Here is a 576,716-nt window from a genome sequence, read left to right as displayed (position 1 = left end):
CTCAAACGTGAGGGTTCGGAGAACCCTCTAACGGTTTTTCTTGGAGATTCCAAATTTTCATATGGCACATGTCTCAAGGCTGAAATCCGAGTTTGAAAATTCGCCCATCTCGACAATGTAAAATCGAAATCGTTTATTCCTCGGAATTGTTTCGACGGACGAAAATTCCAAGATAGCCAAAAAATTAACCAAAGAATTCTCTACCTTTTTGGCAAAGGAATTTGTCGTACGATTATTGCAAGTTGGTCAAAAAAATTCCTAAAGTTTTCCCATAAGAAAAGCATTGAGAGCGTTCAAACGATAATAAAAAATACTAAATATCAATTTGTCGCTATGCCAACCACACCAAAAAATCGACCAAAAAATGTCCATGTCCATGTCCATGTCCATTGAATATCATGTTCCTCGGACGTTTAAAAGTACAAAATTAAAGCGAAAAAGTTGTAGTCCCATAAGGCTCCCATGTTAATTCAAGTCGATATATCTCGAAAACTAATCGACTTTTTCAACTTTTCAGATTTTTCCTCCCGATGAATTTTTTTTTACTTTTACGTCCAATATTCCATATACCCACACCTATCACAGTTTGGGCTGCTAATTTGTATCAATCACCCAATCAATGAATCAGTTTCCAGCTTTAAATAGCGTAACGAGTCGATTGGGCGCTTGAATTCATCAAGCGGGTAATTAGGGGGGGTGGAAACATAGCTGTGTCACATATTTTCGAGTCATGTGCCCATAAGTGGTTTGATATTCCAAAATTTCCCCGCCATTTTTTGAAAGGGTAAGGAACAAAATTTTTCACTGTTAGAAATATATGTTATTTTCAATGTGATTTTATTTGACGGATAATTGATTCTTTGATCCATTAAGTTAACCATTGACACATAATCGGAATAAGGTTTTAAAAAGTTCAAGAGAGTGTTGATTATGTGGTTATTTTTCAACTATTAAAGTTCATAAGCATTGTGATAAGCCACTCTTGAAAATACAACGCAGATTCTTTAGATAAATATATAAAGATATTCCACTTGCAAAACGAATGTCCATAATGCAGTTTGTAAAATACTGAATTGTAACGATTCCTCTAATTTCTTTGGTCTTAAAAAATAGTTATTCTCAAGATATTCCAATTTGCAAGAAAGATTTGGCATATTTGCTATCATAATCGTATCGAATTTTCAAGTATACTGACACGTGCATTGAAAATACGCAATCCGATTGATTTACCTTCCAATCTTTGATCATCAACACTAAAATTCCTGGTCAACTATGTACGTGCATGCAAAATCCTATGTTATAACGATTCGATATATTTTAAGAAAAAGCATATTCGATATGCATCAATCGTGAGACTACATGCAAAACATATTACCTTTGGGAATTGTGAGGAATACCAAGATGTACCAAGCACCAAATTTAATTGGTCCAACGGATACACTATTCAACTTGTGCCAATGTTATGTATTTGTTATAATAATCGAATCCATTCTTCGATTATACTGGCATTTGTATCGTTGAATCCGCAATGCTATTGATTTAGCTTACAGCCTATGGCTATCTTCCACATAATTATATTGGTCAACTATGTCCTTGGATGTAAAATCCTATATGTTATAGCAATACAATATATTTTAAGAAAAAGTAGATTCGATTAATACCGAACGTGAGACTATACACAAAATATGTTTCATTTGGGCATTGTGAGGAATACCAAGATGTAACCATTTGCCAAATTTCATTGGACCAACGTATAAACTAATCAAGTTTTGCAAATTTGCGTATTTGATAGAATAATCGAATCGATCTTGCGATTACACTGCCATCTGTACTGTAAAATCCGCATGGCTATTGGTTTAATTTTCAGTCTGTGTGTGTACTATACAATACCTGGCCAACTATGCCCTTGGAAGTAAAATCCTATATGTTATAGCGGTTCGATATATTAGAAGAAAAAGCATTTTCGATATATATCGCACGTTAGACAACATACAAAGCATATTTCTGTTGGGCAGTGTGATGATTACCAAGATGTGCACATTCGCCAAATTTCATTGGTCCAACGGATATACTTTTCAAGTTATACCAATTTGTGTATATGCTATAATAATCGAATCGATTTTTCGATCATACTGACATCTGTACGGTAAAGTCCGGAATCCCGTTGGTTTAATTTTCAGTCCATGGGTATCTACTATTTAATACCTGGTCAACTATGCCTGTGGATGTAAAATCCTACATGTTATAGCAATTCGATATACTTTAAGAAAAAGTAGATTCGAAATATATCGAATGTGAGACTACGTACAGAACAAATTTTCATTGGACATTGTGAGGAATACCAATATGTACCCATTCACCAAATTTCATTGATCCAACGGTAAATCTATTGAAGTTATGCCCATTTACGTATTTGCTATAATAATCGAATCGATTTTTCGATCATACTGACATCTGTACTGTAAAATCCGCAATGCTATTGGTTTTAAATCCAGTTTATGGGTATCTACTATTTAATCCCTAGTAAACTATGTCCTTGAATGTTAAATCCTACATGTTATAGCAATTCGATATATTTTAAGAAAAGGTAGATTCGATATATATCGAATGTGAGACTACGTACAGAACAAATTTTCATTGGGCATCGTGAGGAATACCAATATGTACCCAATCACCAAATTTCATTGATCCAACGGTAAATCTATGGAAGTTATGCTCATTTACGTATTTGCTATAATAATCGAATCGATTTTTCGATCATACTGACATCTGTACTGTAAAATCCGCAAAGCTATTGGTTTAAAATCCAGTCAATGGGTATCTACTATTTAATCCCTAGTAAATTATGTCCTTGGATGTAAAATCCTACATGTTATAGCAATTCGATACATTTGACGAAAAAGTAGATTCGATATATATCGAATGTGAGACTACGTAGAAAACAAATTTTCATTGGGCATCGTGAGGAATACCAATATGTACCCAATCACCAAATTTCATTGATCCAACGGTAAATCTATGGAAGTTATGCCCATTTACGTATTTGCTATAATAATCGAATCGATTTTTCGATCATACTGACATCTGTACTGTAAAATCCGCAATGCTATTGGTTTTAAATCCAGTTTATGGGTATCTACTATTTAATCCCTAGTAAACTATATCCTTGAATGTTAAATCCTACATGTTATAGCAATTCGATATATTTTAAGAAAAAGTAGATTCGATATATATCGAACGTGAGACTGAATACAAAACATACTACCATAGAGTATCATGCGGAATACCAAGATGTACCTGTTTACCAAGTTTCATTGGTCCAACGTACACACTTATCAAGTTATGCCAATTTGCGTATTTGCTATGCTAATCGAATCGTACTTTAGACACTGCTGACATCTGTACTGTAAAATCCGCAATCCTATTGATATCCCTTCTATGGTCACTCCCTTATCCCTGCCTTCTCTAATATCCCCGCTTTCAAAATTTAGCCTATGTTCTTATATTGGTGACGTAATTGGACGGGATGCGTGTATTTCTTACGGGGGCCTAATACAAAAAGATATAAATTCAAATCGATGTATCTTCATTAGGAAACATAATTCATCTAAATAATTTATGTGTGCGCATAATTCATTTTTTTCCTTACATATTGTTAAAATTTTTATCTCCGTAACTATGTAAATAAGCCCAAAAAATGGCTCAATCGAATACAACCTTGTATCGATCATAACTTCGAGTCTAATCAATCGATTCGCCTGATTTAACTTTTGTCGGATGAATGACATTTTCAGGCGTATTTTGTATGACATTCATGTTCAAAACTTGATTAATAAAAAAGTTATTAGCGATTAAAGCGTATCCAAGGAGATTCGTATCGATATAACTCGCACATGAATCGATCGAGCGGAATGGTCATCATTGCAAAAGTTGACCATTTTAATAATATTATTACTCTGAAAATTTCATTTCTCTAGCTTAAACGGTTGCTAAGATATTCAAGATTGCATGCTCCACAAAAAAATGGCGACAATGATTTTTCGCTTGCAGGACATTTTTCGGAATTTAATTATGAATTAACCAAGAGGGTTACGGCGAAAGTAAGCTCAAACGTGAGGGTTCGGAGAACCCTCTAACGGTTTTTCTTAAAGATTCCAAATTTTCATATGGCACATGTCTCAACGCCGAAATCCAAGATTGAAAATTCGACCACCTCTACAATGGAAAGTCGAAATCGTTTATTCCTCGGAATTGTTTCGACATATGAAAATTTCGAGATAGCCAAAAAATCAACCAAAAAATCTAGTATCTTGCGTTTCAAGGAATTTGTCCTGTGATGATTGCAAGTTGGTCAAAAAAAATCCTAACGTAGTGCCATAAGAAAAGCATGGGGCACTTTCAAAAAATCATAAAAAATACTAAATATTAATTCATCGCATTGACAACCACACCAAAAAATCAACCAAAAAATCTTGTTTATACCAAGGGAATCTCATGTTCCTCACATATTTAAAAATACATAATAAAAGTGAAAAAGTTTTAGTCCCATAAGGCTCCCATGTTAATTCAAGTCGATATATCTCGAAAACTAATCGACTTTTTCAACTTTTCAGATTTTTCCTCCCGATGAATATTTTTTTACTTTTACGTCCAATATTTCATATATCCACACCTATCACCAGTTTGGCTACTAATTTGTATCAATCACACAATCAGTGAATCAAATCGCAGCTATTATAGGGACGTTAACGAGTCGATTGGGCGCTTGAATTCATCAAGCGGGTAATTAGGGTGGGTGGAAACATAGTTGTGTCACATATTTTCGAGTCATGTGCCCATAAGTGGTTTAATATTCAAAAATTTCCCCGCCGTTTTTTGAAAGGGTATGGAACTAAATTTTTCACTGTTAGAAATATTTGTTATTTTCAATATGATTTTATTTGACGGATAATTGATTCTTTGATCCATTAAGTTAACCATTGACACATAATCGGAATAAGGTTTTAAAAATTTCAAGAGAGTGTTGATTATGTGGTTATTTTTCAACTGTTAAAGTCCATAAGCATTGTGATAAGCCACTCTTGAAAATACAACGCAGATTCTTTAGATAAATATATAAAGATATTCCACTTGCAAAACGAATGTCCATAATGCAGTATGTAAAATACTGAATTGTAACGATTCCTTTAATTTCTTTGGTCTTAAAATATAGTTATTCTCAAGATATTCCAATTTGCAAAAAAGATTTGGCATATTTGCTATCATAATCGTATCAAATTCTCAAGTATACTGACACGTGCATTGAAACCACGCAATCCGATTGATTTACCTTCCAATCTTTGATCATCAACACTAAAATTCCTGGTCGACTATGTACGTGCATGCAAAATCCTATGTTATAACGATTCGATATATTTTAAGAAAAAGCATATTCGATATGCATCAATCGTGAGACTACATGCAAAACATATTACCTTTGGGAATTGTGAGGAATACCAAGATGTACCCATTTGCCAAATTTCATTGGTCCAACGTATAAACTAATCAAGTTTTGCAAATTTGCGTATTTGATAGAATAATCGAATCGATCTTGCGATTACACTGCCATCTATACTGTAAAATCCGCAATGCTATTGGTTTAATTTTCAGTCTTGGTATCTACTATACAATACCTGGCCAACGATGCCCTTGGATGTAAAATTCTATATGTTATAGCGGTTCGATATATTTGAAGAAAAAGCATATTCGATATATATCGCACGTTAGACAACATACAAAACATATTTCTGTTGGGCAGTGTGAGGAATACCAATATGTACCCAATCACCAAATTTCATTGATCCAACGGTAAATCTATTGAAGTTATGCCCATTTACGTATTTGCTATAATAATCGAATCGATTTTTCGATCATACTGACATCTGTACGGTATATTCCGCAATCCCATTGGTTTAATTTTCAATCTATGGGTATCTACTATTTAATACCTGGTCAACTATGCCTGTGGATGTAAAATCCTACATGTATTAGCAATTCGATATACTTTAAGAAAAAGTAGATTCGATATATATCGAATGTGAGACTACGTACAAAACAAATTTTCATTGGCCATTGTTAGGAATACCAATATGTACCCATTCACCAAAATTCATTGATCCAACGGTAAATCTATTGAAGTTATGCCCATTTACGTATTTGCTATAATAATCGAATCGATTTTTCGAACATACTTACATCTGTACGGTGAAGTCCGCAATCTTATAGGTTTAAAATCCAGTCTATGGGTATCTACTATTTAATCCTTAGTCAACTATGTCCTTGGATGTAAAATCCTACATGTTATAGCAATTCGATATATTTTAAGAATAAGTAGATTCGATATATATCGAATGTGAGACTACTTACAATATAAATTTTCATTGGGCATCGTGAGGAATACCAATATGTACCCAATCACCAAATTTCATTGATCCAACGGTAAATCTATTGAAGTTATGCCCATTTACGTATTTGCTATAATAATCGAATCGATTTTTCGATCATACTGAAATCTGTACTGTATAATCCGCAAGGCTATTGGTTTAAAATCCAGTCAATGGGTATCTACTATTTAATCCATAGTAAACTATGTCCTTGGATGTAAAATCCTACATGTTATAGCAATTCGATACATTTTAAGAAAAAGTAGATTCGATATATATCGAATGTGAGACTACGTACAAAACAAATTTTCATTGGGCATCGTGAGGAATACCAATATGTACCCAATTACCAAATTTCATTGATCCAACGGTAAATCTATTGAAGTTATGCCCATTTACGTATTTGCTATAATAATCGAATCGATTTTTCGATCATACTGACATCTGTACTGTAAAATCCGCAATGCTATTGGTTTTAAATCCAGTCAATGGGTATCTACTATTTAATCCCTAGTAAACTATGTCCTTGGATGTAAAATCCTACATGTTATAGCAATTCGATGCATTTTATGAAAAAGTAGATTCGATATATATCGAACTTGAGACTGAATACGAAACATACTACCATAGAGTATCGTGAGGAATACCAAGATGTACCTGTTTACCAAGTTTCATTGGTCCAACGTACACACTTATCAAGTTATGCCAATTTGCGTATTTGCTATGCTAATCGAATCGTACTTTAGACACTGCTGACATCTGTACTGTAAAATCCGCAATCCTATTGATATCCCTTCTATGGTCACTCCCTTATCCCTGCCTTCTCTAATATCCCAGCTTTCAAAATTTAGCCTATGTTCTTATATTGGTGACGTAATTGGACGGGATGCGTGTATTTCTTACGGGGGCCTAATACAAAAAGATATAAATTCAAATCGATGTATCTTCCGTAGGAAACATAATTCATCTAAATAATTTATGTGTGCGCATAATTCATTTTTTTCCTTACATATTGTTAAAATTTTTATTTCCGTAACTATGTAAATAAGCCCAAAAAATGGCTCAATCGAATACAACCTTGTATCAATCATAACTTCGAGTCTAATCAATCGATTCGCCTGATTTAACTTTTGTCGGATGAATGACATTATCATTCGTATTTTGTATGACATTCATGTTCAAAACTTGATTAATAAAAAAGTTATTAGCGATTAAAGCGTATCCAAGGAGATTCGTATCGATATAACTCGCACATGAATCGATCGAGCGAAATGGTCATCATTGCAAAAGTTGACCATTTTGATAAAAGTATTACCCTAAAAATTTCATTCATGTAGCTGGAACGGTTGCTAAGATATTCAAGATTGCATGCTCCACAAAAAAATGGCGACAATGATTTTTCGCTTGCAGGACATTTTTCGGAATTTAATTATGAATAACCCAAGAGGGATACGGCGAAAGTAAGCTCAAACGTGAGGGTTCGGAGAACCCTCTAACGGTTTTTCTTAAAGATTCCAAATTTTAATATGGCACATGTCTCAACGCCGAAATCCAAGATTGAAAATTCGACCACCTCTACAATGGAAAGTCGAAATCGTTTATTCCTCGGAATTGTTTCGACATATGAAAATTTCGAGATAGCCAAAAAATCAACCAAAAAATCTAGTATCTTGCGTTTCAAGGAATTTGTCCTGTGATGATTGCAAGTTGGTCAAAAAAAATCCTAACGTAGTGCCATAAGAAAAGCATGGGGCACTTTCAAAAAATCATAAAAAATACTAAATATCATTTTATCGAAATGACAACCACACTGAAAAATCAACCAAAAAATCTAGTTTTCGTCCAGGGAATCTCATGTTCCTGACGCATTTATAAATACCGAAAAAAACCTAAAACATTTTAGTCCCATAAGGCTCCCATGTTAATTCAAGTCGATATATTTCGAAAAGTTATCGACTTTTTTAAGATTTCAGATTTTTCCTCCCGATGAATTTTTTTTTATTTTTACGTCCAATATTCCATATACCCACACCTATCACAGTTTGGGCTACTAATTTGTATCAATCACCCAATCAGTGAATTAGTTTGCAGCTATTATAGGGACGTTAATAATAATAAAGAGGCTGGCAATTTGCGACGGAGTCGTCACTGGTGTTCAACTTCATGGATTCTGTGATGCATCAGAGGCAGCATATGGGGCATGTCTTTACCTAAGATGTTGTAATGAAAGGGGAACCATTTCCGTTAACCTTTTGTGTTCCAAATCTAAAGTGGCACCATTAAAACAAATTTCTATACCACGTCTAGAGTTATGTGGTGCTCTACTATTGGCCAAATTGACAAAGAAAACTCTAGAGGCACTTAATATGAAGGTGGATAGCATACACCTGTGCAGTGATTCTACAGTTGTATTGGATTGGCTTCGTAGTACTCCGACAAAATGGAAAACATTTGTTGCGAATCGCGTTTCAGAAATTCAGGACATTACATGTATGCATCAATGGAGACATGTAAGGTCTTCAGATAATCCTGCAGATCTTATATCAAGGGGATGTGGAGCAGATGAACTGAAGGACATTCGCTTGTGGTGGAATGGACCAGTTTGGCTATCAAAACCAACATCCTCGTGGCCGTCATTATCGCCTGAAGTTTGCAGCAATAAGGACATTCCTGAAGAAAGAAAATCAAGGTTGACTCATCACATTACCACATTAACCACCACAAAGATGAACCCATTTGTAACGATCGAAAACTACTCCACGTTGTCGCGCCTGCAAGGAACAGTTGCATTCTGTCTTCGTTTCATATCCAATACCAGATGTTGCAAATCAAAACGTAACATAGGAACTTTAACTCCTATGGAGAGAAGGGATGCCCTTCACTGTTTAATAAGGATGATTCAGCAGAAAGAGTATCCTGATGAGTATCATCAATTAGAGACCTCCGGAGAAGTTAAGAAGGGAAGCAAATTAAAAAATCTCAGCCCATTCATCTGTGGTCACAAGTTAATCAGGGTGGGAGGAAGACTTCAGAATTCACTCATGTCATTTGAAAAACGTCATCCAATCATCCTACCAAATGGGAACCATTTAACTCATCTAATAATAAAAAATGAACATGAAAGACTGTTACATGCCAATAGCCAGCTACTTATTGCATCTCTTAGGGAAACATTTTGGGTAGTCAACGCCAAGAGTGCAGTAAGGAAAATAATTCACCGTTGCATTACTTGCTATAAGCTAAAGGCAGAAGCAACGCATCAGTTGATGGGACAGCTACCTCAAGCAAGAGTCAAACCTTCTCGCCCATTTCTTAATAGTGGAGTAGATTATGCAGGACCAATCTACATAAAGCATGGCTCAAGAAGAAGTAAAACGAAGGTGAAGGGATATATATGTATTTTCATTTGTTTGGAAACTAAAGCTATTAATTTAGAATTAGTGAGTGATCTAACGGCTGATGCATTCATAGCTTCACTTAAAAGGTTTATAGCCAGAAGAGGGCTTTGCTCTGAGATCTGGTCAGACAACGGAACAAAATTTATTGGAGCTGCACGCGAAATTAAACATCTCATAAAGTCCGAACAATTCAAAGAAGTGGTCGGCAGCGAAACATCCAAAAGAGGCATCAAATGGCACTTTATACCCCCAAGTGCCCCGCATTTTGGAGGATTGTGGGAAGCGGGAGTGAAGTCAATGAAGTATCACCTTCGCCGCATTATGGGAAACTCTTGCCTTACGTTCGAAGAACTGTATACTCTGTTAACACAGATAGAAGCGTGCCTCAACTCAAGACCACTCCTTTCCCTCTCAAATGATCCCTCTGACTTTACCTATCTCTCCCCAGGCCATTTCCTCATAGGAGAACCTTCAACAGCCATTCCTGAGCCAGACTTAACATTTAAGAAAGTAAGCTTGACTTCTAGATGGCATCTTTTGCAGCAGCAACTGCAACATTTTTGGCATCGATGGTCTTCTGACTATTTATGACAATTACAGCAGCGTGGGAAATGGAGACACCGCCACTGCAACATACAACCCGGGGCAGTGGTACTCCTGAAGGAAGGCAACGTTCCACCTCTTCAGTGGAAGATAGGACTCGTGGAAGTGGTACACCCAGGAACTGATGGTGTTGTGCGAGTAGTATCAGTGCGAACAAATTCGAGTTTTTAAACGTCCAGTAACGAAAGTGTGTGTTTTGCCAATGGACAAATAAGTTACTGTTGTTTTTTGTATTTTTAACTTTCATTCAATTTATTCTGCTATCTCAGTTAATTGTCTCAGTTATCTCAGTATTGTGCTATGTATTCAATTATTTTTTGGTAAACCATTTGTTTACAGTGGGGGGTATGTTACGGCAATGAAATGGAGGAAAATGGACATGAGTGACTGAGTGGTGCCCCAGAAGGGGATGGACCCCGTTTGGGGTGCCCGGGCAGGGGATTGTATTGTAAGGAGTGCCCCGGGAGGGGAAGGGAGAGGAGACAGTGATGAAAGCAACGACTGCGCAGTCAGTCACAAGCAGTCACAAGAGAGCGACGGTCGGTGGAAGGTACTTGTTCCACAGCATACGAAAGTTTCAAAAACACTTTGTAACGACGAAATCAAACAAATAAATACAGTCCATTTTTAAATCTAAAAACAGTTCATTTATGTTGACATGCCGAAGGTGCAACACTCCCGAAAAAAGAGTAGCGAAAAAAGGTTTGTTATCCATGATGGGCAAGTGGGCAAACAAAGGTGCTGTGATAACGATGATCATTCAGAACTAACTATCTTATAACCTATAAAGTTTTCATTTCAAGGGTTTTTTAACAGGAATGAGTCGATTCCAAATGTCGAATCTTGATTCCATCGAATCTCGTTCACGGAATCGGAATCGAGTTTCGATCCCCAAAAATCGATTCTGATTCCATCCATTCCAGGAAGCACGAATATTAAAAAAGAGGATCCTCAACTCGGCCTCTAAAAGTATTGTCGCCGATCGCGCATTTAATGGGTTCACAAAAGTCGCCACTCGCGCCACTCGCGTCACTGAAGAACGGTGAACGACATTGATCAGAGTTTCACGGGCAAATAAAGTATATTTAGGAGAGCCAACCCAATTTTGCATTCATTGATGACGTACTTTATCGAATTCATAACTCTTTGATGTAATTCATCGCAATGAAAAATATTTTACTGCCAAACATTGGAAAAAAAGTGGATCGCATTGCAGAGGATTGGCTTAGGGGGAAATCATTCCCAATTCAAACTCGCTGTTGTTTTATTTTTTATTATTATATCACGGAAAATGTTGAACTTACCCTCTTATTCTCTTAATAGGTAATGATTAAGAAAATTAACCGATATCCTAACCGAGATTTTCCTTTCTGAGATTTAAGACGGCATTGGAAATGTGGAGTCGGTAATGTTTAAGCAATTTTTAATTCTCATATACCAGTGTAATACCTACAGATAGCTTATAAAATTATGATAAAGTAGACTAAATGAATACAAGATTCGTGTTGTTTTTTAATTCAAATATTTTTTACATTTCAGAAACCGATATGTTGTATCTGCAAAAAGAACTGAAAATTTTAATCGAGGGACTACAGAAGGAAGGCAATGCGAAGAAGATGAAGAAACGCCCGGGTTTCCTTTGAAAGAATGCGGAAATCTTGGACTTAGATGTTCAGGGCATTCTACTAATTAATGAAGCGAAAGCGAGCGATGAGTTCAGAACGAACGAATAAAATCGACTGATTAAAATATTAAATGTCACTTTTGTACGAATTCCATTTTCAAATTTCTCAATGTACTGTATGGCAATATTATAGTGATTGTTTTACTTTCAGAACTACGCATGACTCTCATTTCGTAAATAGATATTATATTTGTCGACTTGGAGAAGGGCTTTTTCACAGGATACTCCGTTAACTTCTCAACACAGTGGTAAAGTAATGCCAAAGCAACTATGACAAATGAATAAGTAACTAGTTGTTAGAAATGTTGAGACACAGAAAAAGGGACTCTCACAATAGAGTCGATTGTTCTCTATCGCTGACAATAGTGGGTAATGGTACAGAAACGTCTGAAAAAATTGTGAGAGTTCCTTTTTCTGTTTTAAAATAAAGTGCAATGGCTCTTCTCCACTATTATTTTAATTCGCACGACGCGTTTCAACTCACATCGTCTGGTTCAAAACGAGGTGGTGTTTAAAAGGATAGAGGAAAAGCCAAGTGAATGCTTGATGGGAGGAGGGACACCGGGATTGGCCATGGAAGATTTGTGGAAACCACACTGGAAAGTACAGTAGAAGGAAAAGAGATCACACGGGCAGGTCTAGGCTAGACGTAATGTTGGTGAAGGAACTCTTACTCCAATCGTACATAGTTAATCCGTGAACTTAATAAAATACAAAGGAAAGCTGCGCGATTCGTAATAAAATTGCTACGGGCGTACAGAAAGCATTACGCGCAGATATTGGACGAATTAGGCTGAGAGCCGCTGGAGACTCGGAGGTTGCGCGCTTGGCTTAGTTTGTTTGAACAATTGAGAAATTATATGCTTCGGAGCGACACAGAGACAATTATTATATTAGAACCCCATTATATTTCCAGGTCCGTCAGAAATGATAAATTAAGATAGATATTTTGCCGAACGGGTAGGCATGGGAATTTGTTTTTCCCCCGAATTACAAAGGCCTTTAATAAATGCAACGCGTAATTTCGTTAGAGCGCTTCCTTTTCATTCGTCAACGGTTACTCTCATAAAAAACACGCGTACTATGTGGAGGCGGCTGGCGGGTTTGTTTGTAGGCGGAGATGAGAAGTGAAAATATATCCCCTAGACTGGATAGAGTGTTTAGACCGAACACTCAAAGCCTAGACGACACGATAGAGCAGCCGGTTCTCCGTGAGGTACAGAGTACAGAGATCATCATTTTGCGGCGTCATTGTTTCATAACAAACAAATTAATGATTTTTACATTTCGTAAAGGATAGTAATGATAGAGATTAAAGAAAAGTCTAATGAAGAGTCTGATCTTTAGTGTATATAGTGCTTTACGGGACGGAAACGTGGATATTGAGGAAAGATGACGAGAGGAGATTGGAGACGTTTGAGATGTGGGTGTGGAGAAGAATGGAGAAGGTGAAATGGACGGAGAGGAGGAGGAACGACGAAGTGCTGGACATGGTGTGAGAGGATAGGCAACTTTTAGATGAGATACGGAGGAGACAGAAGGTATGGATGGAGCGAGTACTTCGCGGAGAGGAGATGTTGAGAACAGTGTTATAGAGGGTAGATTGTTAGGTAAACGATGGAGAGGAAGGGAGAGAATATGATTTTATTTTTGTTTAAGATGAGAGGGAGTAGGGTATTGGAATGCTTCTTAAGTATTCCATGGAAATCTACCTTAATCGGTAGAATATTTTAATAACAAAACTAGTGGGGAGAGGATGTCGAAAATAGTGCTAGAGGATCCGAGAAGTAAGAAGTTTTTGCAAATGGTAAATAGTAAGAAAACAAATTGGGCTTAATGAACCGCAATATAGGTATAACGCGGAAGATTTTATTTTTCTCGTTAAAAGCCGTATCATTTGCGCGAAATCTCGCATTAAATCGAGTGTTGACTATGAGTGTCATTCGTGCTTCCTGTCTGAAATCAAGCGTCCTTATCTTCGAAAAAAAAATCAAGTTATACGAGAACAATAGAAACGTGTTTCGCGCCCCCCCATTTTCTCACCCACTGACTTTTTTCAGCCTAACTGCTTCAAAGTTCCCAGTTTCTGGAGGTCAACTGCTGCAGGAATCAGCTATTAGCCCAAAAGTTGTCTTACAATAAATTTCGGCAATTGGCACTATACTTTAATTAGATTGAAATATTTGTTAAGTGCACGTGATAAAAAAATGAGACCAAACACGACGTAATTCTAAGGTTATTTAAGCATTTAAAACAAGAAAATAGTTGGAAAAATACAATGATGATTTCTGGAGAAACTCGATATCCTTGTAGCTGAGCTTCTCGGCTGTTAATGTGGCATTTTTCCGGAAACAAGATATCAGGTTATTATCAGTTATCAATTTACGAGTTATACTACAAGTCTCACTTGTCAGAGTTACTGACGAAGGGATATCTTCTCAGGATTTTTGTTTCTCCATACTAACAATCCGATTTCATCTGCTCATCTGGCGCTACGCTAATTAGAAAAGAATGGGTATCTTTAGGATAAAAAATTTCATGGCGCAGTCATATTCATTACATCAGACAGAAATCCATAATAGCAGTGTAAATGTCGAGTGGAGAGCAAACATTTTTTTAGCGAGGTGGTGTTTTCCTTCTGGGTTTTGAAAGAGATATGAGTCGAATCAACAATATGACCTAAGTTTCTTGATAAAGAACTATTAATCCTGTGATTATCTAAAATATTGTTTGAAACCTTTAATGAATATCATAATTACTCGCCAAAATCCTGCGTTTCCTGGGACATAGGCAGCCTATCAAAAAAAGTAAAGTATTGATCGTTTTACCGCATTCATTTTATAATCGTATCGTTACTAGGATTTCCCCCCCCTGGTGGAGTTCCAAAAAAGGAGGGTAGTCTTAGAATCGTGTTTGTCTTAGATTTGTGCTAATACGGTGAATGTAATTTTTTTTTATTTATTATGTCCTATAAGCAATTTTAATAAAATATTTTCCGTTAAATGAGAAAGATTTGGTAAGGTACATTTGGTTACTGTGCAGTAATAACAACGTGTGCAAAAAAAATCTCTCGGCGAGGAATTAAAAAAGGACTTCCGGTGCCCGGACTGAAGAAGGTCCGAAGGGTATTCGGCGTCCGGGCAAGGGCGCGGTTGGGCTGGTCCTTTAGTCGGCCCTGAATTTTGCAAACGATAGATCACGTCATAACAGATATCACTCTTCATTTCGGCGTTAACATTCACGGCCGTTTGTCGCGTACGTTAATTTTCTGTTGATACACGGCCTGTGATTTTCTTATTGTTCGCTAATTAACGGACCGTGAATTTGACGAAATTGAGACCGTGAAAATCTGAAAAAACCTTGAAAACCCGAAAAAAAACCGTGAAAACCTGGAAAAAAACGTGAATTTCATTATTCAGGCAGAGTGGGAACCCTGACACTACAAAGTCATGTAATCTATTTGTTCTGATCGTTGACAATGCCCGTCACCTCAGTGCTGATACAGCCCAATAGCTCCTTTAGCAATATAGCAAAATAGGACATTTTCGAGCACCCGTTCAATGTCGACATAGTGCCGTGTGACTTCAAATTTACGCTGAAATGAAGAAATGGCAAGGAGGGAAGCGTTTTCAAACGGGCGATGAGCTTCAAGGCAAAGGCAAAATTCGCAGCAAGTCATTGGCGGCAACAACCTATGAAAAAGTATAGTGAAGCTTGTCCACAGGCTCGACATATCCTTAATAGCCGAGACGATTCTGTCGACAGGATACCACAATTTTACTCAACATTTAGCTATGAAATAATTTTTAATCAATAACTTCGTCTTCTGTTCACGAACCATCGGAGGTTGAAAAGATACGGGCCCTCGTAAATCCTCGGGTCCAGACGAAATCCCTTCTCGCTTGTAGAAAGAATTAGCCACAGAAATTTCCCTCTACTTGCAGTCAATGCTCAGTAAATCCAACAAGGAACACGAAGTACCTAATGACTGGAAAATTGCCTTCCTTATATGATTCCTTATTGCACGCGGGAAAACATCTAAAATATTTCGGTTTTGCAGTTAATTTCTCAAACCTTATCCTTGTGATCGTTTATACTATAATAAATTTTCACGTTCACGTATCTCCAGGTTTGTGAACAACTTTTAAAATGCGTATTATTGGCCAAAGTAGGATCAAAATTACCTTTATTTGAAAGCTGTATCAATTAAAATACGAATGGGGTCCCACAGAGGCGTAACTATGGGGGAATGAGCGGATGTATCCACCCCCAAAGCTTCAGAGAAATCAAAAATTTATTAAAAATTTTGTTTTGATTGGATATATAATAACTGCCTCTGTTTAAAGTTAAATTATAAGCGCCAAAATTATGAAAATGCTTTTTCAGGCATGTAATTTTCAAATATTTTCCTGAACTCCTCCGGTTGCCCCCACTAATCTCCCTCATCCTCCTCCAAAGTATATCTCTAGTTACTCCGCTGGGGTCCTAGATGGACCCCATTTGGTAACCAAAGTTCCAGACTGAGTGTCTGAATGTTTTGAAAATGTTTGCATGTATAACTGAATCTTTATTAATTAATTATTAATATGTATTAATTCTTTTACATAACTAATTTAATTATAAACAATTGATACTATTACGCATTATTTTTTTGTGTACTGTCATCAAGATTGGGTTTTTGGCTATATTCATGAGTAACATGTAATCAAGAAAATTTTTAGGATGGGCTTGTGTTTACTTATCCTACTGTCAGTCGTCTCACACTGTGTGAATGTTCTTAGAGTAATATTACAATTATCGCACGGTCCTCTGTCCTGCTTTACGTTCTTCACTGGTGATCTTTAGCACATGTCGTCCGTACGTATAATCCATACATTTTCCCGGTGAAATACTGTTTCGTCGTATCGGACAACACAAAATTGGTGAAAGATGTAAAATATATATCTGTGATTGAGAGTTCGTGTTCTTCACAGTGGTAGTTCTTTGCTCGTTTCAGCTATATCCCCTATTACAGTGGTAATTCACATTCGAAATAGTAGACGCGATTTTTCTTGATTTAAAAATAGCATTTGATAAAGTACCCCACGGAAAGTTAATAATAAAACTGAAATCTTATGGCCTAGATGATGATGTCATTTCCAGGATAAGAGAGCTTTTGAATGACCGCGTCCAAAGAGTAGTATTAGATGGTGTAGTCTCCAATGAGGTTACGATAGTCTTGTTAGTGTAACTGACCTCTTAGATAAACTCGGATGGGAAAATCTGTCAGACCGTAGATTGAAAAATAGATTAAACCTTTTGGCTAAATTCAAGAGCAGCGTCTTTTCTAATGAAGTTAGCCATATCTTGCGGGAGGAATGGAGTGAATTCAAACCAAAATTACTTGGCGAGTATTTAGACGACATTTCTAAGGCTCTCTGGTCATACGTAAGGGGATGCAGGAAAATAGCTCTAAAGTCGCTTCACTTATAAATGTAGTGGGCGATAGAGTGACAAACAATCGAGATAAAGCTGATCACTTACATTATTTTCATAGCGTCTTCACTAATTTTACGACGAATATATCAAAGCATCTACTTTGACTTACTGTACATCCACTTCTTGCAAAATATTGGAACATATTATTTTACGTTCGATAATGGGTTTCCAAGACAGCCAATGTGTGTTAGCAAAAGAGCAGCATGCATTTAGAAAAGGGAGGTCTTGTGAAGATAAACTCATTCTTTGCAGGAGCGTCAATCTAAGTCATCATCACTGGTCAACAATCCTAGGATTGGTTTGACGCAGCTCTCCACTCGGTTCTCCTATCAGCTAATCTTTTCACACCTACGTATTTCTTCTCTTTCGCATCTCTTTTTACTTGTTCCATATATTTTGTTCGAGGTTTTCCTTTTCCATTCTTGCCTTCCACTTGCCCTTCGACGATTGTCTTCATCAGGCCATCATGTCTCAAGATGTGGCCTATAAGGTTGTTCCGTCTTCTTATTAAGGTTTTCATGAGGCTTCTCTTCATTCCTACTCTTATTAGGACTTCCTCGTTACTAACTCGGTCGATCCATTTGATCTTCATCATTCTTCTGTAGCACCACATTTCGGAGGCCTCTATCCTTGCTTTCTCCGCTGCAGTCATTGTCAATGCCTCACTTCCGTATAGGAGCATACTCCAAATGTAGGTTCTTACAAATTGTTTCTTTACTTCCATATTTAAGTTTCCCGCTGTAAGCAGGTCTCTCTTTTGGTGGAATGCTCTCTTCGCCTGGGCTATTCAGCTGATAATTTCTTTCTTACTTCTACCGTCACTAGTTATTTTGCTTCCCAAATAGCCGAATTCATCCACCTCTATCAGTTTTGCTTCCCTATTTTAATGTTAGTCTTGACCTCGTCTCTTCTGCTGCGCACCAATATGTTGGTTTTCTTCGAATATGCAAAATTTACTCAGTAAATTTGGAGAATATGTTTTCTCAGACGACGTGAAACATATTCTACGCTTACCGACATACGTACTATGACGTGATCACGAAAAGAAACTAAAAGAAATATACTGCAAATCAGAGATATTTAAATCGTTATTCTTCCCTCGTTCTATTAATAACTATAGCAACGGTGTTTCAACTGATAGAATTATTCGCGTCACTCCCTCGGACGACTCTCTGCATGTTTTGTTTTTCTTTTTAGTTCTACACTCTCATGGAGTGTCATCTTCAATGCTGCATGTTGAAGATTAGTCGCTCCCTGCCAAACACCTTGGTGTTAGGTGTAGATGTAGAATTTACTAAAAGGTTTGTTAACTTGCTGTGTATCCTACTGACTTATGTATTCCTTAATTCATATGTTTCAAGAATTTTCCCTTTTTTTTAAGGCCGCTTAACACGGTGAATTTTCATTCGCAAAATCATTCTAATGATCTTTCGAATGACCATCATTAACCATATATAACGGAAATTTCCTGCGTTCGAATGATCATTTGAATAAAATTATAGGCCCGTTCTAATTTGCTTGAATGATTTCCGTGAATGATATAAGCGCACGCCGTCCATCTTGCCACTGGCGTACACCTCGGAATTTTAAGATCATATATAAAAACTTTGGAAGCAAAGTAACCATATGCAAAGCTCCAATAATTAATATGTATTTTGAGAGAACATAAATTCACAAACATCAATTGTCTTCAATGGATAATTCGGGAATGACATTCCGGATATTCAATGAATAAAAATGTGATTTTTCTCCTCGATTGCTTCTATATTTTGTTCAATTTACAATTATTAATATATATTACATGATTTCCTTTCCCATGGACGACAACCTTGTCGCGGTGGAAAGGCTTAGGCGTTCCTATGACCCCTAGAGCTGCTCTGGCGGGATTATTTCTAAATTATTGCCGGTGCCAAATAGGTCGAAGGGTAGGAGCCAGACGAAAGGTAGTCCACGTGATTGTGTCACGTAAAAAACACTGTTGGAATGGAAGTGGGAAACCCTACCAACTATCTCTTCCCTGAACACACGGAGTACAACCAAATGAGCCTAGAAATCTCATCGCCCGGGACCCGTCCGCAAAGGGCGGGTGGCGGGCACGGCAGCGAGGTCGGCAAGGTCCTCGGGGTCGTCAACATGCGAAATCCTTGCAGAGACTTATCATCATCAGCAGCAGCAGCAATGAAGAAGGAAGAAAAGAAGACCAAGGAGATGGAGTCATACCAAGAAGAAGTCAGCTATAAATGTAGGGACGTGGAATGTGAGGAGTATGATGAGGGCAGGGAAATTAGAAAATATCAAAAGGGAATTGGATAAAGGGAGGATAGATATCTTAGGATTATGCGAGGTGAGGTGGAGGGATGGGGAGACTATTGGAGTGATGGGTATAGGGTTATATATAGTGGAGGGGAAGAAAGCCAGTGAGGGGTAGCTTTAGTATTAAACGGGAAGATGGGTAAGCGTGTGGTAGCTATAGACCAGGTATGCGATAGGATTCTGGTGGTAGAAATTGATGCGCGGCCCACCAACCTTGTGGTGGTCCAAGTTTACATGCCCACTAGCAATCATAGGGAGGAAGAAGTAGATGAGGTGTATGAACAGCTCGAGGAAATAATTAGAGACACACCGGGTAAGAAAAATCTGGTAGTGATGGGGGACTGGAACGCCTCAGTCGGGGAAGGGAGGGATGGAAACGAAATAGGAGATTTTGGTCTAGGAATACGGAACGACAGAGGAGAGAAAGCAGCAGAATTTTGTAGGAGAAACAAATTATTCATCACAAACACGTGGTTCAATCATCATAAAGGGCAAAGGTACACATGGAAAAGTCCAGGGAATGCGGGGAGATATCAAATAGACTACATTATGGTAAGACAGAGGTTTAGGAATAACTCGCGCAGCTTCCCTGCAGCGGATGCGGATTCGGACCACAATCTAGTGCTCATGAAATGCAACGTAAGATTCAAAAGACTTATGAAAGTTAGGAAAGCGAAGAAATCGAACATAGAAGCCCTGAAGGGGAGTATGAGGAGAGAATATCAGGAACTAGTAGACGGTATAGGAAAGATGGAATAATATTAAAACGGGAATAGCCAATGCGGCGGATTGAGAAGTAGGCGCGTTGTACGCCAAAGTTAAGTCGCTATCGGGCGGCAAAAGAGGACAAGCCATGTCTAAAATTACGGCTAAAGATGGGAGGATGCTAACCGAGCGAGAAGAGGTACAGGGTAGGTGGAAGGAATACGTGGAGGACCTGTATGACGGAATGAACAGACCAAAGAGATTGACCCTAGAAGAGGAAAGTGCAGTGGAGGAGGATAATCTTGGGCCGGAGATATTAGATTCGGAAATAGAGATAGCGCTTCGGGACATGAAGGCTAGGAAAGCAGTAGGCGTAGACAATATCCCGTGTGAGCTTCTAAATAATATAGGGAAGGAAGGTAAGATGAGGTTTTTCGAACTAGTGCGCAGGATCTATGAGGAGGGATGTTGGCAGGAGGATTTCGTGAAGACGGTTTTAATTCCGCTTCCGAAAAAGAAGAAAGCTGTGGAATGTGGGGATTATAGGACAATCAGCTTAATATCGCATGCGGCGAAAGTGGTGCTGAGGATATTGAACAGACGAATGGAGGCGAGGGCAAACGAGTATTTGGGCCAAGATCAGTTTGGTTTCAGAAGAGGGAAGTCAACTCGTGATGCAATGGCAATAATGAGGTCCCTCGTGGAGAGGAACCTAGAATATGACCAGGACGTATATGCGTGTTTCGTGGATTTTGAGAAAGCGTTTGATAGGGTGAACTGGGTAAAGCTAATGGATATTCTGAAGAAGGTGTAGATTGGAGGGATAGACGACTGATTCGTAATCTGTATATGGCCCAGACTGCGCTAGTGAGGATAGCGGACGGAGAATCTGAGTGGGCAAGCATTGGCCGTGGTGTGAGGCATGGCTGTCCTCTATCGCCGCTGCTCTTTAACGTGTACGCTGAAGAGATGGTAAGGGAAGCGTGGGATGAGTTAGAAGCTGGGATAAAAGTGGGAGGAATGATGTTCAAATCAGTGAGATTCGCGGATGACCAGGCGTTGATCAGCCAGTCAGCGAGGGGACTACAGGCTCTAGTGGATGCGTTATACGAACGTTGCGAGGAGTATGGGATGAGGAGTAATCACAAGAAAACTAAGGTAATGCGGATTTGTAAAGCATCACGAGCGAGGAATGTGAGACTTAAGATAAAGGTGGGTGGTGAAAAACTTGAGCAGGTTGAGCAATTCAACTATTTAGGCAGTACGTTAGAGGAAAACGGATACAGTAGTAAGGACATCAGGAAGAGAATAGCATTAGCGAAGGAGGCGTTCATGAACAGGAAGGAGCTTCTGACAGGATTGTTGTGTAAGAGATTAAAGAGAAGGTTAGTGAAGAGTTTGATTTGGAGTGTAGCTCTCTACGGCGCGGAAACGTGGACACTGAGGAAATAAGACGAGAGAAGATTGGAGGCATTCGAGATGTGGGTATGGAGAAGAATGGAGAGGGTGACATGGACGGAGAGGAAAAGGAACGATGAAGTGCTGGGTATGGTTGGCGAGGAGAGGCAGCTTTTAGATGAGATACGCAGGAGACAGAAGGTATGGATGGAGTTAGTGCTTAGCGGTGAGGGGATGTTGAAAATGGCGTTGGAGGGTAGAATGTTGGGGAAACTAGGGAGGGGAAGGAAAAGAATAGGATTTTTTAGATGGATTGATAGAGAGTAGGCCTTACCATGAATTAAAAAAGGCAGTGCTGGAAGGAAAGGGAGGCTCCCTGATCACTTCTCGAACACTCCATGGAAACCTACCTTAATCGGTAGAATACTATAATAAAATAAATTACATGATTTGAGCGCTAATGTTTGGGTTGAGAGCCCCAATTAATGACAAAATCTCTGTTTATTCGGTGAATTCGAATGATCATTCGAATGAAAATTTACCGTGTAAAGCGGCCTTTATGCCTTCTCATCTTACGTGTATGAGCAGTTGGCAAGTTTTTCCTTTGCATGAATGTGGACGTATTTGTTAGCATGCAATTTTCAATGCTTTGCAACTTTCCAATTCCCTGGTCAGAACAGGGTTTGCCATTATTGAGCGTCGAGCGAGAGGGCTTTCTTATCCCACCCCAAAGTTGATGGCTGCAGCGTTGCCAAGTCAAAAAGAGATTTTTACGGCAGATTGGACAAAATTCTTGAAAATCATCGTAGAAAGACGATCAAAAAAGGACCGTATTTCTGGTGTCATCAAGAAGACGATAAAAGCAATAAATTTTTGATAGCACGAGAGGAGCTATAAAATCAAAATTGTACTACACGTGGCCCACATGGATGGTGGCCCTCCCGGTGTTTTGGGTCCGTCCGTCGCGAGCTCGGGTCCTCGTGAAAAGGTCGGATTGGGCTCGGAGACGAGGATGAACCCTCATTAGAGGGAATGACCGTCGGTAGTCCCCACGAGAGCGACATTAACCGCTTGAAAAAGTTCGCCCACCAATATTATGCCCCCGTAATGCTCTCGTACAACCGGGAATTTTAAAACCTATATGCCACTTATACCGGGTATATATGGTCCGTTCAATAAGGATTGGGACTGTTCCAAAAATTAAAATTTAAAGCAGTTATCATAATAATTACTTAATAATATTCAAAATACATTCCTCCTGCATCAATACACTTGTTCGGCGCGTCTGCCACTCGCCAAAATCCCGCTGGAAGTCGGTTTCCGGAATACTGTTGAGAGCCTTTGCCGTCGCCGCTTGAACCGCCTCGATGGAGTCGAAGCATGGCCACCTTTAATAGAGGCCATGGTGGAACCCATCAGAGTCCTCTAGATGGCAGTTCTCTACACTACTCCCTCATAGGGTCGAGTCGCTCCATACACTTCCACTATGGGGATTTAGAAATCCGCCATTTTAGTTCTTCCGACTCCATAGAGTCTTATGGGGGAAAGTGATATAAACCCATTTTTTTCATAAATACGCGATTCCCGTCGCATTTACGGTAATTATAAATTATAATATATTCATTTTTGATTGTATATTCTACCCTTTAAATTGCATGAACAGAAATAATATAAGCATGCATGAAAATAATTATTCTAAACACACCTTTACAAGTGACGGTAGGTGGAATTCATTCTCCTTTCCTTACACCCTCTGAGGAAGTAGTGTAGAAAACGGCCATAAAAATGATTCTGAAGACGGACTAGGATCCTGGGCGCAGGTAATGTAGGTGGCGGCTACACCACTACACTACCTGCGAGTCACTCTCCAAAAATATGCGCGTGCGCATTCGCATCGTTTTGAGCATGGCCAAGGGCCTTGGTTTTGAGTCTGCTCCCATCTCAGCCATTTGAACCAGAGTCCTCTGGATGGCAGTTCTCTGCACTACTCCCTCATAGGGTCGTAGTGTAGTAGTGTAACTTTGTAGTGTATTATCAACAATCCAGAGGACTCTGGAACCCATATCCTTTGAGCTCCCTCTTTATTCGCGGAAACAAGAAAAAGTCAGGTGGTGATAGGTCGGTGCAGCAGGGGGGGTTGGGGGCGGGGGTGGAGGCAAGGTTACCACGCCGAATTTTGCTAGCAGCTGTCGCACAACAATCGCACTGTGCCTCGGCGCATTGTCGCTGGGAAACAGGCCACTTTACCATAAATGAAACTCGTTGCGTGCGTGCGTGTCATGTTGAAGTTTCCAATTCTTGGCAATACCTGATCGCATTCGCGTTACGCGATGTCCCACCGGAATCACGCATCCTTTTCTCAACACAAGATCATCAGTTACAATGGTGTGGACTGCTCCGACTGAAAGGCCTGTCTCCTCACTTTTAAGAGCAATGACTGAGCACCTGTCAGAGTCCAAAACGTTTTTCACTTTGTCCACCTGAGCATCGGTTCGAGCGGTCGTTCGACGCGGTGCTCGTCTTCGGCGAGCTCCCGGCCTTCCTTAAACATTTTTACCACTCAAAAACTCTTTTGCGGCCTAATGCATCATCCTTATAAGCCTGTTTAATGAGATCAAGGGTCTCCCATGCGGATTTCCCGAGTTTAATGCAAAAATTGCGGCGTGGCGTTGCTCGACAGTGAGCTCCATGTTGGTACCGACGACACCACAAGCAATCACACGTCACAACGTTCAACCTGATGTCTCAACACATGCCCGGAGGCGACTGACCTAAAGTGCGCCTGGGTGGTGGGGGACCGAGGTCGGACAAATCGGACCCCCATTCACCGCATTGCTGAGGATACAGCGATTCTTACGCGCTTATGCATTTAATTCCATTCAACTCCCATCTTGCATAACAATTCGGGCAGTTGACCTGTCCTTCACCGACCACCTCCCTCCTCTATACCTCGGTGGCCCTCACGCTTTCAACGACTCTGAAGAACATATGCAAAGGCTCGGTCTACGGTGAATAATCGAATGTCCTGAAAAATGAGCGAAGAGGCTGCCGTCGACGAATACATGTAAATGCACCACGATGTTTTTAAGGAGGGGAAACGTTTCGTGGTTAAAGACGAATTATCAGTCAGTTCAAGGATATGGCCATTTGTGAATACCATTTATAATAAACTTCCTATTCCTATTCCTATTCAATATACCATGATTGGATACAATGCGCAAATAACATGTTTCGAATTCAAAATTGTCCTTATTGACACCAAAATTCTATAAATACTAACGTTCGTAAAATTATCTTTGTGCTTTTTACGGCGATCATGAAATACAGATCTTTTTCCTCTTCCAAGATTTCTCATTAACGGCCAATGACGTCCCTAATATTCTGAATGGTTTTATAATGTGACTATTTTTTCTTTAGAATAGTAGAATACGTGTAAGCTTTATTTTCAATTCACTGATTGAAAAGGGTACTAGGAAATCGTTGTCAAAAATGCACTGTTTATGTCAAGCCTTTACTTTCCGTTTTCTGGTTACATTTTTCACTGAAAACCACGAAAAAGACCTTTGCATATGCTAATCGGAGTCAATGAAAGCGTGCGGGCAACCGATATACAGGAGCAGGCGAAGGACGAAGCCTGCGACGGTGATCATATACAGCTAGAATGATACTACGTTTGACGAAAATCATTCTAAATAAGAATGGAGAAATACCTTTTCTTGAAGGAACTAGCTACTCCTCGCGATCATTTAATGCATTGTAATACTGTCGCGTCACGGGGTTTTTGCGTCCCGCCCGAAATGCAACTCAAGCAGGGCCGGAACTTGGCCTTACGTTTACGACGAAAATAATGAGAAAAGAGAAATGAGGGACCGGAAACCAAAAATTAAATAAAGTGAACGGAAGAAATGACGGGGGTGGAAAAGAAAATAAGTAAGGAAATCCCGCATTACCTTGGCTTCCGCCTAACACTGCACCCCATGCGTCCGTCCAACACTTGATCCTCGCCCGAGCTTCGGCGAGATAAAAACGCGTCTTCGCCTTGACATCAGGCGAACGAAAGCTGTCCTCTTCGCCTGGGCACAAGCGAAGGAATGAATACCGGTGCCTGGCCTGCACTGTTCTTCCTGGGCTTCTCAAGCCCTCTTTAGGCGAAAAAGTACGGCACAAAACAAAAAAACCAAGGCAGGCGGGAAAAAGAAGAAAGGAGGGAAATTCAAATGAAAAGAAAAGAAAAACATAAGGCTGTTCCGGCCCGAACATACCGCCCACCTGAATTTAGAAAAAAATCATCTCTTTATAACGAAAACTGAAATAAGCTGTGTTCTAAGTCCTATCCTAAGAGTTGGGTTTGGGGATGCTATAGCTTCACTTACAGAGGACCATCTGGAAGGCTTATTACAGGATACAGGTTAGGCCATGGATAGGGAATTAGAAGGAATAAGAATGTTAAAAACGAAACTAAAGCGCAGCTAGCGAAAAGAGGAGAAAAAATCTTACATCAGATCTTTTAGATATCTATCTGCCCCGACAAAATTAGTGCCACGATCTGAATGTATCACTTTAGGGATACCGCGTCGGGATATGAATCTCTGAAATCCCGCTATAAAAGCTATGGTTTACAGAGATGTCACTAACTCTAAATGAACCGCCTTAGTGGTGAAGCAGATAAATAGACACAAATAACATTTATCATGTGCCGCATTTCTCCTATTACTTAACTTGTAGGTGAAAGGACCCCCATAATCTACTCCAATTAAAGAAAATGGTGGGTTAGGGACAACCCGCGCCGATGGTAACGGTGACATAATGGGCTGAAGGTGAGCTCCTCGATAACGTGCACACACAATGCACTTAATTATTTCCGATCTCACAAGTGCTCTACCAGACATAATCCAAAATTTTCTGACGATTAATGCCTCTACCATTCGAGGTCCCTCGTGCAGAGATGCAAAGTGATAATGTCGCACAATCAATCTAGAGAGATGACTCTCTTTAGGCAACAAAACAGGTTTTTTTTGTGATTGAGGCAATGCGGAATTAATGAGCCTGCCGCCCACCCTGAGGATCCCTTGATCATCAATAATAGGAGATAGACGAGCAAATGTAGAATGAAGACACTTGTTTCTAGAAATAGAATGGAGGACATCCTTGAAATGACATTTCTGAACCAGTTTAATGATGAGGTTAAGAGATTCGGTCCATTCAGATCCAAAATAAGAAGATTGGATGGTCGCTGCACTCCCTTACAACCACAGATAAATCTACGCACAAATACAACTGTTCGTATTAATTTCAAGTAGCAGGAGTACGCCTTCATCCAATGACATGAACATTCCTTTTCATCTTGGATGGCCCCTGCCCATTGCGCTTGAATCTTCACCTCCGGTAGATCATTTGCATATTTACTTTCCGAAGGTATAGAGGGCCACTTTGATTCATCCTCCCTTAGAAATTCCGGACCTGACCAATATAAATCGCATAGCAGTAACTGATTTGGCATCATTCCCCTCGAAACACAATCCGCTGGATTGTTGGATGATTCAATATGTCTCCACGAAGAACTGGGAATTGAAGCCGTAATGTTGGTGATTCTGTTAGCAACAAAGGTCTTTAATGAATGAGGTGACATTCGCAACCACGCCAACACAATCTGAGAATCTGTCCAGGCCTATATTTTGAGGATCTGAAATCTTTTGTCAAAGAAAAGATGACAAACGGGATAGAAGCTTAGATAATAAGTACGCTCCCAATAACTCAAGCCTTGGAATAGATAAAGTTTTCAAGGGAGCAACTTTACTTTTAGCCGCAACTAGATGAACATTAATTTCTGATTCTGCGGTCGTTCTAATATACACCACCGCGCTCTCGCTAATAGCCGCGCTCCAATGCATCACAGAATCCGATCAGTTGCGCCTCTGAAGAAGACCGTGGAAATATATATCGAGGAAACTTTATCTGCTGCAACAACTGACTCTGCGAGACAAAATTATCCCATTGATTCTTAATGACTTCTGGAAGGGAATCCTCCCAAGATAATTTTTCATTCCATAGGGATTGCATCAAAACTTTAGCCCACAAAGTTACGGGAGACAAAGCCCCAATCGGATAAAAAATTCTGGCAATTTTCGAAAGCAGCTTTCTTTTTTAATTGGCCACAACATCAAAATTGACATGGTAGGAAAAAGTATCGGATTTTGGTGACCAGTACATTCCCAAAACTTTTAAAAGGCAAACATCGCTCTAGTCAAAATTTAAAATTGATACCCGTTTCTCCTCGGGAATATGACTTAATAATTCCGGAGCATTGCTTGCCCATTTTCCAAGAGAAAAGCCTCCTGATGAAAGCAAGGAAATTGATTGCTTTTGCAAATTTAGTGCCTCTGAAATCGAGTTCGCTCCCGTGACGATGTCATCAACATATGTGTCATGAAAAAGCACCTTTGAGGCTAACGGGAAATTTTGTCCTTCGTCACTGGCGAGCTGATGTAGAGTTCTGATCGCTAGAAAAGGTGAAGAAACAACTCCGTAGGTCACCGTATTCAATTCATAATCCACTAATGAGGACGATGGAACCTCTCGGAAGACAACGAGTTGATAGGTGCAATGGTTCGGATGTGACGATATTTGTCGATACATTTTCGCAATGTCGGTAATAAACGCGACCTTATGCGTCCTGAATCCAATTAAAAGGTCAAAAATGTCCCTTTGAAGTTTGGGACCAGTTTCTAAGACGTCATTTAGTGAATTACCGAGTGATGTCTTCGCCGAGGCATCGAAAACAACACGTATTTGACCGCACTGAGAAGCATCCTTAAACACGGCATGATGGGGCAGATAATACGATCCGGGACTCGTAGACCTGGACATATGTCCCAGCGACTCGTACTCGCTCATGAATTTATGGTACTCGCCTTTTAAACGCGTGTTCCTTGACAATCTGCACTCCGTGTTCATCCAGCGCGTGATAGCATATCCATGAGAATCTCCCAGAGTGGGAGGATATGCCTTAAATGGCAACATAACTTGATATCTACCTTCAGGCATACGACGATGCGTATTTTGAAACCCCACTTCGCATTGCACGTCTTCAGGTCTCGGTGGAATTTCGACCTCCACTTCTTCCACCTCCCAAAACCTTTTCAGTTGATTGAGAATAAGTGTCTCCCTCTTACAAATAAACAGCGAAATTACCTTAGAAGGATTCTGGGGAGAAATGGTTGGATAACTTCCCATTATAACCCAACCGAACACAGAATTCATGGCTATCACATTTGCGAAAGACAATGATTTCCGCCCACCAATAAGAATCCTAGGAAATAAATCCATGCCCAATAACATTTCTACAGGGGCCGGTCTATCGAACTCGGGATCTGCGAGACGCAAATGTGAAATTTTTTTGAAAAGATAGAGCGGGATAGGAGTTGTTGGGAGTTTATTTAAGACCTCCGATACTACAACTGACCTCGTGGACAGTACGGGGGTTGACGGAGATAATAATCAGATGTCTGGGAGATAAAGAGCATAAAACCTGACCGTTGGGTGTCTGCAGGGGAACCTTAAGGGTGTGAGTCTCACGCTGACTTGCATTCCCACCACACTTACCTGTAGAGCAAGCCTCCCACCCCTCCCTGCATCCGGTGAGAAGAGCGGTGGGAACTGCAAGCTGGCTGATGCGTCGGTGGGAAGGAGACACGACGTGTGGAGTTGGTTTGTAGACGTCTTGTGGAATGGTTGTATCTTAACTCGAATAAAGAGGAGTTATGGAAAGGACCGGGAATCGGTTATTAATTCCTTAATTCCCTTCCTCGCGTTCCCTCTGCGACCTCTGGCGGACCCGAGAGACTTTACAGTGGTGTCAGAAGCGCGATCAAACCGGAGATCGTAGATATCGCGAGGAAGCAGCAAGAATGGCGAGTCGCGTGAGTTTTGGGGGGCATGAAGTGCCGCTGCAGAGTGTCATAGATGACTTCGGGGAGAAGATCAGCATCCTGGCTAAGGAAAACGAGGAGCTAAAGGAACGACTCTGCAGCGCGACTCAGAGCTCTGCTCCGTCGCGGGGAAACAAATTCTCGCTCATCAGCGGCATCGATGTATTCACTGGCCGCCCCGGGGAGAGTGTTGTAGCTTTCATCGAGCGAGTGGAAAGCGTGGCAGAATTGCGTGGCTGGACCAGCGAAGAGACCCTGAAGGCAGCGAGAGTGCGTTTGGGCGGTGACGCAGCAGAGTTCTGTCGTATCAAGGAGGAGTGCTACCAGGCGGCTGATTTTTCAGTTTTTAAGAAGTACCTCCTTGATCGATATCGCCCGAAATTAACGGCTCGATTCTATCGCGAGCATTTAGGATCGGTGAGACTAGGGCAGGGAGAGGACTTAGAGTCCTTCGCGGACCGGGTGAGATCGATTAACTCTCACACGTATGAACTTCCGACCCACGCTGACATGGCTGCCGCGATCAAGCATGAAGCCGACCAAAGGGCCCTGGACGCATTCCCTCGTGGTCTTCCCGGTGAGCTCGGTCGTCTGTGCCGCTTGGCCGTGCCGGCGTCGTTCGACGCGGCCCTTGAGACGGCTATTCGGATCCGCGAAGCTGATCGCAGTCCGCGAGCCCCCTCGCCGGTCCGCCGTGTTTTCCGTTCCCCAGCGGAGGCGGGGCGGAGGTGCTATGAGTGCGACTCTCCAGACCATCTCGCGCGAAGGTGCCCCCGCCGGAGGTGTTATGCTTGCGGAGCTTCCAGCCATATCGCTTATCAGTGCCAGCGGAAACCCTCAGAGAAGTCTTTAAATGGCGGCGGGTCCGGACGCGCCACCCAGGCCGGACCCCTGTAACCCTGTTCCTTCCACGGTTAGAGGCCGCTAAGCGGACAGAGGATTTAGTGGTGGCAGTTAGCGTCGTGGGAAAAGACTGCAGATTTTTGGTGGATACCGGTGCCCAAGTTTCCTTGGTAGCGCGTGGTGTGAACGGGGGCGAACGAATTAGAAGATCTCCATATCGTATAAAGGGCATTTCGGGGGAGACTGTATAACCATGGTGTAGAAACGGTGAAATTAGTGCTGGGAAAGTGTTCTTATAGTATAGATATGATAGTGGTAGATTCGGTGGGAGAATATCAGGGGCTTTTAGGGTTAGATTTCTTGGAAAAATACGGTGGACTAATTGATGTGAGTAAAAAGACGATGAAATTAGGTGACGTTTACGTTTCGTTGAGAGGCAAGTGCAGCGCGCATGAAGGATGCGAGGAGAGGAAAAAAAAGAGTGCAAGGGTCGTTGGAGTGGACGTTGAAGTTCCTATTAAATTAACTGATGAGACAGTGATTCCGCCCAGGAGCGAAAAATTAGTGTGTTGCAGACTGTCAGATGACGCCCCTCTTGAAAGAGAATACATTACAGAGCCAGAGGTGATAACGGACGCACACAGTTGTGCTGTAGCGCGGGGTGTGTGTAAGTTTGAGAGAGGACGGGAGGTTATGGTAAAAGTAGGGAATTTCGGGCTGGATGAGGTTGTTTTGAGACGGGGAACAAAAGTGGCAACTCTCCATGAAGTGAAGAAAATTTTTAAAGGTAACTTTACAGGCATAAGGCACGTCCGAGCAACGACTACCGAAGAGCGAAAGATAGATTTCCGGGAGAAGTTAGCGGATCTGGATGAACCGGAAAGGAAGGCGTTGCTACCCCTGTTGAATGAGTACCAGAGTTTATTCACTGAAGGAAAAATACCTCCGGCCACAACAATTGCCTCTCACAGAATCCCCACGGGCAACTCTCCACCCATTTATCGCCGCCCCTATAGAGTGCCATATCACCAGAAGGAAGTGATCCAAACCCTTGTGGACGAGCAGTTACGGGCCGGGATAATTGTCCCTAGCAGTAGCCCCTGGGCTTCACCAGTCGTCATTGTGCCAAAAAAATCAGCTGACGGCACCCCATCTTATAGATTTTGTGTTGACTTCCGTGGCCTTAATGCAGTGACTACCCTAGACGTGTATCCCCTGCCCAATATAACAGAAACGTTAGACTATTTAGGGAGGAGCCGTTACTTTTCCACGTTAGATCTAACGAGTGGTTATTATCAGATCCCTATGCATCCTGACTCCAGAGAGAAGACTGCCTTTAATGTAGAGGGCGGACATTTTGAATACAACCGCATGCCTATCGGATTACGCAACGCCCCTAGCACGTTTCAACGCATGATGGACGGCGTTTTGAGAGGACTAAAGTCACAAAGTGTCTCGTCTATTTGGATGACGTCATTGTATTTAGTTCCTCCATGGATGAGCATGTTGAAAGGCTGAGAAGCGTGTTCGATCGGCTGCAAGAGTCAGGTTTGTCGTTAAAAATTGAAAAGTGTCACTTTGCTAGAGAAAGGGTAAGGTATTTGGGACATGTGATCGACCGGGAGGGTGTTCGTCCGGACCCTGAGAAAATAAACGCGGTTATGAATTTTCCTTCACCTAGTAATACCAAGGAAGTGCAATCGTTCTTGGGACTCGCCAATTATTATAGGCGCTTCATAAATAATTACGCTGTGGTCGCAAGACCGCTAACGCGGCTACTCAAGAAGGGAACTAAATTCATATGGACACCTGACTGTGACGCGGCGATGGAATCCTTGAAGGCGGCCTTGGTAAGCACTCCGGTGCTCGCCTATCCTGACTTCGCAAGGCCATTCGTTATCTCCACTGACGCCAGTAACTTTGCGGTGGGCGCGTGTTGTCGCAAGAGATAGACGGCGAGGAGCATCCCATCGCGTATGCATCGCGGCAACTTCAAGCAGCGGAAATAAACTACACGACCACGGAGAAGGAGCTGTGCGCGGTCGTATTCGCGGTTCAGTATTTTATCCCTTACATGTGGGGTCGCCCATTCAAAATAATCACGGATCACGCCGCCCTCCGATGGCTTTTTAGTATTCGCGATCCCAGTAGTAGATTAACCAGATGGGCGCTGAAATTAGCCGAATATGAGTATGAGGTTATTCACAAGCCAGGAAAACTCCACCTTAACGCCGACGGGTTAAGCCGAAAGATACGAGTGGTGGAGGTAATGGATGATGAAGATTGGAAGAAGTACCAAGCCGAGGATATGGAATGCCAGGAGTGGAAGTCGCGCGAGAGTTTTGAAGAGAAAAATGGACTGCTGTTCCGATCGACAAGTGAGGGATTAAAGGTGGTGGTTCCTGTGAGCCGACGGGAAACTGTGTTCCGCCAACATCACGACCACGCTCTGTCAGGACACCTAGGAGTAAAGCCGACTATTAGACGAATACGACAGATGTAATGGTGGCCCTCCCTTGATAAAGATGTGAGAGAGATGATTGCTAGCTGTGTTCCTTGTAATCAACGTAGCCCTTACGGCAAGACGAGGGCACCCTTGAAGAAACTTCCAGTAAGTACCTCCCCATTTTCCTTCATCAGCATAGATATTGTTGGGCCCCTACCGCGCACCTCGAACTGCAACCGGTTTATACTTACCATTCTCGATTATTTTTCACGGTATTTAGAGATGGTGGCCATTCCCTCACAGACAGCGGAAGTGGTGGCCGACGCTCTACTTAGGCGGTGGATTTTGAAATTCGGTGTTCCTGATTATATACTGTCGGATCAGGGCCCTAACTTTGAGTCGGCTTTGTTCCAGAATTTGTGTTAATTTCTAGGGGTATCTAAATTACGAACATCACCCTTTCACCCCAGCTGTAACGGAAGGTGTGAGAGAGTGCATCGAACCATCTCGCAAATGCTAAGCCACTATGTTAATGGAAGAGACAATAGCTGGGATATGTGGTTAGCGTTTTCGGTGGCCGGATATAATTCATCCTTTCATAGTAGCACGCGAGTGACTCCGTTCAAGGTGATTTTCGGTCGCGAAATGAAGACGCCCTTCCATTGCTTAGAGACCGTAGAGACTAGTACGAGAGATTCATATGTGGACGAACTAAGTGATCAACTCAAGCAGATTTGGAAAGAATGTTTGGGGAGCAGTGAGAGGGCCCTTGAGTCGCAGGCAAGGCAATGCAACAAGAGGAGCAGGGATGTGAACTACCAGCCGGGTCAATACGTTTACCTAAACGACCCCTGTATAAAGCCCGGCAGAATCCGCAAGTTCCACAAACCGTTTTCGGGGCCTTATAAAATCCTTGAGGTGCTCAATGACTCTAATCTACGTTTGCAGCTACGTTTTAGGACTATCGTGGTGCAAAAAGACCGCGTTAAAGCACATAGGGGTGTGAAAAATAAGGAACATGAATTCGCAGACGCAATCAGGGGCGAGAAAAGGCGTGGGCGTCCGAGATTACTGATGGCGAGTGGGAAAGGAGTTGAGGAAGCATCAACGTCTCCGGAAATCGTTTCCACCTCCCCTTATTCCACTCCAAATGCAACAACGAGGAAGAAAGAAATAGTGACAGTTTCCCTCCCTGTCCGTTCTTCGAAAATTGATGCCGTTTCCGATTTGGAGAGCGAGGCATCTTGGTCGGCGGTTTCCGATCATTCGGAGGACGAGCGCGCAGACGAATGGAAAGCCGACCGACCACGCCCACTCCGAGCAGAGCAGCCGTTACCTCAGCGTTAGCCGTACCCGCTGCGAAGTAGGCGGCGAGTTGCTGATAAAGACAAGGAAGACCCCGTGGAGATTGTTGACACGTCGGCGGCGACCTTGCCCGTTACGACCTTGCTGCCTCCCTGTCCCTACCCCATTTTGAAGATAGCGCGGACCGCGCGAAGATAACGCAGACAGCAGCGGAGATTCCTTTGACCACCATTTTCCCTGAAGCTCTCCCATCCCTCAGTGCAAATTCCCCCGAAGTGTGTCCCGGTGCATATGATGAGCAAAGTAGCGAGAGTAATTGTGAAAGTACGACGCTAGCCGTTTGCCCATATAATTTGAGGCCACGGCCATGTTAAAAAGTGAGTGATGAGGCCATTATGGTGTTGGCCGAGTGTTTGCCCGAGGGGCGTTGAGTGTTTTTGAGTGTATGTAAGTCTACGAATGTAGCATCTATGTAAGTGCGACGGGACAGGGTGTTTTCCATTTGGATGATGGAGTACTGGTTGAGAAAAATATTTAAAATTGGTGATTGCATTATGTCTTTTCATGATTCGAACAGTGATTTTGTATGTTCTGGAATTTTGAGTTGGTAATGGTATCATCTTTGCCCAGTTGATTGTATGATAAGTACAGTGTTTGTGTTGATTCAAGGGGGTTATTGGGTTTACTACGAAGCACGCAAATTGTTCAAATCTCTTTCTAAATGACTTGTGCTGACTTTGAAGGGGTTACCATAATCATGTAGTGTGGGATTGTGATTTGCTTAACAGCTTTATATTGGGTTTTGGGTTCATTGTGGTGTTGTATTCTTGTCTTGTTTTTTCAACATTTTATCCTCTTCTCCTATCGGTGGTGACCAATGTCTTATTTTTTATTTTGACTTTTCAGTATAATCGATTGTTTGCAATTTTTATGGAGCTGTCAATGTTAAGTGGTATAAATCTCTATGTGATGTGGGAATGCAAGTGGTCGGCTGACAGTTAGAAAAATTTCACTATGTTCAATTTTTCTTTTGGAGGGGGGAATGGTGTGGGTCTCACGCTGACTTGCATTCCCACCATACTTACCTGTAGAGCAAGCAGATACCTAATGCCTTCCTCCCACCCCTCCCTGCATCCGGTGAGAAGAGCGGTGGGAACTGCAAGCTGGCTGATGCGTCGGCGGGAAGGAGACACGACGTGTGGAGTTGGTTGGTAGACGTCTTGTGGAATGGTTTTATCTTAACTCGAATAAAGAGGAGTTATGGAAAGGACCGGGAATCGGTTATAAATTCCTTAATTCCCTTCCTCGCGTTCCCTCTGCGACCTCCGGCGGACCCGAGAGACTTTACAGTGCGCTAAGCCAAATAGCTCGCCCTCGTAAGCGGAGATGGGCAAAGATAATCGCCTTACAGCCGAGGACGAGATAATGGATAACTGCGAGCCCGGATCCATTAGAACTCTGATGCGTTCCCACGCCCCATTACCAACCTGAATCAAGGCAACCGCTGTGCCTAGAATAGTCGAATGCTGCCGATCACTCCGAGTGCAGGACGATATGATAGCAGGGGGTATGGATGAGGTGATAGATGTTTTTGACAAGGAAATACCCTCTTGACTATCGTCACGCAATCCGGTGGAAACCTTTCCTGCGTCCTTCGCGCCGACTGAGTTCCCGTCTTGGGCAGAATTATGTAAAGACGTGTGGTGATAGCGTTTACATCTTTGACAGCGCATACCTCTTGCTTGACACTTGGGAGCCCAATGGCCCGGCCTTAGGCAATTGAGACACAGCCCTTTTGAACGCACAAAGGTTGAACGTTGATGACAACTCATTTCAATGTAACGTGGACATTTAAATAAAGGATGCAAAGAAGAACACAATGGGCAATTATCACGTATCTCTGAATAATTAGACATCCTTGAAGAGGCTTCGTTGGCTGAAACTGGCAGAGAAAATTTAAATCTACCTCGAGAATTCGTGGAGGTAAATTTAGAAACCGATCCACTTGATGTTTGCAGAATTTTAATTATTTTCTTTACAAAATCAATTAGATTTGTTACAGAAGGGAACATGTTTCCACTCAGCGATCCTTCAGACTGGGCTAATGTCTCAGAATTCAAAACTCGAGCGGCTAATCGGAATAAAATAAATTCTCCCAATTCTGGAATATTCAGGGTCCCTAAGGCCGCATACATTTCTGCAAACATTGTCACGAATCGTTGTAACTCTGCTTGATTATTAAAAATTTCTGGAAACGACAACATTTTTTCCAAAAATAAAAATCCAAGAATGCGAGGATTATCATAAAAATCGTTTAATTCTCTCCAGGCGGATGGATAATGAGCTTCGCAAAAAGGAACAGGGGCATTATTGCCAATGCCTTGCCTTGGAGAGATGATTTAAGATAGGAAAATTTTTCAAATGCGGATGTAACATTCCGGTAAAGCACCACCGATTTAAATATATCACGAAAAGCGGGCCATTCAGAAAACAAACCCGAAAACTTCGGAACATCAATGGCTGGGAGTTTACATTTTTGAGATGGCACAGGGGCTTCCCCGTCCACATCGCCCTCAATCCATCAAAACAGACAAAATAAAATAATACTTCTCCTCGAACTCCTTTGCCAAAACGGAATCTATCTTATACACGTCCGCGCGATTGTATTAATTGCAGTGCTCAAAAATTGCCAAAGTTTCATCTAAAAAACCACGATACACTTCCTTTAGACTAGAACACCTGGCAGAAAATACGCCAAAATTAGGATGCTCCCTGACTCGCCCCTGGTATTCACTCAACTGACGTGCCAAATCATACGCGACCGAAAGAGTGGTGTTGAACTGGTCCCGTTTGCATCGCAGAAGGGATAGACGCGATTCGAAATTCTGTCTCGTGGTTATTTCACTTTCTGGCATGATTGCATTAAACCTCTAAATAAATTAAAATAAAATAAAGCCTAATGATTTCCAGATGTGTTCTCGGGTTTCGGCACCAACAAATGACACGTCACGGGGTCGTTGCGTCCCGCCCGAAATGCAACTCAAGCAGGGCCGGAACTTGGCCTTACGTTTACGACGAAAATAATGAGAAAAGAGAAATGAGGGACCGGAAACCAAAAATTAAATAAAGTGAACGGAAGAAATGACGGGGGTGGAAAAGAAAATAAGTAAGGAAATCCCGCATTACCTTGGCTTCCGCCTAACACTGCACCCCATGCGTCCGTCCAACACTTGATCCTCGCCCGAGCTTCGGCGAGATAAAAACGCGTCTTCGCCTTGACATCAGGCGAACGAAAGCTGTCCTCTTCGCCTGGGCACAAGCGAAGGAATGAATACCGGTGCCAGGCCTGCACTGTTCTTCCTGGGCTTCTCGAGCCCTCTTTAGGCGAAAAAGTACGGCACAAAACAAAAAAACCAAGGCAGGCGGGAAAAAGAAGAAAGGAGGGAAATTCAAATGAAAAGAAAAGAAAAACATAAGGCTGTTCCGGCCCGAACAAATACAGAATAGATGATTTTTTCCCACTAACTTTCACCAGTATAATAGAATTGACTACCGAACGAGACTGGCGCGCCTATGAGCCAGCAGTATTATGAGACGAAGATGAACTATGGCCAGTTATGTCTTGTCCTGTAACGCGCTCCTATGCACTGCGTACGCTTGTTTTGTTATTCCATTTCAAGCCGGGTTTTATTTTACTATTTTTCCAATCCTAACAATCAAGTACTCCGAATAGGGTTCCATCCAAAGTGGTTCGGATTAATGGAACTCCAATGTAATACATAACGGTGCCATATTACAATCAATTAAAAATCAGTGAAATCCTTAAATAACTGTTTACTAACGTAGTTAAAGATTTTGATTCCAAGACAAGGACTTAAATGACCTTCCATTCTGCGTGACATTTTATCTCTCGTATGATTAGCAACAAGTACGAATGACAGCTTCCCATAACTGAGATTTAATCCGAAATGTATCACTCTACAATACAAATACTCGAAATACTGAAAATGATAAGACATTATTTTACTTAGACTTTTAGATACATAAACCGGAGGAAAGGTTGAATAATCGGAAGTACGCAGGTCAAGGAGGTATAACGGAATCGGGGAAAATGAAACCGTGCAGATCATTCATTGAATGATCTCCTTTGCTTACTTGGTTGGGTTGTACTTGCTCGTACTTGGCCACATGTGGACGTGGAATCGGACGCAGCACGCCGCCAACGAGGGCCTGAGCGCCAATGTGGGATACACCGCATCGAGGGAGCCGCGGCAACCGGCGCCAACTCGACCGGGCCGTCGAGGCCGCACCCGGCGTCTTCCGGACAACGGCCGGCAGTAGAGGACGCTCAGGGCGTTGTCCTGCCGCGTCATCTGCGAAGGAGGCGTCAATTACAACGGGCATTCGGACCTAAAGAGGACCATTTCCGGACTTCTTTGAAATCTTCACTGTGTGGCAGTGTCGCAAAAGACGACGATTTACTCAGCCTGCCGTGAGTTTGATGAGTGTCCGTGACAAGTATTCGACTCGATTGCCAATATTATCTATTAATCTTCATTCTTTGCCATGCCAGGCTTTAATTGACACTGGCTGTTCAGTTTCACTGTGTGATGAAGATTTCTTTGCTTCTCTGAAATGTAGCCGGAGAAAGATTATTCGTAAGAATGTTCACGTCGATTTAATTACGGTGTCGGGGCAGCCTTTTCATTTTAATTCCTCTGTCTCACTCAAGGTTCAAATAGGCAAGTTTTCTTGGAACCACGTGTTTTATCTAGCCAAAATCCCGTTTCCCGTGTTACTGGGTGTGGATTTCATTTGTAATTCAAAGATGATCATTCGTGCGACGAATGTCAGTTTTGAAAATGCCCCGAATTCTCTTTTTTCTTTTACGGACAATTGCGAAGCGTTTAAATCGGCGCCAGTTAGTAACTCGTCCGAATCACATGTTCTGTCGTCCACCGAAATTACGTTGTGTGATAAGTTGAATGGCTTATTGTCAAAATTTCCTGATGTTATTTCTCGCGAATAGGTGGTCACATCTGTTATGACCTACGAAATTGAACTGCTAGATTCAACTCCGATTCGATCCCATCCTTATTCGTTGTCACCTCTAAAGGCTAATTTAATGAAGAAACACATCCAATCTTTACTTGATAAGAAAGTGATTGAGGTTTCCAATTCAAACTGGTGTTCGCCAGCTTTTCTATTGCCTAAAAAGGATGGATCTGAAAGACTAGTGGTTGATTACCGTAAGTTAAACAAAGTTGTTAAATCAGACGGTTATCCAACACCTTCTGTTGAACATGCATTCCAATATCATGCTGATGCAAAATATTTCACTGTTCTTGATCTCAATTCTGCTTTTCATCAAATACCATTATCTGAGAATTCTAAGAAATTAACTGCTTTTGTGACGCCGTTCGGAGTGTATCAGTATAATAGATTGCCATTTGGTTTTGTAAATTCTCCTCAAATATTCACTCGTCTCATTAATGAAGTATTGGGCGATTTGAAATATTCCTGTGTCTATCCATATTTTGATGACTTGTGTATCTATTCCAAGTCTGCTGAAGACCATGTATCTCATGTTAATGCTGTTCTCAACAAACTACGCAGTGCCGGTTTGACGGTGTGCGAGGACAAGGTTAAGCTTGGTGTGGAATCACTAACTTTTCTGGGCCATATCATCAAAAATGGAAGCTTGCAAGTTGATCCTGAGAGAGTGAGACCAATTAAACAATTCCTAGTTCCCAGAAACGTGAAGGAAGTGGCCAGATTCATGGGACTTTGTGGGTTTTACTGCAAATTTATTCCAAGGTATTCTGAAATTTCTATGCCACTTAATCGTTTGAAACGTAAAAATGTTCCTTTTCAATGGACAGCTGTTGAAAATGAGGCTTTCAGTCAGTTGAAGAAAGCTCTCACCAATCCACCTGTATTATCTTTCCCTCGATTTGACGAGGAATTTCATTTATTTGTCGATGCCAGTAATTTGGCGGTTGGTGCTGTTCTGAATCACAAAGTAAATGGTGATTTTGTCCCTGTGGATTTTGATAGTAAGGCACTCTTGGAACATGAACGTAAATTTTCTTCTTATGAATTGGAGTGTCACGCAATTCATTTTGGAATTCAAAAATTCAGTGTTTACTTACAAGTAAAACCATTTCACTTGTACACTGATAATGGTGCCTTGACATGGCTTTTCTCTCATCCTGAGCAGTTGGGCAAATTAGGCAGCATGGTGCTTAAATTATCCTCTTATAAATTCACTGTGCATCATGTTCGAGGATCATCTAATTCTGTCGCAGACTGTCTTTCTCGCATTGAGCCATCCTCATCTACAAATAGTCAATCAGATGTGGAATCAAACACTCATACGGAGTCAGCTGTTCCTTATTCTTGTGTGCTACATAAATTGCCTTTGTCATTTGTCGACATTCGAAAACACCAACAAACTGATCTCGTTCTAAAGGATATTTTCAATCAGATTAATAATAATTCCTTGAACGACAAAAACTATTTTCTGAAGGGACAGCTGTTATGTTATGGGAATTCTAAAATTAAGCGAGGAAGAGCTGTTTTGCCTACGGTCTTGAGGCCTATGATTTTTCAATATTTTCACTGCTCTAGTCTGTCTGCTCACTTGGGCATGGCTAAAACTTATGATAAGATTAGCAGACACTTTTGGTGGAAGGACATGAAAAGAGAGGTTTATGACATGGTCAGAAAATACCATCTGTGTCAAACTTGTAAACCCAGAAATGCTCCACCTCCTGGCATGCTATCTTCGCACAATCCTTCTGAAGTTTGGGAAAGACTTTATATTGACTTTGTGGGACCTTTACCATTGACGAAAGGTGGACACCAATATGTACTTTCTCTTATTAATGGTTTTTCTAAATTCTGTTTTTTTGAGCCAGTTCGTAAGGCTACTGCTGGTTCGGTTGTTTCAATACTCACTCAAAGAGTGTTCCCTAAATTCGGTTTCCCAAAATATTTGGTTTCTGATAATGCTCAAGGTTTTACATCTCATGCCGTTAAGGAGATGTGTTTGCAACTGGGGGTTAAGCAAATTTTTGTTTCTCCACACTATCCCTGTTCTAATCAGGTAGAGAGATTGCATAGAAATCTAAAATCTGCACTTGCTATTTTGTGCAATAATGCTCACCATATGTGGGACACTATGCTGGCTGACTTAAATTTTGCCCTGAACACTGCCTCTCATGAGAGCAGTGGTTATTCTCCTGCCAAAATAATTTTCGGCAGAGAACTTAAGCATCCTTTAATTAATCAGTGGGACATTCCAAAATCTTTATTCGAGAATGATCTCAACGATAATGACAGACAAGCCTGCTTGAATCATGTTATTGCTAATTTAAAAAAGGCCAGAATTAGGCATAAAGAATCCTATGATAAATCTCACTCCCAAATCACTTTCTGTGTGGGAGATCTTGTTCTCTGCAAAAACCATCCTGCCAGTTCAAAAGGTGAACAGAAAATGGCAAAACTGGAACCTCTGTGGAACGGACCTTTTGTCCTTAAAAAGTATCTCTCTCCTGTAACAGTTATTCTGGAAGTTTCTCCTGGGAAAGAGAAAATCTGTCATGTTTCTCATTTAAAGGCATATCATGGTGGCATTGCTAATCCCAGTAACTAAAAGGAGAGAAATATCATTGATTTTTTTTATTTTTTTTTCTCAATGAATGCTAATGTTTGCTTTCTCAAATACTATTTGATGCTTGATTCGGTGTTGTATTTCTATTGATTCCTAATAATATTGTTTTGAATAATAAGTCTATTTCTATGCTTGTAATTGAAATTTGTTCTGAAATATTGTATTGTACATGCTTCTTCTCACTGCTTAAATCACTCATGTTATTTAGTGTTGGTCTACTGTGGTTGTGAGATGGGGTAAGGTGGAGGATTTATGGGTGTTTGGAGGGAGAGGACGGGAGAATAACTTGGGGAAAAATCCCCGAGATGGCTCGTTTCCAGATAAGCTGTGGAGGTGGCCCCAGTTATTAAGATTCAATTGTGTTTTGTGTCACCTTTCCTCCACCAAGACTTTAGGACATTCTCACAATTAGTGATTCTTGACAGTGAAAAGTGTCGTGATTTTGCAGTGTTCGATATTCTATCGATGGCTGAGTGATTGAATTGATCAGCTGATCTTAAGACTGCCTACTGTGTTTTAGTGTGGCTTATGGCGTTGAGTTGCGACCTTCATCGCCCGACAAGTATGAACTTTCATACTGTCGCAAACAGCACGTAGCTCTTCAAGCTATTTCTATTGTTAATTGAAGAGTGAAATTTTAGAGTGATTTTTTTTGTCGATGCAAGATGCAGTTCTCATTTTGTTAGCATCGCCTTTGATTCTTTTTTGATTTGTTTAATTAATTCTGAGATATATATACACATCTTGATTACATTTAGTCAGTACTTGATCAATATTTGACATGAATACCATATGCCTTGTAAATTATTAATAATTATTGGAACATTCGAGGAAATTAGTGCAATCTATTGTTATTTATGTAAATCTTGTTGAATTTTGGAGGATTCTTTATTGATGATTAATGATGGACTGATAATATTCACAAACTTGGAGGGTTTAAAGAGAGAATTAATAATGCCAATGTATTTCATTTGATTGAGACACATATTATGCTGAATATTTAGCTGCTTTTTTGATAACCAATAATTATTTAGTGAATAACCGTATATTTGAATAAACCTGTACTTAATGATTATTATAAAATGGGGTATATATTTTGTTGGTCGACCCTAACTTTCTCTTGGGTTGCAATATGAATATGGGTAGAAGTTAAAAACCCATTTTTGTCAATCGTTGTTTTTTGATAAGGTGGTTGAACCCAACACGATGGTCAACCCAGGGTTCTCATGAACCCAACTGTTTTGCCAACCCAAGGTTGCCCATTTTTTAAGTGGTTGGTTATTGTATTGCTTTACTTGGTTTTAAAAAACACAAAATATCTCTGATGAGAGAAGGAACATTTGAGTTTCGTAAAGATATCCTGGTGTTATACCAATATTAATCTTCCCAGTTCCTTCTTGTCGCTGATGGTAATTTTTTGTAATTTTGATTCACTGTACACCGAAACAAGCATCACATTATGAGATATTGATTATTAATTTTATTTTCTTGCTATATAAAACTAATTAATTTACTCTATGTATCAATCAGCAATATTTCTTGTCTCACTCTTGTAATTATGCCATGTTATTCACTTAAGAATTCTGTTGAATTCTAACCTCATTCTTAAAATTTTCGTTTACAGAGTGATGAAATGTATATTCTTGTCAAAACTATTGTTTGAGTGATATTTCATCTAAAATGTTGTCTAAATCAATGAACATTTTTATATTCAGTTCAATTCTAACAACTTAATCATGTTTTTTTGTGACATTTATGGGGGTTAAACAGTGGGGGTTCATCCAGTGAAAAACCAGTGGAACTGTGATGTCTTGAAAATGTTTCTGGGCATTAATGATTTCTTGGTGGAGGTGTCTTGGTCCACAAGTTCAAGCAAATTTTGTGGTCATTTTCCCACAGAGGATGTGGCATTTTTTAGTGTTCCCCCCCCCCAGAAGTTTGAGGGGATGATTCTGGGTGGTATGCTGTTGACTCGAACCCAGGGGATGTTGTTTTGCGGAGCGGCCGGTCAACGGGAGCAGTGGCGCAGTGGTTGAATTCGCCTTGAGTACCCCCTCCGCCGCTTGGAAAGACCCCTCCCCTCAAATCCTGTCTCGTCTTGCAATAGGCAAGCTCTCTACAGCTCGTGGCCTGGCCTGGTCTCGTGGACGCATGTCTTGTGAGACATGGCCAATTTAGAGCAATTATTCTGGTGGTATTTAGCTGGTAATGTTTCCTCTGGGATCATGAATTACTATCATTGTTTTCTGTAATACTTCTGATTTTTGACTACTCTACTTTGAATAGATATCGAACGGTAATAACTCGTAAATTATTTTTGGCTACCTTTTTCTTGTGAGCTGATTTTCTTGTTTGTGGAGTTTTTCCCTGATCCAGCTTGTGACCGACGGTTGGAGTATTTCCCTACGTCTGGGCTTACGTGAACAATCAACTAGATTTACGACGTAACGTCACAACTGAAATCTTCACTCAGGGTGATCTCCACTCCCGGCGGTCGCTAAGAGGGCCATTTTCGGACTTCAACGCAGAGAACTTCAAAATCCCTTCCCGTCACCATCAGGGATCAATCGGGGGGGCCGCGGCTGGCCGAGTTTGTTCCTAATTTCAAACTCGGTCACTGCGGTTCTCACCTCCGGGTGTCGCCCCCTGTGCACGGTGACCATACCCGGTCGCTCTCGGCCGCTACCCCGGGCATTCTGAGCCGTTAGAATCGCTCATTGCACTGCCCGGGGGAAACGGCCGGGTCCCCACGGTAGGGCATTAGGCCCCCCCCTGCCCTCCCCTCATCGATAAGGCCGCTATGGCAGCCAAAACCGACGTCGCCGACTCCCTGACGGAATCGGCGGCGCCGGACGACATAGAGACGGCGAGCCTTCTCGCCGAGCTCCAGAGAATTTCCGCGAGGCTGGAAACGAAGTCATCGGAGGCCGCCGAGGTCCTAAAGAGGACCATCCCAAGCTTCAGCAAATAACTAGGAATGGAAAAGCAACCAGCCAGCCCTCATCTGACAGCGAGGAGGCGCCCCGGGCAAGAACTACATCCAAGACGCCGGCGCCCTGTCCGGTACTCCACGGACACACTGCCACTCAATTTAATCCGACGTTAACCTCTCGTAAGGCTAACTAATCTAAAGTAAAATCCTTTAAGACAATCTCTCCACCAAAGCCGCCAACCCAGAGCCCGCTGCCTCCACCTCCGCCAGGCAATCGGCAACTCCGGCCTCTCCAACCAGTCAGTCTCCTATTGCGCACGCCCCCTGTAATAGCCAGGACAATTTCACTTTGGTTTCCCCTGCTGTCATCCGTAGTAAGGTTTTTCGCGCAAAGGATTTTCGCGCAAAGGCCCTGTAGCAAAAGGCCCTGTCTCGCAAAATCCTGTCTCCGGAAAATCCTGCCTCTTGAAAATCCTGCCTCCGGAAAGCAGCATCCGAAAGCAGCATCCAAAAGCAGCACCCGAAAGCAGCACCCGAAACCAGCCTACCTGCAATCCAAGACTTATAGGACTACTGCGGAGGAATACTTACTCCTTGGCAAGCAAGGGGAAATCGGTGCTAAGTCCATAGTATTGCACTTTGGAGAGAGAAGTTTTACCATAGTCCTATCACTACTCTCTCTCCCTCCAACACCTCACCCCACTATGTCTTTCCCCTCCTTGTGTTCCAATGAATATCCCTCTGATTGGACTGATGTCTCCAACCCAGAAGTTTGAGGGGAAAATTCTGGCTGGTATGCTGTTAACTCCAACCCAGGGACGTTGTTTTGCGGAGCAGCCTGTCAACAGGGGCAGTGTCGCAGCGGATGAATTCGCCCTGGCTACCCCTCCGCTGCTTGGAAAAAACCCTCCCCTTAAATCCTGTCTTGTCTTGCAATACGCAATCTCTCTCTTCTGCTCGAGCCCTGGTCGTGGAGGCATGGGTAGTGGGACATGGGGAATTTAGAAAAATTATACTGCGGGTATTTAGCTGGTAATGTTTTCTATGGGATCATTAATTACTATCATTGTTTTCTGTAATACTTCTGATTTTGAATACTCTACTTGGAATAGATATAGAACGAAAATACTCGTAAATTATTCTTTGCAATTTTTTTCTTGTTGAGCTGATTTCTTTGTTGTGGAGTCTTTTCCCTGATCCTGCTCGTGACCGACGGTTGGAGTTTTTCCTTATGTCTGGGCTTACGTGAAAAATTAACCAGATTTACGACGTAACGCCACAAAGTGACAAAAACAAAAGAAAGGCGTACCCACTAACATTCCTATTGTGACCAAAAATCAATGCCAGCTGTTGACCACCAACGAAAGCGAAGCCACTTCGGCTTCAATTACCGTTTCATCAGATAATGCCTCCTCAGAAGCTTCTCAAAGCAACTCAATTCCTGATGCCCCCACGAAAAAGTTTAAAATTCCGCCAATTTGCGTGGCGGACACCTCCAAATGGACAGAACTCTACCCTCAAATTCTCAAATCTTTTTCTTCGCCTCCGGTATCGCATGCCACAAGTACCACCCCGGCAATAATTAAGTGCTCTTCTGTGAACGACTTCACATCCGTTAAATCAATCCTCAATCAGCTCAACATTCCCTACAGAACTTACCAACTGCCAGAGAATCGCCGTAGGGAATTTGCTCTCCGTGGCACCCTTCCCTCGAAGACGATCAGATTCTGGTGGAACTCAAACGACAAGGCTTCCCAGTCCTCTCAGTCCACAGAATCAAATCAACTAGGCCAACCGACGCTCAACGCCGGCTTGGCATCCATGCAGTGACTCCCTATCCAACGAGGGTTTGCGATATTACGGCAGATCCTTCCATTGACATTCAGTCTTTTCAAAACATTCATTTCCTTGCCGGATTATCAGTCGAAATCATTGATTTCAAAAAACCTGCTGTCCCTGTCCAATGCCACCGCTGCCAGGGCTTTGGACACACTAAAAATCATTGTTCCCTGCTGCCGAAATGTGTTAGATGCGGTAAAGATCAATCTCATACTGAATGTACCAAGCCAAAAGAAACTCCGGCAACTTGCGCCAACTGTGGCGAGAACCACACAGCAAACTACCGCGGCTGCAGCAAAATCAAGGAAGCCAAATCCGCGATGCTCGCACGTCGCGCCATCACACAGCAGAATCCGGCACCTCCACCTCGTCCGCTAATCAGATCGTTTTCCGCAGCTGTGAATTCCGAATTTCCACCCATTCAACCACAACCTGAACGCACTCCTTCCGCTTCCGCCGAAAATCAAAACCTTCTATCCTGGTTCTCGAACATTTCCTTAAACCTTTCCGCTCTCAACTCAGTAAATGAGAAGAAAGCTTTCCTTTTAAATCAACTGTTGCTCCTCCACTCCGAATCATGAATACACACACCAACAGATCTACGCTTAACGTTATCTCTTAGAATTGTAATGGTATATTGGCTAAAAAACAAGAACTCTTCAAAAATACCAATGACAACAACACAGACATCATTTTATTACAAGATACCCACTTATCACCACACCAATCTTTAAACAACGAACACTTTCACGTCTACAGACTGGACCGCATCACACGGGGTGGAGGAGTAGCAGTGTTGGTCCGTAAAAACCTTTCCCGTTCCCTTCTAAACTCTCCGAACCCAGACACCTTCGAAGCTCTAGGTATTGCTATCGACACGAAAGCCGGTCCCATACATATTTTTTCAGTCTACCTTATGCTCTAAAAAGGATTTAGCATAGAGTCTCTCGAGCGCCTGTTCACCTGTTATCCTAACGGCCTGTTCTTCGGCGACTGGAACTGCAAACACCTCAGTTGGAACAGCAATAGTGCGAACGCAGACGGTAAACTGCACTAAAACTAAACTCTTACATCCGAAAAAAATTCTCTATTTTAGCTCCTTTGCAACCAACCCACTATGCTCCACGTTCGTGTGACGTAATCGATTTCGGCCTCTCATTCAATCTTCCGTTCTGCTTCACTCCTTCAGTAATTTATTCTTTTACTTCTGATCATCTTCCACTTCATTTCTCTATTCCCCTTTCCACACTCCACTGCCCAAACCGCACTATTGATGTTACCGACTGGAAAAAAATCTCCTTTATTCTTGAAAAAACATTAGAAAATATTCCATTCATTAGCAACCCATCTCCAGAATCCATAGATAACCAAATTGAAAGCAACGGCTCTCAATTCAGCCAAATACTGTGCCACGAAATCATTCCCATCTCGGATAAAAAATTCACGCAGATTCCCTGCATTCCTAGTTTCACTAATTAAACAGCGAAACGCTACTCGAAGAGTATGGCAAACTTCCCATGACAAGTCAGATAAATCATCGTAGAATAAATTAGCCAATTTAGTTAAAAAAGAAATCCACAAACTAAGCCTCAAGCAATGGGAAGACCATGTCAGCAAACTTTCTTTCGAATACTCTCCTGAAAATTCTCATGACCCAAACTTTTGCTCTATTTGGCGGACAATAAAAGCTTTGAAAAATAAAGAAAAAAATTCTCACCCTCCCATAGCTACAGACTCCGGTGTTATCTTCGATCCAATCAGGAAAGTCGAACTCCAAGCCGATCATCTCCAAAAGGTGATAGATAGATCTTTAGATACCTCTTCTTCCCCCAAAGATAAAGAAATTAGAATATTCTTCAGGAATCTACCAGCTACTTCTAACTATTTTCCGATTTGTTCTCCTTCTTCCGTTCGCACTATTCTCTCCGCACTTCCTGAAAAAAAAGCTCCCGGTCTTGACCAAATTTCAAACTTTCAACTTAAATTTGCCAGCAGATTAAACAAATTCAATGCTCTTCTTTCCGACCTTTTCAATAACGCTTATTCCCTCCCATACTTTCCCGGAAAATGGAAACAAGCCAAAATCATTCTTATCCCCAAGACGGGAAAAGATCCGAAAATTCGCGGTAATTCCCGTCCCATTTCACTTCTTTCCAATCTTTCTAAAGTTTTTGAATCTATCATTCTTTCGCGACTCGAATCTTTTTCCTCTTCTAATCAAATCATTCGGCCTGATCAGCTTGGCTTTCGGCGCAAAATGTCCGCCATACACCAGATTCTCCGCCTCGTGGAGAAGATTAGTCACTCATTTAACCGTAAATATTCAACTGACGCAGTTTTTCTTGACGTGGCACGAGCTTTTGATCGTGTTTGGCATAAAAGATTAATTTACAAACTGCACCTCCTCAACTTCCTCCCTCCGACATTCATTTTCTCATTTCATATCTCGAAAATAGGCAATTTTGCGTCGTCGAAGGGCAAACTTTGTCATCATTAAGGCCCATGGAGGCAGGCGTGGAGGGCTCATTGCTAAGTCCACTTCTCTTCACTTTATTCGTTAATGACATGCCATCCACACCAAACACTTCCATCCATATGTACGCTGATGATACCGCGATCGCAGCCACTTCACGTAACGGAGACGCAAATATCAACAAATTAAACATTCACCTAAAACGCTTACACAAATGGACTCTTGCCTGGAAAATTCAAATAAACGCAGTTAAAAGTACTCACGTCCATTTCTCATTTCGTAGAAAATTCAACACAACAATCTCTCCATACTTTAACAAACAGGCAATACCTAGGGCAACCACGCACAAATTCCTCGGCGTAATTCTCGACAGTAGACTGAGTTTCATTCCTCATCTAAAATATTGCTCCGGTAAAGTTATTGCTGTTCGACAAGCCATTTCTTGTCTCTCCACTCCCTCCACTTCACTCTCCCACAGTTCACGGATTCGTATTTACAAATCCATAGTCCGACCGGTGATACTTTACGCATGCGAAATCTACGCTAAAAATAGAACAATTCGCAGGAAACTTGAACAGTTTCAAAATGAATCAATCAGACACCTACTCCAACTCTCCCGCTTGGTCAACATCTCTGACGTGCTGAAGGCGCATGAGCTCCCATCAATGAACGACTTCATTTCGCACTTAGTGCAAAACTTTAAGTCCAGGCTAAAGGACACTAAAAGTACTCTCCTTGAAAACATCTGGGATTACGATCCAAGTATCCCAACGACACATACTCTGCCTCAACAAGTTAATCTTCTATGAGTCTTTCCTATGTTTTTTCCTTCTTCTAATTTTAGTTAGGCAGGATTAAACTTTCATTTGTGTATTTAAAAAAATCAAAAAAGTGTGCTTTATCACATGAAAAAAAATATAATAAATAAAAAAAAACATTATAAAGAAAAAAACGAATATAATAACAAGTAAATATCATTGTTCTTTACCATAAAAAATAAAAATAAAAAAAAGAATCATAATAATGAAAAAAAATAAAAAATAACAATAAGCACAAACTTTAATATTTTGATGTATGTTTCCTTCATTCTGTCATCAGTAATTACTCTGTATTTTTAGTTTTTAAGTTTCTCTTTATCACAAACACTACACTACACTAGCAACAGAACACGTATGCCATTTTAAATTACTTTGTAAACTGACTGGTTGGGGTGAGTCTAGGCTCACCGGTACAGTTTTTATTCGCGCCTTCGGCGCGGTGACCCCGAGATGTGAAACCGAGCAGAGAAATGCGGAGACACAATAGCAACGTGGAATAGCTATGCGGCAACTCGTTTAACGTTCAGACCCAACTCTGTTTGCGGTGGGGTTCGCACAATGTTAACAAAGACTTTTGCGGTATTGAAGATGGTAAATAGTCGTTCTCTAAAACTGTGAAATATTCGAAGAATGCTGTCCCCTTAAAAGGCCAACATTAGAGCATAAATTCATCTATGTGTTATTACTTACAATATCAAATTTCTTCATGGAGTGCCGATAAAAATGTTTGCCGAATTACTTTTAGTAGGTATCATTAGTATCTGATCAGCGATCAACAATTTTAATAATTCGAAAAACAAACACAATAAGCTAAATTCGTCAAAAAAAGACTGCATCCTTGTAAAATAAACTCCCTTGGATGGGCTTTTTTGTTTTCTGCGACTACGTAAGCCAGCATATACGAGGACTTAGAATCTTAACGACGAATTCCTGAAAAACGCAAATTCTTTCACTTGAAGATACTCATGTTTAAATACCAGTACGAAGCTTATACTGTATGCAAGAAACAAACTGGATTAATGGCTGGTATGGCTATTAAGAGACAAAAAGCGTAACGGTTCGCTTGAAATTTGTGTAACAACCATCCGACCATTACCGGACATCCGAAAGAGAGTTGTTACGTTTCAAGAAAATAAGTTCGACCAACACACTGAACCTTTTTACCTGAAATAATTAAAATCTTTTCAGAATTCGGAAACGAGGGGCCAATTTTTCAAGGGTCGCTACAGTTTTATCGAGAGAAAATCACTAACAATAAATAGCGTGCGAGTTCGAACACAGCAAAGGTTGACTTGATAGCCAACCTCGTCATTGCGTGAAGATTTTAGTAAATATTAACCACCGTAAAAATAGGCATTCAAAATAACAAGGCCGACCCTCAAATAGAAACTTTTTCACCCGCATTATTAAAATGTGATAGGGGGCGAAAGTTAAGGGTCAATTTTTAAAGGGTAGCTATAGAGGGTTCTTTTCGAGAGACCATCACTAAAAATAAACAGTGTGCGATTTCAAACAAAATATTTCTCATTTTAAACATCATTTATAAAAGTTTTTAGTTACAGCAAGGAAAACATAGTAACCATAACAACTGAAACAGCCTTGGCATGCTGTATGGCTTTAAAGGTGACGGAAACCGACATAAACACGATCTTTAAATATTCCCACGTCTACGTAAACATTAAGTGAACGTTTTTTGTGTTAATTCTATAGATAGCTACGGTTTCTGCGAGTTCACAAGCGTTCCGTTTCTCCAGACGTTAGTGTGCCTGCGTCACGACCTATCCCCTTTGCCCCCAAACCCGGTGTGCCTATTGGAGCACTCCCCCGCAAGAGAGTGCAGAAGAACGACCCAATTCTGCCCCAGCGTGTGCGTGTGAGAACCGGGGACTCGGTTAGCCAGGCCACGCCATTGTCTGTGAGGGACGGTGTTCTGAAGTCGAAGCCCTGACCTGCCTTGAGTGCAAAAGGCGTGCAATGGTCAGGAGTGTGTGCTTTTCGGGGCCCTCAGCCAGGCCGAACCACTGGTCGGTGGCGACTGAGGGGGTCTTTGTGTACCAGCCGAAGTTTCTCGACTTCCGATCTCCAGATCGGAAAGCCATTCTCTCCGGGCCGGAACAGCGAGTCTTGATTCCCCGGGCGAGGAGACTCCTTCGGAAAGTGGGTGCGAATGATTGGCTGCCGTGGGTCGGACCTCTCAATCGTTCCAAATCCCTGTCCCTATCACGTCGTCAGCCGTTGAATCTGCGAGAACTCGTCGGTGTCCTGTCTGGAACGTGATGAAACAGCGGAATTCGCGGCTTTATATAGATCGGTAGGGGGCGCCGCTGTGATTTGATTGGTTCTCCCTTCAATCTGCGGTGTATCGTGTTGCATCGACCAATCAGGGAGCAGCAATGTCCATAATCGAGTTCAAGTTTTTTGCCAACGGAAGCTTCCAGAAAGATTGATGTTTTAGAATGTAAAAAGTCGTAAAGGAGATAAATTTAGCTGTTACAATAGTGATAGCAAAAAAAGGATTCAATTAGAACGAAATTTATTTAAAGTGTACATAATAACGTTCTAAACGGGCATTAGTCTAGGCGTTGAAACCATACAGGTTTTTGAAAGTTATTAAATGCCTTTCATGAAACCAATCGATACGATATTAATCAACGGTGTTAGTTGCATTTCCATTCAATCATCAATTTTCTGTAATCCGTGGCGGCCGAAGTATTCTGAAGGGAAGATCGTGTTTTTTTGGTAATTCAATTAACCATAAGAGCCAATGTGTTTCTGATGCAGCTAAGGCTGAACAACGTTTTGCGCTGAAATTTCAAACCCCATTCCTAAATAAGTTGCAGTTTCTTTTGGGCGTGCCCGCCGTTTATCTGGCAAGTAGCCACCTTCTCCTCTACACTTTTGTCAAAGGTCCTCGTCTCGCGTGGCCGCGTGTCGCTTGATGTCTGCTTAACCTCTCAGCGAGGTAAAGCTCACGCCCTTTCCCAAATGTCTGGAATGATGCATTATAAGATGCATCTCTTCCAAGGGCATATTACTGCAATGCATCTCCTATTAACGTAACTCACCTTGACGCCGAAATTATTTTATGATGGAAGCCATTGCTCCAAAGTAACTACGTACAGACAGTCCCATCAACCCATTTAAGTTCACCGGAGTCATATGGCTATATTTTACTGGTATGATGATATTAAAAAGAACCTAATTAGATAATTACCTTATTTTTGGAGCCGATCGGATTAAGGCCATCAACGGAATGAGACTTGTGCAAAAGGGAAATTCCATCATGTCGCTTGCTTCTTGTAAATCAAATGCTAGAATCATAAACGTAAACAGGAAATGGCATCGCATACTTCATTTCAACTTTCCTCCATCCGGAAATATGAAGGCCATGAAGAGCCATCCTTTCCACCAGAGACATTAGTCGAAATCGAACGGCATTAGATACTGAGATCGTTTACCCCAATTGAACAGGCATAGGTCATTATGAAGAAACTGGATGATGTATCACCAATATATTTCGCTGGAATACTCAAGAGGATTAGGACTAAGAACAAAATATTACGGTTATAAATACCGCGTGAATCATCATGGTGCCGTGGGTGACGGAGCGTTGGGGGCGTTGGTAAGGTAACCTGTAACTAGAGGAAGCCATCTTGATATTCCTCGTTTGTTGTGTTTCCCGTGAGTGTAAATGCCAAGTGTCCGTTTTGTTGAAATCCATGGTGTGTGTGTGTGGGTGGGTGCCGCATTCCATCACAATTCTCACAAAATGAAACGGCGCCTCTCCTGTGAATACATCCTCTCTGCAGCGACTTACACGCCTCCTATGTCATCAGCAGCAGGGGCGCAGGTAGGAACTATTTCTGGGGGGGGGGGGGGGCGGAGTTAAGTTGCAAATAAAACCGGGTTGTGTGGGGGTCTGGAATACCCAGCAGATTAAGCGGTAGGTGCGAGATTGGTAAATTGCGGATTTTAAGATAAATGGTACAAAATGGTGAGTTTTACGGCTTTCTGAGGGAGATTTTATTAATCCTTAAAATATTCTATAACTAGTATCAATCCAATTAAGTAAAATGGATTAAACTAAAAAATTCTCTAAGCTCTAGTGGGGATTATTCTGCAAAAACCCCCTCGCTGCGCCGCTGATCAGTAACCTTAACCCCTCAACAAAAATTGCAAGTTGTTAAGAATGCCAATAAGCCAATGCTGCAATCTGAGCAAAACACGATTCGAGGGCATCACGATCACGCACGAAAACTCGGACCTGAAAGCGCTAATACAATTCTAACCGAAAGGGTTAAGAGATTCTAGGAGACTGCGTGTTAAGAAGTCGCAGTAGGAAGAAATCCAGTGACTTGTAAACATCGTGGTTGAATCATGTGATAAACAATTTGCTAAGACATGAGATGAGGACTAACTGCCCGCTAAAATACGACCAATAACACGAAAATGAGAAACAACGGAGAGGAATAGAAAACAACTTAGTGGGAAGACCTGTAGGCTGTTAAGAAGAGCATAGGAGGATCTAAGGGGGGTGGGCACGGGGGCACGAGCCGCCCACCCCAGACCCTTAAAAAATATGCAAGATTTTAAATGCGGTCCTGTTATCATTTCGTTCGTTTTGTATTGCGGGGTATCCTAGCGAACCCCGGCAGAAAAAAATCCTGGATACAGTCTTGTTTGTGCCCCCCACTCCCAGAAAGAAATCCTGGATCTGCCCCTGAAGAAGACGTAACGACTAAATCTCCAATATTACGACTCAATATTAACACACTTCCCCCCAGGATTCGTTTTCCTTCCGGTTGTGAAGATATTTTGGCTCGTTACTCCTATAGCATTTTCTCTTCCTCCTTCAATGGATACAAATATATTTATATCCATTACATTTTGTTCTTAATCCATATCATCCCTAGAATTTGCTGCCGTAAAAGGTACTGCCGCATGAACCCTGAATAAGTGAAGTTCACACATCTGTGACTTTTACGGGGTTTAACTCTAATTTAAAAACTGATATTCCGGGTCAATCACTGAGAGAAATAATCTCTTTCATCAATTAACATAACCATTGAGGTAATGACAGAATTATGGAGAAAGAGTGATGCAACTCAGGCATATGTAACACATATTATTTGTTTTGCTACAGAGAAAATGAGTGTTTCATTTTAAAGAAAAAACTGATTGTAATTTGATCTTCTCCTCAAATAAAAAACACAATAATTGATTTAATCTCCGTGACCATTAAAATTCAAATCAACTTGACGAAAGGAGTGTACGATATCGAGGATACTCCTCTCTGACGATATGTAACATTCAATACGACGTTGTATCTCTCTCGAAATAGTTGAAAGATTTCTTCTCCATATTTTTTCAATATATGTAGGAGATTCTAAATGGAAAAATATTAATTGCCCTCTCTCCCGAGTAATACATTTTGTAAATTGCCAGGAAGAATAGATACATGCCCAACGAATGCATTTAGGTAATAATACTTATCAAAAATACAATGCCATTCAATAGGAAAGAATTCTTATGTCCTGTAACACTGAGAACATTCAAGAACATCAATATTTCTGGAAGCTTACGTTGGCAAAAAACTTGAACTCGATTATTGACATTGCTGCTCCCTGATTGGTCGATGCAACACGATACACCACAGATTGAAGGGAGAACCAATCAAATCACAGCGGCGCCCCCTACCGATCTATATAAAGCCGCGAATTCCGCTGTTTCATCACGTTCCAGACAGGACACCGACGGGTTCTCGCAGATTCAACGGCTGACGACGTGATAGGGACAGGGATTTGGAACGACAGAGAGGTCCGACTGGGTCTAACCCACGGCAGCCGATCATTCGCACCCACTTTCCGAAGGAGTCTCCTCGCCCGGGGAATCAGGACTCGCTGTTCCGGCCCGGAGAGAATGGCTTTCCGATCTGGAGATCGGAAGTCGAGAAGACTTCGGCTGGTACACAAAGACCCCCTCAGTCGCCACCGACCAGTGGTTCGGCCTGGCTGAGGGCCCCGAAAAGCACACACCCCTGACCATTGCACGCCTTTTGCACTCTTAAGGCAGGTCAGGGCTTCGACTTCAGAACACCGTCCCACACAGTCAATGGCGTGGCCTGGCTAACCGAGTCCCCGGTTCTCACACGCTGGGGCAGAATTGGGTCGTTGTTCTGCACTCTACTGCGGGAGAGTGCTCCAGTAGGCACACCGGGTTTGGGGGGCAGAGGGGATAGGTCGTGACGCAGGTACACTAACGTCTGGAGAAACGGAACGCTTGTAGTTTCGTAAAAAACGTAGCCATCTATGGAATCAACAAATACATCGTACACTTAATGTTCATATAGACGTGGAAATAATATAAGTTCGTGTTTATGTCGATTTCCGTCACCTTTAAAGCCATGCAGCATGCCAAGGCTAATTACTTGTCATGGATGATTTCTTTTCCTTGCTGTAACTAAAAACTTATATAAATTATGTTTAGAATGAGAAATATGCTGTGTTCGAAATCGCACGCTGTTTATTTTTAATAATGGTCTCTCGATAAGAATTTTGGCAAACCTTTAAAAAATCACTATTCTATTTGTACTTCTGAACACGTTCAAATAATGCGGATGAAAAAGTTTGTAATTGATGGTTATTTTGAATGCCTATTTTTAGGGTAGTTAATATTTACGAAAACCTCCCGGAATGACGTGGTTGGCTTTCAATTCATCTCTAAATACCTGTAATAGTATTCTATCAATTCTTCAAGTCACTGCAGTTAAAGTAATGGTTTAAAAAGCGTCCACGAATACCTGTTGAAGAAGGTATTTATATAGACTCTCTATCATTTAACACGTAGGGCCAAGAGAAGTAAATTTCGTTTATGGAACTTATCAATAATGCTAAAAAATCTTCTTTATATTTGATGGGTACCGCCACTGAAGATTTATACTATTTATCCGTTTATTCACTTGTTCCATATTTACGGTGTCAAAAAATTCCACGCATAAATGCCGCTGGTTTTAAGATTGATGTTTATTTTTAGCGATGGTCTCTCGAAAAGAACTTTAGTAACCCTGTAAAAATTTGACCCTTCACTCTCGCTTCCTAACACGTTTTAATAATTACGGGTGGAAAAGGTTCTATATGAGGGTGGGACTTGTTATTTGGAAATCCTTTTTTTTCGGAAAGTTAATATTTACGAAAATCCAATGAAAGACGAGGTCGGCTTTCAATTCATCTCTAAATACCTGTAATAGTATCCTATCAATTCTTCAAGTCACTGCAGTTAAAGTAATGGTTTAAGAAGCGTCCACGAATACCTATTGAAAAAAGTAATTGGATATATAGGTAATTAAATGTTATATGGACTCTTTATCCTTTAACACGTAGAGCAAAGAGAGATGTAGATGCTGTTTATGAAACTTATGAATAATGCTTAAAAATCATCTTTAAAATTTAATGAATACCACCCCTGAAGATGACTATTACATATCCATTATTATCCATTTCTTCACTCGCAGATATTAACGCTGACAAAAAAATTGCCACTGGTTTTAAGGTTGATAGTGTAAATGTTTTTATCACTCCACAGTTACCAACATAAGTATATTTTCTAGACAAGCAGAAAATACCTTCAGTCTTAGACAAATACTGACGAATACAGAATTATAACTATTCCTTAGGATTCGCACGAATTATCTCGGGATGCTCTTTATTTGGGGAAGAATTACTTTCTCCATCAAGGTGCGTTTTAAAATACACAAAGAAAGGAAGTAAAAGCGACTCTTGTGCGAACAGTGGTGAAATTTGGGAAAACTGGTGTCATCGCTCAGAGAAAAATATTATTCATTCAGTTTTACCACAACAACGTAACGCGAAGAAATAAATGTGCACCCAATGTAATTTATAACTATAATATGTCGTCGATCTCATACTTAAGTGCTCATATGCATTAAAATGCGTATTCAAATGAGATACTATAAGTTTTACCTCGGACTTAAGGCTGTTTTCCCAATTTCCAAGGGATTGAAGGCAATTTATAAAATTCGTCGAGCGATGCGTAGAATATTCCTCTTCTTTAAATATCACGGTACCAAAAAACACGTTATCACTCCACTCACACAATATGACTCTACGCGAACACCATTGAACACAACTTAAACACTGTGATGATTAACTGACTCAGAGATTCAAAATTGAGATTAATACCAACTGTTTGTAGAACAGTACATTTTCTCACTGTGCGCAGCGAATGATTCCCGTGTATTAAATGCGCAAATTACTGGAATCACTTGTTAACGATGATTGGAAGCAGGCAATTACTTGGCATGGCGGAAAAAGAACACAATTCACAAAGAATAGAACTCAACAGTCTCCTCGCATGACCGTCGAGTAACTGAGTGAACTTCAGTTCCTCAGCGGTGTTTCAAATTTTTTCCGACCATCGGCTCTGAATTGCGCGACGCCGAGGAGAAAACATACGACCTTTTTCGGTTAGCCATGACGTCACCCAACAATTTCTCCGCTTTTAACACAATGAAATCGCTTAGCCTTCCTTCAACACCCTTTTATTTCGACGGACCTAGGTTTCGGAACATAATGCCGTTTTTAAATTACAAAAGTATGTATACACTCACGAGCCCCACTTAACTGCAGTGGTTAGGTCGGTAAAATCTTGAAAGGTTTACAAATGAGGTAGCCTGCATCTCTAAACAGTAAGCCAGCAGTAGCCGACGAGGACGAACGCGGGGTCGATCGGGGTAGCGACACAGGAGTCAAACTAAAGGCTGAAATGTCCTATCGGATAGAATGCACTGAGGAAACTGACGTCCACGCACAGGTTGGGTAGCCGGTTTGTTTACTTGCGGGGTCCGCGTAGAGGATTAGATTTTAGATATTTGTACTCACCATAAATATGGAATGTGTATGTGGCTCAGTAGCTTAGTAGAATTACTTCACATGCATTTGTTGCCCTGAAAGTATGGGGGAGATTCGAATATTAGAAAATAGTATTTTTTTCGTTTTGTGAAAGATTAATTGATAACATCAGCATAATAGATAAAATTGACTCATGAAAAAATTTACACCGAATTTTTGTTCGACTAATTTTATTAAATAATGACTAAATCTGCGTTAACACATATATTTCCCAGCAGGTTTATTCAAAGAGTGTGAATAAACAGGGAAAGTGGCAGAGGCTGTGAAAAATCTTCTCGGGATACCGCGCGGGTAAGATTATAAGAGAGCGCCGACGTTTCGGGTACCGACTCGCTACCCATTTTCACGGCTACTGAGACAATTCAATTGAGTAGCCTTGAGAATGGGTAGCGAGTCGGTACCCGAAACGTCGGCGCTCTCTTATAATCTTACCCGCGCGGTATCCCGAGAAGATTTTTCAAAAGTTGTTCGCCGGGAAAGTGTTAAATCATATATGGCAGAGGTTGTATTTTATTCTTGTGACTGTGATATCTCCGTTGAAGAAATGGATGATATCCATCCGGTCATTAATTTTTAATTAATAATTGTGTGTTTTTCATTTGAAGACGGTTTGAGAATTTTGTTGCTCGCCGGAAACGTTAGTTTATTACATTGTAATCCTTGTGAAGTCTCTCAGGTTTCATAATATCTAAACAGTGCGTGAACTACGACGATTACTTTTGTTACGTGTGCGGAGAAATTAAATTAAAAAAATTAAAATGCCCAAATACGGAATATTACATTTTAGAGAGAGTGTTTTATTCTGTATTTTGAATGTCCGTTGGCTGACCAGGATAAAGGATAGGAGCCTTATGCGATACGTAGCAGGAGTGTTCGTCTTCTCACCGGCAGGACTGATGGAAAACGTCATATGAATTTTACCGTCCTCATGATTCGGCGGGAAGCTAAGGATCATTTTTCTGACTACTATTTTTTGAAATAGAAATTAAAGGAGTAATAACTAAGTCAAAAAGAACAGTAAATGAAACAAATAACATAGAATAAGCCCCACAGTTGAAAAATTTACCAGCGCTGGAACCACAAAAAATGTTAATCTTAGCGGATATTCAGAAAGAATAAGAGAATGAAAGGATTCGAAAAATCGAAATACCTAATTTCATGACCAATCATACCTGATAGACCTCATTTTATGGCGGAATTGAAGTGATCTATTGCGCATTTAAACTAGTTTAAAAAGTAGAGTAAATATTTGGATCGTAATTGACCGTTTAACGAATTTCAATCATTTTTCTCATTAAAACAAATTAAATTTTTTTTCAATGATGCTCTATCTGTTATGGATACCCCTGGAAAGCAGAAAATGCAGTAAATTTTTCACTACGCAAAATTTGTGGCATATTAAAAGAAGCGTCATTTTTAGTGGGCTTACAGCTTGATTACACGAAATATTGTTGCTTCTTCTGCGATTGGGATAGCAGAGACAGAAAAAAATCATTACTTGAAAAGTAGGTTGGCTATAACGTAATAATCTCGTTTTTGATCTAAAAATGTCCTTTTTCATCTTTTTTCACGATCCTAAAATATTATTATGCCAAGTATTATTATTAAATTAGGGTTTTAATAAATTGTGCTAAAATATATGCAAAAATAGTGCAGGTTTCACTTATAAGAAACAAATGTCCTTAAAACCAGTGAGGCACCGATAGAAGGAGGATTTTATTTTTGGGCCACAGATGTTTTAAGAAGCGCTGAAGGATTCGGAATTTTGACAGCAAGACTTCAACCAAAAAAGCGTGCGGAAGGTATTAAAAAATGCAGTTGAAGATTTTATGGGAAATATAATGGCTATATATGATCGTAATCTGGTGTTTAATATAATTAAATTTCACGAAAAATGGGATGCTCCTCGTATTAAAATAATCACTTCATCGGCTTACTCCTGGACTTTTTTCCTACAAACCTTGTCACTGTTAGTGATCAACACGAAGTGTTTTACCAGGATATTTTACAAATGCACAAACGACACCAAGAGAAGTCCATCAGCATGTTATCAGATTGCTGCTGGACACTGAAAAGGGATTCGTCAGAAGCTAAGTAGGCGAAATAATTCCAAGTAAGTACCCATTTTTAACATCATTTCAATTCAAACTTAAATTTACTGAAACTCATTTGAATCCCCGTTGAATACAGTTGCCTTAAAAAATAATCATGACAGAAAACAACTCGAAACAACATATCGAAAAAAAAGGGAGGATCACCCAAAAACATGACTAGAACAGAAAAAAATAGTGTTTTGGTTGATCAGTTTTATCGATTGAGTTGCAAACATTTCTTATGATTTCGGACGATCATTATGATTTAAACAACGAGTGTATCTGGCTATTTATTGAGTATTGTCCATATTTTAATTAGAGATTTTTATCAACGGAGATTTGACAGTCGCAAGAATAAAATACAACCTGTGCCACTTCCCCTTATTCCACTCTTTGTATGAACCAGCACAGAAGTAAATGTGATAACTCCGATTGAGTCATTAATTTTAAAAAATTACGTGTTAATTTTTTTCTTGAGTAAACTGTCTCTGTTACGTCAATATTATTGATTGAACTTTCGAATACGTAATTAATAGGGCCGGGTCGGTGTACACTTGGAAGGTTGGCAAATTAAGCAACATATCTCCTTTGCCTTCGCGGCCGCTGACGAGGACGGACGCGGAGGCGACTGAGCAACCGAACCTGGAGTGAAACTCCAGGAGCAAGTACCCAATTGAAATTAAGATTAGAGGATAGCTTGCATTGAGCTAGTTCACGTCCCCGCAGATGTTAGGCCGTTGGAGCGTTTTCTTTCGGTCTCCGTGGCAAGGTTTTTTCTATCTTTGGGTTTACATTTAAACTCATCGTTTACCTCTTACCAATACCAGGTCCCGTCGCTGAGTGGGTCTATACCGTGTTCTTTAATTTCCTTTGTGTCCTGCGTGGGCCGAGTCCGAAGTAATCATATTCTTTTCATTTTATAAAAGATGTATTCTTTCTGTTCTTAATGTCAACATAATATATGCAGGTGACAAAGAAAAATTGAATACTGAATTTTTTTAAGGAGTAAAGTAATCTAAATATAGACTCCGAGGTGATCCTCATTACGAAAATCCTGTCGGATATTTATGTGTAACAGTTAAAATACTAATTAAGAGACTAATACCTACAAAAATATTATTGAAACTTCTAATTCCTGTCACTAATACCTAATTAAGAGTCATTAAATTAATACCTTTCGTCGTCCACAAAGTCGATGAAGCGAAGGTGAAAGCAAACAGTTTAGCAATTAATTGAAGACGTCACCAAAATATTTCCCTCGTAAACGGCTCATACATCGGGAATTTTGAAAGCTATATTCCACTTATACTGGGTGTATAATCATATTCCTCGCATTATGACAAAGCGCTAAAGACCCAGCGACGAATTCATTCCCATGGTCTTCAAAGTGTGCTTCGCCCACAACTCACCTAGAATGGAGTTTATATTCGCTGGGTCATCTGTGGACACGTCCGACATATTAGACATTGAGACTGCCGTAAGGCACAATCGCTCTGGCGGTGTATTGAGTAAAGTATATCATGCAACGAAACAGAGGTTCCACCTGCAACGAGTCAGAGATCAGGTTTAAATGACAGATGATTTGGTGCTGCACACACACTGTGGACATTTTGTGATCTTAAAACTTCGTTTAATGTAGCACGAGGTCCAGAAGGTTATTGAATGGCTATCGAAGCCTTGCGCGCTCATTTATTTGTTGAAATTCAACTGCTTAAATGCGTAACCATTATGGCTGTTAACTGTGGAATGCACATTTAGACTTCCTTTACCGTCGTCCAGCCCCACTTTGAGGTCCCTAACATTAGCTGCATGTGTCACGGCCAACAGTCCCTCCATTATTTCAAGGAAAATCCGCGGAAGTGAACTGAGTGAAGGCAGACTGACCAACTGCCCGAACTCAGTGATTTACAATCGCGAAATATTCGTCTTCTGCGTATGTATTTCATCAGAAAAATTGATATAACAGAATGTTAGGATTGCCCTTAACTTCCTGTCAAAATGATCTCTGCATTTCTTCCGGGTTTCCTTCCGCGTCAGATTGTTCGTAGACAACAGTTTCGCTGGCTATCCTGCCAGCGTCTTCAGGTCGAAGGTGTCGGCTGTCGGTTTCTGCCTCGCTTATATACCGTAGGCTGGATGGGAGCTGCATTGTGATTGGCTGTTTGACTGGGCGCTTCTATCTGATTGGCTCTCTCTTGGATTACTCTTTTCCACGCGCTGTGAAGGAAGTATCCATCTTCTCTATTGAAATTCAATGGTGTTTTTTGAATTTCTATTGCTTCCCTGATTTGCCTTGGGAAGTATCGGCACTCCTTAGCTAAAAGTTTCTTTTCTTCAAATTTGATGTCGTGGCCAGGTTCCGACCATGCATGTTCGGAACAATCTGACACGGAAGGAAACCCGGAAGAAATGCAGAGATCAAACCATCGCCGCGGAAACCTACGTTCTAACATTCCTGTCAAAATGTTCATTACGCATACAGTTTTGAAAAATAGTTCATCGCTATCATGGTACTGATGTTATTTCTAAGTTTTAGAAATGTTGGCGTATGCCGCTATTGATTTAGTCCCTTATTTCACCTCGTAATGAATGACTCTTAAAACTAAACATTGGTTGAGGAATAGAATATTTCTCAATTTTGCATGGACATTTCGCGTCAGTAATGCGGTTGTTAGACAGTTATGTTCCTTTCCATACTAATTTATGAAATCCACTTATCTGATAAAGATTTTTTTCGTTATAAGGTCAAAAGAATTAATCACGTACCAATATTTTTAAATAAAAAATGAGTTGCTCATTACCTTTACCCATCAATGAAGACATTTCATTCCAGCGATCGCATGAATGTGCGACATCATCTTAATTTCCCGGCTGTGTTTCCAATAGTCTCTATTCAATGAAGAGGTGGAAGTGAATCATTTCGCCATCCCGTAGAGTGTAGTGTTTGGTCGACTCTTGCCGTTGACTTGGCAAAATAATATTTTCAGAAAGCTACCGAATGATTGCTAAAACTTTTCGTCACCTACAACAGAATATTTCCTTTTCACCTTCTCATAATTGGCATATGCATTAGAGGTTGGCTGCGGTTATAACCTACGTGAAAAATGTAAATGAGTCAAATGCTGTACATTACATACTACGCGGAAAGTGATTCGGACCCAAAAGGAAGAACACAAGTAAATGAAACCATGGTACAGCATGCGCATTTTGGAGACGGGGGGAATTATGCAGGATTTGATGAAGAAAGTACGCATCAAAGATTCCGCTTGAATAAAAGGAAAGGGATTCAAGAATCAGCAGATTGTTTATGCCTGACATTCACGAGGAAAAATACAATCCATGAGATTTGTCAACGTTCAACCCGTAAAATTGAATTATAATTCGATTGTGAACAAAAAAAAATAATTCTCCTCATGCATTTAATTACCGAGTCGATTTCCATTAAGTTTAACTAAAACCAATCAAATGTATCCATTTTTGGAACTTTTAAAATAATTTGGCAATAGATAAGAATCTTATTTGATATTCTTTTATGATTCGCATCTATGTCAATTGCAGAATTAAAAACATATTAAACCGAGAACATAGACATCTATTTTTATAAAGATCTAACTCTTAATTTATGATCTTATTAAAAATGTGGAGTATGAATCATCTGTGTGATTAAAAATCAAGTTTCAAAGAAATTAATAAGTTCAAAAACGTCTATCTAAACCTCTCATTTCAGCATGAAAGAAATCGGTTGATGACCAAATTGATCAATTGCTTCGGATACCCACATGAAACAATTTACTGTAGGTTAAATTGGACAACGAAATTTCCATAACGTAAAAAAATTCGTCATCACATATATATTAAAAGAGTATATTAAGTTGTACAGTGGTAAAGCTCTGGAAACTGTTATTGAACATAGAATACTGAGTAAGGCATTGCAGTAATGAATTGTATACATTCAACCGATTTCTCATAGGTTTCAATGAGGCTCCAGAATATAATTTAGCAGATCTCAATTAATGGCCGCGCCGAAGGCGCGTTAAATTGCTGTACCGGTGAGAACAAACTCACCACAACCAGCCAGTTGAAAAAATAAATTAATAAATTTGCGCATTTGTATCGATGTGAGTGTATATGTTTGTACTATGAAAACGGAAAGAATAAAACAATGCAGATTTTTGATTTATGGAAATTATTATTTTTGTTTTTCTCTTTTTTTTTTTCAATTTTTGGCAATTAAGTATTTGTTTAGATCCATAAAATATTGCATTCCTGTGCAGGTGCCATAATAAAATTAAACCTGCGATTGGAAGGAGGTAAGATATAGAAAAGGCACATAGACGTGAAAATTTTAAGGCAGTGTAGTTGTAACTTTTGAATAAAATGTCTGTAAAGTTTACATTTGGGCCTTGTAGCCTGGAAAAATTATTGGGAATGGATGATTAGCAGTTGAGTGAGTAAAAATGACTTTTTCTCGGCTATTGTGCTTAAAGATGACAGATGTGAATTAATTCCTAGGAACCAAGAAAGCAGATCTTGATTAGCGGACGTTGAAGGAGAAGAGGAGTTATTTTGGTTAGACAGGGAAGGAAAGGAATCTGCGTTAATGGCTTGGGCAAATGATTTTGTAAGGGGGGGAGGGTTGGTAGGGTTTTGAAGAACTGCTGCACGCTTTGCTGACATTGCCGCTTTAGCCTCTTTGTGTTTAATGCAGCCTCGGTAATTTGCCGGATGGTCGCCTTTGCACAAGGCACATTTGGCCGGTAATTCTGTTGTTTTAACACAATCATTGCTGAGGTGGTCCTCAGCGCAGCGAACGCACCTCGGAGGGAGAGAGCAGTGATTTCTGGTATGTCCAATACCTTGACAGCGGTAGCATTGGACAGGGACCGCAGGTTTTACAAAATTAGTAATTGTTACTTTTAGACCGAGAACTGATTTGATGTTAAAAAGAGCAGAAGCATCTATTTCAGAGTTTGTAGTAATATGACAGACTTTCGTGGAACAGAATTAATACCAGAATCGCGTTGATTGGCTGAAGGCCTGGTGGAGAAGATGCGTAGCTCCGCATTGAGGAGATTTAAGGATTTTTCTCTGGAACGAGAAAAGGAGAGTATGCCGTTTAACATCGCATCTACAGCTAATGATAGGGGCCTCGAAGCAAGGTCGTACGGCAAGGAAATGGTAGACAAAATTCACTCCACTAACATTTGTATATGTTCTCTGGAGTTTTCGACGTTTATGATCGGAAAATATCCATAGCATGTGTGCAGCATCACATCATCCGTCACTGAGGCTCCATCCGTTGAGCCTTTGATTCATTTCATTTTACTTTAACCACTCCGCACCGGATCATTTGAGACTCAAGGCAGTCTCAATGCCTAACATGTCGACTGTGTTCACAGATGTCCCGATGAGTGTGAATTCCATTCTATGTGAATCATGGGCGAAGCATGCTTCAAAGACCATGGGAAAGAAATCGCAGCTGGGTGTTTAGCGCGTAGTCACATTGAGAGTAGTATGATTATATAATGTAATAAGTGGAAAATAGCTTTAAAAAACCTCCTTGTATAAAAGCATTGCGAAGGCGGACGTCTTCAAGGAGAGTCTGAACGCTCCGCTTACAGACGCCAATGAGCTTTGGGAGAATATTTTCCGACGCTGTACAGGACGTGAAAAAGACGTTAAAGAACGTTAAAGAGAGGAGTTTAAGATGGTTTAATAATTTAATAATCGACGTGCCAAAGCATATTGAAGTAAAATCGTCTATAAAATCTTGCACAAGAACTGACGTAAACGGGAAGCATAGGGTTAGTGTCACCTCTTCAGTGATTGTAAAACCACATACAAACGACGGCAAGTCTTTTGGTACACGTACCTTGGCGAAAAAAGTTTGCTTGCGAATAGCTCCATAAGTGCGACATCAAGTGTCAGGGGACAGTAAGAGTAAAGTATCGATTGAAATATGTGAAACAACCATCGCATCAATGCCGAACATCCGAAAAAGAGTTGATACGTATCAGGATAGCAAGTTCCACCTACACTTTTTAACCGGAAATAATTAAAATGTTTTCAGGTTACTGACTTGAAGGGTCAATTTTTCAAGGGCTTTATATTTTTTTTCGAGAGACCATCACCAAAAATAAACAGCTTGCGAATTCGAACACAATATATTTCTCATTTTAAACATAATTTATAAAAGTTTTTAGTTACAGCAAGGAAAAGAAAGCATCATGACAAATGAATTAGTCATGGCATGCTGTATGGCTTTCAAGGTGACGGAAACCGACATAAACACGAGCTTCAAATATTTCCACGTCTGCATGAACATTAAGTGCACGTTGTTTTTGTTAATTCTATATAAAGCTATGGCTTTTACGAGACCACAAGCGTTTCGTTCTTCCTGTCGTTAGTGTACCTGCGTCACGTCCTATCCCCTCTGCCCCCCAAACCCAGTGTGCCTATTGGAGCACTCCCCCGCAAGAGAGTGCAGAAGAACGACCCAATTCTGCCCCAGCGTGTGCGTGTGAGAACCGGGGACTCGGTTAGCCAGGCCACGCCATTGTCTGTGTGGGACGGTGTTCTGAAGTCGAAGCCCTGACCTGCCTTAAGAGTGCAAAAGGCGTGCAATGGTCAGGGGTGTGTGCTTTTCGGGGCCCTCAGCCAGGCCGAACCACTGGTCGGTGGCGACTGAGGGGGTCTTTGTGTACCAGCCGAAGTCTTCTCGACTTCCGATCTCCAGATCGGAAAGCCATTCTCTCCGGGCCGGAACAGCGAGTCTTGATTCCCCGGGCGAGGAGACTCCTTCGGAAAGTGGGTGCGAATGATCGGCTGCCGTGGGTTAGACCCAATCGGACCTCTCAATCGTTCCAAATCCCTGTCCCTATCACGTCGTCAGCCGTTGATTCTGCGAGAACTCGTCGGTGTCCTGTCTGGAACGTGATGAAACCGCGGAATTCGCGGCTTTATATAGATCGGTAGGGGGCGCCGCTGTGATTTGATTGGTTCTCCCATCAATATCTGGTGTATTGTATTGCATCGTCCAATCACGGTGCTGCAATTACAAAACTCGATTCCCTGTTTTTTTTCGAACGGAAAGCTTCCAGAAAGATTGATGTTCTAGAATGTTTACAATATCACGGGATATGAACATTTTTTCCAAGTGAATACCATTGTATTTTTAAAAAGGATTTAATATTTTCGATGCATTTGGGTTATACCGGAAGAGTAGTACCGACTTTCGGACGACGAAAGGTATTAATTTAATGACTGTTAATTAGGTATTAGTGACAGGTATTAGAAGTTTCATTAATATTTTTGTAGGTATTAGTCTCTTGATTAGTATTTTAATAGTTTCACTTAAACATTCAACGACTATATGTACTTTTCATATAATACCGAATGAATATTATGCATTTGTTCAACTTTTAGATAACTTTGATTTATGTAAAAGTTGAAGAAATAAGAAAAAATCTAAAGATATTTATATGCAAATCTATTGGTATTGCCTTCATCATCATCACGGTTTCTCTTTCTTCGTTTTCGCAGAGTTTTCGGGGTTGGTGTGTACTCTTTACGCTTGTCCCCCATGTCTTGTCTCTAGCTTCGTGCTAGGTACTCATTGTTGTTTTACAAGTTCCGCATTGACTGCCCACTGATTGACGTCAGAGGTGTCCTTGAATAAGTGATCGAGCTTACTTTTTGTAAGTTTTAGTTCATAGGCTGCCGCATGACGTCAGCACTGTCCTTGCGGCGCGAGGGAACGAATTTCCCCGTGCTCGCTAGTTAATATCGCTCTGTTGTTGTCTGCAATCTGTGTTTCTATGACGTCAATTATTGGTGACAATCCGCTAAATCTATAGAGCTCCTCGTTTTTTATATAATTTTTTTATTGAGAAAAGAAGACATTTTCTTTCGTTCACCTCCAGTTTTTTAAGCGATTCCTTCTGCAGTCGACCAAACCAATCTGCAGCAGCATACAAAATGATGGGTCTTATGTAGGTACATTGAGTACATGTGTACCTTAATTTCTTTCCTCGTCTCCGGGCTAATTATTATGCTAGAGAGATTGGCACGCGTCATAAATGTTTTCATGATGATGTGGCTAACATGATCACTCGTGCTTAGTTTCTCGTCGATTTTTATTACGAGATATTTGGCGCAGCTTTGCCATTTAATGGGCTGTTGTCCAATTATATAGACCATCGACTTTCGTACTATCTCCTTAATTTCGAATCTGGGTAAATTATTCGAAAGATGTGTAGCAACACACATAACCTCGGCGATTGACGACGTAAACCTTCTTCCAAAATATCAGTATGGATTTAAAAGAGGAAGATCCACAACCCATCAAGTTCAGAGGGTCCTTCAATGTATTGATGAATCCTTTAAGACAGTGGTTCCCAACCTTTTCTTGTTTGAGGCACCCTTGGAAAGCCTTTCAAAAGTTCCCGGCACCCTTATAAGGAAATAGATATTTAAAATCTCCGTAGCTTTTTATTATTATTTATTTATTTGTTTCATTTCGAGAGTTTGCATGCAACAACACCTTATACCTAGACCTAGATGATATGAGAATACTGTTTACACTGATTCTGCCTAAATAAAATAAATAGTATTACGATACAAATATGTAATGTGAAATTTTGGCGGCACCCTCAAAAGATCTCACGGCACCCCTTAGTGCCGCGGCACACCGGTTGGGAACCACTGCTTTAAGAGAAAAATGATGACAATAGGAATCCTCCTGGGTTTTAGCAAAGCATTCTACAAAGTATGGCACGATGGGCTACTGCATAAACTAGAAATGATGAGTTTTCCTAGATGGGGACTACTCTTTATGGAATCTCACCTTAAGAATAGGAAATTTCAAGGCAACTGGAATGGAAATCTAATTGAGGAAAAAACATAGCCGCAGGCGTCCCGCAGAGATCTATTTTGGGCCCAACTTTATTCAACCTGCGCATGGCAGATTTTCCTGTACACGAGAATTGGATGATAAACAGTGCTATGTCTTTTGGCCAGAAGTAAGAATTGGACGCTGGCCAAAGAGTATGGTCAAAACTCACTTGATGAAGCCACAAAGTGGTATTGAAAATGGAAGCTTGTGCACAATCAATCGAAGACACAAGTGGTTGCCTTCCACAGACTGAGGACCAACATCGACACAGGAAGAGGCTTAAGAATTGGACAGCAACCAATTAAATGGCAACGCTGCGCGAAGTATCTCGGAATAAAAATCGACGAGAAACTATTCCGCTTCAATTATATATTCCGCTTGAATTAGAGGAAACAGAGCACATAGTTTATGCCTGAAATTCACATGGAAAAATACAGTCCATGGGATGTGACGACGTTTAACCCGGGAAATTGAATTATAATTCCATTGTGAACGAAAAAAAATAATAATTTCCTCCCATGCACTAAATCATAGAGTTGATTTTCATAAAGTTTATCTAAAACCAATCAAATTTACATAGTTTTTGGAACTTTTAAATAACTTGGCGATAAATAAAGATCATAATTTATATTCTTTTCTTATTCTCATTTAAATTTAATTACATAATTAAAAGATCATTTTAAACTGAGAACGTACACATCTATTTTTGTAAACATGTATCTCTTGATCTTTGGTTAATGACCAAATTGATCTATTGCTTCGGATATACACATGAAACAATTTACTGAAGCTTAAATTGGACAACTAAATTTCCATAACTTAAACTAATTGGTCCTCGCATATCTATTCAGGTGCTGTATATTAAGTTGTTCAAAGGTAAACAAATGGATACTACTATTGAACATAGAATACTGAGCAAGGCATAGCAGTACTGAATTGAAAACATTAAACCCATTTTGTCGTAAGTTTCAATGTGGCTCAAAAGTATAATTAAATTCTACTTTGAGGAACTTTAAGTATTTTTCCGTTGAACGTGGGAAGAAGAGTAGGCCGTGAAACATCGCATCTGCAGCTAATGTTAGGATTAGTTAAGAACTCTATCGCCACGAAACATCCTCTGGACCACGTGTGAGACGTTACGAAGTTTATGATCGGAAAATATCCACAGTATGTGTGCAGCATCACATCATCCGTCACTGAGGGTTGATCCATGGAGCATTTGTTTCAAATTATGATACTATAACAATTTCTCCACCGGATCGATTGCGCTTTAAGGCAGTTACAATGCACAATATGTCGACTGTGTTCACAGATATCCCGATGAGTGTGAATTCCATTCTAGGTGAATCGAGGGCGAAGCATACTTCGGAGACCATGGGAAAGAATTCGGAGCTGTTTAGAGCGTTTTCATTTTGCGTGTAGTCTGATTATATAATGTAATAAGTGGCAAATAGCTTTCAAAAATCTCCTTGCATAAAAGCATTGCGAGGACGGACGTCTTCAGGGAGTTGCTGAACGTTCCTCCTACAGACGCCAATGAGCTTTGGGTAAATTTTTTCTGACGCTCTACAAGACGCGAAAGAGAGGTTAAATAACGTTAGAGAGGAGATTAATATGGTGAACATCGACGTGCAGAAGCATATTGAAGATCGTCTGTAAACTCACGCACAAGAATTGACGTAAACGGGAAGCATAGAGTTATTGTCACCCCTAATGTCATGACAGTGCGTGTAAAACCACCTACATACGACGGCAAGGCTCTCGGCGAAAAAAACGTTGTTTGCGAACAGTTCCATAAGTGCGACACCAAGTGTCAGGGGACATCAAGAGTAATGCATCACTTGAAATACGTGAAAAACCATCGCACCAATAACGGACATCCGAAAAAGAGTTGATACGTGTCGAAATAATAAGTACAACCCACACAGAAACTTTTTAACCGGAAATAATTAAAATGTTTTCAGAATTTGGAGGTGAAGGTTAAATTTTTCAAGGGCTTTATAGTTTTTTTCGAAAGCCCATCACTTAAAATAAACAGCGTGTGATTTCGAACACAGCATATTTCTCATTCTAAACATAATTCATAAAAGTTTTTAATTACACCAAGGAAAAGATAGCTTTAATGACTAGTGAAATAGCCTTGAAATGCTGTATGGTAAAAAGGTGACGGAAACCGACATAGACACGAGCTTATATTATTTCCGCGTCTATATGAACAATAAGTGTACGTTGTTTCTGTTAATTCCATAGATAGCTGCGGTGTTACGGGAGCACAAGCGTTCCGTTTCGTCAGACGTTAGTCTACCTACGTCAAGACCTGCCCCAAACCTGACTGAAAGTATTACTAAAACCGCTGATTCATTTCGTATCGATTGATTTCGCGTTAAAGCTTTGAATACCTCTCAAATATGTATATTATTTGAACGCACACAGTAATGCCCGTTTTGAACGTTATTATTATGGACATACTCAATTAACTTCGATATAATTTGATCCGGTTACACTCTCACGATGGCAGCAGTTGAATTAATCTCCTTTACGACTTTTTACGTTCCTCTATGACCCAATTGCATTAAAAATATCAGATGCATTTAAAAAATACAGTTGCATTCACTTGGAAACAGTTTTAATGTCCCGTGATATTGAGAATATTATAGAACATCAATCTTTCTGGAAGCTTTCCGTTCGAAAAAAAACAAGGAAATCGATTTTTAATATTGTTCCTCCGTGATTGGACAATGCAACACGATACCCCACAGATTGATGGGAGAACCAATCAAATCACAGCGGCGCCCCCTACCGATCTATATAAAGCCGCGAATTCCGCTGTTTCATCACCATCACACACATCGTCCCCGGAGTACTATCGTACCACATCGGAAAGACATCTCTACGAAGCAGCGAAAACTGTTTTGTTCCAAAAACAGTCCAACGCCCGATATACCGGCCAAACGCCGAGCCATCGACCGCGGACTGCCCTTGGGGTCCCCGCGGATGGAGCCGTCACGGCCCCCGGTCAAACGATCCGAGGGGCCAACATACCACCTGTCAACGCAGCAGATGCCGACATCTAATCGTCCCAAATCACAGCGCACCGTCATCCCCATAATGGCCAACAAGCCCCAAGACGCAGAGGAAGACATCGAAGAGGAAAAAAAACAGGTTGCAGAGATCATGAAGAAGCTGGGTAAGAGACTGTCACCAAAAGCCTTGCAGTCCTTGCGTGCCGACCCAGTAATCAACGAGCTCTACGAGGTTATGTCTCTCGACAAACCGCAGCTGCCAACGGTCCAGGATGTTGCCGAATCGTCCCAACCTGCCTGCCCGGCCCAGCCACCCGTCACCGCCCCGGCCAGCAATCCGCCGCCAACACCGTCAGAGGACCAGGAAAGGGCCAACTCGAGCATCCAGCAGAAACCCACCAAGGATGTTCCTGCCAGCAGTACCACAGAATCGGTGAGTCAATCCTCCTCCTCCAGCCAGTCATTAAATGCGCATGCCAAGTGTAACAGCCTGGACAAATTCCGTGAGGTACCGTCACGCAAAAAGGCCGCAAAATCAGTCGCTAAAGCTCCCACAGTCATTTCAACTAACAATAAATACACTGTCCTTGCAGAATTAGCAAATGAAACTCCAGAGAATTCATCTACAGAAGTTTCCAATCCAGTAAATTCAAATCCAACCACTGAATTACCGAAAAAGGTTAAAATACCGCCAATTTACGTAGCCGATACCTCACAATGGTCAAATTTCTATCCAAAAATTCTGCACTCTTGCTCATCCCCCCCTGTCTCTCATGCAACCAGCATAACGTCTGCAATAATCAAGTGTCATTCCGTAACTGATTTCACTACAGTCAAATCTATATTAAATGAACTCAATGTCGCGTACAGAACTTATCAACTCTCACAAAACCGCCGTAGAGAATTTGCCTTACGTGGGATATTGCCCACAATCACTGATGAAGAAATTCTTTCACAGTTAAAAGCCAAAGGCTTTCCAGTTCTCTCCGTCAAACGTATCATGTCAACTCGTCCCTCTAAAACCCAGAAAGATAATGGTATCAATTCAGTAAAATCTTACCCTACTGGTGTCTGCCATGTAACCACTGATCCTTCTATTGACCTTCAGTCATTTTTTAATGTTCACTATGTTGCCGGTCTAAAAATTTCAATCTCAGATTATAAAAAACCAGCTATTCCCGTCCAATGCTACCGCTGCCAAGGCATTGGCCATACAAAAAATCACTGCAACCTTCCTCCTAAGTGTGTCCGCTGTGGCGAAGACCACTTTTTCTCAGTTTGCAAAAAATCAGATCAAGTTCCGGCTAAATGTGCCCTATGCGGGGGCGATCATCCAGCTAACTATCGCGGATGCATTAAACATAAGGAGGCCAAAGCCGCCATGGTTGCTAGACGTAATGCCGCTCGGGCACCTCCCCCTCCCAATAGATCTTACGCCGCCGCTACAAACTCCCTAAACCAATCAGAATTTCCATCATTAACTGATGCTCCTCAATCACCAAATGAAAATAGTGAATTATCCAGCTGGTTCTCCAACATCTCATCACAACTCGCTTCCCTGAGCACAGTCATTGAAAAAAAAAGCTTTCTCCTAAACCAACTTCTTGCACTCCAAGGCCCGTAATAGTGTAGATGTCCAGGCTGATGGCATTCTTAACACAATTTCTACAGACAAAATAATACACAATACACTGCCTTTCATTCTCTTCTATGAGTCTTTCGTATGTCTTTCTTTATCAATTATGCATTCTGATATTTTTTACGCAAGTACAAACATTGATCCCTACTTTTTGGGAGCACTAATCAAGCCCAATAGAAAAAAAAAAATAAATAATAATAAAAAATATATAAATATTAAGAAAAGGGCCTTCAAAAAAATATAAAAAATTAAAACACAGAAAAAAAAAAAAGTTTCACTAATCACTCATTAGTGCTCAAGCTCTGTATTGTCATTATCTGTTTTTCTGCTTCTCACAAACAACATTTACACTGACAACGATACACATGCGCCATTTTTTCCCACTATTGTCAACTGGCTGGTTGTGGTGAGGTTGACTCACCGGTACAGCTCCTGCAGACGCGCCTTCGGCGCGGCCACTTAGTGCTGTCTGTTTCATCACGTTCCAGACAGGACACCGACGAGTTCTCGCAGAATCAACGGCTGACGACGTGATAGGGACAGGGATTTGGAACGATTGAGAGGTCCGATTGGGTCTAACCCACGGCAGCCGATCATTCGCACCCACTTTCCGAAGGAGTCTCCTCGCCCGGGGAATCAAGACTCGCTGTTCCGGCCCGGAGTGAATGGCTTTCCGATCTGGAGATCGGAAGTCGAGAAGACTTCGGCTGGTACACAAAGACCCCCTCAGTCGCCACCGACCAGTGGTTCGGCCTGGCTGAGGGCCCCGAAAAGCACACACCCCTGACCATTGCACGCGTTTTGCACTCTTGAGGCAGGTCAGGGCTTCGACTTCAGAACACCGTCCCACACAGACAATGGCGTGGCCTGGCTAAACGAGTCCCCGGTTCTCACACGCTGGGGCAGAATTGGGTCGTTCTTCTGCACTCTCTTGCGGGGGAGTGCTCCAATAGGCACACTGGGTTTGGGGGGCAGAGGGGATAGGACGTGACGCAGGTACACAAACTAACGTCTGGAGAAACAAAACACTCGCGGTCTCTTAAAAAAAGTAGCTATCTATGGAATTAGCAAAAACAACGTGTACTTAATGTTCATATATACATGGAAATAATATAAGTTCGTGTTTATGTCGGTTTCCGTCACCTTGAAAGCCATACAGCATGCCATGACTAATTCATTTGTCATGATGCTTTCTTTTCCTTGCTGTAACTAAAAAACTTTTATAAATTATGTTTAGAATGAGAAATATGCTGTCTTCGAAATCGCAAGCTGTTTATTTTTATTGATGGTCTCCCGAAAAGAACTGTAGCAAACATTTAAAAAATGACTCTTCTATTTCTGCTCCTTAACACGTTTTATTAATGTGGGGGAAAAAGTTTCTATTTGAGGGTCGGCCTTGTTATTTTGAATGTCTATTTTTAGGTTAATTAATATTGTAATGTATTTAACTTTGCACCCGTGCGCGTGACTGCGTACAAAGTCACTTGTTCCTTCAGTGCTTTTTAATTAATATTTTCGATAATCTTCACGGAATGACCAGGTTGGCTTTCAATTCAACTGTAAATACCAGTTATAGAATACTATCAAGTCACGGTAGTTAAAGTATTTGTTTATAAAGCGTCCACGAATACCTGTTGTAGAAGGTATTTAAATAGACTCTCTATCATTTAACACGTAGGGCCAAGAGAAGTAAATTTCGTTTATGGAACTTATCAATAATGCTAAAAAATCTTCCTTAAAATTTGATGGGTACCGCCACTTAAGATTTAGCCCAAATATCGGTTTGTTCACCCGTTCGATATGAACGGTGTTAAAAAATTCCGTGCATAAATGCCGCTGGTTTTAAGATTGAATGCGTAACTTTATTTATCACTCGAATAAAGCGAGTATATATATATGTGGATAAATATTGAGTTCATACCAAATTAATACCACTAACGAGCGAAGAGCGTTAATTGCATTGAAGTATGAACTGTATATTAAACTTGGCAAAAGTATTCCTTTGTAAATACAAGCTCGCTATGTAAGTAAGAACGGCTGCTCACCCCTAAAATGTGCAAGAAAAGTTAAGTTGCATAATCTGAATTATTAAGGAATCCTGCGCGTGGGCGTGGATGCGGCTTAAGTTGTAATGATAGTTTTTATTGTCTCTTTTCACTTATGTTATGTGTGGTTTACGCTTCAGGTGCATTATAAGGTTGATAATCGTAGCGGAGTTCCTTCCTTTTCCAATTTTTATGCAGTTAACAACATAAGAAGCAGAAAAGCCTTCAGTCTTAGACTAATGTAGACGAAGACGGAATTATCACTATTCCTCGAGATTGGAACAAATTATGTCGGGATGGTCTTTATTTGGGGAAGAATTACTTTCACCATCAAGGTGCGTTTTAAAATACACAAAGAAAGGAAGTATAAGAGACTCTTGTGCGAACAGTGGTGAAATTTGGGAAAACTAGTGTGTCATCCATCAGAGAAAAATGTTATGAATTCAGTTTTACCACAACTACGTACCGCGAAGAAATCAATATACACCCAATGTTATTTATAACTTTAATATGTCGTTGATCTCATACTTAAGTGCTCATATGCATTAAAACGCGTTTTAAATTGAGAAAACTACTAGTTTTACCTTGGACTTAAGGCTGTTTTCCCAATTTCCAAGGGATAGAAGGCAATTTATAAAATTCGTCGAGAGATGCGTACAATAATCCTCTTCTTTAACTATCACGGTACCAAAAAACACGTTATCACTCCACTCACACAATATGACTCCACGCAAACACCATTGAAAACACTTTCAACACTTTGATGATTTACTGACTCAAAGATACGAAATTGAGAATAATACTATTATTTTCTGAATTACTCTTTGTAGAACAATACATTTTCTCACTGTGCGCAGCAAATAATTCCCGTGTATTAAATGCGCAAATTACTGGAATCACTTGTTAACGATGATTGGAAGTAGGCAATTACTTGGCATGGCGGAAATAAAACACAATTCACACAGAATAGAACTCAACAGTCTCCTCGCATGACCGTCGAGCAACTGAGCGAACTTCAGCTCCTCAGCGGTGATTCAAAATTTTTTACCGGCCATCGGCTCTGAATTGTGCGACGCCGAGGAGAAAACATAAGACCTTTTTCGGTTAGCCATGGCGTCACTCAACAGTTTCTCCGACTTTATCAAAATGAAACGGACGCGGGGTCGATCGGGATAGCGACACAGGAGTCAAACTACAGGCTCAAATGCCCTGGCGGATAGAATGCACTGAGGAAAGTGATGTCCACGCACAGGTTGGGTAGTCGGAGTGTTTTCTTGCGGGCTCCGCAGCGAGGATTTCCTCTCTTATTTGGACTCACCGTGAACACGGAATGTGTATGTGTCTCCGTAGCTGAGTAGGTTTACTTCACGCTCAATTGTTGCACTGAAGTATTGGTGGAGATTCGAAATTGAGCAATTGGACTTTTTATGTTTGGAAAGATTAATTAATAACATCAACATATTAGAGACTATTGACTGAAGAAAAAAATTAACTCCGAATCTTTTAGCGACTAATTTTTTTGAATTAATGACTCAATCGGCGTTAACACATTTATTTCTAAGCAGGTTTATTCCAAGTTTGGAAATAACCAGGGGAAGTGGCATAGGTTGTATTTTATCCTTTTGACTGTCAAATCTCAGTCGATGAAATGGTTCATATCCGTTTGGTCACAAATTTATAATCATTTGTTGTGGTCCGATCGGGGCGGTCTGGTTAGGATGGTTTGTCGGCAAATCTCCGAGGCTCCCGTTGTTATAGGGCCCCCACAACGCTCGCGTCTATTACTAACATTAAGTGTTTATGGAAGGCGTTATAAAAACACTCAGATTAAATGAACTAATGTATTTTTAACAATTAGAAAATTCTAAGCTTTGATTATGTGCTTTATTTACACCATAATATTAATATAGAGTTTGTAAAAATGAGTTACATAAAGGTTTTTGATGATTAAAGAGAACTTTATGCTTTTTGAAATGGTAATTCGAAAGTTATTTTGGAGGTTTTTTTTGGATTTAGTTGCGGTTTTAAGGAACAAATATACCAAATAGATTATATTACCATCATGCCTAATTACATTTTTAAGTGGTAAAATTCATTTTTCTTAGTATTTGTTTACGAATTTATTACCTTTTCTTAACTTTTATTTAAATTTTAAGAGCCAGAATAGCGTCAACATCCATTTCAGGGCACGAGATTTCCAGAATTTTCCGGGGAAGGTCGCCCGCATCCCCCAATAAGGAGGGCCCTGTCTTGAGCCCCAGCCGAGGTCACACAATCACTCCATCAAACGATAGTACATGATTCTTGGATGACAACCTTTTCACACATTTCAATTGGTGAGGGTGAGGCTAGAGTTTCGGGGAATGAGTTTGCTGGATTTGTGAGATAAGGAAAGGGGAAGGGTTTTTTTTCGCTGCATAGGATTTCGTAGATTCACTGGGAATGAGGGAAGTGATTCATAATGACGCATGTTGGCGACGGGAGGGAGGTATAGTAGGGTGGAGGAGGGGTGAGTGAAATGGGAACATATGACAGCTCCACAATTTAAAATGAACGGGATAAATTAAAATTTCGAACGGTTGGGAAAAATCAAGTTTCATATAACGTATAATGTCGAAATATGAATACAGCTCTTTTTGAGGTACAATAAAAAATAGCGTGCAAATTAGAACACAGTATATTTATCGTTCTAAACAACATTTATATAAGTTATTAGTTACAGAAAGGTAAGGAAAGTATCCATCACAAGTGAATTAGGCTTGGCATGCTGTATAGCTTTAAGGGTGATGGAAACCGACATAAACACGAGCTTCAAATATTTCCACGTCTGCATGAACATTAAGTGCACGTTGTTTTTGTTAATTCTATATAAAGCTATGGCTTTTACGAGACCACAAGCGTTTCGTTCTTCCTGTCGTTAGTGTACCTGCGTCACGTCCTATCCCCTCTGCCCCCCAAACCCAGTGTGCCTATTGGAGCACTCCCCCGCAAGAGAGTGCAGAAGGACGACCCAATTCTGCCCCAGCGTGTGAGAACCGGGGACTCGTTTAGCCAGGCCACGCCATTGTCTGTGTGGGACGGTGTTCTGAAGTCGAAGCCCTGACCTGCCTTAAGAGTGCAAAAGGCGTGCAATGGTCAGGGGTGTGTGCTTTTCGGGGCCCTCAGCCAGGCCGAACCACTGGTCGGTGGCGACTGAGGGGGTCTTTGTGTACCAGCCGAAGTCTTCTCGACTTCCGATCTCCAGATCGGAAAGCCATTCACTCCGGGCCGGAACAGCGAGTCTTGATTCCCCGGGCGAGGAGACTCCTTCGGAAAGTGGGTGCGAATGATCGGCTGCCGTGGGTTAGACCCAATCGGACCTCTCAATCGTTCCAAATCCCTGTCCCTATCACGTCGTCAGCCGTTGATTCTGCGAGAACTCGTCGGTGTCCTGTCTGGAACGTGATGAAACAGCGGAATTCGCGGCTTTATATAGATCGGTAGGGGGCGCCGCTGTGATTTGATTGGTTCTCCCATCAATCTGTGGGGTATCGTGTTGCATTGTCCAATCACGGAGGAACAATATTAAAAATCGATTTCCTTGTTTTTTTTTTCGAACGGAAAGCTTCCAGAAAGATTGATGTTCTAGAATGTTCTCATTGTTACAGGAAATGATAATTGTTTCCAAGTGAATGCCATTGTTTTTTTGATAAGTATTTATATTTTAGTGCATTCGTTGCGCATGTATTCATTCTTCCAGGCTATTTACAAAATGTATTACTTGGGAGAGGAGGTGTTTTATTTTTTCTATTTAGGATTGCCTACATATCTTGAAGAAAAGCGTAGAAGAAATCCTTTAACAGTTTCCCGGGAGAGACAAGGTGGTATTTAAAATTATATATCGTATACTCCTTTAGTCAAGTTCATTTCGAATTTTAATGGTCACGGAAGAGATTAAATCAATTAGTGTGCATTTTTAGTCGAGGAGAAGAGCGAATTACAAATAGTTTTTCCTTTAAAATTAAACACTCATTTTCTCTTTAGCAAAACATATAATTTGTGTTGCATGATGTTAATGTATATACTTGAATTGCTATAGGAGCAACAAACCAAAACATCTTCACAACCGAGAGCAAAACGAATTCTAGGGAGAAGTATGTAAATCTTGAGTCATAGTGCGTAGATAATTAGCCGTTACGTTTATATATAATCTTTCCGGTCTTCCCAATAAACTGTTTTCAATTGCCTATTCTCCGCTGTTTCTCATTTGTTAATTATTGGTCTTTTTTTTGCGGGCAGGCAGTCCTTTTTTCCTGTCTTAGCAAATTGTTTATCACGTGTTTTAACTATGATGTTTACAAGTCACTGGAGTTCTTCATACTTCGCCTTCTTCACACGCAGTCTCCCAGAATCTCTTAACCTTTATGGTTAGAAGTTCTATTAGCATTTTCAGCTTCGAGTTTTCGTGGATGGTGGTGATGCCTTCGAATCGTGTTTTGCTCAGAATGCAGAGTTGGCTGCCATTCTTTACGGCTTGTAATTTTTGTACGGGGGTTAGCACTGCTGATGACCACGCAGGAGACGCCTAGTCGCTTCATACAGGATGCAATCGCGGTACAGACGCAGTGTCGTTGAATGTTTTTCAATTCTCATTTATAGACTATTCATTTAGTGATAATTTTGATAGAATGGCTACACACACACATTTCGGATTTCAGCAAAATGAGTTTTCATGAGAAATACAACAAGCGAGGTATATCAAGATGGCTTCCGCTAGCTACACGTTACAATACCAACGCCCCTAATCGCGTCTATAGTTATAATACCATTTCCCACTTCGCGCACGGCACCATCATGATTTACGCAACATTTAATTCATAATATTTTCTTCTTCGTTCTAATACTTTTTAGAAAATGTGGGAAATATGTTGGTGATACATCATTCACTTTCTTCATAATGACTTATGCCTGCTCAATTGGTGATAACGAGGTCAGCATCCAATGCCGTTCAATTTCTACGCGTGTCCCTGATGGAAAGGATGGCTCTTCATGACATTCATATTTTCGGATGAAGGATAGTTGAAATGAAGTATGCGATGCCATTTCCTGTTTTCGTTTATGATTCTAGCATGTGATTTGCAAGAAGAAAGCTACATGATTGAATTTCCCTCTTGCACAAGTCTCATTCCGTTGATGGGCATAATCTGAGCGGCTCGTAAAATAAGCTAATGAGTGGATTAAGTTCTTTTAAATATCATCGTAGTAGAATATAGCCATTTGACTGCAGTGAACGTAAATGGGTTGAGTGGGTTTTCTTCGCTACGGAGTATTTAGTAGATTCACTGGGAATGAGGGAAGTGATTCATGATGACGACGGGAGGGAGGTACAGTTATGTGGAGGAGGGGTGAGTGAAATGGGAACATATGACAGCTCCGCAATTTAAAATGAACGGGATAAATTACAATTTCGAACGGTTGGAAGAAATCAAGTTTCATTTAATGAATAATGTCGAAATAATTAACGAAAAGCTCATTGGCGTCTGAAAGCGAAAAGTTTAGCAACTACTTGAAGACGTCCGCCGACCATAATTTTTCCCTCTTAATGCTCTCACATACATTCTGCTCTCATACCAATTTGACTAGAAAGAGAGTTAGTTTGCCAATAAATGAGTCCGTGTAGCTACGTTCAACACACGATGTAAGTCTATTCTCCGTAGAAGTATAAGGAATACACTCAAAAAAGAAAGCCTTTCAGCGTATCTCCTTAGTGCCCAGCGATTGTGTAGTAAGAGTCATTCGTAGCAATATTAATATTTTTACTTTTTGGTGACTATTTTCCATCACTATTTTATCACTAATATCCAGATATATATGTGAATGTGGCCACATCGCATCCACACGCTTGCCGTGTCGACGTGCTCTCCGCCGCCGCCGCACAGTGGGGCCAAACCCCACTTTAAGTGGACAAAAGTCCAAAAATGAAAGTTTGAAATGGGTTTTTTTAAATATTAGGTTGGGTAGTAGGATGTTTGAAATGCACAACGGTGTATTTCACAGGTTGGTAAGTGTGCACCTGCACGTAGAAATGAGTGTCAAAGTTAGCGAAAAGCGAAGCACTGGTCTCGTTGACGCAGACACCAGAATGGACGGTCGATTTTAAACTATAATTACAGTACACTGGTCCTTTTGATTTTATTTTTTTAACTTTCAATAAATTGGAATGAGTATAGTAAATATAAATTTGCTTTTCTTATTTATATTTTGGAGAAAATAGCCGTCGAGAAATTAATTATCATGAATGGATCGTCGTTCATTTTTCACGATGAAAAGTTTTATTTAATTAGAGAAAACTTATATAATCGGACGGAAACGTAACGTGATTTTTAGATATATTGGTCATTGAAGAATGAGCTAAATAATGTAACAGAAATCAACTGCCATCGAGTTGCAAAAGGCGTTTTACGATAAAAGAATAGCTATGCATGACAAGCCGAAAGGGAATCCATCCGGCCGCTATGGCCGCATAGCAACGGGTAAACTATAATATAAACAGTGTCCATTAAGATATAATTCTTTTGTAATGAATAAAATTTGCATGCATTATATATTTTGTATACTTATAGATACAAGTGGCGAAGTTTTCTACGCAAGGGCTGAGATTTTTGAAATGTAGAGAGGCCATTCCCGAGGCTCAAACCCTGTCGTGCATGAAGTGCTCGAAAAGGTTATTTCCGTTCAATTGAGGTGTACTTATTCGATTCCGGAATGCCAATTTAGTACTTTTTAACTCTCTACGCGCAATGCACCATATATTATTTTATTTTTGAAAGTTAAAACTACCTACTCAATGCAGTATTTTATTTCTTTGTGTATTGTAAAATGGTGCATGCAAACTTAAGAGCAAATCTTTATTTTTCTATTAAGCATGAAGGTTTTTGCAAAGATATTGCTAAAATAATTTAGCTAATTATTTTAGCAATATCTTTGCAATATATCAATCATCAAATAAAAATATATGCTTTATAAATCAATTTTTTTCGACTAATAGAATTATTGACGTGAAAGTTTTATTTTTATTAATTCAAATTTTTGTGTCTTATCTTTTTTATAACTAATCAAGTTACTTTTAAAATTCTAAATAAAATTAAAAATATCAAAAACTCGAAAATATTGAAAACTTAACGCTGGATTAAAGCGGTCTCTAAAACATATATGTGAATATTTTAGGGTTGTTAGTAAAAGACTTGGAATTTTGTCCGTCTAAAGTGGGGTTTGGCTCCACTGTACGCCGGCCAGAACCGGAGTCGATCGCACGTTCGAAAAAACGATTTATAATTCGTGGTGCAAGTTGGTGCAAGATTTTACTTTAGATCCAGCATGTAGAAGCTTCAAAAAACGACTTGGTATAAGTCACTTTGTGGAAGTCGTTGGCAGTATCTACTTTTTCTCTACGTTTAAGTAAAAAAATGGACTGAAAACAGGCTCCACCATTTAGCTATATATCTATGGTTAATGATGAAAAAATATCTTTGAAAGCTCTCCAAATGAAAGAAAATGTAGTGTTAATGGGGGAATTGCATTAATTTTTTTTTTAATTTCAGAGGCGGACAGAATATTATTTTCTGAATTCAACAAAGAAAATCGCATGTAAATCTGAGTTTTCCTTCGATAGATATTCAACGATATATATAACGAATTTTAAATCACGCCAAAAACTCCCTCACCCTCCAAGTTCTGCCGACGAAGCCTCGATGACGTCATAGGTGCCTAAACATCACACGAAGCAATTTTTGTGATTATTTGTAATAGTTGCCAGCAGTTGCTAGCAGAGCTTCATTTGTGAGACGAATTGATTATTTTCTATTTCAAGCAAAATATCCGACGATAGAGGCTCGGAAGCCCTCATATTTTGTATTATTTACGATATTACTATGTGAGTAAGGACATAAAATATAAAACTGGAGCAGTTAAACAAAAAATTTTATAATACCTAAATAACATCCTTGTTGGAGTCTGAGCCACTGCCGTTGGAATGCGTGAATTGGAAGTTGATGTTGTCGACGGCATATAATTCATTTAAGTATGTAATTATTTGATTTTTACTAATGTCTGCTATGGTTTTATAAACAATAACTTCATCCATTTATTCGTAGGTACCGGAGAATTCGTCGTATAGGACTGCCTGTGCTTGTATCATGAGGTGAATTCCAGTCAATGCAACTTTTGCTCGCTGATTGGAGACATCTAGGAACATTATTTGTGCCAAATAGTGCTATTTTCAGCGTGACATCTCCCGTTAAGCTACTGCTAATAATCACAGTGCCAGTGTTTGTGATGCACAAAGTTTGACAAGGTCGAAAAATATCGGCCAAGAGTTATCAGTGTTCCATCGTGATTGAATTGTTAAAAGTGCTATTAGGCTATCGATAAATGTCTAACAGCAGTGTAAAAATTTTCAGTGGCGTGTTCTTGTTCACCGTAGATATGACATTTCACGATCAAGCTATCAAGATCAAAACTGAGTGTGAGGTTTGTTATTCTATTATATCAACGAATAGTAGTCATAAAAGTCACCTGTGTGGGTTAATTTAAGGCTTTAAATCAGTGGATATAGTTGTTTTCATCATAACTAGCTCTGTTATTGTAAGTTGTACGTGATGAATATAAGGATAGTGGTGACTTCCAGTTTTTGATAATTGTATTTGCCTATTTATCACTATATTTTTATGGTATGTGCTAATATATTGTTAATGGATTTACCTATATTATTGGAATAGGTTGTGGCTTGTGTGTGTGTGTTGGCAGCGAAAAAGATTCGCGATTTCACATGTGGATTGCGTGCAGACTGTTTTGTTGTGAATTCGTATCGTAGGACGGATAGGACTACGCTAATACGGCGTTGCCGAATTCCACAGTACAGCTCGTAAGCTTACGATCATTATCCTCCAGTACTACAAGTTTCTTTTATATCTCGATTTGCCGACGACGTATAGCAATAATTTGTCATAACAAATTCCATGAGGATCGTGGTATCAATTTTTGGTGTCCTAAAAAAAAGACTGTTGTCCTAACACCCCCTGCCACACGCTTTTTAGGCGGTTTGCGGGGTATTATGTAGATGTAGATGAATTTCAGGTGTACTATTCGAACGAGCGGCAACGTTATCATTCATTTTTCTGATAACTAAAACATACGAAGTGAAACGCTTGTATTTCATCATCCCGATGTTGCATTATTAATATCCCAAGTAATAATCGAGTCACAATAGCAATAGGAAAACTTGCCCAAGAATAACAGAACCAAATAAATTGACGATGAGCGGCTAAATACTCCCTCAAAACAAATTTTACAGCATGCGCTAAGCGTATTTTCCAACTCCCTACGGTTGATTTATGAAAATTTTATCCTCAGAAATTATGTTATTAGACTGTACCATTTTTCTTTCCAAAAAAGTAGTGAAAATTTAGGGTTTTGTCAAGATTTTTTTGATATCCGCCCACGGTGCGATCGTCAGTCTTTCGTGATTGGTGTATTGGTGCCGATATGGAACTACATATAGAGCTCTACGCTCAACGCACTCCAAACGCCTCTTCTACACTCCAAGCGGCGCGCCGCGGCGTCTACTTCGGCGATTGGAACTGTAAACACCTAATATGGAACAGCAATACGACAAACAAACATGGAAACACACTACATTCCTATATTAAAAACAAAGACTTCCAAGTTCTGGCTCCACTCTCACCTACTCACTATGCCCCTAAATTCTGTGACGTCATCGACTTTGGCCTTGCCCACAACTTACCAATTTCCTTCACTCCATCAGTAATCTATTCCTTTACTTCAGATCACCTCCCTTTAAAATTTTCCCTTCCCCTACACAACCAGCCTCCTTCCTCCTCAATCATGAAAGTCACAGACTGGGATAAATTCACTGTTCACCTTAACGAGTCCCTCTCCAAAATCGATCCCATCACAGACTCTACTCCCGCAACCATAGACAACCAGGTGGAAAGAATCACCTCCGCCTTAGCCTCAGCCAAAGAATTGGCCTCCCGTTCCTTCACTCCCCGAAAAAAGGATCACACCAAATTCCCCCAATTCCTTGTCGATATGATCAAGCGCCGTAACGTTGCCCGAAGGCTGTGGCAAAGACAACGAGCACCCCAATATAAAATCACTTACAACCGCCTCTCAAATGACATCAAAAAGGAAATTACTAATATCAACCGCCGAAACTGGGAAAATCATATCAAAAAATTAACCTTTGACAACCCAGCACCCTTGGACACAAAATCCATATGGAAGACAATAAGATCTCTTAAAAAGACTGATAAAAAATTTCTTTCACCCTATATCTCTGAATTCAACCCTAATCTTCGATCCCTCTAAAAAAGTAGAAATTCAGGCTGACCATCTCCAAAAAACAATGTCCCTTGATAAATCCCTCTCTCCAGTTGAAGAGGCGGTCAATGAATATGTAGACAACCTCCCCTCCCACTCCATTGCCAACGTCACTCTTTCCACTCCTTCCGCAGTCCTTGCCATACTAAACTCTCTTGCTGTTAAAAAAGCTCCCGGCCTTGATAACATCAGCAATACTCAACTCCGATTTGCCGGCCGATGCCCAAAGTTTCCTATTCTTCTATCCAATCTATTCAATCTTTGCTTCACACTCCCATACTTCCCATCTCCCTGGAAAAAAGCCAAAGTTATCCTTCTTCCCAAACCCGGAAAAGACCCCAAAGTCCCAGGTAACTCCCGACCAATCTCCCTCCTCTCAAATCTGTCCAAAATATTCGAAATCCTTGTCCTTCACCGCCTGGAATCCTTCTGCACAAAAAACAAAATTATTAGGCCTGAACAACATGGCTTTCGCAGAAGAACCTCCGCCATACACCAAATCCTTCGGCTCGTTGAAAAGATCAGCCATAGCTTCAACCGCCGCCTTTCAACAGACGCGGTATTCGTAGACGTTGCGCGAGCCTTTGACAAGGTCTGGCACAGAGGCCTTTTATTCAAACTCCATCAACTCAACTTTCCACTCCCCGACATATTATTCTTAAAAGAATATCTATTACAAAGACAGTTCCTAGTCGCCGAAGCTAAGACCCATTCCTCTCTACGCCCTATGGAAGCTGGCGTTCCCCAAGGATCCATTCTCAGTCCGCTTTTATTCACACTCTTCGTTAACGACATGCCACACACACCAAACACATCACTACACATGTACGCCGACGACACCGCTATAGCAGCGACGTCTCGGCGCGGAGACACAAACATAAATAAACTTAACACACACCTGAAACTCATAAATAAATGGACACACACTTGGAAAATACAAATAAACGCTGCTAAAAGCACACATATACACTTCTCACAAAGACGCAAATTCGCTCCACAGACATCGCCATTCATAAACAAGAACCGAATACCAAGAGCCCCCACCCACAAATTCCTAGGTGTCTTGCTAGACGGAAAACTCTACCTACAACGCCCATTTAAAATACTGTACTGGAAAGGCATTAACTGCTCGGCAGGTAGTTGCCTCACTATGCTCAAAATCCTCACCTCTCACCCACAATCACAGAGTAAGACTATACACCTCAATCATCCGACCCGTCCTCCTGTACGGCTGTGAGATATTTGCACTATCAAAAAGCATTCGAAAAAAGCTGGAAATCTTCCAGAACAAAACCCTCCGCCTCCTCCTTCACCAATCCCGCCTAGTCAGAACATCAGAAATCCGATCCAGACACAAACTTCCCACAATCAACGCGTACGTCCTTAAACTAGCCAATAACTTTAAGTCCAGACTCGGGGCAACCCAAAATACACTACTCACAAACATCTGGGATTATGACCCAACAATCCCTACTACATACAAACTGCCTCAATTAATTACTCGTCTATGAGTCTTTCCTATGTCTTTCTTTCTTGTAGAATAGTCATTTAATGCAATGTAAAATAATAAAAGGTATTTATAATGTTATGTGTATAAAAAAAAGACGATGATGAAATTGAAAAGAAAAGAATGCAAAAAAAATAAAAATAAAAATCATAAAAGGAAAGAAAAAAAAAATCAGTTAATTCAAAGAAATGAATAACCAATTAAAAAAAAAGAGAAAATAAAAGCAAAAAAAATCAATAATAAATAAACCAAAAGAAAAAGAACTAAAAAATATATTTAAAAAAAATAAAAATATGCAAAAAAAAAATAAATAAATAAACTCATTATAAAAAGAGAGTAAAGTAACTCCATCCCCATCATCCAAATTTAAAGGCAAATAGCCCCAATGACCAAGGTAAAGAAAACCTGTTAATTAAAAGTTTAATTATGTATCAATGTATTCATTTAATTTCAATATGTAAATGTAAAATTCTATATTAGTCATAAGCTTCTGTTCACACAAACAAAACACTACCCCCACAACATAGACAATTGCGCAAAAATATTGATATCTCCTGTAATCTGGCTGGTTAGGGTGAAGGAATTCACCGGGACAGCGAGACAGCGCCTTCGGCGCGTTATTTAATGAATGTCGTAACGCACTCCAAAACTTTGGTCGACGCTTTAGCCTGCGCCTTGGCATTTCAAGCAACAACCGAAACTCGAAAAGCGCACGCCCTTGTCCGAAGCGAAGAGGAGTGAATCCCTCAAAATTAGGATCGAAAATATCGTCTCGAAAATCTTTCGTAACTAACGCCATCCTACAGAAAGGGATATTCGCGGTTGGGATTGGGGAGGGGTTGGACAAAATGCCCGCTGCAGTCGCAGCCAGAATGACACGATGCGGCGGGGAAACCGGCCGAGAGAGGGAAGGCCATGCAGGAAGTTGTCTCTCTCGTACGACGGGTGGGCAGTAGCTTCTCCATCAATCAACTCTCGCTCGCGAATATCGCGGAGAGATAAGGTGACGCTTTGCAAGAGCATAATCAGACCAAGACTGCTGTACATGTGTGAGGTATTTGGCAATACTTTCCTACGGAAGAGAAAACGCCTCGAACAGTACCAAAATAAAACCTTGCGCTACACCACAAACCAATATTGACTAGTACCTGCCAATCAAAGAAATCAGACACGCACACAGAGCACCAACAATTATCGGGTTCATTAAGTAGCAAGCTGTGTGACCCAAGGACTTCCTTCCATGTGACACACTTACAAAAGACCTCTGGAATTATTCAGTTCATATGAAACGATTCAAAAGTTACACAAGAACAAGTTACTCACTCACCCAAGAAATAAAACCTTGCACTGAAAGAGTGCACTGTTAAACTCGCTAAAAACGAGTTCTTTCCTATCTTTTTTTGCTCAAAGTTAATTTTAAGTTTTGTAGTAAAAAGGTTATTTTATGTCATCACAAAACCAACTTGAACTGAGCTACCAGCTCAAACAACCAGTCGTGTCTTTTATTGTGCGAAAAATCCACAGAGGAAAAATCATTCGCCTTGAATACGAATCGAGGGATACGAACCTGGATTTCCGGCCGAGTGCTTTAGCCAGTTAAGCCACCGAGGCGTCATTCTCCCATATGGAAATTGGTGGCCTTTACCGGACAAGGTGGAATGGACTGCTGAGCATATTATGCGAACAGCAGTCCAGGTCGAGCGCACGGCGGCGCCACAGCCGGAGAGCAACTTCGAGCACGAAGAGGTGAAGAGACGGAGGCGAATGATTTTTCCTCTGTGGATTTTTCGCACAATTTGTGCATTGCGGGTGACTCCGTAAAAGTTATCTCCGTGGCTAGTCCCGGTATACTTAAAAAAGTGTCTTTTATTGTCTATTAAAAAAAAGAGTTCATTACAAATGGATTTTTAAAAAGGATGAAAAAAGAGAAGAAAAAATCATAAAAAAATAAAATCAGAAAAGAGGCAATTGCCCACAAAAAAAAACCTACAAAATATATGTATATTTATAAGTATAAATTTTGAAGTAAGCTGATAATTTGACCAAATGTTCTCTACTGCAGTGGACCGCTATTTGTCCACTTGCCGGTGTCATGCAAAGCCCGTTAGTTATTAAGTTTTACAATTAGTTTGAACTGCTTGAGGGAATTCTTCTGAGTGATTTTAATTTTATTCTTCTTAACTTTAGGGTGCAATGCACACGCTCACTAGCAGCCTTTAATTCAATTTCTCCATCACTCACACTGGAAAAGTCCTTGCACTCTTGAAAAGTCAATTGTCCCCAACGCTATGAACTATGGATTTCATTCTCCAATGCTATTTTCGTGCCATGGGCACTCACTTGCATGATGGAGTTGTGGTATGGATATGCACAGAAGCAGCAACACAAATTCAGGGCCGATCATAAGCGGGGCGAGCAACGGGTCTCTGTGGGACGTGGGTGCTGTGGATGCTGTGCCGTTGGGCGGATACTGCCGCCACGATCCCGAGAAGTAGAGAACTGCTCATTTTGACGAACCGTTCACTTTGAACCTGTTCAGTAAAAAGAACAGTTCAAAATATCTGTTCATGGCGAACAGTCACGTTCATTCAGGTAGAAAATACTGTTTATCAGACGTTTAGAGTAATGAAAGCTTAGTGTGGTATCATAAAGTTTGTGCAGCTTGTCATAGTAATTTCAAGCAAATTCTGTCCCGGGCCTTTTCTTGGTTATCCGTGTGCAGGACAATAGATGCTGTTCACTTGTAGAATAAGCCGAAAAAAAAAGGGTAAAACGATCACCGAAGATTGTTATTCGGAGCTTTTGGGCAGATTCGATATCAATTCAAAGGAAAAACGACCGTATTTGAAGAAGAAAAAAGTTCTGTTTCATCAAGACAATGCATGGGTGCACACGTGCGCAATCAACGTGACAAATTCCATAAATTAGGCTACAAACTGCTTCCTTATCCTGCATATAGTTCAGATTTAGTTGCCGGCGACTACTTTCTGTTTCAAAATATGAGGAAAGAGCTAAAAGATTAGAGATTTGGGTCGAAACAAGAGGTTATTACTGAAACGATCCCTTATTTTGAGTGCCTTGACAAAAGCTCTTATTTAGAAGGAAAAAATACATGGAAAAACGTTAGACTAACTGTATCAAGCTAATAGGAGGACTATGTAGAGAAATAAAACACTTTCTTGGAGAAAAAATATATTACATTAAAAGAGTCACAGATTTATCAAACCACCCTCTTAAAATTAAGGTATCGAGTACAAAGTTCTCGCGAGTGCGGACAATTAGCTGCCTGTAAGTACATGTAACTAGAAATGGCAGCTTAAAGGGATAGTTAGTGACAGTGGACTTAGAGTTAGGAACCGCTTGCACGAGGCATCGTCTGTCGAAATGGATAGAACTACGGACTGGGGGTACAAATTAACCGGTACTCGGTACTGAGATTTTCCAGTACATATCTGCTTCAATCGATATAGTAAATTAATTGTTTAGCCTGCCTCTACCTTGCAGCTGAGCGCTCTTATTGGTAAACGATGGAGCAAAGAGGTTGCCTGGAAACAAATGGGGGTCGCGTGCGAAAGTGCTGCCATCAGCATCAGTGGAGGATAGGCAAACTTGGCCCAAAGGATGAAAGGCAACGGATACCGACCCGCACTGATAAAAGCACTCATCCTAGGACGATACGGAGATAAGCAGGGGTCGAGGGCCTGATGTTTGACCCCCATTTCTCCTTAAACACGAGTTGAGGGTCGACATGCTCCCGAATCGTGATCATACCACCCTCGAGACTTCGTGATTGCAGTTTGATTGTCGTCTACGGGATATTGGATGGGCGGTCGATGGGCATGCAAGAATACCTCGGAAGGGATGAAAAAGCGAGATATCTGGCATTGCCACATACACCTTGAGCACGCAGCGAGCATATAACATACCATGCAGAAAAGCTTAACTCATGAACAGAATAAAATACAAAAAATGCTATCGCACGAATTAGGTTGTGAGCCACTAGAGACTCAGAGAGTGCGCGCTCAGCTTAGGGTGCTCTCAGAGAAAAAAATCTTGTGCACACCTTCCCTATGCTACCGCAGCAAAATTCGCTTGTCAACATAGTGGCAGCAAAACTCGACAAATGGCGTCTACTACCAGGATTCAGCTTAGCGAGCAAAATTTATCTGTTGCCAGTGTAGCCACATTCGCCCGATTGAGCTTAGGCACTATGGGACAGATGTTTGGAAAAAGCAGTTGCTACTTCGACGTTCAGTTGCTGGTTTAGCTAGTGATTTGCATTCGTAACAAATTATATTGTTAAATAGCGATCATGGAAAAATGGTGTCTTTGGAGAAACGGCATCTAACACGGAATTTATTTTCAGTTCTATGGGATTTTCCTGGTTCCTCAAATTTCTTCTAGGATTCTGGTTCCGTTCATCGTGTAATAAGTGCCCCTAAAAATTGGCAAAGCACTATCAAAATACCATTGAATGCCGATCGCCGATGATTGCCGGCTGGCCTCGGTTCTACTCCGGGGAAAACCGGCCGGTGCCCCAGGCCCCGCACGACGATAAGGCACTAAGCTGGGTGGAAAAGGGTAACCTCATCAAGTTTTGCTCAGGACATCCAGGTTACGGCGCTGAATTTATTGATGATTTTTTTATTAAGTGTTGTCACCTGTTACAATTATTGTTTACGACGCAAAATAAACGGAAAGGGACAATATATTGTATAAAAAATAGTGCCGTTATAAAGTTGTACGCTTCGTCGCTCCCGATGTTTCGCTCTATATTCTTATTTATTGTGTTAGCAATGTGTGTGTAATTTGATTTGTGAAGTTACAGCATGTGTTGTCGCTGCAGCTTTTCTTCGTGTGTACTTTTCCTGGACAATTGTATTTGCAATTAGTGTTTATTAGATTTGTGAAGTAACGGTATGTGTCGTTGCTCTCGATTTTATTCGTGAGTACTTTTCCTGGACAAGTGTGTTTGTAAAATGTTCATTTTATTTGTTAAATTGAAAGTGAACGTTACACACCACTTGACGTTAATGAAGAAAACTTTGCGCATTCATTTCTTCTGATGGTAATTGTTGCTTAGTAATCCTTAGCATCACCAGCGCAATTCGTCATTGTGGGTGACAAATACACTCGTACAACTGGCGATCGCATAAGTGTAGTTGGATATGTTGGACATTACCGCAATATAATAAATATGTATTTTATTGTAACGCTCAATGATGCACTATACTATGGGGGAAAAAAGTATCCCGACAAAGTTTATGCCGCCACTATCGCTCCGCGGGATAGTGGGTTTCCTTTCCAGTGGGTTGTTATTCTTTGATCAGTGAAGGAAATTCTATCAAGGCAAACCATTTCCTATCTTCGTCGTCCAAATACGCGACCGACCCGCAACCCAGAGAATGACTCGCGATGAACTCCGTAGAATTGAGGTGCATTCGACGGCATCATGTGCGCACATTGGGAACGCTCCTCTGAATTTTCCTTCGCATATCTCAACGGAACGATAAAAATCACTACGGGCCATAGCAAGCTTTCTCTTAAGGTATACAAGACAGTCAACGAGAAGATTCGATGGGCCACGTATTTGAATGCAGTTGGTTTTGAAGAAGTTTTAGCTTTTCCGGAAGGACTGCCGTGCACATTGCCAAATTGCGTTTTCCTTTCGATCGGGAAGAATATTTTCCTAACTTAATTGAAAATACCTTTTTCGGCAGGCGAAAGAGGGAAAAGTAGTCAGCATGTTGGAGGCAGGCTTAACAGTAGCGGAAACATAGCGAAGGATGAATAAAAATTGAAGAACCGTACACTACTCGGAAAAACGCAACAGGTAGGGTAATGAGGCATTGAAAAATCGGACAAGACTTCCACCTGAAAAGTGACCGATTAGGACCTAGGTGTACACTGTACAACCGGAGATGTTGATGCTGACATATTATAATACATCAAAGTGCTGCTGAGATTTAAAATTTAATAAAAGGAGAGATATTATCCCAAGTGAAGTGTGAATTCATTGGACTATATTTTTTGTCCTTCATTTTTTGCTACATTAATTTAGCTATTTTATTTGACCCTTAAATATTGTCAAAAGTAATTTGATAGCAAAGTGCCAGGCATTGTTTTAATTAAAAAAATTTGTTTTCAAATAAATTGAGAAAAAGTGAGGTATCAAACTGCAGAAAATAAAAGTTTTTTTTTGCCACTGGCTAGGAAAAAATGTCAATTTTGTTTTACGATTTATGTAATTTACCTCGAAAAATTGTGTGTCGTCAATTAAATTTGTAGCATTCATGTTCATATCATTGAGGAAATTTTCAGTCGCAATTGACGCACTAAAACCTTTTAAGTGATAATTGTTTAGGTATCACTGGCCAACATAGATTTTGTTCTAGAGACCTTGTTGAGTGATCTTAGACGTATTTTTTGCGCTGATTCCGAATCTGTGATTAGATTTTTTCTATCGCATCTAGTTTCTTTAGGATAGCCTAATGTTTGTTTTTGCTTTTACGAAAGTAGTAAATTAATTCATTTATGTATCGTGGTGTCATGAGAAAGTGAAAATAAAACTTTACTTACAAAACATGTTGTCTTACGATGTCATGCCTTCCTATTCTGTCAAAATATGTTTAAAATTGTACTATCCTACCGTTTTGTTCAAAGCAATGCTGCTTCAGCTGCCAATTCACATCATCATGTGACCAGCTGTAGGAGCGTGAAGACGCTTGCTTCCTCTGAAGATAGTAGAAGATTGAGAATTTTAATGCTCGCAGGAAATTACAGCTTATTACAATGTAATCGCTGAGAAGTGGTTTAGCTTTATTCAGACCTAGGTACTGCGTGAATCATCCTGATGACTTTTATTATGCATACGGTGAAATTACTTTTAAGGTTCAAAGGTGGAAAATTACTCCCTTTTTCAGGCATAAGCTTTATTTGGATTGCCTGTTGGGTGGCCAAGATAAAGGATGGGCTCCCCATGTGCTGTGTGGCACCAGTGTAGGGCTTCTTACTCGTTGGACTAAGGGAAAACGTCATAAGCAATTTGCCATTCCCATGATTTGGTGGATCCTTTTTCAGACTGTTATTTTTGTTGAAAAAATGAAAGGAATTACACTGAAGTCAAAACACACACTAAAATATCCCGACAACTTTGAATCAGCGATACTAGTGTTACCTCACTCTGAAAATTTACAACAGCCGGAACCAATATGTTAATCTCAGCATAGATTCAGAAAGTAATCAAGAATATGATAATGAAGGATTCGGAGACTCGAAGGACCCAAATTTTGGACCAAGTAAGTCTGCTGGACCTCATTTCATAACGTAAGAGGATTTAAATGATCTACTGCACGATTTAAATTTTATCGAAAAAGGAGGGTAAAATCTTAGGATCACGATTAAAGGGTTAGAAATTGTTGGATCCAAATTCAAAAATTTTGATGTCCCGCTCTCGCCATGACGAATTTGATTTGGTTTCTTCTCCAAAAAACGATTTTCTTTTTGCAATGATGTTCCCTCTGTTATGGATACTTTTAAATTTGATTTAAACGCAGATGATTAGTTTGTTCATTCATTCCTCCTAGATTATTTTAAAGGCATAACCTCTTACATAACGGAAATGAGCTCCCATTAATATTGTTAACTCATGAAACTGAAATGAAAGAATCTTACGAGAAGATGCAGTTACTTTTAGAAAAAAATCACTACCAAAATTATAAATGGAAAATTGTGGCCACTTAAGCAATTATTAGGATTACAGCTTGGCTATACGAAATGTTGTTGCTTCATCTGCGAATGGGATATCAGAGACAGAAAAAATTATTGCTAGAAAAAAATTGTCCGGAACGTAAAGAACTCGTCCCTGGATCCAAAAATGTCCTTTGTCAGCCTTTGGTCGATCCAAAAAATATTCTTTTTCCACCTCTGCATATTAAATAAGGACTTTTTAAAATATTGTTGAAGCCATGGACAATAATGATACTGGTTTTACTAATTTGAAACGAAAAGTCCTTTAATTAAGTGAGCTAAAGATCAAATAAGGAATATGCATTGGGCCACAGATTAGGGATTGAAGGACTCGGAATTTCAACAGTAAGTTAGGTCAACGGAGAAAAGCGCGTGGAACACATTTATCTGAACATGCTTTAGGAAATATCATGGCTGAAAATTATCATGATCTGGTGGCTATATTAATATAATTAAATCTTACCAAAATATGAGCTGCAATATGAATTTTAAAAATTATTTTCTCGACCCAAACCCTGTCTTTTTCCACCAAACCTCAGCGCTGTTAGAGATGAACACAGTGAGCGTTTCAACCAAGATATTTTACAATTGGAAAAATAGCACCAAGGAAATTTCAGCCACATGTTAGCACATTACTGGATTGACATTGAATAGGGACAAGCAAGATGTTACATATACGAGAAATTCCTATGATAGTAATTTTTTCACATTTTTAAAATAAAGATTTATTTGCATAAATATCCTTGAACCCTTGTTTAGTTCGGTTGTCCTAAAGAAAGTAGACTCGATAAAAACATCTGAGCCCAGATTTGGAATCATGACGAAAAGCACCTCTAGGATCACCCAACAAAATCTCTAGGATAGAAAAAAAAGTTTTTTGTTCACCATTGTATTGAGAGTAATTCCTGATGCTCAAAATCTCTCATCGCCATTGCTGCCTTGCAGATTACGTCGAGCGAATATTTATTCCGTAAATTTTCAGAGACGAGAAAATGAGGAAATGGAGATGGGCTTTCAGTATTACGAGTGCCGGAGTAGGTGCGAAGAAGGAACGGAAAGGAGGGTTAGTGGGAGATAGCGGGTAAAAGGAAGGCACAATTCCTAAGGATATCGAATGCGCCAACACTAGAGAGGAGTACGAAATACGTTCGAGCCTCGCTCCGAGGCAGGCAAATTCACCGTCACGACCTTGGTGGCTGAAATAAGACTGTATTTGAATTTCCCTCGTCTCATTCCAAGAATTATATACCGTTAGAAAGGGAATCCATTCTCCTGCGAAGCGATGGTGGCGGCAAAAACTCTGTTGGGATACTTTTTTCCACCATAATACGTGACATTCATTATGAGATGAATATCAGGAGTTATTGTAAACGCGACGGAGGAGCAGCCAGTTCCATCGACCTCTTAGACATTCCTTTAAACTTTTACTCGTCATTTTAGTGACAATATAAATCATTTTAAGTAAGGTTTCAGGTAGTCGAACGTGGTTTTCAATGGCTTGGAACTGCAGCTACTTTTAAACTAGCAGTAACTGAGAACGGATTTAGCTGACTCGGAGACGGCTAAGTTGTTTTGAGTAATTTACACAAATTGTGGATTTTGTTAAATACACGGATTGATTTGTATGTGTGTTGGTCACATTATCAATGGTTCGCATTCATGCGATTTGTGTTCTTCTTTTGTTTGTTGTGATGTTGATGTTGACGTTGTTTATTCGATGTTTGTATTGTTATCTGTGATTGTATTTGTGGAGTCTGAGGAAGTGTATGAATAAAAGAGGACCAGAATAAGTTTCAACAGATTATGAGACTTAAGCGATCGGAAGAAAGAAAGTCAAGGAAGTAAAGCGAAAGAAAGTAAGCGAAGTCGGAAAAAGTGATAAGGTGAAGTGAGCGACGCCGAAGCTGATAAGTAGAAATCGTCGAAATGGCAGAGGACGAAGCGGTACGAAAGTACTTGAAATTAGATAAAACGAATTATTTTTCGTGGTCGCTGACTACTAAAGCAATACTCCGTCAAAGGGGATGTTGGGAAGCCGTCTCCCCAGGGTATTTGCAAGAAGGCGATGCCGATGAGACTGACACCTTCTCATCGGAAGAGGTAAAGAAGAATGATCGGGCATTATCGCTCATACTATTAACTTTAAATTCTAAAACAATAGATTTTGCTGGCGATATTAATGTCGCACAATTTATGTGGCGCAAATTAGAAAAATTGTACACCAAGGCTGGACCCATTAACCAAACTCTATTACTTCGAGAGTTGATTTCCATCAAGAAAGAAGAGGATGAGCTTATGGAAGACTATTTTGCAAAATTTTTTAATTTAAACAGGAGATTGAAGGCATCCAAGGCTAATTTTGACGATAAAATAATAGCAAGATTTATCATCGGTGGTCTTCCGATTGAGAAATATGAAGTACTAATCACCACAATAGACCAGGGAGAAAATATAGATCTAGAAGAAGTTATGGCAAGATTAATGGCCGAAGAGGCAAGAAGGAAGAGCCACAAGTCCTTAAATAAAAATAACGAAGATACCGGTGACGTCACTGCTCTAGCGTCTAGACTAGATATGTAGAAGTATTAACTTTGGAAGCAGGAGAGGCTGGAATAATGATTTGAGGGGAGGCCGGATGAACTATTTTGGAGTAGAAGATGATAAGAATGCCAATTTTAATGAAAGAAGGTTTTGGAATAATGATTTGAGGGGAGGCCGGATGAACTATTTTGGAGTAGAAGATGATGAGAATGCTAATTTTAATGGAAGAAGGTTTGTATGCTTTGCATGCAAAGAGCCAGGGCATATTGCTCGTGAATGCCCATATTTTGAGGAAAGAAAGACATTTCATAAAAAGGGTAGGAAGTACCAATCACCGAAAAGAGTAGCAAGATCTGCAGATATGGAATCATATTCTAGCTCAAGTAATGTAAGTGAGAGTGAATTTGAAGAAGAAAGGCAACAAAAAAGGAAGGGTACAGTAAAGAAAGCATCAATGAAAATCATTACGGCAAAGGCTCTCATAGCATGCATAGACATTTCAATAAAGACTTCGCCTCTGGTGAAGAAACATGAGTTGGAGGAGACTAGTCGACAGCTTAAGGAGAGCGAGTCTAAGGCTGAAGTGTTGAGAAGTGAGCTGCTCAGCAGCTCACTTCTCAACACTTCAGTCTTGCTGAGCAGCTGAATGACCTTCAGGAGGAGCTTAAGCGGTCTGAGGAGGACTTGGCACGTGAGCATGGTGATCGGGAAGTATTGGAGAGGGCATTGGATGTGGAGCGTTGCCGTAGTGAGAAGCTGTTGGTTAGGCTGCAGTCGGAAGTGGAGCGTAGGGAGGAAATGGAGCTACGTGTGGCGGCTGTGCGCCAGGAGAGGGAGCTGGTAGCGAGGCACAAGAGGGAACGTAAGAAGGAGGTGGAAGATGAAGCTAAACAAGGCAGTGAAGCACTCAAGGCAGCGCAAACAGAATTGGACTTGAGACGCACAGAATTAGAGGAGATGTCAAAGAAGGTGCATGAACTTGAGGCCAGGCTAGAAGACCAACAGGCACACCATCCATCTATCTTTGAACTGGAAGCTCGGAAGCTCAGCTCACAGAAAAGAATAAGAGCATCAGAGTTCTTAAGCAGCGGCTGGAGGACCGGAAGAAAACCCCCCAACGTGAACTCAGATACACTGGTGGTCAGTCGTTTGATGGTAGTGGGAACATCTCCGAGGGTGAGTCGCTTGCAGGGGGAAATTCTACATTCCCATTAGCTCCTGTCTTTGAAATCGGTGCGGAAGGTGGAAAAATGGAAAAGTCTTGGTGGAGCAGTTATCTGGAGGAGTAAGAAGCAGACATCTGTGAGTCTGCCTATCATGGAAGCAGAGTACATAGCCCTAAGTGAAGTGTCAAGGGATGTCACCTGGATCTGTAGATTAATTGAAGACCTTGGACTCGAATATCTCTGATAGCAAAACCTATTACTATCCATGCGGACAACCAGGGAGCTATTGCGATTGCTGAGAATTGCATTGTATCCGAGAGGTCCAAACACATAGGCATCAAAAATAATTTTATAATTCTGGTGCATGTTAATCCTAAGTCAAACCGTGCTGACATTTTTACGAAAGTTTTGAATTCCAAGTTGAACAAATATTGGTGTCAAAGTCTTGGGCTTAAGTGAAATATGACACATTATTAATTTGATTTTTTTAAATGTGACCAACAAGGGGAGGTGTTAAATACACGGATTGATTTGTATGCTTGTTGGTCACATTATCAATGGTTCGCATTCATGCGATTTGTGTTCTTCTTTTGTTTGTTGTGATGTTGATGTTGATGTTGTTTATTCGATGTTTGTATTGTTATCTGTGATTGTATTTGTGGAGTCTGAGGAAGTGTATGAATAAAAGAGGACCAGAATAAGTTTCAACAGATTTCACAGGCGCAAAGCGGGTGATTACAACTTTAAATGGGCATTTATAGATAACATTAATGGATTTAAAGACAAGCCACGGTCCATACCATAGTTATTAGCAATTAGAGTGGCAAAGCCGAAGAGGTTGCAGTATAGTCGTGTTGACAGTAGTTGTTTTACGTAAAAGGTATTTCACAAGCATCAAGGCGAGACATTATTACGTAACTAATTTGTTTTTCTTTAATTATAAATGGGTTTCAAGGCACGACCCGTTCAGAAGTTAATAGCAATTAGAACGGTGAAGCCGAAGAGGTTTCATCACGGTATTGGTGACAGTAGTTTTTTGTAGTTATGTTAGGTAAACTATTTACTCATAAGCATCAAAGTAGGTTATTGAAGCATTCCTACTATATTTCTATACAATGAGAAATGGCTATCATGAGCTTATAGCCCTTTAAACGTCAATAGTAATTAATAATAAATGCGAGACGATGAGCAGACGAAACCCGGCGACCATATTACTTTTAGCGAGTAGCATGCCATGGACCTCACTAGACTTTGCAGCGGGTGATCGTAGCGGTGCTCGGTCGCTATAGCAACTACGTCACCATCTGATGACGTATCTAGCAGTAGTGAGGTTTCTGGGTCCTAAGTGGCCAACGCCAGGCTGTCTGCGAATATGGCCGAATAGCATTTCGCTCAGCGTAGAGATTATTTTAATAGAGAACCAACATGTGGGATTGTTATCTGGGACGGGGGGAGGGGAGAGGGGTCATATCGGGAGTGGAAGAGATAGCGGGCATTCACTTGGGTAGGACTGTAGGGGGGAGAGGGTTGGGGAGGGGGAGGGAGAGGAGACCGGTTGTTCGAGTTCGTGGTAGCGTTTGGCTTTCTATCCTCGTCAGACAAAATGTAATTACTCATAAAAGCACCAACTTGCACACTGCACAGTTGATGAAAGAATCAGACTTTATGGAAAAGAGTAAATTTACGAAAGGTTAAAATACTAGGAAAAGTCTTCTCAGGGTTTTCACCACGTATATCGATTGGCAGGCATTGATAAAGTGATATGGGGTTTGCAGCCGGATAGAGGTGGTCTGCTTTGTAGCCATAGAAACGTTGCACAGTGGGCAGAAATCAAAGAAAGCTGACCAGAGCCTCAAAAACGACTTTTAGAGCTAAAACGTTGAAACTTCGTATTAATGTTTTCCAATAAGTTGCGCATGAAGTACCCGATTTATTCTTTCCTGTGCCCTAACGTCAAAAACATGAGTCCTAATGTCAAAAACATGAGTCCTAATGTGAAAAACATGAGTCCTAATGTCAAAAACAGAGTTCAAAGTTGAACAAATGTACGATAAACGACCACCATCGATTTTTTCTGAAAGTGGTCAACTTCATTCTCGTGCAGTGGTTTTATGATTTCATACTTTGTTGACAAAATTGTTATACAATGTTCATAAACACTTCTTTGCCTACCATTTTAAGATTTTTAAGAGAGTTTTAAAGTTTTATTAACCATATTATAGTTATTACCCATAGATATGTAACAAAATGGCGGAGCCTGTTTTTTGCCATTTTTTAAATTAAAGTAAAGAAAAAGTAGATACTTCGGGCGAGTTCCGCCAAGGGGCTTAATCCATCTCATCGTATGAAGCTCATTGCATACATTATGAAAGAAAATCTCGAGGGTAGTCGTTTTTCGCTAAATTTGTTCAAATTTGACCCCATATTTATTTTAACATTTTAACATAGGGAAGATTATATCAGGTAGTTTATGTACAGTTTATTGGAAAATATTAATACGAAGTTCCACCGTCTCGGCTAAAAAAAAAAGTTTTTGAGATTTTCACCAGCTTTCTTTGATTTCCATTGATCGTCGGGTTGATCCAGGTGCGACCTTCGTGTTTTTACTCATATATTCGATAAAGAAGCGGGCACACCCGAACTCAATGGCTGGTCATTGCTTGGCTGCCTTTATTCCTCGGTTTATGTCAGATAAATTGCTGGTTTCTACGTTAGCTGATCCCTTGTGTATCCTTTGTCGTGGTTAAATGTATTTACTGACGACTTGATCTCGTTCAAACGTTATTTGCGAGAGGTATTCACCCGAATTATACGCCAGGAAAGCGTAAAATCTTAAGACACTAAAATCCTATTTGATATGAGGCAAAGATTAGCAAGAAATTTGCCTGAGTGAATTTTTGTGGGAAGTTGAAACAGGCAATTAAGAAGAAAGTAAGAAGTAAAATTCTCTCTCCACCCCCAGCCTCTTTCCTCTCCAAACTAAAATTCCTCCCGATATCTCCTTCCACCACCTGTACCTCCACCAACATCATATACCTCCTTCAATGCAACTTCTGCCCCGCTTTTTATATAGGCCTATGCACTACCCCTCTCAATCTCAGAATTAACAATCATCGCGCCTCCTGTTGTCCATCTTCCCCCCACTCCTCTCTACCAGTTCCCACACATTGTCTTTCACATGATTCCATTTTCAATCAATGCTACAAAGTATCCATTATTGCCTCCCTCCCTCCCACCGACTCCGCCCTCAACCTCCACACCCTCGAATTGGCGTGCATTTGGCACTTTCAAGCCAATAGTTTCCCGGGTCTCAACGTTGCATCCTAACCCCTATTCCTAACTCCCCCTCCCCATACACCTCTCCCCTTACCCCTCTTTTCCCTTTTCCAACCCTCTCCTTTCCTCACCATTCATTCTTCAGCTGACGAAGAAGCCGGAAGTGCTTCGATAGCTTCACAAGTTTATTTATTCAATGTGAGTGTTTCTTTTTTGTGTCTCTGTGTGTATTGACATTAACTTAAACTATTTATATTACGTGCCACGTGCATTTCGGATTTTCCAATACATTGTATATATATATATATATATATAAATAGTTTAAGTTAATGTCAATACACACAGAGACACAAAAAAGAAACACTCACATTGAATAAATAAACTTGTGAAGCTATCGAAGCACTTCCGGCTTCTTCGGATTTTCCAATACATTGTGTATATATATATATATATATATATATATATATAAAACAAGTTTATATCTTTCCAATGGAGTTTATCAAAATTTTACACTCCGACAACGTTAAATATGAAGTGGGAGATTTTTCGAAAAAAAAAAAAAAACGTTTCAAAATTTGCCCTTATAGTACCAGGTAACAAGAATATGAACTTATGATGCATGGAATATTTTAAAATTTGTTATTTTAATGTCAGAAAGTTCAAATGAATGCTTTTCTAAACATGCTAGGCCAGGTGAATTGATGAGGTGTGTGACAAAGCAGTAGCATTTCGAGGACCATGTAATTAATGCAAGGGAGCGATGAGCAGATACTTCGCCGAATCAAGTGAATCAGGGCCGTGCGTCTCCGTGACCCACTTCATTAATCGTTGGCCACCCCTGTGACAAAGCGTGCGACGTTTTTATCGCGCGCCGCCACACTCGCGTGTTATTTTATTTTGGCTAGACCAGCATCCCGCGAGCATCACTTGAGAACGTCATCCAATTCAGAAAGAGAAAAAAGGATTATTAAAAACAGTGAAAATTGACTTACTCGGCCTAAATCAATATTAGTCTCAATCTCTTTAAATGGCGTCATTCGAATAAGAGTAATAAATAGCTGAGAAAAAAATCGATGTTGTTTGGACTCATGGAAGGTATTCCGTTTACTGAGAAACATTAAAAACTCTGGTTTCCTCCTTCATTCTTACTTCCTCTAAAATCAAATATAACAATTAATGGTTGGCTAGAGCTGTGATTGAAGACGTAAGTCATCAATGGGACTGGTTCATAACAAGTCAAGCAGCGCTAAGTTTAGTTCGCGTGGACGGGGCGCTTGAGGGCTGATTTTGTTCGCCTCTCTCGGGAATGAAGAAGAAGAGGACGCATTGGAGCAGAGAATGCACCGCTGCACGTGCATTCGCCGATCGCCGATTGCAAAACAGACAGAGGATGACAAGAAAGAGCCTCTTTCGCTTTTTTTTTTTAGCTCTGCTTTCTCAGAAAAATGCTTTCTCGAAAATTCACTATAATTCGTCGTGTGCCAAAATAAGTAAAAATGGAAACTTCTGAGTAAATATAAAAAAATAAGTTTTTTTCTATGAAAGATAAATGGATATAAAATTGCGCAATGAATACAAACGTGTTTTATTCTATGAATAGAGACGGTGGCAGCTCAACTAATCCGCACCTCAATTAACTCCAAGAATCGTTTCTCACCTCAAAGAAGGCAAAATATCGAAACGCATTCTAGAGATAATTCATAAAAACAAAAATTGATTAGCAGGGACTATAGTTGGTAATTACAGTTTTTAAGCATTAATTAATTAATCAGACACAAACTAAGACGGCATTCATGGCTAAAAAGCACTCCTGTGCTCCATGAGTGCTGGAATGGCTGTGACACAGAAAGAGCACGTGAAAAAGCTCGTTCGGTCAGTAGCACTCGACGAACTTGGAAAACGTGAGAAACTGCAGGCCAGAAAGATTCGTTTGAAGTGTTGAAGATGTGATGGCGTGAAGGTGAAATGGGCGGAAGGATAGCGCGAGAAGAGAGGAAAGAAATTCCACATCTACATCTACATAGTACCCCGCAAGCCGCCTAAAAGGCGTATGGCAGGGGGGTTAGGACACCAGCCGTTTACAGCTATAAAAAAAATGAAGGGCTCTAACGAGGATGGTACTAGCGTTTATTAAAGTCCTTTATGATTCGGGGGAAAAACGGATTCGCATATCTATCCGTTCGGCAAAACATCTCTCTTAATTTATCGCTTCTATCGGACCTGGAAATATAGTGTGGCTCTAATATTATGTTCTCTGTGTCGCTCTTAAAGATATCCATTCTCAATAGTTCAAGCAATCTAAGCCTAGCGCGCAGCCTCCGAGTCTCCAACGGCTCCCAGCCTAATTCGCTTAACATCTGGGTAACACTGTCTGTATGCCCGTAGCAGTTTTTGACGAAACGCGCAGCCTTCCTTTGTATTTTGTTCAGTTCGCGGATTAAGTCTTTCTGCACTGGATCCCATACACTCGCTGCATATTCAAGGTGCGGTCGGACGAGAGCGAAATAGCACCTTTCTTTTACTTTCTCATCCGAAAATCTTCCCACAATACGCTTGACGAATCCTAATTTCTTCAGGGCTATGCCGCAAATATTCTTTATACGTGTTCCCCACGTGAGGTTCGAGGTTATCGTAACTCCCAGGTACTTCACTTCGTCTGTTGCCTTTATGCTAATGCCATCCACTGCATAAACATAGTTAGTGTTGGACGAATTCCGCAAAAAATGTACCGCCATGCATTTGCTCAGATTAAGTTCGAGTCCCCACTCTTGACTCCACAAATGAACGTTGTTTAAGTCCGATGATAGATTTCCATAGTCAGAGTGATCACTAATTTCGCGATAGATGACAGCGTCGTCAGCAAATAAACGTATTTCACTGCTAATGCGGGAGCAAAGATCATTAATGTATATAATGAACAACAGGGGGCCGATTACGCTTCCTTGTGGAACACCTGATGTAACTTTCACAAATTCGGAGCTAATTCTAAATTGTGTAGGCATTCCACGGATGCACGCTCAGGGGCCATGAGACGTGAAAATAACACGGCGAGGAATATTCCGGGGGGATATTGAAAGAGAAAGTAACATCTAGAGAAGAGCAATTGCAGCAAATATGGTAGACGGTGTGAATATTTGGTGAAGGCGACTGACATAAGGCACAAGTCATTTTCTCAATAGGTAAGGGTAGGGAAGGGATGTTGGAGAGAAACCCGGCGTCGGCATTAGCCTGCTCTGAACTAAAGAAGGTGTCAAGGGGACAATGGCTTAACGTCCCATCCGACGGACGGAGTGTTGCGCTTGAAGTGGCCTCCACAAAGAGCTCGAGCAGAGACAAGGCGGGACCTGAAAAATCTCCGCCCTCGCCAGGAATCGAACCCGAACACATGGGGTGGAAAGCAAACACAATAGCCACTCTGGTTTCATCGGCCAAGGGGGTGCAGGTACACCCCCTTGGCTCATTAAACCCTTGCACCCCCCCCTCCCAAAAAATAAAGAGTTTCAACTTGGGTTCAGCACGATAGATCAGAGAGGAGGCCATTCACATTTTTTACGCTAGGAAGGAAAAAATATTATTCAATTATCGCGGAAAAAATCTAGAAAAAAGTTATTCTCCTATTTACTCAAAAATAGAGTCGATTTCCATTAAGTTCCTATCCGCCCATTGAAATTTCTGCAATCTTTCCAGTTTTCCAAACTTTTTTTCCTCTCGTCCCCTCTACATATGTATAATTAATAGTGTATTCCCAAAAACATTTGGTAAACCGAATTGGTTCCAATATTTAGCCAGTTAAAATTATCAGCCCTGAAGATGTGAATCGACTCGGTTTCCGAAACTCAGCATCATGGGACTCCTACTAGCCTTCCGAGACGCTAAACGCCGGAAAACATCCATACATGATGGTGGGAGAGAGAGATCCGTATCGATTAGATAGGCCAAACTGTCAAGCCCACTGAGGAGAAAACTTACATTATTCTCTTTCAACATACTATGTAATACTGCGAAAAGAAAACTAGCATGCAAAGAGCGCTGTTGGCATATTCAGCTTGGCTTTACAGGTAAAAACCGAAATAAATGTCCCAACTATTCCATAGTTTTTCAGCAGGAATGAATATTTAAGAGCCTGTGTGTGCCAGAGTAACCATTGTAGCTTGACCAAGAAAACTTAAAATATTACGTGGCGGAAGCAAGTAAAGCGGGATAGCCAATTCCAGAGAGCGCTCAAACTTCCTCAACTCATTTCATCCCCAATCTCTTTTCTCAATTGCCATGGCAACCAGAAAATCCCCTACCATACCTTTGTTGAATCTGCCCATAGGGCAATAGCAGTAAACAATAGGGTTTTAAAAAACTTTTAAAATAAAATCATAGTTTTTTAAAACAAATAAATGCATGCTGACTGCATCTTATCTCCATACCATCAAATCTGCAATGCTACCCATAGCTCATATATACATTAGCTAATGCAGCGATTGTAACTCATTAAAATGCATTGCAGTAGCTACCCTACCTCCACTAATACTTCAAATAGGTTCGTCCATACAGATCCGAAATAGCAGTCCATTAAGGAATTCGATAGACGGAAGGAGTCACGACGACGAAATAATCTTCCCTAAGCATTTTTATCATAAGCTTATAAAAAAGAAATGCGAAAGTGGCCGCCCAATTTTTCATAAGTTGGTGACATCATTAGAGTTTTGATTCGTTTTCTCGTTCAATTGACACAGCTAACTAAGGGAGGGAATTCTTGATAAGAGTAGGTGTTTAAACTTGGGTTTGGAGGTGCACTGAATATAGCTTAGCTTACATAGGTTTAGGACAATTGGGAAGTCAAAAAGCACATAGACACATACACGTTCTCACGCGCTGCATTTATTTGCTTTAAAAGTAACCACACGTCCTTTCTCTTGAACCTTCCAGAACGGCATTCAATTATTTTGCGTACCACCTTTAAAAATTTCCAATATTACCATATACACTTACCAACATAACCATTGTCACACCTTCCTCCGAAATCTTTCACATCTTTGGATTTCTTTGTTAGCATTACAACATAATTACAGGATTAACAATTATAAAATGATTCTTTGCACTGGCTTAATAGTTCTTCCACTCCTAGTAAGTACAATATTCTTATTAATTGCTCCACTCTCATGAGTCATACAATTAACATTTTCATGCATTTTTGCCACTAACATTAGGTACATTGACATGTTCAGGAACAATAAAATTATCGTTTACAGAATCACCCGCAACACGATTTTAGTTAGGAAAATCTTCATACAACGGACATAAACATCTCTCCTCACTTGAAGTTTTTTACTTTTTCAGTTGAGAAACATCACGTCTTGCCGCTGATTCAGTTGTATCTCCTTACATCTAGTAGGATTTTGGTTCTTCTGTCTCATTCGTAAAAAACGCTGACGGAATTTTGTCATGAAAGGCAGATTGTCAGATATAACCGTCTTTGGATTCCTGTCCATTTGAATACTTGTTGCATAGCATTGATTACTGACTGTGCTGACTTATCTGGAATAATGAATACTTCTTCTACCCGTTGTGAGAAATAATCTACTATGACTAAAAAAAGACCTGTTCACGAAATGAAATGAACGAGTTCCAACCTTTTGAGATCTAAATTTAGGCACAGAGGGAGGGGTCAATTTCTCTTTTATTCTAAATTTTTTTGCTTTACTATGGCCTAAAGTTTTACAGGTTCTGAATTTCTGAATATTCTTAGCAGTCTGAATTCAAATGCCTGGTCACCAAAATAATTGATTTGCTTTGGCAATACACATGTTTGCCCCCGAATGTCCCTTGTTCAAACTTTTATTAATCGGGAAAAAAAGGAACACCTTTGCTATCTGTTTAGTAAAATCTCTCTTTTATTTCTTCGCGGCAGAACAGCCGAACTAATGAGAAAGAGGACGCATTCGGAGCTATGAACTTTTCGAAGAATTAATTAATATTGAGAGGGCATGGAAGTGCTTTCGGCTAATATTTAAATTCCTCGCACGAAGTGCAAAGCCACGCGTTAATGCAGAAAATAGGAGAGAGAAAAAAGATAAGATTCTCCGGAATGAGCACAATGACCATGAATTTTAATGCTTATCCATCAATAAATAGCGGACATATTCATAGAGACAAATCGCGATTCTGGATAGGTGGGCCAAGAGGAGAGACTAGAAAAGGCGCATTTTCTCTACATCAAGAGCGATTCCGTCCATAGTTTAACAAATGAAGCTCCGCAGAAAAAAAATCCGAAAAAAATAATGAGCACTCGACGAAAAATGAGCTAACAGGCACTGGGGCGTAAATAAAAAATATCGCGTACTGGACGCCACCTGTCTTTATTATTAAGAACTAACGGAAAACTGCTGCGGGCAATGTAGGAATTAATAAATGAAAATCAGTTGAGTTGATTCCCAGCGCCGTCGATGGACCTTACCTCTCCATTCAATCATTTTATCCTTTATGCTATTTTTAATCCCGAATTGGATTCTCTCAAGCTCCAATACAAGAAAAATAAAGAGCGAGAGATCAATTACATCAAAAGCTCATGCCAACTTCATTTAACTAGTATTTGAACTTCAATAGATTTGTCAGTTAAATTAAGTATGTTAGCAGTAGCAAATAACAAATAATATTACCCAAAACGAACCTTAAACGTACAAGAAAATAAGTAGAACGGTGAGTGTGTCAGCATCGAAAAAAATATTGAAAATATCTGTCGAAGCTCGAGTAATGCGAGTCCAACGATAGCCAATTGAAGAGAGCGCGCACGTAGGCCAACTTGCCGCGGTGGAGGGAGGGGAATACACACCAGCAAAGGATAGTGTCGGAGGCAAAGGTGGCTGGCTTCGAAACTCAGGCGAAGGGAATGAGGTGACAGGCAGCCCCACATATCAGTCAGCCCAAACAGTCCCATGCGCCCGGGTTGACAGGAATCTCCATAACAGTGCTGGAGGGTGTTTCAGAGTCTCATAGGAATATGAATATTGACCATCATCGTAGGCCTTCATGATATGCCGTAAACGTCTTACAAATTTTCCGTAAAAGTGGAGGTTCGCTGAATGGAAATACATGGATTAAATTAGGTTGAATGGTGTCCATTCTTATTAATGGCTCGAGTTATGTAGGTTAAAATAATGCAATTAGTTTGTTACCTGTTTTGCACGTATTCGGTTATTTTGTAACACCTTTTATTTGGTACGAAAATGACAAACAGTTACTATTGCTGCACCTTTAAATAAATCTTCTAAATTATATTTCAGTGCGCGATAATTCAACAGAGAAAAAAAATCGCCGCGATCGGGAATTGACGCTTCTTGCAAGAATGCGGAAATTTGTGGACTATACATGACAAGATGGTGTGAGGGTGCTTCCGTATAGTTGTTACCGTGGTTATTCCCGTTATGCTTGAATTAATATTTCATATTAAAACGAATATTTAGAATGTACACCATGGAATCAACTGAATTAGATACACAACCACGTCTAATTTCGATGTAACTACGATGCCAAGTCACGCACACAATCATATCAAACTAGACAAATTGTTATACTTCCAAACCCACGGACACGTATTCAATGCATTATGCTACCTGCATATGTGTAAGTCATTACGCCATACATTCCAACTTGTTTCACGTTCTTTTTGCCAAATTACTCGCCCAAATAACATGCAAACGAACTTGCGCCGACAGTGATACAGTCAGCGCATTTATTGTCTAATTTACACGAGAAATAAAGTCACTTCCACCTCTATTACTTACTCTATCAGAACATCCAAATATACCAGTACTCATGAATTAAAGTGGTATTATTTTATGAGCCAAATAAATAATAAAAACAGCACCGTATAAGATCACTATTCGCAATCGGAATGACTTTCCGGCACCTCTTGCCCACTCGACATCTATCCGATCGGAAAGCCGTCCTTGAGTCGATAGGAAGCCAGTCTGAAACGCACGGATTGCCTCGCCCATAGGAAGTGACGCAGAATCCGCGTCAAGTCTCCCGATCCGCTCGGAAAGGGACACACTGAAACACCCTCCTGGCCTTCATCTGGTTGCATAACGGCAAAGGGGCAAATGATTTCAATTTACCAATATCCGGACAATTTTCCCCTGGTGATAAAACACATTAAAATGCAAGGGAATACCGGTAAATGTTCCAACGGTCAGCGGGACATACCAGCCAGTCGGATGTTTTATGATTGCTGGGAGTATAAACGGTTACTTCGAGTCCGTTTGAATCCTGGAAGAGCAGGGCGAACACATCCTAATGATGAAACACCAGATGTTTTTCGAAACATCGACGCTATTTTATACGATAACCCGTTGCGCAGGCGTAGAAAAATTTCCAAAAGTATGTCCTGTCATTGGTCCGTGAGATATCTTTCCTCCTGGCTGGGCGGGAAAGTTCCTCGGACTCGCGGAAGCATGTGGTCCGCAAAGCGAACGGGTGAGGCCGTCTCCTTGATTGACACTCCATCATGATGTCACAAGCCTCGTTGCCGTGGAAACAACCTCACTTTTCGGCGGCTAACCCATCGAGTAATGAAGTCAGCGCCCGGCCAAGTGGTCATTGCAACACGTGGTCACCGAATAAAGAGGCGTTACGGCTCACAGGTGAAGTCATCAAAAGCCTATTTATTGATGCGACTGCCTCGTTTGTTCTCTTTCCCGTAAGAGTGCGTATTAAATTATAAGTCAAGTTTTCCGCGATTTGAGGCTGCTTACGAATTTTGAAGGCACATTAAAGTAATAAATATCATTAAAATAATTTCTAACAATTACGTTGTTATGAAATTAGAAATATGCATCCTCTTAGGGAAACGCCTCAAACTAACTTTATTCGCGCACATGATGAAAAGAGATTGCCGGACTGTCATTGGAGAAATATAATGCATTTATAGCTATGTTTACCATAAAAGACCGCGTAATTCTACTTCACCCAGGGTAGAACAATATGTCTGATCGTCAACCAACGCAACGGTCGTAGGGATGGCTAACACTCGCTTAGCTCTGCAGGGACCTCTTTAATGGTGACGGTGGTGCGATGGAGGGCCACCTACATCTACGAGAGAACTACATTACGAGAGACGAGATCATAAAAGGCCGTGAGAGCCGTGACTGGACACTGGGATCGCCCAATAATTTTCTCGGTTGTGATACGAGTTTGAAAAATGAATAGAACCATATTACTTCGCATTTCGATCCGTGCGTCGCCTACTTCTGTATAGCTATTCGCCAAGAAAAATCTGTTTGATGAAATGTATGATTTAAATGTGCCTTCTAAATTCTTGGACAGTCTCCAATCGCAGTAAAATTGGCTAATTACTTTACACGCAAACTTTCGCAAACGTCACAAACTTATGCCAATCGGGTCGCCACTCCACAGCTACTCCTCGGACCTCGCGACTTTCGTCGTTGCCCTCACTCATCTGTGCAATTCCTTCCCCCTCCACTCACACCTGGAGAAATCCTCCCTCCTTTCCCTCAACCAAAGCAACCGGGCGCGCACGGGCGCCTCGTGGGTTGCATTCACCCCCTCCTTTTTTTCCCCCCCACGTCGCGACGGGGTTGGTGGGTCATATTGTGATGTTTGATCCCGGAATGGGACACTTTTACTCCCCACGAGGACGAGGGTTCGAACCCCGGCAGTGGGAGCCAACAGGATTAAGGCGATCCTTACGGGATTGTAATCAACATTGACCTCGCTAAAAAATAATAATGTGGAAAAACAATGTTTCTTGGAGTAAACTACTTCTCACCTTCATTCACTTTTTAACCTTGACACAGCTGTACATCATTTTGCGCTTTGCGTATCTAACTTGCTTGACAATAAAATTTTTGGTGTAACTTTCGTCTACTAGAATTCGCACAACAGCATCTGTCTATCAAGATGAAGTTCTATTGGTTTACAATTGCTATCCGTCCGAATACTAACGCCCGAATCGCATGATCTCGTTTATTGAATGAAATTTTAGAATACGAAAGTAAATAGTAAATAATTAGCGGTACTTCCTGAGTTATACAAATCGCCATCATGACATCCATCATCCACAACTCTTCCACTACCGTTGTTGGAAGAAACTTTCATTTTTAATTTTACTTACTAAAATGATTTACTTTAACATTCATTGGTAATAGGCTTCTAGAATGGACGATACCTTCGAAGAAAGACCATATACATAATATTGGCGTCTGTAAGAGGTGACTTGGCGTAGAGATAGTTTGATGCCCGGAAAAAAATGAAAAATATTTCGCCTCCGTCTAGATTTCGTGAATCATAAGCTTAAGTATCCATATCTTCTTTTACAAGTTGTAATTTAGTGCGGAGAGTTTCACCACTTCAGAACTTAAAAGGCTGACTTGCACCTGTGCGTAAAATTTATTGTGCCACTCAGGCGATAAATGCGATCCTTCTCTGAAAACATCTTCAAATACGTCACGGCCGCAGGGCAAACTTTGAGTGGCGAAACGACTCAAATTCGGATTTTCAAAATGCCTTGCGCATAAATATCTCTGCGTAGCGGTGTTAATTCTTGAAAACTGAGCGGCAAAGAATAACTTAGAGGGCGCAGGTGGCCTGCTCTCCGAGATGATGATGACGAAGTCGCATAAAAATCAAAGTTTCTTCCACAAGTGCTCAATCCACAAAACGGTGGCGTTGTCGCGATGATACCTTAGTTCTTAGCTGATGAGTTCAGTGCTGATTGTGAGCCCTGCAACCGCGTACGTTGACTTAACTTGGCAAAATGTTTGAAAAGCTATCCTGCTCAGGTAGGAGATAAGAAGTCTATTTTTTTCGCCGCCTTTTAATTGATTGGCTATCCTTTCGCTGAAAGCAGATTGGCCAGCGCACGCGTTGCGTATTTTATAGATATTGTCCTTATTGCAGTTAAAGGTCGGCGTATAAAATGGATTTTTCCCTACTTGTTTCACTTCCAAAAATAGTGGAGTTAAGGGGATAATTTTACCTTACTCTCTTTATTCTGTCAGCATTTCATTTACCATAATTTATAATCATTAAAAATCTCATGAATCCAATATTTAATGAAATATTTTATGAATCTTGCTGTGGAAAATAAAACCGACTTAAAACATGCCATTCATTACTTCGGTTTGAGTGAAAACCGCATTAATAGTGCTTGAGAAATTGTAAAACCTTGGCCTAGTACCAATGAAATCGTGCTGAATATATATTTTTATACGGAAAATTTCATTTTCTGGCAAAGATCGCCTCATGGGTGGAACTGAGCCCTTCAAAGTTCTTGCTCAACAATTTTGTTTTAGTCGAGATTGTGAATGAGAATGAATAATAAAAAGAGAAGAGGCAACTTTTTCAATCATCACACCTCGAGTTACTTGAGACGCAAAATTAACAACCTTGACCCTCTCTCAGATAAGTTGATGACTCACACACTCATCGCCGCTTCTGCCTTGTAAATGAGCCTCTCGTGGTTAGCTGTTGTACACTCTAATGAGCGATTCTTTTTCTCAACATAATGCTCTTCATGAGCGAGCAAATGGGACATATGCCTAATGACGTCAGCAACTCATGAAAACTGGGCAGCAGCATTCGCGTTTCTTAATTTTACACTTAAAAGAGATTTGACGGAGATTTGTTTTTAGCCGCGATTTATTTTTCTCTTCAACTTACTGAATTCCTTTAAATGAATACTTATTTCGGGGCTGAGTCAAAGACACTACAAAAATAATTCGCATGATCAAAAGATTGACTACCTAGAGGGACTGGTGCAAATGTGGAAGTTTGTTTGTAATGTGGAAGCATAACATTCAGGGCTTAAAGGGAGGTAGGTACTGTAGGCTAGCGGTGGCCGCATCATCTTCTTGGCATCTGCCACTTTACTAAGCCTGTAGGAGCGGTGACAGTCAAATCATGGTCAAATACTTGTTCCAAGTTCCTTCCTCACTCGTAAAACTTTTGAGGTAATTTTTTAAGTTTCATTTAATCACCTAGTCCACCAAGCTATTTCTTAGTGCTATAAAAGTTATTGTTAAGCATAAAACATGCTACAATCTATTGTAATTAAGTAATCTGCTTGCTGGAAAATGTAGTACAGTTTTAGCTTCATAGTTCAATATGCCGATGCTGGTAATGTGGAAGCACAACAATGGGGTTAATGTGGAAACGTTTCCACATTCCCTCACCTAAATTTGCTCTGCCCACTACATCGCCTTTTCGCATCGCAGTTTCAGAAGCCGATGAAGATTATTTACCCCAAGCCCAAGAGTACATGGAAAAATTGGGATGTCCAATCTATGATAAAAGCGAGTGTTTGCGCAAGAGAAAATAAAAATAAACTTTGTGCGCTGGTTGTGGAAATGAGAACTACATTTATGACTTTTGCAAGTCAACATATTGCAAGTTGCTATTTGTTTAAGCCTTTGCGTTGATTTTTCAACGAATAATAAGTAGATAATCTGACATTTCACTTTGCTATAGTATTATAGCCAGAATACAAACGTTTCCACATCACCAGCACATTTTGAAAATCTAATCAAAGTGTCAATTTATAATTTACTATTATTAATACGGAGTAAACGATAAATTTAGCATAAAAACAAAAGTGGTTATAAAGGGTGAGCGGTTATAACCTTTGTGAGTTTTTTAAAATGAATTTAGAAAAATTCCATTAGGAAACAAGCTAGTTATAATGTAGTTTAAATCAGGGTTCCCGCTTTTGCACCAATCCCTCTATCATTTCATTTACGATCACTTTTATGCAATATGAGATATATATTCTTAAAGATGGTACTGTTTCTAATGAAAATTGAGTTGGTATATAGCTGAGGCTGTGGCGACAACATTTCAGCATTTTAAATCGCTCATGAATGCTTCAAGATCTACGCATAACCGTGGACCACGTTATGACGCTGATGTTCTTTACTCATTGCGTTTTCTCCTCCGATTACGACGTATTTCCAATTAAAGCGGTCCCACTATATCGCAATGCAATTGTTTCCACGAAGTGACTGGAACCGAGGCAATAATTATGGCCCCACCACCGCAGAAGCCGATGGCACATGGCGCTGGTGGGAGGAGTGCTATCAATTCCGTCGGGGTGCGTCTCACACGCAGAATATACACTCTCTTTTGTTTTTTATTTTCCCAGTCATGACTACCACTCGGTGGCCGGGCTCCTCTTATTCTGCTTAGAAAATGGACGAGTGTGAGCGCATAAATATCCATAGCGGAGGAATAAAAAGCAGTTGAGGGAGAGGCGCCCGGGATTTGTGGCGCCTGAGTCCCCCTTGGGTGAATACTCAAGTCGATGGCATGGCGCCCGCCGTGAGTGAAATAGTGATGCCATGCGATACTGTGGAGCGAGGGCTAGCGATCAGGTCGGCGCTCATTTGTCATGGGCCCAGTACTTGGCCGTCGAGCGTCACAATTTGCGAGTGGAATGCATCTGGGAGCGCTTATAGACTCACTCGGAACATCCGAGGCAGGAGGAGACGATGTTGTTTGTGTTTTCAACGGCGTAATTCGGCGGTTTTCTGTTTCTGCTTTCGTCGACGCTGTCTCGCTTTTATCAATTCCCGCGAGTGTAACGCTGCAGTGGTGGAGTTGTAGCTAGAGTAAGACACCCTCAAGTATACGTGTGTGCGTGTGATATCCCTCAGGGGACAGACACTGTGTTTCAGAAGAAATATCGCCATCGGAAGATGAGTGAGGCCTAGCAACCGGAATCTATTTACTTGTCCTTAACTATGGGAAATGCACGGAGAAAATACGACTCATACTTATCAACTGACCATTGCAACGATGACGAATATAGAACTTGGTACACGTAATTTTCACTTTTGTGCAATCACCATTCACAGGATTTCCCATTGAAAAAAAATGATGAACTCGAGCAAAAAAATAAACGGGCCACTTGGGACTATTGGAATACCCCGGACGACCTTGACAGTACCTAATTGTAATATTGATTTGACTTTATATTAATGACCAAATAAATTTCTCCAAAATTGATTTATTTTTATCGCATGCAGAAAGGGTATTTGGGTGTAAAATCAAATTTCTGACGTTTAACTTGCTGTACGCCAAAACAGATTGACATAAAATGTCTTTGCATACAAATGTTAAAAAAATTACCAATAATTAACATTAAAATCACCTTTTTGAATGATTTCGAAAAAACCAGTTTAATTGACCTTGAACGGCAGCTGATTAATATCATGCTGCATGTGCAATAATAAATGATTAGTAACGAGTCAATTAAGTTAATATTTTATTTCATTAAATTCCGGAAGATGAAAAATTCGTAAAAAGGAAATTGAAGAAATTTATTAAAATTTGTAAGATAATTTATTAAATGAAAATTTCAAGGAAGGTGAAGAAAGAAATAAATATCCCTTTGTTTTCGATTCGTATTAATTTATTAGGTAATTTTATGGTGCATTATTTCATAAATAACGCAGGTATTGGGTTATGATTTGATCCTGCGAAAAAAGTCAATATGGTCAAAAAGATACGATTAATTTATTAAGCTCATTTCTAACTTTATCATAAACTTTCATGCATTGATGGCGTTTCCTCTCATATAAAAAAATTCCTTCTTTGAAAACTGCAGTTTCCAATAAAAATGATTTTCCCCGTAAAATTTCGATTCTTCACAAGTAAACTATCGAGGAGCATTTATAAGCAGCAGATAAAATTTTTTCGCAGGTTCAACATCCAGAGAACGTATGAATTACTATTTAAAACTCCATCATTAAAAGCATTTCAATGAAGATAAGGTACATTATTCAATTACTAGTGCGACATTAGATTGCTTAAATAAATCCTTTTTGCTATTTTGCACGCATAAGAGGGGTAATTCAAAAAGTCAATCAACAATAATTAGAGTAATGAATTACAAATAAGTATTTTATTAAATAAATATATACTTAAAGTAAACTTATTAAAAAATTTTACTTATGAATTGTAAGCCATTTTTGTTAAAGAATCATTATTAAATTACTTACTATACAATTTTTGGAGCAACCGAATGATTTTGCTGGCACTTTTGGCTTTGATTGGTCTTTTTTTCAAACTTTTAAATTTAATTAAAAAGTAAATATAAATTTTGGAAGCCTGCAAATCAAGAAGAATTTGATGATTCAATATTAACTGGGATATGGAACATTGCAGCTGCTCACATTCATCTTTTTTAACCATGACCTAGGTACGGAATGTGATTAATGTAACGTCAAATTCCTTAATGTCTTGTGTACGAAGGATAAGGGTGGCATTGGAGTGCCCAAAAGAAGGCTACTTTATAGTTTTGCCGCAAAGGCGATGAAGTGGAGGGGTTTTACTATCTGACCATGTCTGACTACACTAAGCGAAGCGCACATTTTTGAGGGTGGAGTTTTCAAATAAGAAGGATCAACGGCTAAGTACGACAGAATATTTTGTAGTGTTCCCACTATGCCTACAGATATTAGTTATAACAATTAGTTTATAAATTAATTCAAATTCTCATTAGTTAAATATAGTTTTATGATTTACAAACGCATACAAATTAAAATTATTAATTGATAGTAGCATTTCGCAAAGTGAAACAAAACAATTAATATATAACTATGTTAAAAGTAACAGAAGCAGCCGACCGTTTCAACCCATAGGCCATTATCAAGTACAATGAGCCTCATTGTACTTGATAATGAGCTAACGGTTGAAACGCGTTGTACTTTAAATAAACCTGTTGAAAAGTGCCATCTCTATTTTCTTTTAATAATTATATAACTATGGTGATAAGATAAGTACAAATTATGCAATAGGCAATAAAAAGTAGGGGCATGCGAGTACTCGAAAAATGGAGTCTCTATTCGGTGATTGACTCCAGTATTTCGAATAGAATTACGAATGTCGAGTCGAGTTGTTTCGGTTGCAGAGCTGTCGAGGACAGTAAGTTGAGAAATATGCCGAAGACCATAAAATAATATCGTTTTTAAAGTCGATGAATCGTTCTAACGCCTTGATCTGGGAGTTTTAGCTTGCTGTATACGGAGCAGTCAACCACTATAGTATTATAATAGTCGACGTGGGCGCCGTATATGTCTTTTCGTCCGCCGTGGCGGCGGCGGCCGCCCGTCGTCCAGTTCGGCGGCGTATTCGGAGTGGACCACTGCATCGCTCATATTTTCTGATGGTGTACTTTTATATCATACCTTAATTTCTTTCCTCACACGCCGAAATAATACGTAAAAATGGTTTATATTTCTACGAAAGAAATGTAACTTTCAGGTTTTAGCGGACAATGCCCGGTGTTTGAAATCACAAGTGATGCCCTCATTTAGCCTTTCTTGACAGCTACGTATGTCTGATGTTAATTACATTTAACTCCTTTGTTGCTTATTTTTTCTATCTTGAACTTACGAAACAAGAGTTGCTAAGGCAGATTAAACGAAGCGGGAAGTATGAAAAAAATTATTTAGCCTACAAAGCTAAAGCTAAGTTACATAGTTCGTTCGCTTCGAGCACTTAAATTCTACGAAGATACAAGATCAAAAATATAGTTAATATGATTAAAAAAATTATTAGGTTCCCAAATCTTCCAATTTTGTAAAGAAATTACTTGTAGCCTGTAGCGAAAGATGATAATCTGCAAGGAGTAATACTGTAAAACGGTGACCTCAAAACCTACTGCCTGAGCATGTAGATCAATTAGTTTTTCTGCAGGAGAGTTTGAAAGGGTTCAATATTACATGATTCATTTACGTATAAAATCTTTATTATAACTGTACAAATACCTTTACACAGGGCTGTTCCAAGTAGATTGGATACATGTATTAATTAAATTGTCGACGTATGACCAGAGGTTAGTTCATTTCAATCGTGCTTATGGAACTGTTTAAGACGCATCAATTCCCATTCATCTCCTTATTCTCACACAACTACCATCGGCGTTCCTCGTTATTTTTCTTATTTACATCAGGTTTTATATTAAGAATGGAAAATTCAACAGGGGAGTGGAAATATGAGAATATGTTGGTGCAATAGGGTGGTCCTTATTTTTAAAGTTTTCGAATTTGTTTCGTGTTTTGTTCCATTTGGTGAGAAAATAAATCATGACAATTATTTTTGCAATCGGATGCCGGGAAAACGTGGCGCATTGCATTTAAAGTTTTGAAATTTTGCTATTTTTGGGTGTTTTTCGGACATAAGTGAAGATGATGTCACTCTCGGATTATTCTATCACTTTTCGTCTACAACGACTTGTTAGACATTTGCAGAGTGTTACCTCAAATTTATTTCATTTCTGCCCTTTGGTTCCCGAGACATCGCACCGCGCGCGCGCCACCCCAGTCGGACACTCTGGGTGGCACGCGGGTTGCATACTCTCAATTTTTGTTGGTGGATGCATTGTTGTATTGCCTCGTTCAGAAATTATCGTACTCGACTCGACTCGATACTCGCGAGTATTTTTCAACTCGACTCGAGATCAAAAAGAGCTACTCGCACACCCCCATTTATAAGAAATCACACATTTGTTTTTGAATGAAATATCATAGAGGTACAATAAATATGCCCATGAAATGTGAACAACAATTTTGGAGATTTTACTGAATTAATCTTGCGGGAGCTGTGAGGGTCGTTTACTAAGGCCGTAAAGATACGGTCTTAGTAAACGACCGTAATTAGAATTAAAAGAATACGGTAGATTGGGAAAGAATATAGCGACGGGCAGTAAAGCTTTCGTGGATTCTTTATAAATATACTTCCTATTTTCCGCGTATTTTGGTTAAAATAAAATATTCTCCCAATTTTCATCAGTTGGTGACGTCATTAGGAGTTCTGTTTCAAAAGTGAACCTTACTTCAAATTGCGAGGAATCGCTCACGAACAACCACGATCTTTGAGATGCGAAGATGAGGCGAGTGGCTGATAAGCAGTGACGTTCTCGGAATGGGCTCTTGACGTCATCAACTTATCTGCGAAAGGGGTGGAGCCCACGATTTGTCGTGGCGATCAACGCGAGATATTCGCGATGAATCGAAAAACGGACAAATAACGGTGTCTTAAATGCTATCATGATCATTAAAAAAATTCATTCGTAAGAGTTAATGCCTAAATGCATGAAAAGGAGGATGAACGCCAAAATGCACGGGGTGACCACCAAGATTGCACGGATACATGCAAAAAAATTGAAACTGCTCTAATTTGGTTCATTCATTCGTAAATTTTCCGTTTCGGTCCACCAAAATCAGTCATGCCTGTAGGAATTAAGTCACATAGTTTGATGTATCGCGTAACTTACAAATCAGATGTTTAGGAATGATTCTTGGGCATTTCTCGGTCATGAAAATTACATTATCATTGCGAGATGTTGTATCTTAGGGTTCGCCACCTTCCGAGTACATGTTGATATGACATCGTGATACGGCATCGAGCATATGACATCGTATCAACATGCATGCGGCGGGAACTCCAAAGATGGCGAAAGACCTTCGGGATTTCTCCTTCTTTCAGTCGAAGGGTTCGTCGCGTGTTTGAAAACGCGTGTCATGCGGAGAGCGACCTTGATCATTCCGCGGAAGAAACCGAAAGTGACCACCGTCGCCTCTGTGTCCTCATACCATGGCGACAATTAGCGCGGGACCGTTTGCAGGTGGCTGAGGGGAGGAGCTTGGCGCCAACCTGCGGAATGCCTCCCGGGCGCCGTAGTTGCATCGGACGACGCCTGGCGTCTCTGGCGTCTCTCTCTCCCTCCTCAAATCCTCCCCCGCATTCGCGTCGTGTGCCCGCGCTCTTTGCAAACAGTTTGGAACGCGACACCGCTCCGAGCGCATCCTTCTGCCTGCTCATCATACCTGCGAGTGTCTCCTCTCAAACCCATTCTATCGCTAGAGTAGCCCTCGTCATCGCTAGAGTAGTCGTCGCTACGTTCCCGCTCCATCGCCTGCCCCCGGCTGCTTTCGCTGTCGAGTTGGAGCCGCGTCCAGGGCCTGGGTGCCCACGGGCGGACGGAGACGAAGCAGCCGGCCCTGCGATCATCGGACGCCCCTGCCGAAAGGGTAGGCGCCCCTGGCTCGCTTTGCTTTCCATAATGATGATGCCCATAATGTTCTTTGCCCAACTCGATCACAAAAACGAAGTAGGTGTACTTTGTGTGCGTTAGTATCCTTGGATGTGCATTGCAGGGCGGACGGCGCCCATACAGGCGCCTCTAGAATGTCGTCCGCTCTTCGTTTCCGACGGCGACCACAGCGTGTGTTTTCTTTTTATTTTCATGCGAAAATGCATCGTCCCTTCGGTGGAGTGGAAAGCTCTCATTTACGGGCGTTTGCTTTTTGGGAGCGTGTGTATTTGTATTTATCTTCCACAATGCATTTGCACCCATTAGGGGATAAAGAAAGCGAGAGATATGTGTGTTGTGCGGGAGATTTCGTTGAGTGCAGATCGGCGTCTTCCGTGTGTTTTTTTTACTCGCCCTTCGTACGTTTTAAAACGAGACGGGTGGTGGCGCGTGAGGGAGGCAGAATAAGGAGGTCAGGAGCAACTATAGTCCACATAAAATATCTACGCAAGAGGCTTTTTTGGGTTCAGTTTTAAACAAACGAAGTTCAAAACATTGCCATCGTATTAGAGTTGGCTTTGAGAAAGTTGCTGAAATCAAAGCATCCAAAGAAAAATTACACCGTCACCGTCATTGGTGCGTTTAGGATTTTTCATTTTCGGCTCCAAAAGTGCTTTATTCTATTAGTTTTCTCTCTCGTGGTATTCGTTATGAGAGGTGAGACGCAATCTACTTTTTTTACTGCAGTACAGTCAGCTGAAGTTTTTTGCTAATGCCTATCTTTCATATTGAGTTTTGAGGGTTTAAAGTAAATACCTAATAGATGTTTCGAGATATAATTTAGAGTTTTTCTCGGCGAAATGGTTAGGAGAATCTCTCTTGATCTTCCGTTCGGGCGATGAGGTCGATGCGTGCTACCGAAGTAAGGGCATTTCACCAGAAGAAGAAGGATGACTCTTGCGTCGAAACGTCGGCAGCATCCGTGGGCCTCATCACCTAAACAGAAGATCGAGAACATGGATTATTAGTGTTCGCTTCTTCACCCCTTGGGGATGGCACAATAGACACGCCTATACCTGCTACGTGTCGATAGACCATATGCGCCCAGCCCAAAAACCAATCTGCGGGTTGGATCTCGGAGCGAGTGAAATATATATTTTGGGCCCTGGCCCCGTTTGCGAATGGCACGGAAGGAGACCCCTGTCGTCTCTTTTCATCTTGGTGGAGCATCCCTCTAAGTATGATGAATGTGTAAGCTTGAAAAAGAACTTTTTCACAATAATTGTAAGACGCACCCGGTTCTATTCAGCCACTTGTCCCTCGACGATTGTCTTCATCAGGCCATCAATCCTCAAGATGTGGGTGATTAAGTAATTCTGCCTCCGTGTCAAGGGTTCCATCAGGATTCCCTCCTTTCTTACTCTTCGCAGCACTTCCTCATCGCACACTCGAGTCATCCATTCGATAGTCGTCATTCTTTAAGAGCGCAATTGACAGGAACATCTGGGCTACACAACGTGAAACTGTCAATGCGGAAAAGATAAGCTGAAAACAAGTGATACGCCATCATGAGAATCGACCAAACGGGAGTGATACGTATTCTTAACTGGTCAATTTACGATTCATTTACATGCTGAAAATGACGAGTCTTGGTTGATGGCGATTAAAATATGGTTTATATTTTTCTTTCGATTGGTTTTGAAGGAACTTTTCCTCGACGTGCTCCCAAGAGACACTTTCGCCATCCGCGACAGATACGGGCGATAGTAACAACGGAGCTGAAACATCTCGCAACAAAAGGACATTATACTATGATTGAGACGGAGTAAATAACTAATGCAAGAGTGTTGAATGGTTTTAAAATCGATTCAGCGGTCAAAAAGTGGAGGAAAAAGGACGAATCGAAAGCGAAAGAAGCGAAAATTGAGCGAATGTGCGGGTCGTAATTAGAGTTTGCGCGATACTAGAGAATTGAAGCAGCGAGGGCGTGTCACTATAGGAATGGGTTACGTACGTGGCACTGAGCGCACGGAATCCCAATTCAAATTGACGCGTGTGCAGTTTAATTACAAGATGCAATAATGGAGAATTGAACGAGCTATTGGGAAATAAATACACCTTTCAGTTACAATTAACAATTTTAAAAAACTTTTAAGGAAAACCAAAACTATGCATTACATTTGATAAACGTCGACGATAGCCAATGGAAAATATTTGGAGTGGTTGCGCCACGATGCTGACCCTAATAAACAATCATTGCCAAACGGGCGTCATGAAATATCGCTTACAATCCCATTTTTCTCCTAGCAACACTTTCAACACAAAATAAACCTTGGAAATATTAGTGAATTAGCTATTTAAATGCATACTAATTGAAATAAGATGACTAAAAAGTTTTCATAAAATAATTAATTTATCGTAAAGAAAGGGAAAGCATTTTATTGCCATGAGAACACTTCATGTTACCTTCCATGATTTTTAGGGACCGTTAAAACTTTCTCAGTATTTCAATAGACGGAAAACATAATAAATGCATGAAAAAATTGCTGACTATTTTAGGAAAATACGCCTAGGTATAAGTTAGCCTTAGATAGTTCAGAGCACTTTTACTGTCAACTGAATTGAAATCAATGAAGCTAGGACCGATTTCTAAAGGGTAGAAATTTTCGAAAATAGCGATTCAAATTTGAAACCTTGTCTCTGGCTTTATTTTGTGCGGAGCGAATTATGGAGGAGTCTTCGAGCTCCACCTTGCGGGACGGAGGGATATCTTAATCCCGTATCTGCAATTGAACGGGATTGCTTAGCTTCGCAATTTTTCGTCAGATATATCCTCGGTTTGTGGCCTATCAGTTTTTCTAACGTACGCGAGGTATTTACGCAGCAAACAATTAATTAATTTCTGCAAACTTTTATCCCAATTTATTTCTCAGCGACAGTCATCAATTTTTTTATGCTTGGTAAGAATTTGACCTTTGAAGATTGCGTTTCAAATCTCTCAGTCGCTCACACGTCAACGCTTGGTCGAATACAAGTTGCTATTTCATTTCTGAATGCATTCCTTTAATTTATGATTTTGGAGATTAAAATCCATGATTTATAAGAATCACGTTTGATAAATAATGTCATGCTCACTAAAATACTTCTGTAGGAACAAAATCACGTCAACCAGCTTGATTTCAAGATGAATGAACGTCTAAAGTATTGCCTTTCGTTTCAATCGCATTGGCCAACAATGTCACCACAGGGATGTTTATTGGCGACGCGCTTACTTGAAGAGATCCGGAGATATCCAGAAAGCCCCCCCTTACAGTGATGGGCCACCTGTTTTATAATCCACCCCTGACCCCTTTCCGTGGGCACGGGACCCGCCCCGGGCTCGAAGCGCTATCATCGGACGGTTCTGATTTCCCATTGGCTGACACCCTGTAAGAAGGGCTTACCCCACGTAACCGTGATCTCGTCTGGCTATAGCCTAGAGGACATGTCTCCTTCAGAGTATCTCTGCAGTAGTACCTACTAATGCCGGGGCGGTCCTCGTTTGGTGTTCGGTGCTATCCGAGGCGCATTGGTGCTCTGCAATGCCGATAATGCATCTGAGGTCTGAAATGTGGCTCTTAGATATTCATCTATTATATTAAAACATTGTTATTTATGCTAGAGGAATAAAAGAATCACCTCAATGACTGCCAGTTTTTTAACTTTTCCGGAATATTTACGGAAGGGTGAGCCGTCTTCTTCAACTCTCCCCTGAACCCGCCTTTCAGATACTGTGCAAAGATACCATAAAGCTGCAAATTTAAAAACAAATATCACACATTTACTCTATTTTTTTGCAGGTGAATAATGCGTTTGGGATTTTTCATGATAATTAAGTACACAAGAAAAGTTATTAAGTAATTTTTAGGTATTTTTACATTCTGAAGCAGACGCAACTGTTTCTGTTTGATCATCAGATGGAATTATTTGTCATACATTGTTCTTGATAATGATTAAAAATTACATATGCGCCGCACAACAGTATTTTTTATGGAAAAGTGACATCTTATTGATTAAATAGACGATACCTATTGCCAGCTAGAAGACCTGGTTTCTAGGCCAGCAAGAGGTCGGATTGAGTGAGTGAGTCTACCCGGAGCAGCCTTCGTCCATGAACTCGGAGAGGCGGTCACGGCTAATGCGATGAAAACGAAAGACTATCTTTTCAAAGTTCATCTACTCTTGAAATCAAGTTGAATTTTTGAGTTTTATAGCAGAGCGTTCTGCTTGTGCACAATTTTCCGTAAGTTAATATGGATTTTGAGCGCATTTTACTTTTTTTAAATCGTGAATTTCAACCTCCAGAGTAACCAACTAAACTCCAACCTTCAAAGTCTAGACTCACATGAATGCTCAATTCTTTAGGAAATTAAACACAACCTTCGACTCAAATTTCAATTGAAGTGACAAAAAAAGCGGTTTTAAATGAAAATTCCAGCGTTTTATTTCCTACCTAATTATCAAATTTGGCGACTTCCACCGAGCACTCCATTCAGATGATGAGATGTTGAGAAAAACGAAAGCAGTGATCCCTCCGTAAACACCTCGAGTAGGCCCGAAAAAACTGATAGGCCAAAAAATGGAGAATATATCTGACAAAAAACGCTAAGCTCAGCGGTGAGGTAGATTTTTTCTTCCCTTTAACCTGCACTTTGGATGCAACATGTCGAGGAATACGCCGATTAATAAGAGGTCCATGGCTGTTTAGAAGGTATTCATCTTCAAGTGAAGAAAGAAGAAAGTGAATTAACCTCGGAATATTCTTGAAGAGAAGGGGACGTATCGTCGTTTCTTGTGAAGTATTATTCGCTCAAAAGTTGTGCTATCATCTTGATATTTTCAGGGTCTTAGATACAATGAACCATAGTCAATATGTGGTTGTATCTCAATGCCAAAATATTCATATCACTGTTTTCTTAGATGTAATTTCTTTTTCACACTCTAAACACATAAAAATGCTGATAGATCTCACCGTATATTTCAATAAAATTTCAAGATGATAGCTTACTTTTAAAAAAATGATACACAGCCGAACAAGAAATATTACGGCCGGTAGATCGGGAGAAAAATGTTACCTTAAAAATACCCAATGCCCAAGTAACAGTTATACAACACTCACGGAAAACTCAATAGGCTAGTGAAGCTTTGAAAAATGCTCGTGGCTCCTTTTAATCATTGAATTGTCTCCTGAACCTTCATCGGTGAAGAGTGGCGTTTCTCGAAAATGGTGAAAGCCGTTCGCAAACCCACCCGTCTGGCTATGATACGTTCGTCCGCTGTTCACCGCCTCTCAAGTCGAGCAATTTGCGAACATTTTAGGATTAGCGTGGATTTTGAGAGCGCTTCGAGCGACAAGCACGCGTGCGACGGACAATTTGGATGCACATGCGTCGATGAGGTTCCGTCCCTTGCATTCGCCAGCAAGACCCAGGGAGAGCACTTCCGATCCGCGCGTCGAAGCGCCAAACAATCAACAGTCGATTGAGCACTCGCCGCGGGGCGTGGCGAAACAGCGACATGCCGCTTTTAACATCTCGGCAATTTAGTGCAAGTGAGAATTTAGCCAGAAGTGAGGAGGCTAAGTCTGACGAAGATTAAGGCGTAAGATAATTAAAAAGACGGTGGAATTTCAACGAAATGAGGATGGAGAGAAAGAACTCTGCTTGATTTTCAGACGGCTGCACCACTGCTCGAGTCATGCTGTTTTTTAGAGTGTATTATAATTCTCCATGTTAGACGTTAATATCGCTTCTTATTAAAGAAAACACTTACCCACCACCTCACTCACCCAGAGTTTCAAACCAAGATGGACAGGTTCGGGTAGACCTCTCCTCAGTCTAAGCCACAGACGTGTGAATTTCACAAATACAGTGGCCTTATTTATGCTGTCCCTTCGAGCGTATTTCAATCGATCTCCGCAGTGCGGCGCTGCGTGCACTGCGATACATTTATTCAAGATTAGCACACAATTTATTGACAAGATATGTCAATAAATAATGGGGTGCAGTTTGTCAACGTTTCGATAATTCAACGTTTTTCCTCGGGGCTTCAGTACATTATTCGGTAAATTAAGCGTTCGAATTGTTGGCGAACTGAAATATTTTAATTATAGACGTGTACCTCAAAAAATTTGTCTGCCGGTTTTAAGGGCAAGAAAAATGATCCATATATTCACAATGTTTGCAATTGAGTGTTTACACAGGTCAGAAGCAGTATTGGAATGCTAAGAATTCTTTTCACAATACCATCTGGAGTGGAAATTTCGGATTGCATTCTTGAGTGCAGGTAATCTTCGTTTAAAACTCGGATCTGTGTGTCATGAGCGACGCGAGTGGTTAAATCCGTTGAGATGCGAAGTGATTGGCACTGGCCGATTGATTCCTCCGTTGGAGCAATCGCGGTTGTCCGCAGAACAGGCCACGGCGATGCAACCGCCACTTGGAAATGCGTCAACGAAGAAATTAGATTTTTATTTTGCCAAATTAATAATTGATACGCGATGACTTCATTAAGTTTTCCATAAGTGTACATTTTACATTGAGTTTTGGTCCCAGGTTCAAATCCCGAGCGTGTCCTTCGGAGGCACCCGAAAACAAAATTCCTGCGAGTGCCAGGGAAAGGGGAATGCATGTGTGAACTTCGCTCCCCAGTGGCCTAGCCCTCACACGCCCAAACCGACCCTCGCGACGGAGCGAGAGGGAATTAGAAATTACTTTTGGTCGGCAGCCGCACGAGAAAAAAAGTACTGCAGAGAATAGCAGCTAGCCCTTCAAAATAATTTCTCACCCAATCTTATGCATTTCACAGCGGTAATTAGGGCTTCTTTTCCGAAAGTGTGGGCAAAAATACTTCTTCATAATGATCTCCTCAAAAAGATATACGCATCACTATTTGTGTTGATTACAAGTGTATATATCCAATTGGTGCATGTCTTACAGTTTATCATTTGTTAAAAAAGGTATTAATTACCAGGTCAGTCAATCATCTCACCTCAAAAAGGATATAGGAGAATAGTTTCGGCCAAACGTTTTTCAGACAGTCACGTATTAACCATCAAGTAACCGTGGACGTATGGATCTCAGGATATTGACAATAACTCCTGCAGTAATAATGCTAACACCAAACACATTATATATTTCACTAGATGCAAAATTGATTAAGACAAATACCTCTTTCCATCTTTGGTCTCGGCAATGCGGGCACTGCCGCGGTTTTCCAACCCTCGGTCCAACGCGGTCTTACTTGCTTACAAAATTCAAGCAATGAAATGCACGCATCGAACCTGTTAAAATGTTTTGCACCTAAGGTTGTACGCTCTCCAACTGGATTGTATTAATGAATTCGTCCCGGCACTTACACCAGGCCAATACGGTACAATGGTATATAAATAGTTATTTTGATTAAATTAAAATGATATAAAACAGCAAACAGAAGCCAGAGAAATTATTTTCCAAATGAATAACTTCCCTCTGATATATTTATCATAAAACGTGAGTCAGCAGCATATAAACCCATATTTAGTTGCTCTTATAAGCATTATTTTACGCGATTGGTATTCGAGGATGAACGTCGACTCAGCTAAACCCCACCACCCATGATGCATTGCAACTCTGGTGGCAATTAATTTAAATAAAATTACGCGGCCATTTCAAGTTATAGCACGTAAAAGTGATTCGTATGAGAGATGCGGGAAACCTGCCATGTTTAGTGAGTGATTTATTTATCGTTAACTTTTAACAATTTGATGAACGAATTTCCTATTAAAAATTTCTTATTTTCATATCACGTCACTTCCATACTAAAAAGCACGAGCTGTCTTCAGCCGACGAAAAATCATTGTAAGCATCCAAGGCCTTCCGTAGTGATTGCTTTACAGCGATGAATTAGTTCCAATTTGATTTTAGTCTTATATTCCTCATTTATGTTTCATTTCCCGTCAAAGTACACATTTGCCTATGTGAAGTAAGGCATATCAGTAATCAAACATGATTATCTTCATTCGTATTCACCAACTTGATTTTCCCTCGTCCAACTAAAACCTCTTACGCTGCCTTTATGAATTCGTGGCTAACTCAAGATTTTATTTTTATTTTTTCATGTTTTACTTTAATCAATAAACTCACCTTTCGTCTTAAATAATTTTCATTGTCTTCTGGAATAGGATGTCAATGGTAATTTTTTTTAACAAATCAGAAAGTATATTTCATCTCGAAATCAATTTATAAAAAAAAATGAAATTACCATTGCAGAGTTGATAAAAGTGTCTCCATTGCAGGCAAAATCATGCAGAAATTTTCAAGTCACATTATAATGGCATTAAAAAATATTATCTTTGATCTCGCAGGAATCTGAAATGCAGAGAATTTTGCTGAACAAAGAATTCACTGCTAATATACATATGTTTTTTTTCTATCAATTCGAAAATATTGATTTTATGCAAATGAAGCCACAAAGCAGAGTATGCCTTATTATTTGAAATTTATTGGAAATTAAATAGCGGCCTCTTATTATATGCTGTGGAGAATAGAATCGACCAGCTACACAAATATGGTCAATATTTTCAACATTTAGATGCTATTCAAGAGCAATAAAATAATAATACTTTTTTGCATTCATAAAATAAGGGGTGAAACAAAAAGTTAAGGGGTCTCGAGGTCCATAATTCATTGCGTAAGGTCCATGGTTTAAAGGTCCAAACACCCTTTTTTCAGGAATGAAATATTTCAGTATGCCATATGGAATGTTTTCATGATCTGATGACACGAAAGCTGTATTTCTGTGATTCGCTATGAATTCAGCTGTGTAAGGCCAGTATAGTACCCTGGTGAATGAATAGAATAGACTTTTTTGTGTCGTCCCATTTTTTTACTGCGCAAATTAACTAAGTGTTTCGTTACATTATCAGGTCGAAGAGATCGAACAAGCAGTGGGTGCGGATTTCCCAATTTGGTCTCATCTTGCACTTGGTAAAATGGCTTCCGGAAGTTTAGTGTTTATGACGGTTTGACGATCTTGACGCTTTTGTCAATGTGGCATTATGATTATAATGTGGCAAAGACAAGGCCATGTTTTTTTGGAATCTCCGTTTCCTTGGAGGGCACACCCTTTCCATGGGCTTCCGCGCACATCTATCTGGCGAATGGAAACGTGTATATGCAGTAAAGCAATCGAACAGCACGAAAAAATGTTTTATTCATTTCAGTCCACTATTCGATTACTTACGCTTATATTTTGAACTTTGAATATCTATAAACCGATTTTCATGACAGCCCCAATACGAGTCTGTCTTGGGTGCGCAGATAGTGGGGAGCTACTCTTGTCCTCTGACCCCTACCACAGCTATCAACATTCAAGGAGGCAAAAAATGTCTCTCACACCCGTGGTCTTTCCTTCCACTCGTGTCCCCCAACGCCAATTCTCATTATTCCATCGGGGCTCAGGGCATGCCCGATCAAATTGCAAACGTTTTCAGAAGTCTTCCCTCCTAATCTTCATAGAGCTTCCAACCATCCGTACCTCAAATTTAAAATGATGAATTCAGTACAAGTATCCCTCGATTGGAAAGTCCGCTTAACCACAGCCACCTAGAGAGAAGGCCTGTTCACAGGCGTGTGACGTCACTCATTGTAGTGCTACCGCCAGAGAGGGCATGGCAGAATGGAAGTACGATAGTCGTGGTGCTGTCTGCGACGGTGGTTTAGCCGCCGTAATGAAAAGATAATTGATACCTAATTTACTCAGTCAATAAGAAAATAGTCAGCGGGTTCCGAGAAGATACTGACACGTATAAAAAAATATTTTTCAATCTGAAGTTATTCGTTAATATTGCGTCTAATCCACGTACCATATAACTTCGCCGCTCTCCAGAAAAAAAAAACTATTTATAACTGATTCATAAATCGTCGTCGTTGTGAACTAGAAGTACTACATAACAAGATTAAAATCTGAAATAACTACAAACCTGACACCATTGAACGTACTGAAATAACTATCTAGAAAAGGCTCTTTGCATCCAAAGAGAATTTATTCTTCAACACAAAAGTGTCTCGAAATTCGATAGCATTAAGTGGTGATGTCAAGTATTTGATTAAACCTGGTTGCATTCCATATACTTTCCTTGGATAAATAATTTCTTTCTGGCAGAGTAAAAGGTGTTCACACAAGGTCCCAAATGGATCTATTAATTAAGAGTGAATTCTTATTTATTTTGACACTGAATTAGATATGCCCATGGGCTATGAAAATCTTACCTTAGAGCCTGACGAAATAAGATTTTCAATGATAGTTACTTGTGAAATATAAGATCGTTGACACATCTGCTATTATTACGCTCGAATACATCAAAATGCCTGCCAAAATTTACGTATAGTCCAGCCTCAGCTAATAAAACGCACTCGTCCTAGGCGCTTAAGTATTTGAAAAATTATTTGGGATGAGCAAAAGTTTCAATGTCACTTCAGTAGATGTATCAATCTATTAAAAAATCTGAAAGTCCTGCCAAATCACCAGCATAAACATTTTTACAAAGAACACGACATCTCTTAAATCACACCTCAGATCTTACTTTACATGCATGAAGTAATCACCACAAGGAATTTTGGTGGCAGGAAAGAAAAAAACAGAAATAAAATACAAATATTTTGCATTTTCATTAGTATATCACAATAATACCTGCAATTTTCTCTTACTACCATGAACTGATTTGGTGAAAAAAATACTGGTAATCTCTTTTGAACAAAAATTATTTAAAAGAGCACCGGCAGAAGTCACAATAACTATCTTCAATATTTTTTCCGACGAATGTCCATATTGTCACATCATCCACTTATAAAAAACAAATCCACCATAGTCCTATATGTCACTTCAACCACTATGTTATTCTGTCTTCTAGATGATAGTTCGGTAATTATGAAGAAATGGCACCCTCCTCACCATCTGGGCACCTTTAATTCAACACAAATTATCTTCCCCATCTTCTCCGGCAAGGCCACAGATTCTTTCCTGATGTCACTCGCTGTGAAGTGAAGCTCCCACCACTAAAATTAATAAATAAGAAAATTCCAAATAAATTACTACGTAGTTATTTCATTCCCAATTTTAAGAATTTCTGCATGAGAAATATTTTTCAACTCTAAGTTACAAAAGTATAGTTAAATAAGCACTGTTTTACTGAGTTTCAGACGCATAGCACAGCAGAGGGCAAGATAAGGAAGAATAATCGTTACTATAAACTTGGCTGCTATATTATAATTCCCAGAAACTCCTTCAACCTCACGTTTACTGAACGAAATAATACAAAAAATACAGCAAAAATACAAGAATTTCCTATTGAATGGGGAATTTTCACATTTTTTGAAAACTCTGTCAAAATGTAGTAAACCTCTAGGAAAGAATATCTACCAGGGGAAATTTCAATACTAGCGCTAGTTTTCAAGATATTAAAGGTCAAAGTGGAGGAGTGGGGGGTGCGAACGAAAGTAGTGTGTCCAAGAGGAGTGACGTCATTTCTCCCCAAACAGAGTTGCTAACGTCCGAGGCGTGGAGCTTCGAGATTGTTGCGGTATACGTACGCCAGGAAGACGGTATGTTTACTTGTGTGAAGTGCTGATTATAATATCGAATAATAAATATTGCGTGGTGCCTATGCGTTCAAATACATCTCGAAATTCTAATAAAATATTCGTCCTTATGTCGAATAATAAAGCGAGAAGAAAGAAGTGGATTAAGGCGATGATGAGAAAGAACGATCTGTCGACGAAAACGACGGGATTTGTTCGTGAAGATCACTTTACCTTAAGTAATTACGACAGAATTATGCTGAGAAATGACTTGAGCGTGTGAAGCGGAGGACGTGCAGTTGCCCTGTTCGCGCAGTACCCGCCTGTCGCCTGCATGCTGTTTTTGCTGAGTTATCGTAGGTTGACTGCCCTCGTAGTACCCGATGTCTTATAATTATTGTATGTTTTGAATTCGTCAATGATTAATCATGATAAGAATACTTAAAGGGTGCATATAGTAGGCTACCCTCCCTCTCTCCGAAATCAATTGATTCACATGCATAGTATTCCAACTGAACTCCCTCGAAACCATATTTGCAGTGCATAATTTGTAAGAAACTCACTGATGCATAATCACCAACTCCTCCAATCAACTGACTTAGAGCCATCGGAGGAAATACAACCTGAGGAAGTGGTGGAAAGTCGAGGTCAGGAAAAGTCATACCAATTGAAACCAGAATAAAAAATTGTTGGTGTTCAGAAAAGAAACCTGTTTCCGCCAATGCTGCTACTTCTCCTATGAATATGATAAGTGACTGACATGGAATCAGACAGGGAGATATGTAGCCAAAGGGTCAAGTATATTGTGTTTTTCTTGGAAAAAAGGCAGCATTGTATTTAAGAGTAGATTGTGAGCATTATTTTAATGTCAATATGCTATCAGGAAAGACTGGGTTACCTGTTATTGCTATGTTCAGGAAAATTAGACTCAACAAATCCTTCAATATTTTTACCTAGAAGATCTCAATGTCTCACCCTCGACAGCGGCACGATATTTCTCTGCTTCCATTATTCCGGTGGCTAGTCTTTTGAAAATCTAGTTTTTTGGGCATACAAAAATAAGATGTTGCTTAATATGCCAATTCCCTTTCCTGCTCGCAATTCGCATGTAGAGTCAACTATTGATTGTTTAGAAATAGGCATTGAAAAACCAGGTAACCCAATTTGGCAAAGTTTAACCTGAATTGGAGCATACAAAAATAGATCAGTACTCACTGCAGTGAGTGACATTTTTTATTGTATGGATCAGTTCTTTTTACTGCGATCAGTGTAACAAATTGCGCTTAGTTTATTACGCTGCAATAGGTATAAAGTGAAAAAGTTAATTGCGAAGGAAACTCTAAATCCGTTTTTTTACAGAACTAATCAGTGCATTATACTGCTGATAGTGAAGAAAAATAGAAATAATGCTTTTTTAAACGCAATTATTTCAAAAGGAATCATTTTTAACATTACTATAAAATCAATTAATTGTTTATAGCTCAAATATTTCTATCTAAACTCAATCAAAAAAATAAATCATATGATTCTTCTTGAGAAAATTTCATTTCGAGGGATAATGGTGGCCGGGCAATAGATAGTGTCATTCGCATAGACTGGATTTCTTGAACAAAACGGCTAAACGGCTGTGGGGTAAAAGTAGATCGCGCGTTCAAACTAACTGTTCACTCATTCAGTGGTAAAATTTGAGAGTTAATTAGACCACCAAGAGTTTCCAAGAATGTAGAGAGCTCTCAGGATGAAGTTAAGCTAACTAAGCAAATAGAAAGCTTTAGGACCCATGTGGAGAGAGTAATAAGAAAGGTCAGGGAATACAAGTTGCTTGTCCTTCATTCCTGCATTGACAACCGTTTGGTGCAAAAAAGCAGGATTAGAGGATAGCTTTAAAAGACAATTACTGCTACTATAACGATATTCGGGCTCTGCCTCAATGATGGTGAAATTTTTTCGGAAGCGACGGAAAATACGTTTAATGATTCATTTATAACCTTTTTTAAATAGAGATGTATTTTTCATTTAAAAAACAGCGAGAGATTAGTTGCGCACCTAACACTATTTAACATAAATGATTTAATTTTATCATACGTTTGCTAAATAGCTTATAATTATTTTGTAGGCATCTAATAGAAGTTTCATAGCTAACATTAAAAGCTGTATTATCTTATGCTTATGCCTATCGTTAAGCAGCCACTATAAAAGCGGCTCCAAAAGTGCATAACCAGTCAAAACCTGTACACACTTCAGACAGTATGCATACAGAACACACCTTAAAACTGTCCATAGTATGATGTGCATAATGAGTACAGAAAAATTATTTTAAATCTGTGCACAGAAAGCATTTCACAACATACTGAATCAAAAAGCTGATATCATACAGAAAGCAAAAAATCATAACTTGTACCTTATAAACTATATTGGCACTAACTAGATGCATCAACATTTCATGCAGAAATTTTCAACGGAGGCCGAGTAGCTACTACTGTATTCGTAAAAGCTGGTCCAGTAATGCCATAATAAACAAAAAAAACTTACCGCGAAGCCTTCACTTCTCTAAATTCTGCAGCCAAAAAGTCTGGGTTACTTTTAAAATATAATGAGATCATTATGGAATTCACCTCTGGGAGATTATCGCAACAGCCTTTTCACGAAACCGTCTTCCATTTCGCATATATTCGATATATTCTTGTTCTACTAATACAGAAAATGGATAAAATATACTTGATGTGACTAAATAACGTCATAAAATGTCTGAGAGAAAACACGGATTAAAAAAATACCGAAATATTCACATACTCAACGACTGCTTCCTTGTAGCTTCTGCGGCCGTACATGCAAAACGAAAACGCCGTAGGGAGAAATGACGTCACCAACAATCAGAGCTAACTTCGCGTTCGCAGACGCATTTCACTGTTCTAAATGAATTTCATGATAAAATCAATGGTTTACGAGAAGTTTGATTGGTGAAAATGGATTCCTGGTTGAAATTGCTATAAGAATCATATATTATTTTGATGAAAAAAATTTCATGCAACTTCCCCATTGTCGCTTCTATATTTAAATCGCCACTTCTAGTACTGTCAACATTACCAAGCCACATCTAGCTAGAAATTACATCCAAATAATTACAGCGAGAAAGGGTACATACCTTACTGTTATTCGTGGAGGTGAAATTGTCTCTTCTCATCCCTCAAATACACTCTTTCTTCAACTCAGGATCTTTTGGAAAGCTAAAAACTTGAACTTCGGGTCCACTCCTGAAGTTTTCTTCGCATCCCGGCACTACACACGCGAAAGGAACTTTTAACAGAAATGCCTAACAAATACGTTTCTTAAGCCCAGCGAATGAATTTCAAGAATAAAGGAAACTTCACTTTCCTCAGAAACTTCAATTTCCACCAACTAACACCACAAAAATCCCTAAAATTTGGTAGAACGTAACGTAAATACACTCGTAAACAAAGTGGTCTCCAACGACAGCCGGAACAACAGAGCACTTCTCGTGGTGTCGTCAGAGCCTCAGCCGTCGCTTGTGATCGGGCCTTCTCTCTAGGTGGCTATGGCTTGACACGGTTTTCTATCAAAGAGGTTCGGTCCTCAAAAAATTTTTTTACTTAGTTCAAGCAAACTTCCTCCTCTACCTAAATAACGTAACGTGTCAAAACTCTTGCATCACCTCTTCATAAACAAGAGAAAAGCCAAGGCAAGTCGTTTGACGGATTCAGATTGGTGTTGGGGTTAGTGAGGGGCGTGGCCTCTGGATGTCTCGATGAATGGAATGAGAACAAACGCACACGGCTGCCACGCACGCACGCACGGGGCAGCTGCTGCCATCTGCTTGGGTCTCCTCCAACTTCCTTCCACCCGCTCCGCCTCCTGGAACATTTCCAGCAGGGAGGCAGCAAGCACTTTGTTTGTCTGCACTCCGTCCACAGTAATATCCAATCCCTCCCAATTTTCTCCTCCGACGTCCCTTCGCCACCACTGCAACGAGACTCCATGAAATAATCGTTACTTCGCAAGCCCTCCCCGTCATTATGTAACAGTGGCGATGAACTCTCATTTCAACTCAACAGAAGCAAAGTTTTTATAAGTGTAATGATTACTAACGAAAATATTCTACCGTTTGCGGCGTGTGTCTCCCTTCCTGCTTGTTCTTCCCGTTCACTCCTTCCCTCTAAAGGAGCTATTCACAATAAGGCCTTCCATTATATCTGCAAACCTCATTTTCCTTCCTCCTTAGTATCCTCGCCGCTGTTTATAACATCGGCCAATGATCGCTCCATCCAAACCTTCTCCGTATCTAGAAACGTGATAGATGCCCAGATCAGATACAAGTTTAATATAAGTTGATAATAAGTAGCTACACGCTGTGGAGAAATTGTGTAAAAGTAACCGGTAACTATTGCATTTTAGCTGGTTTAAAAAAATCGTGGTCCACGAATTATCGATAGGTAAATTTTCACTGGTTAGTCATTGCTTTAATGACATTGTTTTGAAGCATATAACCGAATGATGATATTCTAAAAGTAGAATTTACTTAATTAACTCACAATTAGTAGGGATAAATTATCGATGGGAAAAATGGGAACCCAAAATTTGTGCAGTCTTTTGAAGCTAAACGCGATGTTTTCTCCTGGTTGCACATTATTTGAGTTTAGCACGAAATTACGGTGTATACCTGACATAAAAATCGAATCATCATCACCAATACTGGTCAACAGTCCTAATTTTGTTTGGGCTACACTCTCTATCTTTTCACACCCATTATTATTTCTTTTCTGCCACATCCTTCTCTTTCTGCTCCACATATGTTTCCTCCAAATGGTCTTCATTTGCATTTCTTCCTGCTTTCTTCAACAATTGCCTTCGCCAGGCCATCATGCCTCATGATATGGCCGATTCCGCTACTCTGTCTTCTCATTGAAGTTTTCGTAAGGCAACTGTTCTCTCCTTCTCCTCTAAGGACTTTCTCATTGCTCACTCGGTGGACCCATTTGATCTTCATCATTCCTCTTTTGCACAACGTCAAAAATACTTTTAGCCTTGATTATCCTGCTGCTGTTATTGTTCAATCCTCACTGCATAACAGAGGCATGCTTCAGATTTAATTTGTGAAAGAGGCGTTTCCTTAATTCGATAGCTCTTTGATTAATTCTCTCACCACCTTTCGTCCTCAGTATAAAATACTAATTAATGCTTTTCCAGGAATGCTTTCGCCGAAGTGGATGACTAGGCACAGGAAACTCTTCGTTATCGTATCGCGGGAAAATCGGAGATAGAATTCAAGGACCAGATTCACAACTTGGAAAGTGGCAACAATGGGGTGGTTCACTCAAATCCGAAACCGCTATTCATGTAAATAATAATTCGCTTGGTGGACTGAATTATGGCGAGAGGAAAATCCGACCCATTCAGACATTTTCTGATGAGCTTAAAATGAGATAAAGCAACCGTGGCCGCCCACTTTTCATGAGTTCGTGACGTCATTCGAGATCGGTTTAATTAAATCGTCTTGGGACAACCCACTGATTGAGGTAAGGAATCGCTCTCAAGATTGTGAAAGACAAAGAACCACGCGAGTCCGATTTTAGAAGTAGGAGAGCAGCTGAGAAGCGGGAAGTCGTGACGTCATCAAATCCTCTGCGAAAGGGTTTAGGCCGCCAAATATGTTCGCAGCGAATAGCTGGAGAAGCGGAAGCGACGGAAACGGATCTCTCTAACGGTTTAAAAACTTAGTCACATTCGAAATGGGATGGTGGGATCTCTTGGTTCTGCACCGGGTCAGGCTTTCAACAGGTGACGTTTCGTTGCTCGACCAAACCTGCCCTGATACTTCGTCAATGAAAGAAGTCACCTGGTGGAGAGCCCAAGAAGAAATCCTGCAATTTATCACGGTGAACAATGGAATGAAATGGTGAATGCGTTTGGCGCTGAAAGTGTGGGCTTGCCTAATGCTTAGGCGGGGAGTGGGAGCGGCGGTTTCGCGCGACGAGGTGCGATTGTTTTGGGGTGAGGGAAGCAGCGAGCGTGGTGTAAAGATGCAAGGTCTCGAATTACGGAGGCCTTGAACGGTTTAATCAAGCGAAGTGCTCCATGTTTGATTTTTGGTTGGGCCACCCCTCATCACCGCTGCTGCCTTGTTTACTCGCGAGATGTTCGGACGGCGAAAGTATTAATGCGCCCAAGTGAGTTTACTCCACTCCGCTCGAATGCGAGGGAGACAGACGATCCCTCCCTCCAGCTCAAGAGCAGCACTCAAAAAATGCTTCATCAACATACCGTGTGGATGGTTTGAAAAGGTGTCCCTTTCGTTGAATCGAAGAATAGGTGTCTAGTTTCAAGTACCAGGGATAAAGCCCAAGGCGAGCGCTTAAAATGGTGACAACGCGCCAAAATTTCGTCCAATTGTCGTGCTAAAAATAAGAATCGTTAGAATGTTCCTAAAAAAGGTGCCATTTTGAAGTTTTTTCCCATATTGTATTTTTTAGGTTTATTCTCATTAATTCTCCCTTTCTCGATCAAATGTTACATCCATTTATTATTTGAAATAGAAATACTACATTATTATCATAAAAAATACTTTCCTCCACCCTACGAATAGCCCGAATTTCTTTACCCAACCTAACCTTGCGCCACTTAAACTATGTTTCTCATTCATAAGGCACGAAGTGTCGATTTAATGTATTACCAGATACATTTCAGACATTCAAAAACCGTGCCTCAATTAAGAAAAATGACGGGAAATATCCATGATCCGATGTTATTAATTATCAAGTGGATTATAAAGATAGAGAGAAATAAAAACTACCTCTCTTCTGCTACAAAAAATTTTCTCGTAATAAACTATTTAGAGATCCTTCCTATTGGGCCGAAAAATGAAATTGTCGTTTCCGAGAAATTCTAATTTAGTTGTATTAGAGGGAATGGGAGCGTACGTCCAAACTCCCTCAGTCCATCATAACACTAGGTAGTTAATTTTGCTCCATTAAAGAGTCAAAACATTGTTTGTAATTTAAAATAATTTCCGATTATTATTAGCAATTTCAAATCATTAATTACAGTTTCAATTTACGGTATTGAAGTTTGGAAATTAAAGTGAAAAATCTGTCTGCTGATTGGTTGCCGCTGTGAGTGCTCTCTTCCCTGATTGGTGGAGAGGATACTTCGCCTCTCGGTGCATGCTGCCCAGTGTTTTCAGCGATTCAACCGGAAGAAGTTTCGCCCTCCGCGTGACTTTCGCCTCCTCGAAATTAGAGCTGTGGCCGGGTCCGCTCCACGCAGTCACGACGTACTTCCTCCTCCTTTTCAAGGCCGTTCTCCAATGGACCATCTGCCACACAAACACTGTGCACACCACCACTCAAGGTCGGTACGATATAATGTGACTACGTGGTAGGTTTCCGAGCAATGCCTCCATTTTACGCGATGGCACCGAAGGAATGGAGACACATTCGAACGATTGATATAATTTCAATTGATTTGAAGCATTCACCCCCGAAAGTGCAAAGGAATTGTCTTTGATCTTCTTCTAAGTTACGGCTAAGAATGGAGTTGTCACTTTGAATCTTAGATTTTAATGAAATTTGGTACAAATCTGTTTGTCTTCTCGAATAAAAAATATCAAATGGAGCGGTTGGCAAAAATAAAAAAAGAGCAGCTGAACAACGATTTTTTTTCTAAATGGCGGTTATTCGCAAGCACAAAACGTTTCGCAAAGAAATCATCATAAACTTTTTAGGACTCAAATATCTTACTACATCATGTGAGTAATCTTAAAATGTGTAACCAAAATAATGTTTAAAATTCATTTGTTGTATGTTAAATGCATTGTTTAACAGTAAATTTTTGAACATTTTACCAGTGCATTTCTTAAAACAACAGGTACTTAAACACCATGTTTAACGTAGTTATTTTCTCCCTGTAGTCAGTTAAAATGATAAGTCTTTACCTCAGATTTATTTTTCCGTGAATTTATTCAGAATCATCTGAAACAAATCTATCACTGAAGCAATTGTTTTGATGGAGAACTCATTATAACTGTGAATTCCAAATACTTAGAAATGGATCCACAGAAAGTTGGCATATTTCAGAAAATAAGATTCTTCCTGACCAACTGTCAAGAGGGAACATATCAAAAGGTTTAATATTTTCATTTTTTATCAAAAATACTTTGTTCCATTAAGAACATTGTATCCAAATGTGGATGGCTGTTCTAATATTAGCGAGACGAAACTAAAAAAAAAAAAAACCGGCGCAATGTGTTTGCTGCGTTACGAGTCCATTTGGAGACGAATAGTATGTCCATATGTGGTTTTCCTACTTCCGATTAGCTGGAGCAATGGACGGACGTGGTGCGAAATGAAAGCGAATGCAAGTCTCTCTGTTTGCCCTAAGTGCATTATGCGGCACCATTCATCCGACCAACATGAACCGGCGAACGAATATTTATTCCATGGAAAAGGCTATATATTAGTTACATTTTAGGTTCAGAAACTTAATTGAAATTTTTTATCAGTATTGTGGAATTTCATCGCAGAATGGTAAATGTTTCTCCTTTTACTCATTAAATAAAAAAGCATGCTAAAATGCTTCATTTTTGAATTCATTTTCGACTATTTGATGCTAAAATATTAAATGTAGTAGAGACTTTTTGTTTGATAAGATATACTTAGGCAATGAAATATCAAGAAATTCAAGAAAACGTGTATAGCTAGTGACATATCAAGAGCGATATATTCTGTTATATTCAAAGTTGCTAGAAAAACAAAGGTAAAATCTTAAATTAGGAATATAAAGGTTCAAGTTAGCATTACACACATCGCAGAAATCATACATTGGATTTGCTGACTTCGGATATTTTCATTCGGAAGTGTCACTCCTCCTGTCACTGGTGGTCCCCGTTTCTATGCATTGGCTGCAGTCGCTTTTTGTTTAGTTTTTAAAAAGTAATCTTGCTCAAGTTATGGAGCTGCATTGTTTTCCTTCTGATGGATAAATGAATAGAAGTTTTCATTATTTCAGTTTATTTCTCTTCATCTTATTTGCATGAAACTAATGATTTCAATTGAAAAATCAATTATTTTTCGTGCGGGAATCATCTGTGGCGTATTCCTATGACAACTAAAGATAATAAAAATAGGTATTGGTTCTCACTTTGAAATTTAAAACCATTTTCACTCGGTTATTGCGCAGTGCTATATGCACTGTTTTTCCTTATCCGATTAATATGTTTGCAGGAATGCTAAGGTTAAGAAAATATTTCCGGAGGACATTCCCTCGACACGATTTCGTTGGTTAATTACAAAATGGAATTTTTACAAAATTTCTCTGATTTTTGTTTCATTACTCAATTTCTACGTTATAGAAATAACCTAAGCGGGCGACAATTTCACGGAAAATACTCCATATTTGCCCAAGAAAAAGAATGCTACGACATGATGGTGATGATTTATAAAAATCATTATTCCACGACCAATCTCATTACTAACAATGAGGAAAATAGCAAAATTATTGCAGACTTATAAAGCAGGAACTATGCCGTTTAGCAATATGCACCATGGAGAGCTATTAGAGAGACAAAATGGGTTTATTGCTGTTGGCATAAAACGGTAGATTCGAATTCAGCACATGTAGACAATTGGTACCCGGGATAGGCGTGCTTAAGCACCAAATACGCCGTTCATTATTTGCGGTCACGGACTCATTTGTCACGAAATGTGTTGCGGTAATGGTATCACTCTGACACTGAGAATCGCAGGTAGCAATGTTATCGGTGGACATTTTTATTCGCGAGACGTAGCTGTTTGTTATCATTGTAGCTGGTTGTAGAAGAAATCTGAAATTACATACGCCAACAACGAAATTCGCCATGAAATATAAAAAGTTACTTGAGTCATGCAACGCTTTGGAAATCTGCATTGTTAATTGCAGATAGAATTGTGAGATTTTCCGGCTACACAAACATGAATTCGAGGAAATGACGAAGGGTAGAATAAAATCGATTGAAAGGATAACAAACTCTATTTATTTATTCATTCGATAAAAAAACAAGTTTTCAAATTATTGAGTGGAAGTACATACTTAAGTAAAGCAAAGACTGAAACCACAGCACTGAACCTAATGATTATAGAATATGGAGCACTAAGAAGAAAGGCCAGGACGGCAAGTCAAACCAGATTTGATGTCAGGAAGCCTTTCCATTGGCAGAATGCGCATGCGCGCAGAGTTCCAAGGCAATCCGATGAGTAATGTGGAAATACATATGGGAAAAACTTAAAATAAATTCGTTCCTTTTACGGAAAGAAGATGTATACTAACTAGCAAGGACTGGTAATTTTAATCATAATCATCAAAATGAAAGGGGAAAAAAGAGGAGACGAATGACCACTAATATTGGGCATATGATATCAATGGAAGCGGTGTTAAAAATGAAAAGTAAAGTAGGAAATGATGGTCACCACCCCCATTGATAACACCCCATAACATCACCATTAAACAGACGAAACATAGGAAATAGAAAAGTCATTACTCTTTAATGTGTTGAGTGAATACCTGCAATGTGAGATGCCTCACCAGGCATTGACTATTACTGAGCGTGCTTTAAAACTCAGAATGATTAAATATCGACTGGCTCTCATCAGCTGAAAGCACTGAATTCAATCTCATTCCATTCGAAATTCAAAGGTACTACACTCGAAAGCTTCCATGAAAATATGCTAGGCAGGAAAGTTTAAGTGTGTTGCGACGCACATTCCACTATAGACTACCGGAGTAGACATGAGGAATGTGTGGATTTTGCATTTGACAAAAAAGAAAAGTCAGACATCCTCATAGGAATGAAGACGGTGTTTCAGCATTGGTGAAATATTTTGTCATAATTCTATGCAATTGTAGACATTAATTTGTCTATGTTGCATTAAGAGATTGAATTATCTATTATCGTCCATCTTTTGCGGAGTGTACTGTCATGAAAACGTGTCAAATGGCCACAGGAAAATTTAGCATAAGAAAAAAGAGGTAATCGAAAATTCATTAGCCTTATTATTTACGAGTAAATTAAAATATCTCGTTTACTTTTGCTAGAGTTGAAATAATCATGGAAAAAACAGCATCACCTAATATGACACTGCCATAGGAGATATTTTAAAATAACTATTTTAAAATTATGCAACGACCGCCGTGAATTGGCCTCTAGAGAGCAGGTGGAAATTTTAAAAATTACTGAAAGTCAGGAGATGACTCTGATAAACGAATATCTTTACCCATACTTTTCGCCTATTCTGGCGTAACCGTTTTAAAATTCATCTCTTCCTCCGTTGGGTAACTAGATAACAATAATAAGATAAATACATCGTAATTTACGCCTGAAAATGTTGATAACTCATCAAAACACGGGTCGCGTTACATAAAAAAGTAGTGGTACGAGTAAATGTGAAATATCCAAGAAAACTTATAATGAAATACCACAAAGTTAATGATGAGTTAGTGAATTTTAAACAATAGCATCGTTCCCTCAAGTCTGAAAATGCGACTATTTTCGGAAGATAGAAAGATAAAATGTATAACTGTCCTACCCACTTGCTATCTGTTAGATTTAATAAATAAAACGAGTTTAAATAAATAAGCTCCGCCTACTCTTTATGAGTTGTTGACGTCGTTATTGTTCCGACTCAGTTACTCATTTAGGGGGAACCGCTAATTGAGAGAAGATATTGCTCATGAGATTTTTAGAGCGGGTCCCATGAATAAAACCGAGGAGTAAGTGAGAAGCGATAAGTCACTCAACAAGAGTGCGTGACGCCATCAACTTATCTGCTTAAAGGCCGTCAACGTTTTATCGCGAATAGTTCGCAAATAAGGCGACAGATAGAAAAAACGCGAAAATGTTTGCCTCTTTATTTGTCGAACAATCGGCAATAACATGAAATTGGTTAATACTAAAATGAAACATTCAAACTTACACGAAATGTTTATATTTGTCCCATTTCACTATTCATTTACTTTCTGCTGTAAAATAAATGTATATATCTCCCATGTTAAACTGGCTATTATCTGTCGCAAGTAGTTTTCTCTTCTATGCCTTGATAATTTTTCTTACCGCTTATCACCGCATGCGTGCGTCCTCGCTATCGCCATTTGCACGACCCTATCACCAAAGTTTCCCTCCGGTTCCCTATCGTTCCCTAATTTCTCCCGATACCCTGAACAATGAGGGAAGGAACCCTTTCCTCATCTGCATCGACAAGTGTGGTCAGGGGGTGGTCATGGCGACGAGGAGGAAGGTGGGTGTGGGGTGGGGAATGGGGGGCCGGCAGGGCCACCCGTGGCCTCGCAACTACTCCAAACAACTCCAGTCCATTTGATTAGAGGTGAAGAAGCGCTCAAGTTTTGCCTGAGCAAATGTTTTGACATTTTTCACCCCTTACCCCCTTTGTAAGCAACATTAAGACATAGTTGTTTAGTTGGAGCTTTAGAACCTTAAATTCAACAGAGAATTAAATTATTTTTAGCTCGCGACAAATCGTACATTATTTGAGCGTTCTGAAAAGTGTAGAAAACGTTAATTTGAGCGTAAAAAACATTCAAAAGCTCCGCTCCACCACAACTTTCTTCTTCACTTAAGGTCGACGTGGATTCAGATCGTCTCTTCATAGCAGTTTCGTAGCTTAGAGTTGAATTTTGTGTGGATAACGTTTTGAGAGTCATTGCTATTACAAGCTATCTACTTTTTTCATAGTTCGCATCAATTCATTTTACATTTACATCTACATAATACCCCGCAAGCCGCCTAAAAGGAGTGTGGCAGGGGGTGTTAGGATACCAGACCTTTACAAATAAAAAGGAAGTGCTCTAAGGAAATTACTACTAGCATTTATTGAAATCCTTTATGGTTCGGGGGAAAAACGAATTCCCATATCTATCTGTTCGGAAAAATATCTCTCTTAATTTATCGCTTCTGTCGGACCTGGAAATATAGTGCTGCTCTAATAATATGTTCTCCGTGTCGCTCACAAAGCTATCCATTCTCAATTGTTCAAGCAATCGAAGCCTAGCGCGCAGCCTCCGAGTCTCCAGCGGCCTCCAGCCAAATTCGCTTGACATCTGGGTAACGCTGTCTGTACGCCCGTAGTGGTTTTTGATGAACCGCGCAGCCTTCCTTTGTATTTTGTTCAGTTCGCGGATTAAGTCTTTCTGCTCCGGATCCCATACGCTCGCTGCACATTCAAGGTGCGGTCGGACCTTCTCCCTTTTGACAGCAAAAGGAAGCAAACTGATCAACCATGCGCCTCACATCCCTGAGGAGTACTTACGCAGTACTAGAACAACATGTGTGCTTTGCCCGATCCGATTGAATTGTATTCCCGTGTGAGGCCGATAGGTGTGGCGAATGATGCCGATACGCCTCTTGGGGGTAACTTCACCCTCTCATCAGGTCCACTTTCCCACTCCCTGCCCCACTACCCCACTGGACTCACCGCAGTCCATCCCCGTGCCAAAGTTTTGCAAACGAACCAAGTCCCTCTGACCCGAAAACTATCTGTTGTTGTTCGAATCTGATTTAGAACGAGAGCTTCCATTGATGCTCCCTTTACCTCTTTGTGCTGTGGCAGGGAGGCCCCGGTCGACACAAGTTCCATCATCCCCTGGGCCCTTTAGCCCCTGTGGTAGTGATCAGCTCATGTTTCCTTGGGAACCAATTTAACGGCAAAATAATGGGCCTGTAGTTTTCTGAACGTTTCTCCTCGTCCCTCGGTGCTTGTTTTATGGCAATCGCATGCAACAGCGTCTTAAATTTCTTGAAGATTACTCAGATTTAAAAATAAGTGAATGGAAGAAAGATATAATTTGACGAAATATCGAGAATTAAACATAGGAAATAAAATAATACCTGTACATTCCTTGCAGCTTCATATATTTCCCCATCGATTTCAACAACTTCGCGTCATTTACAGAGGGAGACCCAACATTGAATTGGTTCGTTGCATTTTTCTCACGATTCTAAGTATTCGCGGCGTTATTTACCATAATTTAGCTATTTTAGGTAATGTTCGTGCCGTACGACCATCTTTAAAAACCTTTAGTATTATTTATACCTAAAAATTCCCAATTCGAGAGTAAGGAGGAGCCCTGAATGTAATGAATATGATTTTGAGTAGTAACTGGTGAGTGAGTTTCAATTACAGTGCTATTTCCATTCATATTTGGTGGAGTAGTCAAAAGGAAAATCTATTCCTTATTTCTTTGTGTTTTTTTAACAAATATATTGGGTTCAACAAACAGGGAAACGTCTCTTGCTTCTAACAAATTACAATTCTGCTCAGATGAGAAGAAAAATTCCTCAGCTAGACTGATTCACTTACCGACCTCTCACGAACTGACCATTGATTGATTGCTGCGATTAAGTGCGATCTAACATTTAAAAAAATCTACCTAAACAAAAATAGCATTCCCAAAGTAAATGGTTTCGCTGAAGACTATAAACATGACGTTCCTTTAAGATGAGGGGTAAGTTTCATAAAAGGTCCTATTATGAATAAACGAAATTCATTGCAAATATTTTTACTAATTTACCCTCAGATAAATAAAACCCAAAAGATTCTTTTCATTTTTTTATGAAGTGAGACAAACTTTTCTCATTGGACGTAAAATCACTTTTTACAGATATACCACTGCAGTTAATAAATAAAATATTTACAGATATTTGGGAGACGACATGAAAGAACACAATTTAAACCAAAGAAGACTTTAATAATTATTTGATATTAATATCAACCGAGGCTATTTAAGTACTAGTACAGTATGATATCTAAATCAAATAAAAAAGGAGTTTCTAAGGAATCCATGGTGGCAATCATTCTAGCTGATGCCACTATCTCTTGGACTCAGTGATCGTTAAATTAACTTCCATAATTCCTTTCATCCACAAATTCGTTGATGAATTGTGCTTAGCAATGCCAGATGGCATTCAAGAACATGCTGTTTCGAATCAATTCAATGTCTTCCACCCAAAATTGCAATTTACAATTGTATATAAACAAAATAATAAACTTCCTCTCCTTGATACGTAAACTATTAGACATACTTGTGGCTGCATTTATTTAAACTGGTGATAACAAACGGATTTATAAATGATCAATCCCATCTCTCATTAAAATACAAAATAAGCACAGCTAAATTACTTACATTCAGCGCTCTATTTTTAAGTGAAAAAAGTGTCATCAAAGAAACCTACAAAAAGTAGAAGATATTCTAGGAAAAATATTACTTTCCTAAACAACTAACCCATTCCATTCTGTACTATAAAAAAATTCTGCCCACATATACTAAATTAATTAAACAAAATTGATACATCAAATACAACACCATCATATTTTCCATACCATGGAATTAATTGCTTTAAAAATATATGAACAAATAACAAAGATAAAAAATTGCGTACAAAATGTCTAATGAGAAACGGAATACTAAACACAAATTTTAAGCTCAAAACTTAACTCACTGATCACTAAATATTTAATAAGCAATATATTGTAGCATATAAAATCCCCTGCCAGGACTGTGAACACTTACATAGGAAAAGCATCTCAATGCCTACAAAAAATAAAGGATTTCACAGCACAAATAATCGTATAAAAATGACTTTACGTTCTGTGCACTCGATTACTTTGGAATCAATAAAAACTACACTTTCGATTTGATGAATCCAAAATTTTGTGTACAGAATGGAATTTGTAAAAAATAATATTTAAAAACGAATTTGAGAGAAATATTTGCAAACACACAGAAAAATGTATAAAAGAACTGACGGAGGTGATTTAAGCTAATCTAATTTATCAAATTGATGTAGTACATCTAAGAAAACATAAATATAATATTGAAACATAGCAACGATCGCATCGAATTGTCACAAATCTCAATAAAGCATTCGAAGGACAAAAAATTAATGCATGCATAGTATTAATATTTTTTTCCGTTTTACTACTAAGTGTAATTTAAGAAAAAAAAGTGCAGTTAACCCAAATGAGATCAAATAAAATGGACTTAACGCAAGAAAATAGCATATTTCAACACCACCTTTAAATACTTCCCCCATAGGATTTGGTATTGAAAATCGGCAATTTTATTTTGCTATATTACCTTAAAAATCTCATCTTGATCGGCCATATCATGAAATATTGTGATCAAAATAGGACAATTTCACACGTGGATCATAAAATAAAACCTCGAAAGATGTGGAATTTTTGTAAGTATCCTCCAGAAATTTTCTCCTTGGAAATTTATCATCCTTGGACAATATTCCATCTACGGAAATCTTACATTGAGGACTTATGTTAAACTGCTGGACTTCTACGCCAAGGTCCTTCACGCTAAGGGCTTTCGCGCAAGGGACTTTAGCGCAAAGCGATTTCGGGCGCAAAGGCCATGGAGTCAAAGGCTCGTAGAGACTAATGCTCGAATCTCAAATGGCTCTCATCCCTGTCTTCGATTCGTGTCACCGTTTGCTGCCAATGTAGCAGTTCAGCTCTTAAAAAGCAGTCCTGAGGACGAATGCACGGGTTTTGGGAGTCCAGGGAAAGACAGTGTAGTCCGCACTTCAGAATGAGAATCATTCCTCAATTCACCAATCAAATCTCTGCCTTCCTTGGCTGCCAATTGCGTATCTGAATTCCCCCACCCCATCTGGGAACTGACATATTTAAAGACAAGATTGTTAAGTGAGAGCTGTTCTCCGCATGCATCCCTTTCTTTGGAATAAGTGTTCTCTGAGTCTGTGGGACTCAGTGTCTTCATCTTTCCTTCAGCTCATTCCCTAAAACATGTCCCCTTCACACGCCACACCTTCCCCTGCCGAGGGTTTTCTCCCTCCCTCTCTTGTTCTCACAGCCACGGGCAGAGGGAGTCTCGTAGTTTGGTGCTGCTCACACGCCGTCCAGGTTACTCTTTCTTGTAATGCTTAAGGTTCGTCTAGGTGAATATTAGTTTGTAATACTTATTTGGAAATATTCATTGTTAAGAATTTAAAATATGCTCATAAGTTAATTCAACTATCGTTCCTTTCTTTTGATCGCCTTTGTTGAGTTTTTGCCCCTAATTTTTTCACCGGCAGGTGGAGAGAGTTCTTCATGTCGAGGCTAACGTTTGAAACCGTGGATTTCGACAAAATTATGCCACAATAAACTTTCTATAAATCGGGCAGTTGATGAATGAGTTAAAAAAGAGCGCTTTCACAAACACAAAAAAACTTGTGTAAAAATGACTGAATGATCGAACTTATTTTACCCTCTCAAAACGTCCAGAATTTAAAAGACAAACCCACGTCAAAGAATGGCCGCATTTCAAATTTGAAAATTCTGACTCGAAATTCTAATATGTTCCATTATTTTTTAAATTTGAGACCCTGCCCAACATTTGTCTCGGTCTTTAATTTGAAAATCACACCTCGGGATCAATGCAAATCCAATACCTTAAAAACAAGCTAACGTCTACTCTGGAAATTTGAAGAAGGTAGCGTGATTTTTAAACAAGTATTGCGTCTCCAAGCAAGACCAAATACGACTGGCATGCAATGGGAAAGGATTTTCCGCGTGCGCTCAAGGGAGGAAAAGAGTTCTCTCTGCGGCCGCGTAGGTGGCGCTCCTCTGCACGGGCAAACTTCAAAGCGGAACTTGTCATGGGATCCACAAAGAGGCGCTTTCGTCGCGGTCCGCTCCATTCGCTACCGCTGCTCACTTGTCTGACCCACTATCATTCATTCCATTTCCTGCTCTCACTACATCAAAAAACAAGCATCACTCTTCGCGACCGCTTTGTTTGTCGTTCGCTGCTTTTATGAACGATCTTTGATTTGAACCGTAATAATCACGCCAGGAAGGCCAGATATGTGCACGTCAGATCAAAGGACACTATCAGTTCGAATTATAGACCGTTCCTAAGAAGCGATAATTCAGGATTCGTAGTGATATTATTGCGAGAGCCAATGTGGGTACATACGCAACGAGGGAGAAATAACGTTTTAATTTGACGTGACTAATTTATTCCCAATTGATGAAGCAATGCTTGTTGTAAAAAGTTGGTTGATGAACTTAAAAGTAGAAACGAAAAAAATTGAATCATTCATTGAACTAACCAATCAAGTGAAAAATCAAAATTTTGTTGCCTCTCTAGGTAAACATTAGAAACAAGAATTTGGCACTTCAATGACAATCTCCCCTTCTTGCTTTTTTAAAATACTTTCAAAAGTAACATCACAGAGTAGGTAACATCAAATATTTCCCATTCATATATTTCAGATACTTTGATCACATTTTGTCCTTTTTGAATTATATCAATTTGCCTGTGACCGCCCAAGTGGGTCGTTTACGACCCATCTCTCAAAACACTGTAGTTTATGCAAAAAAGTAGATATTGCATATACAATGTATTCTCTGAGTGCCAGGTAATGTTTTGTACACGGTGAAATCAGGTGCTGCTTATTTGAGTCCTTCAGTATGAAATGGCACCTCCTCGTACAAACATGGAGCTCAGACCCAAAACATTTTCTGGGCGGTAATGGCTAAGGAGTCTATTTCCATCGATAAGGTTTACTCACGAGGCCGAAAACAATAACCGGCACCCCTTCCTTGTCAACAGAAAATAACAGACTCACATTAGACATTTACCGTAAGCCTGACAATTAAATCCCCCGGGTCCTTCGTTCACACCAGCACTAAACCTGCTTCTTTTCAAGTCCGAGCTCACAGACTAGTAAACATCCCTCTTGACAGAAATAACTATTCACAACAGCCGTATAACATTCACCGAAACAAAATATTGCATCAATTTAAAAATACCTAATTGACTATTAAAAAAAACAAATTCAAAAACTAATTAAGGATTCCACTGCATTGACAAGTTATCAACCCTCACGCCATCCGTTCCAGCTACAATAGACAAATGGCCGAGGAAAATATTTAAACAAGCAGTCAACACCAAAATAGCATTACTTAACAACAGCAATAAACTTAAAAATTTACTATGGAACACCAGTGACAGAATTGATGCATGAATTTATCAATTGTCTTGCTCCTTTCGTTACATTTTTACATTGGGCTAACACGTTGAAACATTAAAATTAGTTTCCAAAGACAAGTGGCTCATCTATGATATACCAGGCCAGAAAAATCTAGTATTGCTGAAAATGTACTCGACACAGCGCATGAAATCTAATAAAACACTCCTAAGTCATTGAAACAAACACTCAACCACTTAACCGACGCTAATGAAAGTCTCTTCATACACAAAACGGGATAAAGGTAGAATTAGTTGTTTGAGGGCGACTTAATGGAACCTACTTGACATAAGGAAAAGTAAATTCAACCTATTTTTAATTATGGGAGAAAGATTGTTAACAGCGGCCACAACACAGTTCACACACACACACTCATCTAACTTAGAAAAAATTCATCTATCATATTTCACCCCAATTGAATCCCTTCCCGCATTCTCCAGCCAATGGCCTCTCTCCTACGGCCATTGGTCTCCCAATATCCTATCTTACTTATGTTAGCCGTGTGTGTCTACGTCTACCCTTCGCTCATCCCATTCCCATTCTTTCCCCGTCATTATCAATCCCACGTCCCTTCTGTTCCTTAGTTAGGTTGTCCTCTGTTCGATACTGTATGGAAAGTGTTTTTTCTTTCGGTTCGCCTCAAAGGTCGGAGTAGTTAGCAAAAACGAACTCCCGCCCCTTTCCTTTCGGCAAAATATCCTCCTGCTTGGAAGACAAACAAGATTTGGGAGATTTTATACGGCCAATAGTTTTTCTCGTTTCATATTGTGTCTTTAAGGCTGAATAGCTCAATTGCTCCAGCATTTTGTATGAAAGCCAAACGTTCATCTGGAATTCCTTTTTTACGATTTTAAAGACGTATTAATTCCCCCTAAACAGTAAGCATTTTGAAAAAAGGCACCTAAATGATACGCCAAAATATTTGTTTGTAAAATAAAAGCATTAGAATTTTTAAGGTTTGCGATTTTTCCTTGTCGCTTCAGCAAGGAAAAAACTTCCACAGGATCCTTCTACAGACTGGAAAGTAACGATTTCTTTTCTCATTGGTTCAACATGATTTACAGATTCCTCAACGTCACGCCATCTCGTTTCACTATTTATGACTAATGCACACCACCCTGGTTTGATGACAAAGTTTCTCCTTCGGGTGATGATGTTTACATCCGTATTTATTCATACCGAAACCGAGTTCAGAGGGGGGGCTCTTCGGGTGGGGGAGAGGGCTTTTTAAGAGAGCTATGAAGGGTAAATAATTGGGGTGAACTGAGTGCGGAAGGAGAAAGACGAGGACGAGACTGGGACACATAAATTATCACTGCATGCTTATCTGGCGAAATTTAAGGCGACACACTATCGCGGCCCATGAGTCGAGGATATTGATGATGCGGGGACTGTGTGGGACATTATTTGTGGACCTCAAGATGTGCATTTTGCGTAACGGAAACGTTTCAAAGAGTAAAATATAAACTTTACAAAATATTTACTCTTGTACCTGCAAAAGTGTTACGTTAGCTTTTCGTATTAGGTTTATGAATTCCGATATAATTATAATGGAAGAATGGAGGAACAGCATTATTTAAGGCGTTAAAAGGAAATAGTAAAAATTTATTGCAGTCAGAATTCCAACCTAATATTGGTAAGTGTAGGCGAGGGTAGAGCTCAACCCGGGATAAAATAAGATGGTGCAAACCTATCTTAGAGATTTTCGCAGCTCTCGATGTTATCTGATGATCTTTGGGTTCTGCGAGGACTTTTTTAAATAATATTTTGGTAATGTTTTTCCGTCCTCGGCAGCGCGCTTCGCCCCTTCGGCTTCTTCGGTAAAAACAGTTTTCATTAAAGGAGATGGCAATAATGAGCATTTATGCAGAGCAGAAATATTCGTTATGATTCAATTACAATGCGGAGCTTGGGGCCATGATTCTCAGATACATCAAACTTTTTCAACCCTTTGTGTTGGTGGTTCTTCAAAGTGATGCTTCTTAAACATTATATAAAGAAAAGTTCTAGCAAAAATAAATAGAATGAGTCAAAATGAGCCTTTCGAATAAATTCAAGAATTCCGCGAGTTAATCTAAACAATTGAATAAATTCAATTACAGTGACCAGAGAAGTTCACTCAGCGTTTGTCCCACAGAATGCCACGCACATCAGTGACTAGGAACAGACCATCCGCTTATCGCAAAGGAAGCAAAGGGAAATCGAACGAGTGGGTCACCTTTGAGTTCGGAATATTGCTCGATGAATAACATCTGCGCATAGCAGACCGTCAATCTCATTCCATTTTGCAGTTTCCCGCACGCTTGCTAGGGCCCCCTTTTCCATCACCTTCATCGAGCCATACTCCCAAAGAAAACAACACCACAGTGCACACATTTGGATCAGATACACTCCATATCCTTCTTCGATCAATGCCATGGTGGATTTATTGTTTTAATTCACGATTCTCAAGGCAGCATCCAATTAAAACACGAAATTTGTCCGATGCCTCGTTTTCAATATTTCATTCTAAGATATTTTAAGGCCTAATATCACTCAACTTAATGTCCTGATATTATAGAGGTCTTTGGTTTTTAATTAAACGAAAATTCTAGGATTTGAATATAGAATACCCGAACTATGGACGAAGGACTTTGGAAAGTTATTTTTCATGTGTATGCATTTAACAGATCGTAATTAGCAGAAACATTGGCGAAATGATTTACAAAAATATTATATTTCCTTTCAAATATCATATCACAGTGGGCCAATGTTTACAACGCAGTAACTCGCCGAGTACTTGTGAACGGTGCGGAAACTTGGATAAATTTATCTGTACATATAAAGGAATACGCTCTTTGGAAAATATCCCCTGATTGATACATCACACAGCACCTATTAATGGCGTAATTGGTACAAGCCTTTGAATGGCATATTTTTTTTAAGGCCATTGGAGTTCGTACATCACGTTGTGACATCAAATTTGATCAGACCAAATTTGTATTTCGTCAGAGACAATTTTTCAGCTCCAGGAATTTGTTAGAGTTGGTCTGCCACGCGTTCAAGGGATCAAATGAAACATCATATTACCATTACAGTGTATGAATCTCGCGAAACAAACGCATAAGGAAAGGAGAATGTGGAAGAATATAACAGGCCGTTGTGTGAGCAATCCCAATAGCCAAGTAGGACATGATTAAATTCCCTGGGCACATATTTGAGAAATACGACATGCAATGCAAAATAGATATCTGCAATAGATATCACGCCTAGACGAGGGAGCGTGCCCATGGAAACAAAGCTTCATCATCATCACTGGTCAACAATCCTAGGATTGGTTTGACGCAGCTCTCCACTCAGTTCTCCTATCAGCTAATCTTTTCACACCTACGTATTTCTTCTCTTTCACATCTCTCTTTACTTGTTCCATATATTTTGTTCGAGGTCTTCCTTTTCCGTTCTTGCCTTCCACTTGTCCCTCGACGATTGTCTTCATCAGGCCATCATGTCTCAAGATGTGGCCTGTAAGGTTGTTCCGTCTTCTTATTAAGGTTTTCATGAGGCTTCTCTTCTCTCCTACCCTTCTTAGGACTTCCTCGTTACTAACTCGGTCGATCCATTCATCATTCTTCTGTAGCACCACATTTCGAAGGTCTCTATCCTTGCTTTCTCCGCTGCGGTCATTGTCCATGCCTCACTTCCGTATAGGAGCATACTCCAGATGTAGGTTCTTATACATTGTTTCTTTTCTTCCATATTTAAGTTTCCCGCTGTAAGCAGGTCTCTCTTTTGGTGGAATGCTGTCTTCGCCTGGGCTATTCTGCTGCTAATTTCTTTCTTGCTTCTCCCGTCACTAGTTATCTTGCATCCCAAATAACAGAATTCATCCACCTCTATCAGTTTTTGCCTCCCTATTATAATGTTGGTCTTGACTTCTTCTCTTCTGCTGCATACTAAGATCTTGGTTTTCTTCGTGCTTATCTTCAGTTGATATCTACTCATTACCCTACCTATATTAACCAGAATATTTTTCAAATCCTTCTCCGTTTCTGCTATAACGGCTATGTCATCGGCAAATCTTAGCATGCTAATTTTTTCTCCATGGATATTCACTCCCAATTCCTTTTCTTTGATTACATTATTGGCTTTTTCAATGTAAACGTTGAAAATTACGGGTGACATGTACAGCCTTGTCGCACTCCTTTCCTAATTCTTGCTTCTTCACAGCTGGGCCCTGATTTTATCACGGCTACTTGGTTTTTGTATAAACTGTGGATGATTCTTCTGTCATTATAAAGAACCCCAATTTCCTTTAGGATTCCAAGCATTGTGCTCTAATCCACGTTGTCAAATGCTTTCTCTAAGTCCACAAACGCAACGAATGTTGGCTTGTTCTTTTCCATTCTCTTTTCTATGAGCAGTCTTAGGGCCAATATTGCTTCCCTTGTGCCTTTGTTTTTTCTGAATCCAAATTGGTCCTCATCCAAGTACTCTTCTGCTTTTCGTTCTGTTCTTCTATAGATGATCCTTGTCAGTATCTTTGACGCATGTGTAGTAAGGCTTATGGTCCTAAAATCTTCGCACTTCTCCGCTCTTTTCTTCTTAGGAATAGGGATTATAATGTTCCTATCGAAATCCTTTGGTATCTCACCTGTCCTATACATTTCACTAATGATTTTGTATAGCTGGTTCAACGTCTTCTCTCCTGAATTTTTAATTAGTTCTGCAGGAATGTCATCAATGCCAGACGCTTTATTTATCCTGAGGTCTCTTACAGCCGCATCAAATTCCGATCTTAAAATCGGAACATCGGTCAAACGAGATAGAAACCAAGCTTATTGTAAATAATTGGGCCGGCTGGGTAGATGCACGGGGGTGTATCACGACGCCAGTGGTGCAGACTAAGTACCCCGTTATGCGTGATTCTGGGCTCACTATTTGCCCCCTGCAACGCATCTGCTGTTTACGTGATTGACGCATCACATCTCGGTCGAAGTGGTTACCCAAAAGTCGCTGCGGCCAACGGGAGAATTTCCTGTCTTCCACATTTTCGTGATGATTTTTCGTTTATTGAAATTAAACAGGTCAATTTACTTTGTAAAGATACAGCTTTTCTCGGTTCGCCTTATGTCTCAGTAAAGATGCCCGCGGTTGTATTCTTTTCTAACACAGAAGCTTCCAATCTTTCAACAAGTAATTATTTCTTAAGAAAAAGAGCTATGGAACTGGAAGATAGTACCCTGAATTTAATGAGCAATTGCTCACAAGATGTTCGAGTGCACAGGACGGTTAGCATGAGAGAGGGCAGGGATTACGGCCCATCCATCCAGTCCCAGAGCATTTCGGAGAGACAAGACGAAATGTTCCGAAACCAGGGGGAAACAACGAAGATGAACAGTCTTCGGGGGTTTGCTGAGAAAACATTATTGGAGGTAGGAAGGAGTGCTCGGCATTGACGGTATTAATCAGTGACTTAGATATGTTCTCTTTGGAGAGTAAATCAGTTTAAATAATTATTATTTACTTCAGAATTACGGCGACGTTTCTTTGACTCCATTCACCCTCATCAAGGCTTATTCTATGCTTTTTTTTAATGTGAAAATCGTTACATCTTTGAATAACCTCTCTTTGAACATATTTCATGGACTCATCCCTGCATTAACAATTTTTTCCCGGTTTTGTATGAAAAGAAACACTTTTTCATCTTCTGATAACGGTGACTCCACTTGGTTAACGCTATTTATTTGCGTAGCTTCCTGTTGCCGGAGCGATGGAATACGCGTCTGGAGCACTTCCGTTGAATAGATGCCCTTGGCTCGTGCACCACCTCGGTCCCGCGGCGGGGCCTTGCCGGAGGCCCCGTGGGGTTGCAGACGAGAGCCCATTCATTCGTTCTTCCAGGGGACTTGGCCGTGGGGAACTCCCCGAGGGGAATTCGCGAGACTCTGCGCATGCGCGTCATCAAGACTGCGCGTGCGCGGTAGACAATCTTGCCCGACCGAGTGCGTATGTTTGTGAGGCCGTGCGCTTTTCATTTGTCTCCGTGTCTCGATGGGATCGCAAGAGGAGGCTTGCCTCGGAGATGAAGAGAGGACGGAACCCTGTTGGGATTTATAAATGCCGCTCTCCCGTCATACGGTGGTCAGCACGAGCGAAATAACTGGCTTAGCACGGAAAACGTGAACATTTAGGCTCCTTTTTGGAATACGACGACATTATAAAATACACCTTTAGTAATAAAATAGAAAAATTAAAAAATCCACATCACTTGAGAGAATGTACTTTATACAATTCCACAGTAATTGTACCACCCCAACGGTTTCAGTAACAATGCAATTTCAGCAATTGGGGTGCGTGTTAGTCAGCACGCATATTCTGGAACTCTCTGTCGATTCGTACTATCTACTAATGGACACGTTAACTGCGCTTAAAGGCACTCACTTTACAGGCATATTCCAAAACTCACTGACGTGAGGAAAAAAGGTTACCGATACCGTTATTGATGCTTTAAGCGAAAAATTGCATTCTGGGACAGGCATTAGCAAATAGTCTTATAGCAGGGAACTTTAAGGGGCTAGTTATCGTATAGTGCATATCTTCCTCGCTTCAAGTGCAAGATCGTAAGTGTTATTGGAGCTAATCATCACCAAAAAAACTGATTACAGGTACGTGGAACTTTAGAATTTACTCTGTATAATACTGTGACTTGCATGTTACCTCTTAAGGCCTATAAACCAATGGGGAACATGCACGCTTTTTAAAAGTACTAGAATAAGAAGATTCCTACCTCAGATGTGCTCGCCGAAATTTTCGCGGATGAATTATGTTTTAAGCTGAGTTTTGAGTCTATAAAAAATAATCTTCATCGACTGCTTGAAAACACGTGACGGAGCGTGGGCGCGTTATATCACGGCACGGTATCCACTGATGACAGACTGAGGAAGTGGATAGAAAAACTGTCAATGTAGGGGCTCAAATACAAATTTGGCGAATATAATTGCATTTTTAACGTCAAACTTCGGATTGTGAATATATTTGGTTGCCAAGGCATTGTTGAAATAAATAAAGGAGATTGTTTTGGGAGATTTGGAAAGATTACATTGATATAAGTTGATTGCAGATTGTGATCTACGTTACACACCTATATCATTTGCTGAATGCATTAAGTGTATTACAGTATGGATATTCAATAGAAAAACGTGTGAAAACCTTATAAATCATGTATATCAAGTTTCCTACAAAACCATATAGAGTGCCCCGTCGTCTAGTACCTCTATTTACTCGCTGAAGAATAGGGTAGTTTCCTTCATCAAAGAAAACGAAAGGCATTGATTGCGATTCGTTGCCCACCATTAGTGTATTCATAATACACAAATTATTTGGTTTTTGAAATACCGGTTTAGACGAATGGCAAGGGTCAAATTTTATCCTCATTTGAAAAAGGCCAGATTGGCGCCCATGCGATTCCACTCCACGTGACGTCACAGGGACCTAGTTTCTACACGAGAGGATAGGAGTTATACATCGTCTGAGGTTACCAATGCATGCATGAGGCACAGAGCTCAGGGAAACATGCCTTAATAATCACCTACTAAAAGTGGCTAAGGTCGGAAAGTTTTCTTCGTTTGATAAGGTATTAATAAACCTTTTTTAAGCCAAGCGCTACCATTCAGCAAGGTACTCAGCTACCCGCTGGCAGCCTGCGACGTATCAGCGCTAAGCCTCGCCTCAAGGTCACCTCACCGGGCGGGAGGGAGAACCAGAAATACGACGTACGGAGATATTTCCCGACATTCATACTTGAGCGTCGCGTTTTCGCGCGCTTGAAAATTTTCGCTTTTCATTTAATCGCGAAAAATAGATATTGTCATTTAAAAATCTAAAAGCGTGAAATACGTACTCCAGGAGTAATAATCTTTCGATTAAGGCAATAAAAAAATAATAGGAAACCACCCTATTGCTTGTGTTCCAAATAACAAAAACAAGAGGAATAAGTGGTTGATGATCCACAGAATGGAGTTAAATAAATTATCTATATTATCAATGGGATATTCTCAACGTAAGTACACTTTTAAATAAGGGTTACCGAAGGGTTTTATCGAGTCGCCAGTTTTTCTCGGTTGACCACCAAATTTTGGATGAATCACTTGTTTCACTTTGTGAACAACCCTATAAATATACCTATTATTCTATCTATTATAGGATCAAATTATACGGAAAGTGGCTGATTGCGAGAACAAATACTGATTATGACTAAACCACGAGGAAAAATAAGGAATATAACGGGTGGCCGACCTCTCGTTGCAAGGAGCCCCTAACAAGGGACATTCACGAAGTGTCTTTCGCCGATATCGTTCAAATTTGGTAGGGTAGTAGTGTTCCATAATAAAAGCACACTTTCAAAATTTCTCATGCATTGTGACATAATAAACAGGATATAATAAAGGCAGTTGAGTTTTAGACCTGAAAGCGAGTGTGTCGTGATTTCTCTCCATCTTTCCCCTGTGAATCGGCGCACGCTACAGGAATACACGAGAAATATGAGGCTTTTGGCAAGGTAAATTCAATATTTATTACTGCGATGCCCAAAGCGTTCGCTGCATGTCAAAGCAGAACCTAAAATTCCGACTCGTTTTTGCTGTCGGTCTCGGTTCAAAAACAGGAACTCGAGTAAATACAGCGTAAATAGTATTTGAAACTTATTTCTTTGTATATCAAATGCTTTTTTATTTATTTTTAACGATCATTTGGATCTCAATCTTGGACGATTCTCGCGCTTCATACATTCGGCGCCTTTCCATCTAATCCTTCCATTTACCATCCCCTTTTCTTCTGTTCCATCCTTTCGCTACCCATTTCCAGTGAAAAATCCAAGACAAGCAAGACGTCAAAATCAAAATAACTATCGGAGCCATACGTAAACAAAGAAGTCGCCAATACATGCCAGATAAACTAAATAATTTGTCACCTATTTCTTCCGTAGGTATCTATAAAAGTAATTGAAAATTTTACCTCCCATCACATAATATAAGTTATTTCTCCTTAGGTAAATATATTTCATGGTCTAGTTACAATTAGTCATAATAATAACATATATTAAAGATGGACACATGCATGTCTCACATTTCAGAATATTTAAATCGATATTTTAATTTAAGATAAAGTTAGTACGCACAAGTAATAGTTTTCAAAATAAAAGTATGATAACTATAACAACAGTTACATTAGCGCCTTTTTAGTGCTTATTTTTTCTGGATCTTGCGTATTTTACTCTTCACTTGTTTTCTTCTTAGATTCCTATTGGTCGCAACGATCTATCTATCGAGTTCTGGAATAAGGGTGCAGAATACGATGGCAAAGTGACTGCCGTTAGCTGTAAACCCTTCGCGCTTTAAGTTACTCGCGTCCACCCGAGTTCTGGAATAAGGGTGCAGGAGTGTAATATCAGTCCGATCCAGTCCGATGACATAGAGGTTTTTGAAAGAACGCCAGTACGAATTCCCTTTCCAATTAATAATCTAGTGATATATCCTGTGGTAAAGAACTACGCACAGGTGGATTATCATCTCGTGGGTATTTCTATAAATACATTTAAAACTTAAATGCCATGAACAACACAGAAAAGCCATCAAAAATTGATTTAGTTTAACCTTGAGGGACCACCTCAGTTTTTGTGCATGCGTGGATTTTCAGTGAAAACACATTACGATATATAGAAACATCATTTAATTAAAATAAATTGGTAAGTATATGAGAGGGAAAGATGAAAGAGGACTTACGGCAAAACTGAAATGTCTTTCCCATTCAGCCATTATATCTCATGAATTTGAAATAAATGAAAATACGAATGTTGGCGCCCTCTTTTCATGAGTTGGTGACGTGGTAAGAGGTCTGGCTCATTAACTCGTTCAGGGAGAACATTTTCGAGGGGGAAGGAATCGCTCTTAAGAGTAAAAGCAAGTGAAACGCCACGAAGCAATTTTGAGGAAGCGGTCACCAGCTAAGTATAAGCTCTTGACGTCATCAACTTATCTGCTGAAGGGTTAGGGCCATCGATATCCTTCCATGTGGATAGTTTGAGAAGAAGTCTACGGATTAAGAAACAGAAGAATACGGGTACCGTCCACTGGAATAACTTTGTCCAACCAGTCGGAAAATGATAACAGTGGTTCTATCTAAGTTATTTGAGTGATTTAAAACACCTAAAAACTTTCAATTAAATCAGGAAAGAGTACCTCTGAAAATATAAAAGTAAAGAGTAATTTTAAATGTTTCAAATTTCTTTTAGGAAATGTGACATTCTTTGAAATTTCTTATGATAAAAAAATGAAAACATTTTGAAGATTGTGAGAGGGTGCAATTTTTATTGCATTACATTTTGGAGTGACCTTGGCTCCAATCTGAGGGTAACTTCTAGCAGAAGTGAATTTGTAATATATATTTGATTAAAGATGGCGCTACTAACGGTTATTTAGATATATATTTGAAATGTATGGCTATTCATCTGACCTCTACTAACGTGATTCATAAAGAATCTTGGGCTGTAATATGGTACTTTGGAAATTTGGATATTTTTTCAGCTATAATTATGCCTTTCATTCGTACTGTTATCTTTGAATACTAAATATGGCGTAAAGTTGACCTACCAGTTCCACTACCCAAAATTTAAATGTAGTTATCACTTGAGACAATATGACCACATTCGAGGTTGCCCCACTCAGCAAAAAATACAAAAGACTTCATGGAAGTAATTGAAAATTAAAGAAGTGACCAGAAATTTTGTACTAAATCTCTTCTGTGGGGGAAAATATATTAACTATGAGATAATAGAATTTAGGTCTTGTTTTAATATGCTTTGTAACACCCAAAACTTGACTATCTTTATTTTTGAATCTCCATCATTATCCAAATAATAAATATAAATGGGATAAGATGTCAATGTATGTGCTCCCATCTTGAACAGCAATCGGTGACGAATGAGCGAATGGGCTGCCCCCCATGCTCAGATAACGACGGCCTCTGCTTGCGTGCGCGACGCCTCCGTGGCGCGAGGACGCCATGAATATTGATCAGCCGAGCACTAATAAAGCGGCAATCAAGAGACTAGTAAGGCGCGGGATGGCATGTGGAGTGGACACTGTCCATTGCGGGTCGTCAAATGTTTCCAGGCGCCTGCATCTCCCTCTCACGCTTCAAGGCGACGTCAACACCCTCCAGGGTCACACTTTGTTTGCCTCGCACTCACCCGGAACAGAAATCAGTACTTACGAAAAGAATCTATAGTTTAGTTATCTGGATTGGAATGGAATATAGGGGACGATGAGAAATTTAGATGGGAACAGGGAAATATTTTTATAGAGCGTTCAACACTGCGATGAAGGGAAAATAATATCGCCGCAATGGTTGATGAATTAAGCAAAGAATTTAAATTAAAATAATACATAAAAAGTTCCAACTTAACTCTATGAAAACTACTTTCCAAGTGATTGAAATCTATTTAGGTGGAATTTATAAGCTGATTTTGATAAAAGGTCGATAAATATTTTGACGAAAACTTCTTAAACATTAAGGGTATTCATTCGTTTTGATTAAAAAAAATAAAGGTAATTATGAAAAAGACACGGAAACTTATGCGTAGGGGTGGAAATGTTTTTTCCTCGCGGTTTTATTACTTGAACAAAGATAGGATAAGCCTAGAGTTTAGTTAAAATTACAAGGTATGTAAAGGGAAATAAGAAACTATGATCTAATGCGGTCTTTTTGCTTGCTAAACGCGAAATATCCATTTTAACAAATGAAAAAAAAATGTTTAGAGTTAAAATATATCACCCTAGACTACAGCAAAATAGCAGACCTCAGGCATCGCTGGCGTTTTAAGGGAGGTCACACGGAATTAAGAAATGTGTGGGGTGCATTGGTAATGCAAGAAACTGGAGTAGGAGCTCCTCTATTGGGAGTACCCACACATAAACATGCGAACCCACGCAGCAATATCAGATTTAAGCCTAGGAAATATGCGAATGCTAAGCCTCCGCGCACAGGCCAAGTTCAGCCACCGCACGCTCACGGAAAATTCTCTGTGGCGCGCGCCGCGTTTGGTTTCAGCAGAGAAATATGCGTCGCAGGCAGAAAATGGCGAGGATTTCAAAGAGGTTTCGGGATTTGAGCGCTCCTCCAAACACTCACGCAACTCTTCATCTTTTTGGAAAATATCGTCCGTAAAATGGTGCGCCATCGTGCGAGAGATGATCAAAGGACGAAGCCGCGGCTCTGCACCACGCTCAGCGGTTCCCTCAAATGTACTTAGAAGGACGAAACGGAGAGAAAGACATGTTGAATCCAGATTTGAAAAATGATGTTGATGCCATCGCTTCTGAATTGCATACTATCCCTTTTGTATTTAATACCCTTATTAAATACTTTAAATTCGCTTAGTCGGAAAGTTTTCTTCGCTTGATAAAGTATTAATAATCCTCATTATACATTCAAAATATAACAGTGGGGACATCTACATGGGTATTTTCGGAAAATTAACCCCAATTCTTCTCATTTTCCTTAAATGAAGACATCCATTTTAGAAAAGGTCACTTCAATCCTGCCTTAGAATAAATATTTCCTCAGTCATTGCTTACATTATTATTCTTATTCGCTCATTCATTTTATCAATTGGCATTGATCCTTACATCCAGGTTATTGAATCGCAGATGAACTGAATTCACAACGACGGCGCTCCTACATGATCAATATTTATCGAAGGACCATTTCATAGCCGATCTAAATGGGGTCGTTAACTTGCAGCCGAAATAGTCATTCATCGAAAAGAATTCAGCCCATGCAATGAAAAGAAAATAAGGAAATGCGAAAAAAGAATCTACCTCATTTCACCTTTCTCGTGTGACTTTAAAAGAAGAAGCATCTCCGCCCACTTTTCATGAGTTGGTGACGTCACGATGTTCCTGGTCCTACCAGGGCAACCTTTCCCTGAGGTAACGAGCCACTTACGAGATAGCAATCAACTACGAGCCACGCGAGAACGAGTAGCCACGAGAAAGTGGTGACCCTCTCGGTATGAGTTCGTGACGTCATTAACTCCCCACCTAAGTATTGAAGCCGTCGATTTTTCGTCGCGAATAGCTCGGGAAGTAGATGACGGATCGGTAAATGGAAAGCCAGGAGCCTCTTTATTTTTCAGACTTTATTCAAATCCACAATAAATTTCAATTGATATCAGATATGCCACAGGAATAATGGATAGCTTATTATTTGGAAGGTGGCGATTGATGGGTGGAGAAGCGATCGCAGTGTAAGGAAAGGCCGGCTATTTGACGTGTGGGTTGCGCAATGCGCATATCGCCGGAAGTGAGCCAACATCCGCCTTTATCGCGAAAAGCGGTTCAAGCGGTATTCATGCGGGTGCTGAGTGCAACCGTTGAAGAAGAGTTGGGGGCGATAAGAGTACTCATGGCACTCATGGGAACGCGTTTGGAGCTGATTGGGGTGGGGGTGACACACCAGCCCCCAACCACGCTGGCATGCGTACCGAAGAATATAGGAGCACGCATTTAATGGCGCCGCTGAACCCGGGCACGAGAAAAAGTGATCCCTTTTAAATTTCACTCACGCCTCATCGCGGGCAGCCTCGTCATTAATCTTAATATTGGTTTGGCGCAGCTCAATTGCCCGATCGACCAGTCTCCTCACACCCACCCAATTTCTCCGTGTTCCTCCTCAGTCCTTTCCTCTTCTGCCCTCGTGCGATTATTCTCATCGGGCATTCGTGCTTGACGATTCGGCCCCTTCAATTGCCTCCTCTCCCAACCAAAGTTCCCTTCCCTTCTCAAAAATTCCGCATCAACTCAAATCACCCGAGAAATTGCGGTCTGTTTGGATTTTTACATTAATATGGTCTTTTCCCATCATAAGAAATGCTCTCCTCATATGTGCACTGCATGGGCTTCTGCGCGATGCTTTTCACCGTTTTCGGCAATCTTTATCCATTGAAAAAAAGAAGTCAAAAATATGCCTAAAGAGCTCAAAAGAGGTCAAGGTCATCTTTTAAATTTATACTTGTAATTAGTACAAAAAGATGGGCTTAGTTAGTGCCTGCCTTTAAGAATGCAGCAATACAAAAGAAACATAATCCACGAGCCTGTTGTTCTGCTAGAGAGAGAAACTGTGGATGAGCCAAAGGATTTTGTATAAAAGTGAAAAATTGAAAAGAATTAGTTGGAATCAAAATGATGTTTGTTCATGTTAAGCGAAAATGTTTTTCGATATATTTTACGTAAGAATTTTCAATAGATATAGGATATATACGACTTAAGGTATACCTAAGTTTGTCTGATTTTTCCATCTTGCTCACCACTTGCATAAATTAATTCAGAAACATAGATCAGCGCTCAGCATACTGGACAGATTACCCAATATGCACCTGTTTCGACCAAATAAATGGAAACAATCGTGGAAATTTCTAGAGAAGTATTCTTTCGCCACTCAATTCTACTAACGTGGAAAACAAAAACTATGTTAGCATCTGAAAGAGCAGAAAGCATACGATTTAGCAGGAGGCATCGAGGAAAACTATATTATAGTGTGTATACCGTAGGTTGGCGCACGGGCCCGCGAAGTGCCTGAGCCGCGAGCAAAGGAGGGGAGGAAAGGACCGACCAAAAGAAGTGCATGGGACAGACACAGGTAGCTGGTGAGTCCGTTCGCCCGTCCCTTTCCTCCCCCCGACAAAGGCAACTAGCACCTCTAATATAGAATTATTAACTTCTTTACTTTCTCATAATATCTCAATATAAATAGCATATTTGTAAAGCACTAAGAAGAATGATATAAAACACGTAGGGCTCCGATTATAAGTAACGAAATGGGCAAAAGTTATTTTATAGCCGTTATACTGTATGGTTTTTTAAATGTTTTATATTTATCATAATATCCTAATCTTGATACAATATTATTTTAAGAGTGCTTTAAGTAAGGTTGAATAATATAAAACGATGTTATCTCATGCTATTTAATCAGCTAAATATGAAATAGTTTTACTAAAATCTACCTACATTTTTTATATTTCTCCCAGTACATATGTATAGTTTCTAGAAGTTGAGCATTTTCCATTTATCTGTGATGTTTTTGTGTGACTCTGCAATAAAACAAAATCGCGCTAGAACAAATAAAAAATATTTGAGTTAATTCTTTTACCACGCGTTATATTTTATTAATAATTCTAATATTATTAGAACATTTTTAAGCATACATCGAAACGTTACTGTACTCGCTATTTTGCAATCCTGACAACCTTATCGTCATCATTAATAAAGATTAATACCATATTACCTTACATGTGTCTAATAAATTGTTTAAAGTCGCTGTATAATTTAAGATAATTACTTTGTTTTACTATACTATTATCATATTTATAACCTTTTTTTTAATCATATTACGTTCAATGAAATGTATAATAATAAAATTAATAAAATATTTATCCAGGTAAATTATTAAACGCGAACGGGCCCGCCAGCTACCTATGTCGGTCCCGTACAGTTTTATCGTCGGTCCTTTCCTCCTTTCCTTTGCTCAGGTACTTCGCGGGCCCCTTGCACCAACCTACGGTATACAGACTGTACAGATGTGAAATGGATTTGCTGCTATAGGCTTTAAACGGTGGTTTAGAATACAGGGTACGCAACAGAAATGAAAATGAGATTAGAGGTTTTCAGTGTCAAATACGTCGGTCATTATGCGGTCTCGGCATGGTTGACTGCAATTAGTCTGCAACAGAGAGAAAGATAAACAAAAGCTGCAATGTGACTGGTGGACGACGTAAACGCAGCGGAAAAATTGGGGATGACAAACGGAGAGATTAAACGATTGGACTAGAGTGGACTGCTTTTTTTTGTCATTTAAGTGCCTGAAAGACATCATTTTCACATGGACAATAGCACTAAGCATGCTTTATCCAGGTAAATTGTTAAGCGTGATGATTATTTATGAAAATTGTTCCTTCGCCACTAATAGAAACTGACGAGGAAATGAAAAAAACTACTGATATCCCAGGAAACATGCCACGTAACACTGTGCATCGAAGGAAGCGTTAGAAATATGAAATGGATTTTTCATCAGTATAAAGCGGTATTTTCGAATTCAGCGCAGGCAGACAACTGGCAGAGAACATCTTCATTCCTGCTGCGATATTATCACAAATTTACATGGCAAAGGACCTTTATGAAGTCGAGAGTAATCACAAAATGCTGCGGCTGAAAAGCAGTCGATGAAGTTGCAAATTTTTATTTGTCGCCCATCGCTATCTTGAAACGCACGGATGGGTCAGAGAAAAAGAATGGGGGCCTAAAATTAACGTCTTCATTTGGTACTGTGAAGAAGAAAAGCAGGCATGCGCGAGGACTCTAAAGGTCGAGTCGAGTCGAGTATTTGTTACTGGCGTGGACCGCTGCATCGCTCATACTTTCTCAAGCGTTACTTTTATGCCTTCCCTACTATCGCCGAGAGAATACGTAAATTTTTTATTAATTTCTATGAAAAAATATGCAACTTTCATGTTTTTAGCAGGCAATGCCGGTTTTTCCCTGTGTTTGACATCAAAAGTGGTTGAGCACTACTTTTTTGAGCACTACTTACGCCCGATGCTTATTTTCGTTTATTCCTTTGTTGAGTTTGGTTTCTACCTTGAGCTCACGAGACAAGAGCTGCTAAGGTTGCTTTAACGAAGTGGGAAATAAAGTTAACAATATTTTGGTCGGCAAAGCTCAAACTAAGTTACATAGTTCGCACGTTTTGTCAACTTAACCGATTCCCATCGGATAACTTTTAAAATGTGTGTTTTTATGTGAAGAACCATGGTGCAAATTTTCATTGACTTGAAGGATATAGTTTGGAAATTTTAATCAGTCATTTCCACTACAAAAAACTAAAACTCAGCACAAAATATTGAACCACCAACCATAAAATCCCTACTTATTTACTGATTCTCATCGGATAACTTTTAAAATGTGTGATTTTATGTGTAGAACCATGGTGCATAATTTCATTGGCTTGGAGGATATACTTAGGAAATTACAATCAACCGATTCCACTAAATAAAAACTAAAACTTAACATAAAATATTGAGCTACCGACCATAAAATCCCTATTTATTAAGCTCCATGAAGATAGAAGATCCATAAAAATCGTTGGGATAATATTTAACAAAAATTAACTAGGTTCCCAATTTTGTCAAGAAATGATAATACTTGCCTATACTTATAATACTATCAGCCACACTAGTGTGTAGCGAAAGAACTTTCTGCAGGCAGTAGGAATATGAAAGTGTCAGTTAATACATGATTCATTTGCTTACATACACATTTGCCAACAACTAAATCCCAAAAAGACTAAAAGTATCATCATCGGTAGGAATAATTATGTTGATAGAATTATACTTGTTGCCCTGCCAAAGATAAATGTAAAAGGGGTCCGAATTGATTATTCTGATGGTGTAATTAACTTAGGAGTTTCACTAAATAAATCCTTATCATGGAATGAACTCATAAAATCCGTTTCGCATGGGGTCTATAAGACTTTATACCAGTTAAAACAAGGTAGACACCTTATCCTCGTCCCTCTTCGCCAAAAATTAGTTGATGGGCAATTCCATTTGTGACGTAATTACCTTCAGATAAAATTATGCAATAGGATATTTCGATTGATTTGTAAAATAAAAAAAATGGAAAACTTGTAACTGTGCATGATCAAGAAACATTTACGAAGGTGATTTTCATGTACATAAACAAAATTAATTATCGAAATACCTTCTAAACAAGCCCATAATTAACATGTGACGGAATTACTCCGAGGTCAACCTCCAAAGTGCAATGATTTTAAACATCTTCAAGGCTCTGTGAATCGAAGTATAGTTTGAACACTTTTAGCAAGGCTGTGGATCATGCTGTGGATAATATTTCAAACATTGATTTCTTGAAATTCAATCAATTAGCTGTTGATTTATAAAGATAAAATATTTCCAGCCTAAATTTTAATTTGTGAGAAAAAGTTGACATTTTCATGGAAATGCCCTGATACTTTTGTCTTCCCACACACAGACTATTGCTGTGTGATATACTCTGGCCATACAAAAGAACTAAATCTGAAACTCCAGATGATTCAGAACTCCTGTGTAAGATATATTTTTGACATAACATATTATGAACATGTGGCACCATATTTTGAAAAACTAACATGCTGAAAAATACAAAATCCGCGCTTAATTTATAAAGCATCATTCATGCATAAGTCAATAACGACAGAACATCCCATTATTTACTCCGAAATGTACAATATACCGCTAAAACAAATGAACGTCCAACACGCCGCATGGAAAAACTTTACACACAACTCTATCGACCATCTGAAAAAATATTAAAATGAAAAAATATATAACAATTCAAAAAGAAATACAATGAAATATTCCTACAAGTGAATTAAGTATTGTAAGTGAACAAAGTATTGCGCTAAACCAGGGGTCTCCAAACTTTCCAGCCTTACGGCCATACTGATTACTCTAGTAAGTTCCGAGGGCCAAAACCGTATTATTAGTGATGGGTCGATTCCAAAATTTTATCGATTCCGATCCCGATTCCGATTCTGACATTTCGATTCCGATTCTACCGATACCGATTCCATCGATTCTGATGTCATAGGCTCCAAGAAAAATATGACTTAATTCCAGGCAACATGAAAACCACTTTAAAAAATATTACTCTGCGAAAGAGTCAGTTGACAAAAGCATCTTTCATATCATCACTATGTAATTAAAATATAATAGCTAAATTTCCAAACAGAACATACCTGAAAAGTGGTGTTACATGATAGGTATTACTTTAGAATATTAGCACTCATAATATGTCGACCATATATGTATCCAAACTACAAGGGAGAGCCATGAGTACAGAAATTTTCGTAGTTGTAATAAAGATTACATATTAGGTGTATGAATCATGTAACATTTGGCCCTTTCAAATTCTCAAGCAGAAAAACCAATTATTCTACATGCTCAGCCAGCAGGTTTTGACGTCTCCATGTTACAGTATTACTACCTGCAGAAAATTGCCTTTTGCTACACACTTGTGTGATTGGGCAAGTACTTTCCTACCAAAATTGCAAGATTATGGAGACTTTGGAATTTTTATTAAAAATTATATCAACGATTTTTTGGATCTTGAATCTTCATGGAATTCGAGTGGACGAAGCGAACGAACTGTAGAACTAAACTTTAGTTTTGTGGAGCCAAAAAAATTCTATACTTCTCACGTCATTTAATCAACCTTAAAATATCTTGATTTTTTTAAGTTCAAGAAAGAAACTAAACGCTGCAAATGAATATCACATCGGACGGACGCAGTAATAAAAAAGGCTAAAAGAGCCTTGTGGTGTGAAAACTCCCCCTTCCGGGCGACTCACCTCGGCGAATGTGGAAAGGGAAAGAGCGTATCGGTTGTTGCCCTTCCCGGAAACAGTTCATTTTTCTCTCTCTTAAGCATGCTGACTTAATCTCTTCTCTTTACTTCAATACCCGAGGTATATTTCTTATGCGTGGGATGATTCCGAAAAATATCCAATCCTTAGTATTTTCACTCGAGTAATGCGCTAAATGTTCTAGTCGATCTATACATAATCCTTTTTAACATCCTCAGTTTAGTGTTTTAAGTCAATGAAGACGATTATCCATGCTTTAAATTACGATTTTCAAGACTAATGTTTTAAAAAACTTGAAAAAACGGCCTCTGTTACCGAGCCTTAGAGTTCCGCGGCGTGTAGCTCAGCCTTGACGCGCGATTGAAAATTCGCTCTTATTTCCTTCGTCGCAGACTTTTTTCCAAGATTTCTCATTAGTACTCTTTAGAAATCTCTACTTTATATTGTGGTTCAAATTTTCCGAGTTATATTTTTCGTAAAGGAAAAATAATGTCTACTTTATGTCAAATTTCACGTGAAAAACGGGTCGGCCATTTTGCGTTGTAAAACCAGACAGATGAGAGCCAAAATCTTAAAAGTCATTGAGAGTATAGGCAAATCACCAGATAAAAGAAATATTGCGTTTTTTATTCCATAAAACTCATACCAACGCAAAACCACTTGGATAAATTCAAAGATTTTTTGAGGAAAAACGATATCTCGCGTGGCATTGAAAAATTGGTCATGTTTGGGCCACTGTATCTCACTAAAGGGTCGTATTAATATAACATGGCATATAAATCTATATATGGTAATGATTTATTAGTATTTACGCTAAGGTTCAAGTCTCTATCCCCAAAAAGGTCATTTTGGACTTCATTCCAGCTTTTTCCGATTTCGGACCAGTGTGCGCCGGGTAGGAAGACGATCGGCCGCCGCGGCTGGAGTAAAGGTATTCGGCGCCCACGTCGACAACTATAGTGTATTCGGCAAGCTGACACTACCTGGCGAAGGCATTAGAATGACTTATCGGCTTTAAAAACTGCATTATTACATGAGTTTCATGATATCGCTTCCTGTCGGCAGATTGCTGGACCTACTAGCCTCGAAAGCTCTGTAACCTTAACTACTCGACTCGACATTCGTAATGCTACTCGAAACGCTCGAGTCGAGTACCAAATACTCGATCGACTTGAATTTTAGAGTACTCGCACATCCCTAGAAGATATGTGTTTTGTCATTACGATTGCGTGGCGCGAAAATTCAAATGACTGTTGGAAACGCGGTCGTATATTTTGTTGTTTGAAGTACTACTGGAATCGGAATCGATTTTTCACCTTGGCAAATACTCGTTTTCGATTCCGGTTCTTGGTCGAGAATCGAGGAATCGAAGAATCGAGGAATCGAACCGACCCATCACCACGTATTATCATCGTTGCCGGTGGTAAAAATTTGCTCGTGGGCTGTTTTCTGTTTTTGGTACTACTTATTTGTGTGAGGAGACCTTCTCCAAAATGAAGTTCACAAAAAATGTTTACAGATCTAAATTAACTGATGAGCATCTTAAATCTCCTTTAATAATTGGTATAAGTAAAATTAGTCCACAACTACAAACTAATGTCAGTGGAAAATCTCAATTACATAAATCTCATTAGTATTTCATATGTCATTATGCTTGTTATAAGTTATGTTTTTATTTAAAATGTATAAAATGTTAGTTGGATTCATTTCAATAATCTGTCAGTTATTATATACTGAAGTTAAATTTTCTGCATATTATACATGTCTTTACTCATTACAATTCTGTGTTTCTTTATCCAACTTATCACAAAAACAATAACAATAAGCCTCCAAAAATGTTATGAGTAGTTAGCCCATGACCATATCAATGTAGATGTCATATTAATAATTATTCAACATAAAATTAGAATACTTCAGTAAACTAAATTTTATTTGCTATAAAAAATATGTTCTCTAAAAGGAGTTTTCAAGTATGCTAGCTCTCCGCGGGCCGGATGTGGCCCTCGGGCCGTAGTTTGGAGACCCCTGCGCTAAACAAACAGCTTACAGTTAACGTTCAGATGTTTTTCATGAGTATTCATACATTTGTATTCCTGATAAACACATTTTGTTACAATGTATTTTGTCGCATCCTGTGATATCGAATTCGACGTATCATGAAATTCCTCATATTGCACGTACTTTTTTTTGACTCTAATATATTTATAATCATGCATGCTCGTAATGCACACACTAGTATCGGAATGATAAATTTCATTTTATATTCCATTCAAAATAATCTCTCTTACAATTGTGCGAATGCCTTTACACAGTGCTCTTCCTAGCAGATTGGATGCATGTATTAATTAAATTGTCGGCGTATGACTACAGGTTAGTTCATTTCAATTTTGCTTCTGGAACGGTTTAAGACGCATTCATTTCCATTTTCCATTCATCTCTTGACTCTGACACTATTACCATCAACGCTCCCATTGTTTTCCCTTTTTACGTGTGGCGTAGCATTCAGAATGGAAAACTCACCAGGGAAGTGGAAATATGAGTATATATTGGTCCATACGTTGTTGTATTGCCTGATGCAGAAATTATAATGCTCGACTCAATTCGGTATCCGCGAGTAGTTTTCAACTTGGCTCGCGTTCAAAAAGCACATTCCTTGAGGAAAGATATGGGTAAATCGAAGGAGTCTTCTCAGGAAATGACAAAACTTTGCAGGGCGCACTCAAATTCTTGCTACCTCGCCAATATTCGCTGCTTTCCGCCGCCAATTTCCTCTTTTCATTCCAGGAGTGCTGCCCGATACAATTGAGACAGATCGTGGACTCACTTTTATTCGTGTGAGCGATGACGTGAATTCCTCAAGATGAAAGAATCCACGTGATGAACATTAAAAATAAAGAACCCAATCACTCTTCGCAAAAACTCTTTGGCAAAAAAATTGCTTCGGCGAATTCAATAACCTTGGGTACGTGTGGCAGAGGAAATAACAATTACGCAAGCAAAGATAAAAGAATTCGTAAAAAAAAACTAACAAAGCCATCGGGTAAAAAAGGCCTCTCATCGCGCGTAAAGGGCTCTACAAAGGACGAGCAAATATAATTTTTTCAGGAGTTTTCAACATAGCTTCCGCCAGGCAAGTGAGAAAAGAGGAATGGCGTTCCATTTATAAATAGCCAAGGAAACAAGGCACAGCGCAATTTGCCGTCTCCTGTGGAACACTGTTTGCCGCTCATGCATGTGATGGGAATCAAATCGCCGCTAAGCCGGAGAGGAAGGCGAACCAATCAACCACAAATTTAGGGCTCTCCAAAGGCCACTAAATGTGTTGTCACTCGTAGTGAATGCAAATGTAATTGCAAAAGTCGTCACTCGTGTCGCTGATATGCAGAGTGGTCCGAATTTCAAAAAGAAGTAAGCTGAAATAAAAGCTATTGACAAAGTTTGTATTCCTGATGTTTCAAATTCATAACTTTTAAATGCTATCCACCTGCACCTTGTGAATATAATAAAGCAAAAATGTCGCGAATGAATGGGTCGCAATTTGCTCTCATACATTGGTGCGGTAAGGACATTTTTGAATTAGGATGTAAATGCGCCCAAAGATGCAACATAAATGAAGCATTCTTCGTGGTATGTCTTCAGGCCCGCCGTGGCGCGCGCCCCCTCATGCCGTCACCGCCGCCCAGAATTCGCACGAGAGAATGCTGAGCACTCCTTCGGCACTTTAGAGACGTGATGTTGAGTGTGGCCGGCCCTGCTTTGGCTCTCCGGCCCTGCCTTCTTTAAAATGGCGAGACCCGAATTCAGGAGCGGCGAGGCACGATCTAAAAAAAAGACATCGCGGGAATTCAAAGACGATTTTCCTGCTCGGGCGCTTTGCTACGACAACTAATGAAAAGTTTTATCCCGAAGGCCATTCTCTCTTTAATGACAAATTTCAATTCACTTGGATCACGAACTTTTGATCGGCGTCTATCGGTCTATTCGTCAATTGAAGTCATCGAAGAAGAATGTAAAATACATTGATGTTGGTCAGTATCCTTGAATGCCCGACATCGTTCAATTCTAATCCAGTAATTAATTACATCTACATAATACTCTGCGAGCAACAACTGGTGTGTTTGGCAGGGGGTAACTAATCGACAGAATGCAGTGTGCAAGACAATACCTACATTCATACCACACGGTCATAAAATATTACACACATAATAACAAAAAAATAGATTCACATTCACGCAAAGGCAAAATGGCTAGTAATTCTTAGAGTACATATAGTCATGCGAGGTCATAACAGTGGGAAAAGATAAAAATGCACTGAGTCGTCATAGCGAGTGACACCATTACTTTTGTGAATCGAGACTCCGTCGGAATCGGAGCTCCGTTCCTATGCTAAGCAGTGCGAGCCACGTGCATGCGGTGCTCGTGATAGCTCGTCTGAAGGATTATCTGTCGATGGAAACGTGATTCGAACAGGAGAATTCAACGACGAATCTCATGCGGTCAAAGTTTCGATCTTGTCATAGTGAGTGTCAGCTTCAATGATACCCTCAATGAAAATATATGCGCAAGTGAGGTGCGGGAAGTCGTAAACATGCCACCGATGTCCTTAAATGATTGTCGCCAGTGCACGCGCATTTATTGCTATTCACATGTCTCTCTGGTCGAATCAAAATTAACTTAGGAAAATTGTTTTAAATCCAAATTAACTTAGGAGAGCATATTTATTGGAATTCATCGCATTAAATATTGATGAAGATAATTCGCAATCGTGACTAAAACCATCAAAATATTACGAAAACCACATGCACTCAAACACTTTTATCCACGCCATTACCTTTGGGAAGATTCGATTTTTGACGGTTAGATGTCAGACTTATCCTTCAGATTCACGAATAGATCTAAGGATGAGGTGAACATCATTTGCTAGGAAGGTGCCAAGTCATAATTCGCTCCATGCTACGGTTTACAAGCTCCAACTAAATCATTAATTGTCTGTTCTTAAATATGGTGCTGCTGTCTTAGTAAGTCAGAGTCTGAGAGTTGATGTATTAATGTTTGACACGACGCAAATTAGGATTTTTACGTGTCGCCTTTCCAACGGACTTCTTCATTAGGACCTTCATTATTTTTGCGTCCTGAAGCCAAGCAAGACGACGACCTGCCTGCCTCTTCGCCACTCCTTCCCCCCCCCCCCCCACCAGCTGCTCGCTCGACAATGCCCGCGATTGCGTTGTTCGCCGCGCTTTCCTATTGGTGATGTCGTCGCAGCACGCTTAATAACTAACAGAACAGTCCAAATGCAGATGATAAATTTGTACCAAAACCCTGAAAGTTTTCAATTTTTGCTGGGATTTCTATTTTCATATGCGAACACATGAAAAGAAAACATAATTTATAGGAGAAAATAGAATACAGGTTCAAGAAATTGCCAGCATTACACACTATTGTACAGCTCGTAGAAGTTTGATGCATTAATTTCTACTTTCGCCCACCAAAGCGCTGTTTTTCAATTTCAAATTGATTCAACATTTCTACTTGATTAGCTACACTGAAAGAAAAAATTGGGTGTGGGATCCAAGAGTTGGACCCAATTTAAATGGATGCTGGGGCGCCATCCAATTAGTTGGATGAGGCAGCCATTTTAAATGGCTGGGTAAGAGATGGCTGTGACAACCAAATCGTTGGATACCTCAGCCAGCGTCGTTGCGTCTTATGCCCATCTATATTGGATGCCGCAGCTTTGCGAAATTGTTGCCGTAGCGTTTAATGAATGGGTAATATTTTAGCGGATATTATAATTAATATTACTAGTGACACCAGTTAAATATTGTATGTAGGTTATATAATAAAAGATAACAATGATATTTTAATATACGCCTTTATTAAAAAATGGAAGAAACTTTTTATAAAGAAATTTAAAAAAAAACATACATATGCCAAAAGTACTCAAGAAAATTTTCCACATTTTTCTAAACAGAACATTCTACAATGCCAGATTTATCAATCCTGCCAAGACATTATCATAGCTATCAATATTCCGTACACTTTCCTTCCTCTCCTGCAAATATGTGTGACTTGCTTTTGACTTTTACATCAATGACAGAAATAATTGGCTTTAAACTGTAGTAACAAAGCCCAATAAGTCATTTAACCCCAAATTATCTTCAAGAATTCCAAAGAGAGAAAAAAGAATTCTCTGCTTGCCAACCTCTGCATCAGCCTCATTTCCATACCTATGCATACAATTTATGCCTTCCACAAGGATGTTAAAGACCTTAGAGTTTTTGTATTTTTTCTATTTGTACAATGAGAAAGGAGGGCTAAAAAGATATTTCCTAATAATGAGGTGTTTAGTGGCGAGACATAGAAGTATAAGTGCCCCTCACCTTCTAGCCGTCCTTTTACTAATTTCATGTTCATCAACTTAAAAAAATCTACATTGTTCTCCTGTGACGCACTCCCCCTAACGGCAAAGGGACTTTTATCTTACATTTCCACTTGGGCATGATTTAAGTGGCTTCGAAGAGCTCATATGAGAGCGGGTATTCTAACTGCTTCCATCTGTGGCTAAATGTTTTCTACTTTTATTATCCGGAATTTATTTTCTTTTTCATCATGGCAACAATGACGAAGACGTGACTACTTAAGACGTGATTGCTCCAGGCGTGGTCATTTATATCCGCATGGGACCTATGAGACCCATTAGTGTCTCGTGAGTTTACCACACGTTAATATTAGGCTCTCAAGGAGATGGACCGTGACGTCTCTTGTTTACTTAAATGCATTTTTTTGACCTCAATTTCGTCCCTCAGCTGAATCAGTCTTAGTGGACCATGGCATTAGTGGACTATCTCTCTTGAATCCTCCTTCTAGTAACGGCAAGATTCTCGAGAAGAACGGAGTGAAATGAGTTCACACTCGATTTTCAAGGAATTAACTGTGCGTACTTTGGATTCATGTGTCGAAGATGAAGTTTTTCAGTGTGGTTTGAAGTTGTGTGTGTTCGTTTTCGTTTTCTTTGAAAGTGTGGTTTGAAAGGCAAAAGTTGTGCCCATTCTGTTCTCAGGTAGCCTGTTATTTTTGTTTGCATTTTTAGACTCCCTATTTTATGTCACCTCTAGTTAATTTAATTCAAAAGAGTCCTTTTCTTTCTTAAGTGGAATATTTACCTCCTATAACTTCAGGGAGAAGTGAATAACATAATAGATAACAACTTCCCAAAAACCCGGTCATTCCAACCCTTGTTTCGACATATACACAGTTCAACAGCCAAATATCGGAAATAGATATCAGGAAGATGAAAATTCTGCAAAATGTAAGTACAAATTTAATAAGTGGTAGTCCAAATTCCATGGTATAAATTTTGAATAATGATTAGAATGCTATAAACATTAGAGCTGGAGGTTTCACTAATTTTCCGATGTCTAACACATAAAATTACCCTAGATATTTTAAATACATCTAATTAATGTAATACTGGAGGCAACGTATGAGCACGTGTAACGCATATTTTGCTAAGGACACTTGTTAGAGGCTAAACATAAATGAAGACGTATGTGTACACAAACATCGTAGTCCCTCAAAATTTCTTAGAAAACATAATTTTTACTGTAGCCATCACTGTATCGCGAGCATATTCAAATTTGACATGTGGCAAATCTTGGCAAGGGGCAGAAAAAAATCAGTTGCCTTACACACTCACAATAGATTTTTGATGATATATAGTCACGTACATATATCAAATGATTTTCAAGAGATGAAAGATTTTCAACAGTCACAAAATTCATAAATACATTAAGGTCAATTCAAATAATAAATGATAGTCTATATCCTTTTAAAATGATACTACCTTCGTGCTTCCGAACATGAAGTATTTTATCACCTTTCATTTACTTTTTCTGAAGGCCCAATGGGAGGCACTTGACATTCAACGTCCTCTCTCGTCAACATCATTAGGTTTGTATAGTAAATGTATTCATCTGCAAAAAGAAATAACTATGCCATTAAAATACTCATGCTGGAAAAAGAGCTTATTTAAGATTCCATTTTTAATTATTTCTGAGATCAAAGAAAGAATGCTGTTGAATGAATGAATGATGATCAAAGAAAGGTAATACTCTTGCTAAATAGTCTTATTGACCATACTTAAAATCTCTACACCATTAAATACGTGTTTCGTTTATAGGTTCCTCTTTTACAGTTAATTGCCTAGGTTATACATGAAAAGACAGCAACTTCCTACTCTTAGCATAAGCCATTAATGCATTAGATAAATCAGCATCCTTTTTTTGCACGTGTAAACATCAAGAGTTAGTATATCAGGAGAAAAATTATAGATTAAATTCTGTGATATGTTACACAGCTTCGAATACGGGCAGAAAAGGTCTATATCGACCTGAGTTCTAAATTTCGCGATACACAGTTCTGAATTGCAGCTCATACGCATGATATTGTATGCATTTAGAGTACAGGCCTTGAATAATTAGTATACAAGTGTCTGCATTTCACCTTGCGTAGTGATACTCAGGCTATAGTTTGCATGAAATTATCATTGATAATGAAATCCATATCCAAATGATAACTATCAAGTACTTTTTCACAAATTTTTATCTCATTATAGCCTTTTTTGAGTCACATGATATCACATCTTTCATGAGAGTCTGGCTTCTGGTGATGATCCTCGAGTTGACACACATTTAGTGGATATTGAATTTGTGGAAAACTGCTTGAAAATTTTCCTCAATGGATTAATTGAGAATTCCAATGTATCATTTAGTAATAGTGCTACACATGTACTAAATGCAAGCTAAAATGTATTCATTCATTTACTAACAAAAACCATAATTTATATGGCAGTCGTTGAAAATTGACCGGAATTATTTTCGAGAAAACAAGGGTTAAAAACACAAAATCCAACCTGAGGATAACATCAAATAACAAGATAAAACCTTTAACGGCGAAATATAATAAGAGTTGCGCATAGTAACGGAAGTACAATTAGCAAGCTTACCAGTAAATTTTCCCGCGAGACTGGTCAGGTCCAAAGTATCAAGAAAATCCCTAGTTTGATTATCCATATCTTCTCGTCTTCTTGTTCTAAGAAGAAGTGTTCTAAGAATAAAAAAAGTATTATGCCAATGGATGGCTATATTTTCACAAATGCTAGAGCAAACAGAAAAACCATTTACTTACCTTCAAGCACGCTAAACATGTGCACTTAAGAACTGTATGGCATTTTATCGCTAGATGGCTCTGGCGTAGAAGCAATATTCACCACCGAGTTGGCTGTGGGATCCAACTGTTGGATGAGCGATCTCTTCAAGATTGGTGTAGGGACCAACACGTGGACCCTACAACCAAGTTGCGAGCGTCCAATTTAGTTGGATAGTACACCCAATCGCGTTGGCTGCCGTGTCTTTTGCAGTGGATACTGCATCCAACTTTCACTTACCCAATAAAAATTGGATGCCACATCCAATCCTTTTTTTGAGTGTAGGAGTGGCAACTGCGCGTTGCACTCTTTCGAGCATTAAACACTGAGCATTTTTTTTAAATATACAAGATGGCGACCCTCTTCAAGCGTGCGATAATTAACAATGGAAGGGACCCTCATCATTTGAAAACCCACATAACAACAGCGGCAATAACAGATATGACTAAATAGTTTTTTTTTCACTGCTTGTCTGTAACGTACCCGAACGTACCGACATACGATAAAAAGCGCTCTTTGAAAACAGATGCGGCAGCCCACCAACTATAAAGCAAAAGAAATGGCTTAGCGCTGCATTGTGCTGAGGGATATGAGTGGAATGTATGGATTAAAATGGCGATTTGCGTAATATAAGTGACCGTCTTGGAATGCTTACGCGTTGCTTGAGGAATCATTGCGTCTGCAGGAGGAATTCATTCAGCAGCGGGGCGCGGAGAATGAAATTTTTCCACGAAGAGCTTCAATTTTGATGTAGTACGTATCGTTGCATCATCATTAATGCATAAAAAACAGCGTCACTTAAAAAGGCTGCACCCAATTCAATCAACATTTGTGAAATTTTTGAAAAACTTTGTGAAACACTTTGTATATTCCACTGAGTGTGAAGATAAGCAAATCATTGAATTCAACAAAAACGTCGTGTCTCTCGTTGAAAATTTTGGAAGCTCACGCACGCACCGGTTAAACAGACGATTAAAAATAGGACGATAAGTATTCTATATGAGCCTTGTTCACATGAGTGCATTATGTATAAAAACCATTTTTAACCTAAAATTGCAGCTTAGGTTGAGAGAATAACATTTGGAGAACAAATAATAAGGCCATACGTTTGGCATGTTCCTTTGGGGTTCTAAGGTCCCGCATAACGCCACTTCAGCTGTTCCAGCCGTCTTGTCTTGGTCGTGAAATTCGACCAAATTAGAAACAACGTGACGTCACTTCCGGAAACTGGGGAAAATATAAGTATGCCCAGTTGGTATGTCCCAAAATGGATTGGATTTGGAACAGCAGCCATTCTAATGTGCCTCTAGAGGAAGTGACTCTGAAAGACGCCAGCACCGAGACACTCACAGCCTAATGTCTGAAGTTGCACATGCATCGCAGAAAGTCCAATGTGCCGTGTTCTCCACACCAATTCGTACGACGAGAAAGCTACCCTGATCAGGAATCGAACTCCGGACCTCAGAATGTGAGCGCACCCAGCCAATCTGAAGTGTCGATTCCCACATTCACACAGTCTGGAAAGATCACGATATAAGTCTCACTCATGCTTCAAGGAACCTGATTTGTGATTTTTCATGCGCACTAGCCTAGTAAGTCTAAGGTTCGTGGTTCCCGGGCAAAAGAGACGGCATCACCTCCAGTCTGCTGATGTGAATAGCTAAGTTGAGCCCCTAATTGGCTAAAGTGAATATGTCCCAAAAACATGAAATTGAAATGACAATTAAAGTTAGGCGGAAAAATGCGGTTTTTTGATTGCCTTAGGCGATCATCAGAAGGGAGTAAAAGACGCGTTGACGATCGCGTAAAGTCCTTCTTAAACCCACAAATTAAGAGCGATGCTTGTGCCATCTATAACACTCAGTACTAGCTATTCCTAGCTCTCTTATATTACGAAGCCCTATATGATCTGTGATGATCCTGTATCTCTGGATAATTCTCTAAAAAAATTTTGGACCAATCTCTTCTTGGACGAGGATATCCTGAGCACCGCGTAAAATAGAAAACCCTCTCCAAATCTATTAACCCCTAAATTCATCCAAAGAAAACTCCTCCATCCAACTACTGCCTCTCACCTCGCACCATAATATTCCTCGGAGAATCACTAAAAAGAATCAATCCCTCTCCTTTTAATATTTATGGTTACAAAATAAGAGAGGCTTTTCAAGAAGGCATGGATGATATATTTATTTGTTACACATACACATTTGTTCATAAAATATAATTTCAGGAGATCACATAACCAAACGGAAAGACTCTCTCTCCATGGTCGGATGTGGTCGGATGCTCGTTCCGCAGATCCCTTTCAGCGGATACCATTATCGCCGTAATATTTTTAATATGATTTTCGCCAGCCGAGTCGTCGTTAGCGGGTTGAAATGCGTTTTGCGCGTGTCCTGGCGCCTAAGTGGGCGCCGACGGTCGTTTTTGGGGCATGCCGGGAAGACATCCGGCGAAGAATGCGAGGACAGAAAAAAATAGAGGGGATTTTTTTAATTTTTATCATCGCGCCTTCTCTTTCTTGCCCTGGAGAGAATTGCCCCATTCAGGGGCAGCGGACAAAAGCGGAGAGGGTGGCCGGGGGGAAAGGAGGGGGGCAAAGAGTACCCCCCCACTCCTTCCCCGCACCCCTCTACATTATTCCCCGGAATTCGGGCAAAAACAGAGAGAGAGAGAGAGAGAGAGAGGAAGGCAAGATGGTGGTGAGCTGCGCTTTAAAGTGGAGATGTCGACCCTCCCTGCGCCCCACACACAACCAGTCCTTTTTCTTTTTTAATTTTTGATTGTGATGGAGTTCGAAAAATATGGAGACACATTTTTACTCGTTACTTCAGACAGTATACCATAGGCTTCGACGGTCGTATCTTTCAGGACTACAAGGAGAACATGAGGATGGCTTACAATTGTTAACATATTTGACCGTCTATCGGGAGATGCGGCTAAGCCTCGGTGGCAGCGGCCAATCCGAAGGTCGCGCGTTCGAGTCCCGCCTGAGTCCTTTTCCCTTATCCAGGGTATTATTTATGATTTTGATCGTTTATGGGTGTCCTACGTTACTTTCCATTAGATTCCACCGCTGTAAAGGCATTAAATGCGCGATTTTCGAGGCGACGACGAAGGGAAATAATTATATGATCTTCATGCTCTCCGTGTAATCTCTTGTAAAAAAAACGATTGTGGACTCCAATATTTCCGCATCAACTTTAAATCTTAAACATCTGCTTCCCAAAGTGATAGACGTCGTGGACATAATGGACCAAAGTGGCATTGACAGACACAGGTGTGCAGACTGCAAAGATTTCTGTATAGGACATGCAAAATGAATCCACAAAGTCGTTGCGTTTCAGATCAATATGCATCGTCCAGGCTGTTACACATAGTCCACCCATCACCTCGTTCATCTGTTCTAGTCCCCAATCCTTGACCTCCCAGAGGATATCCCAAATGAAACCCTCCTAACTATGGCAACCATGCATTCTGCCCCGATAAGTGCGGAAAAAACATGTTCACTGAAATAAATTATCAATATTGAGTGAAATTGTATAAAGTGCAAATGAATTCCCGAGTGCAAGAACCAGATAGTACAAAGGACTAACTTTTGGAAAATAATAGGTAATCTCAAAACACACGGAGCCTACGTAAGCAGCAGATATGGAAAATAATAAATGCCAAATAAGTTCATCAGACATTGTTGAAAACTTATGTTCTACTCTACGAATGCAAAAAACATTGTTTTATTTCTTGATTATCAGTTCACCATTGGTCATTATCTGATTCTTGCACTCATGTCTTCAATTAAGTTTTGGTGATCATCTAAGATCGTCTAAGATCCTCGCAGTGAATCTAGGTATCACTGAAGCGATGAAGCAAGAAAGATGTTATTCCGAACGCATAAGTATGCTAGGAATTCCTTTTTCCAACAAGCAATAGAGGTCTCCATTATGTCTTCAAACAAAAAAGCAACAGTAGTCTCTGCTACAGGTTAGAAGGGACTTAGTAGTCAAAGATTTACTACACGTACAATCTCTGATTTTCCCATCCCCTGCCATTCACCCAGGGTTAAGGTGGGTGGTATGTAGAGGTACCGAGAGTCTCACCATATATGCGACATTATGTGATTTTAGACCCATTTTTTCTCGAATTTCGAGTCGCCTCATATTATTCATGTATTCGGTATAAGGAGGGCAAAATATATCCGTGGGAATCCCTTCACATGCCGTCTCATGAATGAAAGATGAAAGTTCGCAGACGCTAAATAGCGAAAGCGCAGTAGTATGAGAGGGGATTTCTGGTCATGTGCCCCAGCCAATCGCTGTCCAGCTGAGTTTCGACAAGGATCGGGCGGAAGAGAGGCGCAAAAAAGTGTCACCACGACATTTGCGGCGCCACCATCGGTCAGCAAGAAAATCAGTCTCCATTTTCATGGCATATTATTCTTTGGCCATAGTTCAAATTTAAACAGGTTTACTCCCCTTCCTCTTTTAACCCTTATTAGTGAGAAATTTCAATGCACACACCTCGCCAACCCCGAGATCAATTTGGGGTGTTTCCTGATTGAAGTTGAAATTGGAGTAAGGAATGACCAGATTGCATGGGAAGGTGCCAGGTTGAAGGAAAGACAAATCAGGGGACATTCCGTCGTGAGAATTAACCACAACTTTTCCAAGGCATTAAATAACATTCATGTGAGGAATTGGCATCCAGGTTGACGGAGAAAATCACTTTCGGGACAGGCAAGCTATGTGCACGCGGTGTCCAGCATAGATTAAATTGGAGAAAGGGAAGACGATGTCATGCGTTTGAATTTCCCTCGTCAAAATTTGGCACACGAAAAATAAGCTGTTAGAAAGGAAACCGATCTTCTCGCGGATCTGCGGGAATTCATTCACTGAATCTATGATGACATCACCACCTCATGAAAAATGGGGTAAACTGTCGCGTTTTCTTATTTCCAACTGAAATTAAGAATTGCATAAGATTTTTTACTTCGTCCGTCATCTTTCCCCTCCATCCTCCGAATTAATTAATTTATTGATTTCTTGTCTGATTGAAAGACCTCGATCGGGCGAAAACAGGAGACTCACGACTCGCGCTTTAAAATGAGGGCAACGGAAAGAAAGTTCACCCCTTCCCCCACTGGCACTTATCTAACACACCCCCTCGAAACTTCTTTCATCTGCCGACCGAGGCGCTGCTGCAGCCTCTCTCGACGCTCACTTCGTTAAGTTTCTCTTGCCGCTGCACCAACCTACCAACGCATCAACGAAATTGGACTTTGCTTTGAGGAAGCAGCGTCGGAACACATGGTTGCTGCCTCCTCCACTGCACTCGCATATACATATATCCGCACCTATACATATATGTACTTCTCAGGCAAAGCGGGGCGGCGCAGCAGCATTTGCCTTGGTGCGCGAAAAGAATTATCCGTCCAGCAGTGAGCGGGGCTGTTTTGTGTTACCGAATGAAAACGACCACATCGGCAGGAGTCGTTCACAATGGAGCCAGTGGTTACGTTGAAAAGGGCACGTCTACAGCGCCAGGCATTCAGTGAAGCTAAATTATCTACATCTACATAATACCCTGCGAGCCACCTCTAGGGTATTTGGCAGGGGGTGACAAATCACCAACTTACGGCATGCAAGGGGCAACCACATGCACACCGCACGACCATAGAAATATTACGCAAACTAGCATAATATACATGCTTATGCAGAAAAAAAACTTGCTAATGGTTAGTAATTCCTAGAGCAAATACATGCAAGGTTATAACTATGAAAAAAAACATGCAATGAGTGATCCTAGCGAGCGACGTCATTAATCCTATCAATTGAGACAACGTTGCTATCCTTAATAGTACGAGGGAAGAGTGACATTTTAAATCTTTCTGTTTAGCAGCCTATTTCTTTTATTTTATTCTCATGATCACGTATACTATTTTATGAGTACGATGAGGATAAAAATTCAATTTAAAATGCGAAATATTACAAAGTGCAGGGCAAATAATAATATTTTACATCATTAATCTAATTATCTTGGATATACTTTATAAAATAAAGATTTTCAAACGGAAGGAACCGAATACTGAGTCGAACAATAGGTTAATGATTATATCGAATGATTGCCTTCAGATAAGTGAAATTGCTTTCATTTTTTCATGATATAAAAGTACTTTGGCTATGGATATGCTTATAGTGCTTACATTTCTCACAGTATACTGTTAGTTCCTTCTATTGACGCTAGCTGGTGCTGGATTACGTAGCCCCTGATGTCACCATCACGTCCAATTTCTAAAACCCCTTTCTCTGGAGAGCTGTACATCGTTAATTGAATCGTTTCATGAGTCATTCATTGGAGGGGAAAACAGCAATAACACGGTGGAAATGAACCGTTCTCGTGGGAGTGATTCTTTTGAGTGATCAATGACTTACGCGCCTTCGGCGGCCACTAATTAAACTTCCAACCAATGCCCGAATTTGGCCATATTTGATGCATCATTCGATTTTGAACTCAAATTGGGGGATACAAAATGCCCCCAATATAATGAATAGATTAAGCGAATTAGTTAAGGCCTCGCTGTCTCGGAAATTCATTGCAAGATGATAAGTAGGTACGTTTGCATTAAGAGTACCTACGCCTGACCCGCGATAGACCGATTTTATTCTTAAAATACAGGGTCATCATTAAAGAATGATGTAGTTTTGAACATGGTTTAAATGAAAGCAGAATTTCTTTCTGTTTATGTTTTTTTTAATTTTCCGAATTTGTCGCCTCAAGCAGATTTTTTACATGACTGACAAACTTCAATGCGTGTGTCCTTAGTCGCTTGACTAATGGCCAAACGATACTCAACTTCGGTCTAAACATTAGTTAATAATGCTCTACACACTCTTCCACTATACTTTTCCTATACAACCGTTTTCATCTACATTGTACCACCTTCAGCAAGGGACTTGCCTAAAATAATGGCCTGCTTTATAATATTTGCACTCCAGGGGTGGGTATTGGCCAGGGCCCAGGGGTGGGTGAGAATTCACGCCCTCAGGGCTTATATCCGCGTGCACTCAAGTGCCTTGAAGGCCTTTTCGAAATTCAAAGTACGCACTCCCCACAGCCACACTTCGTGCGTCGAACATTTTGAGCCCCAAAAATAACGAATAGTGAATGCGTATTAAAACTTAAGGCACTAAAAATTAATTTGAAGTTATATTTACTCGGGAATCAAAAGATCTAGGAGTAAAGAAGAGGGGCGATATGGAATGGGCCCCAAGGAAGACGAAGGGTCCTCAAATGGCGTTAACGGATAGAACAAAATTAAATTGGAATTACATTTTGGAGTCAGTAGAATATAAATTAGCAAAAACTTTCTTCTTCCTAACTTCCAGTTACCTTCTTACTTGAATTTTTCGATGAGTAGAAGATTTTATCTAGGAGTAACTTTCTTCTACCTAACTGCTGAGCATAATTTGGGCATTTTTAATGACTTAAACGGAACAGTTTATTTTTTAAATTATTAATTGAACTTAAGTAATTAAAAATGCTCGTCTAAATTTTCTTCTCATTTTTTGAAGTTTTTTTTTTTAATTTTTTGTGCCTCATCACCACGTCGTGTCGCCTCCGCGGAACTTGCAATGAACCACTTCACTTATAGTGCTAAAGCTCCGCTTATATCCTCATCCGTGACTCAACCTTATTTACAAACCATTCCCAATGAAAATATGTTATTCGTACAAAATGTTTTTATGCGCGAATCACCTATGTTCAATATTCTTTCAACAATTAATGCATTATTCCAATTAATACTCTTGGCTACGTCTGAAAGTGTCATTTAAGCGTTCATTAAACGCTTTATTGACACTTTGAGTAATAATCGAAAGTTTATAAAGTGCTCACTGAACGTTCTTTGAACGTCTTCTGAATTTATAAACTTCCCCTGGGCGGGTAAGTGCTTTATATTGCGAGTAACATGACGTGCGATAGATCAGATTTCGCTTTATGATCAATATGAAGTGCATGCTCATTCTGAAAATGTTAATTTTAACGAGAATGATTTCATAGAAACAATGGCTCTCCGCTCCATCTCGGCGTCGCCCTACGCAAGGGACCTCTGCTGTCACCTACCGAAACGACGCGACGCGACGAACCGCGCTGTGACATCAAAGAAATTTCGTCTCAAGTTTTGCTCAAAGGAGGTCCCTTAAGGTGAGCCAGGGCCGGGCAATTTGAGGAAATATTCGGGTCAGAAGAGAAGCAATTTTGAGAAGATTTTCAAGCCTAGGAAAAGCTAAGTGCACCACAACGGCGATCGCTTTGAATTCGAAAAGTAATTACATAGCGGAGGAGGGGAGCTGCTGGAAACAGAGTGTGTTTGTTGCCATGGAGACCGCTAATAAGAGAAACTAGCCACGGAGGCATGCATTCGGCGCCAAGTGATACAGACAAAAATCTTCAACTCTGAGATTTCATTAAAGATCGTCGCATGAATATTTGTTCACGGGAGGTTAATCAGCTACTCAAGAGTTTGGTCCCGGAAGTCACGTGGCTGAGGCGCAACGATGCGCCGAAGTTTGCAGTGCGATTCCGTGCATGGGTTCTATACATTTATGACACATCGGACAGTATTACACATAAGTATGAGTGTTTCATATCAAAACTGACTCTACAACCGGTGGTATTAGCGTGACTCTCATCCATCATGGGTGAAGCAGAGGAAATTATGTGGGATTAAGGGGGCTCAGTGTGAATTCCCTTAAATACTATATGTTATTACAAACATCTTAACATTAAAACAAATTGTTAATTATATCGCGGAAAATATCTGCAATCAGTAAAAAAAAATTCTAAAGGGCAATAATTAGACTGATGAGTGGTGAAATGCAGCGTCATCTGCTCCTCTTATAAGTCGCCGATGATGGAAAAATATTGATTTTGTTTTTGCTGGGAATTGCGAGGGAAAATGTGTTGTCCCTGTGAAATAGGCAATGAATTTAATTTGTGGTTAATAGTTTTTGAGAGACGAACTTTGAGTGAACTTTTCTTTCTTAAATGGAACACATATTCCATCCGAGGAAATTTTCTGCGTGACCGATATTTCGGTCCCTGTCGGCGCTCTTATTTCTATGACTAACTAGTAATATGTTTAATTAGCATTCGGTATCAGAGCGCGACTATTTGCAATGACGTGATCGGGTCAACCCTGGAGTCAAAATTCCTCTCTTAAAAAATTATGCTATTAGTTGAATGACAGTTGATTCCAAATACCCTCGAAAACTGGAACGGAGCATTATAAGAATGGGCCTCGCTCCGTATGTAAACCCTTGCACGAATAAACCCATCTTCCTCGGATCTTTAATTTATCCCGAGTCGCTGATGACATCGTTAACGCTGTTTAGTCTCACGCGGTCGCTCTCCAACACCTGAATCTTACAGCCATCGCCCCACCCCACTCTAACTAACAACCCGTCTCCACAGCGACCGCGCGCCGCCAATTGCCTACAGCGCTTGCCGGGGCAAAGGCTGAACTCCGCTCCCTTCCTCTTTTTGATATCGGCAAATTGCACGGGACAATGTACCGGTGCAGCTGAGTGCGTGACGTCTCTCCCCCAGGCGTGGACGTCATGCTGCTATGCGGAATGACGGGCCGCCGCCATCACCAACAGGAGCAATAACACCTCGCGCCTTCAATCGGAACCGCCTCATGCGACGTCGAGCAATCGCATTTGGCCCTTTTTCCTGGACCTATCGAAAGGAATATCCTACCCCAGAAATACTACGCAATAAACGTGCTCATTTAGTGAGGACACAATAAAAAAGCAAGGCATACTCCTCAAGTGATGAGTATTTCGTTACGTAGCCATAACTTTTCTTTTTGATAGAAGAAAGAAACCGGAAATTAGGAAGAAGGAAGTGATTGCTAGTGCACATATTAACCCCGAAATTGATTTCAATTAACACTCTTTCACTTGGTTACTACGTTGTTCCGGCGCAACGGAATGTTCAAGAAAAGAAAGAAAGAGAGTAACTGGCATTTAGGAATAAGCTGCTGGAAGTAACAGCTAGTTACATTCTGAGTTGCTGATAGCGTCGTAGTTGTACAACAAAATAAACAAGAAATGAATTAATTGGCAATTAGGCAGGAGAAATCACTTATTTAATGCTTATCACATGCTGATGACCTTGATCTTTATTGCGAAACAAAATATTCAATAATTATTAATACTAATGACAGTTTATTAATACCTATTCCACGGTAGAGTCAGTGTGTGTAGTGTCGCAGCTACCCTTTTCCGAGTAAAAGGATATGGAGCCAAGGCATTATTTTAAGAGTATTTGGTTTCACCACTTCACTGCGAAAGTTAATGTTTCCTCCTTGCCTTTGAGTGCAACATCTTGATGAAGGATTTTTATATGCTTCTTCATAACCACTTTGATGGCATTACTTTGTCAATATTGATAGGGCAGGAAGAGGAAAACGCAATTACTTTTCAAAGACGCCTTATTGCTGCCTTATGTTTTCATAGAACGGAAAGGACGCTTAAGCACGAGAACTTGGGAGTGTATTACAGTTTAAGTACGTATTACGCTAAAATTTGACATGTACATTATATGGGAGGTAATGCATGCGTTGAAGAATCATGACCTATTTGTTAAGAATATGTGTTCTTGGGACGAGTATCTCGAGTATCTTCTGGGACGAGACGTTGGGACGAGTATCTTCTGATTTCGAACGAAACAAGTTTCATCATTAAGTTTTACATGGAAGCAATAGAAGGACACGCGTTATCGAGAATCGTTAAAGTTGCAATAAATTACGTGCCAAACATTTTCTTTAAATTCCGTAGTTTTAGATGATTAAAAATGAACAATGTGACGATGGAAACTCTGTCATCTAGAGCGCCGCATACTTCTCGAGCTATTAGGCAGGAAAAATCGAAGCCCTTAACCCTATCGAAGATAAGTTGATGACATCAAGGGCTCATTCGGAGTGGGCCACCGCTTCTCCTTGGGCTCGCGTGGCTCATCATCACTGCCATGATTCTCGTTAAGGGTTTACTTGCTTCATTGAGCGATTTCCTTAAAACGAGGAAATTAACCAGAACCGAGAAGCCTTGTTCACAAACCTGTCTGAAAATGGAGTTTGAAACTCAGTAAGTGTTTACAGGTTCATAAAAAATGAAAACGGCGTTGTTTGAATACGAAATTCATTGGTCGAGAAGCACACGTCATTTTCGAAATAGAGCTGGAGAAATGTATTTAATTTTGTTAAAATATGCGTCAAAATAACTTTCATATGTCTGGTGCAATATGCGCCGTTCGTACTGGAATTAGGATTACATAATTAACATACATCCAGTGTATATTAAGTCAATTTACGTGAAGTTAATTAAAGTTAACGGGAAAAATGTCAATGACTTATCAAAATTGGGCGCAAACTTACGCGTTTATATTAATATTCTGAGAAAATGGATGAATGGGGATCGTGTTTTATAAATTCGTCGTAACTTATAAGTTCGCTTCGCTCCCGCTCGCCTCTCCTTGGCGCCACCTCTTCCACTGTCACATCCGTGACTCTGGTTACCTGTCACCACTCAATGCCTCGCTCACATGCGCTAAAAATGCCTCTAATACGCTAGAAAGTCTCGACGGAAGAGAAATAAGTGGCCATATTAGCTCAGCCATCCAAATCATCATTAATGAAATCCCCCCCCCACCCCCTACAATTGCCCCATCGACTTGTCTTTAAACGTTACTTCGCCTCTTTTACATATACATCTCCAACTGTCTCATTCGAGGCGTTGTCCAGTCGCTTTTCCCGTCTCCCTCTTGCCTTTCTATTTCTTCGCTCATCTCTCGATGTGCCCCCGATAACCTTGTCCATCTTCCTCAACATTGGTTCCAAAGATTTTCTTCCAACTCCCCAATCACTCCATCATGATTAATAAAACCTGAACTTAAAAATTCTTCTCCAGCACCAATTTAATACTTCCAGCGAAGAAAATGAGAGAAAAAAGAGATCAAGGACTTGAGAAAAAAGATAAAGGGAAGAAATACTGCAAAGCAGAGGATTTTGGAGCACGTGATCCAAGAGTCTCTCCAATAGTTCTTAGGAAGGAGCTCCTCAAACTTGGCTGTCTTAATCTTTTGTAGACAGACGGATATCAATCTGTTTTCAGGACTGTTCGCAGCGTGCCGATGGGGCGAGACCAACTTACAAAATAATATTCATAGTGGCGAGGAACGGCACTGAAAAGTTATGCATTTGATACATTCATTTGAACGTTCATTAATTTTTTCCTTGTGGAAAGCAGTGAATGAAAAAGCGTGCTCAAATTACTGCGATGGAATATTTTCAACGATTCCGATCGACTGGGCGGAGTGAAAATAGCGATTGTCATCTATTTCGAGGAGATCGCTTTCCCTTTTCCACTCGGAGGATTTTGATTTGGGCATTCGAAGGCTTCAACTGCGATCTCCTAGCAACGATCACTAAAATTAATGCAAATTGATATAGAAACTATTCGTCATAATACGCGACCTCCATTGTATTATTGCTGAAGCTCAAATACTTCTGCTTTCAAACCTTACGAAGTTTTCCGGCTCCACGCGTCCGAAGCCGCTCGGACCAACGCGACGCAATCCCCAGAAAGGACTCTGGGTCAAAGTTCAATCGGAGTGTAAGATATGGGCAGAGAGACATGTGGCGCCCTGTTGGGCCATATGGTGCCCTCCAAGCGACACCACGCGCCCATCCCATAAAGCGATGAAAAGAAACAATTGAAGTCCATGAAGAGATAGTCCCTCCCCCCCCCCCCCGCGCAGCAGTTGGTCGTATCAAAGCAAACAGAAGGCCGCTCAATTCGATAAAAAGGAGGGGATCTGCTGTTGCAGTTCAAATAGATATTCTGAGAACTTAGGATTCTTCGATGTGCTATGAAAGTTGTTCAAATATATCTAAATATGTATGCCATTCCGAAGGCGGCCTTAAAGGGCGTGTGGCAGGGGGTATTCGGACGAAAAGGAAACGCACATAACTCTAATGCATTCATAAAAGACATTTATTGTTCTTTGGGGAAAAATGAATTCCTAATCCATCACGTTCGGTCGAAAGTAAAGCTAAAACTCTTAAACTCCTAATTTATCCTTTCTGACTGGTCCCGATATTTAGTGAGGTACCAAGATGATAGTCTACGAGTCGCTAGGCTTCGTATCTGTTTTAAAAAGTTCAATGAATGTAAGTCTAACGAAGCCTCCCAGATCGCAGCCTAATTCGTTCAAAAGGTTTGTTGCTCATCGTGCTCGCTCGCATAATATTACCATGAGACATTCCAAGATGAATCCATTTAAATATTAAATTTTACGTTAGATAAATGAAATAAGCACGAAACGATAAAATATAAATTTTTACATAAAAACTGCCAAAAAAATCTATCGAGGTAAATTATAAATATTTTTATGTAATTTTTATGTCACATAGACAAATATAAAAATGAGTTCCTCGAAATTGACATAATTACCGATCATTATGGCCATTGCACAGGAAATGCTAATAATAACAACTTCTTACCTTGGCAGTAGGCAGCATATCGATGGCGAAATTTGCACAAAGTTCCTTGACATCGGCTCAAAAAGCGTTGCGGCTGCTCCTGTGGATTGCAGAAATCAGAAAATGAGGCCAACGTAACATATCTACGATTACAGGTTATGTGAAACAGACTGGTGCCTCAGTCAGCAAAAGTAATCAAATCTTATTTCTGAACTATGCAACTCGTATGCCACTTTAGGTGATGTGAAATAACAAATATTTAGTACCTATCATTAAATTGGTGTACCATTTTTCCATGAAACAGGCTTATCCTCAAATCCATCAATGCTCTCTACTTACCTAGCATAACTCTTCCTCCGGCATCAAACATTTTACATAATATGATTATGAACCACTATTTGCATTAACAGTTGAGTTTGGAGTCGTATCATTTCATAAATCATTTTCTCGATTCTTCGACCCAATCAATGACACATTCCATAGCCCATAGAAATTAAGAGACGCGTGAACTTCACACCCTCTGGGCTAATTTCTTTCTTTCTCTTGACCACATCACAACATTAACAAGGATGTTTTTGAGCATTTCCAAAGGCCTCGCCTTGGATCTCATCCCCGGACCCCTTGATCAGTGCCTATTTATTCGAAAAACGATCAAACACTTCTCCCGAACTCCCAGAGTAAATCAGACCTCTTAAGTGACCCATGGCGCCCAACAGTGAGACACAGATTTTACATCACTGGATTAGCCTCCACTAGAACACAATTTTTCAGTATTTTTAAACCCCTACGCATTGATATGCGTTTACAAAAGTCACCACTGGCGCCGCTGACGGTAGAGCGAACCAAATTTCGCGGTAAAATCAGTTACAATTAGGGCTGATAGCCTAAGTTCATATTCGTAATGATATAACCTGTCATATTGATTATGTACTTTTCGATGCAATTAAGAGAAAATAGATGGCGCGGTACTCATCGCGTGAACACAGCGATTGAATTTTCCCTTTTGCCAATGACGAAATTAACCGAATACCTGTCCTCAGGAGTGTGTCACAATGTCTGTCCGCCGAACCATCGAGCGAGACCCTCGGCGCCATCAACTCAACGGAGGAATAGCAGCGGCTTGTAAATGACTTCATTATGACGGTGGCTCCATTAAGTACTCGAGTTGCGGTGAGTATGGAAACCTGGCAAGTCACTTCCTCAACTAAAGCCAAATGAGTGAGTCGGTTCGCGTGCCAATGGCGGATTAAGAGCGTCTATTTCCTCCAGAATTGAGAAGATCGTAATCTTTAAAGGTTGCTCTCCAATGACAGTATTAATTAGAGCGGCGATTTAAAGATTAAAGTTTAAAAATGATTGATGAATATGTAAAAGCCAAGTGTCAACGCATATCAGGCCTCAAATGCATTATCGCTGAGAGGTATTGCGCATCAGCGAGGCGCCAAAGCTGCGCGCAACGACCTTCATCCGACCCTCGTGTCTGCGTGCGTTCTCCGAGTGCTTGAAACTGCACGCCACAGGTTTTTCTGGAACCTCAAGAGGCGAGACTCAGCCATAGGGAGGGATCGAAAGCGAACTACATCCATGGGATAAATGATCAAACCATTGTTCTGATAAATGCTTCGAGGACGGCATCGTTAAAGCATGCACTCAATAACTTCATGGACGGCTCAACAGGGTAAAGTCTTCACTTGATAAACCAAAGGTCGCGGGTTCGAGTCCCGCCTTGCAGGAGCGGATTCAGGATTTCTTCCTGGGGAGGGGGCACAAGGGTCTCACAGATCTTTTCATATTTGAGATCAAAAACAAAATACAGCAATTGCTTTAGAAAATAATCTATTTTGATATGAAAGTTATTAATATTAAATATAAATGACCGAGTCCCCATAATACACAAAAAACAAATGACAAACGTATTAAAAATCTTGTGTATTTTTTAAGCGTGAGGGGGGGGGGTCACGTGCCCCCGTGCACCCCCTAAATCCGCCTTTGCCGCATTGGGTGGGTTGGCCCCTTCCCAGGGAATCGCTGTTCGTGTACGTTTATCGTAACGTTCGTTACGTAAACGAACTGTTAAATGCTATGGAAACCAGATGAGAAATGCCAATTAGCTCCGTTGTCGGTGGTATAGTAATAAATAAAACGAAAATACCTCGCTCACCCTTGACACAAGTTTCAGATGATTTCCCTGAATGTGCGTCACTACATCCATCCCTTTCAATGCGAAATGCTCCCGTGGGAATGTTTGCGTTGTCATGGCTGGTAACTAAGTAGTTGCGACCCTATTTTTACATTTGAATTCTATATTTGAAAGGCTAGATTATCCCGAATTTGGTGTATTCAGAACTATTTTCTATTACACTTTTGTCACGCACTGCAGTAAACATTCGGTGTATCATTTGTATTCGACGAGAGATGGTGGAAAAACATTTTCTATGGAAATAAAATTAAACTCTTCTGTACTTTCTCGTCATTATATTGTAGGAGGATGCAACTCTGAGAATCAATTTACAATTACAATCTTCAATAATATTTATGTTTTTCACGGAATTGCTCTTGTACTTGACCCTTCTGATGCTCAAATAAAGGAGCAAATCCTGCAATTGCTCCTGCAATTCACCCGAAAAATGGTGGCACATGAAGCAATGCATATTTAACGCTTTTCGAACGAGCTACTTTACTCTTTCGCCTAAAATCCCTCCGCCGCGCATATCCCCCCTGTGCTTTTCTTCAACCTCGTGAGCGGCTTCTCTTGCACTTGGGCAAATCGGACGCCTCCAAAATGAAAACGCTGCGACTGCGACTGAATTTCCCTCGTCCTGGATCAAGCCTGAAGCAGAAACAAAACTCGACTTCTAATAGACGGACAGTGGTGGGGAAAACTTGTGGGGATACCTTTTGGCAAATTGCAAACATTGCCAATGCCTTAGCTATTCCGTGTGGTGAGTCTGTTCTCGAAGAAGAGCGGAAACTTGTGTCAAAGCAGACAGACTCTCTCTCCCTCCGGATGGGTTGGAATCGCTCGATATATAATTATGTATCGCTCGCGGAGGCTGCGTCTCACTCTTTTCCGTCTATCATCGTATGAACGGTCGCCGTTCACTTAGTCGGCGTCCGCGAATCGATGGAAAGCCAATCGATGCAGACGACTTCACGGGCCTTCTTCGACGAAGATTCATCGGCAAGCAACAACACTCGTCCTATAGAGGCCCAAACACTCCAAAAATCACATCATCACTGGTCCATTACAATCCTACTATTGGTTCGACGCAGCTCTCCACTCAATTCTCCGATCAGCTGACCTATTCACACCTACGAACACATTCCTTCTCTTTCGCATCCTTCTTTACCTGTTCCATATATTTCTTTCGAGGTATTCTGGCTATCTGTCTTCTTCTTGTCTTCATATTGCCTTTATTTACATTTTGTCTCCATTAGACCATTATTTTTCAAGATATGTCCTAGTTCCGTCTTCTTATCAATTTTTTTCATTTTCAAGGCTTTTCTTTTCGCGTACTCTTACTTGGACTCATTGGTATTTACCAGGAAGTAACTAGCTAATGGATTCCCAATATCCATGTTATAAATCGTTCTGACTTTTGAAATAACAGTTTGTAAAATAAACATCTAAATAAATGACTCGAAATCATAAGCTAATTCCACCAAGTCAAGGTAGAAACTTTCCTAAAATATAATTTTTTTGCAATTAAGATTCCTATAAATTTAAAAGTTGATCAAATGTTGGCGTCGAAAGTCGTTGTGTCCTTCGTAGTGATAGAGGTGAGTATTGAAATTCAGTCATTAAGATGACGATTCTTAAACTTTTACCATCAATTATTGAATTTGAACTTACAGGTAATTTCCCACAAACACAGTTGCATTTTAGTATCGCTAAGTTTTATTTTATTTCAATTCACAATTTGCTTTCACCATATCTAGCCGAATACATTTGATACTTATAATGTTAATAAGCATGACGTATTTGTGGAGGATTACCAGCAAGTTTAAATTTACTTATATGCTACAATTCCACATGATCAAGTCGGAAACAACCCTGTAATGTCCAAAACGATTTGCTCCTTTATTTGAGCATGAGAAGGGTCATGTACAAAGCATTACCGTGAAAAACATATATATTATTAAAGATTGTAATTGTAAATTAATCTCAGAGTTGCATCCTTCTCCAATATAATGACTATAGAAAGCACAGAAAAGTTTAATTCTATTTCGATTGAAAATGTTTTTGCACCATCTCTCGTCCAACACAAATGACACACCGAATGTTTACTGCACTCCTTGACGAAAGAGTAATATAGAAAATTGTTCTGAATGCACCAAATTCGGGATAATATAGCCTTTCAAATATAGAATTCAAACAAGAGTGCTACGAAGAGAATCATTGACATTGATTAAGCTCATCCAAACTGGGAATGAATGTGCGGATGAATTCCCCCCCTCTCCCAGAAGACCCCCACAGGTTGGTGGGAAAACGAAATAACGATATCGGCGAATAACGAAAGGGTTAACACGGTAGCACCACAATATTTCTCAACAAAATAGTAAAAATTAAAAATGCCAACAAAAATTGCATTTTGGTTAATAAAGATGATCGTTCAACACACAGCCGTTTGGATGGTGAATTATTGCGTGGCGATCGATGGCAGCGCCATGGACTGGAGGGAAACCGAAACATTTTTGTTGTATTAGGCGCTCACGTCAGTAAAAGGGCGCTTGAGACAGATATGGACGAAATGAAATTATTCAATGATCTAATTTAGGAAAACCCACTCTCTCTGACGTCCAACATGCGAGGATAATTACATTTGCCGTTGAATCAACCCTTATTCCACTCTTTGTTCCTCCATTGAGACTTTCTGATAATTCATCGGCGGAACGTTGGCATGTGATTACAATTGGTTAAAACTCGTGTTTGATTTTTATTGCGTTTTTTATTAATTTGAATTCTATAAACTAATTAATCACCCACATAATTACCCACAAAAGTGTCATTTGTGTAAAACGTGCATCATTATTCACGTCTATTTCTCCAAAAGCAATCTGCTGCTTTAAACTGCCACCGTCGTCATGGTGATATTAGTTGGCTAAAAAACTGAGCTATTAATAGTTGAAATTCTTCACGGAAACACGTAGAACATCATTTTTGAACCTGATTTTATTTATAGATCCGGCAGAAACGATAAATTAAGAGAGGTATATCGGCGAACGCTTAGGAAGAGGATTTCGTTTTTTCGCCGAAAAGTAAAATTTTAATAAATACTAGGTGAGACTCATATATCTCCTTTTCTTATTTTTATTTTCCAACACCTCCCACCAGACTCCCATTTAAGTGGCTTGCTGAGTAGATGACGAGGGCGCGTAATCGAGGCAATAAGAGTCATTTACTAACGCCCAAAGTCGAGGCGTCGAATCGCTCGCGTCACGGGTGCAAACGTCATAGAAAGTTGAGGTGATGCAGATTGGCTAGGCCCAGGAGAGAGAAGCAGTGATGCACCCTGTGTGAGTTGGTGACGTCATCACCTTGTCTAGGAAAGGGTTTCTGCAGGTACTTTTCGCCGTAAATAGGTGGAGCAATGGGCGATCGAGAAATAGGTCTCTTTATTTCTTCACATTCTAAACAACAATAAAAATAAGACGTTATATTCTGGAATAGTTAGCCTATTTATGAACGAAGTGATATATTCCGGGCCGAGACCATCATTCAGGATACCTCACCACGTTGCGATGGTCAGTCTACCTCGACTCCGAGCCTAACCCGTCCCTTTCCCGAGGACCCGAGCTCACGAGGGACGGACCCAAAACACCGGGAGGCCCCGCCCCCCATCTGGGCCACGTGCGGTACAATTTTCATTTTACAGTTCTTCTAGTGCTCTCAACAATTTATTGCCTTCATCGTCTTCTTTTCTTTATTCATTGCCTGCATCCTCCGAGCCCAACGCTCAAGATTGACAAACCTTGCTCTGACCTGGGATTTGGCAGCTTTTGCGATGGTCGTAGTTATGACACGTTTAACACGCAATTATTAACAGGCAATGTTGTACTTAAAAAAGTGTATATCAGCATGCGGCATGGGAGATTTGCACTTCATTGAATTTAAAACAAAAGCATTTCATAGAACGTGCACCAATACAATCATGCATCGATCAATACAGCACATGAAAACTGCAGCGCTAATATAACTCTAATTAAATATCACACAAACCTTAAGGGTTATTATTGAAAATCAGCTGATCACGTTAGTTTAAGTCAAATAAGAGAAAAACCAGGAATAGTAAAGGACACAAAATAATGGGATAAGGAATTAGAAAACATTGATTCATCCTTTGCTGACTCTGATGATATATATCCTCGTTTCCAGCCCACTACGTGGTTTTTGGGCTCACTTAATGTTCACAATGTTTTGCAGGCCCCCTCAAGAGTGAAGAAAGATTTCGTGCTTTCCCGGCGAATGGACTGAGTGAGTGAAGAGTTCTCGGGATCGCCACCGGGTCAGGAACTCCATATCTGCCGACGTTTCGATGTCCGACTCGGTCATCGTCCTCAGGGCTCATTCACAGCGTTTCGATGGCTGACGAGACGATGGTGCGGGAACTTCGGGCCCAGTTTGAAAGGGTGGCTAATACCGCTGAGGGGAATGGTCCTAGGGGTGGTTCTTCGAAAGGACGCCTTGCCCCAGGGGCTGCACGGGTTCGCCCGATTGCAAATAGCGGCTGGTCGATAAAGAGCCTTCCTCGAGGTCCATCTCTCGATGAAGGGGTCACGTCACCCCGTAAATCTGAGGCTTAGAGGGTCGTGTCTCGGAGGGACGGTGGTAGTGTCACTCTAAGACGGGGCTTAGGGGATGCTGAGGCAAATCCCATCCCCGTCTCGAACTGGTACCAGTTGCTGTCGGATGGAAACTCCGAGGTGCCTGACGTGCCTACTCCTACCCCGAAACCGGCACCTAGGAAGAGGCGTCAGAGTGGGAAGGGGGGGATCATAGTGTTAGGGAGTAGCAATGTCCGTCGTGTGATGGTCCCGTTACGGGAGAGGGCAGACCGCGAGGGTGTAAGCGACCGTGTAACATCATGGTGCATCCCTGGTGGCGGTGTTCCTCAGGTGACACAGGCGGTTGGTGCGGCGGTACGGGGCACGAAGTGCTCCAGACTGCGGGTTGTGGCTCATGTCGGCGTCAATGATGCCACCTTCCGTGGATCTGAGGAAATTCTAGATTCCCTCCGGGATATGAATGCCGAAGTGAAGCGGGTGGGTGGGACCATTGGGGTCGGCATAGAGCTTTCGATTTGCAGTCTTGTCCCGTGGGTCGATCGTGGTTCTCTGGTTTGGAGCCGAGTGGAAGGCATAAACCAGAGGCTGCGTCGTTTCTGCACGGACATCGGAGCCTCCTTCGTGGACCTTAGGCCGGCAATCCGATCGTGTCGGATCCCTCTGAACCGTTCGGGAGTCCATTACACGGCCGAGTCGGCTAGTCGTGTAGCGAGTAGCATATTTGAGTACTGTAGGTCTTTTTAAGAGTAGAGAGTAGAGCAGAGTGTAGATATATTAGTGGGTTGAAAAATAAAGGGGTAAGTTCAAAACTTTTCACAGACAAAAATTCTTCCAGAAATGAGAATAGAGAAGTAGAAAGAAAAATCAGCGTTTCAGAATCAGCATTACCGATTTACAATAATACAGGTATTACATTTAAGCACGAGAAACGTCAGTCGAGCAATACTTTCAAAGGCAGTCAAGGCTCAAGTCATTTTGATAGTGAGACAATAAGACATGCATTTCCATTTATCAGCGGTATAGAGCCTGTGAATAGTCTATTCGACAAAAGCAAATCAGAATTATTCCCGAATCGCAATAATACTACTTCCGACGTTTTCATCGTGGCTGTGGTTAATTGCCGTAGTTTAAGAAATACGATTCCCGAATTCCACCATTTAATTCATAGTGCGAAGTGTAACGTCATTTTTGGAACAGAAAGTTGGCTAACAGATGATGATTCAGACAATGAGATCTTCCCAAAATCGTTCACTGTTTATCGGAAAGATAGAATTAATCGAGTTGGGGGCGGAGTTTTTATAGCTGTAAAGAATTCAATCGTCAGCCAAGCGATAACCGTAACTGAGACCAGCGTTGAATCTGTGTGGTGTTTAATTAAATGTCCAAAATTCAAAACTATTTTATTATGTTCGTATTACAGACCACCTAACTCAGATATAACGTCAATGTTGGATTTTCAAAATCAAATAAACAGCGTAGCATCCAAGTATCCTGAAAGAAACTTGATTGTGGGTGGAGATTTCAACGTACCTTCTATAGATTGGGAGACTTATAGCTTCATTCCTGGTGGGAGGGATAAAGTGATCTGCGAGGCTTTATTACACACTTTCACATCTAATTCATTGTTTCAAATAGCATCCGCACCAAACAGAGGAGAAAGTATTCATGATTTATTAGCGACAAATATACCACATCAGGTAATAAACGTTGGCACTGTCGAAGGAATACGTGACCATAGTGGAAAGTTTTCTCTAAATACCGCTGTAAACTTTAAAAATGAGCGTAAAGTTTTCATTTTTAAAAGAGCTGATTTTGATGGGTTTAAGAGTCATATGAAAAATGCTTCCTCGAGTTTCAAGAATCAGTATTAAAGTTAAATGTGGAGAATACTTGGAAAGCCTTTCTTTCACTCGTAAGTTCGGGAATAAATAGCCACATCCCTAGTAAAACAGTAAAAGAAGGCAGCGAACCGAGATGGTACGACACGGAAGTGAGAAAATCATTGAGGCGACAGAGAGCGTGTCATGCTAAAATGAAAAAAGTCAGCTCGCATTTATCCGCTAATGAACGCGAGCTAATAATAAAAAAAATACAGGATGACTAAAGCCACCACGAAGGAAGCGTTCAGGAATGCATTCACGAATTTTAAAAGAAAAACACTAGTAGAGCAGTTACAGAATAACCCAAAAGCATTTTGGTCATATGTTAGGGAAGTTCAAGGTAAACGATCTACCGTATGTTCGCTGAGAACCGACAATGGAGATGTGTTGACAAGCAGTTACGATAAAGCCAATTTATTAAATTCCTACTTCAGGAGCGTGTTCACCGAGCCTTCCGAGAACACACCTGAGACCGATGACAATCCCTGTATACATAAGATGCCAGCTATTGACATTAGTACGCTCGGAATAGAAAATACGATATCTTTAACGTCCATCTCATGCAAGGTCCTTGAACACATCGTAGTCAGCTCGGTAATTAAACACCTAGACGCGCAAAACTTATTAATGGGAACTCAACATGGATTCAGGAAAAGCAGATCGTGCGAAACTCAGTTAGCGCTTTTCGCACACGATATTTTAGTCTCCGGGGAAGACAACATACCAGTAGACGCGATTTTTCTTGATTTCAAAAAGGCATTTGATAAAGTACCCCACGGAAAGTTAATAATAAAACTAAAATCTTTTGGTCTAGACGAAGATGTCATTTCCTGGATAAGAGAATTTTTGAGCGACCGCGTCCAAAGAGTAGTATTAGACGGCGCAGTCTCCAATTAAGTCAGATTCACTTCAGGCGTTCCTCAGGGCAGTGTCATAGGCCCACTCCTATTCCTTCTTTATATAAACGACATTGGCGAAGTAGTGCACAGTAAGTTACGATTATTTGCAGACGACGCTGTATTTTACAGAGAAATCCGTTCCAGCAAAGATATAGATGAACTAACGAATGACCTTGCTGCTATCCAAGCTTGGTGCGACGCTTGGCAGTTAGAATTAAATTTGAAAAAATGCGTCGTAATGAATTTCTGGAAGAAGAATAACTCCCTACAACTTAGCTATATAATTCGGGCTACCCAATCAGAGACTGTTGAATCCGTGAAATATCTAGGAGTTAGACTCAATAATGATCTATCGTGGAATAAACATATTCGAGAAATAACCGGTCAAGCTAATCGTAAAATGGGTTTTGTTAAAAGAATATTAGGAAAGTGCGACAACTAAGTGAGAGAAATTAGCTACTTTTCCCTCGTTTGACCACATTTGGAATACGCTGCCAGTGTTTGGGACCCTCATGAAAAAGGCTTAATAACAGAGTTAGAACGCGTGCAAAGAAGAGCTGCCAGGTATGTGAAAGGTCGTTACGATAGTCTTGTTAGTGTAACTGACCTCTTAGATAAACTCGGATGGGAATCTCTGTCGGACCGTAGATTGAAAAATAGACTAAACCTTGTAGATAAATTCAAGAGCAGTGTGTTTTCTGACGAAGTTAACCATATCTTACGGACGCCAACATACTACGGAAGATCAGATAATATAAATAAAATAAGAGAGATAGATTGTAGAACAGACAGATTCCGAATGTCATTTTTTCCACGATCAATAAGAGATTATAACGGCAGCAATAGAACTCGTAAATATATTGCATGACTTGTAGTGTAGCCTACTAACCTATGTAAAATTAATGCATGTTTCTGAATTTCTATTCTATATTCTATTTCTAACAGCATATAGTAGTATAGTTTGTTATATACGGGACGTTTTTTGGACGGTGTGGTGTGCATGTGGGGGTCCGAATGCATGCTGCATGCTGGTGATTGATCACCCCCTGCCAAACACCCTAGAGGTGGCTCGCAGGGTATTATGTAGATGTAGATATAGAAGAGTGTTTGCCAGTGCTATGTATCTACATATTACATTGCAAGTCATCGGCAGAGGTGTTTGGCATGGGATAAACCATTACCAAGATACACCTGCATGAATTAAACTTAAATTCAATGAACACTTGCTTTCTAACATCTACGCTGTATGTGACATATAAGCTATGGGAATAATGTTTATCCTCCTTATGAAAGCATTCTGCCTATGAAGGAAGAACATGTAAAACATGCTTTTAGGATTACTGGGAAAAATATTTAAAAATGCATTGAGGAGTGAAAGAGTTAGTAAGCTACACTACCAACCAACTAACCTATTTCTAAGTCCCAACGCAGCCGTTTTTGTCTCTTACCGATCACGAAAATAACGGCATTCTAAATCTATCTGTTTTACAGCCGATCCTTCTTATTTTACTCCTTCATGCGGATTTTGAAGGACTGTTACGGAGAAACTCCTTCTTGAAGATATATCCTTTTCCCAAAAGTTCATCACAATAAATGTTTCAAGATTTCACTCCTAAGAACCAACCGCAACATTCATTCGAGGCAGCGAAGTCCTTTTTTAATTCGAATGCATCGCAACGCCCATCGATTTCTCTCTGCTCAACTTCATCATCTTCGAAGAGGCGGATTATGCTCGTGCCCGCGATATTAATGCCACTATTTATTTAGTTAGTTAGTTAATCCAAAAACAGCCCGAGGCCAATTACAGAAGACTGGAGAACAATTTCATAGTATTAAGCAACGTAACCAACAATAACAAAAAATATTCAACAGTATTTACAAATAAATAACAAAGAATAGTCATCGAGTGGTGCGAGGAATAGGGGGAAAATTACGATAGTGAGGGTGCAAGTTGGGTGAGGGACGAAAAAAAAGATCAAAATTTGGAACACAATTGGCATAGGAGTTAATGGAAGAAGGAAGTCTGAATAGAAAAGAACGTTTAGAGACAGAAAGGCGGGGGGTGAAACAATGAAATAGGTCACTCGACCTCGTCGTGCGCGAAGGAACACGAAGCGGAAAAAAAGAAAGAAGGTCAGAGGATCTGTGTTTGCCATTAATGATATTTAAGAAGAGTCTCCGGTCATTGAGGATACGGCGATCAGCTAAAGTAGCAATGCCAAAAGAGGATCTAATCTTATTGAGGGAGAAGCCACGAAAAGGCAAGTGGCGGTAGCAGACAATAGAAAGGAAAAAATTCAATGGGCGTTCCAGGAGCTTTAATGAAGAAGGTGGGGCCGTAGACCAGATTTGGCTGCAGTATTCTAGGACCGGAGAGACACAGGAAAGGAAGAAGGTGCGTAGAGCAATTAAATCCAACACCTCACTGTGGCGATACATCATACCCACCAAAGACATAGCGCGGGTGGAAATGGATTTAATATGCTCACGAAAGAGCTGCTTAGAGTAAAAAATAACCCCTAAATCCTTCTGAGAGGTGACCAAAGGTATATGATGTCCAGATAATCGGTAATTTATACTCAGGATAGACTTGCGTAGGGTGAATGGTAGAATGGTAGACTTGGCTGGATTAATTTTCAGACTCCAAATCTTAGACCATTGGTCTATGGCATCAAGAGCCTTCTGCAGAGCAAGCCAGTATTTCGGGGAATCAATCTGTTTAAAAATTTTGCAGTCATCTGCGTAAAATAATATTTTGCAATTGGTGGAGGAGATAATGCTAACCAGATCATCAATGTATAAAGCAAACAGTAAAGGCCCGAGGACACTCCCTTGTGGAACTCCAGATGTAACCGGTGCTATCAAAGAACGCGACCCATTTACTATAGTGTGTTGTTGCCGGTTCTGAAGGAAAGATGATAAGATAGAAAGAAAATTGCCATGGACATTATACCGATTCTCTAATTTGAAGAGCAGCAATTGATGGTTAATGTTGTCAAAAGCTTTGGCAAAATCAATGTAGCATACATTCAGCTGTGATGAAGTCTCGAAAGCGTCAGTGCAATCCTTGTGCAAAATGGACAGATTTGTCACTGCAGATGATCCGGGAAGGAAACCATGCCGTTCGTCAGATATTAAGGGAAGAGAGAAAGACAACAGACGTTGATGAATGATGCGCTCACAAATAGTCGATATAATTGGCAAAATTGAGATAGGACGGTATGATTCTACAGAAGATTTCTTTCCGGATTTGAAAAGTGGGAAAATGCTGCCAATTTTCCACACTGACGGAAAATATGCCGTTGAAAAGAATATATTAAAAATGATGGATAGAGGTATGGCCAAGGAAGGGGCTGCATTTTTAGGAACATTGCGGCCAGCTGATCTGAACCAGTTGCACGGTTAGTTTTAAGGGATGACAACAATTTTAGACATTCATTATTTTAAACAAGGAACAAATTAGGACCTATAACACTTCCTTGGGGTATACCCGAGGTAAATAGAACAGTATCAGAGGTACCGCCATCCAATGCAACACTCTGTTCGCTGTCGTTTGGGAAATCTTTGATCCAACCTATTACGTGCGTATCCATACCGTATGCTGCCAACTTTTGAATCGAATGCCTTCCTGAAGTCTAAAAATATGGCGTCTACTTGAACATGTATGTTACCTGCGGCAAGGGCATCATGAATGTTAAGACTAAGTTAAGTTTCTCAAGACCTCCCTTTAGTAAATCCGTGATGTTCCTTTGCTAACAAATGTTTTCTCTCTAGGTGACCCATTATCGAACTGAAAATAATATTTTACAATATTTTGGAAGAAATGGAAATAATAAGTGATATAGGTATGTAATAACTAGGCTTTTCCTTATCCCCTCCTTTAAATATAGGCGTGACGCTCGTTGTTTTCCATTCTTTAGGGACTATGTGTTCTATTAGGGATTTTCAAAACACTATCTTCAACTCATGCTGATTCCTTATATACTCGAGCGGGAATGAGATCAGTGCCTAGCAATTTTGGATTTACGGAGCTGAACCCAAATTTTTTTAAACCATTGATTGAAATACAGATAGGCGGCATTTTTTCTTGCCAGAGTCGAGGTAAAGGCGTTGATATGCTTGTCGTGAAATTAGGAAAGACGCTACGAAAAAAAAGGTATTCAAGGGATTAGCTTTATCTCGATTGTTCGTCACTATACTCCCTCGTTCATTTATAAGTGAAGAGATTATTTTGGAGCACATTTCCCTAAACCTACCTTACATATAACCACAAACCCTTAGGGTTGTATAATAATTATTCGACCATTACTTTTGTTTTGAATCCATGCCTCCTTCTTTGTCTCTTTTTGCGAATTATTATAAATGTCGCGCATATCCTGTATTTTCTCACAAGTACTGCGACTCGCACGTGTCTTTTCCATTTCAGCGTCCATTGCTCTTTGTCGCTTTAGAGCACAAATTAAACACTTTGGCGTTTTGCCATATCGGTTGAGCGTTCAAACATTTTAACTTACTCTGTATCGCATTTGCCATGGCCTCTTGCATAATGTTAACAAACTTTCTCCATGCGTCTTGCCCCAAGGTTATGAGTGTCGTCTTAGAAATCAGTGAATGAGTTATATGGAGTTCGTAAAATACTTAGGAGTCAAAATTACTCGGGATCTTTCGAGGAGTAAACACTTGCGCGAAATATTCCGTGAAAGCTAACCTGGGATTGGTAAAAGAATTCTTGGCAAATGCTCTAGAAAGGTGAAAGAGATTAATTACCCAACTCTAGTGAGGCCTAACTTAAAATATGCTGCTACCGTGTGGGATCCTTATGAAGTAGGATTAATTGCTGAAATCAATGGAGTATTCATTTATTTATTTTCCATTACCCCCGAAAACAGCACAATGAGGCCTTTACATCAGGAAATTTTAAACAATCAACAGCAGACGATAACACACACCCATGTCCTGGAGGAGACAATCTATCCAGGTAGGACTCGAACCCGCGACCTTCGGTGTGGTAGACGAGGAATTGTCCCCGCCGTCACCGAGGCCGACGAGTAGGTACAGCGCAGGGCGTCCAGATTCGTGAGTTGAGTTGCTACGATTAAAGTGCAGCGTTTCATTTATGCTGCGCAAGTAAGGATGGGAATCTTAACAGGAGCGTAGGTCGAAGTATAGGCTTAACTTACTTAGGAAATTAGGTGAAGACATTTTTCAGACGACGTGAAACATATTCTATGCTTACCGTCGTACTATGATAGACGTGATCAGGAGAAGAAAATTAATGAAATAGACTGCAAAACAGAGAGATTTAAAATTTCATTCTTTCCTCGTATTATTAAGAATAGCAACGGTGTCTCAGTTAATAGAATTAATGGAGTCACTCACTATGACGACTCGTGGCATTTTTTAATTATTTTTCTTCCATCATTCTCACCTTGCATGGATTTATAACTATAGGAATTACTAGCCATTGGTATTATATGCATTTGCGTGAATATGCGCGTATTTTTTTTGCTATTATGCGTAATATTTCTACGAACGTGCGGTGTGCATGTGGCCGCTCTCTTGCATGCTCCAGCTACTGACTACATTTAGAGTACGCTTCCAGTGTTTGGGACCCTCATGAAATAGGCTTAATAACAGAGTTAGAACGCGTACAGAGAGGAGCTGCCAGGTACGTGAAAGGTCGTTACGATAATCTTGCTAGTGTAGCTGACCTCTTAAATGAACTCAGATGGGAATCTCTGTTGGACCGTTGACCCAAACATCAGATCGATCAGATCAGCAAAATAAAATAGGAGAGATTGACAGATGGATTCAGCATTTCATTTTTTCCACAGTCCTTAAGGGACTCTAACGGGAGTGTTAGGACTTAAAAATAGGTTAGTTGACTTGTAGTGTAGCCTACTAACTTATGTATCCCTCAATGCATGTCTCTGAATTTTCCTTTAATTTAAAAAATCGTGTTTTGATTGTTCTTATGCCTTCTCCTCATATCTGCATGACTAATTGAGAAGTTTTTCTTTTGAATTTTTTGTAATGATATTTACTTTGTTTATTGGGTTAAATGTTATTCGGAGATTTGATTTTCTAATTTTTGAATTGGCTTAAGTATGATGATGATCTAAGTGCTCAAAGTTTGTTTTCTTTCTGAATGGTCAAGGCATTATCACTGACTGAAGGGTGAATTGTAGAGCACTGCATGCAAAAGCGACCGTGTTGGCAGATTCGCGCGCACGGGTGCAAAGTTAGTCATTCCTAACGTGAAATTCGTCGTCAGGAAATCACTTGGTTTTTGTCGGTATTCGAACCCGAATCGCTCGTATCCCGGTCGGGCACCAGTTGCCATGGCCCGCTGGTGTAACAATGGGAGACCGCACGTGAGCGGCAGAATGCATCTAATCAGGAGATCCGGGTTCGAATCCCAGTTTGAAATTGAAATTTATTCCTTGTATAATACACAGAGCTTGAGTAATACAAAATTTTACATAAATCAAGGAACATTAGTCCCCCTTAGGATAATTCCCGTTTGGGGATAACCGACTCTTCAAAAGTCGCTCTTTTAAGATATTAGCTTCATAACACAAAGTACATAACACACTGCAGTTTTGCTGAATCACAAAATCAACACAAAAAAATAATTTTCTTGATTTCAAATGACCAATCTAATACATTTTAAGGAGACATCTCTCTTTGTTAAATAAGATGTGTGATCAGGCAAGAAAGTAAATTTAAAATCTAAACATTAGTAAATCATGAAAGAAAAACAGATTTGCTGGAACACAAAAAACTCAGTTTAACTCTCAGCAAACAGTTTAACCTGTAGATTTTTTCCACAGTAAATTTCACCCTTGGTGAAACATGACTAGGATGTTTTGAAAAATATATGGTTAAAAATATCCTTGTTTTAATATTTTCAGGGAAATAAAATTAAAGACATCTCATGAGGCTTGACTAAGGTGTTCCATTCTCGGTTTCTTTTCGCAGGGGAGGCTTTCACCACCACCGAATGGCATCTGCCCGAGAGGGATGAGGAGGCGATAAAAACAGAGGAGGCGAGAAGCGCGGCGGAGGGTGGTCAGCGGGTGGAAGGCCAAAGGCTGCGCCGCTGTTCAACGAGTGTGACTGTCGCGGCTGCAACCGTGTCTGCTCCATCGCGTGACTCGTTGCGAGAGCCGTCGTTCGCAACATAGGAAGTGGACACTCTGCACTGGGAATTACAGAGGGGGGGGGGGGAGAAACAGGGGAAGAGAGAAAGTGGTTGAAGAAGTACTCGGGCCAAGGGAATGGGAAATGTTGCGTTAGTGATAAAAACACAAAACACGAATACGCGTGTGTGTGTTTGAGGATCCGCGGAGAAGTGCTGCGTGTCCACTCGGAGGGGTGAAAGGGTTGAAAGGTTGGGGCGTTCGGTTTGGGGTTGGAGCGGAGAGGGTTGACCGCGACCGAGAGTTCGCGGACACTTTTCCTCGCCGCCGTATCGGATGATGGATGCGACCGCGTTCGCGTGATTTATTCGACCGATCGGAGTGCCAACACTGCCGACTGGGAGGCGCGCTGACTCGAAGGAAACCCGGTGCCACTCACCCAACTGCGTGCGGATCAAGGGACTTGCGCCACGTCAATCTGCAATTGAATCGGGGCGTTCACATGCGAAACAAGTGAATATAGCGCCTCTTCTGACCGCGGGATTTCCTCTTGCTCGGGGGTGATTCCCTCTGCCGGTGAGGAGGGAAACCCAGTGTCTCACGCCATTCCCCTCAGACCAAGCCACGCACAATCGCCGCCTCAGTCTAGGGCCGGCGATCGCATTTGGCTGCCGAAATACGAAACAAGTGAAAGCACCGTCGCGCCTGTTTACTTTCACTCGGGAACGATTGCTGTGTCTCATTTGTTTGGAATCGCTTGTTAGCAGGAAGTGGACAGAGCGAGGGAGGCGTTTTGGTCGCTGACGGACCTTTAAAAGGGATGTGCACGAGATAGGGCTGATTCCGCAGTGGGCCGAGAGGGGCGCTAGTGTCTGCGAGGGAACGAGATACCACCGGTGGCCAAAAGAAGTAGCTGAGAGCACCTCCTTTTCTCAGGAAATCTGAGAAAGGTGGTAGTTACCGCTGGCGCAACGGACAGCGCTCCCTCTCGACAGAAAACGAGCGGCGAGCAATCCAAGAACCCTTAATTCCCCTCGTCTCAGCGTCTGCTTGAAATCCTAGGGGACAAACCATCTCCCCTTTTGCCTCAACTGCACGCGGGACGGCTGCGCCTACAGGCACAACAAACTGCTCTCCGAAGCGAATAAAAACAAACGAACCACTCCCATTGCCCCCGCAAGCACGGCTCCCTCACCAAATGGTCCTCATGAAGCGGTCATGTGACTCAGGAGAAGACTAAGGATCCGATTGGGATCGCATTTCAGCATCAAGGAAGGGAGAGGTCTTGTGCGGGGTGATGAGGTTCCGCCTGGCGACAGGAGGGACAAACACAGGCTCTCCCTCAAAAACAACAATCATAGCAACGCATCCACTCGTTACTGAGGCGAACAACAAGGTCGCATAGCATAGAGCACTGCGATACACCGCGCGCGCCATTATCTTCAGACAATTGGGCCCTGATCCGTGGTTCCTGCAATTGCGGTACGAGCCCCTTAAGAATTGATCATATAAGTGAGTGCGTTTTGAATCGCAAGCTCTGGGTAAAGACAGTTATTTATGGGTGATTTTCGCGATAAACAGGGTAATTTTGAAGGCTGTAAATTCATATTTGCTAGAGATAGGTTGGCCTGTCTCCCGAGATGAAATGAGCGGAGGGTGTCTGAAGGCATGGCATTCATTGTGAAACGCACGAGAGGTGTTCGCGCCATTGAAAACCGAGAATTTTACTCAACTACTAATCTTCAATAGAAATAGGAAAGGGATCATCTGTAGCGTTTCTCACAAGGGATGAATGACGTATCTCAATGCATATTTTATTTACAATTGAGCATAGCATTTGACCGATTACATGCGTACTCCTAGAAGTGACGAAAAGATAGATAATTTCATACAAACCAAGAAAAGATGTCTTAGTATCTCCGGATCTGGTAAAAAAGTAAAGCAATGGTGATACCTTAAATCAGCTAGTTGAGGGCGTATTTTGGATTGAGCCCTGGTTGCCTCACATGCGTTGCCTTGGCAACAAGCTGTGAAATTATGCCGCGAGTCCACATCGCAAAGAACAAGTGACTGTCGATGCGCGCTTTCCAATCCCACTGTCTTCTATCTCCCGAAAAGAGTCACGCGCGTGATTTACTACGGGCCTCAGTCACGCGCAGGGCACGCCGCCAGGAGAGAGTGTGAGGGGAACAGCTGACGATCGCATGGCGCTCGCTTTCCTCCGTCGCCTCCCCTCCCCGCATCAGCGTGGTTGAGTGAACTTCGCGCTGCCGCCGCATAACGTCAGAAACACGATCAGACTCGGATCAGGAATTGGACCTGTCCTCACTTACCTCCTAACGATCGTTTTCCTTACATACTGAATACATTCTGGAGTTGATCGAAAGAATTGCAACTTTTCCTCAGAGCAACGTAATGGTGAGAGGTTCAGTGCGGTGACGGCTGTTGGCGGGTGAGGAGCGCGAGTTTGCTCACGTCGAGCGACCTTGCTCACAACGAATAATTTTGTTCACAACCACTCTGTTCCCTACGAAAGGAGACCTTAATCACCAGAAGCAAGTTCGTTCGCGAAGAGCAAAGTTGTTCCCAATGAGTGATACTCAATGAGAGCAGCGTTGTGAAAAAACGACAACTTTGCTGCCAACGCGAGATCTCAAAAAAAGAAATTTAAGTTAGGAATGACAATTTGTGCCTAATAACAAGAGGTTTAACTCACGAATTGACTTTGGACCCAATGACAGACCATACTCTCTTAGAGCGAATTCGTTCCAAATAGGCGAACTTGCTCACAAAGAGTAACTTTGCCCACGAAAGGCAATTTTATCCACGAAAAGCAACTTTGTTCCTAATTAGCGATCGGAGCGCATTGTTGGCGAGCAGTTCGCGAAGGCATTTCTTTTCTTCGGGCCTTCGAATGATGCTGAAAGTGAGAATCGCCGGAAACTGCCTTTTCTCCACCTGAAATCACGGCCGGCAGGAACTGGACATAAAACGTCGTTCCGCCGGAGAGTGGACTCGGATTTCGGAGCGCATATCCTCCTGCGTCCCGCCCACATGGAATAGTAATTGGCGACCTGGTTTTGCCCGCGAATTCCTCGCCCGCAGCACCTGCATTTCGCGATCGTTGGGAGTGGGGTCGAATCGAGAACCTAACATACCTCCCCGCACCGCCGTGGAGAGGCGCCACCTGTTGCCCCGCACAAAGGAGGTCGCTCCGAAGTCAAGGGGGCAGGCACTCTCTCCATAAACACGCGCACGGCCGTGTCGAGAGCAGGATGGATCACCAAGTACACTACTGACCTCACTCTGGACGATGACTACGCACTGAGACTCCCTTAAAAATCCTGCCGTACAAGTGGCACTTTCAATGGGTGCATTGTGTTGACGGAGGGAGACGAGGATCATTATCGCACGCATTCCCACGCAGCTCGTCGTATCCGTTTATCGATCACGCGCATACGAATTGCCTCGATATTAGACCTGCCCATCCTCATCACTCGTGCAAAGGCCAGCGACCTCTACGGTCGAGGAGAGAGGCGACAATAGGCGCATAATGCGATTGGCCATGCACGCCACCTTCGGGCGCCTCGCTGCGACGACGACCCTCCTCTGCCGCTGATTGGTCCACGAAAAGGTGGCGCGCAGTGGGATTTGATTGTTTTGAAATTCGGATCTGGAGAGAGGAAGACGCGAGGAGGAGAGAGAGAGAGGGGTTGGCAAGCAGGAGCACTTGACCGCGTCGCACCTCCCCCATACACCACTCAAGCAAAGGAGGATTCACGCACCGATCGCATATTCGACGCGCAATGAGAAGAGCATCCTAGCGTGACTGACGCACGCTTCGTTCATCGCCTCCGACAAAGCGGGGTTCTCGTCCATCCTTATCGTCCTTCGGATACCAAAGGAAGCCCAGAGCGAGCATCATTCTTGCGATCGCTCGACATGCTATAAGAAGAGCATCCTTGCGTGACTAACACACGCTTCATTCATCGACGCAGCAAGGGCAAAAAGGCGAAAAAAACCATTCCTCGAGAGGATAATTTCGCGGATCACCAGACGCGGCGCCACAAGAGCAGCAGAAGGCGCTTAGTGTTTCCCACTGCGTGTGTTGGAGATGTGTTGGAGGATGAGTGGGGTAGGGGAGCGGGGAGGGGAGGGGGCAGGGGATATTTTTGAATAGGGGTCGCGATTAGATTGCTTTGAGCGCCACTCGGCGGCTGCCTGCGAACGAGGCCAGCTGATAGCGCAACCACGCGAGCGCTTTTTAATCACGCGCACGCGGGATAATATAATTATAACCAAAGCAGCATCACAGCATTCCTACACCACTTTTTTATCGCTCGCTTCTTGTTTTAATTGTTTTTTTTTCGAGTTCTACTGTACATTTTTTGCTCTTCGAGATGACGCGTGCGTTGAGGAGGGGTTAGTGTACCATAGTGGAAAGGGGCACCGCTCTCCGCCCCCCCCCTCTCCCCCCTCTCCTCCGCACATCCGAAGTCTTCCATTTACAGTTCCGCGCGAAGTGAGTGAAAGTGAGGATCTTCGCCGCGGGTGAGCGGCCGACGCAACAATGCGAGGGCCCAGCATCCCCTGTCCCTCGTCATGATTCGCACATAGTGAGAGTGATTCGCGGGTCGCCGGACGACGCAACAATCGCCTCCCTCTTTGTGTGCAGCCATGCCAGGCTGTGAGGATCCCTTTCCTTTGAAGTGAACTGCTCGCGCTCAAGTGGCCCCTTCTTCAGAAATACCGCGTGAGCGATTTGCCTCTGTGATTACGTGCAGGAGTGATGGTAAGCGCGGGTGCTGTGCAGGCGGCCGCCTCTTGTTAGCACAGCCCCCCCTGCCGCCCCTGCGCCATGGCCAGCGGCAACAGCATCGTGTCGCGGGTGCACAAGGACGCGGCTTCGGCCACCCTTCAGCCCCTGCCCGCCGTCGCAACGCTCCTCGAAGCCATGATCAACCACACCAACGCCTCCGCGGCACCCTCCGACCTCTTCAACCTCACCCATGGACCAGGTAAGTGGCACTCTTTAGACTGGGATTCCAACGAATGGGATAAGCATCTAACGTTATTGCCGAATTTGATTTGAGTTTAAAATATAAAGATAACAACATTTTCTCGCGGCCTACCCCTCGAGCTATTCTTGCAGGGAAATCGTCGGTCCTAAACCTTTCTCGAATATGTAGATGACGTCACGAGCTCTCAAAGAGTGCGTTTTCGTTTGTCATATACACCTCGACCTCGAGAATCGACCTCAAGTGGTTCGTTGTTGTTTACATCGGGAATTCTATTGACGTCACAAACTCATGAAAACGAGGCGGAAATTTTTGAAATTCATGCATGAGAACTTGAAACGAAATGTGGGATTTGGGACACAAGTGAGATTCAGCCATTCGTGTGCAATGTGATGCACTCCTCATAGCGTCCCCAAGCAGGTCTTCCCCATCCGTCCTTCTCCCTCATTCGCCACTCACTGCCCCCGACTCCCTTTCCCAACCCACTGGCCTCGTCTCCCACTCCACAATAGTTCTTGACCCGACCCCTATCACTCACGTATCTCTTGTCCTTTCGCCAGGGACCTTTCCTTCAAATTTCCCTCCTTTATTTATCTCATGTAAACACGAAATCTTATAAGAATGGACTGTCCAGCGAGTCATTGTTGGTCGTATGGTTCACTGTGGTGGTTTTACGAGTGGTATCAATACGTATTATAATATTTAAGGTAATATCCTGGTTAGAGTGAGCTTGCTTGGAGAACTTACCTTTGTCCATCGTTCTTACCTTTCCCAAATCGGTCACTTTAGCTCCCTAACCTTTCTGTCTCTTGTGTCCTTCTCCCCAATTACTATCTCCTGGCCCACATTCGTCCATTGCACCGCCACCTGCTCATACTCGTATGCATTCCCTCCCTCTAGTTCACCCCTTTCCCAACAAAATTTCTCCACTTTTCTGATCTTTTTTTCTTTTGCATGACTTCCATTTGCCTTAATCTTAATTTCACTTAAATTTCTGCATACCTCTCGGCCCTTCGCGAGGGGCTTTCTTCCAGTTTTTGCCCCCACTATATTCCTCTCGTAATTGCGACATGACCTGTGGCACTCTGACCTTCCCAATCGTGTTCTCCTCCATGATTGCCCTCCTCCCATTCTTCGCCAAACGTCCTCGTCTCGCACCCGTTCCGTTTGATCATTCCGCACCACATCTCAAAGGCTTCCATCCATTTATGGTTTAACGTTCCCGATAGCGCGTGTGCTGGACGAGAATCCTAACCTCAGGGCAGATTTTAAGGTTTTCGAAGCGAGATTTCAAAGAGTAGTTTCAATGCTCTCCTGGAGAAATGTCATCTTATGCCCATCAATGACATCGAAATGAGATTTTAATGCGACCCCGACACGATATGATACAACTTCCTTGGATCACACTAGTCTGAATCCTAACCCGCAAAATACCTAGACGTAAGTCGCATTGAAATATTTCTTAAGACTTCAGCCGTGCAAAATTTCTCTTAATAAAGCAACGCAACAGAATTCTTGGATAGCACTAGTATTTTCAAGCGTGGTGAAATTTAATTAATGGGATTGCAGGAACCTCATCTAAATCCACACATTCCCCCAATATGCCTTAATAGGCGAGCGGGGGGTTAGGACGGAGGGGGGGGGGGGCAGAACATCAGCAGTAACCACAAAAAGAAAAGTGGCGCGCGTAAGAGATATGTATCTACTGACAATGGGTCTCACCTATCATTTATTTAACCCTATGAGTGCCAAACGATTTTCTATGTCCAAAGTGCCGAGGCATTTTTGCTGATTTTGCAGTGGGTTAGGGAAAACAATTTGGTCTCAAAAACAAGTAAAGGTAAATGTTCAAAAACTTTAGGAAATCTTTATTATATGTGGTTTCACCTTTTTATTATATTATTTGACGAATTTTTGGCAATATGAGTTAATTTTTATAATTTAAAGGAAATAGTTAATATAAAATAAAATGAATGTTGACAATTGTATAATAAGTTAATTATCAGCATCTAAGAGTGACATTGCATGAGGCACCCCGGCACTGTAAGGGTTAAGTTCTTTAAGGAAATAAATGAAAATGAGAAGTGAAAAATGCCGCCAAGATACCTCTCTTATTGTATCGTTTATATCGGACCCAGAGATAGAGTGCGATTCCAATGTGATGTCACTCTGAAACATATCCATTCTCAATAGCAATCCAAGCCGAGGGCGCAGCCTTCGAGTCTCGAGCGACTGCCTACCTGTTTGGTGGAGAGCACTGAAACGCTCTCGGTTCGTTAGAAACGGACGCTTGGCGTTGCTTCTTTTTTCTATTTTATAGAGTCTTTCTGCGTCAGATCCGATATGATCGCCGCGTTTCAAAGGTGTTCTTAATTCGCTCTTGCCCGGCGAATGCCAAACCCTCTTGGGTGCGACAACGGGATGACTCCCTTAACCTGCTATCTTCTTGCTCCTTTGAGACACTTTTAACAATGTGAAGCCGAATTGAAATCTTTCGGTCTCACACGAGCCGAGCACTAAGTTAATGGCTGTAAAGGTTCGGCTAATTTAGTTTTCAATTTTCTGCGGTATTTCGATTTTAGAATTTCTCAGAATGGGATCTGTATGCTCAAGAATCATGGCAATTTTCGAGTATTTTGGGATTTATGAGGAGCACTTTTTGTAATAATAATTGTTTTTTTCTCATCGACGCAAGGTTATACATAATAAACGCAAAAGGAAAGGTTAAGATTTCTTTAAAATCCGAAATTATCTCCGTTTATTCGTCCGGAACACTGTTTTCCCGGAATTGCACGTTTGAGCGTGAGACACGGACGTGGGCTCTTCCTTGAATGCTGGAGTTGAAAGAGTTCGATGAATAATAACAATGAATGAAATGAAAATATGAATTCATTTTCACCTACTTCTAAAGAGCAATGACTTTGGGACCCGAATTCACTTGAATCTGCAGTTGGAAGGGGCGGTTCTCGCGCGCCCTCTCAGGTCGGGTGTCTACAACTCAAGACCTTTTCACACTGAGTGAGCAGAAGGGGTGGGGGGTAAAGGGAGGAGGCTTCAACGTCCCTGGAGGTGAGGATGGGCAAGGCAGAATATAAGAGGGATGGAAGATCAGCATTTGGACGACGCAAAAACGAATTGACAGTTTCTAGTTGTACTAGAACTACTTTGTTTGGGGTCGTCGACAGCTAGGGTCATTTTGCACCCCTCAAATCATTATTTAAGTAAAATACTATCTACTGACTTTCTTCATCCGCTACTGTATACTTTGAATATGTATGAATATTTAAAAGAAAGATTATAGGTTAGTAAAATAAGGTTAATTTCCTTTAAAAATTAAAGTTCCCGGGTCCTGGGAATCGCGTAAGACGGTTTCCAACATTTCCCATCTACATTGTGTTAGAGTCGAAATGCCGAGTGTTATCGCACGTCTTACTCTTCCAAGAGAAATGGAAGATCATCCTATGAGAGGAATGATACAAGGATTTCTATTCAGATATTAGATGCTACAACAGATTAATGGGTATATTATGGAGTTTATAATGTAGAATAATGAGATTGTGAGAGTACTGGCAACGGATCGCTAGAGAATCCGAGAATACGTACTAGGGTTAAATTGCTTACGCATTTAAGAACAGATGTGTGTCAAAGCCACGCAGAGAACATATCTTGGGACCTGGCTTCATTAGGTGCACTAGAATTTGAGTTGTACACAATTTATTGAGTTGCCGTTCTCAGGTAAATACAATTAATTGTAAAATAATAAAAGAATTTAAAATTAAATATCACTGCATGGAATTTAAATTAAAAATTAGACGCGATAAATCGCCATAAAAACAAATGTTTTCGCAAAAAAGGTCACGAAAAACCTTAAAAATAGCGGTGATTTACAGATTCCGTGCGAGACAAATTACAAAGGGTATAAGGAAAGTATTATTTCTCGATGGAGGCTGGGCGAAAGTGGTCCATTTATTAAAGGTAGTGGTGGAAAGGCGAGTCCGCTTGACCTGCAATTGTTTAAATTCTATTTTACCATTGGATTCGCATGTGTGGGTCAATTCGTAAACAGCATCCAATCGACTGATAGACCGTAAAATTTGCAGTAATTCTGAGACCCGGATTTTGGACACTCACCATTGCCATTTACATATTAGAAACCCTGTTCCGTCGCATGGACGGTCGTTGAAGCGCAAAGGAATGACTCAGATCCACCAATCCTAAGTTCGATCCCGAGCGGGAAATAATGGATTTAAAAATCTAGTGTCAATCAAATTAAGTTGAACTAATAAAATGCTTTTTCTTTAACGTTTTTGTAAAAAAACGAACAACCTTTTCTATTATTTTATAAATCGATTAAAAAATAATCAAATGTAAATTTAGAGTAATATCGCGTAGCATATTCAATAGACAGTAGATTCAAATGTGTATTCAAAACATAAAATGTTAGGCCAACTGCTCATCCAAGGGAGCATTTTATGAATATATTTTGCATGACCACTGTGTCATCACTTTAATGGAGACAGCAGACAAAAGATTCGAGGCTCATGGATCGCAATAATTTATTGAAAGCAACGCCGCACTCTTTACTTCACTCACTATTTTCCTCAAGTAATCAGGAAGCTCTTTGACGAGTAAAAATCAAATGATATTATAACCAATGAAGGTCGAGGAATAGAGGCCTGAGGCGTTGGCCAATTTCTCCTAGTTACCTAGAAAGAATTGAACCAAAAATCTAATGACGTCACCAACCTATTTAAAGTGGGCGGCAACATTCGAGTTTTATTTTCTTTGAATTCAAGATCTAAGAGTGGCCGAATGAGAGAGGTTCCTTTTCCATTTCTTTTCATTCCATCGACCCAATTCCTTTAGCAAATTACTTTTTCGGGTGAGCTATAACATTTTTCAGGCCAGCCGCCCAATGCTCTTTCCCCAAATAGTGATAACGATGGCGCGCTTTCGTCGGGAATTCATTGTCTGTCATTCTCTAAGTTGATTTGACTGCGACACTACGTATCTGCGACCAATCGAATCAAGGGGATTCCGCACTGGGTAACCGAATAAAGGAAGGCTTTCGACTTTCCAATGAGCCTCGGGTCCTGTGGTCACGCGCCGTCGCGTCGCCGCCCCCCGTGTCATCCCTCTGCAGTCCATGACAACCGCCTGGGATGTCCGCGCCTCCCCACTTGGCTCTCGTGATTGCGTTTTAATTTTGGGAGGGAAAGGAGAGACCACTAAAGGAGAGGATATCGATATCAGGAGGCGAGTAATTGATGCGAAGTGATCGCCGACGCATGGGTCTGTCCGTGCCTTCAAATGGCCAACACATTCCAATGCCATCCCACATCACTGAATCACGGCTAGCGGGGATATCCATCCTATGCCGGCTCTCTACATCCTATAATGACCCCCTATCAAAAATATGTGAAAAAACTACCTCCATTTACGGTCGTAGCACGGTGAAAGACGAGACGATGGAAGGAATTAGACTACAGAATAGAAAAAAATACATTTCATTCTTTTCTCGCACCATCATGGTTATCAGCAGGCCAAAAGTCAATTTTTTTCTTTTACTTGTTTTCTTCATCTGTTTATTCATTTTTGAGAACTTATTGTCAAATCTTTATATCTCCAAAATAAACCTTCCTACACTGAACACCGTTTTACTACCTTCGAATGAATTTACATTAATTACTAACCGTAGGAAAATGTTTGCTTTCTCTGCAAGGGCATTAAAGCTATAATCTGTGGTTGCATGGACCATTTGTAAGGGGTTTACACCGCCACAACCACGAATCTATAGGTTCTTTTTATTATTGTACATTTTTATGACCACATAGCGTGAATGTGGAGAGCCTTAGCCTAGTTGCACGATGGTGATTCCTCATCTCCCGCCAAACACCCTAGAAGGGGCTTGCAGGATATCAGGTTCCGGGCAAAATTCACTTACTCATTATTAACTTTGTTGTATTCCATTATAGGTTTTCTTGAATATTGCACTATTACTTAACAAAGCAGTGGTATAAGAAATAGTGTAATATCCAAGGAAACTCATATGATCCGGGACTCATGCTCTATGTGCGTCCTTTTCCATTTTCCTCCTAGGTCTTGTAAACGCGGAAATAAAAAGGAAGAAACCATGGCAATAATTCAGATGTATGATTGGAGGGGGAAAATTGGTAACTTTAATGGAATACGAAATCCATTTGGGTAATCAGGAATGTGGTAGCTTGAGCAGACCGAGAGAAATTGCATTCGGGAGACTTCAAATGAACCGGGAATTGGCCAACTTCCTGACGACAGGGAAGTAATTTATTAATATATAATTTGGGTGCTATTCAGTTGAATGGAAAGCCATTCAATATTTCTCGTATAAACCAGTGTGATAATCAGTGAGAATGGTGGATATTTGCAAAGTAAAGGACATTACGACGGCTGAAAGTAAAGCAGGGAGTCGAAATGGCTCTTTGATTGGAGCTCGGCTATTTACTCAAACTGCACGCTCACGCGAGGCTTCCGCCGTTGAAAATGCAGCGAGGGGTATCGTGTTTACTTGATGGGGTTTACGCGGCGCCTTAACAACTGGAAAGCCTGCTTGCTCTTGGGTCGGTCGCGATCAATAAATAACAATTCAAGCGATTGTTGGCCAGACATCCGGGGGCAACGCGATTCGCTGGATAAAAGTTTATCATCGATTACTCAATTTGCTGCTGACGGTGATTGGCGGTGACGGTAGGGTTTTATCGGATGGCGCGTTTTCGTCAGCTTTTCATCAAACTTAGAATTTTTTACTTATTTAAAATTATAACCAATCCTAAATCCCAATATCACAGTTGTATAGTGGTGCATATCTTGATGAGGTATTAGAAGGTCGTTTACATCGTCATCCAAAAGTTTTTTTTATTCGATAGTCAGTTGTCGTCTACCATGGAAGCCGATGTGAACGATTCACCATTCCGATCTGCTCATCAAATGTGAATGCCCTCGGCCCCACATTCTCGGCCTTTGCATTTCCCGGACAGCTGAACGGTTTCTCACATGACCTGTTTAGCCGTTTGGTTTTTCAAAGAACCGGATCAAATAACTGGTGATGGGTCGGTCGTGAACGAACGACATGCGATGCGACTGAGATCTTTTATGTGATCGATTGATGAACCGGACCACTCCGACGAACGGCACAGTGTTTCTCGCGACCGAATTAGGGAGTTATATTGATATCGGTCGTGATTGGCACTGGTCGTGACTGACGATTCGCGATTGAATCACTCAAGTGATTGGTAAACGATGATCAAGGTCGCAGCTTGGCCCACCACTATACATAACCACTGTGCGTGGGGAGCGAGCCGCCTCTGTAGGAGAGCAAGAAAATAGGTGCAATTCCTGATGGAATTTTATCTAGAGCCAAATTTTGACAAGGAAAATTTATAAAATTGATTTCTATGGCGGTGAATATGTTGAAAAATTATGATGGAATCGACATTTTTGTGATTTTATACTTTTTGATTTTTACTGAAACTTAATTTGTAACACGCACAACACTTTTCACTACAGTGTGGCCAATCAATGTGCGCCCTCTAGTGGACGTAGCACCCTCTATACATAACATTTCGGAAATTTTAATTTTTTAGAAATGCTTCCGAAATCGTAACAGTCGTCATATAATCCCACACCGCACCCACACGCATTCCTGCCGCCTTGAACCCGCCCAGCAGCGAAAGGGAATGAGTGAACCGGTCCTAAGAATAAGCGAAACGGTGGACCGATTCTCCGAGAAACCACCAGCGAGTGATGTGTTGCCATGCGCATTCAAATTTGATGAGTTTCTCTGAAGTAAATAAACCCTTCTTACATCGTCTTTGCGTTAAGACCCACTCAGGGGACTTTCATAAAACATACAATACTAAGTTTCACCGAAAGATATACATCAAGGAACGTGAGCTGCGGCGTAGCATGAAAAAAACCATTTGGGCGCATTGAAAATTAATCGGAGGGAGTTCACTGAATTTTTTATCTCCTTTTGTATAGTGGAAGTCTACCTACTCTTCCTTAAGTATAGCATTACTCCCTTCCTTAATTATAGTGGAAGAGGAGAGATTACATTAACTACGTGATTAGGATTTTTGGCGATTTATGGACCCCTCCCCCCTAAGTGAGATATTTAGCTCAACCCCTGCCCTTCCTCTAGTCTTAGGTGAGATTGTTCAAAATGCGTATTGTCCGTGAAATTACGTTCATCTAAGCGTTGAATTCATCAAAAAACAGTTGGTTCATTATTTTTATTTCAGATTAATTAAGACTTGTATTTAAGATTGCTTAGATCGCAATTGGACTCTATTTCTTCCGGAAATTATCTCATACCTGACATGACCCTCGTGAGATTGGGTGAGAATCGCCTTGACACCCTCCTCCCCCCCCCAACCTCCTCACGTAATCAATAGATGTTCCATTACAGTTTCAGACGTCGGTTAGGAATGGATTATTTAAAAGTAGGGAACTGATTTTTCGACTCACCGTCTACTGCGTATTGGGGAGTCCATAGGACATAGTCTCTATCAAACCATCGTCTTTTTCAACTATATTAGAATTTTCTTCATATAACTCATATTCATAGAGCTATCTTCCTGATGAGAATTCCGTAAATCTCAACCTGCTTATTTTTCCAGGTGCATTTTCACTATAGGCGCATCCTTTATCATTCGATTGATCGCTTCCAAAAAATACTCTTCCAAACTCTGAAAATTCAAGGGAAACGCGCATTCTTGGCTCACTTTTTGCTTTGTTATTGCTTCTTTGCACCTGGGCCCAGATTTATTCTTTGTCACTTGTACAACAAGGGTGACATTCGTAATAAAAAAACATGTTGCATTGAACTGGTGAGTTGCACCCGACAGAGTCACTTGCTACATGCATGCAGTGCATGGCCACTTGCTTTGGGTGTCCTGATCGGCCTTCTCTCCCTTGCAGAGGAAGAAGAGGACAAGATGCTGCTGGTCCACCTCGTCTCCATCATCGTGCCCGTCATCTTCGGCATCATCGTGCTCGTGGGTCTCTTCGGCAACGCACTCGTGGTCGTCGTCGTAGCAGCCAACCAAACCATGCGATCCACCACCAATCTGCTCATCATCAACCTCGCCGTCGCCGACCTCCTCTTCATCGTCTTCTGCGTGCCCTTCACCGCCACGGACTACGCCCTGCCCTACTGGCCCTTCGGCGACGCGTGGTGCAAGATCGTGCAGTACCTGATCGTGGTCACAGCCCTCGCCTCCGTCTACACGCTCGTGCTCATGTCGCTGGACCGCTTTCTGGCCGTCGTGCACCCCGTGGCCTCCATGTCCGTGAGGACGCAGCGCAACGCGATGGCGGCCATCGGGGTCACGTGGGTGGTCATCCTGGCCGCCTCCTTCCCGGTCATCCTGTTCCACGGCGAGGTGACGCACACCTACGGCGAGGAGGAGGACGGCGGGCCTTCGGAAGAGTCGCAGGGCACGTCGTGCGTGTTCCTGCAGAGGGAGGAACACCGGCCGGACGGGTACAACAGGCTCGCCTTCCAGGTACGTCAATTCAAGCGGGCAGGGCTGGGTGCGGGTAGAGCTCAACCCATCCAAAGACGTCTCAGAATCATTATGATTAAAAACTTTTGGGCTATGTCGCCGCGTCAATGCTTTGGGTGGCCCCAACGTTTCCCGACCGATGCTGGTCGCTTTTTCAAGGGACTATGGAGAGATGGGAATTTAAGATCTTTTATGTAGGTGTCTGTGTCAGGAGGTGGAGGGAGGGGAGCCGGAGGTTGGGGGAGTGGGTTACTGCTTGTTTCTTCTTATTACGGGTTGCCAAGTACGGCTAATTTTAATGCCGGTGTCTCTGTTGAAATTATTCTTATCTTCTTTGGACATTTCAATGGCTTCTCTGACGAGTCTCTGTTTAAAACCTTTAACTTTGGCGAGGATTTTGACATCCTTGAGGTCGATGATGTGGCCAAGCGCTGCGTGTTCAGCTACCGCGGACTTTGTTGATTGCCCCAGTCGAATGGCTCTCTCGTGCTCTTCCAGGCGTGTTTTGACCAACCTGCCTGTTTCGCCGATGTAGTTCTTCCCGCAGGTCTGGCAAGGAATTTGGTAAACCCCTTCCACTTGGAGTGGAGTTCTATCCTTGACGGTGTTTAGGAGATGTTTTATCTGTAAGTGAGGCGAGAAGATTGTCCTTATCTGGAATTTTCGAAGGATATTTCCTATTACGTCTGTCGTCCCCTTAATGTATGGCAGGAAGGCTTTCTTCTGGTCGCTGAGGTCGTTTATGGATGAGTTCGCGGTTTCTGTGGCGTTGTTTTTCATTTCGTTCTTTTTGATGACTTTATTAAAAGTACGAGAGATAACTCTGTCGTCGAATCCATTTCCCCGTAGAATGTCCTCTAGCTTTCGTCTCTCTTCGGCAAAGTTTTCCTGGTCGCTTATTGTGTAGGAGCGGTGAATCAAGGTGTTTATCACTCCATTTATTTGGGCTGGGTGATGATGAGATAGAGCGTGCAGGTACCGATTTGTTGCTGTTGGTTTTCGATACACTGTATGCCCTAATGTTCCATCCGTTTTCTTTTCCACGAGCACGTCCAAGAATGGAAGTTTTCCATCTTCCTCCACCTCCATTGTAAACTTAATGTTGTTGTTAATCCCGTTCAAATAAGTATAAAATTCTTGAAGCTTTTCTCTGCCGTGCGTCCAAATTATAAAAGTGTCGTCGATGTATCTGACCCAAATCTTAGGCTTGTGGGCGGCGTTTTGAATCGCTGTTTCTTCTATGCGTTCCATGAATAAGTTTGCAATTGCTGGGGAGAGAGGGGAACCCATCGCTGCTCCAGACGTCTGTTGATAAAAATTATTCCTCCACCGGAAGAAAGTGCTTCTAAGGCAAATCTCTGCCAGCTTGGCGATGTTGTCTCCGAATCTGTCTTTGATGACATTTACCGCCTCGTCACAAGGAATATTAGTGAAGAGCGATGTCACGTCAAAGCTGACTAGGATGTCTCCTTTTTTGACCTTGATGCCACTAATAATCCGAAGAAAATGTTAAGAGTTTTTCACGTATGATTTCGCCTCTTCTACTGCGAGCTGCAGAATCGGCGTCAGGTATTTCGCTAATTTATATGTTGGTGAGTTGATGGCGCTGACAATGGGCCTGAGGTGCACTCCTTCCTTATGAATTTTTGGCAGGCCATAGATACAAGGAGTTTTCGGATCCTGTGGGTTGAATCGTCTTCTTTCTGCGGGATCCGGTACATAAGTCTTTATTATTTCTGTCACTATCCTCTTGTATCGGCAGGTTGGGTTTCTGTCGATCTTTTGATAAGGACCTTCCGCAAGTAGTTCTTCCATCTTCTTATCATATTCTGCTTTCTCTAGGACGATCGTCGCCTTGCCTTTGTCTGCTGGTAAAATCACGATGTTCTCATTTTCTTTCAATTACACAGGCCAACAAAAAAAACTTTTTTTTTGGTGCCGGGAGTTTTTGAGCTGATATTAACAATATTGGTGGTGCTGAATCCAAATATGATATCCGTTTTTATCTAACAGCTCTACTTTTTTAGATACGGCGCATTTTATGATTAGACTCTTTCAAATATTTGATACAATTCAGAAAATATTTTTAAAATTTAAATCAATCTATAAATAAACTAATTCATAACCACTCTGCCGTATTCACTTTGAAAATCACCTTTATACCTTTGAGAAAGGGGTTGGGGAGGATTTGGCGTGTTTGAAGAAGGGGTAGACAGGCGTACAGAGCGGAGACAGAGGGAAAAGATACAACTAAGGGAAGTGGGAAACCCACGGTGGAAAAGGGCCCTAGTCATTACTGTAGAATAACGACACGTGGGAAGAATCACAGATAAGTGGAGAAGAGTAAAAAAGGGGGGATAGGGTAAAGAGAGAGTGTGTCTTTGAAAATGGAGAGGCGGGAGTAAGTAAGCAGTAAGGGGATTTCCGAAAACAAATGGTCAAATTTTCAAAGTTTTTGTAAAGCAGCCTCTAAAAATGAGCTCAATTCGAAGAAGCTGTGCAAATCATTGTGATGTGTTTTGTTACATTTGTGGTGAATATACTTTAAAAGAAAATAGGAAAAACATTACAGGCTTTGTGAAACGTGCATACCTAGGATATTTTGGTGTTCAGCTTGGTGACCAAGGTAAAAAGTAGGCACCGCATGTTGTGTGTAAAACATGTACAGAACATCAGCGGTATTGAACTACAGGAAAAAGGAAAAGTTTTAAGTTTGGTGTGACAATGGTTTGGAGAGAACCTACAAACCATATTGAAGACTGTTATTTTTGCATGGTAAATGTTTCGGGATTTAATCGAAACAATCGCCACAAATGGAAATATACAGATTTGCCTTCAGCTGGACACCCGGTACCCCATTCAGAAGAAATCCCGATCCCAATATTTCAGACATTACGAGATGTATGTGAGGATAAATATGAGCCATGCGAACACATTCCTGATTCTGTTGACGATAGTGACAGTGACTACGAGGCAGTATCAACAAATCCTGAACTATTTAATCAAGATGAACTAAGCGACCTTGTTAGAGAATTGAGCGTACCGAAGGAAGCATCTGATCTACTAGCTTCAAGGATGCATGAAAAGAATTTAATGGAACAAGGTACAAAAATTAATTTTTATCCCACAGTTGAAAAGGATTTGCTACCCCTATTTACTCAAGAAGACAATCTTACATTTTGTTTAGACGTTAGAGGTCTTCTGAAAGGAATGGGACTACCGCAATATGAAGCTAGTGATTGGCGTTTGTTCATTCATAGCTCCAAGCGTAGTTTAAAATGTGTTCTTCACAATGTTAACAAGTTTGGCTCAATACCAATCGCTCATTCAACTGAAATGAAAGAAGAATATGATATAATAGTATTGGCCTTACAGAAGATAAAATACTAGGGACATCACTAGGTAATTTTTGTAGATTTAAAAATGGTGAACTTTCTTCTTGGACAGCAATTTAGCAACACAAAATATCCTTGTTTCTGGTGCCTCTGTGCTATCAGAGACAGACAAACCACTGGGTTAAGAAGGAGTGGTCAAAGATAGAAAACTTAATCATTGAGTAAAAACATTAATGCTGAGTCTTTAGTTGATCGGAAGAAAATCACCTTACCGCCCCTTCATGTTAAACTAGGCTTAATGAAGCAATTTATAAAGGTCCTTGACAAGGATGGACCATGCTTCGGCTACATAAGATTAAAAATGCCGCAGATAAGTATAGAAAAACTTCAAGCTGGTAGTTTTGATGGGCCACAAATCAGACAACTTACAAAGGATCCTGCTTTTGTCAAGCAATTGAATGAGATTGAAAAAAACAGTTGGCTTTCATTTGTTTGGGTAATAAAATTTTTTCTTGGAAATCACAAGCGAGATAAATTATATTGAGCGGGTAAACAATATGCTCACTAACTTTAAACCACTTGGATGTAATATTAGCATAAAAGTTCACTATACATAGTCACTTAGACTGTTTTCCTGAAAATTTAGGCGACACAAGTGAGAAACAAGGCGAATGATTTCACCAGGAAATCAAAACATTGTAAGATCGCTACCAAAGAAGATGGGATAAACATATGATGGCAGATTACTGCTGGTGCTTAAAACGAGACTGTTTTAACAAAGTGCACGCAAGAAAATCGCGCAAAAGGAGCTTCCGTAGTCTTGAGTGACGTTTTTACGTCTTTTTTTTCTTTAAATTGTTTTATATCAGTAAAAATGTTACTATTTGTATTCAATGGTATTGTAAAACTATTGTAATTGTAGGTGATTTAACATTCCTATAAATAAATCAAGTCTTTATATTTTGTAGATTTTGTCATTTATGTAATATCATCATATTGAACATTTTTTTACCTAAGTAACAACACATATGTATCTTGAAAACTAGAGCTGATAGGAAAAAACTGATATCATATTTGGATTCAGCACCCCAATTATACTTGGAATCAGCTTTAAAACCTCCGGCACCAAAACCACTGTTGACCTGTGTTATCGAAGGGCTTCTCTCTCTGCCATGCTGGTATTATGCTTCTGGTTTTTCTTTTTATTCATTCTGAGGATTCGGCAGGCGTCTTGTCGAACTATCTCAGCCTCGCTGGGTGGTAGGTGACCAATCGCGCTCTCTACTCCGCTGATGATTTCTTCCTCTGGAATTTTCTTTGGCGTCAGCGCGTAGTTGAATCCTTTTTGAAGAATCGACTGGGCAGCCGGGTCCAGGGGGTGTTTTGAGAGGTTGACGATGACCTGTGCCTCGCATTGTGGATTGTGTGCAGTCGAATAAGTGAAATTTCAACTGGCTGTCAACACAGCCGGAAAGAATTCAATAAGATGTCTGAGGGCTAAATTTTTTATGACTATTTCACCTTATGATACCCACGCCCACATTAAATCGAAACATCTAGTATTGACATTCACTTAGGCTCTCGACGCTTTATTAAATAAAAAATAACAATTGATAGCTAAAATGTTCCGTGTTCTAAAATTTGTCTTTGGCGGTGAAGTGAACGCAAAAGCATCATATTACATACTGCACAAGAGATTGTGAAATACTAAATATTTTACTCTTTAGTGCCATCAAAAGTTTAAACATGAAAGATATTTTCAAATAGAATGCCTTTAACGAGCTAATTTATGTTTTAGAAACATATTAGCAGCAAAGGATTTACTTTCTCCCTTTCTTGGGGCGCGCCAGTAAATGATTTCATTTATTTTTCCATTCAAAGCATGATATGTACGAATTTCAACAAAGCGTGCTATTTGCATAAATAACTTTCCCAACGTGTAAGTATCGGCATTGGTATAACTTGAGTCTAATCAAATAGCGAACGTGGCTGTTGTTTTTTTGTATGGTTCGATGGCCTATAGGTACTTGTAAAACGTAGATCAGCACTGTCGATCACTAATTCCTGAAGAAGGCAGGCATGGTGCGATGCAGAACTGGATGGATCACGAGGAGGTCTATGTGGTGATAGGCGAGCCATTGGGATGGCGCGCTAAACTCCATCGTCGCATCCTCTCCAGCAATGGCCATAATTAAGGCTCTCCCTGGGGTCACAATCATCGCTTGTAAAAAGACCGGGTCACCAGCACCCCACTCATTAGCAGGGATCGTGGGGCCGCCGTGAACAGAGGCAGGCCTTACGTCAATCGCGCAATGAATAGACTTGAGGCGAAAATCGAGGAAAAGATGAGTTTGTGGAGCTTGAGTCGAGAGAAGTGTCATCGCCTGCTTGAAACACTCAACGGGCCTCCATCGCCACTTGGAACTCGGCTATTCCTTTTGAGCTGGTCAAAGCCAATGACAAAGAAAGCACGAACGGCAAAAGATTTGAAAAACTTCGAGACTTCACCGAGTGCTAATCAACACGAGTGTCAGAGGATAAAAACCTCTCAGGGACGTCAAAGAGACACTTTCTTCGATAATGGACTAGGGCGTTGGTGATGTAAGAAGAATCACCCTTTGCAATAAGATCATAACTTTAAATACGTATACGAACATTTCATAAATGCATTGAGAATCTAATTTCGTCGAAGTAGGTAGAAATCATAGCAAAAGAGGTAAATGCTGCTTTCAATGCTCCTTAAACAGCAATTGAATACTTATAATTTTTTGCACTGCTACGAACGATGAAAATGAGTAGAAGAGTAATTCAGAAGTTTGAGTTTATGGGCTAAAATGACGAAATAACTTAGCCGCCGATGACAACTTCTGGTTAAAATGCAAATATAAGACAATTATGCACTTAATTGATCATTTAATTCCATTTTTTTAAAATTTTTTTAGAAAATCATGAGCATATTTCTCGACTATAACACATGATTGCCGTTATCTATTCATAGCAATGGTTATTTCACTTGGATTATATGATGAAAAATTTAAAAATTTTGGACGACTCTCTCGGATATGTGGGAGAGATCAGAAAGAGCACATTGCGATAAAAACGTTCACTTGGAAGTAAAATTACTCATACCCGTAAAAAAAGAAATGAGACTCATGAAATGAAAATTGTTAAAACCATATGCGTAAGTGGACACTGAGCATTTTATGATCAATTTTTTATCGAGAAGAGAGGGGGTGGGATATTGCCGGTGATTGAATGGTCTCCTGGACATGTGGCCACAAATGAATCGCCCTCTCGCCTCGGTGAACAGCCAGAGAAAAACGAGTCCAAAGGGTTTGTTTTTGCTGCGACGAAAATTGGTCTGCTGGGGCTAATTAAATTTATGAGTGCGTTGCGATCAGTGTGGTGGGCAGCGGGGTGGGATGCGAGTCCCTTAACGTTCCTCCGTGTGAAACTAAGGAATATCCGCGGGGTGAGGATTGGCAGGAAGTAGATTTGCGGGCGTATTAATCACATTACACACAATCCCTGTTTTAAACTATGCCAAGTGGAAGGGGAGAATATTTGGCATAGCTTTACTTAATACTATCAGTAGAAAACCTGGAATTTTACTAAACACCTTTCGCCAGCAAAGTTATACAATTTACACCACAAAAAATCATTAATTTTTGACAGTGGCCTACCCCATTCACCAAATTCAATGAAATTTCTTTGAGTCACTTAACCGTGGCTTGCCAAAATTGTCTTTTTTCCGGATAATGAACGGGAAATACGGAAACCCTCTAGCGGCGCATAGGATTGGCGCAAGCAATGATGGCATTTTCATTGTCTTTCAAAAGACACCGATCACAAGAATTTTGCCATTATAATCTTCTAGTCTTTTATAATATTTAAAGAAATTCTTTAATGTTCCCAGTGATTTCTGAAACTTTTCTCAGTTCACTGAAAAATCAAACTCGTGCGCGTGAAGGCTTCGAAACTTATTCTCAATAACGAGGTCGTAGATCATTGAACACCAAGGAGAATTGTGAAATAGATTTTGTAGAATAACTATCATTTAAAGAAGTTGAGAACCGCGGAATATTGGGGGGCAACATTGTAAAGGAGGATTTTCAGTGACTTGCGCAGTCTTTCAGTGTTTTATCTCAAGCTGGCAGTCTCTCTCTAATCTCTCAATTTCTATTCTAGTACCACCTTATATCTAAACCACCTTCCGACTCCAACTTCTGTTCTGAATTGAATAGGTGCTATTTGATTGACAGCCCTCAGTAACGGATGAAATATTGAATCAATTAACGGAAAACTACTAAAACGTTCAACCAAGAAAGAGAATAATAAGTCAATCGCAGCTCCCAGGTTAAACTTATAATGCCTGGAATTGTAGTGGTGTAAACACTTCCCTTTCTTGGGATCACAGCTTATGCGTTCACTGGCGCTCCATCCCTGAAGGTATTCCATTTTCCCTAATACCACTCGCTCAGTAATTCAACCCGAGGGTTGGTTAGGGTGATCACCTCAGATGAAACCGCAGGCGTGAGAATATCACACTTTTAGTGCAGGGTGGGCGACTATTCCCTTCACACATCGTGGACTCTGTTTGAACTCTTCAAAGATTTCACAGTCCGGGATTCGAACTGGGGGTCCTTGGATCAACAGCCAAGCTTCTACCCGTCAGGCTACTACACTGCCCCAGATAAAATGAGAAAATTACAGCCAAGGGTGAAGTGACGCAGACGAACAGAAGTGGTGTAATTTGATAGATATGTACGCAATAAGTCCGTCTGTACTTACTTGGTCGTATATTGGGCAAATCGGCCGAGGCATCGGCATTACGATTGGATAACATAAAACGTATTCATGCTCAATGGAAACGTCGAATCATAGGTCCTAGATTAATAAATTTACGTGGAATTACAAAGTTTTTGCTTTGATTTTCATTATAATATAAATAAAAACGGCCAAAGAAATGGCTGAAGGGAGATATATTTTACATTTTGCAAAACTAAAGTTTGATCGGAGAGTAAAATTAAATTGATTTGGTGCCTGTAATGCTCACAATATGCGAATAAATGCGCCAAAATGGGATTAATCGAACAACTTCAAAGTATGACATATATCGACAATAGCGAAGTCATTCTGCTCGATCACTCACCTAAAGATTCATCCCGAAAAGTAGTTTGAATAGGTGAGGGCCTAGATCACCTCAGACTTAGCCAGAGGCGTGTGAAATTTAAAAAATCCAGCCGGTTTCTTTTCCTGGGACCACTCGCACTTCAACGATTTCGTTTGGCAGTGTCTGAATGCATATCCCGAGATGAGAGCTCGTGACCCTTCGTTACCTTTGGCAACCACGCTCCCCGCACCACTCCAAAGGCGTATTATAATCATCCACTGTCCACTATCATCATCCACACCTTTCCTATATGACTAAACCTTATTAAGACTCGACTCTCTGACGTTAAATGGCCGCCCTAAATTCATCTTCACACTCCTCCGTACCTTTGCGAGCATATGGATGCACTCAATCGCTAAAACGGCAAATACACCTTGATAGCGACCCCCAGAAACTGAAATCTGGCCCCAGGGAGAGAAATTTTCAGGGTGTGGTACTCACGATGAAACAGCGAAAAAACTTAATTTTTTTTACGAAAGCAGGGATTATTCATGAATATTTTCCATGAGAATCCGAACATGATACTCAAAACATCGTATCACCGACAGTTATTGCGCAAAACTTATGCGTGACCGAATGTTGATGGACAGTTGGGTACACCTACATGGCAAACGTATCATGTTGAGGTAGAATATAAGTTTAAAGCGACTAAATCTTAAAATATGCACAGAACGAACGAACAGATGCAAACAGGGAGTGTGGAAACAAACATTCACCAACATCTTTCGCCTCGTGGTGGCTTACTTATAATAGCTCAGCCACTGTTATTCCCCCAAACGGACATTTTCCCCTTTGTCCTCACGGCGAAGGATCCAACAGCAGTTGCCCATCATCCGAACATCCCACATTTTCTTGTATCGCTAGTCCATTTCAGTTTCGATGGAACCTTTCACCCTGCTACATATTTACAGCTTACGCGATATATTACAGCATTAAGGTATTGCGCTGTCATTGATTGCATAAGTGTACGATTTGTGCAAACACTGGGCGAGTCGATGTTTTGAGTGTCAATTTGGCATTCAAATGTGGCGCAAAGTGCGCCCACATTTTGGAAAAAGGGTTTTGAAATTATGGCACAGTATTAGGTCGTCACGTCCAAAAGTGATTGCAATAAGCATTTGTTATAACGCGTATGCAGATGATTGATTAAACAGAAAGTAAAAAAATAAAAACAACTAGGTAAGGGGTCCCAGAGGAGACAGGTATGATGCCTTTTTTTCAGGGAACGAAAAATGGCAAAAAATTTCTAAAGAGCAGGAAAACTTTAATTTCGATGAATTCAGCATTTTCAATCACCATACGGGTGATAAAAAAAGCGTTTACACGTATGGGTAGCACTGAGGGGGTTGATGTACAGAAACTGGATATATTTCCACGAATAACTTGCCGTCGACCTCATCGCAGGGACGAAGTTGATCCCGAGTGACTCGAGTTTCGGGTGGTGATTGGCAGACTTTTTTAATTATCCGCTCGTGTAGGGGTGGGGAGGGTGATTTTAGGGGAAAGCGCTCATTGGCTGATACCGGAAGGGATTCAGCCGAATAGCAGGCACCCACCCACGATTAATACGTCACCTCTGGACGTCCCTCTGAACTTCGCCAAAAAAAATGAATTCCACTTTTTCACTCCAGTGATCACCAACTCTCGTCCAACGAGAGAAATTCCTCAAGTTTAGAACCACTCTAAGCCCGTACGTAGCAATGAATGTGCTTAAAATTTTGATAAAACATACACATGGTATTGACTTATATTCTAATCTTATTTCTTACAATTAGTGAGAAAAACGACAGAAATATTCTGGAGTGAAATCAAATACATTGAATAGGGAAGTGCACTAATTTTTTTTATTGCTGAATTTGAAAGTTTAGCCTAAAAAAGAAACATTAGTATAGTCACTTTTATTTTCTGCATCTGGGGTATGCACTTTAAAACGTTTTGAAAGTCGGAAAATTTCATGTTGCGCTGAAACACAGTGCCTCCATCTTGATTGAGATGTGACGTCACAAGGCAGTAGTCACCAGTGGAGTATCGCTGTATTCCGTCGCCTTCTTTAGCGCGGCGAGAGTTTCCGGGAATCGGTGGAGTTTGCTTCCTAAAAATGTCGTCTAGTACCGAAAATATGAATTCAAAATAGAATTATAAATAATTTTTTGTTCCAAATTTCATCTCGACGTCGAAACAAAAGCCTGGAGAAGATATTCATTCCCGTGCCTTAAGCACAAGCTATACGGAATAAATAATTCAAGGCTGCTCGTGACTCTTACCTATCGATGATATTCTGTTTTGAAGATCATTTGAAGGTATTGTAAGATCAAATTGATATTTATATTATAATAATTTACTTAATAGGTACCTCAGTCACATCAGAAAGAGTGTTGAGTCAAAATATAGCATCTTCCGCGTAGACCTACGTAATTTATAAACTGAAAGTAGTTTGGTTAAAGAATTATGGCGTGACTGTTTTTTTTTACACGACCGGGCAAAATGCGTACTTTGCCCATGATATGTGCATATATGATAACAAACGATTTCTGTTAAAGTTAATCTTTATTTGTTGAAATTAGTACATTTATAGGTGATACAGATATAAAGGTACACGGCAGGTCGCGCGGCGTAATTTGTACTCCACTGGTGACGGGTTCATCTTGCTGATCTAAAAAATTAGCTACAATACCTCGAACTTTGAAAACTCGCAATATAGGCAGTCAAAGTACATTGTAGGAATACACGAGACCATTCTAGCCCAGAATGTACGTACAATGTTGAAATCCTTGGTTTTCAAATATTGACGTATTTTATACGCCAGCGCGCCCGGTCCAGAGTTATCAACTTTTATTTCATCCTATTTGTTAATTGAAATTATACTTCGGAATGGTTCTTTTAGCACTGCTACTGAGGTAAACTGGTAGGTACTGAGTACTAGGTACTGAGTAAGTAAACTCCCTTTGGAGTAATGTGAATTAAGTGTTCGAGATATATGGCATTTTATATTCGTTTTGTGTTCTTATTAATTATGTCTGTACGCATATTGTTGCTTGCCGCGAGCCTTTAATGGTATGTGCTCTTGCAAGAGTGGTTTTCATTTTTAATGTGGAAGTTGGTCAGTATAAGCAAAGAAAAAATTAACATTTTAGCGCACACCAACCCTTGTAGTCATCGTATCTCTGCGTTTGTAAAGACAGTGCTCAAATACCTAAACGCCATAATGATGATTAAAAAATTGTCTCATGCCAATGATTGCTGCAATTATAATTAATGATAAACTTGATGCCGTATGATCACAATGAAGACAACAAAAAATAATGCCATGACGTAGTCTTGAACCACGATCCTTATGGTGAGATCTTTCCTTACAATCGTGCACGCTACCACTACCCCAACCGACCCATTAGGTAATGGCGGATATTTTGGATTTATATATATAACTTGTAAAAAGTAACGCATGAAAATTAATTAATTACAGCCTAACTAACGCCCTAATTGAAAAAGATGCAGCAAGGTACGAGGTCTCCCCTTGTTAGCCTTAACGTCTCGCATTTCTATGGAGCGTTGAACCTGTCCTCCTTATTCAAAAATTCAGTAACCATAAATACATCAAAGTTTGGTATACCATTTATAAATCGTTGGAATTTTCCTTCTCCCAACCAAGATTACCTTTTCTTGAACCCATCCTGGACAGCGAACCATTGCAACAACCAGCCAGCTCGGAAATAAGGCTAACATCCCATGATTCTAGTTGCGAAGGGCGAACGTTCCGGCCGGCGTGAATACATACGCAACGAATAAGTCTTGCAGCAAACGTCTGAAATAGGTTTAATAGTTTGACTTGGTTCTTACAAAAAAGTTTTGGCATGATAAACGGCATTGTGCCAAAATATACCCAGCGAAAAATAAATGCCATCATGCATTTATTAAAGATTCAATGTGCTATTCGTACTACTCTTTCCAAACTTGAAGTTGACACGTAAATGAATATTAATATATTACGCAATGATGAAGTCGTTTACTCAAAAGAGAAGCAGCCACATATATATTCTGAAGATATTTTATGACAGCAAAAAACGGATACCCTAAAATTCTGTAATTTATCTATGCAATAATAGTGGTAGAACTAAACGGTGTAGAAGCTGCCTTCTGCTACTGCCTTGTGACGTCACGGCCAATATTCAACATGGACACCCGTTTTCGCGGCCTTTGAATTTTTCCATATTTCAGACGGTCATCTCGAATCAAGTATTCACTATTAGGATTTAAACTGTGGTTTTACGACATTATGTTATTCTGAACTCTAATTTAAAAAATGTGTTTGATGCATTTGAAACACTAGTGCACTTCCCTATAGTCGGTTGTTTGGACAAAGGGCTTTGGTGACTTTGGACAAAGGGCTGGAAAAACTCGTTCTCAGGAGTGAGGCTGTGAATTAAGATAAATTCATTCGTTTTTTTAACAGGTAGAGATGGGTGAATATGTGGAAAAAAGGCACATTAAAATGGCAATTGAGAGGCAATTGGCGTTTTCGTTTCGCTTTAAGTAAAAATTAAATCCTTTTTTTAATTCGTTGCACCGCTGCGGACGTTGAAAATGAACTTAAGAGTAATTCAGAAGATCACCAGCAGCTGATTGTGATTGCATTTAGTGTGGAGAGGTACGTGCTGGATACTTCGAAGAGCACTAAGGAGAGGGCATGTGAAGGGGAAGAGCGGAGTGGCTCGCGGATTAAGTGTAAACATTGCCGCGGCGTTAAATAGAGCGACTCCTCGAAATGTCATCGCACTGACATACGATGACAGCACGGATGGAATACAAAAAATATGCATCTAAATCCCTTCGAGTTGTGGGTTTTTCGGGCATTTCAAAAGGAACAAACAAACCAAAGCAATGCAAATTCGACAGATCGACAAAGGGGTGATAAAGAAAGTATGATATATTGTAGCGGTACGGACCGGAGCCGGCCCGACGCATCATGTTAAAACATCGCGGCTGGGGGGGTTACGTCTGCGCGCACACTCACAATTTTAGCATTTTTTTTTGTTTAAGGAAGTTCTAGACTAGATGTATGTAAAGGGTTTATTATTTGTGTTTATTGTAGTATATTTTTTTATGTATGTGAAATTGTGAGAGAGTGGATTTCCGGGAGAGGCGACGCAGTGGTTCTCTCCCGGAATGCGTTTGAAAACCCGCCTTTCGGCCGGGGAAAAAGAGGGCGTTGTGGTGCACCAGAGGTGATTGTGGGTAGTGCAGAGTTTATAAAAGGATGAGACGAGAAGGATAGCTCTCTCTCTCTCCTACGGTCTGGCACGAGATAAGTCAAATAGTGGCGTTCAGTGACAAGCAGCAACAGCCAAGCTACGGCACGTGGAGGAGGCAGATACGAGGACAGCTCTTCAGGGGTGGCGAGAACATCGGATAAAGGAAGTAAGCTTGGAAATTACCAAAGCCCGAATAGATCCTTTTGTGTCCAGATGGTTCCCCCCTTTGAAAGTCCCAAGTGTGCTCCCCACAATTAGGCCCTAGTGAATTTACTGTTGGCTGGTTTTAGTCACGGCCCTGCAAGACTTAAGTGCGGCACGTGGTGAAGCTTGAGCATAATATCTGAATGTTAGTGTCACTTGGCGGATCATTGAGCCCGACTTCAAGACGGGTGGCCACTTGAACAGTAACGTCCAATTTATACTTGCTTTGCACGGAAAGTTTTTTTTGTGTAAGTTTGATGTCACTATTTTTACGTTGCTTATTCGCCAAAGAGCGTGGGTATATTTTGTTGTTGGAAACATCAATTTTTTATAATCATTGAGAAAGTGCTTTTGTAATTTTGAAGGAGAAGCCGAAGGTGAATATTTCATGTTGGAGGTGACGCCGATGGATTTTGGAACGAGGATTTCTTGTGTGTGTTTGGGGAATGCTTTAGTGTCAGTGTAAATTTTGGAACCTATGGTAGTTCAGTTATTAAAAATCAATTGTAAAAGGGACGTCATTGAAGTTATTTGTTTTGCTATTGCCACGATTTCCTTAAATCCTGTTATAAGTGAGTGTGCGTGCAGGCACGAACAATTGGGGAACTTGATTTTAAGCCCGGAAACGGTAAGTCTCCGTTGGGGCAATTTTCTATTTTGGGGGAGTGGAGAGTTAACAATCACATGTACGGGGAGATATCGAACGAGAGGCGAGCGGGCGGCTCTCGCGGTTTGAACCGTTACAATATGTAGTTGGCAGTGAGCCAGAGGTGGAAATAAGCTTAGAATTTTATTTCCAATATATGCTTTGATGAATGCGCTTTCTCTTTGCGCTTTCTGTATGAGTAAAATGGATAAAGAGCATCTCTCGCACGAATTCAATTGATTCAGCGGATCTCCAACGTATTTTCGTCCTAGGTTGCGTCCTCTAGTATTTGACGCACAAATATTACGCACATCAGTCAATGGAAACATCTTTCCCTCCCTCTCCTTATTTTGTCTTTTTCGGTGACTCCTTTCAATCTGACGCTATAATCCTCAATATTCTTGAGTGGACGGCACAAATTTTCCCCAACGTTTGCCTATTCCTAAAGTATAAAAAATCATCCATGACAAAAAGCGGAGAAAAAAGTACAGGATACATCTCTTTAAAAAAATGTACTCTCAGTGTTTCGAGGTCGCTTAGAGTTAATGGATAAGCAATGTATCCCTAAAAAATGGCGAGGCTATAATTTTTTTGGGGAAAGATATCGTGACGTACGACCGAACTTCAAAGAATTTTACCGCGAAAGAAAAGCTTGATAAATCACAAATAAAATATATGCAGTACAACGTTATATTTGGTACAGCCTATGACAACGAACGTGATTGTTGAAAGAGGTTGGAGTTTACCAAATAAAAAATGGAGTGGATTGAATAAAACTATAATCTCTAATATTTTAAGCTTACCGCGAAAATCATGAATTGGTGGTGAAGTTGACATGAAAATATAAACTGGGAATTACGCTTGGGACCTATAAATTACAAAGCTAATGCACAGACCACTTCGCCATCTATACTATCCTTGAATTCCCATTGCAATAGCATTGTAGCAAGAATCATGGTATTTGGTTTTTACCATCGCCGCCTATCAAGGGTTTCAATGATTCCGCAACCGGTCAGGATCTTCCAACCTGTGCTAAAGCCGCGCTTGCCGAAATGTTAATATTTCTGAACCGTTTCTCACGGAAATTTACGTAAAGTCGTAATTAACCACGTACTCAAGGTACCACAAAGTTAACTATGAAACTATTGAAGATATTGATTACATCGGTTAATGGGAATGTAATCGCATAATTGAAGAGGGTTATCGGGGAATGGTTATGGTTGGGCCACCACAAATCATCGAAATGGAAGTGTTTGTGAACGGGCGGAGGGTTAGTTGAGCAAGCGAGGTGTCTCTCTCTCTCTCTAACAGGTCTCGCAATTTTCCCGTCGCGATTGATTTACGGGAGAAATGAGCAAACACTAGATAAAGAGTTTTCGAGGGCAATGTTCTCTTGAGCAATCCGTCTTGAACACCACTTTCACTGGAATGTTCAGCAGCGACTGAATCCGGTCCAATATGTTATACGCCTCCTGTGAAGGCTCATCCATGACACTAACGCCACAAACTTTCGTAAAAAACGATTAATTTTTTGTGAGACCCATCTCACAACGTCGAAATAAAATTTAACTTTAAATCCTTACTAGTGATGGCTCAAGCGATTCTTTTTGTTGAGCTTCCTCGCCAGTCAATGCACCCTCCAGAGAGCCACTTGCACAGTGCGACTCAGAAATGCGCTTCTGGGTTGTGGGGAGGTGGGATAAGGGGAGTGGAAAAGGTGGTGAGGGGGGATATCTGAACGAAAATTTAAAATGCGACATTTCCTAAATCACAATTTGAAATATTTATTTAAAATCAATCATATATTCTTAGTAGGTGACTTAGGACCCATTTCTACCAATACGTTATGTACTTCATGGAAGACGGACAGTATATTCCGTCTTCTGTGCTTTGAGATGGCAATTTTAAAAATTCTGATGTATCAAATATTCTCTCCAAAACTACGTGATCATGTGAACAATTCATAATTCTTTTCCTCGATTAATCTCAATTGTTTGTATTAGAACAAATTTTCATTTTTGTCCCAAATTATTTTCATAAATTTTCCGTTGACGAAAACTTTTACAAGAGCATCTTCAATCCTTTTAATTTCAAGATGAATGGAAAATTCAGGAGAGAGAATTACGATAAGGGTCATATGAGGTTCTTTAGAGTACCCAGAAAATGAATCAGGAGAATCTTTCAAGCGACGTTAAAAGGTGAGCAGTGGGCTACCCGCGAAATGTGCTCTCTTTGACCCGCCAAACGTGCGATGTGCCTCACACGGATACTGTTTGTGGAGGGAGTCGTGTGCGCACGGAGTCATTGGCTCACGACTCCAACATGCACATTGTGCGCGTAGGGAGTCGCGACTCAACAAATAAGATTCTCTCGCCTCACAGCTCAATCTGCTGAGTTGCACATTTGAACAGTCTCACTCGTAGAGTGCCTATCGCTAATCCTCAGGTTCATTTATCATTATGAATTTGATCTCATGATGACGATATGCATCGAATCGCGTTGTAAGCTACTTTCGCCATTGAAAGCAGTGGGCATTAGGGAAAATTTTTCGTTTTCAAAGCAATGCATATGAAAAGCAACATTTTACACAGTCACGCGTATGAGTGCGAAGTTACGCCAAGGACGCAATTGGCAATGAGAAATTCTTTTGGCTCGCCCGGGATTGGAACTCAGATCTCCCGATTGCATTGACCGGACAGCTAGGTCATTTGATTTAAGGAGCTAGGAGGAGTTATGAACTCAAACGACGGCATGGCACGTCAACACAGGATTCGGCAAACTCAGCGTGAAATTTACCTTGATTTAAAATTGATTGGCGGTGAAACTGGTGGCATACCGAGGATCACGATGATTGCACACGATATCCCGCACCCACAGCAGTTGAGTCTATGTCGCAAATACCACTTTATCGACATTTTTTTCATTATTTTTGACATTAATTTAATTGCAAATTTCCCTTGGAAAGAACAAAGGGTCGTACGTTTGAGTCGCTGTCACTTGATAAGCGTAGGTATAGGGAAATCTATCAATATTCTGGGTTCATTACAGAATCCAATAGTCCGATATAACTCAGGAAAAATAAGACGCGGAAGAAGTTGAACATTGAATTTGATTGAAGAGTAGAGATGGTACACGCCAACGCGTTGACGTGGGCCTGCTAGCTGAGCTTAGTGTTGGCTCCGTATCCCGCGGGCCAAGGTTCAAATCCCGGCAGTGAGAGAGAATTTTCAATGGTTCCCCGATCTCTGCTTGAGCAGTGCGTGGAGGGCACTGTAAGCGCAACACTCCGTCCGTCGAATGAGACGTTTCGGTGGCTATCGTTTAGAGCAAGCCGGATTTCTCTCCACCCTTTCTTTCCGATGTACTCCTGCTGCCGGTCGCCTCCTCCAAATGCCACACCAAATGCACTCACAGCAGAACCCGGATTTCGACACTCATCACATGCACTTACATGCCTCCCAACCAAAGGCATTGCGTGCGGGTAATTGGTCACGTAAAGGTGGACCCACGCTCTTCTTGCAGATTCTGCTTTCATCCGTAGCCACATCAGATCTGCCTTCGCCTTCCTTCCTGTAGATTCGAAATGGATATCACGTCAGAGAGAGAACACGCCGCAATCATTATTTCGTACAAATCCTCCCCTCCTTAATCATTCATTGAGCCCCTCAAGCTAAGAAAAAGAAATAAGCAATATGTCACCCAAGTGGAACTCCACCGAGCTGTTATTCGCAACGGGGAGATCGCATTAATGCGGCGGCAGACAACGTGGTAAGGATTTTCTCTAAATATCCATCATGACTGATGCACTTCGTCCGAGAAAATGGTCACATCGGCTGGAAACATGGAGGACATTTTGATTCTTTTTTGACATAAAATTTGGAGGTGTGACTTAGAAATTCTGACATAAGTCATCAAGCGATGATGTTTATTTGTATCATTCCACGGAGTTTATTTGAAAGATGAAAGCAAAATAAAGAATCCCAAAATATATAATACAGTATACTACAATACAGTGACAAACACATAATAAATAATACAGCAATACTGCAGTAAAAAACAAATTGGCAATTAAAGGAGCATCTGAAGCCATAAGCTTGACACTAATGGCCATCATTGCCGAGCACAGATGTAGTTTTCTATGAATGTAACACGAGAGCTACACGGGGCATCATTCAAACATTTGACGCTCAGCTTCAAAGCGCTAAATCATGCGGTTCAGTCAAAAGCATTTGAACAGCAGACCACGGAGCCTGGAGAAATTTACTTTTTTTTCCAGTGTATTACATAAAGTTTTTTCTCTTCAATGTGATAAACGAGTCATTAATAAAGTGTGCTTTAGTTGTTTTAATTTAAATTAATTAATTGAAAAATATTTTAATTTAATTAAAAAAATAAAACTATTAAAAGAGTGGCTATAAGTTTTCATCCTATTGTAATTCTCAAACGCAGGGCACAATTTCCCATATTGTTTCGTACCATACATTTTACGAAATTTTCAGCTTGATAGATGATGTAAATGCTATTGATTGCTGTTCAAGGTTTAAAGTATCGTATTTCATTGTCAATGGTGCCGGAAAACTACTATAGGCATTAATAATTTTACTCTAAGTATTTCACCGGAGCAAAAGTCTTTTTTCTAACCATCCATCAATCTCTTCCTTTCCAAACGTCAACAACGACGGCTGCGCCCGCATCACCAAAAGGTGAGCTTCTTCGCTACGTCGTACGTGCTTCCGCTGGCGCTCATCTGCGGCCTCTACGTGTGCATGTTGGCGCGGTTGTGGCGCGGCGCTGCGCCGGGCGGACATGTTTCGGCGGAGAGTCGGCGCGGGCGGAAGCGAGTCACGCGGATGGTGGTCGTCGTTGTGGCCATCTTCGCCGTGTGCTGGTGCCCCATCCAGGTAAATGCCCGCCCACCCACCCTCACTCATTCTTGGGCGTCATCGCTTAAAGATTAACCAACATTAGCCCTACTGATTTGTTAATGAAAAACTTTGCTTTTTCTACTATTTGGAACTTTATTTTCCTGACTAGTTTCGATACACTGTATCATATTCATAGAACTAGCCCACTATAAGTACAGATATACAGAGTGGAATATGATACAGTGTATCGAAACTAGTCAGGAAAATAAAGTTCCAAATTGTAGAAAAAGCAAAGTTTTTCATTCACAAATCAGTAAGATGGATTTCTACAACGTGACGGCCTCTACTATTCAGTGCATCAACATTAGCCCTAGTTTAAGTTGTATATAGCGTTGCTCTTAGATGTTCTAAGCCACAGTTCCCAGCCAAATTGTGTCCGAGTATTTCTAAGTGTTCATTTATAGAGGTGGCCCACAAATATTCTATAAGTACTCGCTTATTATAAATTCGTTGTAGATAATATCCCGAGTAGGCTTCTGAAGAATATAGGGAGGGTTAGTATGAGAAGATTTTTAGAACTTGTACGCAGTCTATGTGCGAGGGTGGAAGTTGAACAGACGATTTCGTGAAGTCGGTTTGAATTCCGCCACTGTTTAAAAGAAAGCTGTGGAATGCGGAGGTTATGGGACTATTAGCCTAATATCGGACGCGGCGAAAGTGGTACTGAGGATATTGATCAGACGAATGGAGGCGAGGGCAAACGAGTATTTGGGCGAAGATCAGTTTGATTTTAGAAAAGGGAAGTCACTCGTGATGCTATAACGATAATGGGGTCTCTAGTGGAGAGGAACCTATAATATGGCCAGTACGTGTATGCCTGCTCCGTGGATTTTGGAGAAGTACTTGATAGAGTGGACTTAGTATTATTCAGAAATTTTTATTTTAATGGATATTCTCAAGAAAATAATGGTAGATTGGAGGGATAGTCGACTTATTCGTAATCTGCCAAGACTGGGCAAGTGGGGAAAGCCTATGGAGAATCTGGATGGGTAAGGATTGACTGAGGGGTGAAGCAACGCCGTCCACTGTCGCCGTTGACGTGTACGCGGAGGAGTTGGTGAGAGATGCGTGGAATAAGTTGGAAGGTGGGGTAAAATGGGAGGAATGATGTCCAAATCAGTGAGGTACGCAGATGATCAGACGTTGACTAGCGAGTCAGAAAGGGGGCTGCAGGCTTCAGTGGATGCGATAGATGAGGAGTGTGGGAATAGCGTAAAAAAAGAGGCTGGCGTTGCGAGGAGTATGGTATGAGAACCAATCACACGAAGCCCAAGGTTATGCGGTTTTATGAAGCATCGCGAACTAGGAATGTGAGACTCAGAATAAAAGTAGGTGGGGAACAAATTGAGCAGTGGAGAATGGAAGAGCAATTCTACTGTTCGGGTAACTCGTTAGAAAAAAAAACGGATGCAGCTGTATGGACATCAGGAGAAGAATTGCGTGAGCATTCATGAACAGGAGCTTATAAGAGGATACTTATGCAAGAGTTTAAAGAAAAACTCAGTGAAGAGTCTGAGAATTGGAGAGTAGTGTCATCTTTATGGAGCAGAAACGTGGAAACTAAGGAAGGGGGATGAGAAAAGACAGGAGGAGTTCGAGATGTGGGTGTGGCGAAGAATATAAAAGGTGAAGTGGACGGAGAAAAGGAGGAACGACGAAGTGCTGGACATGGTGGGTGAGGTGAGGCAGCTTTTAGATGAGATACGGAAGATACAGAACGTTTGGATGGAGCGAGTAGGTACTTAGCGGGAAGGGTTTGTTTAAAAAAGTGTTAGAGGGTAGAATATTGGGTAAACGAGGGAGAGGGAGGAAGAGAATAGGATTTTTAGATTGAATTGAAGGGTTTAGGGCTTATTTTAATTGATGAGGGAATTACATGAAGGAAGTGCCAAAATGATTCTTAAGTACTCAATGGAACTACCTTAATCGGTGAATTACTTTTAATAATTTTAAATTACCAACAGTCATGGCATTGATATATTTATTGAAGTTTGATGAGGTTTCAGATGTGGGAGTTGATAAAGATACATTTACGACAATAAGTTACGTTGTTCGATTTTAAATCGACATATTATATGTATATTCAGTAAAAGTGAAAAAAAACAGAGGCTCGGGAAAAATGACTTTCTTCTTTCAGAGCTTGCAGGGTAATCATACGTGATTAGTCCAGGTTCTCTAACATGACGATGATTTATATGATTAGCAGCAGTTAATTTCATTTTAGATTGCAATGAATATATCCCAATCTTTGACTCTAATACAATAAAAAGATTTTTCCATCTTCATCGAAACTGATTTCATAGCAAAGCTGTTACTGCGGCTTCCACGTTTAAATTTTATTTTCTGTACTGTTCTCATTAAGGACTGGCAGTTCAAAATTTTGACTCCTTTTGAATGCCATGATTTTTCCCACGAGATAATTTTATGACGACTCCATGGGTACAGAAATTTGGTGAAAGAATTTGACCATTTCTAATCCGTCTTTGTGTTTGTGTGCAGGTGATCCTCGTGTTGAAGAGCGTGGACCACTACGAGATCACGAACGTGTCCGTGTTCATTCAGATCGCGTCACAGGTGCTGGCGTACCTCAACTCGTGCGTCAACCCCATTCTATACGCTTTCCTCTCCGAGAACTTCCGAAAGGTAAGTCCCATCCGCAGTCCTCGTCCCGATTACTCATTGAATATGTCCGAAGATAAGTAATCCAAATTAAAGTTGGTAGTTTGTGTCAGAAGCGAGTGCGTCGATTGTCTTAGGCAATCATTCTCGGGGAGAAGGTGCGAAGGGCCCACCGAGGGCTGTGCAAATAGCCAGTAGCCTTCCTACTCTTAGACGATCCCTCGTCAAGACTCTTTATCCTCCCCATTGATAATTATTTAAGACAATCGAAGAGAAAAAACGATTCTGGAGATATTTTTCCTTCAAACTTTAAATTTTGGATTTTCAGTCTTGGAGAAAACTCACTTAAGCTGATTAGTGTCTCGACTTGATTGTGCTTATAAATGGCTGATTATTCTTTTCCCAACCATTTCTCTCGATTCAATATATTGAACGACGCCGATTTTCAGCGTCATTTAGACCCATCACTTCCGCTCAACCAGTATTTTTTTTTGTGACGGATTACTTTTTAAATGTTGCTTTGAAATGCGGCGAGGGAGCGGATCGTGTAAAAAGGCAATCTCGGTGTCCCTCTCGCTGCATGGTGTGCGACAAGGGCGCTCCTAGGACACATTTCAATTCATTGCGGGAGCAAAATGTGTGCTCAAAAGGAAAGTTTAGGGGTGTGCTCAGCTCTCATCAGTGATAAGTCGACCATAACGCCTGTATAAACAAAAACTTACAGCATTTGGGCGCAATAGCAAAAATTTAATGTTACACTCATTGAGAAGGAAAACAGCTTTGAAAAAAATGTTCGTCTGGACAATGGCTGCGATTGGTCGGCAAAATATTTCAACTCTCTCCACAGAGTATTTCTACATATCTTAATAAAGAGGTATAGAATAAAAAGTTTTGACACATTGCCGTTTTATGAGTTGCAGTCATAAAATTACAGAGTGGAGCAGCAGGTATAAATGAACATGGTGATCTCTTCCGTCGAGAAGGGTTAATTTCCGCTCCTAACGCCCCACTGTCCTCCTCGCAGGCGTTCCGGAAGGTGATCTACTGTGGGCCGGCCGGGGGCATGCTGGGCGCGAACGGCGGCACTTCGCGCCGGAGGACGCAGAACGGTCGCTGCGATTACGAGCGCACCAAAACGACTCGCAGCAACGGCAGCAACGACATCTTGTGATCGGGGGCGAAGAGGGGCGGGGCGGCGGGCAAGGAGGGGGGCGGGGGAGGGGCCGCCGCTCCCCGCGGTGCAGGAGGAGAGGTGGGTGTGAGGCCCTCCGCACCCCGCCCCTCTTTCCCTCGACGCACACTCTCCCTCTCGAATAAACATCAGAGGGAGCCCAACAACACTTCTTGTCTCTTCGAAACCCACCCAAATGTATTTATTTCGAAACCCTTCCTGAGGAACGATGTTCCCGCATAACCGACGAATGAATCTCAACACAGAGCCAAGTGTCGTGACGACGCGCGGAAGAGCGAATGAGTGCTCTGCGGCGACCGACGGCACTATAGGGGGCGTGGGTTCGAGCCTTCTCAGAGCCCCGAGGCCGTCCCCCCGCCCCCTACAGCGCCTGCCGCCGCCGCAGAGAGAGAGTGCTCCCTTCCCCTCTGGATCGCAATTATTATTACTATTGAAAGAGAGATGAGATGTGACGCCGCTTTCAACCGCTCTGTGCGACTCCTTCCTCCTCTCCTCGAGAGGAACGAAGGGGAGGCGGATCAGCAACCTCTCCCAACCCGAAAGAATGCAACGATGAAGAAATAAAACGAAAAACAAGTGAGCTACCCGCCCCGTCCCCTGTCTAGTGATCACTCCATGTTGCGACGCATTTGGCAAGCAAGTTCCCCTCGGGAGACGACGAAAAAAACAAACGATGCAGTTCGGAGAGACGTGTGCCGTTATGTGTTTCGGACGAGAGTGAAAGTGTTGTGCAAGTGTGTATGTGCTCCGAATCGGAAAGTGGAGAAACACTCTTTTTTGCTATTCGAATGCCGAGACATCGGATTCGGTGTGGCGGGTGTTGGGAGGCGCAGGGGATAGCTCCCACCCACCGCATCGCTGCACCCATTGCTTCCGCTCTCCTCCTCGTCATAACTCACTCGAGGGAGCATCCACGAGTACCTGCTAATCCATGTTCCACCGCCTCTCCCCGCTTCGCCTTCCCCTATCACTACTCCCCAACTCATCGTCGGAGCAGAAAGCAGCAGCATTTTCAGGTGCTAAGGAATTGGACGTATGAAGAGCCATTATATTAGGGGATTTAAACTTGATATTTTTGTACGTATTAAAACTTCTCATTAAACTTGATAAAACACAGTCGCCTAGTTACTTTATTTCGTTGATTTTGTGCTCAATCCTGAAGGATTAAAAAGTTCAGATGACATCGCTAAGCTGCCCCATTTCCATTTTCCTCATGAGATCCTTCCTAACTGTAAAACGCGTCGATATTCAGCGATGAATGCACGGAAAGAGAGTCAAACCGTTCATCTTACATAACCATACATTTTTAACTCGTCGATTAAGATAAATTTTCAGTGTGAAGATTCCACTGAATTGGGTGTATGAAGAGCCTTAATATTGAAGGATTTAGACTTAATATTTTCGTACGTGCCAAACATAATCATTAAATTAGAAGAAACGCAATCTGCCAGTAGCGTTATACCGTTGAGTTTCTGCTCGATCACCAGATATTATGAATTCAGATCAGATCGCAAATCTACTTTTCAAGTTTTTTCCCCACAATATCTTACCTGATTCCCATTCGAAATGCGTTTCTATTCAGCGATGAACGAATACAAAGAAGGCTAAACCTCACTTATTCCGTAACTATTTATTCCGAACCTATCGTTAAAAATGGAATTTTCAGCAGGGAGGTGTAAATGAATTGATCGTAAGAAGAGCCATAATATATGGCGTTTGAAACTTTATTTTCGAAGGCATCAAAGTTTTCAATAAGCTTGATTTAATACACCTACATAGTTACGTTGTTACGTCGAGTTTGCACTCCGTCAAGCAGGAAAATCAGTTCAGATGAGATTGCGAGGCTGCATTTAAAGCTTTTTCCACTATTATGTGCCTGCTAAATCCCCAGTAACAAGTTTCCATCCACGGATAAATGCACGGGAAGAGAGGCAACTACCTAGAAAATGAGTACACTACTAGCTAATCCCTTCTCATTTGGGCATATCAGACCGGCATGCAAAAAAAGAACACTCTCGCAGCGCGCAAGCCGGCTCGGGCATTTTGCGGGGATCAGCGTCCCATTCTGATTGGCCAACTCTCTTCATTTGGGTCAGATGCGCGACCCCTTCTCCCCCCCCCCCCCCTGGTTTCCAAAATATCGCATCGCCAGGAGCCACGAGTAGTCCGCTTTTGAAGCGCACGCTTCCTTCGGTGGTCTCGCTGCGAAATCGCCCATTCGGAAATTCATACGCGCCGCACCACTTTATCTGAAGCCGTCATGGAGGTAAACGCTCAAAGGAGGAGTGGCAGCGACCTTAAAAAGAGGACCACACGAATCGGGTGCCGGTTGCTTAACAGTCTCTCTGAAACGCGGCCCCGGGTTCGATCTAGAGCACGCGGTATACGAAGTTATCACATGTTACGTGCTTCTCGAGGACGTATAACCTCCGCTTGAACGGTGTTTTTTTTTGCGACGCATTACTCGCGTAAACCGTATGATGACATATTGAAGTTCGTGGAAGACGTAGATCCCGTTTGCATGCATGTGAAATTTGAAATCTCGGTCTCAGTATTTTCTCAGATGGACTTTGTTTATATTCGCAAAACAGTCTTCTCTATATTCTTTGAAAATTTCTTTTTCGGTCAATTCAGAGATGAAACGCCCTCACAATTCGATCGAAAGAATTTCAGTCTCTTTGACCGCTGATCTCCTTAAAAAAATCAGCAGAGAGGAAGCACTTCCAGTATAGTTCACGCGAAAGAATAAAAAACGGGGCAGTCGTGGGACTGGCCGACAGAAGTGAAAACTGAAATCATTATTATCCATTTATTCTTTATAAAGATTTAATATTATTAAATAACTAATTTTTCCAGTAATACTCTTTTTTCAACAAAAATTTAAATTATTTTTTCAGCAAGCTTTTTATTATTAACTAAATATTAAAAATACGATTCATATGAATAGAAAGTAACATCATTTATATTTGAAAATATAATATGCTTTTATTTCTTTACCGTACAAAATTTTTACATCTATAATTTATGTTACAATGTAATATGCTTTTTTTGCACCATTTTACAATATTTTAAAAACTAGTTTACATTGCACATTTTATACTTCTGAAACGTTTACTTTCATGTACAGTTTTGAACAACACTTTCACTATCTTGACGACCAGCACCATCATCATTAATTTGTAAAACTGATACAATAGTTTTATGGTAGCTAAAATAAGAAATGAACAATTTTGATTCATATCTTTTTAAATGTCTTGTAAGGACCGCATCTACTGTTGTTTTATATTTCGTTGTACTGAGATTGCGATCATTTGACATTTCTAAACCAAATTCATTCTTTAAAAATTCAATTAATGTTTAAAAATTTAAATTTCCAAAATAAAATATATCTAAATTAGATAAAATTTATACAAAAATGTGTATTGCCATATCTTCAACAAAAGTTTAATTAAATTTTTAATTTAGGGCTCAGCGTTTGTGAATTTATAAACAGAAAAAAGGCGCGTATGCTCTGCATATGCATGCTTTTTCCCCGTCCCACAAAAGTGCTCAACGCCGCTAAAGAAGTTTTCAATTCAAAAATTCTTTGGAATTATTGTTAAGAATAACTTGGGATGTGATAATATCTTATACGATTATAAATATAACTTTTTCTTTCAAGTTCTGATATGGGTGGTAATATGTAGTTACAAATAGTAATGTACTTTTACTTATTAAAAAGTAATATTTGACGCAATTATATTTGCAATATACCTTCTTGTAAGGTCTGATATGGTCCGGAAAATGTACTTATCATATTAAAAAAAACTTTTACTATACCTAGTAAGCCTGCGTTGTTGAAATATCCATTGTAAAATTTTTCAAATTGTATGAGATTGAGAAAAAAATTCTACCCGGCGAGGAATGGAACCCCGGTCTCCCGCGTGACAGGCGGGGACATTCACTACTTTACTGCCCAGGATATGATACTGAGCGGTCAATTTAAAGACTCAAATCTATATCTCGCTGTAGCGGTCGCGGTGTCGGGTCGGTAACGCTCACGCGAATCCTATGCTTTTTTCCCATCTCACAAAAGTGCTTAACGCCGCTAAAGAAGTTTTCACTTCAAAGATTCCATCACTCACTCCTAAAAAATTCCCGAAGAATAGGTGAGGATAGAGCTCGGTCGGGATTAAACCACAGTCGTGTGATTTTCACACATTCACTGTTGAGTGTCCAGCGGCTTACCACACAGTCTCATTGGTTACTTTTATTCGCGAAATGAATAATGAGATACAACTAAGCGATGGATGATTACTAAAAATGCATTGCGCCTTATCTCTACTCCAGAGTCAACAGAAAACATAAACATCCAAGTAATTCTATCTCAGTCCTTCTACCTGCCACGAAAAAAACTCATACTCACATGATTTTTATCCTATGCGGTGAAAAAAATATATCTAGATCTATCTCATCAATTTTATATGCTACGAAAAAATGTTACACTTACATGGTTATCAGTTATGTCGTCATGTTTCCGTTCTGTCATTGGGACTTTTAACCCCACGGACTGACCTTGAGCTTCAACAGATCTCCAGTAGGACCTCGGTAGGAAGGCAATTGCAAATAATTTATCGTGAATAGGAGTTAGTAAAATGCGCGCTGGTCGAGGGAGTAGTCGCGTGCGAAACTCGCACCTCTAGCCAGAGGCCACTACTTCCGTTTGCGCAAGATTTCGACAATCGATCGTAATCAAATGAAACCAAAGTAAACTCTTTTTAAAGAATCCTTAATATCATCGGAAACATATCTTTACATTTACAATTTTTCTTTCCGACATTGTATGAAAAATTTACAGATTTTGGCGCTCGGAAAACGTAGTTACAACCTTAAGTCCACTTGTTCAGGAAATTCTTCATGCATTGTTATGAAAGCCAATGAAATGGAACACCGGATTCTTATGAATGTATATTGTAGCAAACTAATTTTCAACTGATAAAAGAGCGGCAAAAATTGCTATTAAAGAAAAGTAGTATATTTTTAGAAAGGATTTTGCACGGCACTTACTCATGGCTGAAGAGCGTTCACCTCAGGACTTGCGATAATGCATCGACTGCGGGGCAAACAAAAAGGACTTAATAAAGAACTCTGGCTTTAGGCACTTCTTAAGAGCCCTCCGGCTCTGATTTCACTCACCAGCTTCTTGGCTCGATCGTCTTTCAATTTGCTTCGTGGCGATTTCGTGGCATGCAGCATGTCAGAAGCGCTCTAGCGGTTAAGAACCCCCTCTGGGAAGATTACAGCATTGCTAGAACCCGATTTGGAACGAGAACACGTCTTTGGAGGCACATGTGAGGATTAGATGGATTCATAGACTGGTTTATCTATGCCAGGATGTGTAATAGCTAAATAAATAGATTGAAACTTGGCAAATCTCAACCAACTTTTTATATGCTACACCTCTGACCGGTTTTAAAAGTACACATATAATCCTCAAGTGAAGTAATTACAACTTGTTTCTCTAGGGAAGCCTGATTAAGGTCAAAGGTGGGTTCCGGGCTGGTGGTGAACTTGCCCAGATATTTCGTGGGAGGCAGGACTGGTACATAGGAGACTGGTGCATTGACATCAAGCCATATCTACCAAGTTGGAATTTGCCATTACATCAAACTTTTCAATGAAATATGTATAGTTCATCACCTTAGTCTGCCACATGTAGGGAATGCGCTTGAAAATCAGATATACGATTAAAATTACTGAACGATTGGTAAAAACTGGATTTCTTTCACCATTGATTAAAGATTAAAAATGTTAACTGCCATTGAACCTAAACTTTGTCCCGTTTGCTTCATATATTATTCAATTGTACATAGGCAGGGGTAGCAGGGACCTTCTATTTAAAATGACACGTAATTGTTAAAACCGAAGGGGGTTTATCGACTATGGAGTTGTATGGATTGCACTAAGTTCCAATCTATTTTTCAAGCCATAGTTTCGGGGATTCACTAAGTTTGCTCGCAGGCAGTGGACGTTATCGGTCGCTCGTCAATTTGAACTCTTTGCATCGCAGCCGTGAATTGCATTGCTCGGCCTCCGATTCTGCTGTCGCCCACCGACCATTTGAATTCGTTCGTGAAAGTCGCCACTCACGCCACTGACGGCCAAAGCGATCCGAATTCATCGGAGGACTCAGCTTATATTAGGCCTTTTAACCGAAATTTATATTCGTGGTGATAGAATCAAGCAAATTTAAAACTTCTCCTTGTGAATGAAAAATTTCATTGCAAATATTGGGAATAAATGAATCGATGTTCAATCAACGCCGCGCTGCGGACATATTTGGAAAGTGAAGATGATGCACCCAAGCAGAGGCAAAGGGCAATGAAATGAAAGGCTCGCCAAGCCAAGTCCCTTCGGCCATTTGCCCGAGACGCGCCCTCGCTGATTGTTGACCAGAGCAAGTACGCATCACCCGTTCATTCCATCTTTTCTTTCTTTCGCACCTTTTATCCCGTTTGACCACATAACCGAATTTAGAAGCTCTCTGAACTCCGCTCTCATACAATCGTGGCATGATTTCCTGGTTTTCGAAGCATCGCGTGACATCGGTTTTTGAAGGAGGAACCGTCACCTGGAGGTCATTTGCGACATGAGGGATGGGTGGGGAAGGGAGGGTGGAGAGAGACTTGTCGTAGGCATTATCCTGCTCTTAACGAAAGGAGCCAAGGGGGGCGCGGTTTGACGTCTCGTTTGACGGACGGAGTGCTGCACCTTCTGCACCCATGTAAAAGAACTCGATCGGGCTATCTCTGAAAATTCTCCTCACTGCTGGGCACTTAACTCGGGCCAACAGTATGGGAAGCCTACTGTAGCCACCTAACCAGCCCTATCCCGTTACGTGCTCTGTTGTCGTCACTTTATTACTATCACTATCTAGAGCTGAGGATTAAAGTACCCTTCGGGAAGACATTGAGGAAAGCTAATTGAAAACTAAGTGAAAATAAAATTTGTAGTTTTTCACTCGCTTTCCTCCTGCCCTCTATCATTTCAACGAATATTTGCCACTATTAAATCCTTAATGAAACACGGAGCCACGAGTATTACTTCTAAGAGAAATATTGCATGAATCTCGTTCAACCGGCCTTTTTTCGGAACTTACCTTGAGTTCATATCTTGCTGTATCATCTTCAGTGTGCATAGGGTACACCTGAGTCAACATTGCCTGCGTCTCAAATGTCAAAGTTTTACAAGAATCTACTCTCTGCAACTGTAAATTCTCCAGAAAATAGAGAATATTAGAATAAGTAATGGCAAGTCAGTGAGAGGCACGCTTCTGCTGCAGCCTAATAAGCTGGGAGCTGTCGGCGCTCCGCACTTCCAATGTAAATAGCCCCAGCTGAAAGGCGATTACCCACTTAAGAAAAATGCGGAGTTAAGATATCCATTTAAAAATGTTACGGCATCTTCGCAATGCCCTCCGAGGCACTTCTGAGGTGCTTGGCAGGGGGTGCCCAATGACCACCATGCAACAGGAGCATGCACCCAACCAGTCACACAACACACACACACACACGCAGAATAACCAAGACAAAAACGCGCACATCCCTTTCGGTGTCGTGATCTCCAACCATCGCCCCATGCATTTCGCCACACCTATGCACTCGAAAAGAAAGCACAAAATTACCATCGGTTTGCAATTCATTATAGTTAGTATATCCATGCGAGGCTATAAAAATGAAAAGGGTTCACTGCGAAGAAATACTGGCCAAGCCAATGGGAAATTAAATTGACATGAATATCGATCGGTCAATCGCGATGGAAAAGCACTGAGATAATGACATTTTTTTATTTTTAGCGCAAGCCCTGAAATAGTATCTCATATAAAAAAGTAAGTTTGAAAAGAGCGACATGTTGGTTGGGGTGACTGAGGTTCCTTCCCTCGCGATTTATTCATTTCCTTAACTAATGCGCAAAATGGCAAAAGCTCCTCACCATCTCTCTCCTCCAAAGGATAACCTTTTCCCCGCGTATCACTCAAAATCCCCCCCTTCCCACAGCAAATTGCTCTCCCTCCGACAAACACCAAACTAAACCACAACCAGCATTTGGAAGGAGAGCGGAAGCAATATTCCATGGGATTGAGTGCCTCTTCGAAACACGACGAGAGAGGCCCCGTCGACATCCCGAGCCCTTTGCACAGAGGACAAGGAATGCCACGAGTGGACCTGCCGGGCGGAAGTTGCCAAGGTGAGTACTTGGATACCTCTTATCACCTTAACTACAGTAGACGAATGCTTTAAGACATTAAAACTCCCGGAGGACTGATCTGAAAGTGAATTGCATCGCATGTTCAACGGGAATAATTTACGGACGAGGAAATCTGTGTTAAGAGCATCATCGATTCAAGGTAGGCGACGCGACAAATGCACTTAACATATGGTTGACATTAATTGTGAACAATATTATTGCATATAATCATAGTAGAGTTTGTCAAAATCGGTGAAATATGAAATTTCAAAAATCGCACGCAACAGCACCTAAGGTCTTCAGTCGAGTTCATCGTTGGTATAACCTAATTGGAAGTAGGGGTGAATCGCATTACACGGTAGACACTGGTTTTGATGTTTTTATATGCTAACAGTGGTGGTAATTCACCCCCCAAATCCAAATCTGGCTTTAAGTTTTGCATAACTGCTCCAGTTTATGAGATTTAGCTGTTTCCCTTATAAAAGTTAAATTTGCCAATTGGATAGCAAAATGCTATGGAATAAAAAAAATTGGCAAATTATGTGCAATGAAAAGTTTAAGAATGAGCATACCATAGGTATATAGGAGGTAAATAGTTTACCACATTTTCTCTACTACGAGAAACTGCCATCGGATTTGATGGTATTTTATGCAGCAATTGTTGAATTCTAAAAATGCCGTAAAACTTAGTTCACTGTTCTTCGTAGCCAAAAATATAATGCAGTTCATACAGAGAGATATAGTCACCCGGACTTGATCCGACTTTATCAAATGATTATGCTAGACTTCAGGAAATAAATAAACATTTATAAACTGGCTCAAAGCGTTGTCTTTCATATAATCTATAATTACAAAAATATATTTAAAACGAAAAGAAGAGTTTTAGTCCTCCATTGCAATATTTTGCATGATAAATGTGAAAAACATCGAGAGAGCTTTCGACTGCAAGGCTAAAAATGGCAATGATTCAACAAACGAGGGACTTTGTAAAAGCGGTTATTACACGAGAAGTTTTAGAATAAGTTTCTGAGATTATGGGTCGCCTTTCTTTTGGCAAAGCTCCGTTGCCCATGGCGATCATTCGGAATTCAAAGCGACGACGGAGAGGAAAGTGGCGAGCCGAGACAGAGAAATGGCTCTTGACCACGCTAGTGCAACTCCCGCGAGCAGTGGCCGAAGTCCCAGAAAATAAGGCCATTATCCATGGCAAAGAACCTTAAATAAACATTACAATTGGTGCCCACAGAAAAACTTTGCCCGGAGATTGATAGAGAATGATTGGAAATGGTTACATTTCATTCTTGCGGAATGAAAATTTTCTGAGAACTCATAAAGAAATGTGGTAAAACTTCAACCTAAGAGCAACCGCTGCTATAATTAATGGAAAATCAGTTAATATGCGTAAGGTTTTACTAGCTAACAATTGGAAGTGGAGTACCAACCTTTTTTCAAACTAGCCTACGTAAAAATATTGAAAAAAAGATTTTACCAATAAATGGAAGGTAGCATTAAAGGGTATTTTTTCCTTGAATTGAATTCAAATGGAAAGCATGTTTCTGTGGCTAAAGCTAAAATGAATTCTTATCTTTCCAAATTAAAATTTCAAACTGGCAGAGAGTTATACGATAACTCTTCTCCCGATGGCTCTTCACTCTGTGGCTCTAGACCTTCAAGTTTGAGATTCTTCCGAGATAATGCTTGCTAGGTTATTTTTTTCATCCCATTAAGTTTGAATAAAAATGCTGAAATACGGTACTTAGACCTTACTCCACCGCTTCATGCGTTCAAGAAAGGAATTGATTTCTTTCACTTTATTTGATGATAAATAGTTGTCAAGAGCAATGGAAACGAAGCGAGGGCTTCTATCAAGGACACCCTCTTACAAATGGTGGAATGGATTCTCGGAATGCGACTTTAATGAGACTCGACGAAAGAAATACGAAGAGATTAATGGCTTCCAGTCATGAAAGCGATATTTTGCCCTCTATCCGAAAAAGGAACCATTTTCCAGGATTTCTGTTTATTTCTGAAGAGGGAAATCGCGACAACTTCCCCGAAGCACCTTATAATATTCCCTAGCATTACATTTATTTATTGAAATATACATCGTGCATAAAAATTTCCTCCCGAAATAAAATGAGTGGGTAGCGCAAAGGCCAGTGCTCTCAACACCTATTCATCATTATTTGAGGAATGAGGCAAGAGATAATATCATGATGCTAACTCAAATTGAAAGCAAGCTTTTGAGAATAGTGACCGAGGCCGGGAGAACATGCGTGTCATATGATCTTTCCATTCTATTCGGGTTTTTACCGCGTTTGTTGTGCTTTAATGATAACGGTTTCGCTGACATTGCAGTCAGCGTCTTCAGGTCGAAGGTAAGGAAAATCGCATCGCATCGCATTTGGAAAATTTTTTCGCGTTTTATAGGCATAAAGTTTCGCCTTATATAGGCGGCGGCGGCTGCTGATCCGCTGCTGCTCTCTCATTGGCCGGTTGTCCATCTCTCATTGTTGGTGGTCGGAGAATCCTCTTCCATGCGATATGCAGGCTGTAGCCTTAGATCCTTGTTGAAATTGGCTGGAGTTTTCGCTATCTCAATAGCTTCTCTGATCAGGCGAGGGAAGTATTTATTTTCTTTAGCTATTATCCTGGCGTCTTCAAAGAGGATGTTATGTCCAGGTTCACTCCAAGCATGCTCAGATATGGCTGTGAGTTGGTGCTGCTTGTTTTTGGTAGCCCTTTGGTGTTCCTGCAATCGGACTTTCATTGGATGAAAGCTTCTCGGGTTTCCAACCGGGTCAGGGTCTGCATGGTGTAGGCCGACGTTTTGTTGTGAGACTTTCCCAACATCCTCAAGGCTGATGATGCCGATGTCGCGGTGTTTCGATAATTATACCCTCCTGCTTCACCTAGGTGGTATCTTTCATTGGATCCTAGGTGGACTTTCATTGATCAGCAACCCGAATAGAATGGAAATATCATCTAATCAACGCCGCGAAAATCTTCGAACCTACATGCGTGTCATATGTTTAATGCCTGCCACTTTTTTGGGTGTGCCATTCATAATAATTGGAACCGCACACATTTGGCTTTACAGATCAGGGGCGCAGCCAGGAATTAAGGCTGGGGGAGGTTTAGGTGCAACTAATACCGGGGTGTGTGGGGGTATGGAATACCCACCAGGATAAGCGGTAGGTGCGAGATTAACAAATTGTGGAATTTTAAGATAAACGGTTCAAAATGGTGAGTTTTACGGCTTTCTGAGGGATATTTTACTAATCCTTACACTATTATACTAGTACTATCAATGCAATTAAATAAAATGGATTAAACTTAAAAATTTCGCTGAGCTCTGGTTTTATCCCCCAAAATCCTCCCTCGCTGCGCCACTGTTACAAATGGCTCCGCAGTCCAGCTTCATGTTGGCTAGGGTGATTGTACTACAGCAGAGGATGCCTCAGTTACGCTCATGTCCGATTTAAGTTGCCTCCAAAGGCGCATATTAATCGGTCTCAAAAAATGTCAATCACCAACCACGAAGAGAGTTTCAAAGAAGAAGCCAAAGGAAACATGATGAGGGTAATCAAGGGTGCTGCAAAGCGTAGCGTATAATATATGCAATGCAGTTAATCTGTGCTGGTTAAGCGTTACGGCAATCCTGATGAGGTCGAAGAATCAGGAGTGCATGTAACGATGAATGACGCGCGACAGATGCGCGGGGTCGACGCGTGATTTAACTATTGCGTGATTAAACGCTCGGCAAAATAGCCTTACGTCAGCAAGTTCTGCGCAAAAGGCGACTGCCGCGAATGGCACGGCGAGGAGGCGGCTGATCGCGAATCGGGTCCTATCATGAAAGTAATTACGAATCGACAGTTTTAAAGATATTGGTGAGCCAGCCGTTCGTGGAACGAGAAGATTCGCCTGCTCAAAAGCCTCGACGATCAAAGAGACGATTCACCATCTTCCCTTCTTCGTCGCGATCACGTGCTTCCACTCCCAACCCCTAACCTCATTATCTCTCTCTCTCAGGATGATCAATAAAACTTCCGCATGTATTGTGAGTTATCTGCGACTTTACTCCTCCCATCTCAGAATTCCCAACTCGCCACCAACTTTCAACTCTCTCTGCCGCCGTTGGCGCTACTGGGCGCCGCATAAATATTCCTCCTCGGCTAATGGACGGCTGTAATAGGCTGAACCTCCTCCCCTTCCTTAATTTCATCCCCTTCCTCGCGGATTTCACAGCGAGTGCCTTTTAAGCATCTCCTCCCTTTTCGCGGTCGCCCCACTCTTTCCACCTCCAAACACTCCACTCCACGGTCGCTTCCACATTTTGGCGCGCGAGACGATTAGCTAGATCGCTACGAAACTGGTACGGCCCCGGCGAAAGCTTACGGCACTGTCACAGTTCATCCTCATCACTCATTGTACTCACAATTTGGGCTAGAATTCGGATGACGTCAATGATTCAGCCAAATACGGAGATTGCCCGGAAGTGACTGCCTCTGGCTCGCGAATAACGGTGCGGGAAGGGTTTTTTTATTAAGTCATTGTTGTTTCCTCGAGCAATGAATGGCTCACAGAGCGATTCATCTGAGGGCCCAACCGCTCTCTGAATGCGGTCACTTTCATACAGAATGAACCCCGGGACGGTAAAAAAACGTCACCTTCGCCGTTCGAACGAAACAAGCTGCGCGCATTCTAATGCATGTCCATATTTTTGCTCGACCACTGGATTTCCTCCCTGACATTAACCTGATATACTTATAATGATCAACACTTAAAGCTGCGATTTTTATTTCCCCGAGATTTTTCTGACCGATACGAACCCTGAGTGGGCAATCAACTATTTCGGGCCCGCTCTAAAAAAGAACATACAATGTGACTGCTTTTTATCAGACTCATTAATAAATATAACTTTTGACCAGAGGGAATTCCGAAAATCTGGATGAGTTAGATTAAAGAAAATTGAAAATACGGGACTGACAAAAGAAACATGTAAGTTATAATCCCCGTGAAGAAGTGGCGTAACTATGAATATGGTTTGGTGGGGGCGGGAGGGGATTGGGGGTGGGGGGGTGGGAGGGGATTGGGGGGCCCGGGAAAATTTTTGAATTATGACATGCCTAGAAATATATTTTACATCATTTTTGCCCTAAACATTTAACTTTAAGCAGATTTAGTTATGAAAGTTCAAAAATAGACAATAGTTTAAAATATTTTTTTATTTCCCTGAGGCTTTGGGGGGGAGGGGGGGGCGGGGAAACATATATCATGTTTCCCCGGCTTCCACAGAGTTGTTCAATATCCGGCGACGAAAATTTCGCCGGAAATATTGCCAACATTTTCAGGTGAGGCGTTCAGACCTGAAGACCGTCAAAGCAGAGGCCCGCTATGATAATAATGATTTTGCTTGCTCAGGATTACAAGCGAGATCTGGATTAATTTCGCTCTAAACAGTATTTAGAACTTGTGGCGTAAGTGATAACACGACTAATCATCAAATGGAAGAATCTGAATCGAAAATCTATCAAACACTAGCAACTAGGAACATGAATGTCAATCCTCCATGAACACATTTCTCTTCCTACTTCCAATGTAGATTGAGATCTAGCACAAGCGAAAGATGACATCAACGCCTGCATGATATCCAGCGAGCCACCGCAAGAGTGCTTGGCAGGGGTTGAGTTGCCAAGAACATTCAGCATGCATGCGAAACAAGAGCATCCCATTGCGATCGAATGAAAAAAAAACAGGAAAATAAGTCGCGCGTGATTGGAGGCGGTGGCGGTCCCCAGGGGGTGTGCGTGCATCACTGTACGCATCACACACGCGACTGACCGCCATCCGTTGGAGCCATTCGCCCTTTAAGCACTTCAGCTGCCGCCACTGCGTGAATTCATCCATCTGTTGAGCGGAAATATCGGTGATTGTAAGCATTGAGGTTAACATGGAGAAGCAAGTGAAGGAGATCAGTATAACCTTTCTAGTGAGAGTGTAGGGGAAGTCGAGAAAAGGCTAAGAGGGACGCTTAAGACGTTTAAGTATTACGAGAGCAACTCTTGGGGAGGTATGTGGTTTTATTAGTTTTGCTGACGAGTGGGAAGGGAGCGAGCTTCCGTAAGACACGAAGGCCTCGCTCTTTGCAGCGAAGAAAGGAGTAATGGTCGAGCAGAGCGATCGGCTGCTTGAGGTGAATGATTCCTACTGTTTAAAGAACGCCCACATAATATATGTATAGTACCCCGCGAACTTCTAATAACTTATCAATAAATACTGGTATCAATTTTATTTATAAACACTAACGAAGAACTTAATTGCACAATTTTCATGTTTGTCATGCGAAAATACTTAAGGAATACTTCCAAAATTTTATTAAATATTTGTTCAATAAATATCAAGAAAATATAGAAATTCAAACAATCTCATATCAAAAAAAGGGGAAAGAGTGTGACGTTTCAAAGGATCTGGATTCGTTTCACTGCAAACAGATACACATACGTATAGGGAGCGCAACACGATGAAAACACAATAAGTATAACACATTGATGTATCGTTATAAAACCAAATATTTAATTAAATAATGGAAGTGTTTCTTCAGAAATATCTCATGATAACCATGAAAATTGGATCATTATGCACTTCAGTGGTATTTATCAATAAATCAAAATTCATTTAATAGTTTATTAATAAGTTATTATTAGTACGCGTAGTGCTATATGGACGTCCCGTAAATCTTGGAGAAAATTTACTTTGAGGGTGAAGTAACTCAACGCTGTACTTGGCCACTTCCACTTCGGGTGCAACTGAAAGCTAAACGGCGGAGAGGTGCCACGCGTGGCAAGTGCATCACTTCGCCTTGAGAAGCGATCACGCGCACTCCATCCAACTCGCTTTGGTCAGCCGTCGCGCGGCTGGCTTCTCTTCAAACTTCGTTCCTCCCAACGGAAGTAGAGCCACGGGTCCGTTGCGCTTGATCCAACCGCGATCACGACCCCATCATTCACGGAAGGTAATGTGCCCTGGAGAGTATTACCATTGGAAATAAAAAAAGAAGCGGCGCGTGAGAGGGTTGGGCGAGGACGAGAAGAAGCAGCGATGCCACCAGAAGTAAACTTACTTCAGGTGGCGTTGGCCGCGGCCGTTCGGCAAGGGTCAGCGGCGTCATCAACGTGCCTGCGACATGGTTAAGAGTCAATTTTTTGCCGTGAATATTTCGAGAAGTAAGGAGCGGAATAAGGAAAGGAAAAGCACGGCTCTCTTAATTTCTTCATCTCTACCACAATGGGTAATAAAGGAGAGACCAGCGAGCGCACTTACATCAGGCAATTGCTTAATTTTCTTTCATATCCAAAGGCCCTTTTGTTTGTTCTATAGAAGACTGATTTATGCTCCTTCCGCTTCGGCTGCATTTTCAATGGCTTCCATAAGTGTCCGCAGGGTGGCTCTGTGAGCAGTGCGAACTAATTATTCCCTATGTTTACAACAGAATATGTGCACTCGCTATGGATAGCACTGAAAACCTACGAATTCATTATATTATATAATTTTTAAAGTAATTTTTAGCATTAGTATTGCAGCCCTGGATAATTATGGCTAATTTCCCCGTGAAATTCGATTCGCAATGCTGCCAACGAACGGTGATTTACGTACACACATTTTTGAATGCGGACAACACATCTAGTGGTCGAATGGAGAATCCTCTCATGAGGTATTCGTGGAATAGCATCGGCCGGAGAAGCGATTTCCTCCCCACACTCCCCTCCGACCTCCTCGAACGTCGCGTACCTTCGTCCAAACCCACAGTCACCCCTCCCGTCATGCATTGCGTGGCGTGCTTGCCCCTGGCCATGCCTTCTCGTAACACAGCTATTGCACGCCCGCCTCAGCCAAACACTGCCACCCACCCTTTCGTCGTCTAAATTAAGCGTCATAAATTCCAGCCAATCTCTCCCCATCTGCAAACTCATTCGCTCTCAAACATCGTCTCTTGGGGGACGGGTTTATGAAAAAAGAAACAGAAGAGCGACGCCTCCCGCCCACAAAGTTTCGTCGTTTTTAATTACAAAGAGCTCCGCTTATTTTTTTATTCTTCTCGCGAGGAGGAAAGAAAGGAACGCTACAAGTGTTCCCGCGAATCAATTTTGCTTTTGCGCTTGAAACATACGCTGAGTAAAGTTTGTGTGCTAAGAGAGAGAGAGAGAGAGAGAGAGAGAGTGAAATAGATAGAAAGAGTTGTGACGCCGTCGCGCCTGTCGATTCGCTTCCACCGTGCGGCCTCGCCTTCTTCTGTTCGCTGAAAGACGGCCAAAAAACAAGGAATGGCTAGGAAAACAACGCCGATAGTCAGGATAAAGGGACTACACAAAGCGGGAAGCATTCTATTCCATACAGGACTGATTTAGTTTGCTTTTTAGCACTCATTCTAATCGATTTTCAAAAGTGTCCTCAGGGCGGCTATGATTGCAGGGCGATCAATTTAATGTCATCATGATCAACAGTCCGAAGATTGCTCTTCACTCAATTGTCCCGTCGGCTCATCATTTAATACGCACGTCGTTCTTCTGCCTTAAATCACCTGCTCCATGCATCTTATTTGTGTTTCTTCCCATCCTCCTATTCTTCAACGATAAGTTTCATTAGACAATCGCGTCTAATTATGCTTCCACCAAAGGTTCCCAAAAGACTTTACTTATCTCCTATTCTTCTTAGAAATGTCTCACTAATATCATGATCTATTCATTTCTCATCATTTAATAAATGATATTTACAATCGCGAGGAATCTCATCGAAAAGTTATGAATTTGATAGATCAAATAATCACGAATGTAAATTTCGGTGACCAACCCTTCGCTCTTCTCGTTCAGCGACGCGAGATCTACTTTTGCAAAAGCACCTCGGATGACAGCACGCCAACTCCTGCATTGAGATATTCATCAGTCGCGCTTCCGGGAGAGATCAGTTTTTGAGAAAATATACGCGAATTCTTTCCATTCTACTCCACCGCTTTCAACTCCAACACGGGATTTCATGAGACTTAAAATGGCATATTTCTCTTCAGCTATAATAATAAAAAACCTATTCTATGCACAGTCGGTTTTAAAGCATGCAACGAATAGAGAGGCGCCACTTTCGCCACTGTTTGGAAATTGAGTTTCGGTATTTTCCAATGCGCCAATAGAAAGGAAATATGAACATACCCACCTCCCGCAATGCTATTGTTGTCATAGTGGTAAAGCAGAGAATTATCAACGGCATCTGCATAATGTCAGTGATTCGAACCTCTCCGAAGTTACTTCTTTCATAGTTTCCTTATGCACTTTAACGAATATTAACCACTGCTATCGTTATAAAATTTTGAATGGCGAAAATTTGTTTTTGTTTTCTGCAGATATCGTTATTCGTTTTTATCGGCATCTCAATGAACGAATGATATGTAAAATATTTCTGTCAGACATTCTTCACCATCGCGTCCTTTTTTGTAATACCCGAACTTTATATCGTTTTCAGTAATATGTTGAAACCCACGACAATCACTCTCTTTATGGGGCCGGGTCGGTGAAAAATTGGAAGGTTGGCACACGAAGCAACCTGCATCCTTCAACATAGTGTTATTAAAGCATGAGTAGTCATTAAATGTAGTACAAGGCCTTCACGGCAACAAGAGCCGACGAGGACGGACACGGACGCGACTGAGCAACCAAAGAAGGAGTCAAACTCCTGGAGGGAATGCCCAATCGAAATTATGGAATGAATGAGGTAACTCACAGACGCTGGGTCGTCGGGGTGTTTTCTTCCGGGCTCCGTGGCGATGTATTCTTCTCTTTAGATTCATATGTAAATTCACCTCGTTGTCAATTAGGTCTATACTGTGAGCGCTAGTTGCGACGGAGTTCTGGGAGGTACCGAGTTCGAAGTAAATTCATTTTGTAAAAGACGAATCATTAGAATCAACATAATCTATTCAGATTACTCAAAAAAATTAAATACTGAATTTTTTAAACGAGTAAAGTTATCCGACTAAACGTAGCCTCCGATGTAATCCGCATTGCGAATATTTTTGAGTCACATGAAGTAAATTTAGGAGCAATCATTCCGGAAAATAAAAAAATTTCCAAAACGCCTACATCACGGAAAGCAAGTACAGTCACTTTCAAAAGTCGGTCCCCACGACCAGCGCGAGCAACTACGTTTTCCACTGCGCTCGAACTTCGGGTATTGCTTATGCCTTCTGTGCCTTGAATGGGCTATTTTGACTTACTCTCACCATCCGCAAAATCTTACCGAGGCATTCTTCTCTCTTCCTAGATTCTTCGCGAATTCCCCGACCACCGGTGCCCGAACACAGGCGAAGCATAAGGTCTCAGTCACGCGATTCTCACCGCGATAATATTCTGAGACGGATGGTCTGAGTAGTCTGATTTGTACTCAAATATACAGAGACGCAACGCAGTTATAAGGAAGAAAGGAAAATCTGAATTTACGTCCGAAAGTATATTCTAAAAATTGCCTCTAAAATAACATTCTACATTATAAGTTTAACACATTATAACCAAACACGATCAATGCATTGTGTTCTATATATTAGTATATTAGGCTCACTGATAGGCGCATTAATCATTCCTAAGCATTTTCTTGGGATATATATATATATTATCCTAGAGATTTATACGCGTCTCATCATACGAGAAATAAAAATACTTATGTGCGCCAAATTATTACGTTTACCTCGTTAAGATATTTATTCCAGTCATTACTAACATTTCCCTGGGAAAATATTTAAATAATGCTTAATGTATCCCAGGTATTATTAAGTAGTTAACACATTTCTTCGTGTTCATCGAAAGTTGGAATGTCTAAATAGCTATGATAAATATATTTTCTACAGATAAAAACCTTCATAAACATTAATTACATGACTTTTTTGCCTCTTTCTTACCATTTTAAGGCACATTTAGTATATTTTATATCTTTCTCCCTTTCACTGACAGGTCAAACTAAGTCTTTCCCGTTTTTTGTTTCTTTTTTTCTGATAGAATCAGTCGTAATTGGCGCCTAATGATATCATGCATTTCAATATCTCTACATTATTATGTATAAGTGGTTTAACACTAACTTACACTCACGTAATGAATACCTTGTGGCAGTCTTACGGGTGAACAAATACTGATCATTATCCTACAAACAAAAAACTAGTTTTCCTCCGATAAAAATAAACCGTCTCGGGTACCTGATGACTATTTCTGCGCAATTAATAAAAACGATATGTATTAGCTACCAAATATAAAGCTTGTGATGTAGCGATTTACGGTGCGGAAACTTAGACGACGACGAAAGGTGGACAAGAAAAGAATAAAGGCATCCGAGATGTGAGCATAAAAAACGACGGAAAAGGTGAAATGTACGGAGAGGAAAAGAAATGAAGAAGTGCTATCCATAGAGCAGAGATTTTAGGTACGGGGGCAGGAGAACGATGAAGGAAAGGATATGGATAGAATGAAAGGGCCCTAATGCGAATGGGCGTTACTGTTAATCCAAGTGGTAAGTTCAAGTTGGGAGGGGCGCTGGCGGGGTGATTGGTAAAATCTTTCATATAATCCAACATAATCAAGATACTTTTCATAATAATCAAATATACTCCCTTTTTCAATTCAGAAGGGCAGTAAAATTTTGTTTTTTCATGACTACCATAAATGGTTGACTCACAATCATAATGCCACGCTGATGTTGCTCGTACGATTTTTCTTAAAAAAACACCGAACAATACTAATGCACGAGTATTCCCCAGAAAGAAAAGGACGACATTTCCTACGAATCATTGCGGTCTGAAGACTTGCCATTTTCTCAATGCCCATAAATATGTCCCTACTTCTTTCACTGAAAAATTATATTTGTCTTCAAAACAATTCAAGGCAATCCGACTTCTCATCTGAAAAAATGTTGCAAAAATCATCTTCTCTCATTAACAATTTCTTTGCCGGTGGGTTTTCTAGGTAAAAAATTAAAATACTCCTTCTAATTTTATATCAACAGGATGGGTTAAGTTACGCTATTCAAAATGCACGCACCACTTGTCCTCTGAATAAACTTAAACTTGGGGAGTAACTGATATTTCACTCGTAAACATGGAAACATTTCTGAAATCCTTCGCCCTCTACACCGGGTGAACGCGAGCATGGATGGTAGCCGTGACGCAAATGACAATATACTGGCGTATATATTTTCGTATATTTATCAAGACCACGTTGAGAAAAAAATATTGGTGTATTACGCTCGAAGTGTTCCGAAAATTTTATTTGTACTATATGTGCTGTATAAGTTTACCAAACGATTCGGATGTCCATCTCACTTCCTCTCACGATGTGTTACTCGCCAGAAAAATTCTTAAATTCTTCTCTGCTTTCTTCGATGGTGGAATTGTTTGGCTGTGGGGGGGTGGGAGGGTTCACCGGGACCTTCCTACCTCTGAAATCGTGCTTTGGGCTCTTGGCGAGGGTTAAAGTAGTCAACTTGCACCATTTGCACAACCCGATCAGATCAAATTGGTCCCCAGCGGACAAGGAACGCGTAAGCAATACGCGAAGGTCGACTTCGGAGAATAACAGAGACGGCTGCGCCAGGTATGTGGACCGACTTTTGAAAGTGACTGTACATCATATGTACAAATATGCGTGGAAAAGAACCAACCGAAAATCAATCTACAAAATATGCCATTAACTTTGTCGTACTTTATTACCTTAGCGTAAATATAAGCAAGATTGCTAAAATCGAGCATAATTTCAGGACGCGGATATGGTCATTGGAACAGACGGTTGACTCTCGAATAAGCGACAGCGAAGTTTTTCATCCAGGATATAAAATACAACTGCAATCGACGCGATGGGATAGGTGACGGAAGTTTAGTAGCAGTTAAATCACATATACACCCATGAAATGATTTAACTGGTAGTCATATACGCCCATGAGATTACTGAAATTTAAATAGAAGGTGTATGGTGTACATTAAAATAACGACATGATATTATTTACCGCTTAGGAAATCAAATATCCGCATTTGATTTGAGAGACAGAAAAAGTGTAATAATTATTAGGGAGGATTTCAATCTCCAAACTACAACTTGGAATTTAACACTCTAAAACCAAATACAAGGAATAGAGAAATCTGCCAGATCTTGCTAAACGCTACAGCAAATAACTCACTTACATAAGTTGTTTTACAAGGTCACAAGTAGAAATTAAATATTAGACCTTTAAGTAGTTAGCCATCATAAGTCGATTAAAAATATGTTTATCACGAATTGGGGAAGATTCATCTTAAAAAACCAGAAGGGAATATTTATTTGACGAACGCAGCTTCATTTAATTTGGCATATATTCTTAATCAATTTTACACGGAATTCATAAGTAAAATAGAGAATAAATCACTGACGTATCATGGAAATACTTCACAGAAATTCCACGCCAAGGAATCAATGAATATATTCCGGAAAAACTGAAATTATACAGTAAAAAACCTCGTAGGTTTAGTAACGATGTTAGCAGGGAATTTAGGAAACAGAGAAAACTGTACAGATTACTTATAAGGTCCGTTAGGTTTGGTGAAAAATCAAAGGAACTTCAAGGAGAATACAGTTACGCTGCGCAACGCTCAAAAATCAAGACATCCATGCGTGCTGCTCATCAAAATTCAAGAAAAAACACTCGGAGATATATTGTAAGAAAATCCTATTTGTTTTTGTTCACATGCGAGAGACGTTCAAGCGAAATAAATCTTCAACAGTAGATTCATTATTTGATAGAGATGGGAAACTTGTTACCTAAAATGCTGACAAAGCTAACAGGTGTAATTCCCGCTTCGAAAGTGTATGCACCATAGACGATACTGTATGCATTTTAGACATTTATTCACCGAGGAAACGGTTAAAAAAATCACTAATCAACGAGAAGGGGTAACTAATACGAACGTAAGGAAAAGTAAATCCTCGCGCCCGGAGGAAATAACCGCGCGTGTCCTAAAGGAGTTAGCGCACGTATCGCATCGTCCTTGGAGTTAATATTCAAGAAGTCATTATCTAAAGGAAAGATACCAATAGACTGGAAAATTGCGAACGTTTCACAGATATAAAAAAGGAACATACATTAAAAATGGAACTATCGAACAGTTTCATCATCATTGATTACAGGCATGATACGCGAGAATGTCGCCGTTAGCAATACCGTAACTTTCCTGAACAGTGAGCAGTCTAAACTTTCCCTATGGCTGTCAGCACAGCATCCGGAAATTAGATCATGCGAAACACAATTCTCGCTCTTTTTTCGCGATGTTGTCATATCTGGTGAGTTGCAAAGACAAGCTGACGCATTATTTACAGACTTTAAGTAATCTTCCTGAACTTCCTCGCACGTGTCTCTCGTTGGTTTGGTCTCCGCATTTCCCAGAACTGGCTGTCTCCTGGGAACAAACTATTGAACTTAGCATTAGTTTTGTAGAGCCAAAAACTATTCTATGCATCAAAGGTCGTTTAATCAACCTTACAAACTCCTTTTTTTTAAGTTCAACAAAGAAACTAAACGCAACAAATGAATATCACATCCGACGGACGCAGTAATAAAATAGGCTAAAAGATGCCTTGTGATGTAAAAACTCCCCTTTCCGCGCGACTCACCTCGGAGAAGATGGAAAGGGCAAGAGGGTATCAGTTGATGCCTTTCGCGGAAACAGTTCATTTTTCTTTTTCTTAAGTATGCCGACTTAATCTCTTCGCTTTACTTCAATACCCGAGCCATATTTATTATGCGAGGAATGGTTCCGAAAAATATCCAATCCTTAGTATTTTCACTCGAGTAACGCGTTAAATGGTGTAGTCGATCTATGCATAATCCTTTTAAACATCCTCAGTTGTATTTTAGGTCAAATAAGACGACATTCCGTGCTTTAAATAACGATTTTCTAGAATAAAATTTTTTTAAACTTGAAAAATCGGCCTCAGCTACGAAGGCATCAGGGTCCCGCGGCGTATAGCTCAGTCTTGACGCGCGACATAAAAAACGCTCTCATTTATTTCGTCGCAAACGTTTTTATTTCCAAGATTCCTACTTAGTACTCTTTATAAATCTCTACTTTATATTATGTTTCAAAATTTCCGAGTTATTTTTTCGTAAAGGAAAAATAATGTCTACCATATGTCAAATTTCACTTGAAAAACGGGTCGGCCATTTTGCGTTGTAGAGCCAAACAGATGCGAGCCAAAATCTAAAAAGTCATTGAATGCATAGGAAAATCACCAGGTCGAAGAAATATTGCGTTTTTTATTCCATGAAAAAATCATACCTACGCAACGCCAGCTAGATGAATTCAAAGATTTTTGAGGAAAAACGAGACCGCGCGTGATTTTGAAAGTTGATCATGTTTGGGCCACTAAAAAGTCGTATTTATGTAAAATGGCACATAAATCCAGGTCTGGTAATAATTTATGAGTATTTATGCCAAGTTTCAAGTCTCTATCCCCATAAAGGTCATTTCGGACTTTATTCCATCTTTTTCCGATTCGGGACCAGTGTGCGCCGGGTCGGAAGACGATCGGCCAACGCAGCTGACGTAAAGGTGTTCGGCGCACACGTTGACAACTATAGTGTAATACAGCAAGCTGAAACTACCAGGCCAAGGTATTATAATGGGAAATCGGCTTTAAAAACTGTATTATTACACGAGTTTCATGATAGCGCTTCCTGTCGGCAGATTGCTGGACCTACTAGCCTCGAAATCTCTGCAACCGTAACTACTCGACTCGACATTCGTAATGCTACTCGAAACGATCGAGTCAAGTAACAACTACGTGACTCGACCCGAATTTTTGAGTGCCCACACATCTCTACAATTTAGGCATATCCGTATGCTATTAAAATTAGCGAAGACGCAGCCGTCGACGCTACAGTTGTATATAGCAATGCCTTCATCGTCAAACGGGGATGGTTGTAATCTGGGTGTCATTATCTGCGCATTATTTGTTGTAAAGAACTTATAAAAGTGGCAAAACTGCGATGTTTTGAAGAACGGGAAAAGATTTTGTGGAGAAAAACAAATGAGCATTTCGTACACGGATATGGAAATTAATAAATGCCATTTAAAATAAACTCTGGCGATTCCTTATGAGTATAATTTGATGGAATACTAGGCGTAATTAACGTGTTTGGAATTCAAAATTTTCCCTATTGACACCAAAATACTACAACTACTGAGATACGTACCGGTTACCTTTGTGCTTATTTCACGACGGTCATTAAAAACAGTCGTTTTTACTCTCCCAACATTTCCCACTACATGATGTCCCTGATATGCTATTTAAATTGTTACATAATATGACGACTTTTTTCTAGCCCAGGCGTCCTCATCTATTTCAGTGTGTAGCCGGTTTCATTGCGACGAGCACCCATAAATGAGGAAACACGAATGGGTCTACGATAAATATGTCGAAAATTTTAAGATTAGACGGGCGTTTCATTGACAAAAAAGAGAAAAATTAAAAGTAGCATAGATTTCACAGCATGTTTCACTATAACCAAATATTGAAGTGTCACGTTCTAAACGTTTGGCCCTTAAATAATTTTTAGAGTAGAATGGCATATTTGCTTTGAGCACTGAATATATTAATTTCCCAGATTAGAAATATGACATTAGAATGCAATTTGCCGAAGTAAGCCGAAGGAAATGATAGTATCCATGTAAAATGAATTAGACTGGACATGCTGTATGTATTTAAAGGTGACAGAAATAGACACATACACGAGATTTAAACATTTCCACGTCTATATGAACATTAAGCGTGCGATGCTTTATGTTAATTCCACAGATAGCTACGTATTTTACGAGACCACAAGCGTTCCGTTTCTCCAGACGTTAGTGTACCTGCGTCACGACCTATCCCCTCTGCCCCCCAAACCCAGTGTGCCTATTGGAGCACTCCCCCGCAGGAGAGTGCAGAACAACGACCCAATTCTGCCCCAGCGTGTGAGAACCGGGGACTCGGTTAGCCAGGCCACGCCATTGTCTGTGTGGGACGGTGTTCTGAAGTCGAAGCCCTGACCTGCCTTAAGAGTGCAAAAGGCGTGCAATGGTCAGGGGTGTGTGCTTTTCGGGGCCCTCAGCCAGGCCGAACCACTGGTCGGTGGCGACTGAGGGGGTCTTTGTGTACCAGCCGAAGTCTTCTCGACTTCCGATCTCCAGATCGGAAAGCCATTCTCTCCGGGCCGGAACAGCGAGTCTTGATTCCCCGGGCGAGGAGACTCCTTCGGAAAGTGGGTGCGAATGATCGGCTGCCGTGGGTTAGACCCAGTCGGACCTCTCAATCGTTCCAAATCCCTGTCCCTATCACGTCGTCAGCCGTTGATTCTGCGAAAGCTCGTCGGTGTCCAGTCTGGAGCGTGATGAAACCGCGAAATTCGCGGCTTTATATAGATCGGTAGGGGGCGCCGCTGTGATTTGATTGGTTCTCCCATAAATCTCTGGTGTATCGCATTGCATCGTCCAATCACGGAGCTGCAATTACAAAAATCGATTTTTCCAACGGAAAGCTTCTAGAAACATTGATGTTCTATAATGTTCTCAATACTACGGCACAAGTAAATGCCATCGTACTTTTGAAAAGTATTTAATATTTGAAATGAAATTTTATCAAACAGGTACGCAAAAAGTCGTAATGTAGATTAATCCAGGTCTTACAATTGTGAAAGTAAAACATGATCCAATTAGAACGAAATTTATTAAATATGTCCAGAATAACGTTGTAAACGGGCATTAATAGATTTTTAAGAGTTAGTCAATGCTTTTACGTGAAACCAATCGATATTAAATTAAACAGCGGTGTTAGTTTCATTTCCAGTCAGTAATCAATTTTCTCTAATCCGTGGCGGCTGAAATATGCTTACGGGAATATTGCGTTTTGTTTGGTACCTTAATATATCATAAGAGCCTATATGTTTTTGATGCATCTGAGGTTGAGCAATGTGGTAGTCGCGCTGTAATTTAAAGCCCCCTAAATACGTTTCAGTTTCTTTTAGGCGTGCCCGCCTTTTATCTGGCAGGTAGCCGCCTTTTCCTCTCCACGTCCGTCACAGAACATCGTATCGATATGTCTGCGTGTCTCTGGATGACTGCATAGCCTCTCATCTAGGTATAGTTCGCGCCCTTTCCCAAATGTCTGAAAAGATGCATTATAAGATGTATCTCTTCCAAGGGCACCATTATTGCAATGCATCTCCCATACACGCAACTCCCCTTAACGCCGAAATTATTTTATGAGCGAAGTCATAGGTCCAAAGTAACTACGCACAGGCAGCCCCATCAACCCACTTCCGTCCACCTTAGTATGTATTAGTCAACCCTAGTCATATTCCACTGCGATGATATTAAAAAATATACAATGCACTCATTAGCTTATTTTTGGAGGCGATCGGATTAAGGCCATCAACGGAATGAGACATGTGCAAAAGGGAAATTCAATCACGTCGCTTGCTTCTTGTAAATCACATGCTAGAATCATAAACGTGAACAGTTATTGGCATCGCATGCTTCATTTCAACTTCCCTCCATCCGAAAATATGAAGACCCTGAAGAGCCATACTTTTCATCGGGGACATCCGTAGAAATTGAACGGCATTAGATGATGACCTCGTAACCACCAATTGAACCGGCATAGGTCATAATGAAGAGACTGGATGATGTATCAACAATATAATTCCCTGGATTACTAAAGAGAATTAGGACTAAGAACGAAATATTATGGATATAAATGTCGCGTGAATAATGATGGTGCCGTGCGTGGAGTGAGATATGGTATTATAACTATTGACGCGATTAGGGGGCGTTGGTAAGGTAACGTGTAGCTAGAGGAAGCCATATTGATAAACCTCCTCGAATATGTGAAAACATAGCGAAGAATCGAAAATAGCTCATAGGGAAGACCGGGAAGATGTTAAGAAGAGGAGACGACTGGATCTCTACGCACTACGCCTCAAGATTTAAACATTTTCGCCCAAAATTCGTTTGGATCTTAATTGTGATGATATTTTGGTTCGTTGCTCCTATTTACATCCATTAAATTTTGTTCTTAATTCAGATCCTCCCTAACTTTTGCTGCCATAAAAGGTACTTGCCCCCCAAAACATGAAGTTTACACTCCTGTGGTCAAAACCGAGACTAACTCTACCCTCAAAAAAATAACAAAAAACAGATGTTCGGGGTCAATGAATGAGATTAGCCTCTTGCAAAAATTGCCGTGACGAGTGACGTAAACACAGAATTATGGAGAAAGAGTGATGCAACTCAAGTATAATTATCAACATCAGCAAATGTAAATCGGGAACATTCTAGAACATCAATCTTCCGGGAAAATTCCGTTGGCAAAAACCAGGAATTCGATTTTTGTATTTGCAGCTCCGTGATTGGACGATGCAATGCGATACACCAGAGATTGATGGGAGAACCAATCAAATCACAGCGGCGCCCCCTACCGATCTATATAAAGCCGCGAATTTCGCGGTTTCATCACGCTCCAGACTGGACACCGACGAGCTTTCGCAGAATCAACGGCTGACGACGTGATAGGGACAGGGATTTGGAACGATTGAGAGGTCCGACTGGGTCTAACCCACGGCAGCCGATCATTCGCACCCACTTTCCGAAGGAGTCTCCTCGCCCGGGGAATCAAGACTCGCTGTTCCGGCCCGGAGAGAATGGCTTTCCGATCTGGAGATCGGAAGTCGAGAAGACTTCGGCTGGTACACAAAGACCCCCTCAGTCGCCACCGACCAGTGGTTCGGCCTGGCTGAGGGCCCCGAAAAGCACACACCCCTGACCATTGCACGCCTTTTGCACTCTTAAGGCAGGTCAGGGCTTCGACTTCAGAACACCGTCCCACACAGACAATGGCGTGGCCTGGCTAACCGAGTCCCCGGTTCTCACACGCTGGGGCAGAATTGGGTCGTTGTTCTGCACTCTCCTGCGGGGGAGTGCTCCAATAGGCACACTGGGTTTGGGGGGCAGAGGGGATAGGTCGTGACGCAGGTACACTAACGTCTGGAGAAACGGAACGCTTGTGGTCTCGTAAAATACGTAGCTATCTGTGGAATTAACATAAAGCATCGCACGCTTAATGTTCATATAGACGTGGAAATGTTTAAATCTCGTGTATGTGTCTATTTCTGTCACCTTTAAATACATACAGCATGTCCAGTCTAATTCATTTTACATGGATACTATTTTTCTTAGCTGTAACTAAAAACGTTTATAAATGTTGTTTGAAATGAGCACTACGTTTTGTTCGAATTTGCACGATATTTTTTAAGTGATACTCTCTCGATAAAAGCTATGTAGCAACCTTAGGAACGTTCACCCTTCATTTACGAATTGTGAACACCCTCTTAATCATTGCAAGCAAAAAGGGATTACGATCGATCTAGTTATTTTCAATCGTACTCTACCTATTCCTGTAGGTATGTTATTTACAAAAGTCATTATGGAATGACGAGGTGGACTATGATCTCGACTGTAAATACGTGTAATTGCTTATAATCTATTCATTGATTGACGGTAAATAAATGAATGATTTAGAATACGTGAAGTTTGCCCATGGATACCTAGGGGCAAAGTCATAAGCATAGACTATATCCTTTAACCCTAAGTCCAAGAATAATGCGTTAAAGAGAAGCGATAAATTGTTTGCCAAATCAGTGAAAAATGTTTTAAAATCTCTTTTTGAAAGTTAGTGCCTAATGTCCCTGAAAATATAGCTCTAAATAACGATTTCTTCACTCGCCCGTATTAATGCTGAAATCAAATGATTTCAATGCAAATGCACTGGTGGTGAAATTGATAATGTAAAATTTATTTACCACTGGAATAAAGAATTAAAAAACGATGCGTAAAGCGTTTGATTTTGACACCATTGAATCAGTAAAATTTAACGCAGCAATATTAGCTCACTAATGAAATCTATGTTCAATCTTTCACAAAAAATATTACGTAGAATGCTGTGTAATTCACCATAGCTACATAACGGAAAGGAATCAATGTGCACACAATGTAATTCATAATTATAAAATATCGGTTTTCTCATGCGCTAGTGCTCATAGGGATTAAAAAACGTTTTTTAATTACAGACAACTATTAGTGTTACCTTTGGCTTGTTGCTTTTTCCCACTTTCCAAGGGAATGAAGGCATATCCTAAAATGTTGGACCTTTGCGTAGGTTATTCCTCTTCTTTAACTATCACGTTACCAAGAAACACGTTATCACACTTTTTCAGCAATACGATTCCACACGAACACCATTGAACGCACTTTCAACACTGTGATAATGTATTGATCAAAGGATTTCACAATTGAGATTATTGCCAACAGCTTGTAGAATAACATATTTCTTCACTGTGCGCAGCGAAAAATTCCCGTGCATTAAATGCACAAATCACTGGAATCACCTGTTATAGAAGATTGGAAGTAGGAAATTGCTTAGCATGGCGAAAAAAGAAGGCATTTCACAATGAACAGAAATCAACGCTCTCCTCGCGTGGTCATCGAGCAACTGAGCGAACTTCAGTTCCTCTGCGGTGATTCAAAATTTTACCAACCGCCGGCTTCGAATTGCGCCGCGCCGAAAGGCAAAGACACGACCTCTTTCGGTTAGGACATAACGTCTTTTAACAATTTTTTCGGCTTTAATGCAATATAGTCGCTTAGCCATCTTTCAACGCTCTTTTATTTCGACAGACCTAGGTTTCAGAACATAATGCTATATTCATGGTACAGTCACTTTCAAAAGTCGGCCCACATACCCTTCGCGGCCGTCTCAGTTATTTTCCGAAGTCGACCTTCTCGTGTTGTTTACGCGTTCCTTGTCCACTGGGGAACGATTTGACTTGATCATGTTGAACAAATGGCGCAACTTGACTACTTCAACTCTCGTCAAGAGCCCCAAGCACAATTCCTGCGGGTGGAAGGCCCCGTGAAGTCTCCCCTCTCTCCACAGCCAAACCATTCCACCATCGAAGAAAGCGGAGAAGAATTTAAGGATTTTTTCGGCTAGTTACCCACCGCGTGAGGAAGAGAGAGGAATATCCGAGACGTTTGGTAATCATATACAGTACATATAATGCAAATTCATTTTTTGGACATTTCGAACATAATACTCCAATGTTTTTTCTTCAATTGTTTTTTGAAAAAATACATAAATATGTTCTCCAATGCTAATATTGTCGTTTGTGTTAAGGCTAGCATACATTTTCGCGTTCACCCCTGTCGGCGGCGGAGGACTTACAGTAATTTTTCAATATTTACTTGAGAAATAGCAGTTAGTCCTCAAGTTTAAGTTTTTTCGGAATAAAAGTGGTACTCACATGTTGAATAACGGTTCTTCTAACCATCCTTTAAATAGAAAATAAGAAGTAATCATTCACAGTATTTTAATATTTTTCCTGGGAAAACCAGAGCCATGGCAATCGTTTTCTGAGAGAAGATAATTTTTTCATAATATTTTTCAGATGTGAAATTGGATTGTCTAGAATCGCTTTTAAGATAAATATAACTTTTCACGGAAAGGAGTAGCGAGATATTAATGGGCATTGAGTAAAATGGTAGGCTTGTGGATCACACTGCGTCGTAGGAAGAGTTACTATTTTATTTAGGGGGATTACTAGTATTATTCAGTTTTCAAGGAAAATAGTGCGATTATCGTCAGCGCGGCATTATGATTGTGAGTCAACCATTTATGATGGTCATGGAAAAACATGTTACCAGCCCTATCTAAATGAAAAAAGGAGTAGATTTGATTATTGCTAAAGATATCCTGATAATGGTGATGGTTTTCCGGGTTTACACCGCGTTGATAAACCCGGAAAACCATCACCAAATAACTAACCGCGGAAGCCTCCGTAATAATATCCTGATAATGCTGGATTACATGGAAGATTTTACGAATAACCCTACCTGCGCCTCTCCCAACATGAACCGCAATTCACTGGAATGCCCGTTCGCATTATGCCCTATCACTCTATCCATATCCCTACTTTAATCCTTCCCCTCACCTTAGTAGTTGCTCGCACGAGCAGTGTGTACCGACTTTAGAAATTGACTGTACATGATTCTTGGATGACAGCTTATGCACACATTTCCATGGGTGAGGTTAGAGTTTCGGGGAAGGGGTTTACTGGATTTGTGAGATAAGGAAAGGGGAGGGTTTTTTTTTCGCTGCGGAGGATTTCGTAGATTCACTGGGAATGAGGGAAGTGATTCATGATGGCGTATGCTTGCGACGGGGGGGGGGGGGGGGGGGTATAGTAATGTGAAGGAGGGGTGAGCGAAAAGATCATTGGCGTCTGAAAGCGAACAGTTCTGCAACTACTTGAAGACGTCCGGTCACCAAAATATTACCCTCGTAATGCTCCCATACAACGGGAATTTTGAAACCTATATGCCACTTGCACCGGGTGTATTATCACATTCCTCGCATGATGACAAAGCACTAAAGATCCAGCGGCGAATTCTTTCCCATGGTCTCCGAAGCATGCTTCGCCCACAACTCACCTAGAATGGAGTTTATATTCGCCGGGTTATCTGTGGACACGGCCGACATATTAGGCATTGAGCCTGCCGTAAGGCACAATCGCTCTGGTGGCGTAGAGGGTAAAGTATCATGCAGGGAATCAGAGGTTCCACCTGCAACGAGTCAGAGATCAGGTTTAAATGACATGATTTGATGCTGCTCTCACACTGTGGACATTTTCTGATCTTAAAAGTTCGTATAATGTAGCTCGAGGTCCAGAAGGTTATTGAATGGCTATTGAAGTTTTGCACGCTAATTTATTTGTTGAAATTCAACTGCTAAATTGCGTAGCCATTATGGCTGTTAACTGTGGAATGCACATTTTGACTACCTTTTCCGCGTCGTCCAGCCCCACTTCCAGGGCATTGATTCTGTTATCCTCTCGCCCGGGTCTTCGCTTCGCCAAGGCAACTCGAAGCGAAGCGAAAAGTTTCTCCAAGATTATTCTCGTTCTTTTCTCCCCGTCTATCGCTTCAGTTCGGGCAACGTCGTTCTCTTGGCGAAATACTGCGACTTTAGCATAGACGGATTACCCATAAGTCAATGGGAACAAGATAATTTCAACGATCATCACACTGCCTCCGCAGTCCAAAACAATTGAAGAGCGCAGAGCACGTTGGTAAGTTCAATTAATGTTTCTAAAATATATATTAACGACGCCTCGTTTAATCAACCTTAAAAGCCCTTTTTTTTTAAGTTCAAGAAAGAATCTGAACGCAACAAATGAATATCACATTGGACGGATGCACTGCCTAATAAGAAAGGCTAAAGCCGTGTCCCAACTCGTTAGCCATTGGGCATCATGTATTTAGCTATCCAGATTCTGGGCAGCCAACCACAAGGGAGCATGGATTGGCATACCCAAGGTCGGTAAAGGTACCTTTGGGATATCCTTACGCAGGTGCTGCCATCTACCTGGCACTAGGCCAATGCAAAACAAGAGATATTCGGAATGATTTGAGCATATGATGAACAAAATGCACATTGTTAAAATATGATGTGTGAAGTGATTTTGAGTTTTAGATGTCGAAGAAGAGTATTTTATCATAATTTTAGTACCTTAGACAACCTTTTTGTTTTTGAAATAGTAAAGAAGGGGTATACTTTCAAATTCGTATTTTTAGTTCCGTATGGTTTCTTAAAGTAGCTAAGTTTGTGGCGAAACGCTAGCGTATATTCCTTTTCATTAGTTTTTAATATTCCAATTGTTCTCCCAAAAAAGTATTTTTTCGATTTTCTTATATTTTAGCAATTTAATTTCTAGTTTTGTATTATTAAGGACAGGTCTAATTAAACGGTTACCGTCTGACTTCGGAATCATTTGATAAATATTTTTAAAGTTTTGCATTAGATTTTTGGCCAATTTATTTAATCTACAATAGAATTTTACGTACCAAAATCAGATTTCGGTATCATTTTTATAATCACTGTAGATTTTAATTTTTGTTACATATTTTTCGACGTGTGGCTCAGCTTTGACGCGTGATTGAAAAATCACTTTCATTTCTTTGCTCGCTAACGTTTTTTTCCCAAGATATCTACTGAGTACTCTTTATAAATCTCTACTTTACATTGTGGTTCAAATTATCCGAGATATATTTTTCGTAAACGAAAGATAATGTCTACTTTATGTCAAATTTCACTTGAAAAACGGGTCGGCCATTTTGCGTTGCAAAACCAGACTTGTGCAAGCCAAAATCTTGTCTATATGTATAAAAAAATGGAAGAGGGAATGCCATCAACTTTTACAAATTAACTGTCTTACGCAATGTGCTAGCTTTAATATCAGCCATAAACCTTAGCTAATACATGAATACTTCGTGAAAAACTGCAAGGAATCAAGTGCGCCAGGTCACTCTTTTTTGGCAGAAATGCGTAAAAATTGCATTGGGCCTAAATCGTACGCTTTTTTTCGCAAAACGGTCCAGGGGTACTTATTTTGAGGCGAATGTAAACCTATACAGAAGTGCAGATGGAAATGCGAGACTCAAAGGGGCAAACGTTTGTTGAATGAAGGTATATTACCACCTAAATTTAGTAGTTTTCAACAAAAAGAAAGTTTAATTACCTATGAGGACTGTTATCTCTTATAGCACATTCGAAGCCCTAAGTATAAAAAAATGAAGTTTTTGGCATCGAAGTATTTATAATCGCATATTCGTAGAACAGAGGAGATATCTAGTTTCTAAATACAAGTAAATTATTATGAGTAGCAGCAGGAGTTGCGTGCATACAAAGGGAAGGGTGGTGGGAGTGGAAATTTGATAATTCTGCATATGTTCTTTGTATTTCGTTTGTACATTCCTCAGCCAGCATTAAACAGCCCAAAATGAAGTGTCGCTGAATTATCATTTCAACCTTCCGAAAACTTGGATATTCTGGTCCCATGCAAGAGGACAAATCAAATGCACGTTTGCATCAAATTGAACGCCGACTCTATGAATGCGGGAAAAGAATAAGACGCGGTAATAGTCGATCTTTCTAAGGCCTTTGATAAAGTTGATCACGAACGGCTTATGCTTAAGATGAAGCAGTTGCCATTGGGAATAGATGGGAGAGCCATCTTGTGGATCGCTAACCTATATTTCCGGCATCCATACGCTAATTTATGCTGCTTCTATCAGCTTTTATCAGTAAACACTTAGGCTTCAAAATCAAACCGAACATTCGATCAGACACAATGCCAATAAGAAAAGATACCATTCCACCATGGAAAAAACGGTCACAAAGCGACATAGAACATCAGAGGTAGAAAATTGATAAATTGACCCAATATCAAAATGGGACGCAGCCCATATTTCTCAAGTGAGAGGAGGAGGGAAAACCGGGCCTTTAAAACTAGCGAAAAATGATTTTACAAGAAGTTTAGATAATCTGCAACTACTGACATCGAAGGTAAATTGCCAGATCAGGATGGAGTACACAACTTCTGGTCCTCAATATGATCGAACCCAACAGAGAGCAATTCGAGTGCAAGAAAACTTAAAACTCAATTTAGATGAAATGCAGTTCACTAAAATCTCAACCGAAGACCTTAAAATAGCTTTAAGAAATGAGCATAATTAGAAATCACCAGGACCTGACGGAATTCAAAACTTCTGGTATAAACTGTTCACGTCTCTACATGGAGACAGAGCCAAATGCTTCACTGATATTATTAACAATCCAACAGACCTCCCTGAATTTATCACCACAGGGATGACACCCATGAAATCTAAAACAATGTTTGTTTATGGGAAATCATACACAATATCGACCAATAACATGTCTACCTACTATATATAAAATACTCACGTCTTGTATCACAAATAAAATATATAGCCATATTAACCAGCATAATATACTTGCGGAAGAACAAAAAGGATGCGGGAAGTTTCATGTGGGATGCAAGGAGCATTTGACAATCGAATCTGTATTACTACAGCAATCACGGAAAAATAACAGATACCTTAATGTTGCTTATAAGGGACTATCGTAAGGCGTTTGGCAGTGTCCCGCATACTTGGCTGTTAAAAGTTCTGACTACTTACAAAATCCACGGCACCATCATTAAATTTTTAGAAGCAACAATGGCAAAGTGGAAAACAACACGAATGGTCAATATATCAGGTAAAGGGTTTACTACACCAACCGTTGACATAAAAAGGGGTTTATTCCAAGAACACTTATTGAGTCCGCGCTGGTTTTGCCTTGCATTGAACCCATTATCAAATCCCCTTAATAGCACTAAATATGGATAGAAAATAAAAAATAGCAAAAATAACAGTTATACTTTGTCTCACCTTCTATACATGGACGACATTGAATTCTATGCCTCAAATGAAATACAGCTCAAGTACCTTTTGGATATCACAAGTAGGTTCTCCACTGATGCGATTCGGAATGGATAAATGGAAATTGCTTCACATAGAAAAAGGAAAAATCAAGCATGGAAACTTCAAAATTACGCACAATGGATCAATAATATCTATGGAAGCAAATGAGAGCTACAAATACCTTGGATTCTTGCAAGCAAAAGCAATACAGCATATACAGATCAAGAAGGAATTAACGACTGAATTCAATAAAAGACTAAGATCCATCCTTAAAACAGAATTAAATGCACGAAATACAACCAAAGCCATGTGTGTACATAAATATTTGAAGTGATTAACTGGACCAAAACTGAAATATCGAGCATAGAAAGATCAATACGTACATCATTCACAAAGTTCCACCAAACACCCAAAGGCTGCGAGAGAGAGACATACGTTACACCGCTAAATGGGAGGTAGGGGGTTAATTGATACACAGCAGCTCCTCAAAAATCTAATTCATGGACTGAAACATTTCTTGTACAATAAATCAAACAGTTCGATGTTACACAAATCAATAGTATATGCTAACAATAAATTAACACCATTAAACTTAAAAAACGGCACGACCGATGGAACAATTAACACAAGAACCGTTCTATTGTATAAAAAGGTAGAACTATGGGCCCAGAAGGAATTACATGGACAACACATCAATGACCTCCATCAACCACATGTTGATAAAAATCTCATCAAACAAATGGTTGTCATTGGGTGAACTTTATGGAGAAACCGAAGGGTTCATGCTGGCAATACAAGACCAGGTTGTCCGCACTAAAAATTATGCAAAGTACATCCTGGGTGATAAAAGCATAACAGATGACAAATGTAGAAGATGTTTTCAAGTGCCAGAAACAAAGAAACACATTACATCTGGCTGTAAGATGTTAGCTAATACAGAATATTTAAGTAGACATAATCAAGTTGCAAAATATATCCACCAAAAAAAAGGCCTACCAGCACAAGTCAATAGATACCAAGTATATGCCCCATACTATGAATAACACCTTCAAACTGCTTGAAAACAGCGCATTGTTACATAGTTGATATTGCTGTGCCACTGTCGCATAACATCGAAAAGACAATAGCCGGAAAAATGAATAAGTACCAAGAACTGGCAATAGAAATAAAAGAATATTGAATATGGAACAGGTTTATATAGCTCCAATTTTCATCTCAGCTACCGGTATCATCCCAAAACAGTTTCAAAATACTCAGCTTGCATATAAATACATGCATCAGATTTCAAAACGCTGTAATAATTTCAACCTGTCATATCACGAGAAAATTTCTCAACGGAGTTCAATAGTAAAGAGTTACCTTAGTGAAAACCCGTGCTCTTTACAATAAAACAACTCAGTGAAAACTGAAGAAATTTTAAGGAAAAAAATAATAATATAAATAACTATAACAATTCAAGGAGCAATCGTCCGAAATTGATATCCAGGGACGTGATGTACGCTTTTCCCATTTCAAGGTTTACTCACTTGAAAATAATGAAGACATTTCAGAATAGTTGAAAGAGAATTATAACATTATATGTTATTCACAGTTGTCAAAACTACTAAAAATGTGCATAGGACTGAGGTATGATAAAGTCACTATTGATTACTGTAGAAAGGCAAAAATTCTGCTTAATATTTAATGAAGACTAAATTCTTCGCAATATTTTTCGAAACAAGGGAAATAAAGAAAGCAGTTGAGGACCGCATCATGGGTGTAAAGAAAGGCATGTCAAAGGCGCATGGGCGCACGAATTCGGGAATTTGTTGGACGCTCCCGTTTCCATGTGAGGAGACACATGTGAACGCATAAGGCGGAGATTTGCATGATGACGTGTGTCGACAAAGGGGTGCTAAGGGCGACGGAACACGCTTCCTTGCAAAAGTCTCTTAATGACACTCGGGTTCGCATCTGTGGGTCGTCAATATAATGAAAGGCAGCCATATAAGCAGGGCGGGGAACCCAATAAAACGTTTTTCATAATCTGTCATCCCACGGGAGGGAGATCATCACGATTTTATGATCATTAATTAAAGTAAGTGATACATAAAAAGGGCGAGATGTAATTGGAGCCAAGCCACTGTTTTGTTGCGGTAGAAGAGGACATTGAAATGCAGCTGAATTAAAATAGCCCTCCGTAGACCAAAGTGCCGAATACAACGTTGCACAGATTCATATCGATAAATACATTTTAGAATGCGCTGTGCACCTTTCCAATAACAAAAGTTTTATGAAACGTTTTAAGTGCTATAATTGTGAACACATCATGCTCAGGCCCCCTCTTGGCATTAAAAAACATCTCCATAATTAAGTAAGACATATCATCCCAGTAATCCTTCCCGAAGAAGTTTCAAAAACAAATAAATCCCATCTAAGTTCAATTTGTCTTGGAACCACTAGAGACTGAGAAGACGACCAGAGGCTATATGCTAGACTTGCATTGCTTAAGCTAAGAAAGGCAGACATTCTTCAGAGCGACACACAGAACATTATCGTAGAATATATGTGCGTTTCTAGATGCAACGGAAACGATTAAAATGCGAGCTATTTTATCGAACGGGTAGATGTAGGCAAGGGCGAAACCAATTCATTTACATTTTTATGCGCAGACCCCGCAATTACAACTGCTACATTGCATCTGTCGATGCCTAACGTTCCCAGTCACTCTCGCCAATCAATCGGTTGTCAATCCGAAGATAGGTTCGACGCGCTCTGCTAACACCACGCCCAGATCATCCCGACCTTCAACGATTGTTTTCATTACGCTATGTAGGATTAATATCGAATACAGTATGGAATTACATGAATCATAGAAGATGATTTATATCTAGACCGCTGGTATTAGTAATATGGGAAAAAACTCATTTTCCACACTGAATATTTATTAACACCGAACATGGTTTCGCTACTGCTATATCCATAACGAGGACTTGATGATGAAATAACCTTAGACGGTAGGGCGGATCAAAAAATTGATTTTTTTCGAATCCATATGGCCGAATGAAAAAAAGTTGTGCGACCGATCAAAAATAAGGCCTAAAAAATTTGAAACCTCTATGTGAACCCCTGACCCTCGCTCAAATGCAAATGGGGGGGGGGAGGGTCAAAAATCGAAAAATGTTATATTTTATGGTAATTCCCTATTGAATTTGCCGAGTTATTTTCCCTCGTGCATTTTGACGTATCTACCACCGTTACGCCTCAAAATGCCAAATTTGAATGCGCGTCCGCGGAGAAAATATTTCATCTCCCGCGCAGCGCGGCGGATAGAAGAGCGGCAGTAGAGATGGGTAAAAAAGAACCGAACTGCCAAAACGAACTGTTCACTGAACTTAACCGATTCGAAAATGAACAGCTCTCTAAAACTCCCTGTTCACTCTTTATGTCTTTACTGCACGCATGAGGTGAATTTGGTCCAACATATGTGCTCACCCAAATATATTTTTAACTGCAGCTTACCCCAGCAAGCGCGTTGTGGTGACAACAGATGGCGGTTACAGTGCAGACCATCCAAGGCCGTCGAAGTGCGTAATTGACGACCAAACCCCTCCCCTTACTTCTCTACCATTCCCCTCCGTCAAAGAAAACGAACAGCTTCACTGCTGAACGGTTCAAATGCCCTAATATTTGAACTGGTGTTCATTTTTCTGAAGCTGTTCGTTTTCCGTGGGAGTTCATCTCTCGCAGGGTCCGTGGGAGTTCATCTCTCGCAGGGTATTTATTTCTCGGAGAGCGTTCATGTTTTAGAGGCAATTCGTTTACTCTGGCTATTCATTTGGGACCTCGCGTGCATTTGCGTTTGATGAACGTGCGATGGTTCAGGCTCGCGGCCAATTCACGGGTCGGTAATCTGTTCGTAATTTTTACTATTTAGGTTAAAATTTTATTTTGATTAGTTATATTAATGCAAAAATCTGATTCAGCAAACGGAAAAGTTATACAAAAATTGTTAAATTATGTTAAATCCACTATTTATTTTGTTATTTAATTATTCGTGACGATATTAACTTTTATGTGGGTTAATCCATTTTTACCCATCGTTCTTTTAAGAGGTCTGGACTGATGATTTTGGGAAACTAAATATGGCTCCAACTTTCCTCAAATTACTTGTTTGTCGTTTAATTAGTCATCGAAGGGGAAGGACTTGGTACCCTTCCGGAGGTCTACGGAGGCATGTATCCATCATTTCGAACAATATGTTATCTACGATTTTATTTGATGACATTAGGTTTTTCATGTCGCGACATTTTATGTATTATATTGTCATGTGCCCACTAGTTACCATTAACACAGTGACGAGATGGCCTAAAACCTCTATTTTGTATTGCTGTTATTTGAACTAAATGGACTTTACTTAAGAATGGGTGTGTATTTCTTTATGGTGACTGCCCCTGAGGTATGAAAATCCCGACTATCTGAGCCACGCATCGCTAACCCCTGTTACTGAGTCGTTTGGCAAACGACGATATTGTGACCACTTAGCTTAATTGCACATAAATATACATAACAGCGTTAACTATTCCTTTGCTTCCCATGTATAATATTAAAATTTGTTACAAAATTCCACGGCTGTTACACATTTTATTGTTTTACGTATATTTTGTTAGATTATAGCAAATGTACTAATTTGGCAATGAAACTTATTATTTTCTCACCGTCTTCCGCGTGCTACTATTGCCTGTTAATCGCATCGTTTGAGTGGGTAGATACCTGACACAGGCTGCAATGAGGAGAAAAAATTGATACTTATTAATAATGAAAAACAAACTTGTGTGTTACTTCCACAAAATTCACAGAGTTTATATTTTATTTCCGGTTTCGTCTATTACACCATTTTCAAATACATACATTATATGGTGGTGGCAGGTATATACATAGTGGTCATTAATGTGGGGGTGGGGAAAAATGTTTGGATTCAACCTGGGATTGGTAATTCGTGGAAAAGAATAGGGGGGGGGGGACACAGTTTGTCAGGTGGGTTGTTGAGGTGGAAGATTTGGGAGGGTGATGAGTAATAAGGGGGATGGGTTTGGAAAGGTTATGTCGTTAATAAGGTTTCCATTTATGACTATTTATCAAATTTCCAAGGCGTCCATCCTTCTTCCTTTACTGGTAAAATGGAGTATTTCGGGGTCGAAATTACTTCCGTGCCTCATTTCCAGGAGGTGCCGGGCGAAAGCTGACGTATCGTCCATGTTTTTCCAACATATCCTGTGTTCCTTTACCCTTGTGCTGAAGTCTCGTCCCTTTTGGCCGATGTAGCACGAATCACAATCATTACATTTTAATTTATATATGCCAGATTTTAATTTTGGTCCAATAACATCTTTAGCATTATTTGACAGTCTATCCAAGGTGTTATAATTATAAAAAGCAACTTTGTATTTGTTTTTGCGGATAGCTTGGGATACAGCATTAGACAAAGGGCCTATAAAAGGTATCATACACTATTTAGTGAAGTTCTGGGTTCGACGGGTAGCAAGGAACTTGACTTGGTGTGAGCAATATGATTTAATTTCCTATTTAAAATTCTTGTGATCAAAGATTGCTCATATCCGTTATTAAGAGCAATTTTTCGTATGGTATTTAATTCCTCTTTAAAATCAGTTTCCCGAAGGGGAATGTTAAGTAGGCGATGAACCATGGCGTGAAAGGATGCGTGTTTATGGGAGTGAGGATGGCAGGAACTGTTGGGAATTATGGCATCGGTATGGGTGGGTTTTCTGTGAATGGAAAACCTGTGCCTATTATTCTCAATGGAGATGGTTAAATCTAGAAAATTTAAAGTTTGTCCACCAACTTCTGTGGTTAGTGTAATTTTCTGGTGGAGACCATTTATTAGGGATGAAAATCGGTCAGGTTGTCGCTTGCTGCCCGTCCACAAACGACATAACCTTTCCCAACCCATCCCCCTTATTACTCATCACCCTCCCAAATCCTCCACCCCAACAACCCACCTGACAAACTGTGTCCCCCCCCCATTCTTTTCCACGAAAGTAAAAAGAACACTTCAAAATATCTGTTCATGGCGAACAGTCAGCGTCATTCAGGTAGAATATACCGTTTATCGGGCGTTTAGAGTATATGAAAGCTTAGTTTGGTATCATATGGTTTTTGCAGTATGTTACATTTAAAATTCATCCTGCGCGTGATGCTAGGAGGGTTTTAGATCCGAGAACGCATGAAAGGACCGTACGGTCTATGAAGAGGCTACTCGAACGTCGCTAGAACAGTGTGCGATCTTTGTAGACGCGCTTCTCTCTCGATAATGTCTGAGAGAGCTGTGACGAAATGGATTTCGGATGGAGGCCGCTCGCGTCCCCTCCCCGCATGCCTCTCCCACGCCCCAAAGGCCCCAAAATTCACGCCGAGTGTGTCTTTCCTCGTTAGTCTAACCAAAATGTGATGTTTCAGCATCGCCTATGAGGAACAATCACGAAAGAATTACTAATTTGAGATGAACTTTTAATACTTACCGTAATCGAAACCAATGTATGGAAAGGATACTTCCTGATTGATCGGAAATTAGCCTATTTTCACAATTTCCTCTCTGATAAGAGAAAGAATGCAAGAATAGGTATCCGAGTTTACCGCTTGGAGGTACTTACACTTTGAGCTGCCCCACCCCCACACCCATTGGGAAAGCATTGCACACAAAAATACAAGATCTGAATTCCCTTTTTGCTGTACTTCACTGACAATGCAAACATATGCGAAAAACAAAGTCATTATGTTTGTTAACTGGCTGATTTAGGAGAGCTATGGGTCAGCCACTTCGTGTTAGGATTTTCACAGGCGACGTTTCGGTTTATATTAGGACAGTCACCAGGGATTCAAATTTTTTTACTCTCCTCATGTTTATGAAACCGCTGGACTAATTTAATTCATCGGCATAAATCATTACTTGCACAATAAATTTTTTTCTGAAGCCGTGATTATAATTACGATCAAAAACGAAGAGTTAGCTTAAGTTATGATTTTAATTTAGGTATAATGAAAAAATATGCCCAACCTACAAAAAAATTAAGAAATATGTGAAAGAGCCTACTTAAGCTCGCGATGTGTCTTTTGCTCGCATTAACTTCGCGCCAATTAATAAAAGGCTCGATGATACACATCAATTAGACAATGAAGTATTATCTATTCAAGTTACTAATAAAAAAATAAAGTTCTCTCCTAGATCTTTCACAATTGCACTACGACTTAGAAATATGACTTATAGTCTTACAAAATTACTGTATGTCAAGCATTTACAACAAAGCTTTAGAAAAGTGACTTTAAATGTAGAGTTTTAGTTCATTAACTTTTTGAACAGGTATTCTTGAAACGTTTTGTCTTTTTTCGTGGGTTCACAGTTTTATTGCTCGAGGATTATTTTTAGCGGCAGGTCGTCAAACAGTCCAACAGCAGCAGTACCTATTTGCTAAGGCTTCATTTGCTCTCTGTGGGTGTGGAAGCGGTGTAATGTGATTCGAGACACTTCAACAAGTTTCCCATAGTTGGGAGTTGAGAAAAGCGCAGCGGTGCTTTAACTGACCGCAGCGTAGTTGAGAAAGGCAGAAAAGAATGCAACCAAATAGGCGAAAAAGAATGGACGCCACGAAAAATGTATGCTTATTATTTTCGCAAACTGCTTGAGTGAACTTTAGGGGATTCCAGTAAACAGTGTGGGGCAGTCTATAAGGGGCGAATGAAAATTTTCAGTCGCACAAAAATCCTGCAAGATCATAATCGATCGTATTAGTAAATTTTCTAACTCGAAGCCAGTGGGGCACCAATTCTCGTCTGCGGAGCCGAAGGTCGTGAGTTTGAGTGCTACTCAGTGGGCTGCATTTCATAGTAAGAAATCGTTGCATTATTCCAACAGAATTCACTAAGTATTCAACCTCAATTACATGCGTACGGGAGTAACTTGGGGTAGCCATTAAAAAGGACACATTTTTTTTAAACAGCATAATAATTGAGGAATGTGTTGTGTTGAAATTGGACCGGTGTGGTAGGGCGATTGCTCCGTGGGACAAGGATTGAAAGCCCTCTCAAACGAAACTGCAACCGCGACCATCTGACGATCGGTGGATTGGGATTTTAAAGCTCATGATTACTTTTCTGCTATTAATGTGTTTAATGTTTCATGGAAATAAAATGAATATTATTCGTCAACTGGTCTTAACCTAGGTATTCCCGGGAGCAGAGCCGGCAAAGAGATGAGATGTAGAAGATAGTTTGACTGAAATAATTTTACTTTCACTGTCAGATTTTTCCCGTGGCGATAGACTCGCCGCTTTTGGAGATAAATTTGTATCGTAGACAGATAGAAAATTATGTACAGCTGATATTTGTCATCTGAAATTCCCTATAAACACAAAAAATCTTAATAATTGTAAATGGCGTTGTATTGCACCGGACGTGAATTAGGTTAGACGTCACCATAGTCACTGTTTCCACCGCGGAGTCCAAAAACAGTGCTCTTTCACAAACAAAACGGCAATAAATATTAGCTTAATTTCTGACAAAGTTTTTTACTTTGACTATCTGATGCAGAGCAGAACTAAATTTCAATGGATGGTACAATTCAATCATCTGTTTCCGATGTGCATACATGAGCTTACATTCCCCTTTTACGGCGAAACAGAGTGTAATGAGATCTAGGAAGGAAAATTTACGGCAACGAAAAAAATGGGCAATATTAAAATATTTCTTGCTTCCGAAGTCTGCCGGTGTAAAAACCTCGTCAATAAAATTTATATAACATTTTTTATGCTCTAAGTTTTGACTCAGACATTTTTAATGGACAGTGATTTATTATTATTTATGAAAACAAATAGTGAAAAAGTGCAGCTTAATTTTTTTGAATATTTTTTTAAAGGTTGTGTTACAAAAACTCGTAATTGCCACCCTCAAATTCTGATTCAGCCGCCCAAAAAACAAATTCGGACTAAAAAATCTCAACTAGTTCAAAGACTTCGTGCGCTTCTTGAGGACATCTTGGCTCGACTAAGTAACAGGCGTGAGCAGGGGACCACCAACAAACAGATGACGGGCGGCGGAGCGAACGCTTTGGCGCGCTGTCAAGAAAACGCGGGAAGATTTGTATCGGAAATTAGGAGAAGAAATGTGGCGCCGCTCGTTGATCTTCACTTGACCGTCTCCTTGGATTTCGTTTAACGCCTCGTTAGCCCCCCCACCCTTCGTCCTTGTTTATTTTTTTCTGCTTCTTCGCGTATGCTTCCTTCTAAATGGACGGCAAGGTTATCTCCTCTGTCACGCAGCCGTCCTTCTATCGCGGCGACATCTTGCGGAAGGCGCAACACTTTTCATCGCTCTAAACAGTCCTATTTTGTCTTTTCTTCGTCAAGCAGTATACATTAAAAATTAAGGATACTATCTTTATATATTCACCGTATATTATAATGTGTTTCTAACCCTCGTATAAGATGCAAACTTTTTTAATGGGCAATGAATTAATAAAAATGATAATTACGGGAAAATCACATGTATTATCAGCGTACCATGTGCGTTCATTTTTGTAGACCTCTTTGCTCTTCATCGACCTGAAAAACCGGCTGCAATGACGGTGAAACCGTTTCAAATAAAAGTCTCTTAGACAAAGATGTATGGATATATCCCGTGAGCGTCTCTCCTGAATCTACACCTCACCACGAAAGCCAACTCAAGGATTATGTATTACTAAAAGGAAAAGCTGTTTCAAAAAAATACTGTTTTAATGGAAAAGTCACTGCTACTGCTTCAAAAGGATGCTTGACATCACAATCGGTATTCTCGGCAACTTGATTGCGTAGCGCGCCCACGACAAACGGCGAGGCCTCACCCGTTGGCGCCGCAACGAAAAGATTGTGAAGAAAGGGATTAATTGCTCGGGTGGGAGTTACATCGCTTTTAGTCTCCTTCCTATCGATATCTGTTCATTTTATCTCTGCGGGTCAGCTTTCGTCAGATCCCGGACACTATCGGAGGGCCTCGCTGAAGGGGGAGGGGCCTCGCTGAAGGGGGAGGGGCCTCGCTGAAGGGGAAGGGGTAGTACCGTGAGAGAGAGAGCAGGAGCGGCCTTAACGTTGCCAAATGTACAAAGGCGCCCTAGTGTCCCACTGAAAAGGTGTGACTCATACGTGGCCACAGATATTTTGGGCCCGGCGGCGAAACATTGCATACAATGTATAGCTACTTATTTAGAGGGGATTGAGACCCATCTCAGAAGCGAGGATATTGTCCGCTAAATGCGAGACCGCTGGTGAAAGGCTTACATAAGCGTAACATTCTGATTGCAAGGGAATTCGTGAGGATGAGGATGCAAAAATAATGGAGAAAAGTAGCACGACGGGTATTTTATTACATAATTTATTTTGTACTTATTGCTGGAGTGGTGTGGCTAATAAATCAACCTCCTCGTCATTCCTCCCGTCAGTGTCTTAATTTTCGGAGTCACTTTCGGAGCCTTCAATAAACACGCTTGAATGTTAATCTTTTAAATCAGAGGTAGACAAAACTATATAGGTTGTAATACCCAAAAGTAAATACGGAGTTGAGGAAAAGGGTTAGGGTTTGTTAATAAAGGGATCGGAAAAGTACTGAGAGGGAATAGGTGGAGGGAGGGAGTCGGTGCTGATGGGAATGCAAAAGGTGAATAAAAATTTTCTGGAAAGGCGATGGAAAAGGATTGAAGTGGAAGAATAAGGAACAGTAAGTTATAAGTTGGATTTAAATGGAAGAATCGAAGAGCACCAATAGAACGCGCGAGATTTGGCAACACAGCTAGCAGATTCACAATGTTGACGCGACGGAGGTCTGAGAGCGACTGAAAGTCCGAAGTGCTAGGCCACGCCTACTGTCTGCCGATTGGAAGAGGGAAAGTCACGTGTAGATAAACTTTCCCTCCTCTCACCCCAACTCGGTTAAGCCACACCAGCTCACCCGCAAAGATAAAGTGAACAGACCTTAAAAAGGTAAAATAAGCATGAGTGGTGCACGCACGAAAAACATACGGTATATGTTACAGCCTTAGTAACATTTACCTGAAATAATCTCGAGCATTGCCATCGAGAGAATACACAAGTATGCGTTTCAATTTTGAGATTTGAGGCTAATGCTGACTAGAAAATGCAGGCACTCTGAGCATTCAAATCTGGAAGCTTAAAAAAATATTCAACTAGGGTTTGTTTCGTAGAATTTTCTTTCATGACAGTAAAAAGAAACACTTCTCTAGTATGTATGATCTTAGGTTTTCCCGGAAGATCACCTGAGGATGATCAGCAAGTCGCGGATCGAAACGTCGGGAGACATGGACGACATCAACCGGTGGAAAACCCGAGAAACTTTTCTGCAACTTCTCTAGTAACTTCTATTCTAATTACAAAAAAAGTTTTGTTTCATGACCATGTTTTTGATAATTTTTCGACTTTGCAGTCTGTTACCCTTCCTAGAAGAGATTATTATTGAACATTTCTTTTCCCTCGTCACAATCTTTTCACTTTGCCTACCATTCACCATGCATTTGTGCGTAGTTTAAGGTGATTTATCGGTAGCTGGCTTGGGTCACCCTTCAGCGCCTATCCCACACCACCCCTATCCTATTACTGTATTCCCCCCCAAAGATAAATAATGATAAACGAACAAATCGTATTGCTCAAAATTTATTAACAGAATACTACTCGTACATGAGTTTATTTGCCACTCTCCTATTTTCGACGTGATCCCCTAATGATGTAACCCCACTTCCTCACCTTTTACCTTGAGGCATGACGTAAGCCCGAAGTTTTTGGTTGTTCGTATGATGTAATATTTCAACTTTGTTTCTGTGCCTCCCCCACCAAACCCTCCCCTATCAAACCCTACTACACCCCCACCTTCCTCTTTCCTTTCCTCCCCACCACATCCTTTCTTCTGATACTTCACCCCCTCTGCCTCCGCTAATCTTGAAGACATATCTGTTGGAAATGGAATTTTATGTTAATTTCTACAAGTACCTGAGGATGATTGCATAACATTTGAAACACGTGTAGTACTTCGTTAAAAATTGTGGGCAATACGATATCTTCGTTTATCATTAGTTATGTTGTTCCACGACATCTCTCCTCAGAAGGCTGACCCCCCCCCAAACTGAGACACAAGCCGATGTTCGGCACCTTTAAAGTGGTGTAGGCATACCCAACGAAACTGGGTCGGAGTGGGTTTCATTAAAAGTGTGGATTATTACTTGAAAAGTGTTTTTCTTTTACTGATGGGAAATACATTTTCTTATGATAATTTTTTCGGAAGTATTACTTGACGAGGAAAGACTGGACGAAGCCTAGCATTAAACTTCAGCAGCCACAAATATTACAATACAAGATTCTCGAGTCGACCGCTAAATGCCCTGTCACCCACCCTACACTCAAATGCATTCACAAAAATCGCCACTCGCGTCGCTGAAGGCAGAGCGATCCGATTATCTCGGGGAAATGAGTCGTAATTACGGCTGTTATCCAAATTTTTCATTCGTGATGTAATGATTTATCAAATTCGAAACCTAGTCCTCGTGTGCGCGAAAACTGTGCCGCAAAATTGGGAACGATTGGTTCGCCTTGCGCTCATCATGATTCGGGCATTTTCGGAAACTGATTGAAGTGCGCCCTGGGTGTAACAACAAGTTTAGTTGTTGTTTTACTTCGTATTATTATGCCCCAAGTCGTGGATAAACATGTAACTCGAAAATCTATTTATTCTCAAAATTCCCAATATGGTGGGACCTTTATTGCTATTTTAAACCATGAGGCGGTAAAAGAAAAAATGGCGAGGCGGGCGTTAAGTCTGAGCAAACCAAGGACGACCCCACCCCCTCCTTCCTGTCTTCCCGGTGGCCATCACCACGTCTCTCTCTATCTCTCGCTCGAACGTGATGCGCAGGTTGGCTGCAATCGTCCTCTCCAATGCACCTCACATCTGCGCACAGTTGCTGGCCGTGTTTCTCGCCCCCGCGCTCTCTCTTGTTCCCTCTGCCACCCTCAACTCCTAGACGTGGTAGTGAGCGCATATTCTTCTCCGAGAAAAACATACAAAAAGTATTCGGTTTTCGATTTCGTATTTTATTGAATTTTATATTTTATGTCATTGTTTATGATGGGACATACTCTCTGACAAAATTTCCCACTGAATATTAAAAACGCCCACAATCACACATTAAATGAGTTCTTGTGTTCGTAATGCCCCTACTTAATAAAATAATGTTTTTTAGTCTGCGCAAAGCTTTGAATTTAAGGATATATATTCCCATTTTTACTCCGAAACCCATGCATTAAAAATGGTCATTTTACCCATGCATTTTATGATAGTGTTAGTTCTAAGTTTTGATAATAATGAATGAAAAGATGGCATTTCCTCCTTAGACCTCTTCAGAGATATTGAGTTGGATATATTAGACCCCAATTGAATTCTGTAGTGCGCTTAATTGCGAAAGAAAGTTGACAGCACTTTCGGGTGCTAGCCGCAGTCCGAAGCAATTTTCCACGAGTTGTAATGGAGAGGGTGGCAGGCATGCAGGCGCAGAACGGTCGGCAGGAAAATGAATACTCCGACAGCAGAGAGTGGGGAATAATCCGCCGTCGATATGAGTGTATCTGACGGGCTCAAATGCAACGACCGCTAGCATCACTCATCCAAGACGTCCTCTCCACCTTGCGACGTAATCTCAGTGTTAAGCGGGTTTTCCGCTCTTATGAATATGCAACGCGTTCTCCTAAGTCGCTCATCTCGAATTCGGAAGCACTTATTGTCCCCACTTGCAGGATATCATTTCGGAAGGAATTCACCATTTGTTGTATTCCGAATTTGCTCCTTCTCGTTTTCTGCCTTGATGGACGAGGGAAATAATCGCGAAATGAAAGAGTCCTAATGATAGGGCATTGGGATATCTGTTATAAACGAAAGGAACGAGGCAGAGAAAAGACTTTCAAACCGTTTGCCATTAAGAAGGGCTGTGCCTCCGCATTATATTACGGAACCGTGTTGAACCGTTGAAAGAGTTTGTGTGGTCCTTTCCGCTAACTCCAGATAATTATTCCTCCAGTCCCTTTATCTGTTCCTGCTAATTACATCTGCATTTGGATAGCCCTGAGAGTTTTAGCTGCGGAGAAAGAACGCCATTGAGCCGAGGTGATATCAGAGATCTACAAGCGGGTCGGTTTCCATCCCAATTACCATGGGGCTAATCTCTAGATCAGCAAGCGGGGATTTGCTTATCAAATGACGGCTGTTTTTCCTCTATGGAGACCCAGTTGGTTTTTTTTTCGTAAGCCTTGTGCACTTCCGAGGAATTACAGTTTTCGCTTCTTCTTCAGATCTACCCTAACATCTCTTATCTAGCCTATCTACCAATAGACTAATCTCCCATCCGTGGACAGCTACAGCAATTTTTCTGCAGAAATGGATTAAAATTGATTGACACTTTTTTGCAACTGCTCCACCAATACTATTCTTTCCTCCCTCTCCTTCCCTAATCTCACAACCCCTTGAACCAATCACAACGACTTGACTCTTTTTTTAATAATAAAAACTCCTCGGTCGACTGCACTCAGCAATAGTGCTTTACCATAATTTCTTTGGGCTGCGAAGTAAAGGAAAGCGAACACAGCAGAGGACATTCGGAAGAGAATCGCGTAGGCAGGAGAGGCTTTCGTTCACAGGAAAATAGTTGATTAGAGTGGAGTCATGTAAGAGTTTATTGAATGGGCTAATAAATAGTCTTATTCGGAGAAGAGGACTTGTTGTTAGAGGTGCGGAAACATGGACTCAAAGGACAGAGAAAAGACTTGAAGCATTCAAAATATGGTTATGTAGGAGAATCGAAGAGGTAAAGTGGACGGAGAAAGAAATAGTACAGTATTTGAAACTATGGGCCAATTGATGGAGCAAGTACGTAGTAAGCGGGGAGGAGGGGGGGGGGGGAAGCGGCGCTAAAGCGACGAATGTTCGGTATGCGCGCGAGGGGAAGGAGGAAGGGTTACAGATAGAATGAAAGGGAGTTGCTTATGAGTATTTTGAATTGATGAGGCGAGTACCAGTTGGGACAGAAACTGCAGAAAGAACCTACCTTGCACGGCAAGTAACAACAGCAGAATTTAATGTATACTTGAAGTCTTTCAGCAATTAATTAAAGCTGTAGCCCCTACTTTTGATTATTATATTATTATAGTTTTCTACCAATTAAGGTAGGTTTCCATGGAGTCCTAAAGACGTAATGTGTGAGCCTCCCTTTCCTTCCAGCACTGCCTTCTTCAATTCATTGTAAGACCTACTCCCTTTCAATCTATCTAAAAATCGTAGTCTTTTCCTTCCCCTCCCTCGTTTCTCTAACATTCTACCCCCTAACACCATTTTCGACATCCCCTCCCCGCTAAGTACTCCTCCCATCCATACCTTCTGTCTCCTCCGTATCTCATCTATAAGTTGCCTTTCCTCACCCACCATGTCCAGCACTTCGTCATTTCTCCTCCTCTCTGTCCATTTCACCTTCTCCATACCCATATCTCGAATGCCTCCAATCTTCCCTCGTCCTCTTTCCTTAGTGTCCACGTTTCGATATATAATAATAATAATAATTAAAATTTCCATAAGTCACAATGCGGCAGCTTTACGAACGCGTGTTGAATGTTAAATTTTTAATCGTAAAATATAAACTACTAAAATATCGCCCATTCCACTGAAAGGTCCTGAAAGTCATTTAAGCTCATTTTGTTAGTTTTAAAGTCGACCTTTATGTGAAATTGCTCCTTCTGTTTACGCTAAATTTCATTTTATCATAAGTTAAATCCAAATTTAATAAAAAAAGCAACAATATTCAAGATATCTATAAATAAGCTGCCATAAATTGGTTCAAATACTACGCATTGAGATTTTTTTGTTTTTCTCTTGCCTATGCCTTTCTTTTTACTAAAAAATTAGTAGTTTGAAAATTATACTCCGCTTACAAGCTTTTTTCTTACTAATAGGTGAAAATAAAATTATGCCAATCCAAAGTAAAAAATATCAGCATTACAGTCCCACTCTTGTCCAAATTATAGGCATTGGAACATGGCTGTTTTCCCCTATCTCGTAAGAATGACAATTTATGGTGTTTTATTAAAAGGCTGTGCCTTCATAATTCATAAAATCATTTATGAGTCGGGATTTACCCCTGCGTTCCTCTAAAGGTAATTATACCAAAATTATTTTTGAAAGCGTGAAATAAATCCGGAAACAAACAAGTTGCTAGGCAACCAATTCAAAAGGAAAAGATGCTTTTGCATCTTTGGCAAATATTTGTGCGAACAAAAATAAACACAATCATGGAAAGCATCTACATCAATCTCAGAAAAATGAAATCTCCAAGGGAAAACATATTCACCTCTGTGAAAGAATGGTTTAAATATTATAAGCTGGCGTGAAATTTAGTGAAATACTTTTTACAGCGATAGTGTATCACTGAATATTTGATTGAAAAAGCACTTAAATGGGCGCTCTGCGAGAATTCGACACTCTCGATTTCAATAAAATGCGTTTATAAAAAAGGCAAGCTGTCGAGAAATGGAAAACGAATAGCCTTGTCCTTCCCGAATTCCTTCAGCAATCAATGCCCTTTGTACGTAAGTTTATTTCATAGAGTAAGCTGTTCTGAGGCCAATTTGAAAATGGGAACGGAAAATAACTTAGATGGGAAAGTTGTTTCTTATAATTTCCTCTCAGTTCTTTAAACTGTCGTATATAGTTTCCCGTAAAATATAAAATTATGCTGTCTGTACTCTGTACTGTGCACTTAAATTGAATAGTGAAGCTTTGAAGTTAATAACTTATAGCCGCAGCCCAAATTTTGAATGAGCTTCTTCTTCTCGGAGAACTCGTGGAGAGACTCACAGTCAGTGGGAGCATGGAAAACGCGCCCCCGCAAAGAGCAAAAGAGAGTACCACTGAGCGAGAGAGAGACAGTTTAGCCTCTCCGCGATTGAGGAACGGGCTCGGGATGAAGCCGACCACAGCACTATTTTCTCAGAGGCGAAAATAATACACGGGGAGGAAACCCGAGGCTGATAGAAGAAGGAATAGGGATTGCTAATACGCAAAACAACATGAAGCGAGAGTCTATCATGGAAAGTGAGGCAACAAAACAGCGAACAGATGGATAATATGGAGGTTTAAGTGTGTCTGTTGAACACTATACAAAGGTCGAGATGAAGACAGGCTGGTGCCTTTGATTTGAAGATGCCAGAAGGATCACTGGTGAAACTTCTCTTGTCTTGTTCGAATGTGGACGCCCGAGAAATCAATAATCATTGATTGAATGACTGTTAAAATGTGTTTGCATCGAATAAAGGAAATGCTAGGGATTGATTAATGACGATTACGAAGAGGACGATAATTTTGAAATTCAAGGAAACATGAAAAGTGTGTGATGTTCAGCTGCACCCGTAACTGACAGAGTGGATGCGGCTGCCAATCGACTAGCGGCGGCCTACACAACCGTGGATACCGAACTGTTTGCTCTCTTCGTTTTGTCCGTCCACTTGCAGTCGCGACAGGAGCCTTGCTGCCTCCACCACCCCATCACGCCCACTCAATCACCACCTTCATTAAGACCATGCCGAATACGTTGGCCTCGTCAGTATTGGAAGCGTTTGTTGAAATCTACCGGATTTTCCGGTGGTAAACTTGATAATAGTTCACCGACATATTCGTGTGGATTCTGCCATTGTGCTAACCTTAATCATTTGCACAGATAGTGCTGGATAAGAAAAGAGGCTATCGAATCGGATCCATTTCTTGAAAATAGAACTCTACGATTTTTATTTACTTCCGCGATTGTATGCAATGTGTTGGTGACGTCATCAATTACTCGTGAAAGTGCTAAGACGTGTGATTTTTCAGGTTGTTGACCGAAATTTTTATTTGTAATGCTGGTATCAGAAGAAACTCTAAGCTTTCAGTGCTATTCCTCTTGCGTGCAATCGTTCAATATTTCATAATATTGAGAATCAATGGATCGCTGTGCACCACTCATCCCCGTCTTTTTTGAAAAGCGATTTAAATGAGCTCAAAACTGATCAAGATTAAAATGGCCGACCGGTGAGCCCTCTCTTAGCATTAGTGCATGAGTCGAGAGCAGTGGGGGGGGGGGTGAGGGGGTGAGCGATCGCTTCCTCCCTCCCTTGCGAACGGACCCCGAAATAGAAGCAGCACATATACATGCAATATATGCATGCAATGGGTGAAGGCGAATCCGCGAAAGGAGGAAGAGGGAACACTGGCATTGGATCGGCATTCCGGCGAGCGATAGGGGAGGGGCGATAGGGCACCAAAGGGGGCGCACCACCGAGCACCACGGCCGTCCACAGTAAATATTGGCTTTCCGAGGGGTCTTCCTTGCGAACCTCCGGAAATGGAAAGCGAGAGGAAGCGATCCATCAAAGAAAGAGAAGCGCAAACAGTTTAAGCAAGTATTTCCTTCGATGGACATTGGCAAGTGAAAGGATACCATACATGATTATATGATAGCAAGTCCACCCTTAAATAATCAAAAAGTTGTGCGAGGAAAAATAGAATCGAGGAGCAACGCTGCCAACTTGACTCCTCGGCTTCAAAGGATTTGGAAAAAAAATTAAGAATCTCTAAATTTTTAAACCATGCCAGCGATAGTTAGTTTCAAGTTGCAGTTTTTTTTTACTTTTTCCTAGTTCAGTAAGCTCTTTTTCCTTTCTTATTTAATATTCAGACTTGACAATGAAAATGACTGTTTTGAAAAACACAATCAGTCGCATTAAAAATAATTGTGGCGTACGCAGTTATTCTCAGAATTCGCCCATTTACTGAGAATATGCGTCATGTTGAACATTGGCGGGCTCTTGATATGATTTCCGCCTTAAATGGTTGTTGATGCGATCATATTTCCAGGCTTCGGCCGCCTTCTCTTTGCGATTCGATGACGACAGCTTAGCCGGTAATAATCCAGCTTTGGGTGAGAAGGCGGTCAAATAAGGAATACCTTCGCTCCACTTTCGACCTTAAGTTACAGGAAGGATTTCCGTCGATGCTGCCGTCATCTGACACCAAACAACGCGGTGGAAACCCTGAAATGGTGATCGCATCTGCTGATCACCGCAGATGCATCCACAAAAGCGCATCAATTCTTAAATATATGACGCATTTTGACTATTTATGAAAACAATTCTGAACAACATGATGAAAAAAATTCTGCGAAATCCGCGATTTAAAACAAATTACTTTCAAAACAACGATTCTTAATATAAAGCCAAAGATTAAGAGGATAAGAGGAAAAATACTATTATCAATGAGGAAACATATGGTATGCAATGTGAAAATGAGGTGATTGTAAAAAAAGCTGCGTTATGCAAAATTATATTGATTCTTAATTAAAAGCCTAAAAAAGTGTACCGCATAGCATAAAATTCAATCTCCTCTGATCGTGAGTTTTCTATAGACGCAAACTAGCCAACAGACAACCGCTTCGACTAACTCTCAAATGATTTCAAAAGGCGATCCCGCGGTCTTGACGAAACCAGTAGCATAATTTTTCATTTTATATTCTAAATGGGATCAATTTGTAAATCACCGACTTACGTCACATATCTCTTGGTTGATATAAAAGTGATAAATAACGTGTTGAATTTTAAAATTTGATAGCACTGAAAACTATGATAAAGTTATGTCAAAATTAACCCACTAAGTACATCAAAGTTAAATCGAAAAAGTGATATCAACCAAATGTCACTTTATGAACGAAAGGATAATGGTCAAAAAAATTATTTATAGCAGCGTACCGAAGCAGCTTCCAGAAATTGGTTGAAAAATAGTTTGGCATTTATTTGGCAATACCAAGCGATACCAATTTTATATTTGTTGATGAAAATATTAATAATTTTCGACAAATGATTGAAATCACCGGCGATATATTTTTAACTGAAGCTGATAAAAATGGATATAAAGTGATGTCAAAAGGACGCCATCACACTACTTTGGAATAAGACAGCGTACACAGTGTGAGGAATGCATGGATGGCGAAAGATTACGATCTGGATTTCCGAGAATAGGGGGGGGGGGGCGAGGAGAGGCTGTTGCGAAATAATGAAGTAGGTGGGGGGAGGGCAGAGGTTGCGATCGCGGAAGTCGATTTGTGCGTAAACATGGGTGGAAAGGGCGAAAGACGAAATGGAACGGAGAATGCAGTGATTGGACATTCGGAGGGACGGCCGCCTATTTTCGCATCAATCAGCGCTTCGCGAACGGCCTGCGTCGCTGTGGCCTCTGCTTATATTTCAGACCGGGATCAAAACCACGCGAGGCTAAGAGTGAGAACCAGAACTAGCACTTCAGGAAATGAGCATTGATATATTTCTTAGGCCGAAAATCCGCGTGTGTATACAAGAGATGGAGTTATTATAACGCCGACAGTTAAATATCTGGACGTTAAGGATAACTTCGAACCCACCGTGGGGAACTCAAACGAGAAATACATGAGGCAGATCCCTGAAGAAAGTAGGATTCATCGATTTGGAAGGGTGTCCGGATGGAAAATTGTATACCTTGAATACGCGGCGAGGTCATGGAATAAAGCGCAGAAATATGTAACCAACTGAATTCAAAGATACGAATGCGAACTAATTGAAATATTGGGCACATTTGCGCGAATCGCCGAAAACTGCTGGCAGCGAACAAAGAGCAGCTATTACGCGAATTATGTTGGAAGCCGCTAGAGCTTCGGAGGACTCAAGCTAGGCTTTGATTTAATGCGCAATGAGGAACATATATTTCAATGCGACACGCAGAACATAATCTTAGAACCTCATTATGTTTAATGATCTGACGGAAACGGAAAATTAAAAGATCTTTTGACGAACGAATAGGTGCACGAATAACCTTTATTCCTCCCAGAAATAAAGGACTTGAATTCGTGGGACTCGGAAGTCAAATATCACCCATACACACCTTATTTTCTTTTCTTTAAAAAAGTTGGTATCCTAACACCTACTAAGGCAGCCTATTTGAAGATGTAGATACCAGTTTTAAGGCAATTAAGCGAAGAGAGCTGAAACTGTTTTCGCAAATGGGCAAACCAAATTAGGCTGAATGTTTAAAGTGACCAACGTGTTTTGTGAGTAGGATATTGCTATGCAAGAAATTCTCTGATGACGTCGTAAATAGAATACAAATATATTTCTGAACACGTTCCCGCTCAGAAAAGAGAAAGGATCCCTAGGTACAAATCCCCTCCATATGGAAATAAAAATACCTGCCGCGATATGCGAAAAGACATGTATGATATATCTTTTCCCCGATACACCATTCGCCGCCGCTATCGCCCGCGCGCACTTTGAGAGACAAAGGAGCGGAGAGCATTTTGTTTTATTGCCGTCGCGCGATGACCTTTGAGAGAGTGTCCGATTGCTTCGCGCCAAGTGTCCCCTTCCATCTGTTCTCGAAGCGGCCTTCACCCCCTCCCTCTCTCTCTCAATCCAATAATAAATAGGAAATATCTCCCCCCCCCACAATTCACTCGTTGGCCCATAAAAGGCGGCTCCACTGGGATCTATCTTCCTCCTCTTCTTTTGATCCTTCAAATGGTGCTCTCCTGGTTTTCACCGCGTTGTTTCAGTTCTGAAGATGACAGTTTCGCCGGCAATCTTGCCAGCACGTTCAGGAGAGAAGAGGGATTAACAAGAAGACCTGAAGTTGCTGGCGGGATAGCTGGTAGAACTTTCGATATCAGAGACCTGTTACACGGTTATTCTGCTTCACATGCTTCGCCACCACCGTAGCTCATCTGAGGCCGATCGCCCCTTCCAAATACCAGTCCTTCAACAAAAATTTTATCACGCCCTCAGTGCCTCATGGCGATTACGTGGTTTGGTTTCCTGCTCAGGGATTTCCAAAGACCCTTCTCCATCCCTTCTAAAGAATGCCGCATTACTCACACCATCAACTCTTTTGATCTGCATCATTCTAGAGTAAAACCACCTTTCGGGAGCTTGTAACCGTGATATCTCCGCCGCTGTTATTGCCCTTGCATTAATGAAGCATCAAATGAATTGCTTCCTCATTTCAACAATTATATTGCCACCTATTAAGAGTCTTCCCTTCGCTTACGCTATACAAATGACAATTTAATGAAACAATCAGAGTACTTGCCTCGCGAAAACCATTTCCATTGAGCCTTGGACGAAGATGCTCGTAAGGCAGGTTTTAATTTCACTTGCTCTTGTTAGAGGGCGGGTGTTTATTAGAGAGCACCCACGAGGAATTCGCTTGTCTAAATAAATGAGCTAAAAATAAGCGTTCCACTCCCACAGGAGTTGATATTCCGAAATACACGCCTGCCCTCCGCCAAGGCCACTCTCGCCGGGAGAAGTATTTCTCGGCACCGAGGAGGCCATCGCCAACGCAAACTCCTCACAAATGCTCACCTATTATCCGCTCATTCGATGCGATGGCAAAAAGGAGTGCGTAAGGGGGGCTGGGGAAGTGCATATTAGGGGGGCCCAAGTCATAGACCACCTAGATACTCAGTACCTATTTATGGGGTCATGCCCAAGTCCGTCCCGCGGGGGTTTAGGATATCTTGGCGTGGCCATTTCGGTGCGGCTGTATTGGAGCGTGCTACTTTGGCGCGAGCTCTTAATAAAGACTTTCGGGAAAATTGTTACTTATTATACGAGAAAATTATTTAATTACACTTATTATTTTATAGTGTATCACGTGAGAAAACGACTAGAAAAACCCCAATTTCGTTGTTCGTGACGCGGGAACCCATTGATAGGGAGACCAGTCTAAGAGTCCCATTGATGGCGTAAGTCGGAGGCCAGATTATAAGATCAGAAAAGACCTCATTTTTTAATGAGGTCTTTTCTGATCTTTCGAACTAAGAGTCCCATTGATGGCGTAAGTCGGAGGCCAGATTATATTAGTTCGAAATTAAAAAATGAGGCCTTTTCTGATCTTTCGAACTAATATAATCTGGCCTCCGACTTACGCCATCAATGGGACTCTTAGACTGGTCTTCCTATCAATGGTTGCCCATGTCACGAAAAACGAATTGAAAGCACGAGGAAATGATGTTCTTCGCGTGCGTCCCATCGAATGCTAGCAGTCGTGCCAGTGACCAATGCACAATACATATTATATGAATCCTACCACCTCTATTAAACAAACTTTTACCCCGCAATGGTCTCAGAAATTGGTGAATATTTCTGCCTGCGTCCATAATCACCTTAAATCGAATGCCTTGAGACCGTTTTGCGAAATAATTTTTGCGTATACCATGCTAATGTAATGCTTTTCGAATACTTAAATGCATATCCTAAATTTTCAATGGTTACGTGCAATAATATGCACATGGGCCATTAAAAAGCTCAAAAAAATAAACGAATTAATAACAATCATTATCGCTGGTAATTTTCCTTCCCAAGTACATAATTGTAAATTGTTTTTTCACACAATATAATGGAATTTCAAAAGATATCGGCCTCCACATTTGTACAAGACTTTGAATGATTTTGATGACAAAAGTTTGTGTGCTCATGGTCTGTTACAAAGGCTTCTTACACTTCGTTGAGTTTGTCCGTGCGGAATGAGGAAAAGCTCTCGCTCAAGGAAAGGGGGGGACACATTGTGGTCAGCATGATGCTGTGGGGGGGGAGGAGGGTGAGGTTTTTTTTTTACACCCCCTCGCAAATGGCGGAAGCGATAAAAAGAGGGGGAGGGGGGGAGAGAGAGAGAGGCATTATGGAGATGGGTTTTCGGGTTCTCACGGGCCTTGAAGGAGATGCACTCTTATAGCGGGCGATGTTATTCTTTCCTCCATGGACGCCACGCAGCGGCGAAAACGAACTTGGCTGCTGTCCTGGGGAAGCAAGAGTTATAGTAGGTGATCTGAAATCCATTGTTGGTAACTACCCCGATATGATCATTAGACAACAATCGGCAATGAAATTCATCGGGATGTGAGAGGCTCCTCTCAACTGTAAATAATATAATGCTAAACCCTCTTCCTGACTGAATCCACGATATTGCGCATCTCGCCATCTTGTGAAAGACCTCAATAAATGTGCTCCTTTCAAAGAAATGTATGGAAAATGGCGCAAATTGGAATTTTTACCTCAGCTCATATAATTAGGATTAGATTAATTACTTGAATAGATACAAGATGAATTACTTGAATCTCGCAAAATAGTTTTCTTCACCTCAATCAATGCGCGCTATTCTTTTAATCTAAGTTGTCGCATATTCCCATTTTAAATATTATGCATGGCAGTCGGAGGTGGGCTTCAGTCTGCCTCGTTCAAGTGCTCCCATGTTGCAATGCGGTCTACCAAATCCATTATTTTGACACCACCAAAGAGGCGTTCGTGGACGTGTTATGGCCTTGCAGCCGCAACTCAAGGGCAAAGTGAATTCGAGCATTTGCACCGAATCTCATTTTCTAAAAATGTTTCAACAGCTCCCCTCCCCCTCACTCCCGCGCGAGCAGTCTTTCTTTTTCTTGTGATTAACGGATTACTCGCGTAGAAATTTTGATTTTTTCCTTGAAATTTTATGGGAAAGCAAGGCAGATTCCGTTCAAAATTTTACTGCCATTCAATTATTGAAAAATACACCTGAGAAAATAATTTAAAGGTAAATTAATTAAATGTAAGATGCAAATATGTCTAATTTAAATGTTCTGAAAATTTCATGGTCATAATTTAAGTTACAGGCGAGTGAACCATGGCAAAAGAAGACCGTTAGAGTCGGAGCAATGTGTTCTACCAAGTTCAAGCACATTGAAATATTCAATAAGGGTGCGAAAAATTCTATCTTATTGAGGACTCGATCACACAGTCAATCCGAGTTTTCTGATGTGAAATTCGTCAAGTTTAACATTTTTATCAAATATAACACTTAAAAGTTCCCATTTTCGGGGACTTTTGAGCGAAATTGTCGTTGGCGTTAAAGATGATGAAACTAATGAAAAACGGAAAGTACAAATTTTGCGACTGGATTCATCCGAAATAATTCAATTTACACTTTTGTAGAGTTTGAGCGGCAAGGCAAAGCAAGAGTACCTCTCCAGTACCTACAAATAACTGTCATTGTTTATTTTTATCCCATGTGGATAGCCACAAATGATGGACTTGAGATCACCAATTATTACTCTTTTCATTCCAATAAATAAAATTTTTAAAAATAGAATATTTATTTTTCGACCCGTTAGCCAAATCATTTCCTCTACTATCTGCTCGACGAATCACTTCATTGCCACAGAAACGGGGCATCACGCGGTAATCCAAACCAAATCCTATTCCCATTTCCCCTAAAATGAAATAATATAGCTTTCTCTGCATCGAAAATGGCTTGTCATCGCCTGCTTTTTTTTTTTTTGCAATTTATAGCATTCTTAAAAGTAGCTAGCCGACGTGTGACGAAATAAATTGGTAATCTACGGAGGTGCGAACAAAAATAAGGGATCGATATGGAATCTTGAAGGTAAGGAAAGAAATTGACGGACTGAATGAATGCATTCTAAACCTCTGACCTTGGTTTCCTTGGAGATTTCTGTAATTATTATTTTATCAACTATTAAGCATTTATAATTTATTCACCAGTACCTGACGGAGCACCACTTCTTTTCAAGACATAGGCCGCTGACACGATGGATGTCTTGATTTTTGCGAGCACCATATTCTTCGACGCCACGGATCATCTTGAATCTGAGAGTCGTGGCAGGAGGCAGGGCATGAGTGACATCGTTTATAATCGATTCCGTCGATATCTTCCAATCCGTCAAAGGAACCTGCCTCTGACGCATCATTTGCAGACGCCAGAGAAGAGCCACCCCTTGTCTCCCAAGAGACAAGTCATAAAGACCATCGTTATGGTTTCGGAATTCTCGAAAGCCCATTAAAAAGTGAGGCAAACTTTCCAAATTCAGCATATACTATCCTGGAAACACGAAAAGGGTTTCCAGTGCACTTAAGTGACTCTCCAAACGTGCCAATGCGCAAAAGCAGCGGAAAATGTAGCACTTTGAAGTGCTAGTGCTTTTTTACATCGACACTATTATGCTTCAGATCTTATGCCCTCATTGTTGCAGACCATACTATTCGTATGGTCTGTCACAATGAGAACACTAGGTATGGAGCTGATCTTTATGTCTAATATGATCTTTCAAAAGAACTACGCGCAGATCTGCTCATGAAAAAAACTACAGCTGGAGTCACGTGAATGGAACCATTGGCGCACGCCCAAAATATCTTTTTCCACTAAATTTTCTGGCTTCCCACGATTTTCTTGCTTCCACATCTTTCTGCACATTTTGTATTATTTTTACACAATGGGAAATGAAATACCCCGTAACTTGGAATAAATCGTATGGTATTTAATAATATCCCCACAATTATGGCGGAGGTAACATTTTATTTTTCATTATAATTTATTGTTTTCATTCCTTCAAAAATCCATTAAAGAATAAAAGAGAATCATGGTAATGAAATTTCTGAATATTATAAATGTAGGTTTGCAGCGGATCGTTTCCGTGGCATTAAAATTTCATGAGTACTAATGGTAGTTTGAGATGTACTCGGCAATTTAATTAGAGAAGTTTCTGCGGGATAGCAAAGCAGACCATGGGGCTTTCGTAATGTGAAGTTATGGCATTGACTTTGGAGGAGCAGCGCTCGCTACGGATCTCAAAATACGCGTGCGAAGCCATGATGCAATCATCTCCCCCCCCCCCCCCTTCTCACTTCGTGGGGGAGGGGGTCTATTCGGCCTTGTTCGAAATGAGTAATTTCTCCCTTCTACATTAAATCGTGCTGGGAACTGTCTGCGAGACCATTGTATATACATCAAACATGTCTCAAGAAGAATTTTTTTCCTGTTTTTGTTTTATAAAGCTGAAAAGCACGTAGTCTATAGCACATCACATGATTCCACAATTTCCAACTATCACATTTTAGCAAAGCCATTAGTTATCACTATAAGCATAAATTAAACCCTCGAACCGATATTAAATTACTAATTTTCAACGTTGCCGGGTCTAAGAGCCGCGACCATAATATTATAATTATTGACTTATTCGTTCATGAATTGCTTTGTTTTGGAAAGTTTGTGTGCGGAAAGAACACGTATTCGGGTTAATTTGAAATGCTGAGTAGCACACAGAGGGGTTTATTTTGGAGCATTTATAGATTTTGCGGATCATTCTATGATGGGAAAAGGCGACACAGCCGTAGAGGAGCGACGGTTTGACTTAAGAGCGGGAGTGTGAGAGGAGAGAGAAGCGTTCTTGCTAATGCTCTCGTGGTGCAATATTTTAGACGCTTATGGGACGTTAACTTAATCTTTAAATAGACGCAGAGACATTTGTGAGAGAAGGTACTCGTTGCTCGCAGTGGAGGCGATACGGTCCCCGGCCCAAAGTGTTCCCCGTGACGAGCAGCGAAAATATAATATAATCAGTTTAAATTACTTATTTATGAGTTTTTAATATTTCAGAGGATCTCAATGATTAAAAATGAAATACAGCTTAAGTAAATTTAGAACCATAGTGTTGAATAAGTAAAATTATTAAGTGAGTGTTAGATATTATAGCTTTTTACATAGCTTTAGTATTCTGAAAAAGCTGTGTCCAACAAGATGGGCTTCCAGACGCGACTGCCTGATAGCCTTGCGAAATGACTATTGAAATGTGATGAAGTGTATTAAAGAAATTTTTCTTCTCAGCTCAAACAAACCAGAGACAGTAAAAGCTCTATCCACTAGCAGCCACTTGGAAATTTTTGATTTTATTCTTGTACTTCGTCTTGAAAGTGAGATTTCAGAAAATGTGAATTTGACTTCCAAAGTACAAGAGAGGCCTAATTCTAGTATAGGCAGAGCGTGGCAGTTTCTCAGCCGTGCTTGCGATTCATTAAAAGCGAATCCAGGAAAACACTTTCCCGGGTTTATTAATTATTAATGCCTAACATTTAGCCCAGTCGTGGGACGTAGCTTGGATACCTTTGAAATGTGATTCTCCTAGTTTCTATTGGCGAATTTTCGGATGTATTGTTTTTACGTTTTTAGAAAGACTGTAGTAGATTGATTTATCTGCTTTAATTCGCGAGTTCTGCTTCTCTTTGCGGCATTTGATGCTCGCGACCAAGGGATTAGTGTGGTCGGTCGCGGAGACATAGTCTTGGAGTATGTCTCTCTTTCCCCATAATATTCTCTTCGCCTTGACAAGGGCTTGGCGGCGACACGGGGTGACGTTGTGTCTGAATATATGCGTCGCTCGATAAGACAGAAGCCAGGAGCTGAAGAAGTCAGCTGCACTGCTCTGTACCAAGATGGACGCACACTACGATACAAGTGCATATCCATTGAATTCCTCGGATGATCTGACAAACAGGCAATCGGAAAACCTTTGCCGTCGCTCTTAGCCAATGGCCTTCGGCACTTTATCACCTGTTTTCCTCCCATTTGATGGTTGTCAAAGGCAATCGAAAAATCGGCTTCGGAGATATTTTTCATTCCAACTTTAATTAATATTTACATGTTATATATTCAGAGTAATTCACCTTTGCCATTTAGTAGTTCGACTTCATTATTCCACAACGGTGTGTGATCCGTTCAAATACCTCAGATTTCCTCTTTCTTTCCATGTGGCGTGATCCTTCATTCTTTCGTCGCAAATATTCTCTCCAATAACTCACCATGAAACAGATTCCTTCTCGTCTGTGGCTTTCCTCCTCCGCTCATGTTATTCTGCTTCGCTGACTTCCGCTCTGCTCAAACCCTCCAGACCAAAAGTATCGCAAGCCTTATGGTTATTCAAATATTTCCCCGGGAACACCCTTTCCTCCATGAATCCAAAGCGAGTGTACGCTCTCCTGTCAGCTACTTGGCTCATGTCCAGCTGGCTGTGTCGGCGAAAACGCTTAACGCACTTGAAAAGCCTGACCTCAAACGTTCGAGGAATATAGCTAAATTATCATTACAAGGTGAATTACCTAATTCTGCGCATTACAAAATTTATCACCCAATCAAGACATTGCTGTGCGTGATTATTTGAGTGCCAAAAATCTCATAATTTAGGTTTTTTTCGCCTAGAGCCATAATCTCTATTGCAGTGTTTTTAATGGTAAATTTATCAATATTATCGAAGTTGTTACTGAAAAAATAATTAAAATACCATCTATACCAAGCCTGATAACGAGTGTTAGAATATAGGATACTCAACTTGAAATATGGATAAGTTTATGTTCCTTTCGAGGAAACTACTATTTAACTTGGCGTATGTAAACATCTTACTATCATACTTATGATTTATATTACTAACTACAAAAACGTTAGTTAAAAGAGCAATGCAAGTCTGATGATGGTATACATTTATAATTGCAAACAATAAATTCTGTGTATTGCGCACGGGACGAAATTACGCATACCCCAGAAAAATTTTTGGACCAAGAGTATTAATAGGTAAGAGTTTAATCATTTTAGTTATGTTTCATCAGACCGTGTCAAGGGGTTTGTCAACCCAACAGGATTAGCAACCGCAGAAGTTGCATGACGTGACGTGACTAATAGTAATGAAATAAGGACGTATCGGATAAAACCAAAAGTAGCACTGCGGGATTTGGGAGCATGAGATGCACCTATGAATTAACTTTGGTTTACAAACAGACATCCTCATTTATATATATAAAAGATAATAAAAGTACAATGAATAAAAAAATGAATGTTTACTGTTTTGTAGTGGTCAACATCGTTCGCAGCATCTTCCACTTTCAGTCATATACCACATCCTCTCATGCTTGCAATAAGTTAGTTATTTTTTATTTGACCACCAAATTATTCCCTACAAATAATTTATTTGGCAAAACAACGTTTGTTAGGTCAGCTAGTAATATATATAACAAACATTTAACATATTCTTCGTTAAAACTTTCGCGGGTACTCGTCATATTGAATAAAAACTTTTGGGCTATGTCGCCGCGTCAATTCTTGGGTGGCTCTCTCGGGCTCCTCTAGGGGTGTTTTGACCAATCTGCTTGTTTCGCCAAAGTAGTTCTTCCCACATCGGATTAGGCCTCCTTGACGGTTTTTAAGAGTTGTTTTATCTGCACGTGAGGAGAGAAGATTGTCCTTATCTGGAAGTTTTTATTCAACATTTTAGCATATTTTTTTAAATTTTACCTCGGTTATAAGCCTAATGATTCGGCCAGAAGTCCCATAATTGATGCTTTCCATTCACGGCGTGACAAAGTCAAGTAGAAATTGGAAAATTCGATATTTATTATTTATTCTCATAAAGAGGAAAGTGCATTACTTCCAGCGCGCACGGATGAATGAAAATTTTTAAATGTGAGTCTGAGGAAGAGCGACGATAGAAAACGAAAAAATGAAACTCTCGAGGAATGCGAAATGTTCATATTGGTGAATTCCTGCATTCCCGCATTCCTCAACTTCGGATGCAATGAAGCGAAATAAGTGCATCGCGATGACGAGCTCCCCAACGGATTCCACGTGAAACAGCTTTTGGCCTTTTTGGAACTCTTTTGGGGCTGCTATTAAGTCTGCGGCGGCGCGCAGGCATTTGTGATATTTCAATATCCCGAGACCAACCGCAACATTTCCCAGCATCTTTCCTGCAATTAAAGGTACCAGAAAAACATTCCATTCCTTAGGTTGTCGTATCGGAGTGGTTTAATGAACTTCCAGGTTGCTTCGCTCGCTAAGTCATTTCTCATCCACCCCGAATTCTGAATTTCAAAACTATAGATACCGAAAAAACGGCCATATTTTCACACTGAAACTGATCTGAACGACTGTTATATGAATCCCCAAAAATATGCTCCGAAAAAGGAGACGGCATTGCGCCTTTTTGATGCCTGGAATCCTTTCCTTTCTACTCACAATTCTTTTCCTTCCTCATCCTCTTTCTTTGTCCACTAAAGAGTACGGCGGTGGGAAATTATCTCCTTTACCTGACACGCGGCCGTAAAACGTTCATTCAAATGACTGTTAAACTACTACTGCTGAATCAGCCGCTATACATTTGGGGGGTAACTCTTAAATGAGGAGTTTTTCATCATAAAATACTTTTTCGCCCTTTGTTTATGAAAAGTGTGCAAATACGACTTCATTTGGTGGAAATGTGTGCGGAGGTAGAGTGGAGTAAGGAAGGATTAGAGTCAGATTGGTGACAGTTGCGGGCGACAATGAGGAATGTGATGAAAGTCCGGATAAATGAGGTCGGGGAGGTAAGTGGGCGGGACGGATGAGACGGAGAAATGTGGCGGAGGCGTTTAATGGCGCTGAAAATTGGTCGGAGCGCCTTCGAGTGAGCGGAGGTTTCCAAATGCAAATGAAGAGGGGGCGAAAGGATCAAAGGACTTCCAGAGCTGAAATCCGCGAGTGTGCTGCATGAAATTGGCGGAAGGTATGCGAGAAAAGCAAAACGGCAGCGATCATATACGCCCCAGTGAGATTGGATCGAGTTTCTACCGATAGGGATCACTGTGAACACCTTGGAGGAGTGAAGTCGTACACAGGAACAAGTTGGTGCATAATACATTTCCGGTTTCACGATGTTAATTAAGAGTGCGAATTCCTTCCACTCAAAGAGTTTTTTCTGACGGTAACGTGCTAAAAAATTAAGCTATCATTTTTAAATTTTCAGGTTGTAATGAGTGTGACTTGTTCAAAATAGCATGTCTCTCAAATTTTACAAATGGTGGAATGAGGAAGAAACTTTTTTCTTCGTCAGCTTTTTTTATTTTTACCAATGTCAAACGATTTATTTAAACGAGCTATGCTTTTGGGTCCCTTTAATAAATACTTTACTGGAAAGTTTCTGCTGTCAGATAATTAAGTAGCGTTATGACTGCCAAATTCCGCGTTCTCCACATAGTGGCGATTGCCCCATACAATTAATCAGAGAATTTTTTCCGCCGCAGAAGGATGCAAAATTCTCATTCGACCCGATTTTCGTGGTGACAGCAATGTTCGTACATGCATTATTTGTAATTTTTATGTTATTTTGACTAGACCCAAGAAAACATTTATCTGTATCGAAATAGAAAACTTTACCTCAACCTTTGTTTAGTGATTTTGCTTTTAATTCTCATTCTTGAGGAAGCGGCGAATGTTGTCCAAGGTCTGCTCGAAATGCTATAAAAATTAAAAGTTGGCAGCTAAATTGGCACGTCACAAATACATATGATCGATCAAGATGCGAATTTATCTTTGTCATCAGTATTAAAAATCACCTTACTAAAATAAAATATTTCATACATACTGATAATTAATTTAATGTGAAATGATTTGAAAGGAGCTTCAAGTATAGAACAAAATGGCGTAATATTTTGGTTCGATAGTGATAATAGCCCGGAAGTATGTTTATAGCATAGATTAAGATTCCATTCAAATGTATGAAGAGGTGCGGGGTCTCCATCGCGTATATTTCTCAAAAACACATGTTATAGACTCACATGAGTGAAGTAAACATTGGACTATTTAAATGAATGTGCTCGTTCACCAGCTCTTTGTAATTATCGATTGTGAAACGTAGAGAACTTTGAAGACTACAAAGACCAGTGTTTTCCGTTTTCCGATTCTTCACCAACTTCACTAGCTATTAGGGGCGAAAATCGTTGGCCTTACCCCTGTCGCAGATAAGTTGATGACGTCATTGACTTTGGCCGATTGACTCACCGCTATTCCTCGGCCTCACGCATCCAGCCACAACCACCGAGAGACAAGGCCTGAGCGCTCCATCGTGACGTCACGAGTCGTAGGCGGACGGAGGGAGTGGCGAAGGCTACCATTGATAGCGCCGATTGGTGGGGAATGCGTAAGAAAACCAAACGATATGTGATCAGACATTTCTCCGGCTACAATTTTCCTTGTATAATATCATATGTACTTACATTTAAATAATGTTAACAGTAAATCCCTACCTCGGGAAACGAAATTGTTCCGAATTGACCAACGCCTTCGCCGAAAAATCTTCTTTGAAGAGAAACAGCTTGCTTCCAAATGCATTCGAAACCCCGAGAATATCATTAAAAGTATTATATTCAGTAAAACATTTTTTACGCATCAGTGGTACATATAACATAGAAGTCATAGGATTTTTACATCCTTCACGGGGCTTCTATTTTTTCAGTATCGCTGTATTAAACGATGATAAAATAAAAAAGTTATGTTCTTACTAGTGATGGGTCGATTCCAAAATTCTATCGATTCCGATCCCGATTCCGATTCTGACATTTCGATTCCGATTCTACCGATACCGATTCCATCGATTCTGATGCCATAGGCTCCAAGAAAAATATCACTTAATTCCAGGCAACAAGAAAACCACTTTAAAAAATATTACTCTGTGAAAGAGTCAATTGAAAAAAGCATCTTTCAAATAATTACTATCTAATTAAAATATAATAGCTAAATTTCAAAACAGAATATACCTGAGTACAGAAATTTTCATAGCTGTAATAAAGATTACATACTACGTATATGAATCTATGTAATATTTGGCCCTTTCAAATTCTCAAGCAGAAAAACCAATTATTCTACATGCTCAGCCAGCAGGTTTTGACGTCTCCATGTTATAGTATTACTGCCTGCAGAAAATTGCCTTTTGCTACACATGTGTGTTATTGGGCATGTACTTTCCCACCAAAATTGCAAGATTTCGGAGACTTTGGAATTTTTATTAAAAATTATATCAACGATTTTTTGGATCTTGAATCTTCATGGAATTCAAGTGGTCGAAGCGAACAACTATAGAACTAAACTTTAGTTTTGTAGAACCAAAAAAAATGCTATACTTCTCACGTCATTTAATCAACCTTAAAATCCCTTGCTTTTTTTAAGTTCAAGAAAGAAACTAAACGCTACAAATGAATATCACATCGGACGGTCGCAGTAGTAAAAAAATGCTAAAAGAGCCTTGTGGCACAGTCTAAACATATGTTTAGACTGTGCTTGTGGTGTGAAAACTCCCCCTACCGCGCGACTCACCTCGGCGAAGGTGGAAAGGGAAAAAGGGTATCGGTTGTTGCCTTTCACGGAAATAGTTCTTTTTTCTCTCTCTTAAGCATGCTGACTTAATCTCTTCACTTTACTTCAATACCCGAGGCATATTTCTTATGCGTGGGATGGTTCCAAAAAATATCCAATCCTTAGTATTTTCACTCGAGTAATGCGCTAAATGGTCAAGTCGATCTATACATAATCCTTTTTAACATCCTCAGTTTAGTGTTTTAAGTCAATGAAGACGATTATCTATGCTTTAAATGACGATTTTCAAGACTAATGTTTTAAAAAACTTGAAAAATCGGCCTGTTACCGAGCCTTAAAGTTCCGCAGCGTGTAGCTCAGCCTTGACGCGCGATTGAAAAATCGCTCTTATTTCCTTCGTCGCAAACTTTTTTTTCAAGATTTCTTATTAGTACTCTTTAGAAATCTCTACTTTATATTGTGGTTCAAATTTTCCGAGTTATATTTTTCGTAAACGAAAGATAATGTCTACTATTATGTCAAATTTCACGTGAAAAACGGGTCGGCCATTTTGCGTTGTAAAACCCGACAGATGAGAGCCAAAATCTTCGAAAGTCATTGAAAGTATAGGCAAAGCACCAGATCAAAGGAATATTGCGTTTTATATTCCATAAACTCACACCAACGCAAAACCACTTGGATAAATTCAAAGATTTTTTGAGGAAAAACGATATCTCGCGTGGCATTGAAAAATTGGTCATGCTTGGGCCTCTGTATCTCACTAAAGGTTCGTATTTATGTGAAATGGCATATAAAGCAATATTTGGTAATGATTTATGAGTATTTACGCTGAGTTTCAAGTCTCTATCCCCAAAAAGGTCATTTTGGACTTTAATCCAGCTTTTTCCGACTTCAGACTAGTGTGCGCCGGGTAGGAAGACGATCGGCCGCTGCGGCTGGCGTAAAGGTATTCGGCGCCCACGTCGACAACGGCAAGCTGAAACTACCAGGCCAAGGCATTAGAATGACTTATCGGCTTTAAAAACTGCATTATTACATGAGTTTCACGATAGCGCTTCCTGTCGCCAGATTGCTGGACCTACTAGCTTCGAAAGCACTGTAACCTTAACTACTCGACTCGACATTCGTAATGCGACTCGAAACGCTTGAGTCGAGTACCAACTACTCGATCGACTTGAATTTTCGAGTACTCGCACATCCCAAGAAGATATGTGTTTTGTTATTACGATTACGTGGCGCGAAAATTCAAATGACTGTTGGAAACGCGGTCGTTTATTTTGTTGTTTGAAGTACTACTGGAATCGGAATCGATTTTTCGCCTTGGTAAGTACTCGTTTTCGATTCCGGTTCTTGGCCAAGAATCGAGGAATCGAAGAATCGAGGAATCGAACCGACCCATCACTAGTTCTTACATATGCGCAAGATTAGGATAAAACTAGATTGTGCTTCTGTTAAATTACATAGGGATTGTTTTGATTAGACCTATCAGCAAACTATAATTTCATGGCAATTTATGCACTTAATGGGGCGAATTGTAACCTCTTAAGAAACGGTGAACTAGGATTTGCTGCTTTAAAGTACCTGGGGAAATTGTTTTGAATGGAAAAATACCATGTCCTACCTGATAATTTTTTTTAAAGAAATTTTAAAGAAATATAACCACATACAGCATATGCCATTTTATAGTGGCCAGGTAACAATACATAAATTAGAGGACGAAGACGCAATATAACATGTAAAAAACAATAATTACATTTACAAAAACAAAAGGACAACAAGAAACTGCAGTGACAGACTACTTCGGTGACAGATAGGATAGGGAAAGGCTTATGAAGGATTTCAATGGAAGTGAAAAGGGGTCGATGTGTGGAGGGAGTGAGTTCAACACAGAAGTAATGCGGTAGAAAAACGAACGTTTAGTGAGCGAAAGTCTAGGAATGGGCATGTGGATTAGGGGATGAGAACGGGTAGGGCGGGGTGGAACTTTAAAATTGATAAAAGAGAGCAATGCTGGGCAGTCGATGGTGGAATTGAGAATCTTATAAATAAGTTTTAAATCAGCTGTGAGCCTATGGGTAGTGAGATTGGGGATGAAGAGGGAGGAGAGAATAGCATTAGTGGACATGTTCCGTAAATGCGGTATTCTATTTTTTACTATATTGGCAAAGAAATTGCTGACACAGTCCAGGGATGAGAGGTTGGTTTGTGAAGAGATAGACCAGATGGGACAAGAGTAGGTAAGAATTGGAAGAATGATAGATGAAAAAAAAGTTCGAAGTGCCTGGGGGTCTTTAATTTCAGTGAAACGGAACAGGAGTCCTAAGAAGGACATTGCTTTAGACTTGATGGATTGTATGTGCGGAGAAAAATTTAATTTATCATCAGTGATAATGCCTAGGTCCTTAGATGTTGATACACGTTTCAGCGAGTGATTAAAAATACTGTAGTCAAATTGATGAGTTATCTTCTTTAGGGAAATGGACATCACACTACATTTATCTGGGTTTAATGCAAGATTCCAGACATTACACCAATTCTATGTCTGACGTAAGGCATCCTGTAGGTCTTGGCAATCAGATGGTTTTTGAATTTCCTTGAACAATTTACAATCGTCAGCATAAAGGAGAGTTTGAGCTTGGGAAGAAGGTAGCAAAGAGGCAAGATCATCAATATACAAGTTAAACAGATAAGGACCAAGGACACTCCCCTGAGGAACCCCAGATGTGAGAGGAGACCAAGGAGAAGATGAGCCAGAAAGAATAACCCTTTGAGTTCGATTGTTGAGGAAGCTAGTTAGGAGACTTTTGAAATTACCAGAAATATTAAAGGCCGGGACACACATGACCGCACCGAGCCCGCGCCGACACACGGCCGAGTGTTGGACGTGCTACGGCGAGAAAGGAAAACAATGCATTCAAACGCGTAGGGACACACACCACCGCACCGTGCCCGCACCGTCATCGTGCTTGGAGACCGCGCCGAGTCCGCACCGTCACCGACTAGTTCAGTTTACTTTTTGACGGTGACGGTGCGGGCTCGTGCAATATGGAGAGCGAGAAACTTATTGAAGGAGTGCGTAAATTCCCAGTTCTTGATTGATTTTCTCTGAATGTAACCATGGACTACGAAATGATCATTGTTACCATAAACAAACACCACAAATTAAGTTACGTTGAACTCCTGTGTTTCCCTTTTCTCAATTACTTAATACTGAATTTGTCGTTTTATTTTATTATAAACTAAAAACAGTATTGTAAATTTATATATTTATGCTTCCAAATTCTACTATCATATTATATTTAATTCATCCATATGTTTATCTCATTTTCTTTTTCATAACCAAGCCCTTTAGAAGATATACAATTATATCGAAGCGTTGGCTAAATTTGTTTTTTATATATTTGGACTTAAACCCCAGGAACTCACAAAAATATAAATAAACAAGTTTAAGAAGAGGTAAAGAAAGAATAAAAATTTAATATGTATGATTAACGCACTAACACAGTTGAATTTTCCACAGTTGAAAGTTGAAGTTCAAAATATTATCTCTACTTGTACGTTAAAGTCTAATGTCATTTAGCGTTAAATCTTGGGCGTATTATATTCCCAGTGCAGCCCTCGCTTGCCACTCTACACTTCCAACTGGAGAGTTAAAGAAATCCTTGAGTTTTTCTCGAACAGCAAACGCTTCTCCTGTTGACCCTCCTCGTAGACTGGGTAGGTCTTGAAGATTGCAGGCCCTGCTAGGGAGTCTGGTGCTCTCAGTCCCATCTTTGCTTTCATTTAATGCTGATATGTTAATTCCTTCATTTTGTCTTATGAAATTGTGGAGGACGCAAGCAGCTAGTACTAAAGTCGTAATGTTTTCATGATTTCCTTGCAACCGTCGGGAGAAAATGCGAAACTTCTGTACCAAAATTCCAAACGCATTTTCAGAAATCCTCCTAGCTCGGCTTAGACGGTAGTTAAATATCCTTTTGTCATCTGTCAAACCTTTTCCAGGATAAGGTCTCATCATATACCTTTTAAGAGGAAAGGCTTCATCACCTACAATGACCATTGGCAGTTCGAAATTTGTTCCAGGTAGTGCTCCACCCCTGGGAACATTGAGCTGGCCATGCTCCAGAGCTCTTCCAAAATTCGAGTTTTAAAAAAATACCTCCATCCGAGTTTTTCCCGTAAGCTCCGACGTCTACCACAATGAAGTTGTAGCATGGGTCAACTAAGGCTAGAAGTACAATGGAGTATGAGTGTTTGTAATTCCAGTATAGACTGCCTGATAACTTCGGAGCTTGAATTGTAACATGCTTCCCATCCAAGGCTCCAATACAGTTGGGGAACTGCCACTTTTCCCAAAACTCAGATGCCACAGTGTTCAATTTTGCTTCATCTTGCACAGGCATGACCTCGTTTTGAATAACGTCCACTATTGCTTTACATGTACTGTGAATGATAGCAGCTACAGTCGATCTGCCCAGCCTATAGCTGAATGAAATTGTCTTGAAAGTATCCCAGGTTGCAAGAAACCTGAAAAAAGATATTTTGATAGATTTTAACATAAAATTATTATTCTAAAAGAATAGGAGGAATTTTTTAGGAGGGCCGGAAGAGTGCAGGAAAAGGTGGGCCTCGTTTCGATATCAGTTCCGTTGAACTCTACAGAAGAGGAAGACAAAATCAGGACAAGCTGCAGCCAAAAAACAAAAGTACAAGTACGAAGACATTTTGGAATTTTTGATCCATCATATTGTGGAGAGAGAAACCCTCTCAAATGTGCCATCAATAGAATACCAAAGGGATGATTCCGAATTTGACCCAAGAGTGGAAGAGCCTGAACATGATCCCGAAAGTGAGCTTGAAAGCCAAAACGATGTTTCTCAATATATATAATATATATAATATATAATTTATTCCATTTACAATCAAATATTACATTTTAGAACATACTTAAATATTTTGGAATATATAGGTACCCCTTTTAGTAGTTTTGGGGCTACCATCATAAACTTTTTACATAGGTCTGGTGCTAGCACACATGAGAAGTAAAATTTCTTTGTATTCAGTTATTTGTTCTATTGCCGATTGCATTCATTATTACAAAACGTATTTCAAATATTTGGACAAGGATAACTATTTTTCTTATTTTTCTTATATAAACGCATAATTACATACATAGAATATACAATATACCTTTTATTGTAAACTTTTTAACCCACCTTTCTTAGTAGAAACTCTACTTCCTCACACATCATAAGCCATTTTTTAACGGCGGATTTAAATCCCCATCTTTTTTCCGAGTTTGCTACATTACTCGGCAACATGCTAAACAATTTAGGCCCTAAGTAATTGTATGACTGTCGATAAATTTCGGTCGTCGGCCTAGGTATATGGAAGTTTCTCCAAGCTCTAATGTCATAGTTTTGTGGTCGGGCCTTTTCACCACTACGGTTATAGAATATTCTAAGGACTTTATAAATGAATAAATGCCTTAGTGGGAGGACATCTAATTTTTTGAATAGAGGAAATGAGTGGCTTTTCCTATACGATCATGTTATAACCCTGATAACCCTTTTTTGCGCCACTATCAATGGTTTAATGTTGATAAAATATGCTCCACCCCAGCAGGCTATTCCGTATTGCAATCTTGAATTAACGAGAGCATAATATACCATTTTTAACACTGATTCAGGGCATATGTATCTGAGGAAGTAGAATTTTCTTACAATAGTAATCATTTCTGATTTTAATTTATTTATGTGAGACTTCCATTTACAATTTTGGTCAAAATATATACCTAAATATTTTATGTGACTAACCTGTTCGATCAAAATACATTTATCACAGGAAGTAACATTATCTTTTATACAATTTGCACATTGATAGTATAGTTTACTTTTGTTTGAGGTAGATTTACTCATGCTAAACATAATATATTTCGTTTTTTCACTTAACAACATATAATTAGCCGAAAACCACATATTGAGTGTTAATAGATCACTTTGTATGTGTTCATATAGATCATCAACACTATTAACAGAGTAACTTAGTGCAGTGTCATCTGCGAATGACGTTAATTGACCTTTAAACCTGCCAGCACATAAATTGTTTACATATATTAAAAACAGTATGGGTCCCAACACAGAACTCTGTGGGACACCACAGGTGAGTCGAATCTTTTCACTGTAGCAATTTTTGAGACGCACACATTGATCTCGATCACAAAGATAACTTTGAAACCAATCATATGCGGTTCCACGTATACCCGCTTCCCATAATCGATTCATTAGTATGTTATGATTAATGGAGTCAAAGGCTTTGGTAATGTCTACAAATAAGCCAGCAACTCTACAGTTCTTATTCAGTCCGTCGTTCAGCTCTGAACAGAATTTTAATAATGCATCCTCTGTACTCTTACCACTCATAAATCCAAATTGGTTTTTATTGAAAAAACTATGCTGATTTAGAAATTTAAGAAGTCTGACTTTAACAACTTTTTCTATTATTTTAGCAAATACAGATAATAGGGATATTGGTCTGTAATTATTTACGTTCATTTTATCACCTTTTTTAAAAATTGGTATCACTATTGCAGTTTTTAATTGTTTAGGAAATATTCCAGTATACATACTTAGATTAGCAATATGGGCAAGGACCTCCGAAATATTTGCATTTACTTCTTTTATAACTTGTGTGGAAATATTATCAACACCTTTAGATTTTTTAGACTTTAATTCCTTAATAATGCTGCTAATTTCTTTCGCATCAGTAGGAACAAAAAACAGTGAGTCAATTGAATTGGAGGTTGGGAATATTTCTTTGTATTTATTCGTATTACTTTCAAAATAATTGTTCTGGGTCAATTCTTGAATTACTTTACCATAATGTGAACTAAATTCGTTTACAATGTCCTGGCACTTAGTGACAACGATACCATTACTAGTTCTAATTTTTACACAATTCTCATTTCCTTGCTTTCCTCCCGTGAGTGAATCTAAAATGCGCCATTGAGCAGCGGTATTATTGACATTACTATCAAATAGGTCCCTGTAATACTTTTCTTTGCGCTTTTTAATATCATATTCTAATCTTTGCGTGTACGATACGTAGTACCTATTTAGCTTTTCATTTTCAGGGTGTTTCCTCATTTTTTTATACAGAAAATTTCGCCTAGAAATTCTCCCGCACAAAGCGTAAGTCATCCATGGCCTCTTCATTCCTCCCGATCTGTTACTGTCTGACACGTATTCAGCTTTTTCAATGCAGCATTTCAGTTTATTTATAAATATTTCATAGGCTTCATTGACATTTTGTTGTGAATAAACATCATTCCAGTCACATCTTAGCAAACTATTATTTAGATGGTTAACCCTTTCCAGCCAGATGTAGCCATATGGCAACATGAGTTTACAATGTATCTATACCTCACACAGTGTATCAAATGTCGTCGCCACCGGGTCTATTCCCTCCGTCTCCACTCTTGGATGTTAATATAGTTACAATAGTACTTTGTAGTCAATCTGATGTGTATCCCGATCACTTCACTTCTTCAGTCTCCCGGAATTTCTCAGGTGGTGCAGTTGGCAGTTTTCAAGTTCATATAGATCTCACGAAACCGCAGTTATAACCACAAAAAAAATAGTTACCACTAGGTAGATGTTTTTCTCTGTGGTTTTCATCCAGTTTGAAGAAATATTTGCAATAGCTTTCATCCAAGGTGAGTTAATATTATTGTTGCCATTTGGCAACATTGGTCCTTATAGGCAACTTATCCTGGAGAGTGAAAGCGAATATAGTTTCTCCTCATTCTGATTTTTGCTCAAAAATACTAATATATTTTCTGTTAAAGTATGGTACAGATCGTTGTGTAATATTTGGTGTCTAATTATTACAAATATTTAGATGAGTAGAAAACGTACGCATTGTACTGCTGAGGATATTGTGTTGCTGCTGGATGCAAACTTATCAGAAATAGAAGATGAATCGTCAGAGGATGAAGTTGATTGCATCATTAGTGAAAGAAGAGACACAGCTGAAAGTTTGCCATGCATGGAAAATCAATTACTGATTGAAGTCAAGTCGGGTAGTGGAAATGTTGAGAATGAGGAGTGTGAAGAAGCATCACCGAGGTCTGAAGAGGATCGGCCTTTTCTTCAGGGACCACTTCTTGAAAGAGGAGGTAGAGTTATGTGGGAAAAAAGTGAGTTAAAGTTCTTAGTGCCTGAAAATGATGAGACATTTATTGAATATTCACATGAGGAAATGACTCCCATAAACTATTTCAAACTTTTTTGTGATGACCGCATGATTTCTGATATGTCCAAACAGACTAATTTGTATTCTGTGCAAAAGACCGGTTCAAGTCTTAATACAAATAGTGTAGAAATGGAGCAGTTTTTAGGAATCAACTTGCTTAGTGGGATAGTAAAAATGCCAAGTTATCGAATGTATTGGGCTAGTAAAACAAGATATTCCCCTATTGCGGATATTATGCCAAGGAATAGATTTGACAAATTGAGAAACTTCTTTCACCTCAATGATAACAGTACATTTATTGACAATAGACAAAATCCAGCTTATGATAAACTCAACAAAGTTAGGCCATTTCTGGATAGCTTATTACAAAACATGAAAAAAATTGAGATGGAAAAAACATTAGCAGTTGATGAAATTCTAGTTCCTTTCAAAGGCCACTCTTCCCTGAAACAGTATATAAAAAATAAGCCTCATAAGTGGGGTATAAAAATATTTGCTTTAGCTGGTGTGAGTGGAATTGTGTATAATTTCAAAGTGTATGTTGGAAAAGGAACAATAGCCAGCACTAGCAAATTGGGAGTCAGTGGGGATATTGTATTAGAGCTACTAAATACAGTTCCTAAGAATAAAAATTTTAAAATATTTTTCGACAATTGGTTTTCCTCCTATCACCTAATGCTTGCTCTGAAAAATTATGGCTTCCTTGCAGTAGGTACAGCTAAAGTATGTAGATTAGCCGGATGTCAGTTCGAAACTGAAAAAGAATTGAAGAAGGCAGGGCGAGGAAGTTATGACTGTCGATCAGACATCAAAAATAAGATAACCGCAATAAAATGGTATGACAATAGATCAGTGCATGTAGTATCCAATTACATTGGAGTTGAACCTATAGGAAAGGCAAAAAGATGGTCGCAAGAGCAGAAAAGTCAAATTGAAATTCCTATTCCGGCTGCGATTCAACAATATAATGCAAATATGGGTGGGGTTGACCTGAATGACATGCTTGTGTCTCTATACAGAACTAACATCAAGGTTAAGAGGTTTTACTTGAGAATCTTTTTCCACCTCCTGGATTTATCAGTCGTAAATGCATGGCTATTGTATCGGAGGCATAACAAACAAAAGCAGGAAAAAGGTATGACGTTGGTTGAATTCAAAGCTGATATTTGCAATGCACTTCTTCAGGCTGGTAAATTAGTCAGCCCAAAACGTGGAAGACCATCATCACATGGTAATGATAAGGTGCCCAATGCTAAAAGGAAATGTTATATGAGGTATGATAATATCGACCATTTACCTGCTAATTTTGGAAAAAAAGGAAGGTGTAAATTATGTATCACACACTTTTCGAGAATCTCATGCACAAAATGTACAGTAAATTTATGTCTGACTCAAGAGAGAAATTGCTATGCTAAATACCACAAAAAATAGATAATTTTCAATTGTAAGATGTTGTGTCTTATTACATTTTAGCATGTTCAAATGTGGAGCTCTCGTATATATTCAACTCTTTGTATTACTTGAGTGTCAATAAAGGCCCAAAATTTTATAAAAAATGTTCAGCTCTTATTTTCTCAACATACATATGTAAAATTCAAAGTATTGTTTATGTAGAAATGGATTCAATTAAATTATGTGTGATTCTAAATGCCACGTCAAAGCATTAGCATAGAAAATAGAGGTAATTTTCATATCTGTACTCTAATTAATATTAGAATAATTCGATAAGTATGGTGGGGATGCATAATTAAACCAATATAAATTTACAAACAACATCAATAAGTAAGAAACTACAATAAAAAGTAAGAATATATTATATTCCATTCCATTATCACAGCATGTTGCCATATGGCTACTTTGGGAACATGGAGGCAAACAGAACCACAATTGCCCAATGTTGCCAAAAGGCAACATGTGTTTATTTTTATTAATAATAATGATAAATAGTGCAAATTAAAATAAAATCATTCTTTAAGCTTAAGTAAACGAAAAATATGAAAAAAAAATTTTTTCGATGGATAAAAAAAACTTGGGCTGGAAAGGGTTAAAGTTTATCCGGCAATGGCTTCGATAAACTCGTTCGTATATATTAATGGGTACATTAATATTTAAAGAACATGATACAGCATGATGGTCTGTTAAACCCCAATCGTCCGCTCTTCCCTCATACTTATAGTTATCTCTACTTCTGCAAAAAATGTGATCTATACATGTACTACCCGTTTTGCTAATTCTAGTTGGTACTCGAATAAGCTGGTCCAGTCCATGACTAGCCATAAGGGTTTGATATTCAAAGGAAATATCGTTGGGTTGTAATATACATAAATTAATATCACCAATTACAATTAAATTCCTCTCACTAGAGATGGTTAATACATTCTCCAATTCACTCAAAAAATGTTCAACAGGATTAAAATTAAGTCTATATACACCAATAATGCTTATCCAAGAAGAATCATTTATCCCTACTGATATTTTAACCATATCAGCAGTTTTTAATTCACCCAGATCAATAGAAGAACACTCATAAGTATCTGCTACATATGCAATAACTCCTCCAGCCCTATAGTTATTGTTACACACATCAAAACTCCGATAGCCAGTTATTTGATACATAGATACTTCAGTGTCATTGACCCAAATTTCTGTCAAAACAATTACAGCGGGTTTTATATCGAGATTAATTAGTTGAAATACAAATTTATCAAAATTAGCTCTTAGACTTCTTATATTTTGATGCAAGACAAGGAACCTGCCACCATTAAATCCATTATCATTAACAGTACTCTGCATTTTGTTAGTAAAGATAGGTTGAAGACATACATAACTCACTCACAGAATGCTTACAGTTTCTCCAGGTCATCAGAGGATTTCAGAGTGATTACTTGATCATTCTCCTTCTTCCTCATGAGTATTGTCCCATGCCTTAGCCATAAATATTTGTATCCCTTTTCTTTCTTCGCAAGACGCGCAGCAGCGAAGAGTCTCCTCCGACCTGGACTCAGGCTCTCGTTTATGTACACCGGAGTATCGGTCGCCAAGCCCAGGTGCCGTGTGGAGAAGGTCCTTTTCACTCGCCTCTTTTGAAGAATTTCTTCTTTTGTATACCTTCGGACGAATTTGACTATGATACCTCTCGTTCCGCCTTCGTGTCCCTTCTTTCCCAATCGGTGGCATGTGTTCACCATATCGTCGGTTATTTTAACACCAAGGGCGTCCCCCACACTTTTCACGATTTCTAAGGTATTTTCATTTGGTTGCTGGGGAATGCCGTGTATTTCAAGGTCATTAACGCGAGAATATTGCTCTTGGTCGTCTAACCTCTTTTCTAATTCACTCACTCGAGATTTTAAGCCAACATTTTCTTGCCTAAGTAAGTCTATTGTCGCTAAATATTCAGCAATCTGCGTTGAGTTTTCTTGAAGCACTTTAGTATTTTCATCTAATCTATTGTGCACAAACTCAATAGCCTTGTTCAAGTCCAATTCCATGCGTTTCCTGTCCTCTTTAGCTTCTTCTAGAAGGTTTATAATATGAGAGATACTAGCAGTGTCCGTATCCGTCAGTGGAACTACTGACATGCTCTTACGTTTTTCCGCAGCACAGGTAGGACAACGCCAACTTTGCTTTTCAGCGCCAATATACTCGATATCCTCTTTGGACAAGTGAACACAAGTAGCGTGACACTGAGTTTGACATTCACTGCAGGTAATCCTTAGCTGGCGCTTAAGAACATTCACATTACATACACTGCAATTAGCCATTTTAAACTGCGGTTTCCACTTAATATTAGTAACTCGAGCTTCTAAATTGAGTAGGAAGTTATCCTCGTAATTGAATGCACTTATACTCTGGACGCAACTGAACACATCACTAAGGCACCTGCCTGTCTCGAGCGAAGCACCAGCCCACGTCTGTCTCGCGTGGAAGCTCAACCATGACTGTACAAGTTCACAGATTACAGTTCAGCCTACCTCTCTAATTCCTCCAGCTGAGTCCACGCAAGCCATATCTGGGAAAAGAAACCACTTTATTAGGCCATTGAATGCTACACGAAGGGGATCAAATTATGAAAAACCGGCGCAAGAGTCTCCTTCGAGCCAACTTATGGCGTACATATTAGCCGAAAAAGAGGCAGAAAAAAACAGAGTTAATCCAACCAATCTTGAACAGTACCCTATCGATACTTTTCTTGCTAGCCTGGCTCCAGTTCTGAAATATTTGGACCCCGTATTATTAAAGCTGGCAAAAACTTCAATTTTCACCACTGTGCAAGACTTTGAGTTGAAGCAGTTATCAAAAAATGAAAGCGTCGCAGGCAGCAATGATTCCTCCTCACGTTCACCATTCACCAATGAATCACCTCATTACAGTTCCCTTAACGAAATCAACCAACAAATAACGAATCCACTTTCCGTGCATACGGCGAACCACGCCTCATTTTTAAATTGTAAAAATAATAATATTCACATGTTCAGTATTAAAACTTTGGCAATTTAAGTATTGATTTTTTGAAATTGTGTTTCTATTACCACTGGTGACTCTCTTATACAATTATGCAAAACTACAGAAATTAGAAAAGAAGAATATTTGGTCATGTGTGTGTGTGTTATATATATATATATATATATATATATATATATATATATATACACACACACACATATAAGTACACCTCCTAAAAACGCACAAATATGGGCACATACCTTAAGCACACAGCCAGACGTTCTCTTAGTGGAATACATCTCCTCCAAAAAGTATCGTTCTTCTTCAGATGTTCTTGGAGCTTGTCGAGGAGAAGATGGAGAAGAAGGTATTTTTTGTCATTCGAAAATATCCGTAGAACTTGATTTCATCATACATGAGACGATGAAACAGGGTATTAAATTCTCCTTCAATGGTTCTTGATGTCCATGCACTGTCAACCCAAGTTCTCTTTCTTCGCCTCCTCAAAGTTTCCTCTTTATCCTCTTCATCTAGAGCCAAGGCAATCACCGCTAGATCACTGTCCCGAAAGTTTGAAAACATGATCGAGATCAGAAAAACACACCACGCTAGGAACAGAAATGAGACAATGCTGACGGCCGTCGCACGGGGCAGTGATGGGCCAGTGTGTTCTCCTACCACCGTCACCAACAGTCGTCCGTGCCGCGGCCGTGTGTCGGCGCGGGCTCGGTGCGGTTATGTGTGTCCCGGCCTTAAATCGTTCACCTAATTTGTGGAGGAGGAGGCTATGATTGATAGAGTCAAAAGCTTTGGAAAAATCCAGGAAAATGGTGTCTAACTGTGATTTATTATTAATGGAGTTAATGGCATTATGCTGAAAGACGGATAAGTTGGTCATGCATGAGCGGCCCGGAAGAAAACCATGTTGATTATCAGAGAGATGAGGGGAGGTGAAGTAGTATAGTCGATTTAAGATTATTCTTTCACAAACAGAAGAGAGAACTGGAAGTAAGGAGATGGGTCTATAACACAGAAATGTAGCATATAATGCATTCAGTTGGGAAAATAATAGTTTTTCTTATTGATCCAGTTGTTGCGAATGCATTTAAACATATGGACAGAGTCAAGGCTTTAGAGTAATGGTCAAGAACGATGAGAAGGATGTGGATAAACTATACTCAGCCTCGGTGGATTGGTGAAGAGAGATACTGCCTTCCTGTTCATGGATTTGTTTTCACTTCTTACACAAACCACATCCAGACCAACTTTTTCGAGACCAATGATGACTTTCTTCAGAATATCTTTTAGAACACAGGCTGACAGAGTACTCACTGGCAAAATATGGACAACATCTTCATATGAATATAGTAAGTTCTATACCGCGAACACACGAGCACTAGAAGCTAAACTGCTGGAGTTATATGCAGGTCCTACTATGCATCTGCTCTTGTAGTCAAGAAAGGGTTTCAAATGAACTTCATCCATCATAAGGGCGATATAACGCTCGTGGCTCTGTAATGAGATACTCGGTGCTTCACGTAAGATAGAAACCCATGCTTAATTGGACCAACTTTAAAAGAAGAGCAGAGCCGTTTGATAGTAACTGGATGTAGGAAAACCAAATTACCAGCGTTGCGAGCAAATTTATGAACTTCAGGAGATATTAGCAAAACATTGCAGCAAATACAAATATGTCACATATGTACCTTAATTAGGTACCTTCTTTTCTTGAACCTACTTACCTTTTTTCTGGAACAAGAGACATTTGTGATTTGATAAAGTTATTCAAAGATTAATTTGCAGAGTCTTTAATTTTGCATTCTTCCAGTAGAGCTACAATATCACTATAAATATTTATATTATTTGTGGAGTCTTTAAATTATATCCAACACATCATAGGTACTTTTCATACATGAAAGAGGCTTGAAAAAGTGGAGTGAATTCCCTTATTGCTTTTAATTCCCTTTTTCAGTGGTATACTTTGATATTATTATGAATGTATACTATTAATGAGTAAGTAATAAGAGGTGGTGCACACTCTTCCAAATGCTTTAATATTATAGCACACGGCTTCACGACCACATCCCAAAATGCTGAATGCTTATTCATCTTCACCAGAGAATTTACGTTTCCGAAAGAGTCTAGCTTTTTCTAAGCCCTATATGCTTCCTGAGTTTTCAAACTCTCAGCTAAAGCAGCTACCACAGTAGCACTTTCAAGACGCTGTTCCCTCAATGATGGCGCATCCCTGGTCTGCTCTGAAGTGGTAAGGTACCCAGGGCAATCACGGAAGATCCTTGGCATGGCACCATCCCTCAGTTTTGGGCTGTTCGATGGTACAGCCAGCATTTTTCCTGACTTCTCATCGAAGTAGGAGCTTTAATGAAGCACATCTTCAACCAGAAAATGCCGGATACACACCTTAAAAATAAAGATAATTTTATTGGAAGACGGAAAATCAACTGTATTTCAAGTGAAGAATACCTTCGTGTGATAAGGGTGTAGTAAACAAGACTTAAATAATTCGCTGTGCACACAATGGTAGTTAGATTAACAATATTTGATCTAAAATGCCAACTTAGACATGGGCCATATTTATTTCGCTTGTAGGTAGCCCATTTATTTATCTCGAGCGTTTCACATGTTTCCATAATTTATTAACTACTGAAAAATCGTTCATTTAATACCCTCGAAGACTTTAAGATTTCGCTCTCTACACAATCGTTCTCAGATTAACACGATTAGTTAATACATATTACCTATGTAAGAACTACTTAATGCAAAAAAATCTTCTTTTCTAAAACAGTAATACTACCCTATGGATGCGTAAACATACAAATAATGTAAAATTCCATCGTAGGCATGGGTCATATTTATTACACTAGTAGGTATCCCATTTATTCATCCCGAGTATTTCACATGTTTCCACAATTTACTAATAACAGAAACTATTCATAACACCCTCAAAAAATCAAGTTCTTCTTAATAACAACACCTTAGAACACGAGGATAAGCGCCGTATTATATTTAGCGTTGATATGCGAGAATTTCAAAGACATTTAAGCACTATGAAATAATTAAAACCATTAATTATTCAAGCGATAACGCAAATAATATTGAAATCGACCTGAAAATACACTCGAGAGTAGAAATGTTTCAAGAAACCAATAACAATTCGTCTACCGATCAATGCTTATATCAAATATCTTTTTAATTCACTTTTAATGGTCCGATCAACATTTACAGTATACTAACATTTCCCTGAATAATCACGCCGTCAAAATAGAAAGAAAAAGATAGTAACTCACCTTGGAATATTTCGTCGGCTGGAAGTCTTTTCTTGGAATGGTAAGTATCCATTTCCTCTTCGTCTCTTCGTCCTTAGGAAATTTGAAAACGCACACTATCGTTTCCTCCGCGTATTTTCCTCTGCACGGAGGCAGACAACACTAGTACACCATTTCTTGAACACTTATATTCAATACTGTTGCCCACAAAACCATCGCAAAAGCTTTAAAACTCCAAATATCTTAGCGTTCAACAACCCAATCACCATTTTCACCGCAATGGCTTATAAATATAAACAACTGCAAGCATTGTCGGAAGGCGTGGTTGATAACCTACGGCTCGTGACGTCAGACAATTAGAAGGCATCAGCGCTCAGGCCTTGTCTCTCGGTGGTCGTGATCCAGCTCGCGTGCTTTGTTGTTGTTCACACAACAATGAGAAAATATTTCCCAATCAAAGATTGGGGGTTTCTGACCAAGTTATTATCGAGTCAAAACTACAATGACGTCATCTACTCAAGAAAAGTGGGCAGGGAAACGATGGTATTTTTTCAATCTCCGGAGCACCCGCTGAATTATTTTCAATGCATTGCAATTTTGAATCTGAATGAACGATCGAATTGAGAGTAAGTGTGCCGTGGTAATATTTTCCCAATTACTTGGAAAAACATTAATAATAATTGATCAAATGTGGGAAAATATTCGAAATATAATTTTGGCAAGAAAAGAGAGTAGAGTGTGGAGAGGGTGGTTGGGTGAGAGTTAGATGATGCTCTTGAAATGAAGCAGCTGTCGACTCCTTAACACGATTAATACGGAGTCCCGCATCCTCGAGTGCAGGCGTCCAGGTTGGGCGCTAAGAGACTCTCGGGGGTTATTAATCGCGAGCTTATATGGTGATGAACGAGCGGTGGCATTAAGGCTAGGGGGAACGCGAGCGACTCGAGGGGCAGCCACAACACAAACCAGAGAGACCTCGGGGAGGGCATCGCCAAAATACACACACGCGCAGGCGGTGCATTGCTGGACGAGGGCCAGGATCACTTCAGAATAGACGCGAAGCACTCCTCTCCTGCTGGCTGGCCAACAACCGTCTCGGTTTCCGGAGCGAAGGCCACTTTTTCGGTGAACCACGTAGCGATGAATTATCCGCGGGGAGCATATGAAGTGAAATTCCAGTGCCCATATGTCAATGGCGGTCATCATAGACAAAATAAGCGTGCGGTTTGGTCGATTTCGAATAATCGGAAAAACCATTCTGACATATAAGGATCACGGTGGGTCGATTCAATTTTTTATTGTGCCTTTTCATCAAAGCCTTTCTAATGCAAACCGCGAATCATGGAGGAAGACATACCTGGATGGAAAATATAGCGAATGTAATAAGCAATTGAGGCGTAAGCTGCTGAAAAGACATGAGAGCATCAAACAAATGCCGAAATATTTTGAACTTGTGTTCATTTTTCTGAAGCTGTTCGTTTTCCAAGGGCGTTCATTTCTCAGAGGGCGTTCACTTTTTGGAGGCCGTTCGTTTGCCTTGGCTGTTCATTTGGGATCTCGAGTTCATTTTCAATTCGCGTTCATCTTAACATTTGCGTTCGATGAACGTGCGATGTTTCAGGTTCGCGGTCAATTCACGGGTCGGTAATCTGTTCGTAATTTCTACTATAATTCAAAGTTAATTTCAGCATTAGGTTAAAAATTTATTTTGGTTAGTTATATTAATGCAAAAATCTGATTCAGCAAACGGAAAAGTTATGCAGAAATTGTTAAATTACTTTAAAACCACTATTTATTTTGTTATTAAATTATTCGTGATGATATTAAATTTTAACTGGGGTAATCTATATTTTACCCTGAGTTGCTTAAAGAGGTCTGAACGGTTGATTTTCGGAAACCATACGATACCAAACTAAACTTTTATATAATCTGAACGCCCGATTTACTGTATTTTCTACCCGAGTGACCATGAATTTTCGCCATTAAAAGATATTTTGAACTACTGGTTTAACTGAACAGGTTCAAAGTGAACGATTCGTCAAAATGATCTGTTCAACCCACCTCTACAAAGGGCAATATTCCACCAATCTAAGCTCAGGCCTATTTCAATGGTGAAATCTACTTGGGATAACCTCAACTATCTCGCGTGGCTTTCGAAAGGTATAGGGGCAGTCGTAATCCTCAGTGGTCGTCTACCATTGTGGTATACCATTAAAGAACCTGTTTTATTATGTTGGGTTGCCCATTCTCAATGGGTGGCTCCGCATTTTCAAACATTTCATTTTTAACGTTGCAATTACATCCGACTCACAATTGATTTCTCTCAGTGCTCTATTTTTTTCTGATTCTTTAAACTCGCGATTCATTAAAATATTTCCTGACCGGCAATCGGGAGATCCAGGTTCGAATCCTTTCTAAGTCAAATTTTTTTACATGACGAACTTCATCCTTTGGTGTATTTAAAATATTTCCTCAGTATTTTATTTTCATAGTTTATGATTATAGCTATTGAGACTTCGCTTGTTATCAAAATTCGCGGGCGTAGAATATTATTGGTTTGAGTATTGTGGTTTTCTTAGTAAGTATTTTGCCACCCAGAAGCATTTTTAGGTCACAGTGTCATCTATCCGCAAGCCTTTAGCAAATATAGCTTACATCTGGATACTCTCGATCTTGCATTTTTGAAACCTTCATAAAATCTATGGACTTTAATTAATATTCAAGTTCTAATATTGCGTTTGTTGCAGGACAGATAATACGAAAATTTACTTCATAGACCTTCAACGCATGTCTTTGGTCGGAAAGTGTAGATTTCGTGCACGAGAGGCCAATATCTGTTCCAAAATCAATCGCTGGCAGGGGGAGTGCGTGGTAAAGGCATTCAAAAGCGTTTTCTTTCCTGCATCGTATTCACTCGCTCGCCGGATGGACAATTAATTCCAAGCGAGAATGAAGCGAGATCATATTCGAGAAGAATTGTCAGCCACCAATCGGCACAGCTGCATAACTCCGTAGACAGTCAAGAGGCAAGGATTGGTCTGCCACGAATCCGTTACTTGGCTACCTCACGTGTGAGAAAGATGGAGATGCGGCTCTCTGGCAAAGGAATAAAGTTTATTAATTAAATAGTGAAAGACACTGTCGCCGCAACAAGAACACGCAGCGAGAATGTGGCACAGGGCGCAGAAATATTCGATCCGTCAGCAAAGAAAAAATACAAATGAAAGGAGTGCGACTCTTGAAAAACTGATATGAGCGTTACTTAAATTTTTCTAGAATGAGGTTAGGAGGCGTTGGAGAATCAGAGGTTTCATGCTAGGATAAGATTGGTTGTTCTATTGACAATAGATATCTTTGAGAAGAACACGGAGAATATCATCTCGGTAAATATAAGGATTATAGATCTACGGCCTTGAATAGGAATTAAAAAATGAAAAAAAAGAAATGAAAAACCTTACGGCTGTTGGAGCACTTTATTTTCCAATCATATTTGTGTACCGACATCCCCTGCCAAGCGTCTTTCACAGCGGCATTGCATACTACAGTATGTAGATCAATTGAAAACGCAGAGTCGAAAGGTAACCCGCTCTGTGGGAGTTCGCGACGCCATCATATCAATCTGGGAAGGGTCAAAGTGGCCGATCTATCGTCGCGAATATCTCGAAAAGTAGGTAGGTGTAACTACGAAGAAACCGGTCCAAATCCTTTACATGCAGTAAGAGACGACCCTTGGAGTTGATCTAATTTCTACTTGGGTGCGCTGAGCTAAGCACTAGAGAGTGCAATGCGTCGTCCGTCGAACGCTTAGATGAGCCGTGGATCGCTTCATGAATCAATTGCACGCCGCGTCCTCAGGTCCTCTCAAAGCGCCCTCTCCTCGTCATCTAAAGCATCGATTCTTTGGGACGAATTCGGTGATTCTTTCCTCGTGGACAAGAAAGTGAAACTTTCATTGAATAGTTTCCCAGAAAGAAATATCAAATGTCAATAGAGGCAGTAATTAACATTCCACATTAGGATAAAGCCGCCATCTACGGATCGGGGAATGTGATAACCACTGCGGTGACTCACTTCTTACGTCATTTATTTAGCATTCTTTCCCGAGTAGAATATTGGCGAAGTCAACCAAGCGCTGAACGTTTTAAACGTGTTCCGTCCGATAATAATTGGCGTTCGGATATTTATTACGAGTACTCGGGTCTCTTTAGCTCACATTTTTTCAAATTAAAATAAAATTGGTCGTGTGGACACTGTGGATCAAGGTGAAATCGACCGGAGAAGACGTTTCGCTCTTGCCCTGGCTATTTTCATGCGGTCGCAGGGGAGGAGAGAGAGAGAGAAGAAAGGGGAGAGCTGTATCCTTGGGGGAGTGGGCGTGAACAATTGAGTGAGGCGTCGCTGCGAGCTCAAGTGATCTGGACAGCATCAGCAGATATTGCGCAGACTGGAATCACGGACGGGCTATCGCGAGGCGGTGCGTACGCGTGCTTCTAAAAGCAGTGACAAGAGAAAGCACACATTTAGACGAATACAAGTATTGCATATGAGGACAATAAGTACGTAAATATGAGTACATAAATGAAGCAAGAGTTCTTCCCTTGGATCACGAGGGAACATTGAAGGGAGGAGATGGCATCTCACCATTTAATCCCAAGCGATAGCTCCAATTATGGCTGAAAAATGACCCTTTCACAAAATCGTGGCTTCAGGGATGTAACTTAGTACAAATGATTGAACTAAATTTTCTTCGTCGCAAATAATATTTTCCCTTTTTCTTTCTCTGCTTAGGGTTTATGCTATTTGCAGTGAATTCTAAGATGTTACACAAATCGAGGATTTCCGTTTGAGATGCTGTGGTTGGTCACTGCTGAGAATTCTCCTCTTCCCTACACTCATATAGATTAATGAATCATCTATGGCTGTGAAATCGTCGAGGGAAATATAGTAATCAATAGCATTTTGGTGAATGTTGTAGCCTTGGGGAGTGAAATGTAATTCTCTTCGGCCGTTCCTTTTACTCAAGTGGTAATTAGTACTTTCGCAAAGCATTACTTAGTATAGCTGTTAAGTAATAATTTAGTAAACATCAAAACTTTGGAGATTGAAATAGTATTCCTCTTGGCTGTACTTTAAATGGTAAATTAGTGCTTAAGTAAAGAGTACATCCTCGTGGAATTTCATTGGATTTAACTCTATAGAGTTTTCGTGGCAATTTGGAAATATATCTTAGAAAAGGGTAACGTGCCCATTGCTCGGTTACCTGTCACTTACTCGAGATCCCATCTTCATAGGATAAATAAGACGCTTAAAACAGTTGTCTGTAACTCCTGGAGCCATATTTTTTCCTCGAAACGCGCACCTCACTGTTAATATGAAGAAAGGGAGACGTCTTCGTTGAGTGAGGATTGAGATTGGATGGATGGGGGGGGGGGATGAAGTTGTTCGCTGCGAGGAGCGAGGCAGAAGACCGATTTCCCGTTCGAGTGAGCTTCCCTCACTTCTCACACTTGTCAGTCGTGTCCGGCGATGGTGGCGTTTTTTCGAGAGCAGTGTTCCGGTTCCCCACGCTTTCGACGCGTCGTGCCAAAGATCTTCTTTCTCTCCCTCTCTCTGCAGTTTGTGTGTGTTGGAGAACTGTTTATTCGAGGTTGGAATGGAAAATGAGCCACCCGAACCACGCGAGTGCGTTTGCTCTTGCGAGTGATTTTCAAATTTTACATTTATACGGCGACGGAAGAATAGGATAGGAGAGGAAAGGGGCGAGGACGAGTCCCGCTCAAAGCGCTGTGTTTTGGCCCATCACTCGCAATTACTTCGCCAGCCCTTCAAATCACTTTTCGGCTTATACGGCAGTTGGCAGGTCTCCTTGGACCGAACACTAAAGCGCCTCATACCACTCGCATATTGCGACGAGTGTCGAAATGGACCCGAATGGTGTTATGATCCCGGAGATCTGATCCTGTGCACACAAATAGGAGACAACGCATCGCAAGTAAATGATATCTGCACTCGTGAAATCAATCCACTTCTACTACGGTTGGCGAATGCTTTGTTCAATTTGAATGGGTAATGGAGACTAAGATAAAGTTTTCCAATAATTTAAACGAAATGTTTTAAGTAAATCATTCCTCTCCCTACCCAATGATAACTTTCCACCTGAGTAGTATTAAGAGTGGCGGTGACTTAAAAAAGAAAAGCGGTCCGCACATAGCTCAATGCGTTCATTATTGGAGATAAAAATGTTACATAAAAGGGTTAAAAAAACCCAAATTTTGTGTCGCAAAATATTTTCTCATTGCGGCCATATGTATGGCCATGGACACGAGGAATGTATATACTCGCTGAAAAATTCAAGTTTGCATTTTGAGTAGTTTGGGCTGAGTGTTGAAGAGTTAGGTAATCAGTCAGTCGGGACACTTTGCTTTAAATAAAAAATTAGAGGCTCATCCAGTCGGTCAGAGAATGTGCTGCGTCTACCGTTCATTTAAATGGATTCACAAAATCGCCATTGGCGTCCCTGAGGGCTGAGCGATCCGAAATTCAAAAGAAAATGAGCTCAAATTGGGGCTGGAAACGGAATTTTGTGTTTGGGTTGATATGATTTATCAATGATAAATAAACCTCGCTTTTGGTTTTTTCACACGAATTTTTGTATCTCTTTCGGTGACGTTTCCTTTTGAGGCTTCCTCGAAGTGTAACGGTTATAAGCGTAGCACTGAGGAAGCCTCAAAAATAACCCGGAAAACACCCAAAAACGAAGTTTATTCATAATCAAAATTGTCCGTGAAAGCTTCAAACAATTAGCAATCTTTGGAATTCAAGAATTTTTCAACAATAATGACATGTACCTTCAGTTATTCTGGCTCTCAATTTCAGCACCTTAGTGTGTGCCAAATTAATTAAAAAATATTCTGGTAGTCCTAACAACAGACTGGAAACCTGTGCTGATGGCTTAAAAATTGTACTGGCAATCAAATATGTGGTTAATTAACCAAAATTTAGGGCTTCACTCCTCTGCGAAGATAACCGAATATTTAAGTACTCAAGCCAGGCGAATATTCTTCATGAATGCTCTCTGCTACATCATCTCCACGTCACGCGCAAGCATGCTGACGTCAACCAAGCCTGACAATTCGGCAAAGGATCAAGACACATAGTATATTTTTAGGAAGGAATTAATTTAATTTGAAGTACAGCGGCACATCATTTTGTCGCCGGCAGTAGGCTATTAGCTACATCTATTTACAACAATGAAAGCTTGATTCAGAGTTGAGGAGTTGAAGATGATTGATTCACTGTAATGCTTGAGTTCACCGCATTGTAACGATAAGATACCTACTTACCACTCTTTGTGGATTGCACAAAATGATCGAATTATATCTCAAGCACAATCATCACAAGTTTCAGATCCTTTTCATCACTACTCATTACGCAATGCATCGTTTCCATGGTATCTGCAAAGTGCATCCAACAAAATGTTAGCGTTTCCACAGCTCAGCAACTAAGGAGTAGCAACTCATGATTGTGGGACAAGAACGCACAAAACTGTCTCCTCCTGAAGTATTGCATGGACCTCCTGAAACACCCTTTCTATATACCCATCTCTCCAGTAGTCCCCACCATCCTCACATCTTACTTCGTAAAATCCTAAGATATCTATCCCCTCATTCTCCATTTCCCTTTTGGCATTTTCTAACTTCCCCGCCATCATCATTGTTCTTACATTTCACGTTCCAAAAATTATTGCTGCCCCCTTCTTCTAGATCTTAAATTTCATTCTGTCTTGCATGCTGCTGCCACTGATGATGATAAGTCTCTGCAAGGACTCATATTGACGACCCCTAGGACCTTGCCGACCTCGCTTCCGTGAATGACCTTTGCGGACGGGTTCTGTTCGATGAGCTTCCGTGGCTCATTAGATTTGTAATCCATGTTTTCAGAGAAGAGAAAGGTGGTAGGGTTTCCCAGTTAAATTCAAACAGTGTTTTTCACGTGACACCATCACGTGGACTAGCTTTCGTCTGGCTCATACCCTTCGACCTATCTGGCATGGATGTCCCTACAGGGAATAATTTAGAATTAATCCCGCCAGTGCTACTCTACGGGTCACAGGAACGCGCAAGCCTTTCCACCGCGACAAGCCCAAGGGAAAGGGCGACGGGCAATAAATCATTCAAATTCAAGAATTCAATTGTTAGCTTAAATTAAAAAAAATCGAAAGTTGCCTCGTAATTTTCATAGGTTATTGACTCCTAAGTGTTCTACTTAACCCTTTCTGATTGAAAGAGCTGCTTCTGAGAGAAATCAAATTTCAAGAATTTTCACTTTGAAAACTTGAAAATTTTGCACCCAATTGTAATGATTGAGGTAGCTAAATATTTCGTAATTTACAATTTACACCACAAAATAATGAGTATTTTAGATATTTCCCGAATAGAGCAGAAAATTTATATATTTGACGTTGCTTAAAACCAACATTGAATTATATTGGGTCAATGCACCTGCTCGTTAAAGAAAAACCTTTCATTGATGGGAGAAATTGAATAAAAGAGTGCAAAGGACAAGGAGCCACGCGAGGCCGATGCCGAGGAGCAGCAAAGAAGCGGTGGCCCGCGACGTCATAAACTCATCTGCGGAAGGTTATTTACGCGCGTCATTTATCGATCGCGAATGGATCGAGATGGATGGATGGAAAGATGGAACACACGCATCTCTTTATTAGTACACAGGACTCCCTCACAATCGACGATAAATCGATTTGGATGAGCGCATTATAAACAGAAGCAGATAGATCGTAGTGCAGGAGGTCAGACCGCAGTTCGAGCAAACGACCCCAGGTGTCGCTTCCTCACTCCGCCACAAATGGTGGATGACGCCTTGCTTTTCCTGAATCGGATATTAGCTTCGATAAAATTCGCACTCTGCACTCGCTGAGCACATGTTGTCCATGTCGCGCGTAAATGCACGACGAGCCCATCGTGCCTCTGGTAGGTACTCGGAAGTCCAGAAAATGCAGCCTGAGTCGATGAGCCACTTGTGGGTCGTGCATGTAGGTCACTGCAGCTGTATTTAAAAAATACGCCGGATTTGTTCGGATGATGGTAAGGTCGTAAACTGGAGGAACTATGGTCGTAATAGGAGGTGGAATTCTGAATAGCAGGCCCCCGCTCGCCATAATATTGCGATTACTAAGACATTTCGCTTCAGTTACGCATGCGGTGCCTCCTGTAACCACTCAGGAGCCATCTTCGTAAACACCACTCACGTATACAAATCGATATCTGAAAAAATACTCGGTTTACTTTAAAATCATTGCATGTAATAAACCTCCATTAGGCGTAAAATTATCGCATAGCTGTGGAAAACAAATATTACTACTGAGCAATATTTTTTAAAAGAATTCAAAAGCACGAGAAGATAGCTATAAAAAAGAACTAAAATTAATGTCAAGTTTTCCCGTATTACTTAATTTTGCTGAATTTCATAATTTCCTGACTCTGTACCATTTATTAGCGTCACCTATTTATTCGAAGATACCCCTCCTATGGTAACCTTGTTTATCATCTATCGCTTTTCTAGCACCCTCTACCTGTTATTTTGCTTTATCTCCCCCACTTGAGACGCAACAGCAGTTTCAAGCATGGAATGAGCTAATAATTTAATACAACGCGCCAACTATTTCGACCGATTCCAAAACACCAACGGACGACGCTGGAAATGAAGTTAGGAGATACATAAGTTTACCTATTTCTGTAAATTAAAGTTATTTTAAGAACATTTCTTCAGAAAACTCAGTGTTTTTTCGGCATCAAAGCGTCAGCTAGCAGGGTTAAGTAGAATCGGCTTCAGCGAAACTGAGCTTTTGTGTTTTGCTGCGGGTGCTTTCATAACGAGGCTCGCGGCGTGGCTTAAGTAGGCAATGAGTAATTTTCCCGCGCCACGCCCACTTCTGCTTTGGCGCGAAACACGTGCGTGGGTCGCGAGGTGAGCTTGGCTTTGCTATCACTTTGGCTGCCTGAGTAGGCAGTGGTCAGAGGTCTTTCTGCAGCCAGGGCCGGCAGCTACATTCACGGCGGCGTTCTCGCACTTTCAGGGGCAGAATGAATTCCGCATTGCCCTCGTCACATCTCAAACTCGTAGGCCAGGTCGTTTTTCTACGGCGACCTTTGTGACTCCGCATTTGCTGAGCGAATTATTGCGTGAGTGTTTCTAGTGGTCGCATTGTACCGTGAGAGGTTCAACTTGGGAGAGAATGACGAAGACATTTTTTCGTCGAAAATTATTTATTCCTTCCGAAACCTATCGATGAGTTGCGGTATCGGCTGTGAGTGATCGGTCACATCCCATTCTTAGGGCTTACAGGTGCTAATTACTATTATAATTGGTCTGTTAGCTGTAATGAATAGGAAAAACCTATGGAAATGGGGGCTGGTGAAATTCGTAGGTGAATTTTTTGATTCAGATTCTAGCCAGCAGTGGCTAACAATTGTCTGACTCAATAATTTAACCCTAAAGTTGGTTTGGTTAGGTGAGGGTAAAGGTAACCCCGAACTAGGCCACGAACGTGTGAATTTCAGGGTGGGGAGGGGGAGCGATGCCTTTCCTTGGGCCAATTCGCAATTCGAGAATTTTTGTTTGTGGTGTGTCCGAAGGCCCTACCCAGGAATCGATGCCAGGACCCCACGATAAGCATGGCTTTGGTTAAGCATGGCATTTTCTACCTACTTGGATATTTAGAATGCTAGGAACCACGTTCCTAACATTCATCTAAATATCCTAAGCTTTAACTAGGAAAGCTTTACCCACGGCTGCGCGATTGCTACCCCTTGATATTTAAGTTTACTACCGAAAAAATTAAATTTTCCAGGAAATGTTTGTAGGCATGAATTTATAATAAATTGCAACGAAATTCCTCTCCTTGATCTTGAATCATTGGTTAGACATGGTCAGGGACGGATGAGATTTTTCGCTCAAATCCCAAGGTATAAAAATGAAATCCTGCTGTCGAAGGTACGGTCACGCTTTGGCCTAGATTACTTTCGTGGTCACACGCACGACCTTGAAATACTCATCACGATTTTCCAGAGGTTTTCTTTCAGTCGTGAATTGGAAAGCTCAAGGAGTCTCTCGGAGCCGCAAATATCCCGGGGGTATTAAATTACGGGGACACGAATATTTGCTCACTTCCTTCGCTCTTTGGGTTCGCTCAAGAGTCCTGAAGGATCGCAGGTGGAAAAAACGGAGCCTCGCCGAGCGGAGATGAGGACGAACGCACTCGGAGAAGGGAGATTCATGTCGGACGACGACGAGGGGCGCTTGAAGCGGGTGGGCCCTCGCTCGCTGGTTTAGAGAGAAAATGGTCCATTGGATGGGCGCGCCCCTCCCCATCGAATGATCTTCTCTTCTCACGTTGCATTCGCCGAAATCGGGACTAAATATTTAAATAACGAGTGCACCAATTAAACTGGTTAATTAAATTAGTTGACAACTTTGCCCATTCCCCACTCGATGTGGTACACTTCGACCGGTTTGAATAATATTGAGACGTTTTACAGAGGAAATAAAGAACTATAACATGCACCAAATGAACTGTGTGGGATAGACAAAGTCAGTAATTTCTTCTCCGATACTCAAAAATGTCAGCTCGCAAACAACTAGAGATATGTCAATTAAACGCCATCATCTCTTCATTAATGTTGCGATTGTAATAAAATATTTTTGAGTGTGCAATGATGGAGGTGGGATGGTTGATACTAAGACTTCCATGTTAAATCTTGAAGGAAATGAAATTATTAAAATGATGGCTTCTCTAATTTTAAACCTTCATTCCCTCTCTTGATATACAGCATCCATATATGTTTTTTCATGAGTTACTGGTGAGATGTCATGAACTATTGTATTTATATCACAATTCGCTCAATGCGATGACTTTTAGCCTTACATTTTTCCTGTTGTATCTTGAAGAAGTTGCAATACATGGTGAAATTTAGGTACAAATATAATATCAACTCTTTTTTCGGATTAGAAATGGTCCACCAGGTAAAAAATATGCTGAGCTCTTCTCTATGCTTATTCGCAGAGAAAATATTATCGCAAACTATTCTTTCTAGTGATGGCATAAACGGCTCTTTTTGTGAAGCTGCCTCACCGCTCACTCCAGAGAGCCGCTCGTACAGTGCGACTCAGCAAAGCGCTTCTGGGTTGAGGGTAGTGGAAGAAATGAGAAGAGGGGAAGGTGGTGGGGGGGATTGCAGAACAAGCATTTAAAATGCAACATTTCCTATATCACAATTTGAAAAATTGTATCCAAATCAATGACCTATTGCGTAGTCACAATGTTTACCAGATGATATAACTGAGGAACCATTTCTGCCGATACGTTATATCTTAATGGAAGACGGAAAATGTATCCCCTCTAATGTGCTTATGGATGACAGAAAAATTCCGCTGTAACAAAATATTCTCTCCGAAACTACATGATCATGTTAACAATTCATAATTAATTTCAACGATTAATCTTAGTTGTTTGTCTTAGAACAAATTTTCATTTTTATCTCGTAATATTTTCATAAATTTTCCGTTGCCTAAAATTTTTAAATGAGCATCTTTCACCATTTTTATTTCACAATGGATAAAAAATGCAGGAAAGAGAATTATGATAGGGGTCATTTGAAATTCTTTAGAGTAATACCCAGAAAATGAATTAGGAGAATCTTTCAAGCGACGTGAAAAGGTGAGCAATGGGCTACCCGCGAATGTGCTCCCTTTGACCCGCCAAACGTGCGATGAGCCTCACACGGAAAATGTTTGTGGAAGGAGTCGTGTGCGCATGGAGTCCGACTCCAACCGCACATTGTGCGCTGAGGGAGTCGTGAGCGCCGGGAGCCTTGATTTCGCCTCGCATTATTCCAGCGCACATTGTGCGCGAAGGGAGTCTTGTGTGCATGGAGCCGACTTCTACCGCTCACGACTCCAACCCGCACGGAGGGAGCCGTGTGCGGTCTGTGAGGGGAGGGACTATCCAAATAAGACTCTCTCGCCCTCTCACAGCTCCATCTAACGAGTCGCACATTCGAACCAACTCACTCGCACAGTGCCCATCACAAATTCTTTATCATCACAATATTCACTGGTCAAACATCCAGAAAACTGGTTAGACACAGCTTTACATTCAATTCTTTTATCAGCTTATTCATCTATTCGCCTGTAAGTATTTCTTCTCTTTCATAACATCCCTCCTAACCTGCTCCAAAAATATTTAAATTACATTTGAGGTATTCATTTTCCGCCAGCCATTAAAAAAAATTAATATTAATAATAATATCACATCAGATTGAAACATTAATCTATAAAATTATTTTGAACCGTCTTTCTTCAGCGAAAAATAAGAAAAGAAAATACTTCTATGATAAATTTTTTAATAAAAACCCCTATTTTTATTCGAACGAAACAGAGAGAAATAAATCACCCTAATTTTAGTCAAGGTCGAGACACCTTATTTTTGAAAATTTAATCTTTTATCTTCAAAAGATTAAATGTGGGAATGCAGCGTGGTTTATTACACGCTTTTTTCTTAACTTGTCCTGTTTTCTTCTGTCTGTATGTCATTTCATCGATGGAATCTTGTAATTAATATTCAATCCTTTTCCCGTCGTCGGATCGGCCTGACATTTAGCACACCTTCTTGCATGTGATCATAATAAAATATTCAATACGCATACATTTGAAATTTTTTCCATTGTGCTCCAATTAATTCGCTAAATTTCCATATGGAGAAATAACTTTAAACTTCATCGATACCTTTTTACACTTATTTCTATCAAAGGAAACAAGTACAATGCCCCCTGTCCATTTCGAAATTTTGATTTTAAAATATAAATATTTCATATTTCACAATAAATTATTAGTAAAAAAGTAAAATGAAATAGATTAGCAACACGCTTTTTTCAAAAGTAGTAAAAAGCGCTAAGAGTAAAGATTAATCACACCAGTAATAAAGAGTGAGAGGCTTTGATCAGAATATCATTCGTGCCAATTCTAACTCACCTATGACGCTCTCTGTCCTACACTTATTTCCAATTAACCTAATCAGCCCACATGATTCGTTCTCCGAATAAGGAAAAGTTTATTTTTACATTTAAAGACATTTATACTGTTTTTGGAAAAAAAGCTTTACATTTTTCTATTTATTTTTCATTTTTTTATGAGAATAAAATCTTGTGTTTAAAATTAATTTTTGGATACATTATGAATTCTACTAGTTTAAATATCTTGATTTCAATGGGATGCAGTCTTTGCCTACGCCATTCTACTGCTAATTACTCAATTGCTTCACTTTCTGCCTCTTGACAGTCATTTACTTGAAAGGAGTACTTAAAACATTTCCTAACCGCCCTGCTCTCTCCTTCAGCCAAACAACAACCCCACCTCAGCGGTTCATTCCCTTTCAGGTAACTCCCATCAAATCTCAGATCCGTTTCATCCGATCCTCGGAGTGAAAGACACGCGGCTCTCGTCTTCATTAAGGCCAATGCTCAATTGCTCAGCAAACACACATTCATGGGGGGAAAGAGATCTCATGAGCGAATGAACGAAACACAAAACACCCGACTGCCGCTATGTTACCTTTGTAGCCAGATAGCCTGCCGTGGCAGACGCATTTTGGAAATTGAACACACATACCAAGGCTTGATTATAATTTTGGGGTTACCCGCGTCTTGATATTAATACAGCCGGCGTTTCTTTTCTCTGCCTGAGATTTCTTCTGGGAATTTCCACGAATTGACGAAACTGCTAAAGGTTTTCTTTTAATTAAGACAAGGTGATTTTTAGGAATTTTCCAAGTGATCAATCGATGCCAATGCTTGCGAAAATTTAATAGCCCTTTGGTTTGCCAAGTAATTCGACCATGGTGATTGCTAAAAGTGCGAATATTGCAATAATGTGTCTGTATTCGGCCACTGGATGTTATTTAATTTAGCACGCATTTAAAAGGGTTTAGAAAGTTATGTAAACAAATGAAAATGCACTCTAAGTGGCAACGAAAACCAAACTTCTACGAGACGAACTTATTGATTTAATCCCATTAGCTAAATAGTACACATAAGGAGGAAAGCAACTAGATAACGAGAGGACTCGAGCTAGACGAAAGAACTCTATAACGGCGAAAACTAGTAGAACTTCTCCTTAGCAAATCATCGTTTGAGTCGTAATCAGGAAATGACCCGAATCGCAAATCCAATCACACGACGTGATAATTCGATTACGCTTTCGATTCGACGATATCTTAATCGATTCTCCCCGACCTTCCCTCACTGTCGCCCCACAGCGCTGTCATCTCAAACGGCCGCAACGGCCAATCAGAATGACTACGGAAGAAGGGTGGTAGAACCAAAGCAAAATAAATTCTATAGCACTGTTTACGCATTGGAGCAGACTGTCACAGCAGTAGATCTAAAATATATCTCTTAAATGATGCCTACGAATACAGAAGTGCTCCACGAGAACCAATGTGCTTCGTGAATGCAGAGACTTACATGAAACAAAAATGATGGCGGCATATTTTCATCTGCTCTTCACTGCGAAATCAAATGTTGGCCTTCAATCGGTCCCTCATAAATAAGCAATTGAAAAAAAGCAAGCTGCAGCTGTATTCTTAGCCTAAGTTGATCAATCAACGGTTACCGTTGGTGTTACATACACCATAATCAATTCCCACTGTGTCTGAAGTTGAACTCCTTCCATTTCGCTAATAGATCGAATGAAGTTGGACTGTGTCAATTCTTTGCAGCATTCCCCACGGCTACGAGACGAGCGAAACTGTTGACTGCTATGTGTCATCGTCGTCGAGTAAAAAAAGCTTACAAAGCATGTTTGGCGGAAAAAATTCATTCCACTCTCATGACAGAATGGAGTCACACTTGGCTGACGGGAGGAGTCCAGGACACCCATTGACGAACTCTCGTTTGGGCTAGTCCTGCACTAGCATGTAATTTGCAGATAGATGTCACCCACTGCCCGAAAAAATCAATTTTCCATTTTTATCGCTCTATGTTTCCACTCGAAGGTTGATTTCGATAGGTGAGGATAGAGACACTCCCGAACTAAGCCGACTATAATAACAGTGAAGAATTCGTCTCATCCTCACTTCACAGTTTTTACCGCATCTGGTTGGTCAGAACGCCCGCAAAATGCCCGACTTTCTGAGTGGCGCTACTATCAACCGAGAAAATCTGACCGAATACTGAGGCTGTGTCAACTGAACAAGCAGCTTCTTCGGCCGTCTTAATTTCAGATTTGAACTTCATGAAAAAAAAAGAATTTTGGCCATCAATTTGCAGAAATTTCTAAACTAGCACTTATCAAAGATATGGATCCTTGTCGATTTTCTGGTAGAGGGTGGGGGAGAGAGAGTATTGAATTTTCTTACACATTTCATTTACCTTGCGTGAAAACATGACTTGTGCATGCTCTGGAGAAGGGATCAAGACAGCCATATGGAACATCTCAACATATTTGTGGGGCATTTTTCTTTTACTTCTCAGACGCGTGATAGAAGGCGTTAAAGACGCATACTTGTTTTAAAATACCCCAAAGCTGTAAAGATAATTTTTCGTAAAAAATTTTATTGATTAGTTTTTCTAAAAATCGGCCTTTAAAATACTAATTGTAAGTGAATGATGCACTAATTTTGCATACACCATACTATTGTATTTAATATGGACATCGACCACTTGCAAAGCTCCAACCGTAGGTGTTTCGACGCTTGGTACAGCAGAAAGATAGCGCAGTGTGTGTTATTGATTTTATTTATAAATAGGTCATATTTACTTTTAAAAAATGTATGCCCTCTAAACCCATTGGCTTTGGAATGCGACCGCAGACAAGTCATTGCACTAAACTCAATGAAATTTTTCAAATTTTAGAAACACAAATTAACCTGAGTAATTTACGCACCCTTAACATTGCGAGTCGATGACGTAACTTGCGAGGATGCGAGAAATGCGCCACCAAAAGAGAATAATGGAGCGAGCGCCATCTTGAGGACGGCGGAGGAAGCTTTGCTCTTGAACCACTCTTGACCCTGCGACCCTGGGCCGGACAGCTGCTGCGAGGGCGGCGTGGGGGTGGAGGAGTTGTTTATTTGTGCGTCCGCCAGGGGACTCTGCTTCTCTTCAACGCCCTTCCCCGCCCCTCCTTTCACCTATTCCACCCTCCTACTTACATAAGCACTCCCCCTCATACTTCAACGGATGATAGCAGTAGCCTTTCACCATCCTCAGCGATAGACGCCTTTAAATATTACTATCTCCATACTCGTTCAACACGTCACTGCTTCGCTCAATCATTGCCCTCAATTCTCCATCATCTTCACTCCCAATGGCCTCATCATAAAAAAATCCTTCAACATGAAACGGCCCGAAGCGGTGAACAGAATCATTTGTTGGCAGAAATCTGTCGACTGCGCTCTTCAGCTTCAACATTTCACTCACCCATAAAAAAATAACACATGCCACGATATTCTTTCAGTTTGGCGAGTCGATTTGTATGCTATGAAATTCCTAGAATCGCATATTAAAAGTGAAGTTCATTTATATATGTTTTTTTTGTTATTTGATATTTAAGTTAGTGTGTCCGTCTTACTTTCTCACATGCATTATCTCATTCATATTTCTTTTCCACAGGTCGTTCAAGCAACAGGCCAATGAACAGACGTCTACTACGCAATTCTATTCTATTATTGAAAAAATAAGCGAATGTATTTGTTACCGTGTTGCCATTATTTAAGAGCAATAAACAAAGAGGAAGTCAAATTTTGTCTAAGTGACGCCGCTACACTATGTTTAAGTCACACTGTGATTATTTTATTCCGGCGATCTAGATATTCATTCCATATCACGGTTGCGTGTGAGTCGGATTAACGAGTAACTAATGAGATACATGAATGCGGAATCTGAATTAATAATTAAGCAAAAGACATAGCTTGGCTCTCGTGTAGTACGTGCGTGAAAGTCGCGATTAGATTGCTAAACCATTGAGGGGAAGATGCTCTCCCCGAGCGTTCTGCTGTAATTGTGGTCTCCCTTCGCCTCTGCACGAATCTTCCCGTCTAAATTGCTTGATCGAGTCCCGAAAACCAGCGAAGACATCGTTGTCTCCTCAGCCTTGTAACGCGGCGAAATGGACTGCAACAGCAGTCGATTATTACGGTCGAATCGTGCGTGTGAACAGAGTAAGAAACGACTAGGAATCGATCGATGTTTTCGTCCTGATTCCATCTAATTACGAATCTGAAGTAGCTCAACTTTGAACGCGGCAGGAGTCGATGCCTATGGATGTAACTCTAGCAAAATACCTTAAAGTAACCACGTAGGTTAGTACTATAGCGGCGCGTAACTTTTTCAGCTCATTCCTTAAAAGGGATCGGGGAATGCCAAAATTTAATTTTCGAACTAAACGGGGGAGATGAAAATATTTTCTCTGCTCAACCGTCACTTTTTTGGTTTTTCTGCATATTTCATCGCAAAGCGTGTTGATACTCGAATCCTTCCTTCATTGTTGACAACAGTAGCGGGATAGCGTGTGGGACATCCTGTCATGGCAGTCTACTACTAGGTGGGAGTCATTCTTTGGGGGTTGACCGCGGTTTGAAATTACCTCTATAACGGTTTTAATTACGCGAGGAGCCACCGCTAGTGTCGCATCCATCGGATGTGGAAGGCGGTCATGGAGTTGGAGGGGGAGGGTAGATATAGAGGAAGGGAGATGTGTGAAGGCCTTCCTGCTTCGAAGAAGAACTATCAGGTTACATGAGAGCAAAAGGAATAGATATATTTCAGAGCATCATATTTCCCTCACCCCTTCTCATTAATAGACCTTCGATGCTCCTCGTTTCAGGAGGTTGGCTGATAGTATGAGGTAACCATTGGGCGATAAACAACAACTTATCGTATTTAATATTGTATCTAGATAGATAAAAATGATTAAATATATGCACAAAATTAAAAAAAGAATAAGTCCGAACACCACGTATTTCCGACCATATTTAAAGAAGTTAGGCGTATCTACAAGAAGTCATTCGTTTTCAGCGCCTTTGCATTTTGAATCATCCTTAAAGTTAAAACTGGAAAGTGATGGAAGGCGATATGTATTTGGTTGCGCTTCTCCATCACTTTTGTCAAATTATACAGCCAATATCTCGAAACAAATTCCGCGCCTTAGTTCGTTTGCAATCGATATTTACATACCTCTCCTTTTTCAAAATTTGGAGAATGAAATGGCAATGATTGGGTTGCACTTTCCGAACAGTAACCCAAAAACGGAAACGGTTTCTTTCAAAGGAAGAATTTCTTCAATCAAATTGCGTAGTTCTGCTCTTGGCGGCAAACATGAAATACGAGTGCATCTGAGGCTTCCCCCAGCAAGTGATCTCCGAATGAGAGCATAAAGTGTCGTTAAAATTGGCGCCACCGGAAAGGAAAGGCTATCGCCGTAGCGAGACTTAATGCATGGCTCGAGCGATTCCCGCAAAACAAGGATGGCTTCGTCCTCTCCTCCTTCCGTTGTGCCTTTTCCGAGGCATTCCTCGCTGATTTCGAAGAGAGGGAAGGAGAGCAAACCGCCGGCGTGTCTAGTAACGCGTGCCTCCCACCTCGACATATGGAGGGAGGAAGGGAGGGCGTGTTTGCGGATCGACTTCATCTCACGGGCGACTGACTCGCGAAAGGGAGGAAAGAGGGCGAAGAGGCGCCACTCCCAGGCGCCCCCCTTCGCATGTACAGCGCAGGAGTCGACGGATACATATAATAAAGACGGAAAGAGACCTCTCTCAGAACATCCGGGTTCGCCTCCCCGCTTTCTGGTTGGTTGGCTGGTTATTTAACGGAGTGCCGTCTCGCGGAAGCTAATTGCTCCTTTCAAGAGATCTCTCTCCGAGGGTGAATCAAGTGACAGAGTTGAGGGTGGGCAGGTGCCTCCATTTTTCGGAGCACAATGAAATCAAACTCTTCTCGGGCCTTCCTTCTGCTAAAGGCTTCGTAAAATTTGATTCCGCTCTGATCGATTGGGTAGCGCCGTTGTTGCAGAGATTGGATTGGCCGGCTCAGGCTTCGGTTGCTAAGAGACTAGTAAGGAGCGGATATGATATGCATTGGATTGCCCGCTCAGACGGACACAGGTATGGAACGATCAAAATGCAAAAAAACATCATAAGAATGACTTCATCGCCATTGCATTGGAAGCTCAGGTATCATGAGATTAGCGTGTTTTCTTACGACCCCAATGGGATCCATTTTCGTCACTCACTTTTAAATAAACGATATAAAAGGTCATTAAAGATATTTAGTATTTTAGTGAAGCATCGAATACATTTGTATTATACGTTGAAGATTTTTGAAAATGATTTCAATAATTAAGTGAGAGTTTTGAGATGCATATGATTGCTTATTTTGCCGCCGACGGTTTTAGCTTGTCATTGCCATTATACAGTTATATTATTTATTAGGTATTTTCCTCGATAGTGGCAATGATTTAATCATTCCAATGAATTTTGGTGTGGAGATTTAAAATAAATCGTTTAATGCACTGAATAGTAGAGGCCTTCACGTTGTAGAAATCCATCTTACTGATTTGTGAATGAAAAACTTTGCTGTTTCTACAATTTGTACAAATTGTATAAACAGCAAAGTTTTTTATTCACAAATCAATAAATCGTTTAAATGGTTAAATTATCACCTCGAACTTTTATTATATTTGTAGATTATTTCTTGAAGTATAAATCCCTACTTTTTAAATCAAAAATGTACGACCGAAGTTTCGGATATTCAATTCTCCATTATCCAAGTTGTCATGAGTTGCTTGAGGTTGCTGACCACAAACATCTCATCTAAGTGGCTACAAACAGCTCACTGAATGAAATCCTTGGTAATGGATAAAGAAATATCCAAAACGTTGGCTTAGAATGCTTTATTGATTACTAAAAAAATTAAAAACCTCTACTCCAAAAAATAATCGACAAATGATTCATTTCAATAGAAAGATGCCAAATATACATTGTATTCGATAATCATTGTTTAAAATTTCCACCAGGAAGTTATAAATTTGATATATCTCGGAATTTTCGGATGAAATGCTATTTCTTATCGAGGGTTACACTTTGCATGCGGCGTTATTCCATCCTGCTTATGCTCTCTATTTTGCGCGAATCTCAGCAGCGCTGCCGTCGACTCATGAATAACCTTTTCCCTTCGAATGAATACTTGATTCTCTCGTGGCATATCTGTCAATCGCCCCTGCGGTCTTCGCGCCGATTCGTCGTAGGGAAAGTGAAAGACAGTTGATACACCTTCTCCAATGCATGTGGAATAATTGGAATGTCAAGGGGGAGTGGGCGCGAGCTCCACGGCCCTACATTTACATGAAACCCTTAACCCCTGTCGTGAGCCACCTCTGTGGTGTTTGGCAGAAGATGTGCATTTTTCCCCAGCGTGAATTCAACTACAAGCTGCACGTGCAACGCACGTGCACGTGCTACATACTTGGAGGAACCCGCATTTACACCCGTAGAAACGTTATTTATCTTGCAACTTTGGGCTTATTTTATTCGGTTTTCGGAAAAGTTCCCAGCGCGGCAAAAGGTGGAAAGCTATTCAATTATGTACTCTCAAATCTGCAGTCGAGAGGATTGCAGTGCATCGCGGCAGCTTATAATGGGATGTGGTTGACTCGACACATTCAGCGGCTGACCAGACCAACAAAGCAAGGAATATTGAATGCGCTGAATCACCCCCTCTCTTGGTTCAACTCTTCGTCCCTAAATCAACCGTCTTCCACGCGGTCTCCTCTTCGAAGGGAAAGTCGAAGGTCTCGACAGCTGAAACATATCCCACTCCTCTACACGCGCACTGATTGAAATGTCAAGAACGAACGTCTTCCACGCCACTATGTTTCGGTTCGTATCTGAGAGAATGTCGCGTGACTTTCTTCCGCAGTAGCTCAGTCGACGAACATTTTTGAAGAGATATAATTCGTATATGAAGTCGTAATTATTTGCAAAGTAGGGGAAACTCAAGGAAAATATCGTTAAGTAATTATTTGTCTCTGTGTCTTGAATAATCTTCCATTTTAATTTGATATTTTGATAATTATAGCCGATAGCAGGTCGCCATCCCTGGACGCCACTATTTGAGCTAACTGAGCATATCCGATTACTATGCAAGGCTGGATTACAGTGATTATATATACTAGCAGATGAACGATAAATCTATCTAAAATATCTAGAGACAATTTAGTCTCTTTTAACGACCTATTTCACCACATTTGTGAATCAGGAGAAAAATGAATCATTAATGGACAGGTGTCTCGTAGGAACAAAAGATTACATGACACTGCAAAAGGGCGCATGATGATGAACATTTTAATGACAGCGTGGGAAAGTGGCCGTTGAGGTATAAGGTGGATCACCCGTCGAGTCCCACGGCAGCTCGGGGATCGCCCCCGCCGAAAGAATGCGGTCACGATTCAAAATCGGAGTTCTGTTCCATGCGAATGAAATGGCAAATGACAAGGGTGAATGGAATGAAAGGGTCATTGTGTGCGTATGGGGTGAAAATTGGTGAAGAGAAGAAGGAGACGGAAGCGAAGCGGAGAAGCGAGTTGCGAATGCTGGCGCGCGGGAGGGACCCGAAATCTTTATTATATATAGCAGATTGCATTTAGCTATATATAATAAATAAGATAGTCAAAAGGGTAACCAATTGCTTATAATCGATTTTAAAATTTTAATTTGTTATAGACTTTATAGTACCGTTGAAATGTCATGACATTTTTCTCAAGCGGAACACCTTTGAAAAGAGGTATTGAATAAACCCTTTCTCCAAAGGTACATATTTCCTCTATTGTGCAGGCACTCCCTTAGCAATCCAGTATATGGTGGTGCGTCTCAGCTATTCCTCAGCCTTCTTTTCCACGGGCCTCGCTTGTTTCGCTGCCGTTGCACTTTTGTAAGCGATTCCTCCCCTCAGTGAAATATTTTACATGAACGGGTAAATGAATCGGAACTCTAATGACGTCATAAACTCGCGACTAGTGGGCGGCAACTTTCGCATTTCTGAAAATTCAATTTTAGGCCAGAATTGCTGAACGGGGAAGATTTCTTTTTCATCGTCACTCCCTTCCATCTTCGGAATTCATTCAACCATCTGCGAACGAACCCCATTATCACCGACATGTCTTTGAATTCCTGAGCATGAGTAGGCACACGATGTCACGGCCGCAAAAAACACTGCGAGTGTCCTCACGAAGATATTTGGAGTCCGCCCCTTCCGAATAATTGGCGCGCGGTTTGGGGGAGGGGTCAGGAGGGGAGACATAGTGATGGCGCCCCCTACCACGACCACCGAGAGACAAGGCCTGAGCGCTGAATTGTGACGTCACGAGTCGTAGGCGGACGGAGGGAGTAGCGAAGACTGCCATTGATACCGCCGATTGGTGGGGAATGCGTAAGAAAACCAAATGATATGTGAACAGACATTTCTTCGGCTACAATTTTCCTTATATAATGTCATATTTAATTACATTTAAATGATGTTTACAGTAAATCCCTACCTCCGGAAACATAATTGTTTCGACTGGACCAACGCCTTCGCCGAAAAATCTTCTTTGAAGAGAAACAGCTTGCTTCCAAATGCATTCGAAACCCCGAGAATATCATTAAAAGTCTTATATTCAGTAAAGCATCTTTTACACATCAGTGGTACTTATAACATAGAAGTCATAGGATATTTACATCCTTCACGGGGCTTCTATTTTTTCAGCATCGCTGCATTAAATGATGATGAAATAAAAAAGTTATGTTCTTACACATGCGCAAGATTAGGATAAAACTAGATTTTGCTTCTGTTAAATTATATAGGGATTGTTTTGATTAGACCTATCTGCAAACTATAATTTCATGGCAGTTTATGCACTTAATGGGGCGAATTGTAACCTTTTAAGAAACAGTGAACTAGGATTTGCTGCTTTAAAGTACCTGGGGAAATTGTTTTCAATGGAAAAATACCATGTCTTACCTATAACACAGAAATGTAGCATATAATGCATTCAGTTGGGAAAATACTAGTTTTTCTTATTGATCCAGTTGTTGCGAATACATTTAAACATATGGACAGAGTCAAGCCTTTAGAAAAATGGTCAAGAATGATGAGAAGGATGTGGATAAACTATGCACAGCCTTGGTGAATTGGTGAAGAGAGATACTGCCTTCCTGTTGATTGATTTGTTTTCACTTATAACACAAACCACATCCAGACCAGCTTTTTCGAGACCAATGATGACTTTCTTCAGAATATCTTTTAGAACACAGGCTGACAGAGTACTCACTGGCAAAATATGGACAGTATCTTTAAATGAGTTTAGTAAGTTCTCTACCGCGAACACATGAGCACTAGAAGCTAAACTGCTGGGGTTATACGCAGGTTCTACTATACATCTGCTCTTGTAGTCAAGAAAGGGTTTCAAATGAACTTCATCCATCAAAGGGTGATATAACGCTCGTGGCTCTGTAATGAGATACTCGGTGCTTCACGTAAGATGCTCATTTTGCTCATTAATTGGACCAATTTTAAAAGAAGAGTAGAGCCGTTTGATAGTAACTGGATGTGGGAAAACCAAATGATCAGAATTGCGAGCAAATTTATGAACTTTAGGAGATATTAAAAAAACATTGCAGCAAATACAAATATGTCACAGATGAACCTTACTTACCTTCTTTTCTTGAACCTACTTTCCTTTTTTTCTGGAACAAGAGACATTTGTGATTTGATAAAGTTATTCAAAGATTGATTTGCATAGTCTTTAATTTTTCATTCTTCCAGTAGAGCTACAATATCGCTATAAATATTTATATTATTTGTGGAGTTTTTAAATTCTATCCAACACATCATAGGTACTTTTCATACATGAAATAGGCTTGAAAAAGTGGAGTGAATTTGCGTATTGCTTTTAATTCCCTTTTTCAGTGGTATACTTTGATATTATTATGAATGCATACTATTAATGAGTAAGTAATAAGAGGTGGTGCACACTCTTCCAAATGCTTTAATATTATAGCACACGGCTTCTCGACCACATCCCAAAATGCTGAATGCTTATTCATCTTCACCAGAGAATTTACGTTTCCGAAAGAGTATAGCTTTTTCTAAGCCCTATATGCTTCCTGAGTTTTCAAACTCTCAGCTAAAGCAGCTTCCACAGTAGCACTTTCAAGACGTTGTTCCCTCATTTATGGCGCATCCCTGGTCTGCTCTGAAGTGATAAGGTACCCAGGGCAATCAGGGAAGATCCTTGGCATGGCACCATCCCTCAGTTTTGGGCTGTTCAATGGTACAGCCAGCAGTTTTCCTGACTTCTCATCGAAGTAGGAGCTTTAATGAAGCACATCTTCAAACAGAAAATGCCTGATACACACCTTAAAAATAGAGATAATTTTATTGGTAGACGGAAAATCAACTATATTTCAAGTGAAGAATACCTTCGGCTGATAAGGGTGTAGTAAACAAGATCTTAAGTCGACTTAAATAATTCGCTGTGCACACAATGGTAGTTAGATTAACAATATTTGATCTAAAATGCAAACTTAGACATGGGCCATATTTATTTCGCTTGTAGGTAGCCCATTTATTCATCCCGAGCGTTTCACATTTTTCTTTAATTTATTAACTACTGATGAATCATTCATTTAATACCCTCGAAGACTTTTAGATTTCGCTCTCCAAACAATCGTTCTCAGAATAACACGATTAGTTATTACATATTACCTATGTAAGAACTACTTAATGCAAAAAAATCTTCTTTTCTAAAACAGTAATACTACCCTATGGATGCGTAAACATACAAATAATGTAAAATGCCATCGTAGGCATGGGTCATATTTATTACACAAGTAGGTATCTCATTTATTCATCCCGAGTGTTTCACATGTTTCCACAATTTACTAATAACAAAACTATTCATAACACCCTCAAAAAATCAAGTTCCTCTTAATAACAACACCTTAGAACACGAGTATAAGCGCCGTATTCAATTTAGCGTTGATATGCGAGAATTTCAAAGACATTTAAGTACTATGAAATAATTAAAACCATTAATTATTCAAGCGATAACGCAAATTATATTGAAATCAACCTGCAAATACACTCGAGAGTAGAATTGTTTCAAGAAACCATAACAATTCGTCTACCGGTCAATGCTTATATCAAATATCTTTTTAATTCACTTTTAATGACGATCAACATTTACATTATACTAACATTTCCCTGAATAATTACGCCGTCCAAATAGAAAAAAAAGATAGTAACTCACCTCGGAATATTTCGTCGGCTGGAAGTCTTTTCTTGGAATGGTAAGTATCCATTTCCTCTTCGTCTCTTCGTCCTTAGGAAATTTGAAAACGCACAGATTCGTTACCTCCGTGTATTTTCCTCTGCACAGAGGCAGACAACATTAGTACACTATTTGTTGAACACTTATATTCAATACTGTTGCCCACAAAACCATCGCAAAAGCTTTAAAACTCCAAATAACTTAGCGTTCAACAACCCAATCAACATTTTCACCGCAATGGCTTATAAATATAAACAACTGCAAGCATTGTCGGAAGGCGTGGTTGATAACCTACGGCTCGTGACGTCAGACAATTAGAAGGCATCAGCGCTCAGGCCTTGTCTCTCGGTGGTCGTGCCCCTACCCCCCATGGCGCCTCTACGGGCACACTTCCACATCGGCGGACTGGATGGACCGGTATTTACCTGTTGCTTACTTTCGATGAAGATTTTCTTAATAAACGGAAAAGTAATCTACGAGTGAAGCAGAAAATGGTTGCTTTTATGATTAAATAAAGGAAATGCATCCACTGTCACTATCATAGTTGCTAATGAATACCCTAGATACTGCATTAGATAGTTTACTTCAGAGGAATGAAAAATAAAAGGCAATAGCATGCAGAGCAGTCCTTATAATACGTAGTTGCACATGGTTACAAGCTATTTATCAAATCCTTCTTGGTTGTTCACACCTGACCAGAAATATATTTCCTTTTGAATCTCATAACCGAGGTGAATTTAGAATATTCCAGAATTTGCTCAATCTAAAAGAGTAATTTCTCACTTTTGAGAAACTGCGTAGAAAAATTAGTATCAGCCGAAAATGCAAAGGATACTATTCAGGGAAATCCATTCCAAGAAGACCTGAAGAGATTACTGTTTTGTGTTGCGGTATCCTGGTACGAGCACTTAAACCCATTGTAAGGTTTTCGTAAGCGTCCTGCGCGATCTCGTTGTATATATAAGAAGAGAGAGGGCGATGGCTGTGCCACCTCCATAATCGAATTTGCGCCGCTCTGAATATCATTTCAACGTTAAGTGCGGAATTTTAACGCATCACTTGTGCTGCGTAATGGTTGACGTCAGGATGTGAAGAACCAATGAGTGGGCGCTAAGGCATCAATGTCACCGATGCGGAAACAGTGCAATTTTAGGTCGAGAAATATGTTTTTATCGTGGGTTTCATAGCACACGCTACGTGGTTTGCATAGCTTCATCGATGCTGTGTGCGGTAGGAGGTGCGTCCCTCATTTAATTTCTTTAAAACAAGCATAGCATTTTAATTATTTTTAGCGGTCTCCATAGAGAGATATATAGTTGGTTATGAAAAACAACTGCCGCTCACGGCGACATTTATCATAAAAATGGCGAGCAGTGTAAATGAACAATAATCATCTAGGGTAAAAATGAACTCCACGTTCAATGGAGACCTTTTGAAACCTAACACAGCCCATTGCAATCAAGTTTAACGGAAATACCTCGCGTACCTTAATTGCTTAAACCGATTCGCGAATAAATTTTTTAAAATCCTCATGGCATTTTCCCGGAATCTTTCAAACATCCGTGAATAGGATACATTTTGCTAGGCGTACTCACTGTTGGTTCACTTTTGCAGGCTGCCGGTTTTCCGTTTAATTCTTGTGCGGTTGATCGCGCCTTAGACGGGGGGAGGGGGCGGGGAAGGCACTCCCCCACCCACCCCTGCCTGGCGCCACTGTGCACATAGTGTAAGAGAGCGAGAGCACCTCGGCAGACTTCGATCCCCTCCCAAAAGAGAATGGGGAGGGGAGGGGCGCGACGGGGGGGGGGGAATCAAGTTAGTCGGCGCCGAACTTCCAAGCCCCTGTGGTCGCCGCATCGCCAGAACACCCTCTGCTCCTCCATCACCTTCTCCACTGCACCCAGCAAGAAAGCCACAACACCTCGGACTTCAGTGTGTTCCTGTGGAACGATGGACTTTTATTCTTGGATAGACTTCCATCTGAGTTCGTTCAAAAGAACGGAGTATCGGAATGCGATCCCGTTCATCATTTCAAGAATTTCCTTATTCGGTGAATACTCTAGGTGGAAATATTTGAACCACATCTTAAGAAATTCACAGAGAATACATATAATGAATGCATCATTGGGAATGAGCTGACGTCGCAAGTAGGTATATGTTGCTATTTCCCGCTACTAACACCAGAATGAGCGTTCCAGAACAGCATACCGCGTTAAATAAAAGCCAAACTCAATATGGGGAGGATATTTATTTCATGCCTGATTCGTAATCAGTTAGATAATCCTTCAATATGAATTCATCGACTATAAATGCGTAAAATATACGCTCGCTGGCCAAAATGAAGGAGTGGATGAAGTTTTCCAAAGAGAGGAGACTAACGTAAGGCTGTTAGTCTAGCTTTAATTATTATTTCTAGGCTTCACCTATTCTACTCATGCTTTGTTTTCGATTCGCACAAATATGAAAACCATGTGTTTGAATTCATTATGCCTTCATTTTATTATCATGGCGCTGAAAGCAATATTTAATTTTGGTTTTCGCCGAACGGACAGCCAGCACTCATTCTACCTGCCCTGCAATTCGACCGTCTGTCTAATCATGTCTTTCATTTACCGTAAGGTAATGAATGTACTCAATATTTCTGTGAATTTATCACTCTGAATGCTGTCTGGCTGCAAAGGACAATTTTACCTTTATTACCTCTATTTTTTTCGAGTGGACCAAAGTGGAAGACGTTATGAACATTAACTATATCGAAAAATGGATTATTACCTACAAGAAATGTCCCGGGAAATTGCCATAAGAGGAAAACTTTCGGGGGGGTGGGTTGAAGCCCCCAAAACCCGCTCCACGCCTGGCAAGGAGTAAGCTACCGCTGACCTGTAAAGACGTGATGTTGTGACTGATGATGAGTGCTGGCGCACCATCCGTCCCTCCGCAGAAATAAATCCCTCTGCTGCTCAAATAAACGGAATGGGGGCGGGGCGGCATTTCCAAATTAGGTTTGCCGAGTAATAAATCCCTTGATTAAACCCCAAACAGAGATGGATCCAACGGCCTTAAGTCGGTAACCATGGGCGACGGACGCAGCCACCCAAAACAGCGGAGCCATGTGTGCATTGCCGAGACAGAAACATCATTTAGGAACCGAACCGAGTGAAAACTTAGTTTTGGAGCGATATTGATTCCTACTTTTTGGGGTGATGAATCCGAATCCGACATTTGTTAACATATTGGGGTGAATTGATGGATGGAAGCGATACACGGTGGAATTTCCACACGATAAATGAAATTACTTGGCACACTCCTCACAGAAACTGTTTGGGAAACATGAAAGTGGTTTCACTTCACAATGGTATATGTAATGGGCGTATGCACTCAGAACAGAGGCTGCAATTATTTAAAAGGGGAGGCACTAGAGGAATGAAACGAAGCGATACTCTTCCTTTCATTCAGGCATTCCTTCATCATATGAAAATGCAAAATCGCGGAAGTAGTCCACCCACTTTTGAGTCTGTGATGTCATTAATGTTAGCACTCATGAATTCCTCCAGAGAGAAACACTCGTGGAGGAGTGAAGTGACCCGCAAGAGTGCGAGCAACGACGAACCGCGAGAAGAGAGGCCGTCAAGTAGCTGAGACGCGGTGATCCGCTCCATGGGAGTTGGTGACGTCATCAAATTATCTATCACCTTTGATCGCTACGATAATTTCGAAAGGGATGCAAAGGTTCATAAAACAGAAAAATCGGGGTTCTTTATTTCTTTATACTTTGCCACTATAAAGGATTGGAAAAAATAAAATAATACTAAAGTTTCATTTTGAGTAGGTACCCACGCTTCACAAACGCGGCGCAAAATTGTGAAAGAAGAGAAATATTGCTATTTTTTCCTCTTTTATCTTGTTATCTAGCAACATTCACTAAATAAGTTTTCGTTTTAAAATTAAAGTGTTTACAGGAAATGCCTCACAAATGTCATCTCTCAGGTTCACTGAATTTGAAGAACGATTTGACGACTCAAGCGCCTCATGCAGATTTACGTTTCTTGTTCATCCCCGAAAAATTCAACTTCTCCGTATCTCTCAATCATACATTCCAAAGGTGATTCTATATTTTGTTTATAATAGCCGGTTTCTAAATGACTTTCAGCGCTTAGTTCATAATATGGGAAAACATCTAGAGTCTTGCTCATCGGTACGCTACGACGTGGCGATTGGAAAGTTATCTATCATCATCATTAGTCAACAATCCTAAGATTGGTTTGACGCAGCTTTCCATTTCTCTCTCCTATCCGCTAATATTTTCATAGCTACATATTTCTTCTCTTTTACATCCTTTATAACTTGTCCTATATAACTCATTCGGGGCCGTCCCTTGCCCGTCTTCCCTTCCACTAGTCCTTCAACGATTGTCTTCAGCAGACCATCGTGCCTCAAAATGTGGCCAACTAAGTTGTCCCTTCTTCTGCATAAGGTTTTTAGGAGGTTTCTCTTTTCTCCCACTCTTCTTAGCACTTCCTGGTTACTCACACGGTCAATCCATTTTATCTTCATCATTCTTCGGTAGCACCACATTTCGAATGCTTCCACTCTTGACTTCTCTGCTGCTGTCAACGTCCAAGCCTCGCTTCCATAGAGAAACATACTCCATATGTAGCATCTGATGAATTATTTCCTTACTTCTATGCTGGTATTTTCAGCTGTAAGAAGATTCTTCTTTTTGTAGAAAGCCCTCTTCGCCTGCGCTATTCTACTTTGTATTTCTTTCTTGCTCCGTCCATCGCTGGTAATTCGGCTTTCCAGGTAAGAAAACTCGTTCACCTCTCCAAGTTTATGCTTTCCTAGGTTGATGTTTGTTTTAGCCTCCTCTCTTTTGCTGCAAACTAATATCTTAGTCTTCTTTTTGTTGATTTTCAGCTGATATCTGGCCATTGTACTTTCCATCTTTGTCAACGTCTTCTTTAAATCCTTCTCTGTCTCGGCTATGACTGCTATGTCGTCAGCAAATCGCAGCATACTATTTTTTTCTCCGTGGATATTGACACCCGAAGCTTTCTCCTTGATTTCATTGACGGCTTTCTCTATGCAAACATTAAAAATTAAGGGGGAAAGCGCACAACCTTGTCTCACGCCTTTTCTTATTCTTGCTTCTGCACCGTTTGGTCCACATTTGATCACAGCTACTTGGTTTATATACAAACTATGAATAATTCTACGATCACTGTAGAGTACGCCGATTTCTTTCAGAATTATAAGCATTGAATTCCATTCCACGTTATCAAATACCTTCTCTAAATCGACAAAAGCTATGAAAGTCAGTATGTTTTTCTCCAATCTCTTCTCTATGAGCATCCTAAGTGCCAAAATTGCTTCTCTTGTGCCCCTGCTTTTCCTAAATCCGAATTGGTCCTCATCCAGGAATTCTTCTGCTCTTCGTTCAATTCTCCTGTAAATGATTCTTGTCAGAATCTTCGACGCATGTGTCGTCAGGCTTATGGTCCTAAATTCTTCGCACTTCTCAGCTCTCTTCTTTTTGGGCATGGGAATGATGATGTTCTTCTCGAAGTCACTAGGTAAATCTCCTGTTGAGTACATATCGCGGATGGTTTTATACAGTTGAGTTAAGACCTTTTCTCCTGCATTTTTTATTATCTCTGCCGGAATGTCATCTATTTCTGGGGCCTTATTCTTTCGCAGGTCTCTAATTGCAGCGTCAAATTCCGATCTTAAGATGCTTCCTCCAATGTCATCCTTTTCAACTTCACTTTCCTCTTCGATAACTTTTGAGCTAAGCTTGCTTCCGTTGTATAATTCCTCCAGGTATTCCTTCCATCTCTCGGCTTTGTCTTCGTTTTCAATTAGAATGTTTCCATTCTTGTCCCTTATGGTATTACATTTTGTGTTTCGTTCCTTGAAATGGTTCCTCACTATTCTATAGGCCGCTTCCACTTTCCCTTGTACGAGGTTATTTTGTGCGTCCTCACATATGTTCCTCATCCACGCTTCTCTGGCTTTCCTCGCTTTGCGGCAAATCTCGTTCTTTATTCTCTTGTAGCAAGCCTGTCCTGTTATATTTTTATTCTCTCCAGTTTTTTGTAATGCAACTTTTATTGCATTCGTATCTAAGATTGAAAACTAGTTCCCGCTTATAATGTTGTGATATCTTAGCATTTTAGCATTGCCATGAGTCTACAACTGGGTAGGCATCATCGAATTTCAAATCGTATTTATATCACTTTGTCCTCGTACTCCTCTTTTGAAGAACAGATTGCTCAGTTTTTCAATCTTCCGTGTGAAAGAGTGAGTGTAAGTTGCGGAAGTCTGCAAAGTTGCTCAATGTGATCGGCTCCGTTCATGAAGTCGCGAGCATCTTTCCTGCTAGCAGCGTCCCCTGGGGGAACACCACCTCCCCCCAATTTCAGAGACACAGCATCCCATCCTCCACTTCCCCTCTCTGCCGTCGAGCACTTTGCGAGGGAGTCGTTCGTTGCCCGGAGCGACGGTTGCCAAAGTGGAGCAACAAAAGCAATCCCCTTCCCCTCCCTCCCCCTTCCCCCCCGTCATCCCACCGTCGCGCAGTTTAGCGGTACGCGGAAAGTGAAGGCGAGCGTTTTATTAAATCCTCTCTCGCATGCGCTCCTATTCCACATTTTTGGGTGACACAGCTTTTACAAGTTAGTATACGCTGGGAGCCGCTGGAGACTCGGAGGCTGCATGCCAGACTTAGATTGCTTGAACTATTAAGAAAAGATATAATTCGGAGTGACACGGAGAATCTTACATCTCACTATGTTTCTGGGTCCGACAGGATGGATAAATTAGGAGAGACATTTTTCTCAGCAGAAAGACGTATGAATTCGTTTTTACTAGAACAATACAGGAACTTGGTAAATGATAGGTGGGAATCAGTGGTCACATATCTCCAATGTGCATATAATTCTCTTATTCCGTCAACTGGCTGCTACCCTCTGCTATTGACGTGGCTCACGGGGCAGAAGGTACCTCAATGAGTATCACAATGTTGTGGTTGCCGCAGCGAAGGTTTCTCACCCCGTGGGCCCGGGCTCAAATCTCGGCAGCGGCGGATATTTTTCAGGCATGAATGTTTTGTGGCGGGCACTTAAAGCACGATATTCCGTCCATCGGATGGGACGTATGTTCGTGATCCTCTTGGTGTCTTTCGTCAGAGCAAGCTGATGCCGTCGCCGGGTCTTCCTCCTCCCTCATGGCGCAAAAGACCTCAGCTGTCAATGGTCTACTCCAATTTCCGCCCGTTCAATATGTGTGCGAAGATCATCGCAGTTTAGTAGAGCAGCGCGTTGTTTCTCCCCGGGAAGTGAATATCTTTGTTTAATTCAATTCCTTCTTGAAGACTCGATGCGGCGCATCCCGTGTATCCCTCATATCCGTATTTCGAATGCGCGGAAGGCGACGCCTTTGAACGCACGAACGCCCCTGAGCATTCGCCGAAAGGGGAGACGATCGCGTTTGAAGGTGCGCAAATAAGAGGGGTCGCGATTAGAAATATGAAGAGGCCCTTCCACTCGGGTTCGCAAAACTCAAAGGACTTCTCCTCCTGATCTCTGCTCCAATCGAACGACGCGAATCCAAGAATGCGCGATTCAACCAAATGATGAGTTTGCTGCTTCGACATAGATTCAGGGAAACTGTACCTGCCAAATTATTGAAATAATGCACTCTTAATATAAAGTTATATTCCTTTGGAAATGTTTCAACAAATCTCACAATAACGCATATAGCTCTTCACGCATTGCGTAGTTTACCCAGAAATTGCATAGTTTACGCAGATCAAGGTGAAGGTTATTTAAAACTTTTAGGAATGTGTAACCTTGTTTTTCATGTCCCATGTCACTCATAGAGCTGAAAAACACATAAAACATTCCGGTGTCACAGAGCCTTGGGGTAGCAACCTGTCTAAACCAATGTTCCTGCCGATATCATGCCTCCACATCCATTCTTCGCGTGAAATCGCATTCGGCAGAACTGTAGTATAGAATTATATAGTGTTAATTAGTGACGGTAGTTTTGGAGATTGCATTTCCAGTTCGAAGTCCAATCTGAGATGAATTCTCCGATACTGCTGCCGCGTAAGTATTATTTTGGTAGATGACCGTGGAAGTGAAATATTGGAGGAATGAATGGTTAGGAATGAACAGTGAAGTTCAAAGTTGCGTTCTTGTGCAGCAAATGTCCTATTTAGATGTAATCTCTTCGTGCGACGCAGGGCATGAAAAATAGGATTTATAGACTATGGTTATGCTTAATAATCTTTGCTACAACGCATTGTGTTCAGTATTTCTGGTTAAACTAGGCAATTCTTGTAAGGTTAACAATTTGGGTGTCAACCGATTTTCAAGGTCTTATGCTAAAATTACCGATTTATTTTACTGTTTTTGCAATAGTTTCAGAAAAAATTGTTTCAAAAACAAGTGAGAGAAGATATATAAAAACTCAAGGAAATCTTTGGATAAAACCAGTGGTTTCCCTTTTTTAATATATTTTTGACGTCTTATTTTTCAAAAGATGAGTTCAGTAATAATTTCATCTACATCTACATAATACCCCGCGAGCCGCCTAAAAGGCGTGTGGCAGGGGGCGTAAGGACACCAGCCGTTTACAACTATAAAAAAAAGAAGTGCTCTAACGAGGTTGGGACTAGCGTTTATTAAAGTCCTTTATGGTTCGGGGGAAAAACGAATTCCCATATCTATCCGTTCGGCAAAACATCTCTCTTAATTTATCGCTTCTATCGGACCTGGAGATATAGTGTGGCTCAAATAATATGTTCTCTCTTAAAGATATCCATTCTCAATTGTTCAAGCAATCTAAGCCTAGCGCGTAGCCTCCGAGTCTCCAACGGCTCCCAGCCTAATTCGCTTAACATCTGGGTAACACTGTCTGTACGCCCGTAGCAGTTTTTGACGAAACGCCGCACCCTCATAAACAAGGTCAGACATCAAGAGTTATACTGAAATCAATCTGTTAGCACTTATTCAATCGTTTTATTATTTTCCATTTAAAAGCCACTCATTCCTACCTCATGACGACTCCGCACGCTAGCAGAATATTTTTAATGAGCCCGAACTTGAATCAGGTTGTAGGAGCGTTTATTGCGAAGGAATGGATGTCAAAAATGCTCCATAATGTGAAGATGAGAACACGGAATGCAGTTACAATGCAACAACGAAAATGAACAAATGGCAAAAGGATACATCCAAGCGCTTTCGTGTGTGACTCCACACTCTCCGCTTTAGACTCATTCGACCACTTTCCACCATTCACGGGAGCGCACGCAAGGATAGACAAAGGGAAAAATAAATGAATTCGAATGCGCGCTCGAAAAAAGCCATGAATCTCATTTGGGGATATCGGACGAACGGCTCGGAGGCAATATTTGTCAGTTCACTTTGATCTTTCTCCAACCAACAGAACCCACCCTCTTCCACTGCTGGCGGCAAAAAATCAAACCCCTCTGCGCTATCTAGCTGCCCATCCTTGGATAATCTCCCCCAGAATAAAGCGCGTGTCGAATATAAAAATGCGCGCACGCAACACGATCAAACAGTTGGGACACTAAAAATTTGCGATTTTTCCGCTTCTTCATGGACCGAGTGACATTTTTCCTCCGCCACTTTTTAATATGTTTTTCCTCACCGTGGCTACAGCGTTTATCTTGAGAATTACCCGCGAGAGGGCATCAGCGCATTCCACTCTGCATTGTCACGGCGGCCCTGCTTTTGGTCGACTGCTTTGGCTGTCCCATTGCCCCATCTCTTCAGCCATCCAGTCAACGCAGGGAACTGCTTCATGAAAAACGTCCGGCTTACGACAATTTATCTTGGCGTGACGTGACTTGCTATCAATTCAATATTATAGACGTAACCTTGTGGAATGTCATTATGAAATGGTGATAAAAGGTACTATGTTTTAAAACTCCGAGTAAAAGTCTTTAGATTGAAACACAGATGCTTTTAACATCATTTCATCACTTGAAATCATCCAAACCTTGAAGTGAAAAATACTTTCCAAATTACATCTCAGACCGTGTACCAACCGTGAAATCATCTCATCCGTCGACAGCGCAGTTATTGCATGGAATCAGCAACCTGGAGAATTGTTCGAACCCTTATACACTGACATAGAAAGACTTTAAAAACAAGAAATAAGATAAATGAATGCATGGACATTTCGGATCTCTTTTTATGAAATTTTATAGATATTAATATCTACGTTTATATTTCAAAGCCGTCCTTCATTACCAAGGATTTAGATTATAAAATGACTAGACCACGTGTTATCTTTTGATGTATCATATTAGTGCTGCCGGAGCGAAGTAAATTCGAACTCATCTTTGTATATGAAACTAAAAACAATAGCAAAGGATTTTCCATTGTTAATATGATCATCGATAGCCATTGCTATCAATATTCCTTCCACCGTCTTACAATGAGAGATATCCCCTCCCCAAACTAATGACTCGAGTTTCATCGCTTCAATTTGATTTGCCTTTCTCAAGTTTTTAACCTCACAGTTGAGTCAATGTATGCTTGTGTTATAATAGTGATGCTTGGGTTATGCGTTTATTTTTAAAATAATTTTGTCCATGTTCTGCTATGGGTCTCTTCGGGCGTTCAGTAAACACATATGGCCCACTATTTGTAAATACACAAGCTAAACGTTTGTTTTTTATTTGCCGAAATATAGGTGAAAAGGATTGCGTATAATTCGAAAGATCCAATTATCAATGTGCCTCCTTCGAAACAAATCAAAACTATAAAAATAACAGTCAATTCCATAGACGCAATTTCCGTGCTTAGGGGAGTTCAAAGCCAGCCTCCCCATTTAAACTTTAGGGTTTCTCTTAAAATACCAATTGCCTCTCGCATAAGTCAAGGAAAGTACTGCTATCTTTGTGTCGTACATTCGAAGCCTCGATATTAGTGGCGTTACATTCCTTCCTCTGCTCATGAATGAAAAATAAGGCCACACCTATTCACTAACCGCCCGATAAGACCAGCAGCAGAGTGCGATGAAATGGCCGCTCGTACTTAATAATAAAATCATCGCCAAATCCAAATAACTCACCTAATTCCATAATAAGGGGCGAAAATGAACGAGATAAGTTGAGGTGAGTTGCGGTAAGCGAGACGAAAAGCCACCTGAACGCGTCACACGGCGGAACAAGTGATTACAGCGCCTCTAGGGATAGAGGAAAAAAAGAGACGAATGGTGGAAACGTTGATGATAAAAAAGGGAGAGATTTGAGGGGCTGGGGGGGGGGGGGGATATAAAATGGAGTCTCTGCGCGAATGAAAGGAGACGAGGTTCTTGCGATTATGCGTCTGTCTGTCTGCCGCCCCCAGAAGAATACATTCCTTCGTCCGTCCATGGAGTGTGGCAGGGGGTGTGAATGAGGATGAGGGGTGTCGAGGCTCCATTGTGAGACACCGACCCCGAGGCACCACTGTCTGTCGATTGACGCCGCTCGAACCGAAGGCGGAGGCTGTCACGCAGCACTCAAAGGACGCCTTTTGCTCGCTCGCTGATTGATTAAAGACCCGGTCTGATCCCCAAGTGATCCTCACTGACGATGAGGAGCGATTTTTATAAGGATGTCACCGAGTGAATAATAGAAAGGCACCTATGTGCCTTACTTCAGGATTAAATATTTAAAAAGGTAACGATTAAAATTAATCGTTATAATTTCTTTAACTATTAACTAATTTAATCGTTGCTTTTAGTCAACTTAGTCAACATTGTCAACTTTTATTCCCTTAAATTTTGTATGAACTTATACAAAACTAACTAACTAACTGGATTTTATTCCTTATATTTATTTATTTAATCCAATCCAATAACATCACGAGGCCAATTACAAAGGACTAAAATAACAGGAGAAACGATTTAATAATATTAAGCAACGTAACCAATAATGAACAAAAATATTCAACAGTATTTACAAATAAATAACAAAGAATAGTAAATTTCACCGGGTGGTGTGAGGAATAGGGGGGAAATTACGATAGTGATATTTTGATGAATGTCGAATTTGAACGGCAATCTTGTCAAAGAGAGAAAGGGAAGAAAACGAAGAATGCAATATAGCAAGGCATTTGTGCGAGAATAGACTCACACAAATACGTGCCCTTAGTAAAGCGGGGTCAATTGTGTTGGTCACCAAAGGTACCGAAACGCTTCCACAAACGAAAATGCGCGGAGAGTAAGATATTGCCACGATATAGCATTGTGGCTCATAGCAAGATATAAGGCTGATGACTAACTCTCGAGCTATGCTACTCTAATAATATCTTTAACAAATGCAACAGCGTTGACGTAGTCCTTCATCAGGACAAGGTGTTTAGTGAGGTAGGAATTATTTTCTTCGGACAGAAGAGGACGGACAAACGATACCATTTGTTAAATGGGAATATTATTTGAGTTTAATGAATTTTGAAATTGAAGGTAATGAATTATTCATGAACTAAAAGAATGTATATATTTTATTTCAGCTGCGGAAAAAATAGATTTTTTGGTTACTTGATAACTTTTAAAGAAACACAATAAATAAATTTTCATTTAAAATTACTTTTTAACATTTGAATTTAATTACAAATTTTTTCAGATATGTAAATTTCATATTTAACAATTTAATTTTTACCGAAATTACCTTTAATAAGTTAATTTTTTTTGTTAAATTTCCCAACCCCGACAGGCACTTCGAATCGCTGACTTACGAAGAGTAGATGTTCTGAATACCTGTTTGCTCGTCGCATTGGTCGTATGTCGGTCGGATATGACACACTTGCACAGGTATTACGTCATCTGCGAGCTAAAATCTAGCCTTCAACGTTGCTATGCTGACTGACTTGGATTCTCCCCGTGAAGAACTCGCACTTTTTAAACACTAGCCTTTAAACATTGCAAGAGAATTATTACCCATGTGTTAAAACACACTTACTAAAACTAGTCACTACTATGCACACAAAACGAATAAATTAATACGATGTGATAAATGTTTATGCGGTTTCATTTCACTTTGTAGCGCCTTGGTGGTATGCAATGCCTCTCAACGAAAACGCGTCTGAGGTCTGATATGCGTTAGCCTTTAGCCAATTAGTGACTCGTCTTAGTTTACCTGGCTGTATTTTTTGAATATTTAAAGACGTTTTTCCCTCAAATTAAGGTGCAAAAACCTTCCGCGTCTTGGACTCTGCCGACGTTTCAGTGCTTGGCTCCCAAACCATCTTCACGCGTCATATGGATTGGGATAATGCCGATGGAATGTTTAGCTGGAGGCGGTGTGAATCTCGCAGCGATCAGCGATTTTAGCCCTGTTTTCCATTCATTGCTTTGGAAGTATGTAGATGGCGAGTCGATCGATTCCCATTTCCTTTCGGGAATTTTAATGGGCCCCATGGCCATTCATTCCTTGGAAGCGGAAGAATGTACTCTTTCTATAGTTCACGGTAATTCCATGGAACCATTTATGGGCAAATATTTTTATCTCAGCGCCGCACTCAGTTCATGGAACCGTCGAGCGACGCCCATGTAATTTTTCGAAGGTTCCCATGGAAACGACCCGCGGGAGGGTTTTTGAAAAATACATAAATTCGTGGCGTGAATTTTTTCAAAGGTCCCCTCCGCAGCGGCGAAGGGTAATCCCTGTTTGATATACGTTTCCAGAGAGGATCGCGATAGCTATGGGCCAATGGACGATGGGGATTTGCATCGGGGAATAAAAAAAAATGAAAGCTTCAGAAGAAGGGGATTGGATGAGAGAGATAGCCTGAAGGTGCGTTTGTTTGTTTGTTCCTTTCACACGCACGTACGCAAACATCAACGTGGAGGACATCTGATGCAGATGTGGGCGCCATCGTCCATCGTCGCGCCATAGGGTGGGGTCCATAGTGTTTCCTGGAGGCGAATGACGTTTGAGGCCACTTGCGCCGCGGGGGAATGATAGGAGGGAAGGGTGGAGAGAAACCCGGCGTCGGCAAGCGCCTGGTCTGAACGAAAGGCACCGAAGGGACTACGGTTTAACGTCCCATCCGACGGACGGAATCATAGAGCATCTGGAGAGGGCGTTAGCTACCCCTCCCACGGTAGGAAAGTGAAGCCAGGGGGGCGTGGCACTTCAGCCCGTCCGCCATATTCCTTTACCCCGGGTGAAGCAGAAATACATGGTTCCTTATGGGATATTCGTCAAAGGAAACTCAATATTTTCCCAACTGACAGCCGGAAAAAACCGTTCCCACCGATGAGCGAAGATTATTTGTTGAATATAAAACCGGAAAAAATGCATCTTTTGGATGAAATAGACGATTCAACCACGGTGCGGCAAATTAAAAATATGACGCACGACCAGTCACTTGCGACAATAGCAACTAATTTTCGGCTGTAAGCTGAAAAATATCTGATGAATTCATGTGAACCCTTAAAGTATATAACTTCTGATATTTACAATAGAATGTTTTAAACCAAATTCAATTATGAAAGTAAATATAAAAGGATAAATGGACGAGAGAGGAATGGGAGGACACTGACTGCTACGATAATAATCACGTTTAATTGCTATTGCGTGCACTACAAGATTTTATTTGGCTAATAATCCGTCAAAAATATACATAAATCGTGATTCAAGGAAAATAATATGGTTTAGCAAGACTTAAAACATTACATCGGGAATCATGCCTACCATTACTTATGAATGCTCTACAAAAAGTATTGATGAGAAAATTTTAAACACAGCGAAGTCAAGCTTCGATTCTTGGCGCCGGACATTTTTTTCGGATATGTAACTTCAATATCTAAGTGTTACACAGTGTAAATCATTTCCGAAACTACTGTTAATAACCTCATGGCCATTAATCAAAAGGGCTTCCTCATCAAAGGAAAAATTTGAGCATTAGGAAAGTAAAATGTCATCTAAGAGACAAGCTCGAAAGAGATTTCGCTTACAATTCCGAGTAAACTGCCATGTAAGCAATACTGTCTTAAGAAATTGAGAATGGGTCTGATGAATTTCAAGTGCTGACAAATCAGAAATTATTTTCCTTCCCCAAAATCAGACGAACATGCACAGTGGGTAACAGCTGTGTTAAATGGAATCGTTGTAGGAGGTATTAAAAAAGAAAAAATTCCCATTTTCCAACTTATATAATGTACACACCCATCAAATGTTACATTTTCAGATTTGAAGAATGATTAAACAATGCTATTGAAACTGATTATTTATACAATTAATGCAAAGTAACCAAATTCACAATAAATCTCAGGCAGACATGATGTAAAATTCTATTAAGATATATTCAGATTGGCAAGAGAATTATGAATACATGATGAAGGCCGCCACACCTCCGGGATTATTTCCAATGTTTGTACATTCATACAACCTCAATTACATCGGCTACTGGATTAGCTGAACCTGCAATTAAAAATATGCATAAATTCTTTAGCTATATTAAACCTAAATAGGAATTATTTGACAATTTCAATGGGCAGAATCTGTGTGATATATCAAATGCTTAGCATCATCAATCAAGATAAACCTCTAGATATTTATGAAAAATGCTATCACTTAAGTTTCTACTTCATCAGGAGAACAATGAATGAGAAATTTCAATTTCGAGTTCATTTGAAGTTCGTCGCTAATTAAACAAGTGATTGAATGCAAGATATTCAGAATAGGAGGGCTGATTACTTTCTTTGACCACCACAAAATGCATGAATTTCTGTTGGATGTGTCAAAAGGTGTCACACTGCAAGCAGTAGCCCAATGGTCTATCCACTAGGCCACCGCACTTTCACACTGGTGGTAAACAGAGTTGGTCCTTATCAAATTGGGAACAATTTACTACACATATACAAAATAATCCTATTCCATTTAATGTTGTCTAAAATATGCAATATTTTTGTCACCCTTTAATGCCAAAACAATGAAAGTAATGAAATTGAATTTTTGCAAGCTAGTATTTGAGTAACTTGACATTATGGTGCACATGTGTGGTACAAAATAGGTGCATACTTTTGTTTGCTATGTATTGTAGTGGTGTGACATATGCGTGCACCTAGTGTACATATAGCCTAAAATAGATTGTTTATTGTATCGTAAGCAATATCCTTAATGAGTGTTATTCACATTGATTAAAATTGAAGTGATAATTGTAACGAAAGACAGATATGTTGAGTCAAAGGGGGAAATTCATTGACAGATCATGAGTTCTGGGCGAGTAGTTAGTAGGAAACCACCATATGTGCCACAAACTTTCATCGCCTTATACAGGGTAATTACTTATTTTTTTCAAATTGCAAAACAGACGAACACATGATTGATCATGATGAACACATTCACAAAGAAGCAATGAAAGGGAAAGGGGCACTAAATTGAAAAAAAATGAAAGAGGCACCAACTTGATCATAGCATAGATAAAGGAGCTGTTGCTTCAGCAAAGTTGTAATCACAAAAACAAATATAAACAACACCTACGAGCAAAAAAAGATGAACAAGAGCTATATGAAAAATGACATTAACCAGAGATTGCTGTAACTCAGCAAAAACTAATTAGAACATGTTCCCTCCACTTTCTAAGAGTTTAGGTGACATGAATGGGCTATGAAACAAGAAAAAACACATTCTGGGCATGTAAAGTGGTTCATTAATACATATCAACTTATGCTTTTTACAACAATATTTTTATGACTGAGCATTTTATTTCTAAATAAGATCAATTAAGGTGTATATCAACCCATCAACAGAGGAAGAAGTTCGTGTTCCTTTTTTGCCGAGTAAGTGCTGTTACTGGTCATCGCTAATGATCATAATAACTTTTCGGTCGATAATTGAATTATTGCTAAGCATTCCTTTCAAAACATGAGACGCAATTGTAAGGCCAGTATAATAACTTAACAATTTTGCATTTTAGATCTAATTTCCACAATTTGTAGAAAACAACATTAATTTGCCAATGCTTGGTTGAGAACCACAAATTCCTGTACATGTGTTATGATTTTTAACTAATGTCGAATTTCGGTGGCTAAGAGTGCCATGCGTATCTCCGCTCTAAATAGACCTAATATCTGAACACCAAGTGTTCAATGAAGCACGAAATTCACTCACATCGCACAACTTGTACCGCGAATTGGCACAAAAATTTTTGTACCATTATGTCAATACACAAAAATGTTCACCAGCGATGGTACGCAGGGATGAAAAGAGTTCCGAAAAAGAACGGATATTTTTAAATATCTTACTTCATTACGATAAGCATTATCACTCATGACAAAATTCAACATAGTATAATACAATTTTAGCACTGATAAGGATAAGTAACAAATAACCAGTACAATGCCGCACATGAGTCCACCTGCTGCACGCGGCACATACATAGACAATTAACAAGGTTGACCATGCACTTCAAGCCAATGATATAGATATTACTAATAATTGACTATTTTGCAACTTACCGGTGGAATGTGAGTCCACGTATCTTTTTACCGGGGCAATTACTGCACCCGTAAGCCGCGCAGCAAACCATCTGCGAAGGTTGAATAAACATGTCGTTTTCTAGATTAAATACTCACTTTTTAAAGGAGATAATAATATACCAGTATTAAGATGAATTCTAGAAGATCAGCATACCTTCAGAATGCTTCAGCAGCCTCGGTATACTGAAAATTAGGTGATTTTCTTAACACGTACCTTTATGGGAAAACGAGCGAGCGAGGTAACGGAATATGGCGGACGAACAAAAGCGCATCGGGTAAACAGCTTTCTGCTGGCTTCACTTTTTTCACCTAACGCCCTCTCCAGATGCTCTATGGACGGAATGCTGCGCCTGAGGTGCCCTCTATTGAGCACTCTATCTACCATCGTACAGATCCTGAAAATCTCTACCATCGCCGGGAATTGAACCCTAAACGATTAGGTTGGCATATCTCTGGAAGTAGGCGTCTTCGGTGTTCGCTAAATTAAATTAATACACATTAACGCGAGAATATAATGATACATGGTCTCCAATTTGAGTTTGGATCGTAATTTTGCTTTCAGTTAAGTTGTCGTTACGGCTTTCTTTGATACCAAATGAAACTCAAGTTCATTGTCACATCTCCAGACGAAGGATGCATGATTATCAAAAATACCTTTTCCTGATCGATCTGTTTAAGAAATCTGTTTAAGATCTGGCCTGCATGAAATTGTTCTGCCAATACTGTGAACTTCGATCGATGTCGCATTCGCAGTTTTCAAAGCAGTGCTTCACCTGATATTTGCAAACACTTTCAATGAGGGATTTTTATGCTGTACAAAGTCCCATTTATCTGATATGGAAAATTCATTTTTGATGGGAGCGACGCGGGGGCCAATTAAAGCATTCGAAGCGTAGTGATTGACAGACTGACTGAGGAAGAAGTGCTCTGAAGAGTGGGTGAAAAGTAGTCTAAAAGTAAAGTAAAGTGGGAAGAAAAAGTAATTAAATACGTCAAAATGAAAAGTTTATCTGACGGGAGAGAGTTTCGTCATGGCAACATGCCAATATTCGGATTGTTGTGCTACAATGACTCAAATGTACTGTTTTTTATGAGCGAGTATGGGGAAAATGAGAGATAGGTGGGCTCCTGACGTCATTTTACCCTAAATCTATTTCGCTGCTAAGAAATTGCAAAGACGCATGAGGATTTTTCTCATGGGTATGACATCATAAAATAAGAGAGGGAATATCTTTTGGGGTCCGGGGCGTGCTGATTCTTTTGTTTCGATGCATTAAAAAGGGTATCATATATCCGATCTGGTTTGGAATGCGTCGAGTTGGAAGAGAATCTCATAAGCAAATAAGGCAGTCATTATTTCCGAGGGATGCTCTTTCCGTTGGCATTTTAATCCGTATGCGACCCAAATTATTGCTTTGGAATCGATCTGTCAACGCCAGTTCGGAGTTCCAAAAATCACGCTTCCCTGAATCATGCGGGTTTATTCCCTTTTTCGTGGTATGATGTCCTGTAGTACCTCGCACCCGAGATGTTAAATCATTAAACGTTACCTATTCTAAAAAATGGAATGGAGAGGAAAGTCGAGACGAAAAAATTAAATGCTCCACAGTCGTCCCTTCTCTTTCAGTTAAAAAACAATGTGAAAGTCGCTGCTCAGTTTTTTTAGCTGGTGACGTCATTAGAGGGCGATTCATTGACTCGATCAGGAAGAACTGTTCAGTGAGGCATTCATTTCACAGCACAAACAAGAGTGCTATCAAGAAAGAATTACGGAGCGCAAAATGAGGAGTAGCTGAGAAATGACGATTACCCGCTTGACAGGAGTGCGTGACCTCATCAACTCACGTGAGAAAGGTTTTGAAGCTTTCGATTTGCCTCCATAAACAGCTCGATAAGTAGGTGATGGATCACAAAACGGGGCAATGCGGATCTCTTTATTCTTGCAAGTCTATCACAAACAGCCAATAAAGAAAATTGGTGAACTGGACCATTATTGATGCTTTGAGGGGCGAGGTTCCATCTCATGACACAGTTTTGCTTCCATGACGTCCAACAAAATGCCTCAAACCTGCGAGTCTCTAGTTGATGGCTGGAACTTTTCTAGCTGTCAGTAAAAGCAAGCGAACGTCGCCCGCGGAATGCAAGCTATACCAACATTCAATGCACATTCTGATTCCTCCATTCAAAGTAATCAATCATATCATGATATAAATGCCAATTCCGAGGTTTCTTGCAGGAAAATATGTTCTCATCTATCATATTATACACTGATCTCACCTTCAAGGTTTATAGAAGATGAAGTTAAAAAATAGTAATAATTTACTATCTTCTTGTGGCAAAATGAATGGTGGTTGTTTTAGTTGTTGGAGTGGCATTAAATGAAAGAACGTTTATCAACTTCTTAACTTTTTTATCTTATTTTTTATATTCATCTCCCAGGAAACAACACAATATGGCCTTTTGCGACGGGGATTTAAAAAAAATAAGAATTAACTGTAATACTACTGGCCATGTGCAGGGTAGGGGCAACCTCCCCAGGCGAACTTAAATTTGGCTCGCCCTCACCGTAGCAGCGATTTCCTCGAATTGTTAACGACCTACAACCGCCATTCACTCACTCAATGGGAAGCTACTGCATGTGATAATTTACACGAGAGTATTTTAACCTTTCAAAGTTCACCAAATAAAAAGCACTGTGGAGTTTATATGGTTTCTAACAATTTACATGAGGGACGGTAGAAGACATGAAAAGTCATCTGCGATAGCCAGGATTTGAACCCAGGACCCGCGGATCTCCAGCCAAGTGCTCTCCCCATTCGGCTACTACTCCAATATCACAACTAAATAAATAAATAAAAATTATCGAAAATATTCCACAAACAGTCATCCTTATGGCCACCCAATTATATGCACTCTACGTTTTGTATCATCTACATAAAATAAAAAATTAACTAAAATAAAAAACACCGAATTTATTGAAGCTAGCTGTGATTTAAAAGCAGTTGTGAAAAATTACTAAGACTGCTTTTTCCAATATTGTAGAATTCCTCTTTATTAAGGCTGAAAACACTCTTAACATGCATGCACAGAACTGTCCATCGAAACAATGATCCAATATTTCCTAAAGCATCACTTCAGCTGGAGGCGGCCAGGACCTCTAACCCTAATTCCGAAATGTGAAGAAACTCAGGGGAACGGATATTTTTGACGGAGAAAGTGACCGAGAATGTAACAAACGTGACGCTAGTGTTCATTAGTTGGCTAAGGGAACACGCTGAAATCTCTGCTAATGTGTTTGTTATTTTTAATCCAATGAAGAACACTGAAAAGCAATTTTACGAGGAAATAAAGAAGATTCTAAAGAGGAAAGAGGGTGAAATATGATTTTATGCTTTCCCGGCGAATAATGTGGCCGTTATAAAAAAATTAACCCGGTGGGAATCCCGAGAAAAGTGTACCCAGGAAAGAGGGTGTTTCTAATTTGTGAGCTTACTGGATGTGGCTATGGGCTTTCGCCCGCCCAGCAATAATACCTTAGGTGCGGATCTCGAGGCGGCGCCATTTCACGCCAAGCGCCACTACTAGGCGCTCTCTCATAAAGCAATTCTCGCTTGCAAGTGCTCCTATGATCGTGATACTAAAAGGCAGAACCATCTCGTTGCAATGTAAGGTCTTTGCTAACGAATACAAATAACCCTAACTTAAAGGTGTACACACGAGGTGAATAAAAAAGACGGCAATTTAGTAAATCAAATGTTACAATTTTAATTTTCCACAAACACCAGAATATCACTTCACGACCAGTTCCTCTACATTTTTTTTCCTCGACTGCACTGACAGCGGTGGTGACGTGAAATTGAAGTATTTTTCGGAATTTGCCTTTGAGTTTTAATTTACAAATGTGCTAGTACTCCACCGCATTAAACGCGAAACAACTCCATATAAATACACCAATGGATGAAAATCATTATGACAAATGGTTTCACTATGCCGGGATACGAATCTGGATCCCCCAAATGCCAGACGTGTCGTCAATCCCCAGTCACGCCGCCTAGCCTGCCTAATGAACTGCGGTTTTAAAAATATAGCAGGTATATTTAACACCTAACTTGAATGAAATAAAAAATTGAACATCAGGAACCGAAAATTTGAAGTGCAAGTTATCGCAGCCACATTTTTAGATACATATTTTGTCACGCACTGCCTAAGTGATAACCGACAATTAAGTGATAACCTAATTTAAATATTAACTAAATCACTTGGATTGAATTTCTTCGAGCTCTCTGATCGAGACTGATATCAATCATGTGTCTGATATGAACACCTAGTAAACGTGGAAAACGACGAGTGGACTACAGTAGCAGAGGATCTTGAATGGCATCTACATAATATTATATCAGCAAAATCGAAAGAAGTGACAGTTGCGCATGAAAAATAATATCATCTCCCATACTTTTTCGAGAATCAAAGCCACTCTTGGCTTACCCATGATCCCCAATAAGCAATATAATGATAAAAGCGATCTTTAATTACGAGTATATCGATCATCACAATGATTTCGATTGACTGACGGCCTTCAGTCAAAGATGATGACTGACTAAGATTACCACTAGAAATGCCTCTCTTGCAATGGAATCGCGCCAGACATTGTGGCCGATGTTTGCTTCACTCTATTGGGATCGAGAGGAGTCGAAAGCGATGACCACTGAAGTGACGGTGGCAGCGAGATTGGATTGGAAAGGAGGGCTTTTGGTGGAAACTCCCTCGAGGAGCTCCAAGTCGACTCCCATCCCTTTGGACCCCTCTCTATCCCTCCAATTCATCAAACAATGAAAAACCTACAAGGCCCATTTGCCATTCTTATCATATAATTGTAAGTTTCCTCGACGGTGAAGTAATATTCCATTTATTTTTCGGTCGGTTTGTTGCCGCAAAAGGAATGGAAACACGTTCAACACTAAATACAATAAACAATGAAATAAAAAATATTAATAATACTTAAATATCTGATATAAAACTGTTAATTACTTTTCCATATCCGATACTCTAAGATCCGGCTTCGCATTCTTTGCCAAAGTTATACGGAGTATGAAAAACCAAAGTTGACGATTTTTTCCTCAAATTATTGTAACAGACCGTTATTCAAGACTTTTATTCATTAATTTCTTTCCTGTAAATTTTAGCCATTCTAAAGTTACAAAAATAGCTTTAAGAGATTCGCATTAAGCAGACATTACAAAACCCGCCCTAATTACTTTAAAAAATACCTAACTCTCCACGAACAAAATAATTTTGTTTAAACAGGTGGAACTATTACAATACGTACAAACTACTTAATTTTAAAAATTCACCAGGAACTTGAAATGAAAACATTAATTTATCAGTTATTTTAAACCAGGCACTAAAACTGAATGATTGTCAATACAAGTTTTGAATGCGAAAGGAAAAAAAGTTTCGGCAGCCAAAAATCTCGGTGCATAATTTGAAAAAAAGGAAAAACACACCATCGAACCGCAAATCATTGCATCGATATATTTTCATTTCCAGATACGCTATTTCCAGATACGCTCTTTCACTCCAAATCAGCTGTTGTCCATTTAAAATATCATTTGGCTGATCCAGAATGAACCAATAAATATAACTGATGAAAAGTTTTTATTTCATTTTACGCAAACCAATGAAGTTCATTCCAATACATGTATTTAAAAAATGTATCTTGAAACTTAAAAAAATTGCGAATTGAACTAAACAAACGTAGTCATGATGTTGGGACCAGGGATTACGATCGAATGCTTAGAAACAATTTTTTGGGTCCTTTTTTTGTTAACTTTTGGCAGTTAATGTCTTTTAAAGCATTATTACGCTATAAATAAAAAAAATTAATTTCAGTGGTACGTATTGCATAAAAATTATAATTACTAGAGTCAATCCAAGCTATCCGCAAAAATATGTAACATTTCAAGAAAAATATCATTAGGTACATTAATGACTAGACACCAAAGGAAAAGCAATTAATGATAACTTAAGGGTCGGCAACGTGTGAATGATGTACAAAGAACTTTCTATTTTTTATCGTGGTTCCGCAATTTTAAGCCGTAAATTAGAAACAGCGAACTCACAAATAAGAAAAACTGGGAACTCGTAAAATGAACATAATTAATTTTGCAACCGTACGTACCCATGATTTTGGAACCAGGAACTACTTCGGATGCCTTGGTAAAAAATTTTAAACTCGATTTATTTGGCAAGAGATTGAAAAAAAAACCCTTTTGGCGGAGAGAAAACTAGGGGAGTGTGTTTGTCGGTCATGAGCTAGCTAGATTCCAGCAGCAGTGAGACGCGATCGGGGCTGCGAAATACAGATTGCGTTGTGGGAATTGAAGGGGTCAGCGGGAGAAACAATCTGCAAGGAACACGATTTCAATTCTGGCGAACATGCGAAGAGGTAATCATAGGGACGACAATGCGTGTAGTGGATGAGAAAAGACGGTATGGGTTTATGCCGGCGATCGCCCCGAGTGACACTCAACGAAGCAAGTCCACGGAGGCAAAGGAGTTCGGCTGAGAAAGGAACAGTTGCAGAATGCGGCCCATTGCAGCATTATTTCCTCCAGGTCAAGTCGTGACGTCAAGGACCTCTAGTCATCTGTTTATTTATCAAACCGTTTCGGCCTTCCTCATAGCATTGAGATTTATTTATCTAAATAAGTTTTCATGTACCTATAGCCATGACACCAATTTACCGTGGAAATGTAAACAAAACACGAATGAGACCAAATAAAATAAAAATGTAAAAACTAACAAAGAAAGAATAAAACAGAGTAGAGAGGAAAACAATCAATAAGCTGACAAATATGGGACTTGGGTTATACGGTGAAAGTTGTGAGTGATTCGGAAAGATTCGATGGAAGGAGGGAGAGAGTTTAGAAGGGAGGGGAGGCAATAGAAAGGCAAGAAGCGCTAGCTACGAGATATCCTATACAGGAAGAATAGGCAGATGTCGACAGAGTAGGGAGAGCGAGCGGGTGGATGTAGTGGGCAGTGTTCCAAAATTCAACAGATAAAGGAAATCAGGGCAGCCAGTGGTCGAGTTTAAGCTATTATGAAGTAATTTTAAATCCATTCTAGCAATAAGTCTAAGGTTCTGTAGATTAGATAAGGAGTGAGAAGGCAGCACAGCATCAGAGGATATATCGCGTAAATGTGGGACTCTATTTCTAACTAATTTGGCAATGAATTGAAGGATACTATCAAGGAATTTTAATTAGTCGGAGCTAACATGGACAAAATTGCGGAGTAATATGAAAGTATGGGAACGACAGTAGTTGAGAAATAGGAGCGGAGCGCAACGGGATCTTTAATTTCCATGAAGTGGTAAAGAGGGCCTAATAGGGACATCGTTTTTTTCCATTGTCTAAATGTGGTTGGAGTAATTAAGGTTTTGGTCGGCAATAATGTCTTAAATAGTCGTAGCTCAGTTGGTTAAGGGAGATAAAATAATGGCGTATTTGAAAATGGTGGACTTTGTTATTAATGAAATAGTCATGGTGCTGAATTTTCTTGGGTTTAGCTTAAACTTTTAAGTATCACACCACAGCGAAGCTTAATGAAGGGCAAGTTGAAAATATATACGGTCAGAAGTAATGTAATTTCCTCTTAAATCTTGCAATCATCAGCAAATAGAAGTATATGAATTTGAGGGATCAGAAGTTGGAAAGGAAGACAATTAATAAATAAATTGAATAGATAAGGTCGAAGGACACAGTCCTGACGTCACACGAGACCAAGAGGAAGAGGAATCATTGAGTATTACACCTGGCTTCTGTGGGAGAAAAGGCTACGAAATATACCGTGTATGCCAAGCTATTGGCTTGGTTTATGAAGGAGGAGTTATTGACGATGAGTGCCAAAAGCCTTGGATAAGTAAAGGGGGATGGCTTCGGGTTGATTTAAGTTGTCTACTGTGTGAACAGCGTAGTGATGGAAGACAGCAGGATTCGTTAGGCGTGACCTTTCTGGGAGGTAACCATGCTACTGGTAGGATAAGAAAAGAGTGGTGAAATGATCAATCCTGTTGAGAATTGTGCGCTCGCAGGCGGAAGAAAGTATTGGAACTAATGATATAGGGCGATAGTTAAGACGTGATTCTTTTCTACTCGATTTGAGTATGAGAATAACGTTTGCACATTTCAATTGAGCAGAGGAGGCTCCCAAGGAAAGGTAGCGATCGAAGAAGAGGGTTAGAGGTTGTGCGACGGAAGAAGCGCACTTGCGATTGAGTTTAGGGATGAGACCATGCTGAGGGCCAGGTGAGTGGTAGTTTGCAAAGGTATTTATAATCGCCCCTGGAATCTGTCTGTATGTGTGATAGAGACTGGTTAGACATGGCAAGCTGGGAATGGGAAGGGGTTACTTTGTGGTTGGAAATAGGTTGTAAGCAATCGGAAAAGAATTTGAGAAAGAAGTTATGTCTCTATGAGCTCACGGCATCTCTGGCATCGTAGGAGACTGCTTCAGGAATCTTGCGGCGTTGGTTGATCATTAGTCGGTTACGGCGTTGATTGATAAAGTGCCCGAATTTGTTGGGACTGGAAGGAATTAAATACATCAACGGATGAAATTCATCATGAAAAAAATATTTGACTTAGTCGGAATTCGAACCCGTATCTCCCGATTGCCGGTCAGGTGTGTTAGCCAGTTACACCAACAAGCCATTTTCTCAGAGCGAACTTCGGGATGGGTTTCACCGCACAAGATGTTGATGTCACAAGTCCACACTGTGACACATGTGGCGAGGGTTGTGCTTACTAAGCCACTGTCGGGGTGAAAAACCCTTATTTTGTCGCTGGTCTGCGACGACGAATTTCAAAGCACTGCAGGACCACTGCAAATTGCTCCTGTAGTACACTGGAGGGAATGTTGGAAGAAACAGTCCGCGTGTTGTTTTCGTAGTTACGGTCAATGAAAAATTAGGAGCATCAGCGGAGGTCAACAAAGCTATTCCTCAATTGAGAACGCCTTATGGAAGTTCCAAACGCGCATTGTGTTAGCAAGAATGTGGATGGTGTGTGGTTTAAACCATCGGGGGAACTTTTTTGCCTTCGGTTTTACTCCTGGTTCAAAATCTTTTACTACGGCCTCGAGGACACCGTGGAGAAAGTGCGAATCTTCTTCCGGGGATGAAGAGGATAATGGAGTCCAAGGCATAAGGATTGACGTCCTTCCAACGAACCACTCATCAAAGGGCATCGGAGGAGTGGGGGAACTCCACAGGGCTCGGAGGGAATGTTCACCAATGGTCAAGGTCTCGAAAATATTTGGGCCTGGGATAATCGCCTCGGGCGCAGGAGAGGCCGTAGCACACTGACTGGCTAGTGAACTCTCCATCATCAGTAAAATTCACTAATATCATTCCATCGGGGTTCATTCTGGCACAGGCGCTGAGGGCAACCATCACGAATATTACTAAAGAGGGTTTTCTACTCGGCCGCTATGTGCGTTGTCACCAAACGCGCATTAAATGGAATAGCAAAAGCCACCTTTTGCGTCACTGAGGGCAGAGCAATTCGAATTCACCACGGAAATATGGCTATAATGAGGACTATAGACCGTTATTTATATCCATCATGATATTGCCAGTCGAATTCGAAACTTTTGAATGAATTTGCGAAAAAAAATCCTTCTGTAGCGAATGAGGATAAGCCAACTGTCGAAAGTGAAGATTAAATATGGATTTAAGTATGATTATAAATGCAGTGGTTTCCTGATTACAGATTAAATGACTATAATACAGATTAATTTTGACTTCCACTTTTGTATAATTTTTGTATGTATATTTACACTATCAGTACTTTCCATAGTGGTTATTTTGGATCTGATACTACAACGACCAGAGGAATACAAAGCGTAAAGGAACATTGAAACAAAGGATCAAGCCCAAAATTTAATCCCAATGGCATAAAGTTTTGCTCTCTATTTTATGTGGAGTGACTAAAAATGCAAAAGAAAACAGATATGCACGGAATTCAATGCCTTTCTGATGAGGCTCCCATGATTAATATTTGTTGGATAAAAAAACCTGAAAATCATTTCTCGCAAAAATGCTTTCTTAGCGAGTATACAAGTGGAGGAAGCAGTCAGTATACATTCTGAAAATGTTTTATAATCAGTGGTTCTTTAATGAGCGAGTGTATTAGTCGGGACACTGCTTTATGTCAGAGATGCGCAACTCTTACTGGAAATGAACGCATAGCTCTGCATTCGTCGACGTGCGGGCGAACATTTTTAAAATCAAATGAAATAAGAATAGAGAGAATAAATCCACGGGACGAGCCTTCTCTAAGTGCGTACTCTATTTCTGCTTGAGGATGAGAGCTTGAGAGAAAGGATATATATTTTTAAAATGTCCGCCACGAAGGAGACTAATTTCCATTCACCCTTCCTCCTCGTATCCTGAGTGCGGGAGGCATACTGCATGTACGTTTGGCTACTTCCAGTATTTCCCCTACTGGGGAAGGAAAGATAATCCATAGGACATAACTTCGATATAATTAATTTATCGAGGAACAGCAGCAAGACTGGTAATGATGTGCGCCAAATCTCATGCTCTGCGAAGACCCTCCACACCATATATTACAACACCTGAGTTGCCTAAATCCTATTAACATTGAAGCACCAACGGTTCTTCGGGATGTTCGCCGTCTTTTCCAAGATAGTTTCGCGGATGTTTCAGCTGGCTTATTCAAGCGAAGAGTTTTGGTTTAAGGCCATCATTCTGATTATGACTGTCGCATTTTCGACTGGTATATGATGTGGTCGGCTATTCCTCCTTCCTATAAAAATGAGCAGTTGTTGATCCGATATCAATTGCATTCCGAAATAAGTTTACTGACCACAACCCTAAGGAGCATACTTACATTTGTATTTTTTTCAAGAAGAGAGTTTTTAAATTACCTATTTGTTCGAAAATGCAGCTCTCATGGAGCTCAATTAGCCCTTTGTTGTAAAAACCCAATCATTAGGTTCGGCAAAGCGCATTCTCTTCTTATTTTTAAAAGCATTTTCACACAAGACACAAGGGGTGTGAAGATTTTTTCCAGATGAATAATTGAAATCTCAGATAATTTCCATCGATTTTCTATCAGATTTCCAATTTACCAGAAAATCTCGCATTTTCCCCATTTCCACAGATTATATGTATAAATTGTGCAGAGGAGTATAATTATTAATTGGTGTCTGAGTTTGCTATGCAACGCCATTTCCATCCGAAATGAGTAAAAAAAACTCAAATTTAATGTAAATTACTAAGGTGAGGTGGGGTAAGTGCGACCTCCCTTAAGGCAGATCGTATTTCCGTTCTCGAAGCAGGTGGCGGCAGTGCAACATATTCCGTACATTGTAATGAAACCAGAGCCAACGGCTTTGTAGTACTTATCCCTTAAGTTCTCGTTCCACATGCTTATTAAAAATACCCGTTCGTTCATCTCGAAGTCTTAGTTGGTTGTGAGGAGAGGCTACACTGCAGTTCCCTCAGAATCAACGCATCGGAGGTGTTAGGTAAGAACTATATCTTGTTTTCTCTCCTCCATGGATTTTTTCCTTGCTTTACTTTAAATTTTGGAACTCTGGTCATTATATTTAGTTTAAATGGGGGGTCGCACATTCCCCGTTGTAACCATCTATTCCTACCTTCCGGGGCAGTTGCGACCCCGTTGCCTGGGGTAAGTGCGGCCCCCTGTCGCACTTACCCCAGGCTACGAGGCTACGAGGTTGTAGTATGGATTAAATGTTTAGTTTCTGTCTAACAGTTCTTGCGTTAAACTTTTGGTTCCTGTCTGGCAGTTCTTCCGTTCAACTTTCTTATATAAATGCTGCAAAAAACGAGGTTTATAAAACTAGGTCTTTTAATTAGAGTCAACTTTTATTTTGAACGTTTATTTTAAGAATATAGATTTCTTAAGTTTGTTGATTGATTATGATAGGGCATTGGATATCATATCTTCTGACGAGGAGGATGTAGATGACATGGTATTAAGCCTGAAGCAAGATAGCATGATCTAAAAAAGCGTAACCAATTTGGTGACTAGCATTCAAAGTGGAGATTGAATTCTGGCTAGATTCAGCAGCAAAAAGTCAGTTGCTCACTATGTAGGGAAAATTCTGGAGATGAATGAATCAAGTGATCCGGTGGTTTGCTTTCTGAGGACATGTTGTAGGACTGAAATAAGCTTCATCTATCCACGGAATGACGATTCCACCGAAATACTTTGGTAATATGTTGTAAAAATATTATCCAAGCCCTCTGTCGGCCGTCGAGGAAAGTTAACGTTTCGCCTATCTTTCTCGGAGTATAACTTAAAATAAAGAAATAAATATTCAATGTTCAATCGGTTGAAGACCATAAGTTTTTCTTTTTGTTGCTTTTTTATATTAAAAACGTAAGTTACATTAGAGAAGCAATTCTTTGTTCATTACAATCTAGTTTGTATTCAGGTTTGTTGTCATATGCAACATTTATATTAATATATTATTATTATTTATTCAGGTTTTATGCACACTACCTATTTTAAATACACTTGAAATAATGTGTAACATTCTAATACTGTTACTATCATTAAAAAAAACATTTTACAACAATTCCATATTGTGTCATAATTAACAAAAAATGCAAAAAAATCTACTTGCGTTACCTAAGACAAAAGTTGATTTCACGGAAATGGAGGATCATAATTTGGTACTTTCAAAAGCAATGTACAGCTGAATTTCTGGGCAAATCGCACTTACCCCATGTGCCGTGTTATGTGGAATTATATGGCACATCAGCCATCGGACGCACTTGCCCCATGTACGGGGTAAGTGCGATCCCTTGACAAGACAGTAAAAAAAAATTATAAAAATCACCACTTTACAGAGAGAGGATTTTTAATCGAATTATCTTTTTCAGTTATTCACATATGAGTGGGTCGGAAGCCAAGGGATACAAGTGATTTCTCTTTTCTATAGAGTGTTAGGTACAGAAATTAGGTGTAGAAAACAAACGAGATCAATTAGATGTTTGTTTAGTAGTACATTTCATTTTCCACTCAATATGAGCACAGAACAGAGACTCACTCGTTTCCCTTGGCAACTAGGTTTTTGTGTATTTATTCTAACAATTAACGTTACCTAACTCTGTTGATAAAAAATTCATTGTACCACTTGGCTTCCAAGCCACTCATATGTATTATACATTGAATCTCATGTTTTTAGCTAGCATAGAACATTTTCCTAGTTAAAAGTGATGTATACTATTCATGGATCGCACTTACCTTATTTATTTTTTGTCTACAAGCGTAACAAATTTTATTCGTCAGTTAGATTTTGTAGTTGTTCATCTATATGTCATATAAAATTTTCTGGCTCCGATGCAAGGAAATTTTCGGATGTGATGGGAGTAAGATTGACTTCGATATTATTATATATTGATAGCCACTTTTAAATTTAGTTTTCGAATACTGGTCAGTTAAAATAATAATTATTTACTTCAGAACTATGCTGAAGTTTAAATGAAATTGTTGAAACACATAAGGCCTTATACAATTTTGAATAGTAACACTCATTAATTCTGTGAGTAATCTGTAGTTTTTAATGGTCTGAAAATCAAGCGACAGATTGTACATGTAATTAAATGAGTTTGACATTGAATGAGCCCTGATGAAGATGATTAAACTCACTGAAATTTCGGCGTATTTGTTCATTGAAGATTTATTATTTTAAATTACAATAATGAGTTCAAAATATGGTATGCGTTAATTAATTTAATGTTTCGGAACTTGGGAGCTAACCTTGACACTTTGATAATTACAACAATAGTAATGATAGTTTTAATGAAATAATAATGACATCAATAATGTCAATTGTGTCGGGAGTTAAACCCATGATGATGGCACAATAAGCAAAGTGCCGAAACCAATTATGCAAATAACGTTGCGTGAAATGCTACAATTCCATTATTAAATTCAATCGTGTCAGGCGAAACATGATGGAACTCCTTCATGATGAAACAAAAAAGGAAAGACAATGGTAGGTTCCACAATTTAATAATTACTGAAACCGGTTTCGAATACATAGTATCATCATCAGGCCTGATTATCGCAGTATTTATTAAATTGTGGAACCTGCCATTGTCTTTCCTTTTTTGTTTCAATTCCATTATTGCTCTCAACGTACGTCATCTCTATAAATCCAAATCTACACTAAATTCTCAAGTATAAATACGGTGAACAGTGCACGTTATGCATTAAAGAATTTCATGGCTATTAGGTTCCTTGTAAAATACGTACTTGGGCATTCAAATATGAAATCGGTGAAGCGATGGTATTGCTCGCAAATTTTAATGGTTCCGAAAATATGAATTCCATCAGTTATGCGGGTGTCCCGCGCGTAATACACGAGTGCGCGCTATACTTGAAAATTTCGAGACATGTGGATTACATCAAAGATTGACCTACGCACTGTGAATGAGGGAGCGATAAACTTAGGAATTTAGATTATTGCTTATGAATGGAAAGACATGATTGTCTACCGATATAACGACGCCATTTTGTGAGGAGGTAATCGATGTTAGAGTACCCTTCATTAAAAGAGGCCATAACCGCTAATCCATTTTTTCCCATTAATATTTTTAAGTGATTTTCGCCACGGTGAAAGGTTAGCGATTCAAGTTGAAGCTCTCATTTCCAAGAATGCACCCGGAATTAAAGTAAAAGTCACGATTTCCTCGTACAAAATGAGGCGGAATAAATCCATGGTTCCCTCGGAGGCCTTTAAGGATTGTTTAAAAGCGTCCCCATCGGAGGAAGGAGCTGGAGGCGAGATTGCGGGCGGATTATATAAAAAAGCGAAGCGACGGAAGAAAAAACTTAATGTCGGCGGAAAGGAAGTCGGAGGAGGAAGGAGGGCGGCGGAGGGTAGTAAATGTAATGGCTCGGCGGTAATGAGATGGGATATCAGCGAAAGGGGAGGGGAAGAGGAGGGATGGTTTCCAAGATATTTTTCAACAACGGGAAAACAAAATTTAAGGGATAAAAAACCCATATTAAAATATTTTAACCCAAAAATTCGTCGCGCTCATTCAGCAATAACAGTTTTAAATTCACGTTTCTTATCTTTTACCGAAAATAACGGATACCATATTCCTAATTTAGTGAAGGAAGTAACCCGGTCGTACCTTATAACCACTGAAAACTTCACTAACGTTAGTTTCATGCAGGCTCTATTGTATTAAAATTACTCGAGTAATTATGCAAACGTGTTAAACTTCAGTATTATAGTGGAAAGCTCTGAGAGCCTACGATAAAATATAATAGGCCATTGTGAGAGGATTTGAAGGAAAAATGCTGTTTTTCAAAAGTACAATAAAATGTTCGTCGTAACGCCTATCTTATTTTCGTTATTATGCTGCCGTTATAACTTTTCAATGATACTAATTACGATTTCAAATATTATGTATAGGAAATAAATAGATCACTGTGCCCTCATTTCCTCGATACAGATATTTTTGAAAAGCGATTTAACAGTGTCGGAATTGGCAACGAAAAGCATGCCCCTACTGGATGGCGCCTCCTCTAAACCTGAATTTATATTCGTGATGGTGTGACCTATCAAATTCAAGACTTTTCAATGCTATTCCTCGAGATTACACATACTTTAGAGCACATATCTAGAATATCTCTGCCCTCTTCACTCAAACTCTGAATAGTGAATGCAATGCGCCCGAAATGGCATCGTCATGAATGAAGCTCTTGCGGGATTCGACGTGACCTCGTCAATGTAGCCACCCTGGGAAGCAGGAGAAGAACGAGAGATTGAAAACAATTGAAGCTCTGGAAGCGGAGGGAAGCTAATGGGAGGAAAGGGAGCGCGAGGCTTGGAGGAAAAGAATACTAGAGTCCTGTTTGTGCGTGCGTGTTGTGTGTACTCACGTCACACAGACGAGTGTGAGTGCGCGCAAACGCGAGTGCTCTCTCGGGACGCTCCTCTTTTTTCAATTGTTTTCCGAGGGATCTCTCAATGGTAACGGAGACAGCCGCAGTCGTTGTTTAAGACGGGGAGGAGGGAGAACAAGTGAAGGCGCACCCGCGCGTGGTGAGCTCTCGCATCGGCTGGAAGTGCGTTGTGAGGATATCGTCGGGTCATTTGCACCCATCAACGTCCGCTGCGGAACGGTATCACATTTCTGCCTGCGAGAAAAATACGACCTGAAAAAAGTTCACTGTTTCACGAAGATAAAAATCACTCGCTTTGACCAGAACTCCAACTGCAGTTATTGGCCGATAACGGTTTCTTCCCTTGGCTTCCAATAGTCCTTGTGAGCGCCACACAGCGGTTTAAAATCGAAATAAAGCTGTCTAAAACCTCAAATAATTTGTGATCGTCGCAAGTACATCAAATATAGCGGTATACTTATATGTGGTGATCCAGGATATAAGATAACGATGGAAGAAAATTCTTGATGTATGTATGGTTCAATTTTTGACCATTCAAAAACAATGATATTACATTCAATTTTATAAATAGAATCATAACCCTTGCAGTGCGACGATTTTATGATATTTTATTTTCCTAAAAGAAAATGTATGCCCACAATATGTAGAGTCCAACTGCCTTAAGTTAATAATAATTTATCGAGTTAGCATTCGTGCGCCCATTGGATTTCGAATCACAAAGTCTTCTTCTTGCTGAATCTGCGTTATAGTTGGCTTGAGAGGTTTCTCCCAAAATTTGTAACTTTTAGATTTTTCCAATTTCTTTTATTGGGCTTTAGGTTTTAAGTCGACATTTTACACTAGATGGCTTACGTTTCTTAAGTCACAATAAGCAAATAGAAAACCGCATGGGCAGTTTAATGTTTGAATTGAATTTGTACCCCTCAGTGGAGAGACAGTGCGACTCGCCGTGAAGCAGAAAAATAGCTCAAATGACCCCGATCCGCATTCCACTCCACTCTTCGGGCCCCGTCGACGGAAGGGGCAACTCACCCTGGGACCAGCCTCGCGACCACACGGGGGAGCAGACTCATTCATAGATGGCAGCATTACGGAGTCTCCAGTCTTCCACATTCCAGCGTCAGCCGATTGAGCTGAGCTCACATCGGTTTGAAATGCGAGATGATTTAGATGGCCTTGATTAGTACCAACACAGAATGAGATTCTATGGACATTTTCCATTATGTATAACTTCTCTTCCAGAGACGAAAAGCCGTCAAAGCTCTAATAACAACCTCATGTGACCATTGGGGGTGATATCGGTTAGCTTCTGTTGGCAATGGCAATCAAAAGAAGATCGGCGAGCGCACAAATCATTGGTTAAAAGTACATTCAACCCTCTTCCTCTCACTACTCGTTTACTTGGCATGTAATTTCGATCGGTACACTCACTATTACTCGGCAATGTATCCCACAGTGCCATTTGAGTTGTAGGGTGCAGTCTTTGTGACCGATAGTTCGATTAAAATACATCCCTTTATCCTATCTTAAACTTAATTGCGGCCGATTCACTGAGCAGTTAAAATGCACCCTCAGTGACAACGTGCAGCATAATACTCGCTAACCAATCACAAAAACAACATTTTTGCATCTCTGAGGGATCGTGGTTTGAAGGGACGATGATAGCTTTGAGCTGTCGTTTTCTGGGTCTCTTTTTCATATTGGAAGTAAGGAAATAAAACTTTGTAAGGTTCACTGTTATTTAATTATGGGCACGACCAGGGTTTCGTAACTTGGTTACATCGTCAGGTGACTGATCTAGCATGCATCATACATTTATACACAAAGTACACAAGTGACAGTGAGGACATCTATCGGGAAGGAAAAGGACTGGTTGAAAGGGCGGGGTGTCCTTTTCCTTCCCGATAAATATCCTCACTGTCACTTGTGTACTTTGTGTATAAATGTATGATGCATGCAAGATCAGTCACCTGACGATGTAGCTAAGTTAAAAAACCCGGGTCGTGCCCATAATTAAATAACAGTGAACCTTACAAAGTTTTATTTCCTTACTTCCAAAATGGAGAGGTTTCACAAAGTAAATCCTGAAGTTATTAGTTACATCTCTTTTTCATTTTCGCCATCCTTATCATTTCTGATGTTACTCACGTTTAAAATTCTCATTCCATTCAAGGGCAGCTTTGGTTCCAAGCTAATCCTAGGGTCTCGGGTTCGAGTCCCGCTTGAGTGGATTTTTCACCACTCAGAACATTGGTGTGTGTCAAATTCTGCTGGTCTGGTCCCTAGAGAAAACCTTAACGTAGGCTACCCCGCCTACGATTCCAGGGAAATAACGGACCTAAGACAAAATCTCCACATTGATTTGGAAAAAGAATCATCAAAACATCATAGTATAGGATTAGCTCATGCATTGAGTGTATTATCACTTGAAGCACCCTCGAAAATCGGCACTTGCTACTTAATGTATGAAAACTTTAAATGGATCAAAAAATAGATCGACCCGAAGTCCGATGGACTGTTTAAGTGACTCGGTCCTTTTCTCAGATCGATCGGACCAAAGGGCTCCGTTCACCATATCCAGCTGAGTCGGTCAGATTTATCAATCGAAGTTCAATTGGTAATCGCGGTGCATACGTGTTGTCAACCGCGTAAGTATTCAAATGAGTTTACTTATTTTGCAACTCGCGTTGCTGACGTCAGAAAGTCCATAATTTTACGGTGAAATGAGCGATATTAAGGGCTGTAAATTAAATTTCACATTCGTGATGAGACAACCTTTACAATTCATAACTTTTCAACGCTACCGCCAACAGTTGTAAAAATACAGTCGCAGACGCAGAATTAATGGGTCGCCCTGCGTGCATCGCCATGCGGCGGACGATTTTGGAAACCAACTGAAATCCGCGTAAATCAAGATTCAAGGGGACTCAATTGCATTGCTAACCAACGGCGTATCGCCCAATGAGGGAGCCACGTGAAAGATTTCAGAATTGGCGATGGAAATCTCATTATTATGTGAATTATCAGCACCCTCTCTCATTCACCCACGACGGCTGATTTATCGGAGTAAAGACGTGTGAAGGACACTAATTAATGATTTATTTTAACTGAAGTATTCTCCATTCACGCCTTGCATCTCCTCAGCACCACACGTTCCCTCTCCTCACCCATCACGTCCATCACTCCCTTCTCCTCCTCCCCGTCCACTTCACCTTTTCCATTCTTCGCCACACCCACATCTCGAATGCCTCCAGTCTTCTCTCGTCCTCCTTCCTAAGTGTCCACATTTTGAAATTTGAAAACACTGCACTCTAGGTGAACTCTTTTCTAGACCTGGTTTTTAAACTATCACTTAACGATCCCCTCATCAGGTCTTTCCTTTTTAGGAACGCCTCCTTTGCTAACCCCATTCTCCTCCAGATGTTCTTGCTACTGCGTAAGTTTTCCTCCATAGAGCAGGCCCAATTATTGGACTCGTGCATCTGCTTAAGCAGCACCACCTACATTTGTATTGGGCTCCGTGAAGGAAGAAGAATAAGAGGAGGAGGAGAAGTGGGTTAGAGTGGAAAATGGCCGGGGGGGGGGGGGGGGGGGGGCAGAAGACCATGAAGCAGGTGAAGAGTAGGGAAAAGCTCTCTATCTTTCGTGGATTGGATGGGGTGGTCTCTTTTCTAGGACGTTTTATGCTTCCTAGAAGATGGAGGTAGGAGGGGGATGGTTCGGAGATTGCATGAGAAGGGATGCAAGGCAAGAGAGCCGAAATGGCAGTTGCAGACGGAAGAAATAAGGGGAGAGTTATGAGGCGAGTTCCAACACCAGTCAGCAATGCGCGCAATGGCGAAAAAACAAGTGAAGAACGAAAAACTGGCTCGGAGGTTGAACGCCATTAGGGCCAATGGAGGAAAACAGAAGAGTCGCGATAGGCAGCGTGCCAACATGGGCGGCGGGCGCAGCAAAACATGACGAAGGGCTAACATGTCGCGCTGCGATGTGCAAACTCCTTGGGAAGGATGCCACGAGAAATAAAATCGCCTGCATATTTGAGGGAGCCATTGCAAACGGAAGAATATGCGATAAGGAGCATTGCACGTCAAATGGCTGACAGCAAAAAAAAAAAAAATTCCCTCAACCCACGGACTTGGACCGAATCTTCACGATGAGATTTTCCTGATTACTTATCTGCTAAATCTCCAGTTCAAAATTTTAGTTTTGAAATTTCTAAAACTATCCTTTATGATGATAACAGATTTTTAAAATTATGCATTTAATTTTAATCCGAAAGATTATTATGAGCAATCATTAAAATATTGATATCGAAGAGAAATATTTGGTAATTTATGGTTAGAAATAATTCTGATGTAATCTGTCTGAAGGTGAAGTGGACACTTGCAAGCATTGGAAGAATTAATGCACTAGGAGTAGAACACTGTGCAGTGGCTGACAAGAAGTGTATAAGGCTTTGACGGGCGTATCGAGGATTATTCAATGGATCGACTGAATGGCGTGGTGAGGAAATCTATTAATGATTTATGAGAGCTTAATGCTAGTGGTTTTATTTGACGCGTAACAGAGAGTGTGAATAAGGAAGTGAAAGAAATGATGCGAGCAAAATAAAGACAAGCTTTTCCTTTAATCCCTAAGTCTTCTCCATGAGCAAAAAGCAGCACTTCCACTGAATATTGCCCCACTAGAAAGGGAAGTAGAAATAGATGTACGTTATGCAAAGGCTAGCTGTCAGAAATCGGAAAAAACTGGCCAACACCTAAAATTAAGTTTCTGACAACGAAAACTGAACCTTGGCGTAGTTTTTGTGAATGCATAAGTGCATACGGTTGTGCTTACTTTTTCCGTGGGTAATTTTGTCTTACAAAATGCTTGCACAGATTGAAAAAAATCGCCCGAACTAATATTTTTTCAAAATTCAACATATTCAAGATAATACCTTTTCTAGTAGAAATGAGAAGAAAAATACACTCTGACATTACATGGTTCATTTTTATTAATGAAAGTCACCTTTAGAACCAAATGTTTGTATTCTAAATATCACCGATACGAAACAAAATGGCAGATCCTGATTTTCTACGGATTTGTGTTTGTACAGGAGTATGAAAAATTCACCAAGTTGCGTCCGTAGTTACTACAAAATCGGTAAAATGGGATTCCGAAGAGATCTTTAAAAGACGTTTTTGCATCGTAAAAGCGTTTACACTACCGTTACATGGTATGCCTTAAAATTCCAAGCTTATTTCAAGACTCTGCCACAAATATTCCTTATATTTGTGTCAGAGTCAGAGCTCCTCTTTTAGATTTTGGTTTAATATGTATTTATTATAAGCAATGCGACATACATATTGTCATCAGAAACTTAGAAAAAACGAAAAAATGAAGGGAAAAACTCAACAAAAGCTCTTCAATGAATACACGGCTGTTTTTCTCATAATTTTTACCGTGAATTCGACGATATACAATAAATAATAAAGTTAATTACCATATATGCAAAATAAAATAAAAATAAATCAATCTCACTCATAGAGGAAAAAATATTTCACGACAAGGCACCATCTTATCCTTCACTCTTCTGTCCCTAATATAAGAAATACCGATGGAAAAAATATGAATATTGTAGTACGAAGGACGCTACTGATCTGAAGTCTGAGTCAAGGAGTGCTGTCGTTGTGTTGCTGGGAAGGTGAGATTTTTTCTAACTTTCAAATGCGTGGAATGTCTATCGTGGAATGATTTGTATCAACGACCTCTCTTAGAGTCAATAGAGAACTCATTGAGTGTCAAGTGACTTCACCTCGCCATAATATTATCCATCCCAGTGACTGATCAATGCTCTCGCGTTTACCTTTTCCGTGCGCGTTTGCTTTACGGCGATTGGCTTCATTCGCCGAGAAAACAGAGGACATCATGACAGATACCTACTCAAAGGGGAGGGAGGGTACACTTGCGGAGAAATTTGCGGCGATTGTCGTGCGGAAGAGCAGTGAATTACCGGAAAGCAAACCGTACTGGCAATCACAGCATGAAATGCGATTCGCGCTGTCTGAAAGACCAAGGAAACATAGAAAAGTGTAAAAAAACATAATCAATACCAGGACAAACAAAAGCGGCAACAAAATCGAAAAAAAACTCCTAATACATAATCAATGCATTAGCCAAATGTAAAAATCCGGAAATTGATTTTCGTGAGATTAATCAATTGGCTTTGCTATCAGAGAACAATCTGCCCAAAAAAAGTTAATTTTTCATTTGAAAATGTTATTTCCCATACTGGCTCATCTAAGTATCACGAAATGCATTGCCTTTATTATACCTAATTTTATTTTTCCCCACTCAGTAATTGAAATAAAATATAAATCATGAAGCCCTAAAAAAAGCGTTTGACGAGAAAGACCTTCGAGATCTCCAATAATTTAACTCAATATAGAAAGCTGAAATTCTTCACTCTATGACGACGCTTTCACTCGTTTTAAACGATTTTCATTTGCTCTGCACGAATTCGCCAGGTAATAAAGATTTTTTTCCAAGAATCACGCAATTTCGTTAAAAGTTATTTGTGGCATATTTACTTCATTAGTAAAATAAGACATCACAAATAATAATAAATTGTGATTTTGGGGTTGACTTTGAATATAATTGAGTTGATTTCTGAACATTTGTATAAATAATTATTACCCCTCCGATGTATTTGGGTAAAGAAATATGTTCTGGCAAGGCAGCATGTGTCTGTTCGGTTTTTCTAGTTGCAATTGCAGATAAGTGACACTCTGAATGACGCTAATTTCTACTGCTTTGGATAAGACAACATTGATACTTTGCCAGCGATAAATAGTATCACTGAATTAAGATATTTACAAACATTGCACAGTCGAGATCATATCTACAAAAAGACAGTTGTGCACAAGAAGAAAATACAGAATTTTTAATCAAATTATCTTTATTCACGAATAAATTACCTTTAAAGCTCTTTATAAACAATGGCGATTGATGATGGCGACCACTTCCTTCGTCGAGTCTTGTTCTGCTGTAGTATCCGTAGTTTTTATGAGCGTTTGATCTCTCCTTTCGATCCGATGATAAATCAATTACTCGTGAGACAAATGAATACTAATTTGCTATTTCGTCCGCCCGCCCGCCGCTCCATATTCGCTTCGCTGCCCGCTCCCCCTTTCCTCCCACATTGCATTATCTCCAGAGAAAGGGGTGGAGTCATGTCTCTAACCACCCTCTGCCCCCCCCCCCCGAGGGCATCTCAAGCCCTCGGGGGACTTCCACGCCCCCCACTTCCGGCACCCTCCTCCAACCATCCCAACCTCTCCCACCCCTCTCCTCTTCTTCCTCCTCCCTCTCTTTTTCCTTTTCGTCTGCCCTTTTACCTCCTTCACAAAAACATCGCTATACCCCCTCTGACTGACTACAAGACTAACGAGCATAATCAGACGGCATTTTCATGCGTAAAAGATATCGATTTTTTGCTCAAAATATAACAATTTCACATATGAAATATAATAACTTTATGCACTAAAGATATCAATTTTATGCATAGATGCTATCAACCTCATACATCCAGTATCACGATGATTTCAACTATACTCGGTGATTTATGTTGAAGCGAGTTAAAGAATGATAACAGATGGATATTTTTGCACAGCCCACTCTTTCTAGTGGCGAAAAATAGTTGTTTCAAATCGTTTATAGCGTCACCATCACATCAATCACTGAGTGGTATTAATTTGACGGGAATGTATTCCAAAAAAAGAATGAATAATTGAATACCTTTATCCAATTCAATTCAAATATCACTTCCACGACTACACCCCTTTGGTGATGAGAATGTGATATCATTTAGGAAACATTTGGTATTCTAAAATTTGGTGGCACTACAAAGGATGAAAACGTGATGTCCAAAAAATAATCAGTATAAAAATATTTTAAAGAAACCCTAACGAAGAAAAAGAGACACAATTAAATGTCACCCGGTAGAGTTATAGTAACTAACCAAACATTGACCAGCTAATTTTTTTCATAATCGCACACCAAAATAGTTTCCAGCCATTGATGACGTAATGATTTCTTCTATTTGTCATCCAAATGATTCCACAAAATTAAAATGATTTAAAAATAAAATTTTATAACAGGTAAATGTCATTTTGGTGATAAAATACTTTATCATTTTCAACGTAAAAGTTCTATCACCATCACTATTATTTGGAGCCATTATTGATAAAAAGTTGATTTTAAGTGATATCACATCGTCATACTGCTTGAGATTCATTCATCAACGCAAATGATGACTTTTTGCACATTCTAATTATTATTGTTTTGATGACGCATATTCCTAACATATTCACCAACTTTTGTCTCCTGATCTGGGTATCGAAGCTTTGGGCTGAGAAATAGCGCTAAGGCGACTGTATCCAAGTTACTTGTCAAATATTTTCACAGGCTATCAAAAAGTACCCCCAAGACAGTTAATTTGTCTATGCAGAAAGTTTTTGCTGCCATTGAATACATAGAATAAGAAGAAGTTACACTGCTGTATGAATTACAACTTTCCACAGTATTTTTTAAATTTGAGGAGGCAAATTTCAATACACTGTATTATTGCGAGTACCAGCTAGTTTTCTTTAAGAACAAGTTTTGACTAGGCATGCAATCATTCTTAAGCCCTTCCCCAAAAAATTCATACATAATGTGCCGCTCGAATCGAATCTCACGTCCACAAATGGAGAAGCTCTAGAAAAAAATATCTTTCAAAGAATAAGTACTGTTTTCAGAATATAAAAAAAAATTTCCTTTCCCTCAAAGTCGGATGTAAAAATGTTAATGCATGCATGTAAATTTTTGGAAATTGATGAAAAGCATGAAAGCATTTAATTTCATTTCAAGGATGTATTATTACAATCGATTCACCGAAATACAAGACTATCGGATATGGTTAATTTTTGTTTTAGGAGTGTATTCGTCACGTTTCAAAAAATGTGGAAAATTGTAATTCAGTCAAGAGTAGGTTTGTCATTGAACGATTTCACCACGTAGGCCCTAATACTTTTATAGGAGTTTCGATATTACGAGTTCCAAAATAAAGTGTCGTTTTGTGCCCTAGAGACGGTGGCAGACTGAAACACTGAAACGTTCGTATAGATAGACTCGTTGACGCACTGCGGAGCCCTAGAAAACTTCATCAACCCTTTGACAGTTCACTTCTTCTCAAACAAAAAAAATGCATGGAAAATAATGAGGGTCAATTTTAAAATTCGAGATGAAGAAAAATAATGAAAATATTATCCTCCAAATGGCATGAAATAGATGATAGAATAACGCTATAAGCAAATAACCCGAAAGAAAACTTTCGAGTAGGGTGCGTCCATTCTAAACTTATCATAGGAAAAGATATTGACTGCCCTAAATTTTCGAGACGAGTGGTTCACTTGTCGCAGCGAGCAACAAACATACGTAAGACGGAGGAGGATGCTGGGTCCAGATAGGTGTCTCCCAGGACCTCCTCTCCAATCACATCCAGCGCCCTCCATTCTCCCGAGCAATTCCCAACCCCCCCCCCCCCCGACGCTTACACCTGACATCCCCGCCCCCAGCAGCACGAGGGACCCCTTCCCCAAACCCTGCTATTGTCCGGCGTCGCTCTGCCTCAAGACAGGAAAAGAGAAAGAGCCTCGTGCGCATCGCTCCCTTCCTCTGTTTCCGTGCATGTGTCAAGCCATCACCCCCCCCCCTCGCTTATTTATCACCCCCTGCCACCCCCTCAGTGAATGGAGCGACCCTCCAGGTTATACGGACAAGATTTCTCAAAAGAATACACTCGGCCCCTCCTTTCTCTCCTTCAGATGAGGAAGAAAAAACATGGGGCCACGTCCCGTCTTCTCTTTTTAAAGCAGCGAGGTTTTCATGGTTATAATGTCAGCGGGAAGAACACTGTTGCTCCGTATCAACGTTCCGCTCAACGCGCTACACTGCTACGCGAACCCTCTCCACGAACGGCTGATATTGTTTAAGGACCTCAATGATGGATGCATTAGGTTTAATTGTAAAGAAAATAAGTTAATCGACATTGAATTTTCTAATGTGCTGATGACGAGATGGTTTTGTAAGAGTTTAAAGAAAAGACTAGTAAGGAGTAGATCTATGATAGCCGCGGTCTGGAGTGGAGAGATTGACGGTACGGAAACAAGGATACTCACGAAGAAGGAAGAGGAAAGTGGAAGTGTTCGAGGTATGGGTACACAGAGGAATGAAGAAGGTAAAGTGGACGGAGAGGAGGGGGAAGGACGAAGTGCTGAGCATGGTGGGTGAGCTTCTAGATGAGATATGGAGGAGACAGAATGTATGGATGGAGCGAGTAGTTAGCGGGGAGGGAATGCTGAAAACAGTGTTAGAGGGAAGAATGTGGGGTAAACGAGGGAGAGGAGGGGGGAGAATTTATGATTTTATAGATATAATTAAACGGAATTGGCCTTCATTTACATGTGTATACTATCCCCATGTAAGCCTCTTCAGTAGGCGTGTGGCGGGGATGTAAGGACAACAGTCGTTTACACAAAAAAGAATATGATCTAACGAAAAAGCGCCTAGCATTTATTGAAGTCCTTTATTGCTCGAGGGAAAAACGAATTCCCATAGGTACCTATCCGTTTGACGAATTATATCTCTTCATCCCTCAATCCTTTTATTTTATTCTCACGTTTTATTATACTCGCTTGTTAGTTTGTCCTTCCGAAAAAATATTGAAACTCAGATATCGACCAATTCTTGTTTTACTAGAGCACAGAAATTTTCAGCTGGATAGCTCAGAACTGGATGGCAATGCAATGTTCTTAAACTTTTACCGCAATTTAAAGAGTACCTTGAGTATAATTTAGAAATAAAAATTAAATATGCACTTCTGAACAAGGCCACTTAAATTCAATGGAGACGCTGCAATAACAGTAGCTGCAATAAAGTATCGGGTTGCAAAGCTTAAAGTACCTTTTTATTTTTCTGTAGTTCATCTTCAACACTGCGAAGCCTGCGATTTACTATTCCTTTTATGCCTTGCTCTGAAAATTGTTCACTGCTACGTGGAATTTTCAACTTCGCATATAACTTCTGTCGTGTCTATGTTCCACTCAATAATTGAATGAAAAAACGTTTGCTACAAAACTGTTTCAAATTGAAGGAAGGAGTTAAAAAATTGAATTTAGTGATGGAAAGATTTTAAAGAAAAGAGAGAGCGATAGTAATACCGTGTGTTAAGGCATCAATTTCAAGACATCAGACAAGGTTGGTTGGCAAAATAAATAGTCTAATTAGAATCCATTACGAAACTCTTGATGAAACTGTTGCATTAGTTCTTGAGATCTCTTGTCCATTTAAAATATTGGGAATGAAATGAGTCCAGAAATAAATAGGTAAAATAGTCGAAGAGCAAAAAATATGATGAAGTGAAAGGCAGTGACGGGAAAGTGTGGAACAGTATAATAATACGGTGTGTTAAGACATCAATCTCAGGATATCAGGACAAAGCAGGTTGGCAAGATGAATAGTGTAATGAGAACATTTTGATCAGATAAGCGCTCTCAGGCCAATATGTTTTATTTAATCTTAGCCTAACAAATGCAGCGCATGATGATTCTTTTACGGAATATCCATTACTGAACTCTTGATAGCTCTTGACGAAACTGCTGCATTAGCTCTTTATTTCTCTTTTCGTTTTAAAATAATGGAAATTATAAAAATAATTCGAATGTAACAATCAGATAAATGATGAATGAAGGTGAACAGAAATCTATCCATTTTTAAAGGTAAATGGAAACAAATTTTCTTTTATTTGATTAAAAAATTGAAGTGAACAGAAGTAAATGGAGCAATTATGACAATATCATCCTACATGATTTTATGAGTTTGTAACATTTAAAGACCATTCTTTCTAGCCAAATTGGCTCTGGATTAAAAAAAAAATAGATAAGTAACTTTTCTTGCTACTAGAAATTTTAATAATTGTTATCGCTGTCTGGGATAAAGGAAAATACAAGACTCTGTGGTTGTACTTACAATTCTTGTATTTTCTTCTGTTGTACTTAAGATTCTTGTTTTTGATTGCGAAATTCCTCTCTAACATAACCAAAAAGTCTAAAATAATATTAAAGTATAAAAATAACTTTTTTTAACTGTGTTTCGTTTAAAAGAAGAAAATATCTGCCTACGACCCCTTAAATTATTGAAAATTTCAAGTAAGATTGATGAAAAAGTTAAATAAGTTTTTGAAGAACATTTCAGACATCAAGAACGAAAAACGTGGTGCACATGTAAGATCAAATCTGCTTTCGCTGGGAGACAAATATATTTACCAGCAATTATTAATTTTATAATCTCACATGCGCACCACGTTTTTCGTTTTTGTTTTTGAAATATTCATTTGAACTTAATTAACTTTCTCATCAATCAGATTAGAAATTTTCAATGATTTAAGGGGCCATAGACAATTAATTTCTCCTTTTTTACAAAACGTGGTATATATAACAATGTTATTTTTATACTTTAATGTTATTCATATTTATCCTTTCTGTCGGACCTCGATACATAGTTATGATTTGATGTTCTCCGTGACCCTCTGAAAGATATCTATTCTCAATTTTTCAAGCAATCCTAGCCTAGCGCGCAGCCACCGAGTCTCTGCAGGCAAACTACCTAATTCGTTCAACATTCGCGACGCTTTCTCGTAGCAGTTTTTGACTAATTCCTTTGTATTTTATTAAGTTCACAGATTCCACACTGCATCCCACATAATAGCTCTGCGAGTGCAAGAGGTGGTTGAACGAGTGCGAAATGGTACGTCTCTTTCAATTTTTCATCGGACCATTTCCCACTACATGCTCGACAAATCCTAGCCTCTTCAGGGCACAGCCACACGTATCTGTAATGTGTGTTCCCAACGATATGTTTTAAGTTATCGTAGCTGAAGGTAGCGTGTAGGGTGCAGCATAGCGCTGCAATTGTAAAAACAGATTTTTAACACCTGCGGGCCGCTAATTCTATTGGCTAGTGGATCTACAAATTAAAGTTGAATGTGTCAAATCATCACACTCTTAACCATGTTATGTGTAGCCGTATAATGTTTCATTTTAAGTGGGGCTGAAATCAATAAGGAAGTAATTAAACTTGTTGGCAGCTACTCAGTATTCGCGACACAGGTAGAGTTTGCTGAAATCAAAGTGACTTCGTGTACCCACGCCTAAAATTAGCCCGCCGTAGTGCTTAAGGGTAGGGACGGGGACCTGTTTACCTGCACGGGGTTCATTCGGAACATGCGCTTTTTTCTGATTTAATTTTTTAAAAGTTTTTCGGGGTATCCGAGGCGAAGATTAGAGGTGTGTCATTTAAAAAGAAAATTTTGAAGATCGTCTGGTTAATTGGACATCCTGTGTCCACGGAGGGAAAGAGAATAAGGAAAGGAGTGTTTAGTGTGAGGTTAGTGGCAGCTGTTTTAGAGGAGGTAAAGCTGTTTGTTGTTGGCTTTGATGCAAAGAGGGGTTTCAAATTTGTTGTTGCAGGAAAGGCGTTTGTCTTCTTCCTTGTAGGTGATATTAGTGCTGGAGTTGGAAGAAGTGAAGGATACAAAGGCAGATGAGTTAAGTGAATGAATGATGGTATTTGGAGAGTTGATGTCGTGATACGAGATAAGGAAGATATCGTATGTATGTACCCAAGCCAAAGAGGAGGTTTCATAGGGTACTTTTTTGGAAATATTTCTTCGAAAAGGCAAAAGAGAAGGGGTTGCATAAAAACTGCTTCTTCCCATTACACAGCCGGGGGCTTGCCGGTAGTTCTAATTGTTAAAAGAGAAGCCATTTTGGGTGAGAATAAAATGGGAAAGATCAAGAAGAAAGACAGTGCTGGGGATTTGTGGTGTTGGTCGTTGGGAAATGTAGCGGCGGAGAGCGCTGAGTCCCTCGAAATGAGAGATAGAGGTAGAAAGAGGGAGGCTCTATCTATAGTGGGCATAATAATGGATAGATTGGCAGAGAGAAAAATAGTGTTGAGCATAGAAAGGGAGTCATGGGATTCTTTGATGGAAAGGACTGAACGAAAGGTTGCAGTTTGGAGGTGGAGAAATGTACGTATACGTTTCTAAGGAGAGCCTGAATTTCGCCTGAAGGCCTGAATTTGAGTCTGTGTTTAATATATGAATTTTGGGAAGAAAATAGCATGATGGTGAAGTGGAGTTCGTCGGTGAAAGAAGGGAAATGTCCGACGGCGACCAATGCAGCGGGGATTTCGTAAAAGTTTCCTTCGATTTTAGCGTTGAATTTGAGAGGCATTGCAGAGGCACTTTGTAGTCGGAGAAAAAATAAATGGACGGTCGTCGGATGCCGTGTGTCATTGGCTGGGCGATTAACGTGTCTGGCAGTTGCGAGGGCTTGCTTAAAAGCAAGGGAGGTAAATTCAAAATGGCAGAGACGGATGACGCTCCCGCCTAGGTGGAGGTTGCGATTGAGCGATGAAGCGGTCCTGCGCGGGAGAGATAGAGACACAGCGGCGCAAGGATTTATTAGGTTGAGCGGCGCTCTCCTTCACCATGCATGCATAAAAGGGAGTCAAGTGCTTGCTAGGGAAGGGTTGGAGCTCAATTTAAAACGGATGCGCTCGACTTGGCAGGAGCAAATTAAACGGATTACCCTTTGGGCGCAGAATATAAGTCATATTTCTTCAGAGGAATAAATTTACCTGCATCTTGAATGGTTTAGGCGACTAAATGCTTGCATTAAAATTATTATTTTACTTTGAAATATTAAGAATAGCTTTGTTTTTATCATATATTAGCTACAAAGAGTGATGTGATTCAACGAATTAAAAGTAGTCGAACTGTTTATTTGGTAATTTTTCCTAGTAATCGATTCACTTTAATCCCACCCTTTCTCTACAATCAGAAATATCCCGGACACTATTATTCACAACTTAGTCATCTCCCCTTCATTGCTTCTACGTTCCAATTAAACGCACTTTTCTGAATTATCTTTTAAATCTTACGCTTCATTTTTCAAATAAAAAAATATTTAACTTTTCTTAAATACCCCAGCACAGAATCGGCCTAGTATTAAATTGTTTAAACACATCCGCAGCCCTATAATGCATTTCTGCAGGATTTCACGGAAAATCTGCGTCCTGACGTTATATTTGTTTTACGTATTTAATATTTTGACGAGGCTCGCGTACATTTAATGGTTGATTCCCTCTCTAAATGAATATTTCCTTTGTCTATTGTAATGGTTCAAACACCATTACGCTGGGCCACCTTGCTGCGGTGAAATCGTCTCACTACCCGCCTTTACGCTGGTAACCTTCCACCACCCTCTCTACTCGGCCCGCTAGGGAATGTGGGCTTAGGCAACGGGAATGACTGCGAAATGCGCCATCGTTGAATGTGTTTGTGTGAGTGGGCATGTGAGGGAGTTTGGAGGGTGGAACACCAGGTTTTTCCCATTACATTACGTGTTTTTTTTCTTATCCCCTTCCGTCATGCCCCACCCCAAGCCATAAGTATAAAAAGACGTGTGTGCTCTTAAGCGAGGGTAGATTGATTTAGGTGTTCGGGCGAAGCCCATGCCCGATTTCCCGGAGGAAGAGAGGTTAACAAAAGTGTCGGGCGAAACCTATGCCCAAAATTTGTGCCACGCTACTTCCTGACATAGGCAAGGCAAGGACAAGGAGCCATGCAACCCAGAATCGGGTTGCTGCTTCATGATTCGGTCTGCAATAAGAGACACCCCCCCCCCAACGAGGAGCAAGGACCAGCAAAGGAAGAAGCATTACTTAACGTTCCAAGCGCCGCCGCTCTATCTGGAATGGAAGGAAGAGCCGGCAGTCGGAAGGAACGAGTTCGCTAAGATCACCTGGCCGAGCTCCAAACAACGGTCATGTAACATCGTAACCATTCCCCCCCCCCCCTCAAGCCCCCTTTTTCACCCCTTGCCACATTCAAGACAGAGAATCACGAAACTCATCAATCTCCCAGTGAAAGTGAAAATCAATCACCAAATTCTGTAATAGTATTTATGGGAGGGACTTTTATTTACCTCCCCCAGAAAAGCAATTGAAGTAAATTGTAGGTATCATTCATTGCGTGCTTCTATTAACGATCAAACTATTTTTTTATTGTTGTGTTCATATCAATTCTTCCATGTTGTGAATCGTTTTATTTTATTTTTTTCCTCTCATTGATGTGTCATTGATGGCTTTCATCCATTCATACTTCATTATTTTATAAGAGGGTTATTTTGTTTTTGCTTGTTCTATGCAATATTATTCAAATAATAAATTAGTCAGATGAAAGTTTGCGTGATTGTTTTCTAAATTCCTTCGCGGGCCGATAGAAGAAGCACCTCAAATATCACTTGCCACTCCTTTTCCCACTCATTTCTCTCTCTCTCTCTTGAATGCGTTGTTTTGGTGGTGTTAGCGTCGGAACATTACCCTTAGGGTCAAGATCGGGGACCCCCTACCCGCATTCATCTCCTAGGGAGGATATTATTTTCACTTATTTCGAATTTTACGACGCAGTGACATTGGTTTATCCCTTAGGTCTCGTGCGGGAGGGATCGACGTGGATTTTGTTTTTTTTGTGTGAAATATTTCCCCCCGGTACCATCATAATATCCGGGCGAGCCGGGGTGGGATGCCACACTATTCTTTTCTGAAAAATACTTAATTGTATTTTGACTTTCTTCCAAAGGATCTTAGAGAAGAGGCTTTTAGTAATTATTTTTATAAAACCTTCCGGAGTGAAAAAGGGCGATGCTGAAGTAATTTCGATGAGGGGACACATATAACACACTCGCAACTGAGAAAATATTTTGTGTCATTATTTTCAATTTTGATACACATAAAAATGCTGACCACAATCTATTCGACATACTTTGGGAATATCAGGAGAATAGTCTCAGTCTCAGGCGAAAAAGAACCTCTCTTTTAATTTTTCATCGGACCATTTTCCCAACGATGTGCGTTCCCAACGATAAATTTAAAGTTATGATAAATGGTAAGGTTACCGTGTACGACGCAGAAAAGCGCTACATTTGTAAAAACAGATTTTTTTTGGTTTATGGTGGACTATTGTTTTGTGGTTCTACAAAGTAAAGTTGCAAATGTTAAATCATCATATTATTTCCATTTTAAGTTTTATCTGTATTTAACGTTACCACTGTTTTATTGCCAACACACGGGATTAGATATAGAAATTCAGCGTCTACTGGACGCACTAATGGTTCTACAAAGTAAAGTTGCAAATGTTAAATCATCATATTATTTCCATTTTAAGTTTTATCTGTATTTAACGTTACGACTGTTTTATTGCCAACACACGGGATTAGATATAGAAATTCAGCGTCTACTGGACGCACTAATGGTTCTACAAAGTAAAGTTGCAAATTTTAAATCATCATATTATTTCCATTTTAAGTTTTATCTGTATTGCCTTTATTTAACTTGATTTTAATAATGGAATACGTTTGGAACTCGTATGAAATGTACAATACGTATAAAACTCAAAAATGAGGCAAACATCAGTCGTCAGTAACAAATTATATAGCAAACGATTCCAGTTATTTTTATATACGTCAAATATTGAATGATGTTTATGTCCACAAACCTGCTATTTAAGTACTTACTTATCTTATCATTGTAAACAATTGTGGTTTATGCAAAAAATTCAAATAAATTGGTATTGTATTGCTTTTTGTCAATACAACTGTCATATCTTGATTGTCCTTATTTATTTTGTTTGACTTTTCAGGTAGCATAATAGACCGGTAATGGAAATATAAAAAGATAATTGCCAAAGCATTTGCGAGGAATTAGTGCACACTTATTTTGACCAATCTTCTATAGAAACTAATAAACACAAAACAAGAATAGGTCTAGGAACACATTCCCTAAAAGGCATTGATGGAGATCAATATACTAGACTGTTGTTCCAATGGGATGTTTGGTGGCAGTTTTCCCACGTATCTTATGCTTGCTACACAAAAGACTGAGACAAAAAGGTTCTACATTGTAAAAAAAAAGAATGTGGTGTGAAGTTCGCAAAACGCGTTTCTTTTTTCTTCCGGAAAAGACGCTCGAGTTGGGGAAACAGCGCTCCAAATGAGACGGATGAGACCGGAAGATAAAAAACTTCGTTGTTGTGGGGCCAAATAAACGGCCGATTTTTTTCTAATGATCATTAGTGAGCAACAGAGCAAGAAAAAATAAATAGGTTGAAAGAGTTGTAATGCAGACATAGGGTAAACTAAGAATAAAAAAATATTGGAATGACTGAAAAATATCGAAAAAAGCAAACCGATAAAAAAATATTGCTAATTAACAAATACATGCTAAAGCTTCAGTCAGCAGAGTTCAATTTATTGTTAAATGAAGCTGTAAAATTGGACCATGTTATCTTAATGCAATAGTTTGATGTTGAAGTTATTGAAAGTATTCAGAAATATTACAGAATACACTACATGAGGCTCAATCCTTCGAGGAAAACTTAATGAGCGTTAAGATTAGTCTTCAATAGATTGGGGTATGGTAGCGGTTGAATTTATGTTCATACCGCTATGAAATATTATCTTCTTATTTGCTTTGTGAGAGATCTATTCGCAAAAAAATGTGCATCAATTATTTTACAGTAAAACCTGTTAAATGTTTTACAGATATCATAAATTTTATTGAATTAGATATCAGTTATCACATCCACGGACTTGCGTTATAAAGCCACTTAATGTACTTCCAATTTAGGAGCCTTTAAGCGACGTCTCGTGGAAGCAAATTTGAAATGGTTTAATATTTTCTAAAAATTCAGTTTTTTTGTTGCCTCTAAATTTCATTTTTTAAATGTACGTAAATCTCAATGCATTTAAATCATAAAACGAAAGTTTGCGCTAATTCTGAATTATGTTATCTCAGAAAGAAAAATTTACGATTATTTTGTGATTTAAATAAAACTGTAATAGAAAAAGGTATTTAATACTGTTTTGCACATTCTATGTCTTAGTTTTAAAATAAATCATGGATTACGGCCCAATGCCTACTTGTTGGTCAAATAAAATTAATTATATGAATAGATGAAATGTAAATGCAAAATACAATACAAATTCGCATAAAATGCAAATATTATTTTCACGAGAAGGTCTCAGAGTGATTAATTTGAGGTGATATATTGAATTTTGCATCAAAATGTGAAACCCCAAGGGACAAGCGTTTGTTGATTTGCAGAGGAATTCCTCACCTCTATGGAATTTCTCAGTTTGCAAGATGAAGAGACGGCACCGAAAAATCGAGAAAATGAGATCGTCGACTAACTTTCTGCTCTTGCTTTCTATTCAATGCTCTCTATCGATTGTCGTTCTTAAAATCCTAGCCACACCACATGGATATTTTGTTTAGCAATTTCCTACTGTTTCATACGGTAATGTCTGGCAAATGCGTCAAAGAAATCATGTTAAGTATTCACTTGAAGAATGTCGTTTGGAAAAATGGCGTATTGTGTTTAAATAAAATATTATGTTAGGAAATTTTAACCGCAAATTTGCCAGCATCATGCCTTTCAGTGCCATCCATTACTGCACATTAAGTAACAAAAATTTCAAGGAGTAAAAGTCATTTATTTGCCTTCACATAAATTCAAACTGGGGGGCAAAAAATTCGCGCCGCATGTTCTACCACTTAAAATACCACGGCATCATCTTCCTCTGAATTTCTCCTTAGAATATCAACAAAGGCAAATCATTATCCCCCGTTATGCGTTCGCACTATAAACATATAAAAGCATTTCCTTCTTTTTGCAATTCTCGGAGTAATGAACTCATCTGTGATTGAGTGTGAGCCTGCAAGCGCAGATAAAGTGTAAATAACTCAATGCATCAACGTGAAACAGTTGCAGTCGACTCAAATAGTGGAGAAAGTTATTGATCGGAAAATACTTTTAATGTACGATGTGTACAAATCAAATCGGCCATGACTAATTAGAGTAAGTCCCAGTGATATTTATGGCAACATCGCGTCTATTAGTATTTTACTCACATACACGTGGAAATATGTTTATGCTTTGACTCGTTGTGGGACGCCGCGGCGTGACATTCTACGGGGCGATATGGGTGTGGGGGAACTATTCACTCCTTGAATAGCCGCAACCCACATATAATGTAAGTAGACATGGGTGTATAATATGTAGGATAAAAGTATGCGATAGCTCGCTGCTTATTTCTTGGTTGTCGAAGACAGAAAATCCGAAACCATGTGATCTAATACTAACCGTTAGACAATCCGCCCGAGGATGGACCAGTGATTGGAAGTTATTTATTACTGAGTTTGTCTCAAGTGAGCATTTTATTTCCAGAGAATTAAATATGGGATGATATGTCAGGATGTGATATGATAAGCTTAACATTACTTCTACCCCTGCGTTCTACCACGCAAGTAGCATCTCTCAAGCACTTCAATTTGAAGATGAATCCATATTCAAAGAGATGAATACATAAAAAGTTCCCCTGTATGCTCGATTCTTCCGCGCTCTGGTACAAATATTTATCGCATGAATTAAAAAAAAGGGTTGGTGGTCACCCGACGCCGCCGACTTCAACTGACACCTTTACGTAGAATCCTTCCACAGAATATATGTACATGGGGTTATTTGGATGCCCTCGGCAATAATACGTGCATTTTCACAAGTCCAATTCTACCATAGTATCAACTACGAAAATTTATTCCTGTTTAGGCATCAGCATTTTTTACCGGCATTATCTTCGAAAGCACATTTATTAAGTGGAATACTCTATTCTAATAATAGCGATTTACACATCCAAAGCGGTGGTTCCAAAATTTCCCAAGTAGTGGCGCAAGCGAGCTCAAAGTTTCGCTGTGATTTCATCAGGTCAGACTTAATCCAGAGTTGGAATTCCTTGGAAACACAGCGCAGTCATTGGGAGTGGGTGGACCAGTACTTGAGGACTAGCATTGGCAAAAACACTCGCACATCTGCCGATCTTAAGAGCGAACGCATAGAGCGTTGCTATTTCACCCTCAAATAAAACAGCAGATAGTTAATTATTCAGTTGGCCAATAGATAGTGTTTTCACTCATAGTGCATTTAAATATAGTTGGAAAAGTCGTCACCTGCTTCAATGAGTGCCGAGTGACCAGAATTTTACAGGAAAATACACGGTAATGTGAGCTTTTAACCGAATTATATATCTGAAATAAATCGAACGCTGCCGTTTAGCTGAAACGTGGCACTCACTATGGCATCAGAAACTTTTCATTCACCAATGGTCAGTCGCAATAGTGAACTAATTTCTCCATAAGAGCCTCGGCATGCCGTGGTGTGATCCCCAAAAGGGTAAGTAATGAAATGTTGCGGCGATTATTCTGGCAACCTTTCGCACGCGCTCCAAGAACCACTTAAATAGCCCTTTGATGTTTGAATTTGTCAACGGCTATGGAATAGAGCAGGTGTCTCATGACGTACTGCGATTAAATGTCATTTATTTGCAGCAAACCAAGTTAAGTATTACTGGTGAATTCGACGTTGGAATCACTTTTTGTTTTGCCAATAGGGCTTTAACCGATAAATATTATTAGATCGCTACGAAGAGGAGATGAAGAAAAGATGAAGAAAAGATTAAAACGAATTTCCTCTAGGTAATGTGGTTAACGATGCTGGAGATATTTTATTTTTCACTCATAAGGAGAGGATTAAATTAAAAAAAGAAGGAAGTTTGAATGTTTTACAGAACAGAGATTTCACTCAACAGGTTGACTCTGACGCCCGCCTGAGTGCCTTGGGAGTGGGGTTGCCCGACTCGTCTTGCCATTGTCATAAAGTGACCGACCGCAGAGCCACTCAATCCCAATATGTACCGGATCTCTGACGCCACGTGTGGTCGGGACCAATTAATGACGAATGAACCTGGACCAAATTGGTCATTATGGCCGATATAAGTACTCCAAAGCTGAGAAAAATTGTTTTTAATTCATTTGTGTAGACATTTATTCGTGTAATGAACCAATATTACGCAAATGATTAAAAGAAACACAGATGACGTCACAATCAAATATCGTCTGAGGCGTCCATCCATTTGTCGGAAAGTTTTTTGATTCTTATTATCCACTGTTCCCTTCTCTGGTGACTTATATTACACACGAATTTTTTTAAATGACGCAACAGGGATCTAGGGAGGCACAGGGCGGACCGGGGCTTCGCCACATTCGGTTGGCTGCTAGGCAGTCATTTCCCATTCCTTATTTTTGACGGAGGAATGGGCGAAGAGCCCGCGCTCTGGCGGAGTAATCGTAAGCCAGCTTCCGAGTAGGGCTACGATCAACGACGAATCCTCGAGTACAGTCACACTCGCCTGAGTTATCGTGCCTTGGTTCTCGCAGCTCCCACTAGTGGAAAATTCGTGAGCGAAGGAGGCGGCTGCTGAGCCGCCCGAATGCGACCACACTCGGCGGTTGAGTCGAGGCGAGTGAATGGTCCAGCACAGCCACACTCGAGACGGTCGAGTGTGGCTGACATTCGACAGCGGAATCAAAGTAGGCGAGTTACGAGAGGCGCTTCGTCAGGCCTATGCCTTCGCCTCACCTCCTATGCATGGCCCGTTGCCTTGATTTCACCGCTGGCGCGCAAGCACTACGCCCACGGAACAAAGGAGCATCGCGACCCGCGCTCAAATCCACGCCTCTCGCCCATCACCCGCCACCCCGCCCCCAGTCCTCATGAAACGTAAAAGTGCTGCTCCACAACGAGAGATCCCCGCACTTTTATCATCATCCATAACAACCGTTGTCAAAGCCTCTCCCTCTCAACGAACGACACCCCGAAGGGCGCGAACCGCCGTTAAAGTTGTCCCGCGATTCAATCATATCTGCCCTCTCCCCCTCGCCCCCATCTCCCTCTGCGCATGCGCCTCTTCCACCCTCTGCTCCACAGTAAATGAACCTCACTGCGAATGCATTATGACCTTGGATGAACTCTTCTTTCAATCATTTATATTTTGTTACTATCGTGCACTGATTTTGATAGTTTTGAGAACATGAAAACTTTTCATAAATAGATATTGACAGATGGTCATGACGGATGACTGACTAGGATCATCTAAACCGGGGCAGATATAGACAGTGACCATAACTTAGTCAGATGAAATGCCACAAAATGTTTAAAAAAATGACGAAAACCGTTAAAAACATTACAAGTTGAAAAACTGAAGCTTGCTTGGCATCAACTGGCTTTTAAAGAAGCTGTAGAAAAGTCAATAGGGGAGGATATGACTAATTAATTAGTGGAAGAGAGTTGGAAAACCATTAGAAAAGGAATACAGACAGCAGCTGAAGAGTTCTTGGCAGAAGAAAAGTTGCTTTGAAAAGACCATATAACACGCACGAAGTGTCAGATTCCATTAAAGAAAGAACAAGTACAAGAATGCAAAAGAAGAGGAAGGACAGTATAATTACAAGAGAATAAGATACGAGATATGTCGTAAAGCGAGGAAGGCTAGAGAAGCGTGGATGATAAATATCTGCGAAGACGTACGGTACGACCTTGTGCATGGAAACGTGGAGGCCACCTTTGGGATCGTGAGGAACCACTTTAAGGAAAGGAGCACAAGATGTAATACCCTTAGGGACAAAAACGGAGAACTAGTGATTGAAAACGAAGACTAAGTGAAGATATGGAAGGAATATTTGGAAGATTTGTACAAAGGAAGTAACCTAGGAACGAATGCTGTCGAAAAAAAGAGGGAAGTGGATGCCGATGAAATGGGAGCCCCAATTTTAAGATCAAAAGTTGATGCGGCAGTAAAAGATCTGCGGATGAACAAAGCACCAGGAATTGACACTATTCCTGCAGAACTAATTACAAATACTGGAGGAAATATGTTGGACCAGCTGTATAAAATCATAAATGAAATGTATTCAACGGGTGAGGAATCAGAGGACTTCGAAAGGGATATTATAACACCAAATCCCAAGAGTGAAAGAGCGGAGAGTTGTGAAGTTTTAGAATCACATGTCAGACAACACATGCGCCGATGATACTGACAAGGATCATCTATAGAAGGATAAAATGAAGAGCAGAAGATTATCAGCAGGAGGACCAATTTGGATTTGAAAAAAGCTGAGTCACAAGGGAAGCAACATTGGCCTTTAGACTGCTCATAGGAAAGAAAATGGAAAAGAGCGAGCCAACATTCATTGCCTTCGTGGACCCAGAAAAGGCGTTTTACAACGTGAATCGGAACGCAATGCTGAGAATCCTGAAAGAAATCGCAATGTTCTTTGCAATGACGGGAGAATCATCCACTGCTTTTCCAAAAACTATGCAGTGGTGATATATACAATCAGGATTTGGCTGTGAAGATGTTAATATTAAGAAAGGGGTGATACAAGGCTGTGCGTTGTCACCCGTAATTTTCAACGGCTACATCGAGAAAGCCATTGATGAAATCAGAGAAAAGGTCTCGGGAGTGAATATATATGAAGACAAAATTATGATGGAAAGATATGCCGATGAAATAACCGTCTTAGAAGAGAAAGAGACGGATTTGAAAAAGATTCATGTTACTATGGCTAGGATAAATATCAGGTAAAAATAATCACAAAGAAAACCAGCAGCAGTAGGGAAGCAAAAATAATTATCAGCAAAATAGTCCAAGCAAGGATAGCATTTTAGAAAAGATGTACTTCCATCGGGAAATTCAAACATAGAAATAAGGAAACAGTTTATTCACGTTCCGCTTATGGAAATGCATCGCCGTCAAATTGTGTGCTGCTGTACCTTAAACATGTCTTTCTTCGTCTGATAGCGAAGTGCTATCATAACACGCTCATAATTCCAAATGTAACTTTGTTGCCGTTTTTAACACGTATGCGTGCGACTGACGTAACAGTCGAATAATACACTCAGCGAACCCTATAATCAGCCATTTTATCTGCTTCATCACCCTTGAAAATCATTACCAGCAAGGTGACAGAAACACCTGACGCTTTCATTTATTTATTCCGTTACATATTTTTTACACACACTCACTTATTCCTAGGGTAATTTCATGTCAAATGGTCTAGCGAATTTCGTGGAATTGCTCAAATTTAATCAAATGGACTCCATCAGCGGTGAGTGACATAAAATGTTCTCGCAAACTATTTCTCTTTTGCCAGCAGCATTACCGTTGAATGACAATAAATGCAGGACCAGTTTTAGCTCCTTGTATTATAAGATTTTTTACTGCTAAATAAAATATCCTCTAACAAAATGTTATTCGGCTCAATAATTTTCACATTTAAATAACCAATTTTCGTATAACTATAAAGTTACTATGAGAATAAAATCAAATATAATATTTATGACTTCTGAAATTATTTTCCATCCTCAAATGCAGGAGACCTCAAAAGAGAACACTTATTTATCCAAGGAGGAAATGAAATTGACAGGAGGTAGCCGAGCAGTAGTTAATTTCAACAGAAAGTTTCCCCATCGACGTGATATTAATGCTGTCCGTTACGACTCTATTTACAGCCTGAGTTTATACTAGGCAACAAAATGCAGTGATTCGGTCATAAAACGGAAAATTGATATCATGAAAATAGCAGATACAATTTTGTTTATATGACAAAAATTAAGGCAGCGGCGGACGTCCGCAGCGAGCGGACGTAAAATAATGCCCACGCAATAAAATAGCGCTTTCCGTCCCTCCATTGAGCTCCTCCACGAGATCTCCTCACCCCACACAGGTCGTCGTAAAAGCGCAACGCTCACATTCTGGCTGCTGGACATCCCTCACTCATGTTGCATTATATCACCCTCCATCTACCATATTAGCATTATTAATTTATTATGAAACTATTAGTAATTCCTATCATGCATTTTGATTGATATTTAGTGCTTTGCAACGAAATAGAGCTGTAAAATCTGAATGATAATACAATATCTTTCTCTTTGCAGGTGGGTGAAACTGCACGAGCAGGTGACACTGCTCGACAGATTGTCGAATCCGTCAGAGGGAAATGTTACCATCCACTTGGAGAGGCGGACACGTGAAAAGACGGTAATGAATTTTAAAAAAATTAGAAAGTTAAGATCTTGGCTTAAATGTTACTTAAGCATTATATATGCAGTTTCAAGAGAGTTAAAGAGTTCCCCCGATGAAAACGCGAATTCATCCCCCTGGAATATTTAAAAGATGGAACATGAATATTTAAATGATGGAAATTAAGCAAGATGTACCTAATTAATCTATAGCGGACCAAAATTCTTTTAAACGATAGAATTCCAGTAAAATATCGATTATCTCCTGCATATAAAGGCGTAAATTGCAACTATATCGTCAAAAAAGGAGAGTTTCAGATGTTTTTTTTATGATTGTGGGCGTCCATTTGGACAAAATAGACTCCCTGACACGGTAGAAGGCCCGAGGAAACAATTTGAAGCAGATATGCCGGGAAAGAAGAAAATAGTTTTTTATGTACTTGCCTTTTTGTATGCGAAATGGTAGAGCACGAAGAAATTTTTAAGTAGGAACTAATGTTAATAGATGACAGCGTTCGGCAGTCTAGAAATTATGAATTTTTAATTATTTAATTATGGTGCACTAAAAAATACGCAATGGTAAATAGGTTTCTGGTGACTCCATGTCAAAGCAATAAGTTCTGGTACTCCTGAGGCGTTAGTATCACACACGGGTGCGTTAAAACAATATACAGCCCAAAAGATGGTCGTGTGAAGCCACATGAATCCAAAAATTCGCAACCAAGCAAAGCGCGACGCGTGCTTTCCGCTTCGGTGCACTCCATTCAACGGTGGGACGTGACTTCGCTGCTATTCACTCACTTTCGCCTCCTTTCCAACTTCACCACGAACAGCCCTTATGTTTCCCCCCCCCCACCCACCCCAATGCCATCATCCCCATCACACACAGAAGAGAGAGAGAGAGAGAGGCGATGGATTTGTACACAACACTCGGGGGGATGCAACAAACATACATTCCGCTCCTTCAGAAATACACACGCACTCGTTCGTTGCGTGCCGTTCACTCTCCATTCAAACACATTCTCCATTCATTCCCATTTCAAGCGACTCCCTCCCACACTGATCACTCATTGCGATTTGAAGTGTATATTATACACTCTTTGCTAAATATGTATCTAATTGTAAGCAATATTACACCTGTAGAGGTACACCATTACCCGCTGCGGGCGTACAGAGAGCGTAACTCAGATGTAAAACGAATTAGGCTGGGAGCCGCTAGACACTCGGGGGCTCTTCGCGAGGCTTAGAGTGGCTGAGCAATATCTCAGAGAGTGATACTGAGTACATAAATATTAGAACTCTATTTTACTTCCATCTCCGATAGAGTTGCTGAGGAAGCAAATTCATTTGTTACTTCGGCAATCAGTTATTGGTTAAACTAAGTAAGTGATTTGCAATCTAACATGCGATATTGCGGCGCTGGTATTTGTTATTGTCGTAAATTATCGGTTCTGATGACGAAGTTTCTGCGTCATGGGATTTTTGCTGAAAATAATACTTTAGCTGGCTTCTTAATCTTGAGGCTTTAACCAAAAGTGGCCACAACATGTGGAAATTATCAAGAGACAAACTCATGAATCATCATCATAAAATATTTCTCTCGTTATTGCATGTAATGGTGTTAGATTTGACCTGCAAGTATTTACGAGAAATATTTGGTAAAATGGTATACCTAAGCAACACATATTGTTCTCCATTTTCCAACGTGTATGATACAGAGGTAGAGGTCAATACTCATGCAAACCAACCCATTTATGTCAATAACCTAATAGTAAATGCTTATTCGATTACAAGTTTCTCAGCTCAGCACAAATGAAACTCGCCACGTGCGAATAATATAAATATAAGCCCAATAAACGATAGGTCTCAATTCTTCAGCACCAATTTCAACAACCATACCTGGTTAGTAATTTGTTCCCTTAAAGTCAACCCACTCACTATCATCTTCATTACTTCACTGCGAGACTTGCACTCACCTTATATACACTCCGAATACTTGAAATAAACATGCAACGAATGGTTCTGTGTATTAATTATTAAAGCATAACACCTTATTTTGTATGAACACATGCTGTATGGCGCGAATAGAAGGGTCAACAATTTTGCTATTTCCACATGGTAATTAATTGAGACCACCATGGTTTTGTTACAGAGTATCAAATTGTTGTTAACAGAGTATCAAAGAGTTGTTATCAAGGTGAAGAATGCAGGTAAATTGACCATATATATGGTAGAAGGTTGGGCAGGGAAATTTCCGGGAGCCGTTGGTTAGGGGGAGGAAGGGGTTGGGGTTGGAGTTAGTTTAGGCGTCACTGTGTGAGGGACCTTCTATTCCTGCGATTATGGATTTCCACCAAGTTACGCCCGCTACTATTAATTACATGCTGTATGCCTTTCTCCGGTTTTTGAAAATCGTCAATAAATTACATTAACTTACTTATATTTTCCAAATGGCGCAGTTACTGCTGTTGAAAATAAATAAAAACGATTAATAAGATAATTATGATCATAATTATTGGGATAATTATGATCAAGAGTAAGCTTCGATAACTTAGTTTACAAATACATTTGCTAAAGTCACAGATTCAAGAATACGGGTAACATGTGTTGCCCAATCATAATAAAATTATCGTTATTGGGGGAACCTTTGATCATTACAAACATTATTATTAATTATAATATTAATACCTTTGCACCGGTTATACCTAAATGAAATTCAGCCGGGATAACAATTTATTTGCTTTGATTGGTAATTGCTTTGTCCTCTTGGAATATTTTGAACCAGCAAATAGGTATTTGTGCGAATTGCAAAAATATTTCTTTGTGTGCAGTGCCAGACGATTGCAAGTGCGCCATCTGCTTTAAGCGCCACCAGACGGCAACCCGCACCACTAATGGCCTCTCCGTCCTCTGCTTCTTCGCTTTCTTTTCTGTATCCAAACGCCCTTTTCCTCCCATTCATATCTCCGTCTTGCATTACTCCTTTTAACGAGCTGCCACACATTCTCTCCTCATTCGCACATTCATCCCCTGCTAATTCCTCCCTCTACCCTCCCAACCTCCAACGTCTTCATCTTTAACTTCGCCCTCTGACATTACTGCCCGAACAAACCTGCGCCTTTTCAATCTCTCCCCTCTGCTAGGGTGGTACCGCTTTTCTGCATTTGACATCAAATTCGGATGAAGCCGCAGATTTAGTGAAATACGGGAACTGCTTGCAAGTTCAATAAGTGACCGCATACGGCGCGCAATTGATGGCTCCATGAACAGACTCACTTCCACGAGGACGTTTCACATCCAACGCTTTATCTTTGAGCATTAAATTACTCTTGAACGAACCCTTCGGTGGAACATCCGACGTCCCTCATTTTCGCTCCAGATTAATCCCCGGGTCACTGTCTCAAAAGCATAAGGTTGCTGTCCCCTCACACCAATTTGTCGTAGATCATCTTCCACGTAGTAAAGAGACAGATCCTCAAGGATATCCTGCTATATCCGGCCTATTGTTTATAATGAGGAACGCGGTGGATAGTGGAGAGAGAAGGGTTTCCGAGACAGCCTTTCGTTTACATTCATTGAGCAAGTCTTTTGACTCTCTCTCTCTCTCTCTCTCTCTCCCTATCCATGGGATCGTAGGCCACTCCTCCTACTGCGACACCGCGCGAAACATTCCGAACTTGCACGATTGGGCCAGTCGCAAAGACATTTCGTGATCATGGGCCCCGCTCTTGCTTCCGCAAAGGAGTGGATACCCTCCCATCGGCTGCGCCTCTTTTTTTACGACAGCATAGATCGCTGGAGAGTGAGCGAACGATATTGCCTTGTCTCCGCGACGCGCACGTAGGCAGCGCTATCCGCGAGAAAACTCTGAACTATTCTCGATAGCATCTGAGCGTATCATCGACAAAAATTGCGACTGTAAATTAGTGACAACAACGTATTCGCTAGTTCCAGAGAAATTCTTGCATGATTTTGTGATAGAAAACCTGTTTCCGCATTAATTTTTTTCTAACTTTCAATGACGTGATTGATTATCGCACAATCCGTCAATGTAGTGTTTATCCGTTGGTTTACATACGTGCTGAGTTTTTTTTTTTACGGATTTCTGGGTTAAACGTAAGCGCGTAAGCAGCTTACAGCGGTTGCGTTGAGGAATTCGTTGGGGCCGACAACAAATCAAAACTGATCTGGGCCTAGCCCTCGCGTCGAGACGACATGTGGCGCTGTTTTTATTGGCCAAGTGTTTGGCTTAAGAGTGAAAGCGAAGCGTGTTTTTTGCCACAAGTGTGTGTTCTGGGCCGCTCTGAATATTTGACACGGAGGCAGTTTCGGAGGGGGGGAAGGGGTCCGGAGACGGAGGCGGGGCGGGAGGTTGAAACGCGATGCTCTCTTGTTTTTCCGGCAAGCAACCCGTCGCTTCCAAGGAAGGAATGCCTCTGTCGCCATGGCGAGAGAAACAAAGCAAGCGGGAACGGTTGATTAATTAAGTGGGGCCGCTCCTTTTACTCTTAAGTGACCTCCTCTTTGAACAATTTATCATCGCGAGACTCGTTCGACCCGGAGGAGGCTGTTGGCAGGAGGACGCAAAAAAAAACAGCGGGAGACCAGACAGCCGGCCACCGCTTGCGTACTCAGTACTGTTCTGGAGTAACCCTCCAAGGCCATTCTTCACGTCCTGGGAAATGATTAAAAGGAGGCATAATGGAGGGCGAAAGACTAACTAATGAAAATGATAAGAAACTAAACTATGATTAATGATTGGCAGTGCTGATTCTAGAGACAGATTTTTGGCTCATTTACTTGACGATTGTGAGGGAAATTAAATAAGGACCTTTTCGAAAGAGCAAAAGAAACTGATTTACATTTTCTTTGATGATGTGGGACATCTCAGGCAACAACTGACGACCTCTAATCTACCGTGAAGAGATCAAGTGGTCATCGCCATGTTAATGAATTGGGTACTATGGGTTCCGAGTTTTTAGCGTGGTCCGAGTTCCGTCATCTTGGTTTGACAATTTTTGGACTTAAGTCGCCGACTGATATTCTGAGTTGGCTAAGTTTTGATCTGAAATTGAACTACAATAAGTGAAAAGTGCTATTACCATAATCACTTGTATTTCGCCGGTGATTGTCAACAGATTTTGCCCATCATTCGCGATGCTTCTATTGATGTATAAACCCTGTGTCTTTAGTCACTTTACTAAATCCTTGAAAATGTACTTTATTAATGTAATTGGTAATTTTCGTTGGCGATAATGAAACTCAATACCAGTGTAAGTGCAGGTAAATGACTAGTTTACACTCGTAAAATTTCATTTTCAGCTGAGCTAGTAGTGGAACGTAACCGTGAAGATTGATAATAATTTTTCCCCGAAAAAAGATGCTTGAGATACAACGTCACGTAGCCTACCAATGGATTGAAAAAAAGTAACGGTGTGTGTTCCTTAGTTTATTTCAATATATTAACGAGTTATGCCCAAAAATATCCCCAAATAGTAAGCATTGACCCTAATGGGATTGCCAATGTTTTGGTCAAAGTGGGCGTGGTTAATCCTACCCAAGCACCCCTATTCCTGCTACACTTGGTTGCATCAGATACTTAATGCTAATTTTTTTTACGTTCTGCGATGGCCGATCTCGTTTCCTCCGTTGGAGTTAGTTTGTATATTGTAAAATGTGGGCGTTATCCTTATTCATCAAGAGAATTTGAAAGTCAATTATCATATAGTCAGCGCTTTTCAAAGCGTAGTAAATATCTATTTATCTATTGTTACATACTGCTGCAAGTATGCTTTTTCCTGATGATAGCCTGAGAAGGAAATAAATTAATGAAATCGCAAAGTAAAGGGAGAAAAAATACATCTATAGGATACAAAACAAAACATTAATTCGAAGACCATACAACTGACAATTAAAGTACGCACTAAATAGTTTAAAAAATTTATTTTTCTTCAGATTTGTTTTACGACCCAATTTCGAACTCTCGCTGATTTATCACAATGATATCAACCAAAAATCGAGGAGCACCTACTCTTAATAATTTTAGTATTTGTGCGGGAGAGTTCTTAAAAATATCTTCAGGTAGGTCGTTCCACTCAATTTCTCTATGCAGGAAGGATTTTTAAAAATGTTTGTTTTTTGCTGTTTTAACTTTGGTAGTTTTGAAGTTGTGATTGTTCCTTCCTATGGAGCAGGGTGAGTCCAGCTTTTAGCCAATTTCCTCCCATCCCCGACTTTTTATAAAGCCTTTATAGACCCCACATAACTTATTTATGGTTCTCCTTACTTATGATGGTTTCCATCCCAAAAACCCTATCACAGCTGTGACACTGTCCCCTTCTATGCCTCCCTAGAGTATACCTTGCTGCCTTTCTATCAACTTTTTCAAGCTTTGAAGTATCTGTTTTTCGATCCCTCACTAAAGTAGCACACTCTAATTCAAGACGAGCCATAGTCTGGCTATTTCTTTGTTTTCTCCTTTTGGGTACTCTTTTTAAGATTTCTCACGACCTAATGCAGTGTTATAAATGATTTTCCCACCACATGACCAATGTGCCTTCCTCAATCAAGTGTGAATGTGAAATTAACCCCCAAATATTTAAAATCGTTTAAGTAGGAAATATTATCCCCGAGCAAGATGTACGACCTATTATCACTGTTTTTCTTTGCCGTGAACGTAATTTGCATGCATTTCATCGAATTAACATCCATTTTAATGGTGATTATCCATGATGATATTTTATCTAGGCCATTTTGAAGGATACAGCGGTCTTCACTGCTTTTGATCCTTAGGTAGATTATGCTATCATCCGCAAAAAGGCGTATTTTAAGTCAACTCCCACATGCACGCATTTATTAAAAACAATAGCGAACCCAATACGCTTACTTGCGGGACCCCCGATGCCATCGCTATCTTCATGGAATATCCTTCACCTACTCTCACTCTCTAGGATCTACCTTTCAAAAGTTCCCTAATCCATAATTTAATCCTGTCTTCCATCTGAAGCCCATTTATTTTCTCTGTCAATTGGAGAAAACTTGTCACTATGCAGTTATTCTTGACTATGGGAATATGAATATGTATTTCTTGCTTTGTGTATTTTTGTTGAATAAAAGATTTTGGGCTATATCGCCGCGTCAATCACCTCTTCACAATCCCTTGAGAAAGCGACCAGAATCGATCGGGAAACGTTGGGACCGCCCAGGAATTGACGCGGCGACATAGCCCAAAAGTTTCCATCCAAAATGACGAGTACCCGCGAAATTTTTAACGAGGAATTGTTTATTTTCTTTAACTCGACTTCCTAAGGAGCAAAATCCTTTCACCTCTTCTAGATTTTTTCTTCCTAGTTTAATGTTTTTCCTTGGCCTCTCAAATAATTTGCTGATTATTTCCTCTATATATCTAACTTATACAGCATACTAATTTCAAGATGTAGCAAAGGATTCAAGCGAGCAATCAGTAATAAAAATGTCGGTGGAGTGGGAGGAAAGCGCCCACTTGAGTTTCACCCCAAGGTGGCAAATACCCATTAATGCACGAAATATTTGCTCTCAAGGGAAATAATCGGCAAATTCTACGGGTAGTGACCATGAAATATTAAATTCGTCGATTGGTGACCCTCCCCCGCCCCATGAATGGCCGATGAGCGAGGGGTTTACCTAGAGCCCTCGGATTTATTTTATTTATTTATCTGAAAAGTGTCACAACTTTTTTTTTTCATTGGGCATGGTTTCCTTGAAAAATTGATTTTTGCAATCCACCCTGTGCGAGCTTGCGTAAACACCGCCACGACGACCGTGCACTTTTCACAACGTCCCGACTGGTTGTGGCATCGAGCGGGGCAATTTAAGGCGTGACCACCGGTCACATTGCATTGGCCTCAGCGCAGCTGGCGATTGGCGAGAGAGCAGAAGCAAATCCTCAGGGACGAATCAATGGCAGCAGGCTCCAAGGCAGCAGGCTCCTCAATAATTGATGACTGACCACGAAAGTGAGGCCTCGTTCGAAATCGAATTCCGACATGTAGGCATCAGCCGAAGTGGCTGGAAGCAATGTGGACGAATCGAATCGCTAATGAGGAAGGACTCTTCGCCGTGAGTGCTTCTCGCGGGGAATGCGATGACCGGGGAGGGACTTCATCGTGAAATGGCAGTGAAAGTGGCAAATGCGCCAAACAGGATTAGCGATTATTTGACGACAGTAGTCATGGAATGTGCCATTACGTACTCAATAAATCCTTCAGAATAGAAGAATATTCCAATAACGTATCCGTAAAATCAGAGAGAACGTGGGTGATCAGCGCTTGTCTTCTGATCGAAGAATACCAGCTGAGGGATGAACGAGAGCGAGAGGGGCCTCGGAATGGAACAAGAATGAGTGAATGTGAGTTCACACGCATGTGGATAAGCCTGGGTTAACCATCAACTGTACGTGGTTACGTTATCTATCTAAAGCCACCTTTGGGCGGAATTACCTTTGGAGTGAATGGGTTTTATCGGATAAATATTTCCCATGTCTAAACTGTGTCTATACTTTCTAATGACAAATTAAGAATCCGATTCTCCTTCAAATATTACTATGTCTTCAACTATTACCCTCTCTCTCTGAATACCAAATATCAACAGGACATTTATTTATCAACGCACGCTACTGAATGATGAGGCATCGTAAAAATTTGATTCCTTATCATAATTTAAATTTTTTTAATTTAAAAAACTTCATTCCTCAAAGATATTGTTTTTTTCCAACTCTTATACTAAGTCACAAAACATTACTTTGGCCAAAGGTAGGGGTTGTTCACTCAGCCCAGCAAACGTAACTCAATAAAATAATTTGGAAGATGGATGGGAAAGTACACGTTACAGCGAAAAATTAATCTTCCTCATTACACCATTCCCTTGTAGGCAAAAAAGTGAAAGTTGCTGCCCACTTTTCGTGATGGGGTAAAATCACCAGAGTTCCTCAAAGGAACATGAAAATCATGGATATTACTGACTACTAGGGGATTGATTCTGCTGTCGGCCACTGGATGTGCCGTCACCCATAGAGATTTAAAATGGTTTAACAAGTCGCCACTCGCGACTCTGGCGGTAGATCGATCCAAATTTCACGAGCAAATAAGCAATAATTAGGGCTGAAACCGAATTACATTTTGGATATGGGATAAACTATCAAATTGATAACTTTCCGCGCTATTTCTTGCGAGCTCAAATCCTCCATTGCAGACGTTGAGAATGAATGGGTCGCTGTGCTCTCATGCAGGAATTTATGAAAGGCGATTCAAATACGCCCGAAGTGGCGACGAACATTAATCAAGCTTCTACTGCGAGGGCCTTCTCTATTATGTCGAACCTTTCACCTACGAGGATCTACCTTTGTTCTCCGCCACATTGCGACCCGTAGCCTTCATTTGTCTGTCTCAGATTCCTGCGAGGAGATGTCGAAACGATGAAGAGACGCCCGGGAAGTCGAGAAACCAAAGCAATCGATTCCCACGCCAACGAACGCACCGCAATACAGAATTAATGAACGAAATTCCAGTTGCACGCGAAAACCTTAAATTGCTTCCAAATTCGAATTTCGCGTTCCCATTCAAGGAGTTTCTATTCTAAACGGAGGCGCTCTCGTTTGCTCTCAATTCGACTCACCTTCGCCTCGAGCGAAAGAAAAAAAAAAGACGGCGAAGCCGCGGCAATCCGGCGGAAAGAATAGATAGTATTCAGGAGTCCCGAACCTCATTAAAAAAGATAAATGAACCCGCTTGCGTAAGAGAAAACAAATGAAGGGGCAAAGCGGTTATCATCCCGAAAGAGCGCGAAACAATCGCGACTTTAAAAGGAGAATTGGTGAGTGTTTAACTTTTTAATGAAAAAATTCCTTAAATGAATTACGAATGTCCTTCAGTTCATCATTTTATAAAATATTTTATCTCCAACTATTTGAATGAATGGTTTTAGGCGAGAATTGGTGAAATAACTTCATAATATAAGAAAATGAAAACTTCGTTAACTTAGTTATAAAAGATAATTTTAACGATTTTATAAAGACTCCTACCATTATTACCCTAAATGGCGGATGAATTTTCATTCGACAATACTTAAAGTAAACCATTTCGTTAAATATCAAGCAACAAAAATTCATGCGTGCGTGCTGCGTGGTTAGAACTAGGATAGGTAACAATAGGGCTTACACGCCCTTGCTTCTCATTGGATGACGACTATATGAGGAGACGGAAATTGCGTGGAAAAATAAGGTTCGTAGCTGAAAAATCATTCTTTCGTGTGCGTTATTCTCATTATGTACAATGAATAAATGTCGAAGAAAAAAATATGTTGCATTACTTTCCGGAAAACCCTCGTAATTCGGTAGTTTTTTTCTGGATATTAATTCAGATGCATATTTTTTATAATAAACACGCAAATGTTGACAAAGGTGTATTCTACCCGCCCTGAAAATTTCCAAATGGTAGCGTAGACGTAAAAGCAGTAATTTGTATACGAAAAAGACGAAATTCGCCTCTTCACGATTAAGAGATGGAGGACGCTTGAAGAATCGCGATAAGATGGCTATGGGCTCCAGATTAGTTGTGTATGAGCTCACATGTGGGTCATTGTACGCAAATACGACCAGAAAATCGGTTAAGAATCAAAAACGTCGGCCTTGAAGTAAAGAGTTTCGACATAAACTTGCCAAACTCTCTTTTTTTCAAACTTACAACTCCACAGTCCTTTTGCGATAAATGCAACGGTTCATAGAAATTTGCCAAAAGTGCAACACTGATATTTTAAGAAAGCGCCTTGGCGTTAGATCTCATATATTCAGAAATAAGGAAAAAGAAAAATTATGCATTAAAAAGATCTTGAAAAGAAAAAGAAAATAAATGAGTCATTTGTTGAAAACTGAAAAAATGAATGAGAGTCAATAAGAATTTGTAGCCACCCCTTCGAATTTCCTCATTTTTCAAATCACTGCATAAAGCAAGTCGCGCGCGGCTGCAAATTATTCTGCACCAAAGATGAAATCTCTCATTTTTTCGTATGTCCTAGATACAAATATGTATAAGCTTGAAAATTTGGAAGTGGTAATATTTCATTTGAGAAATATAATATTTTTGACGGAAGACTACAAATATAATTAGAAATAAAATGAAAATAGTTTTATGGCATCCAATTCAACCTAAAAAGCCGCGACAACATAGTTACTTGTTCAATATAATATAGTATATCGGCTAGCATATATTTTAACCATTATCGATAAAAGAGCGTATATCTTATCTTACGAACACCAAAATACTACGGAAGATCAGAACATATAAAAAAATGAGAAAGACAGAGACTGTAGAACAGACAGATTCAGAATGTCTTTTTTTTCACGATCAATAAGAGATTATAACGGCAGCGTTAGAACTCATAAATAGATTAGATGACTTGTAGTGTAGCCTACTAACTAATGTAAAAATAAGTGCATATTTCTGAATTTTATCATTATTTGTGACAGCGTGTGGTAGTATAATTTGTTAGCATGCGAGACGTTTTTTGGACCGTGTGGTGTGCATGTGGGAATCCAATTGCATGCTGGTGATTGATCACCCCCTGCCAAACACGCTAGAGGTGGCTCGCACGGTATTATGTAGTTGTAGATGAAGAGCATCCCGTGAACTATCCGCAAATTGTAGACCTTATAAATGGTGAACACCAGAGGCGCACATACAGTGCACAAGATAGGGCTCAAGTGATGCTTGGATTTTCGCGCGACAGGAAGTTCGAGCGGCCGCCGAGGCAAGCTGATGGAGCCTCGAGAGGTCTAAATTGTTATTTTTTCTGTTGCTCGCACTATTCTTTTGTCCATCAATCTTCTTATTGAAATTTTTTAGTCGGAAATTAAAAAATGGAATTCGAATGTATCACTTTTTTTGTAACATAGTACAAGGCATTAAATTTTAACAACCTTCTAATGGAAGTTCTTTTTAGACAGGCTAACCCATTCTGTCCAATATATGAAATAGCTAAGAGATCCATTAATGAAGGAAATGAGGTCACACGTGAAATTATTACTTATTGAAGAGAAACCAATGAACGGGCCGCAAAACTGGAGGGCTTTAGAGTTTTGAAGTCCGGTGGCATACGTTGAGTTCAGCGGCCAGGGTCATGCGCGCGCGCATTCCTCGAAATCCTCAGGAGGAGCAGGGATTTCCTTTCGCACGACTTTCTTTTTATTTCATTTTCAATTTTTTTTGTTGGTTAACCCTCATTTATGACATTTTTTAAGAATTTTCTAGACATCAAAAACTGAATCTCGTCACATGATAATACAGTATGATTAGGGATGGTGCGAGTGGTCTTTTTTTAAGTTGTCTACCACAGGTGCAGTCTACTGTTCTCGTGAATAAAGGTTCAAAGGCGTGGGGTGCGTGTTTGATCGACAGTTAGAAAATCTAACGAAGGCAATCATTCAAAGACACCGCGCCTTCATCACCAACAGCGATAATCATGATTTAAGGTTTTTGGGAGATTGGTTTGGAGAATGGCTATCCTATGAGACAGGAAAGAGTTTTGACTGAGACTCCGACTCGGCGATAATCTCCATTTAATCGACTGTCAAATTGGAATGTGGTCGCAACTCCTAAGTTCAGAGAATATCCTGGGCACTAGGAAAATAAATCAAATCCTGAAAATAAGTCGTGTCTCCCACATCTAATGTTATCCTATTGTAGCCAAAAATACTCAATTAAATGGCGACGGGCTCCACAGTAATGTAGTAAATTAGCGATTAAATACGTGAAATTCCAAAATCATCACCTGCAAGCCATCGGGCGAACTGACCAAAACGGCAGTGCTTGCAAAGTGGGACCAGAGACACAAAAATATATATCTCCTACACAACACAGGGTCACCCGACGAATTCAAGAGGCGTTAGAATCACGTCTTTTCACATTAAAGGAAGTTAACGCCGAGGCAAGGCGACTCAAGAGGTCAACATTATTATTATTTTTTCCGTTCCACCCCGGTCAGCAGGCAAGAGGACGAGTTGAAGAGAGGGGGGGGGGAAGGAAGGGGGAGGAGACGCGCATCTTACCCCTCCGTCCACTTGCGGGGCAGAGACGCAAACAGCGAAACTCCTCAGTCGCCGCAGAGACGCGAGTGTCTTCCTCCCTCGAGCACCGGACGCCCTTCTCTCATTAAATCAATCTCAAATTGTGGTACAACAGCAAAGGATGGCGCATCATTGGAGAGGAAGCATGGGCAGATAGTCATAGACACTCACAGTGGAATGGATCGTTCTCTAACCATTAAACAGTGTAATATAATGCAGGGCAGCAGTGCCCGTTAAACAGTATAAAGCATCGCAGTGTGCCCAATGTGCTTTGAGAGTTGGATGGGGAATCTTTTCAAGAGCGTAGAGAAAAGTTATAGGCTAATTTGTTGAGTACATTTTTAGTGGAATTTTTCACAGGCGATGTGAAAAAATATCCTTTGCTCAGCCACGTACGGTAGAGGTTATTTGAGAAGCAGGATGACCTGCAATGGGAAAACAAGAAAAAATTATCAGGGAAATTGTCACGGCGAGAGGACAAAAAAAGATCTACTAACAGTAGGAAATGTAAACGTGGAAGTAAGGTATTAATTTATCAGAACTTACATTTGGAGCACGCTTCTCTACGGAATTGAGGCATGGACAGAAGCGGACAGAGACAGCGGCGGAGAAATCAAGGGTAGAGGCCTTTGCAATGTGGTGCTGCAGACGAACGATTAGGGTCAAATGACTAATTTTGTGATGAGGAAATCCGTAAGAAGAGTGGGTAAAGGAGAAGCATCATGGAAATCTTAATAAGAAGACGGAGTAACCTTATAGGCCACATCTTGAGACACGATAGCCTGGTGAAGACAATCGTCGAGGGACAATTGGAAGGCAAGAACGGAGAAGGAAGACCTCGAAAGAAATGTATGGAAATATATAAAGAAGGATGTAAAAGAGAAGAAATGCTTAGGCGTGAAAAGATTAGCCGATAGGAGAATTGAGTGGAGAGCTGCTTAAAACCAATCTTAGGATTATTGACCAGTTGTGATAATTATGGCCTCGCATTGCAGCAGAAGAGATCACGAGAAGAAGGAAAAAAAAAAACTGCAGAACAGTCGTGCACCCCGACGCCAAGAAATTGCAAAACTTTGCCATTTGCAATGAAAATTATCCCAGCATTCCCTAAGTCAACTGATTGCTTTTTTTGTTTCCCATTTTTATGTTTTTCTTTTTGACTTTTAAAAGTTAGTTTGAAACTCGGACGTCCATTAACGACGCAATGTGTCGGTAGGAAACCATACAGTAACTGAGAGGGCAAATAGTAAACAGAGGAAGCAAAGGGTCAGCAAAGGAACGTGTCACCTGGTGAGAGAGCAGGGGGAGTAATCTTTCCAGCTGTGCCCACGGAATCATGACAATGAATCATCCGCTGATGACAAGAAACGTGTCGGACCTCGAAGGGCTGGAGAAAATGGACACTATCACCCAGCTGCAAACCTGAGAAAATCTCATTCAGTGCATTCGCCGGGAAAGAAACAGGCTTCGGGCGAAGCTATAGTTTTGGATGGCGCTTCTTTTTGGGCGGCGCACAGCGGACATCGCTCCATTCCGGACGGCCCTCTTTCCAAGTGGGGTCAGCTGAGTGAGAGGGCGGATGGATGCTGAGGGGATGGAGTGCGCGTGTGCTTGAGTGAGCCGAATGAGAGGTCGCGAGGAACACATTCGCCACACACTCGCATTCAGCACACGCTCTTAGCCACTCTGACGATGGATGGAAGAGCTCTCGGATGATGCTCACCAAAAATTCTGCCTCGAAATATATCAGAAACACGCATTTGCTCACCCGTCATCCATACTTCAAAACTAGTTGCAAAAATATAAGGAACCGTCGACCATTTTTCACTTATTGTGGATTATGAAATTGAGTTCAGAACGATACACGAAAATTCCACGTAAGGCGTGGTCTTGTGATCCCCGCTCGACCGTAACGAACTTCGAATTAAATTGCGTAGCAAGGTTTTCGGGTTGACCTCCGCGTCGTTTCATCTTCATGACATACAGATTAAACGACGCGGAGGTCAACCCGAAAACCTTGCTGCGCATGCTGCACCACCCCGCGAAAGTCTCCATCAACATTCGAATTAAATTTTCAGCAAAGAATGGTACATATCTCAATAGATTATTGGTAAAATATTACGCTTAATTATGCAAAACTTTCTCATCGACATGGCTATTTGTTTGACAGTACGTGCTTAGCGGCCTCGCACAGCGTGTGTCTGCATTTTTTAAAACACTAAGTCGTTATATCTACGGATATATTTAAAGAAGAAAAATGAAATACCACTCAGGTTTACAGAATTTGCTGCTTTATTGAGCAAGATGAAATATATAGTATCTTAGTATCAATACTGGTTTGATAAATTCTCCCAAAAATGGTCACAAAAAAACGAAAATATCGAAAAAATGTTAAATTGTGGATGCGTGTATCTCTGGAAATGATTGTAGGATACTAATAATATTTTTATGGTTATGTTTAAAAGTTAAGTACTATATTGTAAAAATATTAAATATTTGGCTTTACATTACTAAGCAAATGGAAAGTATAGTTTCCAGTCATCATAATAACAACAGAAAAGAAGCATTTTCAGACCGCTTTTAGAATTAAATAACGATTAGAATTTTTTTTAACTACTATAAACGAACAGTACCTTCTCCAAGCTATTTAAAAAGAGTTCATGAGATTTTTTATAAGCCCCACGTAAGCCCCTTATATGTGGACAAGGTAGTGGGCGTTGCTAAGCTGATTCACCTTGAGCGTGGCACATTCAGGTCATCACCGCTACTCATCGTTTGGGACGCCACAGAAGGTCAACCGAAATAATGAGTCGGCATATAGGTCTATATTTGGCCAAATCTGGGCTTTTCTGCTCTTTATCAAGGTATATAGAAAATTTTTCACAAAAACTAAATTAACAGTGATAACTAAAGTAACAATCATACAAAAACTCACGGAAAAGGGTCTAAAATTGAAATGCATTTAATTAGAAAAGCGTTAGCACAAATAAATGCTCTTCCTCCAGCTCATAATGTTGGCTATCGGTGCGGTATTTAGAGAGGAATTAGAGGAAAAGAAAAATGGGATTGCGGCGCTAAGAAAAGAGTACATAGATATTAGGAAGGGTGCTGAGGGATGATATAGTACAGTATGGAACAGTCAACGGGAGACACAAAGCGGGGTCGGGGGGCGACCGAGATTTATGGCGAAATTAATTTGAGGGCGCGGCACACGAGGGCGCTTTGGGCGGTTGTGCAACGACGCGTTTGCCACCTCGCGGTAAGATTGAAAATCACCCCTCAACCTCACACGCACTATTTCTCGCGAACTATAAAAGCGACTTGAATTTCGGTGCAACGAACCGGCTTTATCATTTGAAAACACGCCGCTCAATCGACATGGCTACTGCGAACCTAATAATAGTGAAAAGGTCGATTCTTAGAAAACATAAGCGCAAAATAATACTAAAGAGTAAGCAAAAAATTTCCTAAACGGCTTTAGGGCGTTTAGAAAAACGAAGCAAGTGCACGGGATTATATGTATTATTCCTTTGAAGAACTAACAGCAAACTGCCGGGAACTGCTGAAATTGGGTTAAACCATTTCTTAGCTGCCTCGACGTCAAATTCCCAATTCCATATTATACACATGTTATTTGTCATTCTCATTGCAATAGTCGAATAACGAATTCTGCGTCACCAAGCGAGCACTAAGCTCAACACCTAGAGTATATGTATTTATCCCAAAGCTGAAAATTTTAATGTTGATACGAGGAAAAGTAAAATCTGAACAATCGCATAACCCTAAGATATCAATAGTACTCTTTCGGAAGGCATTAAAAAAACTTTAAAACATGATCTTTAAGAATTGTGTTTGGCCATACTTGGGAGGTAAATATGAAACGAGTTTTACATAAGTTGTAATAGGATTTTTTATTAAAATGCTACGTTAAAGGCCGGTATAATGAAACACATAGCAATAAATTAATCTTAAAAGCTCTTTGCGTAAGATTCCATTATCCACATACAATCAGTCAATGATAATGAAATGCAGTCGGGCTGCAAGCGGACTTTGGACGGCAGCCGAGAGTCATTGCATTGTATTGAAGGCAGAATTCTTCTCATCACATTGCATCACATGCAAATGATATCGCAATGCAATGTGTATGATGTTATCAACGAATGGATTCCTCTTTTCGCACCAATTTCACTCGCACGCCCTGCCTCCACTTTTGAAGGACCGGAGCCGCCATTTTGGTGCTCACGAACTTCTATGCCATTTCTAGAGTTAGACGCTCACTTTTCGGGGCTTTCAATTATTTCTTGCGTTCTTTACGAGTTGAAGTGTTGATGATGCAATTTTTTTACCCTTTTCAATATTAGTCGATCTTAAAGGCACCATTTCGGCTCCATTATGTACGCCAAATTCTGTTAATATATTCCCCATCATCTATAATAATATTAAAATTGGGATTCCTCGATAATAATGAAACGAGATTACAATATTTCCGCAGTCGAAAACACTAATTGGTTCATAATAATAATGAATCGCTTGTAAACATTGTTCTTTTTGTAACGTGATATATATTCTGTATATGTATTTGTAATGTCAATTGGTCATGGTGCATTTTTAAACTGAGTAATATAAAAGTATTCCATGATATAATTGTTAACAGCACCCGTTCTATATTCGTATTTACGGTATGTTTTTGTTTCAATGAAAGCGAAAGAAATACCGCCTTGAAGTGTGAATGGCCTATAGAGAAGGTGATTTGACCGCTGTGCTGACATATTCGTTTTAGTTTACTTTGATAGTTCACCGAAATGGAAAATGTATGGCCCAGTAACAATTTCAAGCAGCAGGAGCAGCCACAGTCACATTGGGGCGTGGGATGAGGCACCAGGGGTGGCCGCTGGTGTTGTCAGGGGCGGCAGCGTCACTGCGCGAGAAATAATGCATTCACGCGTGGGCGATGCACACATATCTCGTGAAGATGAGTGGGACCCCTGTGAAGGGCGGGGGGAATTTAGTGGGGGTGGAGTGAGATTTCAGGGGATTAGAGGGGGGCGGAGAAGAGGGGGCACGACGACACACGCGGAAGAGATGATACGGACGCAAATGCGCCTGAATAAATAGCGTGCGCTCCTGCGCCGTCTATTCTTAGACATCCTAGGTCAACTCGAACGCATTGCTGTGCGAAGGAACGGGAAGCACTGGGAGGATATTCCTCATGGCCAATTCGAAATAAGGCCCATGAAATAAGCATCTGAACTCTTTTTTCATACCTCGCGATAGCAAATGCGTTACAAGTTATGCTTAGACATGCAACGAGACAATTACGTACTATGGTTTATAGACTTCTGGCCGTGGAAGGGGAATGATATATTCCCAAAATATTTCTGTCGCCACAATCGCGGTGCGAGTAAATCTACTCGCTTGATAATGACACATAAATATTAGATCAAGTACCGAGAAAGGAGATTTAATTACGTAGAACCCGATTTTAAATTTTCCTCATCCGAATTAGTTAACAGGACAACACACATGCGTAATCATAGGACGCATTTTCTCGTAGACTGACGGTGGCTCTTCACGACCTATGACGGGGCACGTTATTTCCTCATTGAATGTAAATAAATCTACCTTTCGACATTCGACGTCCTTTGTGTTCCACAGTTACGGATCAAGTTTAATTTACATATACACCGAGACCTGAGACACCATGTCTTGTTAGTAGAGTGCGTAAACGATTAGGGGTATGAACGTTGAAATATTCGGGAATAAGTATTTCAAACAATATCTTTTCATGTTTGCGACATCAGATACGCAATGAGTCTTACATAGATAAACTCAGAAGAAGTTCAAAGAACTCTGAAGAACAAATTAAAACTACAGATCAGACTTTGCGGTGTTGACCAAGTTTTCAAATAAGCCTGTATTTTCCAAAAAGATGAATAAGATGATTATCAATTTAAGAGGGAATTCCTAAATACAAACGAGGATATTTGTTTATTCGGGGAATCGCCAATTCATTCACCTAAATATGAGCTGTTTTGTGAAAAATTGTGCAAAAATATAAATTTCGATAGGTATCATATATTTCAACTCTGTTAAAGTCCAGAAATAATATTTACGATGAAAAATCTCCTCCCCAATAAGCCATTATGTGTTGGAGGAGCTTCAATTAAGATGATGCAAAAGCTACAGCCCACTTATCATGAGTTGTTGACGCCATAAACTCAGAAAACAGTGGTATCACATCTTTCCATTCTTTTTGCAAAGTTGCATTCAATCACGAACATACGAAAGGGATATTTTCGTGGTTTTTTGGCGCTGTAAAATCGAGACCTGTCCAATTTAATAAAGACTCATGTTTGTCAACGCTTCGGTTGCCAGGTGACGGGCCATTTGCGATTTGGCTGTTGAATGAAACCGCTTTTATTTAGCAGCGCCACCAAACGAGTTTTTCGGACGAAGCTCCATTAAATTCCACTCTGTCGGTTAGGGGGCCGCCAAAACTCTTTCCCTCACTGCCAATGTCAAAGGAAGGCCTCGCTGGTTATAAAAGCCGTTTTGATTTACTGCCGGCGGCGGCGCTGTGTGTGAATGAAGAAATCAGACCAAAAGGTCCCGATGAAGCGAGGAGAAATGATGGCGGAAAAGTCAAATTTAATGAAGCATTCGCAATCTGACGATTGAATGTCGGGGGAATAGGAAGGTCTACTCAGCTCAAAGGTGGATGCATGGCTTGCTAACTTAGGTAACTCTGCGAAGGATTTCACAAAAGACCTCCCCTTTCACTCAACATTTCATCGAATCAAATGAAAACTGCGGGATTATTCCGACACGTGCATTTAATTATCGATTTCTCAAAAGAGTTTTGGCATCGCTTTAAAAGTTTCAATTTAATTTTGAAGATATGAATAGGTAACATCTGAATTTGACATGAATAATTTCTTCAAATGTACCTACTATTTATTGATAAAGTTTATTGTAATTCAAGAGTTGGGTGGCTGCCATATGATCAGAAACAAATAGAGCATTCAATCAGCAATGCTGCGATATGAGGAAACTAGCGACCGCTCACTTTAAACGAATAGTGATGACTGAAACGTGGCTATACAATAGAGTATGTGCACATTTTTGGGAAGTGATCTTAAAAAAGAATTTACACCACAATTAGGCTAAATTCCGAGTCTGAGAATAGAGAGGTACTTTTTAAGCGAGATATTAATTATTAAAATTTGCAAAATTAATGATGCGCTGAAACACCAGTCGGCCATATTCTCAAGGCTGTGACGTCATTTTGTTCGACGTGTTCTCAGGCATTCCTTGTTCTTTAGGGTGAGCCCCTCTACAGCGTATACTGAGTTTGGAAAGAAGCCATGGAATGCCTTATGAACTAGATTTAAAGTGTGTACATGCCATCATCTACATCTTTTAATTCATTTGTTTCTCGGTTACGCTGACGACAAGACTCTATCAACTTTTCTACCTCGAACTACCTAATCGTATTTCTTACTCCTCGGTTCTCGCATTTGCGTTCGTTTCAGATTTATAGTGGCATTAAAATTAAGAGACACTTAAACAGTGATGATCCTTGAAAATAGTACGACTTAATTCGTGAAAACTAAGTCACTAATTAGTAACTAACTTAGTAACTGTACCCGTACTACTAACTAAAAAACGGAAAATTAATTTTCGATAAAAAGTGATAGTTTGGGTATTCAAAATGTTTGTAATTTAATTCCAAACACAGTGATGCTAATATTTCCCAAATCGGATGTGAAATAAGCTCATTATTACGTATCACAAGTCGGGACTACTTTTTGGAAATGCACCGCGCGCAGGGATTCCTCGCTTAATGGATAGTCATAACAAGACACTTGTACCTTTAAAACCTATAAACTTATGCTGTGAAGAAATATAAAATGAACCAATTATTAAATTGTGCTAACAAATGCTTCGAGAAGCATATTGAAACCGAATGAATGAAAAGTAATCGACTGATCTAACTATCAAACATTTGATTTCCAGCCCGAGAGATTTCCGTCATTCATCCGGACCAAGTTTTCAATAACCAATTTTTAGATATACCTCTCAAATGCTATTCATAAACCTCAACCAAGCAAATGTACATCTGACTGACATATCTATGTTAGCGAACTGAAAATAACTTGTAGAAACATTGAGATAATCAGAACTCTGCTTTTGAATACATTAATTCTACGAAAGAACAAATACGTCGACTAAAAGTGCGTTTTTTAAAGAAATTAAGATCAGATTACTGCTTAAACTGGACCAAAATGTAACTTCAGTTATTTGTGCTTACGTTTAAAACCTTAAATAGCCCAGAAGAAGAAGAACCCAGCTCAGTAACGGCAATGTAATAATTAACTATGGATATTCATCCAGTCACCACGGGCCATAACTGAATATGAAAAATTATTTTTCGCGGGTCAGTAGGTTAAATAATAATAGAATAGAAAATAGTTAAATAGATAAATAAAATTATGATCGGTATTTGAAATGACAATAATACAAATATCGATAGTTATCTACCTACCGGCACTTTTACTTCCGTAAACCTTCGAATCGTGCTAACAAACTTTTGGCCAATTACCTACAGTAAACAATCTTACTTAATTCACTTATGTTAGACCTAATTTCCGATGAGGTTTCCCGTCCATTTCTCTTTATTATGAATGAGACAAGACAACAAAAAAGCTCCAGTTCAACATTAAAACTTCGTGCCGAGGCATGTAGGTATAGTCCAACATAATCAGCACGGTCAATCATTGAAGCAACCACCTTCGGGATATTATTTGAAGAAACCCTCACGAAACCTGATTCCATGATAAGCACTTAAACGTATTTCCCTTTACACAGATCAGATCCACCAACTTTTTCCAATGCACACGTAGTTTATTGAATCATAAACACGATCATAACACGATAAACACCTTGCACGCTGATGAGATAGACCAGAATGACGTCACATACCGAGGAGCCAATAGATGAGCGTTTTCGTCTGCCTAATATCGTTGCGAAAACAATGCATATTAAATAGTAATTATTAAACAAACTAAGCAACAATTAATGCTGTTAATCGAAAGTAATGATATTTACGATACACTTTATTGAATAAACTGCATTTCAATCGTATTCCTCCCGAGTGCACATACTCTATTGTTGAGGCAGTTGTTCACTGCGCGAAGTATGCGTATGTAAAAGCTATTCTGTTTTGCATATGCTTTGAATTTGTGATTACATTTGGTTGATACAGTTGGCTTCTATTGTCGAAATGGAACAAAAATGTATAAGGAATCTTAAAATATAATCATAAAAACAAGTGGAAAAATGAAAAAGGAATAAAAAAATTCGACTGCTACTATTTCGATGATATTAAAACTCTGGTCACGTATAATTGATAACATTTAAAGTAAAAGTGAAGTAAAAATCCTATACGAAATTGATGAGAACAAAGCCGGTCAATTCAAGTCAAAACTCCTATAGTTAACTAGGCCTGAACCGTAAGTGATACTTAAATTATGTACTGCCTGTGAAAATTATAGCAAGAAGTAAAATAAATGTTTGCTCAATTATAACGGCGCTGCCATTGAGTAGACATGTGTCACTTCCGGTTTGAACAGGAAGTGAAATTTCGATGCAGCATGCCTCTCCAATTGCAAATTGCAAAACGAATTCAAAAATTCCAACAATGGATGTCTCATTCAAATAAGTGGAATTGAGTTTGGCAGCTACGATAGAAAAATCATAAATGCATACCTACCGAGGAGCTGAGGAAAATGCGCGAATCTCTCAATGGACTGTCGTGCAATAAAACGAAGTTCATTGAAAAATTCATCAAAATAATCAGTCTCAGCATTTCTTTTTCAACTCAATAATGCTAATTTTGTACTTAAATGACATAAAAAAGTAAAATTACCAAGGTCTTCAAGGTATCCAATGGTTCACTTGAGGGAGCAAAAAAGTTCACATAATTGAGCTGAGAACTTCCAAAAATATTTCTTCGCGCAAATCCTTTCTTAGTGAGCCTATCCGTGAGCCGAGGTCTTTTTCCTGCAATATTTCCTGGCCGTATTTTGAGTAGTTTGGGCAGGGTGTTGTTAGTGAGTGAATTAGCTAGTCAGTAAGGACGCGTGGATTTGTATGTCTAGGAGATATAACCCCTCTAAGTTTAAAAGATAAGTATCCAAACTCCAATTTGACAGAGCAAGAGCTAACACAGACACACTATACACTGAAGGTCGAGGGAGATTGCTTTTTTTCCTTTTTTAAAATTCCTATTTCTATGCCTGCATTTCTTTGTCTTTTCTCGATGCTATTATGGGGTTGGTGCTCTGTATCTGTTCCTTCTCTTCCGGAGCGCTTATGAAGTTTTTTTTGTGCACAGAAGTAGAATTGAGCTTTCAATTATCATTTTACTATGTCGATGCATGAATATAGTATTTACCGGATTGTCACGCACGCAATATATCGGGGATAGAAGCACTGGCCTTTGGCATCGCGCAGGCGCAGAATGATGTCACGGTTGAGGGAAAGAGCACGTGACGCGTACAGCCAAAGATCCGCGGTTTTGATTTCTGGTCGGGAATTCTTTGGCATGGCAATTAATGCCACATCTCGGAGTTCATGCCATATATTCAAACATATCAAATGACCAAGTGTTCCCATCCGAAGTTTGATGTATCCATGCATAGATATATCAAACTTCGGACATACAAATAATACAAATATCAACCAATTGCCCCTCAAGTCGCCGTGTACAAAATATAAAATAAGTGCATGTTTGAGATATTGGACTACTGAATCCAACCAAGCATTCATTTTAGTCCTTAATTATTGTCCGGGGGAAAATAACTTATTTTTCCTACCCGTTCGTCAAAATATCTATATTACTTTATCTTCCTTCCACCGCGCCTGGAAATATATCCAGGTTCAAAGACGATTTTCCCCACGTCACGCTGAAAGATATCAGCTCTCGTATACTTTAGAATTCTACGAACTGATTCGCGTAGAGCCCACCTCTGTCCAAGCCGCAGACTGTGATATGTCCCACATTCAAAAGCCCCTCCTCAACTCCTCACCCTGGATCAATTCCTGGCGGTTCAAAATTTTTTTACTCGTGAAGTCCGGCACCGTCACCTGAGATTTGAACCTGGAACCTTTAGGTCAGCAGCCAACACTAGGCATACAACGCCAACTGATTGAAAATGATGAAGTACCGGCGACATTTCACGAAAGGAAAGCACTAATTGCCACAAATTGAAAAATATTGATTTTGTTCCCTTCCTCCTACCACAATTATATCAAAAGCTATGATGTCCGGTCAGTTAGGAGATAGATTGATTTTTCACATGAACGCTAGAACGCGTGTGTGGTCGTTTTGGCTGTAGCTGAGAATGCGTATGGCCAACCCCGCGTTATATTTTCCCGAAAAAGAATTTCCTTCGGAGATTTTCCCTAAATTGTTGAAAAATTGTTGTATAGAATTTTCAGGATTGCTCATAATCAGTTCCGTTAAAAGTTATTTCTAAAAAGAACGCCGTTTCGGTTAATTTGACAGCAGTTGACATTTCACATAGCACCCCGACTAATTTTTTCCTAAAATAAATTTTCTTAGGAGAATTTTCCTAACTTGACAGAGGAAGTCAAGTGGTATGCAGATTTCAAAAGAAGTCAATGGTTTTCTTGAAAAGAATAATTCTGCCTAGAAGACCGGGTGCTACGATATAGACTCCTCACTCTTACCTTATCTTCTGACAGGTTAAGAGTTAAGACACATTTTCCCCCTCGATAACGGTTGCCTCGCCAACCGTTCTGAGATATAAATCCCTATTTTAATTGTCTTTAGAAGATGCCCTACTAAATTCCATTTCGGCCTATTAGCCGCTCCAACCAATTTTTGTAACATGTTAGGATGTATTGTTTCAGTTTTTAGTAATTTACCTCTTTTGAGCGATAAATTTGAATGGTGGATCGAATTGCGGTGGAATCACCACGATAAGTAGTGGAAGGAAAAATTCATGGAAAAGTCCCCAGAGGAGGTCCACCTAGAATAGAGATAAAGAAACATACGGAGAAGAAGAGCCTCGGTGAGGTGGTGGTGGAAGCTGTGTGGGAGGGCAATGGAGGGATGCAGAATGCATAGGATCTATAGGATTAGGATTGAAATATTATGTATGTTTGTACCATGGGAAAATTCCCGTGGAATCGGAATCTAACCACAGACTTTGAGTTTTACTGGCCACTGGGCAGAACCTATCCAGTTTCCTTGATTCCCATGGCAACTTACAGGTGTACACAGTGGCAACTATAAGGGTATTCCATAAATTCTAAGAGAGAATCAGCAATGCAATTACTACGATTCGCAACTTACTTCTTCATTTTGTAAATGGCTTCTGTCCCAACGTCCCAACAATGGCTATCGCTGCAGATATGGGACACCTTTGGGATATTTAGTCGATGCACCAATGTCTGCAGAGACAAATCACCGTGACTCGATTATCAGTCCAGGGAAATTTCATCCCATGGCAATTTATGTGACTTAGAAAGTCAGTTCAATTTATTTATCTTAGGTTATTGTGCTGCAAATTCGATAAGAAAGCCTGAATCAATTTTCCCTCTCAAGTGTCTTTCTGTCCAAGAGTTCTTACAGAATAAAAGAGTGCTCTATTTTTCGAAGGCAATGAGTTAATCGTGGCTGCGTCCATTCAGGGAAGAGAGGTGGTCAGCCGTGTCCAATGTGGAGAGAAAATTTATATTTTAAATGCCCAGGGGTCACTTTTGCCCGCGACCAGCCACGGCCATTGTGATAATGAGTAATTAGCAGTCAGGACGAGACAAGTGAGCAGCGTGGACCGCAACTCGAGCCCTCCCCCCGCCCGCCTCCACCTCACTTCAAACTACCCCCACGCCCGCTGATCCCTACCTCCCCCGGCTGACCGCAATTTGATTCACAAATACAAAAACCACCCTTATATCCTCGGCCGCCTTTTTTCCACCCTTCCATTATTATTTTTTTGAAACTTTTCATTTGGGAGGCGAGCTGAGCATATTTGTTTGACTAATTAACGAGGCGGCTATCACGAACGAAAGAAAGGACAGCTGTATTTCTTTTAATAATTATTTCCCGCCGTGGGAATGAGGAGACTGGTTCTTTATTTTTTAATCTTCGCAAGGATAAAGGCACACAGGCCTAAGGGAAAGGACGGGAAATGTTTTTTTTAATGTGTCCACACCGGCGCTGAATTCGTACTGAAATAGCCAACGCTTAATCGGATGTGAGGCACCCCTGCTGTCCTGTAGTGATTTCTTCATTATTTGGTATCTCGGAGGCATGCAAAAAGTAAGCGCTTTATGATTCAATATTTATTTTTACTCCCACGCATTTAATGTTTCATTAAAGCGGTGAAATTTGCGGTCTCTAGATGCTGAGGAATAATGGGTTCACTCAGGCAAAAAACAGCATTTCGTTTAAAGAATTCGATAGATTGGGGTAAGAATGAAGAAAAACATATTCCTCATTCAGCAATTCAATTTGAAATCTAAAATAAAGAATAACCATAAAGTTTCCGACCACTATTAATGAGTTGGTGACGTCATCAAGGTATAGTTTCAGGTATTTCATAAGGAAGAACCGTTCATTGAGTGAAGGAGTCATTTCATACAGTTTGAACAAGATCAGAGCACACGAGGGTTGTGCACCACGCCGAAGAATATCTGAGACGCGCTGATAAGGTGGTCAAAAGTCTGTGACATCACAAACTTAATGTGCGAAGGGTTGATTCCGTAGTTTTTTGTCGCGAATGTTTCGAGACGAAGGCGACGGATAAATAACGGAAACTCATCCAATCAAGGGCTCTTCATTTTTTAAGCTCTATCATAATCTGGAGTTAAAAAATGAACCGATGAAGGAGCCCATATTTGTGTCCTAATTAACGAGGTGGTCGTTGTTTCGTGCGTTTAACGATGAAGAGCGACAGGTGCATATGTCTTCAATATTCACCGCCGAAAGAATGAGGAGGTCTTTTTTTCCAATTCGCCAGAGTGAAGAACGTAAAATGCGGAAAGGGTTGAAGAGCATGCTGTTGTCTCTCTTTTGCGTCGCTACCAGCGGCGGCGCTGAATTCTCACTCAATGGCCGCCGTTTGCTTCCATTGAAAGTGGCGATGCCCTGCTCTGATTTCAATTTTATATTTTGTCATGCACACAGTAAGCGTTTTACCTTTTCGTTTGTGAAGTTCTTGGAATCTTGCTCAAATTATAAAAAAAACATGCCAGACTAACGTTTCGCTGGATATCTTAAGCTTCATCAAGGCATGGGTTCAGCATTAACACAATTAATTAAGTAACGAAAAAATTTCGCATGTTTTGTTTTTCCTCACAGCAAACTCCCTCTTGATAAAGTCTTCACGGGAAATCAGCTGGGTAAGGATGGACATTGCTGCCAACGTATCGATTTCATTCGCTCTGAAGACGATGGCAGAGAAGGCCATTGAAATGTCGGCAGCAATGTCCATCCTTACCCGGCTGATTTCCCGTGAAGACTTTATCAACAGCATTCGCCGGGAAAGCGCCCAATCCTTCTTCAAACTCCCTCTTGCTGCTGGACTCTACATTCGACATGAGGTGCTTTTGTTCGCGTATTTGAAATTTCGCCGATTCTTGCAATTGATTTTGTACATTTTGAGTTAGTTATTAAAGCAGTAGGAATGGCGCTGCGTATGCTCGGCTGTAAGCGAGGGCGAGCCGAGTGGGCGTATACACTGAGGGCGACATATCTAGCGTCCGTGGTTTTCCATCGGCGTAATAGGCCAGAAGCTGTCTACTTACAATTTTTCTGTTCATAAGATGTCGATTTACTGAGAACTGTGGATATTGTCGGTAATATATGGATAATGTGGTACGTTTCCGTCTAATCTGACGGTTTACAATGGTAAATTAGCGTGTAGGAACAAAGAAATGAATATCGTCTGCTCGTGACGGGGCCTTGGAAATTTAAAATAATGAATGGAGGATTTAAAAGGTGAATATCAATTCAGATAAGTATTTATTGTCAAATTCACAGGTCGAAAGGTAAAAGCGTACGTGAAGGGAACGAGCGAAGCTTCTAATGACAAGAAGAAGAACTCCAGATGCTCGTGTCATATCACCGCGAAAAAGGAAATAAAACTTGGTGAACATGAAATTCCGAAAAAATGAAAAGAAAGCACCCAAATAATGGTGAAACTACGGAAAACTCCACAATAAGTTATCGGACAGTGACATTATTTAGGCGTAATCGGATAATTACCGACAATTTCGCGCTTTAAATACTATTTTCATTTGCCATTGAAGAACACTTTAAACATCATATTGTGGTAATGTTTGCGCAGCACTATGAAACTACTGCCAATAATAATCTACTGAGTACAGCTGCTAGTTGTAAACGACTGTAAGAACTACTTCCACAATAGTAATACAGAGAATTGTTAACAGACCTGTTAGCATCGATGCCTCTGAGAACCCTGAAAACATTTTGCAATGACACATTAATTTCGTATTTTAAAGATACACGCAAAGCCTGAAGCACATGTGGCCACGTATAGGTACAATGAAATAGCTGATAAGAGGATATGAAATCCCATGATTATATGTGGAGGAAGAGAGGAATCCCACGACGTTAAACATTATTGACTAACATTGGCATAAACAGCGAACTCACACAGAAAGTCGTGCGCCCACTAAAACTTGAATCACTCACTTTGGATTCAAAGTAAAAGACGCTCTTGAGTATTTCTTTTATTACTTCTGAGATTTTATATTGAACCACTTCCAATTTCCAATTATTACCACCTGAATAGGTGATTCACGGAACACGGAACAATAGTTCAGCCTTAGAAATACTACTGCCTGCCGATGAGCCGAATACGTTAAAATCCCAGGAGTTGACAACTCTGAAGACCAATTTTGAAAAAATATTAACATCAATAGTTCATTCTAGTTGATTCAGTGGTAGATCTCCCCACAGCTCCATCCTCAAATAATGTAGTGTAATTAACGACCTATAAAAAAAATTTTCTATTAGCTCTTTATACTAATGATAGTACCAAAGTTAATTCACATTCTCACGTAACTCCAGGTTTCTTTTTATCTTTTTGGTTATTACAGCCATTGGCAGCGATATAACAAGAAAGAAAGAAGAGAGAAATTTTTGCTAATTATTAGACGTATTACTACTTTCTCTATATATTGCGGTTTTCTAAAAAAAAATCGCTATATTTTTACTCACCTTAATTACTAAAAAGTTAACCAAGGAAACTGAAGATATCTCTGTAAATACGTTCCCTTCAGGAAAACAGGACTTTTACGGGCACTAAATATGGCCAAAAGATTTTCAACGTGGCTTCACCCAGAATACGAATTGCGTACATCGAATGGATTGGCTGTGATGCTCTTTGCTCGTCTTCCTCGTCCGCGAATGATTCCGAATCAAATTACGATGAAATTCACTTCACTGTCGGTCCTTCGCGATGGATTTATATCGCTCAACGAGGGTTTCTTGAGTATAATTGTGTTGACGAGTTGCCTACACTTTGACGAAACTTAAAATATTAATAATGATACAATACCTTTTCCTGGATATCATTTGGCCAAAATAACCTCAAAAACTTCACAAGAGGAGTATGAATGAAGAATGGCGATATAAATTAAGTAATTAAGTATTTAGCAAGACTTCATCCTATTACGCATGATTTATCGAGCCTGTTGGGTGGAGTTTACATTATTTTCCAAGCCCCGGGCCGGGAATCAAACCACGGGCCTTCCGGTTCCCTGCGCAGATCACCGCGCAATGCATGCTCCTGAATCCTCATGGCATTTGAATGAATGAATATGGACAGTGCAGAGGTCTGTTCAGTGGCTCAGTGGAAATCCAAAGGACATTGATTAGATTCCCGTCGCAGGGAAACTTTTTCTCGTGGCAATTCATGTTACTATTAATTCCTTTAAATCCTGACCGTAATCCACCCTAAGGAGTTACTCCATTCTCCGCATTTATTTTTTTCCACGAAAGCGAATGAACTTGTGGGCCTTAGCGGAGGTGGAATAACAATTCCGATGATCATCCCGTCCATGGGACACGAGACTGCCGGCCACGCACGCGTGCTGCTGATAAGTGCATCGGGAGAGTACCCGCTTAATCTTCAGCCGAGAAACACAGAGCACCGGCGACCACTGTGAGGCAACAACACAGATAGCACGTTCGTGTTTAGAGGTCGAGTGGAAGAGAGGAGAGGAAAGTGGGTTTGCCTTCTCATTCACGCAATTTTAATTTGAGAAATTTCCGGCAGTAATAATAAAATACACAATGCGAATAAGTACTTCGCATACATTTATTACTGAATTCCCAACATATCTTAATGTTCTTTTATACCTATGCGGACTCCATCGTTTATGAAATAAATGAGATACTGCTTCCTAACTAGATTTTTTACTCCTAATATATCTGGAGGCAATAATTCGCAACACCCTCTTCCCAGGTGCAATGTCATTCTCGCTACGAACCCACGTAAACCTACGATAAGATAATTTCAATTGTCAGAAGAGCCTCTTATGTAAAGTTGTACGTTTCTTTGGCTTTCATGACTACCCTAGAGCGGAGAGGCGAATATGCTTCTTGGAAGACTACTCGGGTTTCCCACCGGGTCATAAATGACATGGCTGCCGACGTTGCGAGAATTGCCTACTTTACTCGCTTTCATTGAGCCCTAAAGACAGCAACCGACTAGGTTTCCACAGCCATGTCGTTCATTTCTCGGTGAGTTGCCTACCAAGACGCTATACGCAGAAAAAACACTGGAGAGTACTTAACGAATGTAATTGTTTTCTCAGACGTTAGCATCATCATTAACTCAAACTATTTACAATTATCTACTTGACTTAATGATGCGAAAATCACGTAGTAAACAGCTTTCGATACATGATAAGGAGTAAAAAGTACCACAAGTTCTGTGTTATTTTGATTCATGTTTCGCATGGATAAAAGCAGGTGGTCACAAAATAGAACTGGTGGAGCAATTAAACTATTTTGGCAGCATATTTGAGGAAAACGGATATAGCAGTAAGGTCATCAGGAACTGATTAATATTGTGATGGCAAAGGAGGAGTTCATGAACAGGAAGGAGTTCATGAGAGGATCGCAAATGTAAGAGTTTAAAGAAAAGTTCAGTGAAGAGTGTAGCTCTTTACGGTGCGGATAGGTGGGCACCAAAGAAGGAGGACGAGAGAAGACTGGAGGCCTTCTAGACGTGGGTGTGGCTAAGAATGGAGAGGATGAAGCGACGGAGAGGAGGAGGAGCGACGAAGTGCTGGAAATGGTGGGTGCGTAGAGGCAGCTTCTCGATAAGGTACGTAGGAGACAGAAGGTATGGATGGAGGGAGTACTTAGCGGGGAGGGGATGTTGACGATGGTGTTAGAGGGTAGAATGTTAGGGGAAACGAGGTAGGGGAAGGAAAAGAAAATAGGATTTTTAGATAGACTGAAAGGGAGTTGGCCTTCTTCTAAATTGATGAGGGATCTAGGTGTTAGGTGGGGAGGTGAGCCGGGGTGAAATGCTCTATGCTACGTTGAAAGGTAGAACAATTTAATAGTAACAATAAGCCTCTGTACCATATCTTACCGATTACAATAAACGATTCTCTTTAAAAAAGGTCATTTTCCGTTAATTTCTTTGAGAAATATGCCGTGAATGAAAAGCCATCGTTCCTGAAAGAGAAATTGCCGAGGGCAGGACACTAGAAAGACTAAAACAACAGTTCTACCACCTGTCTCTCCGATAGATTAAAAGAAGGAAATCTGAGTGTGGCCTGAGGGCGTTTTATGGTTCCCCGGGGCCGACGCCTGGGGTTACAGGTTAAAGGGGAGATGCGAATAAACGAATTCCTTTTCGATGGAAAAAAGTCCCTTCTTCTCTTTGTTGCGCGAGGGTGGAGGGTCGGGAGAATATGAGGGTATTTCACGTAAAAAGACGGGACGGGGAGGAAGGGTTTTCTGCAGAGGGTTTAATGGCGATAAGGAGGTCGGAATGAGAAAGGACAATAAACAAAAGACGAACGTCGAGAAAGAGAAGAGAAGATCCGTCCGGAGCATTCCGAGCGATTCAGGAAACAAAGTTAGCGAACAGGACGGAGGGAGGGGGGTTGAGGGGGGAATGGGGTGTTTTGGGGGGAAGGGGGAGGGCAAAGCGTTCCTCACAATCCGAGTACCGCAAAGTTTTCAATGGGCCAGGTCCAAATAGCTGGAGGGGAAGGAAAGGGGGGCGAAATTAGTCAGTTCCTCTCAACTCAAAAGCGTATCACGACACGAAGGAGGAAATTCTTCCGGAATATGTTCATCGCGGAGATAATGTATTCTGTCGGAAATAAAATACATTCGAGGGCACCACTTGGGTTGTCAAATCTTCGAGGCGTGACAAAATAAGGGACGGAGAATCATCGCTTCCTCCGACAATGACTACCAAGAGGATCAAGTTCGCTCAAGGAATCTTTCTTTTAAGTGAAGGAGAAGGGAACGCCAAGTGTTTCCTCCGTTGAAACTCACCCTTTGCAGACATCGTGCTGCTCATCTGCCGCCCAAGGGACAAGAATTTCTTTAGCTGGTTCCTGGCGACAGGAACGTTTTGTTGAGTTTCAATTCCCTGAAAGAAGAATAAATTGAGAAAAATTCAGACAGACGTCAAGACCTTTTTCATGAGATGAGTGATTCATGCTACCTAAAATTTAATGAGATATAGTTAGCAGGGTATCCAATGTGTGACAATTAAAATATGCTCCATGAGATTTCCAGATTTATCAGGGGGATCGTTTAGTTTTCCCCAGTACCCGCAAATAACCTCGCTGCCCTCTTAACCGTGTATTCCGACAAATCAAGTCTCTTCTTACGTTCTTCCATATTTTCCGGGGCCATTTTTATTCCATATTTTGACAGGTCAATATGACCAGGAATTCCAAGCTATAAATTTTCCCTCCTGTGGATACTATCCTTCCCCAGCAGCGCCAGGTGGCCGGCTAGTATAATACTTTAAAACTTCAGATGATGTATGAACTCATGAGGAAAATCATCACATATATTATCATGACATTTCCAAATATTAACATGGCGGACAATACTTACTACCTCCTCCAAAAGAGGTCCGCTTTAAATTTTCTCAAAATAAGTCTAAATTTAGTACCATGTAACGCCCCAGATAGATGCTACATTGACCAAGAAATGGGGTAGAAAATATGTACAGAAAAAGTTACGCTTCCATAATTCCGAAAATGAGCTGCAAGTATGTGAATGAATAAAGAATGTCAAGTACGCACCAAAGGAACATAACATTCTCACGATGGAAATAAATTGGAAGAAAAGTATCAGTGAAGGGGATTTAAATTATTGGTGGATGCTTTGAAAGATAATTCAATATAAAATACACAATTTTTTGCTTAAGAGTGCATGGTGGGCGCGTGTCGCGAGAATTCAACTCAATGGGTTCATTTGCCCTGAATGAGATGAGAATGGGACCGCATTTCGGGATTCTTGCTTCAAGGGCACATGCTATCCATAATATCTCGTGAACTAAGGTGCATTGAATTTAATTTAATTGTATTTCATGATACAAAGTGTGGGTACAATATTGGGTTGACACTTGTTGAGTAGTAACCTCTTCTTTCTTGTCATGTATTGAGAAAATTTTATATTTTTCTTAAAAAATAGCCAGTGACAATGAAGGCAGTGATGCCTACCAACATTCAAATTAAACCGAAAGCCTGTTAAATATATTTTATGATTGATGAAGAGTCATATTGGTTTATCTGCCGAACATTTCAGTTGCAGGTTTGTGTAATGTTAAGTAATGTTACTACAAGTTATGTCTTTGCGGACGGGGCTTTAAGTTCTCCCAGATTCGCTCAGAGAACGTCCTGAAATGTCATGATGTATTTTCATCAGAATGCTGCGATGAATAACGTTGGGCGCAATGCGAGAGGAGACGTTGATTTTTTCAAAAGCACTGAACGTCAAACTTTGGGCTTTTTTTACGTTCCGACCTTGAATATAATGATGATGACACGTTTATCTGTACTGTTGGAGGTGACCCATTTCGGGCGCTCTGTTTTCATGTATTTTTCAGTCGCGTGTGCCGGCGCTGCCTCACTTTGGCCTCCAAGGCAAAGATCGCATCTGCGAGGACGATTCAAAAGGAAGGAAAGGAGGCTGGGACGAAATGCTGCGAATGGAGAAAAGGGGAGTGTGTGTGTACGGGTGCAGCGGAGCGCGGAGTGCTGTGTGCGATTCAGAAAGTTCACGAGAGCTCACAAAAAATAACACTCACGCAGCGAGAAGAAAATATGAATATTTGTATACTTATAAGCTATTGAGGGCCTCTATCCAAAAAAATGATCGATTATGAAATAGCAAAGAAAAGAAACACGCCCGAATTATAGGAGCTCTAACCTCAAAACGAAACGACCAATTCCAATGCAACCAAAAGCATAAGATAGCAATATATTCATAGAAAATCAATGGGATAGCTTCATCGTCGGAAATATATTTAGAAATTTTATTTTAAAAATTAGGCATTTTACTTTAATTTAACGGAATAGCAATGATTGTTTTTATTAATTCAAGATCTTAAAAATGAGGCGTAGTGTGCATAGTTACTTTTCTATATGAGGTAATGTGGCCCCTACGCAAAGAGGCCGACGCGACGCCACACAGTGGTCCCAAATCGAAAAAAGCGGGCCAAAATTAATAATGTCGTTTTTTTACCTAAATTATTTTACCTATTTTACCTAAATTAGAAACAAAAATGGAAGTTTTTACTGATTTCGATCGCCTGAATCTGATTTTGGCATTATTTTTACGCTATCTATTCATTTTAGCCTGTTTTGGGCTGTTACTATTTAAACAATTTTTAGAAAATCTCGATATATATGTCATTCCTATTGGCGATAACGTGCTGTTAATGGAGAGCTTAAAACAGTATAATTTTAAAGTAAAAGATATATAAATTAAAGTTAAAAGCTATGATAGAACTTACGAAATGAAATTTTTGTTATTCGAACACGCGACCATCAGCGCAGTCGGCGAGATACTGAAATCGGAAAAACTATTCATACTTATACATTTTTGGCTTCCGTGTATTTGAAAAGTCACATTAGTTTAAATGAATTGACTGATATTAAGGAAATTGAGGATAATAATGTTTAAATTTCAATAAAATAACTTTTACGTATCGAACGAATTTTAAAAGGATCGTCGTCCGATGTCACCCCACCTGACTCTTTGTCACTCTGCGAGTCACTTAAAATTAGCAGATTTTCACCTCACCTAATAGACTGACCTCGTTTTTTGGAACTTTTGGTGTAATAAAAATGTGTAGTTCAGATATTAAAAGGAGTCTTCGAAAGATATCTTTATTATTTGACACTCTTGATGATTTTCTTGCACGGTACTCTCGGAATTTCCTCATGTCTATGTTCCTTACCTCCAACGCTTCCTCCGTTAAAACTTCAATTGTAAGAAAGGATTATTTGGCAATGGCTGTCCAATGTATCAGCACTTTATGTACCATGGGCAGCATGTAATACAACCATGAAGCTCGATGTACAGCTCAGCTGTTTCCATGCTATATTGGCTGAAGGCTTCATTATTCATCTCATAGCCCTATGATATGGATTTTAATACCACCTAAAGTCGAAGGATAAGTCTTTCATCGATACCTGTAATGAAAATTGCAAATCACATTAATAATTGAATTTCATGCATCTAATGCATCTGTTAGTAGATTTTTGAAAATTATGGAAACTGGTCCAATATTTCTTACTAATTTATTATAATTTTTGGATTATAAACTGCAGATGATGTACCTATCCGTAAAAAAGCAAGTCTTCCTCATTTGGGGAGCTTTATCATCCAAAAGAAGCAACCATTACATCATAAAGCGTAAAGGGTTGCATTCCGAAAGTAATGCAATTATGTTTCCTCCGCTGCTCCTATCGGTCGGGGTGGAATCATGCCACTTGGAGTAGGTGGGGTGGACGCTAAGCTTTGCCTCAAAACCAATCTCTGTCCTCCGAAAGGATGTGGAAGTCAGCAGCTGTAAACCGCTCTAATTCCTCCATAGTCTTCGCATTTTTCCACTGTAGTAGTAGCCCGTAGGGGCCACTTCAAGGAGGGGTGTTAGGACATCAATCATTTGCAAAAAAGGAATGATAGGGAGGTGCAAGTTTACGAAATTTGACTAATTAGTACCCCTAACCAGGGGCGGTCTGGCCAGGTCGGCTGGTTGGCGATCGCCGAGGGCCCCGAGGGCATCAGGGGCCCCCCCACAACGCTCGCGTCTATCTTGAAGCAGCTGGTCGCGTCCCTTCCCTCCCTCTCCTGTCCCATTTCTTCCCCTCCTCCACTCTTTCCAAAGTCTCCTGTTCCCTAGCGAAACCTGATATCCCCGCAGCTGTGTACATGGATAGTTGAGACCCCAATTAGGTCACCGAGAAAAAATATCAGATTAAAATGTATGGTTACCATTACACATCTCACTTGTCTGAGTCTTTGACAAATGGGCATCACGAACCTTGAAACTCAGTGCCACGAACAGGAAGTAAGGAAGGAAGCGATTCTGAAGTCTTGGGGATAGGAGCGCACGGCGCAACTATTCTGCATTTTTCCTATAGTGTGTGCATATACCGTAGGTTGGCGCACGGGCCCGCGAAGTGCCTGAGCCGCGAGAAAAAGGAGGGGAGGAAAGGACCGACCAAAAGAAATGCATGGGACAGACACAGGTAGCTGGTGAGTCCGTTCGCCCGTCCCTTTCCTCCCCCCGACGAAGGCAACTAGCACCTCTAATATAGAATTATTAACTTCTTTACTTTCTCCTAATATCTCAATCTAAATAGCATATTTGTAAAGTACTAAAAAAGCTAAGAAGAATGATACAAAACACGAAGTGCTCCTATTTCATTTATTTCGACCATTTCGTTATCATAATTAACAAAATGGTCGCAAGTTAAAAAAAATATATAGTATAACGGCTAAAAAATAACTGGCCATTGATTGATTTCACTGCTGAGTTCCTCCGATCATTTCTTTATGTTCTCTATTGCTCGCTAAAAAACAAATTTCTGTACGTACCTCTTAGAATTTTGGACGAATGATATATTCACAAAATAAATATTTAAAATTAAACAATTGAGTAAAGCCTCAAATTATTAATTATATTAAGTTCAAAGTTAAGCTTCTATAATTAATTTACACATTTATGTTGCTAATAAACTCTTGCATAACAGCATAAAACTATTCTGCAAATATTAAGCCTCGTGTAACATAAGACTAATATGAGTAGTACTGCAACGCTTAGCATCACTCTCATTATATCTACTATTAAGATTATTCTTTCCACAATTTGAGAGTTGTTTATCTGTTCGAAACTAAACTGAACTATTTATTTATTTTACTTGTGTATATTGCATCTCAGTATGATACGTTATATAACTTATGAGCCCATCTTGTGCGATACTGAAGGGATGCGTCTATTTATCCTCAGCTTTAATGGTGTTAGTTTTGGCAGTGTACCTCCGCTGCCTTGTTATTTCGCGAAGGCGTTTCCTGGAATCCTTTGAATCTAACAATGAGGAACGATAATTTGCTCGGAAACCTTGTTTGACTTATCCATCTCAATTTCCGCCTTGTGATCTTCTCGGAAATAGCTTCGAAATGCCAGGGCTCTCATCCCTCTTTCCTCTTCTTCTGCACCGATGCCGCACACATCACCTCTAACTATATAACATCCTTATGGACTCGATTTTTCGTCGCGTGTTTCTCGATAAGAAAGCGATCGACTAATACTTATCCCTTTTGTTTTTCAACCCCGTATTAATGGCCGGTCTGCTTGGTGGCGGGTAAAGTCCTCGCCTGCTAATCCGAAAGTCGCGGATTCGAGTCCCTGCTGGGTAATTTGATCTATCCAGGGCATACATTTTCGTGCTTGTACTGTTATATTTTTTGTATCACCGATTTTTCGGCAATTATGACCTGTTTTCGTTTTTTTTGGGTGTATGAAAATAAATACTTAGTAAGTAATGGAGATGATAGAAAATTGTCAGGGGGTGTAATGTTACTCAAGGGAAGTAATATTGACAAGTGTGGGGATGTGAAGCTTTGCTTTAGAAAAGTGAAACAACTTTTGTCAAATGTTTTTTTTAGTTGTTATAATTGGTATTATCTCGTTTTCTAAATGCATTACCTATTCATGTAGGAATGAAGAAGTCGGTAGAATCTTTTCTGGAAAATTTCACGACCCAGGGGACCCCGTTAGAGTCCCCTCTTCGGGCGCACATGATTTTTTGGATGAAACAATGAAAGAGACGTAAAACTTAAGGATAATGCATGAAATGGATTTTGACCCTCCCAAACTAGCTCAGATTTAAGAAATAGCAATTTAATACATTTTATATCATAATTTAAAAATCATTACGGCTCTATTATCTATTTAGGGACTTTTTTCCTGGAAACTGCACTGAAATATAAAATAAGCTGGTCGATTAACCCTCTCAACATCAAAGGCATCACGTTCTCTTTTATTTTAACGCACATTTACTTTTTTATGTCAATAATTTACACCGAGAACATTGTAAGTAAATCAGTTAATGGAAATGTAATTTATATTTGCAAATAAACTAAGGTTCAAGTAGTCTGAGTCTTTTTTTATTAAAACTAAAGGATTAAAATATTACAAAAGGAAATTTGGGGCTAGGTAGACGATTTTGATTGCTGCCAATTAACTGTCTAATTAATATTTGTATGGCATAAAGATGTGATCATAAGTACGTAGCTTTTATCCGTACTCGTTTATTATTGTTTTAGAGTGGATAAAAACTTGTGCAAAAATTGTGGTACTAATTTTATAGAGAAATACCTGAATTAACTTAGGTATCCCAAACTATTTTTTAACAATTTGCTTAAACCATATAAATCAGTAGACCAATGAAAACTGTCTGGCAGAGGAAAAAAAAGAATAAGTAATGCGTCGAAATACCTATAAATAAATTGGTGTAATAAAACAAAGTTTTTTCATATTTTTATTACCAAGAGTGAGGACTCCAACTTTATCTTGGCAAATAAACGGCCGCACATTTCTTGCGGAGGTCTTCCAACTATCCCCATGTGTATGCTGTGGATGGTGTAAACATTAAGGCGACTGATGAAGAATCTAGGAGTTACGATTACGCCGAACCTATCATGGGGCACACTCAGGAAATTCTTTATGGCCGAGCCCTCAGAAGCTAGCTTCCGTCAGGCGTGTTGTGGGAAGATTTTCTGACGGAAAACGTTTTTCGGACGGATCTCTCATCTCATCCGGGCGCACCTTGAGTATGCAACGAGCGTAAGTATGGGATCCCGTGCAGAAGCACTTAATCGGTGAACTTAATAAGTAAAAAATAAAATACAAAAGAAATCTGCGCCATACGTCAAATACCGCTACGGGAGTACAGAAAGAGTTACACAGATGTTAAAAGTATTGTGTTGTGAGCCGCTGGAGACTCGGAAGCTGCGCGCTAGGTTTAGGTAAGAATGGATATATCTTTAGGAGTGGCACGGAGAACATGATATCAGAGCCCCACTACATTTTTAAGTCCGACAGAAATGATAAACAAAGAGAGATATTTTGCCGAACAGAGAGGTGTGGGAATTCGTTTTACCCCCACACGATAAAGGACTTTCATAAATTCCGGGCGTAGTTTCGCTTAATGTATTGCATAAATAGCAGGGGAGCCACAAGTTAAATCTGTCATAGCCATTGGGGGCATCGATTAATTACGTGAGGAGTTTAGGAGGGCTTAGGAGGTGAAACCGATTCTCACCCAGTCTCACGTGGGGGGTCCTGGCAAGTATCACGTATTTTTTCCGCAAGAAACAGCGCAGTAATCACTCACTAGACCATACTTGAGTCCCCCTGGACTGAACTAGAATGCATATTCTTTTAGCAAAACTCAGTGGTTCTCATTATTATTTTATTGTTCAACACTTTCTCTGTGATTCTAGACTACGATCTTAGTACTTAATCTGAAATACTATTCTTAATCACTATTAATTATAAATAATGAAACTAATTGTTATTTTTGTAATTCCAACGCAATAAAGCATAGATGAACGTATTTACACTGAAAATACGCATTTTGAGCAATGTCACGTGAGATTAGAGGGAGAGGTCGAGCCAAATATCTTACAAATAGGGGTAGGGGTGAAATCGCCAAAATGACCTCGTGTACATAATGGACGGAATTACCCCATTACGGAATCTCCAATGGACAACCATGAGTTCATCACTATGGAGACATTGAATGCAATTCTTATATTATTACAAGACCTGTGAGTGCATGTAAACTGTGCACGACAAATATGTGGCGTTAATTAGTAAATTAAAATATCCATATGACCACTTCTTTTGGCGCAGGCTGACCAACAGTATAGAATGATAAATTATTTTATGCGCGAAAACGGGACCGTTGCCACCGGACTTTTTACTTGGGGAGATTCGCCATCGCATGGGTCAATCTTTATAATAATGATCTACGGGGATAATTGTTTGAGGGCATCGATGCCTAGGGCCAGTGTCCCGTGGAATGCGGAGGGATTAATGGCAGCGGAATGGCACCGCCCCTTGCAAGTCAGCTTGAATAACCCTGCTAACCTTCAATTGGACGCACTCAGAGTTTACGCACGCTGTCCTCAACTTTTTGGATTTTTGTTTTATTTTCATATTTTATCATCTGAAGACAAGAAGTCCTTGATATTCAATACGAAGGTCGCCGGTTTGAATCCTGATAACGACTGGCAATTTTTTCTTGCATTTCTTTTTTTTTGAGCTTATTTAAAAAAAAGACGGTATTAACTAAATGTTTCCTTTAGAATTCTTGATGTAACCTTTTTTCGTTGGCAATTGCTCTTTGATTTCATTATGGGTATTTTTATACACTCTTAAAATGAAAATACGGATATCTCAACGCACCAGAATCTGTACCTAAACTCTCATTGTGTAGTGATGTCGATTGTGTATATGAACTGGAACCACTGTTCTTGTCCATCCAAGCAATCAAGTTTTTTGAATATTATTAGCATCTAAAAGTTTTTTTCCTTCTTCTCTCTTCTTTTTCGCTCACCCCTTTTGAACACGTGATTCATATTAACACTTTAAATAATATTAAACTCTCCAACAAACCAAACCAGCAATCACTGGACCATGTAGGATTTTGCGATCTATAGTGTGTATACCGTAGGTTGGCGCACGGGCCCGCGAAGTACCTGAGCCGCGAGCAGAGGAGGGGAGGAAATGACCGATCATAAAAGGGATGCGCAAGGGGAAGAGGGAAGAAATAAAATGTTACGTGAGATAATAATTTACAAATAAACGTAGTATTCTTCCTACTATTCCTCAAATTTTTTTTTGAATGATCAGGCAGAACTCCGGATCTGCGGAAATAATGAACGATTTGTCGCTCGAGGTTTGCATTCGTGAACTTGATAAAGTACAAAGAAAGAAATATTTGCGATCCTTCTAAAGCCGCTTGTTGGGACCCGCTGGAGACCCGGAGGCTACGTGCTAGGATTAGATAGATCGAGGTTTGAGTACCAAAGTGTAGTTCCGGATCCGTCAGAAGTATTGGAGTACGAGAAATATGCAGTTGAACGGACGACATATAGATATGCGCAAACGAGATGAGAATCACTGCAACCTGCATCTTATTTATTTTTGTAAAGGGCTGTCATCGTCACACCCACCGCCACACGCCGTTCGAATCGCAGCGATGAAATGCTACGTAGTGAATGTTGAAGAGAGGCACTCTCAACCCAATTGATCCCTTTTTGACTCGCGTGAGGAAAGAGACCGTATGAGATTGAGCGCTTTAGGGTGGCGGTGGTGGTAGGGGAAGTTATTCGGAGATCGCTCGGGAATAAGACGCCGCAGTTTACGGCCGCAAAGCTACAGTGTCGCCTGTGTGCCCGAAATAACGCCCCAAGGAGTGCTCTCAAACACACGCTCCGTGGGGTCCTCCTCAAAGATGGAGTCCTTCATGGGCGGATATATTATTCTGGGAGCATCTCTTCGTCGTAAGCAGGGGCTCGGCGGGAAGTCCATCTCAGGCACAAGTCCAAAATACGCAACATAAGAAAATACGAGGCTGTTTAAGTCACTCCCACCTGGGGGAGACTCCAGTCCGCCCCGATGAAGATCCATTTTAGTAATACTTTCATAATAGTGAGGTATAGCTTTGAAAAGTTTAGAAATTGTGTTTTAAAGTGTATTTTCTCAAGTGTAACTGATAGGTTGGCCACTAGGGGCTCTGTGCTCCTTTATACAATGGCTACAGATGATAAATAGTCAACTATTGACAACGAAGCTGAAAAAGTTGATGTTTCAATGTGTAATGTTTTTGCAGAACTATTTTCATAAAAAAAAACAGATTGATAGATCACATCAGCAGGAACATAATTGGCATGTAGAGCAATAAGGTTCTTCATTCACACCTGGCATTGAAATTCTTTAAATAATTCCATAGAATTAAGGGAAAGATAAGTTACGATGGGGAATTGAGCCGAATTATTGAAAATAAAGGAAACAAGAAAGTTGCCACAGCCCACTTTCCATGAGTTGGTGACGTCGTACATAAGGGTCCCGGCTCATTAACTCGTTCCGGGAGAACCGTTCTCTGAAGGAAAGAATTGCTCAACTGAGGATGTAAACGACAAAGAATGATGCGGGGAGCAGATAATTAACGGTGACCCACTCGATATGCCGCTCTTGTGTGAATCGTTCACTTTTTGCGGTTCATTTCCATGCACCAAATGAATTGAATGGTAGTAATCGTTTTTGATGGATTAAGTGATTCCTGCGGCTCGTGGCGATCTCAAGGTTCATGTAGAACATGTAGTTCATGAAAAATCTTCGAATGAAGAGAAATACGTATAAACGGAAAAGGAGGAAGCCCACTGTAGTATCCCAAACCAAGGAATGTTGGCCTTGCACGGTGCGATTGTTAAAACATAATTGTGAATGCATTAGTCATTTTTGGGTATTTTCAAACGTTGTGTGGCATGAAGAGTGTAAAAATGAAATTAATGGAAAATTTTGGCATAAACACTTCAGGTTAAACGTTAAAAATGTAAACAATATCGCATCGGTAAAAATTTTACATTTTCCATTCGGGTTGTAAATTTTAACTAAAAATTCTGCGTTATTTCTGTAATTGTGGTGATTCACCATCAGCATATCCCCTATCAGTGCGAAACGCAGTCTTCGATGGATTTACTGTTCATCTGATTATTTTGGATCGCGTTAACATTTGTCTCGCTATGTCCATTGCGATCACGATTGTTCATTTGTTTCTAACGATTCTTTGTGTCCATGTTGAACGGTTTGAAAGAACGACTGATTGGCATGACCCAAATATAATGACTCGAATGACTCGAATCATCAAAATGAATCGGAATACCCACCTCTACTATGTAGGATTTCGTGAAGTCATCAATTTATATGCTTAAGGGTAAAGGTCGTCGAAGTTTTGCCGCTTGTTGCACGGACTAAAAAATATGGGTCTCTTCATGCTTCGAACTCTATTACGGTGGATAATAAAAATAGTTTTTGCACGAGCCTATCTTGTCAAAGATTGGCACAATATTTAACTGATGTAAATGTATGTGCTATTTAATTAATTCAAAATTGTAACCATCATTCCCTCATGACTGATTTCTCAGTCATTGATAACTGTCGACACCGGCAATAACCTCGGAAACAAAGAGTAAGACTCGATGTCAAAAAAAGAAATTTTGCATTACTTAACAATAAAAATCGATGTCTGATCATGTTTCTATGAGCAATTCTAACAAATTTCAATAATACTTAAAACGAATGGCACAAAAATATTGTGCGGCGATTACTTCAAATCAAAATGTACTCAGACTTGTCTAGGCTTAGACTGACAGACCTACTAAGAGAAAGTATGCCTCAGATCAATACAGAAAAATCATATTAGAACCTCAATACAGCTCTTGGTTGTATAGACGCGATAAGTTAAGAGAGATATTTTGCAGAATGGATAGGTATAAAGTTATTCGTTTTTCTCCTGTAGCAAAATTGGACGTAAATGACTGCATTGGCGAGACGAAGGAGTCACACGCCTATTCTTTTCTTTCTCTTTTGTCACCTGGCCGATAACTAATATGCCCCTGTTAAATGCGCGTTGAGGCGGTTTGCGGGGAATTGTTTCGATGCAGATACACTGGTGTGTGTGTGCAAGACAATAAATCTAGCTGAATAATAATTAATATGGTTAATAAAAATAGCGCGAGCGCGTTTAGTGATTCTCTAAGATGATAGTCTTCGTATAGTGCGAATAATCCACAGGGAAAAATCATTCGCCTTGACCGGGATTCGAACCCGGATCCCCCGATTTCCGATCGAATGCTTTAGCCAGTTCGGTAAATATATATTTATTTCAACCTTCAAGCAGCTAAGTACAATTCTCGCCCTTCTTGCCCTGGGGTGGGCACAGAAACACACTCTTGTCAGTTTGATGTTAAAATTTAAAAAAATGAAAAATTGACCTTCTGGGGGGTGGTTTTCTCTCATTTTCGAAGGGAAGGGAGAGATGGCTGTTACTCTCCTCTCTTCAGAAATGTGGGTTGCATTGCACCAAAAATAAGAGCAAACTATCCACCCATTAGCTCCATCTTTTCATATTTTTGTCTATTTTTCCCATCTAACTAAATCCATGATAAAAACACAAATGGTAACTTCCACACTAATGGTAACGACCGACCACGGTTTCGACACTTTGTGTCATTTTTTAATAGTGTGGAAATTACCATTTGTGTTTTAATCATGGATATTCCAATGAATTAAGCCTGAAACGATTTTATACGAACTCACCAAATGTTCCTAGACCAAGAAGAAGTTTTATTTACAATTTAGAAATTTTCGAGCCGCATGGCTGTGAAAGGGGCGTCACAGCAGCAATCGAGATGGGAGAGCGAATAGCGAGGGAATGGCAATGCAGTGCTGCGCCTTATTTCGTTTTGGGCCTGACGGAGAGAGAGCATATTCCGATTTTACGGCCTCCTCGCATCCATTTCGGTGCTCCGCAATCCCAGTGGGTTGGGCTGGTGCGGCGCGTGCCCGGACTGAAGACGACGTCGCTCACTCGGGCTACCAATTCAGACGTCGTAATTCCGTCAACGCACCATCGACACGGGGGAGGGGGGGTCTGGGATGCCAGAAAATAAACAGAGAGATTCGCTCTCGATGCATGGAATGTGCGTGTGGAAAGGAAATGGAAGCCACTCGAAGCGGCAGTCACCCAACGGAAACGAAAGAGAGACGAAAAATAAAGATATCTCGTATGGATAGTTACCATTGCTATGATCGAAATGAAATCCAAATCAGATCCCCGAGTTCTAATTAATGGAATGCTGATGCAGCACCGCAAAGGAAGCGAAGGAATTGCGCATCTCGCCATCTTGAGAAGGACCTCGAAGAAGAATCGACTGCTAGAGTCTGACGCCATGCCGACCATCGCCGTACATCGCAATCTTTCCTTTCCAAACAATTTCCATTTACAGCTATTAGTTGAAAATACAACATAAAAATTGTGGGAATCATCAAACGTGACCATTCTGCGGAAGTTTCATTATTTGAAAGCTAAATTTCGGCTAAAAATAAAATATTACCTGAAAGTGCGATATAAAACTGTACAGAAATAATTAATTTCCTGCCTAATGATACTATTTCAGTTTGCTACTAAATCTTAGAACATCTCTGGTGTGACAGGAAAAATAACTAGAGTTTCACTCAATTCTTTAAGATAGGCCAAAAAGTATTGTTTGTAAAAAAACAAACCACAAGCGGCCTGTGACATCACCAATTATACCAGTCCATTGCGCTCCATCGAATGCATGGGAGATGGCGGAAATTTAGTTTTTCTCCGCTCGTATTATTCGGATGAATTTGTGACTAGGCTGATAAATTAATTTGATATCAGGCGGCAGTTTTTCGAGACCACAAATCGCAATTTACTTTAAATCAAACTTCGTACATGTTTCCTTTTAAAATGCTTTAATGGGAGATGGCCATGCGTGGAAGGGCCTTACAGGCTTCAGTTTGGCTTTAACTTCTCCGGTGCAATCCATTATCTTGATTTCAGACCATGAGTTTGTAAATATACTAATTCCTAAGAGTTATCCCAACATATGAACCTCCTTCGAAATTTTCCTCTAGCTACTTTGATCTTTGATCACTGCGTCGAATCCTTTCGCGCTGACGATAATGGGCTCGCTCACCAATATCTGTATTTAAACTATCCATTATTATGGGATTTGAAAATCAATGAAACCAATATTTTCCATTTTTCGATCCGTCTCCTACCTATCAAGGTATTTATTACGTAGATCGACCGCCTTATCCGTTTGGCTGATGGGTTGATGACGTCATTAACTCACGCCTAGGGGTCACCATTTCTCCGCAACTCCTTGGCCTTATGCATTGCTTCGTGTGGTTTTCTTTTGTTTACATTATAACCCTCAATGATAGGTTCACGCCGAACAATTACATGAACCAGAACTCTAATAACGTCGTCAACTCATGATATGCGGGCGGTAACTTCCTATTTTTTTTTTGTAACTTACGAGAGAATGGCTCGACGGGGAAGATGTTTTGCTTTCAAACTTATCTTTCCTTGCAAACTTTACAATTCTTATACCTTATTGATATTTCGGGACTCAGAGTCAACTGGGTATTCCATTGCGCTCCATAAACTTATGCCGAAATGTTAGGCTATATTTCATACTCAAAGTGTTGTGGTCACGGGCAGGCGTACTAATTAGTTCATGTCCATTTTAATGGGCATTATGACGGAAAGGCTTAATAAATGCTGGGTAACGTTCAGACGTCAACGCTCGCCTTCTTTTCTTGATATTGTCAACGGTTTGCGCCCTATTTGTTTGGTTTGACCCCCCCCCCTCCACACGCATATATCAAACGGCTTCCTGGCTGGTATGTAGATCTACGTATATTTAGATGAACTGCATCTGGAAATTGTCGTCTAAGGCAAAATGTATGAAGGTTAGTGCTTGCGAAATGAGGATGAATTCTCATATTGAGAGAGATATTTTCCCAGTTGGCTTCCAGCCGTGGAATTAGAAAATAAAAAAAGGCATTGGTCTCCGAGACGATTGATCACAAGAGCCACTTCCACGTCCGCCACATCTTGGAGATAAAAAGGGTGGGGGTGGAAGGGAAATGGATGGAAGGGGGATATTCAACGTGGAGTGGAAGGATAAGAAGATGGGCAGCCCATCCCTCCCTTCTCACTCTAACCGACTTACATCTGTATTCCATCTCTCCGGCAAAACTCCTCTCGCATCCCTCCCCTTCTCTGGTTCTCACATTCCCCCAAATCATCTCCTCACTTCACGCTGCTCCTCTCCATACAGATCCTCAACTCAACAAACGGGATACGTTGCGAATACTTGGGCGTTGGTCGGATTACTCTCAAGTCGGATGAGATAACAAGACAATACACAGGTGCATCATTTACAAGATAATCTTACTTAAAACATTACTGTGCAGACTGACTTACCTTCGATCTGTGAAATAGTCTGAGATCGATTCTTAATGTTTACGCACGAGCCTTTCATATAAATATTACAATAAAATTATTGCTAATAATTAAGGCAAAATCGTGGAAAACCCTCTGCTGAGAGTATTCTAGTGATAGGAACACGTTATGCATGAGATTGCCGTGGTATTTTCAAGAAAAAAAATTGGGATGCCTCAAAAATTATTTTTCAAAATATTTATGGTGTAACTTCGGATGTACGCAAGCCGGACTGCCCCAAGTATTCCGTTTCTCTCTCTACAGCAGTCAAACCATAATAATGATCAAATGTCATTTTATTAACACTTGTTAATTTACCTACATTTTATGCAAACGTATTGTTGTTCAACTGTGAAGCTATTAGATTTGAGTTTCCTTTTTAATTTAGAATAGATATCTTTCAGAATGACTCGGAGAACATAACATAAGAACTTATACATTATACCTATACACTGCATTTCCAGGTTATACAGAAACGATTAATTAAGAGAGGTACGTTGCAGAGCGGATAGGCATAGGAATTACTTTTCCTCCGAATTATAATGGAAGACTTAAATGAATGTTAGGCGGGACTCCGTAGTCCAATATCTCCGACCTTCACTTCTTTTATTGTTTTGTAAACGGCGAATTGCAGGTAAATCAGTAGATGTAGATGGGCTAAAATTCGGGTTGAAGCATTTACTTTTTATTCGTATTACCTGGCTAATCTACAAGATGCTGAAGATGTGGACATGCAAGGGCAAATTCAATAGGGACTGTGATTAATCAGTCACACTTTGAAGTCTATTTAAAATGACAACTCGATAGTCGAAAGCCTAATCGATCGATTTGAAATGGAAACCCTTTCTATCCCTCTTTTTCCAACATCTCCCCTTCCACTTTAAATACTCTCGACTGAAAAGTGAATGTATTCCCGCGAAACCTCGAAAAACGCACCGAGATATTACGGGAGGTGTAAAGCCGAAAAACTCTGAATACTGCTCTAACGAACCGCGAGAACTTTAACTATGAAATAATCTTTAGAGTAACTAAAGGTACCCGCTAAATTTCATCGAAAAGTGGATACTTATATTTGGCATTAAAAATATCAAATCAGCGATTTCCTATTTACAGCATAGGTATGTCTAGGTAAATAAGTATCGCTTGATTTGAATCCACGTTAACGAATACTTTTTACGGTTTATTCCCGTAGTTGAAATGGAAGAAAAATGGACAAATTTTGTTTAAAAAAGGCAAAATGAATACAAAAAACCGAAGAGAGCAGAGAGTTTGAACGAAAGAATCAAACACAACATTCCTTTTCTCCACGCAACCGCATAAGTGTCAACCAAATACCTAGGCTGTATGAAACTGAAAAATAGCGAAGGAAATGAGGTGTTCAAGGAATTCGATGTTTTCATTTGGGAGTCTAAAGAGATAACGATAATGAAATGAGAGCTACCCTAAAAATTCTTTCTCACAAAGCACAAGGAATGTATGCTGCAAATTCCGTGACTGCATCTAAGTAATTTGTGCTATGCGTTGATTAGTGAGTTAATCAGCAAGTAAGTCACGACACGTTGATTTATATATTAGAGATGTGAGCCTAAAAGTCCCCCTGCAAATCCTCGTCGAGCGAAGGAAACTTGAGGATGAAGCAGCGATGTCATCGTCGCCTCGGAGTCACTCTCTCTCGGATGAAGTGGTCGCCGATGGGAACGGAGTGCCCTTGAGTCGAGGGAGCGATTGTGTGAAAGCCTCTGTTCCGGCCTTTGGAGAGGGCACGATTGAAAGGGGAGGGCTTTGAGTCGTTCGGCGGTGCCTCGGAAACGGACGAATTCAAGTCTCAATTACTGCGCTCACATGTGAAGTAATCGGCTTTCAGTCTTTCCTCGTCGTGGAATTCATCTCTCCTTTTAATGGTTTTCCTCCACGGAGATTTTGAGTAATAGTGCCGATTACGATGTATCAATAGCCTTCGGTAATATACAGATTTTCATATCAAAATATCAGTCGACTTAACTTAGTTGTTGAGCAATGTTTAACGGCTGTATTTCAATCACCTGATATTTTAAAAGAACTTTGACGAGGTGAAGCTTGAAATTTTCATCCATCAAGAACTTTAATTAGTTTTTGTCATCAATGACAATTATTTTCATCGCTTTTCTCGCTCATTTTGAGATAAGAATTCGTTTTTTAAATAAAGCGGTGATGTTTCTAAAATTCCTAGGATTTTCCTTAAGCTGATAACAAGTTTTGACTATTTCTGACTAATTACCAATTTGCCTACACAGCTAAAAAATCAGTTGTCCCCGACCCATAACCCTTGCTGCAATTTTGCGTAACATATTTTAATACGACAATCAAGCTGTCTAAAAAATATTAGCCGTGGAGAGAGATTTCTTATAATTTGCTATTAATTCAACTGACTGTGCAAAGATTCTGAGGAATATAAAGGTAGATAGTTGAGTAAAATAATAGCTATAAATAGTTGGCGTGCAGTTTATTTACTTCAGTTATAAAAAACTTGTATTTAAAGTTCTACGTTTTTGTTGTGAAAATTATTCGAAAAAATTATTAACCTTATCTTTTTTTTTCTTCATGTTGAAATGAAAAAAGACCCTTATTTTTCGTAGTTTTGTCCAAACACAGCGATGAATTTTCATTTCATCCCGCAGAATATTGTTATATGCTATCACCTCTGGATCTGTGCTCGAAAATTTCTATAGCGCCGCGATTAGTTGCGAGCCATCCATCAAATATTAACATTTACAATTGAGTGAGTGCTTGCAATGGCGGGAGAATATCACTGAAAATTTATGAATTTGATTGATCACACCGTCACGAGAGAAAAAACAGCTGTTCAACAAACCTAATTGGAGTCAATTTCTCCATGAAATTCAGATCGCTCTGCCATCAGCGGCGCCAATGGCAAAATTTATAAAGTCATTTAAGAGCTTGCTGAAAAATCCTCCAGTGGGTAATTCGTGGGCAGGATTAATTATTTCCACTTGAAAACCGACGGTTCAAATACCACTGTAATTTTCTCCGACAGGCAGTTATCTTCCCTGTTTCCTGAGCATTCTCACAAATAATATTTCACAATGATAAAAAGATTTTCGCATTACTACTATATTTCTGTTAACCTGAGTTCATTGTAATAAAAGTTTTCTGTGAGAGCATCTCTAAGGTGCTTATTTCTGTCGTGTGTTTCACACAAAAAATGGGCTCATTTGTGAATATGAACAGGAATATAAACGTTTCTCGCCTACCTACAAGGACATATTTAGGTGATTTTAACTCTGATATGCTTAAAACAAACTATGGAAGCTCAAGCCTACGTAATTTCTCCCTATGTAATTATCTGCATACTGTGCTATTCATCATACTTCCCATTGTCATACGCTACTTGATTTATGTTTCGTGATGACCCCAAGAAAATAATTTCGTATTCCCAAATCCCAGTTTCAATCCTCTCTACCCACGCTTTTATTTCAATAACCCATCGTTCAAAAAATCCTCAATTGCAGTTACCAATGTTCCTCCTCGTTTCGTCTCCGAGAAAATAGGAGGCCGCACAAAAATAGACGAGCCTGCGTCCAGCCCGAACCACGGCACCAAGGAACGGAGTCATCCGGTGGTCATCCAGGTCACGTAAAGTGCCCTGCCCCCAGTGATGCCACCCCTGTGTCCGTGTACTTGTCCCCGTATGCAGCAATACGCCACTGTTAAGGCACCTCGTGAGATTCATCGACGCCTCAGTGATTTTTCTCATTATTCTCAAACTTAGTCAGCAACGGAACTTAAATGTGCAATTGGGACAGACTTTATTACTTCCCAGATATAAAAAGTGTAACGAAGTCTAATAATTGAAAGAAGTCCGCTTAACGGCATACATTTTGACTTTTGTTAAATATTGTTTTATTATTATTATTTCATGGTAATTTCAAATGCCAATTGCATAAATCATTTGTTATTTCATCCATTCATCACTAACCCAAACATTTTCACTCATCTGGTTAAATATTTCATGTAAGATGTTTCTTATTTTTGAATATATTTGTGTGAATGCTGAATGAAAGGGTCCTTGCATTTCTTTGGGTATTCCTACGAAACCTATTTTCCTTCACCTGCCGCCGATTCGTCACGCGCCTTACCCCAATTTGGATCTCTTCACCACGAAATAAGCTGCGAACAGGAATCCCCCGCATTTATTGTAATGCTAAATTAAATCTTTCGATAAATCGTCCTAACTGGCAACTTAAGGAGGTTTATCAAGGAAACACTCACACGAAAAATATAACTGGAAGACTTTCGTAGTTGTAGCTACTTCATCAGCCTAGGAGAGAATGAGTAGGGAAGGAGTGTGTTGGAAAAAGGGAAAAGGTGGGGGGAGAGGGGAGGGGTGTATTGGGGCGGGGCTAACTCAACAAGATACATTCAAACCCGGGTGCTTGTTGGCTTGCAAATGCCAGATGCACGCCAATTCGAGGGTGTGGAGATTAAGGGGCGAGTCAGTGGGTAACAGGGAGGCAATGATTGAAACTTTGAAACATTGATTAAAGATGGAATGATGCGATAAACAATGTGTGGGGACCGGGAGAGATGCGTGTGGGGATGACGGACAACAGGAGGCACGGTGATTATTTATTCTAAGGTTGAGGGGGGTGGTGCATTGGCCTATATGAAAAGCGGGGCAGAAGTTGCATTGAAGGAGGTATATGATGTTGGTGGAGGTACAGGTGGTGGAAGGAGATATCGGGAAGAGTTTAAGTTTGGAGAGGAAAGAGGCTGGGGGTGGAGAGAAAATTTTACAGGTTTTACATCTAGGACGGTTGCACGGCGAGGGTGGGGTAGTAGGGACTGAATTCAATTTTTGAAGGGGGCGGGTGGCTTTGAAGATGGTGCTGAGGTTAGGTGGTCTCTTATACGTGATCCGTGGAAGAGAGGGGAAAATTTGTGAGGTGGATTTGTGGTTGGAGAGAATGGGGTACAAGTCCTTCAGGATGTCCTGTAAGGCATGAGCACCGGGGAAGTAAGTGGTAAGAAGAGATGGAGAGCAATTCTTTTCGGCACGGGGTTTATTGGACCTGTAAGGTTTTTTTCTAATTTTGTTGATTAACATTTTATCGGGGTACCCGCGGCGGAGAAGAGAAGTGTGTAGATTGGAGTTAGCCCCGCCCCAATACACCCCTCCTCTCTTCCCCCCACCTTTTCCCTTTTTCCAACACACTCCTTCCCTACTCATTCTCTCCTTGGCTGATGAAGTAGCTACAGCTACGAAAGTCTTCCAGTTATATTCTTCGTGTGAGTGTTTCCTGTTTTTGTGTCTATGTTTAGTGACTGATTTGAACCTTCATATATATAAATGCCATGATAGGCCACAAAAAAAACATAGATACAAATAAAAGAGAACTCACACGTTAGTTTCAAATTTTCGACCCTTTTGGGTCTTCATCGGGAAGGAGGCAAGGAGAGTCTCTCCTTGCCTCCTTCTAGATTATATATATGTATATAAAATGAACGCCATCTCTCTACGGCCTCCTTCTAATACTCCTAAATTGCTACCTAAATATATGTCCTTTTCCCTATCCCAATCATCTGGGGTTGATGGAATTACAAAATTCTTTATTCGTAAATTCCCCGTAAAATTTTCATCAATACTGCTTGAAATACTCAACTTCTTATTCTTCATCTAACTCAGTTTTTACTAGCTTATGCAAAGACGCACCTGTGATACTCATCAACAAAGTCCGAAAGCCTTCCTCCCCTACTGATTTTCGACCAATCTCGATTCTATGTGCCACATTTAAAACCTCAGAGAAAATGATTCATCTCCAAGTAACTGATTAACCTTCTGCGAAAGGGGCTCTTGACCCATTTTAATCTGATTTTTGCAAAGGTTTCAGTACACAACCGCATTACTTAAAGCTAGTGATGGTGTCTGTATTACAATGGATCGTAGTATGTACTATGATGGACCTCTTCATTTTCAGCGAAGCTGAAATGTTCACGTTAAATTAATGTTAACGCTAAAGTGTTAAAGACCGTGCTAGCCATGCACTCCTTCCGCGAAAATTGAGAAATATCAGTTTCTCCTTTTCTGTTTCGCTCGTTCTAGCTATCCATGCAAGGTCTCAGGAAAAGTTTTCGTCTCTTCCTCTTGTTCGTTTCTGAATGTTCTCATTGCTTACCAGGGGTGATTTATCTTTCGGTATTTTTCTTCTTTTTTTGTCTCCCAGAAAATTGTGTCAGAAGTTTTTTTATTTTCTTGCTTGAACAGAAATTATTGTGTGTGTTTGAATTTGCTCTTGCAGAGAAACTCAGAGCAATAATGAACTATAGTTCATTCATTCATTCCTGAAATGTAAAATGAGTCATAAGGGTCGAAATGGGACTGTAGCAGCTACCGGAAGCCCATCCAAAGCGATGAAACAGAAAAATTAATCGCAGAAAAGGTATAATACTCCCAAAAGCCATTGGAATGATATACACTTTCCAAACCTAGCCTAATTTACGATCCACCACAGCTTATAAGAACAGGTGTTGGCTAAAACTAAAGTTCGCCTCGTGCGAGCATATATCTACAAGTTCCGGAATTTGTCTGTATTTCTTCTGCGAGAGAACTTAATGGCGCTCATGAGCAATAGAAATGTACGAAATTCACACCGCCTGTAGGTAGACCATCGCTCGGGAATTCCACCACCGCTGCTGCGTCCGGCCAGCACCTCGCCTTTTCCTCTGCCAGCGTGTTGGAGCACATATAGAGAACAATCATATATAAGGTCGCAGGAGAGACAGGGGTTATATTTGATATTTGTGTGAGTCGTAAACTATGGTTTCCCCTTGTAAAGAAATCGGTGCGAAATTGCGTCATCGTATACTTTATCGCCTGGGGTCATAACTGGACATTCTTTTTATTGGCCTATCGCGTTGAGGAGGGTGGGTGGGGAGGGAAGCCCTCCCTCCACCTCCTCACACCCTCCACCTCCCCACACCCTCCACTTCCCCACCCCAAAAGCAACGACCGCGTGTGGCCTAAAGTGACGTGACTTCTATGATCTCTACCGGACCAACGTATAGTGAGCGTTACATTTACACATGGAAAAACAATTACTTATTATAGTCTGTATACCGTAGGTTGGCGCACGGGCCCGCGAAGTGCCTGAGCCGCGAGAAAAAGGAGGGGAGGAAAGGACCGATCAAAAGAAGTGCATGGGACAGACACAGGTAGCTGGTGAGTCCGTTCGCCCGTCCCTTTCCTCCCCCCGACGAAGGCAACTAGCACCTCTAATATAGAATTATTAACTTCTTTACTTTCTCCTTATATCTCAATCTAAATAGCATATTTGTAAAGTACTAAAAAAGCTAAGAAGAATGGTACAAAACACGATGTACTCCGATCATATATAACGAAATGGTCGAAAGTTAAAACAAAACAAACAGTATAACGGCTAAAAAATAACTTTCGACCATTTCGTTATTTATGATCGTGGCACATCGTGTCTTATATAATTCATCTTAGCTTTTTTAGTACTTTATAAGTATGCTATTTAGATTTAGCTCGCGGGCCCGTGCGCCAACTTACGGTATACACACTATAAATATCTAGTGCTTTCCTGGCGAATAGATTCAATACTGCTATTTCGGGTTTGCAGTCGGGTGAGAGAGTGTCCAAATGTTCGAGGTACTACACGTTGTTCCTCGTCATCATGGAATGCAATGACTGCATTTGTACTTCTTACAACGTTGTGGCCTCTTCCCATAGATTGGCGGCGATTTTCGTCCCCCAATGACTTAACAGTTTGCAGCACTGCACTGGCCCCCAAATGTTGGCCCGAGCGCACCCGGCGTCTCTGTCGAAGTGTCTGTCCATTTTTCCAATCGCATTTAAACTGCCTCTTCCGTGAATAAAGTGTGAATGTCAGCTTCACATTGTACTTGCGCATACTGTGTGCCAGGCTCATGCAACTAGATACCCTCGCGGTCAACGAGCCACGGTGCCTAACTTGTTGCACCATGAGCCTCGGTACAATTGCCACAATGGGAATCCAGGAATGGGAATCCAATTATTATTCCGTAATGTTCTCTGCAGTGGCCCCGAACGTCAGAAAAATTTTTTCTCATAGCAATTCGTGAATATGATATGTGCTACGCATCACGAATGCTAAAAGAGCACATGCACCTCTATAGGAAACGAATTTTAATTTGATTTTAAATAATTGCATTGAAAATTATAATTGAAATATCACCATTCCCTGTCTCTCTCAAAAGCTTTCCTGACGAGGAATGAGCTAGGTGAATATTTAATTGGGGTAGTCTTGAAACGAAAATCTGCTCTCGAGCCACACTCCTTTGGACGAGGATTGAGTGGCACAAGTATCTTTCAATAGAATGAGTTATGATTAATTAAAAGAAACATGTACGGCTATCATTTTCCCATTACCAGACTTTAATGCAAAGAATTATTTATCAATAAATAACTACTAAAGGAGAAACAAATCTTCGCATGAACTTCGCATAATAATTGAGCATTGATGCTCCAAAACGTTGGCTTGGGATGATTTTTAAGTTGATGTAAAATATAGACACCTAAAATCCAAGAAACTGTCCGAAAACTAATTATTTTTCGCGAACGGAGATATGACGGTGCTTCGCTTTTCGCATTTGTTCTCCTCTCTGCAATGAGACCATGCAGAACTTTATTTCGTCACAAATAAAATAAATGAAAGAGCTAAAAATTGAGTTCTCAAAAATATCGTAATAGCTGTAAGAAATTAGTTTATCCCCTTGGGATTAGTGAGGCATTGTGAAAAATACGGTATGAAGGATAATTGCCCAATAACTGCAGGAATGGCGTGCCCTTGGGCCAAATAGATCTTTTCGCAATTTTAAAACGATGGTATAATATATTTAAAATATTTTCTTTTCCGCCTATAGAAGGTGGAAGCGATTTCCGTAAAAGGCGCGGTGTGAGAGGGTGGCAGAAGGGGGCGGTGAAGGGGGTGGGGAGGGATTCATTCACTTTGGTCGGAGGTAATGGAGTTGATTGGAAAGGGCTTGAGAAGGGAAAAAGGGGGCGATCCTTGATTTAACCCCTATTCACGAGGGCGGAAGCCGAAGCGAAGAGTCAAACGAAGAAAGAAGAGAGTGCTCAGCGACAAATAAAATAAAAAAAACCACTGGATATTGCCTGGAAAGAAAGGGCAATTGTGGAGCGAGTCCCAGGAAATTATTTCCACTCCCGCTCATTGAATGTCAAAAAAGGAATCCTCCGAATCCAAGTAAGTGGGAAGTGAAAAGAATGACGAGGGAAACCTTTGGCTTTACAAAACGACCAGACATCCGGCATATAAGACTCTTCTCCACATTTCAAGATAACGCCAGAATTCCATGAACGCATGCAATTGTTTCCGTTGAGTGTTGAGTGAAAATGAGTAAGAATGATAAGCTACAGGAAAAACGGGAAATCCGTCAGAAAGGAAAACTGATGGACCCAATCAGTGGAAATCGATCGCAATGAAGGAGGGGACAAAGCAGCGAAGGAAGGATTAAAACACGCCAGAACTTTCACGAAGAAAGGTAACTACGGAATGCTAAGGTCCGTGTGCTCGAGAGATAAAAATGGACGAGTCGTTGCAGAGAACTCCATGAACGCTATGAGAAAATTGGAGCTATAAAACCGTTGGCATCGGTGCACAGAAGGCGGAAATCGAAAAAAATCAGCCCGAAAATAAAACTTTTCTATTTTATTAAAAAAAGTTCCGGTATCTATTAATCAAGAAACTATCGCCATTTTATTATTTAGCTGCACGAACCGTAGCGGCAGAAGCCGTTGAAAATTGTCGATGTCATCAAAACTTTTGAAGTGGCATTTTTCCTAAAATCGACTTTTTACTTTCTCTTTAAAAGTTCAAAAATTTTGCAATAGGCTTTTAGGCATATTTTATGAAAAACGTTATTTTTAAAGAATTTTCTTAAAAAATTGTTTATCCTCAATTTTTTTGCAAGTAATATTAAGAATAAAAAAACAATTTTTAATGATGGAAAATATTATACATTTGCGCAAATAGACTCTCTTGAACAATTTGTATCACAAGCTAGAAGAGCATGTCCACTGGACAAGCTAGAAGAGCATTTGTTAGGCTATTTGTTAGGTGGACAAGCTAGAAGAGCATGTCCACTGGAGCATGTCTAGCTTGTCCACCTAACAAATAAATAAGAGAAAAATCTTACCAATTCCTTGACTCATTTATCCCTCGAGTCTTCGAGAAATGCATGCGTGTGCTCGAAGTATTCACCTGAGTAACGGAATGCATAAAATAACTTCGGAATGGAAATCTTTGTTGAAAGTGCCACAGTAACAAGGTAAAGCATAAATAAGTATGTGGTACTAGTTTCACTGGAGAAAATAGGAAACAAATAGGAAAAGACGCATTCTTCAGTGAAATTCTCTTTGCGTGAAGTGCTTTCCTAGGAAAACTATCCGTCCTGACATAAATCGGACGATCGTTTCAGAGGCGGAGACGTCATAACGCAGTGGTTATGGGAAGCTTCATCCTTATAGTCCTGGCCATTTCCTCACTCCCGACCAAATGAATATTTATACGGAAGAAAAACAACCGCATTGGTTTGACGACTGCGACTCTCTCATTGATCGAGTGAAAAGTCTCTCCTCTCACGAATTGAATCGTCGCCCAAAAAAATGGATGCTACGAAAATTTTAATCATTTAATTCATTTTGTTTTTTCACCGAATCTCGCCCAGTACAGTTAATCTTTCAGCTGTTTAATAATAATGAATTCCAGTGTTTAAATGCAACATATATGGAGAATATTTTAGATTTAGAGATTTTCTTCATTAGGAGTAGTGAAAGAGATAACCCTTGTTTCAACTCTCAATGATTGCCTTCATTTTCAATCATTACCACACTTTTATCAATAGACTAATTCTCATTCAATTCCAAGAGCTGAGTTTTGGTGAGTGATCGACGCTGCCATGGCTGATGCCCGTTATCGCAACCCTTATGGAGGCGAAAGCATAGGGCAGGGGAATTCTAGGCCGATGCGACCAATCCTCTTTTTATGACACCACCTTTCTCCCCAAAGAATCCTCTCCCAGGGCAAGAAGGAGCTAGTTTATTCGCCTGCTGTGATTTTAATGGGCCATGAGTAATAGAGATACCACTTGAAACTTCTACTTTTTGCAACGAAAATGGATGTAGGGCATTCATTGCTTTGGAAGAGAAATTATTAAAACTAGAAAAGGGAAAATACGATTAGGAAGTTTATAAAGCAAGCACATGCATACCTTTTATTGGCCACTTAGTCACCCAATACCCCACGAACTTTTAATTGAAATAAAGTTCTGGCTTTTTTTAAAAAGCTCTTGTTAATTTGGGGGATAAATCATATTAAAAAAACAAACAACCCTCTTGATAACAGCTAAATAAATTTATCCATCATTATAGACGAAGAATTTTGAAAAGTTCACAAATAAATGAAAAAACCCTTTCACTTTAATTTGATTTTTTATATAAACCCAATAAATTAAATTAAAATAAATGATGGAGCTGAAACCAGGAGTTGAAAATTAAGTTTATATGGAAAAATAAAACCTCTGCTTTCATTTTAAAATGCTTTTATATCTCAATAGAATCATCAGCGAATTTTTGAGGGGTCAGCGAAGAGTGTGCAGGAGTTGTATATTGTTTTTAAGCCACCAATTTTCCCTACCGATATTAATCATGAATGATACAGCAATAAACTTGGCGAAATATTTAATTTAATTTTTACTCATAAGACCCGGCAGATATTGCACTGCAATAGTATATTCCTTAACTGCGGTGCGCAATAAAAAAAACAAGTCGAAAGCGGATAAGTTATTCATATAGACGTCCGGTACTCAACAAAGCTCGAATGACAATGGAGTTATATTTAAAAGCCAAAGTCAAATTATTTTCATCACTGGTCGTCACGGTTATATGGAATACATAGGTAATTTCAGAAATAAATGAGTGATTGTTAGTCTAAAGTTATTTTTCCAGCCAAAAGATTATAAGCTACATTTATTTATTCATTTTATGAAAAACATCCCTGCTTCCATCTTGCGGGGAAAGCAGCTAAAAACCAATGAACGCGCTGCACTGTATCCAATGCTTGTCATGTGGACCACGTGGGAGGGACCACCGCGGGCCAGTTAAAACAACTTAAATAGTTGCTCTTAAATCAACTTAGATAATATACCATAAAAGTTTTCTTCGTACAAACATATACTACTCTTTCCAACTTTCATGATGATTGGATGAATGGAATAGTTACTCATAAAGCACAACCACACATGCAATCGGTCATATATAATAATCCAGCCATTGAAGCTGTTCAAGTTTGCATACTTTGTAACTAATTGAGTAAAATATTATCCCATAATTAGAGAACGTGTCAATAACTTTTGAGTCATCCATGATTGAAAAAATAGATGTTTTTTCGGAGCAACTACGTTTAGAAAGAGTTTTCACAAATAAATCAAAAACCTCGGGTAGTATCAGATCATTTTAATGAACATAATTAACTTAAAAAACTTATTTTGAGGATCTGATTGGAATATAGAACGAGATACGGCTGTTGAAAGGGATCCTCCTCCCGGTGCATGCTCAAATCGATATGGCCAAATAACGGGAAAAGGTTTGATTTTCCGGCTGCAATGGCCACGGCGTTTTTCATTGGACATGAAAAGACCTTTCAAATGAACGCCGATAAACTAGTCAGTGAAAAACTTTCATAAAAAAATGATGTATCATTATTTGCTTATAATTTGTTTCTTTATCGATGCCCGTGCTTGCGTTGAGGAAAGGATTTTTCAGCTCCGAGAGGGGGTGGGTCATTCATCTAGGGTGCCACCAACGTCCCTCGGCAAATTATGCAAATATGCATGATATTATCAGCCATCGTGTAGTTTCAAAGAATTCAGACGCAACCGCTGATTTTCACCTTCAACGACAGGGCTATTCAGATAATAGTCTCTAAAAATGTCGAATTTGAAAGGAAATGTGAGTGGGTGAGCGGAGTGACGTGACCGCCGCGGGCGGCGAGGAGCCCTTGGAAGGGGAAGCGCAGAGAGGGCCCAGCCAATGGTGGGAGGAGTCGCGAGTATTCAAAGGGGGTAAGATTGGTAAGATTCACAAAGAAGGAGCACCACTCCGTCCTATCGTCAGCTGTATTGGGTCACCCACCTACGCATTGGCACGCTATCTCGCCAACCACCTCCAACCATTCATCGGACAGACGGGATCCTGCGTGAAGAATTCGAAAGAATTCATCGAAGTTTTGAAACAACTGAGAATCTCTGACAATGACATCTTCGTCAGTTTCGACGTTGTTTCTCTTTTCACAAAGGTTCCCATAAAGGAGTCAATAGACATCATAAAAAGGCTCACCAAATTCGGGCTTCCGATGGATTTTCCGAAACTAGCTGATTATTGCCTGAGGAGCACCTACTTTCTGTGGGACGGAGAATTTTATTAACAAAAGGATGGAGCAGCTATGGGGAGCCCCCTCTCGTCCGTTGTTACCAACTTATACATGGAGCATTTTGAAGAAGACGCCTTGGTCTCTAGCAAACTTAGACCATCGTGTTGGATTAGATATGTCGACGATACATTCGTAATATGGCAACATGGAAAAGAGACGCTGAAAGAATTCGCCGATCATCTCAACAGCATCCACCCTTCCATCCAATTCACCATGGAGATAGAGATGAATGGAGAACTACCTTTCTTAGATGTACTGGTGCAGAGATGCATGAACGGATCCCTGAGACACGCTGTCTACAGAAAAGCAACACACACGGACCGTTACCTCCACGCGCACTCCCACCATCATCCGCAACAGAAAACATCAGTCATGAAAACACTCCTTCATAGGGCCAGAGTGGTTTCTGACCAGTGCACTCTGAAGAAAGAAGAGGAGCGCGTTAAAGATACCTTCAGAGAGAATGGATATTCGGAAGCCTTCATCAATCGCCACGCAAGACTTCCATAGAAACGCCCACCACAAGACTGCACGGTGAGAAGGGAGGAAAACAAGCCAGTGGCCAATGCCACCATCCCATACTTCGCGGGAATGTCTGAGAGAATTTCTCGCGTGCTGAGGAAAGCAGGCATTGTGACGCGGCACAGAGCTCTAAAGAAGATGAGCGACTTGTTTCCTTCTGCTAAGGGCCGACTCCATCCCCTCAACGTGGAAGGCGTTTATAGAATCCCGTGGTCATGTGGGAAATCCTATGTTGGTCAGACAGGGCGCTCCGTGACTTCCCGCATTAAGGAACATAAACGGGCGATATTACATCGTGACACCGAGAAGTCGGCTTTAGCGGAGCATGCATACTGGGAATATGGGCATTGAATTTTAATCGAAGAGACGCAGGTGTTAGCCAAAGAGAAATTTTATCATCGACGATTAATTCGGGAGGCTATTGAAATTGAGAAATGTCCCCAGAATTTCAACAGAGTAGACGGCGTCAAACTCAGCCAGACTTGGAAAACAATTTTCCGAAAGAAGAAACGGCGAATATGTAACCGACAAGGTTATTCACTAGACACGAAAAAGAGGCCGCTCGCCGCTCAAGGACAGGGCTGAGAGACATGCTGACGTCAGCGCCGCCCTCCTCCCTCTCTACTCCGGTGGATGGGGGAGGTTGGACGAGTATATTAATTGACAACCAATTCCGTAATTTCATTCATCGCATGACGATGCGCCCTGTAACGGTCGCGAACCTTGCGAGACAATGCGCAGCACGCAGCTGCACCCGGAAGCCATTAGCAACGAAATAGGCTCTGCATATGTAGTTCATAACTTATTATACTTTTAAATGCTCAAAATCTTCATGATTTTTTTGGTCTGTTAAAGTTCATGCATGAATCACTTACTATGCTATATTTTCATTTTTCTATTACTAACTAGAAGTTTTATTTAAATGGTAGCATGTTCGTGCCCATAGCACTACCCTAGTTTCTGGTCTGACCGCGTGTCGTTGTCCTGAGTCCTTGGCCTGCGTAAAGTGAACTAGCGCGTTTCTGATTAAGTCTAGGATGAGTGCTTCGTGAATGCCTGCAAGTGTGTGTATACACCCTGTTTCGTGGCTTGTACGGTAATTCATAGATATATGTGTAGATGAAACCATGCAGAGAGAATTTTATTTTATTTCCACAAACGCCAGTTCTTAGGAGACTACAAAGAATAGGTTCCTGTCTGTTCTTATTACCTTTCTTTATGCTGCCAGTGCACTCGCTTTTTAATAATTTTTCAATTATTTCCACGTTATGGATTCATATTTTCATGATATTTGCAAATAACACACCAAAGTATAGCCATTAAAAGTTATAAATTCGATAATTTCTTCGCGAACATGAATTTTGGTCAAATTAATTGTAATTTTCTCCTTGAAATTCGGATCGTTCTGCCATCAGCGACGCGAGTGCTGACTTCTGTCAATCAATTTAAATGTTTGGAAGGTGATAAAAAATCCAGTGGTCGATTGATGAAGCCTCAATCGTAACATTCGTGGTCGAGGTCTTTAGACAACGTGGCAATTATTTCAATCTCTCAAACCGTCATTGCCCACTTGGGGTCATAATACAAACTCAAGAAACGTCTGTCGGATGCTTTGCAGCTGCTCTGCAGACGCGTGTGTGGGTATCGCGTTTGAGGAAAGAGGAGGATTGAGGAAGCTCTCCAAATCGCAATGCTGTGTTCCATCGAAATCAAATTTCCTAGAAATCTGGGAAGAGCTCAGAGAGAGAGAGTATATTTTTTCGCTCAAAGAGAGCTTGGAGGAAGGGAAATAGGTGCATGTATTATTCTGTCCTCGTTCCTCGGGAACGTAAGTCCTCTGCCGCATAGGAATCGAGATGAGAATAAACTATCGACACTGTAAAAAAAACTCCCGCTACACTGGAGTCTGACTGATTTGACGCCGGTTGTGCACTAGCGCTTGAGGAGAATTTGAAACTCACCTCATAATCGTAACGGTATTATTACCTTGCATGCTAAAATACATCGATTTGATACGCAGCGAGCCACCTATATTGGTGAGAGCCGCCAGAGATTCGGAATCTACGAGTAAGGATTCGAATTTTGGAGCGATTGAGAATAGATAAATTTCAAATCGTCTAAGAACCTCACAATACATAACCGGTTCCGACAGAAACAGGAAAATAAGACAGGTATTTTTCCGAACAGGTAGGAATAGAAATCCTTTTCCTCCAACTAATAATACTTTATACATGCACTAAATACAGCACTTCTATGAATGATACGCGGAGATGAGCCCGTCAAAACCCTCCCGCACGCACCATTCTTTGGCAATCGACGTTTTGTTTCCGATCAGCAGTCGTTTGAAAAGAGAGGTGCACGTTACAAATGATCTGACCCTTCCTTCGGCGCGAATGAACTCAGCTGTGAGTCGCCTCCCACAAATACCAGATAATAGCAGAATACCTAGAGTACTCGCGCGAATAAAGAATTAAAACCGCATTTCGGAAGTGGGTGGGGTGGGCGTCACTTTTGTTTTCTGTTTCCGCGCGCAACCTCCTCAGGGCGGCGTCACTCTCCCTCCATGAGGAGCCCAATGTCAGAGGGAAGGCATTAAAGATTAACGCGGGGAGCAGCAGAGAAGAGAAGAGAGCGAGCAACGCGATGCGAAGGCTCTCTCTCTCTCCCACAACACACAATTATCTCCCTCTCCACGTCGCTCTTAGTTATGCCAGCGCCCCAAAATCTCCTTCAGAACGATCACCTACATGGGCGACTCAACTCGGCGTGAATTTGAGCCGAGAGTGTCAGTGGAGCACTTTCTACTTCATGACAATCTCAGGCATTGTAACACAAGTAAGTACAACATTTATATATATCAAGGATGCCAATTTAATAGGTTCTGCACCGCTCAAAAATATCACGATTTTCTTGGAATAAGTTGCCTTATCATCATCTTCTTCTTCGATGGTAATATGGGTTTAGCATAAAAGGTAACGACCAGGCTTAAATTTGTCTTGGAGAAAGTTGCCTATGTGGTGGAATACCTACCACAAAATCGGGAGATCCAGAGTCGATTCCTAGCTGACCAGAATGATATTTTCACCGCAAATTTCACGATATGTCTGCAGAGAAGATTTTATCTTAAAAATCCAAAATTTAACATCATTTCTCGCACTATGCGATACTCTTATGAGGCTTGTGTTTCGAAAGACGAGCTTTATGAAACATCACCCGCTGTAGAGTACGACAGTGTTTTCACGACTGATGCAGGTGGAGACGTGACTTAAGGAATATTGGAATGAAGGCTCTAGGCCATGAAAAGCCAAATGAAGTTGCTTAGAACGGGATTTAAGAATCAATGAAGGAAATGGTCCGCAAAACCTAGAGATTAGAAATGCCATTCATTTCCTCTACTATTCTGCAGGAATATCGACGGTTCCTCCATTAATGAAATTAATTGTTGCACTCTCTAAGTAGAATCATTGCCTGCTTTTCTTAATCCATTTGCCCAAATTTTCTTCTGACTGAGTTTTCTCCGTATTTTTCTTTTTCTTCATCTTATCATTTCTGAGCATAATTGGACCGTTGTTGGTGAGCGGTGTACAATTTGCGTCGTTCTAACCTTGGATGGATATACCACATTTATTATAGACCGATGCTTTGACTTTTTATGCGAGTGTATTTTCATATTGGTAGGAGGTAACGCATGAATGTGCACGCATTGTTTTCACGCTCATTGAGTGGTTTTTAAGAGCCACCAAGGTCCTCTCCCTAGATAGCTCACTATACAAGGATCGGTATCAGTGCAGTGACTTCATGTTTTCCTTTTCAAAAGTACTTTCAATTATAGAGAAGACTTGGATTTTTTTAAAACTCACTGAATTCATGAAGTTCGAAATTATTTCCATCAATAGTCCGTTGCATGTCGTATTTTCTTGAAAACCACGATTTTTAGCATACAATATCACTTATTTTGCAGTAATTAATAACATAGGGTGATTCAGGGAGAGACGACGCATACGGGATAGACTGCCCAACCCCCTTAGTTTCGGCCTTTCCTGACAGATTGCGGGAAAATGCGCAATGCAGAGACGGAGTAGATGCGAGGGAATAAGTGAGGATGGCCCCTTTGTTTTTCATTGGTTGTACAGAATTTAAAACCCAAATACCGAGATAAGTCTGGTATTTTACTTTCAAAATTTTTCTCGCCTTGTACTAAATTCGTATCGGACATTGAACAACTGCTTTATTACGATTTTTGAGGTTTGTAGCGACAGTATGGTCTCTTCGGAATGTTTTCAGCCTAGTTACGCCATATTGGTCTTAAAGGTCATGAAGCCAAGAGGTGCGGCGTCTCTGTTGTAGAGAAAGGGAGAGACGACGCACTGGACTTTGGTTTACATGCCGCATTTCTCTCATGCGGAATATACGCCGCTTGGAATGAAAAATGATTTGAAATGAATTATAACACGTTTTCAACAGCGTTATAACTGTTTTAGTGTGTATAATAAAGCTAAAAATTGTTTTTGTATTATGTGGTATTTAATTATTGTACACATATTTTGAACAATACTATGCTAAGTTTGTAGCCAATAGGAAGTTTTGACTTAAGCAAGGTGTAACTTAAATTAGTTTCCTTGATTAATGTTTAAATTTGTATTTTGAAATTCTAAAACAAAACTTCTAACTTAAGTCTCTGTTAACAGAATTTCTTCGGTTTAACTTGAAATTTTCAATAAAAATTGGATAAATATATCCATGTAAGTTAAATTTATCTGTGTTTACATTAATTTGTTTATAATATAATAACATAAACATAGGTCTCGTTTTATAACGTGCATTTCAGTTGCATTAAATTCGTAGACAGGTACCATTAGTTAGAAGAATAGTAAATGCGTATCAATCGTATCAGCATATTTTATTTTCCTCAAAACTTCAATAACGCGATATTTTTTAGAGGAGCTGCTGAATAGAGAAATCAGTTTCGGTTTTAAATAGCATGCGGCGTATTACTCTCATGGGCACGGCGTGTCACCCGCAACATACGGCATAGACGCCGCGAGGTTATGTTTTACAAAAATAATTCCTAAAGCTAAGAGAAGAATGATATAAGTATACATTTTTGTATGTACGTCAGAAACAAGATCAGTCACCGTATCTAGTATAAGTTCAATCGAAAAAGATAATTAGCACAAAATATAGTTTTTTTTAATGTGCGGCATATCTCCCTTAATGACCCTTTAATACGCCGTACACCGAGTTTTTATAGCACAGTACAAACACATGAACTTTTGAGTTACAGACACATAAGGTTGGTGGATAAGGAACTTAATTTTCAAACATACATTTTCACATAACTTATCAGGAATGTTGAGGATTGGGTGTTAGGTTGTTTACGGGGGGGGGGGGGGGGGGCGCTATTGTCTAGCGCTATTATCCCCTCTTCCCCAGAACATTCTCCGTCGTTCCTTTATTTCCCCGGCACAGCACATTAGAGGATGGGGAACGTTTGATAGAAGGTCAGGAAGTAACGCCAGGTCGTCAAATATTGCCATTAAAACTTTCGCTGTCGTTTAGGAACTGCGATTACAGCGAACTCAAATGGGAGTCGAAGATTGGATGCACTTGAACCACTGCAATTATGCCCCCAACTTTCAGGTTTGATGGTGCATCAACGAGTGTCTAATTTGTCTGACATTATCTCGTTTAGTAAAACTCTAAGTCAGAGAGTAACCGATCAATCAATTTCCCACTGATCAATACAACAGTAAAAGTTGACGTTCAACCAGAACAAGTGTTTGGAAAACGCGTACATAAGTTTAACATATTTTCCGGCTTAACTTTGTGGAGGCTCGTCACATGCATGAGTTATTTTTCATTAAGAAGGTAACCAAATAGGTTCTGGTGTCATTTATGAGATCAATGACGTAATACGAGCAATTTTTTTTAACGTCGTAGATAGCAATTTTATTTTTATAATTTAATCTTGCTTGAATATCTTGCTGAAACCATTTTACTAGGGCACATGCCGCTGGAACCTTACCATCAATGAAGGAAGTATATCATAAGATACGTTATTTAATGGAATATAATATAGTTCTGTGGGTTATGAGGCTAGATAATCCCTTCTTTTCCCATCTTAGGGTTAAAATTCGACAAAATCTTAGTTTAAAAACCACGTTTTTTCTTAAAATTCAGGTAATCAAAAAATGAGAAAAATACTAAGAATTTGGTAACGAAACATTTTGGAAAATTATGACTAAAATCAAAACATGCATTATCTCAATCTAGTATAATGTTCTTCGATGAGACTTCTTTATCTTAGTAGCTTTTTATTCTTCCAGGAGATTCCTTTTCTAAAGGCGAATTCAGTTCAATTATTTGCCCACTACAACGGCTCGCGGCTAAAATCAGGAGTATATCCTTTGGAGGAGACTTTTGAGGCACTCTAAATGGAGAGGCCAGGCCGGGGTCAAGTGGACGAATTATTTCTTCCCCCCGCTAAGCGGCCGCCAGTGGCGTTTTATCTGTTGTTCGGGTCTTGTATTCCGGGAGGGGTCGTTTGCGGGCGATGCGAGCCAGGAAATAGGGTAGGCGTCGCGGGGGTGTAGTTGAGGCGGCCGGCCGCTCGCAGGTGGTTTTCAGAATGGCTTTCCAGAGAGCGGCGGCACAATTGCTGCGGTACGAGGCAGCCTCCTCGGAGGAAGGGATCACGCAAGGAGACGATAGCGGACTGCGAGAATACGGAGATGAACTATCAAATATCCCACAAGAGTGCCCATAATTGGACCATTATGCATTAAATATAATTCATTAATGGCATTTATTCCCAAATTAGCTGTAAAATACGTTTATTTCCCGACGACGAAGGCGTCTATCGCGACATTAGACTTCATGCGGATTTGAAATACTCTCATCTGACCTATCCAGGCGCTAAGCCAAGATTGAATCTGGACTAGAGATGAATCTCTGAAGCAAATACGCGGCAGCGTATTTCTTTCGCAGGACGTCCAACTATCGCTATGGATAAGTTTTCGATGGAGCCAACGTAAAGGAATATGATGGATTCACATACCGGAAAGTTATAGTAACCTCAAACCTATCGTGGGGAAAATACACTTAAATTATTAGGAATGAAACAGTATGTGTCAAAAACCAGTAGGGCTAATTAAACGTCATGTGATAATTGCTAAATCGTTCTTACTCCCACTAATATCCCACAAAGTTGGGCTAGCCATGATTAAATTATAAAGTTTCACCTTTCGCATAAAAAACAGTAGATAATAGAGGTTTTAGTTGGCATTTCTGTTTATCTTTTTCTATTTCAGCCCACACTGCCATTCATACGCTTTCCTTAAGTACGGAAGATAGAGATAAAATTTGATAAATTACCGAGAATCCTTGACGTGGAGGTTTCTTACAAAATTCACTGAACTAAGGACACGTATTCTCGATGTGCAAGCATGGGATTAACGTCAATACACTATCCTATACAAATTTCGTTTTCTGGATGTTCACGCCTACTTTTACCTTCAACGCTAAACAAAACTCCATTTTAGAGATTTCGTGTATTTTAGTTTATTTATATTTATTTATAGTATTTCACCCCGCAGTGCCAGGACGATGCTCAACGGGAGCTTTTCAACTGAAACAGTGCGGCCGTCTCCTTGTCGACTGAGTGAGCGAGTGATTGAGGGGGGGTTACTGGCAGGGGAGGCTGAAGAAGCGGCGCCGTTTCGACTCTGAATTGATTGAAAAAGTTCCTCCCGTCGGCGATTTTCGCGTCCGCCGCGCGCTCCGCAGAGATGGCGCTGCCATCGGCCACGGCAGTTCGCTTTTATCGGGTGTTGGCTCAGGCAAGAAGTTACTTTAAGTGCGCGCGCGCGCGACGGAATCGCTCCATATACGTACACATCCTCTGGGGAGCGAAATTTTATTGGCCGAGGGGGCAGTCGCATCGTCAATTTAACGGTCGCGAGGAGATAAAAAGAAGCTCGTGCGCAAAAAGTGGAGGCTTGTAATCACATTCATTTTTAGCAAGTTTTTATAGATAAACCACAATAAATAAAAAAGAAATCGTAAAAGATAAGAATGTAATGAAAATGAAACAGAAAAAAACAGATTAAAGGATAGATTTTTCCCAAAGAAACATATTAAAAAAACAATTTCCGCGTTGAATATGAAAAATAAATCTCCCACGTTGAATCCTTTCCCTTTTAACAAAAATTACATGAATAGTGTTTTTATTAAGTGAAAAAAATATTCCCCTTCTCATTAATGCCACCATAATTCACAATCCTCGTCCCTGAAAAAATTTGCGGACATCGATAAATGCAATTATATCCACACATGATGATGAAAGAGCAAAATATTGAAATCAAAAAAGTTACTAAGAAGCTTTAACATGTTGAAATAGAAGTTGTTGTACAAGTGGCAATAGAGAGCTTTACCTTGCTTTTAATATTCATATCAGATACAGAAATCTATCGTTGGACCAATGAGACAGCCGTTTAATAGTGTAACGTAAGAAAACACCTCTGTATGCTCTGATGGAAAATGAACTGATATATGAATGAATTGATGATAACTTTTACTTCGCATTTTGCAGAATGTCCATTTCTCATTATGCGCCTTGGAATGAAAAAGACCAACCTTTCTCTCGTGACACTCAAATCATTATAATCACCTATCCTCCACATTCCATCCTCACAACTATCTAAAACTCACCTCTAAATGATTTGCCTCAAACACCACAAAAGAAGTCTCCTATGCCTTTCTACTATGCAGACTATTTAAATGGCCTCTAGTGTGTGAATCAATCAGTTGTCTGACTTATATCAGTAATCTTGATGCTGACGCTAAGGCGATGAATGGCGTCAGAATAAATGCAAAATCGCGGACTGCAAAATGGCGTCGTTATTCATAAATATTGAATGAAAACGAATGCATTAACCGTCATAAAATCTTATTATTAATGGGCTTGCCAATGAATTTTAATATTATACTGTTATCGATTACGACGGAATTTGAAAAATAAAGAGACTGATATTTTTCAGTTTCTCTCTCCCGATTGCGGTGAAAAGTACACGCGTTTCACCCTTCCGCTGATACATTTGGTGACGTCACCGACTTCCAGCGAGCGGCTGACCACTTCTTCCCTGCTCTCTCGCACCCGTCACTCACGCCTCGGCGTTATCTGTTCTCGAGTGAGCGAATATTTGCGTCAGGAGTCGGTTTATTATGAGCGAGTCAGTCAATGAGCCAAAACCCCAATGGCGTCACCACTCAGGAGAAGTGAGCTGCAAATTTCGCACATTTCTCATTCATGTTCCGATATTTTCAACTAATTTGGGATTGCGGGTCAGAGGGAATAAGCCCATTAAAAAGGGCGTTACTTGCCCAGATTCGTAGCAAATTAGGTACCTCTACTTTAAGATTAATCATTTTATTACTTTGTTGCATATGCATTTGTATATAAAGAGGCGATTGATCCTTGGTTTATGTAAAAGCCTTTCCTTTAATGCCTGACTCATTCAGCACTACAAATTACTGTGGGTGGTGCTACGCTGAGGCGTTGAAACATAATTTACTGAGTGGAAAGGATGATTTTTTGATATATATTAATAGGAAGTGTAAACAAATTAATTTTTGAAATGAAATTTTCCGACTTAAGGAAACATTGTGTCTTGCCCGATTTTGTAGAAAACAAGGCGTGCCCGCTTCAACCAATTTTATTGTAACTGATACATAATCATCATAAGTCAGCAATGCTGAGATTGGTTTGACGCAGCTCTCAATTCGACCTCGCTTCCGCTAAAATTTTCACATTTTTTCTCTATTGCATTCTTTATAACCTGCCTTATGTAACTCATTCCTTTACCCTTCTTCCCTTCCACCTGTCCCTCTACGACTGTCTTCATCAGGCCATCATGCCTCCTAATGCGGGCAACTAAGTTGTCCCGTCTTCTGATTGAGGTTTTTAGAAGACTTCTCCCCTTCCCCACTCTTCTAAACACTTCCTCATCACTCATACGGTCGGTCCATTTCATCTCCATCATTCTTCGGTAGCACTAATTTTCTTACGATTGCATATTTTACTTCACTGAAGCTATCAACGTCCAGGCCTCGCTTCCACAGAGACACATGCTCCGTATTTAGCGTCTGATGCATTGCGCAAAGTCCTCTCAGGATTTTCTGCAATTTAATTCCTTGTGTATCCCAAATCTGGTGAATTGCCTCCTCACTTCTATACTTGTGTCTTCTGTAGTTCATCGTCAAAGGAATAAACCCTAAGGATTGCATTAGACTCTCTCCGCATTCCTTTCCCTCCAGCCCCTGCGTTCACGAGTCACAGAGGGCATTGACCACGCCGCGATCCGTTGCCCCGGGTACATCTCTTAATCTGATTGGACCCACCTCTCACCCCCCCTATTCCGCATTCCACCCCGTGCGCTACAACGCCAAGACTTTGGAGGCATTCGCCGTATTTCATACAAAATAGACAGTAAAAATTTTCTTTTCAAATTAATGTTAACCAGTTTACGAGTCAAGCAGATATTCTTCTCTTTCTTCTTAAAATCTATCCCGCTTCCGAAGTCTTTCTGAACATTTTTTAAAAGTGTAGGAAGACAAAAATCCGTCTAAACCTGTCGAAAAAAGTAAATCTAGGGGGAAAATGTGAAGAGTTTTGAATAAACAAAAAATCAAACCTGTGAGATGGGTCTATAACAATGAAAACTATTCAATACGAAAGGTTGTGCGCGCTTACAAACTTGCTAGTTGCAATTGTTTTTCCTTTCAGCCTGCTGAAGAGGGCTGCTTTGTTGCCGAAATACTTATTCAGGACTCATCGCCGTCCCATCTTTCACCTTGACAACGCTCTACGTGAGACATCTATTCCCCTGGATATTTGGACTCACATCAGTGGTTGATTTTTGAGGGCTTGCGCGTGGAACTGTGTCCATAACTTGATATCCTAAACAGGGGCACCCAGGCAAAATTGTTTGCACTCGCTTCGCTTTTTGTCAATGACTGCTTACTGTACCAGTAAACCCGCTTATCTCGCAGCTTATCACTATATCTATAGGGCAGCCCACCATCCGCAACATCAAGTTATTCTCGTTTGCTACATTGGAGAGGCCGTAGAGCTCAAACATTCCCTTGATTCCTGTTCTTAATTGCTTGAGCAATCTATGCCTAGCGCGTGGACCAACAGTCTCTCAGCAGCCCTCAACACTATTCGTGCAAAAGCTATGTGAGGCTTTCTGCTCACTTGCATCTTTCCTTCTGACAAGTAGCGTAGCATTGGTAATTATATTTGCTCCATGAATTAAATACATCTAAGCCGGATCCCATATTCTCGCCGACTTTCATTCTTACATCTTCCGAAATTCGAATTGTGGAATGACAGGTGTGAAGCAGCTCCTCTCCCTCACTCTCTGCGAACTCGTAATTAAGGCATTTATTACAACAAGAAAGTTCTTCACAGAAGTAGGGTCGGGACCCCAAAGTCTATTTGACAAGTTAGCGCATTTCGGTGGAAGTAAAAGGTTTGTAATACCAAATTTTAGACAACTATAAGCCTTGAAGTATTCGCTAGACTTACAAAATGCGTGAGCGTACAATTTATATCCTCCTCCGTTGGTCTCATGTTCTTTGGACTTGGTTGAGTTCAAAGTAATCATTACTGATAGCTGATATGGTTTATTATCACATCATAATATATACAAATCCGTAATTGAAGGCTTTTTCCTAGGAATAGTGGTTATTGTGTTATCTCCCCATCCCGTGAGCCCGCGTTCACAACCCGGAGGCGACGTAGTTTTTTACAGGGATTCTCTGATCCCTGTTTGAGTGCCTAACGTTGGACACATCAAGTATAGCACTCAGTCCGTCGGATGGGACGTTAAGCCGTTTTCCCCTTTGTGCTTTTTCGCCCGGAGCAGCCTTTCCAATGTCTCCTTTCTTCCGGTGCTACCGCGTCGGTTGTTGGTTTAAAACAACAGTTTCGCTGGCATTACTGCAACTGCCTTCGAAGCGCAGATCGACGTGCCTCTGGCAGCAATGCCAGCGAAACTGATGCCTCAAACCGTCAAGGTAGCACCGGAAGAATGGAGACACTGCAACCACGACACCGAGGAAGCCTACGTAGTCACAGGAGCAGCCTTTGAATAAATGCCGACGCTGCATCCCTCTCCATCCTGCTTTCGCTCATGGCGCAAATGATCTCCGCTGTCATTCGCCTACTCCAAATAACAAACTGTACCGGCAATGAGCATTGATTGAACAGCCACACATACATTCATAATTATTTTTATTATCGCTTTTAGTAAATGCTTTATACAAAATAAAATGGTAATAAATTATAAGTAATTAATTTATCGGCACGTCGTAATAATAACAAACTTTCATGACTACTAACTCCTCGTCATCAGAGGCGGTGCATCATTTCAGCGTCGGAAAAACTTCGTCGTTGGAGCCACTCCACGCTTTTTCAAGCGGTGAACTATTTTATTATTATTATTTCCAAACTATCCCCTAAGTGTAGCGGCAGAGTGAATGAAACTTTCAGTTTTCGTAGAGACAGTGGGAATGCACCCGGCGCCTCCTCAAATAAATCGATTGAATGGAGAGAGCACTTATAGTGCCGTGGCGTAATGATGCGCGCAAATAGGTCACGGGTCAAAGAGGTCAGTGCACTCGACATCCACCATCCCATCCCATGACTACCACCTAAGCTCACATTACTTCCTTCTGCAAACGACAGCCCCCCTCCCCCCCTCGAATACCGATCTAGCGACGAGCAATTACTCCGCAATTAATCACCCAAGTCACGCAAATTCACGCGAGAGGGAGTTCATGACTGCAAAGCGGTTTGTTGTACACAGCGCATAATCCATCTCACAGAACGTGCATGGCCTTCGGAGACTGAAAAATGATGCAGCCTTTTTTTTCATGTTTGCGCCAGAAATGAATTACTAATTGAGTGCACTCGACGAGGGCCAAACAAAAAACGCAAAACATGAGTTGCTTCATGCGCCGTTGATTCTTTGCCGTGTGCGGTTCCAAATCTTAACATTAATTGAGGAATAGAGGGTGGCCTGCATTCATATGGATAATACAAGTTGAGATAGATGAGCGAGGAAGACTTCAGCGCTTTCTCATCCAGTCTACTGCTGCTTTATTCGTCCTTCATTCTACTTTACCCCATAGTACAGCCACCGCCATTAGCACAGACATTTCCCTATCCAACTCTTTTCATTTCTCCTCCAATGAATTATACGGATCACTTGGGCATTATGGAAACGAATGAGCGTGGAAATGAATTTAAGTCTATTCCTACCACGGATTTTTTACCGGATCTTTTGAGTGATCCAATTAACAATGGACTTTGCGTAGTCATGATCATTTTGGTCCCGCGTTCGCTAATATAATTCAGAATGATTTCAACGAAAGCCTACCGTTGAAAACCGAATAGTTTGAGATGAGAATAGCAGTCCAATCTAAAATGGTGGAGCCATTTCGGCACTGCAGTAGGCCGAAAAACTACGATTTTTCCGGCGCTATTTTCCCGACAGGTCAATAATGAAGATACGCACATGGTATCCTGTCCACCATCACTCATCCCTTATTTTTGTCACTACCTCCTTCCGATTCTTATACAGTTTTCTCTCTGCAGCATGCTATTTCAAAAGCTTCTACCAGCTGTCAGCGATCTCAGTGGAAGCGCTGTCTTAGGACTGCATGCAAATAGCTGCGATTCTGGCCAACTATCTGCCATCCACAACTTTTACCACCACTTGAAACTTCAAGCTGCATTAACTACAAACCTGATATTTATATTTTTCTAGCTTCGAGAGAGTAAATTTCTTATTTCATGAAAATATATGGCAAATTAATGGCTATGAAATAAATAACGGCCCGCTGAGTGAGATGGGCAATGAGATAGAGAAGACTCGTCTAAATGAAGAAGTTCGGTGTTTTAGGCTAAATGAACCTCTCCAGCCGATTTACCGGAAGCACTTTTTTCCTTCGGTATCGGAGGGATCCTGGTTTTCTTTTCCTCGTACGTCTTAAATACGATGAAAACTCACAGTTTTGACGAGTTAATAGGATTTTGAATATTTATTTTTGGCATAATACTATTTCTAGCTATGGAATTAATTGAGGCACCTAATTCTTTGTATTCTTGGAAAGGCGAAGTAGAGTATAGCCATATTATTTGACTTGCCAAAGTCACACCAGGCGGAGAGCGAGGTGGCCGAATAATAAATCCGCACGACAGGAGGAAATAATCACTTGAAAGTTGAGGTGCATGAATTCGTAGATGGACGAATTGGTATGGAGGAGGCGACCGACATGTAGTGTGATTTGCACGTTGGGGAAGAAAGGAAATGTGGAGAGAAAGCCGGCGCGTCGGGATCAGCGCTCTCTTAACTAGTGGCGCCAACTGACATCCAACGGACGAACTTCCAATGCCAACCGCAAAGCAAACAAATGCGGATCGGGCAGTTCTCGAAAAATCTCCTCCACACGCGGGATTTGAACTTTGGCCCTTTAGGTGAGAGGCCAGGAATCTAGCCATCAAACTAGCATGACCCCCAACCGACAAATTAAATGATAATTTAGCACTATTGGTCGATCAGAAAAACGGGTTGAAGGAAACAACGCTTGTAAATTTTGAAGAGGACATTATTTAGAGCTGTAAGAAATTGCATTAAAATATATGAAATTCCTAAAATGCACCTTCTCTACATGGACATAACTGCAAAAAGATGTCTGCAAAAACAGCCTATTTGGGTGTATAGCATGTAATAATGTCATATGCAGAGCAAAAAGACGAGGGAAAGACTAGGTAGTCTTGCATGCTGAGAATAGATCTTCAAACTTGCCTAAACAGACATGAATCCGCGTTTTTGTATCTTGAGGCGTACGTGAAGATGTTAGTAATTGTGAGAAATGAACCACGTGAAAAACATTTTCCCCATTAGTGCGGCATTAAGTGCCGCGGAATAGGGAACACGTGGCGTTTAACGCACTCTCCAATTGGAGCTTCGAATACAAATTGCGTTCGTGGAGCACACTCTCGCTTTCTGAATGAATCGTACGTATTTTGGGCGGAAAAAAACATATCCACCGATGAACGCAAAATAATGCACACAAAAAATAGGACGCAAACACGCGGCCAAGATTGCCTGGAGAATATATCGGCTGTGTGGGATTTATAAATCTTTCCTTTTTCCCCGAGAATGATTTTTCCATGCATAAATAATATTTGAGTTACCGTTAATCGGGATTAAAAAGCGAATCTCAACTTCCGCACAAGAATGCTGACAAGGCGATCGCCAAAGGTTAATTTCATGCATAAGCAGGGAATGCCCTCTGCATCAATTTTAGTGGCAGTGTTTTGAAATAGGAGAGAGATTTTTCCCGGTGGAATTCCGCCTCTAAGGGCATAACTTGGAGCCAATCTGGATTTCTCCTCATTCCCGGATATTCGATATGGGCAGCACATAAGGATGGGAGACCCTCCCTTCACGTAATGCCATTCCCAAAGCCTCGTCTTCTTTCTCATCCGATTCCTCAAAATGGTTCCCATTATTATTTGAAAGCAGCTTCTTTTTTTTGCTCTCCTGCTACTAAGGTTACGGCCTCTGATTACGGCCCTAACGAGTTGAAAGCGTATCCCTGTATTATTCAACTCCATTTCCTCTTTCTTCCTCGGCGAGAGAGAGAGAGAGAGAGAGAGAGAGAGAGAGAGAGAGGGAGGGAGAGCGAGAGAGAGAGGCGAACGGGAGAAAAACGCAAGGACGGATAAAAAGAAGATGGAGGTAAAAAAGAGGAGAATGAGAATTTGGCTCGCGGTCGATCGATTTAATGGTGTGGGTGGTGTGGGGGGCCGAGCGGGGGAGCAGCTTCCCTTCGGCATTCCGTCAGACGTGGATGATGATAGATGGCTGGGGCCAAGTGTCCTTCGAGGACGGACACGAGTTTAGCAAGCTCAGATGACAGCCACAGAACTATAGACAGGCAATGCAAAGTTTTCAGTATTGTCGAGAATAAAACCACGAAATCACACAGAGAAAGATCCTCAAGGTGGCTATTGGATGTTTATTCACACAGCGAGAATTTAAATGGGTTTACAGAAGGCGCCACTCGCGTCGCCAATGGCAGAGTGATCCGAATTACACGCTGATTTAAGCTATATTTAGTACGATTGACCGAAATTTATTTTCCATGGTGATATTATTTATCAAATTCAAAACTTATACATTCTATTCCAAAAAAGGATATTTTGCCATACTGCAGTTATTTTTAGATTAATAATGAAGTACCATGCGATCTTCGCCTCGCTGCGGACATTTTTGAAACCAAATGAAAAAGCGCGCAAAGTGAAAGCGAAATAGAGGGATCCATGTTGCGGTACTCCCTTCAAATAAAATTCGAGCACGTTAGTCATACATATTCACGCTAACTGCCACTCATTATTCGAACATTTTATTCTTATTTAGAAAATAAAGAATTGACAGTCTCTTATAAAAGCAATATAATAATTAATCGTTTTAAAATCAATTTCCTTTCTATAGTCCGACTAACGTCGAAATGTGATCACTAACAGCCTCCGATGATGTTCCTAATGGGTTGAAAGCGTAGCTCTGTATAATTCACGTCAGTTTTCTCCTTATTTTTCGGAAAGAGAAGGGCAGTCAAACAAAAAAGGAGTAAGAGATGAGGAGGAGGAGCATTGTGTGCGTGAGGCGATCGATTCCATTTGGCGGCGTTCGGCATTCCGTCAGCAGATGATAGATGGGTGATGCCGAAGTGTCCTTCAAGGACGGGCGGAGCACACAAGTTTAGCACGCTCAGCAGACAGCCACAGCACTCTATGGACAGGCAGTAAAAAATGCAGTGATGCTGGAGAAAACAGGCAGATTACAAAAGAGGTTCCTCAATTCGATTGATTGCGTTCCCATAACTGTGCATTCAAATTGGTTGACAGAAGCCACCGCTAGGGTCACTAATGGATGAACGATCCGAATTACTAGGTGATTTAAGCTCTGTTTAGGATTATTAACCAAAATTCGTATGTTTGATTAAAACATCCATAAAATTCATAACACCTCTACCATTCGAAATTTCAAGTACGGAAGAGTGTTTTATCACGGAATACTTTTTCAAATTTTTTATTTAAGCAAAATATATTTGCTGAAGGTTAAGCCTAATAGTAAAAACTCAATCCATCATGGTTACTTAACATAACTTTTAATTTTTGCACTTGTACTTTTACTATTAATGGATCGAATTAAAACTTCTAAAAGTGTTTAAAATTGTACATCAGGTCCATGTGCCTAGGAACACAAGTTGGATTGGTGAGAACAGTAATTAAAAAACTGAAAAGTGGAAATAAATATCACTTTATTTATTAAATTTGAAAATATTTTAACGTGTCTTATAAAGAAAATTAACGTAGCTGAGGTAAAAATTCAATTTTAATATATATCTCCTTTCAAGGAAAAATAAAATTAGGTTAAACCCTCCTAAAGTTTCCAAGTAGGCTTCCGCGGAGATTATGATGATATCTGGTGATTTTTCCGGGTATTCTTCCGCGTTTATCCATTTTGTAGGACAATATTTAGCAAACGTTCCAGTTGGCTTCCTCAGGTCCACTGAAGTGTTGATGCAGAAAGTTGTTCATCTTATATACACCCCGTTTTCCGCCTTTTTTGTGGAGGTGTGCCCTGATTGGTCAGGATCTTTGAAGACCCTTTTCCACGCGCTGGCGAGATTGTAGCCGTCTTCACGGTTGAAGTTCTTTGTCGTTTTGGCGATTTCAATTGCCTCCCTGATTATTCTCGGGTAGTAGCGGCCTTCTTTGTTCAGGAGAGAGGCGTTGTCAAAGTCAATATTGTGTGTCGGTCATTGGTGTTCCGCCACCGCTGACTGGGTGAAATGTCTATTTTTTACTGCCCTTGGTGTGTTCTTGGACTCGGCATTTCAGTGCTCGTGATGTTTGGCCGATGTAGGACTCACCGCAGCTGCATTTAATTTGATATACTCCTCCACAGATGTCTTTAGGGTGGTGGTCTTTCGTGTTGACGAGGATATTCGACATCTTGGTGACGCATTTGAATCTGGTCATGATGTTGTGTTTCTGGAGGGCTCTCGCGATCTTTTCCGTGGTACCGGCGACGTAAGGTAGGATAGCATGTGCTCTCGCCTTTTCTGTAGTAGGGCTCTCTTCATTGGTCCTTTTCGGGGCCATCCGCGACTGCTTACGTTCCATTTTGTGGAAAATCTTCAAGATGTTTTCTCGCCGGAAGCCGTTCATCTGGAAAGTTTCCATTAAATATCGTTTTTCTTTTTCGATGGAGGCAGCGTCTGAGAGGGAGCATGCTCGGTGGAATAATGTTTTAATTACTCCGAATTTCTGTTGTGGGTGGTGATGGGAGTCTGCACGGAGATATCGGTCCGTGTGAGTATTTTTACGAAAAACGGAGTGTCCCAAAGTCCCATCTCCTTTCTTCTCGACCAGTACGTCTAGAAAAGGTAGGCGGTTGTCCGTTTCCATCTCCATGGTAAATGTTATGGCAGCATTTTGTACGTTCAGGTGGTGCAGGAACTTCTGGAGTTCATCTTCTCCGTGGGGCCATATCACAAATGTGTCATCCACATACCTCACAAAGAGTTTTGGCTTTTTGTTGAAGGACTGCAAGGCTTTCCGTTCAAAATCTTCCATGAAAAGATTGGCGATTACCGGGGAGAGTGGGGACCCCATTGCAGCACCATTTGTTTGCCTGTAAAATTTTTCGTTCAACGTGAAGGAGGAGTTTCTCAGGCAGAATTCCACCATCTTTGTGATGTCTTTCAACATAGGTACCATATTTAGTATTTATGTTAAATGTACCAAGAATTTCCCGAAGAACATTGCCAAAACGGACGGCGACAGAATGTGTTGGAGCCCATTGCACATTTAAAAGTGTTTACAAAAGCCGCCATTCGCATCGCTAATGGCTGTGCAATCCCACTTTTACTGGCGAGGAGCTAAAATTAAGACTGCTATCCAAAAATTATAATCCTTAACTATCTATTTCATAACTTGTCATTCCATCTACGACGGTGGAAATACTAAACTGTACATTTTGAAAAAAAATAGATCACCCTGCGCTCATCGTCGAAAACTATTGAAAACGGATTAGAATGTGCCCGGAGCAGCAACATAAATCTTACGGAGGACGACCAGGGAACCCTTCTCTCTCTGTAGTCTCCTTGCATACAATTATTGGAGTGCATCTGCTCATAATATCTGTCACTCCTGTGACACACTTGCTTGGTGATAAATTCCGCAATTTCTGATTTTTAATCCCATCTAAAATACTAATCCAATCCTTTACCTTTTATTCGCTCCGTTGTTCTGAGTAAGTTCCAACTGTAACCAATAATACGGCCTGTGATTACGGCCCAAACGAGTTGAAAGCGTAGACTTGTATCGTTCTCGTCAATTACTCCTTTCTTCCTCTCAAAGGAGAGGAATTTGCAGGCAAACAGAATCAGACAAAAGAAAGAAATAATGAATAAAAAAATAAAAAAAATATTATAAAGAAACAACAAACATAAAGAAAATTTTTCCAAAACAGTATAGAAAGCACTAAAAAGTAGGAAAAAATTAAGTGAACGCTTGCTAAGTTCATTGGAAATGAATTTAGAAGAGCCAGATAGATAAGGAATGACATGAAATATTAACAACTAGACTTCGCCAGCACCAACGCTTCATTCTCCAAGCGATAAAAAGCTCATTTTTTACGATTTAGTTCATTTTGTACATTTTTTAATTTCATTTTTCCTTTCTATAATACAGTGGCGTGCAGATGACAACTAGGTGAAGTATAAAACTGTTGGCTATTTTATGCAGTTATCAGCTTTGGATTAAGCCCCAGTTTCTTATTTAAAAGTTAAAATTTGAAAAACAAAATTTCGGAATTGACTGGACTTGAACTCGTATCCTCCAAATTTCAGTTTCATAAATTCTAGAAGAAACTAACACCATCGCTGAAAAAGTGTAAAACTATTTTTCCATATGGAAATATATGCAGTTAATTAGAGCGCAATGGAACAAAATTTCAAATATCTGAGTGCAGAATATTGTATTATCATCAGGAGGAAGCGATTGTGCAACATTTTAAGCCGATGCAGCAAAGGGAAGTAGGCTTAAAGTCAACGACAAGATTTCATATATGAAATAGACAGAAACCCCGGCTTTAATTCCAACCTACTCTATATCATCTCACGCCCCCCGCATCATTTCCTCTGCATTCATGTTAAACAGCGAGAGATATGTCGTCGATCCCACACCTCAACCAATCCTTCACTGCCGACCCTCGCTACACATGAACATTACGAACGAATCCAGACTCCAGCACACGCTGCGATTGAAATATTCGGCCCAGCCAGAATGGACCACCCAATAACGCTCTGCGTATTGCAAATAAAGACATCCTATTGCACCTTATTTTTGAAAAAATACGACTACATTACTTGGATAATGTGGGAATGAGCAGTAATTGCAAAGATATTAGTGATATCGAAAGAGTAACTAGATCAATTACTGTTTCCTTTTTTACCCATTACAGTGCTATGTAATCGGCTTCCCGTTCAGATATAACGTAAAAAACGAATATCATCACCCAACTCTATCTCCTGTCTAATGCAATGCGACACTTTCTTTAAAAATGGTGGGAGGTGAAAAAAGGGATTGGCAATGGATGACTTAGCATGTTTAAGTTAAATCTCGGGAAAGAGTTAACCCCTATAAATAATAAATAAAATCTCTTATTGAAAGTGTTTACAATGACTAAACTTCGAAGTTCCGTTGGGAAAACGAATGAATCGGTCATTTGTACTTGCACGACGGATTACCCTGGGACGCAAGCAGTCAATCTGAAGGGGACACTGAGTGAAATAATAGATGGTATTGTGTAAACGACTGTGCTTTAAGTCACAAAACGATTTGCCAGTTATGAAGCACAATCGGCACCAAAATTCTTTCATGAATTTAAAGAAAGTGTCAGTTGACATTCCATCTAAGAAAGAGCAGTCAAACAGTCAGTTAAACATGAACAGTGACCAGGTTTGCGAAAAGTAACATTTCATTTTTCAGAAAAGGATAGACCGAGTAAGGAAGTCAATCGCGACAACTGCACTCGATAGTATTAGGCTCTTGGATTCATTACATACCTGCGTACACTGAAGATGAAAATTTAATTGGAAGTCGTAGCCAATGATGTCTTCTGTTATCTTGTCGCAACAAAAAACATAACACCTTTCGCGTACGTAAATCAACTCCAAAGTTTTTCCAATATGCAAATTTACTACCGAGTAAACTTATATTTTCATATAAAAATAAAGGAATTTCACCTATTCACACTGAAAAGTATTAATTTTATGTTGTTAACTTGTAATTCCACAGGCATATTTATCAATGGATTTTATATAAGTCTTGAATTATTTGATTCATCGTAATTTGAAAAGCACCCATTATCCCACGCTGTCGTCTAGTGATGCCGTATTATGCCGATTGGGGCAGACGAAATGTAGCGGAATGATATCCTCATTAATGAAAAAGAAAGATGTGGAAAATTTCCATTGCTCTCTTTCATTAAATCAACTTCTTAAACGTTAGTTAATTTGGCCAGCTTTTTTCGATTTGGGACCACTGTGCGCCGCTGGAGTGGTCATCATCATAAGCCAGCAATCGAACAAATGGTTTGAAGAAGCTCTCCACTACACTCTCCTATCCGCCACCTATGTTTTCTCTTTTACATTCTCATCTCTAAATGCCCCATGAAAGTCTTCAGGAGCCAACAGTAGTCATCGATAGCCTTCATTATGCCATCGCACCTCACCGATTGAGTTGCTCCCCCGTCTTACCGACGCTCTTGTATGCCTCCTATTCTCTCCTACTCGCCTTGGGACTTCCTCAATCATTCTTGCTCTTCTTGAAAGTTTCCTCCAAAACGAGTATTTGTTTTTTTTAATTTTATTTTAATTAATAGCTATCGTGTCTACTCGACTCCACGGCGAACACGTCCGCCCTCTCCCCACTCCCTCTTTCTGAGAAAGGTGCACGTCAATAACAAACGCACAGCTCACACATCCCACTCCCTATTCTCTCAACGGACCCTCTCCAAAGAATTTTATGAATAAGTTCGCACCACGCGTTATTTCAAATTGATAAAGACGGAGTTATCCGAAACGTAGGTCAGTTTGTAAACATATGTGGACCATATGAACGAGTGTCCGTCATTACAGACGCATTTCATTTTTCATTTCTGCTAAAAATGTAAGAAAAAAAGGAAGAACCCAAAACTCATCGAAAAAAATGTCTTTATTGGAAAATTGATAGGTTCTCCGTCGAAGAATACATTATTTCTTCGTTTTTGAAGAACTGGAGAAAACACTTTACCAGAAACTTGGGAAATTTTCATAACTGCATCTTTGTTTAATAATATTTTGCTTGAAGAACCAAATTGCTTGCTCAAGAACTCTGTCAAGTCGTTTTCCATTTGCACATAGTATACATTCAGAAACCTCTCGTCAGGCCTATTCTTGACTACGCAGCCAGCGTATGTGATCCGGCGCGGAAGGACTCAATCCGTAAACTTAATAAAATATAAAGGAAACCTACGTGATTGATACCACTTGTACTAATGTAAGAGCGAACGAAGAGCTTTACAAAGATTTTGCACAAATAATGCTGAGAGTCACAAGAGGTTCGGACTGTATGCTTTGCTTCGATTGATTTAGCTACGAAAAAAAGATATCTTTAAGAGTGACCGGGAGAACACTTTAAAATTCATTATGCTCGTAGGCCCGGCAATAATGACAAAACAAGAAAAATACCATTAATGCGTATTCGTACATTTACACTAAATAGTAATTTTCTTGCAATATGTTCCATCGCTAAGCGGCATCATCAGGTGCAGTCACCTGGCAGAATGTTTGTTTGTTTGTTCGCTCAAACAAAAGTTCTGTAAAGTAAATGCACCTGATAATGTCGCACAGAACATTTTGAACGAAAATTGACATTCAGCGGAAAAAAACAAATATGTAATTATGTATAAAATTAACCTCCACGAAGCGAAAATCTGACGAAGTTAAATACATAAAAGATGTTTTTCCCCTAAGGATAGATTTAGGAAAATCGTCCATCCCACAAACTATAAAGGACTTCGCCCTTCACAAATGCAAGGTGGGTAGTTTCATAACTACAACGTGCGTCCTTTGGACTTTTTTCTTTCTTTATTTTCTTTGTTATTAATCCTCCTCAAGCATTCGTTGAGGGGGAGTTCGCCGCTGCAAAAATAAGAAGGAAATCTCGTCCCCTCATCTCCAAACGCACGCACCGCCTCCACTCCATCGGCAAAGAGCACTCTGGTGGCCGGAAATGAAAGCGTCGTTGGCCACAGCCATAAATCACGCGGGCGACACTTCAAACGCCGACTGCCCTCAATATAAATAAGCATTCGCGGGAGTTTGTGGACGCTTCTTATCCCATCGTGAGCGCCCTTCTTCCACAGGACGGAGTGTGGCCATCGGCCGCCTGCCAACCCTTTCGCGTGTCTAGAGGAGTGGGGCGGATGACACACAAGATCAAGACACGGCATCTGTGCCGACGCAAACGGGTCAAGGCCGGAGCCAATGGAACAACACGCAGGTTGTTATGAAGGCCGTTTTACTTTACAGAAATTGTTTCACTCACTAGTTAACGTGAGATTGTACATTTTATGGACAAAATTAGAACAGGCAATGTTTTATTATTATTATTATTATTATTATTATTATTATTATTATTATATTTGAGGCGGTTGACTTCCTCGAAGCTGTTTCGTATATCAATTGTAGGTCCGTTTCTTCTCCTTAATAGTTGCTGTCCTGTATCTTGTAGCAGAGAGTCACGCGAAGTTTGGGGGGTCCGCCAAAGGGGCTGGTTACCGCAATCTTGGACCCCCCTCCCTCCGTATGTGCGACTCTCGTGCTTGCGTCGCGACGTTTACATCTTCCTTGGAGTTATGTTGACGGTTTTCTGTTTTGGGATGTTTTCTTTCAGCTCAATACATTAGCTATAATAATCTCGCCTTCTCCGGAGATGGAACAATGTTTTACGTTCAGCCATTCGACGCTTTGGACGAAGCTATTTACCGTATGGAAATGATCATAACACATTTTGTATAAAAAATGCAGCGCGTAAAACGGATTTAAAACGGAGATACGACAGCATAATTGTATTTTTTGTTTAGTGTCATTCTATTTGCTTTCAAGTAATACAAAGAGGTACACCAAACGGTGCTATTTTCAGCTGTTTTTTTAAGTTTGAAATCTTTTTCATGAGCGAGTTCAATTGTTGTTGACAATTAAAGACGATTGTATAGTTGCCATACAACTTCATTACACACTTTGGTCGGACGTAAGCGCGGTAAATAAGTGATAAGAAAGTGAAACAATGAGCAGTCTTCTGAGAATATTGGGAAAAACATGGAAAAGAGAGTTATCAGTCACTCTGCGCCAAATAGCCCCCCTATAGGTGGCTCAAATTAAGTGATGTATTAAAAAAATGCTACACTGTGTTAACAAACACTTCTTTTTCTTCCAATTGGAGGGTTTTCAAAGATTTTATTTTATTATTAACCATAGATATATAACAAAAATAGCAGAGTCTGTTTTCAGCCAGTTTTTTTACCTAAATGTAGAGAAAAAAATAGACATTTCAACTGAGTTCCGCCAAGTGACTTATACCTAGCCATTCTATATAGCTTCTACATTGTAAACCTAAGTAAATATTGCTCCAGCCTGCAACCCCGAATTTTAAATCGACTTTTCGAGCGTGTCATCGACTCCGGCTCTGAACGCCGCTGGCGGAGAGGACGGCGACGCGGCTAGCGAGCGGATGCGATATGGCTACAATTATTGTTCTATCTGGATAATCGATATAACATTGATAGGAGATAGCCACCTTAGAGTAAAATTTATAAATATTACTACGATTTACACGTATTGTGTAATCGCAGAGCACTGATAGATGTATACTGAGAGACTTCTTTCTTTGAGCGCATTCCATATAGGTACTGCTACGGAGAATGGGCTTACATCCGCGAATTAATAAGAGCGAAACAAAACTCTAAAATGATAAAATGATAAATAATGAAGTGGGGACAAAGAAGTACAAATGGGGAAAGTGCAGTCATTTGTTTCTTAGCGAATACCGCGATTTGCCGCGTGTCACTTCGTACGATTGGTCAAGGTGAGCGTTGTGGGAGGAGGCATATACGGCGACGGGAAGGGAAGCAGAACGAGAGGAAACGCCATTGCAAGAGGAGCGATGCCCATTAATTCGGATGCACAGGGGGGTGCATCCGAATGAATGGGCACCCATGTGGATAGGCTGATGTGATTTCTCGCACAGCTGTGTGTATACAATATTTTATATAGTACAAGAAAGGTCTGATTTTGAAGAGAGAGGAAAAGCGAGGAATCTATGGGGAAGGGGATTGGATGCGACATGTTTTACATCTTGCCCGGTTGTTTCGTTAGGGCTGTGGTTTTATTGATGTAGGTACTATATTTAGATAATAGTTTTCTTGTTTTAAAGATGCTTACCAGATTTGGCGGTCTCTTGAAGACGAGCAAAGGGCATCGTGGGAAGGATCTGGAAGCAGTCGAATTGTCTAAAAGGATGAAGAAAATGCTTCTTAGTATTACGTTTAGGCTCCGTAATACGTCCATCCCCGGAAAAAAGGTCTTGCAGAAAGATAGAGAGCGTGTCCCCGCCTTGTTGTTAGGGAACATGTGGTTTCTTTCGGTTTTTGGCGAAGGAATGATTCTGAGTATCTCCTAACCGGAGGGCAAGGAGTTGATTTAATTTACACGAACATCACACAACGCTGCAAAAGAAACAAATGCGTAGCATAATATGTAGAATGTTTATGTTAACTGGTTGGTTATGGTGAGCGAGTGCAATGACTGGTGCATTCGCAGCGGACAATCCTTCATCTTATGCGACCGTCCAATTGCGCTGGACGTCGCAAATCACTCGCAAGCATTCGATCCAGTTCGGATCGACCACAGCCGAGATTTATGCGTGCGACGGCGTCCCAGCGACTTCAATTCTCTCCACTGCTCCCCGATTCTGTATCTGACGTCCTGACGCGAAGCTATGATGTAGGGGTCGCTTATTGTCGCCGAAGTAGCGTTGGGATGGATAGAGTGTGGCGTGTCCATTTAGCGCCTGTAAACTGATGGATATCCCATCGACTGGAGAGATCGTGTCTAGCAGCGACAAGAGCCTCGCTTGCTCCCGAAAAAATGCGAATGACGAGTGAAATGAGGAACAAATAATAAATCAGCGAGAATCGTGCATCTGACAGCCTTTAAGTGTCGCTACATTAATGAGTGGCAGTGGATGTGACGCTTACTTGCGGACGTTACTGTGAGTATGGTTTTCTTTAGTGTGTCAAAAAGACATAAATTCAAACATTCAATTCAAGACAATTACTTCAATGGCTAATCTGTCAGTGTAGTTTAATAAGGAAGACGATCATGATGTAACAAACACAATTGGAGGAAATTTTGATATCGCTAACGGTGCACTTCAGTTTACAATGTGGTGAAAAAGACACAATTAAAATCCCTCCGACTTGCCATTACTTTTTACATAAATATAAAGTCATGAATTACAGCTTAAAAACTACTGCTATCTTTCAGAAGGTGTTGAAGAACACTAATTACGTTATTTGACTAAAATATTGAATTATTTTTCTCTAATAGATGGTTAATGACTCATTTGAATTATTGGCCGAAAATTTTATAATAGTAAGAATATGAAAAATATCAGAATTTTTTTTTATCAATGAGATCTGAAGTCTTTTGCAGAGGATAATTTTGAATAAAATTCGTACAGGTAACATTTTTTGTGGAGTTATTGAGGTGGGTAACAAGAGTTATGAATTGATTAAAAAAGCGGTCTTTCGGACTCGGAGATATTTTTTTTCCGTCTTAGCCTTCGTACTTTATCACCAAAGCCACGGTATTCTGGAGGTTTATCTTTCTCTATGGCTCCGCAGGCGACTCACCCTCCGAGATTTATTTTTCCGGGAGGAAGTTTTTCTTTGAGGCCAACCTCGGTCACATTGCTATGCGAAGTGATCCCACGGACGTCGTATCTACTACAGTTGAGTTGGTGCACTCACGAATGAGTCCCAAGGACGGAGGCGGTGGCTTTATTCCGTGAAACGTGAACTTCTCGCAGTCATTGACATTGTCCACGCACGAAGGAAAAGCCATTGTCCACCACTTCGCGACCTAGAAAGTTAAGGGTTCACTAGGATCACTTCAGGGGTCACCACAACCCTCACCAAATGTCTACCATGAATAGTTGTATCCTTTCTATTTACTTTGACTATCAGCAAAATATTGATGACTATGTAACTAAAAAAACAATACTCGTTTCGGAGGAAACTTCCTAAAGAGCAAGAATGATTGAGGAAGTCCCAAGGCGAGTAGGATAGAATAGGAGGCATACAAGAGCGTCGGTAAGACGGGGGAGCAACTTAATCGGTGAGGTGCGATGTCATAATGAAGGCTATCGATGACTACTGTTGGCTCCTGAAGACTTCCATGGGGCAGTTAGAGATGAGAATGTAAAAGAGAAAACATAGGTGGTAGATAGAAGAGAGGATTGGAGATTGGAGTGCGGCATTTTTTCGATTGCTGGCTTATGATGATGACCACTCCAGTGGCGTTACGTGTTACCTTAGCAATATTAATTACTTCATTTGGAAGAAATAAATGGATTGTCTTACCCACAGTTATTTGAGTGAATAATTTCAATAAATTACCGAGGACAGTATCACGCTGCTTCATTAAAAAGGCCGATTAGTTTAAAACTGCCCTGCTGCAAATTTGACAGGGATATGCTGGTCTCTGCTGGAGATGAGATGAAGAAAATCGTCGAGGTACGAGTGGATGGCAGGAAAGGAAAAGGAAGATGAAATAGATGGAGCAGCAGGAAATGAATTATGTGGAAGAGAAGACAAAGTTGGATGTGAAATGATTAGCGAAAAGGAGAGTAGAGTTGAGATGTGCATCACACCTATCCTAGGATTGTTGACAACTGAAGCTGTTGAAGATTGAGCAATAATTCATTTCCCGGAACGGAAAGACGGCCGCTTGGCACATGAACTTCTCGCAGCTAAGGAGCAAAGGAGCAGGAGCACGCAAGAAGGGAGCATTGTCGACTTCCCTTGTGACCTAGAAAGCCAAGGGATTTTTTTCCGGGGGATCGTTCCTTCGCCCGTCATCATCCTCCCTCTCAAAGTGACCAACCGGAGGAAGAGTCCAGTCCCCTGCACCCCTTAGCCATCGCCAGGGTCGTCCAAGCTGAAAGGGTCACTCAATGGGAATCCCTCTCCAGCGGCTGCCGATAAAGCAGAGGAGAGGCGTGAGTGAGTTGACGTGAGCCTCTCCACGAAAAAGGAAGTCACCGCGACTGCGGCGCCGCTATCGCACATGACGTCGTGCCGGGCAACTATCGCGTAGGCTAAAGCTACTGGGAACTTGTTGCACCCACGTCAGAAAGTAAGGAAACAAGGTCAAGTTACCATCGAAATTACGAAGTAGAGCAACCGACCATGGTTTCAGCAGCTAATGCTATTATCGAATTAAAATATTGGAGCATAACTCCGCAACATATAAACCCAAAAAATAGAGCTTTCGCACTGAGCCGCTCGACTCCAAGTTTGGCTTGGATAGGTGAGGGTAGGGCTCACTTCGGTCACAAATCTGGTAAATTTTCTACGAAAGTATTTATGTAGATTAACCGACCATGGTTTCGGGAGCTAATGTTATTACTGAGGCGTCGAAGTTGGCTGAGATAAGTTAGGGAAGAGTTCAATCTGGACCTAATTCAATCCGGGCTCGTGAGTAAGGTGCATTGTGGGATTGAGTTCATTTTCCTGGGCCACCTCGCTCTTCAACGACTTTATTTGGAACTTCTGTTGGAAGGCTTCACCAGAGATTAAAACCAGGGACTCTCTAACGAACAGACACGCGCTCTACCAACTAGGCAACCCGAAGAAAGTAAGGGGGAGTGAAATCTAAGAGAGAACAGAAGAAAAACCGACACGCAAAGGGTTCGGGGGATTAACAGGCGAAAGAGAGAAATTTTAAGTGAGGGAACCCGAAGTAATTGGAATTCGAGTGATGGGATACTTCATTTACACTGAAAACCGCAATTTAGGTTCGTGGACGAGAGAAATGAGATAAAACAAAATATAAATATTTCTCATTTAGCAATTAGCTAGTTGGTCAGTTCAATATATGAAGGCACAAAAGTTGCCACCCACTTGTCAAGAGTTGGTGACGTCATCTAATTTGTTTTTTTCGCTAGCTCGCTAAAAATGTATTACTGTGGGATGGAATCACTGACAAGAGTGTAAAAATAGTGAACCACAAGTAGAACATGCACAACGTCAAGGAGAAGCGATATACTCCTCGACTCGAGTTCATGACGTCATCAACTTTTTTGCAAAAGGATTAAGGCCGTCTATCATGTGTCACGGATCTCTTGAGAAGTTGGGAATGATCGGAAAAAGGAAAAATATTATCCCATTGATTTTTGAAGCCATATCACAGTGACGTAAAAACACTGTGAACACAGCAATTTAAAGAAGTTTAACTTCTTAGACTGAATATGGTGAAATAGCAGGGCAGGGGAATATCAGCCAATATAAAAGTACACATCATTTGCTCACTTAATTTGGAGAGTACTTAGCAGAGGAAAGCGTAGGCCTTTTACCCGTAGAAATGAGCAAAGAATAGGCCTGTGGACATTCTTCTCGGGTGGCCAGACATCTCCAACGTTTCGCCAGTCCACTCTACAAACGTGAAGAGTGAGCTGGCAGTTTCTGTAGAAAACTCGTCATCCCTGAAGGCGGCAGCAAAGCAAGCTGCCGAAACATTACGGATGAAACTATTCACCCGGCTGACAAATCGAGAAGACTTTATGAATATTACATACTGGAATAACCTCAAAACACCGTTTAGGAACACGCATGTGGAAAAGTTTTCTTTAAAATTGTTCATTTTTTAGACTTGGACGCAATGTTGGATCTTAGTTTAAGATATAGTTTCTAATGATTGTGCAAAAAATGAACGTTTTTATACTCTAAAATCACATGCAATAATCATGCAAAAATATTAGAGTCACTAAAAAATTAGTCATTATTAACACGCTTAAGTAGTTAAGTACTGCATATCGTGCTGAACTTTGTTATAATAGCGCTATTCATGCCTACACAAATTCTCTGATTTGGAAGAATTTTGCCATTTATACATTTCTTTGGAAATTAATACTTCAAATCTTCCAAATTTTCCTTCTCATGCACTTATACGTTTTTCCAATGCATTGCTGAAAAAAGACATCTCTTCAAAATAAAGTAATAATAGATATTCTTGCCTTTTTTTCTATCCAAATTACCGAGAGTTTAAAATTGATTGCCCTCCCATGATGCCTCGCGAGAATGGCGTTTCTTTTTAAACAGTGGTAAATTCATGAAATATTAAATTTAAAAGTTGAAAGAGGCCACATCATTCACAAGAGACAATTCATTCTTACGCACCGACCAGATTTAATACTTGGAGAAATATGGAAAGCAGGGTAGCTCCGCACCTCTTGCATGCATTTCAATGATATGGTGCAATTGTTTTTACATTCTTCATTCACTCATTGCTATAAAAATATTGAGCATCTATATTCTCTTTTATATGATAAGCTAAATCTCCATAACTGTTACTGAATGAAAATCTTTGAATATTTCGGAAAGTCCGTGAACACTTTTAAAATAACAACTTTTCAATTCCGTGTGTTGGAGGCCACATATAAAACAACCATCAAAAATGCATCGACTGTGCGATGTCCATAAATCTTTAGATTAAAATTTCATGGTTCATTCAATTTTACTCTTGCTTCACCAGCTATTTTATTTTGACTATTTTTCCACACTAAGATTAACAAACGCAATCCTTTTCGGCACTTATATTCTCAAGGTTACAACTCAGCTACATCCTCACAGCAAGTCTACATACAGGGTGGATTAAAGGAACGTAGCGTGTAAAAGTTACTGATAGTTTATTACTCCCATTAACATGGCGACATTTTTATAAAGTTGAGGCAGCGACAGTCGAATCATTGCTTAATTTTATCACTGGAATCATGGAAATTTTCACAAAATGCTCCCTGATTACTCATTTAGTACCTCAATCTGAAGGTTGCTTTCGATTGGTGAGGGTAGAGCTGAGACCAGACTCAGCCACTCATTCAGGGTAAAAAGGGGGGGACTACCTCGCCCTTCTGGGTTTTTTTATTTGGGGGTGTTGATTTGATTTGGGCACCTAGGATATGAACCCGGAACTTCTCGATCGGCACCCAAGTCCTCTAAACACTTTATTTTTCATTACTTTTTCTCTCATGATAAATAACATGTAGTGGTACAATTATGATGTTATAAGAGAAAGGAAGTTCTCATGAAAAAAGAAGAGGGAGTAAATCTGCCCTTATTCCTCCCCTCGCCAATCCCTCCCCCTCACCACTCTGTATTCCGGGGCGCGCATTCCATCGCAGATTGCCAATTCATTCCTCTCATTCACCACACGTGACCACCGCTGACGACATCCAGGCAGATTAAAAGTGAAATATCACGTCAAACATTTCATGAAGCTTCAAAATCGCTCCATTTGCTCCAGACATCTGACTCCTCAATGAACTAATAACATGTAGCTGCGAATTAAAAAAAACAAATACGTAAAATGTCTAAAATATCCATTATCAACGCAGAGATCAAATCTTTTTTTTAAGCTAGAATTTACGGAATACTTATGGTACTAAGACGTAACGGCTTTTTTCTTTGAAGCTTATCTTAGCTAAGTAATGTCGTAGCTAAGTCGTCTGGAAAACAAAGAATATTAGAGAAAGGAAAATTTCGGAGATAGAGTCATTTCGCAAAATACCGAAACTCAAAGGAGAGTAAATACATGAGGAATGATCGAAACATTTTAACCTCTTTCTCCCTGCAATGGATGCAAATTAACTGTATATGGATAAATCTCAGTGGCTTTCATAAACTCACGATAAATCAATCCACTCACTCTGAAGACGACAGACGAGTTTCCCGAGAAAACGATGGTGCTGCATGAATATTTCAACCTGGTGGAAATTCCGGGAGGACTTCGCCAGAAAAGACATGAGGTGTCTGGGAGAAAGAGGTTAAAATATTTCGTTCATTCCTCGTGTATTTACTCTTTAAATGTCTCCTTCTCATTCGCTCTGCTTTCCATGGTCGTATATTCCACAGCAGATTGCCAATTCATTCCGTCTCATTCAGGGCACGTGGCCACCCCTGAATGGCTCACACAAGGGACGCGTCCTCTATCGCACGCCCATCTCACAAAAACACTTCTCCACCACAACTGCGCTCTTGCTTTACAACATACACTTTGAGAGAGAGAGGCTGGAACTGTGGGCTGAATGGTGTGGCCAGCTATACATCGTCGCCAGCCTTCCCCGATCACACTGGCCCTTTTCCTTTTGAGGCATTCCATTCTGTGGCGGATAAGAGGACTAATTTGACGCTAGTAGAAGAAGCGAACCTTCATGTTATCCTGAGTGTGTGTAGTGTTTGATCTCCGCCGCATTCTTAGCTCATCATCGAGACTAATAATTAAGATATCTTGAGCAAATGCAGCAAATACCGTATCAGAGTATTGCGGGAGTGAAAAAGTCCCTTTCCTGTAAGTTAACTTACAGAATTTAATTCATCCTTAATCTCCATGGACATAAAAATCTTTCAAATATTCATTTAATTAAAATGCCAAATATTTTTCTGTTTTTTAATTTTGTATGAAAAAACGGAAGACTTTATTTTGTCAAGACAATATAAAAGAAAATTCCATAGAGTTTTATTGGGAAGGAAAACCTGAGATTTTTAACAAATTTAAGAGATAAAAGATAAACTATCCCACCCAATAGGGAAGTGCACTAGTGTTTCAAATGCACCAAACACATTTTTTAAATTAGAGTTCAGAATAACATAATGTCGTAAAACCACAGTTTAAATCCTAATAGTGAATACTTTATTCGAGATGACCGTCTGAAATATGGAAAAATTCAAAGGTCGCGAAAACGGGTGTCCATGTTGAATATTGGCCGTGACGTCACAAGGCAGTAGCAGAAGGCAGCTTCTACACCGTTTAGTTCTACCACTATTATTGCATAGAAAAATTACAGAATTTGAGGGTATCCGTTTTTTGCTGTCATAAAATATCTTCAGAATACATATGTGGCTGCTTCTCTTTTGAGTAAACGACTTCATCATTGCGTAATATATTAATATTCATTTACGTGTCAACTTCAAGTTTGGAAAGAGTAGTACGAGTAGCACATTGAATCTTTAATAAATGCATGATGGCATTTATTTTTAGCTGGGTATATTTTGACACAATGCCGTTTATCATGCCAAAACTTTTTTTGTAAGAACCGAGTCAAACTAATAAACCTATTTCAGACGTTTGCTGCAAGACTTATTCGTTGCGTATGTATTCACGCCGGCCGGAACGTTCGCCCTTCGCAACTAGAATCATGGGATGTTAGCCTTATTTCCGAGCTGGCTGGTTGTTGCAATGGTTCGCTGTCCAGGATGGGTTCAAGAAAAGATAATCTTGGTTGGGAGAAGGAAAATTCCAACGATTTATAAATGGTATACCAAACTTTGATGTATTTATGGTTACTGAATTTTTGAATAAGGAGGACAGGTTCAACGCTCCATAGAAATGCGAGACGTTAAGGCTAACAAGGGGAGACCGCGTACCTTGCTGCATCTTTTTCAATTAGGGCGTTAGTTAGGCTGTAATTAATTAATTTTCATGCGTTACTTTTTACAAGTTATATATATAAGTTCAAAATGTCCACTATCCCCCAATGGGTCGGTTGGGGTAGTGGTAACGTGCACGATTCAAGGGTTAGATCTCACCCGAAGGACCGTGGTTCAAGACTGCGTCAAGGCATTATTTTTTGTAGTCTTCATTGTGATCATACGGCATCAAGTTTATCATTAATTATAATTGCAGCAATCATTGACATGAAACAAATTTTTTATCATCATTATGGCGTTTAGGTATTTTAGCAGTGTCATTACAAACGCAGAGATACGATGACTACACGGGTTGGTGTGCGCTAAAATGTTAATTTTTTCTTTGCTTATACTGACCAACTTCCACATTAAAAATGAAAACCACTCTTGCAAGAGCACATACCATTAAAGGCTCGCGGCAAGCAACAATATGCGTAAAGGCATAATTAATAAGAACACAAAGCGAATATAAAATGCCATATATCTCGAACACTTGTAATTCACATTACTCCAAAGGGAGTTTACTTACTCAGTTCATACCTCAGTACCTTGTACTCAGTACCTACCAGTTTACCTCAGTAGCAGTGCTAAAAGAACCATTCTGAAATATAATTTCAACTAACAAATAGGATGAAATCAAAGGAGATAACCCTGGACCGGGCGCGCTGGCGTATAAAATACGTCAATCTTTGAAAACTAAGGATTTCGACATTGTACGTACATTCTGGGCTATAATGGTCTCGTGTATTCTTACAATGTACTTTGACTGCCTATATTGCGAGTTTTCAAAGTTCGAGGTATTGTAGCTAATTTTTTGGATCAGCAAGATGAACCCGTCACCAGTGGAGTACAAATTACGCCGCGCGACCTGCCGTGTACCTTTATATCTGTATCACCTATAAATGTACTAATTTCAACAAATAAAGATTAACTTTAACAAAAATCGTTTGTTATCATATATGCACATATCATGGGCAAAGTACGCATTTTGCCCGGTCGTGTAAAAAAACAGTCGCGCCATAATTCTTTAACCAAACTACTTTCAGTTTATAAATTACGTAGGTCTACACGGAAGATGCTATATTTTGACTCAACACACTTTCTGATGTGACTGAGGTACCTATTAAGTAAATTATTATAATATAAATATCAATTTGATCTTACAATACCTTCAAATGATCTTCAAAACAGAATATCATCGATAGGTAAGAGTCAGGAGCAGCCTTGAACCATTTATTCCGTATAGCTTGTGCTTAAGGCACGGGAATGAATATCTTCTCCAGGCTTTTGTTTCAACGTCGAGATGAAATTTGGAACAAAAAATCATTTATAATTCTATTTTGAATTCATGTTTTCGGTACTAGACGACATTTTTAGGAAGCAAACTCCACCGATTCCCGGAAACTCTCGCCGCGCTAAATAGGCGACGGAATTCAGCGATACTCCACTGGTGACTACTGCCTTGTGACGTCACATCTCAATCAAGATGGAGGCACTGTGTTTCAGCGCAACATGAAATTTTCCGATTTTCAAAACGTTTTAAAGTGCATACCCCAGATGCAGAAAATAAAAGTGACTATACTAATGTTTCTTTTTTATGCTAAACTTTCAAATTCAGCAATAAAAAAAAATTAGTGCACTTCCCTATTTGGTGGAAATCTTTAAATTTTACCATAATGAAAGCACTTATTTATTTTCATGCTTCATTATTCCTACCCACCCTGGTTTCGAAGGGTAATGCTATTTTTAAAGTATATATATGGCTTTTAATTGACAGTCTATACATATATATGAGATATATATAATATACATAAATATAGTTGGGTTTTCAGGGAAGGAGGGGTTGTTGGATTTGAGAAATGAATTTGGGAATTCACGGTTGAAAGTGAAGCAATGAGAGCGATGACGTCAACTGGCGATGGGTGGGAGGTTGACCAATGAGCAAGAGTCTCCCTTTTGGAATGGTCCTTCATATTATTGCTGTACAATTATAGTCAGCAATTAAAAATAAAATTTTCGAACTGTTCGAGAAATTTCAGTTTTTTCCTTGCAATGCACATGTAAAACTTTTAGATTTGTGGTTGAAACTTTTAGACAAAATTGCACCAGTGGTGTTCGTAATTCAACTGTTTTTCAATTCCAGAGAATTTATCATGATGTAAAAAAACATCTATTCAAACATGGACCGCAAAAGTGCGAACAATTTCGTTCTGGCTCTGCTATGCGCTCTGTTGTCACGGAACTGGATGCGTATCTAAATGAATGCGTTAAAAACAGTTGCTTATGAAAATATTTTACGAGTGAAAACTGTAATACATTTGAATTTCAAATCAGGTCAATTGATAATCAATTTATGTGACTTCCGCGCCAAAAATGTACTAGGCACAGAATTAGCATTGAAGCACACGGCTCATACATTCTTTGTGAGTTACAATTATTGCTTTTTCAGATAAACCACCTCTCTTTCAATCAATATTTCCCGAGATGACATGAGCCTCATTTAAACTCAATACTAATCAGCTTTTCCACGACATAAATAATATGAGTATAAATTAAATAAGGCGACAAAAATAAAGCATGTGTATTTTTAAAGTGTGTGTGATTCACCAGAAATCCATAAAAACAACATTAAAATTAATGATGGCAGTTAGAAAAATACTATAAATGTTTTGCTAAGAGAGCTCAATAGATATCGTCACTTTAGTATTCAGTGTTAATCCACAAACGTCGACACAAGTCGTCTCAATATGCGCGTGGCGAGATAAGGAGGAAGTGTCAACAGAATAAGGAGATGCGGGAAATGAGAACCTCCCAGTATTTATTTGCCCTTTACTGTTCTGGGGAAGAACGAATCCCTACACTTGTACGCAATGAGCATGCTGAATCTTCTCTCTATCACATCAGAATCATCTCTTCTTGCTTAAGATATTTATACTTCCAAATGTTTTGCCATTACCACCATCACTTAATCTATAATGAGAGGGAATAGTTTGTAGGGAGAAGATGGGGAAGGATGTTGCATGTGTAAAAGTAAGATTTGCCCACTAATTGCTTTTCTCATGAGCTTTCTGTTTTCTTCGTTTTCAGGGTGACGGCGACAGCAGACAGACGGATGTGCAGCGAGCAAGGGAAGGGTACAAAGGGAAAGAGAAGATGAACGCCCAACAAGTGACCAAGCCACAAACACAAACGGCCCCTCGAAACAAGAGCTTTGTTTATGTTTTTAGTCATTGCTATTCACATGAAACTCAAGCAATTCAACATGTGCGATATTGTTCAATTTTGTTTTTACCATAAAGGCAAGAAAACCTATAAGAGCTATTATATTCAAGGATAATTATACATGTAAAACATATAAGTGTGTTGTAGCTTTAAACTGCTGCAGGTGTTGATATTTCGAGCCTGGGCCGTCCTGTATTCAGACTTTACACCACTGGAGGTGACATGAATAGGGATCGTGTATGTATATATGTGTATGTGTACATATATATGTATTGATATACGTGTATAAATACACACACGCTCAGAAGTGTTTCAAATAGAATTGAAAAGGACTTAAAATATGAGAGTAAGAATTCTTTGAAATGGTGCAATGGACGCTTAGGCGCCCAATTGAAAATGTCTGAAAATGGGAGTCTTATTTTTTTAAATGTCTTCAAACTACTTCCTGAAGAGTTGTGCTTCCTCCTGCTAATGAGGAAAATATTGAGAAAAGCTTGATTAAAATGATGTTTCGCAAAATAATCTTCCATCTCGAGATAATTTAAACAAACAAACCCGACCACTCCTTTTGACCTCGGCATGCCACCGCTTTATATTTCCTCATGCCATTCCGCTCTCCGCCACTTTCGGAAGGCGCAGCAAAACCTCTACTCACAAATACATGGAAACACCGATCGCAGTCGCGGTCCGCAGATCCACAGTTAAAGGTAAGTGCATTTACTGCGGAGTTCATTTGAAATTTGTCAATGATAGTAAAAATCACTAATGAAATTTCAGTTCGAGTAATGAGCGAAATAAAAATATTATCACTTTGCAGCTGGCAAGTGGCTAGGGGTCTGTAGTGTCCCAACCCAACCCATCCTCCCCACCCATGTATTTGCCCTACCCGCCCCGCCATACATACCATTTGGAGATAACTAGCCTCATCCTCTGAATGTCTCACTATTATTATAAGATTACCGGTTGATACCGGACTGGATCACAGTCTCAGCATCAGTTCTAAATCGAATAATAATACCTACTTCCGCCTCGGCGCTTTAAAGATTAGCATTTTCAGAAAAATAAGGCGGATTCTAGAAGTGATCGTCCGCGGGTGCCAAGCCATAATAACTACAGCCGTTTCTGTGAAAACCTCCGATGACTCTGCATTTCAGGTAAAAAAAAATACCAAAGTAGTGGAGTCGCTCATACCATCCGATCCCTATCCGAAGCCAACATCTGGTTACGTGGCTGAATTTTCAGCTGTCATTGAATTAATTTTTTTGGCGAAGAGATGGCAAATTTTACGGCTGAACATTATCACCAAGTAAAACTGAAGTACACCTTAATGATAACATTATATGGAATTAAAATTACTTTTTTTGTACTTCCATCAAGAGTCAGGTCGGTTCCATGCAGTCATGCCCGAGACAAAAATATACAAAATTTTAGTCTAAAACCCCACGTTTGAGTTAGCCCAGTAATTTGTGATATTACTCCATCGTAGGTACAACACAAATATCGTATACCGTTCGGTAAAGGCATGATTGGCTCAAGAATAACTGCTCTGGAACTAAATAATGATTGACATATGTTGCCTGAATGACGAATTAATGGCCATTACGAGTTCGTTTGAGGCGAAAAATTATTTTCTTCGGAACACTGACGTCAATTAAAGTTCAAGTATAACTTTATATAATAACACTTTGTCAAGAGCAGTTGAATAATATTTGGAACTATACCGACTGCAATATTCTAAAATAATTGTCGTAATAATTACAATCCCCAGGTTAAATGAAAAAATAACATTCGTTTATCACCTGGTACTGTGTTGGGTCACAGAATATTTGCTTTTCTGCGAAAATTAATTATTAAAAATGGCCTACTGCACGACAAATGAATATCATGGCAATTTTTATCGTAAAAAATGAATATCCTTGAAAAAAGCATTACAATTAGGATTCAATTACCGGTCAAGATAATCTCCTGCACGTCGCAGCCTCAGGACTTCATTGTCTCCTTCCTACAGGTATATTCCTGAAATACATAATATTTAATTAATGAACCACCATATGTAAAAAACGTAAAATTATAATTAATTTTATTAAATTTTCATTAAATAAGTACCATTAGTAATTTTTTCATAATTTTAATTTAACTATTGTAGTAAACGCAATGTAAAGATTATGCAAACTGCACATAAAATTATTTGTAGGAACATTTTTTTCCTTGATCTTCAATGAATTGCAACGATTGAAATTTGTTTTCCTTCTCGTTTTTAAAGACGGAACGGCACATGAATAGAAGATAAGAGGTTTTCCAAATGAATCATAGAGACAGCACACATAGTGAATGAAGCTTATTTTACGCTGTCTCTCCGGTCACTTTCCAATCCGTTTTCATAACTGTCCGCAGCGCAGCGATGGGGGCAGAACCATTATTTCCTAATCTGCGTTGGTACTGGCGAGAAAGAGCAGCGACAAGTTGTGAATTCTGTGAGTCATATTATCACGAATATAAATTTCGGTGAACAACTCTAATTATAACTCATTTTTCAGAGAAATTTTGGACCGCTCTACCGCCAGCGACGCCACAATCGAAATTCCATCGAAATGTGTGACGTCATCTCCAATGTCCGAATAGAGAAACCCCGATAGCAATGTTGGTGGGATACTCGATAGGATACATTCTCTTGCGTAAAGGATTGTGTCCTGACAGCACTGACTGATACATCCACTCACCAACACATAAAATGCCTTAGACAGAGCCAAGAACATTTCAGGATATATCCCTAGCGTCGTGCAAAGGTGCCACAAGAAAGGAGCATCGTGAGAAACGAACTTGGTCAAATATTAATGCTAATTCTATGGCTCTAATAAGAAAAGCAGTGAATACCGCACGGATCTTTTTTTAATTTTACCTATTTAAACGATTTCAACTCGAAATATCTGGTGGGGCTTTACATAATTGAGCAAAAATATGTTATCCTTCATCAGCTGAGTTGCAAAGTTTTTGAAACCTTTTCTGATTTAACTATTTTCAGGCTAAATTTTTCATTTCAACAATTTTTGCTCCCACTTAAACTATAGAAATTAGCGATAGCAAGCAAGCGTAAGTGTGCATCGGAAACAAATATTTCCAGCCTTTACCTCATCCTCCCAACTGCAAGCATTAAACCAATGCTTCCAATAATTTTGAAAGCAACCATTTCTCTTCTCTACCCATTGTATTCAGTGAATACGTTTCCCTTGTCGTTGCATGGAGGACGTTTCAAGGGAGAGGCGTGAATGTGGCTGCACTAATCACGACTGGGCGTCACTTTCACGATAAATCAGAGCAAGGACTGCGGAGCAAGATAAGAAGGGTCGAGTGCAGATGACGCGAGCTCTCCACAAGGCCGAACGAAAGCCTGCTTTTCCATCCACCCATCGCACGAGCATAGACAAATGCTTTCATCTCAGCCCTGTGCTTCGCGTACAGTTCGGTTTGCCCAATCTTCCGACTACAAATACCGCAATAGAGGTTTGCCGAAGGATGCCGCGACACGGGGTCATATAATTGACCATACCTCAGAAAATATTTCGGGAGAGAAAGCAATATTCTATCAGAAGTCAATTGAGATATGTTCCATTGTTTACAGAAAATTATTATCGAATTCCCTGCTGGTAGATGGGGGACCAATTCGTCTGGAACGACCCATTCCATGTTGGGACACCCAATGTGCTGAATCCCACTACCCAGTTAATATTCTGTGTGGATGAACACAAGCCAGATTAAACAAAATATTAACACTTTTCATTCGGATCGATTTTGATTTCTACACGAAAAAATATGCTTTCGTGGACTAGAATCCATATGTTTTGCTAATAAGTAGCAAGAAAGTAAAAATTCCTGAGGAGCACGAGTTCTCGGAGTTAAATGTGACAGGTGGATCGATGTCATTCTCCGATATTGCGGGGTTGCGACCCTAGAAACCTGGGGCCTGATTCTGGTTCTTTCTGGCTAGCGCCAACGCGATTTGTCAAAAAGATTGACGAACTGTGTATGCATTCGTATTCTCATTTTAATTCGCTAGCTATTTCGCCGGGAATCCTTCGCTTCGTTTCCCTGGCGACGAAAAAGATATTCTCGTTCTGACTGGCAAGCAAATAGCGAAGGTAAACATTCGCCTAGTGCGAATTTCGCTAGCGATGACAATGAAATCGCTCTAGCGGTTTAGCAAAAGAATTGACGAGACACAGACTCGTGATTTGACTACCACTTTACATCATTATTATGTTGTATTTTTGATCCCAATGAGTGTAATTGTTATGTTGATGTTTAGCATATAACTGAAAACGAGTGTAACATCACATAGGTTGTATGCCAAGCATTTGAATAACAATTAAAGTCATTGGGATCAAAAATATGACATTATAATGGTGTATAGCGGTAATGAAACCACCAGTCTCTCTCTCGTCAAATCTATCGCCAAGACGCTAGAGTGACTTCTCTGTCGTCGCTAGCGAAAATTTGCTCTTGACGAATGTTTACGTTCGCTATATGCTCGCCAGAGAAAACTAGAATAAATTTTTCGTCGCCAGAGGAACAAAGAGAAGCTTATCTGGCGAAATATCTTGCGAATGAAAATGAGAATACGAATTCAGTCACCGTTCGCCAATCATTTCGACAAATCGCGTTGGCTATAGCCAGAAAGAGCCAGAATCAGGCCCCAGGTCTGCACGTACGGGACTTTTTCCGGAGCTTAACTCTACCTTTAGGACCTTCCTCAGTGGTTCGGTTCTCTAACTCTCTCTGTGTATTTTGGGTCGAATTTAAAAATCTTAATAAGACTCAACTCATTTCAGCTGGAGTAACGTGAAACCGCAAAATTTCGGTCTTCTTGACGTTATTCCTTATTGTATAGTCCTCGCTACGCTCTTCCACTAGATTGAACCCCGGCCAAATGATTTCTGTCTTCACTAAACTTCCCTCTCCACATTTAATCTTTCCCGCCGGTTTCTTCCATCATGAAGAGATCCTCCACATGTTCCTTCCATCTACTCTGAACCTCGTCCCGCTTGGTTAGCATCCATCCATCTTTAGTCTCACTTCTTGACATGACTTGTCCTCTTTTGTCACCCGATAGTGATTTCACCTTGGCGCACAACGCACCTCTCCTTCCTTCTGAAACTTTTCCATTTCCTCACATTGTCTTTTCCACGACACGCCGATCGATTTTTTTATTTCCCCATGCATACTTTTTCCCTGTTATCTGTCCACGTTCTTCCACTTCCTTCTCTCTGCCATTTCTTTTACCCACAAATATTACAAAAGAGGATCCTCAAGTCGGCCACAAAATGTGTTCTCATCCACTGCGCATTTAAATGAGTTTACAGAAGTCGCCACTCGCCTCGCTGACGGACAAATTGATCCAATTATCACGGGGAAATAATGTATAATCAGGGGTGTCAGCCGAAATTCATATACATGATGATGTGATCTATTGAATTGTTTACTTATCAACGCTATTCCTCGAAATGACAAACATTAATATGCAAAATATTGAATAAAATTGGATCGCATTGCACTCATCACCGCGCAGCGGATATTTTTTAAAACCGATTAAAATGCGAATGAAGTGACAACAGTGGAAATCAGCCTTCTAGGGGTTGATATTGGGCCTCCTCTATGCACTCTCCTTTGCTTTTACCATTGCCTCCATTATCCACGGCTTCTTTATCCTTCTACAGCCAACGTTGCCAATTGTCTTTTCCGCTGCTTTCACTATTCTTGTTTTAATATTACCCCACCCTTCCTCAACAGTCTGTCAATTATCAATTTCCTGCACACTATTTTCCAAAAGTTCTCGATATTCTCTCCTCAGTGTCCCCTTCAGTGCTTCTACGTTTCATTTCCTCGCCTTCCTAATTTTCATAAGTCTTTTTATCCTACGTTACATTTCACAAGTACTTGATCTTAACTCGGAATCCCGATCCACTGCAAGGAATCTGCGCAAGTTTTTCACACTACTCTAAAACCTCCGTCTTACCATGATGTCTATCTCAACCATTCCCGTATCCCCTGGACGCTTCCATGTGTACCAAAGCTTTTCATAATGATTGAACCATGTGTTCGTGATGAATAACTTGTTTCTCCTGCAAAATTATGCTGCTTTCTCTCCCCTGTCGTTCCGAATTCCTAATCCAAATTCTCCTATTTCGTGTCCATCCCTCCCTTCTCCGACTCAGGCGTTCCAGTCCACCATCAAGACTAGATTTTTCTTACCCGCGGTTTCTCTAATAATTTCTTCGAGCTGTCATATACCTCATCTACTTCTTTCTCCTTACGATTGCTAGTGGGCACTTAAACTCGAACCACCACGAGGCTGGTGGGGGCGTGTACCTAATCTATACCCGCCACTCGCTTAACCATCATCGCTTTTACTTTAAAAAATACTTTTAAACCTATCTTTGATGACTTTGCTCCCCTTAACTATAAAAACACACCATTTCAGTATTTCCCACCATCCTTCCACCTCACTATGGATAATATTATGATACACATCCTTCCTTTCTCCATTTCCGTTTTGATGCTTTTATGATATTCCTTCCTAAAACGTCATGTCCCTACATTCATCTATCATCTTCTTCTTCATCTTCTCTGTTCTTTTTCCTTTCTCTTTAATGTTGCTGCTGATGGTCACAAGTCTCTGCACGGATTTCGCATATCAAAAACCTCGATGACCTTGCCGACCTGGCTGCCGTAAAAGATTTGCGCCCTTTGTGCACGATTTCCTTCGATGAGATTCCGAGGCTCATTAGGCTGTACTCCATGGTTTCAGGGAGGAGAGAGTTGGTAGGGTTTCCCACTTCCATTCCAACAGTGATATTTACGTGAATCCACTATCTATACGGACTATCTTTCGTCTGACTCCTGCCCCTCGACCTATCTGGCATAATAGGAGTATCCCTACCGGGAATAATTGCAAATTAATTCCGCCAATGCAGCTCTAAGGGCCATCAGAATGCGCAAGCCTTTCCACCGTGGAAAGATTTGTAGCCCGAGTGAATAGATCTGGAGATTTAAGAAAGAAAAATTATACAATTCCTGAAAACTCCGTTGAGCGTAAAATATCCCTTGGGTACTGTTTATTCAATAGTATGCCATGTTTTCACGATGCGAATGATACATGAGTTACACAAAAAACACAGCCTAACTTCAAAACGGAAAATTGTCAAATTACCATTACCTAAGTAATTTATTGTTTTTTCATGCCGAAAAATAGTTGTATGCTTGTAAATTATTTCGGCTGTTATGCGTATAAAAATACATACGCGTTTCGTTATTTGAAAATGGTTGCTTAGCTGCATTCCATCCGTCAGCCTATTCCCCGCCCCACGCGGCATCGCGTTTCATGACCGCGGGATTAATATATGTACTACTTAATATAATTTACTGTGACAGTAAATTTAACTGCTACCTGTACTTATTCCTGGTGCTTCCGTGATACTGTATTTTACGTTTTGTTGGAACTGCACATCTGTATTTCAGCAGATAATTACTTTACCATCTAAATATATCTATTTCGACTCTCACTTTCCGATTAATTTAGTTCAAAAATCGAATGTTTCGAAAATCGATTTTTTATAACCAAAGTCGAAATGAATTAATCCTTGATTTGAATTTCCCATCCCAAGACTCGATCGAGTTCTAGTCATACCGATGGAGCAACTTAGAGCAACTCTGACCCAGGTTCATGGCTCGAGTATCTTTCTAGTATGACGGCCCTTGGACCAAAGAGCGTTGGTTGGGAAGGGCCATCTTGGTACAACGCCCTAGGCTTACGCGAGGTATTTTTGCGTCATTTGAATGGTGAGGGTCACCCCTGGGGAAATTCAGTGTCTGTATACTTGGCCTTCTCTTTGATGGGGGTGGGATCAACTCCCTCCCATTCACCACACCCTACGTGAGGAACGTGATGTTAGTCAGTTGCCGAGGATACCACCACAGGAATATCACGTGGGAGGGGGAGGGCCCTTCAGTGGTCAGTCCTCCCTCTAGTAACCCGATCGAACATTAGACGTCAGAAAGGGAAGTACGTGGGTGAGGAAAAAAGAGACTGTCGATCTGAAAAAGGCCCACCCTGAAAGGTAGCCGGAGCAGAAGAGGAATAGGATAGGATTTTCCGGAGGGGAGCGCCGCCGTAGGCTAAGGGCCTCGAGGGGTAAATAGGATAAGATATGTGGCTTATATATGTTCCCCTTTTTCATTACTTTTTCGGATTTCCGATTTAAACCCCTAAAATATGCTATTAGGAGTTTTCCCATGATGTGATGGTCTTAGTAATGAAGACACTCCCTCTCACGGACAGAAAATTACGATTCATAGCGTAATAAATCGGTATATGGAAGGGAAATACGTTACAACGAAAAAATAATCGAGCATCGAGCTGATGTGACTTCCCTTCCTACGGTTCCTGGTTCAAATCCTGGCGGTGGTGGATATTTTTCAGAGACTGTTGGATCCCATCTTGAAACTACCTTTTGGAGAGCCCTTCAAGTACACCACTTTGTTCGTTGAATAGTACGTTTAGCCGAGGTGCCTTTGACCCCTTGCACACTTGGTTTTGGACGGCCGGTGAAATATCGGCCGTCCACATTCCAATGGTGAACGACGGCATGGCATGGGAGCTTGCACGCTGACGAACCACGCACCGGCACCGCTAAAATGCCGGTTAGCAGCCGGCCATTGCCACTGTGATCACCGGCGCCCGTACAACAACCAAGCAAGTGATTGTGGCACAGGTAAAAATCCCGGCGTGTGTGCAAGCGGCGCTTCACCGATAAAATATAGGCCGGTATTTTCCTGGGCGTCCAAAATCGGCGCGGAACGTTTCGATAACAGCAGGAGCAAGCCGACACCGGGTTTCTCTCCACCTTTTCCCCCACTCTTCTCTCGTGGCGCAAATGACACGTGGGATGGATCGCTTCCTCCAATTAACATACGATAAGGAAAAAATCTTCCATTCTCTTGCAATTTAAAAATGAGAAAGTTGTCGCACGCTTTTCATGAGTTGTTGATGTCCACTCCTTGAGGTCCACAACGGGCCTTGACACAATTAAGATACTTGTCCACTTGCGTCGATCTGTCAACACACTCACACGATACATTGCGAGCCTCATTTAGGGCGTGTGGCTGAGGGTGATCAACAGGCACTGAACAGTATGTTTTTACTGCCGTAATGGCACATATGCTATCGAGTGGCGGGAGTAGCTTCTCACCAAGAATACACCGTTTATTCCGTTCTTTTGAAGTACTCCTCGTTAAAGTGGTTTAAGGTATAATGGTTTCCGGGTGTCCACCCCGTTGTTTGACGTCTGATGGCGAGTTATCGCTCATTTTATTCACCATAATCTTTTATCGAATTTCGTTTTTGGATAAAATTCAACGGTCTCATTGCTCGGGCCATCACGCTAAGACATCATATTGTGAACGGTTGGAATGAAAAAATCCGAGACTCATAAAAGTAAGTTCCTCATCCAGTCAAGTGCATAGAATGAGGGCGCCACAGGACCCCGGGAGATTCAGTTCCAATAAGGTCACAGTGGATTGGAGATCTCGTCAGTTTACACTGCTGGATGCCAGCCGTGCTTTCGCAATAAGTATATAAGTTTCCTCAAATATGTTATGTAATCACGGCACTGCAAAAGAATGATGAGGATCAATAGACCGATTGAGTAAGTAACAAGCATGTCTTAAGAAGCATAGGAAAGAAAAGAAAACATTTGAAGATGAAACAACCCAACCGGCCATAATTTGAGGCATGATGGCCTCATGAAGACAATCGTCGAGGGAATCGAAATGGACGGAAAGAACGGATAAGGAACACCTCGAATGAAATATATGGAGCAGGTAAAGAAGGATTTGAAACAGTAGAAACACGTGGATGTGAAAAGATCAGCTGATAGTAAAATATAGTGGAGAGCTTCGTCAAGCTAATCTTAGGATTGTGTACCACCGATGATGATAATAATGAATCACGGCACCATATAATAGTATTGTACACGGGTCTTACCCCGAAGATATCAACTCTAACTACAAAATATGGGAAAGTCTCTTCGTTTGGGCTGGATATTCCTACTACGTTCTCAAACAAGGACGTTAACGATAATATATGAGATCACCATCATCTTTCAAGAGCTCCCGTGGATGTTTGCATTAAATAGATGAAATGCCAAAACATAATTGGCTTATGAAACTAGAATAGGCTCCGATCTCATCATTATTATTCAATCTTAGCCCCCTTTTTTCTCACAACTTTATTTTACTAGCAGCAGCAGCAGCGGTGGGATTATAATATTCGTTGACGGTCATGAAGGGGACTTCATCAACCCTCTTTCTTCGCCCATTCGCACGACCAGAACATTCCTCCCTCATCCCCTCCGTCTTTATTTTCCCCTCTCCCACCCTTTTTTCCTTCCTTCCAAACTTTCGACTCGATAATCCCGAGCGGAGGAGGCGGCCCACCATGGCATCACCCCTGCTCTGATGATGAGGATGGAGGGAAATGGAGGGAGGAGGCCGTCTTCATTGGAACTTCCGTTGACTTAATTTTGGGGTCGAGACGCGGGTGCCATCTCGTGGGTGATTGGCGCGAGGGTCGAAAGGGGTGGGCAAAAACGACCACCCCCTGCCATGCACCGTTAGGGAGAGGGAGGGAGTGTGAGAAGAAAAACACAGGAAGCAAGGGGATGGAAGCCCCTCGAAATATTGAATAAAGGTCTTTGCTTTTAGATTTCACGTAGCGGTTGGATTCGCTCGTACGAACCGTTGTTTTCGACTGTTTGAATGGACTTTATACGTTCAGTGGTTCGTCCCTCCCGCGCCGAATGTCGTCTCCTGTCGTCGGTCACAGCCACGAGAACGAACCGCTCAGCTTACAGAGTTCATCCCCCGCAGCGGAAGAGCCGATAATGGTTTATACTAGTGCATCAAATAAAATATTCGTATGTATACAGCAGTCCTACTTGCTTAAAATATGCACGTATTTCAATGTTTTAATTTTGACATGTAACTTTCTACAGCAACTATAAAATATAGCCCCTTTGTTACAGAGTTCATTCCGGTTATAGGTATAGAGTAAAATTCTGTGCATTATAGCCCATTATTCAATTCCCAAAAGCGGAGCCCTGGTCTCGCCTCCCCTTCCGGCTGATATCACCCTCAAGGCAGATGGGGTAGATGGGGGGGGGGGGGCAGTCGACTTCTTATATTACGAGGTTGGGTTATCGTGGCTGATCCTTAAGGGTTGTGGCGGAGGTGGAGACGCACTGAGCTGGAATAAGGACTGGAACCGTCGAAGCGTGAACCACGTCAGATGCACGCCGTGTCTTTATAAGAGAGGACGGCGCATTATTATTGATTCAGGGGCGAAAGAGGGAAGATTTTCGAGCTCAGCAGTTTCTGCGCAAACACGCTTCGAAGTTATGTATAACGTCCGTAATCTCTCTAGCGGTAGCCGGACGCGCTCATCAATAAAGGCCTCCTATCGCCTATAAAAATTTCAGTTTTAAATGAAACATTTTTGTATGGTAAGTGAGAATTTTTCCATAATTTGAGGCGTCATTCTGGGTCTGTTCTATCATTATAATATATTACATACAACGTTTGGGTTACGTGACTCGCTATATTGTCATAGAAAACAAAATGATTAAGGAAATAAGATGCGCTATGAATCATACTCGAGTTTATAAATTAAAATTTTGGAATGTGCTTAGACTGACTGTATTTCTTTGTTGGAAATTTCCAAAAAATCGACCAGGTCACGTTGCGTATTTGTCGGTTTGCTCTTAACTGTGGATATATTTAAAGGTTGTGTAATCGGAATCATAAAGCTATGGTCCACATATAAATAGAAGAGGCCCCAATCCATTCCATGGACGCTTATTACGCGTTTCCAATTTGCGCGCTATTAATCACTTTTCAACAACGTCTCGACCGCGGCGATGAGGGCAGCGAGATTCATTTGTTATGAATATTATGAAAAAGTATTTGGACTCGCAAGGAAAGGAGCTTTGAAAATCCATGACGGATGATATCATTGCGAAAATAAATTTTATTTATAGCCTTCATTATAGCTTAATTCTCCGTGGAATTCGGGTCGATATGCTCGTCAGTGACGCGAGTGGAGACTTTTGCAAACACATTTAGATGCGAGGTGAGTGACAACGCGTCCTTTGGAAAATCCTCTCTTGAACTTCGCTCGACTCGAATCTTCGAAGACTCTGCGTTGGATTGGGGGTGAGGAAAGAGGCGCTGCGGCTGCACACCGACGTCTGACGCCAGAGAAGTCGAGCTTTTCGCTTGCACAGGGGAAGCAAAAATTAGAGGGGCCAGATTAAATAGAAGCCAGAATACGAATTACTTAACATTAAAGAAAAGGCTCACGAATCACAAGATAACGAATGCCGCTCCTCATTTGGTTGTCTTATGTTAAAGAATTAATATGTATTTCACTTGATATATATACTACTATACCACAGATTTCTGTACAAATATGTAATAGGAATAAGTTCCTGGTGAAATAAGAGAAATCATACTTAATAAAAATATTTTTTACTGCTTAAAAAACATTTTCGACGGTACACCAATTCAGCGGACATGTCCGTTTATTTCGACTGAAAAGTAGCACACAAGTAAGGGACAACTAGAGTATGATATCACCTGCTGCATTGTATGGATCTGAGACCTAAATAATAAGCAAAAACCCATAAAGGAAGTTTATAGACATGTAAATAAACTGCTACGTACTACTAGAACGTGACGAAGGCACCTGGAAGATAGGGACAAACAGCAAACTATGAGTCCTCCAACAAGATCCCGATATCGTAGCTCGAATTACCAGGAGATGGGCTGGCCACTTGAGCTGGAGGGAGCCGAAGGCAGATACAGAGAGAACGGTGGCAGAAAATCTTCCACTTCCACGAGACGATCACTCAGGACTGCGGTGCGGAGATAAAGGGCAGAACGTAACACTGGAGCTGATAATAATGTAGGGCCAAGAAGAGAAGCCGTTGACGAGGTCTTTTCGTGTTTGATTGCCCACTTACACAGATAGATTTATTCAATATTGGACAACTGTGAACTGGATGAGAGTTCTCTTTGCGCCCGAGTGCTCAAAACAATCGTCGCTTGCTTTCCTAGTTGCCAGTTGCGTCATCAGAGCTTCCCGCATCCATTCTAGGAATTTCGCCTCTCTTTTTTTTATCGTTGTCATTTCCGAATGAACTGGGAAGTGGCGCGTTCCGGAGATTCATTTGCGACCGGCGGTGGTGAGAAACAGGGGCGCCGACTTATGAAAAATATTGGGGGGGCCCATACCGCGGGTCTTGCCTCGGGAAATTTTCTAAATTTTAGATGAAAAATAGTGAGTTTTAAAGTTTTTTAAAAGCCTTTTCGAGGGGTCATATGATCAATATTAGAACCCCGAAAACTCGACTCTCTATAACTCGACACTTCGGGAAACTCTACAAGCCTGACACATTTTTTATGTCATTCTTCCATTCTTATAAAATTAGTCATTCTTCCATTTAAATCAACCGGGAGGCAGCTTACATCCCTCTTGGCCCGCCAGTTTGTACCCGAAGGTTCACGCACCGGGAAAAGTTCAAAGTGTGTCACAGCCCCGAAACACTATCACGATGCACACCACTTTTTTCAGTTAACCTGTTTAATACCGTAATAATTATTTGTTTTATATCATCACTGAATTTATTTTAAAAGGTAACTATCGTCAAACAAAGAAAATAAAAAATACCAACATATTTTTGTGATTTTACAAAGCATAACATAACTTAATTAATTTCTTGAATTATTGGGGGGGCTCCGCCCCCCAAACGAATTATTGAGGGGGCTCGAGCCCCCTCAGGCCCCATGGAGTCGGCGCCTATGGTGAGAAATGTGCGCTTAACTGGCAGAATCGAATCGAATCGCTCCTCCCTCTAAGGGTCGATCGACACTCATCGAAAACAAATGGATGAGGGAGAGGTGAGCGAAATATTTCCGTGCTCTCGCTTTTTAATAGAGTTTCTCGCCAAGCGTGTTCATTTAAGTCGATATAATAAACACATTTTACTCTTCACGCACAATGTCAATCATTTCTGGGAAAGGTTTGATGGCGCGTCAAACTAACTTCTTCTGATAAATCTAGTGATAGCTCCTATAATTAATTATTTCGTTTCTTCTCCCGTAATTGATTGATTTATTTCCCGTCGAAATAATGGTGATCTGTTTTTTTTATGCACTCGAACGAGAAAAGAGGGTTTGGAAGGTGGGTTCTAACATAGAGGAAGTATATAATTAATCTATTGTGCTATGCGTTCGTTGCCATGAAATGGTTTGCTCTAAAATGCAGAATGTTATTCTACTTTCAAGATCTGTTGGTAAAACACGTAAAAAAAGCTACAAAGATGATTCTTTAGTTCGGTCGGGCTTCATTTTCACTATTGCACTTATGCTGTCTTGTGTAGTCTTCTATGTACACATAAAAAATATTACATTTGAAAAAATAACGAAGACCAAATACCAAAATTTTGATCTCATAGATTGGGATGCTTCCAAGGATATAGGAACTAAAAAAAAAAACAGACCCGGCTGAATTAATGATTTTGTTAGACTAGCTATGGTGGCTAATTTTTACTTAAGTTAGTCCAGCAAACTCATCCATATTATGTTTCATTGGAATAATAAAATTTCATTGAAACTGTGATGAGCAACCTATTTTATTATTACCACGTTTTATTAAACTCGTTTTCTTGTTTGTCTTTCCGAGAAAAATCTTGCAACTCAAATTTCGACCACTTCCTGATTGACTAGAGAGAGCAGGCATTTTCAGGATAGCTCCGATAGAACTGGATGGCAATGCAATGTTCTTACAGGTGTACCACGATTGGAAGAGTACCTTGAGTAACATTCAGAATTATTATTATTATTATTACAGAATTAAATATGGTGTTCTAAAAATGGCCCCTTAAATCCAATGGAGGTGATATATTAACAGAAGGTGCACTAAAGCATCTATTTGTAAAGCGTGAAGTTACCTGTATATATTTTGTTTTGTTTATCTTCAACTGAAGCCTGCGATTTACCATTCCGTTTATAACTTGCTCTGAAAATTGTGCATTACTACGAAGAATTTTCGACTCCGAACATAACTTCTGCCGCCTCTATATTAAGTCAAAGATTGAATAAACAAAAGTTTGCTACTAAAAAATTTCAAATTAAAGGGAGAAATTTGATAATTAAAGTTGATAAATGGAATTTGGATATGAAAAGATTTTAAAGAAAAGAGAAAGTGAGGAACTCCATAATAATACAGTATGTGAAGACATCAATTTCAGGGCATCAGGCCAAGGCAGGTTGACATGATGAACAGTTTAATTAGAATATTTTATCAGATTAGGACTCTCAAGCCAGTATGTTTTAATTAATGTTAACATAGAAAATACAGTGGATGATGATTTTTTTACGGAATATCGATTGCGAAACTCTTGATAGCTCTTGATGAAACTGTTGCATTAGCTATTTAATCTATTAAAAAAGAAATTATAAAAAGGCTTCAAATTCTACAGTCAGATAAATGGCGAATGAAAGTGGATAGAAATCTATCCATTTTTAAAGGTCAATGGAAACAAATGTTCTTTTACTCGATTAAAAAAATGAAGTGAACGCAAGTAAATAGAGAAATTATGACAATCATAATTATCCTACATGGTTTAAAGTACTTGTATCATCTAAAGAGCATCCTTTCTTGCCAACTAAGTAGGATTTGTAATTTTGTTTCATATAGATTGGAAAACTTTTCTTTCTCCAACAAAACTAAAAAGACTTAAATAATATTAAAAAATAAAAATAGCCAATAATTATAAAACCCAAGTTTTCTTAAAAAGAAGAAAATAACTGCCCCTTATATTATTAAAAATTTCAAATGTGATTGATGAGAGAATAAAATAAGTTTTTAGAAGAACATTTCAGACATCAAAAACGAAAAACGTGGTGCGCATTTGAGATTATAAACTAAATGATTACTGATTACACATCAGATTTGTCTCCCAGCGAAAGCGACTGTAATCTTACATGATCGCCACGTTTCCCATTTTTGATAGCTGAAATTTTCTTCCAATTATATTGTAAATGCCATTTGTATGAGACTAGCTTTATACATTTTAGGCTCTCGCGTATAAATTACGCGTACAATACGTATTGCGAAGGGGTGACGCGTGTCCCTTAGTTCGAGTTTTCTGCCTTCATACGAAATGTTTGAAGGCAGATCACCCAAACGCCAATTAAAACTGGAGGAAAATATATCTCCAAAATTAAATTTTCAATTGCCGATTGCAATCATCACCGGGGACGCTTCAGCGATAGCTTTTCAAGAACAAAATAAAATATCGCTCGACCCATCACTTCCTGAATGTCATTCCCACCCTTGTCCCTCTTTCCATCCCTTACTCCGTCACTTTCCGTATTTACAAATGTTATTCAATCAAGAGCCAAGCGTGGCGTTACGATCACTGTTCGCGGACTTGCGTTCTGATTGGCTAAAATACGGTACCTCTTGCCTATGGTTTCAGCTGGGGTAGAATGCCGATTCATGAAAAAGGGATGAGATTCCCATCCCTGGAGCCATCGCTGGAAATGATCATTACGTGAAACGGCCATTTTTTCCTCCTTCATTGGAGCGTGATTGATGATCGTGATCGTTTGATTTATGCTTTAGATTCCCGTTCAACGGAATTTGGATTTCCTGTTCTATCCCATTTTTAGCTCCACTTGGTTATTGCCAATCGTAGGATAAACGGTAGAGGTCATTTTCATCTATTGCAGCAGATGCTTAGTGCCTACGGCTCTACCGGTCTTTTTTTATGACCGCTTAAACTGAGACTGTTATTTTGAAATGTTCATGGAATACTAAGTGGACTCTGATCAACATTTCTCTCTGTATCAAAATTGAGAATTTTTCCTCAGAACTTTCTCATATGCAAATTTTCAATATTTTTTCACTCTTTGCAAATGACCTCAGGTGTCAAAACCTTCTCCAAATCCAAAGCCATACCTGCTGTCTGTTTTTTTGAAGTCTATCGACTGCGTGGAATAACTTGATGTTTATGATGCCTAAGTTCGTTTGTCAATATTTAATTTCGGTTTTCCTAATGATTAAGTTCGCGTTATCTATTTTTTTTGCTGTGATCAAATTCAAATCGGCGCCAGTGATTTGGTGGTTCGATCTATACTCGGCAACCGCAAACGGAGTGAACCCTCTCTTGCCAAAGCGTAGTCATTTGTTCCTTGTACAGTCGGATTCAAAAGTATTGCAACAAATGGAGCGGCGCCACTTTCGCCGCAGTTTGGAAATCGAGTTTCGGCATTTTCTATTGTACCAGTGGGAGGGAAATTTGAACAACATTCCCACCTCCCGTAATATTTTTATAACAACATCGTTAAAGGGAAATGTATGCGGGATATGTGCAGTGTTTAATACCAAATAATTTATGCAGCATCTGCTAGATAGTACATCTACGTTCAGAACGTCAATTTACCTTCTCTCGTAAGTTGGCCGATCCGTCGAAGTATATTGTTCTACAATTAACGCTGAAGCTATTCGATCAGAGATAGCGAATATAACATACATATAAAATATCCGCCGCAATATCACAGTAAATATTGCCAGTGAGTGTTTAAAATCAGCTTGATTTAGTGACACTAGAAGACCGGTTCATTCCTTGCCTGACAAAGCTCGCAATGAATCCTCCATGAAGTCAACGTGTGAGATGGACTAGTGGTTAACACATTCCGTGCTGACCGTTTTTTGAAGAGAATGCCCTGTGGCTGACTTTTTGGCAAAAATTTATATTTTTTTATTATTATTTTAAAGACGTGATCTTATGATTTGTGATGCCTGCTACATGTTTTCGCACTTTTTTTTAAAAATAACCCTTCATTTGTTAAAAATTGGAAATTTAAATTTTCTAAGTATCCTGTCAAACTTTTGATACCTTCCCGCAACACACCTACATGTTTCCCACATTTCTTTGCTCTTTGTCAGTACTGTAGCGAAAACCCGTTCAGACTTTATCACTTTATGGAAAAAACTAATGGAAATAGTAATGCAGCAAACATTATTTTTATAATCTGGAAATGATACATTCAAATACGATTTTAAATGTTTTATTGCTCATAAGAAAATATTTCGAGTATTACCAATATTTCCAGCAAAAGTGTTGCTCCCTATGGTGGAAAAATTATTATAAACGATATGATATCCTCTGGATAAGATTTCATAATTATATACATTGGTTTATAAATGAAGGGAAAATTTGTATAAACGAAGAATTGTTGCAATGAAACATATTGTTTTACAAATAAAAAATTGATCAGCATTTTTAGAATAATTTTTCAGTTGCTAAATACTTCGCATAAAATAATATCTTTTTAAATACATATTGAAATAGAAAATATAAAAGGTAAACATTAAAAAATGATTTTTTCACAAATTCTTGTGATACTTCTGGAAACAGTCAAAACACAATCGAGGATCAGATAGGCAGGTGGGGCTATAATATGATGTATCCTGGTGGAAATTCTTCTTGAAGCACTGCCTACATCTCTTCTGTTTTCGTCTTTTCTGTCTATCGTGTTTTTCATTTAATCGGGTATATGTCCTAATAAGCTCTTGGTTTTGGTTGAGGCAGGCTAGGATGACTATCTCCTCAAAGGGATCGAAGGTACAGATATAGTCATAAGAGATTCTATAACTGGAATTAGAAAGTCGATGAGAGGAATTTTTCAAAAATTTTCTTTGAATAAAAATAACGGTTCAGCAGCAGTAATTTCAGTAGGTGGATTCCCAATTTTTAGTACCAGTTGATGGATTTCCTTTCAATGGGAAAGTCAGTCATCATTTGATCCCAATGATCGATGCCACAATTGTAATTGCTATATTCAACCACCGCCTGTGGCTCTCTTGGCGTGCACCCTCGTCTTTTCGTAGATTCGTTCATTTTTTGCACTGAATTCAGCGATGATCATACGCACTTCCCTCTTATCCGTCCACCTTAGGATACCGATTTTATACTCATGAAAGGCCTCCACCACCTCACCTTTCTTTAATTCGTCGCAGAGCACCAAAAGAGGAATAACTTTCTTGCCTCTCCTCAGTGTCCCCGTCAAGTTAGGTTTCCCATTTGGATGGAATCTAGAACTGGCTACACTGTTATAAAAGTTATCAATATAAAAGGATTAGCCTCAGTCTAAATGATCCTCCATTATTTGTTTACCATCTTCTCCGATTGCCCTTTTCCAGACATTTCTGAGGTGGAGGACCTGCAGCGCCAAACCCTTTGCTTCCGTCAACATATACAACTTTATTGCGTACCTGTAGCGCTTTCCCCTCACATATTCACTATATCCCAGCCTAGCTCTCCATGGAACCATAGACTTTTCCAAACTTAGGTCACGTGAGCGGGTCACTACTTTCTCCATTGATTCCTTGAATGCGTCTATATGGGGCTAATTTTGAATAATCAGTGGGCCAGAGGAGTGTTAGAGTCAGAGAACGTAGATAGGTTCTTGTTGATTTGAAGGACTTGGAGAATTGACATGAATTGATCAAGCGACTTCTCTCTCATGAAGCAATGCAAGTCATATAAAGATTAAGCTTTTCAATTATTGGAGATACGGAAGATTTGGATAATTCTAGCACGAAAAGTAAGGCCAAAAAGTGGGGAAATTCTTCTATGGTTAAATATTTCCATCTAGTAAATTTCCTTCAGGACACGTATTGCCCATTTTATATCCTCGGATGTATATATCCTCGGGCCGGATCAGTTTCTCCGAGTTCGGCGGCATATGACTGGGTTAGTGGAAATTGTTCTCTTAGGCATTTTTTTGTTGGGGAGGATGCCAAATAAAATGCTTGTAAGTATTTCGAATATTATGGAAAAAATCAAGTAATGAGTCTCTAATTCAAATGCTAGTGAACATAAGGATGGGGAAGTCTAGCTATTGTGCGTGAAATTTAAATAGTAAAAATAAATTGCAAAGTGGAACCAGGACTTTACTGAAGTTATTGTAAAATTTATGCAAATATGCTTATTATTTCATGCACAGCAGCAAATAAACATAGGGATAAAAACAAATTTTGCCATGATGAAATCATAGCAAATAAAATTCACTCGGAAACTTTAAAAGTATAAGAAAGGAATCATTTATTATTATCGTAAGGATAAAAATACACATACCTGGAGTATGTCCGAAATTAGGCAACCAGCTTAGCAATTACCTCTCTTAATTTGTTGTTTCTTTCGGACCCAGACATGTAGTGGCCTTCTAATATCATGTTCTCCGTGACACTGTTAAAGATATCCATTCTCATTTGCTCAAGCAATATAAGCTTCGCTCTTAGTCTCCGGGTCTCGTGCAGCTGCTAACCTAATGCGCTAAACATATATGTAAAGCTTCCTAAACACCCGTGGTAGTTTTTGACTAATCTCACAGCTTGTCTTTGTGTATTATTAAGCTAAATAATTAAGTCTTCCTACACCGCATCCCATATCCTCGTTGCATATTTAAGATATGGTCGGACGATTGCGTAATAGAACCTCTCTTTTCATTTATCGTCCGAAAATCTTCTCTTATTACGCTTGACGAATGCTAACTTCTTCAGGGCTCTTAAAAAATATTTTTTTTTCTGTGTTCCCAGCATTAGGTTCGAAGAAATCGTAACTCCTAGATACTTAACTTCATTTGTTGCCTTTTCGTTTACCCCAAAAAATGCCCGAAATTAAATATTCCGTTTTGGTTTTACAGTTTTACAGTTATACAGTTTTGGTTTTACTCTATTCCAATTTTTAAGGCAAAATATTTTACCCTGTGATCACATATACCGTCTATGAAATCGATCTGTTTTATCAACTTAGGACGGCGTGCTGATTAATGATCTAATTTTTATTTCCTCTAGCAAGCTTATCAACTACTTGTGCAAGTGAGTGATTTATTAGTGCGTTTACTGAGATTTCGGATATTTATATATTCCTTGATTTAGGGTTTAGAGTGTAAAAATCCAAAATTATAGACGTGGGATTGAAAAAGTAAATGCAGATACTTGATTTCCTAATTGGAAAATAATATGATTCGGTTGATTATTTGAGCACCAAAAACTATCTAATTTAATATAAGTTAAGGCGCTGTGTATTTTAACTGCTAGAAAACTCCACCACCTATTCCATCGCGTCGATCGCAATAGGGTGGTTTCCTATTATTTTTTTATTGCCTTAATCGAAAGATTATTACTCCTGGAGTGCGTATTTCACACTTTTAGATTTTTAAATGACGATACCTATTTTTCGCGATTAAATGAAAAGTGAAAAATTTCAAGCGCGCGAAAACGCGACGCTTAAGTATGAATGCCGGGAAATATCTCCGTACGTCGTATTTCTGGTTCCCCCTCCTGCACGGTGAGGTGGCCTTGAAGCGAGGCTTAACGGTGATACGTCGCAGGCTGCTAGGGGGTAGCTGAGTACCTTGCTGGATGGTAGCGCTTGGCTTAAAAAAGGTTTATTAATACCTTATCAAACGAAGAAAACTTTCCGACCTTAGCCAGTTTTAATAGGTGATTATTAAGACATGTTTCCCTGAGCTCTGTGCCTCATGCATGCAATGGTAACCTCAGACGATGTATAACTCCTATCCTCTCGTGTAGAAACTAGGTCCCTGTGACGTCATGTGGAGTGGAATCGCATGGGCGCCAGTCTGGCCTTTTTCAAATGAGGATAAAATTTGACCCTTGCCATTCGTATAAACCGGTATTTCAAAAACCAAATAATTTGTGTATTATGAATACACTAATGGTAGGTAACGAATCGCAATCAATGCCTTTCGTTTTCTTTGATGAAGGAAACTACCCTATTGTAGATGTTATATACTGGAGGTAAAACTTCGCTGCCGCTTATATCCTTCGTAAGTTAATTCTCTGTTCCTATGACCATGTCTACGTCCTGAAATATTTACTCCATTTTAGCACTCTTATTTATAACGCTATGACAATAAATTGCGACAAAGTTAATGTCATATTTTTTGCCTTTCGGTTGGTTCTTTTGTTCGCTAATGTGTATAAATGAGTGTATCACTCTGAATGATCTAATTAATTTAGATATAATCGCTTTCTGTGGAGTAGGACCTTTGGAATTATCGTTATTTACTGGGAATTACTTCTAAGTTTACTTCATGTGATGTAAGGGTTTTCGCAATGTGGATTACTTCAGAGGCTACATTTAGTTAGATGGCTTTAATCGTTTAAAAAATTCACTGCTGATTTTTTCTTCAGCCACCTGCATAGATTATGTTGATATTAAGAATACTTCTTTTAAAACGTGAAAAAAAGTATGATTACGTCCGACTCGATCCTTCGCAAGAATATTAACGAAATTACAGCACTCAGTATAGACCCACTCCACCACGGAGCCGCGTAGTGATGAGAGGTAAAAGGTGAGTCCGAATATGAATCCAAAGATAGGAAAAAACTCGCCACGGAGACCGAAAGAAAACACACAGACAGCCCAACGTCTGTGGGGACGCGAATTACCTCAATACATTCCATCCGCTAATCTTAATTTCGATTGGGCACTTGCTCCTGGAGTTTGACTCCAGGTTCCGTTGCTCAGTCGCGTCCGTGTCCGTCCTCGCCGGCTCGCCGCGAAGGCAACGAATGCAGGTTGCTTCATGTGCCAACCTTCCAAGTTTACTCCGACCCGGCCCCACAATTAAGCGGGTCTCGTGTCTACATATTATTGAAAACGATAGAATATTCGGGTAATACGAAAAAGGACTTGATGGAGCGGTTTACCTGATTGAAATATTTTCCATATTATTGGTGCACTGATATTTCGGTAAAAACGTATGTTATCCGCGGAAAGCAAAAAGAGAATTTTCTCTATTCAAAATTTTAATACGGCAGCAGTTTTTTAATTAAGTTAATATGAGTTAAAGTGGAAAAAAATGTTACTGCTATACTATGTAACTGAAAAAAATTGATCCGCAGAGGTTCGAACTGCCGACTTGGGATTGCTGCCGTGGTAAGTCTTCACCTTAACCACTAGTCCATCTCACACGTTGACTTCATGGAGGATTCATTGCGAGCTTTGTCAGGCAAGGAATGAACCGGTCTTCTAGTGTCACTAAATCAAGCTGATTTTAAACACTCACTGGCAATATTTACTGTGATATTGCGGCGGATATTTTATATGTATGTTATATTCGCTATCTCTGATCGAATAGCTTCAGCGTTAATTGTAGAACAATATACTTCGACGGATCGGCCAACTTACGAGAGAAGGTAAATTGACGTTCTGAACGTAGATGTACTATCTAGCAGATGCTGCATAAATTATTTGGTATTAAACACTGCACATATCCCGCATACATTTCCCTTTAACGATGTTGTTATAAAAATATTACGGGAGGTGGGAATGTTGTTCAAATTTCCCTCCCACTGGTACAATAGAAAATGCCGAAACTCGATTTCCAAACTGCGGCGAAAGTGGCGCCGCTCCATTTGTTGCAATACTTTTGAATCCGACTGTACAAGGAACAAATGACTACGCTTTGGCAAGAGAGGGTTCACTCCGTTTGCGGTTGCCGAGTATAGATCGAACCACCAAATCACTGGCGCCGATTTGAATTTGATCACAGCAAAAAAAATAGATAACGCGAACTTAATCATTAGGAAAACCGAAATTAAATATTGACAAACGAACTTAGGCATCATAAACATCAAGTTATTCCACGCAGTCGATAGACTTCAAAAAAACAGACAGCAGGTATGGCTTTGGATTTGGAGAAGGTTTTGACACCTGAGGTCATTTGCAAAGAGTGAAAAAATATTGAAAATTTGCATATGAGAAAGTTCTGAGGAAAAATTCTCAATTTTGATACAGAGAGAAATGTTGATCAGAGTCCACTTAGTATTCCATGAACATTTCAAAATAACAGTCTCAGTTTAAGCGGTCATAAAAAAAGACCGGTAGAGCCGTAGGCACTAAGCATCTGCTGCAATAGATGAAAATGACCTCTACCGTTTATCCTACGATTGGCAATAACCAAGTGGAGCTAAAAATGGGATAGAACAGGAAATCCAAATTCCGTTGAACGGGAATCTAAAGCATAAATCAAACGATCACGATCATCAATCACGCTCCAATGAAGGAGGAAAAAATGGCCGTTTCACGTAATGATCATTTCCAGCGATGGCTCCAGGGATGGGAATCTCATCCCTTTTTCATGAATCGGCATTCTACCCCAGCTGAAACCATAGGCAAGAGGTACCGTATTTTAGCCAATCAGAACGCAAGTCCGCGAACAGTGATCGTAACGCCACGCTTGGCTCTTGATTGAATAACATTTGTAAATACGGAAAGTGACGGAGTAAGGGATGGAAAGAGGGACAAGGGTGGGAATGACATTCAGGAAGTGATGGGTCGAGCGATATTTTATTTTGTTCTTGAAAAGCTATCGCTGAAGCGTCCCCGGTGATGATTGCAATCGGCAATTGAAAATTTAATTTTGGAGATATATTTTCCTCCAGTTTTAATTGGCGTTTGGGTGATCTGCCTTCAAACATTTCGTATGAAGGCAGAAAACTCGAACTAAGGGACACGCGTCACCCCTTCGCAATACGTATTGTACGCGTAATTTATACGCGAGAGCCTAAAATGTATAAAGCTAGTCTCATACAAATGGCATTTACAATATAATTGGAAGCAGCGGGATTTTATGCGTTCATCAACCATTAGATCACTGTACGATATCGCCATTATGTGACGTTCACGAGCATTGAGTAATAGTTCACGCTCAGATTACGGGTGTCCTGAGCTTATGATACCACACATGACATTGCAGCTCTACTTTAATTATTAACTGATGGCATTCATCAATTTAATAATGGCTTACAAATAATGCTGACGAGAAAAGACGTGATAATTAATTACAATTTAGTGTAGCATTAGCACCGAGTGAACACAATAAAGCCGTCACCTATATCACTTTGCCATCACGAGCGAATAATTTCTGTAATGGGGATTTTATTGTCAATATCACTGAGCGTTGTGCGCTAAAATTCATACCCTCTTAATAAATGCTAATCTCTGAATTTTTTAATCAGCCATATAAAATAGTGGTGACTATCTCTCCCACATTTGTTTGCTGAACTATGGGTTTCGCTGTTAGGTACTCCCCACTTGCTCACCGTGAAAGTTTACCCCAAGAGTTCCCTTTTATATTAGCGGCGTGTAGCGTTCAGGGTCGAATGAAAAAATTTAATGCCACGGCTGGTTTTTTTTGTAATTCTGGCATGAGAAAACGCGCATTTGAACAATGCCGCAGCGCAAATCTCACGCTCAAAATTGGCTAAAAAACAAGCTAAATGATTATCCCTAAGCTTTTGTGCATGTCACCGTGTATGCGTGAATGCAGGTTGTACTATATGTATAGTCAGCTTGCGTGATTTGGCTGAGGGTGCCTCGTCACGGCTGGTCGCTCACGTTCTTCAAACTCCCTCCACTGGCAAAAGCACACTCGACACGGATAACACAATTGAAATGTTCCCAATTTAAGGGCAGCTCCACCGATCACAAAGCAGAAGTGTCGGTTGAAAAAATAAAATAAAAACGAGAGGAGAAGTTCCATTGCGGGCATCTCACAACACCCAATGGTAATGTGGGATCAGGGAATAGGATGCCTTCAACCGTCAAGTTTTTGATTGAAATTGTTGCACTTTCATAAAAAAACACCGGCTCAATTGCATCTCGAGTGGACGTGTGACACGTAAAAAAGGGCACAAATGCACACGCAGTGAGTTAGCTAATATTAGAATTTCACGGAATGTGAACGCGTGCTGCACAGAGCAGCTGCACGTGATTGTTGCGCATATTTACTGCTGAGTTGGTTACACATTCATGACGATCACAACTTAAAAAACAGGCATCCTATCAAGCGTATCATTAAAATAGAAGAGAGATCAAAAAAAGATTTTTAATTTTTTGCTATGATTAACGCCTGAAATCAAAAACAAGAATGTTGATTCTAAATTGTGTCTCTAATGAGTTAAGCAGCTTTTGAGATCATAATAAGAGAAATAGACTATAGAACAGAAAGATTTGGAATGTCTTTTTTCCGCGACCAATTAGATTATAACGGAAGCATTAAAACTCACAAACAGAATAGATGACTATGATGATTAGATGTTGTGTAGCCTTCTAACTTATTTATAGCCATAGAGTAAGTATATATACTTACTCTATGGTATAGCTTAATGCATGTTTCTGATATCTATTATTATTTTTAACAGCATGTAGTAGTATACTTTGTCAGTATGCGAGAGGTTTTTTTGGACCGTGTAGTGTGCATGTGGGAATCCAATTGCATGCTGCATGCTGGTGATTGATCACCCCCTGACAAATACCCTAGAGGTTGCTCGCAGGTTATTATGTAGATCTAGAAGGCCCGGGGCAGAATTTGCTTGAAATTACTATAAGATGCTGCACAAACCTTATGATACCACACTAAGCTTTTATATACTATAAACGCCCGATAAACAGTAGGGAGGACAGGGACACATTTTGGAATGTAATTTTTTGTGAAAATATTAGCGGCTTAAATTAAATATTTTTGCAATCTTTAGTTGCCTTCACCCTTCTAAAGTCCACAGAAAATTACTCGAGAAATTATAATGGGAAAACACTGCGGAGCACAGCATTTTCTGAACATTCAGAACATTTTTCTGACATTTGTGCCAGTCCTCCCTCATTCCGGAGGGAATGGGACACTAATGCATATATATGCAAAAATGGTAAGAAAAAAATAAAAGATTGATTCAAAATACGCAAATAAATATTGTAGTTATGTATGATCATATTTATACGACTTACGGTACCAGTAGTAAGATTATGTAAACAAGGATTTCACTCTTTCAGTGTCTTGAAACACAATTGGAGAATTCGGTTTCAGAACAATATCTTTTTTCGCTATGAAACTAATGTCTTCTTGTTGAGGGAGGAAATTTTTTAAATTGGCTCCCTTTTTTCGCATGAATTTTACATTATATCTATCATCATACTAATTACTAAAACCTTTCCCTGTGTAGTAAAAAAGAGGAAAACAACTACACATATCAGATTACTTTGAAAAATTACACTGTCCTTGTCCTTGGAAGCAAATGCTTTTATTGCATGTCTTGATAATGCAGCTTTTGATGACTTCTTTACTATTGCTACCTTTCTCACATTTTTGCCTTCATCACAAACCATCTTCACAGCTTCCAGAATGGTTCAATTTGGCACTGGTACCATGTCTGGATTTTTTCACTATTACCATTCTGGATTACTTATGAGACATAATTACCTAATACTAAAAATTTAACTGCCTTATAGAATAAAACTTAAATAAATAATAGTGCTTGGAAGGAGTTGGACCCTATCCCATTCCTCCCACATACCTATCTGATATATTCCAGACCTCCCTTAGGGGCCATTTTGTAGGTATTTCACTCTTATCATTAAGTTTTAAAAAACAGCTAAATGTTATTAAAATTACCATTTATAGCTCTAAAGGACATGCATTTTAATCAGCCCTTCCAGCGAGAGAAAGCCATAATTAAAATAATAGAAATGTAAAGTTAACGCATCTCACGAAAGTTTCCAAAATTGGTGTGAAAACCAATATCCTCTTCTTAACTCACAATGAGAGAAGTGAGCCATTTTGGGAGGAAATGCAGCTACTGCTTCTCATTCATGTGAGAAAATCAAGAGCTAAAAAACTTAAATCAAGAGAGAGAAATTTGTACTGTCCTATACCTCCCACTATACCATATCTCCCACTGTCCCGTAACTCCCCTGTTTCCCCTATTTTCTGAACCTGAATGACCCTGACTGCTCGCCATGAACAGATATTTTGAACTGCTCTTTTTAGTGAGCAGTTTCAAAGTGGACGGTTCGTCAAAATGAACCGTTCACCCCGCCTCTTCTAGATTTGAGTAAGGCGACCGAAGATATGCTTTAAGTGGACCACATCACCAACAAGTATTCAGCAGCCTTCTTTCTTACTTTGCAAGATTAGGTGGAGGCCACATTGGATTGTTTTACGATAATCACTTTAAACTAGAGACGGAAACATCCGCCTTTGATTTTTGCTGCTTCGCGCACTCATCGAGATCCGAATTCACAATTTCTTTAAAGAAGTCGCTAGATTTAAGGAAAATGAACGTTGCGACGGAAAATTCTTCTTCTATACACAGGCAATTTCTCACATGTGTAAAATAACAAAAACATGATAATTAGCGTCCATTTTTCATGAATTAGTGACGACATTTAAGTCCCAGTTTGACTGGAAATATGCTGGATGTTGGGCGCTCCCAGCAACTAATTTCTGAAACAATTATATTCTTGCGTAATTGACTTTCCGCAAAACACGATAAAAATTCCAACCGCCATCGAATATTTTTCACAGTCCTCCGCTTCCTGTTCTTAGGTATTTTACGTTGGCGTTGATGTTTTAAATAACAAAATACGATTTTTCATGACTAAAAAATAGATTTGGCACAAAAATTGTTTTTGGTAAAAAAACTGCAGTGGAATGGAGTAAATTGACAAGTTCATATATAAAATAATACTTCAAGATAATTAAATTCCTAACAGTTTTATGAGAAATATTGAGCCGAATGGAAAACAATAACATAGAAGAATATGCCTTGAAAAATATTTAAAATTTATGTTCTAATGTACACAACTGAAATGATCACTACAAGAGAAAAAATTCAAGAGACGTTTACCAATATCTGAAAAGCTTTTTGCAAAATATTCGATTTAGAATTCTTTTAGATGGGATTCCATAGTATTTGTTGAGCCAAATTTTTCCTCATTCCCAATAGGCTAGAGGTGACATGGGCTGCTGATGAAAATATTCAGCATTCTTCGTTTGGCCAAAAAAAGAGAATTACTTTGCGGGTTGATATCCCTTTTGGGGGTTAATTTTGATTGGTCATTGATTACCCCCTGGAGCCGTTGTCAAGGGATTCAATAAGGATAAGGCCGTAGCAACGAAAACAAGGGGAATTTAATTAAAGAGACATTTCGGCCGAGTTGATGAACCCCTATTCAGGAGTGAAATACAACGCTGTAAAAATACGTATATAAAAACTGTTCTCAACGCTTGGTCGCGTGTACATGAATATTTTACGAATTTACGAGCAATGACGATAAGATATGTATCTTACAGAGCCCCTAAGGAAAACCGCATCTTAGATCCTCACAATTTTTCAAGTATGGTGTGGTATTTGGAAGACGCGACGGACAGCTTAGGTCATTTGCATCAAGAGGGAATGGCGGAGAGAAATTTGGCGTCGGAACTAGTCTGTTCTTAACGAATGACGCCAAGGGAACCACGGCATGACATCCCATCCGACGGACTGAGAGCTCTCCACAAAACACTTACGCAGTGAATGGTCATTCGGTGAGAATCTCCGCCACTGCCGGGGTTTGACCTCGGACCCACAGGGTGGGAAGCCACCACACCAATCTGATCTCCCGGTAAGTGGTTATGACCGCATACCGTGAATTATTACCATTATGAGACCACATCTCTTCAAAATATTTTATGGAAATACCTTGCGCATGAAAATAATCTATTCTCGCTTAAATGAATGAGTTTGCATGTCCGTCGCTCCAATTCCTTCGAGGGACGAAAATTTCGCATTCTAATGACGAAATATCGCTACGCCGCACAGTGGTCCCAAATCGAAAAAAACTGGCCAAAACTCATTTTTTTCGACTTTTTCGGATTCTACAGGATATGGCATACTATAATTCGCATCTTATAGGTATGTGTGATTATTATGTTGACCCGTGTAACCCGTCAAACATGGGCATGTTCAGCCTAAAACGCCCGACGCGTAGAAATAGTCGATTTTAGGGAAATAGAAGGGATTACACTACCAAATATTTTGTCTGATTTATAAAGCTATGGGTGTAAGAAAGGCTCTCACCATATTTTACCATTGAGCGCAGAATAATTTCGCCCCTAGAGCAGTTTGAAGTTTCAACTTGAATTCCGCGCCAAAAACGTATTTCTCGGTTGACGCCATGTTGATGACGTGTGAACCTCATGATGTCCGCATCGCTTGCATAAGGAGTGCATTGTCGTATACGTTATTTCGAGTATAAGTAAATACTAGATAAAACGGAGAATTTTCAATGAGTGGTAGGAAACCTTATGTATATTGTTGTGTGCCGAGATGTGAATTTACCTCTCGTTAAACGCCAGAAAAGTATTTTTTGTGGTGCCAAACGATCCTGACCGGGGAAGACGGTGTTGCGACGCTGAACGGAGACTGCATATTCCTTCAGAAATAGGCTGTTATAGAATGTGTGAGAGCCATTTTAATGTAAATCTCTTCTGCTTCTCAAAGAGATTTAGTTTCCATTACTCCTTTTGTTGTCTTTGACCACACACGCAAAAATTTCGTAGGTGCTTAAATATATTCGCACTGAACGGGAAATTTTACTTTTTAATTGCAAATATATCATTCTGCTTCAATTTATGCTGGATATAATGATTATTTCGTGTGCATTTACTGCATATTTGCCCTGGTTTTCACTATTTGTTTCTATATTGCGCATTAACAGCCAACCACTGCCACGGAAAGGGTTTTCGACGCAAACCTGGTTATGTGTCAAATAGTACAAACTAATACATGATAATCTCAAATTTGTACTCCAGGAACACTACGATATCGAATTACTCATAATAAACAGAAATAAGCACCTTTGACTCCCGGTGCCGCCAGGTCTATAAATAGAATAACAAATAGGAAAAAATAAACACGGATAACTTTGTAAATCTTATAATAAAACGGAGAAACCGGAGGCAAATACCTACTTACCAAATGAATACTAGCAAATAGTTTGAACTATCATTAATCGAAAAAAAATAATAGACAAATAATAAATTATAATGTGTGACTCCTTTCGCCAGACTCCAAACTGTACGTTAATGTTAACGCCAGGATTTTATCCACCATTTTTCTCTTAATTTTAAAAATTCGCATCGGCAATAATAAAAGCATAATATCAAATACATCGAAATTACGATTATAAAAAACCTGTTAACAAGTAGGAAAAGGAGCTGAAGAAATTACGAGAGACAGTCCAGACCCCTCACTCTTTACTACCCGAGCTCAAAGCGTTGCTCACTAGGCCACCGCCGCGGCTACCCGTTACATGACAAAAATCATATAATAATTACTTTAGCCACTAAGGGTAAAAACCGGCGCAAGTATGCAGTAAATGCTCACGAAATAATCATTACACCATACATAAATAGAAGTGGAATGATAAATTTGCAGTATAAAATAATTTGTCCCTTTGTGTGCATGTATATAATCACAAGCGGAATGTCAGCGGACTGCAGCAGATAACTACGAAAGGAATATAGGATACTAAATTTCCTTGAGAAGCAGAAGTAGTGCCACAAACTTTGTCCTAAAACTTTTGAAAGTGACTGTACGTGTAACTCTGATGTAAATATAAGTGAAGTTACGGATATTTTCATGTAAAAATCCCCATCTCTGAGTTATTCTTTCATTTTCATGACAATTGTTTACCATTTTTCATAGTACAAAACTGACTTCAACAGGAACATAGGTAGACCAAAGCGAGACCTCTGCTTTAAAAAAATGCTGTTCCAACGAAATCTGAATGCTAATCATAAAAGAAACGGAGAGAAACCCGAATTTCCTCCCTTCGGAGGGCAAGAAAACAGCTATAACTATAGCACATTTGTTTATTTATTTCACAATTCACATCCAGAAACTAAAAACCAGTAATAAGCAAAGGATTTTATGACGGTGAGTCCACAAATTAAAACATGCACGATAATTGCCGTGATTACTGTCTCTTAAAAAGTGTAAACATTTCATCTGAAGAAATTTAATTTCAATGAAATGATTATTTTTTAGACAAAAAATTGTTCAGAGTCCGTGTTAAAAATGTCAGTACACTTCTGGTATCTGCCAGAACAAAATTAACATTGTGTTTCGCCATGACGATAAACTTTTGGCCACTATTTCAACGAACACAGTGTGTTTACGGCTTCTTCAAGCATTACTCTTGCGACATTCATGAGGTTCACACGTCACGCGGCGTCAACCAATGGAAATACGTTTCGCGCCGTGGGCGTGGCCGAAGCTCCTAGCGAACTTTCAAAGCTACTTATCTCGGTTAAAAATCGAATATTAGCTCTAAAATTTGGTGTGTGTGTTTTTCATTCATATCTTTATGATTTTAAATAACGAAAACCAATTTTTAATTTTGAGTGTTCCCTCCTATTCAACTTAATAAATGACTATTTTAATTACATGGGATTCATCTGTCAATTTTCATACGGTAAGTTAGCATATTTTTGCACAATATCATAGCAAGTTTTGTTCGTTTCAGAATTTCTTATAACAATATTTAATTATTTATAATGTTAGCTATTTTTTGGCCTATTTTTAATAAAATGTGTCTATATAGTTTATGTGCTCCTCGGAGATTCCCATACAAAATCCTTGGACAGAGTATACACAACTGGATGGAGAAAAAAATCTTGCCTATACTTGCCTATCCGACATCTAGAGGGCTTTTAAGTTGAGCGGTGCACCGCTCCGCTGAGGGCGGCTGGCCGGCTGCCGGCGGAAGACCGAATGGCATTATCGCTCAAATACTCCTGTGTCGGTGGTAGAACTCATATGGTGTATACTTAGCATAATTCCACATCCTGTGAGATTACATACATCAAGTGCTTCGCGGCTATTGTATGTACACTTCCGGTTTGTGCACTCACCTTCAAATATCGATGAAATCAATGAGGGCCGGTTTTCATGCTCTTAATGAGAAAAATTATGAGTGATCAGAAGCGACTACATAAGTCACTATGCGAGAAATTTACAGTAACCACTACTTTTCTCTGCAAAACTTTCCTCATATTTTTATACAGAATAGATCCCTTACATGCTGTACAACGTTGTCAGCACGTTATTCCGAAATAAGGCCTTGGGTCTAAGAGAAATAAATGCTCTATAATCCCCTTGCCTCCCCGCTGCCGCCAAGAATTGTTCACAATATCATTTCAACAGACCGTAGACGTAGATAGGATGGAGTGCGGAGGGAAAAATTCGTCTAAACCCGCCAAGGGTGCGTGCATCTTGCAGGGGCATTTTTTCTCGTGCAATAACGGAATGAGGATGTCGGCCTCCCTCATCATGACCATTGCATGGTTGTGGTGAATATTTCCCACTCTGTTTTACTTAATGATTTTCTTAGTGAAGAAGTGCTGTGCTCCGAACTGAGTTAACACTGCTAACTCGAGAAACTTCTCCTGTCCAGATAATTAAATCACTTGGTTTGTCTATGTTTGGCATTCAAATTTCAGGATACGCCAGAAACTCAGAGGCAAGTCTATATAAGCTTTTATATCTTTTATTCAATGTCAACTCATAATTTCCGGTATTTAATTGGTTAAAAATAGACAACTTTTTCAAATCACATTCATCGTTTCAGCCGTTAATACACTTGCTAAACTTGAATTATGGGTAGCGCAAATTTTTCGTACCTTGCGGTGTACCTACAATAAAAATACAGATTGAAATGAATGTTCACAAGTGAAGAAGAAGGAATATGTCGTGGAATATTTGTAAACAAGATTTCGACTGATTGAAATCAAGCATGCCAAAAATATTCTGACGCGTTTTATGCGAAGAATTTTTTCCCGAAATACCTGAGAAAGTGGAATCAAAGCTCGAGGACAGATGAGCATTTCAAAGAGAGTTTCAAAAGCTGGTTGCAGAAGGAATTGAAATTCCCTCCAGAAGTATATCAATATCTCCCTCTCACATCTAGTGAGTGCAAATGATTACAGTGCATGCACAGTAGGCCGGCCCTTATTTTTCAGAATTGCGAAAAGTTATGTTTTCCTAGTCTCAAAATGATCCAAATGAAGTTTATATTCACATGTTAAAATTTGGTTACTTTAAAATAACGGCAACCCGTGCCCCAAGGGCCCTAAGTACTGAGGACCCTCAATTGAGTTTTTTGGAGCAGAAAAAGTGCTATCCCTATGTAAAACGTAAAAGTAAAGCCCTAAAGGGCCGATTTTCTGTTTGTTTTGACCTATCTCTAAGCGTTTACGAGATATCGTCCGTCGTAATGCAATCCACCCCCCAGGGCGCCACTCCGCACCGCGGCGCCGCTGAGGTACGAGCCGCACCACTTACAAGGGACTTCCCCTCAACCCCCTCTCCTCCCTCGACAAAGTCTTTGCTCCCACTGGCAATATCTAGCCTCTGAAGAAATGTGCTTACTCCTTTAGAAAGAATTAAATTGTAATGACAATATTTCCAATCCAATTCATCAATTTATTTTCACGCTGGTCATGAATTTCAGTAGATATCAACCAAAATAAAATACAATTTCAGAGTACTTCTAATCTTTCACTGACACCCTATATTTGGCAATTTAAGTGTCTTTGCGCACGTTAGGGGTTGTGCTACGATGAAAATTCGCATTTATAAATTTTGAAAGCTTTCTTCCTTAAATGACTTAAAACCTTGAATTTGTTTCACCCCTCTCTCTGCACAATCATTTACCACTTGAGGACCCCGAATAATTTGCAAATCGTTCTTGGTTGTTCATACCATCCTCGCATGTGCGCATCAAATAATGGAGCGCATATTTACAATGTATTAAATAGCTTTCTCGAATTAGTAGTGACAAAATTTGATATAGATACCTTTGTCATGTCTTTATGTTTATAGAATGTCTTCTTCGGTGGATCATATTTTCCCTCACATGTCCTCATACGGAGTATCACGTTTTCCTTTTCATACCTAGGAAAGGATCCGTCAAAGAATGCCAGGCCTACAACTCCTCACTCAGGTACCACAAGTGGTTTGAAAACCTCTTTTGTACTGCTTTCGCTATGTCTAGGTTAACACTTTCGCAATTAACAAATCTTTTTAGGAACTGCGGGTCACTGTTGGGAGCAGATGCACCACAAGGTGCGGAAAACCACATCTTTTTCTTTCTTCTTGAATATATTGAAATCTATTCCACTAATAACTGCATTTCGTGCTCCTCTTGTATTGCGTAAGAATTTTACTTCTTCAGCCCTAGTACATTTATCCGAGAGATTAACTGCACTTTCCTCCCCATGCGTCAAAAACTCAATGGTACCGCTCCTTGCAATGTCAAACAAATCATCAAGTTTTGTTACGAAAGATTCTTCATATCCACTGTATTTCGCACTCTCCTTTATTTCGTCGCACGTTCATCCATTCTTTGCGTAATTTTTCTAACTTTTCAATCGCATAATTATTTTCCGTAATAGCAGGAATTCTCGTTTTGTACCATGGATGAAACGCATTTCTTACGTTTTTTCTCGCACTAAGTCTCATGTGTTTCGAACTCATTAGGTGATAGAGAAAACACAGTACTATTCTCACTGTAGGTAACTTTCAGCCAAGTTTTTCTTCACTTTCTTTTCCAACCAGTTCAATGCCTGGGTTTAGTCCTGATTTCATGCCTTTCCTTGTTGGCCTATCCTTAAAATTCACGTGTATTCATGATAAACTAGTTATTTCGCCATTATTCTCCTTACATCCTAAAAAAACTTAGCACTTCCTATCCTTTGCACACTGTACACTAGAGCTATCTCTCCACTGTCCGTGAACTGACTGCCTCGTTTCTTCTTCCTTGAATATTTCTATCTACTGTTGGAGCGTTAGAAGCCCTGCTCATCTCCTTCATTCCTTTATAATTCACAGACACAATGCTCATAATATTTTGTACATAAAGAGCATTTTGGATCCTGCTCGAATGGTTCGCGGCAGTATGGTGGACACAACTTAAGGTTTAAGGGGTCGGCGCACAGTACATAGGACGGCGTTAAAGGTTTAAGATTGACATTGTAGGCTTTAAAAACCTTAATCATGACACAAGAGGAACAACCTGCTCAATTCTGTACCACTACCATGTGAATATTGTCAACAGGAGGAAAGTCTTTGAGGAGGGAGGGGAGGGGGTGGAGGGGAAGTCTCTAGTAAGTGGTGCGGCTCGTACCTCAGCGGCGCCGCGGTGCGGAGTGGCGCCCTGGGGGGTGGATTGCATTACGACGGACGATATCTCGTAAACGCTTAGAGATAGGTCAAAACAAACAGAAAATCGGCCCTTTAGGGCTTTACTTTTACGTTTTACATAGGGATAGCACTTTTTCTGCTCCAAAACACTCAATTGAGGGTCCTCAGTACTTAGGGCCCTTGGGGCACGGGTTGCCGTTATTTTAAAGTAACCAAATTTTAACATGTGAATATAAACTTCATTTGGATCATTTTGAGACTAGGAAAACAAAACTTTTCGCAATTCTGAAAAATAAGGGCCGGCCTAATGCACAGTCGGCGAATGTATGCAGTGTGTAAAAGTAATCATTCATTAATCTCAATCATCACGCATTTAACGGTGGAGTTTTAATTCAGGATTTCATTCCAGACAAGATGAAATTACATGAAAGTTTAAAATTATAATAAATTAGTAAGAAATATTGGACCAGTTTCCATAATTTTCAAAAATCTATTAACAGATGCATTAGATGCATGAAATTCAATTATTAATGTGATTTGCAATTTTCATTACAGGTATCGATGAAAGACTTCTCCTTCGACTTTAGGTGGTATTAAAATCCATATCATACGGCTATGAGATGAATAATGAAGCCTTCAGCCAATATAGCATGGAAACAGCTGAGCTGTACATCGAGCTTCATGGTTGTATTACATGCTGCTCATGGTACTTAAAGTGCTGATACATGAAACAGCAATTGCCAAAGAATCCTTTCTTACAATTGAAGTTTTAACGGAGCATTGGAGGCCAGGAACATAGACATGAGGAAATTCCGAGAGTAGCGTTCAAGAAAATGCTAAAGAATGTTAAATAATGAAGACATCTTTAGAAAACTCCTTTTAATATCTGAATCATACATTTTAATTATACCATGAGTTCTAAAAAAACGAGGTCAGCATATCAGGTGAAGTAAAAAATTTGCTTATTTTAAGTGATTCGCAGAGCGACAATGAGTCCGATGGGGTGACATCGGACGACGATTCTTTAAAAATTCTTTTTTTGTGATACATGAAAGTGATTTTATTGAAATTCAAACATTATTCTCCTCAATGTTCTTAATATCAGTCATTTTATTTAATCCAATATGACCTCTCAAATGTATGGAAGCCAAAAATGAATTAGTGTGAGTATTATTTCCGATTTTGGTATCTCACCGACTATGCTGATGGTGGCGAGTTCGTATCTCGTCAATTTCATGTCACAAGTTCTATCATGGCTTTTAACAGAAATTTATATATCTTTCACGTGAAAATCATACTGTTATAGGCTCTTCATGGACACCAAGGTATCGCCAATCGTAATGACATCTATATCGAGATTTTCTAAGAATTGTTTAAATAATAACAGCTCAAAAAATGCTAAAATGAACAAATATCGTAAAAATAATGCCAAAATCAGATTTAGACGATCAAAATCAGTAAAGTACAACTTCTTATGCTGCTAATTTAGGTAAAATTACGATGTTATTAATTTTGGCCAGCTTTCTTCGATTCGGGACCTTTGTGCGCCGCGCCGTCAATATGCTACAACTAATCGTCGGTCATGGAAACTACTTTCTGGAAAATAACTACAATTGTGTTCAACTCTCTCTCATCGCTTTACCAGGGATACCGATTAATGAAACATTACATACAAAAATGTAATTTGTATAAAAATATTGTTTTTATAAACAAATAATTCCTCCTCAATTTGGTTACTAATGTTTGTTTTGTGTAATGTAATTAAGTGAGAGAGAGAGCTTTAACTCAATATAATAACTTTCGCGTTGCACAGCTCTTTTTCTGAAGTAATTTTTGAGAAATTTTTACGCGTTGAAAGACTGTTAGCTTATAATGTAGACGAGAATAGAATTGTGGACATGTTTACTTAGATATCAGAAAAAAGCGAAAAATCCGCTACTACATAAATTAAATTGAGCACTTTTGTTTGGATCACTGAAAGCGCTCACGTTGACGTTTTCTTTCACTTTTTTTCAATCGGGGAAATTATCTTTTCGGGACTTCTTGACCACTTAAGACGCCCGGATGCAAGAGCTTCCGGCGAAACTTGTGGAAATGCTTACTCTCTCTTTATTCGAAATTGTTGATGGCTCGGATAATCTCCATCACGACGAACATTATATTATTCGACTTCATGCCCTCTTTTGTATTTTCACATCCCTCCCCGCCTTGTGCATCCACAGCTGTTTCTGAGATGACCTTCAACAACCGTTCTTCTTTCTCTCTTTTCTTTGCCGGTTATTCACCCTACCAACTTCTCACTGCCTCTACGTCATCATCAATCCCCAATTCACGGATGGCTTCCTCTATTACTCACCTTCCCATCCCAATCCTCTCCCCCTCCCTCCGCTCTACCGAACGATACAAAGAAAGCTTTAAAAGAGACTACTTGTACCTTGTCAACGAAGCAGAGAGTCGGAACCGGATCGGTAAGCATAAAAATTCTGTGAAAATTAACTTAGTGCTGTATTTTATTCTAATCCCGGGGCACTTGGGCAACCATTTCGCCTCAGGATGAGTACGTTCATGAGTTGTACTCCGAGTCGTTGGCTAATTCAACGCAGCATTTTGGGCCTGGAACTTATTTTAACATTCTGGAGAAAACACCTCACGAGTAAAAGGAAGCGAAGAGCAGAAGGATGTGTAGGGGGTGAATAAGTGTAGGAGGTGCGGGGGCGAGTCATTAATTATCCATTGAGCGGATGAAGGATCGCTTTGATTGCTCGCAGTTGTTCGCCTCTCGGCCGTGTAGAGGGCGCGCCTTTCATTTAGTCCTTTATTCTCGCGTAGAGTTGGTTGGATTCGCAATGAAATATCGCCCGTGCGAACGCCACTAATTGCCAATATCCACCACTGCATATCTGGAGCAGCACTGTGCAGCCAAGAAGGCCATCAATATAGGAAAGCCCACCAGCGCAGCGTCGAGACGGCGACAGACGCGCGGCCCCTTAACGCTCCATGCACAACGACCCGACGTGGAGAGGAGAAAAAGCAGCCGATCTATGATTATCAGCCACTGATGAACATCATGGAAGGAACAAATGTTGTACAATGTGTTGAAAGTTGTTGATATGAGTCAAACAAGACATATCTATAATTCCAAAGAATTTATTTTCTCACGACGCGTTACGTTGCTACATCAGCATTTTCAAGTGCCCTTGAAAAATTGCATTGTATTATACAAGTAGTAATGGCAGAGTGACGCAGGAAGTGTCTATAGGGTTACTGTAAATATATTCATGGAATTTATTGAATTTTAACATCATTAAAAACCGATTAATTGAATGTAGTTATTTCCACAAAGTTTATATAGCCACGTTGAGCCGACGAGAAAAACTTCGTACAATTTCACTGACTACATAATCCTGCGGAAGTGCACAAAGTTTTCCTTGCTAGTTCAGCATGAAATACTGATTCCACAAAGTAACGCCAGATACCACATTATTTTTATCGAGTTTTGGTTATTCTTGATTGCCGGATAATAAAAGATATCTTTTTGTTTCTCAACTTCGTTGTGATAGTCACATTGTCATCATCAAGAATATGAACTAAATGGAGTTTATTTATGGAAATTTTTAAAGTCCCTATATAGCTAGAAACTAATTCACTGATTGGGTGATTGACACAAATTAGTAGCCCAAACTGTGATATGTGTGGCTATATGGAATATTGTACGTAAAAGTAAAAAAAAATTCATCGGGAGAAAAAATCTGAAAAGTTTAAAAAATCGATAACTTTTCGAGATATATCGACTTGAATTAACATGGGAGCCTTATGGGACTAAAACTTTTTCACTTTTTTAATATATTTTTAAATATGTGAGGAACATGACATTCCCTTGACACAAACTAGATTTTTTGGTTGATTTTTTGGTGCGGTTGTCAATGCGATGAATTAATATTTAGTATTTTTTATGATTTTTTGAAAGTGCCCCATGCTTTTCTTATGGCACTACGTTAGGATTTTTTGACCAACTTGCAATCATCGCAGGACAAATTCCTTGAAACGCAAGATACTAGATTTTTTGGTTGATTTTTTTGCTATCTCGGAATTTTCATATGTCGAAACAATTCCGAGGAATAAACGATTTCGACTTTCTATTGTAGAGGTGGTCGAATTTTCAATCTTGGATTTCGGCGTTGAGACATGTGCCATATGAAAATTTGGAATCTCCTAGAAAAACCGTAAAGGGTTCTCCGAACCCTTACGTTTGAGCTCACTTTCTCCGTATCCCTCTTGGTTAATTAATAATTAAATTCCGAAAAATGTCCTGCAAGCGAAAAATCATTGTCGCCATTTTTTTGTGGAGCATACAATCTTGAATATCTTAGCAACCATTTCAGCTAGATGAATGAAATTTTCAGGGTAATAGCATCATTAAAATAGTCAACATTTGCAATGGTTGCCATTCCGCTCGATCGATTCACGTGCGAGTTATATCGATACCAATCTCCTTGGATACGCTTTAATCGCTAATAACTTTTTTATTAATCAAGTTTTGAACATGAATGTCATACAAAATACGACTGAAAATGTCATTCATCCGACAAAAGTTAAATCAGGAGAATCGATTGATTAGACTCGAAGTTATGATCGATACAAGGTTGTATTCGATTGAGCCATTTTTTGGGCTTATTTACATAGTTACGGAGATAAAAATTTAAACAATATGTAAGGAAAAGAATGAATTATGTGCACAGAGAAATTATTTAGATGAATTATGTTTCCTAATGAAAATACATCCATTCGAATTTATATCTTTTTGTATTAGGCCCCCGTAAGAAATACACGCATTCCGTCCAATTACGTCACCAATATAAGAACATAGGCTAAATTTTGAAAGCGGGGATATTAGAGAAGGCAGGGATAAGGAAGTGACCATAGAAGGGATATCAATAGGATTGCGGATTTTACAGTACATATGTCAGCAGTGTCTAATGTACGATTCGATTAGTATAGCAAATACGCAAATTGGCATAACTTGATAAGTATATACGTTGGACCAATGAAACTTGGTAAACAGGTACATCTTGGTATTCCTCACGATACTCTATGGTAGTATGTTTTGTATTCAGTCTCACGTTCGATATATATATCGAATCTACTTTTTCTTAAAATATGTCGAATTGCTATAACATATAGGATTTTGCATCTAGGGACATAGTTGAGCAGGAATTTTAAAGAAGTTACCCATACACTGGGTGTTAAACCAATAGCATTGCGGATTTTACAGTACAGATGTCAGTATGATCGAAAAATCGATTCAATTATTATAGCAATTACACAAATTGGTATAACTTGAAAAGTATACCCGTTGGACCAATGAAATTTGGCAAATGTGCACATCTTGGTATTCTTCACAATGCCCAACAGAAATATGTTTTGTATGTTGTCTAACGTGCGATATATATCGAATATGCTTTTTCTTCAAATATATCGAACTGCGATAACAAATAGGATATTACATCCAAGGGCAAAGTTGACCAGGTTTTATATAGTAGATACCCATAGACAGAAAGTTAAACCAATAGCATTTCGGATTTTACAGTACAGATGTCAGCAGGATCGAAAAATACACGCATAAAAGTTAAACCAATAGCATTTCGGATTTTACAGTACAGATGTCAGCAGGATCGAAAAATCGATTCGATTATTATAGCAAATACGTAAATTGGCATAACTTCAATACTATATCCGCTGGACCAATGAAATTTCGTAAATGGGTAAATCCTGGTATTCCTCACAATGCCCAAATGGAAATATGTTATGTATGTAGTCTCACGTTCGATATATATCGAATCTACTTTTCTTTAATCTGCTATAACCTATAGGATTTTACATCTAGGGACATAGTTGACCAGGAATTTTAAAGAAGTTACCCATACACTGGATTTTAAACCAATAGCATTGCGGATTTTACGGTACAGATGTCAGTATGATCGAAAAATCGATTCACTTATTATAGCAAATGCACAAATTGGTATAACTTGAAAAGTATACCCGTTGGACCAATGAAATTTGGCGATTGGTCACATCTTGGTATTCCTTACGATGCCCAACAGAAATATGTTTTGTATGCTGTCTAACTTGCGATATATATCGAATATGCTTTTTCTTCAAATATATCGAACTGCTATAACAAATAGGATTTTGCATCCAAGGGCATAGTTGACCAGGTATTATATAGTAGATACCCATAGACTTTAAGATAAACCAATAGCATTTCGGATTTTACAGTACAGATGTCAGTATGATCGAAAAATTGATTCGATTATTATAGCAAATACGTAAATTGGCATAACTTCAATACTATATACGCTGGACCAATGAAATTTCGTGAATGGGTATATCCTAGTATTCCTCACAATGCCCAATGGAAATATGTTTTGGTTATAGTCTCACGTTCGATATATATCGAATCTACTTTTTCTTAAAAGATATCGAATTGCTATAACATATAGGATTTTACATCCAAGGATATAGTTGACCAGGAATCATATAGAAAATACCCGTAGACTGGAAGTTAAACCAATAGTAATGCGGGTTTTAAAGTACAGATGTCAGTATAATCGAAAGATCGATACGATAATTATAGCAAATTCGCAAATTGGCATAACTTGATTGCTATATAAGTTGGACCAAAGAAATTTTGGGAATTGGTATATCATGATATTTCTCACAATGCCCAATAGAAATATGTTTTGTATATGGTCTCACATGCGATATATATCGAATCTTCATTTTCCAAATTATATCGATTTGTATTAACATTTAGGATTTTACATCCACAGGCATTGTTGACCAGGAATTATAGAGTAGATGACTATTAACTGGAATTATAATATACAGCGTTGCGGATTTTACAGTGCAGATGGCATTTTAATCGAAAGATCGAATCGATTATTGTAGCAAATATGCAAATTGGCATAATTTGAATAGTATATGCGTTGGACCAATGAAATTTGGTGAATGGGTACACATTGGTATTCCTCACAATGCCCAATGGAAATATTTTTGTATATAGTCTCACGTTCGATATATATCGAATATACTTTTTCTTCAAATATATCGAATTGCTATAACATACAGGATTTTACATCAAAGGGCATAGTTGACCAGGAATTATATAGTAGATAGCCATAGACTGGAAATAAAATCAATATCATTGTGGATTTTACCGTACAGATGTCAGTATAATCGAAAGATCGATTCGATAATTGTAGCTAATACGCGAATTGGCATAACTTGATTAGTACATACTTTGGACCAATGAAATTTGGTAAATGGGTACAGCTTGGCATTCCTCACAATGCCCAATGGAAATGTATATTGTATGAAGTCTCACATTCGATATATATCGAATCTCTTTTCCTTAAAATATATCGAAAGGCTTACATATAGGATTTTACATCCAAGGAATTATATAGTAGATACCCATAGACTGGAAGTTAAACCAATAGCATTGCGGATTTTACAGTACAGATGTCTGTATAATCGAAAAATCGATTCGATTATTATACCAAATACATAAAATTGGCATAACTTGAAAATTATACCCGTTGGACCATTGAAATTTGGTGAATGGGTACATCTTGGTATTCCTCACAATGCCCAATGGAAATATTTTTGGACCAAAGAAATTTCGAGGAATCGTTACAATTTAGTATTTTACATACTGCATTATGGAAAAATGTTTTGCGAGTGGTATATCTTTATATATATATCTTAACAATCTGCGCTTCATTTTCAAGTTTCGCTTATCACAACGCCTATGGTCTTTAAGAGTTTAAAAATAACCACAAAATCATCACTCTCTTGAAATTTTTAAAACCTTATTCCAATTATGCCTCAAGGCTAAACTTAACCCATCGAAAGAATGAATTATCCGTCAAATGAAATCATATTGAAAATAACAAATATTTTTAACGCTGAACAATTAGGTTCCTTACCGTTTCAAAAAACGGCGGGGAAAGTTTTGAATATTTTAACCACTTATGGACACAATACTCGACAACACGTGACACAACTATGTTCCCACCCCACTAATTACCCGCTTGATGAATTCAAGCGCCCAATCGACTCGTTTATCTATAAACTTCCAAATGCATCCACATCGGAAATTCCAGCAATTAATAACTGCACGATCAGCAGACCCAATGCCGTCAGTCAATTGAAACACTTGGACACCAACATTAAACATTTAGTATTAGGCGAATAATGTGGCACTTACTTTTGGGTTTTGGGCCCTTATAGACAAGAGTAATTGGTTCACGTAGAATTAGGTTATTATTTTTATAGCGTGCATTATCGATAGCTTTTTCAACGGAAGTTTCGCATACGCCGCATAGAAATTCAGCATAGGGGATTGAAAATTCGTCACTTGGTCGGGGATTTTACAAATGTTCTCCTGGTGGCTGCGTGATAACTTCTCAATTGACAAATCGTTGATTTTTGTCTCCGAGTCTCACATTCTACGCTTCATAAAATACTCGTGGAATCATGACAAAATGACCACCAGATTTGTACCTTACCTTCGATCTCCTTCCCTTCGGTTTCTCTCTCCAGTCGTATTATTCTTTTTGTTGGGCTTCCACCTGATTACCGACGTTCCAAGTAAGTTTTGCAGCCGTTCAGTATAAGTAATAAGAGGATTGAAAGCGTGACAAAGTCTTAGGATGGGAGAGTCTACTTAGCAGAGGAATAGAATTTGCAACAAGTGTGGAGTTATGATTAAGAACGACAGAGCTTCGAAAAGAATTTGAAGCGCCATCTTGATTCAGCATATTCTGAAGGCAAAACAGAGATCCCAAAATAACGTTAAAAAGTCTTAATTTCTCAACGAAATAATTATAGAATGGAACCAGTCACATGGAGAGTGTTTTTAAAGCCTTGTTGTAATATGCAGGCAAAATTTAAAAAGAAATGTGACGATTGCTTGCAGGGACATTGATGAGAACGATTTATACAATTTCATTAGTGAGATTCATACGATTTATACAATTTCATCAACAGAGATATTAATAGCTTTGGTTATCTTCACGATGCTCAACATTTTCTATAATTTCTTCTATTATACGACTCGACATAATATCTATCCGAGTAGTCTTAGAGTGTTACCATAGTGACCTTGATGAATTGGCACTGTTCCATTAAAAAAAATCATATTGAAATGATTGGGGTAGAATGATGCTATGGCGATAATTTCTACATCTTTGAATGATCACAGTGTAACCCTTGATGGATTCAATTACGTAGGAAAGAGCTCTGGACTAGCCATCGAGTGATTGAAATAGTCCCGACATTTGTTTTCTTAACAGCCCCGCGGGATGTACCGAGTTCAGTTAGTTTATTGGTCAAATCACAGTGGAATCTAGCCATTTGCTATTTTGATAGCAGCAAACAGCAGAGTTTTCAAAGAATTGGAGGATTTAGTAGGTTCTGAATGAAAAATATCACACGTAATTGCAGCGAAGTAGAAAGCTATGCTAGTACCAGAACATTGATTTGAGAATTTTGTATTACCTTTCTCTTTGTTGTCCTGCACTTATTTACCCTGGTAGTTTTTTTCTAATCTGTCCCGCGCGCAATGAAACATCGCTATAGCGACTAAGTTAAACCGCAGCATTTGCATCAGTTCTGAATTATTTAAATTCGGTATATTTGGTTGAAATAACCCCAATCCATCCTAAACTATTTTTTAACCTTTTTTATCCAATGCAAGTAAAGAACTAGTAATTCCGCTTCCTAACCTGCTGAAGTAAACGCAATTTTGAAAAGTTATAATTCCAACAAGCACTGAATTTTGTACCTGAATGCGTAAAGGAAAATGATGCATGCAGATTACCAGACAGGAAAACAATGAAATGCAGCGTCACTAGGTTTAATGCAAAAAACAGTCCTGCTGCGTGCACTACAGCCAGGAATTTCTGATGAGGTCTAAAAATGTGCACCCACTTGAGTAAAACAATTAGTTGGCCGGGGAAACTTGGAAAATTCTCTTAATCCTTAATCAGCAAAGCACTTTTAGAAAACTTCTGCAGCAGCATGCGTTTCTTCAATTAAAAAAATTAAAAAACTCATTCATTTATGTGAATCCCTTACCATAAAAAAACACTTTTTTAAAGTGGAGAAATAAAATAAATAAATAAACCAATGCACCAAAATAGAGATTCTAAAATTGATTTCATCCTAAACACAGGATTAAATTATTTATTTCCAGATTCCTCTAAGTATGAAATTTCGTTTTATTTTCGATGATTTTTATTTAACAAAAAGTTTTAGTGCAAATAATAGCGTTTTCTCATAAAATACATAATTTATCCTTTTTTAAACCATGTAAATGTCCTTTGCAACGAATGGTGCCTGGCAGCCACGAATTACTCTTGCGTTGCCTAGATTCAATTTAAAATTCAACCTCCCGTCTTATAATAAAATGTTGTGTCTGTCAATGACTCTACGCAAAACTACCTACCTGCCAAATTGTATCACATCCTTGACTCGATTACTGGCGTTCTCCTTGTTAAGGCCGGTATACATGGCGAATGATTTCATTCGCATGATCATTCAGCATGATCATGCGCACGATCATTCACCGTGTATGACGGAACAATTCGCGAATGAACCTTCATGCGCATGATCATTCAGTGAAAATTAGAACATGTTCTTATGTCCAATGAATGATCACATTTTCATGATTCAGATCACAGATTCAGCATGATCATTCACCGTGTATAGCGGCCTTAAGAGTGAATTTGCGAATGACTACGTATTTTTTTGAAGCTGGAAAACTCGCAGTCGGTTCGAGGTAACAAAAAAATCCTTCCGATGACGAAACAAGATTTAAAAAATTTAATTGCATATTTTAACGATTAACAGTCTGAAAAAATGATCACTTGAGGAAGGCAAGTAGTGCGGTCGCCGCTTATCAGCTGTTTGCGGACGCCTCCGTATTCTGCCGAGAGAGCGCGCCACTCTCGCGAGGTGCGTGCACATAAATAGTCTACACTACTCTAGTAATATAAACTCTATGCGCGTGTAGCAACCGGATCGAGTGCGTGGTTTGATTGGTGCGTGGAGAAGAGATAAGGAACAGAGGTCGACACGGACGCTCTTTGGAAGAGTCGATTTTGGACCTGCCTTTTATCTCGAAGCGCTGGAACTGGATATTATGAAGTGTATGGGGCTCGATTAAAGAGGCCTTATCTGTCCTGCATTATTTTCTAGCGGCTACAATGGTTCCCGATGACACACAAACACCAGAACAGGCATCGCGATTCGCACTTTTAGTTCCGCTTGCTGAATTGGGAGAGAATTGTAAAGTTCCATTTTTCCATCATCATCACAATCGCAAGGCATGGATTTGACGCAGTTTCCCATTCCCCTTCGCTACACTCCTAATTTCTTCTCTTTTAATTCATTTATAGCTCGTTGTCCCACTTAACTCATTAAGGACCGTCCCTTGCCCTTTTTCCCTTCCATCTTTGACGATTGTCTTCATCCGGTCATCATGTCTCTTAATGTGGTCAAATAAGTTGCCCCGTTTTCCTCTAAGGGTTTTTAGAAGGCTTCTCTTTTCTCCAGACACACTTCTCAGAACTTTCTCATCATGCACTCGGTCCATACATGCTATTATCTTCACGTATAGGAAAAAATTGCACAATGCGGTCATTTTTATTAATTTAAATAACGATAATTTTGGCATAATATTCTAATGTAATTATTATTATTCCCTTTATTCATAAAGAAAACTCAAGATGAGAGTGGAAAATTTTCAGAGACTGCCCGATCAGTTCGCTCAGTTATATTCCTTCACCATTCCCACAATTCCCATTCAATGCCAATAAATCACATTCCCTTCACACATCTTGTTGCTGTGATTTTCGTAATGAGTCGCGTGTAATCCTCGCTTAAACCAGTGCGGAATGAAATTCGAATGGAATCGTGGGTTCATTAACTTTTGAAACCACAAAGAAGGAGAGCAATTAGCACTGGGAATGTTTAATCTCTTTCTCGAAGTGTCTTCTCTGGCCGGAGGTCCATATATCAAGCGCCACTTCCCGCCATGCATCTAAAAACGGAATGATAAAAAATTGAAACCGCAATCGAGGAAGGGAAGGGAGGGGGGGGGGGAGAAAGACAGTCTCACCAGCAGAGACAAAATTGCGATTTATAACCCCGAGGAGCGAAAGAAATATTATTTGAATCCGAATGTGGAAGAGCTCTCACAAGTTAAGCACGTCATGCCTCGCACTGCACTGCACTGGACTAAACAAATGAGTTCATATCTGGCGCATGCATTGTCAAAAAAATACGTGCATAGAAGACTCATCTTTGGATGTCATTATGCAGATGATTGCAACCACTAATATTGCCATGGGGCCATTAGCCATTGAATGTGCTTATACCCGCCGCGCATTCAAATGAGTTTAAAAAGTCGCTTCTCGCGACGCTGACGACAGAGCGATATTAATTTAACGGTGAAATACCCAATGTGGAGGTCTGTTTAGCAAAATTAATGCTCATGACGATATGACCTATCAAAGTCATCACTACTTGTGCCAAATCAGTGGACTTTAAATGCTCCGAAATTGAAAATGAACCCATCTATTTGCACTCATCGCTGCGCTGTGGAATTTTCAATAACAATTTCACCCTAAGAGGTAAAATCATACGTTCAATGGTGTCAGGCTCAACTTTGTGGAAGTTGAAGTTCACAAATGAAAACGAAGTCGTTTTTTCATTTGTGAGGTAAAATCATGCCATTCTGTGAATGCAAGGCTGCACATTATCGGGATTGCTAACCGAAAAACCATTCGATAGGTGGTGCTGGTGATGAAGATGGAATGGACGGATGGAGGTGAGAAAAGAGGTAAAGTACCGCAGAATAGGGGAAGAAAGAGAACTATGGAGGAGCAATACGCCAGCGAAGGATAATTTGGTTAGGCCATGTTGGAAGGCATTCACGAGAGAAATACAATGAGGGGAAAATTTCCCAGTAGAAGACGGAGAGACGAAGCACTCGGGGCAGATAAAGGACACAAGACCAAAGAACAAGAGAAAAGTGAAGAAATTAGGAAGAGAACAGGAGCAGCGGTCGACCAATTGGGGATTAAGGCTCCACGATGGCAGTAACAGCAAATAGATCATGTTAGAGGGAGGGGCAGCGGCCACTCCCATTAACTTCTGGAAAATTTGGTAAGAAGGCAACGTTTAGGCTGGCCGTGCAATGAAAGTTGTCATGTCACCAGCCAAAAACGACGTTAAAATATAACTGATAAATATCTAAAAAGCCACCACTGGCCAAATTATGCTATGCCTCTTGCGCAAACTCTCTGAGAAGTATTGCATGTGACCAAATCGCCGCAGAAAGTGACTAACAGCTATCGGCCCAAAAAACGAAGTCCTCAATCCGACCCTGAAGGACGAAGGGACAGCATAAACCAAGCTCAACGAGACTCATTGGGTCCTCCTGCTAGTTGTTCCCCAAAGTGAAAAGGCTGCTATTTATAGGAAACTTAGCGATAAATTAGGTGTATTTAGAGTGAGACTCCAGCATATTAACGTCACTCTCAGGAAAATTATCGCGTATATTATCGCAATTTGTGCGAATATTGGCGCGCCGTTTATTTGGTCGACAATGGGAGAATTTGCGTGAAACTTTGACGCGCGCGGCATCGTGCACAATTTATTTTCATTCACTCTGCGATCGCATTTTGTTATTTCTAACTGTAAATTGCGGAAGAAGAGGCATCGGGATGAAAACTGACGTGGGAGTAATGATGAATCAAATTTAAAATTCGAAAAAGAAATAGATGTGGCCAAGAAAGAGTCCAACTCGACTTCGATGCCTTACATGCACAGTGTGCTGTTATAGTTATACAGAGGTAAGATAGATGGCGTCCAGTCCACGGTAATAATATCTATGAAGGACCCGAAGCTGTGAAACCATAATAATTTTTTCGTCAACCTTGATTTTTATTGAAGGCTAAATTTTTCTGAGAGGCGTCGAAAAAACATGTTGTAAAGAGAAAGAGGGGGCCGTCTCTATAACCATGGACGACGCCAGAGGTGTGTAGTAGCGCCACTTTTTCATACGGGCGTCGCCCGAACGAACGCAGCGCACCAGAGTCAGGGGCAATATTCTGTATAAAAAATACCCTACACAGGATTCTCCACTCCCATGGTTCCAGTCGCAATGAATAGAGGCGTTCCCGTCGGTAGGATACAGGTATATTAGCCCGCAAGAGATGCACTACGCGTTGAATGATATCGTTTTTTGCTCAAAATCAAGTTCATTTAATTAGTATTAAGCTTCATTTCATATCTAATAATTAAAAATACGCAGGTAAATATTTATGAGAACAATGTAGTCCCTTCTAAGCATACGTATTAGCTCGCACAACGTGCTTGTAAATATGGTCCAGTGGTTAAGGTACTGGTACATTATTCTCAATTTCCATGTTCGATTCCCTCCTGCGGTAATATTTTTCACGATTTCCTTCTACTTTTTCTATTTCAGATACCTGCTATTCACAATTATATTCATGATTTTCACTGATAATTTTAATTCTGTGCTAGGAAATATTTTTGTACACTAGCGACGCCTAATATTTTTTCCATTTTCTCATAACGAAGCTTCATTTTAATTATTTCATGTTCGTGTCGCAACAGACGCATTATTACGATACACATGTAATTGGTTTCCTTTTATGTTGCAAAGTGATATTGTCAACTCAATCTTACCATATATGCATAGTTTTCGAATCGGGTTTCGTTATTTTTAGAACTTTTAACACCCTGCCGAGTAGGAAAAAAACACAATAGGAAAAGCAACATTCTTAGATGATTAAAATGGACAATTCTCTTTATGGAAACAGCAAAGTTTACCAACACGACGCTTCTCTGGATCCTCTTGTTAGATGAGTGTCAGCTCGCTGAGTGAAAAGATCCCGTCCGTCTGACTGACCGTCCCCAACTCTGGAGGAAGAACCCATTCCCTCCCTCGCTTCATCTATCTGGTTTTCAACGGTCGTTTACCAAGGATTAGAAAACTAGGCTTGAATTGCAAGAGTCCACAAATTAAATATGAAAGGAATCCAAGTACGTGTGTATGTTAAAAATTCGTCGTGTTTCGACAAGGAAATGAAATAATTCAAAGAGAAAAATTAGGAAAAAATCGCATACCATACGAGCACAAAAAAATCCTTGCACAGAAAAAGTGAAAATCGTATATGTAATAGTGAAAAATAGGCTTATGTGAAAGAAAAAGTAGAAAGTAATATTGAAAAAAGTATTATTGACGAGCCTCAATTTAGGAAAATCAGCATGTGTGTCGAACACCGTAGCCACTGGTCCAAGTCGGTATTGGCTTTAACGGAGTTATGAAGGGAACTCAAAGAGAAAAACACAGGAGGCCACCGATCCTTGCGAAACTGGTGAATGAAGTTGGAGTGCGCATCAATGCGCGGGGACCGGTTTCATAGTAACGCGGCAACAGCCCCGCAGTGGAGCCTCCTATAGTAATATAAAGTCTTTGATTCTGTGTTTCGTCGATTAGCAGAGATCTATCTGTGTGGGCCTCTCCACTAATCGAAAGGCAGTCACTCCGTACCGGTGAGCCCTCTCGCCCCAAAGAATCACTCGCACGAGATATGGGCAACAATCTAATCGGTTGAAAATCACACCCAATCGGAAAGCAGTGGGGGAGAAATGGAATTTCCTAATTACATTACGTGGTATTTTAAAATGTAGGAGAGACATCAATTAAATCAACCAAAATTATATTAAATTTCTAATTATGAGTAACCTAGGAGATATTCAGAGTCATCGTCGAAAAACCGTTGTTATCTATTCTTTTAAACTAATAAAAAATCAACCATCGTTGGCTTGTTTCTAGAATTTGGATTTTTTCGGGGATGATCGAAAATCGCCAAAATAGTGATGGAGTGTAAAGGGCTCTTTGAAGAGAATAATGTTAGTAATAACTTCGCAGGAAATTTTTCAGTGCGTTAATTTTGATCTGAAAACTTTCCTGAAAATCTGACATATTCCGAGCTATGCAAAAACTAGAATGACCAATTTTTCCTTCCTTTACTATTTTGGAAATATATCGTCACGGAATTTTACAAATGAAGCTTATAAAGGGTGCCATTGCGCATTCCGCCGCTCAAATCACGATCACGTCTCGGATTTCTTTTTCCAAAATAGAGGCATTGTTTGGAAGTTCAATAATTGACCGCCTACGGCGCGCGAGTAGTGGCTCACTTAAAGGGCTCACTTCCACTGGAATGGCTCATTTCCATCGTTTCACTGTTGTTTCTTCTGGAAATTAATGACTGAACGGTTCATTTGCAGATCTAAAAACTATCCAAATGCGGTCATTTTCATTCGGAAACCTGTTATAGCAGCCCATATTGGGATTCAATAGCCCAAAATACTTAAGTAGGACAGAAAAATCAAAATCTACGCAGAACTTTTCCACCGAGGCTCCTTTTGTCGACATCCGACGGGTAGGTGGCGTCCCGAGACAGAAAACCAAAGAAAAGAGCGGAAAGACTGAATCATATTTCAGCGAAGAAACTCTGAGACGGTGTAGACGGGTGCATTGCCTATGGGCTCACTTTCAGAGAACAAGAACAAACCCAGAAGAGGCGAAGAGAACTCGCGGAAAACAAAGTGTGACACACAATTCCCTTATCTATGGCAGTCCGTCTTATCAGCAGCAATCTCCATCTCCACTCTCCCTTCCGACTCCATCTTTCCAGGAACAACTCACACGCATGCAAACATACAGGTCACGAATATCACAGAAGAGTATCCATTTTGCCAATCAATGTGTAATCGCCTTCATTGCACTTCAATGGGTTTACAAAAGACGCCATACTCGACGCTCACTAGCAAAGACGTCCTAAATTCGTGAGGAAAATAAAGATTTAATTAGACTGGTGACCAACTTTTATTTATATTTATTTATTTAACACCAAAAACAGCACTTAGGCCTTTACATTAAGTTGCATAAACGAAATAAATTATGCAAATATATGATAAAAACAAGTATTAAAATAATCTCGCACATAATAATCAGGTTAAGCACATACAATAATAAAAAGGTGGGTATCCAGATGAAAGTCTTTGCAGTTGGCTATTGAAATTGGTGCGGGAGGCAAAGAGGTCTACAGATGAAGAAGTCTTTGAGAGGGAATTGGAAAGAGAAGGTAAACGTAGAAAAGGGATCTATGGGAAATTGACAGTCGGCTGGTGTAGAGTCTCAGCATTGCGGGTTTTGCGGGATGGAACGTGGAGTGGAAAGAATGAGAGAAAATGAATGCATCCGAAGGACCCATTCATGATGCAGTGAAGAAATATGATGTTGGATGTCAATCGGCGGTGGGTGGGGTGTAATAATCCATGTGAGTGTAGTGTTTCTATACGTGAAGAGAGTCTGAGGTGAGGTGTGGGATGCCGTGATATTGCTAGGAAGAAACTGAACGGACAGTTGAGTAGTTTTAGTGTGGTGGGAGAAGCAGTTGACCAAATGGGAGAGCAATATTCAAGGATGGGTTGCACACATCCAAATCCAAGACGGATTTTTAAGCACTCGGTTCGGATATCTCGTTCAGACGGTAAAGGGTCCCAAACCACTGCCATAGCCTTGTTAACAATGGCTTTCATATGATCATAGAATTTTTGGTCGAAAGAGACGCCTTAATCGGAGTGAGAAATGACAGGGTTGATTATTTGAAGTATAAGTGGAGGTGATAGTGCTATTCTTCAGCGAAAAAGACATCGCTGCGCATTTTCCAGGATTTATACGCAACTGCCATTTATTGCAACATGTTTATATTCGTCATGATATCTTCTATCAAATATAATAAGCTTTTACAGTCTACCTTATCTCTCGCGAGTGTAAATACTCAATTATGAAGTTCTTGGAAAGACTTCCCGTCGTTCGATGATCGTTTACATCAGGCCTTGCCACAAGTTTCCGGCGAAGTTGTGCCGTCGTATCTTTAGGTTATTAGAAGACTTCTCTTTGCCCCCACGCTTCTTAGCACTTCCAGAAATTCAGACTCGTATTGAAGTGATTTCCCTAATTCGAATCTATTCGATACCGTTCCTTGCGATTGCATTTACTATAAAATGCGTATATAGAATGCATACATCAGCGTAGGCAAACTGATCGCAGTGCTGCGGACAAACCGATCGATGCTATTTATATGGAAATTGGCCGAAATATTTTTTTTGGAGCATTATTTGATAGTAATATAAATAATAGACTCAGGTTTAATTTAGCGGAATTTTTCTATCGCGACGGTAGAAGACCACGAACAGTTTCGTAACTCTCCACACTTGAATCAAACTTTCACTGACCTATGTTTGATAAACTGGGTAACCATCATTGTCCAAGATAATAGCGGTTATCCGTTGATAATGATGGTTTTCGTTTAAACCTTGATTGGTTTAACTATGATTTTAAGTGTGAATAAATACGAAAATTTGTGTATTCTTCCATCATGATCATGTCATATTTGCCGTATTTTGGGGAGATTGAACAAGAAGAAGGCATTGGCAGAAATTAATCATGGCATTACCGTGATGATATTACCGAAGAAACTTTTTTCGACAGAAATATCATGCTGGAACAGTTCGGAGAGCCACAGCTACATATTTTTATTTATTTTTTTAAAAATTTATTTCACACACCACCGAAGACAGCACTGTTCGGCCTTTACACCGGGGTTGATAACATTTAACAATCACAAACATCCATGCCCTGGATAGGGGTAACTTACCCAGGCGGGACTCGAACCCGCGACCTTCAGTTAGGCAGGCGAGGACTTTACCCCGCCGCCACCGAGGCCGGCAAATTTTGTGCCTCTTACGCACAAACAACGTAAACACACTTTATATTGGAGCAGCCGACTGCATGCAATGACGCAGTAAGCCACATAGGTATGCACTGGGGGGACCAGGGATTTTGGATGGTGGCGACGACCTCACCCAGTGGACGATAGAGAGCTCTGCGCCAGTGGGTCAAAATTCTCGTCCCTCTGCCGGCATGGTGTACTGTCGCGTCCGCGGAAGAGATTTGCAGTGACGCACGTATCGCCTGCCCTCTGTTGCCCGCGCACTGTACTAGCAAGAAGTGGTTGCCTTATTCCTCGACCAGTGACGCAAATCTCTAAGCAGAGGACTCATCGAGTGCTCAATTTATTGGGCTGGGCTTCCATTTGACCTTGATTAAGGGTAAATTTGACCCGGATGCTCTTTCACGACCACAATGGGTCCCTTTTATTCGATATTATCCGTGCGTTTTTCTGACGTCATCATTCCATGTGAAATAACCACTTCAACAAGTCACGTAATGAGCAATAAACTTTTAATATTCAATTTTCTCTCCATCATCCCAGCAAATACCACTCGGCCAGTTTGTTGATTCATAAAATTAATGGCGGCGTTCACGAAGACGACGGATTGCTTGTTTTTATTAGTCCGCATGCATTTTTATTTACTCTGGCTGTTACTGCACTTTACTGTACCTAGTGTTTCATACGAGACAAGACGAGACTTGAGCAAGTATCTAAGATAATGGGTAACCCATAAGGTAAGTCTCGGTATCGTTTTCTTTACTCAGGGTATCGTCTCCTACAGTGCACCCCAGCCTCCAATTGGTCTCGTTTTCTCGGAAACTCTGTTTTGTACAATAAAGAAGCCGTCACTTGATCACTCACGTGATCCTTGCGTAGGTGTATTCGAAATATGAATCAAATCCATGAAATTTAAAGCATATGTTGGCTAAGCAATGGTTGTTTGAGTTGGTTGGTTAAGTGTTTCATGATTTCTTTTTTTTTTTATGTTAACCTTCTCAGCCTGAGTGTTTATGATTATGTATTAATTTAGGCTCCAAAGGAAAGGATTCCTAGAGC

At 40.2% G+C, this 576,716-nt stretch overlaps 2 protein-coding genes and 3 long non-coding RNA genes across 5 annotated transcripts; 4 read left to right on the top strand and 1 right to left on the bottom strand.

Moving 5' to 3' along the window:
• Positions 1 to 73,281: 73,281 nt before the first annotated feature.
• LOC124172642 (ensconsin-like) lies at positions 73,282 to 100,467 on the top strand. The gene is made up of 3 exons (XM_046552124.1): positions 73,282 to 73,839; positions 99,700 to 100,233; positions 100,300 to 100,467. The coding sequence occupies exons 1-3, from the start codon at positions 73,282 to 73,284 to the stop codon at positions 100,465 to 100,467; spliced, it is 1,260 nt and encodes a 419-aa protein (XP_046408080.1).
• A 21,832-nt stretch (positions 100,468 to 122,299) lies between these two features.
• Positions 122,300 to 215,044, top strand: LOC124173478. The gene is made up of 2 exons (XR_006868574.1): positions 122,300 to 122,539; positions 211,933 to 215,044. It is a non-coding gene; the product is annotated as an uncharacterized LOC124173478 (long non-coding RNA).
• Positions 215,045 to 216,281: 1,237 nt separating this feature from the next.
• LOC124173451 (allatostatin-A receptor-like) lies at positions 216,282 to 250,059 on the top strand. Its single transcript, XM_046552921.1, has 5 exons — positions 216,282 to 217,111; positions 226,070 to 226,656; positions 245,967 to 246,164; positions 248,688 to 248,831; positions 249,832 to 250,059. Exons 1-5 carry the CDS (start codon positions 216,952 to 216,954, stop codon positions 249,976 to 249,978), a joined length of 1,236 nt encoding a protein of 411 aa, XP_046408877.1. The 5' UTR covers positions 216,282 to 216,951; the 3' UTR covers positions 249,979 to 250,059.
• Positions 250,060 to 253,037: 2,978 nt separating this feature from the next.
• On the top strand, positions 253,038 to 521,099 carry LOC124173471. The gene is made up of 2 exons (XR_006868573.1): positions 253,038 to 258,225; positions 520,443 to 521,099. It is a non-coding gene; the product is annotated as an uncharacterized LOC124173471 (long non-coding RNA).
• Positions 377,439 to 379,849, bottom strand: LOC124173462. The gene is made up of 3 exons (XR_006868570.1): positions 379,727 to 379,849; positions 379,552 to 379,622; positions 377,439 to 377,512 (listed from the first exon to the last, which is right to left on the bottom strand). It is a non-coding gene; the product is annotated as an uncharacterized LOC124173462 (long non-coding RNA).
• Positions 521,100 to 576,716: the final 55,617 nt, after the last annotated feature.

This window comes from Ischnura elegans, chromosome 1 (genome assembly GCF_921293095.1).
Source record: "Ischnura elegans chromosome 1, ioIscEleg1.1, whole genome shotgun sequence".
Classification (NCBI taxonomy): Eukaryota; Metazoa; Arthropoda; class Insecta; order Odonata; family Coenagrionidae; genus Ischnura; species Ischnura elegans.
Note: the sequence above shows the minus strand (reverse complement) of the source record. Positions and strands in the feature narration are given on the sequence as shown.

What these genes read in the sequence shown, in the direction of transcription:
- LOC124172642 (XM_046552124.1), top strand. Translation starts at nt 73,282, where the DNA reads ATGGCCAACAAGCCCCAAGACGCAGAGGAAGACATCGAAGAGGAAAAA. An exon ending in CTACAGAAGTTTCCAATCCA is followed by an intron (nt 73,840 to 99,699) that starts GTAAATTCAAAT and finishes CTTGCTGAGCAG; the next exon opens with CTGAATGACCTTCAGGAGGA. An exon ending in TAGTGGGAACATCTCCGAGG is followed by an intron (nt 100,234 to 100,299) that starts GTGAGTCGCTTG and finishes TCGGTGCGGAAG; the next exon opens with GTGGAAAAATGGAAAAGTCT.
- LOC124173451 (XM_046552921.1), top strand. Translation starts at nt 216,952, where the DNA reads ATGGCCAGCGGCAACAGCATCGTGTCGCGGGTGCACAAGGACGCGGCT. An exon ending in ACAACAGGCTCGCCTTCCAG is followed by an intron (nt 226,657 to 245,966) that starts GTACGTCAATTC and finishes CATCACCAAAAG; the next exon opens with GTGAGCTTCTTCGCTACGTC. An exon ending in TGTGCTGGTGCCCCATCCAG is followed by an intron (nt 246,165 to 248,687) that starts GTAAATGCCCGC and finishes GTTTGTGTGCAG; the next exon opens with GTGATCCTCGTGTTGAAGAG.